We start from the raw sequence: 576716 nt of genomic DNA on the forward strand, positions 1-576716 counted from the left end.
CAAGAAAAATAAAGTACCTAGGAGTAAACTTAACCAAAGAGATAAAAGACCTGTACTCTGAAAATTACATAACATTGAAGAAAGAAATTAAGGAAGATACAAATAAATGGAAGCAAATACCATGTTCTTGGATGGGAAGAATCAACATCATCAAAATGGCCTTACTACCCAAAGCAATTTACAGATTCAATGCAATCCCTATTAAAATACCAATGACATATTTCACAGACCTAGAACAAATACTCCATAAATTCATATGGAACTAAAAAAGACCACGAACAGCAAAAGCAATCTTTAGACGGAAGAACACAGCAGGAGGAATCACAACACCAGATATCAAACAATACTACAAAGCCACTGTAATCTAAACAGTCTGGTACTCGCATAAGAACAGACATATAGATCAGTGGAACAGAATAGAGAGTCCAGAAATAAACCCAGGCCTCTATGGTCAACTAATATTTGATAAAGGAGGTAGGAACATAAAATGGAGTGAGAAAAGCCTCTTTGACAAATGGTGCTGGGAGAACTGGATAGGGACCTGCAAAAAAATGAAACTAGACCACCAACTTACACCACACACGAGAATAAACTCAAGATGGATCAAAGACTTAAATGTAAGCCGTCACACCATAAAAGTCCTAGAGGAAAACATAGGCAGGAAAATATCAGATATTTCACATAACAATTTCTTCACGGATACATCTCCTAAAGCAAGAGAAATAAAGGAAAAAAAAATAAATGGGATTAGATCAAACTGAAGAGTTTCTGCTCAGCAAAAGAAAACAGCAGCAAGATGAAAAGGAAACCAACCATACGGGAAAACATATTTGCCAATGACATCAGAGACAGGGGACTGATCTCCAAAATATATAAAGAGCTTATACAACTCAACATCAAGAAAACAAACAACCCAATTAAAAAATGGGTAAAGGACCTGAACAAACACTTCTCCAAGGAGGATACACAGAAGGTCCATAGACACATGAAAAAGTGCTCAACATCATCAGCCATCAGGGAGATGCAAATAAAAACCACAATGAGATACCATTTTACACCAGTCAGAATGGCCATCATCAACAAATCAACAAACAACAAGTGCTGGCGAGGATGTGGAGAAACGGGAACCCTACTGCACTGTTGGTGGGAATGCAGACAGGTGCAGCCACTATGGAGAACAGTATGGAATTACCTCAAAAGATTAAAAATGGAACTGCCTTTTGAACCAGTGACTCCACTACTAGGATTATACCCGAAGAATCTTGAAACACCAATTCAAAAGAACTTATGCACCCCTATGTTCATTGCAGCACTGTTTACAATAGCTAAGTGCTGGAAACAACCTCAGTGCTCATCTGTAGATGAGTGGATCAAAAAACTGTGGTACATTTACACAATGGAATACTATGTAGCAGAAAGAAAGAAGGAACTCCTGCCATTTGCAACAACATGGATGGAACTAGAAAGAATTTTGCTTAGTGAAATAAGCCAGGCAAAGAAAGAAAAATACCATATGATATCACCTAATACAGGAAACTAAAGAACAACACAAACAAAAGAACTAAATAGAACAAAGAGCAGAATAGCAGTCAATAGGGGGGAGGGGGGAGGGAGAGAAGTGGGATAAGTAAGGGAAGGGTTTAGTCAAAGAACATATATAAATGACTCATGGACATGGACAACGGGGAGGGAGGGATATGATTGTGGGAGAGGGGTGCGTTGGGTGGGGGAGAGAAATTGGGAGAAAAGGGGACAACTGTAATTGAAAAACCAAAAATAAATAAATAAATAAATAAAAGAAAAGAAAAACATAATAAATTTTAAAATATTACCCCCAAAATAAGTTTTATAATTAAGAGAATGACATGGCATGTTATAATTCATGTTTTAAAGCAAAATGATGACTTCTCTGTGGAAAATGAATCAAAGACAAACAAATTGTAAGTTATTGCCATGGCTCAGGCAAGCAATGCTGGTGGCTTCGCGTAGGATTTTAGGAGTGGAGGTGCATTTGCCTTGTCAGTTTCAAAAAGGGCTCTAGGTTCTACTTAATCCTCTTATAAACAGAAGACTAAAATTTTAACCTGGCAAGGGTATCTCAGCACTACAAGCTTGGACCAAAGGAGTTGGTTAAAACAAACTCTCCCATGCAGGGACAAATTTTAGAACATTGGCCTCTTCAGAACGAACTATGTTCTAACTAGTTGAGTTAGCATTTCATAGTATATTAATAAAAATATAAAATTATATAAAGCCTTTGCTACCCAAACTGTTGTTTCTCCAGTCTTTAAAGTGTCATTGCTATCATTATTATGATGGAGAGAGTAGAACATAATAGTTAGTGAAGAGTTAAGGAAGTGGATCCTGACAACCTGGATTCAAGTCTATGATCCATCCCTTAACATAGATGATTTATTCACATAGTAGAGATAGTAGTATCCACCTCATGGGTGTATTGTGAAGATTAAGTGAGGTAATATCAAAAGTGAATAAATAAACATCAGAAGATATGCTGCAAATATTTAACATAGGAGAACATTATCAACTTTACGACAATATACTTGAAAATTTAGATAAAATATACAAAAATATTACTCGTCAAAACCGATTCAAGATGAAATAAAAGGAATAAATAGTATTATGACTATCAATAAACTTGAATGAGTAATCTGAACTTTCCCCACAAAAAAATAATTCAAAGCCATTTGGGTTCACTGGATGGTTCTACAAAATATTCAAAAATAATAATAACTTTCCAGACTCTTTAGATAAGAAAAAGTGCACATTCCTCAATTCATTTTATAATTCTAGAAAACTTTAGTACCAAAAGTCTGTAAGTATAATGAAATAGATTTAAAAAATCTTATCCATTAACTTAATGCCAAAAGTGTAAGCAAAGAATTAAAAAATCTAGCAATTTTTTTTAAAAAGGATAATAAATCATGGCCAAATTGAATTTATTTCAGGAATGCAGGTTGTTTCAATGTAAGCATATCTGTTGTGATTAACCACATTCCCAGATTAAAGGGAAAAGTTTATATGAGCAATAATAGATGCAGAAAGATGTTTGATAAATTTCAACATTTATTTACAATAAAATACTATAGTAGACTAAAAGTAGGATGGGGCCACTTTAATTTGTTAAGGTGAATCTACGAAAAACCTACCTCAAATATTTCTCTTTTGATTTTTTTGTTTGTTTGTTTTACTGTTATTTTTCTAGTTTCCTAGACTGATGCTTAACTCATTGCTTTTGCGCCTTTTAAGAATCATACATATTCTCTGGCAAAGATGGAGGCAAGACAGACATGCTGTGTCTCCCCCCACAACTAAGAAGGAATAAAACTACCTCAAAACTAGAAACAATCAGAAGTTCCAGAAAATCAAAGTGCATGGAAGTTCAGCAAACAAGGATATAAAGAAGAAATACTCATCCAGACAGGTAGGAGGGGCGGGGCCCAAGCGAAGAGGACACGGTGTGGTGGCAGCAGCAGTGGCAACAGCAGCGGGCCGGTGGAGAGTGCAGTTACCCTTTTTGAAAGGTCAGGAGGGACACCGGGGGAGCGTTCCCAGCTCCTCACCAGAGCAGCTCACTGTTCCAGCTCCTGGGAAAATCAAGCCTCATTGCTTTTGACTGTGAAAACCAGTGGGGGTTGAGACAGAGGCAGAAACTGCCGTCTCTCAGCAGAATCCACTTGTTTAAAGGGCCCCCACAGACCTAGAACATCCACAGAGCCGCCCACTCTGGGAACAACGGTTAGGGTAGCAGCTAGAGGGGTGCCAGTCTGGTGCAGAAGTGGGAGAGGTGACTGGAAAAGGGGCGAGTGCTGGGCAAGTGGGATTGTTTCCTTTCAGACCCCTCCCCTGCATACAGCACCGCTACATGGTGAAACAGGTCTCCCTGTACTGATGGATACCTAAGGCTCCACCCCTTAAAACGTAGTAGGAGTGACAGCTCTGCCTGGGACATATAAGAGAATTCTGGCCAAGATGGAGGCTTAGACTGAAATGCTCCATTTCCCTCCACAACTAAGAAGGAATACAACTGCCACAAAATCAGCAATAACCAGAAGTCCCAGAAAATAAATGGAAGTCCAATGTATGAAGTCATAAAGAAGTGGTGCTTGTCCAAACAGGTAGGAGGGGCGAAGCCAGGGAGGAGAGGTCAAGCTGTGCTGTCCGTGGCAGCAGCGATGACAGCAGCAGGACAGTGGTAAGCACAGACACTCGTATTTAAGGGGAGGCGAGAAGCGCCTGGGGAGCACCCCTGGCTGCAGACCAGACCTGTCAGCTTGCAATTCCAAAGCCAGGGAAGGCAGATCCCCATTGCCTTGGACTGTGAGGCCTGGTGGGGGTGGGGGCAGAGGAGGAGGCTCCCAGTCTCTCAGCGGAGATTGAATGGAAGGAATCCATCTTGGACCCCTATCCCCGCAGAAAATGCCCAGCTGTGATGAGTGCACAGGGTTCCGCCCCCTATAGCGTAGGAGGTGTGACAGCCCTGCCCAGGAAGCAAAGGTAAGCACAAAACTGCTCAGAATGGCACAGATTACGATAGAGATCCCGGTGATGCAGCTGACCAGACAGCAAATTTCTAATCTAATGAAGTAGCAGATAGGAAATCTTTCTGAGGCACAGTTCAGAGCTTTGGTTATACGAATGCTTACAGATCTAACAGCAGATCTTAAACAAGACAGGAAAGGAATGAAGGCTAGTCCTGCTGAAATGAACAAAAACACATACGAAACTAGTGGTGAGGGAAAGAAAGCCAGGGATCAAATCAACAAATCAGAACATAGGGAAGGAGCAAACAGTCAACCAGTGAAGAAAGGAAACAAGAAGTGAGGAAAATGAGGAGAGGTTCAGAAACTTATTGGACAGCTATAAGCAGGCCAACATCCGAATCATAGGGTTGCCAGAAGGTGAAGAAGAAGAACTAGAAATGGAAAAATTATGTAAAAAAATAATGAAGCGGAACTTCCCTGACTTGGGGAAGGAAATAGACTATAGGTCCAGGAAGCACAGAGAGTTCCAAAACAACAGGACCCACGGAGAACCACACCAAGACACATTATAATCAAAATGTCCAAAATTAAGGATAAAGAGAGAATCTTAAAAGCAGCAAGAGAGAAGAGAAAAATTACTTACAAAGGCGTCCCAAGTAGACTGTCAGCTGATTTCTCAAAAGAAACTCTGCAGGGAAGAAGGGACTGGGAAGAAATATTCAAAGGAATGAAAATCAAAACCTTACAACCACGATTACTCTATCCAGCGAAGCTGTCATTCTGAATAGAAGGGCAGAGAAAGTGCTTCCAGGACAAAGTAAAACTGAAGGAGTTCATCAGATCCAAACCACTGTTATATGAGATGTTAAAGGGATTTGTTTAGGAGGAAGAGGATCAAAACTATGAACATTCAAATGAAAACTATATCACAACAACCAACAACAGAAGCTAGGGAACCAAAACAAAGGCAAACTAAGTCGGCAACGAGAGTGGGAAAAGAATTATAGGTATGGGGAACATTATGGGGGGAGGTCACCAGGGAGGGGGAAGTGGGGAAAGGGAGGGAGAGGGTACAGGAATTAAGAAGCATAGTAGAAGGGAGTGGAGTAGATAGGAAGATGTTGAGAAGAACTGTATGCACAACCAATGGGCATGGTCTAAGAGGGGGGGACAACTGGAGGGAGGGATGTCACTGGGTGGAAGGGAACAAAGGGAAAAGAAATTGGGACAACTATCAATAAATAAATCAAAGCATATTTTAAAAAATTCATATTCATTGAAGATATGTTTTTGTCTAATCATTCCTTTAACTGCATCTCATGAGTGTGAATATATAGTATTTTTATAATTTAGTTCAAAATATTTTTGTATTTGTTTTATTGGATTTATTGAAGTGACATTTGTTAATTGTGGGAAATCAGCTTGTGTGGTATAGGAAACTAAATGCTGCGTAAGCCGGGACTGAAACACAGGTCCATAAATCTTAAAGACAGCTGGTGGGCATACTCCAAATACCACAGTGCTGGTCCCATGCTCCAGATGGGCTTATAAGAAAGATAGGAATGCCATGTATTATTTAAAGCTGGTGAAGCCTGTTCTGCTTTGTATAACTCCAAATCTGTATCAGCAGGATGTTAAGACAGGATGTATAAGTTAAAAGAACAACCTGGATTTTTGCAATGTACACTGCAGTCACACAGTCTAACTGTCACCCTATAATGGTTCATGTTCTTCTTTATTGTTTCTCTTTGTTATTGGGTAAAGGGCTGCTTGCTTAGCCCATGAATTTCTGCATGTAGCCAACTCAATAAAAGATCTTACTGAGAAAAGATTAGGGAGTGATCTCCTCTGAGAGACCCTTTCCCTTCTCTCTCTCCCCAGGCAATTTGTCTCCGGGTCAGTTCTTTCATCTGTGCTGAGGGATCTGCAGGTCAGAAATCCCCGCAGTTAATGAAAGCATACAGGTTTCAAGTGTACAGCTCAATAAATCATCACCTGTATTGTGTGCTCACAGTCCAAAATCAAGTCCCTTTCCATCCTGCTTTGCATACTTCCATTTCTCTCTACTCTCCTTTCCCTTTGATGATCATAATACTGTTGTCTGTGTCTATGTGTTTTAGGTAGATAGATAGATAGAAAGATTTTTTTTTAAATAATTTATTTATTTGTTTATTTATTTATTTATTTTTAGAGAGAGGGGAAAGGAGAAAGAGAGGGAGAGAAACATCACTGTGTGGTTGCCTCTCACTCATGCCCCCAACTGGGACCTGACGTGCAACCTAGTCATGTGCCCTGACTGGGAATCGAACCAGCAACACTTGGCTCACAAGCCGACACTCAATACACTGAGCCACAGCAGCCAGGGCTTAAGATATTTTTTGCTTAATCTCTTCACCCTTTTTTTCACCCAGCGTCCAGACCCCCTTCCCTCTAGTTTAAAATATTTTTAAATCTCTATTGTGATTCTTTCTTTGATTCATTGAATATAAAAAATATGTATTTCTTTCCTTCAAAACATACACAGATTTTTCTAGTCTTCCTTTTTTTATAATTGCTTTCTAGCATGATTGCTGGAATATACTCTCTGTATTTGTAAAGTATGTTTAGGCTTTGTTTTATAGTCCAATCTATGTAAACAAGTTTTGTAAATGTTTACCAGTGCTTGAAAAGAGTGTGTATTCTCCATTTCTTAAGTGTAATGTTGTAAAGTCTAAATTTATTCCCTAAAAGTCTATAATTTCTAGTTCAAATTTCTTATATTGGGCACACCACTTTTTAAATTTTCCTGTAGATGTTTATTATAAGTTCCTCTTTTACTTCTTCAAATGCATTAAGCATAGTTATTTTATGATCTGTATATGACAATTCTTATATCATTCACTAAGAGTCACTGTGAATTTTTTCTGTTGTTTCTGCTGATAATTATTCATGGCATCTTATTTCTGTTTCTACCTGTCTATCCTTGACATCCTATTTGAAAAAAAGTTGTAGATATAATTGAGGCTTAGGATGGTAGAGCCTTCTATCAGAGGGAATGTTTATTCTAAGACCTTCTCAATTTAAATTTCAGTTGAGGTTCTCCAGAACAGCTAGTGGAAGAGAACAGGAGCTATGAGTCAGCATGAGTGTAGGTTCACACCTGGTTCCCTTGCACCCTAGGTTGAAAACCTTTAAAGTCCTAGCTTCAAATATGAGTGGAGGTGTATCAGACGTTCCACCTTGAGTGGGTTTTGGGATTTGGGCTTTGGGCTTTGGCTTTTGTTCCCCTTGCCCTGGTACTAGGCCAAAACCTTAGTTCAATTTTTCACCTGCTTTCTCTGGGTCAGCAAATGCCCTCACAGCAAAGGTTTTAAAATATTTTTTTCCCTATTTCATTCAGCTTTTCCACTTGTTTTCAGCAGGAGAATTCGTTCAAGTTGTTTTCCATTACTGAAAGCAAAAGATCCCCATTAAAAAGGTTTTATGTCTCAAATCTCAGTATTTATCTCATCTGTAAAACAGTAATAATAATGACAATGATAGTAATAATGTCAACCTACTTTCTCCTATAAATATTAAGCAAAATAAAGATTGTCAACTGCAGTCATCCCTTGCTATCCATGTGGGATTGGTTTCAGGACCCCTACTGATCCTGAATCCACAGATACCAAAATCCACAGATGCTCAAGTCCCTCACATGAAATGGCATAGTATTTGCATATAACCTATGCACATCCTCCCATACACTTTGTCATCTCTAGATTACACATAGTACCCAATACAATGTAAATGCTATGTAAACAATTGTTACACTGCATTTTTTTAAGGAATAATGAATGACAAGGAGGAAAAAGTCTGTACATGTTCAGTATAGATGCAACCATTATAGGCCTAACTACATAGTACATGTCAGCAACAATGTAACTTTTTTCTCAAATATTTTCTATCTGTACGTAGCTGAATCCAAGGATGTGAAAGCTGCTGATGCGAAGATCCAACTGTATATATTTCTCTGAAAAAGGTACATTATTGTCAAATAGTGGCATTTAAACTGTTTTTCAGGAAGAGATCCTAAATTGGAATCACTATAAAGTCTCCAATAAAACTCATAAATAATATGCTCACACTCCAAAACCTTTTTTGTTTACTTTAAGGATTTGTTCTGTTTCAGACTTTTCAAATAGTGAGAAATGTTTTCTTAACAAAACAACTCAGTCTTACTACCATAAATATATAAACAGAGTAAAAAGGACTGCCAAGTGATAACTGAAACATACACTTCCCATATGAAAAGGGGCGCTTTGTCAGCCTGTTTATGAGGGTAGCTCAAACTTCATGATTTAATTTTACTTTTCTTAAACAGTAAAAACAAGTCCAGTGGGATCCCAGAGTAGCAGAAATACTCTAAGTGAAAAATCTTTAAATTACTCTGAAAACTAGTGGGTTCATAAAAAGCTCAACTCTGAAAACTGAAAATGGTTCAATTTATTCCCAAGACCTGGCTAGCAAGAAACTGAATCTGTTTCATTTCAAGTCTATAAGCATACCCAACTTGATTAAGTTTATTGTACCATTATGTTGCAGATGTGGAGAGTCAAAGTAACAAAATTACAAATCATGCTTTGCACCTAATCCAAACTAAACAACATTTCTCCAAACTTACTGGCTACCCCATAAAGTATGTCTACCTGAGAGCTGTAGAGACTTTCTCCATACCAAAACATTATGGTGACTTGGTATCTAAGCAAGTGATTTCCAGGAAATATGTAGCATGGCCCTGAGCCTAGCCTCTTCCACCTGTACCAAAGTAGTTATTGTACAATACGTGTCCTGAATGCGTTTAGGTTGCTGGCTTTGGATTCATTCTCTTCTTCCCTCCCTCCCTCCTTCCCTTCCTCCTTCCCTCCCTCCCTCCCTCCCTCCTTCCCTTCCTTCCTTCCTTCCTTCCTTCCTTCCTTCCTTCCTTCCTTCCCTCCTTCCTTCCTTCCTTCCTTCCTTCCTTCCTTCCTTCCTTCCTTCCTTCCTTCCTTCCTTCCTTCCTTTCCTTTTCTTAATTGTATTTTTTCCGTTGCTATTTAGCCCACTGATACCTGTTCCCCTCGGCATGACAGTTTTTACTCTTCTCTTAAAATGTCATTATTTGCTGCAAACAGTTAGAGAAGGACACCGAGAAACCTCCAGAAAAGACTCTCTTTCCAAATCCAGAAGAGCTGCTAAGAGATCTTTACTCATCTACAATGGGGGGGGGGGGGGGGGGGGACAAAACTAAAGTTTTTTTATCACTTTAAAGTGAAGGATTATTTCAGAGTTCATTTCATTGGCAGGGAAAAGCATTTTATATGCATTCTTAATTCTTTGTAATGTCTTCCAAACCTGTCCACTGATTCTCATTCAGGTGTTTTCCATCGCTGAGCTGCAGCAAACCCCAAGCTTTGGGCAACATTATAGGAATGACTGTATGGCATGCTTACACTGTAATGGGAATGTTTTATATGTAAATTTCACATGAAAATATGTGCAAATAGCTGGTGGTGGGCACTCAAACAAGCTTACTTTAATATTTTCTTTTTTTGAAAAATAAGAGAAAATACTCATTCTGTATAGAAGATAGAAAGGAAGAGAAAAACAAAATCAGTGAGATGTTCTCAATATAATCTTTGACTGTCCCTTGTCCAGCTTAGGAAAACCTTAAAGCAAGAGTAGTTGGTCTTGATCAGCCTCTGATTTTCCCCTGGGACTCTTCTTCCTTCAGTTGATGCCTCTATCTCTGCCTCTACAACCCTGCTTCCTGTGTTCTCTATCCAGATATCTGGTACTGTTTCCAATGCTGCATTTCACTACTGGAAACCTTTGAGTTCAAATTTTTCCCTCCTTTCCTCCTAAACTGTCCTGTGTTTCACTTCCTCAAAGCCCTGCTCTGTTCTGTTCTGTTTTTTCCAAAATGAAAGTCTCTTTCTGGCTCATATGTAAATATAAGCAGTCACTTTGTGCAATTCTAACATGCATAAATTTCAGTTAGCATGGTTTAGTTAAATATACTAAACTAGTTCCTCATCAGCATGATTCAAATTTCAGTTATCAAGATGTGTTAAATGTGAATAGTTGCATAAAGTACAAACTGCTACTTGCCCTTCAGACTGCAGGTCACTACATAAATTGTAGATGTGGGTCAGGACCAGAAACCAGTCATGTCACTTCCTTCACTCTGTCCACAACTGGTCACTGTGTATCTATTATCAGTCCATACACAGACCGCAAACCATGCAGCTGTGTGGAGTAAAACAAGTTGACAATGCATAGGAAAGATGCTGGCTCAATGGAATAACTTACATCATGAGAAGAAGAAGGCAAACACTGTTCAGACTACTCTTCAAAAACTCTTTACAAAAAAACAAAAACAAAACAAAACAAAAACTCCAATTGTCGTGGCCAGTGTGGGTCAGTTTGTTGGAATATCATCCCATAGAACAAAAGGCCACGGATTCGATTTCCAGTTAGGGTGTGTACCCAGGTTGCAGTTTTGATCCCCAGTTGAGTGCATATGTAAAGGCAACTGATGGATGTTTGTTTCTCTCTCACATAGACGTTCCTCTCTCTCTCTCTCTCTATTTCTCTCTCCTTCCTCTCTTTCTAAAAGCAATGAAAAAATGTCCTTGGGTGAGGATATAAAAATAAAATAAAATAAATAAAACTTCAGTTAGTGTTTCTACTGTTTTAAATTACAGGGTATGAAATAAATATTAGTTTTGCTATTTTTTTCATTTTCCTATAAATTTGTAACCAGTAGTAAGAACTTTCATAATATTTGGCTAGGTTAACTCCTTATTGCCCCCATGGCGGAAGACTTGCCTGGTAAAAGCCCTTGGTGAAGAGCTCAGCCAAAGAACATATATGCCTCACCCATAGACACAGACAACAGTGCGGTGATAGCCAGAGGGAAGTGAGGGGAGGGCAACATCTGGAATAGTGTCAACAATAAAAATAAAGTTAAAAAATAAAAGCCCTTGGTGAACACCATTTACATAAGCAATAGTTTAGGTCACTCTAAAGCAATAATTACAAAAATTAGAATATCAGGAATGTGATAAGCTACATCATTAAAACATCATGTTTAATTTAGTTAAGCTGAGCAACATATCCTCTTACTCATAACAAACCTGCCAGCTTCATCTCCTGAAATTCTCCTTTTCTCTTCACGCAGGCTCACTGGTCTTTTTTTTTTTAAGTAATATTAAACATTTGGTTATATAAAAAATATATATATATAAAGTGTTATAATGAATTCCATGTACTTATTTGCCAACTTTAAATAAAAGCAGTGATGTAAAGTAGTTGAAGCCCTTCTTATTCCCCATCAAGTCTCTCCATCATTCTTGGCGCACCAATTATAACCACTATCCCAGATTTTACATTTATCAAGTCCATTATTTTGTCATTCCCATCTTTAGCAGCTAGCCTTTTTCCTGAGCCTAAACATTTTGTGCTCCCCACCACCACCACCAGCACCAGGGACTTTGAACACTGTTTCCTTTAGCACAAATTCTCCTCTCCACTTAGCTGCCCCCTATGTTACCTCCTGCCTCTCTTTCAGAGCTCAACTACATTGTTACTTTCCCTGGGAGCATTCCTTGTTCTCGGTCACTAGTTCAGGTCCTGCATTCCAAGTTCTCAGGGCACGTGGCACCTCTCTGTTGCCCTGATATTTCAGGTGTGACTTTACATTCATTTGTGTGATTCCTCCGTTAATAGATGTCTCCACTCCTGATGGCAGGAGCCATGTCTCGTTTCACTCAGCACCGAGATCAGTGCCTAGCATACAGAAGACACTGGATCCTGACAGATTAACCTGGACAAGGCTTTCCTTAATGTCAGGCACTTTAGAAATGTCTTACAAATAATTTAAAAATCAAATCCCTGTGGCCACAAATTGAAGAACCAGGTAAAAAAAATCTCTGTAAAAGTATATACTAGCAATGACCAATGGAAAAAATACACACATATCTGCACAGGTAATGGAATTTGTTCCTCAGAACTAAAGAAAACTAGGAAAATTGAGGCAGCTTCTAAAGCTAATTTTTACTTCTGAGGCCTATGAAAAGATGGCCTCAGCACTCCCACATGCCCCAGAAGTGGTGAAGATTTCAGTAGAACTTAAAAGAAATGGAAGGGGTGCTTGGTAGAGAACAGGAAAGTGACCTAGTAGACTCATCAGAGACCTACTGGATTAGAAAGTTATTTTTGGAGGGAGCAAAAAACAAGGCCATGGAAAGCTTTCTTGCTCAATAGCATGCATTTTTAATGAAACTACTTGGTACTTTCAGCCCTTCTCACCCAAGGACCTCATCTTCTGGCTCCTCAGAACTTTCCCTCCCTGCCTTTTCCTATTCCTGTCACTTCTACATATGTCAGTTTATTAATCAGCACTAATCCTTGTGGATGAAGCAGCTCCAAAATACTGTTACCCCAGTTCCTGTTAATTACCTGGACAGTTCTACAGAATCCTGAGGGAAGCCAGATACTTGTGCATGGAAGTGCCCTTGTAGAGTCTAATACCAGGATTTTTTTTTTTTTTTTTTAAAAAACAACCTCTTTTCGAAATCCAACATGCATGGTCTGAATAAATCTTATAAAGAATGTTTCTATATACAGGGCAACTGCATTTCCTATACAAAATCCTCTTGGGTTCCATCAGCTTAGATTTGGGACCTCTTAGGCAAAGAGAAAAATGTTTTGGGCCCTGGCCAGGTAGCTCAGTTGTTTAGAGCATCATCTCAATAGGCCAAGGTTGCTGGTTCAATCTCCGATCTGGGCACATACAAGAAGCAACCAATGAATACATAAGTAAGTAGAATAACAAATTGATGTCTCTCTCTCTCTTTCTCACACACACACACACTCTTTCTTTCAAAATCAATAAATTAAAAAAAAATTTTTTTAGGTTTCTGCAGAGTTACCTTAAAGTAGGTATTCTTAATTTTGTGTTTATTAATGAACTGGGTTCCCCTGGCTGGTTTGGCTCAGTGGATTGAGTGTCGGCCTGAGAGCTAAGTGTCGCTGGTTCGATCTTCCAGTCAGGGCACATCAGAGAAGGAAAACTCTGACTCCAAAAAACCTCCGCTGCCTTGCGGCATACCTCTTCAGGGGAAAGGCTAAGGGAGTAAACCCCGACAGAAAATCCGGAGCCGGAGTCCCTAAGGCGGTTTGACGTTGTAGTCAACACCGGCAACTCCTGCGGCGCACCTGAAGCCAAGCTGTATTGACTCCGTCTTTCCCTTGGATCCTTCAGCTGCGAAGAGAGGGGGGGTCTGCTGCATGGGCAACAGCAGACCCTCCATATCACCCTGGCCAGGCTCTGTAGCTTCAGCTTCACTGGAGAGGACACTCCAGCGTCATCACAAGATGTCGATTCAACACGGGAGGAGACAGATACCGTGTCACTCCCGAGTTGGACTGCACAGCCATTCTCGGCGGTGCAGATAGACTCTTAAGAAGCTACACCATCGTCTCTCGAGACGGACGGCTGCCGACGACGACGAATGAACTGGGATTGGACAGGTGGGAGAACCCATGACTTTCATGAATTTGCAGGCATACTTTAAATGTTGTACATTTTTCTGTAGCAAGAATGATAATATTTATTGGATCCTTAAAGTAATTCATGACTCTAAAAAAAAAACCTTATTATTGGACTGATGACTTAAGCACCAAGCTAATCTCTGAACTTAATTGGCCAAAAATCTTTGGAGTTGCCACACACTGACAGTGAAACAACTTCTTCATAGCAGAAGAGCAAGATTAGAATTTTGAAGAGGAGATAAGCATCATCCTGCCTTTACAGTTCTTGTTTTTCCTTGTAATAGTTCTTGTGATGGCAATAGATGTATTACACAAGGAAGGAGAACGCATTGTTTATATAAATTCCAAAGAAACCTGAGCTTTAGTTTAAACACAGGCAGTGACTTAATTTGACTAGAGTCCCCTGAGGTAAATTTTGCAAAAGTGGTCCTCTCCCCAAGATGTCCTTGTCATTAGAAGCCAAGGAGAGTAGGCAAAGTTGCTCATGGAGCCAATCACATGCATCTCTTCTCAACATGTTTAGGGACTCACATTGGCACCATGAAACCTCCCATTGTGGGAGCATGTACACCCCAGAAAACAGCAGACACTACGAATCGGGGCTCTTGACTCAGAAATCCAGTCATTAAACATTTACCAACACAGCCGATTGGGACCTGCTCACAAGTGCCTACAGGAGGTGGGTCATCCAGGGGCCACACCAGTGGACCACATGGAGATCTTAGGGACCCTGCATGTGGGAGATACTACAAGGTTCCTTTCCATAAATAATTACACAAGAAAAACCATGCTACATTATGAGTAAAAAAATATACGTGCACCAAGTTGGGAGGCTTTAAAAAAAATAATTTAAAGTGGAAAACTCTTAGTAGGTTTATGGAAATGGCACTCTTCACAGTTACTGGTACCCCTGCACTGATGATTCTCTAAATTCATGCTTCCCTGTGTGTTGAGTATCCAGCACAGCTGTGCACATAGATGGAATTTTAGTTTGCTTTTTAAACAAGCAGCATATTATTTACTGGGCCAACGACCACAGTCCTGCAGTTTTCAAGGTTTTCCAGACAAGGTGGGATTTTCTGTTGTTGTTGTTTGTTTGTTTGTTTTTGCTTTTTGCTACTGTTAGAGGCTCCTAATGAGTTAGGATGCTGAACAGTAACACAATGGCTTGGCTGATATCACCTGAACCGACAGAGGTGAGGTGCCTTGGCTAAATTCCTGAAGAGTCATGGTACCAGTCTGAAAGCAGATATATGCTAATGTCCCCTCCTGTGAGTATGAATGCTCTAGAAAATAGAGGGGGGAAAACCGAGTGAAAGGAAGCCAGATTTCATTCTGCCCTGGCCTCATCAGCTAACCCAGTGCTCTGTGCTAACTGGACAGCCAGAGTCTGGCAGATGTCTGAGAACTGAGACACATGAACCTCCAAATTCACATTCACACAGTTCACAAGTTACACTTGTAAATGCTTCTTAATGTGTAACCAAACACCTCCTTGGTTACTGGTTATTTTAATTTGTGTCTGCTGAGAAATAGATGCCAAGATGCGATTAGATGTCTAAGAAATTTATTGGGAGAGATGTCCAGGGAATTGAGGCAGCATCTTCAGACTGTGATAAGTCTAAGAAGAACAAAGTGCCTTTCAAACTTAGAGTAGAAAATGACTAAGCTCCCCTCCCGAGCTAGCTGTCACCTGCCCCCAAGAGTTATATGCCCCAGACGGAACTGGAGTTAGGCAACCATGAAACAAACATGGCCTGCTGTCCCACAGGACTTGAGCCAACATTTGTGCTAAAACGGAGTGTCCATCACTGGCCACACACCTGACCATGAAGTTCCTTATTGTCAGAGGCAACTGAGGTACAGCTGCCAGCACCCTGCTGAGGCCTGGCTCTTCCCCCTCGAGCATTTCCCAGGAGTAAGGGCCATAAATCTCCTGGACTTTCCATTCCCACAGCAACCATCCCTAACCAGAGGGCATTGTTATTTCACCTACATCCTGGACTCTGGAGCTGACCGCCACAGTGACTCAGTGGAACCTAACAGTTTTAGACACCTCGGGCTCAGAACGTAACTCTGGAATACCCAGCCAATGGGGAAACAGGGGCGGGCACCCCCCATTAGGGTTTAAATACTCCTGTCTGTCTTGACAATGTTGTGCCAACCTCTGGCTGCGCACCTATTTCTGCAGAATTGTGAATAAATGTCTCACTTTGCTATTGAAGTCCTGTGTCCTGATGTCTTATTGTGAGCATTTCTCACAAGATCAATCTGCAGGTCTGACACATGTGGAAGGAAAGAGGGAAGGAAGGAGAATTGGGCAAGAAGAATTTTGAACCGCAGCAAAACTCCATGTCAGGTTCAGCCTCTAGTGAAGTCAGTGTCTCACCAGAATGGGCCCGCCTTAGGACCACTGCCATACTCAGGGTGGCTGAGGCCAACTCATAGGAAGTGTGGCCTCAAGTGAACATGATGGTGGATCCAGAGGGCAGTGGCTGGGTGGTTGGTCACTTATGCTCCTGCAGTAGGTCTGAGTGGTACATTCTTATGGCCATCACACTGGACATTCTACGGATGGGTTATCACTAAATTAGCTCATTCTTTTTAATAGAAGGGACTGATATGGAGACAAGGCTGCTGTGTGTACAGAGTGAGAAGTATAAAGTCATTTACTTATCCAGAATATCATCATAAACCTGTCAATCACTTGGGAAAAGGTCCGCTCCTCAGACTAGAGGTAAGAACTAGGTAGAGGATCTTTTAAGGCATTCTCAGGTCTTCCTTATTGACTTTGGCTTGGGCTCAAAATGTATGAAAAGTCTAAGTCATGATCTATAGGGACAGAGTGTATGAAGAGTTGGGAAGCTTGGAACTCTGGCAAAATGTTGCTTCATCCTGGGATTAAGAATATATACCTCTTTGCTCACACTGGAGGACAATGGGTAGGAACTGGTGATGTCTTTGCCCACCAGAAACCTGTGCTCCATCTTTTATACTTTCCTTGTCTACACCCTCTTTATTCTCTAAAGCATTAAGTAAAGTCCTTTAGAAAATTCTAGTCCTCAAAACTTAAGAATGCGAAAAAGTGATATTTATTTATTTTCAGAACAGAGTTTTAGAAAGGAAGCCATTGAAATGGTGGCAACAATAATTAAAGAGAACAAACTTAAGGGATAGATAAACTGTAAAAAGAATGGAGGTGGATGTACTTTGTCCAAATACCCTGTCTTACTTAGGCAGTCTCCTATAAGGACTAAAACTTTGGAGAGCCTGCATTTTGTTTTAACGAGGGAGTTCAGTTCCCTTACATTATAAAAAACATATGCATATTAGTGAAGCAAAGGCTCATAATGCAGCACTGTTGATAGAGTGTTCCATAGCCACTACTCTAGCTCTAGAACCCAGTAAACCATTAACCCTTCCAAGCACCAGTGCTGAGGTTTCTGCGTCACCAGCAGCAGCCCAGCCCCACAGTGCCGCAAATGGAGCAACCACAGTCTGAGATCAAAGGTCTGCATAAGAAACACCCAGACCTGTAGAGAATTTTCGTTAAAGTTTATTTGAGCCTAGCTGGTGACATATGCCAGGGAGCAAGATCTCAAATGCTCTGGAGAATAGCAGCTTCTTTTGTGCGTTTGAAATTAAGGAAGGGATATAAGGAAGATTGGAGAAAATAAAGCAAGGATTGAATGACAGGATAATTAACAAGATTATGTACTCTCTTGAGGATTAATCAGTCGGCAGCCGTCCGTCTTGAGAGATGATGGTGTAGCTTCCTAAGAGTCCATCTGCACCGCCGAGAATGGCTGTGCAGTCCAACCCGGGAGTGACACGGTATCTGTCTCCTCCCGTGTTGAATCGACATCTTGTGATGACGCTGGAGTGTCCTCTCCAGTGAAGCTGAAGCTACAGAGCCTGGGCAGGGTGATATGGAGGGTCTGCTGTTGCCCATGCAGCAGACCCCCCCTCTCCTCGCAGCTGAAGGGTCCAAGGGAAAGACGGAGTCGATACAGCTTGGGTTCAGGTGCGCCGCAGGAGTTGCCGGTGTTGACTACAACGTCAAACCGCCTTAGGGACTCCGGCTCCGGATTTTCTGTCGGGGTTTACTCCCTTAGCCTTTCCCCTGAAGAGGTATGCCGCAAGGCAGCGGAGGTTTTTTGGAGTCAGAGTTTTCCTTCTCTGTGAGGATTAATACCCCCATTGGAATTATTATTTCTGGTATTTCAAAGGTGTGTTAGATGCATAAGAACAATGAACAAGGCTGCCTTAAAACTTTTCACTAAGGAAGTTATAGGCCTGGGGGTTGACTTCCCACTATGACATGTCCAGTTAGGAATTTATGATCAGATCATCCTGTGAAATTACTTTCCATAGAATCCTCTTTTTCATCCACAGGTTCACTCCAGGAGTTCACTGCTACATAGTCATCTCTTCCACAGATGCATCATCCCACATTGCTCTGCAATAGGAGTTGAAGAGATTTCTTGGTTTAATCCTCAGAAGAGTCAGAAAGTCAAGAAAATGGTCTCTCTCTCTCTCTCTTTTTCCCTCCCTCCCTCCCAAGAAGGTTGAATGAATGAACAAATGGATGATGCAATTAGGCGGTGAGAATTTACAACTATTTCAATCTTACCTTCTAACATCTTACGAATGCAATCAAAGACCTGAACTTATACCCTTGGCAGTGGATAGTGCAGCAGAAATGTCCCAAGACTCCTGGGCCTGCCCCAGGTGGTATGAGACATAATGAGAGCACTTGACTTCATCCGCCCATTCTGGAATGAGCGTTCCTCACTCTGACAGATGAATAATTTCTTATGTTTGCTTAGTGTTTTGTAGTTTTCAAAGCAACTTTACACATGTTATCTTATCAGAGACTCATAACAGACTTGTAAAGTAAGAACTACACATATCTCCAGAGGAGCCAAGGCTCAGAGAAGTTAATTAACTTGTTCAAAGTTAAGCAGGCAGAAAGTGTTCAAGCTGCAATAAGGATAAAGCAATAATCAAGCACCAATTGAGTGCTTATTTTATACTGAAACATTTACAGAGATTACCTCTAATTATTAAAATGATCTTGTAAGAAAGATATTCCTGTATTCATTTTGTATCCTACAGAGGAAGAAGCAAAATGCTTTATATATATATATATATATATATATATATATATAGATCCTCAAGGAACATTAACAGATTGACTTATTGGAAAGAGATAATAGATAATGTGTTGGCTGAGTTCAATCCATTAAACTTTCAGGAAGTGATTCAGAATTTTAAAGAACTATAGTTGAACAGCAAACAAAAAAGGGAGGGAACATTACTCTAATTCCGCAATGTCGGTTTTCAGCATTTCTGGGCTATTGTATTCAAGTGTAAATTTTCCTCTTTATTTTCAGCTTTAATTGAATTCTGCCTGTCAAAGTTGGCTTTATCTCCAGGTGGAGCCAGATCTTTTGCAAGATGCCCAAAGGCTTAAACATCCTTTCCAACCAACATCCTGTAATTGATACCCCACAATTTAACTACCATGTTTATAGTCTGAGTATAACCTAATTAAAATAGAAAAGAATTCACAAGATGGATCTGCCATCTACCATTTATACCTTAGTGTGAATGAGTATTTTGAGAATAGGCTTTGACTGGAGAAGCAGGCAGGAAAACAATCTGAGATGGGATGGGAGAAAGAGGAGGAAATCAATGCAGAAGGGGGCAGGGCTCAGAAAATTTAATCCACACCTTTGACAGAGCCCGTCTTATTTACAAGGAGCAAATTAGTGCACACTCACAGGTCTGGTATTTCACTCATTATTCCAAACTGCTCCACTGATTTCTCATTCCTTCCACCAACATCCCCTCAGCCCTGCACACTCACACTCAGTCTCACAGATACAAAAACAGATATTTTCCCAACTCGCTTACTCCCAGGATGTGATTCAGACACTAGGAAAAAATCTATCTCTAGCTCGATTTCTTCTACAATTTAAAAAAAGAAAAACTGTAGATATTGTTACAGAGCGAAAGGGGGTTCTTTCATGTGGCAGCTTGGTGTAAAACCCAACAACTAGTGTTGAGGAAAACAGGTCTTTCTTTACAATATTCCAACCTGGGGAGGGCAGTGTGCACTTCAGCTCAGAGCCCTGTTCTCCCATGGAACCCAGCACTTCCCTTGCTCCCCAAAAGGCTAGAAGCCAAAAACATGCCCAGAAGTTCCCTGTCCCTTATCTGTCAGCTGTCTCCTTCAGGATCTGGGGTACAATGTCATCAGCCTCTGTGTAACAGTCCAGAAATACATGTGCTTTGCCCTTTCAAAGCCACATGGTATTCTCCCTTTCAAAGAAGCATGGAGTTCTCTCTTTCCTTTCCAAGCTGCGTGGAGTTCTCTCCTTTCTACAAACCGTGTAGATCTCCAGTCCTCTTCTAAAATGTCTGCTGCCTATTTTTAAACCCCTGACTGTGTCCTGTAATGCAGTGGGCGTGTTAACCAGTTCTGACCATTCACAGAACCTCACGCAGGCTCTGTGTGCTCTTTCCGCACCATTCCATGGTCAAAACCCCTCCCATCTCTTTGGGGCCTTGGAAGAACAAAAGCCATTTGAATAACTAAGAAACTAGCTACTAGCCATAGTCATGCAAAGGCACCTTAAAAGCTGTTCCCTTTTCCCCAACCCCCAACCTGCAGGCTCTGGGGATTTTTGGAGACCCCCACTCTGTAACAGTATGATAATAGCAATAAAGCAAAAACTGTTAACACTGCAGGAAAAATAAGAGAAAAAATATACTAACTGAAAAGACACTTAATGGTTAAATGGGTTACTGAAGTCCCTGCTGTTTTTCCTTTCTTTGAAAGATTTACTAGTACTGTCAACTAAATATTTGGGTGGTTTAGGGATGGATATGATCTTTGGGAGAATGTTTGGGGTTGAAGATCACTTGAGACACTCTTCTGTCTCCCAAACCAGTATGGTTGTGAAAAGAAGAGAAGTAAGCCAGGTGTGTGAGTGTACCTACATCAATGACAGAGGGTGTGGCTCTAGCTTTAGAACATGACCCCAGTATCTTTTTCCATTCTTTGGCTCTCACTCTTCAAAACACAGCTCAGCCTCTTGCTCTCCAGAAGCCTTCCTGAGTCTCTCAAATCTATATACCTTCTCTTCTCAGAAATCCTACTGCTCATTTGACTCAGGAACTAATAAAGCAGTGGTAGCAAGTGTAGCTACTATTCAATGAGCACTGGGTGATGAGGTTTTGTTTCCTAGAGCCAGCAAACAACACTGCATAGGCTTAGCTACATTTTTGGGAACCTCTTGGCCCCATAACTGGGGGAGCTGATCCAGATATTTGGAGCAGTTTCTTCTGAAGCCTTACATCTAGCAGAGCTGAGTGCAGCCCATCGGTTCAGCACTGAAGAAACATTCAAGAAATGCAGCCTTATTGTTAAAGCAGACCAAGGACATGGGAGCTCTGTGTGCATATTATCAAGATCCCAATTAATTTGTTAGCCTCCTCCCACAACCAAAAGAGATTCAGCCATAAAACAAAACAAGTGTTTCAGCAACTCCTGAATGTCTGAGAACATAGCTGATCAGACTCCTAGCAAATCCCATTTAGGAAAGTTAGTCAGCTTCCAAAGCCGGGCTGCAGCTTTGGACCACTGACCTGAGTGTAGGTCAGTGAGCCACAGAGAGAGTGACCAACTATCTTGGTTTTTCTGGGACTGGAGAGGCTCCTGGAATGCAGAGTTTTCAGTCTTGGTCAAACCAGGTAAGTCAGTCATGCTAGCCATGGGAAACCAGGGCAGAGTGAGGCCCCATAAGATTGAGAACTGATCGTTGGTGGTGGACAGAAGGCACACAAGAAGCCAATCAATAAAGCACAGTGTTAGGGTAATGGTGAAAAGGAGAGACACTTGAGTTATAAAAGTGCCCTCCAAAAAAATGAGATACATGGACAAGACAGTCCCCCAGCTGGTCCAGAAGGTCTGTAGAATCAGCTCATGACCATGGAAAACTTTTGCACACAATTCCAAATGAGGAAGTGAATGGGATTCTAACAGACAGAGACCCTAAGTCCCTGGGTCAGAGGTACCCTAAAACCCAGCACTGGTGACTTAGCAGAGAACTATGCTACTCACACTCCCAGGGCTCCCAGCCAGCTCATTGCATCACCACTTCAGCAGGGTAGCACCCCCAGCACAGGACTGAGGAGTATATGGAAGGTCCCTGCTATAGACTGAATGTTTGGGTCCCCCGCAAATTCATATGTTGAAATTCCAGCTCTTAATGTCATAGTATTTGGAGGTGGGGCTTTAGGGGGTGATTAGATCTTGGCATAGAGTCCCTGTGAATGAAACTGCAGAGAACACCCTTGCTCCTGTCACCATGTGAGGACACAGTGATAAAAAGGCCATCTGTGAGCCAGAAGTGTGCCCTTACCAGAGCCTGACTATGCTGGCATCTTGATCTTGGACCTCCCAGTCTCTGGGACTGTGACAAATTAATTCTTGTTGTTGATAAGATACCCAATCCAAGGTCTTTTTGTTATAGCAGCTCAAGATGACTAAGACAGTCCCTAATGAGCATCATACCCTGGGAAACAGACACTGTAATGAACACACACTGGGGAACCTTGATGATCATGTGCTGTGGCTGGATTTCCTTCTCCATAGAGCTCCATTTCAGGGCATAGGGTCATCATTTCAGCCAATGGGAGGAGTGAGTATACTAGGAGAGACATTCTGGGATTTCATCCCCTTCATGAGACAGCTCCTTGAATCAAAAAAGGCCTGTGGCTATGAGCAGCTACAACACAAGCTTTTATTTCCCCTGTTAGAATCACAAAAGCCCAAGGACTATGAAATGAGCTCACAAAGCCTCCCAGGACTAATATTTAGCAATTTGTCACCTTGCCCCCTTTTCAGAGAAAAAAACAACAACAAAACACCTGGTCAGAGATTGATCAGCTCTGTAGATTTCCAACATTTAGGAGCTTTTCAGGAGGTGGGAGGGACAACTCAGACAGCTTACATACAGCAATAGCTCAGCTGTGACTCTTGGGAATACCCAAACTGAATGTGAGTGACCTGGCTCTAAGATGTTCTTTTCCAATTTGTTCGAAATCTTCCACCTGCTGGGAAACTTGACCACTTGCCAGAGGCAGCTACCTCTATCTTCAGTAGCCAACAGGACAAGACTGATGGACAAAGCTCCTCCTCCTGGTGACCAGCTGATGGTATTCTACAAGCAATATGCTTTTAAAAAATTCTGGACTTTCACACGTGCACTCTAAAGAAAAGAATCCTTTGGATTTTTGCTTCAAGTCAGTGACATCTTTGATGGCACTGGGTAATTGTAAAAGGGATTTAAATAGATCTGGAGACTTTCCAGTACTGTAGAATTTGCAAACACTGTACGAAATCCATAAGCAAACAGAATTTACAAAGAAACTCTCCCTGCTGGAATTATTCAAGGATCCAATTTGAAAAGATCTTAGTTTATTCTGAGATAATGCCAAGAGGCCTTGAAAATAAGAACAAAGCAGAGTATGTGTCAGGGTGAGGGGAAGATGGGAGGAGTGGACATTAAGTTGCTTTCTGGTAGAGGAAAAAATAGACTGGTGTGATCATTCATCTATGATGGTGAGCCTGTTTGGGGTGAGGATCCCTCTGGTGAGGCAGCTTAAAAGAAAAGCTCTGAGGACCTCATCCCAGGAGTTTTGGACTCATTTTTAAAACACCACCTCTGGGACAGCAGGGAGTCTGAGTGGTGGGGCTGTCCATAAATCATTGCTAATACATTTCTAATACACGCACACAGCGCACGTTCTCATTGGCTTTGTTCGGGAGTGTGTACATCCTGGCTTTAATTAAACTACTTTCTTTTTCTTTTTTTCTTTTTTTGTGTGTAAAAGCTGTCTTCCTGCTGGATACACAGAGACCAGCCCACCTGTGCACCCGCACTTTGTCTAAAGGTGCACATGTTAAGCCTAGAGGAGGTCCCCCCCCCCACCACCTATACCCACCCCTGGACATTGTTACTGCACCTGGAACTCTCGGTGAAGCCTCAGGAGGGTTTCCCCCACCCCCCAGGAGGTTTTTTTAAGTAAATATTTTATTCCACAACAGTTTCACATTTACAAAAAATTTGTGAAGATAGTACAGAGTTCCCATATTCTCCACAAACCCAGTTCTCCCCTATCACTAACATTTTTTGATATGATATATTTGTCACAGTTAATGAACCAATATTGGTACATTATTATTAACTAAAATTCATACTATGTTCATATTTTTCTCAGTTTTTACCTAATGTCCTTTTTCTGTTCTAGGATCCCATCTATGATACAAAATGACATTTAATATTCTTGTCTTTTTTGACTTCCCTTGGCTGTAACTGTTTCTCAGACTTTTCTTGTTTTTGATGATTTTGACAGTTTCAAGGAGTACTTGTGAGGTTCACCTGATGTTTATCTCATGATTAGATTGGGGTTACAGGTTTTGGGGAGGAAGATCACAGAAGTAAAATGTCATTGTCTTTTTAAAAGATTTAAGTATAGTTGGTATATAATCTCATATTGGTTTTATTAGTTTCAGGTGTACAATATAGTGATTCAACATTTTTATACCTTACAATGTGCTCATTTCAATAAGTCTAGTAATCATCTGTCACTGTGTGAACTTATCACAATATTATTGACTATATTTCCTTTATTTTTTTACCGACCCCGCACCTACCCCTCCTCTTTAGTACCCATCCCTTGGGCCTCTGTTTTTAATTAATGTTTGTTTTTAGATTCCACATGTAAGTGAAACTGCATGATATGTTTTCTCTTCCTAATTTATTTCACTTAGCATAATACTCACTAGATCATCCATGTTGTCACATATGGCAAGATTCCATTCTTTTTTATCGCTGCATAATATTCCATTGTAGATGTACCGCATCTTCTTTATCTAATTGTCTGTGGATGGATGCTATTATTATCACTCATTATCAAGGGTACACACTATCAATATGATTTATCACTGTTGATGTTTACCTTAATCACCTGATTGAGGTAGTGTCTGTTAGGTTTCTACACTGCTGTTCATGCTGTACTTTTTGGGGGAGGAAGTTACTATGTACAGCCCATACTTAAGAAGTAGGGGGTGGCCCCTTGAGGACAGAGTATCTGGTTAATTTACCTGTAATTATTCTGCATAAGAGATGTGTTTACTCTCCTTCATTCATTTATTTAATCAATCATATCATATATTTATAGCAGTATGAATATATTGATATTTGCTTTATATTTTGGGTTATAATCTAATATTACTTTACTTATTTTGTTGCTCTAATTGTTCCAATTTGGCCATTGGGAGCTGTTTTAATGGGCTCCTATGTTCCTTCCACATCCTCCCCCACAATATTGTGGTTTAAATCATTTTTTTGGAAAGTCCTTACTTTCTGGCCCTGACTGGGTAGCTCAGTTGGTTATAGTGTGGTCCTTATATGTTAAGTTCATGGTTTCAATCTCCAGTCAGGACACATACAAGAATCAACCAATGAAATGCATAGATAGTGAAGCAGCAGATCTCTCTCTCTCTCTCTCGATTTTCTCTCTCTTAAAAAATCAATAAATAAAATTTTAAAATAAAATAAAAGTTTTTACTTTCTGGAACTATAAGATGTCTAGATTCACCTTGTATAATTCCTTCTTCATTCCTAGATTCAACTATTTTTCTAAGGAGTCCTGGTTTCTTTTATTGGAGAATGGTATTCAAAACAAAGATCTAGGCACTTAGGTATGCTCCTTGCTACTGAGTTGCCATTGTTTAAAGCCTTCTCAGCTGACAGAGCAAATAAATATATGTGCATACTAGTCCTCATATATACACACATATAAATATTTCTTCATGTAGCAAAATGTACCTGTATTAAGCTAAATATGAGTTCATACTGATGTCTCCTCTGCAAGAGTTCATAGTGTCAAACTTCATTGCTTAAAAATCATATCTATTCCTTAGAAAGAACATTCTAGCAGCGTATTGAACAAAGGAACATGAATCACAAGTGTCTGCATAAACGTATTCCAGAAGGTTGAGGACCAATTAAGGTAGTGGAAGAGAATATCCTGAACCCTGGGATATCCAACAGACATGGATCAAGTAATTTTTAAAAGGAGGCTTTTATTTAGCTAAGAAAATAGACTATGTTAGACCAATTTAAATTCACAGCAAAACTGAGTGGAAAGCACAGAGATTTTCCATTTGCTCCCCCTGCCTCACATACACAACTCCCCAATGATTAGCATCACCCACCAGAGCAGTACATTTGTTACAATAAACAAACCTACATTGACCCATCATTATCACTCAAAGAACATAGATTACTTTAGGGCTCACTCTTGTTGTATAGTCCATGTGTTTGACAAGTGTATAATGACATGTATCTACCACCATAGTATCATACACAAAAGTTTCAATGCCTTAAAAACCCTCTGTGCTCTGCCTACTAATACCTTCTCTAATTGGAAACAACTGATTTTTACTGTCTTTATAGTTTTGTCTTTTCCAGAATGGCATATAGTTGGAATCATACAGTATATAGCCTTTTCAGATTTGCTTTTTTCACTTAGTAAGTGCATTATGTTTCCTCCATGTCTTTCCATGGCTTAATATCTCTTTTTGTTGCTGAATAATATTTCACTGCCTGCACTTACTACAATTTATCCATTCACCTACCGATGGACATCTTGGTTTACTTAGAAGTTTTAGCAATAATAAATGTAGCTACTATAAAATCTGTTTGTAAGTTTTTGTGTAGGTATAAGTTTTCAATACCTTTGGGGTGAAACATGCCAAAGAATGTGATTGCAAAATGCATGGCAAGGGTGTATTTAGTTTTGTAAGAAGCTGTTAAGGTTGCTATGGAAAGAGTTGAGAAAGTCACTGATCATCTCACATATTAGAGTTGGTACCAGAAACTCAAAACACAATTCCCAAGAAATGTATGATGCTTCCCTTTACTAGTTAGGGAGAAACAAGGAGTTTCTTCTTTTAGGAAGTAAAGGGAACCTTCCCCAAACCACATTTTTTCTTTCAGTCTTCCATGGGGTGTCAAAGGTTAGAGAAAAAATAATTTGGAGTATTTTATACAGGCACACAAAAAGAGATGAAGCTTTGACTAGCATGAGGCCTGAAAGATACATAACATAAAAAGCAATTATACTCCACCCTACTTCTAGCTGTGACATTAGCCACATGTGATTTTTAGAACATAAGGACAAAGGGTCTGGGCCAGGCAGCTGGTTAAATGTTCTGAGGTCATTCTGAGGGAGTAAAATGTATAAAGGGAATGCCAAATGTTAAAGGTTGCAAACATGGATAAACTAAAATTTCCTATCGAGACTAAGAACAAATAAAAGAACAAATAAAGATTCCTTACTACCACTAGTATTTAAACATAATATTGGTTAATGTTATAGAAAAAGAAAAAGAAACAGTTTTAAATATTGTAAAGAAAGAGATAAAACTCTCAGTATGTATAGATAATATTACCATATAATCAGAAAAAAATCAACAAACTTCTAATATAAAATAAGAAGTAATAAGAGTTCATCAAGGTATCTGGATAGAGATCAATCTAGAGAAATCAATAGTATTTCAATGTTATAAAAGATTTACAAATTAACTAAACCAAGAATGCACATGATTTTTGTGTAGAAAAATTTAAAGCTTTAATAAAGAATATTTTTAAATGTTTGAATAAATAAAGACTTCCATGCCCTTCTCTGAGCTGTCTTAACATTATAAAAGTATTGATTTTATACCTACATTGATCTAAAATTCAATGAAACGCAATCATAAAACTAGTTAAATTTTTTAAAAAATTGTTAGACAACATTAAATTTTTATGGCAGAATAAATGTATAAATTCACAAATCAACTTTTAGAAAGAGCAGAGGGGAGACTTAGGGAACTTGTCCCATTAGATAGTAGACACATGAAATTGTCATTTTTTTGTAGGTCAAAAATTATTTAACATTAGCAAGTTCATATCACTTAAAGTGTAACATTGTTATAAAAAAAAAAGGTGTCATTGGTGGAAAATAAACACAAATAGAACAATGTAATAGAATAGAAAATGCAAAAACAGACCCATATGTATATGGCAGCAAAATATTTGATGAAGAGGGTGTTGCAAATCAATGGAGAAAAGATAACCTGATTAGTAGATAAGGTAGGGAAAATATATAGAAAAATATTTCTTTTATTATATATCAAAAAATAAAACTAAATTCCTTCCTGACACCACCACATATAAAGGTAGACGCAACATGGGTTGAAACTTAAACAGGAAAAGTAAAACTTTGAAGTTTATAGAATAAAATGTACAAGAAACATTTATGTTAAATAAGGGCAGGTAAATACTAATTAAAATAAAATAAAATTACATAAATAATATGTTTAATAAAATGTCAGTCAACCTGTCTTTCACATCCCCAAAAATGAAATAATGTAATTCATAAGTTAAAAAATATTTAATTTGATTATATCAAAATAAAAACTTCTGTTCAATGAAAAACATTTTGGACAAACAAGAAACACATGACACAGTAGAATAATATTCAATGTGTAAAAGAAGTTATTAATATCCAGAATATCAGAGCTTGTCCTGTCAGTACCCATCCCTCCCCTCCAAAAAAAAGGTACAAGCAACTCAAAATTTTAAAAGGGCAGAAGATAAGAATAGAGCATTTCAATATAGAAAACTCACAAAGCTAATAATCATAGAAAGAAATGCTCAAAATAATTAAAAATCAGAAAAGAACCCACAAATTAAGTCTATACATGTAAGACTGCATAAGATAAAAAGCTATGTAATGCTAAGTTTTGGTAAAAGATTTCTAGAGATAGAAATTGTTGGCGGAATGTAAACGAATGTAGCCATTTGAGAGAGCAATCTCATTTTACCTAAATTACTTGGTCAAATGAGTACATATATTCTAAGATCCAGTAATTCCATTCCTGGTCATATATGCCAAAACCAGTTTTACATAGACTCATAAGAGTACATGAGCAAAGATGTTACCACAACTTTATTTATGACAATGAGGATCTATAAGTTGGGTTACCATCTTGGGAGAGAATCTAGATAAAATAATGTGGAGTCACATTTGTGGGTTATAATGTGGTAATTGAAAGAAACATGTATAACTCTAAAAAAACATGATGACGCATCTACTAGGGTGGCTACTGTAAAAAAAATTCTGAAAATAGAAACTGTTGATGAGAATGTGGAGAAATTGGCATCCTTGTGCATTGTTGGTAGGAATGTAAAATCATGCTGCTGCTAAAGAAAACCGTATGGTGACTCCTCAAAATTAAACATAATATTACCATATGATCCAGCAATTCCAATTCTGGCTCCATCCAAAAGAACTGAAAGCAAGGAATCAAACAGATATTTTTATATCCATATTCATAGCAGCATTATTTACAATAGCTAAAAGGTGCAAGCAATCCAAATGTCCATTGATGAATAAATGAATAAACAAAATGTGTTATAGTCATACTGTGGAATATGATTCAGCTGAAAAAAGGAGGGAAATTCTGACACATGCTACAGTATGTATGAATCTTAAAGACATGCTAAGAGAAATAAGCCCATCACAAGAGAACACAAACTGTATAATTCCACTTATCTGAGGTACCTAGAGTTGTAAAAATTACAGAGACAAAAAGTGAAGTGGTTGTTGCCAGGGGCTATGGGGGAGGGTAGAATGGGGAGTTAACTATTAATGGGAATGGTGTTTCAGTTTTTCAAGATGAAAAGAGCTCTGTCAATGGATAAATGGTGGTAATAGTAGCGCAACAATGTGACTAAATGCCATTAAACTGTACACTTAAAAATGGTTAAAATGATAAATTTCATGTTATATATATTTTATCACAATTTTAAAAAATATATCATGATTGGTGAAAAAGAAACCAAAATTTAGATTGATAGATACCATTTTTTATGAATTTCAAAATGCATTCATACAAGTGACATCTTGCAGAATGGTGGAGTAGGAACATGCAGGCCAGAAGGCAGTGGGATGACATATTTAATGTCCTGAAAGAAAAAAAAAAACCTGTAAAACAAGAGTTCTACATCTGGCAAAATATCCTTTACAATGAAGGAAAAATTTAGACATTTCCAAAAAAACATAAGCTAAGGAAGTCTATTGCCAATAATCCTCTCTACAAGAAATGCTAAAGGGAGTCATTCAGGCTGATACAGAAGGACAGTGGACAATGATTCAAAATCATAAGAAGAAATAAAGAACACTGGTAAAGGAAACTATTGTAAGTAATATAAAATCCAGTATTATTGTGCTTTGGCTTGTAACTACCCTTCTTTTTCCCACATGATTTAAAATTTAAATGCATAAAACAGTAATTACAAATCCATGTCAAAGGGCACCCAATGGGTAAAGATGTATTTGTCACAATAACAATACAAAGAGGGAGGGATGGTGATATGTAGGAATATTAGTTTCTATATTATTGAAACTCAGTTGATATTATTCTGAGTTGAAATTATTGTTGTAAATTTAAGGTTAATTGTAATTCCCAAGCTTATCACTAAATAATTTTTTAAATATACAGAGAAGTAAAAAAGAGAATCAAAATGGTACACTACAAAAAAATCAACTAAATACAAAAAAGGCAGTAATAAAAGAAATGAGGAATAAAAATATGTAAGATCTACAGAATAAATAACTAATTGGCAGTTGTAAATAAATCTTTTTTATCAGTAATTAAATGTAAACGAGTTAAAATCTCCTATTAAGAATAAATGCGTAGACTGGAAAAAAGAAAAGCAAAATGGTGGGAGTTGTTCCCTCTAACAAAGTCACCATTGAACTGGAAAAACCATTTGGAATCAAGTATAAACAGGAAATTCAAAGAATAAGAGTTCCTTTTAGATGTAATGCTAAAGTTTTGGAACTAGATAGTGGTGGTGGTCACATAACATTATGAATGTATGAATGCCACTGAACTATACAATTAAAATGGTAAACTTCATGCTATATATATATTTTTTTACCACAACTAAAAATACATTCATATAAAACAATAATGTCCATTTCACATATATACAGGGCATGGCAAAAATAGATTTGCAGTTGTGAGTACACAAAACACAGTGTTTATTATTTATTAATTATTGTATTGTACTTCTTTCCATAGGAATAATTGTAAACCTACTTTTTCTCTATACTGCATAAACAAAAAGATACTCATTGGAACGGTTGTCTTTGAAATAGGGAAGAGGTTTATGAGGGAATGTCATAAAGTGAAAGGTGTAAAAGAAAATAAATGAGAGGGCCTTAATGAGGACCAGTAATGAATAATGTGCCATGAAACAAAGAATGTTAAACTGCACTCTGCGCTGGAAGTCTGAAAGAAAAACAAAAACAGCAAAAATATTTTCATGAGTCAAATTACGAACTGCCATTTTGAATATAAAAAAAAGCACTTGTCTCTAGCTTACAATACACTTGTACTATATTGTCTCAGATTAGGACACTTAATTCCAAGAAGAGTTCCTGAAAGATAAAAATAAATGTATTCTAAAGCTATAAAACACATTGTACTGCATGACAGCTTCGTGACACTACACTTACACTATGAGTTAGCTCTTCTCTTAATTTTTATTGTACCTTTTATTCATAATGTTTGTGATTGGTTAATGATGGCCAAAAATTCTTTGATTTGATTCCTCCTATCGAGAGATAGAGTTAATTTCCCTACTTTTTGAACACGAACTTGCCTGTGATAGCTTTGACCTGTAGAGACAGTGAAAGTGACCCTGCATGGTCCCCAAGATCAGGTTATAAGCTTTGCAAGATTCCACCTTTGTTTTCTGGAACGCCTCTCTGCATCCCAGCTGAGCCAGACTTCAGCTGTGCTATCATGCCTGACCAGACACCAACTGAATATTACCAAGTGACCCTAAGCCATATGACAATTGCCCAGTCAAGTCCAGCTTCAATACCTGACCCACAATATTGTGATGTACAATCAGAATAAATTGTTGTTTTGTTTTTTAACTTATATTTTATTGATTATGCTATTACAGTTGTCCCAATTTTTCCCCTTTTCCCCACTCCCACCCAGTAGCCCCCACTCCCTCAGGCAATCCTCATACTTTGTTCATGACCATGAATCATGCATATAAATTATGTGGTGACTCAATTTCCTGTACTGTGTTTTACATCCCAAAGGCTATTCTGTAACTACCCATTTGTACTTCTTAATCCCCTCACCTCTTCACCCATTTCCGTAAACCCCCCATCCATCTGGCAACCACCAAACACTCTTTATATCCATGATTCTGTCTCTGTTCTTCCTGTTTACTTAAATCTTTTTTTTTTTTTAGATTCATTTGCTAATAGATACGTATTTATTGCCATTTTATTGTTCACAGTTTTGATCTTCCTTTTTCTTAAATAAGTCCCTGTAACATCACCAATAGTGGTTTGGTGATGATGAACTCCTTTAGTTTTTCCTTGCCTGGGAAGCTCTTTATCTGCCCTTCGATTCTAAATGATAGCTTTGGTGGGTAGAGCAGTCTTGGCTGTAGGTTCCTGCTTTTCATGACTTTGAACATTTCTTGACAATCCCTTCTAGCCTGCAAAGTTTCTTTTGAGAAATCAGCTGAAAGTCTTATGGGAACACCCCTGTAGGTAACTAACTGCTTTTCTCTTACTGCTTTTAAGATTCTCTCTTTATATTTCACCTTTGGCATTTTAATTAGGATGAGTCTTGGAATGGGCCTCCTTATATCCATCTTGTGTGGGAAGTACTCTCTGTGCTTCCTGGACTTGCATGTCTATTTCCTTCACCAAGTTAGGGAAGTTTTCTTTCATTATATTTTCAAATAGATTTCAAATACTGCTGTTTCTCTTCTCCTTCTGGCACCCCTATGATGTGAATGTGAGAACACTTGGAGTTGTCTAAGAGGCTGCTTATACTATTCTTGGTTTTTTGTTTTTTTGTTTTTTTTATTCTTTTTTTCTTGTTGTTCTGATTGGTTGTTTTTTCTTCCTCATGTTTCAAATTATTTATGTGATTCTTGACTTCATCCACTCTACTATTGTTTCCATGTAAATTGTTCTTTATTTCAATTAGTGTATCCTTTGTTTCTGACTGGATCTTTTTTATGCTATTAAAGACCTCATTAAGTTCCTTGAGCAGCCTAATGACCAGTATTTTGGACTCTGCATCTGATAGATTGCTTATCTCCCTTTTATTTAGTTCTTTTTCTGGAGTTTTGAGCTGTTCTTTCATTTGGGCCATGTTTCTTTGTCTCCTAATTTTGGCAGCTTCCCTGCGTTTGTTTCTATGTATTAGGTAGAACTGCTATGACTCCATGTCTTGGTAGTGTGGCTTAATGTAGTAGGTGTCCTATAGGGTCCAGTGGCAGAGCCTCCTCTATCACCCAGGCTGTGTACTTGAGGTGCACCCTTCATGTGGGCTGAGTACACCCTTCTCTTATAGTTGAGCCTTGATTGCTGCTGGCAGGTCAATGGGAAGGATTTGCCCAGGCCAGTCAGCTGCAAGGACTGGCTCTGATCACTGGCCAACAACCTCAGCCTTCAGTGGAGGTCAGCTGTGCAGGGAGGGTAGTGGTGCTACAGTGTGGTCTGTCACTCTTCACTGAATATGCAGGCTCTAGGAATTCTTGGGTGGTGCAGTCCAAGGTTGGCCCTCTTCTGTGTTTTGTCTGGGGCCCTGCATGAGCTATAAAGCAATCTGCATATGGCTGCTAATTGTGCTGGGCTTGGAGGTTCCCAGGAAAAACCCATCTGTGAACCTGGGCTGGCTGCTGGTAGTGCCAGGCCTGGGGACACTAAGCAAGTGGTATGGGAACTGGGGGTTTTCTGTGGCCAGCTATTGCTTGTTTGAGAGAATTAGGAACTTGTGAACAATGAGCCAAGACCAGCCATTCATATGGAAAAGCCACTGTTAATAGCTTGAGTGGGCCCTAAGTTGGGTGGGGCTGAGCCTCAAGGGATCTCCAAGGCAGGGCAAACAGTGTTAGCCAGGTTGATTGAGTCTCAGATATGGACCATCCTGCTGGTTCTATGGCTCTCTGAGGGGAAGGCTCAGAAATGGAACTATGGTCTTTGCCCACCTTTCTGTCTGGGAGAAACTTTCCCCCAGCTCTCACTTAATGTCAGACACTTTAGCTCCTCCCTGTATGCCACTGGTGCCTTTTGAGCTGCTACCCTAGTTCTGGAGCTCAGAGGGAGTGAGTCTGGGTAAGCCAGAGAGTGAGCTCTTTAAGAGGAACTGCTTGGGACTCCAGAACTTTCTTCCACCAACTCAGTCCCCACTGGTTTTTGCAGTCAGAAGTTATGGGGATTCATTTTCTTAACAGTGGAAACCTGGACTGTGGGGCCTGGTGTGGCACTGGGACTCCTTCCTCCCAAGATAGCCCTCCTGAATTTTTATCCACCACATGTGTGTATGGGAACAGTCCATTCCATGTTTTGCATCTGCACCCCTCCTACCAGGCTGGATGGATGTGATTTCTTTAATTTCATAGTTGTCAGACTTCCAATCAACTTGATCTCTCATAGTTCTGAGTGATGGTTATTCTACGGTTTAGTTGTGATTTTGATGTGGTTGTGTGAGGAGGTAAGATGTGTTGACCTACAACTTTATCTTGACTGGAAGTATAAAAAAAAAAATTGTTTTAAACCACTAGGTGCTGGGTGGTTTGTTATGGAAGAATAGATAACCACGACAACATTCATTTAGTGAAATTGTTTATACTAGCTTTATATTGTAATTTATATTACAGCATTAAATATATGTCTGTTTAAAAAAAAAAAAACCTCTTGCTAACTTAAACTTCACTTATTTATTCAACATTTTAACTATCTTCTCCATGCCAGAACCATGCAGATACTACAAAAGTGCAAGTATTGCAAAAAGGTGTTGTATCTTGTATGAGGTTAAGTACATTTCCCATCCTTGTCTCTCAGTACTACTGTCCCCTGCCCACTGGACAGTTTATGTTTGCTTCTTATTAGTTCTCCCCCACACATTCTGTGCATATGTTACATTGACATTGCTCCATTTTTATTTACACAGATACACAGTATGACCTTACATTCCTCAACTGACAAAAAATCTTTCAGATAGATCCATATCACCATATAAAGAGTTTCTTTGTTATTTCTTCTGGCTTTATGTAAGTAATGTATGAATGGTGTAACCATAACTTATTAAAGCAGTTCCATATTGTTTCCAATCATTTGCCAAAAATCTTCACTCAGCTTTATACATAATAGTGAGGAACTGAAAAAAACTTAATTATTTATCAATAAAAAACAAATAAGCAAACTGTGGTGCAGTCTTTTTGAGACACATTTACATTTTCTTCATGAAATAATTAAGAGTCTAGTATTTGGGTGATGGGTTACTTTTGTTTTGTTTAGTTTTTAACTTTACATGATGTTTTTAAACTGTTTCCCCAAGTGGTTATATAAGTTTTCTCTCCCATTATCATGGATGAGAATTCCAGTTGCTCCATATCCTCATGACACTTAGTATTCTCAGTCTTTTTAATGTTAAATTAATGACTGTTTCATATGACACCTTGTAGTTTTAATTTGCATTTCAGATGACTAACAATGCAGAGCATTTTAAGTGCGCTTATTAGTTTCTGATATTTTTTATTGTTAAATGTCTGTTCAAATCTTTGCTCTAGACTTTGTTGGATTGTTTTCTTGCTATTGCATTGTAAGTTTATATATAAATATATAATTGGATTCTGTGATATTCCAAATGTTAACATTAGAAAATTATAGATGTTCATAGATATTTTCCATTTTGCAAGTTGCTGGATTTAATTTGCTAATATTATGTAAGTGATTTTTACATTCCATTCATGAGACATTGGTACACAGTTTTATTTAATTGTAATCTCTGTCTGGTTTTGGTATCAGGGTTATGATGGTCTGAAAAAAATGAGTTAGAAAACTACTCTAACATTTTCTACCTGAAAAATTTTTCTGAATGTTTTATATTATTTCCTCCTTAATTTAGCAGTCTGAACCAAAAGTTTTATTTATGGACATGTTTTTAATTATAAATTCAACTTCTTTAAGAGGGGCTGTGCTACTCAGACTTTCTATTCCTTTTATTTTCTTCCTTTTCTTTCTTTTTCTTTTCTTTATTTCTTTATGTATTAATTTTAGTAAGTTATATCTTAAAAGGTTTTTTTATATTTAACTAAGTTGTCTAATTTATTATCATAAATATCATATTGTCTTTTTTTTAATCCTTGCTTGAGGACACTTTTTTTTCATTGCTTTGTTGGAGTGGAAGGGCGGAGAGAAACATTGATGTGAGAGAGAAACATTGATTCTTTGCCTTCTCATATGTACCCCAACTGGATATGGAACCCTTAACCTGGGTATGTGCCCCGACCAAGGATCAAACCCACAAACTTTCGGTCTATAAGGTGACACTCAAACGAAATGAGCCATACCGACCAGGACTCATGTTGTCTTTTTAATGCCTGAACTATCAGTAGTGATTTCTCCTCTTATTTCCTGATGCTAATAATGTATATCTTCTATCTTTTTTTCTTAATTAGTTTACCTAGGAGTTTATCAATTTTATTGAGCTTTTCAAAGAACCAATTTAGGTTTCCTTAAGTTTTCTTAATTATTGTCTATTTTCTATTTCATTATGTTTTGCTTTTTGTTATTTTCTTTCTTCTATTTAGTTTAATTTGTTTCTTTTTTCTAAATTCTTTAAAAATTTTTTTGATTTATTTATTGTTTTTCTATTATAGTTGTCCCACTTTTTCCTCCATTGCTCCCTCCCCCGCCCACCCCTTCTCCCACAGTCAATCCCCACCTCATTGTACATGTCCACGGGTTATTCATACTAGCTCCTTTACTAAACCCTTCCCCTACTTACCCCTCTTTTCTCCCTGCCCCACTCCACCCTGGTAACTGTTAGTCTGTTCCTTGCTTACATGCCTCTGGTTCAATTTTGCTCTATTGCTTGTGTTGTTCATAGTTTCCTGTATTAGATGATATCATATGGTATTTTTCTTTCATTGCATGACTTATTTTGCTAAGCATAATTCTCTCTAGTTCCATCCATGTTACCACAAATGGTAGGAGTTCCTTCTTTCTTTCTGTTACATAATACTCCATTGTGTAAACATACCACAGTTTTTGAACCACTCATCTACAGATGGGCACTTAGGCTGTTTCCACCACTTAGCTATTGTAAATAATGTTGCTATGAACACAGGGGTGCATAAGTTCTTTTGAATTGGAGTTTCAAGATTCTTTGGGTAAAATCTAGGCAATGAAGTTTCTGGATCAAAAGGCAGTTCCGTTCTTAGTTTTTTGAGAAAATTCCATACAGTTTTCTATAGTAGCTACACCAGTCTGCAAAAACACCAACATTGCACTAGGATTCCCTTTTCTCCACATCTTCACCAGTACTTGTTGCTTTGTTGATGATGGCCATTCTGACTGGTGTAAAGTGGTAGCTCATTGTGGTTTTCATTTGAATCTCTCCAGTAGCTAGTGATGTTGAGCATTCTTGCATATGCTTATGAACCTCTTAGGAGAAGTGTTTGTTCAGGTCCTTTGGCCACTTTTTGATTGTGTTGTCTGTCTTCTTGGTGTTGAGTCATAAGAGTTCTTTATATATTTTGGAGATCAATTTCTTGTCTGAGGTATCATTGGCAAATATGTTTTCCCACATGGTTGGTTCCTTTTCATCTTGCTGATGTTTTCTTTTGCTGAGCAGAAACTCTTTAATTTGATGTAACCCCATTTGTTTATTCTGTCCGTTATCCCCCTTGCCTTAGGAGATATATCAGTGAAAATATTGCTACTTGGGATATCTGAAATTTTCCTGCCTATGTTTTCCTTTAGGACTTCTATGGTGTCACGGCTTACATTTAAGTCTTTGATCCATCTAGAGTTTATTCTGGTGTGTGGTGTAAGTTGGTGGTCTAGTTTCTTTTTTTTGCATGTCCCTGTCCAGTTCTCCCAAAACCATTTGTTGAAGATGCTCTTCTCACTCCATTTTATGTTCCTTCTCCCTTCATCAAATATTAGTTGATCATATGAACCTGGTTTTATTTCTGGGCTCTCTATTCTCTTCCATTGATCTACAGTAGCTCCTCTCTATATCGTGGTTCACTTATCGCAGCCTCACTGTATTGTGGGATTAAAAAAAATATTATATTTAATTATTTATCGCGGATTTTTCACTATATTGCAGTATTTTGTGGTACTGTAAATGTATGTTGTTAAAGTTACGTAGGTTTAAGAGTGAAGAATAAATGTAAGGTTCCTACTTTGCAGAAAGGGTCTAGAACGTAATACCCATGATAAGTGAGGGAGTACTGTGTATATCTGTTCTTATGCCAGTATCAGACTGTTTTGATTACAGTGGCCTTGTAGTATAGCTTGATATCAGGTATTGTGATTCTTCCTACTGTGTTCTTCTTCCTCAAGATTGCTGTGGCTATTAGGGGTCTTTCTTGGTTCTATATAAATTTTTGAAGTATTTGTTCTAGGTCTGTGAAATATGTCACTGGTATTTTAATAGGGATTGCATTGAATCTATAAATTGCTTTGGGTAGTATGTTCCCATCCATGAACATGGTATATGCTTCCATTTATTTGTATCTTCCTTAATTTTTTTCTTCAGTGTTATGTAGTTTTTCAAGTACAGGTATTTTACCTCCTTGGTTAAGTGTATTCCTAGGTACTTTATTTTTCTTGTTGCTATAGTAAATAGGATTTTATTTTCTAGTTTTTATCTCTGATTTTTTATTGTTGGCGTACAAAAATGCCTTCGATTTCTGAATATTGATTTTGTACCCTGCTATTTCGCCAAATTCACTTATTATGTTGAGTAGCTTTTTCGTGGAGTCTATGGGGTTTTCTAAGTACACTATCATGTCATCTGCAAATAATGATAGTTTTACTTCCTTTTTTCCAATTTGGATGCCTTTTATTTCTCTTTCTTGTCTGATTGCTGTGGCTAGAACTTCCAACACTATGTTGAATAGGAGTGGAGAGAGTGGACATCCTTGTCTTGTTCCGGATCTCTGGGGAAATGCTTTCCATGTTTGTCCGTTGAGTATGATGTTGGCTTCAGGTTTCTTGTATATGGCCTTTATTATGTTGAGGTATGCTCCCTCTATTCCCATTTTGCTGAGTGTTTCCATCATAAATGGCTGTTGTACTTTATCAAATGCTTTTTCAGTATCTATTGATATGGTCATGTAATTTTTATCTTTTGTATTGCTTATGTGGTATATTATGTTTATTGCTTTGCAAATATAAAACCATCCTTGCATCCCTGGGATGAATCGCACTTGACTGTGGTGTGTCATCTTTTTAATGATCTGGTTTGCCAATATTTTGTTGAGGATTTTAGCATCTATGTTCATCAGCGATATTGGCCTATAGTTTTTTTTTCTTTGTTGTGTCAACCTGGTTTTGGAATTAGGGTAATACTGGCTTCATAGAAAGACTTTGAGCGTCTTCCCTCTTCTTGTATTTTTTGGAATAGTTTGAGAAGAGTGCGTGTTAGTTCTCCCCTAAATGTTTTGTAAAATTTGTCTGTGATGCTGTCACAAGCTTTTGTGTGCTGGGAGTTTTTTGATTACTGCTTCAATTTCAGTCTTTGTTATCAGTCTATTTTGCTTGGAAAGCAGCTTGAAAGACACCAGGGACAACAAATGGGGATAAACTGAATTGTCTGCCTTTACAAGTGAAGATTGGAGGGGTAGCTTTCTCCAAGACAGAAGTTCTGTCAGAGGCCAGTGTTCCTTTGTTGAGCCCTCCCCCCACAGAGCCTGCAGTAGGGGCTCCATATGTGAGTCTCCATCAACCTAGTTAACACTATTCACCCTACCCAGGTGATTCTCTAAGACCCTGTACCCTCCAAGTTGTAGGCCTACCCAAACTACTTACTGTGACTTTTCCATACAAATGGCCTGTCTTGGCTCATGCTGCACAATTTTCTAAAATCTCTCAAGGATTCACAAACCCAAAACAAGTAACATGTGGTTTGTCTATGCTCAGACCTCTTGCTATGTGGCCCCATACCTGACACTAACAGAAGCTGGTCTCATTTCATAGTTCAACCTCTCCTGAACACCTACAAGCCCAACACAAGTAGCAGCCATTTGTATATCTTTCTGTAGCTCATGCTAGGTGGCACCAGGCAGAGCACATGCAGTGGATGACCTTGGTCTGCACCTCCAGCGAGGCTCCAGAGCCAGCACACCCAGTGAACAGCTTCAGACCATGCCAGAGCACAACCCAACCACCTCCACAAGCCACACAATCAAGGGGAAAACGTTTCAGGCACCAGAGCCCCATTGAAGCAAGTCCTGCTTTAATGTGTTGGTTTCTGCACAGAAGCTCCTTCATCATAGTCACAACCAGTCCTCACAGTACATTGGCCTAGGGGGAAATCTCTCCCATTGACATGTCAAGAGCAACCAAGGTTCAACTGCAACAAGAAGGTGCACACAGCCCACACAGGGGGGTGGACTTGCAGTGTCCAGCAAAGATTTTGAGGAAGGCTGTGTTACTGGGCCTTACAGGACACCTACTACATTAGGCCACTCTACCAAGACTGATAGACATAGCAGTAACACATAGGGAGGCAGTCAAAATGAGGAAACAAAAAAACATGTCCCAAGTGAAAGAACAGAATAAAACCCCAGAAAAAGAACTAAATGAAATGAGACAAGCAATCTACTAGAGGCAGAGTTCAATAAAATTAGGGGAAGAGTAGATGAACTTAGTGAGGAGTGCAACAACAAAGAGATAGAAAATATATAAGGGGACCAGTCAGAAATAAAGAATACAATAATTAAAATGAATAATACATTACAGGGAATCAACAATAGAGTAGATAAAGCATAGAATCAAATCAGCAATTTAAAAGATAAGGAAGCAGAAAACATCCAATCAGAGTAGGAAAACAAAAAATTTAGGATAGTTTAAGGTGCCTTTGGGATAACTTTAAGGGTACCAACATTTGCATTATGGGGGTGCCAGAAGGAGAAGCGAGAGAGCAAGAAATTGAAAACCTATTTGAAAAAAATAGTAACTTCTGGCCAAGATGGAGGCATAGACAGACACGCTGCATCTCCCTCCACAACTAAGAGGGAATACAACTACCTCAAAACTAGAAAAAATGAGAAGTTACAGAAAATCAAGCTGCATGGAAGTCCAGCAAACAAAGATATAAAGAAGAAATACTCATCCAGATAGGGGGGGCAGAGCCAGGGAGAGAGGACACGGTGTGGTTGTGGAAGTAGTGGCAGCAGCGGCAGTGACAGGCTGGCAGAAAGCGCAGTCACACGTTTGAAAAAGCCAGGAGGGACACCTGGGTAGCATTCCCACCTCCTCACCGGACCTCGAAGTTCACAGTCCCAGCACTGGGGAAAATCAAGCCTCATTGCTTCTGACTGTGCAGATCAATGGGGGTTGAAGTCGAGGCAGAAACTGTTGGTCTCTCAGCAGAGTCCGCTTGTTTAAAGGGCACCCATGGTCTTAGAATGCCCGCAGACCCATCCACTCTGGGAACAACGAACAGGGCAGCAACTAGAGGGGCGCCATTCCAGTGTGGAAGTGGGAGAGTGCCTGGAAAAGGGGAGAGTGCTGGGAAGGCAGCATTGTTTCCTCTCAGGCCCCTCCCCCACATACAGAGCCACAACATGGTGAAACAGGTCGCCCTGCACTGATGAATCCCTAAGACTCTGCCCCTTACAATGTAACAGGAGCGACAGCTCTACCTGGGACACAGAGGCAAACAAACACAGGAGCTCATCAGAATGAGGGGACAGAGAAGTATGGACCAAAAGAGGGAACAGATCCAGGTTCCAGTGGGGGAACCAAGCGACAAGGAGATAGCCAACTTAACAGATGCAGAATTCAAAACACTGGCGATAAAGATTCTTACAGGCTTGACAGATATGCTTGAGTACAGCAAATGCACAAGAGAAGTGAAGGCTCTGCTAAGTGAAATGAAGGAAAATCCACACAGAACCAATGGTGAAGGGAAGTAAACCACTGTTCAAATCAATGATTTGGAGCATAAGGAAGAAAAAAATAATCAACGAGTGCAGAATGAGGAAGTAAGAATTGAAAAAATTGAGGAAAACTTCCCAAATTTTGTGAAGGAGATGGACATACAGGTCCGGGAAGCATGGAGAATCCCAGGTGAGCTGGACCCAGAGAGACCACACCAGGACACATCATGATTGAGATGCCAAAGGTGAAAGGTAAAGAGAGAGTTCTGGGGGCAGCTACAGAGAGGCGGAGAGTTGCCTACAGGGGGGTGCCTGCAGGACTATCAGCTGATTTCTCAGAGGACACTTTGCAGGCATGAAGGGACTGGGAAGCAGTATTCAATGTGATGAAAGGTAACCTGCAACCAGGATTACTCTATCCAAGAAAGCTATCATTTGGAATGGAAGGGAAGATGAAGTACTTCCCAGACAAGGTAAAGATGAAGGAGCCCATCATCACCAAGCCATTATTATATGAAATGTCAAAGGGATTACTTAAGAAAAAGATCAAAACTATGAACACTAAAATGACAACAAACTCACAACTATCAACAACTGAATCTAAAAAATATAAACAAAATCCAACTAAGTAAACCAGAATAAGAACAGAATCATAGGTCTAGGGATAATTTGGAGGGTTATCAGCTGGGAGAGGGGAGGAAGACAAGTGGGGAAATGGTGCAGGAACTAAGAAGTATAATCAGTTGGTACAAATAGACAGGGGGATGTTAAGAATAATATAGGAAAGGGGAAGCCAAAGAACTTATACGCATGACCCATGGACATGAACTAAGGGGGGTGGGATTGCTGGAGGGAAGGGAGATACTAGGCAGAGGGAATTAAAGGGGAAAAAATTGGGACTACTGTAACAACATAATCAATAAAATATACTTAAAAATAATAATAAGAAGAAATTTCCTTAATTCAGTGATAAAAATAGACCTATAAGTCCATGAAGCACAGAAAGTGCCAAACAAGATGAACCCAAAGAGGCCCACACCAATACACATTATTATTAAAATATCAAAGATTAAAGGCAAAAAGTGAATCTTAAAAGCAGCAATAAAAATGCAATTAGTTACCTACATTCTCATGTAGTTTTATGGTAGTCCCCATAAGACTGTCAACTGATGTCCCTACAGAAACTTTGCAGGCCAGAAGGGATTGACGCAAAATATTCAAAGTGATGAAGTGCAAGGACCTACTACCAAAATTACTCTCCCCAGCAAAGTTATCATTTAGAAATCAAAGGACAGATAAAGAGCTTCCCAGACCAGAAAAAGCTAAAGGTCTTCATCATCACCAAAACAATATTACAAGAAATATTAAAGGGTCTTGAAGAAGAAGAGAAAGAAGAAGGAAGAGGATGAAGAAGAAGGAGGAGGAGAAAGTGACAATAAATACATGTCCATCAACAATTACTTTAAATGCAAATGAATTAAATGCTCCAATCAAAAAATATACAGTGGCTGAATAGTCAAGAAAACAAGACCCTTACATGTGCTGTCTATAAGAGACTCACTTGAGATAGAAAGACACACTAGACTGAAAGCAGAGGGATGGAAAACATACTGATATATCATGAAAGTGGAAACATAAAAAAAAAGCTGAGGTAGCAGTACTTATACAAGACAAAACAGACTTTAAAACAAAGGCTACAGGAATTCTGGCCAAGATGGAGGCTTAGACGGACACGCTAGGTCTCCCTCTACAACTAGAGAGGAATACAACTACTTCAAAACAAAGGATAACTAGAAATTCCAGAAAATAAAACTACACGGAAGCCCAACATATGAAGTTATAAACCAGCGGTGCCATTTGGGCAGGTAAGAGTTAAAGAGGGCAGTGCTGTTTGCGGTCGCACCTGAGACAGCGGCAGTGGGGCCGCGAAAAATCCCGGAGGCAATCAAGCCCCTGGCAGTGCGCGACCCCAGCGCTGGGGAAAGCAGCCACCGCATCGCCTTGAACAGTGAGACCCAGGGGGGCGGGAGGACGGATCCCGGTCTCCTAGCTGAATAACTGTGTGAATCCATCTTGGACCCCCGCCCCCAAAGAAAGCACCACAGGGCTGCGAAATAGGTCGTGGACAGGCACCGGTCGCTGAATTGTGACGCGTACACAGGCACTGCCCCCTACAGCTGGCCCAAGAAAACAAAACGCATCTGTCAAAATGAGGCAGACAACTATAGAAATCCCGGTGGCACAGCTCACCAGGCAACAGATAGAGAACCTGACAGATGAACAGATAAGAAACCTGTCAGAGGCTCAGTTCTGGGCCATTGTTATCAGGTGGCTTACAGAATTCACAAAAGAGCAGGAAAAGGATAAGAAAGAAGCGAAAAACATTCATAACGAAAGGAACAAAACCACATAAGAGACAGATGGTGAGGAAAAAAAATCCAGAGTTCATTTCAACAAACTGGAATATGGAGAAGGAACAAGCAGTCAACCAATGCAGCGAGAGGAAATAGGAAGCAACGATGAGAGGATCAGAAACCTCTGGGACAGCTATAAAAGGCCCAACATAAGAATCATTGGTTTGCCAGAGAGTGAGGAAGATGAACTAGAACTTGAAAAATTGAGTGAAAATATAATAAAGGAGAACTTCCCAGACTTGGGGAAGGGAATAGACTTGCAGGTCCAGGAAGCAAGGAGAGTTCCCAAGAGACTGGACCCAGGGAGAACCACTTCAAGACACATTATAATCAAAATGTCAAAAATTAAAGATAAAGAGAGAATCTTAAAAGCAGCAAGAGAGAAGAAAAGAATTATGTACAAAGGGGTCCCAATTAGACTATCAGCTGACTTCTCAAGGGAGACCCTACAGGCAAGAAGGGACTGGCAAGAAATATTCAAAGTAATGAAAATCCAAAACCTACAACCACGAATACTCTATCCAGCGAAATTGTCATTCAGAATAGAAGGACAGAGAAAGTGTTTCCAGGACAAAATAAAACTGAAAGAGTTCATTAGATCCAAACCACTGTTATATGAGATGTTAAAGGGACTGGTTTAAAAAAAAACAGAAGCTAGGGAGATGAAACAAAGGCAAACTAAACAGGCAACGAGAGTGGAAAAGGAACTGTGGGTACGGGAAGCATATTGGGGGGAGGTCAACAGGGAGGGGGAGTGGGGAGAGGGAGGAAGATGATATAGGAATTGGGGATCATGGTAGGAGGGAATGGAATAGACGGAGAGAGGTTGGGAGGAACTGTATGCACAACTAATGGACATAATCTAAAAGGGGGGGACAACTGGAGGGAGGGGGGCCACCGGGTGGAGGGGAGCAGAGGGAAGGGAAATTGGCACAAATGTAATATTTTAATCAATAAAACACATTAAATCTGAAAAAAAAAACAAAAAAACAAAGGCTACAGATTGAGACAATAAAATATCCAGCAATTCCATTTCTGGGTATTTACCCAAAGTAACCCAAAACACTTCATGAAAAAGACATTTGCATCCATAGATTCATTGCTGTATTATTTACAATAGCCAAGATATGAAAGCAGCCTAAGTGTTCATCAATAGATGATAAAGAAGTGGTACTTACATATAGTGAAATATGACACATCAATAAAAAAAATGAAATATTGCCATCTGTAACAAGAAGGATGGACATAGAGGGTATTGTGCTGAATGAAATATGTCAGAGAAAGCTAAATGCCATATTATTTCACTTATAGGTAGAACCTAAGATAAATAAATAAATAAACAAACAAACAAATAAGAAGACCAGAAACAGATTCATAGATACAGAGAACAATTTGATGGTTGCCAGATGGGAGGGGAGTTGGAAGATGTGTTAAAAATGTGAAGGGATTTGAAGTACATCTTGGTAGTTACAGAATGGTCATGGGAATGTAAAGTAAAGCCTAAGGAATATAGTCAATAATGTTGTAATAACTATGTATGGTGTTAGATGGATACTAGATATATCAGGGTGATTACTTTGTAAGTGATATAAATGTCTATTCAATGGGTTGTACACCTGAAATTAATACAATATTGTATGTCAATTGTAACCAAAAAATAAAATTAAAATTTATTTTTTAAAAAGAAAGAAACTAAGAAACAAAGGAAAGTCTAGTTGTTTTACTTTGAGGACCAACCTCCCCTCTTCCATAGTATGATAATCCTAGAGGTTTACTCATTCCAAAGGGAGGAATTAGAGAGAGACAGGCAGACAGAAAGAAAATGAGAGTGCTTGATCAGGGAGAAAAACAAATCTCAAAAATATGTCAGTGAAATTATATGTTTTAATTTATTAAATGTATACTCCCTATGCAAGAATATATATATTTTTATTTTTATTTTCTTTGCATAAAAATTACACCATACTTTGTCACAATATCTCACTTTCAGGGGCTGGAGAAAGGAGGTGTTAATATAGTCAAGTGGCTTATTCAAGTCACATGATCAAGCAAGGAAATGAACAAAATGCCTGCCAATATTTGTCAGTGAGCATCCCATGGTCTCAAGTGTAGCCAAGTGCATCCATCTACCTTTACTACCACCAGACCTCTGAAGTTTCTGCATTTACACCTGCCCTCCTGTGGAGAAGCCTACCTCCTGGCACACTTCTCAGGAGCACTGTTTCAGGTCTTCCCTCTGCCAGGCTGACTTGGCCCATTATATTGATTGGAACTCAGTGGAAACTTTTGAGTCATTTTTTTTTTCCTGAAAGAAAGAACAGCCAGACACAACTGAAAAAAAGAAAAACCTTATATTTTGTTCAGTTATCTGGGTTTGTGCCAGATTGGAGGGAACAACTTGCAAATTTTTCCTCAAAAGCCATCAGAATATTTACCTTAATTTTTCTGTGACTCGGCTTTTGGCAAGAAAGACATGACGCTAGTGGCACAATACATCAATAAACTGCCCCTGGCCCAAGAGGAGTCACAGAGTCACCTTTGATTCCAAGTGACTCAGTTCAAGAAGGGGGTGCTTGTGGTCAGAATGGAACATCACACAACTCCCACAGAATCAGTATACTTGAACTGCTCAGAGCATGGCTGCTGGGCTTTTTTTCTTCACTCCTAGTATTGGTTTATCTCAAAGGCTTTAAACAAAAACAAGTGTTTTGACTTCCAGCCAAGATGGAGGCATAGACCAACATGCTCTGTCTTCCTCCACAACTAAGAAGGGCTAAAACTACCGCAAAACCAAAAATAATAAGAAGTTCTAGAAAATAAAGCTACATGGAAGTCCAACGTATGAAGTCATAAACAAGTGGTGCTCGTCCGGACGGGTAGGAAGAGCAAAACCGAGGCTGAACGAACTGTGCTGAAGGCAGCAGCCACAGCAGCAAACAACGGGACCCGGTAAGCAGAAACCTGTATTTGCAGGGAGAAGAAAAGCGCCTGGGAGCCGGCCCTGACTGGAGATCAGACCCATTGTCTCGTGATTCCAACGCCGGGGAAGGCGACCCCATTGTCTCAGACTGTGGGGACGGAGGAGGTTCCCAATTCCTCAGCAGAGAGTAACAGCAGGAATCCATCTTGGACCCCCGCCCCCATGCAAAGCGCCACAGGGTGGTGAGAAAGGTCGCCCGGTTGTGACGAGCACACGGGGCTCCACTCAATACAGTGTAGCAGGTGTGACAGCGCCCCGCCCAAGAAGAAAAGACAAACAAAATGGCCAGAATGGCAGAACTAATGATTGAAATACCAATCACACAGCTAACGAAAAAACAAATAAAGGCCTTGACTGATGAACAAATAGCAAATCTTTCTGAGGCTCAGTTCAGAGCTATGGTCATAAGGCAGCTTACAGACCTAATAGCAGGGCTGAATCAAGACAGGGAAGAAATAAAGGCTAGTCTTGCTGAAATGAACAAAAATACAAGACAAGTGGTGAGGAAGGGAAAGGCATGGATCAAATCAACAAATTGGAGCATAGGAAGGGAACAGTCAACCAGTGCAGAAAGAGGAAACAAAAAAGTGAGGAATATGAGGAGAGGCTCAGAAACCTCTGGGATAGCTATAAGCAAACGAACATTCAAATTATAGGATTGCCACAGGGTGAAGAAGAAGAACTAGAAATTGAAAAATTATATGAAAAAATAATAAAGCAGAACTTCCCTAACTTGGGGAAGGAAATAAACTTACAGGTCCAGGAAGCACAGAGAGTTCTGGATAGGCTGGACCAAGAGAGGAACACACGAAGACACATTATCATCAAAATGTCAAAAATTAAAGATAAAGAGAGAATCTTAAAAGCAGCAAGAGAGAAGAGAAGAATTATGTACAAAGGGGTCCCAATTAGACTATTAGCGGATTTCTCAAAGGAGACTTTACAGGCAAGAAGGGACTGGCAAGAAATATTCAAAGTAATGAAAATAAAAAACCTACAACCACGATTACTCTATCCAGTGAAGCTGTCATTCAGGATAGAAGGGCAGAGAAAGCGTTTCCAGGACAAAGTAAAACTGAAGGAGTTTGTTAGATCCAAACCACTGTTATATGAGATGTTAAAGGGACTTGTTTAGAAGAAGGAGAATCAAAACTATGAACATTAAAATGAAAGCCGTATCACAACAACCAACAGCAGAAGCTAGGGAATCAAAACAAAGGCAAACTAAGTAGGCAATGAGAGGGGAAAAAAATTATAGGTATGGGGAACATATTGGGGGGAGGTCAGTGGGGAGGGGGAAGGGTGAAAAGGGAGGGAGAGGATACAGGAATTAAGAAGCCTAGTAGGAGGGAATGGAGTAGACAGGAAGACACTGAAAAGAACTATGTACAACCAATGGGCATGGACTAAGGGGGAGGGGACAACTAGAGGAGGGGCGGTCACAGGCTGGAGGAGAGCAGAGGGAAAAGAAATTGGGACAACTGTAACAGCATAATCAATAAAATAAAATAAAATAAACAAACGTTTTGAGGAAAAGGTGCAATTTAGAAAATGTCACATCAGCAATTGCTTCTTTTTTTATGATGAATCAATATGAATTTTTTTAAAGATGGCATTAGTAGCAATCAAAAACATACACTATAAGAAATGAAAATATAAATTTATCCTCAAAAATTTTTTAAAAGTTTATAATTTTTTATAAATTATTCTTCTGTACCTTATAGCATTGTTTAAAACATTAATAGTCACCCTTTACTCCCATTGGTGAAAGAATGGATAATAACATCTATGAATTTAACAGTTTGTATCAGTACATTTAACTGTGTTAACAAAGACTCAATGCATATAATGTTTAATAACAAGCTACCACTAAAAAGTCCAGGTTTCTTCTTGTATTTAATTTTAAATCTATTAGTTCACATTTCATTTCATGCAGTCTGGGAGAAAACTTGGTTCCAAGGTCTGTGGTTTTCCTGGTTACCAGAAGAACTTATGTATATTAATAGTGATTAACACAATACTGGTAAATTACAAACTTAAATACTCAAGTTCCATATTGGTGAAATAAACAATAAAATGTTTTACATGCTTTTCAGTTGGAAGTCAAACAAATTACATAAGAATTTTGAACTTAATATTGAGCCAAGAAATAAGAAGAATGTTCAAAACCTATTAAAGAGCTTGGGTAATTATCAGAAAAGATATAAATATAACCATGACTTTTTCCCTTTTAATCTATGTGCTTTTTGTTCTGAGCTCTTATCTGTGCTCATAAATATTCTTCTTCTACAGGAAGACTATTTTAAAATTCAAGCCACTCAATTGTCAACCTGATTCTTAAGGCTTCTTATATACTGCTGTCACTTATAATCTGTTTTAATTTTATCCGAGGTTGAATCAAGTTTGGTTTTTATTGTTTAGGTTTATAAATTTTATTTTTAACTAGTGAGGAAATGCCAAGTCAATGAAATGTTCCACCATTTTCTGAGGGGCTCTGCGTTCTGAAATGGCAGCACAAGGACTGAGGCTTGTCCATAAAATAACATGGTAATAGCAAAAATGATCAAAATCAACTTTTTCAAAATTCTGAAAGTTAATTAAAGGCTTGCCATGATTTAGAAACATTTATTCAAGAACAACTGTTGAACTTCAGTAAGAACAGCAGCTTTGTGACCTTTTAGCTTGTCCTATTTCCATTGCCCTCTGCTCTGCTCGTTAAGAGTCTAGATGAAGAAGAAAAAAAAAAAAAAGAGTCTAGATGAAGAGCAGTCTTCCAGCCACTAGAAGAGACAGACTTGGTTTTGAACTTCTCACAAACTACAATCTCCAGATCAATGTCACTAGCTGACTTCACTTGCAGCTCACTGACAAAGCCATATTCATAGTCATTATTTGATCTAACTTGCAACTTGCTTTGCCAGAACAGCCTTATCCCCAGAGCATTTATTGAAAACAACCTATGGCAATTGTTCAACGTCCCAGCTGCATGAGGTTGCAATACCAATTGGGCCAAATAAGAGCTTGGCCAAAAAGTTAAAAGGCATATCTAGGTAATGAGATGTCCACAGGGAACTTTGAAAGTCTGGGACATATTCATAGGGATATAGAAGTAAGCTCACATGTGTAGGGCTGTGAGCATTTTCCATAAACACTTGAATGAACTTCGGTCTCCATCTCTGGCTCACTTTCAGGCTCTGTACACACAGGAAGTAAAGGCTAAGATGGAGTTGTCAACTACCTGAGTACTGAAGGTGTATCCCAACACACAGAGCCCCTCAGAAAAGGGTGGAAGACTTATTAGTTCAAAGCTTGTAAGGAAATCTCTGACCAATTGTTAGCTGACCACTAAGTTAAGTAAAGGCTTTAGTGACTTAACAATACAGGGAATACAGACTTTACAGAGGTGGTTAAGGAATGTCACTAAACAAACAGCAGTAACGACAAAATAGCAACAACAAACTCTGGAGAATGAAATGGAATCTAATATCCACAGTTATCACAATTTATTATCTAAAATGCCGAATTCAGTATAAAAAGTTGAGATATCCAAAGAAAGAGGGAAGTAAAGCCCATATATATTTTTAAAAGCATTCAGAAGAAAAAGTTCCTATAGGGGTCCAGATATTAAACTTTTTAACAAATATTTTAAATCAGCTATTATAAATATGATCTAAGAAACTAAAAAAACTGTGTCTAAAAATTAAAGTTGGTCTAATGTCTGAAAATCAATCAATATAATACATTATATTAATAGAATAAAAAAATACCACATAATTATCCCAATAGATACAGAAAAAGCACTTGACAAACTCTAACACTCCTTTATGACAAAAACAATCATTAACCTAGGAATAAAAGGAAACTTCTTTAACTTGATAAAGGACAACTACCAAAAATTCTGCAGCCAACATCATACTAAACGGTGAAAGGCAATGTTTTTCCCCTAACATCAGGAACAATGATGTCCACTCTCATGGTATCTATTCAGTATTGTATGGACATTCTAACCAGAGTAATTAGGCAAAAATAATTAATTAATTGATTAATTAATTAAAATAAAAGGCCTACTGATTGGATAAGAAAAAATGAAGAAATTTCTACTTGCATATGACACATTGTAAATAAAAAATTCTTAAGAATTTATTAAAAAATTTTAGGAACTAGTAAATGAGTTCAGAAAGGTTGTAGGTTAAAAGATTAATATAAAAAATCAGTTATATTACTATAAATGTAAAAAGAATCCAAAAATAAAATTAAGACAATTCCATTTTCAATGGCATCAAAATAATAAAATACTTAGGAGTAAACTTAACAAAAGAAATATGAGACTTGTACACTAAAAATTACAAAACATTGCTGGAGGAAATTAAAGAAGATCTAAATACATGGAAACATCCCAGGTTCTTGAATCAGAAGACTTAATATTGTTAAAATGAGAATATCCATGAAATCAATTTGCAGATTCTTCACAACCTAATTCATCAACATTCCCACTAGTTTTTTGACAGATATCAAGAAGATGGTCCTAAAATTCATAAAAGTAAAAGGAACCTCGACTAGCCAAAACAATTTGAAAAGAAAAACCAAAGTTGGAAGATTCATAGTCCCCAGTTTCAAAACTTAACCAAAAAGCGACAATGATCAAGCTAGTGTAGAATGGACCTAACGACATACATATAAATAAATGGAGTATAATTAAGAGTACAAAAATAAACACTTACCATTATGGTTAACTGATTTTTGACAAGACTGCCAAAATAATGCAATGGGGACAGAGTAGTCTTCTCAACAAATCTTGCTGGAATGACTAGGTAACCATATGCCAAAGAATGAATCTGTACCCGTATATCATAACACATGCGCGCGCACACACACACACACACGCGCGCACATGCACACATGCACACACACACACACACACACACACACACACACACACACATTTAAAATGGATCATGGACCTAAATGTAAGAGCTTAAATTTTAAAACTCTTTGAAAAAAATAAATAAATCTTTATGATCTTAGGTTAGGCAATGGTTTCTTAGATATGACATCCAAAAGCAAAATCAACAAAAGAAAAAATAGAGAAATTAGACCTTATCAAAATTTAAAGCATTTTTCTGCAAACCATACATCAAAAAAGTGATGTATTTTCTCCCACAGAATGAGGGCAAAGATTTGCAAATCATACATCTAATAGATACTTTATTCAGAATATGTAAAAAGCCTCAAAACCCAATAATAAAACAGTAAATAGTCCAATTAAAAATGGCTAAATTTTTTTCTTTATAAAAGATATAAGAATGGTTAAGAAGCAAATGAAAATATTCTCAACATCATTAGTCATTAGGGAAATGGAAATTAAAACCACAGAGAAATACCCCTTCACCTCCAACAGGGAGGTTATAACAAAAAAAGACAGTGATGAGGATGTGGAGAAACTGGAGCCCTCATACCTCACTAGTGGGAATGTCAAATGGTGTGGCCACTTTTGAAAATAGTTTGTTAGTTCCTCAAAATGTTAAAATAGAGCCACCATGTAACTCAGCAATTCTACTCTTAGGTATATACCTGTAGTAAACAAAATAACAGCCCCTCAAAAATGTGCACAATCTAATCCCTGAAACCTGTCTTGCACTTGTGATTCAGTTAAGTGTCTGGAGGTGGGGAGACTCTCCTGGATTATCTGTCTGTTTCCAGTGTAAACACAAGGCTCCATATAAGAGGGAGGCAGGAGGGTCAGAGTCAAAGAAGTCCATATGATATTGGAAGCAGAGAGTTATAGATATGACAACAGAAGGGGGAGAGAAGGAAGGAGATACAAGGTGATGAAAACAGAAGTGGAAATGATGCCATTGCAGGCAGGAGCTAAGGAATGTGGGTGACCCTCTGGAAATTAGAAAGCCTTCCCTATAGCCTCCAGAAGAATTATAGACCTACCAACACCTTAATTTTAGTCCAGCGAAACTGATTTTGAACTTCAGATCGCTGGAACTATATGATGATGAATTTATGTTGTTTTAAGCCACTAAGTGTATGGTACTTTGTTATAGCAGGGATAGAAAACTAATAAAATACCCAAGAGAAATGAAAACAGACATCCACACAAGAACTTGTATAAAAATATTCTTACAGCATTACTAACAATAATGCTTAAAAAGTGAAAAAAATGTCTATAATGGATAAACAAATTGTTGTATGTACTTCCAAACAGTGAAATATTTCCAATTAAAAAAATGAAGTACTGATATATACTGCAATGTGCAAAGACATTGGAAAGATTACGATAAGTGAGAAAATCTCAGTTTTTTACATGAGGTGTACAGAATTAGCAAAGCTATAGAAACAGAAATAAATTAGTGGGAGATGGGGAGTGACTATTAACATGTATAGAGCTTTATTTAGGGATGATTAAATTGTTCTAAATAATACTGTGGTGATGGTTACACAATTCTAACTACACTAAAATCCACTGAATTATATATTTTAATTAAATAAATTTCATGTTATATTAATTATATATTAATATAGGTATTAATAAAAAATACTTGCCTCACTCTACTTGACAGCAAAGTAATTCAAACATATAGCAAAAAATAATTTATTTTTATCTCTCAATTTGATTTTTAGTTTTATTCTAATCATTAGCTAACCTCACAGTGAGTGCTAAATTAATTGGTTTACCTATTTAATCAATAAATGAAGGCTTACTTAGTGCCATACCCTCCTGATTGGGCTCAAGACCATAAGTACCAATAGAATGACCAGTGATTTTCAACAAGAATTTATAAAACATGCAATACCTGACTATTTAGTCAAGGGTCCTGACCTCTTTTTCTTTAGATTGTCAAATACTAAAACAACAACACAATGATAGACCATCTGGTGTGAATAAATCAAAATTATACTTATTTTTTGTCAGATTGGCAAAAATATATTTTTTAGTATTGCCATAGAATTCTACTATTTAGTTTACATGTGCCATGAGATGAAAAAGATTAAAAATTGCTGGACTAGTCTAATGGAACACCAATTTTTGAAATCTTATTCATACAAAGGCCATTTTTTCTCCCAACAACTTATAATATATCTAGAATATACCAAATTTTATTGCTTTTATCATTTCTACACTATTGATATAGATTAGTCTAAACCTGTTTACTTTATAAGATTATTGGCCAGGTCTAAATTGTTGATACATATTACATTTAGCCTGTTTGTACACACATGCCTCATTACTAATGCTGGAATATTACAAACAGTAAAACAATATTAATTAAATGTTTAGGTAAGTAAACATATAACTGAATTAAGGTTATAAATGAAATATATGATCATTTGACAGACAAGTTATCACCTTGTCTCTTAGGTCAAAAAGTTTCATTCAATGGAAACAGGCAGGTAAGGATCTCATGAAGGTAGCAGTGAAGATCAAGAGATGGCAGAATGTTTGATCACTGATAAGAGAAGCTTAGGTTATGAGCAAGAAGGCAGAAGCAGGGCCAACGTCCTTAAATGCCATCATAACAGAGACTGGTAGTGATCCTCCCACATTCATTTTCAAATTTTTTTATTGTGAATACACAATTATTAATACCCACTTTTTAGCTGGATGTTGTCTACTTGGGTAATCGACTCTACATCTTACTTTCTTTGTAGCTAGAAGTGGTTGTGTGATAAACTTGTGGACAAAGCAAGGTAAGCAGAATGGTCTTTTTTTTTTTTTTTTTTTTTGTCCTAACCCAAGAATATGTTTATTGATTTTAGAGAGAGAGGAAGGGAGAGAGAGAACAGATCAGTTGCCTTCCATACACACTCCAACCAGGGATCAAACCTACAACCCAGATACATGCCCTGAATAAGAATCAAACTGGCAACCTTTTGGTGCACAAAGAGATGCTCAACCACCTGAACCACCTGGCCAGGGCCAGAACTGTCTCTTGAGAGAGAGTGTATTTTTCACTCCCTATCTGGAAGGTGGATGTAGTGAATGAAGATTAGGAAGCCATTCTGACCATGGTGAAAGCTGAGTACTGCAAAGGCCAGAACAGATAAAAAGAGTCTGGGTCTTAAGTACCATGTTATATCACATCAGCCTACCTTCTATTTCCCTAACTGTGATAGAGGAAAAAATTTTAGCCTGTTAATCCACTGTTATGTTTTTTAGGTTTCCTGTTCTTCATGGTCAAATATAATCTTAATTTAGTATACTGTTAAGGATGTGTTAGTCTCTCCTACTAGTTCTAGGAAGATTATAAACATATGGCTTAATTGCCTTATTACTTAAAATATCACATTGACTCTCTTATGAAGGACTGAAGTAGAACAATATTAGCTATAAGGAGAGGAAGTGGGAAACTATTATAATAATTTAGGTTAAAAATATTTGTGAATTTAGACTAAAACAGTGTCAGACAAAAAGAAAAAGTGAATTTGAGCTATACTTACAATAGAGAATCAACAGGACTTGGTTACTGATCATTGCAGAGAGTGAAGAGAAGGGAGGTGTTAAGGATGACTGCAGGCTTTCTAAGATGAGCAACGGGTGGGCTGAGGTGCTATTTCCTGAAATGGGAAACACTGGAGGATGAACAGTCTTAAGGGAAAGATTACTGAGAAAATCTGAAACGGCTGAGGCTACGGCAAGTTTGCATTTGAAAATGAAAAAATGGAGATCACAGAATAGGTCTAGGCTGGATTTGCAAATTTGTGTTGTGAGATGTTGTCAATGACAATTTAAATTTGAGGGCATTTTGGCTGTTGTTTTTACTTCTTTGATCTACTGCTAAGCTTTGTAAACTGAAGGTTATGATTTCTTAATGGTTTATGAAATTAATATCTTTTTACTTCATTGGCTTTATTTTTAAAATAAGATGGAATTTTAAAATTGTGATGTACCACTAGCAGTAATATAACTTAAATTAAAATTTTTGTTCCAATTTTATGTATGTATATGTATGTATATACATATATATAAAGAAACACATACATACATTAGCATAGATGGATACACACACATACGTATATAAGTTTCTTGGGAAGACATTTTTGTCTGTTTGGCCACTGATGTATATCCACTGCCTAGATTGGTATAGTGAGTATTCACTAAATGTTAATTGAATAATATCTGGATGTGTATATATGTGTACATTCACTGGATTATGATATTATTATATTTATCTTGACAAAACTTCCAACTTGAAGTAAGGTTTCAGGAAAATTCAAAGAGTTCCCAGATACCCTTTATGCTTTAACCCAGATCCCCCAAAGGTTAACACTTGATGCATCTTCTCTCTTCTTTCTATCATCTATCTAATATTTTTTTTTACATTGCAGATTTAATGCCCCTTTACCTCTGAATCAGTATTTATCTTATATAACAATAATTTAATTATCAAAACAAGTCAATTAACATTGAAATGATACTGTTATTTACTATTACCTAATCTACAGACCATGTTGAGATTTTTGACAGTTGTCCCAATAATGTCTTTTGTAGCTAAAAGAGATCCAAGATCATGTGTTGTTACTTTCATCTGTCGTGTGTCTCTTTAGTCTCTTTCAATCTGGAACATTTCCTGAATCTTTCTTTTTATAAAATATGTGTGTTACGGTGGGTAAAAACAATTTTTCTGCAGTTACCACTCTGGTAAGTAGAGTCTGAAATACCACCCTGTCAGCCTTTGGAAGGGAAGTCACGAAAAGAGAACTCTCTTTCTCTTGAAATGTTAAATTTGATCAGGACATAGGAGAGCAATGAGAAGTTCTTTATCATCACTAGTGGATTCTAGGAAGATACTGGAGGTCATCATGTGAGAAATGAGGTTACCTTGACCTTGGTGTTGAGGGCCTGGAACAATGGCACTGACTGACCTGATTCATAGGGAGAAGAGAACAATGGCTCTAGACCTTCAGAGAGTAAGGGCTGCACACTCTGACATAGCCCTCTGGTAGCTTGAGCTTTGGGGAGCACCAAAACCTGAGATCTGAGACTCCTTGGGAACTTTCTTGGGCTCTGGGTTAGCAGTGACATCTGTCCAACTGGATAGGATGTGTTGTCAACAGTTGTGGCAGAAAGAAGTGATAGCAATAATGAGGATAATGGAATTCCAGGTTTTTCTGGTGTGACAGCATAGCCACATTTTGGACTGCTTATATTCTTGAGCTCAATAGAAGGGTGGCTCCTCAAACAAAAAAATACTTAAATTTGGAAGTAAGGGGTCTGAACTAATGTAGCTATAATTTGAGTTGTAAATTGGAGAGATGAGTTTAAATTTGCACAGTGAGTTTTTTGAACAAGATTATAAATTATATTTAAAATATATAGGAGATGGAAGAAATGATTAAGTTAGGTTAAGCATTCTCTGAAGTTCTTTCCTTCTTGATTCTCCTTCTTGCTATACAAGGGTGGAGGGGAAACTTTGTTATTTACTTGTCATGTTGTATCTCTTTCTATATGCATCACTTTAATACTACAACTCCACCCCTTAATACCCATTACCTACAGGATCAAGTCAAGCTCCCTCAGCTAACATTTGACACCCTCTCAAATCTATACACCTTGCCCACTTTTTCAGCCTATTTCTCATTAGTTCCATATTTTACACTCCCCTTTGCAGTCAAAACTGACTTATTTTTTATTTCCCAAATAGTCTTTTAAGTTTTTTTGACTTTATACCTTTACTGAAATCATTCTGTGCACTCAAAATTTCCACATTCTCCTGTCTCACCTTGAAATCCTCCCATTCTTCAAACCAAGCTCAAACACAACTTCTCCCAGGGAGTCTTCTATAGCAGAAGTGACTGTTGTTTTGAATTCTTACTGAACCTCTCATTTATATCTACCCCTATAGCTCTTTTATGTCTTTTATTTTAAATATTTGCATACTTGTATTACTGATATCTCTGAAGTTACATCCTCTTTGAGAATGAAAATTATTACTTATAAACCTTTATATCTTATAGAACCCTGTTAGAGTCTCATATAGGAAAATGAGGGGAGATAACCAGCATTTGTTCATGTTACTTTTGTACCAAGAGCTTTTTCTTTTTGTATGTTTTATTGATTATGCTTCTTAATTCCTGCACCATTTTCCTCTCTCTCCCCCTGGCCCCCTCCCAGCTAACCTCCTCCCACATACTCTCCATATCTATGATTCACTTCCCACACTGGTTGTCTGCTTAGTTTGCCTTTGTTTCCATTCCCTAGCTTCTGTTGTTGATAGTTGTGATACTGTTTTCATTTTAATGTTCATAGTTTTGATCTTCTTTTTCTTAAATAGGTCCCTTTAATATTTCATAAAATAATGGCTTGGTGATGATAAACTCCTTCAGCTTCACCTTGTCTGGGAAGCACTTTCTCTGCCCTTCCATTCTAAATAATAGCTTCGCTGGATAGAGTAATTTTGGTTGTAGGTCCTTGCTTTTCACCACTTTGAATATTTCCTGCCAGTCCCTTCTTGCCTGCAAAGTTTCTTTTGAGAAATTGACTGACAGTCTTATAGGGACCCCTTTGTAGGTAATTCTCCTCTTCTCTCTTGCTGCTTTTAAGATTCTTTCTTTATCCTTAACCTTTGACATTTTGATTATGATGTGTCTTGGTGTGGCCCTCCCTGGGTCTAGTTTGTTTGGGACTCTCTGTGCTTCCTGAGCCCATATGTCCATTTCCTTCCCCAAATTAGGGAAGTTTTCCTTCATTATTTTTTCACACAATTTTTCAATTTCTTGCTCTCCCTCTTCACCTTCTGGCAACCCTATTATTCAAATGTTGGTGCATTTATAGCTGTCCCAGAGGTTTCTAAGCCTCTCTCATTATTTTTTAAATTCTCGTTTCCTCCTTCTGTACTGCTTGACTGTTTATTTCTTCCTTATGTTCCAATTTGTTGATTTGAGCCCTGGTTTCCTTTCCTTCACCAGTTGTTTCATATGGATTTTCCTTCATTTCAGCCAGTATAGCCTTCATTCTTTCCCTGTCCTGTTTAATCTTTGCTGTCAAATCTGTGAGCATATTAATCACCAGTGCCTCATACTGTGCATCTGTTAAGCTCACTATCTACTCATCCCTTAGGTGTGCTATCTATTCATTGCTTAGCTGTGTCACTGGGACCTTGATCTGCCCCTTTCTCTATCTCCTCATCATGACAGCTTTCTGTATTTACCTTTGTGATCTGGGTGGCGCTGTCACACCTCTTATGTTTTAGGGGTCAGAGCCTTAGGGTGTTTTTTTAGGGCTGGTGATCGTTTCACTGTATGTAGGGGAGGGGTCTGGGAGGGAAAAGTGCTGGTTGCCGCCACTTTTCTAGGCACTTCTCCCCCTTCCCATACTAAGCAGGCTGCGTCCTTTTTTAGACTAGTAGTTTTTTCTTCCACCCCAGGCCCCAATTGCTTTCACAATCAGAAGCAATACGGCTCTATTTTTTCTGGCACTGGAACCACAAGCTATGTGGTCTTGTTTGGGGCTGGGATCACTTCTCAGGCTTAAACTGTACAGCTGGTTTTTGCCCCAGGTACAGTTAGGCATGCCTACCAGCCACATGCCTGCCAAGCACCGCCCCTGCAGCCACTGCTCCGTTCCTCTTTCTCTCCATCCAGGCACTGCCCCTCCTACCTTTCTGGCTGATTATTTCTTCTTTATTTCTTTGCTGAACTTCCCTGTTGTTTTGACTTTCTGAATTTTCTGGGTTTTTTAGTTTTGAAGTGGTTGTAAATTTCTTCTTAGTTGTGAGGAAATGCAGCATGTGTATTTACACCTCCATCTTGGGCAGAAGTCACCCACAGTCCCAAAGAGCTTTAAGGATTTGTTTCGTTTACTACTTAAAATAATCTTATGGAGGTACTTATAATTACTTTCATTTTACAGGTATGAAAAGTAAGACTCAGAGTTAAAAACTAGCTAATCATTAATAGCAGGTAAATCCCGAGATATGTTTGATTCTAAAGTCTGTGATTTATCCTTCTAACAAGTATTTGATTCGTGTAGTAGTTTCTCAATAAAAATCGATGACCATACAGTAAATGACTGTGGCAGAGACAGTACTGCTCACCAAATATCCATGCACTCCTCTGCATATTCCAGCCCTTCTTGCATTAAGGTTGGGGCCATGTGACTGGGTTCTGGCCAATGGGAACTGACTTACCTTGTTCTCTTCCCCTGACAAGGAGAACTTGGAGACCACGCACCTCAGAAGACTACAAGGTGGAGGAGCACTCTCCACCAGAATCAGATGGTGATGCGACATGAAATAAATTTTTATTGGTTAAGATAATGAGATTTTAAGATCTATATGTTGTTAGTTATTCTGAATAATTAAGTAAATGAGCAAATGAGCAAAATTAATGAGATGATATGCTAGTCTAAGAGGGTTTCTTGCATTTATTTTATTGTCCATTTACTTGTTCCTTGTAGCCTCATTGTTGTTCTTAGAAGGGTAATTCAAGGCCACTGCTGTTCTTAAAGTAGATGCCAATAATCCTTAATCCTTGAGCAGGTGTATTGAGAACCATGATGTTAACACATGTATATGTGTGTCTATGTTTTCATAGATGCTTTTCTCTAAACTTCATGTTAAACAAGCATGACTCAAGCTGTGTTCTGTTCCTTGATGTTTATTTTGTGGAGCATCCCCTGGCTGGTTTGGCTCAGTGGATTGAGCGTCGGCCTGCGAGCTAAGTGTCGCTGGTTCGATCTTCCAGTCAGGGCACATCAGAGAAGGAAAACTCTGACTCCAAAAAACCTCCGCTGCCTTGCGGCATACCTCTTCAGGGGAAAGGCTAAGGGAGTAAACCCCGACAGAAAATCCGGAGCCGGAGTCCCTAAGGCGGTTTGACGTTGTAGTCAACACCGGCAACTCCTGCGGCGCACCTGAACCCAAGCTGTATCGACTCCGTCTTTCCCTTGGACCCTTCAGCTGCGAAGAGAGGGGGGATCTGCTGCATGGACAACAGCAGACCCTCCATATTACCCTGCCCAGGCTCTGTATCTTCAGCTTCACTGGAGAGGACACTCCAGCGTCATCGCAAGATGTCGATTCAACACGGGAGGAGACAGATACCGTGTCACCCTCGAGTCGGACTGCACAACCATTCTCGGCGGTGCAGATAGACTCTTAAGAAGCTACACCATCATCTCTCGAGACGGACGGCTGCCGACGATTTAGTGGAGTGAATCAATCTTCCTTTGACACCAGATACAAACTTAGGCGCGGCATGACCTTTCTGGTTACTTTTACATAATAAAACTTCCTAAAGTCATTTTAAGTCACAGAAAAGAGTCTCAATTTAGTAATAATGTAATATTCATCTAGTAAACAGTACTCCAAGTTTAATTTAAATATGAGATTTTTCCTTTTCTCCAGCTCAGGTCTCCCGCAGGTAGGATGTCATCCCTGGAAAGGCATGGTTGTTTGGCTCCTCCTTCTAGTCCCTTAAATCTTGACCCTTCAGCATTAGAGACCAGCAGGGAGACAAAGGAAAGGGAGAGCAAGAAGGTTCTCACTTGACTGAGATAGTAGTGAGCTGATGCAGAGTTCTCTTGTCTCAGCTAAAGATAAAGCCGATTGTTTTCATCTTGGTGGGCATTTTCCTGGGTTCTTCAGAGATGGCTTCATCAATTCCTATACTTCCACTCATCCAGTAGACACCTCTCTGTCCATAATCATCATTTAAGTCTCCTTCCTCAGCCTCTGAAGTCTGGCTGTTCACCTCTGGCCTCTTTCTGCTGAGCTGGTACCTTTAAACGGATTGGAGTTGACCTCACATTGGTTTTTTTCCTCTCACATGGCCTATGTCTGGTCCATGGGTAACACTCATCCTTCTTTAGTCCCTCCAACTCTGGAAGGATGGATCATTCCAACAGCAACAACCTCTCCTGCACTAAGAGCCTCTGGATAACCAGTCTCCCACCTTTCAGACTTGTTTTTCATTGAACTCAGACACTGGTCCAGCAAAGCCTCACACTTCAGGAGTAACTTAAAGCTCTAAGTGAGCTCCTTAAAGCTTTCCAAAAATTTTCTCCCCAAATCTCCTTACTTAATTCCAAAAAACCAACCCTTTATGCAAGGTAAGTAAAAGGGTATGAGCTGTGTAACTGTTAGCTGGCTATCTCCTTTAGACAGATTCTCCTCTTGCTTAGAAATCCTGATCTCAGTGCCCCAAATAACATTCCTACTTTAATATTCAGTTAAATATACAAAGTTCTAGTGTGGTCTAATCTAGGAAGTGGAATTTTGTGAAGGGTACTTTTTACTTGTATGCTGTGATTTCTTAAAGCAAGTTTGATGTTTTCTGCAATAATAATTATTTAATGAAAATTACCCTTAGAGGGAAAAATGTAATTGTTACATGTTCCAGTTTATAATTGCTGTCAGGAATGTTTGCTTTTATTATTTATTACCAAAATAATTAAATTTAAGTATTTTTAAGTCTGACTTTCCTACAAGAAATATTCAAAAATAAGAGGTATAGAGAAGATACAATGAGCAGCAGCTGCATAAAATCATGATTCATTGAGATTTTTCTGCCACTAGAATGAGAAAGAAGCAGCTGATCACTGATTTAGGATCACTGACATAATCAGAGAGCCTGTATCAAATATGCAGCCACTTAAATAAAAACTCTTACATTTTTCATCTGAGAGAGATTTCTTGTGTCACTATAATTTAAAAAAATAATTTATTTGTTTGTTTTTAGAGAGAGGGGAAAGGAGAAAGAGAGATGGAGAAACATCACTCTGTGGTTGCCTCTCACTTGCGCCCCCAACTGGGGACCTGACGTGCAACCTAGTCATGTGCCTTGATTGGGAATCGAACCAGTGACATTTGGCTCACAGGCTGACGCTCAATCCACTGAGCCACAGCAGCCAGGGCACGTCACTATAATTTGCAATAAAAATCTGAATCAAAGATGTTAAAATTAACATATTCTCACAATATAATATTTTTGCAACATAATTCCTGAAGAGCAGGAAAGTCATTCTAACTTACTCCCACCATCACCAGCACCTGTCCCTACATTACCAGACCTACTGTAGGTGTTCAACAAATATTCACTACAGGGTTCTTCACAAAGGAGTCTAGCACATCTCTATCACATGCTCCTAAATTGGCCTCCTGATGAAGTATATCACAGAAATGCCTGAATTCCTACTTTGTCTGCTTGGTGTGCCCATCGGCAGAGCTTGTCTCAGCCAGATTCACATGGAACAACTCTACTAAGGACAAATAGTTGTTACCACTTCCAACTGTCTAACTTTGAAAAAGGGAGTTATTTCCTGTGCTCTTTTTACATAAATGGGAGAAGAAATGAGTAGACTCAGATATATTTTTCATAGTATCTCAGAATAAGAAAAGATGTCCCCCTCTAAATTAGAACCCTAAGAACTGATTCACTGAATAAGGTGAGCCACGGTGACTTCATGGAGCAATTATAGTATCACAAGTCACCAGAAAACACTGCTTTAGCTGCTTCCCTCAAAATTATAAAAACCCAGGTTCTATTTTAGTACACACTCCCAGACTGTAGTTCTAACATCCATCTTGGGTTGGGTGATAATGTCTATTAAAACCAGGGCTGCAAGTGAAGATGTCTGCTTTCTTTTCCTTGTGGTTTCCAACCCACCCAAGCACAGGTGACACTGGCAGGCACTGGTTGATGGGCTGGTTGTTGAAACTGAGCAAACTTTCAAACAGACCCAGCAATAACGCCAGCTCTGGAGAAAAATGCCTGTCAGGCTTCCAGATGGAGCCAAGCTTCAGTAACCACGGCAGCCTGGGAGAATAAGGGCAGCTGTGAGAGCCAAGTCTCCAAGGATGGGGTTCGTCTGTGTCAGGACAGGTGCTTGCACATTCTAGAAAAAGTCAAGGGCTTCAAGAGAAAAGTGTGAGACTGTATATTAGGGGAACATCTTCTTTAATTATAAGTATAGATCCACACATAGAGCAAATCTTTCAGACTGCTGACTCACCCCTGAGAATCAAACAATGAAAAAACTGCTCAATAGTCCTGGGATAGTCTAGACCTTAAGGTAATTGCATGATCGTGGAAGCAAACACCAAGCTGAAGTTCAATCAGGTTTATCAGGAAGTGTATTTAGGACAACTAGTAGAGGCACTAGGAAGTGGAAAGAGTGGAAGAAAGATATGCTGCAGAGGGTAAATTTGTCTCAGTCCTGCAGGGGGATCTATAGAGACAATGCAACCACACCTCTGAGTTCAGGGGCAAGAGTATTATTGACACTGCTGCATCCATCAGGCTTGGTCAAGAACTGCTCTGGGAACTGGGAGTGGAGGGCAGGGGCGGGGAGTGTAAGTTCTCAGGCACTTCTAGTTTCCAGAGCATGCAGATGAAGCAAATTAAAGGTTTCCTCACACCCCGAACACAGCAGTGGTCCTCTGACACCCATGCTAGCTTCTGGGAGGGGAAGCATATGGGGGCCACTGTGCAAGAAGATGGCAAAAAAAACTAAAGAGATATGGGTGGAGCAGCAATAGTATCTGCTACAGGGGGGGGCACCACCTGCAAAATCTGCCTAGTTGCTGCTCAGGAAGGATGTCCAGTAGACACAACAATACAGGCCATTAAGGCTCATCTTTCTGACAAAGAACCCCTGAGTTGTTAAATTCCGTTTTGATACAATTTCCCAGTTGCTGCAGATCAAGAGAAATTTTTCTGCACTAGCCTTTCTCTCCTGTCCTTTCTGTGTATTTTCTATCCCTGCAACTAGTGTCCCCTTATTACAAGCTTTGTTCCTTTTTTCCCTTTCCTCTTGCCTTCTCTTTTGCTTTTTCTCCTTCTCCTTCTGCCATCTCAGCAGCTCGACACCATTTATTTTTTTAACGTTAGACTGCTGATGAGTCTACGCGAAGATAATGGTTCACATACCTAAAGCTAGTTGATGTAAAACAGATAATCAAAATAAATTTGGAAATTTTTTTTCAGTTAAATCAAACTTATTCAAGAGGAAAAAAAATATCCCTGGGTAACTGACTAATATTTGATTCCAAAATATCATTTAAAGTCCTTAAGGTTTAGTAAGTTAATTGTTTCACTATAGTTGAAACATTCATTTTAAAAATCTGCTGGTTAAGTGCTTTATGGTAAAATTCTATTTCTAGACTCTTTATTTAATGGTGGCTTTCCATTTCATTTAGAGGTATTACCTTGTGAAAACATTTGATGAGCTTGTCTTCTCAACCAAAGTAATACCTAAGAGTTTCAAACATACTTTGAAAGGCTAATGGACACTGGCCAGAGCACAAAAATGTTTCCCCTACTTGTACTTACACAAGCTTGAGAAGAGATAAGTAGTCATAACTATAACTATGTCCTTTTATCATCATGTCCCTAATTTAAATCTGTCCCTAATAAAAATGCAGTAGGGAGAGGGAGAGTGAACGAATTAAGAAGCCCGTGTCATAATAGTGACAGAGACGGCATTAGCAGCTCCTCCAAATTAGAACCCAAAGAACTATCTTATGAAACACAGTATGCCTGAGGCTTTGTTGACTCTCTAAAAATACCAGGAACCATGAAATAGCTAATTCTTTATATTTATACTTTTAACAAATTAGCTTTGGGAATAAGTGGATAAAAAAACATACTTTGTGGCTTTTCTTATTTGTTTTTTCACCATGCCCTAAACTATTAGTTTGGACATATCGAAAGATCTTTGTATTCTAATAATAAAAGTACAATTAAAAAGAAATAATAGGTTATTAAAATTAACTCTTAAGAGACACAAAATAAATAAGACATAGATCTTGGCCTTGGGCTGCTTATACACTAAGGAAATCAAACATTCGCTCATGGCATCATTTGAGAGTAATGAAAATCTACCAGTGAAAATAGTATTGACAAGAATCTGGAGTCGGAAAACAAAACAAGTCCACTCAAAGAGTTAGTATAAGAAGCAGGCTGCCTTGCCTATAAATAAGACAGAGTGACAAGTTACCACAGTGTCCCAAAAGCACCAATTCTTCATTGATTTAAGCTAAAAAGGAGGACTAGAATCATTTTATGTTCTTTACCTAAATTTACTGCTACTCCTATAGTTATCTGAAAGCATTTTCAATCCTATGGTATCAGAAGCTGCTCAACTTAGAACATTAAGAAGTTTAAATGCCTTCTTGTTCCAAGTTCATGTACATACTTTTAAATATTCACTTTGATTTTCATTTGCACAAATTCTATCTAGTGAGAAGTAATGGAGGGATTAGTAGAGGAAAATACCACAAGGATGCACAAACAGGCTTCACGGGAGACCTCAGGTGCCAAGATCAGCAAGAAAAGGTTCTTCTTTCTCTCACAATTCCAGGGAGAGCTATGCCAGGGTGGGTGATGCTACTGGACACATTCCACATTCTAGGGAAGGGGCACTGCCCTACTACCTTCCTATAAAAAGGGAGAGCCCAAAACAGCCTGGGGTTGTGAGAAATAATCAGACAAGACTTCGGCATCAGGCCATCTTCCAGCTGGAAGTAAAGCTGGCTGAGCACACGCATGAGCTGATGCACTTGGAGACCTTGTGAGATGTTGGATTCAGGCTGCTGCATGGGTAGGGTGGGAGCACAGCTGAGCTTTGGCCCAGGCTTCACCACTGGAGAACAGGGAGCTCTTGATTCTCATAAACCTATTGCTAGGCAGTTGAGCCCCAGGCATTCACTGAATAATTCTCCTTGTTTTGCATGTTTATTTAAAAGTACTAACTAAGAGATACTTTGCCCTGACCAGTGTGGTTCCATTGGTTGGGCATAATTTCATAAAGCGAAAGATCACCGGTTCAATTCCTGGTCAGAGCTGCATGACTGAGGGCAGGAAAAGTGCTTTAGTCAGTTTTAACTGCCAACAGCCAGAACATTGCTGATCATACCATGTGCATTCTAACAAACCTTTCCCATACATTACATGGACCCACACCAGGGTCACTCTAGGGCATTTTTCTTCCTCTGCCACCTTCGATGAGCTGATATCACAACAGAGATTCAGAGGTCTCTGATGCAGCCAGATGTGACCACATACCACAAGGGGTGTTTCCTTTGGGCTTTGTATTAGACAATTCAGCAGCTGAACTAATCACCAATGGCTTTTTTGTTTTTAAGTCACATCTCTGCATTTTCCCTTGGGGAAAGCCTGCTGCTACTGCTTTGGGCATGACATATTAAAGAAATGGTGATAATAATGGCAGTAAACACTTGCTGAATATTCACTGTGTGTCAGGCACTGTGCTTGAATATACCACCTACATTATCTTGCTTAATTTTCCCAAGAAACCAATAACTTGGTTATTATTATTTTATATTTTACTATAAAAATTGAGTGGAAAGTAGGAACTCAAACCTATATTGTAGCAACTTTGCTATCAGTCTTGACGTTACTTGGTAAAGAAGACTGTAGACCCAAATTAGCTGTAAGCAGTTAAGCCATGAGGGTTGGTGACCCTAACCTCTTTCACAATCTAAAACCAAAGCCCCATGAAAACAGGGATTTTGTCTGCTTTGCCTGCCATTATATTCTCAGTGATGAAAACAGGGCTTGGCATGAAGTAGGTGCTCAATAAAATCATACAGTGAATAAATCCTGCAAAAGCTTCCTTTTCCAGAAGGACAGAGGTAAGTACCCAGCCCATTGTGCAATGCTTGGTGAGGGCAAAAATGGTTAAAGAGGCAAAATCTGCTTTTAAGTCCACCCTACTTTTACTCTTGTGATTCTGCTCCACAACACCATAACTTAGCATTCTTCTCTTGCCTCTTTCAACATTTCTTCTTAACTAGGAAAGGTTTAGAATAAAGAACAGTTGACTTAAAATTTAAAAAGTGTTCATTAAAAACCCACCTCTACCATTTCCCAGCTGTGTGCATTTAAGTAAATCAATTGAGTTTTCTTGGATTCTATGGAGATACTAATCCCTAACTCATACAAAGCCAGAAACAATTACAAATTTCAAAGCCATATGTACATGTTATGTATTATAACTGACAAATTATTGAAAAAGGTCAAGTGACGATATTAATCAGTGGCAAATATTTAAGGTGTAGAATGTAGGCTTTTCCATGTATTGTTTAGATCAACCCCAGAAAGGCAATCATCAGCTCTGATAATATATTATGGATAATCTATAATGCTATTGCATTTCTCATCAACTAATCAACATAATGTTTCCTGTGAACCTAACAGATAAGCCAGTGATCAAATTGTTCAAGCACCTCTGGAGGTGCTTCCATGCAGGTACCCAAAGTCTAGAGAGACCATACAGCTCTGGAAAAGTTAGCCCATTCAACAAAAATTACTTCTATCTTGTCTCCCTCTCTCATTCCTTCCCATGCATACACTCTGAAAAAGATGAGGTTAAATAAACAGAAGGTTCTCTTTGTTTTTGCTTATGCAAGCCCTATATATAATCTCAGAGTACTATAAGACACACTAGGAATTTAGGAGAAGAAAAAATGTGTTAGCTTATTTTTTGCTTCTCCTCCTCTTTGTTTGGGGGGACTGGAACAAATCTCACTGCACACCCAAGAGAACTCTGGGTAATGATTACTTAACACACAGGTCAGCTGTAAACAGCTGTAATTCCCTGGTGGATCACTCATGTCAGACATCCATGCAACATTTTCATCTATGTTCTGCCCAAGGGTGATCGGGACTTCTCCTTTTTGCCTTTGAATATCAGGCTGTTTGTTTGCAGCCTCCTTAATATTAAGGCTCTTTTGCCCACAGAGCTTGCAGCATGATAAATGGTATTTGATTTCATTTGTCTCTATTGATCTGATTCATCCTCAGCCTCACACTCCCTCTCATCTGGCTGTAATCTCATAGTTGACACATGTTTGCTCTTCATTCACTGTGGAGAGCATTGCTGTTTTCTAATTTTCTAACTGGCTTGTGTGCCTCCAACTCTATCAAGCATGGACCCCAATTTATCTTATAAATAAGAAAATGAATCCTATCTCCTGCTTGCGTCGGATTTTATTTCCAGCCCTCATAACTCAGAGCATCTCAGTCAGGCCTACATCAAGTCTCTGGCCCCAATTATCACTGTTCCTGGTGGCTGACTAATGCCACCTAAGCACAGTGGTGTATGAGTAGCAAATTCATGTCAAAGGCATGAGTTTTGGCTTCAAGACTAATTCTACAATCTAGAGGAGAACTCCAGAGAAATACATGTGCCTTTTTTTATGACCATGGCCAGATAATCACATTTCCCTTGTTCCTACTAAAGAGTAAAGAATTTACAAACCAAGTGAATAAAATAATTTGTTGCCTGCCCTTCAAAACATGGAGGAAACCCTCAATATTAAAACTACAAATGATTAGCAGAGGCATAAAACATAATAGTTTAAAAACCTTGGGCACCCACAAAAACATCTTGGTGTTCAATTTAGAGGACTTGGAAAGAACCCAAGAGGAGAGTTAATCCTACTCATGGCCCTTCACTCCAGAGAAATTATCTCATTTTAAAGACCTCCCTTGGAAGTAATTTCAGAGTTTACACAAGTAACATTCTGGCATGCTGTACTTCTTCTTTACAGTCAACTTATTTTCTTCTGCTAAGAGCTAATCCAGTAGCACTTAAGAAAAGTCACTCAGTAAACTCTTTCTTTAAATCTGACCTTAATATCATGTGTTGTGGTTCCTCTCTCTTCTTATTTTTCTCAGAGGAGATGGTGCACATTTTATCATCAATCCTTTCATAGAACACAAACCGTAATACTAGTCTCTCTCTAGTCCTTTCTTCTTTTAGTTTAGTTACTCAAATCCTCAGCTCTTTCCTTATGAGCCTTTTTCTCAAGTTTTATTCCCACCTTCATTGCCTGGATTCTGTACAATTTCCATAATGTTTTCATGCAATGACCAGAGGACAAAAGAACATTCTGGTAAATTTTGGCTAATTTGGAAATAACAAGAGTCTCTCTTGGGTTGCTGAACTCTTCACTCTTGTTAGTCTTTCCTTGGACTCTCCTTGGTTTTTCTAAAAGTTGCACAGCGTTGTTGATTCACATTCAGCTGTTTAGTGTGAAGATACAGTAGTCCCCTTTATTCACGGTTTTCCTCTTTGTGGTTTCAGTTACCCATGATCAATCATGGTCTTATAATACTAAATGGAAAATTCCTGAAATAAACATGTCATACGTTTTACATTGTGTGCCATTTTGAGTAGCATGATGGAATTTCAAGCCATCCCACTCCATCTCTCCTTGTATGTGAACCATCCCTTTGTCCAGGGTCTCCAAGTTGCACATGCTCCCTACCCATGATTCATTTAGTAGCTGGATTATTGGATCAGCTGTCATGGTAATGTGATGCTTGTGTACTAGTGACCATTATTTTACTTAATAATGACCCAAACCCCCAAGAGTAGTGACGTTGACAATTCAAATAAGCCAAAGAGAAGCTACAAAGTGTTTTATTTAAGTAAAAAGTTTTGTATGTATCAGAAAAAAACAGTATATATAGGGTTCAGTAACATCTACAGTTTCAGGCATTCTCTCAGGGTCTTGGAACATATTTCTTATGGATAAGGCAGGGCTACTGTACCAAAGAGTGTATGATAATTCTATTGATTTCACATAAGAAATGTGAGCTTCTTTGCAAAACAATGGAGTGAGGCCTCACCTTTAGTGTAGGCTGCCAAATGCCAAGTGCCCTTGTCCTTTCTAACAAAACTGATTCTCCAGAAAAGATTGAAAACTCTTTCACAAGTTCACAACACTAAAGTATAACTTCTTCCTTAGGTTCTATTTTAACAGGGTCTAAAACTTTTAACTCAATCAATGTACCCCCTACAATGGGAGTGTTTGGAAAACAAAAAGGGACAGGCCTTTCCTCTAAGATCATGCCAACTTTGCCTCCAAATTATGTCATCTTTATCCATGTGTCCACCTGGTTCCAATCCCTTTAAATGAATCAGGCCTATACCCACAAGACTCCACTGAACCTTGTAGGAGGCCACCTGGAGTTGCAATAATCTCTGTGCAGTATCTCTGCTCTTCTGGCCCTGGCTGGTTTGGCTCAGTGGATTGAGCGTCGGCCTGCGAGCTAAGTGTCGCTGGTTCGATCTTCCAGTCAGGGTACATCAGAGAAGGAAAACTCTGACTCCAAAAAACCTCCGCTGCCTTGCGGCATTCCTCTTCAGGGGAAAGGCTAAGGGAGTAAACCCCGACAGAAAATCCGGAGCCGGAGTCCCTAAGGCGGTTTGACGTTGTAATCAACACCGGCAACTCCTGCGGCGCACCTGAAGCCAAGTTGTATTGACTCCGTCTCTCCCTTGGATCCTTCAGCTGCGAAGAGAGGGGGGGTCTGCTGCATGGGCAACAGCAGACCCTCCATATCACCCTGCCCAGGCTCTGTAGCTTCAGCTTCACTGGAGAGGACACTCCAGCGTCATCACAAGATGTCGATTCAACACGGGAGGAGACAGATACCATGTCACTCCCGAGTTGGACTGCACAGCCACTCTCGGCGGTGCAGATAGACTCTTGGGAAGCTACACCATCGTCTCTCGAGACGGACGGCTGCCAACAACAAAATCTCTGCTCTTCTCAGATTTCCTGGTCTCAGGACTTCATATGGGGTTGTTTCCAAAAATGCCCTCAGTTCTCTACCTCTCCCTGTGTCACACCCTTTGCAACGTTACTTTGAAACTCCTTCCATCAAGAGATGGAGTTTACTCCTTCAGCCCTTGAATCTGGGCTGGCCTTGTGACTTACTTGGCAGCAGAAGTGAGAGTGTGCCAGATCCAAGCCTAAGCCTTAGGAGGCTTTGCACCCTCTGCTCACCCTTGGAACCCCACACCTACTGTGAGAACAAGCTTCTGGCACATGAGAGACAACATGGAGCCGAATTGAGTTATCCCAGCTGCAGCCATCCCAGATCAGCTGGCCCCTATCCAACTTGCCTACTAACTACGGATGCATACATCAGTCCAGCCAAGATCAGGCAAGCCTGGTCCCAATTAGTGGAACTTCCCAGGTGACCCATGGATCCATGATAAATAGGAAATCGTTGCTGTCTTAACCCACTATGTTTTGGGGTGCTTTGTTATGTAGCAATAATAAACTGAGACATACCCCATAACTTGGTTCCTGTTTTCTGCTTTGTCACTCCTCTGATGGATGATCCAGTGAGAAACTTGCTCTTCCATATTTGATCCTCAGCATTGCTGAAAAATATAACATCTCTTCTCTGACTAATGGTTTCTTACTCTATAATTTTGGATAAAATGTACACCATTATGGATTCACCTCTCTCCATGTTCATCCCCACAGGAGAAGGGATTTAGACACTGAGACCAGGTGATTCCTTTCTATCCTCCCTCGACAGCCCCCCAAAGCTGCTCTTCTTTCTGCATTTCCTCATCATGTGAGCATCACTTCTAACTTCCCAAGTCAGAGCCTGAGCTAAGACCTAGAAGAAACCCAAGGCCCCTTCTCTCTCATCTCTTTGAAACCAAATCCTTCATTTCACCCCCCTATTATCTTTCTGAGCCACACATTTCCTCCTCTCCAAGTAGGGCTCCAGCTATCAGCAGCCAGTACCCATGTGGCAAGCTCTCAATTAATATTTGTTGAGGGAGTCTCAGAATGGCTCTTAACTCATGTCTCTTTCTCTCTGAGTAATCAGATAAACAAAGGAAAGCTTATAAAATATAGCTGTTTTATACATGATCTTATATTCTCCCAAATAACAACTTCGGTGAAATTAGTTTTTACTGCCATTGGGTAATTTTTTTAATAGTGAGTCACATGATTAAGAGTCTAAATGTATACAGGCTTCATAAACTTTGGGGTTTTGTATGAATCAAATGCAAGGCAAATGCTCAAGAAAGAGTGCCGATCTTCCTGTCAATAATCCTATCGGTCTAGTTTCATAAACTTTTGACATTTATCTTTAACAGCTCAAAAAAATGTCATTAATGAGATTTGGCTTCACATACATTAATTGCCCCTACCCCTGCCTTGGCCACAATCTTATACATACATGATGATGGCTGCAGAGTGAGCACTTTAGAGAGAAGGGATAGTATTGTTTTATCAGGTGGGTGAGCAGGACCCTGGATATAAAACATTGCTGCTTCCAGACCCTTCATATCCTGCAAGATGGATTTGTAGCCAGCACAGTGGCAGAAGAAGGTCGTCCTGGTGTACAAGGTTTAGAGCCTGAACGCTGAAGTACTGCCCACTTCTCCCTTCTCTGCATGATGCTTGCTGATGGATATGATCAGGCCTTTGCCTTGGAATCTGACCACAGGATTTGCAGTTCTTGTGGGGAAACACTGAGTATCCCAAACTGGCTCCATGCGATGTGCTTAAATTCTGACATGTGTGATTTTGTAACGCTAAACATTGGAATAATCTTGTCACTCAGGAAGCAATGACTAGAGATCAATGTCTAAGAAAGTGGGTGCCCAAAATGAAGACATGACAATGGCTCAGGCATGGGAGGAGTATCCAGGCCCCAGGCCCTCCAAGCCTTAAAGAGGTGCCACCCTTCATTTCCCTAGGCACAAGGTGAGGACTCTCCCTCCCAAACCTGAATTTTCATAGTGTTGCACAGATTACTAAGAACTCTCACATATATTTTTCCAATAATCTTCACCACAATATTGCCCGTTAAGTATAATTATTATGACTTTTTACCTTTATGAATAAAGACATTAAGACTAGGATAAGGTTGTAAATGGTCCAATATTACATGATAATACTAACAATGATTACTATTTATTGGCCGTTTCTTATCTCACATTTATTTTCTTTTGGTCTTATAAAAACCTTGCTCAGTAGGCTGCATTAACATCTTTTTACAGAGCAGGAACTAGACCCAAGGAGGTCAAGTGACTTGTTCAAGGTCAAATAGCTAGGGAATGTCAGAACTTGGATATGCACTCAAGTCCAGCAGATTCAATGTTTGTATTTGTTTGATTTTAGCTTACTTCCTCCAAATTTTTTCAGCTCAACCTCCTTTGTAGCCTTTGGGAAGCTGAGAATTTGGGGGAGGGTCTAGGATTATAGCTTTACTCCCTTGACCCATACACAATCATTCTCTCCTCTTTCTGCCCCAGAAAGAGCTTGCAGTCAATTGGCTGCAGTTGGCTGGTGCATTTGGTAAATCTTAATTTTATGACAGCAGTGTGACCTGCCAAAAATTCTCCATAGGAGACTGAAATCATCAAAATGCCAGATCTGACTGTCTTTTGAGCTGGACCTTTTCATCTTTATTGCACTAGCACTGAGAACAGCTTGCTTTTGGGTTTTTCATTGAATTTACCGACATGCTTACAGACAGAAGGATCTTACTATCTCCACTTACACCGATAGCCACTTATTTGGAAAATAAAAATTCTTGGTCTTTCCCTAGAAGATTCTGGTCCTCACCTTATCACTGGTGGCAAAAATTTAAAACATCAATAAATATTTGTTGAGTATCTGCTAATTATTAGTCATTGTGCTAAGCATTTTAATATTTATTTTATTTCATTTTCATAATAACATGTAAGGTAGTTATTGTTCTTATTTTATACATTAGTTAAGAAAGAAAATAATTTACCTGCTATCATACAACTAATAAGTGATGAACTTGAATTGAAACTCCAATTTTCTGATTACAAGTCCAATTTTCAATTTTTATTCTGATAAGAAGCCATGTAATTTAATAATATGTATTAAGACTCTTAAAAATATGCCAACTCTTTAACTTCAAATTCTACAATACTTGAAAGTATTTATTATTAAAATCAAAGATAATCTTAAATATGCATGCTTAAATTATAACACAACAGTTATTTATAATCATAAAAATTAGAAAAAACTTAAATATCTGATACCAAAAATATTTAATACCTTTTTAATCTGCTTTGCTTTAATATAATGCAATCATGCTTTGAAGATGACATTTAATGACATAAGAAAGCACCAAAACTACAATAAACAGAAAACACAGCCACATCAAACTGTACATGGGTTTTGGTTATGAGTTGAGGCCTGTGAGTGCTCACTTTCCCATTATTCAGGAGGATGGGTCTTCTGTTGGTACCTGAACTTTCCTGGGTGAAAAATATATCTGCAGGCTCTGACCAGGCCAGACATCGCTTGTATCTCAAGGTGAAAGTGAGTTAATTCTTGAAGGAAACAACATTATAGTTATCTCAAATTTGGCTGCATTGACTCAGCAAACCACAACAGTTAAAAACAAAGATAAGAGAAAAGTGTCAGATGGTTATCTATGTCTATGAAAAAGTACAAAGAGTTAATCAGACTGATGAATGAGATCTAAGAGTGGTCAGCTACAGAAAGAGTAACATGCTGATGATTCCTAAGACCGACTGACTTATGATTTTTAAAGATGCAGTAAAAGCCCTCTTGATTCAGAGGGGGGAAAAAACTTTGGATATACTAGGACCTCAATTTTGTCCAAAATAAAAATTTTTACACATACATTTCAAAATTATAATTGAATAAAACATGCTTATTTGCAGTCATCTCCTTGTGAAAAAATTATGGCTTCTATCTTTTTTCTTAATTTTTTTCTTAATTCTCATCAATGAGATTCCAACATTGCTATACAATAGAAACAAAAATAGACTATTAAAAAAAGGATTCTTACTATTATTTCAAATAAGCTGAAGTCAAAGTGGCTCAAGTCCAAAATGCTGCTGGGAACTTTTCTCTTTTTTACTCCTCAACTCAGGGAGCAAGGGAGACGAGTGTTAGAAAACATGAGGAACTAGCAGCGTGATCTTGGGTAAGTCACATTCTCTCTCTGGGTTTTAGCAGGCTTTTCTGAAAAATGAGCAGCCTGGATCAATAAACTCTGCCCCAGGCCTGAGTCCACAGCCTCCCTCAGTGGTCTCTAGATAGAACTGTCTTTCAACATGCAATTAGATCTAGCCTTCCCCCACGACTGGAAAGAAAAATATTTATGAATTACTCTCTAGTTTAGAAATGAATCTCTGTCTGGGAACAAAGAATTACAAACCCCACTGGTAAATTAGAGTCCATTATCAGACACTACAGCAGCAAGCTCAGCCCGGTGGTAATTGTATCTGCACTAATAAGGCTGTGAGGGACACTTTAGGCCATTTGCTATGTGAATCAATCATTATTACAGTCTAGCAGCAGAGTGGACGTGGAAATGAGCCTGTATTATCAATGGCCAATTAGACCAGAAATCCATCAAGAAGCTCATGGGGGTGAGGAAGTGGGCAGGAACACAAGTGGCCTGGGTCCCCGTCAGCTCACTGATGTCACAGGTCACCCCAAAAGATCCAAGACTGCCTGAAATTCTGTTTAAGGTCCCTAATAGGGCTGAGTGACCTTAAAGAATTCTGATTCTGCTTGGCTATGGCATGCCAATTTCATGTACATAACTGAGTATACTCCCTAATGGATGAGAAGATATTTGAGTTTGCCCTGTGCATTAGTGTCTTAGGGCTGCTAGAACAAATTTTAAGTGCCTTAAAACAACAGAAATGTATTCTTTTACAGTTCTGGAGGATAGATGTCTGAAATCAAGGAGTCAGCAGGGCCACATCCTCTCAGAGGCCTCTTTTAGCACCTGGTAGCCCCAGGTGTTCCTTGGGTTGCAGAATCGTAACTCCAATCTTTGCCTCAGTATTCATTTGGCCATCATCTCTGTATCTCTGTGTGTCCTTTCTTCTTATAAGGAATAGGGTTTACCCTAAGTATGGCCTCATCTTAACTTGATTACATCTGCAAAGACTCTATTTCCTAAAAGGTCACAATCTGAGGTTCCTGGTGACTATGGTTTTTTGGGAGACACTATTCAACTCACCATACACTGATGTGGGGCACTGTTTGATTTTAATTGGTTGTCTTTCACCTCACTCTTACCTGTGATAGTAGATAGGTTGATAATAGCTCATACTAAAATAGTACTTAATATGTGCCAGACATATTCTAATCTCTTCACATATATCAACACATCAAATTCTCACTATGAGTAGGTCCTATTTACCTCCATTCTCTAAGTGAAGAATAGAGGAACAGAGAAGTTAAGGTCCCACCTCTAAAGTTGTACAACAGGTGTCAAAGCCAGAGCTTAAATCAAAACAATCTGGTTTTTCAGACTGTGTTCTTAATCATTCACCCTACTCCTTTAAGAACATACAAAAATTTTTTTGAGATATACCAAGAAGTGGGTTTACTGGATTATGTGGTAGTTCTATTTTTAGTTTTTTTGAGAAAATGTCATACTGTTCTCTCTAACACTTCAGCATTTTTACATTCCCACCAACAGTGTTCCAGTAACTCCAGATCCTCACCAATATTTCTTGCCTTTCTTAAAAATGACATCTCATTAATGATACATAATTAAAGTGATATCTCATTGTGGTTATTATTTGTATTTCCCTAATGGTAGAGATGCTGAGCATCTTTCCATTTGTAGATCTTCTTTGGAAAAACAAAACAGTCTTTTTAAACCTTTAGCCCATTTTTTAATCAGATTATTAGTTTGGTTTTGCTTTTACTTTTGCTTTTGCTTTTGGCTACTGAGTTGTGGGAGTTCTTAAATGTTTTGGAAATTAACTCCTTATTTCATATCTGGTTTGCAACTATTTTCTCCCATTCCATAGGTTACCTTTTCACTCTACTGATTGTTTCCTTTGCTGTATGGAAACTTACTGGTTTTTATTTTATTTTCTTGAGACTGATTTTTTTTTTATTTTTATTTATTTTTTATTGATTATATTGTTACAATAGTTCCAATATTTTCCCCCTTGTTCTCCTCCATCCAGGAACACCCTTCCCCCAGCAATCCTCCCCCTATTCAGTCCATGCCTGTGGGCAGTGCCTATAAGCTCTCCGGCTTCACCCTTTCCTATATTATTCTTTTAAAAAAAATAATAATTTTTTAAACAATAAAAAATAACAATCCTTCCCTCTCAGACCTAAGACCCTTTATAATCTTATAAAAGACAATGGGCGAAGGTCTCAAGCTCCTCTAGTTGCTTCAAGCTGGACACGGTCATTGTCCTACCTACTCGGAAACTTACTAGTTTGATTTAATTCTAACTTGTCTATTTTTGTTCTTGTTTCATTTCCTTTTGGTCCCACATTTATAAAATCATTGCCACACCAATGTCATGAAGATTTTCCCCTGTCTTCTAGCAGTTTTATAGGTTTATGTCTTATATTTAAGTTTTTAATGCATTTTTGATCCATTTTTAATCTGTTTGATTTTGGTGTAAAGTATAAAATAAGGTCTGATTTCATTCTTTTGCATATGGATATCCAGTTTTCCAATATTATTTGTTAGAGAGACTTTCCTTTCCCCATATGTATATTTGGGAAGCTTGTTGAAAATCAGTTGACATTCATCGCATGAGATTATTTCTGGGCTCTTTATTCTCTCCCATTGGTCTATATGTCTTTTTTTTAAATGCCAGTATCATACTGTTTTTATTACATACTTTTTTGTAGATTTATGACATATTTTTAAATCAGGAGGTGTGATACCTTCAGCTTTGTTCTTCTTTATCAGGACTGTTTTGGCTATTTGGTGTTGTTTGCTTTGATATAAATTTTAGAAATTTTTTTCTATTCTGTCAAAAATACCCATACATGTTCAATCAGGTAATTACACTTTAAGGAATTCTCTCTTTTAAAGAAAATGTGAACTATATAAAACTTCTACTTACAAGATGTTTATGACTGCATTGTTTATAATTACAAGGACAACAGGTAAATGTAAACAAAAGGAAATTACTTAAGTAAATAATGTCATGCCTACATAGTGAAGTAGTATATCTCCATGAAAATACTGTGAGTAGTTTCTAATAACAAGAGGAAATATTCATGTCATAATTTTAAGTGAAACATGAAATATAGGGTGGTATATATAATATGTTCTTGACTTAGATTTTTAAACCACAGAAGAGAGAAAATTACATTAAAAATTTTAATAAGGGTGATTAATAGTAATGGAACAAATACTAAAAACTAAAATATTAAAAATGCTGTTGAATACACACACAAAAAAAATTTATTGCAGCTCTTTTAGAAGAATTGAATATTTTTCTCCTTTGACCTACTTTTTCAGGTTTTACAACATTTTTTTACTTTAAAAAAATTTATATTTTTATTTTTTTATTACAATTGTCCCACTGTTTCCTTCATTGCTACACCCTACTCAGCCCTCCCCTTCTTCTACAGTCAATCCCCACCCCGTTGTCCATGTATAACTTCTTTAATAAGCATAAGTTGTTTTGTGATTAGACAAAAGATAATAACATTTAAAATGTCAACTAGTATTAATAAAACAAGCAATATTCTTGTGGGAGAACTGAGATGGAAAAGTAAGTTTTAGTACTGGCCTTTAAATCAAAGATCTCCTAAAGTTCAAAACAGGACACACTACATGCTCTCTCCTGGAAGCTCTAGCATTTATTCAATTCTGAAACAGTGAAATTGTCTTATTTTCTAATCTACTAAATTCCAGGTTTGACATTGATATATGCTACACAAGTGTCTGTTGAATGAATGGATAGACATCTGAGCTAAATAAATACATGGCACAACAGATGGAAAAGTTCATGTATAGGGAAATTAAACAAATGGTTTAAACAGAAAACAAATATCTTTCTAAGCCAAGAGTTTGAAGCTCCTTCTTTCTTTGTTTTCTAGAAGTCCTACTGGGAACCTGGGGACATAGTGTCATTAACTCCACTTTGCCAGGTTGTGAATTAAGCTTTACCTTTTCAGCTATATATGATGGATTCTCAAAAGATGAAAAATCATTAGACTGAAGATCAAACCAACAGAAATTAGATTGACCTAAATCAATACTTAAGGAAATATCTCTCCCTCCTGATAAATGCTGAAATGAGAACCTAGTTGATTCAAAGGATAACTGCCCTTCAGCTCAGGGAATCAAAGTTTTTATCTATACCCAAACCTTTGCAATATAACCCTCCTATCTCCAACTCCTTTAAATAAAATGACTTCTATTAGAGACAAGATCCAAAATGGTGGAGGAGTAAGTGAAAACTACACTAATCTCCTCCTAAGACCAACCTGGAACTACAATTTAATTGTGTAGAAATCATCTGGAATAGCCAAATGAACACTAGCTGGAGAGCAGCCTTATAACCATGGATAGTCAGAAAAATCCACTTCATCACAACATGACTGGTGGGAAGTGCAGAGACATGAAAGGGCTGGCTGGGCTCCTACAGGTGGTAGCTGAATGGACTGAGAAACAGCTCAGAAGCCAGGGGTTCCCCCTTAGAAGGGCAGGGTCTTAACCTCTAGCTGGGCTTCCCAACCTACAGCAACATAGCAGAAAGTAAGATAGCATCCAGCTTTAAAAAGTGAAAAGTCAAAGGTTTTTTTTTTGTTTTTGATTTTGTTTTTTGCTGGTCTGAAAGAAACAGCTGGAGAGAAAGAGCTCTAAAAGGGATCACGTACAACAATATATTGGCACCCACTTACCCTGGGCTCAAGCAGAGGGAGGGCAGAGAAGACTAGAGATGCTTAAGGAGAGTTTGGGGAGGTGGCTTTGAGGAGAGGACTGAGGGAGCAGCTGATTGGGTCCCAGTGCTGATTCATTCCCCATATTGCAGGCAGACCACTCCCCTCCAAGTGGCATCGGCAAGAGGGGAAGCAATAGCTTCACCTGCAGGAATTAATCTGCCCACCCTTGGTCTTTAAGCCTGACAGCTAATCACATATTAAATAGATTAACAACTAAAGAAGACAGACAAAGGCAATAGACCTCTGGTAGACTCCAACAGGCTGCCTAGGCCCAGACTAGGACATGATCTGATGCCACCAGGGGCAGACCCAGGAAGTGTAGATCAATCTAAGAAGCAGAAACAAACAATAAGAGTCACACACACACACACACACACACACACACACACACAAAAGAACTGGGGAGACAGAGAAACAACCCCCCCCATCAAAAGGAAAGGAGGAATCCCCAGAAAGACTGTTAAATAAAAGAGAGGAAAGCAAACTACCAGAAATGGAATTCAAAATATGGATTATAGGGAAGCTCAATGAGCTCAGTGAGCTCAAAGACAACTACAAAGGACTCCAGAGAAACTATGAGGAACTTACTGAGAATTACACCAGCATTAAAAAGGACATAGAAGCTATCAATAAGAGCCAGGAAGAAATGAAGAATACAATTTTTGGATTGAAGAGCATAGTAGAAGGAATTAAAAGCAGGATAGAGAAAGGAGAAGATCAGATCAGTGCATTGAAGGACAATGTAGAAAAAAATTCCCAGACAGTGCAACAAAATGAAAAAAGACTGAAAAAGAATGAAGAGGTCTTAAGAGAGCTGCAGTACAATATAAAATGTAATAATATCCATATCATAGGAATACCAGAAGGAGGAGATAAGCAAGGGATGGAAAACCTGTTTGAAAAAGTAATGACAGAAAACTTCCCTAACTTGATGAGAGAAAAAGTCATGCAAGTCCAGGAAGCACAGTAGTCCCAATGAAGATGAACCCAAACAAGCCCACTCCAAGACACATCATAATTAAAATGGCAAAACTCAAAGACAAAGAGAGAATCCTAAAAGCAGCAAGAGAGAAACAGCTAATAACATACAAGGGAGCTCTGATAAGGCTGTCATCATATTTCTCAACAGAAACACTACAGGCCAGAAGGGAATGGCAAAAAATATTCCAAGCAATGAAAAACAAAGGCCTGCAACCAAGACTACTCTACCCAGCAAGGCTCTCATTCAAAGTGAAAGGTGAAATAAGGAGTTTCACAGACAAAAGAAGGTTAAAAGAATACATCTCCCTGAAACCAGCATTGCAAGAGATGCTAAAGGGTCTGCTTTAAGAAAATGAAGAAACAGAGAGAGACAGAGAGGAACACAGGTACAAAGGGGAAAATGACAATGAATAAGTACCTATCAATAATAACCTTAAATGTAAATGGATTAAATGCACCAATCAAAAGACATAGGGTAGCTGAATGGATTAGAAAGCATGGCATACATATATGCTGTCTACAAGAGACACACCTTAGAATAAAAGATTTACACAGACTGAAAGTGAAGGGATGTAAAAAAATATTTCAAGCAAATGGACATGAAGAAAAAAGCTGGGGTAACAATAATTATATTAGACAAAACAGATTTCACAGCATAGGCCATAAAAAGAGACAAAGAACATTTCATAATACTTAAAGAAAAATCCATCAAGATGATATAACCCTTGTAAACATACATGCACCCAACATAGGAGCCCCCAAAAATATAAAGAATATCTTGAAGGACTTCAAGAAGGATATTGACAGCAACACACTCATAGTAGGGGACTTTAACACCCCATTGTCAACAATGGACAAATCTTCAAAACAAAGGAACACCAATTATATTGAGGTATTGAACAGCAATCTATATCAAATGGACTTAATTGATATATATAGAACTTTTCACTCCAAAGAAGTAAAATATACATTGTTTTCAAGTGCACATGGAATATTTTCTAAGATAGACCACAAAGTAGGACAGAAAACAAGCCTCAACAGATTTAAAAAAATTGAAATTATATCAAGCATCTTCTCAGATCACAATGGCTTGAAACTGGAAATCAACCTCAAGGAAAAAACTCAAGAACATTCAGACTCATGGAGAATGGATAACATGCTATTAAATAACGAATGGGTTAACAATGACATCAAGGATGAATCAAGAAGTTTCTGGAAACAAATGAGCCGCAAACCTATGGGACACAGCGAAAGCAGTCCTGGGAGCAAAGTTCAGAGCCATACAGGCCTACTTAAAAAGAATTGAATAATCTCAAATAAAATACCTAATCCTACAGCTACAAGAACTAGAGGAAAAACAATAAACAAAGCCCAGAACAAGTAGGAGAAAGGAAATAAAGATCAGAGAGGAATTAAATGACATAGAGACTACACAAACAATTCAAAAGGTCAATAAAACTAGGAGCTGGTTCCTTGAAAAGATATACAAAATCAACAAGCCTTTAACCAGACTCATCAAGAAAAAAAGAGAGAGGACCCAAATAAACAAAATCAGAAACTAAACAGGAGAAATCACAACCAATATCACAGAAATACAAACAATTGTAAGAAATTACTATGAACAACAGTATGGAAAGAAACTTGAAAATTTAGATGAAATGGACAAATTTCTGGAAACATATAATCTTCCAAAACTGAGTCAAGAAGAAGCAGAAAGCCTGGATACACTGATAACAGCTAGTGAAATTGAAGCAGTAATCAAAATACTCCCAGCACACAAAAGCCCTCGACTGGATGGCTTCCGAGGTAAGTTTTACAAAATATTTAGGGAGGAACTAATGCCTGCCCTTCTCAAATTATTCCAAAAAAAAATAAGGAGAAGGAAGACTCCCAATCTCTTTCTATGAAACCAGTATTATCCTAATTCCAAAGCTAGGTCAAGACAAAACAAAGAAAGAAAAATACAAGCCAATATTGCTGATGAACATAGATGCTAAAATCCTCAACAAAATATTGGCAGACCAGATCCTGCAACACATTAGAAAAATCATACAACACAATCAAGTAGGATTCATCGCAAGGAAGCAAGGATGGTTTAATATTCTCAAATCAATAAATGTAATACACCACATAAACCAAATGAAAGACAAAAATCACATGATCATATCAATAGATGCTGAAAAAGCATTTGATAAAATATGACACCCATTTATGATGAAAACACTCAGCAAAATGGGAATAGAGGGAGCATATCTTAACATAATTAAGGCTATATATGATAAACCTGAAGCCAACATTATACTTAATGAACAAAAACTAAAAGCATTCCCCCTGAGATCAAGAATAAGACAAGGATGTCTACTCTCTCCACTCCTATTCAACATAGTGTTGGAAGTTCTAGCCACAGCAATCAGACAAGAAAAAGAAATAAAAGGCATCCAAATTGGAAAATAGGAAGTAAAACTGTCACTATTTGCAAATGACATGACAATGTACATAGAAAACCCTATAGACTCCACTAAAAAGCTACTTAACATAATAAGTGAATTTGGCAAAATAGCAAGTTACAAAGTTAATATACAGAAATCAAAGGCATTTCTGTACATGACCAATAAAATATCAGAGGTATAAACTAGAAAAACAAAGTCCTGTTTACTATAGCAACACAAAAAATAAAGTACCTAGGAATACACTTAACCAAGGAGGTAACAGACCTGTACTTGGAAAACTATATAGCACTGAAGAAAGAAATTAAGGAAGATACAAATAAATGGAGGCATATACCATGTTCATGGATGGGAAGAATCAACATCATTAAAATGTCCATACTACTCAAATCAATTTATAGATTCAATGCAATCTCTATTAAAATACCAATGACATATTTCACAGATATAGAACAAATACTTCAAAAATTTATATGGAAATCAATAAAATATACTTAAAAAAATTTATATGGAACCAAAAAAACCCCCAAATAGCCACAACAATCAAATAGCCACAACAATCTTGAGGAAGAACACAGTAGGAAGAACCACAATACTACTATTAAACTATAATAAAAGGTCACCATAATCAAAATAGTCTGCTACTGGCATAAGACCAGACATATAGATCAATTGAACAGAATACAGAGCCCAGAAATAAAACCAGGTCTACATGGTCAACTTATATTTGACAAAGGAGGAAAGAACATAAAATTGAGTGAAAAGAGCCTCTTCAACAAATGGTGTTGGGAGAACTGGATAGGGACATGCAAAAAAAAAAAAAAATGAAACTAGACCACCAACTTACACCATTCTCCAGAATAAACGCAAGATTGATAAAAGACTTAAATGTAAGCCGTGACACCATAGAAGTCCTAGAGGAAAACATAAGGCAGGAAAATTTCAGATATCCGACGTAGCAATATTTTCACCAGTATATCTCCTAAGGCAAGGGGGATAAAAGAAATAATAAACAAATGGGATTGCATCAAACTAAAGAATTTCTGCTCAGCAAAAGAAAACATCAGCAAGATGAAAAGGGAACAAACCATATGGGAAAATGTATTTGCCCATGATACCTCAGAGAAGGGGTTGATCTCCAAAATATATAAAGAATTTGTATGTCTCAACACCAAGAAGACAGACAACACAATTAAAAAATGGGCAAAAGACTTAAACACTTCTCCAAAGAGGTCAATAGGCATATGAAAGAATGCTCAACATCACTAACCATCAGAGAGAGGCAAATAAAAACCACAATGAGATACCACCTTACACCACTCAGAATTGCCATCATCAACAACTCAACAAACAAGTGCTGGCAAGGATGTGAAGAAAAAGGTAATCCTAGGGCACTCTTGGTGGGAATGCAGACTGGTGCAGCCACTATAGAAAACTGTATGAAATTTTTTCAAAAAACTAAAAATGGAACTGCCTTTTGATTCAGAAATTCCATTGCTAGGTGTATACCAGAAGAACCCCGAAACAGCAATTCAAAAGAACCTATGCACCCCTATGTTCATAGCAGCACTACTTACAATAACCAAGTGCTGGAAACAACCTAAGTGCCCATCTGTAGTTGAGTGGATCAAAAAACTGTGGTATATTTACACAATGAAGTACTATGTAGCAGAAAGAAATAAGGAACCTCTACCATTTGCAACAATGTGGATGGAACTAGAGAGAATTATGCTTAGCAAAATAAACCAGGCAATGAAAGACAAATACCATATGATATCACCTAATACAGGAAACTAATGAACAACACAAACAAATGAGCAAAGTTGAGCCAGACATGTAAACAAGGAAGAGACTAACAGTGACAATGGGGAGAAGGGAGGGAGAGAAGGGGGATAAGAAGGGGAAGGATGTAGTCAAGGAACTAGTATAAATGACCCATGGACATGGACAACAGGATAGGAATTGACTATGGGAGGAGGGGTGGGATGGGTGGTGGAAGGAAGCAATGGGGGGAAAGGTGGGACAATTGTAATAGTAAAACAATTTTAAAAAATTTTAAAGTAAATAAATAAAATAAAATAAAATGATTTCTATTTGTGTTTCTAACCACATAACATTCGTTGGCAACCAGGATGGTTTTGTGGCTGTGAGATAGGATGTAGGGCTCAAAATTTGGGACCTACTGAACTAGTCAGATTGCCTTCACTATGTATGTTCTGAAGTTGATTACTGACTGTGAAACAAGCATTCCTATCTCTTCACTTCCAGGACTGGGACACTGAAAATGTATGTCCCTTAGTCATATGCTTATTTACACCCACTTAATGACCCAGAGCACAGAGGCTTGCTGGAAGTTCTCCTGACTTGATGGTACAGTCAGCCACTGGACTAGGAGGAGACTGGCAATTCCATAGGACCCCCAGCTATGGCTGTTTCCCAAGCGACTCTGCTCAAAGTATTATATCAGTGTTTCAGGGTGCCAGTGGAGAACAGAACTGAGCCAGCCTCCGTGGACAAACAGTGTGAGTGTCCCACTGCAAGAAATGGCTAATCCCATCAGGCAAAGACTGATTACAGCCACACTGTACTGGCATGGCCATTGACAAGCTTGCATCCATTCATTTAACAACTTTTGTGGAAGGTCTTTATGTACTAGACACTGAATTAGGGATTAGAGACATTGAGCTGCCAGTCTACTGAGAGAGACAGAGACATAAGTCAACACTTACAATATGTATATACTGGATGCAGGAATTAACCAAAACCAAATTGGAAAGAGATTGGAAAAAGACATCTCAGAAGAGAAGATGGCTAAATTGTGTCGTGAAACCCCATGCTCCCCTGGAGCAGAGACCTGGGAATCCCAGAGATGGAGAGAAAGAATAAACAGCTTTTATATGCATAGAATATGAGAGCAGCCATTTTTCTATTGCTAAGGGCACAGCCACTCCACCCTTAGGTCCTCTAGAACCACAGAACACCTGGCTGCAGATCATAGGATTTCTGGTACAGAATTAAATCATTGTTTTTGTGTCCACAGAGAGGTGGGGCAAATGCCTATAATGTCAGGCCCTCAGAACTGCATCTCATAAATAGGAAGTACATCTCATTAGTAGGAAAACAATACCATCAGGACTTGCAAGCTGTGGAAACCTGTGATTTGGGATAAATGCTTTAGCGCTCACCCAGGCAGCAGTGCCACCAGTGTTATGCCTCAGTCTGTGCTTTCCACTTACAGGACAGAAAGAGTTTAGATTCCTCCTTGGCTAAAGAGGATACTGTTGCTTGGCTGATCATTGGGTTTTGAAGAGAGGAGTGGGGATCTTTAGATTTCAGAGCTGGCATCAGAAGTCTGTTCAATTTTAAGAAAATTACCTCATTTGCCAGTTGCATACGTTTTATAATCACACTAAAAGAGACCAAAATTAGCAAGATTTTGAAGTTCATTGAACTAAACACTAAACTAAATATTTTCAAATTTTAAAGGTCAGTAAAAGCAAATGTCTGCATTGGGTTAGAGGGGTTTGTAAGATTCTGTGTGAAGTGGTGAAAAAATTAATTCTTCAGCCTAAGTCCTAAATATTTTACCTTATAAAACCAATGATGACAGTGCACCTTGAACTATTACAAAAAGAGTATATTCTGAAAGGATATGTTACATCTGAAACCACAGGGACAATCTGCCTTTGAATGCTGGTAGATTAGGCCTAGAAAGGGGTCTGAGTTCTCTGAAACGACTGGCGAGAACCAAGAGGTGATCTGGCCCTGGCTCAATGGCTCAGTGAATTGAGCGTTGGCCGATGGTTCAATACCTGGTCAGGGCACATGCCGAGGTTGTGGGCCATGTCCCCAGTTAGGGGTGTGCAAGATGCAACCAGGAGCTGTTTCTCTCTCACTGTTTCTCCCTTCTTCCTCTCCTTCTAAAAATAAATAAACAACCCCCCACACACACAAAAAAAGAGAAAAAAATTTATTTAAAAAAAGGTGATCTGAACTTTTTTTTCCTTTTATTTAGTTTTATTTCCCTTTTAAACTAGCCTGGGAGTAAGCCATGCTTAATTTTAGAGTCTACTCCAAATTCGTGGACTCAGAAACCCAAATCTGACTGAACTTCCATGTGCCACTAATCAAAATATTTTTCTTAATTAAAAAAAAAAAAAGTCTTCTTGAGCAATAATTTTATTACAAAATATGGCACTTAGAAAGTAACATCTTTATGACTTTGGTCTGAAGGAAGCAGAAGCCCAAACATTATATTTCTTCTCAGCCATTAAAAAAAAAAAAAAGAAAGAAAGAAATCTTACCATTTGTGACAACATGGGTGAACCTAGAGGCTATTGTGCCAAGTGAAATAAGTTAGAAAAAGACAAATGTCATATGACTTTATTTATATGTGGAATCTAAAAAACAAAATAAACTAACAAACGAAACAGAAACACACTATACAGAGAACAAATCGGTGGTCTTTAGATGGAAAGGGGGTTAAAAGAATTGGTAAAAAGAGGAAGGAACTAAGAAGTAGAATTGCCAGTTATAAAAACAGTCATGAGGATATAAAGTACAACTATATATAAAGTATATATAAAGAATATAGTCAATAATATTGTAAAACTATGTATGGTGTCAGATGGGTACTGTATTTATCAGGGGGATCACTCCAAAGGGTATATAAATGCCTAATTACTATATTATACACATGAGACAATATAATGTTGTATGTCAAATGTAATTTTAAGATAAATTTAAAAAATAAATTAAGTAAATTTTTTAAAAAGAAAGAATTGGGAGCAAAAATTAACTGGGAAAGTCAAAGCTATGTTTTATTAAACAAAATGTTTAAAATGTGATTCTTGTAATCCAAAATGCCTGTGTTATTTGTTCGTCCCTAACACAAATCTTGCAAAGAAGACAGATGGAAAAGTCTCCGGGGTTTCAGGGAACTTTTAAGAGAATTTGGAAAGCCTTGAAGTCCAAATCTGCCAACAGGCTTCACCTCATCTCATAAGGGAGAGTGAGAGCTACCGATGGCCGACAAAACACGTAGCTCTCTGGTCCTGTTGCTGGGCAATGGGTGAGGCTCTGTCGGGATATTTCCTAGGACTCAGTCATTATGACCAGCTTATGTGATGAAGAAGTGCACTGTGAGAAAATCCCATTTTTGCACAGTGAAAAACAAAAAAGATTTTATCTTTAAATCACTTGTTTCTATATTTTTTTAAATGTCAAAGGAAGAAAACATCAATTATCCAGGGAAATGAAGTGGAAGGTGCAGTTTCACAGTTTCCAAAAGTCCAAGCTCTCTACAGCAGACAAGTCCATTTTTTTCTCCAGTAAAGCAATTATTGTCCCTCTCTTGGTGTCAGATGCTGTTGTCACATCTGACACAGCAGTTAGATTACCAAGAGGATGAGCAAAACAACAAACCCTTAGCACAGAGCTCCCTGGGGCTGTTGGCACCAGGGTGCACAGGGTAAACACTCTACTTTAGCATTAGAAAATTAATCTTTCAAACAAAAATGGTTTGTCACAATTCTACTTCTACAGATGACAGAAAATAGGGAAAGAACACTGAGACCTATCTCCTCACGAGTGTGCTGAAGAAAAAAAGTCAATTAGAAAATATATTTCTGGGGTCCTCGTTTATAGGTGTTCACCAGACAAGTGGCCAAGAAAAACAGCTTTGGGGATATGACAACATGGGGATATCAGGTACTGGTTTTGTTTGGTGCTTCTATGACACATCTTTTCTGCCTGGGCTGATTGTGATCTGTAGCCACATTGGAGACAGAATAATGGCACAAGCCCAGGAAGCCACCTGATATAGTAATGGGGGTAAGTAAGGGGGATTCAGAAGGAATCCCTTTAGGAAAGTATATTTAAAGACCAACACAACCATCTTTCTAGTCTAAAATCTTTTTCTTCAAATTTCCTAGAGGAATCACCTCAAAGGTCTCTAAATCTGGTCTCAGGGAAACTATTTACATTGCTTGACAAAGGAGACTAAGAACCTCAAGGAATAAGGTGGGTTTCCTGTTTGAGAACCTTCCACAAGAGCATTGGCCGCTGAAAATGTGGGCTGTAATCATGAGAAGGGAAATTACCTTCCAACTTCAGGGGCAGTGAAACAGTGTTGGGAGTGTTGGTGGGGGTGGGTTCTCTTTGCCAAGAGAAGCCACAGTTCACAGCAAAATCAAAAGCAACAAGGGAAGAGGGGACAATAGTGGACCCCACAGGGAGAGGAGGTTACAGCTGGGCTGGGTCTGGCTGTAGGCTGCTCAATACTGTGTTGAAAAGAGGTTCGCCTCTAAGTTTTTAAAATTGTCACCCAGGTCTTGATGACAGCTTAAAGGCAATGGGAATATAAACTGAAATATTGCATGTTGTTCATTTTTTTGAGTATTTTGATTTCATGGGATCCAAAACAAAGAATTACTCTTCTTCTCTCTTATTAGAAGTAAACAGACAGACAAAGTGAAATAAAGCAGTTTCTGGCACCAAGGGCAGTGCTGAAAAAGTCAGTATGGCAGGGACTATGTGAGGCAAGAGTTAGAATTGTGTGCTAAAAAGTTAGACTTTGTTAAAATAATGAACTTCAGAAGACATTAAAAGAGTGAAAAAGCAAGCTGCAGGCTGGCAAAAGATATGTTGTGATAGATATATCCAACAAAGGACTTGTAAACTAGAACATATTTTTAAACTCCTACAAATCAGTAAAAAAAAAAAAAAGAGATAATCAGGTTTAAAAATATAAGAAAAAGACTTGAAACAGCACTTCACAAAGCAAAATATCCAAATAATCAATAAGCATATGAAAAGTTATTCACATAATTACTTATGAAAGAAGTGCAAATTAAAACCATAATTGAGATCTGGTCAAGATGGTAGTGTAGGCAGACATGACTCACCTCTTTACATGCCGCATCAAAATTACCACTAAAATACAGAACAGCCATCACCCAGAACCATCAGAAAGCAAGTGAGTGGAAGTCTGACAAGTATGGAATTAAAGAAACCACATCCATTGAGATGGGTAGGAATGGGCTGGTCCCTCACTCACATGCAGTAGATAAAAATTTGGGAAAGATATCTCAAGAGCAAAGAGTCCCAGCCCCACAGTAGGCCCCCAGCCCAGGTTCCAGGGCCAGGAAGATAAGACCCCACAACTTCTGGCTCCCAAAACCAGCAGGTATTGAGTTGGTGGAAAAAACTGCTAGACCCCCAAGCAATTCATCATAAAGAACCCACATACAGACTCACCTACTCAGACTCACTCCCTTTGAGCTCCAGCACTAGGGTATCAGCTTAAAGAACACCAGTGGTATACAGGGAGAAACTGAAATGTCTGGCATCACCTGAAAGAGAAAGAAACAAGAATTGAACAAAATGAGAAGAGAATTAGGAACCTCTGGGACAACTTTAAATGCACCAACATCTGAATCAGAGTTGCCAGAAGGAGAAGAGAGAGAACAAGAAATTGAAAACTTATTTGAAGAAATAATGAAAGAAAACTTCCCTAATTTGGTAAAGGAAATAGACATACAGGTCCAGGAAGAACAGGGAGTCCCAAACAGGTTGGACCCAAAGAGGACCAGACCAAAACACATCATAATTAAAATGCCAAAGATTAAAGATAAAAAGAGAATCTTGAAAGCAGTAAGAGAAAAGAAGACTTACCTACAAAGGAGTTCCCCTACAACTATCAGGCGATTTCTCAAAAGAAACTTTGCAGGCAAGGAGAGGCTGGTAAGAAGTATTCAATGTAATGAAAAGCAAGGACCTACAACCAAGATTACCCTACCCAACAAAGCTATCATTCAGAATTTAAAGGCAGATAAAGTTCCTCCCAAACAAGACAAAGCTAAAAGATTTTATCATCACCCAGCCCTTATTATATGAAATGTCAAAGGGACTTATTTAAGAAAAAGAAGACAATCAAAACTATGAACATTAAAATGACAACAAACTCACTACTATCAACAGTTGAATTTGAAACATAAAAAAAAAAAAAAAAAACTAAGCAAAAGCCAGAAAATGAACAGAATTATAGGTATGGGGATCATTTGGAGGATTACCAGCTAGGAGGGGGTGGGTGGGAAGGTGAAATGGTGCAGTGATCAAGAAGCATAATTGATAGGAATAAAATAGACAGGGGATGTTAAGAATAGCATAGGAAAGGGTGAAGCCAAAGAATTTACATGCATGACTCATGGACATGAAATAAGGAGGGTGGGATTGCTGGAGGGAAGGAGGATACTGAGCAGAGGCAGGCAAAGGGAAAAAAATAGAGACATCTGTAAACAGTGTAATCAATAAAATGTATTTTAAAAAAACATAATTTAATTGCTAGCAAATACTTCCCTCATATGTACACACACACACACACACACACACACACACACAAAACCAAGGTTAAAAAGACTGAAATCACCAAATATTAGCAAGAATGTGGAAAAATTGAGACCCTTCTACACTGCTGCTGAGAGTGGAAAATGGTACAACCAATCTGGAAAACTGTTGGAAGTTTTTTCTAAAGACAAATATATGGAGAACTTTGATACTGCAATTAGCTTATAGATATAAACCCAACAGAGATTAGTGTTTATGTCCACCAAAAGACATATACAAGACTGTTCATAGCAATTTCATTCATTATAGTCCCAAATTGTAAATGACCCACATGACTGTTAATGGTAGAGTCAATTGTAGTATTCATGCAAGGAAGTATTACAGAGTGATTAAAAAAAAAAAAAAAAAAAAAAACACTGCAAATGGAACAGAATGAACAATATATTGAATGAATGAAGCCAGTTGAAAGCAGTACATCATATGTGTGATTCAATTTATATAAAGTTAAAAATAGTCAAAACTAATCTATGGTAACAGAAGTCAGAATAATGGTTACAACTCGGGGAGAGTTACTGGCAGAGAGGGCACACTCAACTTTCTGAGATGCTGAAAATGTCCTCTATCTTGATCTAAGTGGTGGTTATAACGTTTGTATACATGTGTGAAAATTCATTGAGCCCTGACAGGTGTGGCTCAGTTGGTTGAGCATTGTCCCACAAAGCATAAGGTCACTAGTTCGATTCCCAGTCAGGGCACATGCCTGGGTTGCAGGTTCAGCCCCTGGTCTGGGGCACCTACAAGAGGCAACTAATCGATGTTTCTCTCTTTTATCAATGTTTCTCTCCCTCTCTTTCTCCCTTCCTTACCCTCTCTCTAAAAAATTAACAAATAAAATATTTTTAAAAATGAAAAAAGAAAATTAATTGAGCTGCATATTTAAGATGCATGTGTTTTTCTGTATGTAAGTTGTACCCCAATTCAATATTTGAAAAGTAGTGCAATGCTTCTTTTTTCTTCTCTAGGTACTCTTCAGGATTCCAGCTTTGCATTTATCATGTTATGTAGAAGTTATTTCCCTTACCTATTATTTGTAAGTTTCTCGCAGATGGGCACGATGTCATATTCATTTATATTTCTCTGTTGCCTAGCACAGTGCTTGCTATGGAAAAGTTAATAAATATGTGTTAAACTGTTCCAAAACACACCAATTTGAAGTCATTTAGAATCTCAGTTATGTATAGTGTTCACCTCCTACTTTATACAATGTTAGATGTGGAGGTAAAGAATCAAAGCCAATCTGAATAATCCTTTCCACTTGTCAAGATTTTAGATGAAGAAAGTATGTTCTTTTCCAACCTGTGGTGGTCCAGTTTAAACCAGAGGTTCTCATGACTAAAGAGCATAATACTCAAATACAGAGCTTAAATACACAGATCCCTGGCCCTACACCCAAAGATTCTCATTCACTAGGTCTAGGAGGTAACTCAGTCTATACTCCAGAGAGTTTTGATAGTCCACACTACAAGAAACATAGCCTTAGACCCAAAACTTCTGGCTTTGTAGAGAGATTACAGGACACTGAATTGTAACTGAATGGAGACAGGCTGATTGGACATGCCCCCTCACCTCAGGGGAAACCACTACAGTTTTAGATGGTCTCCTGCCCCAAATACAGGGTCTCTAGAAAGACCTTTTAAAAATTTTTACATTTTATTTTTTAATTACAGTTTACATTCAATATTATTTTGTGTTAGTTGCAGATATCCAGCATTGTAGTTAGACAATTATATACTTTACAAAGCTTTTTAAAAGAAGAAATTTCTGAAAATACCTGGATTAAACGGCTCCCTGTGATCTATTAGATTCCACCTTTCTTTGGAAACCAGGAGGCATATAACATCTTTAATTCATCTAAGAAAACAGCCATTATGGCTGAGTCCACTTCTGAAGTAATGTGCTACTGAGCACTGGGAAAATAAGGAAGTTCTGTGAAGTTCAATGAGAGATTTTTCTTTTAAAGAAATGATATTCAGGGAAACTTTTGCTGATTTCTCTCCAGATAAAAGTCTTAAGGTCATGACACAGACTGACAAGAACCTGAAAACTCCAAATCAAGACTGGCATGTTGTCTCCAATTTACATTAGTAAGTTGAGAATGAATTGCCATATTCAACTTTTCCATATAGTAAATTATTTTATCAGGTAAATTGTGCTCTTTGGGGAAAATATATAAGAACAAGGGAGATCCCTCAGTTTGAAAGTTAAGTCTCTCTCTTCCAAGCATGGATTACCTATATAATATGTATGTGTATATGTATATATGTATGCACACATGTATAGTGAGAGAGAGGGCAGACACATACAGAGAGACACACTCACAGAGAGAGAGAGAGAGGGAGGGACGGAGAGAGAGAGAGCATTACCAAATCCTGCAGGCAGTGGGTTATGACTTTACCATAAGTACGACTCCCTAAAGAAACTATTCAGAGTCTAGGTCCTCTTATAATGTATCTGGATTGCAAAGTAAAACCAACAAACCAAAAATAAATGAACAAACAAATAAATAAGTTAGTAAATAACAAACTACTTGCAAACACAAAAAAATGTATATCACATACAAGTATGACAAGAATGTGGCCATCCAAGAAAATTTAGTTTAACTCCTCTAACTGGAATATAACAAATAGGTTTCTAGTTTTGCTTTGTCATCTATTTCTTCCTAATGCAGACAAAGAAAATATTCTTGAAAAGCAGCTGCTAATGGATAGTGACAAGCAGTTTCCTGTGGTCTAAGAAAAAGCAATCAATTATTGCTTTTTACATTCCTTTAAATTCCAGAGGCAAAAGAGGTTCGATGGTGCTGTATTGTTTTTATGGTTATTGAATGAAGAGAAGGAAACGAGATAAAATTTGTTTTTTCCTTCTTGAACTAAATTATAGATATTTTTTACATGAATACTATACAATTTCAGGGAAGCTCTGAGCATCATCTCAACTCTTTATATCCCTTTAGACAATATAGTATGGTAGAAATGATAGAAGTAGGGTCAAATGTGGATTTTTCCCAGCAGTCAATAATGCCAGTCTCCTAAGAGACCGTGGGTAGGTGTTACCTCTCCAGGACTTCATCCCTGTGCTGAGGGCCTTCTGAAAATACTTTCTGGTCTCCAGATTCTGAAGATGAGACAGGACCCAAGACCTACAATGAGCTCTTTGGGGAGAAAGATTTGGAATTTTAGGAAGTGAAATTTAGAGGTAAGGATTTATCTTTTATGGCCTCAGCTTTCCAAATTCTTTTCTTTTCGCTCTTCCTCCCATTACCACTGCATCCCCCATCATCACCCGTGACCTCAGGCACAACTGCAGTTCCTATTCACACCTGTCTCTGGATCATTTGATAGCTAGCTCCAAGATAAAAATGACTGGGAGCAGCTTCAACTACTGCCCCTCAGGGAGAATTTCCATTTTGGCAGGGATAAACCAAAGAAGTGTTCTATCTTTAGAATTTAATGAGAGGGAAAATGGGCAGGGGGAGAAGAGAGAAGGCTTGATGGAGAAAGTGAAAGGCTAAAGGGTAGCCACAGAAGTTGGAAGAGCGTAAACGAGCACCAACATGCATGACAGCCAGCTCACATCTGAAACAACCAATACTTCTTCATTCACGGATCTCAGAGAGACCACCCTGTCTACAGAAGTGCACGCCCACATCATCAATCCTTTATTCTCCACCCTGAGAACTCATCTTCTTCTTCCTCATGGTATTTATCACTGCCTGGAACTATAGTAGCCCCCCTTATCTGTGGGGTATTGTTCCAAGACCCCCAGTGGATGCCTGAAACCACAGGTGGTACCAAACTCTGTATGTACAATGTTTATTCCTGTACATACATACCTATGATAAAGTTTAATTTTTAAATTTGGCACAGTAAGAGATTAACAGTAACTAAGAATAAGATTGATATAATAATATACAGTTGATCCTTGAACAACACAGAGAGGAGGGGAACCAACCTCCTGGATAGTCAAACATTTGCATATAACTTCTAACTCTTCCAAAACTGAACTACTAATAGCCTACTGTTGAACAAATGCCTTACCAGTAATGATAACATAAACAGTTGATTAACATAAATTTTTTGTTACAGGTATTGTATACTGTATGGTTACAATAAAGTAAGCTAGAGAAAAAGAAGTGTTATTAAGAAAATCATAAAGAAAATACATTTACAGTATTTATTTTTAAAAATCTAGGTATAAGCAGACCTATGCATTTTAAACTCATGTTGTCCAAGGGTCAACTATAGTATAATAAAAGTTATGTAACTTTGTTCTCTCTGTCTCTGATAACCAATCTGATAACCCAGAGGGCTACTAAATGACTCCCAAAGAGGGAGTGGATACAATGTAGAGAAACTGAAGGGACAGAATGAGGAGGCAAGAGATCTCATCACACTACTCAGAACAGTGCTCAATTAAAAACTTATAAATTGTTACTTCCTAAAATGATTTCATTTAATTGAAATGCAGAAGGTAACACTGCATATAAAGGGGGCTACTATTTACCATATATTTATTTATTCCCTTATTATCTGTCTCCCTCACTGTATGTGAAGTAGGGCCTTTGTCTTGTTTATTGCTGACTCCCCAGTAGCTGGAAGCGTACTGGTGTTCAATAAATATTAAGTCAGCTAATGAATTAATGATGGAGTTGATGGATGGGTGAAGGCAGGCTTCTGCAAGATGCCATGCTTCTATGCTGGTATCCAAAGTAGCACCTACCCGTGGCTCAGAGCCTTAAAGCCAGTGTCAACAATGGATCTGGTTTGCCTGGGACTGAAGTGGTTCTCAGGACTCGAGACTTAAATTGCTAAAGCTGAGAACATCCGGGGCAAATCAGGACAAGCTGGTTATTCCACGAAGAAACTCCTAAAAGTCTTCTATAGCTTATGGGAGAGTGAAGTCAAGATATTTTATTATTTTCTCAAGGTCACCTTGGTTGGCTTGTCCCTGACTAAAGGTCACTGCCCCTCTCAAGGTGGCCTCCTCTACACAACTATTTGCTGTTTTCAGTAATCACTTCTACTCTCTGTGGGCAGGGCCTCAGGGTAGCAGTCACTCTAATGGGCTTAATCCTGAATATCAGCACCATCCTTTGTGGTTCTCCACTCTCCCACACTATAGTAGTCCTTTTATAAATAAACCCCCCTTGAATTATCTAAAGTTGAGAGAGCCACTGTTTCCCATTGGGACTCTGACATGAGGGGAAAAACTGTAGAAATAAGTATTGTGAGAAATCATTAACATACAAAAGTATTTGACCTCTCCAAGCCTCAGTTCCCTACCCATGAACTGTGGCTACCTTGCAAGGTTGTTATAAGAAGTAATTAAGAAAATGTACATAAGGCTGTTGGTTAGCATATCAAAAGCACTCAGCAAAATTTAGCCACTATTATGGCTATTATCCTTCCTTTACTCTTCTTCATAACAGGAACAACCAAGAGGAGGGATCTGGCTTGCAGTCAATCCATTGAGAGGGCTCCAGAATTTCACCTCTTCAAGCAGCATGAGGTAATGGGCAGAAATACTCTGGGCTTAAAAATTCAAAATGTACTAATTTTCATTTTTTAAATATTGTAAAGCCCCAATGTTTTATATGTTTTGAGATTTGATGATAAGTCTGTCTGTTTTGGGGGAGGGAAGAGTGTGGGAAATGGTGGTTACTTTGCAGATTTGCAGGAAACCCTCCTACCTGAGGGATATACCCACCTCCTTTCCAGGCCAGCCTGCTGAAATATACAAAAAAATCAATAGGCCACAATTGGAAACAATATTAAACTCAAGAAGAAGGTTCTCCTTTTTCAATTTAATGGTATGGTAACCTGTCTGCAGACCTTGAATGAAAATGGGCCATTGAGAACTCCCTAGGGGCATCACCATGGAGGCTGAACATTAAGAGCAGAAGAGATTTCTTTTTCATTAAAGAAAAAAGGCGTATTTAGATTCATAGTACCAAGTAAAGTACAAGCAAGAAGATGAAATTTCCATGATGAAATAAGACAATTTAGAAAAGACAAGTGTAGACAGAGAAAGCACTCAGCTTATTCTAAATTGAATGAAAGCACATACACGCGCACACACACACACACACACACACACACACACACACACACACACACCCAAAATGCTTTACACATAAGTTTCTAGGAAAATTGGGGACAAAGAAGTAATATTTTGGGAAATTACGAACTCCAAAGTGCATTACAACAGGACCCAAATGAAATCAAGTTGTAGTAAGTTAATTAGTGTCCCCCAAAATTCATGTCCACTCAGAATCTCAGAGTGTGTCCTTATTAAGAAAAAGGGTCTTTGCAGATATAATTAAAGTTATTTTTTTAATTTTAATTTTTTATTAAATGGGATGACATTGGTTAATAAAATTACATAGGTATCAACTATACAATTCTACAATACATCATCTCTACACTGCATCCTGTGTTTACCACCCAAAGTCAAATCTTCTGTCACCATGCATTTGACCTCCTTTACCTTTTACTACCTCTCTTCAACTCCCTCAATAGATGATTGAATAAAGAAGATATGGTACATACATACAATGGAATACTTATTTAGCCATAAGAAAAGATGACATACTGACTACATGGACGGTTCTTGAGGATATCATGCAAAGCAAAGTAAGTCAGAAAGAAAAAGTCAACAACTATATGATTTCACTCATATGTGGAATATAAAACTGAAAGTTAAGATACTCAATATAAATTTATCCTCATTTAGGGTGGACCCAAAACTCAATTATTGGCATGCTTACATGAGAAAGTATGGGGAAGTTTTGACACAGAGAAACATAGAGACACACATGAACATACAACCATATGACAGTGTTGGAGAAGATTGGAGTGATGCTTCCTCAAGACAAGGAACACCAGGACCTGCACAAAGCTGAAGAAGCAAGGCAGGATTCTGCCCTAGAACCATTGTAGAGAGCATGACCCTGTCAACACATTGATCTTGGATGTCTAACCTCCAGAATTGTGATGGAATTAATTTCTGTCATTTTAAACCACCCAGTTTGCAGTAATTTGTTACAGAAGCCCTAGGAAACTAATACACATGCCAAAGTTCTGTACACAGTTTATACAACAGGAACCCAATAAATAAAGTTGCCTAACAAATCATCGAGGTGAAACTGATGTACTACCATAGTCTTGTCTCAGAATTAAGACCCAGCACTTCATGCTTCCTGCTTTAAATTTTGTAACCAGTGCACTTCATGTTGAGTAAGCATGGAGTTCAGAATACGGAACAATCAGACTGAGATAAATGCACCTGCTAATCAAACCTGGCACTTGATTTCCAGACCACTCATTCCAGCTGAAGCCTGTGAGTAATTACACCCAATGGGATGCTGGTACCCAATGCTGCAAGGATGTTTATATTACCCTCATCTACTTCAAGTAGGGCCCTATTAGAACTATACAATGCCTAATTTTGAAATGATGTTGGAACAATCCCAGGCCCTAGGTCATCCACGCAGGGTGGAATCCAGCATAAGACCACTTAGCCATCACTGGTCACACTGAGGGAGCGCTGCCTACATAAAGGAGACAGGTAAACCTATCAAGAATGAGGCAGTTGCACTTCCATAAGGGTTGGAGGAGAGCAGGGGGAAGCAAAAATAGATAAAGCATGTGTCCTAAAAGACCCAGATCAAGTCATAATCTAAAAGTTATCAGTTATTCTTGCTCTGCTATACAGTATCCTGCCCAGAAATGGCTGGGAATATTTTTCATACTATCTTCAACATCCCAGTGTTCTTAGAGTGGCCATAGTGATGATTCTTTTCTGCATTTCACTACTTTCCTCTTTCCTTGCTGGTGAAGATGTTGAATATGAGTCCAATTTGTTTTTCCTTCTTATATTCTTAAATCTTTATCTCATAATTTTACAATTTTGATTTAATTCCAAGTTGTACACACTCATAGTTGATTATTGTGCTATTATTCTCCATTTGCCTCTCCCCATCATTCTCTGCCCTTCTCCCAGGCCCTAAGGCATTGGCCTCAATGGGTTGCATCACCCAGGTCCCCTGTCCTAATTTCTGGATAGGTAAGGAAGGTACTGGCAGGAGACAGAAAGGCTGGAAGAGACAGAGGTCAAATCAGGGTATTTACTTCTTCCCTTGCCACATCTCTGCTGGGGTCATCTCTCAGTGTCTCCATAGCACAGCTCCTGCTGGAGCACCTTGTGCAAGGCTACAGCTCTGCTGATACTTCAGGCCTGGGGCTGGAGACTGCTTCTCCCGGAGGGGGTCGCTAGCCTCTCCCTCGTGGTTCCCTCAGGTGTGCTCCCATAACTACAAACAGTGCCTCTTGATACAGTTACCAACATTAATCATAATTTTCACATTTAATACTTTGCTTATTTACAGGCATTAAATAAACACACCACACACATACATGCATGCACAGTCTCTCTGTGTTGAATGAAGGGTATGGTTTCAGAATCAGACAGCACTAAATAAACAGTCATGCTGTTGGATTGCTCTGTTTACTTGGGTTATTTAGTCTCTATCAATTTCAGTTCATTCATCTGAAAAATAAAACTATAATATATACAGGGTTATGTTAAAACTGAAATAAACAAAACAGCACATTTCTTGTGTGCCTCTCCCCCATCCCTTCATCCAACTCCATACAAATATTCCAGACCCCACCTGCCCTCTGTGCTGTCTGACTTTTGAGCTTACACCCTCTGGTTGTCTGACTATTTCCATGTACTGCCATGGGCATGGCCTTGCTCAACAGTCTTCTATTAAGCCAGTATTTGGGTGGTCTTGCCCGTGTGTCAGAGCACTTTTCCAAATGCATTCGGTCAAGCCTCACCACCTCTATGTCAAGTGGAACAAATATGCTGTATCCAGAGGAGGTAGTTGAGGCCAAGAGATGGCTGAAATAACCTGTCCACGGTCACCCAAAATTCTGTTGCAGGCCTCTCATCTGCTCTGTGGTGGCTGTGCTCCCACCATGTTCCCTTCTTCTCCTGGAAGAGATCCCGCCACCACATGGTTTCTGGTTTGTTCTGCTGGGTGTGAGATATGCCTGAGGAGATGATGACAATGACATTTTTTTTTGTCACCAACCACAAGGCAGGGTGGGAGAGGCTGGTAAAGAAACCATGGAGGAAGTCACTGTGGGCACAGAACGAGCCCTCATGCCTTGCATGAAGTGACTTGGGTGGAAACAAGTTCACTTCTCAAACTGATGACTTGGCAGCTGGACATGCAGCTGCTGGGTGTTCCCATCCTGACTGAAAACCCTGAGTGACATGCCAGTGAAAGGTCAACCGCAGAAACTGGTGCTAAGGAAAACCTTATTCACCCCTCAACCTTAAAGAATCGTGCCTCAATGGGCACAGCAAGGGACAGCAGAGTACGGTTAGATTAAGGGAGATCTAGAATGAATACAAAGTTAGTTCAGAAGAAAGGGAAAAGTTGTATGCATCTCCAACATTTCTTGAAAAAGATAAAGTAATTCAGAGATCTGAACAAAGGCAAAATAAAAGGGAAAACATTCTTATTGAGACTTGCAACTGGAGACTTCACTTTTAAGACTGATTTCAGCAAAAGAAAAAGGAAAAGAAATACTAATATCAGTTTTATAAACTATATAAAAGTAAATAGGCTCATAAAAGGAGGTTAAAAATAGAATCCAAATGACTTTCTCACCAAAGAATCTTTAAGAAGGAAATATGTTGCTTTTAACGATCTCAAAATATTCAATGAAAGATTTTGAGAGAGTTGCAACAACTACTTGGTTTAAAATATAATCTCCAAAGTCAATCTTTTTAAAGTTCTAAAATCCCAAAATTTACAGAAAACAGATAAAATAGTGAGTGATAAAGGCTGCAATTGATTGTATATCCAGCAAGTGAACCTCCTCAAGTCATATCTATTGTGCCCGTTTCATGCTAATGCTATGGCCGAGTCTTCGTGTGTAGGTCCCCTTTCAGACAGACAGTGAAGGCCATCAGAATGAACAGATCACCCTTGTCCACTCATAAGACAAATGTGAAGCTCTGGCTCATAAATAAAACCTATAGTTATTTTTTTCCCAATTGTAAAAGCAATGCATGTTTACTTTCCTGGCTGGTTTGGCTCAGTGGATTGAGCGTCGGCCTGCGAGCTAAGTGTCGCTGGTTCGATCTTCCAGTCAGGGCACATCAGAGAAGGAAAACTCTGACTCCAAAAAACCTCCGCTGCCTTGCGGCATACCTCTTCAGGGGAAAGGCTAAGGGAGTAAACCCCGACAGAAAATCCGGAGCTGGAGTCCCTAAGGCGGTTTGACGTTGTAGTCAACACCGGCAACTCCTGCGGTGCACCTGAAGCCAAGCTGTATTGACTCCGTCTTTCCCTTGGACCCTTCAGCTGCGAAGAGAGGGGGGATCTGCTGCGTGGGCAACAGCAGACCCTCCATATCACCCTGTCCAGGCTCTGTAGCTTCAGCTTCACTGGAGAGGACACTCCAGCGTCATCACAAGATGTCGATTCAACACGGGAGGAGACAGATACCGTGTCACTCCCGAGTCGGGCTGCACAGCCATTCTCAGCGGTGCAGATAGACTCTTAAGAAGCTACACCATCGTCTCTCGAGACGGATGGCTGCCGCCGCCGCCGCATGTTTACTGCCAAAAACTGAGAAACGAAGAAAATCATAAAGCATAAAAATAGTCAACAATTTCACATTCTAGAGGTACTTATCATTAACATTGGGAGATAATACCTTTCCATATTTTTCTAATTCTTTCATCATAAAATAAATAAATAAATAAGATTTAAGTATAAATAACATATGGATACAAATAAGAATATAAAATATAAATAAAATAAATGTAAAGCCCTACAATGAGTGCATTTTATTTCATTACATGATTTTATCATTATTTAATCAGTCTCCTATTATTGTCAATCTTTTCAAAATTTTCCATTACAGAACTAAAGTTCTCTTTCTAATGTTTAAAATAAAAAGAAAAACCAAATAATTAAACAACCGAATCCCATACCGATTTCTACAAACTTTCCATGTTATTTTAGATCCCAGACCTTTGCCTGTGCCATTCCCTGAATCTGAAGTGCTCCCTCTTTTCTGTTCTTCCAACAAAACCCCCCTCAATTTTAGTTAATGGTGCTTAACTACTCAGTCCTACATATTTCCATTAGGAAGAAAAGACTTACCCTTTAACCCCAGAAGGGAATAAGATGGGAAGCATAATTTCAAGTCTTCTCTCCCTCCTTGCTCAGTGCTCTTGAGAGGAGTCATGCAAGAATTTAGCATCAGTGAGATTCGTCTCTCTGGTGGACAAAGTTAATGCTCAAGCTCATGCTTTCCTGTGACTTCCTTCTTTACTCTTGCTTTAGTTGTACTTGATATAGGGGAGGCCAGCCATAGTCACACTTCTGGCTGGGTAAATACTGACTCAGAAAACTCAGTTACCCTTCTGTGGAAAAAGAAACTGGAAAGCCCAGAGAGTTGGTGCTAATCAAGGTAGCTTGATTAGTTGCAAAGTCGTAAGTATGTAGATATCTATCTAATTTCTATATATGATCCTCAGTGTTCAGAACTGGTTCAGAACTCAAAAATCTTCCTTGGGTCACATCTCTTGCAACAAAATTAATCCTTTACACCTATACTTTATAGCACTCAACAAACTGAATCACAATTATTTGTGTATATGTGCATATCCCATTTGAGTCTAAAACAACCTTGGCACATAGGAGTCACTTAGTAAAAACTTGTTAAATAAACAATTGGCAAATTGTCGCATATTTACATATTTACATATTTTTAAATAATCAGACCAATTTTTACCTAGATACATTTCCTAGAAATATTAGATCATTATGAACATAGGAAGTCTCTAGAACAGTGATGATCATTCTTTAGCATTTTTCTGAATCATCAGGAGCATAGAACAATTACTGATCACCCCCAAGTTTCTGACTGGTAGTCTGGGAGCTTGGGGTTTGCCCTTCTCACAAGCTCCCAGATGACACTAATGCTGCTGGTCTGGGGACCACATTTTAAGAACCATCATGCTAGAGCAACGTTTTTCATCAGAGCTGATACTGACTGTTATTAGTGTCTCCTCTAATGTTTTCTACATCTCCAAATACCACTATAATATTTTGATTCAGAAAAGCAGGCACAAGAATAGCCATTTCATATGTGATTGTGTGGTAGCAAATTCATCCACAAATAATTTGAAATCATTAGACTGGAGCCACACTCACAAGCAACCTTTGGAATAAGATGTAAAAAATAATTTCCTGGCCATTTCTTCTGTGACATAGCTGAATTATTGGACAATTAAAACAATTTCTGTAGAAATTTACCCCAAGATACTTTAGTCACCCTCTCTATATTTTGGCTAAACTTTACTATTTAATGTCTGACTTTATCTCTGTTCTTCTGAACTTTCTGATTTGGCTATAGCAAACCTCATAATAGCAACATTTTAATCAACAAATATTAATTAGGTACCTACTAAGTGAAAACCACCCTGACGTTCCCAATGAAGAGAACAGAAATTAAATATTTAGGTGTCTCTGGAAGGATCTTTTCAGTTGGCTGGGAAGATAAGACGTAGGTACCTTTTTTGAAAAGATAACTAAAAATTCTAAATAACAAATGATAATTCTAAAAAAATGCTGAGAAGGAATGCTGAAGTTACTTGGAGGAAGAGGAGGATGGACATCTAGAGCTGGAGAAGTAAAGAGAGACTATGCAAAAGAGAAGGCGGACTTCCGGCCAAGATGGAGGCTTAGACGGACACGCTAGGTCTCCCTCTACAACTATAGTGGAATACAACTACTTCAAAACAAAGGATAACTAGAAATTCCAGAAAATAAAGCTACACGGAAGCCCAACATATGAAGTTATAAACCAGCGGTGCCATTTGGGCAGGTAAGAGTTAAAGAAGGCAAAGCTGCTTGCGGAGCGGCGGGGCGGGGCGGCGAAAAATCCTGGAGGCAATCAGGCCCCTGGCAGTGCGCGACTCCAATCAAGCCCCTGGCCTGCGCGACTCCTGCGCGACTCCTGCGCGACTCCGGCGTTGGGGGGCAGCCGCAGCATCGCCTTGAACAGTGAGGCCCAGGGGGGCGGGAGGACGGACCCCGGTCTCCTAGCTGAATAACTGTGTGAATCCATCTTGGACCCCCGCCCCCACAGAAAGCACCACAGGGCTGCGAAATAGGTCGCGCGCCTGCCGGTCGCTGATTTGTGACGCGTACGCAGGCACTGCCCCCTGCTCCCGACAGCCAGCCCAGGAAAACAAAACACATCTGTCAAAATGAGGCAGGCAACTTTAGAAATACCGGTGACACAGCTCACCAGGCAGCAGATAGAGAACCTGACAGATGAACAGATAAGAAACCTGTCAGAGGCTCAGTTCTGGGCCATTGTTATCAGGTGGCTTACAGAATTCACAAAAGAGCAGGAAAAAGATATGAAAGAAGCGAAAAACCTTCATAACGAAAGGAACAAAACCACATATGAGACAGATGGTGAGGAATCCAGAGTCCATTTCAACAAACTGGAATATGGAGAAGAAACTAGCAGTCAACCAATGCAGCGAGAGGAATTGGGAAGCAACAATGAGAGGATCAGAAACCTCTGGGACAGCTATAAAAGGCCCAACATAAGAATCATTGGTTTGCCAGAGAATGAGGAAGATGAACTAGAACTTGAAAAATTGAGTGAAAATATAATAAAGGAGAACTTCCCAGACTTGGGGAAGGGAATAGACTTGCAGGTCCAAGAAGCAAGGAGAGTTCCCAAGAGACTGGACCCAGGGAGAACCACTCCAAGACACATTATAATCAAAATGTCAAAAATTAAAGATAAAGAGAGAATCTTAAAAGCAGCAAGAGAGAAGAAAAGAATTATGTACAAAGGGGTCCCAATTAGACTATCAGCTGACTTCTCAAGGGAAACCCTACAGACAAGAAGGAACTGGCAAGAAATATTCAAAGTAATGAAAATCCAAAACCTACAACCACGAATACTCTATCCAGCGAAATTGTCATTCAGAATAGAAGGACAGAGAAAGTGTTTCCAGGACAAAATAAAACTGAAAGAGTTCATTAGATCCAAACCACTGTTATATGAGAAGTTAAAGGGACTGGTTTAAAAAACAGAAGCTAGGGAGATGAAACAAAGGCAAACGAAACAGACAACGAGAGTGGAAAAGGAACAGTGGGTAAGGGAAATATAGTGGGGGGAGGTCAACAGGGAGGGGGAATGGGGAGAGGGAGGGAGATGATATAGGAATTGGAGATCATGGTAGGAGGGAATGGAATAGACGGAGAGAGGTTGGGAGGAACTGTAAGCACAACTAATGGACATAATCTAAAAGGGGGGGACAACTGGAGGGAGGGGGCCACCGGGTGGAGGGGAGCAGAGGGAAGGGAAAGTGGCACAAATGTAATATTTTAATCAATAAAACACATTAAATCTTAAAAAAAAAAAAAAAAAAAAAAAGAGAAGGCACTGCAGAGCTGCACCTGAAAATGGAATTTGGGGTCAGGGTTAGACCTAGAATGAAGGTCCAAAGAGAGCTTGAAACCTAAGCCAGCTGTGAAAGGAAAGTCCTAGTGATAGAAGTAGGATATCTTGACTTCTATTAAAACAGCAAGGGCTTCTTTGTCAACTAGCTACTGGCTCTCTTCTGCAGATGACATTGCTCTGAGATATACGAATGTGATTCTGCCGAGCCATCTGGCATTTTCTGGCTAAGAACATCTTTTGTACTGAAATGCAAAAATGATAGCAGTTAAAATAGCACAGAGAAAATGGTGGCCCATGTTTAACAACCTGTCTTAATATGTAGAAAGAGTCAATGACTTAGGCTTTAAAGAAACCACATTTATACCGGTGAGCTCTGAGGTCCAGGAAGAAGTTAATTTAGAAATTAAATGGATCTATGGCAAATAATAGTTCTTGCTTATGTATGGAGTAGACATGTGTGTGACCTCCACCTCATAATTTTGCTGGAGCAAACACCAGCAGCAATGATATCATCAAGGGGTTCTATTGTTATTAAAAACCTCATGGAACTCCCTAAAATAATTGTGTAAGAAAATCTATTCATCCCATCAGTGAATATGTGGCCACATATGAAATCAGAAAATAAAAAATATTGAATATTTCTAAATCAAAAGCAGGTTGCACTGAAATAAGATATAATTGCTTTAGTACCTACACTAGCAACCTCAAAGACCAGCTGTGGATCGAGTACTGAAGAGGCTAGTCAGAGCCTTGTTGCCATCATGCTGTTATAAAACAATCTGTCCGTGTCTACAGTTTTTGCTAAGGGACATTTTTACCAATAAACTCATCTCCCAAGAAGCAGCTGTATTGGCAATGGTAAACATCAACAATCCTGGGTCAACAAGATTCACACTCATAGTAAACTGGAATTGGTAGCCTAAGAGATTGGGTAAGTTACTCTCAAAATCCAAGATAAAGTCATGGAGACTTTAGGTTAGAGGCCGTGTTGAACTACAAAGCAGAGGATCCAGTCTGTTCGGGAAGAAGATTAAAGATATAGCCTGACAGAAAAGCTGCCGGGTGACTTTCCAGTTTATAAGGGACCCAGCAGACTCCCAACACTTTATTTTCATCAGTACCTGAAGAAGTAGCTGCAGATAGCTGCAGAAAGGCCTGAGCCATGGCACAGAAACTCTTATCCTTACTAGGTCTATTTATGCAGCTCACTGGGGCCATGTCTTGATTAAATGCTCATCATCACCCTCAATGTTTTTGCCTTGAGCAAATGAATCTTTATAGTTTTTAAGTGAATAGACATCATTGCTGAATTCAAATGGGACCACATTGGCCCGCTCTTAAAATTCAGATTTCCTTGGAACACTGTGAGAAGTCAGCTGGCAGAATCCCAAGGCTGTCTTATGGCAAAGCACAAATGTCATGGGCACAGATCTTTTTTGTCACTATGAACTTTTCTGGGGATTTCTGTTTTTCCTTCTAATGATTAGAAAAATTTCCACATAACATAACTGTTCTACACATTTGCATAGCCTTTAGAGGCATTGTTCGTGGGCTCAGGAATCCTTGAGAGTAGTGTGATACAACTTTGGCAAAAGGCTTTTGACAAGGTCCTGTAAAAGGAGGTGTGGCCAATGACAAATCTACCACAACTGGAGACTACTTTAATCTTGTGCTCAAATTAGTCAAGTAATTCTGTTATAATTTCTGTGGTAACTTTCTGCATAAAAATCTTCCCCATTTGTCCTCCATCCCTGCTCCAGCCTAACCCTCCAAACTCATTCTGGGCTGGATGCCTTGTTGTATCCTCCACATGGCACACCAGGTATACCTTTATACTGGAATGTACATACTATAACACAATGGCACTTTTGAGTCAGTAACTGATATTTTTCCTTCTGCTTTTTCCCATCATCCTCTCATGTGTCTCCTACTCTCTTCCTCTCCCTCTACCCATATTCAAGTAGGTAATCATTTCTGGATTCATTGCCTCAAGGAAATGCAGAATACAGAAATGATCTGCTGGCTTAGCTTTTCTATTTCTGAAAGCCTCAACCATATAAGGAGATGAAACCAAAATATCTCAATAGAGAGAATATTTTAGAAAGAGATGAAAAGTCTACAGTCCTTTCAAAAAAAGGAGACCTCATACCAATTCAAGGCAAGGTCTCAAAAAAATAACCATACCTCAGAGGGAAACAGTACCAAAAGCATGACATTCCTCTCTGGACAAATACCCACAGCAAAGATCTATTAATCTTCTAGGGCAATGAAGATGCCAGCATTGATAATGTAGATACTCTGGCTTCTCTCCACATTCTGGCTCCATGGTTCAGTTGCAGCTTTAGTAAGAAAGAAGACTATAGTAACAACTAAGATTATATTTCCTGGTTTTTTTTCCTCTTAAACCCTTATTTGAGGATATGCCCACTGATATGAGAGAAACATTGATGCATGAGAGAAACATCAATCAGCCACCTCCTGCATGTGCCCTGAACAGGGATCAAACCTGAAACCCCGGCATGTGCCCTGACCAGGAATCGAACCTGCAACCTCTTTTGTGTATGGAATGATGTTCCAATACAACTGAGCCTCCCAGCCAGGACTCTGCTATCTTAATCTGAGCAGTTTTAGGGTAAAAATTAGGTTCATAGAAAGGAAATAAAGTAGAAGGTACACTTTAAAAAACTGAGTCTTACATCTGTAGTATCAGTGTTCTGAAGGCTTATTATTAAGTAGATCTTTGATATACCCTCAACAGCTTGAGTAGAGTTGGTTTATCTGTGTTCACCTATAGATGACCATGTTTTCTGTTTGGTGGGAATCTTACTGGCAAGAACACTCACCCTGGGTACAAAGGACCAGTTTTCTCTTATGAGTTGCTCATTTAATAATACCCATGGCACCTAACTAAGGTCTTTCAATGAGATTAATAATGTAAGCTGTTTTTAACTGCCTATCAAAAATGTTCAAGAAAGGAATTGTACTACTTCTTATTGTCTAAATTTTCATTTTTTTCTTCCTTTTAGTCTTGTCTTCTCTTTTTTTTTTCTAAAAACAAGACCCTATTCTAATATCCAGAAATATCATGCTAAGAAATAAGAATATAGACAGGAAATTAGTAGACTTTCAACAAAGCTATTTCTTTATAAAAACAACACCTGTGTTGGTAAAGTGTCTGGTGCAAGACAGTTGATTGAACATAAAGGTTTGCTACTATTCTTGCCAGAGGTTCTAAAATGACAATGTCGGAATACAAAATGAAATAAATTTGTAACAATGAAAAAATTGGTAAGGAGTCTTTCATAGATCAAAGACTTCAACATATTTCTTGAATATGGAAGCAGATGGAACCATGTTAATGGATGAAACAAGGTATAGGAAGTCAAAGCTCAAGTGTGAGTATGAAGGTAAGTTCAGGGAAGGCAGTTGCCAGTCATCCTCGCAGAATGCCAGTGACTATCTAGGAATAGGGTTAGTGGTTCTCCTTCCATATAGACAGAGCAAAGGGAATCAGGGTTTTAACTCTAGAAGAGGGAGGAAAACTAATTGGAAACTCTTCTCTAAGAGAGACGAACAAACTGGCTAGAGAGAGATGTGTGTTTTAGCATGAGTGTGAGTCTAAGAGTAGAGCTGTCCTTGTGGCATTTGGTGGGAAGAGATGGAACAGAACATCTAATCAAAGGCTGGTTCCCACGTGGACATCCTAATGCAAAGCTATCTGTTCACCCTGTGCATTTATGTGGAGTTCCCTGTGTGCCTTCGCATTTAGGAGAGGAGCATATCAAAAAGCATATCAACCCCAATTTAGAAGAAACCAACACTAAATAGTTATCATTATGAAACTAATCCTTTATTTATAAATGGGAATGTACAAACAAGATCACCAGATATTTGAGGACAACCACCACAAAAAAATACAAAGGCTAAAATATACAAAGTCTCAAGGAAGCAGAAATAACTCAGTAACTAGAAGAGATTTTTTAAAAGTATTTAATGAATACCTTCAAAGATATTTGAGAGGATATTATGTTCATAAAATAAGAATAGTATAATTGAAGAGGGGACAACTGGAGAAAAGAAAAAGTTCTTAAAAATTAAAAGTATAATATCTAAAACATGGAAGGGCTGAAATATAATGCCATTAAGTTTCCTAAGGTTCAAAGCAAATGACACAGAGATAGCAAATTTCAGGAATAAAGTTTTACAGGGGATTAATATAAGAGTTGTAGAATTCTACCAGTTGGCTAAGAGAAAATGAAGAAAATGAAAACAGAGAATACAGTTGGGAGAATTCTTTTAAAGAAATAATAGGACAGTCTTGGATTGTGTGGCTCAGTTGGTTGGAGCATTGTCCCGTATCTGAAAAGTTGCAGGGTCTATTCCCAGTCAGGGCACACACCTAGATTGTGGTTTGATCCCTGGTCTGGGTGTGTATGATCCCCAGTTCAGGGTGTTCATATGAGAGGCAACCAATCAAAAGCTTCTCTCTCTCTAAAAGCAATGAAAAATAAATGTCCTCAAGTGAGGATGATGCTAATACTAATACTAATACTAAGAACAACAATATAGGACATTTCCTCAAACAGAAGAAAGGCAAACTTCACATTTGATGAATCTATGGAGTACAGAGCATCTTCTTGAACTTTTAGAGCACCAAAGGTAGAGGAGAAAAGTCACAAAAGCCTCCAAATAAAAATGCAAGAAACCACCCAACTTTCCATCAGTCACATTGGACTCAGAATAGAAATCAATATTTTCAAAATTCCAAGGGAAAAAGTATTTTGAACCCATAATTCTATATCCAGGCAAATAGCAATAGAATGTGAGAGTAAAATAAAAATTATTTTCAGACACACAAAGACCCAGTTTTTTACCAGATTTTCTGTCTTAGGAAGTCTTCGAAGTGTATATCCCAGTAAAACTAAAGAGAAGACCAAAATGACGACATGAATCCAAGACTGACCTTCAATACAGAGATCACTGAAGAGAAGCTGCAGGATGATGGCTGTGCTGCAGAGCTTGACAACAACAGGTCCATATTAGAACATTCTTGAGGGGGCCTTATTGTGGGTGGCCATGAGAGGAGCAAAGGATTCTACATAATAATAATTAGCATTATTTAAAGGCTGGATACATATGAAGTTATGGTGGAGACCTAAGATAATTTTTATGTAAGAAAGAAAATTGCCAATAAGAAGCACCTGGTAACCATAAAGAAAAAAAGGGGGATGAGGTCTAAAAATAAAAAAAAGAAATATATGACTTGATTTTGAGTGACTGTTAAAGTATAAGAACAGAAAATTCATGTGACATTGAAGCTAGAAACATTCTTCTTTAAGTGCACAGGAATCATGACATTAGATCTGTAGAGCAGGAAATGTAATCATTAGCTTCATATTCATCTCTGAAGTCAAAATTTATATAGTCTTAATAATGTCAATGTTGCTTATTATTTTTCTAGTTTTAGAATCACCAGAGAGACAAAGCACAGAAGATTTAATTATAATTATGGAATAGAATAAAAATGTTATCAACTTTGACAAAATAAAAACACAGTTACAGCTGACAGAAGATGAGAAGTGAAAGGGCAATGAGAGATAGAGGAAAAGGTAAGGTGTTATGATCCTAGATGTGCTGAATCAAGAGAGAAAATTTATCAGCATAGAATGTGGTTTCCAGGGGATGATGGTGTGGGGGAAATGGAGGAGATACTGGTCAAAGGTTGCAAACATCCAGTTAGAAGATGAATAAGTTCTAGGGCTCTAATGTACAGCATGGTGATTACAGTTAACAATACTGTATTACATATTTAAAAGACATTAGATCTTACATGTTCTCACCATGAAAAAGAAATGACAATTATGTGATGTTACAGAAATATTAGCTCACACAATAGTAGTAACCATTTTGCAATATATGTGTATAAAATCAATAAGTTGTACACCTTATATACAATATGTTATATGTCAGTTATATTGCAATAAAGCTGGAAAAAGGACACAAAGTTTATGGGATAATAAATGAAGACTTATTATTTATTGTTATAAAGGTAACCAAAATAATTAAATTTAAAATTTAATCACCAAAAATTGAAAGGAAAGGAGATAAGGAGATAGGGTGTGATACCAATAAGACAGAACCTCATGTTTTATGGCTGTCGTCAATATCTTGATCAGACAAAAGAACTTTGAGGATGACTAGTTTAAACAGAAAGTCCATTGCTATTGGATACTGGGTAGCTCACAGAATTCCCTAGAGGCTCAAAGAGCTGGTTGAACAGTTTCACAATCTCGGGCCCAGCTACACTGCAGATGTAGGCACAGGACTCTTAGCACAACCCAAAGAAAAAGAAAAGCAAATGTTAGCTCCTAAAGGGGCTCTGCAGTGAGTGGTTATATATGGGCTGCTCTCTGGAAGTCCCTCACCCCCGCCCCAGGATCTGGCACAGACTCTGCAGCTCCTCCCAACAACTCAGGCTGGAATGGTAGAAGTTCTATGGCTGTTGCACCATAAGCTCCAAGCACTGCTGTGTGCACACTACACAGCAAAGATAGTGGACCTGATTCCTCCCCCTTGTGGGCTTTCTGAGACTTCTGGACCCAAAAAGGGCAAGGGAGCTGAAGCTGGGCTAGGCAAGTGGGGGCTGGGGGTAGATACGACCTCTGCATTTTTTGCACCAATGTGTGGGGCCCAAGCATTGACTTCTGGAGACCAACTAGGGTATGTTGCTTGAACCTCAATTGTTTCATGGACATGCAAATATAGAGATGATAACTGATGTCATGGATATGAATGAGACTGCAGCAATGGTGAATAGAAGAGAATCCAGGACAGAAACTGAATACCATCAACGTTAGAATAGGGGAGAGGAAGAAGAGAAGACGCTGCAGACTGAGAAGAAGCATCCACAGAGGGAGAAGGAAACAATCAAAGTGTGATTATTGGAAGCCAAGGAAAGAGAATATTTCAAGAAATTGGAATTGGTCAGTGTTTCTGAGAAGCTACCTAAGATAAAGACAGTGACTTAGTAACAGAGATGCCATTGGTGACCTGGTCAGACTGATTTCTGTGGAAGGATGGACATCGGAACCACACAACAGGACGTGGAAGGTAACAGGCAAATGAAAATGATTAGATGGGAATGTAAAAACGTCATATGTGTTACATCCAACCATTATATCAACTCTGTGAGCCAGGTATTGTTTTCCAAACTTTTTAAAATCTTTACCCAAAGATATGTTTTATTGATTTTAGAAAGAGAGGAAGAGAGAGAGAGGGGAACAGAGAGAGAGAGAGAGAGACAGAGAGAGAGAGACAGAGAGAGAGAGAGAGAAACATTGATGTGAGAGAAAAACATTGATTCATGATTGGTTTGTCTTCCAGAGACACCCAGACTGGGGATCAAACCAGCAACCTAGGTATGTGCCCTGACTGGGAATAAAACCTGCAGCCTTTTGGTGTACAAGTCATCCTGCCAGGGCTGTTTTCTATGCTTTAAAAAGTAGGAAACAGAGTGTTACCCAAGGTGGTCGAGCTGCTGGAGAGAGCAGAACTGAGATTTAAATGTGAGTCCATGTGGCAGAAACACACGTTCTTTCCACACACCACCTCCTTCCCAAGCATCCTAGCCGCCTCGTGTGTTCCTAACCCTGCCAATACATCCCATGCCAAAGATTGGAGTGGGCTCTTCATACTTATGAAATAAAAACACACTAAGCAATAGGATGGAGGTGTATGCATATGCTTGTCTGTTAGAGAAATGAAGTCACATGAAAAACTGGAACAAACAACCGCAGCTTCCATCTTCTCTCTATGGCAACGTGCATGTTTGTTTTCGTGGGCCAGGTCACGAGCTCTTACTGCATATTTCAGGATTCATTGGACTCAAATACGGTGCCTCTCTGCCTTGGTGCAAAGACACAGAACTGCCAAAAGCATGTTATATACAGGCTGTGGCTCTCTGAAGAACCAGCTTGAACTGATTGTTCTTCAGCTTTTCACATAAATTACAGAACATGAGGCCTGCAGCTTTGCCCAAAGTTGTCAACAGGTTTTAATTGTCTCTGCTTTTCCGTACACACAGATGGCTTCGTTAAGCTGCTCTGAGCAGACCTCTGCTGTCTCCACTAAGAGAAATCAGACACAACAAATGGAAGTTTGCTCGAAAAGAAAATTATAATAAAACACATTTAAAAGTAACTGTTATTTTTTTCCAAAAGGTAAATGCTATATAAAAGATAAATAGTAAAGGTGACAGTACAGAGATAGGCAAGATAAGAAAAAACATCATGAAAACGTGGATGTTTGAAGGCAGATACAGAAACTACTAAGGAAATGGAAGAATTTGGAAAAGGTAGGAGATCCTTTTTTATTAATGACATTTATAGTGGGATCTCAATTTCAAGTTTTTTTTTTGTTGTGGTTTGTTTCTTGTGAGTTCATTTAGAGAAGCTACAAGTGATCCAGTGACTTCACTTACAGAACTCTCTCCTTCAGAAATAATGGAGAATATGTGTATAGTTTAAAGAAGGTTACATTATAGCATTGCTTCTAGTAAAAAAATTGGGAAGCAAACTGGTTAGTTAAGTATAGTTTATCTAAATGAAAGAACATCATACACTTATTAAAATCAATGATACGGCCTATATTTAATGACATAAGATGACTGTAGTTTTTTTAAGTGAGAAAAGTAGACTATCTAAAAAAGATTCAATTTATTTACACAATACCTTACCCATATGTCTCTCTATGCACAGGAAGATGTCTGATGGTAAACTTCTCAAAATGTTAACAATACTTAGGTCTTAGCAATAAGCTTTTGGATTGTTTTCATTTTCTCCATTTTATCATTCTCTATTGTCCACATTTCTTACTCTTTTAAGAAAACATTATCTTTAAAATTGGGGAAAAAATGGTGCAATTTTCCTTTTAAAAAAGCAAAAATAAATCATGAGATGAGCAAGCAGCTAAGGGGTGCTGCCCGCCTGAGCTGCTGTTGACACCAACTTGGAGCCTCAGGTGCACTGCAGACCACCCTGAACCTAGCAATCCGGGCAGAGAGGAGAGGTGATGAGACAGCAGCACCCTGCAGGAAACAGCGGCACCCGCAGGTGACAGCACCCTCTGGGGAAAGGACAATTGCTATCACCCAGTGCTGTGCACAGTGCCTCGCTCGAGAACAAGCACTCAATCAGTACTTATTGATTAAAATATTTCAATTAGGAGACAGGCACACATACAAACTACCAGGCACTCATATGAAAAGAGCAAGGCAGGGAACCAGTCAGGGAAAAGGGGACAAAAGTTAAGCAATTTAGGGTTCAAATCTCTGCTCCAGATTTGTACTATGTGAAATTGTGCAGTTATTTTAACTCTCTGATGCTCAGATTTCTCATCTGAAAAATGAAAGATTATAAAGCAAAAATAAAGATAAGACAAATGATAAAACAGAAAGAATGAGTGGCATAGTATACTTAATTGGCTTTTATATTGCAGGTGTTCAAAATATAGTTATTAGTAGCGGAATATCCACAATCTTGGCAAACACAGTAAGGAAAACCCATTGGTTAGGAGACAGAAGATGTGTTCTAAGGCTGGTTCTGGTGGTGACTGACTGAGTCTTTGGGCAGCGCCCTGGTGCTGTGCCTGGATCGTTTCCGTCTCAGTGCTGCAACAAGGCTACACCAATGGGGCCCGGCTGGGTGGTTCAGAGCAGCGATGGGCCCAGAGCCAAGGCTACACCAGGATGCACAAAGGTAAGGACTATTAATGAAATATTTATGGTTGTCCTTTTTAAAATGGGAACTAACCCAGAAGACACACATACACTTATTTCTTTTGTAGTTTTTTAAAGTATATTTTGATTATATTGTTACAATAGTTCCAATTTGTTTTCCTTTGCTCCCCTCTGCCCAGCACCCCACCTCCCCCAACAATCCCCGCCCCAAGTCTATGCCAATGGGTCATACATACAAGCTCTCCCGCCTCACCCTTTCATACATTCTTCTTCTTTTTAAAAATTAACTAATTCATTCATTAATTATTTTAACAATAAAAAAATAACAATCCCTCCCTCTCAGACCTAAGACCCTTTATAATCTTATAAAGGACAATGGGCCAAGGTCTCGAGCTCTTCTAGCTGCTTCAAGCTGGACATGGTCGTTGTTCTACCTGCCCTTGGGTCCAGAAATCCCTAATAAGAGTGGGGGTGTGGAGGGGAGGGTGGCCTTCCCACATGGGGAAGGATCGTGCAGACTCCAGGTCTGTTGGTTGTCTCTGGACAATGGCGTGCTTGGTTTAACAGGCTGGCATTCTTGTTGTATTCTGGAGGCAACAGATTTGTCAATAGGGTTAAAAGACATTATTCAATCTATAACCACTAGATGACAAAAGACAGGTATTAGTTTTTCTTTTTTTTTTAATATATTTTATTGATTATATTGTTACAATAGTTCCAATTTTTTCCCCTTTGCTCCCCTCCGCCCAGCACCCCCCTTCCCCAACAATCCCCTCTCCAAGTCCATGCCCATGGGTCGTACATACAAGCTCTCCTGCCTCACCCTTTCATATATTCTTCTTCTTTTTTTAAAATAATTAATTAATTAGTTAAATATTTTAACAATAAAAAATAACGATCCCTCCCTCTCAGACTTAAGACCCTTTACAATCTTATAAAGGACAATGGACGAAGGTCTCGAGCTCCTCTGGCTGCTTCAAGCTGGACATGGTCGTCGTCCTACCTGCCCTTGGGTCCAGAAATCCCTAATAAGAGTGGGGGTGTGGAGGGGAGGGTGGCCTTCCCACATGGGGAAGGATCGTGCAGACTCCAGGTTGGTTGGTTGTCTCTGGACAATGGCATGCTTGGTTTAACAGGCTGGCATCCTTGTTGTATTCTGGGGGCAACAGGGTTAAAGGACATCATTCAATCCATAACCACTAGATGACAAAAGACAGGTATTAATTTTTCAATGTCCCACATTAGGGAAAAGAACGGCTTCTTTGGAGGAAGGTGTGCCAGGTACATTTCACCTGTCCAAAACCCTTTTGCCCATTATACTTAGTTTGGGCTGAAGGAAATATTTTAGGTTTCCCCCCTCTCAGACCTCTGGGCTCTTTCTGTCCAAGCAATTAGGACAGAAAAGAAGAACCAGTTTTAAAGTGAAGCCCACAAACCATCTCATTCTTCACAAACCCAGCCACTTAGTTCAGCCAAACCATTGAGTCTCAGGAGGCATCGATGCAGACAGGATTAAATGAGGCCTATACGTACAGACAATCACTCAGGTAATGAGATAATAGGCTTATGCCCTTTGAAAACAGAAAACACATGTTAATTTATGTAACATAACCCACATACAAGTCTCTAAATCTGTAGGACTGTCTTATTGGAAAGACATCCAGTTGCAAGGCATTTGACATTCTTCTTGCCTGTAAATTAAACATCTTTGATAATACCACAGACATAGTTTAACTTTCAAATGAAAACAAATTTTAAATGAAAAGAAACTTTAAAGACAGTTAGCTGCACTACTTTATAGTCTACCACTGAGCATTGCGATTTTCCTTGAATCACGATTTTTCTCCCTAAGATTACCCTCCTTGTCATTAAAGGGACTGCATTAAGTCCATTTTTAATTTATTCTGTTCATTTGCATAAACACAACAAGAGCAGCACATGATCACTTATGATCTTTAGTTCTACTTTGCTGGAACTTATGCAAGGAACATGTAGGGTGACCTTCAATCTGCCCTTCAGGGCACAGAAGCAGAACCACATACCTGGCATTCAGCCTTGCTTGTAAAGACCTGTCTTTTCCAAGCCCTTCTGGTTTTCCATTGTGCCTTAAGGTCCCTTCTAGCCATCTTTCAGGAAAACAACCTTCATTTCTTCCCTGGAAAGATTGCCATGGACTATGCATCCAACCAAGGTACCAGGCCTTTTATCTCATGGGCTTTTATTACCTTTGAAAGTCAATCCCAGTTCCTCAGGGCTTTTTGGTAACAATCAGAGCCTAAGCATGTCTCCTTTAGGCATGACATTCCAGTCAAGGTCTTAGTCAAAAAAATCTCTATTAAAAACTGGTCTTATTAGTTTTATGCAAAGAAACTTATGTCATAACTTACTTCTTTAGAATGCCAAACTCTGGAGGGATCAGATAGGGAGAAAAATATACAGTATGAAGGAAAATCCTTGTCCTTCTAATATTCACTGAACTAGCATTTCCATTCTTTATATTTTCATTTTTCCCCCACTAAAAAAAATTATTTTGTTTGTTTTTTTATTACAGTTGTCCCACTTTTTTTCCCCTCTTGCTTCCCTGCATCCTGCCCCCCCCCTTCTCCCACATTCAGTCCCCACCCAGTTGTCCATGTCCATGGGTCATTTATACATGTTCTTTGACTAGACCCTTCCCCTTCTTACTCCCTTCTCTCCCTCCCATCTCCTCCTTTGTTACTGTTAGTTTATTTGTTGCTTACATACCTCTGGTTCAATTTTGCTCATTTGTTTGTGTCATTCATCAGTTTCCTGTAATAGGTGATAGCATAAGGTATTTTTCTTTCATTACTTGGCTTATTTTGCTAAGCATAATTCTCTCTAGTTCCATCCATGTTGTTTCAAATGGTAGAAGTTCCTTCTTTCTTTCAGTACTTATTCATTGTCATTTTCCCCCTTTTTACTTGTGTTCCTCTCTATCTCTCTCTGTTTCTTCATCTTCTTAAAGCAGACCCTTTAGCATCTCTTACAATGTTGGTTTGGTGGAGATGTATTCTTTTAGCCTTCTTTTGTCTTGGAAACTCCTTATTTCACCTTCCATTTTGAATGAGAGTCTTGCTGGGTAGAGTATTCTTGGTTGTAGGTCTTTGTTTTTCATTGCTTGGAATATTTTTTGCCATTCCCTTCTGGCTTGTAGTGTTTCTGCTGAGAAATATGATGATAGCCTTATTGGAGTTCCCTTGTATGTTATTAGTTGTTTCTCTCTTGCTGCTTGTAGGATTCTCTCTTTGTCTTTGAATGTTGCTGTTTTAATTATGATGTGTCTTGAAGTGTGCCTGTTGGGGTTCATCTTCATTGGGACTCTCTGTACTTCCTGGACTTGCATGACTCTTTCTCTCCTCATGTTAAGGAAGTTTTCTGTCATTAGTTTTTCAAAGAGGTTTTCTATCTCTTGCTGTTCTTCTTCTCCTTCTGGAATTCCTATGATATGGATATTATTACGTTTCATGTTGTCCTGCAGCTGTCTTAGAGCCTCTTCAGTCTTGTTCGGTCTTTTTTCATTTTGTTGCACTGTCTGGGAGTTTTTGTATACATTGTCTTCCAGCTCACTGATCCAATCTTCTGCTTCCTCTAGCCTGTTTTTAATTCCTTCTACTGTGTTCTTCAATTCAGAGATTGTATTCTTCATTTCCTCCTGGCTCTTATCGAGAGCTTCTATGTCCTTTTTCATGCTGGTGTAATTCTCAGTAAGTTCCTTGTAGTTTTTCTGGAGTTCCTTGTAGTTTCCACTAAGCTCATTGAGCTTCCCCATAATCCATGTTTTGAATTCCATATCTGATAGTTTGCTCCCCTCTATTTCATTTAGCACTCTTTCTGGGGATTCTACCTTTCTTTTCGATGGGGGGGTTGTTTCTCTGTATCCCCATTTTAGTGACTCCTATTGTTTGTTGCTGCTTCTTAGAATGATCTGCACTTTCTGGATCTGCCCCTGGTGGCGTCAGATCCTGTACCAGTCTGGGCCTAGGCAGCCTGTTGGAGACTTCCAGGGATCTACTGCCTTTGTCTGTCTTCTTTAGTTGTTAATCTATTCAATCTGTGATTAGCCGCAGGCTTAAGGACCGTGGGTGTGGCACCTTAATTCCTGTAGGCAGGGCTTCTGCTTCCCCTCAGGCTGATGCCACTGGGAGGGGAATGGTCTGCCTGCAGCACTGGGGATGAGTCAGCACTGGGACCTGGCCGGCTGCTTCCCCAGTTCTCCCCTCAAAGCCACCACACCAAACTCACCCCAAGCGTCTCTAGTCCTCTCTGCCTTCCCTCTGCTTGAGCCCAGAGTAAGTGGGGGCCAAAATATTTTTGTATGTTATCCACTTCAGAGCTCTTTTTCTCCAGCTGTTTCTCTCCAGCTAGCAAGAAACCTTATGGGTTTCGCTTTTCACAGCTGGATACTATTTTACTTTCCACTCTGTTGCTGTAGGCTGGGAAGCTTAGCTGGGGGTTTAGACCCTGCCCTTCTTAGGGGGAACCCCCGGCTGCTGAGCCATTTCTCAGTCCCTTCAGCTGTCACCCATGTGAGCCCAGCCAGCCCTTCCACATCTCTGCACTCCCTACTGGTCACGTTGTGATGTAGCGGCCTTTTCTGTCTCTCCGTGGTTATAAGACTTCTCTCTAGCTAGTGTTCGGTTGGTTATTCCAGATGATTTCTCCAAAATTAAAGTTGTAAATCCAGACTAGTTCTGGGAGGAGGTTAGTGTAGCTTCCACTTACTCTTCTGCCATCTTGTTTCTCTCTTTTTTGTAGTTTTTTCTACTTGTTATCAAGGGCTATCATTATTCTGTGAAAGCCGTCTTGAGATCAGGTCAACTTAGGAGAAGTTCTCACAAAATGATCACTATCCATGACCATTTAAAAAGAAAACACACTTTAAAAATTAAGTAATGTATTCTCATGGCATAAAATTTGAAATGTATCAAAGAGGATTCAATCAAATGTAAGAGTCTCAGCCTCTGGTCTTCTCCAGTCTCCCAGTTTACCTTTCTTGTGCATCTTTCAGAGATTTTAATATGTTAATATGGACACTATACATATGTATATATATATGTGTACACACATGTGCACAGATACATTTGTTTACCCAAACAGTAGCATGACATACTCATGTTCTGTACATATTTAAAACTAACACAGTATTTCTTATATCAATATATAAAAAGCTGTTCCGTTCTTTTTAATGAGCACACAATATCTATTCTTTATTGAAGGATTATAAATGGTTTCCAGCACACAATGCTCTATCTAGTAGGTAGCTTTATGTGTAAGTCATTTCACAGGTGTGAGTATATCTGAGATAAATAAGTAGGAAGTCAAAGGGTACAAGCATTTTACATTTTGTAGGACATCATTAAATGCACGCCATAGAGGTTACACCAAATTACATTCCCACCAGCAATGGAGAGAGTCTGTTTACTTTCTAGCCAATGCAGCATGCATTATTAATGTAATAGGTAACAAAAGAAATCATGTGTCATTGTCATTTTAATTACTATTTTCATTTTTATAAATAAGGTTAAGCATCATTTTGTTTGTTTGAAAACCATTTGTATTTCCTTTACTATGAATTATCCTTTCATATCTTTGGGCATTTTCCTGTTGGGTTGTTCATTTTCATATTGATCTGAATTTATCAGTCTTTTCTTTGATGGTCTTATTTACTCTTAGAAAGGACTCTTCTATTTAAATTTTTTAAAATCTTATATCTTTTTCTAATCATTTTTTATGAGAGTACATTTATTAAAGCTGGAGACAGTGAAACAAGAAAGGGCTTAGCATAGAATAAGAAACAGTGGAGCCTAGGTGGAACTGCCTTATCTCACTGAGAAGTCAGAGAAAAGGGGACCTTGAGGACAGGTTCAGGAGGTTGGCCTGGGATGAACTGCCATTACCCATTGCTTTCTTTGTTGCAAGTCTCCTGGGGACCCTTAGAGTTTAGGAAATGCATGCCTATGGGGGAAGAAAAGGGGGAAGGGGAAGGCACAGGCATGCTCCTGGGAGGGAGAGTGCACTTTTAATTCTTTTAATTTCCATTTTTAACATCTAAATTTTAACCAGGATATAGATTTCTGTGTATGTAATGTGTAAGATGGAATTCAGTGTTTTCCCAGATAATTATAAGGGTGGTCCAAAAAAATTACTTCAATAGTCCCTATTTTCTCCAATGACATTTCAATTTTACCTATATCACTTACTAATTTTCTATGTGTGTTTGGGTGTGTTTCTGAATTTCCTATTATGATTTATTTATCTGTTTTTTTTCTAGTCATGCATCAATTTCACATTACTTAATTTTTGTAACTTTAGGATATGTTTTGATATCTGATAGAGATAGTTTTCTCTCTCCCCTGGCTTTTACTACTTATTTATTAATTTATCTAGTTAAAAGATTGATTGATTTGCATTACATCTATGGATTAACTTGAGGGGAACTTCATGAACTTTAGTTTTTCTACCCTTGAAAAGATCATGGTCTTTTGTAGTAGAGTTTTTTATTGAATGAAGGTAAATATAAATCAATCCCTATGTGCTAGGGATGTCAGAATCCTAATACAAAGTTTTATTCAAAACCTACAGGTCCATTTATTTGACTGACATCGAATCTTGCTTTGACTTAGATTCTCTGTTTCAATTTTTATAGGAAAAAAGTACCTAATAAATAAGGTCTTTCTCCAGGTCACATTGTACACCAAGAATAGAACCAAGACTAAATGAGTCCCTCACACATGGAATGCATTCTATTTAATAATATGTTGATCTCCAAATGCACTGAAATTAGTTTGATATGGTTGCCCAATTCAAAACACAGCTTAGTTCCATTTCCTCATCCCAAATACTCAAGATGTATCACTTCACTCAACAAGAAAACATTTAAAACTATCTCATTGGAAGCACTTTAAAAAGGAAGCATGATTGATTAGCATTAGATAATTAACTTTGAAAGATAACAAATTTCTTAGAAAACTGGCCTTAGAAATATTTATTATTGAATATTCCCATTATATAATTGTCACATTATCTGACAATTTGATAGTGTGATCTATAATCAAGTTCCTAGATGAAAAAGGACATCTCCCACTGATGATTAATTGATTTTCTAAGGTCACACTGAGAGTCTGTCAATGAGATGAGATTGAAGAAGGAACAATTTCACAATCACAAGAGTGAACTAGTTCACTCAGTGCTATTTCAATAAAATGTTGAGCCTGCTAGCTCTGGGCTTATTTTTAAACAGCTGCTTGTTCATTAGCTGAAATCCTCCTTCATGCACAGTTCTAGGGTAGGCCTGAAACTAGCTAGTTTAAGCTCAATGATTTTTCTCCTACTTTCACTACTAACCTACATTCTGATAAGACAGGGAAAAGGAATGAACATGGCTAAAGACAAATAGTCCTTCATTAAATCTGAAGCCTGCTTCTGAACCCTATAAACTTGAACAAGTTACTATAATAGGTATTACTGACAATGGAACACATGCACCAGATTTGTATTCTTAGGCCTCACCCCAAACTGTAGGGTTGATTAAGTCATCTTCATTATTAGCAAGCTTCACATATTTTTGTGCATGCAAATTGCCCAACCTTGTTCGCTCATCTGTAAAATGGCATTCAACCATCTTGTTCATAGGATAGTTTTAAGGTTTTCAAATAATTATATATGCAAAGTACCAGGCACATAGAAGTAAGTGGCTTAATAATATTAGTTGCCTTCATTTCCCTTTTTTCTCTTCTACAAAGTAATAAGGAAAAAAATAGACACAAATATAGCATGCTATTTTAAAATTTTATTTCTTTCTTTTTCAGGAATGGATAAAACCACTGTTCTTGTCTCAGCACTAAATAAATCTTAGTTATCAAAAACTCAAGCTCAGACTGTTTCATGAAAAGCATTTAATTGATGTTATAGATCTAAACTTACCAGATGGCCACATAATTTTGAAATATTGATAGGCAGCAGTATTCTGCAATATGTATGCTGGTTATCAATTTATTACCTCTTGTCTCTCAATTCATACTTCATTAACTGCTCTGGGAAAATGGGTATGGGCCCCTTAAATGGTTTTCCTCCACCAGATGGCATGATGTTAAGCTTTGTCGGTAAAGGGCACTAGAGAAACATTACAGGGTGAAAGGATTTTGCTTCCTGGTCTGGTGTACTTGCTGCCCATCTCCTCCAGTGTTCAGTTTCCTCAGCACCCAGCTCCTGTTGCATGGGTAGTTTCCCAGTTCTGCAGCACCAGATTCCTGCAATGGTCATAGCTTTTCAAGTATCCAGTTCCTGTAGTGCATGGAAGCCAGCAGCGCACCACAACCCCTCACCCTTCATGTGGGACACAAACATTGACTTGGCTACAGTGGATTAACAGGAACCACATTTACCCTTTTACATTAAACAATTAAAAACTTGACAAAATATGAAATAATAGTTTTCAGTAACAGAATAACAGGCATCCCAGGACAGTGATCTCTGAGAGAAGAGTGGCAAATAAGGTGATGTCCAGCTTAATACTTAGAGTGCACATGCAGGCAACAGGTCTGGGAAAGGGCACTCAGACAGAGCCCAGTGGTCTTCCTTAGTTGAGAAATAAAATCACTATTTTGTGAGGCCAAAGCTGCTCAACTGCTCAGGGAAATGTTCAGAAAACAGAGCTGAACAGAGGGAGAACTCAGAAAATCTTCAGAGAATTGCTCATAAGTCCTCAATGTTAGTATATATGGGAAGAAACTGCCAGTGCCAGGGGGGAATGCTGAAAAGGAGCAGGTAAAAAACCCCAGAGACAAAAATTTCTTGTAGTTCATCAGCTAGGGTAGAAAGACCTCTGAGCGCACAGAGCACTGACTAGAATCCTCAGTAAGGAGTGCAGTGGAGCAAAGTGTGAAGACCATACTAGACCTGCTGTCTTGGCTATAATAAAATACCAAACACTGGTAGCTTAAGCAACAGACATTCATTTCCCACAGTTTGGAGATATTTATTTTCTCATATGGCAGAAAAAAATAAAGAGAGAGAACTCTAGTCTTTTCCTCTTCTTATAAGGGCACTAATCCTGTCATAAGGGCCCCATCCTCATGACTTCATCTAAACCTAATTACCAAACAAACACCCCACCTCCACATACCACATTGGGGCATAAAGTCTTCAACCTATAAGTTTGGAAGAGATACAAACATTCAGTCCATAACACCTGCTTAACAAAACTTAAAAGCAAGCCTCTTGAGTTTAAAGAAGTTTCCAAGTAAATTAACTGTATTCCATGACAAACTCCAAAAGAACAACCTCTCCTTTTGAAAAAGAAAACTAAGTAGCAAAGAACATAAAATTCAAAATGTCAAGCACCCAGTGCAAAGACACCAGTCATTCAAAGAAGCAGGAAAATATATGCCAGAATCAGAAGAGAAACCAATTAATAGGAACAAACCCAGAAATGACAAAGATTGTAGTTAGTATATAAGAATATTAAAATAGCTGTTATAAATGCACTTCATATGTTCAAGAAAGTAAAGTATGAGCATGATAAGGAGAAAAATTAAATGTATAAAAAAGATGCAACTGATTAGACATGGTAGAAGAAAATATGATAGAAATTAAAGTCATAGCAATAGAAACTAGTCCATAATGAACATAGAAGAAAAAACAAAAATAAATAAATAAATATATATATAAATAAGCAGAGCTTCTATAAGATATGAAACAATATCAAGCAATCTATCATATACAATTGAAATCCCAGTAGGAGATGAAAGAGATGGGGAAACAAAAAAAAAAATGTGAAGAAATAATGACCTAAAAATGTTCAAATTTGATAAACCCACTTATCAGACTATAAACCTACATATCGATAAAGCTCAAAAGAATCCCAAAGAGGTACAACATAAAGAAAACCACACCAAAAAAATAATAATCAAATTGCTAGAAATCAGTCTTAAAGGTGTAAAGGATAGCCTTTTTCAATGGAGAAAAAATAACCTTTTCAATAGGTGGTGCCAGAACTATAGAACATTCAAATGCAAAAAATGAACTTTAACCCACCTTGTACACCATACATAAAAGTTGTGAAGTGGATCACAGACCCACATGTTAAACTTAAAACAATAAAACTAAAAGAAAACATAAAAGAAAATACTGTTAACCTTAGATTGGTCAGAAATTTCTTAGATAAAAATGTATGAATCATATTTTTGAAGTTGTAAGTTAAGCTGCATAAATATAAAACCTTCTACCTTTTATAATGTACTGTGAAGGATAGTAAAATTCTACCATCATGGAGGAAACATTTGCAAAAAACATTGATGAAAAGCCTATATCTAAAATATATTAAAAATTCTCACAGTTGAAAAATAAGAAAATAAAACCCTAATTTAAAAAGCAAAAGATTTGAGTGGACATTTCACCAAAAGAATATCAATGGCAAATAAGCACATAAAAAGTTTCTTAACATTGTTAGTCAGGAAAATGCAGAGTAAAACTACAAGGAGTAAGGATGACCCCCAAATCACAAGCTACAAAAGAAAAAAAAATAGATAAACTGGGTATCATAGAAATGAGAAACTTTTGTGCCTCAAAGGAAACCTTCAAGAAAGTGAAGACAGCCCATAATGGGAGAATTTTTTTTCAAATCATATATATTTTAAGGGACCTGTACCTAAAAAAAAAAATATATATATATATGTATATATGTATATATATATATACACACACACACACACACACACACACACACATGTAACAAATACCTAAAAAATACATATATGTTTTACAAATCAATATTGTGACGCAATTAAAAGTAATGACCTATTTAAAAATGGACAAAGGATGTCAATAATAACCTTAAATGTAAATGGATTAAATGCTTCAATTAAAAGACATAGGGTAGCGGAATGGATATGAAAACAGGACCCACATATTTCCTGTCTATAAGAAACAGACCTCAAAACAAAAGACTGACACAGACTGAAAGTGAAGGGATGGAGAAAAATATTCCAAGCAAATGGGCACACAAAAAAAGCTGGGGTAGAAATACTCATATCAGACAAAACAGATTTCAAAGCAAGGGCCATAAAAAGAGACAAAGAAGCACATTTCATAATACTTAATGGAACAATCCATTAAGAAGATATAACACTGATAAACATATATGCACCCAACACAGGAGCACACAAATACAAAAAGATAATACTAGAAGAGCACAAGAAATATATTAACAGCAATAAATGGAGACTTAAACACTCCATTATCAACAATAGACAGATCTTCAAAGCAAAGAAACACCAAGGATATACAGGCATTGAACAACACACTAAACCACATGGACTTAACTGATATATATAAAACTTTTCAAAGCCCTGGCTGGTTTGGCTCGGTGGATTGAGCGTCGGCCTGCGAGCTAAGTGTCGCTGGTTCGATCTTCCAGTCAGGGCACATCAGAGAAGGAAAACTCTGACTCCAAAAAACCTCCGCTGCCTTGCGGCATACCTCTTCAGGGGAAAGGCTAAGGGAGTAAACCCCGACAGAAAATCCGGAGCCGGAGTCCCTAAGGCGGTTTGACGTTGTAGTCAACACCGGCAACTCCTGCGGCGCACCTGAAGCCAAGCTGTATTGACTCCGTCTTTCCCTTGGACCCTTCAGCTGCGAAGAGAGGGGGGGTCTGCTGCCTGGGCAACAGCAGACCCTCCATATCACCCTGCCCAGGCTCTGTAGCTTCAGCTCCACTGGAGAGGACACTCCAGCGTCATCGCAAGATGTCGATTCAACACGGGAGGAGACAGATACCGTGTCACTCCCGAGTCGGACTGCACAACCATTCTCGGCGGTGCAGATAGACTCTTAAGAAGCTACACCATCGTCTCTCGAGACGGACGGCTGCCGACGACGAGATAAAACTTTTCACCACAAAGAAGCAAAATATACATTCTTTTCAAATGCACATGGGAGATTTTCAAAGATAGACCACATGATAGGACACAAAACAAGCCTCAAAAAATTCAAGAAAATTGAAATCATATCAACCATCTTTTCAGACCACAATGCCTTGAAACTAAAAATCAACCTCAGAGAAAAAAATCAAAGACACCCAAACTCATGGAGAATGAATAACATGCTATTAAATAATAAATGGGTTAACAATGACATCAAAGAAAAAAATCAAGAAATTTCTGGAAACTAATGATAATGAACACACAACAGCCCAAAACCTATGGGACACAGCAAAAGCAGTCCTAAGAGGGAAGTTCATAGCAATACAGGCATATCTGAAAAGGATAGAAGAATCTCAAATAAAAAATCTAACCCTAAAGCTACAAGGACTAGAACAACAACAAACAAAACCTAGGGCAAGAAGAAGGAACAAAATCATCAAGATCAGAGCAGAATTAAATGACATAGAGACTAAACAAGCAATTCAAAAGATCAACAAAAGTAGAAGCTGCTTCCTTGAAAAAATAAACAAAATCGACAAGCTTTTAGCCAGGCTCATCAAGAAAAAAAGAGAGAAGACCCAAATAAACAAAATCGGAAATGAAAGAGGAGAAATCACGACTAATACTGCAGAAATACAAAGGATTGTAAGAAATTACTACAAACAACTGTATGGCAATAAATTTGACAACCTAGAAGAAATGGACAAATTTCTAGAAACATATAACCTTCCAAAACTGAATCAAGAAGTAGAAAGTCTCAACTGACCAATAACAATGAAGGAATTTGAAATAGTAATCAAAAATCTTCCAGCACACAAAAGCCCTGGACCAGATGGCTTCACAGGTGAATTTTACAAAACATTTGGGGAAGAACTAACTCCTACCCCCCTCAAACTATTCCAAAAATTCCAAAAAGAGGGGAAAATTCCAAACTCTTTCTATGAAGCCAGTATTATTCTTATCCCCAAACCAGGTCAAGACACAACAAAGAAAGAAAACTGCAGGCCAATATCACTGATGAACATTGATGCTAAAATCCTCAACAAAATATTGGCAAACAGGATCCAGCAATACATTAAAAAGATCATACATCACAATCAAGTAGGATTCATCCCAGGGATGCCAGGATGGTTTAATATTCACAAATCAATAAATATTATACATCACCTAAACAAAATGAAAGACAAAAATAACATGATCATATCAATAGATGAAGAAAAAGCATTTGATAAAGTATAACACCCATTTATGATGAAAACACTCAGCAAAATAGGAATAGAGGGAGCATACCTTAACATAATTAAGCCTATATATGAGAAACCTGAAGCCAACAACATACTTAATGGACAAAAACTGAGAGTAGTCCCCCTGAAATCAGGAACAAGACAAGGCTGCCCACTCTCTCCACTTCTATTCAACATAATGTTGGAAGTCCTAGCCACTAGCAATCAGACAAGAAAAAGAAATAAATGGCATCCAAATTGGGAAAGAAGAAGTAAAACTATCATTATATGCAGATGACATGATAGTATACATAGAAAACCCTATAAACTCCACTAAAAAACTACTCGATATAATAAACGAATTTGGCAAAATAGCAGGGTACAAAGTCAGTATTCAGAAATCAAAGGCATTTCTGTACACCAACAATAAAATCTCAGAGACAGAAACTAGAAAAAAATCCCCTTTACTATAGCAACACGAAAAATAAAGTACCTAGGAATAAACTTAACCAAAGAGATAAAAGACCTGTACTCAGGAAATTACATAACACTGAAGAAAGAAATTAAGGAAGATACAAATAAATGGAAGCAAATACCATGTTCTTGGATGGGAAGAATCAACATCATCAAAATGACCATACTACCCAAAGCAATTAACAGAGTCAATGCAATCCCTATTAAAATACCAATGACATTTTTCACAGACCTAGAACAAATACTCCAAAAATTCATATGGAACCAAAAAAAACTCTGAATAGCAAAAGCAATCTTGAGACAGAAGAACACAGCAAGAGGAATCACAATACCAGACATCAAACAATACTACAAAGCCACTGTGATCAAAACAGTCTGATTCTGGCATAAGAACAGACATATGGATCAATGGAACAGAATAGAGAGTCCAGAAATGAATCTAGGAATATACGATCAACTAATATTTGATAAAGGAAAAAAGAAACATAAAATGGAGTGAGAAGAGCCTCTTTAACAAATGGTGCTGGGAGAACTGGAAAGGGACGTTCAAAAAAATGAAACTAGACCACCAGCTTACACCACACATGAGAATAAACTCAAGATGGATCAAAGACTTAAATGTAAGGCATCACACCATAAAAGTCCTAGAGGAAAACATAGGCAGGAAAATTTCGGATATCCCACGTAACAATATTTTCACGAATACATCTCCTAAGGCAAGAAAAATAAAGGAAAAAATAAACAAATGGGACTATATCAAACTAAAGAGTTACTGCTCAGCAAAAGAAAACATCAGCAAGATGAAAAGGAAACCAACCATATGGGAAAACATATTTGCCAATGACATCACAGACAGGGGACTGATCTGCAAAATATATAAAGAGCTTATACAACTCAAAATCAAGAAAACAGACAACCCAATTAAAAATGGGCAAAGGACCTGAACAAACACTTCCCTGAAGAGAACATATAGAAGGTCCATAGACACATGAAAAAATGCTCAACATCACTAGCCATGAGAGAGATGCAAATAAAAACCACAATGACCACTTTACACCAGTCAGAATGGCCACCATCAACAAATCAACAAACAACAAGTGCTGGCGAGGATGTGGAGAAACAGGAACCCTACTGCACTGTTGGTGGGAATGCAGACTGGTGCAGCCACTATGGAAAACAGTATGGAATTTCCTCAGAAAACCAAAAATGGAACTGCCTTTTGAACCAGCGATTCCATTGCTAGGATTATACCCGAAAAATCCTAAAACCCTAATTCAAAAGAATTTATGCATCTTTATGTTCATAACAGCCCTGTTTGCAATAGCTAAGTACTGGAAACAGCCTAAGTGCCCATCTGTAGATGAGTGGATCAAAAAACTCTGGTACATTTACACAATGGAATACGATGCAGCAGAAAGAAAGAAGGAACTCCTGCCATTTGCAACAACATGGATGGAACTAGAGAGAATTATGGTTAATGAAATAAGCCAGACAAAGAAAGAAAAATATCATATGATATCACATAATACAGGAGTCTAAAGAACAACATAAATAAATGAACTAAATAGAACAAGAAGCAGAATAACGGTTATTTGGGGGGAGGGGGGAGGGAGAGAAGGGGGATAAGTAAGGGAAGGGTTTAATCAAAGAACATGTATAAATGACTCATGGACATGGACAATGGGAGGGATATGATTGCGGAAGAAGGGCTGGGCTGGGGGGAGCAATGGGGAAAAATAATGGGACAACTGTAATTTAAAAAAGCAAAAGAATTAAATTTAAATAAATAAATAAATAAAAATGGACAAAGGCTCTCAATAGATGCTTTTCTAAAGATAATATACAAATGGCCAATAAGCATATGGTAAAGATGCTTACATGATTAGCCATGGGGGAAATGAAAATCAAAACCACAATGAGATACCACTTTATATTTACTACCGTGGTGGCAAGAATAAAAAATATGAATGGTGCCAATAACACTGCTTGGTGTATATGTGAAGAAATTGGAACCCTGTTGGTGGGAATTTACTGCTGGTGGGAATGTAAGATGTCACAGGCACTCTGGAAAATACAGTAACTTCAAACAATTAAATATAAAGTTGCTATATAATTGAACAATTCCACTCCTAAGTATATGCCCAAGAGAAATGAAAATATCCACATAGAAACTAGTACACTAAAGCTAACAGCTGCATTATTTATAATAGCCAAAAAGTTGAAACAACCCAAATGTCCATCAACTAATGAATAGATACATTAAATACACATGATATTATGTGGCAATAAAGATGAACCATGGGCTGAAACATACTACACCAAGAAAGAACCTTGAAAAACTTATGCTAAGTGAAAAAAGCCAGTCACAAAAGACCACAAGTTGTATGATTGCACATATATGAAATGTTCAGAATAGACAAATCTATAGAAAAATAAGTATAGTAGAAGTTGGTTAGAGTTAGCAGGGATGGGAGAATTTGAGAGTGTTGACTATAGGGTATGAGGTTTCTTTTGGGGGATAATGAAAATATTCTAAATATGAATGTAATAATGGGTGCATGAGTCTGCAAATATATTAAAAGTCACTGAATTTTGTACATTAAAGGGGTGAATTTTGTATGGTATGTGAGTTATATCTCAATAAAACTGTTAACAGATAATAAAGAATTATTAATGGAAAAAACTACAGTGTGTTACCATTAAACACCTTTTTAAATGAAAACAAACAACAAAAACCATCTCTAAAGGGAAGGTCATTGTGTTTAGGGAAGGAGTTAATGCCTGGCTTGTATATAAGAAATACAGTCTCAAGGGGGCACATTATGCCCCAGAATGAATGTGTTGCCTCTAATTATTTAGGCCCCAAAGTGAGACTCATTATCAGTTAGGGACACAAGTTGCCCATTCTGGTTGGCTGGTTGACTTAGAGTTCCAGCTCAGTTCAAATAATTAAGTCTAGTTCTTATTTTCGGAGGGACTGCCTGAGGGGAGACAATGTAACCTGTCCCATTTGTCCACACTACCAAGCAGGTGACACGCATCCACTTCTTGGAATGGCTTCATGAATTGGGGTTCACAGTTATTAAAGTGAAAGACTCAGAAGCTGAGGCCACCCTCACCAAGCTTCTTGGTGAGATGAAAGGAAATGGTGATCCAAAAGAGGTCAGTGTTCTCTATTGGGAGATGACAGACCCAACAGTCAGTTAAAGTTAAGGTGCTTGTAATTGTTTAGAAGAGCCAAACCAGTGGGAAAAGTTCTGGGAGTGATTCTGAAAGACAAACATCATTAATATCCTTCATCACCTTTACAACCTGGAACCTAAGATGTTCTCTCCCCAGAGAGTCAAAATTGTTGCTCTTCCTCCACTACCATGAACTTGATGTTTCCCATTCCAGTAGGTATAACTTCACCTTTTCTACAATCATTCTCAACTTGTACCCAGAACATTCATTTAGAAGGGTCAGGTGCAAAATACACAAGGATGTTTCCATAAAATTTATAGAGATCCATTATGTTCCTCATGTGGAGCACTGTAGAAAGACACTGTGAGAACCAAATGGTCATTATCTTCTGATCTAGGATCATGGCAACCTCAGCAGACAATCCAGGTAGCCGAACCAGAATAAATTTGAATCCCCTAAGCCCTTTGGGGCTGGGTTATCCCTCAGAAGGTATAGCAAACTGTCTAGCTCAAATTGCTGTTAAAAAAGAAGCACCATGCCTATGAATGGTCATAATGGGATCCCAAATATTCATATAGACTGAATTAACCCCATCCCTTTCATTCAGATTACCTAGGAAGCAACCAAAAGATAATCCCTTTCTGGAAGCAGCTGCATTACAAAGTAGTGGATCAAGAGAACATCTATGAGTGACTTCAATAATTTGATCAGCAGCCATGATTAGTCTCCATAGTTTATGGTCCCAAAGAGAATTTGTCTTTATTCTGACAGTGTGCCATTTTCTTTCTTTCTCTTTCAGTCCTCACCCAAGGATATGTTTATTGGTTTAGAAAGAGAGAGAAATGAGAGAGAAACATTAATCAGCTGCCTCCCATATGCACCCTGACCTGGGATCAAACCGGCAACCTATGTGTATGCCCTGACCAAGGATCAAACCCACAACTTCTTAGTGTATGGGACGGGATGTTCCAACCAACTGAGCCACCCATGCAGGGCCAGTCTAACATTTTCTAAGGAGCAGACCAGGTGCCTAGACCATGGCAACAGGCCCGAGTGAGTAAAATATATAAACTTCATCAGGAAACACATTGGCCAGAGCTGTGAGAATGACTTGTCCATTCGGAGTGCAGGACATCAACCACCCTGGGGCTCACCTTGGACTCACCTTAGACAACTAGGATGCAGGAGCAGGAAAATAATTCCCCCTTTCTCCTCCTAAATGGACTGTCCAACAACACAGTTACATGGCTTCTCAGAACACAGTCCCATGAGACAGAGCCACCAGTCACCCATTTCTGTGGCCACCTCACATACGCATCTACTGACTCCTTTCTTGCTCCTGCCCCTTGTTCCTCACTCCTGCTCACTAAGAGTTTACTCCTCAATGAAGTAGTAACAAAAAGGGGAAACCCATGCTAAGCCAATGAGATATAATTTCTGTCAGGAGTTTGTCTTTCTTATTATGTTACTCTAGAAAAATCACCATGTTATAGCATGGTGACTAGCAGTATTAGAGAAGGTTATTATGTTGCAATTTTTGTGATAAGCTACTTTTGGGGAGAATGGTAATTAAAAAAAAAAAATCTCATTGAAAATACTCCAGTTTTCTCTTTGTTAACGTTTACATAGCTGAGCTGTGAGCACTATCGTCCACTTGTTGCCCACGTAGCCTAATTGCAGGCAAGGTGGTTAGGAGGAAATAAACAGCCTCCTGAGTGTTTGCCCTGCAAAGCCAAACCTATAAAGTAATGACAGATGTCACATTTTGTAACAGAACAGGGCAGTAATTGGATTTAAAACAAACAAACAAACAAACAAAAAATACTGACTAAAAAAGCTGACTCTTTAAACTTTGAATCAAACTTCTAATTCATTAGCACACCATTTTCCACTTTCCATCTGGAAGCCAGAGATATCGATGATATACATCAGGTAGCAGCATCCAAGAAAAGCATTTAAGAACCACAAATTTGAATGTATGTAGAAAATTTGTATTTTATTTGTGTGTTTTCTTTTGTTTTTGTATGAGAAGGGTGTTTTCCCCTTTTGGAAGAATTAAAATTTAGATAAAATTTCCAGCACTGACTTTGGGGTGTTTTAGAATTTATGTCCTACTTTGCATTTTCAGTCCCACTATTTCTTTCTAAGGTATCCTAGTGGGAAGTAACAAACAAAAAATTTCTTTTTTCTTCCCTAAGAATCTTAAAAGTTGTGTAAGAAAATAGGAAAGATAAAATGACCAACAATGGCTCCCAAGGGGAATCTGAGAACAGAAAATATTCCTGGGGGCTTCTTAATGCACAAGTGTCTCTCTACACTTACAATCCACCTGTCAGAACCCACAAGTTGGAGAATGCAGGAGCTTGAGTTCTGCTTATACTTTTAAAGAGACAGCTAACGGTACCAGACATCTGCCTCCTCCCACAAGGCAATCCCCACAGCTCAGTGAAACACACTATCCAATTCTTTGTAGTTCAACCCTTTCAACTTCTGTTTGGAGGACGTAAACTACATGAAGGTGGCCAAATTACACTAAAAGTTTTCCACACTCCAGCCATTTGACTTAACAGCATTTGAAACATGATCCAAGTCAATATTGTTTGAATGTCAAGGACATAACTGAATAGATTTATCGCTGTTTCCTGGGCAACCTCCTACATAAGGTCCCTACTCTTGTAGGGACAGTGATCAGCTTGAGCATGCCATGTAGTTGAATGTACCCTTGGACACCCTGGTCAATAAATATTTATTCTGCCTTCATTTAATATGCTATGGTCTGTTTGAATGCTTCTGTCCCCCAAAATTCATATGTTGAAATTCTACCCCCCAATGTGACGGCATTAGGAGGTAATTAGGTCATGAGGGTGGAGAGCTCAGAAACAGGATTAATGCTCTTATAAAGAGGCTCCAGAGAGCTCCCTTGCCCTTTCACCATCTGTGGACACAAGGAGAAGTCTGTGACTGGAAAGACAGACAGTCCTCACTTTGTTGCCAGCCTGACTGGCTACTTCGAGGGGTGGATGGTGCGGAGGTGGGTGGGGTAAGGAGGGGTTGCACAGAGGACATCAGTGCACTGGGATCCAGGGGTGCCCTGCTGATTCCAACCAGCTCTACCGGATCTGTGGGTGCTGTGTCCAGTGTTGGGAGGGGGTTGAGGGCTACAGCATCTCCAGGCTTCCTAATGGTGGGTCCTGCAGCCTCCCCTCCCCACAGATAGTCAGGGAGTCCCAGGGAGTCTCACCCAGTGGCCAACATGGCACAGGGGACGGTTCTTACACTGCTGTTAAAAGTTGGAAAGATGAATGGACAGGACCCCAGCCACCAAGAGTTGGCGAGATAATTGGATAAAAAAAAAAGTCCTCCCCTTCTTATCCCTGCAAAAATCTAGGCCTCGAACAGTAAGAGGGAATGGTCTTTGAGACAGGGGTTCTCCATTGTCGCAGGTCATGGCACCTAAATATGTCTCTCCTTTTTCACCAGCACCCATCTTACAAGTTTGACTTTCCTTTTGGGCGCCAGTGGAACCTGCATTTTTTATTACAACCTGACCTTGTTGGCACCCTGATCTCTGAGTGTTAGCCTCCAGAGCTGTGAGCAGTAAATGTCTGCTGTTTATAAGACACCCAGTCTGTGGTCTTTTGTTATAGCAGCCCAAATTGATTCAGATAGGGTGCATAATAGGTAGGGCAGAAGGAAGAAAAACACGTGCAGAGTGGAGCGTTTAAAATCTAGAGCAGCAGGTTGCAACCCAGATCATGCTTGTAACAATATAGATCCCTTCCTGAAGGCCATGGGAGTAAAGAAAAGAGAGAAAAGCCAAGAAGGGAATGCTACCACTGAGAAGAGAGTCACATGAATGAAGAGGACACTAAACGTTAATCACACTACTTCATGGGCCAGCTGTTGAGAAACATAGGCCAAAAATTTACTTTTAAGATAAAAAAAAAAAAGCTTCCATATAGCTTAACTTTTTAGTTAAGCATGACATTTAAATTTTAAAAATGTATCTAAAAGGAGGAAGCAGCGGTGGTGGCAGAGATATTGGACTGGCGAGGGTGGGGCCAACTGCCCTCTTGGATTGTGACCCACCCACCCACTGGGGAAGACAGAAAAAAGGCTGCAAGGAGGGACCTCTGGTGGCCCATACTGGCACAGGCACTGTGCACTGGTTTTTCTGTCACTTTTGCAGGGGCAAGGTGAGTCCCAAACAACCAGAATATATTTGTTCTGGATGTGTATCAGGCTTTATTGAAGAAGTGACAGGTGAGTCCAGTTTTTCAGGTGGTGGGGGCAGCAGGATGGACGATAGCACATCAGCACGTTTTGCAGAGTTCTGGCTCAGTTTGACCATACAAGACGTTATACAAGATTTTAGACCATTTCTACACAGCAACTCACTGAACCAAGATAACAGAGCCAATGAAAAAGATCACCAGGCTCACATTGACTTCTGGAGACCAAGTTGACCTTCAGGACTCAGAGATACAAATCGCAAGGAAGTACTCATCCTGATAGATTGCCAGCTATTGAAGGAATAATACAACAGATCTTTCCAGGGTTCCTTGCAAATTTTGCAGGTCCTAATGGGTCCCCACACCCTTTTACCTGGAGTGGGATGCTGCACTCCAACCCTAGGGACAATTCCTGGGGTCAAACAGGAATTGATAACCACTGTAACCAGCTTTCAGGACAACTGGGAAACACAGGGCCTCCCCCAGCTGACAAGGGAAAGTCACATCTCTTCCAACAGTGACAGTGACTCAGGAACAAGTTGATTTAGGTTTAGAGTGTCATGTAAGCAAAGACAATCATGCAGGTGAAGAGGAAGTCTGGCAGTTGCCCTGCAACCACGTTGTTCACAGCAGTTGTACTGTGTCTGTTTGAAACTGCACGATACATGTCCTATATGTAGGAAGAGCTTAAATGGTGAGGACTGTACTTGGCGAACCCAGAACTCAGGCCTCTGCAAGCCACAAATTTAGTAGTGACAGCCAGCTACATGACCAATGGACTTTCTGAAGTTGCAGACCGCATCAGAGACAGGGCTGTGGTAGTCGTCTTACCACAGCTGTAAATTTTATCAAAACAAAAAAACTACTAGGTGGATTTAGGAATTCCATAAGGCACCCCAACCCATAATATTAATGCAGAGAGTGGTTTTCTTTAAATTTAAAGTTAGCATCTATAGCTAGAATTGTATCTACAACCAAATGCCTCTTATTCCTGAATTCAGAGGGATAACTTTATGTGTGAAACTTAATTATGTAGCTTTTCCCCTGCCGGAATAGAATTAGTTGCTTAAAATCTAGCTAGGGTATTGCTCTCTGTCATGTTACCTTGTAATGAATGCTTACACCTTCTTGTCCAGCCTCCATCCTACCATTAGTGTGTTTTACGGTAAATGCAGTGGAACCGGAGCCCAAATAAGTAAATAACGCATATCTAAGACGCTGTTCCATTACGCAAAGCTGCTGACAGAACAGCCAGAGGAAGCAAGAGAAATATTAACCAATCTCAGTGTTTGGGGCTTGGAATTAGATATCATGGAACAGGCATAAGCCTTTTGCCTTTAGGACAAATTACCTGTTCCCTTTTCCCTTACTGGGCCGTGATCCCAAGGTTCTACAGGCCTTCTTAAAGAGAAAAATCAGCAACAAAAGCCCTTTGACGGAGACTTGGCTATTTTCAATGCTATTGTTATGACAACTCTGGCTTCCAAAAGGATTATTGAGAAAAAAAGATGATCTCTCCGAAATCTACATCGAGTTGTTAAGGCAATAAGACCGAGATTAAATCTAGAAATACTTGTTCCAAATCCTTCTCCCTCCACCCTATTACCCGTGTTATAGTTAATTGTGTCACGTAACTGAACTTAGAGCTACATTTCCGTCAAAGAGAAGTGTGGATTTGAAAGATGGCATGGTTGACTACATTTGTGTGTAAGTTACATTATTGTGTCTGTGAGTTTGTGTGCAATTCTGGAAACAATTCATCAAATTTCTCCTAAATTGTCTACCAGGTTTAACTACAGAGGTGGCAGTCCTTTCTCCAGATGAAGAATGGGCATCAGGAAAGTGTTAGTCGCACCTGTTGGATCTCAGCAGCAGCAGAGATTGGAGGAAGGACAGTCCAAAAGAAAGACACAGCACCTACGAGGGCCCAGGGGTAAGGAATTACAGGATGTATGTAGTTAGCTGGAGCATATATAGAGCATGGGTAGGAGAATAGGGGAAATGAGGTTGAAGAGATAGTGAAGACATTTGGAAATCTTTAAGGGCTAAGTTTGTGAACAGAGGAATGAGCGACATGCAGAGTGAAGCTTTACAGCAATTGTGAGGGGGGACAGGACAGGCAGAGGTCATGTCAGTGGTTGAGAAAAAACTGGAGTGAAGGGGTGAGCTGGGATTCTGACTGAGAACAGCAATGAGAGAGCAGAGGGGAGGACATCCTCCTGGGTAGGAGGATTCACAGTCATCTTGCAGCCGATAATTGTGGAAGGAGAGCTGGGGTGGAGGCAGCTAGGAAGGAAGCATAATGGGAAAAGGAAATTTGGAGGGAAGAGCTGGTTGGGGTGCAGATAAGGTGTTCTAATTTGAGAAGTATCCAGCAGACAATGAAAGAGATGAGCACCAGAGATTCATCGATATCATCATAACCCAATGAGAAGATAAGCCTTCTAATGCAAACATCATAAGAGAAAAGAGAACGGGATTGAGTATGAGCCTTTGTTGGTCTGGTGGCTGCCAGGACCTAACCCAGGTGAGCTGGTGAGAAGGGAGAACGCTTATTCAAGACAGCTGTGTGTAGTCTCCTTCCAGCTAATGAGCTCTGCTAAATCTCAACAGCCAATAGGTGCATGTTAGCTATTTCATCCTCCCTGAACAGCTGAGCTAAAGTGCTGGGAAGAGTCTTGAGCTTCACACACCTTGTGACCCAGTTTCTATCTCGCTGATGGAACCTCTTCCTGCCTCAGATGACAGGTCTGAAAGCAACTTAGTAAAATGGGTGATGAGTTACATGAACACATTTTCACATTAATTGAATGCCCCTCAGTTGGGCTTCTGCAAAATGAACTTTTTATTTTTAAGTGCTACATTTTATTTCACTAATAGGGGCTCAGCTGGGTGGAGGAAGACTGACTTGAGGGGTTATTTTCAGTGGCCCTTTTCTGGAGCACTGGGCTGGTCTCGGAGGAAGGGATCCAGGAGGCTCTGCATATGAAGTCAATGCTTCCGCCAGAGTCTCTGCCTCACTGACTCCCAGATCTGTGCGAATCACCTTTGGAAGCTCTTTAATTATACAGATTCCTTAGTCCAACCAGACTAATGCAATTAGAACCTCAGGGGGTGGAGCCCAGGAATATGATTTTGAACAATCTCATCAGGTATCGCTGGGCTGACTTTATTCAAGACCATTTCTTCAGGAATCACTGCCTTGAGGCATTCCATCCATGCTCTATAAGAAACAGCAAGTGATTTTCAACAGCGGCATGAGAAAGGAATTTTCTTGGCAAAGCCTCTAAGAATGGGGGTGAGGGCTTGATGAGTGGGAAAAAAAACCTGTTCTAAAATTGACATCTGTTTTCACTGTGATATTTATTTGTAATATTAAATTTGTAATATTAAGGCTTCGCATAAGATCAGTGTCTTTAGCAGAAGAGTTTGGACCAAAAATGGCTGAGAAACTTCACAGCCTGAAATGATGCACATTTTGTTATGCAAAATCGATCTTGTCGGTTTATCAGGGTGCCACCTCTCTGAGCCTGAGTCCTTTCTTGTTTGAGCAGCAATGCAGACAGCCGGACAATTGCCAACTCTGGTGCCCTGCACTCTCCCTGAAGGGACACTGGGGTCCCTGCATTAATTAGGGAGAGCACACAGCATCCTCAGAACCTTAGGTTCCCCAGGGATACCTGACAAAGGAGGGAGGTGCCCCCTCCTCTTCACACCCTCTCCAAACTCTGGGAAGCCAGATGTACATTTTCCAGAAACTAATGGAAAAGCATCATGGGAGACCAGCTCAGCAAGCAACTCTCTTTTCTTACCTCCAGCAGCAAAACCAAACATCAACACCCACAAAGCTGAGAGCCAACAATCGGGCCCACACCTAAATGGATTTATCAGTTTTTCTAATTCACAGCCCTCCTCTCTTTCATAAACCTTGGGAAATGCAAAAGGAATAATTTTGGCAGTGAGTGGGAAGATCTAGTCTCAGCTCTTTCTCTCCTCTGCATCTGTTTTCTCTTCTCTAAATGGGAACTGGTGGCCCTGACCAATTCACAGAGAGGGTTTGGAAGGTCAGAGGGTGCACAGCAAGGGCCAGAACCAGGGCAGGAGTCCCTGGAGCAGCAGCCATGGAGCAGGCTTCACAATGCAAGCCCATCTCACTGCCCATCATCCTCAGCCTCTCCATCTCCCACACATACATTGTGGAGAAACCTTGACATGAGGTTTCAAGTGTAACTTTAAAAACACATAGCACAGATGTGTTCATTAGACTTTTCTCAGTGGAACAAGCATGCACCATAGATCAGTGGTCTCTGTGAGGTCACTCCCAGGTTTATTTCATGCACCTTCCCCAGTGATTTCCCTTATGCCATAAAATATGACGAGGTGGCGGGAAGTGGGGGATGATTCTAGAGCATGTTAAGGATTCCCATTCACACACTCCATGAATCCCTTGAGGAGGCAGGTGGATGTGGTAGAAAGAGCACAGGTTTGGGCGCCAGCCACACCTGGGTATAAATTGTGTTTACTCTGCTGAATGGCCCCAGGGAAGCTTCTGAACCTCACTGTTAATTTCCCCATCTACAAAAGGGAGATAGTACCTCACAGTAGAATATTGTTTAGCCTTTAAAATGCAGGAAATCCTGCCATATGCTACAACATGGGTGAAACTTGAGAACAGTATGGTAAGTGAAATAAGCCAATCAGAAGAGGACAAACATTGCATGATACCACTCATGTGAGGCTCCTAGATTATTCAAATTTGCAGAGACAGAAAGTAGAATGGTGGGTTCCAGAGGCTGAGGGGAGGGGAAATGGGTAGCTAGTGTTCAATGGGGACAGAGTTTCAGTTTTGCATGATGAAAAGAGTTCTGAAGATAAATATGCTAGTGGTTGCACAGCAATGTGAATGTAGTTAATGTTTCTACCCTGTACACTTAAAAGTAATTAAGATAGCAAATTTTGTTGTTTACATCACAATTAAAATAAAGGATAGATAAGGGGGGCAGTAATACCTACCTGATAGGGTTGGTAGGAGGAAAAGAATAAAATCATGTAAAAACTAGCACAGTGCAGTTCCTCCTTCTCCCCAACTCTCTGCCTCTCTTTCCCTCTCTCTTTCCCCCCCCCACCTCTCTCCTTCACTCCCCCGCTCAGCTGTTTCCTCAGCCTCCCTTGCCAATTTCTTTGTAACATAGGCGTCAACAGAAGGAAGTCATGTTCAATGACTTCTGTCCTCAGGAGTCTCCGCAGTCTGCATTCTGGAAGATTCTCCCATCTCCCATCTTTCCTTATATTAATTGTCATGCAAAGGTATTTCAAGGCACTCTTAGAATAATGGTTCTTATCTTGAGAACATCTGCACTTCAGTTTCTGGGAAGAATTTATTTCTTTAGTCAGACACAGGGTTTTGAGAGTCCAAGTTCACAAAAATGTTCACACATGCAACAAATATTTATAAAACCTCTGCTATGCATGAGCCTCTTTGCGGTTAAAACAGTAAGATCTGTTGCTTTTTCCTACCCTGACCAGCAGTGGGTTCCTAAATTGTTCAAGAAGTGTGAAAAAGAGCATTGCCTCATATCCAGATCAATTGTTGAAAGCCCTTTAAAAAAAAAAAAAAATCCTCACCTAAAGGTATTTTTATCGATTTGAGAGAGAGAGAGAGAGAGAGAGATCAACCGGTTGCCTCCTATATTCTCCTTGACTGGGGATTGAACCCACAACTTAGGTATGTGCCCTAGACTGGCAATCGAACCTGCAACATTTTTGGTGTACAGGATGATGCTCCAAACAACTGAGCCAGCTGGCCTGGCTTGAATGCCCTTTTGGAGCTGCTCTCATTCCTTCACAGCCCTGCCCAGCCCTTCTCCTCCTGCATGAATGTGCTATGAGATCTGACAGTATGTGGACTTTCATGTAATGCCTTGCTTTGCTTTCTTTTCTTCCTCATTTTCCAAACTCCTGCAACCTTAATCAATAATTGACACACTTCTATGATGACTAAGTATGTTAAAGGACTGTACTTACATATGTTCATAAATAGATTTGGGCTGAGGCAGGAAATCAATAGATAGCTTTTCTACCAGGAAGCAGATAAAAGGAATTTTTTTTTTAAGGTGTGAATAGATCCATCACTTGAAGAATCCTAAAATTTAGACAGGATAGGGGCTATTGAATCTGAGCTGAGTATAATAACATAATAATTCTTTCTAATTTTATCATAAGTACTTTAAATTTTATAAAATGTTTTCAGATACATTAGCACATTTAATTCTTAACATAAATGAAAGAGGTATGAATATCCCCTTTTTGGAGAAGAAAAATGGCCTCAAAGAATTTGAGGTATGTTCAAAGTCACCCAACTAGTACAGGTCAGTGGTGAGTCCCTAAAATAGCCATCTTTTGGCTTCATATCTTTTCTGCTCTGTTCACCTCATTACTGGGAAAGAGAGAGGTGGATCAGACAAAAGCTATCTAAGGACTCAGGAAACCCAGAGCATACTGCTTTGGGTCAGCATGGAATCAGATTTGAACTAGAAAGGAGAACACAAGGTTCCCAAAGGCATGGAGAGAAAGGCAGGAATTCAGGTAATAAGACATGTGAACCTTTCAAAACCTCACAAAGGAAGCAAAGACTTCTTGGGACCAACAACCAGATGACATGTAGCATAAAGGCTTCGTCCTGATGGAAGCCTGTAAGAGCTAATGAAAGGCTGTGTCCCCAAATTCAGCATCAGAGGAGACATCCCAGAGTCCTCAGGGGGAGCCCCAAAGGCAGGGCTGCCTTGTTTGATTAAATTGGAATTTTACCTTCTTAAGCAATTAAATATAAAGTTTAAAGAAATCAAAAACTGTATACATGTGAGCAATATAAAGTTTACAGAAAGAATCAGAACCCTAACCTGTTCTAACTCCAAAAAATAAAATTAAACTATACTCCCTCAGAATCCACACATTGTACTGGAAGAATCATGTCCTTTGGGGCAGTTGTAGCTGCCATCTGGGGTCATTCTTTTTTTTTTTTTATCCTTACTCAAGGATACGTTTCTATTTTTATTGAGAGAAAGAGGGAGAGAGAGAGAGAGACAGGGAGACAGAGAGAGAGAGACATTGATGTGAGAGGGAAACATGGATTGGTTTCCTCCCATACATGCTGGAGGATCAACCCCACAACATTTTGTTGTATAGGACGACACTCCAACCAAGCAAGCCACCTAGCCAGACACCTGGGGTCACTCTTGAAACACAGAACATTTTTTCTTGTTGCACCCCCTTACCTCACTGCTAGGATCTGTGGTGCACTGAGTATACTGCCACTTACATCCATGCAAGTCCTGTCCCTGGCCATTGAGAAAATGCTGCCAGCATCACTGCATCCCAGTGTCAGGGTGCAAGAGAACAAACTTTCCTTCTCTCACTCCTCATGCCATGCTAACTGGAGCTCACAAGGTTAGAGTTCTTTGGTCACATGGTTTTTTAATACACAGAGACATAAATGTACACACTTTCCCCAAGACTTACCTGCCTGTCCCCCAAACTCCATGTTCCCGGATTCTCAGGTACTGAGAACTTTTCTCCTAATAGTTAGTGCTAACTACTTTTTTTTGCCCCAGGATAAATGATATTTCTCTTAGTGAAAACTTCCCATTATTATAGGTTTCATCCTGCTTTAAAAGGTAGATGACCCTCTCATATCAGAGAGAACTATCAGAAGAACTGAAAGGATGGGGACAAGGTTGGGGCACAAAGCATTGAGAGTGAGTTGGCTGGATCAAAGCCAAGGGATGCCCTAAGAATACAAAGATCTGGCTTTTCTCCCCTGACCAATTTAATTGAGAACCATAATATGACTATTCCTTAGAATGATGAAGTAGAAGGTTAAACAAAATCCTCAGATATCCCTAGTTGAGCTGCACATTGCAGAAAAGGCATATGAAGTCTCACACCTTCTGCAAGTGAATTTGAACATAACCTAAACCTCACTTTCATGCTCCAAGAGAAGTCTGTCCTGTGAAACCATAAGAAAGAGTTGCATCTTAGGTTGGCCTCCCCTGAAACAGATCCTGAGATGAGGATTCATGTGCAAACGACTTTTTGAGAAAAGGGTCCTAGGTGAGTGAGGGAGCAGGACAGGTCAGGGCTGAGTCCCTAAAGTAGCCCTAAAACAGTCCCTAAGATAGGGAAAGCAAGAGGTCCAGGTAGGAGGCAGACAAAAGCAGAGTCCTGTGGAAGACAGCCTCAGACTGAGCCCGCAGGGAGCTCAGCAGATCAGTGTGCTGTGCAAGACCAGGGAGCTGGGGCTCTTTCAGACTTCTGTAACCACCACCACCAGATAAATGGAGTAAATTCCTGGCACTTCCTGCTTACAGATTGTGCAGGCCAAAAAGACTGCAGTGCCCTGAGGCTACAGAAAAGGAAAGCATCCCACAAAAATGGCACAAAAGAAAATAGAGGTGATCCGAGTAAAACGTTGACATCATCTGCTTCAGGAGCAAAGATTTTAATTAGAGAGACTCAGTTTCCTCATATACAAAATGAGGTTACTGACTTGCTCTGCTTCCTGATACTTTATCTGTCAAATGGAGAATGTAATAATACCTGCTTCATTGGGTTATTGTAAGGATTAAACAGACAATTCAGGAAGTGCAAATAGTAAGCACTGACAAATATCAGCTACTACAATTATTTATAAGCAAGTATAACAGTAATTTCAACCGGGTCTCAGCTCTGGTTATTTTGCCAAAAGAAATGTAGTGATCACACATGTTCCAAAAATCTGAGATCTCTGCCATCTCTCAGTGATTTGGAAAATTCATCTTTAGTTACCTGGGAATTACAGGTTTCTGCAAAGCAAGAGGAGCTCAGACAACACCTATGGGGAATTTAAAAAACACCTTAAAATGCATGAGCCCACTTGTTCAGACAGTACACAAAGCCTTTATTTAGATAAAATTCAAACTCAGGTCTGTACAGCGGTTTCTGCCCTGTTCGTCTCTGAAACGCATTTATGAGGAGAGCTTTTAATGCATTTGATTAGGAGTATCAGCCTACTACTGGGTTAGTTTACAACAAGCTAAGTTAGGAGCCCCTAGAGAGCTGTTTGTATGACATTCTAGTAGCACAAAATGTGAGATTTTTCTGGAGAAGACTTTTGAGAATTAGAAGGAATTAGTCATATTTTCCAAAATGGGGATTTTAACAGTTGGGAAATTATAAGAAGAGCTGACTCAACAATTCCAGTATTGCAATATGTCACCTAACTGTCTTGTTACTTAAAATTATGTGATTCAGAAGACAGTACCTTCAAAAAAAAAACCCAAGCAAGGTTGGAAAGAAATGGGAGATTTACAGGCAAAGTAAGGGAAAGTATAAAACTGCTGAACATTTACAGAGCTAAGTTTAACAATTCTGGGCTCATTTAATACATTTCTTTTTTTAAATAGCACATTGAAAAGGCATGTTTATCCTCTCAGTGTGTTATATGCTAGAAATGTGCTCATTAAACAGTGTTATTTAAAAAAAAAAAAACCTACAATACTGAATTTGAACTGGATTTAGTATATAGCTAAATATTCAAATGGGTCACCCCTTTTGACTCTCCTTTGAAGGGTTAAAAAAGATGGATAGACTTTCACTGGACAAAGATGATTAAACCAATTCAAGACCACCCTTGTGTTATATTTTTCTAGCCTCTTCATTAGGTTACTGCTCATTAACTACCCTAAATGAGTTACAAATAATGATCAGGTCCTGTCCTTTATTAGGCCATTAGTAAGTTTGTGTCTCTTGAGGTGTTTTCCAGGAATGGTGAAGGGTTTGTACTTTTTCAAGCACACTCTTTAGGTTCCCCTTGTCTTCAATAACATACATTTGCAAGATGATTGGCCAGGGTTAGAAGGAAGCTGAAAGACTCCAAAAAAGATGGTTCTAATGAGCTCTGTCTCATTAACATGGTACACTAATTAAGCACCAAGCCAAACAAATGGAACACTGGGCAAGTTCGAAGAGAGATGAATAGCTCCATGAAACGTTATGTAAAAGGCTAGAAGTGCTATTATCCCTTTAGAATGAAAAGAATCTCTGAATAGGATAAGCACTGGCATTTATAATCAGAAATGCTAAATAAAAGAGAGTAGGTGTTATAGTTAAGGAATTATTGTCACTACAACTAACTGAATTCTAAAATACACACATCCTCTCATATGTTGAGAGATCCCAGGCTTATTCCAGACAGTAAGGAAAGAGTATCTAATTCAACCCAAAGAAGGTAATTCCAATATGCTGACTTCAGAAACGACTCACTCTTCACAACTTTTAATAAAACATTTCTCCCACTGGTTTGATTCCCAGTAAGGGCACATGACCAGGTTGCACGCCAGGTCCCAACTTGGGGGCGCATGAGAGGCAACCACACATTGATGTTTGTCTCCCTCTCTTTCTCCTTTCCCCTCTCTCTAAAAAAACAGATAAATAAATAAATAAAATTTAAAAATTAATAATAAAAAAAACATTTCTCCCAAATTGACCTACAAATTAAATGCAATTCCAATCAAAATTTCAATAAAATTTTTTATGAACTTGAAAAATTCATTTGAAAAGTTATCTGGAAGAACAAAGCAAGAAAACTGTCCTGGGTATTTCAAAGATGAAGTAGTTAAAAGAAAAAAAATGGTGGTATTTGTATCAGAAAAGACAAAGAGATCAATGGAATGGACTAAGAAGCTAAGAAACAAACCCAAGTTAAATGTAAGGATTTGTTCTATTATAGAAGTAGCATTATAAGCTTGTGGGTAAAGAAGATACTTTTTTTTTTTAGTAGCTGATGTTAGGAAAACAGGCTCAAAGCATGAAGAAATATGTCTATCTAATGACATATAAAAATACAAATCTAAATTGTTTAACAATCTAGATACGAAGATTAAAACTGTAAAGCAAATATACAATTTATTTTTAAAAAATATTTTGACTAGGATGAATGGATTGAGTTTTTAACACTCCAAATACAGAAAGTGAAAAGGTTGTTGACTAAAAATTAAAAATTTATATTCAATATAGAATACCACAAAATTAGTATATAGGTGACAGATTGAAAGAAGAGATATGCAACATTTAAAATGGTTTAGGAGTTAAAATAAATAGTTCACAAAGAATGCTTACAAATTTTAAAAATTATGTAAAAATATATATAGGATACTCAATTTTTAAGTGTCTAATGGATATGAATAAGTAATTAAGAAAAAGAAGAAACACAAACAGCTAATAAGTATATGCAGAAATACTCAACTTCATTCATTAATAATCAGAGATATATACACTAAAACAACTTTATGCCCATTCTTCTGGCAAAAATATAGACATTGGTAAATGCCAAAATTTAGTGCTGTTGTTGGTATATAGGGAACTTATGTACTGCTGGTGTGAGAGTGTATTATTGTTCAAATATATTCACTGCCTCTTCGCCACTTTCATAGGAGGGATATATTTCCCCTCCTCATTGGGTTTGGCCCTGTGGCTGAATTTGGTCTCACAGTGGGCTTCCCTGTGAACATCCATGCTACTGGACTTTAAGCTTGGCCATGTGACTTTTCTGGTCAATAGTATATTAAAAGAAGGGACTTGAGCAGAGGCTTGAAAATGCGATTGCTTGGTTGGGCTTTATTGCTTGCGTTTGTCATTGCCATGAAAAGAATATACCTTAGCTAAATATACCAGTCCAAGGAGGATGAGAATGGAACAGACCTGAACCCAACCTGAAGCTTAGAGCCATCCCAGCTGAATTCCCAGCTGACTGATAATAAATTATTGTTGTTCTAAGTCATTGAGTTTTGGGACAGTTGGTTTCACAGCATAATTTTGGTAACAGCTAACTGACACACTGGTGTAATATTTAGTCAGTATGTAGTAAATGTAAATAGCACATATGCTATGAAATAGAAATTGCCACACAGCCTCCTCCACTTTACCTTGTTGGGAGAGAATTTGTCTTAGTCTGGGTACTGCAGAGAAATAGAGTCAATAGGATGTCTATATGTAAACAATAAATTTGTTTGTATTGTAAGAGATTGGCTCATCCAGTTACAGAGGCTGAGAAGTCCCATGATCTGCTGTGTACAAGCTGGAGGCCCAGGAGAGGCAGGAGTCTAGTTCCAGTCAAAGTCTGAAGACCTGAGAACCTGAGAACTGATTGTGTTAAGTTTCAGACCCAGTGCAGAAGACCAACGTCCCAACTTGAAAACAGGCAGAGAAGCAAATTCTCCTTTACCCAGCCTTTTGTTTTAATTAGGCCTCCAACAGATTAGATGAGGCCCAAGCACAGTGGGGAAAGCAATCTGCTTTACTCAGTCTACTGATTCAGATGTGAATCTTGTCCACAAATACCTGCACAGATGCACCCAGAACAATGTTTAACCAAATATCTGGGCACCCTATGGTTCAGGCAAGTTGATCCATAAAACAAACTTTCCCATCTCCCTATCTGGGGACAAGAGTTCAAGACATTAGCTTTCCTAGTCTCTATTGCACCATATATAAATGCCACTCATTGGGACCCAAGGGAACATCTACTAAAGAACTTGTGGTAAAAGTATTCCTCTATAATAAAATAGATGTATGGGAAGCTATCATCTTCTTTTCCTTCACAGCTGTGATCATATCTGCATGTGATAACCCAGAGCTGCTACCATCCCTGGTGACCATTGGGGAAAAGAACACGATCTTGAGGAGGAGGATGGTAGAGCAGAAAGAGAGAACATGACTGGGTCTTTGGTTATGTCACTGAGCTGCTAATGCTTCCTCTAGAACTCTTGTTACATGGGACAATTTAAGTTCTTAGGATTTAAGCCACTTTTAAGGAGGAATGCTAAAAGCATCCTTAATTATCCATGAATTGACCCACTGACAGGTATGATGTTCATCAGAATATTGTTTTGAGGTAGCAAGTACTTAGAGACCTCCTAGGTGTCCACCACTTGAAAATGAACAAGTAAAATGCCTACAATAATAATTAGAAGTAGTGAGCTATATTTACATAAGAAATTTGAGTACATCTCAAAAACAAAGAATGAAGAAATAAAAGTAAAAAGTGGAATGTGCTATATAACACAATGCCATTTATGCAACTAAAGAATGAGAACACATAAAATAGAATTTCAAATTTTCCAATAAATGTTGAAAACCACAGCCCTAAGTACCATGACCAGTGATGATCATTTACCATGAACTGAAGAGTATAATTAACTCAACTTTGTATACCTGGGGTCCAAAATGAAAGTAAAATCTAGTGGCAAAAAAACCAAAAAACCAATAACCATTGTGACTTTAATATTTGTATACTTGTAGGTGAAGTTATGGCTAATTGACATTAAATAATGCCTAATAGACTAAGTAGTTATTTAGGTCAAAATTTTGGCTTTAAATATGTAAATAATAAGAAGCACAGAAAAACAACAACAACACAGCTTTATTACATAACATCAATATAAAGAGACAGAGGGAAAATGGTGCCTATTAGTATGAGTTCTACTGTAAATAGCAGCTCCTATCCAGATTTAGAATTTAAAAAATATATGCTATTTTATGTACTGGAACTCTGATGTAGAGTTGAGTAATTTTGTAATAGGAGGAAACTTTTAACTTTCATTTAACAGGTGGAGAATTAGAGGCCCAGATGGCCGTAACTGACCTCAGGCCATGGCAGACAATGCTGCCTTTGGTCAAGCAATTCTTCATTGGGCAGACTCTCCTGCCAGAGTAGCAATGTGATCGTTACTGGCTCTCAAACAGTGTCTGGTCAGATTCTAAATGGTCTAGTCTTGGCACAACCTTCCTTCCTTTCCCAGGAAATTTGCAACAAAGAGTTCACTGCATTACAGTGTTCCATATTTAACTCCTATCTGCTAACAAGCAAACTTTCAACAACAGTCTCCATGTTCTTTCTCAAACCTGAGCAAAGCTTCTTTTATTTTGTTTCAACACTATTTTCCTAAAGCTCGCTCAGCTTTTTCATGCTCCTCATCACAGTGTGAGTCCATGAAAAATTAACACCCCTGTTCAGTAGGGAAGATAGTGTCTTTTAAAACGATGTTCTGGCAAACCCAACACCAAGCAGATCTGCCTTGGAAAGGTACAGTGTGTTACCAAAGCTTCTTTCTAGAGTGTGGTTCTCAGGCATTGTGGCAATTACATTAGATTTTCTTTGTGTCCTTTACCATACCTTATTTATTTCTCTTACATGATAGCACATTTGGGATCTTTGAACTTGGAAAATTAAAATAAGTCACTGTAAATATGAAGGAGCCATTTTACTTTCTTGGACTCCATAGCCAATGAGGGAAAACTGGTGTCTCAAAGTTCATATTCTCCAAATAAAATGGCTTTTGCAATTGCTGAATAGAGCAATTGAGTTTTATGGGTAAGACATCTGTCCATATCAAGGAGCTTAAAATATCAGTGCCAATTAGAAAAATATGCAATGGAACGAGCAGATCCAAGAGTTCATCAATGTCATGAAAGTTCTAGATAAAGACTGTGCTGGTGTAACATTTAATGAAAATTAAAATTGTGTCTCTTCTTTAAATAAAATTATAACTTTTCATCTACAAGTAACCATTTTTGTTAGTATTTTAATTATGTCATACTATGAAAGAATTCCTCTGGGTGTATTATGTAAGAGTAACCCAGCCTAGCTTCACTTAGTGTGTTTGATACTATAGCTAAATAAGATCACAATTCTCATTGCTATGCCCATTCCTCTCCACTCCTCTATCTTTTTTACTTAGCTCACCCCAGATTCATGCCTGGCAGATATCATCTCATAAAATCAGAGAACAACCAGGTAGCTCAACAGCTCGATAGATAGAAGAGGGCATGGTCATAAGAGACAAACACTGGTTGACTGCCTACAGAGCAACTTATCCGAGCGAATTAGCTTTTCATTGCCTTGACATGCCTCTCTCATCTCTCTGTACCAGAACCCACTGGACTCAGCAAGCTCTGTCTCTCTTCCAGTTGTGCTCTCTCTCTGCTTCAACAGTTCAGACAGTTCTTAAAATCTTAGTCTTCAGAACACTTGGTTTAGTAAAGAACTTTCATTCTGCTCACAATCTTTACCTTCCCACCACTGCTTCTAGGTCTGATATTCGCTATATCCCATCACCTAGCTCCAATAGCACTAAAATTTAAGTCAGTTCTTGGTTCTGACATACTATCTCATTTCTTAAAGCTTCTTCAAATGTCACAATAGCCCTAGACCTTCAAATGAATGGAATAAAATATATGGAATTTGTAAGTCAGCTTCACACATGAACATGCAATATTATCTTCTCTCAAAATATTTCATCTGTTCACCATCTTCTTACCTAAGTATTGCAGGTAATAAAATGAATAGGCATAAGACATTAATTTCCACAGGATGTATGCATTTTGAAAGGTTTTATTTTTATTTTTTTGTTATTCTATTACAATTGTCCCAATTTTCCCCTTTTGCCCTCCTCTGGCAAGCCCATGCCCTGGTCTCACAGTCAATTCTATTTTGAGAAGTCTTAAAACAGCAGTGGTAATAACCATGGATCTTTGGTGAAACAGAGAGATAATCAGAAAAAGTCTAAAAAGTCATCTTTTCCCTTTTCCAAGGTAGTTCATTGGCTGAGATAAATCTCTCAGAATCAGATCAAGCAACTTCCATTCCCTTTATATGTGCCTCAATCATTCTATAGAAAGACTATTAACCACCAGCTCTATGGGATGCAAAGTGTAAGATGGCTCCTAAAAAAGCTAATATAACCCAGCACTACAGTAATGGAGGCATAAAATTCAGAGCCCAAAAGATAATAGTTATACTGTGTGGTCTAGAGAAGCATGTTACAGGTAGGAGGAAAAAAGCCATTTAAGACACAACTTTAAAAAATGGTTCTTTAGTCAAAAACTATTCTGGTCTAAATTCACTCTAAATCACTGCAAGATTTAATAGAACCTCAAAGGGAGCAGCACACTAATGGATTCTCAAAAGAAAAACACATTATAATTGAATCATCTTATTCCTTGGCACTCATAACAGCTGGTCTGACCATACATGGAATATTATGTTTGTTCTGGAACCATATTTTAAGAAGGACAGTGACAAACTAGAGTACATTCAGACTAGGGAAACCTATTCTACAAACTATTTCATATGATAAATGGTTGAAAGAACTGGTGATCTATATTCACCAGTGAAGAAAATAAGATAGCTGCCTGAAACATTAGGAGTGGTTAGCAAGTGGGACTAGAAATATAGAAGAATGGTTTAGAACATTAATCAAGTGAAGAGCCCTAGTCAAATAAATGCAAATTAAAACAATAGTGAAATACTATTTCCACATTCCCACACTGCAGCAAATTGAGTAATATACACACACATATTTTTTCAATGGAAATGTATAGTGTTTAGGTGGGGTGGGAAAAGGTTTTGGGGAAGTCAATTTGGAAGTAAGAATCAAAAGGCTTAAAACTATGCATACATTCCCAACAAATGTTTTCACATCTAAGAATTTATCTTAAGGAAACAACCAGAAATGTTTTCAAAGACTTTTGTAAATGAGTGTTCATCAAAACATAAATTATGCTTACAAAAAAATGGGATCAATGTCTAAATACCCAATAAAAATCTTTGGATTTTCCACACTAATATTTGCATAGTGATTGCAAAATGGCAGCCATGGCTACATATTCTCTTCATAACTTCAATATCCCCCCTCAACAGTTCTATGAAGGGATTAGTATTCTCCCCACTTTATAGATGAGAAAACTGAAATGCCAAGATGTTTCATTGCTCAAGGTTTCACAAACAATATGCATAGAGCTGAAATTCCAGAATAGTCATCCTGACCCCACACTCTATACTCATACCCATCACATTAGGTTTGTTAAAAAGTCATGGCATGTCAAAACATAGAATGCCACTTTTTTAAATGAAATGAAAAAGGAATACGTATGATGAGCTCACTGGTGTTAGCAAAATCTACCTTAACATCCTTTTAAGAGAACCAAGGCCATATTTTGCCTCAGTCTCCAGGCCCCTCTCTGTTCTCCAGTGTTTCCAATATCTCACCCTGCTCCATGAGATGGGATTTCTCCAAGCCCGAGGGTGAGCCCACCACAGTGGCTAAGGGCTCACTTACAGGCTCTGCCAGTTTTTACTCTTCTCTTCCAACTGCTATTATTGCATAGGATATTGAATAGAAGTTACTAGGAAACATATTTTTGTTTTTATATTCCTCACAAAAATGTTTTCAGTAAAGTCATCATTTAAAAATTATTCATGGGTTATTTTTTCTTTTCATTTTAGAGTAATTAGGTGGCAAATTGGATAACTGATATAATTTCTAAGAGGAAATTTTAAAACAACTTAGGTAAAGCTCAAGCAATTTTCAAACGAAGTCCAAGTTTTGCATCTTTCTCTTGTCATATGGAATAGTTCCTTGTTATGTTGTAGAGACAAACAAGAAACAGCTTGGATAACAAAACCACAATTAACAATTACTTCTCCTTCTGTATCAGAAAATATCTTGTTTTAACTTTTGACTCGCTTGTAAATACATGCACATGTTTCTAACTCATGTTATTTTTCTCCACAAATTCCCATTAAAAGCTATATAAAAACATAAATGATCAGATGGAAGGTGTTATAAACCTCTTCATTAGTATCAGGGGGAGAAAAAAATATGTAGGTGGAATTGCTTCAAATAGTGCAAAGAAGTTTGTCATAACAAAATAGGTATTACATCAGGAACTGTTCTGCTTTCTCAGTATTTCCCAAAACCTGCAAGTTTGATGGATAGAAAGCCTGTAAGAGCTGGTGAGAGCTGGGGTCACCCTGATCTTCTCATTACTTTGGCTTGAACAGTATTGAGATTTGTGGACAACCTGATGTCCTGCCAAAGGTTTATGTGACTTCCCAAGGGAGACTTTCATTCCCATGGTGACTCCTGGCTGTAAGCCTTCATTTCTGCTGACTCCATTGTGGATATGAATCATATAATAGTTTCTGTGTGCTGTTTCCATTCTATACGAAATCAATCCAAACGTGGCAATGGTATGTTCCTTCATTTTCACAAAACAAACAAAACTCACTAAGAAAGCAGATAAGTAAAATCTATGCTCACACCGAGTACCTAACGTGGCAGACTTTACTAGAAGTTGAGGGAAATAAAAGGAATTTATATCACAGCAATGCAAATATCAGAAACTGAACAGAGTACTACCGTGTTCCCAAACCACTTCTGGTCACCTGGTCATGGATCCTTCACTGGTTACACCAGCATATGTAAAGCATCTGCCCCCAGCATTTTGCTAACTTCCTTTTCTTTGTTCCCTCCTCTCAACCCCTCTCTCATAGCAACATCAGTGCTGTACTATGAAGTACGATTTATTTCTAGCACAGAATATTTAGCTCTTTCATTTTCTTTTCTCCTGTCAACCCCATGAATTTAATAACTTCTAAACAAAGGTATTTCCCTCTACAGGAATGCTAATGTTGCTATTAAAAAGTGGTTTTTAATGCCACTTCAATTTCAGTCATAGAATCTTAGAAGTTATTTGGGCCAAGACTCTTAACAGGTGGGAAATCCCTAAAAATGAAGCCTAAATGACTGACTCTAAAGTCTCATAATTTAGAAGTAACAGCTAGTAGGACCTGTTCTTCTGATTCAGTCTGCTGTGTTTTCCATCACTGGTACAAATACTAAAACATCTCAATATTTACTAACATTAACCAGTAGGAGAAAGCATTAAATTTTATGTATTTATTTAGTACATTGTAAGAAAGTAGGACATTTACTATACAATCAGTCTCAGGAACTTTTAATCCTCAGGTATTTTTGAGCACACGTTTGAGCTAAATGTCAACTTTGTTATGAAGGATTCCAAGTTGAGTAAAATGTCTTTGTCTGGCTTATTGATTCTCTAGTTTATGGCCCCAAATAACTTTCCCTAACCTATGCCTGTGAGGACCATCTATATGCTGAGGACTCTCCAAATTTAGGTTTCTCCACTCCTAACCTCTGCAGCACACTCCATACCTGTGCACTAAATGCTTTCTTTACCAGCCAAGCTGACTTCCTGACTGATTGGCAAAATGGAACCCTTGACTCTTTTCTCAGCTGTTCCTTAAATAGCTCCTTATTTAGATATGCCATTTCAATAAATATTAGTAGCATCACACCTGCCCAGTTGTTCAGGCCAAAAATCCTCAGACTTACCTTTGATTTGGCTCCTCTTCCAGAATCCATTCTGAATCCATTCCCTTCTATGTCCACCATAACCACCCTGTCCAAGCTCTGTGAGCTCATGACTAGACTTTCATCATAGCCTCCTTACTACTTCCTGTCTCCATTCCTGTCCCTTCTCTGTTGTCCACAAGGAAGCCAAAGGAGCTTTTGAAAAACATAAATCATATCATAATAATCTCCTACACCAAAGCCTCCGTTGTCTTTGCCTGATACTCAGAACAACCACCAAGTTCCTCGAAATGACCTGCTTCTTTGGGGTCTGCCTTGCTCTTTGTGGTTAAATACATTAACCTTTTTCTTTATGAGTTTTATGTCTGGTTTAAAAAACCCTTCCTATTGCAAGAACATAAAGGAATTTCCTTAAAATTTCTTCTAATCCACTTGGAATTGATTTTTGTATATGGTGTAACAACTAGGGATCCAATTTCATTTTTCCACATAAATAAACAATACCTTTATATCATTAATTGGTATTAATCCCACAAGGTAATCACACTTCTATAAGTGGAATCTATTTCTGGCTGTCAGTTTTTTGTTTTTGACCCAATATGATTAAATTTGTCTTTCATTTGGTAAGTTTAATTTTCTATATTTACTGAAATTATGAAACATTTGGACTTATTCCAATCATTTTAATCATACTACCTGTGCTTTCTAGTCCTCCCACATTTTCCATGCTTCTTTTTTTTCTCTTCATGCTTTTGGGTTGATTGAGCTTTTTTTTTTTTTGCCACCCCCCCTTAGGCTATCATTCCCCTCTGCTAATTTGAACATTGTAAACTCTACTTTTATTCTTTTCAGTTATCACCCTTGATATTTTACCATGTGAACTTAATAATGTTGAGTTAATCAAATGTCCATTCTCTTACCTGAATTGACATTTTTCCAAAGAATACCAATAGATGTATGAAAAGACGCTCAACATCACTAATCACCAGAGAAAAGCAAATCAAAGCCACAGCAAGATATCACTTCACACCTATTAGAATGGCTAATATAAAAAAAGACAAGAGATAACAAGTGGTTAGTGAGGATGTGAAAGAAAGGGAACCTTTGTGCACTGTTGGTAGGATTATAAATTAGAAGAGCCAGTATAGAAAACAGCATGGAGCTCCTCAAAAAGTTAAAAGTACATCTACCACGTGATCTAGTAAACTTACTTCTGGGCACATATTCAAAGAAAATGAAATCAATATCTCAGATATGCCTGCACTCCATGTTCATTGAAACATTATTCACAATAGCCAAGACATGGAGACAATTCATGTGTCCTAAGTGTCCATGGGTGGATAAATAGAAAAAGAAAAAATGATACACACACACACACACACACACACACACACACACACACACACATGCACACGCACACGCACACTGGAATTTTTCAGCCATAATAAAGAAGGAAATCCTGCTATTTGTGACAACATGGATGAATCTTGAGGGAATTAAGCTAAGTAAGACAAGTTAGACAGAGAAAGACAAATACTGTACGGTCTCATTTATATGTGGAATCAAAAAAGAGCCAAAGTCATAGAAACTAAGAGTAGAATGGTTACTGCTAGGGTTTAAGGGTTGAGGGGAAATACTGGTCAAAGAGTACAAGTTTTCAGTTATAAGATAAATAATCTTATATATTCATCTGAGAATCTAAATATACAGCATGGTGACTATGGTTGGCAATACTGTTTTATATACTTAAAAGTCTCTAAGAGAGCACATCTTAAATTCTTTCTTCACCAAAAAAATTATAATTATGTGAGGAGATGAAAGTGGTAACTAACCTTATTGTGATAATAACTTACAATATACACACTGCCAAATCTTCCCATTGTAAACTTTAAACTTATACAATATTATATGCGAATTATATTTCAATAAAGCTGAAAAAAAATCTCTATCCTCCTCATGAGAAATACAAAAGCTTTCACTTCAATCACCTCCCTCTCAAATTATGTTACTGTTTTCTAATATTTTAGTTTTATCTAGTTTTTTAAACCCCACAGATAAGACATTATTAATATTATACTTTAAACAGTTAATTACTGAAATTCTTCTGGTATCACTTTTCTTCTTTCTAAAGCACATCATTCAGAAGTTCAAGTCTTCTCTCATTTGTTAAAAAAAAAACCTTATTTTGCCCATTTTCAGACATAGTTTTAGTAAGATTAGAATTCTGAATAGTTATTTACTCATGTAATTTTGAATATTTTAATTTAATTTTATTTATTTTATTTTTGCTCTCCTCTGGCTTCCATTGCTGCAGGTGAAAATTCTGATGTTAATCATTTTCTATATTTTGTAGGTGACTTATCTTTTCTTTCTGTATTCTTTTAAGATCTCTTTGTCTTTTATCCTACAGTGTACCAGTGAAAAACTGTAATGGAATATATTTTACTTACCATGTTTGTTTCTCCTGTATTCATGAAAAAATAGCTTTTATTATTATGGAAAAATTTTAGACACTATAACTTCAAATACTGTCTCCCTTTCCTAACATATCTGTTCTTTCATTTGAACTCTGGTTAAATATATGTTAGACCTTTTCATTTTATCCTCTTTCTTCTATGTTCTCTCCTCTTTTTGCTCTATTTGGGTAATATCTTCAGAAACTTTCCTCTAATTTATGAATTCTCTCTTACTTTGTTTATAACATACTGTTAAAAATATACATCAAGCTTTAATTTCAACCATTATATTTTTTTATTTCTGGAAGTTCTATTTGTTCATTTTAAATATCTCTGTTTATTGTTAGTAGTCTCTTGCTCTTAAGTAACTTAGGTGATTGATTACATCTCTTCCTTCTTTTTTTCCTTCCTTCCTTCCCTCCCTCCCTCCATTCTTTTTCTTTCTTTTCTTTCTTTCTTTCTTTTTTTTTCTTTCTTTCTTTCTTTTTCTTTCTTTCTTTCTTCTTTTATCTGCTTATTGATTTTAGAGACAGAGGAAGGGAGAGAGAGAGAGAGAGAGAGAGAGAGAGAGAGAGAGAAAGAGCAACTGGTTGTCTCTACTATATGCCCTGACTGGGACCAAACATGCAACCCAGGCCACTGTCCTGACTGGGAATTGAACCTGCATACCAATACTCCAACCAACTGAGCCACACTGGCCAGGGCAATTTTTACTTCTTAAAAAAAAATCTGTTTTATACTCTGTGTCTGAAAAGGCTACTATCTAAAGTAATTGATGATCTAACTCTGTTGTTTACTTTTGCTAATCCTTGCTAACTATTGCTTGTTTTCATGAGTGCTGGTAATTTTTATTTTGAACTCATGTGATTGAGTCTCAACCAAGGGGATTCAGAGGCGCTTACAGAGGAATGCTTTCCTCCTGGGATGATTTGTGCTTGTTTCTGCAAGGTGTCTGGAATCTCTTAAACACACATTGTTGGTATCCATGACATCTACACACACACACAAAGTTGCAGTTCAATCCCTGACAATAATCAAAGCTCTTCAGTTTAATGTCAACTCTAGTCTCCTCTCATTATCTGCAGAGAAAATCTGGGCATTGTCCCTCTTCTCTCCCCTACTCCCAGCATTTGCCTCCAAGTACTGCTTGCCAAAGGCACCCTATCAGGAGAGATTCTCCAGTTGTGTCTTTTCCAGCTGCAACTCCTGAGACAGGCGTGAACTGAACTGGCTGTTTTTTCCCAGCTGAACTGGGTGCTTCCTTTAGCCCTGCTCCTGTAGCCTTTTCTCTTGCACAGATTCAGTTGAGTCCATTATCTCCTCCATCCATACCTCTTGGTAAACCTTAAAACGGTTTCAAGCTGCTCTCCCTCCCACGCCAACCACTCTGGCCCAGGAAAAGCATCCTATGAGTCCCCCAGGGCAGGTACAGCCCTTTCACCCACAATGTGGCAACTCCCTTTGCTCCACCCCACCAGCCACTGTCTCTCTCCCTCCAGATGTTTTGCCTGGTAAACACAGATTGAATACAAAACTTTGTGTGGCTCTGCAATAAAATACCTTCCTTGAAGCAGTCTGGCTGCATCCTGGCAGACACTGGGGCCTTTAGAGCCCATGATGGGTGTCGTGTGGGGGCTGCCTTCTGGCTCTTTGCCTGGACTCCTGGCTTTGTCTTTGGGGGGTCTCAATTGACAGCCCAGGTGTTTACAGGACCCCTCCTCCTTGGGGTGTGCACTAAAAGTTCAGGCGACCCAGCAGTGAGCATGCTCAGCTTTTACCTTCTTAGCAGCTGCTTTGGTTTGGTTTGGTTCCTTGGCCTTTCACTTTTCTCATGCACAGCTTAGAAATCAGGAACTTGGGGAGAAATTGCCTGCAGACTCAGTTCTCTTTGGTTCCCTTTTCTTTGTCTTGGCCCATCAAGTCCCACAACCTTGTATCCCTAACTCCATTTAAAAATATTTCTTTTGTTTTAATTCTGACCCAAGGATATGCTTATTGATTTGAGAGAGAGAGAGGAATGGAGAGAGACAGAAAGGAACATCAATGTGAGAGAGAAACATCAACCGGCTACCTCCCACACATGTCTGACCAAGGATGTATCTGCAACCCAGGTATTTGCCCTCACGGGGAGTTGAACCTCCAACCTTTTGGTGTACAAGACAATACCCCAACCAAATGATCCACCCAGCCAGGACCCTAACTTCTTCTTCTTCTTTTTTTTTTTTTTTTTTTGACTGAGGCAAGCTATTAACTGTTGTGCTGCCTGGGTTCCACACTCCCTGCCAGGATCCAAATCAGCAGCTGCTCCAAGGACACAAGAACAGGTGTAAAGAAAGGAATCACTTCGCTGCATTTCTCTCCTGTCTAGCATCTTGACCCTTCCAATCCTGGCAACTCTGATTGCTCTTTGAGGCTCAGACTATTTTCCATTTTATTTTATTCAGCTTTCACAGCTCTTCAGCACCAGGGTTATTCTGATACAAACTACTCTTTCACAGCCAGAAATGGAAATCCTCCTCCCTCGAAGTTTTTTTTTCCCCCAAGAAATGAACCAGGTGGCATATTTTCTTATTTAATGAAAATGTCTTTCTATTGGCTTTAAATATAAAAGATAATTTGACATAGAACAAAATTCTTGCTTCACAAATACCTTTTCCTCAAAATTCTGTAAATGTTGTTCCACATTCTTTTTGCATTTAATGTTTCAGAGACAACTCTTACCTGAGTCTTTTTGTTCCTTTGTAACAAGTGTTAAAATTAATTAATGTTTGGAGCAAGACACCAAAAAGGAAGGTAGCTACAAAGCAATGTCTAAGTAGGTTTTCCAAGTAGGGGGTTGAGAAGTGATTTCACAATTGGAGCCCTCCCTGTAGAAGCTGTGGATGAGGAGTTGGGATGATTTGTGAAGAGGATGTTGGAGATATCTTTGGAATCCCAACCTATGGCCAGCACTCTCTCCTCACTTCTGGTGGAGGAGGGAGTTCAGTGGACACTCAGACTCCTCGAGAAGTTTCCCACCTTGAGACAAAGAAATCCTTTTCATGTAGCCTTCTATTAATGTTCATATATTGGCCATGTTTAAAAAGTAGCAAATACGGTATGGTCTCAACTAAATTAAACATGCCCAGAAAAAAATATTTTAAGAAAACACACCAAAAGGATTATTGTACTTGGAATCTGGGTGATTTTTATTTTTGTCTTCATATATTACCCTATTTTGCCAAAATTTACAAAAACATTACTTTTTATAATTAGATATCCTGTTTTTAAAAATACCTAAATATAAAAATTTTAACACACACTATGTATGCATTTTAAACATACAACTATGTAAAAAAGTATCCATGTTGGAAAAAAACATAAACCTGGATAGAAACACACACACACTCATACACACACACACACGAAAAAAACTTGTTTTTCTCTGGATACTATATAGCTGTTTTCAAACTGTTATATAAGGCGGAGAGAAGACTTCAAGAAAATACCAGTTCCAGACATCTGGTAGGCCTGTGTATTGGGTGCGCTGAAGGGTAGGCAGCCATGTTTTCTCTTGCTGCAAAGTCAAAGTTAGACCAGCCCTCATTCTGCCTCATCGTGCAGCCTCGTGTTTGGCCCTTTTCCTTTCTCGTTACTACCTTCTCCCCACTCAGTGCACCTTCCCTCCTTTGGGCCCCTCTGCTGCTCAGAGTCAGCCCCTCTTAACTGGCTCTTGGTACACATCCTCTCACGTTTTCATTCAACTCTTCTGGCCTTGTTTTGTGAGTCCCAATTCCCCAGCAGCCCTGGAGATCCTCGAGGGCAAGGATATGAGCACACCCACGCTCCTTCTTAGGCTGAGCCAGACTGGGGCTTTTCCCAAATGCGATTAAACTGACAGGATCCTCTCTGCTCACTGCCTCTATGACTTGCTCCACGCTGGGCCCCATTCCATGGAATTCCCGGTCCCCAGTTTTCCTTGGGGACCAAACAATGCCAAAAGGCACAAAGAAGCGCACTGATGAGAGAAACACTGTCTCTCTCTCCCAGGTCAGAAATTAGCGTTCGGGGAGAGCCGCTTTTGGCATAGTCGGGTCCTTAATGGCTCCGGACCCAGAGGCGGCCTTCAGATCGACAGACAAGTGAGTTTCCATGAAAAATTCATCAGCTTCTGCTCATCCACAGTTCAGATCCGCGAGGAGCACGTGACCTCAGCAGCAGCAGCAGCCAGGGGGCAATTAAGACAGCCACTGCTGCAGAGGGGAGGCCGAGCTCTGAGCCCCAGGGAGAGCCGAGCGGGTTTAGCCTGCAGTCTGCACCACCCACCTACCCCGCCCGGAGCGCACGCGCCGTGGGGAAACGCAGGGGGCTTGGCCCGTGAATCTGAGAGCCACAGTTGTCTCCAAAATGCTACTGGGTAGCACGCCTGGGCTCCCATGACCCCTCGAGAGTGTAAATAGGACGGCCCTGGCGACTGGGCCTCCCAGCTGGGGCCTAGTCCCTTGCCACCAGCTACCTTAGTCAACGCTTAACCAGAGAGCACAGGCTTTGGGGTGCCGGGCTGGCCAGAGCCCTGCGGGGTTGCAGCCCTGGAGCTGGGGTAATAAGGGAGGGTGCGGCACCAGAATTGGAGACATGCAAGAGAGCCGCAAGTGTCTGGAGGGCTCTGCAGCCCCTGCCATCTGGGCACAGCGCAGACAGACGCTGCGTGGGTCCCAGGAGCTCGCCACCTCCGCACAGCGCTGCCAGCTACGCCACTGCGGCTACAGAGAAGCTCCACGTAGCGGACTGCGGGGAAGCACGCTGGCCTGACTCTCCTGCTTCCCAAGTCTCTGCATTTTTAAGTCATTTCCCTAAAATAAAACTTTAAATGAGTATGGGTGACTTGCCTAAGGGCTACGCAGTACTGTGAGATGCTGTATTCTGATCTCGTTGGGACGCGCAGCATTTTCCTGCTGTTTTGTTTTTGAATCAAATGCCTGGTGAGGTTTTAGATTCAGGTCAGACTTTCCCCGGACGACCAGACTAGGAAGGCTCTAGATCTTAGGCCAATAGCGCCATCTGGTGGTTATAATCAATAGGTGCAGGGAAACGCTGAGTGATGTAATGGTCCCCATTAGTTGCTCGGAGAGGGCTCTGCAGTAGTCTTCGAAATGCCAGGCGTTGCATGCTTCAGTTTTCCCTGTAAATGCACCGTACAAGTAGTTTTTCCACAGGACCAATGTTATATGTTGTAACCAAAACTTCCCTCTTTGACTGAAATCTATTCTAGAGCTCCCGGATTTGAAGCTGAAGGATACATGGGGACCCAAGTCCAACCTCTTTGATTCACAGCCTTGAAGGGAGCTGGTTTTGTGACCTTTCCCAGGTCCAGTCCAGCCAAGACCTGAATCCTTGCCTCTGATTCCCAGCTGCAGAACTGCTTTCCATTCGTATGGTCTCTTGACAGCAACCAGCTCTTCTGTTCCCTGAGGACTGAAAAACTGATTCCTCACTGCCTGGAAAACTTGGGGGACAGATTCTCTCAGGGGCTGCTTCAGGGATTCATCTCAACAGGGCTCTCTCTCTCTCTCTCTCTCTCTCTCTCTCTCTCTCTCTCTCTCTCTCTCTCCTCTCTCTCTCTCATACTCCAATCCCTCCACTGTTGCTCTCCTCTTTGCCCTGCACCTTAACTCTGGGCAACATCTTGAGCTGTTTCTTGCATTCGTCCGGCCAAGGTCACCCCACTGGAGACTGGGCCAGCAGCAGAGTGAGGCTTTTGGACTTCAGAGAAGCCTTCACTGCAACTCAGTGCTTTCAACATTTGTTGATTCCTGCATTGCAGGTATTCCAAATGTTTCCTTCTGATCTTTAGCTCTTGCGCTTACCAATACCTCACAGTTTGAGAAACAAATTCTCCTAATTTCCAGAGGTGAAGCTTGTCTCAGGTGAGCTTCCTCAGTGTTCCCTTTTTCCCATTAAACTTTGCAGTTGGTTCTTATTTTTTCATTCTCTCTTGCATCAGAGAGGAACATCCACTATCTTCTCCAAACCAAATGTATCTACTTTTACCTCTAACATAAAATATTGAGCCCTCCCCATAAGACAGAAGAAAAAAAAAAGAACTCAAAAGAAAAAAATACAAAAATAAAAAAAGTGAAATGAAACTTCAAGAACCTATTGATAACATTCTCAGGAAAATGAAAAAAAGATGTTGCTTATCTGAAAAAATAAAGATGCCACAAAAAAAGGAATATTTAGAGAACAAGAAAGACTTCTTAGAAATTAAAAAGTATGAGAGCAACAATGAAAGATTCACAGGAAGAACTTGAATAAAAATTTAGGGATGCCTCCAGAAATTTAACAAAAAGGCAAAATTCAGACGATCTTTAAAAAAAATCACACACACACACAAAAAAACTGGAAACTTAGTACAAGAGGCAGCGTCAGCTACATAAATTGAGGGGTTCAGTGCAAAATGATAATGTGGGGTCCCTTGTTTAAAAAGCATCGAGAATTTCAATGTGTCAACAGTAGAACATTAGCTCATACGTAGGGCTGGTGCAGTGGAAACCATAGTCCAGTACCTCTCTCCTTCCTCATAGTTCAGGAATCTCATCAACCCATGGCACGAAGAATCATCCTGATCGTAATCTTCAACCACAAGATCACTGCCCTGTCTGCTGTTTTGGGGCTGGTGGGAGGCAAAGCCGTGCAGTTAGAGCTGTGCTGTCCAGAGAGGCTCTGTCTTCTCACACTTCCTGATTTCTGCGGATGCCTCCAGTTGGCAGACTTGAGTAGAATTCGGCTGTCAAAGGAATCTGAAAATATATTGATTAGTTTGCAAGCTTCCAGTGCTGGGGGTGAGAGGGAGAAGTTAGCGGGAGAAGGCACAGAGACCTTCTACAGAATCTTTTCTTGAGGATGAAGCTGGTAATGTAATTGAAAGTACTAGCAGTCTTTGGCTGACTGAATGAATTATTAGTAGTGAAATGGAAAACTAGGAGAACAATAAAAATTTTTAAATAAGTCAATTACAAACTCCAGAAAAAAAAAAAACCAAAATATTGAACAATAAAGGAAATACAGTTGAAATGCGCTACTTGGTCCAGCTGTGGACAATGTTTCCATGGTCATAATAAGTAAGGTAAATTCTGAGTATTAATTTACCAAAAATGATGTATAATTTTATTGGCATGATGGGCAAATAACTAGAAGAGTATATGAAAGAGGTGGTCAATTTGAGCTCTAAATCAGCATCTCCCATGAGAGTATGTTAACACAACTTCAAATCTGGGGAGAAAGTCAAGAAATAGTGCTGTAAGTTGGTTATTTATCTGTATTCTAAAAAAAAAAAAAAACTGAATAGTTCAAATAGGGAGTGGGGATCTGGAATGAGAAGTGGAGTAATAAAATAGAATTGCAGTTTGAGGTTATGAGCCCTAGTGAATTATATAATTTGCTCTCATGATGACATATATTTCTTTGAAAAAATATAAAATTTAATAAGAAGTTTTTAACTTCATAAAGAAACACTCTGCCCTCCTTAAAAAAAAACCCTCCATTACTCATGGAGCATACATTGTATACACAAATTTATGGTAATGATGAAAAGAAAATGCCATTACTGTCACAGGAAAGCAATGCTTGACAGCACTGAGTGGTGTGATTTATTTATGGAAGGAAAAGTTGACTGAGCAAGAACTAATTATTATCTTTATCCAGCATTCCTTACCCTAAATTTGTGTAAGTCCTAGCTTTGGATGAGCATTTGTGGTTACAAATACTGTTTTGGATGGATAATATAAAGCATTCTATTTTAGACTATCAGCCATACCAAGATGGTTAGTTAGATAACTTTGAAATCTGTGTTAATTCATTGGAGCTAAATTGTATCTGGATAGAGACATTTACTGCTCACTAAATTTACTGCTCACCAAATATCTACCCTCTTGTAGTTGGATAGGGCCATGGGACATTCTGGCCAGTAGGCTATGCAGGGAAGTGATCTGTGTTCCTCTGACCAAGTATTTAAGGGCCAGTGCTCAGCTTCTCAGCCCTCTCCTCCCCAGCTTTGGTGATTATTGGGAAGGGAGTCACAAGATGGGTCACTGAGTGACCACATGGAGGAGGATTATCCTCAGTGTCATTCATCATTCAGTGACCTTGAGCAGTTGAGAAATAAACTTTTATTGTTTTAAACATCTGAGATTTTGGCATGCATCTGTTAGTTCAACATAATCCAACCTATTCTGACAAAATATTCTTTTGTATTGTTTCAGTTAGTATGTGCTATTTATGAAGCATGCTCGCTAATCCACCATCATAAATTTATCCCCAAGTTATTTAAGTCATGAATCTAATAAGGACAATGAGTTTCTGCTGAGTCCCACACACCCTCTTACACAAGGCTTCTAAGATAGCTTTCTTTAAGATGGTTGTTGGGAGAGGGAGGTACAACAGGCAGCCACATTACAGATCTTTTCTCTGGGTGAACTTAACTTTGAGGAGAGAGACTCCACAACTGAACAGCCATTATATTCTAGCTAACTGAAAGCTCACCAAGGAAACAACTAAGGGAGTTAGACTGTTTAGACTGAGTCAAATATTTCAACCAATCAGTCAATAACATTAATTTGAAGCCTGCTGAGTTCAGTTGTTGAGCCAAGTGCAACATAACACTAAAAATAAATGGGAGATACAATTATTTCCCTCAAAACAAAAAGGAAGGACCACCATGGGAAAGTACTGTTAAACATTTCTGTACAATAGCCTCTCAACAAATGTACAATAATATACTTAAAATTTCATGTTTGTGCTGTAGCCAAGGAACAAAGTGGAGGATTCATAGGGACAGTGTTTCAAGCTGAGCTTTATAGGAGCAAAAACAAGTATGAGTAGAAAGGTGAAAAGAATACACACCTGATGAAGATATGGCACAGAAGGAAGTGCAGGGGAGAGCAGGGATTGTGCAGAAGACAAGAAGAGCATCATGAATGGAATGGAAGTTCCTTGAGAAGGGTAAAAAGAATGACAGCCAGGTAGGGAGAAATTAGTGAGGGACTTTGAAGGCCAGTGATATAAACCACTTAAGATGAATTACTTAAAGAGTTGGATATAAAATAATCTGGAAGAGAGAGAGATTATAGAGATGGGGAAAGGAGACAAACTGGGACCTAGTGCCATGATTCAACTATGAATTTATGAATTGGGATAGTGGTCTGGGGTTTAGAAAGGAGGGAGAAAATCAAGACAAACTCAGGAGGATTTAAAGATGTATTAGATATGAGGGTTAACAAAGAAAGAAGTGATGTGTTTTCAAGTTTTCAAGCATGGAGAAATGAAAAAGATGTCTATTTGGGGGTAAATGAAGAGCTTCCAAACCCAACACTAGTATTTTCCTATAATCCCAGTGGGAAGAAGCAACTACTGTAAACCAAAGGAAGAGATAGAGAAGCACAGGTAGAGAGGATAATGACCCCAATCTTTAGCTTTTTGAAGCCAATGATCAAATGTTTGCTTCTCTTAGTATCCTCCTTCTGTGTCTAATATAAGGACTAACCCCTGGAACCAACCAAAGAATAGTTATTGAGAAAGTAAATTGATTCAAACTGACTTTTCTGTAGATCAGAGATGTCAGAGTGATCTGCCCCCTTCCACTACACACTGCAAGGGTTGAGGTCTCTATTCAGGCATCACCAAAGGATTTCTCATAAGAAACTCACACTAAGTGAGGAAGGAGCCAGGTTTAGGAAGATTGAGCTCATAATAAAACCTTAGGCATCAGAGGGAAGTTGTGATTCCGCATTGATGGACAAATTGTGTCCTGCACAGGTCTGAGTCCTGAGTATGGGACCATAAGACAAAGGGCTGCTTCCTGCCACCACAATGGGGTGTAAGTGCAAGCCACAACACCATGCAACTTTAGTACTTCAAGTTTTGCGTTAACCATCATGAAAGCTCAAGAAGCTACAGGACCCAGAAGAGCAAAGATGGATAATAATACACTGGCCACTTGGAAAAGCAGGGTGGAGGCTGCAGCCCTGTCACAGCAGAATAGAGACCATGGGATTATATTTATTCATAAGCTCATTAAAAAATTCTCCCCACATGTCCTAGAGGTACTTGAAGAGTTGGGAAATAATGCAGGGAGCTGAGGTCCAAGCGTCAGTACACTGAGACCACTCGGTCTCAGTCAAGAAATAATCAGAGCTTCTGCCCAACGCTTATGAGACTGAGAAAGACAGCACCAAAACTGGTGCGCATCGCAAACATTTGAAAGTATATTCCAGAGGCTCCCCCTGGCTGGTTTGGCTCAGTGGATTGAGCGTCAGCCTGCGAGCTAAGTGTCGCTGGTTCGATCTTCCTGTCAGGGCACATCAGAGAAGGAAAACTCTGACTCCAAAAAACCTCCGCTGCCTTGCGGCATACCTCTTCAGGGGAAAGGCTAAGGGAGTAAACCCCGACAGAAAATCCGGAGCCAGAGTCCCTAAGGCGGTTCGACGTTGTAGTCAACACCGGCAACTCCTGCGGCGCACCTGAAGCCAAGCTGTGATTGACTCCGTCTTTCCCTTGGACCCTTCAGCTGCGAAGAGAGGGGGGGTCTGCTGCATGGGCAACAGCAGACCCTCCATATCACCCTGCCCAGGCTCTGTAGCTTCAGCTTCACTGGAGAGGACACTCCAGCGTCATCACAAGATGTCGATTCAACACGGGAGGAGACAGATACCGTGTCACTCCCGAGTTGGACTGCACAGCCATTCTCGGTGATGCAGATAGACTCTTAAGAAGCTACACCATCGTCTCTCGAGACGGACGGCTGCCGATGACGACGACGACGATTCCAGAGGCACCTCTGCTGCCCTGGGAAGGGGAAAGGGATGCACTAATAACAATCCCAAGGTTTTGATCAATAAGATGTACCCCATATGCTGTAGATCAGTTTCTTATCATAGTAAAAAGACACGTGCAAGGAATTGGGAAACAATTAACTGTGCCACACAGAAATGTTTGTACAGATTTCTGCCTTACTCACGTTTTAGCCTCCCAACATGCCTTGCCCTTTGCTACCTGTGCTTACCCACCATCCAGTCTCTTCATCTTCTTTACCATTTTGTCCTGGATGGTAATGTGCACAGCAAGCCTGTGGGGTTGGGAAAGGCCATTGAACACATTTGTAGGAGGAGGCTTAAGTCTCTGGGTGATGCTTCCTTGGGGACTTTCTAAAAAGGCGCAGACTCCCCAGGTGTGTGCCTTTGCTCTTTTTCCTTCCTCTTCTTCTTACAAAGAATGTGGAGTGAGCATCATCCTGTGAATACCAGGCTTGAAATACATGATGACTAAAGCCACATGTCCAGGAGGGCTAAAAAGAATATAGATAGAAGGAGAGTAGGGCCCTGATGGCAGCAAAGAGCCCTTTACTAACCCTGGGTTGCCTACCTGGAGATGTCAGGTTATGAGAGAAAAATAATACTATGATTGGGTTAAGCCACCTGCTGGGCTTTCGTCACAGGTAGCCAACACAGTTCCTAACTGATCCACTGTCTTTGCCCTTCTGTTCAAGCAGTTCCCCCATCAGAACTGCTCTGTTCACTCTTCTCCACTGATTTGTTCCGTTATGTCCCACTGCAGACTACTCCCTCCCTGGCCTCTGTGCACAGTGATCCCGCCCTTGTCTGCTCTGCACTGTTTGCTGCTTGAGCCACATGAGGGGCGTTTTCACTTCTCCGTTGACTCTTCTTTAGTATATGAAGCATTTCTCAGTGATGTCTACCATTCTGATGGCAAAGACCATGCCTTACACATTATTGTTTCTTTTCTTTTTAACTTCCACGGAATCCTTTCAGAGTAGAAACTAGTTTCTACTGAGTGCTTCCCTTGGGAAATGCTGGGTTAAAAAGGCAATTTTATCCTTGTTGAAACAGCATGGAGGGTGAAGGCCGAGTGGGAAGTTTGTTTAAAATCTTCAAAATATATATAATTTCAGGGGTGTGGTAGGCAAAATGGATGAAGGGAGGGTCAAAAGGTATAAATTTCCCGTTATAAAATAAATAAGTCATGAGGATGTAATGTACAGCATGATGACTATATGTCACATACACACACACACACACACACACACACACACACAGAGGGCTTTTCTATTAAAAGTTCATGGACTATTTGTTCTCAACTTAAAGTTTATAGTACACTAATTATGATTTATTCAGCATGCTAACACCAGACTGTGGCCCACACACATGTCACTGGACACAGTGGCTCCCGGAGCTGTCAGAAAACGCTGGCTCTGGGGTGTTTCTTTATTCGAGCCCTCTGAACTCCTGCTGAGGAAATGCTGAGTGGCTCTTCACTCCCTTCCAACACTTCCACCTTCCATCTTGTGCCAGGTCCATCTGGCTGCCTGTGGCCAAAATAGCATTCTGGGATGACTGTCCTAGAACATGACAGAATGAATAGACAGAATAGTGAAGCCCCTTTGGAGGCACCCGGATGATTTTCTGGAACAGAAAATAACAGCAGTTCTTTTCTGAACCAGAATCCTTTGTTTGACCTTGTGTATTGATCCCACTCCTCCTCATCTGCCGCGTCTTCTATGCAGCAGCACAGTTGGGTTGCCTTGATTCTAATGCCCACACAGTTGTCCGACTGAGCAAAATTACACCGGGGCCCCATGGTCTGCAGCAGCTCACTCAGACTCACCAGGTGCAGGACAGAGCAGGCTCCTCACGACTTCTGTTGTGCGCCAACTAAACCAAGGACATCAGCCCTTGACGCACCCTGGTGGCCCACCATACTACATTTAAATGTGGACTAACGCGGAGCTTGCATTAAAAAGGTCGAATTATTTATCTGACCCTCCAAGACGTGGCTCAAATTCCAGGAGCCTTGCCAGAAGCTGCAGGCCAACCAGATAGCCACTAGGGGGTGGCCTACTAGCATTTGTCAAAGCCAGAGGGCTCAGTCCCTAGTTTCTCCTTCCATAAAGATGCAGAAAGCTATAATAATGGGCACACTCCAAATGGGGAGAAACTTTGTTTTACTTTTATTTGCTTTTGGAAAGAAACTAAACTTAACATTGACCAGCAGTATTGAAACAGGGTGGGGATGGGTGGCAATGAACCCCACAGCACACCTCCAGAAAGCGACCAGAATGACCCTCTATTCCAGAAATGTAGGGCACATGTCCATGAAGGTGTGGAAGTGTTTTTAGAGCTACCGGAACAGAATATTTCAGTAGGGAAGAAGCTAATGTCCTCTATTGAACTTTTTATTGAGATAATTGTAGATTCATGTGCTGTGCTGTTTTCCCCAACAATAACATTTTTCAAAACTATAGTACAATAAAACAACCAGGATGTTGACATTGATACAAAACTCTGGTCTGGTTTATTAAGATTTTTAGATTCCCTCAATATTGTTTGTGCGTGTGTATGTATGTGTGTGTGTTTAGTTCTATGCAATTTTATCACCTGCAGGTTCATGCATCGGCCACAACAGCCAAGACACCGGGTATCCCCACCACTACAAGAATCCCTCATGTTGGTCTTTTATAAACACACCCAGGCCCTGGCAACCACTAATCTGTTCCCCGTTTCTAAGACTTTGTCACTTCAAAAATATTGTGAATGAAATAATACAGTATGTAACTTTACAGGACTGAATTTTTAAAATTTACTCGGCATAATTTCCTGGAGATTCATCCAAGTCACAGTTTTTGAGATGCAGTGCGCTCAGCCGTTCACCTCTCAGGGTGCATCTCTGCGGGCTCAGGATCTGGCTATTCATTAAAAATCTGCTACAACTTTTGGGTAGTGTTTTTAGCACTGCTGGCTAATGATCTTGAACATTTCCACGTGCTAGTTTTCTAACTTTATATCCTCTGGTGAACTAGTTCTTCATCTTGTATGCCCATTTTCTTTTTTTTTTTTTTTTTTCATTTTTTTAATTTTTTTATTTTGGTTTTTCAATTACAGTTGTCCCCTTTTCCCCTAATTTCTCTCCCCCACCCAACCCACCCCCTCTCCCACCACCATTTTCTAATTGTTTATTCTTTGCTGGGTTTTGAGAATTCTTTATATGTTCTGGGTACTAATTATTTGCCAAATACTGGTCAGATATTTGTCATCTGTAGCTTATCTTTCCATCATCTTCACGTGGACTTTCACATAGCAAAAGGTTTTGATTTTGAAGGGGTCCAATTTATTAATTTTTTAAAAATGAACTGTACTTTTAATGTCAAGCCTAAATGTTTTTGCCAACCCCAAATTCTAGAAGTTTTATCCAACTTTTCTAAAGGTTTTATATTTACCTTTAAGTTGATGATATATTTTGGTTAGTTTTTAAGGTATGAAGTTTAGGTTATCTTTGGGGGGGGGAGGGCTACTTATATCCAATTGTTCCAGCACCACCACTTGCTGAAAAGCTATTTTCTTCTCCATTAAATTGCTTTTGAACCTTTTTCAAAACCACTTAGGCACATCTGTGTGGCAGTATTTCGAGGGTCTCTATTCTGTTCCACTGATTTATAACATGTCTTTCTCTCCACCCATATTGCAATCTTAATTACCATAGTTATAGAGTAAAATTTACTTTCAGAAAGACTAATTCCTGCCCTGACCAATGTGGCTTAGTTGGCTGGAGTATCATCCCATACACCAAAGGGTACCAGGTTCAATTCCAGGTCAGGACACATGCCTGGGTTGTGGGTTCAGTGCCAGGTTGGGTTGCATATAGGAGGCAGCTGATTGATGTTTCCCTCTCACATGGAAGTATCTCTCCCTCTCTTTCTCTTTCCCTTCCTCTCTCTCTAAAAATAACTGAAATCTTTTTTAAAAGACTAATTCTTGCCTTGGCCAGTGTGACTAAGTTGGTTAGAGTGTCACCCTGTGGCCAAAAGGTAACAGGTTTGATTGTGGTCAGGTTATATACCTAGGTTGCCAATTTGATTCCCAGTCACGGTGTCTATGGGAGGCAACAAATCCATGTTTCTCTCTCCCTTACTCTATTTCTAAAAGCAGTGCAAAAATGATTTTTAAAGAAGACTAATTCCTCCCTCTTTATTCCTCTTTGTCAAGATTATTTTACTTAGTTTTCTAGGGCTTGTCTTTCTATATAAATTTTAGAATAAGCATTTTTATTTCTATCTATAAAAAAATCACATTGCACACAACAAAGAAAGAAAACTAGAGGCCAATATCATTGATGAATATAGATGCTAAAATCCTCAACAAAATATTGGCAAACCGATCCAGCAATACATTAGAAAGATCATACACCACGATCAAGTGGGATTCATCCCAGGGATGCAAGGATAGTTTAATATTCTCAAATCAATAAACATAATGCACCACATAAAATGAAAGACAAAAACCACATGATCATATCAATAGATGCAGAAAAAGCATTTGATAAAGTATAACACCCATTTATGATGAAAACTCTCAGGAAAATGGGAATAGAGGGAGCATACCTCAACATAATAAAGGCCATATATGAGAAACCTGAAGCCAACATCATACTCAATGGGCAAAAACTGAGGGCATTCTCCTTGAGGTCAGGAACAAGACAAGTATGTCCACTCTCTCCACTCCTATTCGACATAGTGTTGGAAGTTCTAGCCAGAGCAATCAGACAATAAAAAGAAAAGGCACCCAAATTGCAAAAGAGGAAGTAAAACTGTCATTATTTGCAGACGACATGATAGTGTACATAGAAAACTCTATAGACTCCACAAAAAAACTACTCAACATAATAAGTGAATTTGGCAAAATAACAGGGTACAAAGTCAATATTCAGAAATCGAAGGCATTTCTGTACACCAACAAAAAAATTCCAGAGATAGAAACTAAAAGAAAAATCTCATTTACCGTAGCAACAAGAAAAATAAAGTACCTAGGAATAAACTTAACCAAGGTGGTAAAAGACCTGTACTCAGAAAACTACATAACACTGAAGAAAGAAATTAAGGAAGATACAAAATAAGTGGAAGCATATACCATGTTTGTGGATGGGAAGAATCAACATCATTAAAATGTCCATACTACCCAAAGCAATTTATAAATTCAATGCAATCCCTATTAAAATACCAATGACATTTTTCACAGACCTAGAACAAATACTTCAAAAAAAAATTACCTTGCTTATTTTGATAGGGATTCTCTTAAAATTACAGATCAGTTTAGGTAGAATTAACAGTTTACTATGTTGTTTTCCAAACCATGAACTTTTTTGCTTTCTCTTATCAGCATTTTTTAGTTTTTATTCCACAGGTCCTATACATATTTTGTTATAAAGGATACCATGCTTTTCTGTTCAGCTTACACATGTTCATTGCTAGCATTAATAGAAATGTGATTTGTGTGTGTGTGTGTGTTAATCTTATATCTAGTGACTTTACTCAGCTCACTTATTTGTTCTAGGAGTTTGGTTTTTGTAGGTTCCTTGGGGTTTTCTCTGTAAACAATAATGTTTGCTGAAAATAGTAACCTTTATTTTTTTTCTTCTTTTTCTTGACTTATTTCAGTGGCTAGAACTCCCAGTATTATGAATAAGTGTAGTGAGAGCAGGTATCTTTGCTATTTTTCAGATCTTAGAGGGAAAGCATTCAGTGTTTTGGTTTATGATGTGGGCCATATATTTTGTAGATGTTCTTTATTCAGCTGTGATAATTCACCTTCAGTCCTAATTTGTTAAGAGTTTTTAATCATATAAAAGAGTTGGATTTTGTCAAATCTTTTCTCTAACATCAATCGATATTATTATATGATTTTTAATTATGATATGATATTACACTGATGGATTTCCAAATGTTGAACCAGGGTTGTGTAGCTTGAGTAAATCTCACTTCGTCATGGTGTTACAGAATCCCTGGGCTGCTCCAATTGAAAACAAACCCACGGGCTCTTTAATTAGGGGTCCGATTGCCCACCGCTAGAATTACAATTCTTAATACTTTAGTTGAGTGAAAAGAAAATTGTTTATTTAACAGTTACACATATCCTTGCCTCCCTCTCCCAGACCTGGCCAGTTTTAGGAAGGTCAGAAACACCGTTTCCCTACTTCCCAAACACAGTTCAGCTTTACCAGCGGCTGCCAATCATTCAATCTGATTGCGGAGGTCCTTTTTGTGCTGTGGTGCCCTTCAGCTCTCAATACAAAACTGCCAGGATTCTCAGCCTCCTTGTAAACTGTCTTCTTTCTGTAAACCGCGTGGATCTCCTCTCCTTCTCCAGAGCACCCCTGCGAACACCCGCCAGCGAGGCAGACAGCCCCAGAGCGCGCCCTCCCCCAAAGTGTTCACAGCTGCCTATATATCCCTGACTGTGTCCTCTGATGCAGTGGGTGTTGCCAACAGTTCTGACCATTCACAGAACCCCACGTAGGCTCTGTGTGCTTTCCATACCGTCCCCTGGTTCAAGACTCCTCCCATCCACCTGAGGCCTTGGAAGCATCTAAGCAATTTTGCATAATTTTAGACACCAACCATCAGCCTCAGGGGTGTGGAGACTTTCTGAAAGCTGCTTCCTTCTCCCTATCCCCCAGGCGCAAACTCCAGGGATTTTTGGACTCCTCTGTTTCTGTAACAATGGTATATGATTCCCTTTATACATTGTTGGATTCAGTTTGCTAATATTGTTGAATATTTTGCATCTAAATTTATAAATAATATTGGTTTAGAGTTTTCTTTCTTTTGTATTGTCTCTCTGGTTTGGTATCAGGATAATACTGGCTTCAAAAAATGAGTTAGCCCCTAATCAGAGATATTGTTTGCAAGTATCTTCTCCAGTTTGGTGGGGTTTTTTGTTTGTTTTGTTGAAGGTTTCTTTTGCTGTGCAAAGCTTTTTAGTTGGATATAGTCCCATTCATTTATTTTTGCTTTTACTTCCCTTGCCTCTGGGGTCAACTTCACAAAATCTTTTCTAAGACAAAGATTCATAAGCTTAGTCCCTATGTTTTCTTCTATATATTTTATTGTTTTAGGTTTTATCCTCGTGTCTTTGATCCATGTCAAGTTCATTTTTGTGTGTGGTGTCACATAGCAGTCTAGTTTCACTGTACTGCATGTAGCTTTCCAAATTTCCCACCACCACTTATTGAACAGGATTTCTTTCTTCATTGTATGTTTTTGATTCCTTTGTCAAAAATTATTTGCTCATATGTATGTAGGTTTATTTGTGGGCTATTAATCCTGTTCCATTGGTCTGTGCCTTTTTCTGCCAGCATCATGCTGTTTTGATTATCGTTGCTTTGCAGTATAGTTTAAAGTCAGGAAGTATAATACTGCTGGCTTTGTTCTTTTTATTAAGTATATTTTATTGATTATGTTGTTACAGTAGTTCCAATTTTTTGCCCTTTGCTCCCCTCTGCCCAGTAACCCCCTTCCCTCCAGCAATCCTATCCCCCTTAGTTCATGTCCATGGGTCGTGCATACAAGTTCTTTAGCTTCACCCTTTCCTATATTATTCTTAACCACCCCCCGTCTATTTTGTACCAACCAATTATACTTCTTAATCCCTGCACCATATTCCCATTTCTCCCCTCCCCCCTCCCAGCTGATAATCCTCCAGATGATCCACATACCTTTGATTCTGTTCCTATTCTAGTTTGCTTAGTTGGATTTTGTTTTTATTTTTTAGATTCAGTTGTTGATAGTAGTGAGTTTATTATTTTAGTGTTCATAGTTTTGATCTTCTTTTTCTTAAGTAAGTCCCTTTGGCATTTCATAAAATAATGGCTTGGTGATGAAGAACTCCTCTAGCTTTACTTGTCTGGGAAGCATTTTACTTGCCCTTCCATTCCAAATGATAGCCTTCCTGGATAGAGTAATCCCGGTTGTAGGTTGCCTTTCATCACTTCGACTACTGCTTGCCAGTCCCTTCCTGCCTGCAAAGTGTCCTCTGAGAAATCAGCTGATAGTCCTGTAGGCACCCCCCTGTAGGCAACTCTCCGCCTCCTTCCTGCTGCCCCCAGGACTCTGTCTTTATCTTTCACCTTTGGCATTTCAGTCATGATGCGTCCTGGTGTGGTCCCCTCTGGGTCCAGCTCGCCCGGGACCCTCCGTGCTTCCTGGACCTGTGTGTCCATCTCCTTTGCAAAATCTGGGAAGTTTTTCTCATTTTTTTCAATTCTTACTTCCTCATTCTGCACTGGTTGACTGTTTTTTTTTTCCTTATATTCCAAATCATTGATTTGAACCCTGGTTTCCTTCCCTTCACAATTGGTTTTGTATGGATTTTCCTTCATTTCACTTAGCATAGCCTTCGTTTCTTCTCTTATGTGTTTGCCATACTCAAGCATATCTGTCAAGCCTGTGAGCATCTTTATCATCAGCATTTTGAATTCTTTGTCTGTTAGGTTGTCTGTCTCTTCATCTGTAAGGTTGGCTATCTCCTTGTTGCTTAGTTCTCCCACTGGAACCTTGATCCATTTCCCCTTTTGGGCCATACTTCTCTGTCTCCTCATTCTGACAGGCTCCTGTGTTTGTTTGTCTCTGCGTCCCAGGTAGAGCTGTTATGTTGTAAGGGGCAGAGCCTCAGGAATTCGTCAGTACAGGACCTGTTTCACCATGTTGAGGCACTGCACATGGGGGAGGGGTGTGAGAGGGAACAATGCCACCAGCCTAGCACCCGCCCTTCCTCCAGACACCTCCTCCATCACTGCACTGGACTGGCCTCCCTCCAGCCACTGCCCCAGCTTTCGCCCCCGGGGTGGGTGGACCTGCAGATGCTCCAGGACTGTGGGGGCCCTCCAAACAAGCGGACTCCACTGAGACTGGCAGCCTCCGCCCTCACCCTAACCCCCACTGGTCTGCACAGTCAGAAGCAACGAGGCTCAATCTTCCCTGGTGCTGGGACCGCAAGTCGCAAGGCCCAGTGAGGACCCAGGAATGCTCCCTAGGTGTCCCTCCCACCCCTCCAAAACATGTGACTGCACCCTTCACTGGCCCGCCGCTGCCGCCACCGACACTGCCACCAGACCACATCCTCTCCGTCCCGGCCCCGCCCCTCCCACCTGTCTGGATGAGCACCTCCTCCCTATATCCTTGTCTGCTGGACTTAAGCGCAGTTCGATTTTCTGGAACCTCTGGCTGCCTCCAGCCCTGAGGCAGCTGTACTCCTTCCCAGCCACGGAGGGAGACGCAGCGCATCCACCCACACCTCCATCTTGGCTGGAAGTTCCTATTTTAGTTTTAATTGCAAGTGGAATTGTGTTTTTTTTAATTCTATTTCTGAAATTTTATTGTTAGTATAGAAACATAGTAGATTTTTGTACATTGATTTTGTATCCTATAACTTTACCTTATTCATTTATTGTTTATGGAAGGTTTACTATATAAAAATTATGGCTAATATCAAAAATATATTAAGAACTCATATAACTCAGCAATAAAAAAACAAAGAATCGAATTAATAAAAGGTCAGAAGACCTGAGCAGACACTTCTCCCAAGAAGACATACAAATGATCATCACTTATGTAAAAAGATGCTCAACTTTACAAGCTATAAGGGAAATGCAAATCAAAACCACAGTGAGCTATCATGTCTCACCTGTGAAAATGGCTATATCAATAAGACAAGTAATCACAAGTGTTGGAGAAGATGTGGAGAAAAAGGAACCCTCATTTATTGCTGGTGAGAATGTAAACTGGTACAGCCACTGTAGAAAACAGTATGGAAGTTCCTCAGAAAATTAAGAATAGAGCCACCATGTGACCTAGAAATCCCTCTTCTGGGTATCTACTCCCCAAGATTGAAACAATTTATTTGTAAGGATATATGTACCCCTGTGTTCATTGCAGCATTATTCATGGTGGCCAAGAAATGGAAACAACTGAAGTGTCTTTTGATGGATGATTGGATAAGAAAAGATGAAATACTGCCATTTGAAGTAATGTGGATGGACTGGGAGAATATCATACTAAGTAAAATAAGTTAGACAGAAAAAGACAAGAACCATATGTAGGATATAAAACAGAAAACAACAAACAACCAAACAAATAAACAAACAAAAACTCATAGATGCAGACAACAGTATAGTAGTTACTAGAGGGGTAAAGGGGTGGTAGAAGGTAGAAAATGGTAAAGGTCAAATATAAGGTGACAGAAGGAGACTTGACTTTGAATGTTGAACACACAATGTGATGTACACATGATACATTATAGATTGTAGACTTGAAACATATAATCTTATGAACCAATGATGGCCCAATAAATTTTAAAATATTTTTAAAATTCAGTTAGGAAGTGTTCCTTTCTCTTGTGTTTTCTGAAAGATATTGTGTAAAATTGCTTTCAATTTTTCTTCAGTTGTTTGGTAGAATTATCCTGTATGCAGAAAACAGTTAACATTGCAGATCTGAGACTATAATTCATACAAAGACTTGCTTGCAAGGTTGGCCCTGGGCTAGTGTTTGGAAACTTGGGTGGCAAATATATCCCTGAAGTGATATAGCACTTTACCATATCACTGTCCCTAAACTGTTCATTTGTGTGACATTGTTTATGCTAAACCACTGCTTTCCTTGGCTGTCTGAAATTTCTGGAACTTCTGTGGTAGACAAGACTCCACATGTTTTATCATAACTCTTTCCTGGAGGAATTATTTTAGCCCACTGGGAAGGACCCTCAAAAGCTTGCACCTGATTTCCTTGAGACTTCACCCCTTGTGCTTGTCCCTTTGTTAATTTTACTCTGTATCCTTTTGCTGTTCTAAATCTTAACCATGGGTAAGAACAACAGTATGCTGAGTTTATTATGAGTCCTGCTAGTGAACCGCAGAACCTGGGGGTAGCCTTGAGGACTCCCAACACATGCTATGAAACCATTTGGCCTGAGGATTTCTTTTTCAGAATGGTTTTAATTATAAATTCAATTTTTTAAATGGTTATGGTATAGTAAGATTATCTATTTTATCTTGTTTAAGTAGCTCGTTTTCAAATAAATAATCCATTTCTGCCAGGTTTTCAAATTTATAATCAAAAGTGTTCAAAGTATTCCCTTGTTATTTTTTCAATGGCTGCAAGATCCATAGTGATATCCTCTGTTTCATTCCTGATGTTGGTATTGATGTCCTTACTCTTTTCATTTTTGTCAATATTGCTAGAGGTATTTTAATCTCATTGATTTCCCCCCCAAAATACCAGCTTTTTTATTTCAGAGATTTTCCCTATTATTTTCCTACTTTCCGTGTCATTTTCTGTTCTTTAGTATTTCCTTTGTTATGCTTGCTTTGGATTTATCTTGCTGTTTTTGTTCTAGTGTCTTGTAGTAGGAATGTAGATTTCTGATTTGAGACTTTTCTTCATTGGTAATGTGAACATTTCATGCTATAATTTCTCTCTCAGCACTGCTTTAGCTGCATCTCACATTTTTTTGGTATTTTGTTTTATCATTTTTGTTCAATTCTATATTTTTAAACCTTTTCCTCTGAGAATCCTCTTTGATCTATGGATTATTTAACAGTGTATTGTTTAATTTCCACATGTTTAGAGATTTTTCTGTTGTCAGTTTGTTATTGATTTCTGGTTTGATTCTATCATGGTCAGAGAACACACTCTGTATAATTTATTTAAAATTTGCTGAGTTTTGTTTTATGGCCCAGGATATGATATATCTTGGTGAATGTTCTATGAGAGTTTTAAAAATGTGTACTCTGCAGTTGTTGAGTGGAGTGTTCTATATATGTCAACTAGATTCTGCCAATCTGATAGTATTGTCCAGATAGTCTATATCCCTGCTGCTTTTCTGTCTAGTTGTTCTAGCGGTTGCTGAGAAAGCCTCCAGTTATAATTGTGGGTTTTTCTATTTCTGCTTTCAGTTTTATCAGTTTTAATTCATGTATTTTGAGATTCAGTTCTTGATGCATATATATTTATGATCATTATGCCTTTCTGGTAGATTGATTATTTCATCATTATATAATGTACCTCTTTTTCTCTATTAAATTTATTTGCTCTGAAGTCTATCAGATAATAACATAGCCACTTCTACTTCTTTATTAATGTTTTTCATTACCATATAAACTTTTATTATCCTTTTACTTTCAATTTATGTCATTAAATTTGAAGTGAGTTTCTTAGAAGCAACATATAGATTGGTTGTTTTTTAAGATCTATTCTACTAACCTCTTTCTTTTGATTTATGTATTTAGATCACTTACATTTAAGGTAAATATTGATATATTAGTGTTTGTGTTGCCAAGTAATTGTTTTCTGTTTGTTTTCTTTTTCCTGTTTCTCTTTTCTTATCTTCCTGTGGGTTATATAGACAATTTGTATGGTTCCATCTTTACTTGTTTATGGTAATTTTTAGTATACCTCTTTGTCTGATTTTCATAGTGGTTGCTTTGAGTATTGTTCATATTGAATATGTGGCTTATAGCAGTCTACCACTATCAACATAAACACTTTGAGTGAGATGTAGACACCTCACCAGTTTTTTTGGCTCATTTGCCCTCCTCATTTAAAAATATTGTCCTGAGTATTAGTTGGATGTTATAATTTTTGTTTCAGTCCTCTAATATGATTTATGCAGAGTTTAAAAGGTCCCAACTTCTGGCACCAACTGCAAGTTTGGGGTCTCCAAGACTACAGGAATGGGCCTACAGCATTCGCAGCACTCACTGAAAGTTCCCCACAGTTATGGTTTATTGGAGGAAAAGGATACAGATTAAAATCAGCTAAAGGAAGAGGTACATGGGGTGGAGTCTAGTTGTCCTTTCTCAGTGGAGTGGTGGACAAGTGCTAACTTCTCCCGGCAATGATGTGTGTCAACATTCACAGAGTATTGCCAATCAGGGAAACTCACTTGAATTTTAGTATCCAGATTTTTTATTGGGGTGTGTTTATATAAGCTGGATGGCTGACCCAAATCTCCAGCCACTCCAGAAGGTGAGCTGATACTAAGCGGACCATAGCCCACACTGTAAATAGACTGTCTGGTGTGATCCAAGGTTCCCAGGTAAACAACAGTCTTATCAGGTAAGACATTCCAAGAAGTTAAAGATTATCTCCCAGGAGCCAAGTGCAAAGGCCAGACCTCCCTTTAGGTAAGTTTAATTCTTTACTACATAATTTGCAAAACTTGTGAGGAAAAGGATAGTCTAGTGTATGCACCTATATTTCTACTCTTTCCATCATTCTCTCTTCCTTCCTGATGATTCATGATTTTTAACAAATCATGTCTGCTTGAGGGTTTCCTTTAAACAATCCTAGGGTGCATCCAACAGCAACACATTCCTTTAGTTTTCCTTTGTCTCGGAATACTTTACTTCCTCTTCATTTCCAAAGGAGAGTTTCATGAGATAAAGAACTTGTGGTTACAGTCCTTTTCATTTAGCACTTGAAAAACATTGTGTCGCTACCTTCTGGCTTCCAAGGTTTCTGAAGACAAGTCTGCTCTCATTTGAATTTGTGTTCTCCTATAGATAATGTGTTATTATCTCTGTCTGCCTTCAAGATTTTTTAGATTTCAGAAGTTTAATTATGATATGCTTGGGAGGGATTTCTTTTAGCTTATCCTGTTTGAGGTTTTCTCATCTTTATGGATCAGTTATTCTGTGTTCTTTGACAAATTTGGGGCGTTTTCAGCCATTATTTCCCCAAATTCTCTTTGAATCCAATCTTTGTCTTCTTCTCATACTGTGATGATACAAATGTTGAATCTTTTTTATTGTCCCACAAACCCTGAGACTCTGTTCATTTATTTCTAGTCTGTTTTTCTCTGTGTTGTTCATATTGACTGAATTCTATTGTTCTGTCTCCAAATTCACTGATTCTCTCTGCTCTCAGGGAAGACAGCTTCCCCTGGCTCCTCATTGTTGGTGGGATTCATAAAGACCAGTGGTATTGGGCAAACTGAATGTAGTCAGGGGGACTCTCGTTTTATGTAGGGGCAGAATCAGCATCCCTGGGCTTCTTTCCATTGCTAGGTTGAAGGGCAGGGGGCAATGCTGGGTCTGGTTGGCCTTTTTCTGTGATTGGGAGTTGTAAAATGCCCTGTACCTATGTTGTTGCTCCAGTCCCAGGATCCTTAACACATTCATCTCTTTCTTTCAGAATTTTCCTTTGCATCTCTCTTACATTATTTTCAGAGTTTATAGTTGTGTTTCAGAGGAAGAGGATAGAAAAAGGATTCAATCCCCTAACAAGCTTCCCTTGGAAGCCTACAGAGGGCTAAGCAGGGATGCCCAGAGTTCAGATTGATGGTGTGTGGGTCAGAAGAGTCACTATAATTGTGCTTACACGGGAGGTTGTGCACACACATTGAAGAAATCGCACTGAGCAGAGAAGGGAATTAGAAGTGACCCAATGGCCAAGCAGCACGGCATGACCTATGAGCTGCTAGGATAGATTTGTGGATCAAGAGAAGAGTGGCAAACCCTTAGTTAAATGGGATAAGAGAGGAATCACATTTAAAGAGTTATAAACTTCAATAACTGTTATTATACTATTTCACCATTTACAAAAGGGGAACTGAGGCTCAGGGAGGTTCATTAAAAGCCTCTTAGAGGCAGGGCTGGGCTTCGAAGCCAGGTCTTTATTTTCCTTGAATGAATGTATCTCCCAGTACACCTCTCCAACTCCTATGAATGGGTCCAGACCTCTATCTTTGAAGTCAGGAGGACACACATCCTAGAAATAGAGCTAAATTGGCCTTGCTTCTCACTTTCTATATTCTCTCCATTGTTATGGTAGCCATGAAGCATCTGGACTAAAACCAGGGAAGGTGCTGACCAAAGACCCCAAGCATGAGAAAATTCTGTTTTCTTTCTATGAGCAGAGATGAGGCAACCTACCTGACCAGTATTGCCCATCGGTCCCTCTCTTCACCCTGCTCATTGTAGCCTCATCTCTTTGGAGGCACATACTCAGCCTGGTCCAGGCATAGTGTGTGATTATCCTCACTGCCCACCTGCCACTCTTGTCCACCCTTCGTGAGGATTTCTCACCTTTGGTGCAAGCAAATAGGTAAATTAATGTGGTTGAAGTTGCAAAAGAGCTAGATGGGGTGGTGTTGCCATGAAGATATGGCTGCATTTGTGTAAATACAGCCTGTGGGGAGGAAGAAGGCGCTTGATACTATAAGGTCATTTGTTTTGTTCCTCATAGTTAAACACTGAAAAAGCCTGAGATGCAATGAGACAAGTTCTCCTCCATCTTCATCTCCACTAAGCCCAAATTGAGACATTTATTAGAAATGAATTTTTAAAAGTTTGAAATCTCTTCCATCCTAGATGGAAAATAATTGTGTGTAGCTCTTGCACTCTGTATTAATGGCTATAATTAATCTGTTGAAGGTCTGTGCAATTCAAAATGCAATAGACAGGAGCTCTGGCTGCTTCTAGGCTTTGTAGCCTTTGGCTTCAGAACAAAGACTGTAGGTTCAAAGGTGATAATACAGTACCAAACCCAAGGGCCACCTTTTTCCAGCTCATTACAACTTGAACTACAATGACATGTGGGTGTCAACTTTTAGGGAAATGTTATGTTTTAAAAATCGACTCTCCCAAGTTTGGCTATAAATCTCTTACGGAATTTAAAGATGAAAAATGCATTTATTTTTCATTATTCTCATTTGTCTAATAAATGCTTTAGGGACTCACAGTTAAATCAATGCTTCCAATCTCCTGAAATTAAATTATCTTTCTTTCAGGAGCTAGATAAAAATGATTTAAGCAGGTGGAATAGTTTGGCTATTTTAGCATTATTGACTGAATGGCACTATCATCAATGTTTTTCTCTCCTGTGTTATTTATTTCAAGAACAACTTGTGATTGCTGCAAAAAAAAATTGTATCACTAAAGATTATGTTTATAGAGGGTGCTCCCATTTATCCTTTGAATAAAAGTGTAAACATGTGGCCAGTGGCCTTCCTCAAGTGAAAAGTAGACTTGGTCTTCTTCAAATTAGAGCATTCATAACATGTTTAGAGCATTCAAACATAAGGTAAACACACAAATTATGATTACAGAAGAAACATAGAAAACATCTTGATCCTTTAATAAGAATACTTTTTCTTGTTGTTTATTATACAAATATTTGTTAAACTATTATTATGTATTAGACTCAAGGCCAGGCTCTGTGGATACAAAGATGAATAACACAGTGGCCTGAAGTTCATGTACTTTATAGATGGAAAAATGCACACATAAATAAATAATGTTGACTAAATAATGTGTGTAAATGCTATAGTTGAGATATATAACTGGGCTCTGAGTGGGCAGGAGTTGAGGATGGGGAGAACCTAGATTATACATATTCTAAAGCAGCACTGTCCAATATGATAGCCACTAGTTCCATGTAGCTATTGAGCACTAGACATTTTAACATTTGTTTTATTTTGATTAACTTAAATAGCCAAATGCAGCTAGTGGCTACCATAATGGATAGCATCATTCTGAAACAATGGTTCTCAAGCCTTTAGTCTTCATCAGAACCACCTAAAGACCTTATTAGTTCTGATTCAATGGGTCTGGGGTAGGTCCCAAGAATTTGCATCTTTACAAGCCCAGGTGACTCTCGTGATGGTCTATGGATCTCACTCTGAGAAGCACTGTTCTCTAAAGGGAACAAGTCCTTGGAAGTCACCGTAGGGCAAACAGCTGTTCTTTGCCTTGCAGACTTACTATGAAGCAAATGAAGTTGGCTCCGGAGCTCTCACTTTCATGGCCCCTTTGGAGACTTGGCAGGGCTGTTTGCAATGTGTTCACACAGGTCATAATTGGTAAAATTTGTAAAACCTGGGATTAGTTAAGACCTCCACCCAACAAATTGTCCATCATATTCTACCTCCTGTTGGCTAATGTGGAGATGCTAATGGCATTTTGGAGACTGGGTTTTCATTAGCTGCCTAAGTGGGGTTATCTTTGTGGTTTCCAATCACATGCAGTATAGAGTGACTACAGCTGGTTCTGGTGTATGAATTGCATCAGGAATACTCCTGCCATGCATCCTGCTGACCAGCTGCTGGCACTGAGGACAAAGTTTAGTCCTGGAGGTCAATGCCTTCCAGACTCTCCATAGCACCAAACAGAAGTGTGCGGGTTGTAGGGGAAAAACAAGGTTTGAAATGGAATCTGTGGGATTTTTTTCAATCATCATTTACAATTGTTAAGCGGAGGATTCAGTTCCTTATAGGCACCTAGTCAAAATGGAAGTTTGCTCCTATAGAAATGTGCTTGATTCAGCTAATACAATAAAAACAAACCATTTTCTTTTTTGTATTGTTCCTTTTTGAAAAGAGAAGATATTTTAATAAAACTTGAACACATTGTTTTACTTGTAATTTGGCAAGAGGTTTTGGAATGTATCAGTAAAACAAATGACAAATTACAGAGTCCCAATTTAGGTATTTATTTTGGTTATCATTAAATTTATTGAATCCAGCTAAAAATAAATGAAATCCAAAGCAAAAGTCATAAAGAGGAGCAATATAACCAGTAGAAATTATTCTGATATTGAGAAATAACTTGTAACAAATATTCGTTTGCAATTCTTTTTTCTTCAAGAGGCCCCATAAATTATGAAAGTGTTAGTCTCTACAAAACCTAATTTTATCCCTGCACTTCTCTAAGTATTTATGAAGTGAATTGAAAGAATGCTTCTATAAGCAAATGGACTTAGGAAATGCTTTCTCCACTATGGCACCCACAGTGCCTAGTACCTCATAGGTGCTTAATAAAATCTTGTTAAAGAGTAAATGAAGAGTAAGTCCATGGGTGAATAATGGTGAGCAATCATCTGAGACAGAGCTACATGCCTGGGGAGAGGGGCTAGGGTATAGGTCAGGAGAAATCTTCTTTTTACATAGACCTTTTTGCTTCTTCTCAGTGATTCAGACTTATTGTCCTGTGAAGAACACTTCCCTAGATTTGGAAAGTCTAAAGGCGTCAATGACAGCCCCTCAAGGAGCTCTAACTCCAGATGAGGGAACCCATCTATATCAAATAGTGCCATTGGAGTGGTGAGGTAGCCTGGTGGGCATCAGAGGAGAGACGCCATCTGGAGCCAATGTAGTTGGGTCAAGTTCATAGAAAAGGAGCTCTGAAGCAAGAAAGGAGAAGTTGGGAAAGAGCAGGAGAAGCAAGGGGTGCAGGTGGGAACCCACGTGGCCTTCTTGAAAGGAGACAGAAGGCCAATCAGTTGGTGTGGATAAGAAGGGCAGGCAGGAAAGTTCTGAAGAGAAAGCTTGTAGCTACTTTGGGAAAATTAACTGTGAATGCCAACAGATCTAGGGGCTTGGCACCATCCTAAGCATAGAAAAGAACATGAAAAAGGTTCTGTGTATGGGAGCCCAGTGTCCAGAGGGGTGCAGAACATCTTGTCCCTGAGGCACAGAGGATGGCTTGGAAAGAGAGGCCCCAGGCAGGAAGACCAGTTTGCAAGCTACTCCACTGGCTCAGGAGAAGGGAACACAGCTCAGGGCTGAGGAGATGGTGCTGAGGCGGAGTGCAAAAGAGAGGGGCTCACTTGGGCTTTTGTTTTGTCCTGTTTTAATGTTTATAGAATGCCTAGTATGCAGCAGATGCTTTTTCATGGAATATTTCATTTAATCCTCAAATTAACCTGGGAAAATGGAAGCCATTGTCCCCATGCCATGTATAAGGAAAGTGGGGCTCAGGGAGGTAAACATATGGCCAAGAAGGCAGGATTCAGGGGGTTCCTGTGAGCACATTGTTTCCCAGCTCATGCTCCTTCAACACCCTGCACTGCTGTGGGAGGAGAGAGGCAGGTGCAGCAGGAAGCAGCTAGTTTCTCAGTGTGTTGCAGCACGGAAACCAAGAAAGGCCTGCCCAAGAGCCGGTGGGGGAAGGAGAGGAGTGGCCAATTTTAACTGGAATCTTTTGGAGGAATCAATTGCTTTTTGAGCAGCTGGAGGACAGCTTCTTTCTCCTTGTTCTTCCAGCCTGACAAGTATTTCGAGCCCTGGGACTATGAGAGACTCACTCCACAGCTGTCCCTGACATTTTAAAAATCTGTTCCTGGTTTGAATTAAGCGGAGTCTTCACTCCTGGATATGTAAGCTATTGCAAAAAAGGTTGTAGAAAACCGTTTATTTCAGCTTTTCCTCTGTGTTGCAATGGACCTTCTAAATAAGAAATGTGCAATATAAACAGCCCTTCCTATCCCTGAGAGGGTAAGTCTAGGAGATCAGATGCAGCGCCATCCAAAGTTCCATGACCTCTTATCTAACTCCCGGAGAGGGGTCACTCTGCCTTTCTCCACCAAGGGCTAGGCCATGGTCCTACTTGAGGTTAAGCCAATACGATACAATTATAATACTGCTTCCACATCTGTGTTCTTTATTTCCTCCAACTGTCTGAAGCTTAGTCTTTGCAGGAAATTCAATAACCGGGGTATGCTCAGGAGAGGGTGCTTCTCCAGTTATACAAGTGCTATATGGTCAGTAAAAGATATAAATATCATAAAATGTAATTCTAGAATATTCCTTCCTTTACTGTCTCTCACAGCCTATTATACTGTTGTGAAAATATGTAAATATTCAACATAAAATGTATAGTACGTATTTCAGGGATAGTGCCAAGTTAGACTGTGATGTATAGGATTACTTGTGACTCTGTGCCACTATAAACTGGTCCTGGTGTCATTGATTCAGCTCAAAAAGCCTTTCTGAGGTGATGAGCAGTGGTTCTGAAATGCCTTCCCACAGACATGAGGAGGTACATGAACTATTTTTACCAGGATCAAGCAAAATAAACAAAATAACAATTAATGTCACTGTGAGGTTGCCAACTGTATTGATTATAAAAAGCTTTGTTTTAATATAAAAAGTGTCTTTTTCCCCTTTTTTGGTTGTAAAATAGCCTTTCTTTAAAAACAACTATAGCAATAGTAGATGGTAATTTGGGATCTCTTTTCCTGTCATTTATTGCAAAATAAAAAGTTAGCAATACTCATTTAGCTCATTTTAAAACAATTTTAAATATCTTTACATGTACAATTAAGTGGCATTAGTTACAGTCATCATGTTGTGCACCCATCTTCACCATTTTCAGATATTTCATCACCCCAAATATTCTGTAACTATCAAACAGTAACTATCATTTCTCCCTACCCCAAGCCCCTGATTACCTCTACTGTACTTTGTCTCTGTGAATTCACCTATTCTAAGAACCTCATATAAGTGAAATCATACATGTATCTTTCAGTGTGTGCCTTATTTCACCTAGAATAATTTCAAGGTGCATCCTGTTATAGCATGTTTCAACATTGCATTCCTTTTCAAGGCTAAATAATATTCTGTTCTACATATGTACCAATTTATCCATTTATTTGTTAATGGACATCTGGGTTGCCTCTACATTTTGGCTGTTGTGCATAAACCTGTTACAAACATTGGTGTACGCATATCTATTTGAGTCCCTGCTTTCAATTCAAGTGCTAATGTAGCTAATGGCCAGCCTATCAGACAACATAGCTCTAGAGCAACCACTAACAGCATAAACAAGGAACGATAGCTAACAAGCCAACAGAGGAGATAAAATGAAATGCTAAAGCAATACTATATTAGGGACTTCCAGTCAAGATGGAAGCATAAGTAGACACTCTTTGCCTCCTCGTACAACCATAGAGAGAATTACAACCAGATCTCAAAAACAAATAACAACCAGAACCATCAGAAAATGAAGCTGTATGGAAGTCTGACAATCAAGGAATTAAAGAAGCCACATTCATCCAGATGGGTAGGAGGAATAGAGTTGTGGAGATGGGGTGGAGAGGTGGTGTGGCTCTGACAAGTGGCTGTGATGAAGAAACGGACAGTCCCACATTCACGTGTGGTGGATAAAAATTGAGAAGGATACCCTGGTGGTGAGCAATCCCAGCCCCAGGCCAGAACTCACAGCCCAGGGTTCCAGCACTGGGAAGATAAACCTCCACTATCTCTGGCTGTAAAAACCAGAGGGGGTTGCGGTGGAGGAAAAAACTGCCAGATTTTAACTGCTTATAGGGCCTATGGGGAGTGATGAAGAAACTGATGGATTTACCTGCTTAAAGGGCCCACATGGTCTTAGAACATATTCAAACCCCAGGGAAGCAACTGGAAGGGCGCCAATCACATACAAGAAGTGGATGAAGCGACTAGAAATGGGGCAAGTGCCAGGCAAATTGCCAGAAGCTAGGTCGTGACACTGTCCCCTCTCTGAGCCCCCCACCACAAATAGAACTACAAAGTGGTGAAGCTGGTAGCCTCACCCTGGCAATTACCTAAGGCTCAACACCACACAATTTACAGGTGCTTTTGCTACATGGGCCATGCTATTAAGACAGAGAGTAAAAGCTGCTCTACCTAATACACAGAAAAACAAACAAAAAAAAAAACAAACAAATAAACAAACACAGGGAGGCTGCCAAATTGAGAAGGCAAAGAAATATGGCACAAATGAAAGAACAGAACAAAAAGCCAGAAAAAAGAACTAAATGAAGCAGAGATAGCCAACCTATCAGATGCAGAGTTCAAAACACTGGTAATAAGGGTGTTCAGAGAACTTATAGAGTATGGCAAAAAAAAAGAAAGAAAGAAAGAAATGAAGGTTACACAAAGTAAAAAAATTACTCGGGGAACCAACAGTGAAGGGAAAGAAGCCAGGATTCAAATCAATGATTTGGAACAAAAGGAAGAAATAAACATTCAACCAGAATAGAAAGAAGAAACAAGAATGCAGAACAATGAGGAGAGGCTTAAAAACCTCTGGGACAACTTTAAACATACCAACATCCGAATCATAGATATGCCAGAAGGGGAAAAGAAAAAGCAAGAAATTGACAACTTATTTGAAAAAATAATGAAAGAAAACTTCCCTAATTTGGCCAAGGGAACAGAAATACAAGTCCAGGAAGCACAGAGTCCCAAACAAGTTGGACCCAAAGAGGAACATACCAAGACACATCATAATTAAATTGCTGAAGGTTAAAGATAAAGACTCTTAAAAGCAGCAAGAGACAAGAAGAGAGTTACCTACAAAGGAGTTCCCATAAGACTATCAGCTGATTTCTCTAAAGTGACTTTGCAGGCAAGAAGGGACTGGCAAGAAGTATTCAAAATGATGAAAAGGAAGGACCTAAAACTTAGATTGCTCTACCCAGCAAAGCTATCATTTAGAATAGAAGAGCAGATAAAGTGCTTCACAGACAAGGTAAAGTTAAAGAAATTCATCATCACCAAGCCATTATTACATAAAGTGTTAAAGGGACTTATTTACAAAAAAGAAGATCAAAACTATGAACATTAAAATAACAACAACCTCACAACTATCAACAACTGAATCTGAAAAACAAAAACAAACTAAGCAAACAGCCAGAACAGGAACAGAATCATAGGTATGGAGATCATTTGGAGGGTTATTAGCTGGGAGGGCCAAGGGGGAGAAAGAGGGAAATGGTGCAGGGATTAAGAAGCATCATTGGTAGGAACAAAAGAGAAAGGGGGATGTTAAGAATAGTATAGGAAGGGAAAAACCAAAGAATTTATATGCATGACCCATGGACATGAGATAAGGAATGGAATTGCTGGAGGGAAGGGGGTTACTGGACAGAGGGGAGCAGAGGGGGAACAACTGGGACAACTGTAACAGTGTAATCAATAAACTATACTTAAGAAAGAAATACTATATTAATCCAGAAAAAAAGCAAGAAAGAAAAAAAGGTGAAGAATAAATAGAACAAATAACATCTCTAGGTATGGCATATTAATCTCTCATCACCTCTAGCTGAAAGAGAGCACAGGATAGGGGATCAAGAAGACTTGAGCAATGCAGAGTTTTAGTCCCAAACCCACCATTAGTATGTTTTGTGAGCTTAAACGAGAGACCTCGTCTTTCTCATCCTGCATTTATTTATTATATAATGTATCTGTTTACTGGAGCAATAGAGTGTTGTAGTTAAGAAACTGGACTTGGACATCAGCCCCTGATTGGCGCTCAGATCTGCCATTATGCAACCTTGGACAATTTCTTAATTGCTCTAAATTTCAGTTTCTTCATCTGTATAATAGTATTATATAATACTTATCTTAACTCCAGGTAAAACACAATGTCATCTTGGAAGCCCTTAAAATATTAGTTGTTTATTACTAGTAGCATTATCACTCAACTAATTCTACAACCATGAACTATGGGTTAGACATTATTCAAGGAAGCAGGGATTCAAAGTTGAATGGCAAAGGCCTTTTTATCAACAGAGAAGACAGACACAATATATGAGTGCTGACTGAAATTGCTATGAGGCTGAATTAATAAAGTCAAGAGAAGCACTAGGGTAAAAATGTAAATGTTACTATGTAAATGTAATCTTTTTTCTTGGCAAATACAGTAACCAAGGAACCTGGAAAAATGATGAACATAGTTCTGATCCAATCATTCTTTCCAAAAATTAGTAGGCTTTATTCTACAAGTGAATGGGAATAAATTATTCTCATTTAACTTAAAAGAGTCATTTCTATTTGTTCTCAAAGAAGCTCAAATCTAGTTAGGAACTAGTATTTTGTTGATATTTTCCCCACTGATATCATTTTACAAATGCTCATTTCAAGTAGCAACCATTTCAGATTACTTTATAGCTCAGGCAGGATGGCCCTAAGAAAAACACAGTGGGGGCGGGGGGGGGGGGTCTGACGTTGGTCTGCACCACTGGGGAAACCCCAGATTCAAGGCACCCAGTGGACAGCTACAGATCATGTCAGAACACCATCACCCTGCCCCTGCATAGCTGATTCTCCAAAGAGGGCAGAGGTTGGTTAGTGGTCACAGCCAGCCTTTGCAGATGACTGGCCTAGGTAAATCCCTCCCATTGACCTGCCAATAGCAATCAAGACTCAACTATAAGAGGAGGGTGTAGTCATCCCACACAAAGGGTGCACCTCGAGTACCCAGCTTGGGTGAGAGGGGAGGCTGTGCAACTGGACCCTACAGGACACCTACTACATTAGGCCATGCAACCAAGACAGGGAGTCATAGCAGCTCTACCTAATACATAGAAACAAGCACAGGGATGCTGCCAAAATGAAGAGACAAAAAAACATAGTCCAAATCAAAGAACAGATCAAACTCCAGAAAAAGGGCTAAACAAAATGGTAATAAGCAATCTACTAGATGCAGAGGTTGAAACATTGGTTATAAGGACGCTTGTGAACTTAGTGAAGACTGGTCATAAGGATGCTCATGAACTTAGTGAGGACCTCAACAGCATAAAAAAGATTCAGTCAGTAATGAAGAATACACTAATTGAAATAAAGAATAACTTACAGATAAATAACAGTAGAATAGATGAAGCTGAGAATCAAATTAATGATTTGGAATATAAGGAAGGAAAAAACAACCAATCAGAACAAGAAGAAAGAAGCATCCAAAAAAATGAGGATAGTCTAATCAGCTTTTGGGACAACTTCAAGAGGTCCAACATTTGCATCATAGGGGTGCCATAAGGAGAGCAGAAAGAGCAAGAAATTGGAAATCTATTTGAAAAAATAATGAAAGAAAACTTCCCTAATTTAGTGAAGGAAATAGACATGCAAATCCGGGAAGCACAGAGAGTCCCAAATAAGATGGATATAAAGAAGACCATTCCAAGACACATCATAATTAAAATGCCAAAGGTTAAATATAAAGAGAGAATCTTAAAAGCAGCAAGAGAAAAGCAGTTAGTTACCTGCAGGGGAGTTCCCATAAGAATGTCAGCTAATTTCTCTAAAGAAATTTTGCAAGCTATAAGGGAGTGGCAAGAAATATTCAAAGTCATGAAGAGTAGGGACCTATAGCCAAGACTGCTCTATCCAACAAAGCTATCATTTAGAACTGAAGGGCAGATAAAGAGCTTCCCAGACAAGAAAAAACTAAGGGAGTTCATCATCACCAAACCATTATTATATGAAATGTTAAAAGGACTTATTTAAGAAAAAGAAGAAGAGCAAAACTATGAACAATAAAATGGCAATAAATATATATCTCTCAACAATCGAATCTAAAAAACAAACTAAGAAAACAAGAAAAAGAGACAGAATCATGGATATGGAGAGCTTTTTCATGGTTGCCAGATCGGAGGTGGCAGTGGGGGAATGGGTGAAGAACTGAGGGGATTAAGAAGTACAATAGGTAGTGACAGAATAGCCATGGGGATGTAAAGTACAGTACAGAAAATGGAGTAGCCAAGGAACTTATGCACATGATCTATGGACATGAACAATGGCATGGGGATTGCCTGAGGGAGTGGGAGGTACTGGGTGAAGGGAGGCAAATGGGGGAAAACTGGGACAATCTAATAGCATAATCAAAAAAACATAATTTTTTAAAAAGAAGAAATAAATAAATGAAAAAAAACAAAAAAAAAGTTATTGTGCTCCTTTATGTATATGACCCAGCCCCGAATTTATGCAAGAAAGTTATTCCCTAATAAGGATTACCACGTTTTTAGTGTCAAATATATAACAAGCACTTCCCATACATACTCTTTCTAGTTTTTTTTTTCAACCTGAAACATGAGTTTGGCAAGCTTCATTTTACAGATGAGACTCTGTGCCCTGCCAAGGTCACACAGTGGTAAGTGGTGAGGTCAGAAGGAAGAATGAGTCCACCCATTCCATGCAACCTGGCCCTTACAATGGTTTTTCCTCTGGTAGGTGCTTAGGACAGAACTGTTCTGAGCAACAGTATTTCCTATTTGTTCAAAGTATAAGAAATTGGTTCCACATCTTGAATTGCTCTTAGCAAACATTCAGAGATGCTCCAAGAAGATCGTATTCTTCCAGTCTCAGTAGCAACAGCGGCAGCAGTCCACAGTCCAGTGTTCACTGTCCAGAGTGATGGCAGAACAATGATCCCGAATATATCTCCTGTTCCCACACAGCTTCTAAATTAATCATCATAAATATAAAGAAATTACCCAAGCAAACACAATATTTTATCTAAAGAATTATTTTTATTTATATCTGTATAATTTATTAGTAGTCTGCATTATCCTTTGAGTTAATTTGAGTCTCAAACAAATCTGATGGTAGGCCTTTCTTTACCTGCACCAGCTCATAACATGGTTTATCCAAGGACAAAGAGCACCATGCAAAAAGGAGGTAACAATAAATCTTTGTTAATTAGATTCTCATGAAGGTCTAAATTCAGCAGTCTCTTACTTTCAGTTTCTTTTCTTTAAATTTGATATCATAATAGAAAAATAGGCAATAGCCATGTATAGGCATTTACAAAGGAAGAAATACAAATTATGAGTAATAATAAAATGAAAAAATGTTCAACTGTATTAGTGCCGAAATAAATATAAATAAATGTAAGGAGAAACAAATATTTATCTCCTAAATTGACAAAAACAACTTTTAAATACTAATGCTTAACTGCTGGTGGGATTGCTGTATCATTAATGTATCTGGAAACAATATGGTAGAAAGTATCAAAGGACTTAAAAATCTGGTAATTCTTTTAATCAAGTATTTCACTTTTAGGAATTTACCTTGAGGAAGTAGTCATGCCTGCACAAAACTTTAAAAGTAAGGAAATTTGCTATTGTATTATCTCCTATTACTTTGCTATTAATAATAATCCAAATATCTAAAGCATAAATTGATTAAACAAATCATGGTTAATCCATATGGTAGAATACTATACAGTCATTAAAGTCATGTCATGGAAGAATTCTAAATGACCAATGTTAAGTATTGTGGTATGTTACAGTACTTGCAGTATGTACAGTATGGTCTTGTATGTGGGTGGACTGGAAGGAAATTTCACAAAATGTCAATAGTGGTTATCTTTGGATACTGAGATTGTGAGTGCTTATTTTCTCTTTCTCTTCAGCTTCCCTGCCATATCTCCTTACAGGAATATGTTGTCCTGTATAACACCAAAGTCAATTAGAGTATATTACTTTAAGAATGAGAAGCAAAGAGATAAAAGGAAACTGTAATACTCCTGGGAAAATATGACATCACACTTTGTTAACTCCTTGGGGATTGTAGCCTCTCCAGGGAGAGAGAGCTGCTTGCTTTGCCATACTTGCCCCGGTCTGCTAAGGCCAGAGGTACAGTTGCTGAGGCTAAGAAGACAAGCTTGTTGGGTCATACTTTTCTTCTGTTTTCCATCCATTCTGGCTAAATTGTTTCATTGAGTACCTGCTGTGTGCTAGGCACTGGGCATATAATCAATCATCAGGGAAAAAAGAGAAAGAGAGAAAAAGAAAAGCGGGAAGGCAGGAGGGATGGAGGAAGAGTTACTGATTATTATAAGGAAATCTGACTTTAACTGATGAGGGCCTGTGGGCAGTGCTGGGAAGAATGAGCTCCATCTGGCTGCACAGGCTTCTTTCAGGGGGAGTTTCCTGGTCCTGGCAGAACAGCTTTCTCTGGAAAGCAGGCTCTGAGCTGAGCTCTGAAGGAAGAGTAGACATTAATGCAAGGAAAGGGACAGGAGCATTCCAGGGGAGGTAAGAGCATGTGTTGGGGATCCTGGGGCAGGAGAGAGCAGAGTACTGCAGGAACTAAGAGAGGCCAAGGCCTGGAGTAGGAGACACCAAACCAGGCAAAGCCTATGGACATTTCCATGTGGGTACCACTGAGGGGCATGGGCAGGACATCCCTTCCCAGGACTGCATTGCAGCAGGTATCTTGGTGCCAGATGGAGAGTAAATTTGCGAGGGGGCCAAGAAAATTCTGGGAGAACATGAGAACCCTCATCTGGGCTGGTGGCAGTAGGGCTGGCCAGACAGATGCATGAGATCCTCACACAGTCAAGTGGGAAGCATGTGGTGATAGACTGTTGTCAAGTGACCTCATCTTTCACTCCCTGATGGGTTATCTCCAATCTTTGAGTTCAAAAGCATGAACAAAGGAACAACCAGCTTTTTGAGCAAGAAGTGAAAACCCACCATGGATTTTTAACACAATTAAACTCAGGGTGAGCAGAAGCCACAGCCATGAAAAGCACCATTTGTCTGGAAAGTACAAAGTGTTATTTTTCCTGCTTTCTTCATCAATAACCTTATAATTGGAGCTGACATGTCCAAGTTTTAAAGAAAAAGCAAAGAACTCAACTTTGAATATTAAGTGGCTTGCCATGAAGTCATCTGACCCTTTGTCTCAGAGGTGTCCAGGGGAGATAGGACAGGTGTCATCATTAGACTCCTCAGGGGCTTGTCATTTCACTGGCCACCCTCCACGGCCTTTCTTTTCTGAACTTTCAAAGTCCTGTTTTCTATTGTCACTTCACATTTTTAATGGGAAGATATTGCTTCTAATAAGAAGATGTCTATGTCCCATTTAATCACATTGCAATGAGGTCAAGGGCCTGGTTTTGGCTAAAGAGCGAAGTGTGTAAGTTAGGTTACTGAGAAACTCTCCAGCCTGTCACTCAAGCCACTCCAGTATCTGGTTTCCTTTAAAAATAAAAATATTAATAAAAACACTTACTATTTATTAATTATTCACTTTTTCAAAGATAAAGAAACCTACAGTCAAAGAGGTTATGTGACTTGCCAATACCACACAGTAGAGGTAAGATTTTCAGCCAAGCTTGTCTGACTACAAAGCCCATTTCATCTGCACTGCTTCTATTTCCCCTACCCTGCCCCAGGTTTGCCATTACTGCAAATATTCTCTGATGTAATTTTCTAAGCAGCGGGGATAATTTACCTTCATCTCACTAGAGAGGAGGATAAGCAAGCATAAAGGCACAGTAGTAAAGAGGCCATTTCCTCAGGAGTCTGTCTGGTTTCAGCTTGGCTTTACCACTTGTGTGATCTTGGACTAGTTACCAACTATGCATCTGCTTTCTCATTTTGGTAATGAGGATCATCACAGAACAACTCCAGTACCCCTTAACTGAACTCTTTAGTATAGATATATCTAAAATTCAGAATTTCCTGATTTTAAGAAAGTAATAGGGTTTATATTTTATAACTTCCCCAGTGGGGTCTGGTGCAGGACCCATTACCCACTAATCAATCACATTAATATTTCTACAACAAAACAAATTAATATTCCTTTGGGTGTAATGAATTAAGTCTCTAAATTAAGACTATTAAACTGATGAGACTATAAAGTTTAGATTAGATTTTTCCACCAATTTGGAATTTTTAAAAACTCTTTTTCTAAGACTTTGGGATTCCAAAGTTGTGGTCTCGGGGACTCATGTTGCCACATCTACTTTATAAGCTGCTTTGAGGGTTAGACAAGTGAAGGAATATGTGTTGGATGCTGAGGAACGTGTCTGGCATGTATTAGGGACCCAGCATATTTGGCTATTCTTATTTATCCCAGACAAGAAAAAAAAAAAACACTGGCTATTTCAAATATTATTATTTATATATCAAAATTACTGCTGAGTAAGCTGAATACTTCTGGGAATAGACAGCGCCCACAGCCACCACCAAGAGAGAGAAGTCACGAAAATCTTCTGGGGTCTGATGCAAACAACCGGTATGTTATTTCATTCCAGCTACCACCTGCCAGTCCAGCAAAACATGCTTTCAAACAATGTGGCTCAAACATGACAAGTGAAAATCCCAGAATGACTGGCTAAAAATCTGGTACCAACCACAGTCGGAGGCACATACTGAAGTCTGAGTCTAGGGCTGAAGCTACAACAGCAAATCAGGACCCCTCTTCATATCACATAAAGGAACCCTCCCCATTCTATACTGCGCTTCCAGTTTCCTCACTAATGTTTTTCCTTCAGTTTATCAAAATCACTTCAATATTAACAGCATGAAACATTAACATCTCAATCTGAGGAGAGTTTTAGCTACAAATTGTTCATCTGTCCCATGCTGCAGAGAAATGTTAGACAGTATGCATGAGTCCTTTCAAACTAGACCTGCCCTCTCCGAATGTCAGAGCAGTTTCTTCTGCCTTTATCAGATACTGCAATCTGCTGCCCTTTTCATCACTGGGAAGTTGATCAGACTGATCTATAAAGCCCATTTCTTTCTTGACCTAGCATATATGTCCTCCAAATAAACAAAAATCTTTCTGTTTTTAGTTTGTCATAGAATTTGTAGACCCACTTAGGCACCCAGTACTTTGCATATTATGTCCCAATAATAAATAAACATTAATGTTAATAAATGAAGCAATAATAAAGAAACTGGAAGGGGCAGTATTTCAGATAGGGTTGCTACAGTTTATCTATTGGAGCAAATAGTTATTTCAAAGCCCTGATGACCCACCAGTCTGGGGCAAAATTTAAAAAAAGAATTTAATGTATATACGCAATAGTAAGATGAAAATATTTCAGAAATCTCAGGCCAATTGTCTATGAGAAAACCAAGCAATTTTTCAAGACGTGAAGTCTCTTTTTTTTACTAAACAATTGTACTAAACAAATCTATTGATTGACTTCTCTTACTAGAAAGTAAGCTCTGTGAGATCAGGGACTTTGTTCTGCTGTGCTCCTGGTTCACGGAATTGTATCTGGCAGCTTGGAATGCTTAATAAATATTTGTTGAATAAATCAGTGAATGAACCCAAAGCAGGTAAATAAATCAAGAAAACTTTCCCCATTTTCTATAGGAAACAGGTTGTTGCTACACTTTTCTCTCGGATACATACACATAATATATGATATTAAAAATCTAATGGGTTTTATAGGAATCTCACTCCTTCCATGGGGTGAATCTTCCAGAAGTCTGGGAGATCGTAGAATGATTCTACCAAAGAGATCTGTAGGCTGGCACCAACTCTACAAGCTGTTCATGTAGCCCTGGTAACAGCGGGTGTGAAAGTAGTTGAAAAGTAAAACCTCTGCAGTCAGCCAGGGGGCTGCTAAATGGTGTTACACAAGAAGGAGTGTGGCTTCCTGACTTCTGCATGCCAGGGGAGCTATTTTTAGGTTGCACTTAGTCTGGAAGACAAAAGCAAGAAGAGATCAAACCTGCATCTTCCCACTGTAACATGGCAGAAATATAGACAAGCCACAGAGCAAAGGAGCAAAGTGGCAGTGCTACACAAAGGGAAATGGTTGACTAATAAATACCTGAGGACATTAAAGGAGAGCAGCCGTAAGTTGAACACAGATGATGGTAACACATTTGCCATTGAAGACAAAGAATGCTATGGCATTACTGTTCACTGTTAAAGAACAATTAGGGTTAACATGTGCACAAAACCCCTTCCATGCACTGTGCCCCATCCCAAGACTGAATCACTTTTCAAGGAAGCCAGACTCTACAGCTCTTTGATGCAAACAAATCTAGAATCTGTTCTTAGACTAGCTTTGGTTCACCCCACCTGCAGACAGGCCACTTCACTCCACCCAGCAGCAACCTTTCACCAGCTTATTCCCCTTCCCTTCTTTCCTTCACTGCTTTCTCTTTTCTTCAGCTTGCTCTCTGCAGCAAAGCCCAGTCCATCTTATGTTTTCATGTGGAACAGCTTCACCATTACCTCCTTATCTTGTCCTCATATTCTCACCTTTTATTCGTAAAGTCTCTCTTTAAACATGAGTTTTCTTTGTAAGGACATTTTTAGTGATGGCTAACCTATAGTCACCATCCCCAGACAAAACTCTATGAAAAGAGAGCAGTTTGAGACACAGAGGAAGAAAATTATATATTAAAAAAAAAAAAAATAGAAGAGAAATCTGAATGAGACCAAAACAGCAGAACTTTTTATAGGTGTTGAAAGTTAAGATCAGACTTCTGGCCAAGATGGAGGCCTAGACAGACATACTGCATCTCCTTCTACAACTAAGAAGGAACACAAGTACCTCAAAACTAGAGACAACTAGAAGTTCCAGAAAATTGAGCTGCATGGAAATCTGACAAACAAGGATATGAAGAAGAAATACTCATCCAGACAGGTAGGAGGGGCGGGGCTGGGGTGGAGAGGACATGGTGTAATGGCAGTAGCAGTGGTGGAAGTGGCAGGCCAGCAGAAAATGCAGTCACACATTTTAAAAAGTCAGGAGGGACACCTGGGGAGCGCTCCCAGTACAAGACCAGACCATGCAGCTCACGGTCCCAGCACTGGGGAAAATAAACCTCATTTCTTCTGACTATGCAAACCAGTGGGGATTGGGACAGAGGAAGAAATTTCTGGTCTCTCAGCAGAGTCTGCTTGTTTAAAGGGCCCCCATGGTCCTAGAACATCCATAGACCCACCCACTCTGGAAAGGACAGCCAGAGCAACAGCTAGAGAGGCAGCAGTCCCATATGAAGTGGGAGAAGTGTCTGGAAAAGAGGCGAGTGCTGAGCAAGCGCCATTGTTCCCTCTCAGACCCCTCCCCCACACACAGTGCCACAACATGGTGAAACGGGTTGCCCTGTACTGACAAATACCTAAGGCGACACCCCTTACAATGTAACAGGAGCTACAGCTCTACCTAAGACACAGAAGCAAACAAACACAGGAGCCTGTCAAGATGAGGTGACAGAGAAATATGGCTCAAAAGGGGGAACTGATCAAGATTCCAGTGGGAGAACTAAGCAACGAGGAGATAGCCAACCTAACAGATGAGGAGATAGCCAACCTAACAGATGTAGAGTTCAAAACACTGGTGATAAAGATGCTCACAGGTTTCACAGATATGCTTCAGTATGGCAAACACATAAGGGAAGAAGTGAAGGCTATGCTAAATGAAACGAAGGAAAATCCACACAAAACCAATGGTGAAGGGTAGGAAACTGGGGTTCAAATCAATGATTGGAATATAAGGAAGAAAAAAAAACCAGTCAACCAGTACAAAACAAGGGAACAGAAATTGAAAAAAAAACTGAGAAGCCTAGGAACTTCTGGGACAATTCTAAACATGCCAACATCCGAACCATAAGGGTACCATAGGGAGAAGAGGAAGAGCAAGAAATTGAAAGCTTATGTGAAAAAATCAGCTGGGAGGGTGAAGGGAGAGAAATGGGGAAGTGGTGCAGGGTTTAAGAAGTATCATTTGTTGGTACAAAATAGACAGAGGGAAGCTAAGAATAATATAGGAAAGGGTGAAGCCAAAGAACTTATATGCACGACCCACAGACATGAACTAAGGGGAGTGGGATTGCTGGAGAGAAGTGGGATACTGGGCAGAGAGGAGCAAAGGGGAAAAAATTGGGACTATTGTAACAACATAATCAATAAAATCTATCTAGCTCAGTGGATTGAGCGTCGGCCTGCGAGCTAAGTGTCGCTGGTTCGATCTTCCAGTCAGGGCACATCAGAGAAGGAAAACTCTGATTCCAAAAAACCTCCGCTGCCTTGCGGCATACCTCTTCAGGGGAAAGGCTAAGGGAGTAAACCCCGACAGAAAATCCGGAGCCGGAGTCCCTAAGGCGGTTTGACGTTGTAGTCAACACCGGCAACTCCTGCGGCGCACCTGAAGCCAAGCTGTATTGACTCCGTCTTTCCCTTGGACCCTTCAGCTGCGAAGAGAGGGGGGGGTCTGCTGCATGGGCAACAGCAGACCCTCCATATCACCCTGCCCAGGCTCTGTAGCTTCAGCGTCATCGCAAGATGTCGATTCAACACGAGAGGAGACAGATACGATGTCACTCCCGAGTCGGACTGCACAGCCATTCTCGGCGGTGCAGATAGACTCTTGAGAAGCTACACCATCGTCTCTCGAGACGGACGGCTGCCGACGACGAATCAATAAAATATACTTAAATAAAAAAAGAAAGTTAGGATCAGAGCCTGACAATGTATTTATCATTTATATATATAAGACAATATTTTAAGTAACTATCATAAGTTGATTCTAATTTATTCTATGGTTAGGGAACAGGACATTCTCAGTAAACTCTTCATCAAGACATCATGGGTCAATTGAACTCAGTGAGCCATAACTGATGATTTTAGTCAAATCTTGATTCTCAGTAAGCCAAACTCCTTCAAGAAAGTGGCTTACTCCTTATTCCTATTGGGGTTTATTATCTGTTTTACAAAATGTTGTCTATCATTAGCAAAAATAATTTCTTGTTAATAAGTGGATTTAAAAATATTATATACCTTGCAAGAGAACAAATTCCATAATCTAGGGCAGAAATTCTCAAACTGTTGCCCCATACCAGTGGCATCAGCATCACCTAGGAGCTTGTTAGAAATTCAGGTTCTCGGGCCCTGCCCCAGACCTCCTGAACCAGAAACTCTAGCTGCGGAGTCCACAATCAGTATGTGAACAAGTCCTGCAGCTGATGCTGATGCCCACCCAAGTCTGCTAACTATGGCTCTAGCATCACCACACCTCCAGAGCCTCTCAATGGTCCAGTTTGAACATTTCTGAATGCTGGGCCCATCTGCTGGTTTGTTGGTCATGTCATGCTCTGCAGGGTGGAATGGCTTAGGCTAGATTGCTCTCCTCACTCGCTGTTCAGAGCTCTCTCAACAACTTCTAGAGAACCCAAAGGTCCCACTGGAAAGCATCCATGTACCTGTGCTTAAACACTCCATCAGGGCCCAGAACTCTAAACATGACATGTCTGGCTCTCACCTGAGCTCTTGTTCACAGTGCTGCTGACCTCTATTCATACACACCATGCAGTGCTACTTTGTCTCTTCTTAGAGCAACTCGCCCACCTCTTTTTGGGGGTTCAACTTTCACCTTGAGTTCCAAAAAAGTCAGTGGATTTTTACACTTGAGCATGTGTCAGACTCCACGGAGAGGCTTATTAAAACATAGAGTGCTGGCTGGGCCCCACCCCCAGAGTTTCTGACTCAGTTGGTCTTTTGCAATTAGGCCAAGAATTTGCATTTGTAACAAGTTCCTGGTTGAAGTTGACGCTATTGTCCAAGAACTATATTTTGAGAACCACTTTTGAAAGCCAACATCATTGTGCTTATTTGTAGATGAGTACCTAAAAAAAAAAGAAAGAAAGAAAGAAAGAAATCAGTCCAGACCTGTCCTCCTGCCCCTTCCCCCAAGGGACTAATCCCTGATGTCGCCTAAGAAATGTATAGCATCCATCAATTAAGTCAATGTATTTGTTTGTATTGGCAATTACATTTCACTTACTTAAAAATAAAAAAGTTTTGAGATGACTTTAATTCTTATTTAGCCATTGAAAGAAATAGTGAATTTACATAGTATGCTCAGAGTAATGCTTTTCCTCCCAGGGGGAACAGGGTTCTCTGTTGCTCCTAAAATCTGCCAGCTTTGGCCCTGACTCCCATTCTCTCCAGCTAAGGTGCAGTAAGGGTGGGAGTGCGGAATCACAGTTCAGAAACCTTGCTGTCTTGAAACAGAACAACAATGGTAGTGGAAAGGGGAGAGAGAGTCCTGTCTTTGAAAAGAAAGTGAGACATGACGGAAACAAGTAAACCCCCACTCTTGAAAGGGAGGTGCTTAGCTTCCCCATCCTTCCCCCCCTCGTCCATCAAGCTGAACCAGAAATAGAACGCAGCTCACTTCTCAGGGCTCCTTCCTCCGCTTCATCTTCAGAGACCACGTTTGCTGCTCCCAGGAAAAGGCTCTGCACTAGCAGCTGCACAAGTCACTGCTGACATCCTCATCCAGAGAGCGGAGCTGAAACCAGAGGAGAGAAAAAGGCCACTAGGTCAAAAGCCTCATTCCAGATCCCAAACCCCCTATGCTGCCTGCCAACCCCAGGCAGATCCCTGCTGCACAGCCCACACCAGAGACTAAGCCTGCAGAGACTCAGGGGCCTGCTGAAGGAAAACACATGGTGGCCTGTGGCTTTCCTAATTTTATGGCTCCCCTTGGGGTTGGGGCTCTTAGGAGGGCAGTACTGAGGGACCTGAGGCATAAGGTCCTGCAGAAAGTTGACATCTAAACTACCCCCCACCCAGACTAGCCTCACTCTGTTGGTTCAAGTGCCAAAGGTCCTTGGGGAACAGTATGCAAATGACTCTGCTAACTGCCTTTTGCTTCTCACAGTAGTTCCCCAGGAGCACAAAATATGAGAAGTGAAACAACCTGTCACCCTTTTAATGAGGGGAGAGGAAGAACCACCCTGAGGGCCTTTTTTTACTGGGCCTGTTATTTTTCTGTTGGTCGCACACAGGCCTTCACCATGAAGGGGTTCGCTGCTGCCTTCCTCTTCTGGACTCTGACTTGCCCCGAGGGCAGTGGCAGCCAAGCCTGGCCCACACACACAGTCTGCAAGGAGGAGGGCTTGGAAGTGTTCTACCAGAGTTGCGGTAAGGTCTTTCAAAATAGCCGTTTGTGTTCTGGGGACAATCAAGGCCCACCGATATGGGCTGCTGGAGCCCTTAGTTGGGTGCGTAAAGGGGAAGGGGACCAGTGGCCGAACACTTTTCCCACTCGGCGAAGGTAGACTAGGGCCATTTAGAGCTCTTGGGAGATGGAGGGGTGGGGGTAGAATAGAGCCTAAATAGAGTGACAGAAAGGACAAGAAAAAGACACCAGGAGTCTAAATATAGCCATTCACTAATACGACACAGTCTGAGAGATCACAATGACCAGTCTGCCGGTCATGAAACTTCACTTGTTCAAAATTAGAGAAAAATGTTCCAAACTCCCCCCCCCCCACAAGTTTTATCCCTGGATAGTTTATTTAGTTTGTAAGTTGAGTTAAAAGATCACTTAGGCTAAAGAGGAGAGTCCTGCCCTTCTATGACACTCCATTGCAGCAGCATCAGTCATCAATATGGCAAAAACTTACCTTGCAGCTATTAGTGCCAGAGTTTTCTATAGCACTAGACATAACAAAAGGGAAGGAACTTTGGTTGTTATTCCAACGGGGCAAACAGATAAACCAACAGAAATTGCAGTCTAATGAAGAGAATGCAGGGAACTTCTGTAATCAGTGTCTGAACCAACCTTTTGGGATCTCTATAAGTCTATTCGGGTTGTCATTACAGAACACCATACATGTGGTGGCTGAAACAACAGACATTTATTTCTCACATTTCTGAGATAGAACTAAAAGTCCAAGATCAAGGGGTTAGCAACATTGTCTCTCCTAAGGCCTTCTTCTCCCTGTGTCCTCAGATGGTCTGTCCTCTATATCCACACATTCCTAGCTGTGTCTCTCTCTTCTAAGAACACCAGTTCTTATTGGATTAGGGCCCACTCATATAACCTCATTTAACCTTAATCGCCTCTTTAAAGGCCCTGTCTCCAAATACAGTCAGGTGTTGAGGGTTAGGACTTCAACATATGAATTAGGAGAGCAGCACAATTCAGCCCATTAAGGGGGCCTGAGTGGGGAGAAGTGAGACCAGCCTCAAGATCATATCTTGAATACAGATTAGAAGGATGGGCTCATGAAAAGACATGACATTGTGAGATACAACACTTTGGAGATAGACAGCGGGCTAAATATTGTTTGGACTAAAGAAGGTAGAAAGGAGATGCTTGTTAAGCATCTAAGCTGGCCCTCCTCTAAGCTGGGGAGTAGTAGGCATGTTGCCTTGAGCAGATTGCTAATCCCTGCACCTGCCACCAAGGAGCTGACTGTCTGGACCTCTCTGAGAGAGCTCCAATTTAACCTTATTCCTTTAAAAAGAAGGAACATGGAATATTAAAGTGCACAATTTTTTTTTTAATGTAAAAGAGAACGGATGGCTGAATGCTGGTGTGTTGATCTCATCACTCTTGCTCTTCCCAGGGGGTGGGACACTTTCTGCTGGAGTCTATTCATTTTAGGTGCAGGATGACAAGCAGGACTTGAGATGAATGGACTGCTCAGGATTTGTTTTCCCAATTTATCCTCCCACAAAAGTTGCCATGGCTCATCCTTCCCCCTGACCAGCCTTCAGCCTACAGCCAAGTCTGGCACAGCCTTTCAAATCCTGCCAGGAGAGACAAGAGGAGCTGATGCACTAAGGAAAAAACAGGAGCATAGCACTTGCTCCCCTGGTGATAACCCCCTCACCTGCTCCGGGGAGTCAGTGAATGAGGCATAAGCCCTGCTCTGGGCACCCAGAAAAAAAGGAATGAAGGAGATGCTGTTCTTGTCTAAGTGGAGTGGAGGTCAAACAATTAAATAATAAGGTAAATGCTTCGTATAAAAGGCTGGAATAGAGGCACGCATGTGTATCAGGCAACATGGTGGTTGGAGAGGGTGAGGTTGGGGACTAAATCTGTTTGGGGAAGGGTCACCAAGCTTGAATTTAACCTTCTAAGAAATATACAGGCAATAACTATAACATCATGTTCATGAAAGATTGATAAATGCCTGGCACTAGGCCAAGTGCTTTCTATGTGTTATTTTACAGATGTGTAAACTGAGGTTTAGAGATGTCAGCTAACTTTTCCAAGGCCACATAAGCAACAGAGGCAGAATTACATCCCTGGTGGCACAGAGGTGTTGAGTAAATACGTGTGCAACTAAAATAAATTGATCCAAGGCCTGTGTGACTCCATAACCTTTGCTCTTAATCTCCTGCTGTCTACTGCTTTGTCTGAAGGCAAATGGAAGAGAAGTGGGGAAGGAGGGAGTGGCATGTGTGAAGAAGGGAGATTGACCAGGCAGAGTTCAGACCTCTGTGGAAGGGCTGGGACATAAGGCCATGCGAGATGAGGTGGGCGGTGTAAGTAGATGTGGTTAATTTTATGCGTCAACTTGATTGGGTGAGGGATGTCTGAATAGATGGTTAAAATGATTTCTGGGTGTCTGTGAGGGTGTTTCTAGAAAGATTAGCATTTGAATCAGTGGACTGCTTAAAGCAGTTACCCTCATCAATGAGGATGGGTGTCTTACAACCTCTTGAGGGTATGGATGGAACAAAAAGGTGCAAGAATTCACTCTCCGCCAGACCGCTGTGCTGGGTTCCATCTCCTGCTTGTAGCACTCCTGGTTCTCCATCCTTCGAACTACACCACCAGCTTTCCTGGATCTCCACCTCCCAGACAGCAGATTGTGGCACTTCTCAACCTCCATAACCATGGAGGCTACACCTCAAAAGAAATCTCTTTCTGGAATATATATGTATTCTATATGATATATAGCATCTATAATATGTATTTATTACATATATAATCCCATTGGTTATATTTCTCTGGAGGACCTGGCAAATATACCAGAAGACCCAGACAAGTTTGGGCTGTATCCCTTTGGCAATGAGGAGGATGTATTTTGGAAAAATCCCTCTGGTAATGAGTAAAATTATAGATATTAGTTTGAAAGATATTTGGGGCTACATGCAGGATTTGTAGTCTATGGAATCAATAATTTAGAAAAGAAATGATGGGAGCCTGAACCAGCATTATTTCAAGAGCCTTAATGTCAGAGGGAATCTTTGTTACACTTTGAGGTCAGCAGAAAGGAAAGCAGAGTCCCAGGAGCTTCCCTAGAGATGGGTACTGTTTCACATCTTGATAGCTATCAAGCTGTCAGAGACCAACTGCTTGCATACCCCTTCCAGGTGGAGATGGTCCCCATTCAGCTGCTGGATTCAAAGTAGGGCAGCCCTCCCCCCTCAAAGCCTTCACTTTGATAACATAGTGCAAAGACTACATGTTGTGATGCCCTGCCCAGCCCTGGTGTTCAGGGGCTTCAGGAATTTCCATATGTATGTGGGAGGGTCAGCTGACAAAACAAGGATCCACTGTTTTCTTGATTTATTGTTTAATTTTTCTCTTCTATTTTGTTTTATAATTTTAGCGGAAAGGGGAAATATTAGGCTACAAACTGTTCTGAATAATACAAAAATCCTTGAGAAGAAGGAACCCTGTAAGCACTCACTGAGCTCTGAATACTGACCAGGAAGTGAGCAAAATGTTATAAAAAAAAAAAAAAACACAACAGAGGTTCTGCTCTGCCCAACTGTTAGTGCTACAGTAAAGGAGAGAGCAACAATCTTTACAAAGCAAAGGGGAAATAAAAGCAGTCAGGGACCTTTCTCTGGTTAAATCATAAGAGAACTTGCAGGCCTAGGAACTTCACATGCCACAAAAGTCCATCAATGTATTCATATGCTGCCTCCACCACACCAAGACATGAGGTAGATTACAAAGATACACATGATGGGAAGATGAACTGGTAGTGAGAGAAGCTGGATAAGGGGAGGGAAAACAAGAAGAATAACAAAGCCAGGGCAGTCAGGACACACACAACAGGTGAGGCAGTGTAAGGGATATGATCTTGGGTCTGGAGTTAGCAAATCTCATTCCGACCCTTGAGCAATATTCTCTAAGTCTCCTGTTCCTGGTTGTAAAGAAGGAATGAGTTTCCTATAGCTGCTATAACAAGTTGCCACTTGATGGCTTCAAATGACACACATTTATTCTTTTAGAGTTCTGGAGGTCAGAAGTCCAAGGTCAGTTTCCCTTGGTCAAGGCCACACTGTCTTGGAAATGCTAGGGGCAAATCTCTTCCCTTGTGTTTTCCAGCTTCTATAGCTACATGCTTTGCACTCCTTGGCTCACAGCCTCTTCTTCCATCTTCAAAACCAACAGCATAACATCTTGTTTCAGCTATCACATTGCTTTCTTCTGTGTCAAATCTCTCTCTGCCTACCTCTTATAAAGACACAAGGTTAGGATAATCTCACTATCTCAAGATCCATAGTTTAATCACAATTGTTAGCTCTCTTTTGCAAATTAAGGTAACATTCAATGATGGACATGGATACCTTGGAAATCATTGTTCCTCCCATACAAAAGGGATAATAAATTAACCCACCCCTCAGGACTGTGTGAGGATGAAGTGCAAAGAGCTACATGAAAAGTGCTGAGCACATACTGCATGCTCAATAAATCTTTGGTGCTGATGACGTTTAAGATATTTTGTAGTCACTGTAGGTATATTTGACTCCAAATTTTCTTGATGCCAAATCAAACAAGGAAATTGCATTATTTCCCAGGTAAAACCTGTTTTTAAGGAGATGTCCAGCTTTTCCTGGTACCTGGATGAGCTATGAGAGAAATTTCTTCTTGGAGAGATGGTCCGGACAGCATCTCAATAAGAGATGCCTCACTGACTCACATTTGTTATTTCTCATTGTGCCCCTCAGTATGGACCAAGGATTCATTACTAATACACAACTCAGGATCAGTTTTGCAATGGGCCACAGCAGAACCTCCCACAAATTCAGTACTTGCAGGTCTGGGTTGCTCAGAGGGACTGCCTGTAGGCATGGATGAGTTGCATGCACTCCAGGCAATCATCCACAAATATCATTAGTGTTGCCATTGTTGTTGTTGCTGTCATGGGGTTTTTGATAAGGACTGGAGAGCACAGATCTGGGTTGTATTTTCTGCAAGAGACTTGAATGTAAATCTCAGTGCTATCGCTTAACATGCTTTGACATCAACAAGGCAGAGAGGAAGGTCATCAAAAATAAGGGACCTGGGTCACATTCCTAAAAGATCTCCTGTCCCCCTTTCAAGTTCTCTAACACTCACAGTCATCCTGGCCATTCAAGTGACTCCTGGGAGTTATCGAGGGCAGGGGTCAGCAAGTGAAGCCTTCAGGCCAAATCCCACCTGCAGCCTCACTTTGTCTGGCCCATGAGCTAAGAATGGTTTTTATATTTTTAAATAGCTGAAATTTTCAAAAAAAGAATAATATTTGTGACCTGTGAAAACTATATGAAATTCAAATTTCTGTGTCCATAAAGTTTTACTGGAACACAGTCTCACTCATTCATTTATGTATTGTCTATGGTTGCTATGTACCACAATAGCATTGTTGAGGAGTGTGGCAGTGACTGTGTGGCCCACAGAGCCTAATATATTAACTATTTGGCTCTTTATAGAAAAAGTCTGCTGCTGCCTGGTCAAGATTAGGAAGGAATCTCTCAAGCTCTTCACCAGATCAGAGCCTCAAGTTGTTGCCATAAAAGCCCCATGTGTGCATAACATTTTACAATTTATAAAGCCCTTCCCTTTATAATGTCTTATTCAATCTTTACTAACAGCCCTATGAGGTATGTAGGAGGTTTAAGTCCATTTCCCAGTTGGAGAAGTTGAAATGCATACATATTAACTATCTTAATGAAGTAACGTACCTGAGCCATGATACAAACCTAAGTATCTGACCCCATACCCAATGACTTCACACTGGATTGCGGAATTCTGAGCAACTCATGCCATCTGATCCAAGAAACATAGGATAGGGACAGAGAGAAGACCCAGCTCAAAAACTAAGTTTTTGGGTGAAGAGATTAAAACTCCAAGTATTCTGTGAATTAAAAAAGGAAGGAGGAGGTAAAGGAGGAGACTTATCTTCTTATTCAAGGATTGCCCCGCCCCACTCCAGCCTCCCCTCTGTCACACTTTCAGAGCTGGGCTAGTTTGGTTCTTACCCAGTATGCATCAAGAACCTACAGTGGCCACAGAGGAGAAGAAGCACTCACATCTACATTTTTCGTTGATGTGTACCAAGGTCTCCTTTGTTGCAAAGGTGTCTGGAAATAATACCTACCAAATTAAAATGACATCTACCATTCTCTTATTAGTGACAACATATTTTTCAGTCACAGTCCTCCTATACAGTTGGCATGCTTATTCCATCAGGAAACCCTATGTCTCCCACACCTGACAGCAGTTTCCTCAAGAAGAAATTAGTGAGTGGGAAGGGGGTGTAGAGCAGGAGCCCTGTCTCTGGCAGTAAGTTGAGGTCTGTGGTGATCACTAGGGGGACCAGCCAGCCACCTGGGAGGTTCCAGGGTCAGGAGGCCATGGTATTTGGTCACATCCTTCAAATTTGCAATGAACACCTGCTCTCCTCTCCTTGAGGGCAAGTGGCCTTGACCATATCTGCCTAAATAGGTTTTGTGTTGCTGAAGTTTGCTGCAGGGCAGGCATTTTATCTGACCTCCAAAAAATCTTTAATTACAAAGTCAAAATCAGGTCACGTTCACCTGGATAATCCATCAAGATAGTCAAACAGGACGATGAATCAGACTTTAAGAATGCAAAGCAATGCTGGTGACATCTCCAAAATAGAACGTAAGCTGCAAATGACCTAGCTGCTCAGTAGGATGAGCAGGCATGTTGATAAAATGTTCATAGGAAAATTTCTTCAAAACTGCCCTGGGAGCAAAGAGAAGGAGGTAAAAAAATCTGATTTTCTCAAAACCTAATAATTCTGAAGTAAATGGAGCATAAGACAAACCCCCCAAAAGCAACAACATTGAAAAATACCAGTAGTAATGGAAAACATCACTGGCCAAGTAGTCCTCTAGTAGCACTTTAAAGTATTGCACACAGAAAGTGTTTCTCTCATAGTTTATTTTCCAAGACTAATAGGGATATAAGTAAAATGCAATTTTAAGAAAGTAGACAAATAGCCAGAAAAACAAAGATCTGATTCCCAAGGGTTAACCATGGGCATTCAGGATGAAACAGCAAGCTTCCTTGAGCACACAGAAGCCTTTTGGCCCACGTGTAAAGACAGGAAGTTGACAAAAAAAAATTACATATATATGCAGATTTTTAAAAAATGGAAACAGGAAAAACTTGAGCGTGAAAAGGAACTAGAAGAGAACAATGTCTGCAGGTGAGTTTCCGCTCTCAAGCCACTGGGTTCCTCCATGTTAATCCTCCCAAGAAGTTTTTAAAAGAGATGCTGAATAACTTATGAGTCGGGACTTAAAGGAGGGAAAAAGCTGAGAGTCTGTCAGTCAAAGGGCCTCCTCTGTGCAGACGGGAAATATCCTAGGTCTTTCCATCCTCAAGCAAAATCCTGATGGGCAGCTTTGCTCGGGTTTTGGAGGAGGATCTTTGGAGAGATGGAAATGGGGAAGGCTGTCCTCCAGCTCTGCAGCTATTTTTGTAGAAACTACAGCACAGATAACCCACTTCCAAAGCAGCTGCCAGTGTGAGGTCCCGGGCAGCGAGGCTTTAAATTCAGGCCAGCAAAAAGGGGAGGGCAGTGGGGGCAAAGCAGATTTTTTTTTTTCTTGAGGCCAAGAAAGACAAAGGTGAGGGAGCCCCGTCCCAGCCCCAGCTTGTGCAGCTGGAGCAAGTCTCAGAGGCCTGCAGGCACCAGGCTCCCATGGGTGATGGAGGGGCTTACAGAGTCCTCAGCAACCTGATAAGAGTAGTGTGAGGCGCACAGCAGGGGTAGTGGTCAGGGTCACACAGATGAGGGGCAGGCACTCCCCTCCACACCCAAACAGTAGGGTGAGGATTTTAATAGAAAGAAAAGGGTGACTTGCCCAGGAACTCTGTGCCACCTGGGTTGGTGTTTGTCCTTTTCTGGGATTCCCTCTAGAATGATATCCCAGGCCCCTGGTTTAGTAGCTTTGTTCTGGGATCCCAGAAAAGCCACATGGGTATTGGAAGATGCACTCTGGGGTTTACCCGGAAACAAGTATATGCACATCCATCTGGTTGCAACCAGAAGGTGATTCATGTGCAGTGGGCAGTGTGCAATCAGCATCTGCCAGCTTCCTTGTGTGGGACCCAAAAAGGCATCGTTGTGTGTCCCTTCTTGAAATTCTGTGCCAGTACCCCTCCAGTGTCTCTCTGCCTTTGGGACAGGAATGAGTGATAACTGACCCAGTGGCTATGAGGAGAAAGAAAGGGATCTTAGCCCAGAAAGCACTGCTTCCAAGTACAATTTATCATTGAAGATTCATTCTCACAGACTGCCTGCTTGGCCAAAGTGCTGCCAGTGGGTTTCCTTATTTGAAGCCTGGCATCTCTTCTTTATGGCCAGGCAGGCATTGCGCCAGCCCCACTGAAAAGTCCAGAATACAGTGACCAGGGTTCCCACTGCTGTCAGTTATTAGGCTCCTATCCCATAGCTGGGAACTTTCTTGTTCAAAGGGTTTCTCGGTACATGGTCCATTTAGTCTTCCTATACTGTATGAAAAATGTTCCTTTACACAATTAAACATTGCTTGCATAATTAATAAGTCAAAACTTTGCAAATTAAATTTATTGCTGACATACATATATACACTAGTCACAAATTTATTCATAGAATTTTAAGCCTTTAATCTAATACAGTAGATTGCCTTAAATGCTTTAAAAGTAGGCAAAGCAAACACAAATTATCACAATGATTATTCTACTTATACTTTTCTTAGTTTCAAAATATTAATAATATGGGTTTACATTTGTTTATTCATCATCTTTACACTGATATTTATTTTTTTATGTATTCTTATACCTTTCTGGAGTTATAGTAATTCTTAGTTCAGTATTTTCCTAGGTGTCTAGTATGCTCTAGACCAGAGATAAAGACTATCACCTTAGACCAGCTGAGAATGCAGGTTATGAGTTACCAATCAACTGATTTTGGGCTTGTTGGTTAGTCAGCAAGATCCCTTTACTTAAACTTGACCTATTACATCCTCAAGACCATTTAAGCCCCTTCCTTTAAAAAGTTCCCTATATCCTGGAGCTTTTTCCTCCAATGGTGCATGCTTTGCTGAGTCATTGTGATCTTTCTCATTGTCCTAGTGTTATTATACACTAACCTGGTCTGTCAGCATTGCTGGAGACTTATACATACCATGGTAATGTCAAAAATATAATTAGAGGGGTTATTTAAAAGAGTTGATAAATTTTGTTTGCACAGCCCTGGCCAGGTGGCTCAATTAGTTGGAGAGTCATTCCACACACCAAAAGGTTGTGGGTTTGGTTCCCGATCAGGGCACATACCTAGGTTGTGGGTTTGATCCAAGCAATCAATATTTCTCACATTGATATCTCTCACGTTGATGTCTCTCTCTCTCTCTCTCTCCCTCGCTCTGTCTCCTCCCCCCATTTGCTCTCTCTAAAATCAATTTTAAAAAATATCCTTAGGTGAGAATTAAAATAGGAATTTGTCTGCAAAGTTGAGATTCATCTGTACACTTAGCTGACTCATCATTTTAGGACTGTCTCTCTACTTACATATTCTATGTGATCACAGGTGCCAATTTGACTGTTATTCAGCATTCTATCCAGTTTTTATGAGACCACTTGAGCTTATCAGTCCTTCTGTTCTATTTTTTTCTGCCTCATTCACAACTCTTTGTCCCTACTACTACCTACTTACAAAGAGAGAAAAAAACGGCGTAGTTCTTTCTGATCTAGCCATATGGTGGAAAACACTCTAAATCTCCAAATAACTAAGAACAAGGCTTTGTGCTCCTCTAGTGCTTAGGATGTGACCCAACTTCCTTCCTGTCATTGTTAAGGCTGTATCACCCAGAAATGCCTGCTAAGTAATTATTAAAAACAGAATCATGAAAGATGAGGTCTTCAAGGGTTCAGAACAACAGTACGTCTTTCTTCCTATTCCTAGCCACTACTTGGCATTGCTAGTGCCATTTGCTCCAACCAGCACAGGAAAAGGAAGTTTCCAGTGGTCTGTTCTACCTGCTTTGTGTCAGAGAGATGAGCATAACAGGCTACACTGGCATGGCTTTCAGTCTGTTATTGATATAATCCTGTGGCCAGTGTAGCCAATCACAGATCACAGTGTCTGTGTGGCTGGCAATGGAGAAGACTGGAAGATGTTATAGCACAGGACAAGGTTGCTGGAGCAGCTCTTGGGAATAGCCTTATGCTTTATGAGACAAAAAGATCAGTTTCTGACAGTCAGCCTTATGGCTACCTATTGTGGTAATGGGTGTTAATTGGTTCTGGGATGGAGGCTATTATATGACCATCTACTTCTCCACAATCTTAGCATTTTCAGGCACGGAGGGAGAGTCAGCATCATGCCAGTCCCTGCCCACAGTCTCAGGGTAGCCTGGAAACCTCTTACAGAATTGGGAAATGTTCGTGCCAGATAGAACCTCAGGGCTTCAGTCCAAGTGTCTCCTTGTTCAGAAGAAACTCAGAGCCAGAGAGGCTACATGGCCTAACCACAGCCCCAAAGCTAGAAGGCAGCAGAACCTGATAGGGCCCTCCCAGGTCAGCTCTGCTTCCTCTCTTAGCATAAAAGCCATGAAGTGAACTCACATAGTTTCAGGTCAAAGACAACATGTACACCCCATTTCCCTTCCTGCACAGGACCCTATAAAACAAGAGCATTTGTATATACAAAAGCTCTATGGTGGCTGGTTGGTAACACTGAAAGGACCCACAGTTCCATAAATGTACTATCATGGAAGATTTTACATAGATATGACATGGTTTCATCGTCGGCAGCCGTCCGTCTCGAGAGACGATGGTGTAGCTTCTTAAGAGTCCATCTGCACCGCCGAGAATGGCTGTGCAGTCCGACTCGGGAGTGACATGGTATCTGTCTCCTCCCGTGTTGAATCGACATCTTGCGATGACGCTGAAGCTACAGAGCCTGGGCAGGGTAATATGGAGGGTCTGCTGTTGCCCATGCAGCAGACCCCCCCTCTCTTCGCAGCTGAAGGGTCCAAGGGAAAGACGGAGTCGATACAGCTTGGGTTCAGGTGCGCCGCAGGAGTTGCCGGTGTTGATCACAACATCAAACCGCCTTAGGGACTCCGGCTCCGGATTTTCTGTCGGGGTTTACTCCCTTAGCCTTTCCCCTGAAGAGGTATGCCGCAAGGCAGCGGAGGTTTTTTGGAGTCAGAGTTTTCCTTCTCTGATGTACATGGTTTCATAGAGCAGTGAAAACAAGAGTATTTTTAGACTGAGAGCCTCATTCAGGATTCTAACAATGTTTAGAAAACAAATAACCATGACAGAGGACAGTTGACAAAAATATAACATGTGACATGGGCCCCTAGAGCCCTAAGCTTGATGGCAGCAACCTGCTTCTCCTAGTCTTTTGTCATATGTAGAAAAGCTTGCTAAGGACAATGAACATCAGCCATCAGCTAAATACCCAAATCCTTCAACCACCACCACTACCACTAGAGTCATCTGGTTTGGTCTGGACTGTGGACGGAGGATCTTCCAAAAGGGAAGCACTAGGAGTCTTGGTATTCCAGAAATGCTAAACTTCAGCTTGACCTACACTGAGCTGTTTGAAATCCAAGTGCAGTGGAAAGTCAGCAGCAAGATTACTGTTCCAGGATGAACAATAGCTTTTCTGCCTCACACTTGGCTTTGGCTTTAACTAAATTAAAGAGCAATTCTTATGTAAGTGAGTTTGTACATTTCAAAAAAAAAAAAAGATACCTGAGAAGAAAATTCCCAATGGCTGTTTGTTTATTTGAACCAGTGGTTGCACAGAGCATAGGTTGCTAACAAAAAGGTGTTTGAGGTTTTAGAGCAAATAACTAAAATCATGAACTGGAGACTCCTCTGCAAATATTGCTAGCTCTTAGGGCCTCAGCAATGCTGTCTTCTCAGGCTTGGACCTTCAGAATTCTGGAAGCAGTTACAGGAGAACAATCCAGAGAGAGAAGGCCGCAGTTACCTTCCTGCAAAACCAGTCACAGCCCCCTACATCTCACCCATTCCAGATGTAGAGCTGGGGTCAAAATCTCAAATACCCTCATGGGGTACTATGAATGAAATGCTCCATTGCAATATACAATAGAAAGCGACAGAGACTACAGCAGTTGCCTCATCTCAAGGAGGAATCTACTATTCATCTTCATCTGATCTTCCTGTGGGCTTGTGGGACCTTTGATGTCCAATCTTATAATTTCTTAAAAGAAACTAGAGCTTCTAATCTAGAGACATAACCTCCTAACTTATAAATATGGCAACTAGTCTAAATGCTTTTAAACATTATGCAGGCTAACAAAATATATCTGAAAGCTAGAAGCAACCCATGGACTAGCAGTTTGTACTCTCTTCTGAAGAGATGGGAGAGTTTAGTCTTTTGTTGCCACTCAAAGCACCTCTAAGAAACCATCTTACAGTTTAGTTTTACCATCACTACCCTCTCTATCAAAATGATGTCACTACATGAATTCCCAAGAATGCCAAATATATGATAGTTAGGTAACCACTTATTCAGTGTGGGGTAGTCTCACTGGCCCAGTGATCAAGTACTCAGGTATGTCCACTTCATTCTATTTTCACCGTTATCCAAACACCTGGAATTGCTAGTTAGATTTTGTGTCAGTTTTGACTCAAGTCTGTTGAAATGCTTCTTGCTACCCACAAACATCACTAAAATGTGTATTTCTAAAAGATAGCAAGAAAGCAGGAATCCTAGAATATAAATTACTCTAGAGATAAAACTATTTCTTAGACTTTATCTTTGAATTCACAATATTTAATAACACCATATACACAGTCAATTCTCACTATAAATATTAAATTTAGAGTTTCCTCTAAAATGGTCTCTGATGCAGATTGAATGCAAATTTATTTGAGAAAGGATCCTAAGACACCAAAATAGAGTGAAGAAGTTAAACAAGGAAGTAAAGGAAGCCAGTCCAGGTAACCACTATGGGCAACTGGGGCTTGGTCCTTCTGGGGACCTCTGGGAAACCCTGTGATGAAACATTAGTTAGAATGGTCAGATATGAAGGGAAAAGAAACTGGAGTATTGACCTATCAACTCTTACCTGTTGTGGTTGTTCCTGGAGATATTAACTCCCTAGCACTTCTGGCTTGACTGTCATGGGGCAAGCTCATGCCCACATCCAGAGACAGGCCTCAGGCAGAGTCATAGGTGTTTGCAAGAAGGCTTTGCAGAGAGTAAATGCCCTGCTGTGGTGTCCTTGTGCATTTGAATCTCTGATAGACACTAAAGGATCCATAAGCAGGACACTGGCTAAAGACAGACCAAGACAGCACACTGAAATGGCCTGTGCTTCTAGGGAAAATGTACTGAGTGGGAAATCTTCTGGTCTACACAGCATGAAAAACTGCCTTGCTATAAAAATATCTAAAAAGAATGGGTAAAGTGTGACACAAATCTTTCTAAGTGCTTAGCTGAGCTTGCAAGAAAGAATGGGAGGTCTCCAGGATCCAAAACAAAGAGAAAACCCTCAAATAGGAAAATCAACACTGGAACTGTGTTCACCCTCAGTAAATGTGTGTCTTCATGAACCATAACTTAGGCTTCAATGGCCGTATGAAAGCCAGAAATGTGTCCTGTGCTGTGCAAGATGGGAAATTGATTCCGCTATGAAGCTAGGAACTTAAAGACTTACAGCCACAATAATAAGTGTGTGTATATATATATATCGTCGTCGTCATCGTCAGCAGCCGTCCGTCTCGAGAGACGATGGCGTAGCTTCTTGGGAGTCTATCTGCACCGCCGAGAATGGCTGTGCAGTCCGACTCGGGAGTGACAATCCCTGCCGCACTTGGTACAGGTGAAGGCAGATGGCTGTTGTTGCTGCTGCTGACGCTGCTTCCACCTCGATCTTTTCTGGACCGCCTCCTCATTGCGCGCAGCCTCTGCACGTGACGTACCTTGTCTGACCGCGAGCCTCCAGGCTAGGCGGTCGTCTGCTTGAACTTCCCAAGTGTTGAGATTGATGGAGCATTGTGTCATGTCCTTTTTGCAGATGTCTTTGAACCGCAGTTTTGGGCGCCCTGTCATCCTCTGGCCTTCTGCTAGCTCGCCGTAGAGGAGGTCTTTGGGAATACGGCCTGCATCCATTCTTTTGACATGGCCGAGCCACCTGAGGCGTCTCTCACTAAGAACTGCATGCAAACTGCTCATGTTGGCTCGCTTCAGCACCTCGGTGTTGGGGACCTTATATATATATGAAAATATATATTATTTAACAAATGTAGAAAATAAGAAAACTTATCTAACTCTACCTGGCCTCTAGAGAAAATAAGTCTTCCCTGAGAATTAGTGGCTCCAGACCTGATATCACATAGGCTTGGGACCCAAATGTATATTATCTTCATGATCCAGAAAATTCCAACCCTAGAAATTAAGTTAAAGTGGGTCTTAATTGGGAACACCTGAGGAATATTGGTAGAGGAAATTAAGTCATCTGAAGGGACACACACACTTAAGTCACAGGATTTCCAAAAATATAGCTCATAATCCAAAATGGAAAACACAAGGGAAAAAACCACCAGGAGGGAGAGTCAGCAGAAAAAACAAATATCAGAATTATACCCCTAAATATTTAAGATTTAGAAAATATAACATTCAAAATATAAAATAAAAATGTATCATTTGTTTAAAAAAATAAAAGAGGGGATAGGAAACATGAACAAGGAAACTATAATGTCAAAAAAGTATCAGAAGTCGTTTGAAAAAGAATAATATGGAACCCCTTAAAATAAAACATTTAATTGTTGAAATAAAAAAATTAGTGGTTAGGTTAAAAGATAGATTTTAAAAATAGCTGAAGAGAGAACTAATAAAAAGATGAAAAATAAAAAGATGAAAAGTATGTTCTATAACTTAAAAAAAAGATAAAATGGAAGAAAAACAATTTCCAAAAAGAAATGCTAGAATTTTCTAAAATTAATGAAAAATATGAGTCTTCATATTTCAGTAAACACAATTTCCACAAAAGATACATGAAAAGATACATACAACTAGCCTAATTATAGTAAAACCACAAATCAAAAAACAAACAAAAACTGGGATAAGTAGCAAAAAAAATTGCCTAACAAGAAATTATGTTTAGACTAATAGCAGATTTCTAAACAGCAACAGCAGTATATCCTCAAGGGGAGAGGTGCACACATGGTGTGAATTAGGAGGAGGGATCACGGGGGGCCATATTGGAGGCTGCCCACCACAGGGCACAATACAGCACAAAACCACAGAACAGCAATAGCACACAAGGGTGGAATGGTGATGGAACAAAAAGCATCTGATCTCTTTCTCCTTGTAATTTTCAGGGAGAGTGGAAAGATAATGGTCAGTTTTAAGATGAAAAAGTTCTAGAGATCTGTTGCACAACAATGTGAATACACTTAACACTACTGAACTGTACGCTTAAAAATGATTAAGATGATAAATTTAATGCCATATGTTTTTTTACCACAGTAAAAAAATAAATAAATGCCAAGAAAAAAGTTTTAAAAAGATAATGCATGTTAGAGATTTAAGAGTAAACATTAAGACCTAGAAATATAGTATAAGACTTTCAAAACAGTAAAATAAAAAAATGTTTAAACACTCTGATTAATCCAAAAGAATACTGGGAAGAAGGGGAGAAAGAATCATAGAAAGATCCAGCATAAAAGAAATAAAACTCAACTATAAATGAGAAATAATTACAAATATGTTAAAAACTCTAATAAATATAAATTGATTAAAGAAATCTGACAATAAAAAGAATGACAGATTGAATTCTAAAAATCTGTTTTCTCTGCTCCTTACAGAAATGCACCTTTACATCTACAATGAGCAACACATTTATTGGTAAAACATTGAAAGCAATCTCTTTGAAACTAAGAATGAGACTAGAATGCCCACCATTACCCTTTCTATTTAGCATTGCACTGAAGGCCCTAGCCAGCACAGTAAGACAAGAAAAATTAAATGTTTAAAGATTTAAAAGGAGGAAACAAAAACATTATTATATGCATACAGCATGATTGTCTATACTGAAAAACCTAATTAAAAAGTTATTAGAATTAATAAAAGAGTTGCATTAACAACTTATTTAGGGACCAACTTATGACATTTCAGAAGATAGCACATGTAGCATCTAGTTAATTTGTTTTCATGGCTACAGATTATATAATGATGTGTATAGATGACAATTGCATCCATTCTCCTTTTGATGAATGTTTGGTTACTTCCAATTTTTTACAATTATAAATTGTTGTGAATACCTATTACTTATGTTTTTTGTGTGTCAGAAAAGAATTTCTTAGTTCAGGAATTTTCTTTCCAGTTCTCTGAAGCTTAAGCCCAGGCAGAAGTACTTAGGAGAACTGCTCTTAGTTTCACCGGTTTTGTCTAGTAATGCTTCCATACAATAACAGTTTTTAAATGTTGTGTTCTGAAAACACAAACAGATATCAAGAAAAGGCTGAACAATATCCAAATGGTGACAGCAATGTCATGAAAGAGAAGGTTGAAACATTGAGTCAGGGGTCTACTTGAAATTCTGCTGTGATGAATTTATGTGTTATGCTTAACTTGTCTGTGGGGTTATTTGGCAGGTGCGCTATTCTCACTTATTAATCTGAAGTCAGGCCTCTCATCTTACTTTTCATGTCAGTTTCCTATCTTTCCATATAATTCTTTTTATATTTTTAGCAAAAGTATTTTTAATCCTTTAATCAGGAGAAAAATGCTAAGATCATGTTGATTCAGAAAGCAGAGAAATGAGTCATTTACTTGGGTAAGAATTTAATTTGCAGGAAGAGAGGACTCTTGAAGGCAGAAGCCACAGGAAGCTGGTTCCTGTCTCCTCCAGCATCTACCAGAAAGGGTTTGTAGTCCTGTATTATTCACACTATGGGATCCTATTCCCAGGTGATCTATGTGATATAAATGCAAAAACAAAGAAGTTTGGAGTTTCCCATAGAAACATCTCTCTCCTTCCCATCAGGGAGTCAGGGAGAGTTCTACTAGAGCTGGGACATCTAGCACACTCAACCTGCCTGGCTCCATTTCACAGTGTAAAAGATGCAGGAAGAAATGGTGGACTGGTCTTAGGAATAAGTAATTCTGTTTCCCTGATTTTAGTACAATATATCTTGGTAGAAACTCCCATTGGGTACCCCTTTGCCTTCTCAGGAAATCTCCACTGTATCTTTAGGAGGAATCCTTTTCATTGCCCCATGACTAATGAGTCTGTGACCCTCCCTGAACACTTCGTCTTCCTTCAAATGCCACTGTGTGGCACCACTGTTCTGCTCATTCTAAATCAGAGTGATTGCATTCAGACACAGAGTCACTCTATGGCCCAATTCCTGACCTGGAGAGGAGGTTTGCATGTGTTATAGAGTATAGACTGACTGTTTGTGTCTCCCCAAAATTCACAGGTTGAAGCTCTAAAACCCAATGGAATGGCCTTTGGAGGTGGGGCCTTTGGGAGGTAATTAGAGTTAGATGAGGTCATGAGGGTGGAGCTCTATGATAGTATTATTGTTCTTATAAGAGGAAGAGATCAGAGCTCTGTCTCTTTCATGTAAGCACACATGGAGCAGCCAGCCATGTACAAACCAGGACGAGGGCCCTCACCAGGAACTGAATCAGCCAGCATGTTGATCTCCTCAGCCTCCAGAACTGTGAGAAATAAATGCCTATTGTTTAAGCCACCTGGACTGTGGTAATTTGTTATGGCAGCCTGATAGACAACATGTCAGCTCTGCCAATAGCCTTGCTTCCAAGGAAAAGTGTAAATTGATCTTTTTCTCTTGTGAGTCTGATGGGGGATCAGAAGCAGCAGTGGATGATTCATTACCATGTGTAGCACACCAGTACTCAAGGAGAAAAAAATATATATTAAGTTGTTCCCATCCTAGAAAGCACAAGGGGAACAAATCTCAAGAGTAAACACTTGTTCTGCAGCCTCTGTATGACTGAGTGTGGCCAAAATTGGGTCAGGGGCTCTGAATGCAGCATGGGGAAGGAATGGTGATGGCAAAGTAAGTGACTCCCCCCTCATTACAGTCATCCAAGCTTCCCCCCCCCCCCCCGTATAGGCATTAAGGACAATTAACCATGACTACTATGCACCTCACAGCTCCTAGCATCGGGATCATTTCTGGGAAAGATTCCTCTCATGTCATGGAGGGAGTCTTGCCAGAACCTCCAAGGCTGAGTGAGTATAACAGTTGTCAAACCTACATTGGACTACAAGCTACTCGCCCGATTTGTCCCTGAGGAACTAGCTTCTCTGACAAGAGTTTCTCTTTAGAAGGTCCCACCTACATTGCTAGAGGGAATGTAAAATGCACAGCCACTCAAGAAAACAGTTGCATCATTTCTTATAAAACTAAACACATACCATATAAACCAGCAACCCGAATCCTGGGTATTTATCCCAGAACAATAAAAACAATGTTTACATAAAAAGCTATGGAAAAATCATAACAGCTTTATTTGTAATAGCCCCATACTGGCCATGTCTTTCAACAGGTGAATGGTTCAACAAATTGTGATACATTCACACTGTGAACACTACTCAGCAATTCAAATGAATGGACTATTGATACACACAACCTGGAGAAATCTCAAGGGTATTATGACAAATGAAAAAAGTCCAGTCTCAAATGGTCCTACTGATATAACACTGTCAAGATGGGAAGGGGGTTGCAGGGTAGGGAGTGATTATCAAGGGGCAACATGAGGTAAGTCCTTTGTATCTGTGTTTTGTTATGGTGCCAGTTACATGTGAAAAATTGCATAAAAATACATGCATGCACACACACAGAGTACACATAACAGCTGGTGCAATATGAAGGCAGACTGTAAATGGTACTAGTGTTGATGTCTTGGCTTTGATTTCCAGTTACACAAGATGTTCCCATGAGGGGAGGTGTAGAAAGGACACACAGGACCTCTCTGTACTTTTTGTAACTACCTGTAAGTCCATTACTATTTCAAAATAAAAAGTTAATTAAAAAATAAAGGTCTGGCCTCTAGATTTGAGCCTAATGCCCTGCATCTCACTTGCAGAGTTACCATCCACAGTGCAGGCCCCAACCCCCAAGTGCAGGCTCTACAGCCCTGGCCTCTGGGCATCTGAGAAGCTGGCACTGGAACAAAGTGTGAAGCTTAAAATGGTGCCAGGTTGATTGTTTTATAGGGAGGAAATAGAAGCTCAGTGAGGCCAGATGATTGCCAATTTAAATTCTGAGTTACATGGAAGCAGCTATTCCTAGAACTGCTCCAACAAAGAGTGCCCTAACATGATGAGCCTAGAAGGCCAAAGTGAGACAGGAGTGGGGTTTTTGTATTTCTTAAGTGAGTGTGTTTATTAAAAGGCTGCAAAGGATAAACTATGGGCATCAATGAGATAATAATTTAATTCCCCGTGATGGGCAGATGATCAGCAAAGTCAGAAAAAAGGCGAGCAGGCTGGAGCTTACCTTCAAGGTATGGGCCAATGATGGCTGTGGAAACTGCTTCACCGAAGTCTCTCCTCTGGAAGTGTATAGGAAGAAAGCAGAGATCTATCTTTCTGGCTCCATTTTAAGCAGTTGAGGAAGGCACATTAAGTTCTTACCAGGATCCTTCCAGAGGTAACTCTAGGATCTTTAAGGTCTGCGCATGTCCCTGAAAACACCACCCACCTCTGACCTCAAGTCTTCAAAGAAGAACCTCAACTGGTTGCATTTACAATACTCAAAGTGAACACCACAGATGTAGAACTGGCTTGATTTCACCAAGGACTTTTGTTGGTCACTGAGAAGTTCCCAGAAATCACACACTCTTTAGAACTTCAGTCTCTGTCTGTGCTGTTCTCTGTACAGACACTGGAGACAGTCTGTCTGGGTTCGTGCTGCAGCCCTCCCAGGTGGGTGACCTTGGACAATTTTTTTAAACCTTCTTTGGCTCTGTTACCTTTACTGTTAAGATGGAGAAAATAGTAGTATTTCTCCAGTAAGGCTTTTGTGAGGATCCGAGTTAATGTATGTATAGTGCTTAGAACAGAACCTGCATGTGGTCAGAACTACAGAAGTAACCATTCCCTTCACATTCCCCTGGGTCCTCTGCAGCTTTGCAAGACTGCACTCTGGTGTCATTTCCACCACCTGCCATCCCTGATCACCCATGCTGCATTATGTGCCCCTCCCTTGGGTTCTGGGGCATCTTGTGGCTACTCTGTCTGGCAATTGTGTTTGCCTTCTCTTTCTCCTACGCTCTGTGTTCTGAAAAGTCAGAGGCTATGCCTAAAACTAAATCATCTCATATCCCCACATGTAGCTAAGTGCTCAGCACATAGTAGGCAGTCAGAACACATCAGTGATTGGATCAATAAACAACAGATATCAGGCTTCTTGTCTCTCCTGTCTAAGTAGCATCTCCCACTCTATTTTCTCAGCATTTACCAAAAATAAGAAAAATGAAATTGCTGGCATGCTCAAGATAGCTGCTCTGACTTCCAATAAGTTCCAAACACAATCTAATTGGAAGAATATTTACCCCCACCCCTTCATCTGAATACCGAGAACTATGAAGAGAAAAGTAATCTGTATAACCCCTTGTATTAGCAGAGGGCAAAGTAAGGGTATTTGAAGATTAATTGACTTATTAAAAAGGAAATGTGTTATCAAAACATTTGAGGAGATAAAGAAGCAGGCAGACCATTTTCAAAGTCAGTCCAATGACTGCTAAGGAGATATGCTCCCTTACTTTCCCTATCTGGTTGTTGATCAATGTTTCTTCATTTGCTCAACAAACATTTATCCAGCACCTATCACAGTGAAAGGAGCCAAACAAGGAATTGTCGGAGTGGGGAATTCAGAAATAGTAAAGGGACTGTGTTCTTGTTTTTTTCTTGTTCTCCAACTCTTAAAGAGTTATCCTTCAGAGAATTTATAGTTTAAACCTTTCTACCTCTCTCTCAAAAGAGAAAAAAGATGTTCTCTCTGTGTAGCTTTTGTTTGTGCTTGTGTCCAGGGCCAGTGACAATCTCTCAAGAAGTAAAATAGCATTCAGAAAAACGTAGATGGAAGAGTTAATATTTTATTCCCAAAGGTCCCAGAAGTTTGTGGACACACGCAACACAACACACTCTGCCCTAGTCACCACCAGGGGAAGAAAGGTACCCAAAGTCCCAGACTGTGCACCTCAGCCACCTCCATGGGCACAGAGGTTAGAGGAAGACAAAGCAAATTAGGCTGCAGAGGATACTGCCATCTCCTAACTGAGGCTGAAGGTCTTTCGTTTACAACCACAGGTTATTTTGTGTTAGTTTAATTTCAGGGACTGCTTCGATCCCACCCACAAGTGATTGCTCTGCACCTCAGCAGGAAGGCCTGACTGAGCTCTGCAGGCCCAACACCCCCCCACCCCCACCCCCGCACAGGCCTCAGGGTTCCTCCAGCCCAACTCGCCCATCCCCACACCTCCCACTCTACTCTGCTGTGCTGGCATGTTCTTCCCACACTTGGAGTTTGTTACGCGCCTGCTGTTTCCATGTCCCCTGTCCCTCAACAGTGCCCACTGCCCATTGTTTAGCTCTACCCTCTTCGTCCCTGGACCCCCATTTCAAACTTTTCTGTGCCTAGATTAGTGTTTGGCATGGAGTTAATAATTCTAAAATGAAATAGAGAAATTCTCTTAGGGGCTGCTAAAGGAATTCTAACTAAGCAGAGCTCTGCTTTCTTGAAAGAATTCCTTAACAAGTCACTGGGGTAGCTACTAAGGCCCCAGGGGACCTGGTGTGGTTTCCTCCCAGTCATTGAGAGAGGAGAAATATTTTACAGTTTCTCTAGAGAAAAAAGTTATAGAAATGATGAAAAGAGAGAGAGGAAGAGAGCCAGGACTACAGTGACAGATAGCTTGTGGGGAGGGGCATGCCTCCTTGAATCCCTCCAACGTTCATTAATTCTATGAAACTTATGAACAGGTTTGTAAGCAGATTTCTGAAGAAATCTCTGAAGGAGGGAGAAACTTTTAGCCTGGGGCGATGCATCGCCCACGCACAAGCTCATGCACCAGGGAATGAGCGCAGAACTTGGTGTGGCTGGTTAATAGTGGTTTTCCAACGAAGCAGAGCAATAGAATCACCTGGAGAGCATTGAAAAATCTTGATGCCCAGGCAGCACCCAGACTTCTGGGGCGGGACCCAGGCATCAGTAGTTTTCAAACTGCCCAGGGGATTCCAATCTACAGTCAAGTTTGAGACGCAGTCGTGGCAAACATCTCCAAACACAAATGGGGTTCAGTGCAATCCTATTTATATCTCAAGGGCTAGAAGGCCCTCACTGATATCTAGGGTTTGTTTCAGAAATATCTATTGAATTAACTAAATTATTTTAAACTGAGAAGTTGGTTGTATTTTCCATAGCTGCAATGAAAATTGTCAATATTTCCTGTCTATCAAAATTCACCCTTTTTAAAATTATTACCCAACTATTGATTGTCTAGTATTTGTGTAGCACTGGCCTAGATGCTTTACAAAATTTACTTTTATTAATTCCTTCAAAAATCTTCCAGTGCTTCCGCCTTTTAGTTTACTATGCCAGTGTCTTTGGGGTTGAAAAACAGCTGCCCCTTTGGAGAGTAACAGTGACTTATGTGAGCCTAGCCAGCAAGCCTAGCAAAACTGGCAAACTGGGTTTTTTTTCCTTCCTGTCATCAACCTGCAGCGTAAGAGAAGGGTCTTGGTGCCTGTGTTTGGACTCATTTCGCCTCTGCCCAAAGCTTTGCTTCTTTCTTTTAATTAGTGTCCTCACTTGCCTTTGTCTCTCCCATGTGGCCGTGAGGGCAGGGCCTCGGGGGAAGCACAGGCTGAGAGTGCAGGAGGCTGAGTCTGGAGACAAGACAGTCACTTCACTGGCCTGCAGCTCAGCCTCTTCATTGCATAATGGAAATATTATTAATACTTGATGTCCTGGCCACTCACAGAATTGAGAGAGAATCAATGATTCAGGTACATTTTAGAACCTGCGGGTGGGTTCAAATCCAGTTCTCTAACTGAGCAAAGCCAGGGCAACTGTCACATGTTCCCTCCTAGCCGGGTTACCAGTCTCGCACTTGTGTGTCATATTCCACAGCACCAGACACCAAGGACAAACACCTTGGCTTTTTTTAAAGCATACCCAGGTCATAAATTGCAGAAGGGGGAGGGAATTCCTTTCAGCATCTCCAGCCTTATCAAAAATGCCCCAGAACTCATCTTCTCCACCATAAATGGTCCAGTAAACCACCCTGCACATCACAGCCCAGTTCTTGGTCCTGTCAGAAGATGACCAGATTTGTATGAAATGCAGAAATCAAATAGACAGGTGTATCTGGTCATGTCTCAATGTCACCACATACTGCCATGGTTCTGATTGTCCCTAAGCCCAGAAGTCATGGAGGCACGAAAGACCCCTCCTGGGTAAGGGGGTCTGCCTCCTAGTGAAACCGAATCTCCTCTTCCCCCACCGCTTTGAAGTACAGTGCAGACATGTGCTCTAAATTCTACCCATCCATTAAAAACAAACAAACAAACAAACAAGCTAGCTTTTCTTAGTTTTCCTATCCCACATGGACTGATTCCAGATTAGTAACAGAAAGTTAAACAATTATCAATACCAAAGAGAATAGGCAAGTTCCGTGGATGCTTTTAGACTTGGCAGATACCTGATAGTCTTGTCACTACCTAACCAATACTGAGGCTCTGGGTAAAGCGGCCTATTCAAGAGCCTCCTGCCCCACTTGGTTCCATAGTACTTAGCTAGCAGTGTCTGGTACACTACACAGTTAATAAATGCTATTGAAAAAGTGAATAGCAACACTGTCACTAAGATGAAAAAAGAACCAGGCCCGGCAAAATGAAGTGAAACACCTTGCACAAAAAAGACCATATATTTTGACTTTAAAATGAGAGGTTGACGTATACAAGAATTTTTTAATGTGTCTATCATTCACGTGTATAGTATTATAATTAGATGACAGAAGTGTTGCAATCCAGATGAGAGCAGAAGCATTTTCTGATTTGTCTTTGTACTCCAAAGGCCTAGTGTGTTTCCTGCCAAATGTCAGGTAGATGCTTGATAAAATGAATGAGAAGCTAAATTGAAATTTCCATTCTCAAGCCACTGCCTGTCACCCATAAGACAGGTTCAAGTTTTCTGTCATCTTCATGTTAACATTCTGTACTATGTGGCACCGTGGTACCCTCTTGGTAACACACAATACAACTGTTCATTTAGTTTTCATTTTTTTATCTACTCCTGAGATGCAGAAAATCAAGCATAACAGCCTCTAATAGGTCCTCATTTTTTAAAATACATTTGGTAAGGTATTTTGTATAAAAGCTTGTCTTTATTGCCATTTAACTCTTTCTGGTCTCTAATGTTTACATTATTATACAAAAACCATCTTATCCTAAGCTGATGGAAGCCAAGCTCAGGTTATTCTGGGGGAGTGAAATTCAGGTGCCAAGGGGGCCTTACAGGTAATTACCCCTTTTCCATCAACAATGAGTTCTATTGAATTCCATTTCTTTTGCAGTTAGAAGCAGACAAGTGAGGGATCTAGAATTTTGAATTTGGCAGCACAAACATACCTTCATACTCAACAATGCATTCATTAACTTTACCAGACAACCTGCAAGTTATTCTAGTTTTTGCCCTCTCACATTACAAACAATAGACAATCCACTGTGGTGATGCCCATTCCATTTTTATTGTAGTCCATATCAAGAACGTATTTAAGCATTTTTAATACACAAGAAGCCAAATCATATAGCAAACTTAAATGTCTGAGTGTATTCCCAATGAAATTCTGATCAAGAAGACTAGATTAGGAAGGAACCACTCTTATTTGAAATAGTGGCTCATTAGAGGTCCTGGATGTGCTTCTCTACTGTGGTAAGATTTGACAGCTGAAAAAAAGAGAAAATAATAGGACAACATAGTTAAAATACATTTGCCACATTGTAAGTCATTTTTTTCTCTGCAAAGTCAGAGAAGGAGTATGAGGAAGGGGTGGAAGGAACAAACTACAGTGGCATCAAGGACAGGCAAAAGGAAGATTAATTTTGTGTTTCTATGGTAAGAAATTTCTAGCAATGGCATCTCACTGAAGCCTTACTAACCATCCTCTTTTTATTGATTCACTGTGACCCATGAATATTACCCTGTAAATCACACAGGAAAATTAAAATGCCCCAATTAAAACATAACCATGCAAGGTAGCTAATTTTCAGATTCAGGCACAACTAGACCTATATTGTAAACAGAGTACAAGCTTGCAGAATTGGTAATCATACAGCCTAAAGGAAGATGTCAAAAGCAAGATATATTTGTTGTTTTGTTTTATTTGAAAAAGAAATCTGAAAGATGACAGAGGAATATCTGCTACCATTTGGTCTGGGACTAGGTTTTCAACCACACTCAGAAACTCTATCCTAAGTGCCAAAGCAAATTAATTCCCACTATTATGATGACAAAGCTAATGCACTAGCACCTTCTCAGAGAGCCTCCCAAGTGTGAGGAGTGATCAATATTAGTGGCCTCACAGCTTAGGCTTTCCAAGTAATTGCTGGCATCCAGTAAAGCTGTAAGTTAAAGCTCAACTTCCCTTTTGCTACCATCAAAGTATCTAACCTTCTCTCCTTTTCATCTATTTATCCAAACAACTGACAGCCACTAGAGTAGATTCTGGTTATCCGAAGATGAATAAAAGATGATCCTACGCTAGTATAATCTACAAGAGAGGCAACTAGTAATACTTACCACATTCATGATGGTAAAAGCATGACAAAGATACACATAGCCTGCTGTGAGAGACCAAAGGAAGAACAGCTGAGAAAAGCACAGATGGCACCTTGGAGACTGCATTGTGAAGGAACAAAAGGTCGGAGAGAAGCAATCAACATTCCCCTGTATGAGATCTAAACCTCTCCCAAGATATTTATTGGAAATTGTTCAACTGATTTTTACACTGCAAATAGAGGTAACTATGCTTTCTGAAAGTAGAGAATTAAAGCAAGAGTCATTTATTCAGCAAACACTGAGTTAGCACCTGCCATTGCAGGTGCATGTCAGACACAATGAGAAAGGGGAAGGGTAATTAAAAATAAAGGAGGATAAAATATAATAAGATATAATAGAAAAATCTTACCCTTGAGGATCAGACTGGTTGAGGAGACATTATCATACAAAATATTGAGTAACTACATGATGTAGTCTGTTACACACTAAATAACTGTCGTAGATCTTAAGTTCATAGGAATGGAGGGAAAGAAACTGGTGGAATGAGGTAACATTTCTCATAGAGGTCAGGATTTGGATAGAAAAGAGAGAAATTATTGCAGGCAAGGAAATCACAGACTAGACCATGTCACCCTCCTCTCTCAAATCATATTGGCTCCCCAGGGAGTTAGTGGTTCACTCTTTGTGCTTCCACAGCACCCAAACATCCCTATTCATCATACTCCTAAAAACTCCGGTGGTTTTTTCTCTATATCCCAAGCACTCAGAATATTTTCTGCCATAAGTTGGGGCTCAAGTTTTTTATCCACAAACATATGGAGCCATTTAGAGGCATTTGCATCTTACACTAACTATTGGAGAATTGTGACTGCACAATTGGAAGAGCTGTTGAGGATTTGGACAAAAATATAGGACACAAAAGGCCCCTCATGATAGTTAACTTTATGTATCAACTTGGTTAGGCTCTGGTGCCCAACTGTTGTTGTGAAGGCATCTGTGGATGTGGTTATCACTTACAATAATAGACTTTGAGTGAAGCAGAATATCCTCCACACTGTGTGTCGGTCTTATCCAATCAGTTGAAGATCTTAAGAGAAAAGACTGAGGTTTCTTGAAGAAGAAGTAATTCAGTCTTAAGACTGCAACATGCAATCTTGAGTTTCTGGCCTGCTGGCCTACCTTGCAGACGTCAACTTTTACCTGAACTTCCAGACTACTGGCTTGTCCTCTAGATTTCAGGCTTGGCAGCCATGTGAAGCAATTTCTTATAATAAGTATCTCATATAGATAAATAAATAGACATATTAAATATACTACATGTATTCACTATTTACGAGGTCTGTCCAGAAAGTATCAAGCCACCTTGTAATATGAAAAATAGAGACAGTTATTGAAGAAGATACAAGATACAAGAAACATTGTACATAAGACAATGATTCCTCAGTCCCCTTCCTTCAAAGTAGGCACATTGGGACCTCACACAATTCTCCCAGTGTCTCTTCCACTGTTCAAAACACTCTGCAAAATCCTTTGTTGTGGAACCGCCATAAGTTGCCCCATTGTATATTACTGAATCTCACCAATAGTCTAAAATTGCTTCCCTTTCAAAGGTGATTTTAATTTAGGGAAAAGCCAGAAGTCACAGGCCACCAAATCTGGGCCGTAGGGGAAGCTGAGTCACCGGGGTGATTTGATGTTTTGCCAAAAACTTTGCACAAGATATGATGCATGAGTGGGCCCATGGTCATGATGAAGCTGCCAATCACCAGTTGTCCATAGCTTTGACCGTTTTCATCATATTGCATCTCTCAACTGATGAAGAACATTGAGGTATTACTTATTATTAATTGTTTGGCCTGGAGGGGCATACTTGTGATGGACACCCCTTCTTAATAAAAAACAAACAAACAAAAACACAGTTAACATGGTCTTGATCTTGCTGTGACTTTGCTGCACCTTCTTTAGACATGGAGAACCAGGCAATTTCCATTGGGACAACTAGGCCTTTGTTTCTGGAGCATAGCCATAGACTCAAAATTTATCTCTGGTTATGACCTTCTTGAGAGGAAATATGGTTCATTGGTAGTGGTTTGAATCAAGTCATCAGCAACTGCATCATGATGTTCCTTCTGTTCTGGTAGCAGAAGCCACGGAACAAATTTTGCCACAACACATTTCATGCTGAGGTCCTGCATCAAAATCTGGGACACAGTAGTTTTTGAAATCCCCAGATCAGCTTCTAGTTCTCACACTGTCAGTTGCTGATCTTTGTTGATTTTAGCCTGTACACATCCAATATTCTCAGCTGTGCTGCTGTTGCAGGCCTTCCTGAATGTGGATCACTTTCAGCAGATTCTTGACCATCTTTGAAGCACTTGTGCCACACTGTTATTTGTGCTGCACTCACTGCATCCTCCCCAAAAGCCTTCTGAATCATCCAAACAGTTTCCGTGGAGGAAGGTTCAAGTTTAATGCAAAATTTGATGCAGATTTGTTACTCTACTCTCTCATTTTGAATGCAGTGGCCACACAGTACGCATGCTCACTCAACAGCACCTACCAACCCCACTGACTAGTACAGTGAAATTGTAATTGTTTGCTCATGTGCATTCCAGTCCACTCTCCTTGGCTGCCAGGTTACACTGATGTTGTGCAAACCATTCTCGTTATCTTAACAATGGCTGGGCTTCTTCCAGACAGACCTCGTATATTCTCTACATAATACATACATTATACACATGCAATAGAATATATGTATTCTCTGGAAAACCCTAAAGTACCCCCTTTTATTATAACAAGAAGCTACCTGGTGCTACCTTATTAAGCAACCAGAAGCAAACCAGCTTCACTCACATTCTCTACCCAAGTTTTTCTTCTCTCCACAAACTGCTGGAGTTGATCTTGCCATTGCATCTAAGCTGTACGTTAATGATAAAGCCTCCCCGTTCTCTATTGTGTTTCCCTATCCTCCCCAAGCTGTGTCTCTATTGGCAGCCTGCTATGAAACATATTTTGTAATATTTAACACTCCTGGAGTCAACCTGTATTCTGCTCATAGAACATGCAGGAAGCAATACCAGCTCCTAAAGTAATGTGGGTTATAGGGAATGAACCATGAGGTTAAGTTATGTTAGAAGAAAAGTCAGCGTTCTGCATCTCGAGATGTCATCTATCTAAGTACTGGAGGGCTGCAAGGAGAAAAAGAGAGATAGGGAGGGAGGAAGGAAAGGAGAGAGAGTCAGAAGAGAGATGGAAGGAGGTTTGGGAAGGAGGGGGAGAGATTGAAGAACAGCAGTGAGAGGAGGGAGAGGAGAGAGGTGCGAAGGGAGAAGAAAAGAGGAGGGAGTCAGGAAGAGGAAGAGGAAAAGAGAAGAAAGAGGGAGACAAACTTCATGCAGCAGAAAGGACATGGACAAGCTTGGGGATAGACTTGGATACGAACATGGGGATGTTAGCGGAGGTGAGGCTGGGGAGTGTCAGCTCTTTTCCAGGGTGGCACCATTATAAGAATTCCACCCTTCCGCGGGAGCAGGAAAGCCAATGCTTTACCCACTTTGCAACAGTTTTTAAAACCTAAGCAGCAGAACTAAGCCATGTGTGTGCACACATGTACACATGCGTGAGCGTGCACACACACACATAAGTTCATGTAAAACTGCTAAAATCCAAATAAGTGCTGTGGATTATATTTATGTTAGTTTCCTAGTTTTGATATTTTGCTGTATTATATGTGAGATGTTATCATAGAGGGGTGTTTGTTGGGTAAAGGATACCTGAAACCTCTCTTTAGCTCTTTGCAATTTTCTGTGAGAATATAATTATTTTAAAATATGAAGTTAAAAATAAACCTTAAGCAGACCTATGAAATATAAAAATGGCACTAGGAGCAAAAGAGTGGCTCCCCCTCTATCCCTCAAACTGCCCAACTAGCAACACAGGCCAATGATGCCATGGACTGCAGAACTCAATGTCACCTGGCCTCAGACCATACTCACAGGGACCCAGCGAAGTGCACCACCCAGGGCCCATCAGGTTTGTAGCCCCACTGTCTTTGGTGGGAATTGCACTCCCAGAGGCAGTGCCATTTGATTTTGATTTCCTCCCCCTGATTCCAGTTGAGACCCCAACATTGGTTAGTACATACCGGGGCAACCTTGTCTTTTCCTGGTCAGCCACCCAGTTCCAGCCCAGACCGAGAGAGCACAGGCGACCATCAGAGCTTAAGGCACAAGAATGTTTCTGGAACTAAGATTTGTTAGACACTGCACATACTAAGTCTGTTCTACTCCATGAATGATCTCAAAACAGTTTCAGGACACGTTGACTGTTGCTGCCTCTAGCAAGCAAGGGAGATGCTGTAGGCTGCTTCCCCAGAGCCTCTTTCTCAGTCACAGGGGAACTGGCTCTTAGCTGTTTAGAGGGGCCTGTCTTCCATGCGCCCATGTCCCAGGAAGGTGGGGGCAGCGAGGTGATTTGGGGCCAGGGCCCACTCACTCTAAGTACCATCTTCCCTTGTTTAGAAGCCATACAAATCAACATATAACTTAGAGATGAAGGAAAAATATTGAAATAACAGATTGTGTATTTCACCATGAAGCTTTGCTTGTTTCCTCAGTTTGTTTGCCACTCACTATACAATGAAGGGCCTGGAAGAAACATGTCTCTCTGCCCTCAAAGCCTGACAACACTAACTCTCATTAACTTTTCAATTTATTCTTTCAAAAGATCCAAATTCAGATCATATGATTTATATGTATTAAAAATTACCTGAGGCAAGTGTCCAGGGGAGAGTTTCCCCTCACCCCCTGATCAGTTCTAATTCTAAATAAAAAGAACTACAAAATAATACAATCCCTTATCTTTTATTTTGGCAGGTGTGTCTCAGGTAGTTGATAATCTGGTAATTAAAGCAATTCTTAAAACAGTGGTTTTTCCACTGGGGGTAAGTTTTCCTGCAGGGGATATTTGACAATGTTGGGGACATTTTTTTGTTGTAACAACTTGAACTGGGGGCAAGAGTGCTGTTGGCATCTAGTGAGTAGAGGCTAAAGATGCCTCTTACAATGCACAGGACAGCCCCACAAAAAAAGTTAAAAAAAAAATACATGTAACCTTTATCATTCATTCAGCAAACAATTACTTGGAACCTAGTACAGTACAATTTTAAGACATTATGCTGGGCCCTGAGGCTGGAGACCCTGCCTGGCAGCATCTAGAAGAGGAATGAGAGGTGTACAAGAAAATGTAATGCAATATAGGGCATGCTAAGTGCCTGACTGCAAATACAAATCAATAGGGCAAAGGAGATGAAATTGTGAAGATGGAACTGGGGAATGGGAGGAACTGATGTCACTTTTTCCAAGATGACTGCAAACTGCATATTCACTCTCAAACATAAAATTAACATAACTTCTAGGCAGGAACACCAAAACCCTAAGCACTTTTTAAGCAATCTAATTTTCTGTTTTTATCATATAAACACATCTTCAGAAAGAAGTAACCTACTGCTTTCTTTGTGACTTTGTTCCTTATTAAGACTATTTTTCTAACAATAATTTTCCAGATTCAAAAGATGTTTCATTTCCTTCTTTTGCCCTTATTCTATCTCTAGCTTTAAATATTGATAAACATACAGGATAATTCTGTAACTGCTAAATAGCTCTGCATTACATACTTAGCCTCTTTTATCTTTTCTCAGATAGCAACCTAAATTTATTCACAATTTCGAGATGTACTTTCCTAAATGTCTGTTAATTGGATTCTCTTTTTCAATAATGAGTGTCAAGTATTAACAGAAACAATTGTATTTTTACCATCTGCTCCTCTATTTTCCAAGCTGAAGGGAGCCCTGGGACAGCACAAAGATGCTTATGAAGAAGCAAAATGAGCATAAGAGAAAATGGCTTTTCTACTCAGAAAAGTTAGTGACCAGATTAAAGGGGGTTTGATCAAACAAAACTGCACTAGATTAGATTTGCTAGGCTGAAATTGCCTAGTGATCATTTCCACAGCAGAAATCACAGACAATTATGCATCTTCCAGGTCAGCAATGTGGGTGATAAAACTGTCTGGAACACTATCATTGACAAATGTGAGCTCATAGCTCAGCTGAAATTGAAACCAGTTATGAAAGAGAGCTACCAGATGCCTTAGGCCTGCACACAAAATATTCCAGGCATTCTTGCAAATTAAATAATTAACATACATTTTTGAGGCTCTATTTTGTGAATGCTTCTGCACAATACTAGGTGACAATTATTTATGTGTTTGTTTGTTTGTTTTTAAGTCTGGTTTCAATCTTGACTGCAAATAATTATCACCTCTCTGAGTCTATATTTTCCTATCTTTGAAATGGGGAAAATCATACCTATCTCTCAAGATCATTACTTATTGACATTCCCAGTCAAGATGGCAGCATAGGTAAACATGGCTTGCCTCTTTGCACAACCATATCAAAATTACAACCAAACTACAGAACAAGCATCATCGTAACCACCAGAAACTGAGCTGAATTTAAGTCCTACAATTATGACACTAAAGAAGAAACCACATGAGACTGGAAGCAGGGGTGGAGGCATGGAATGGGCTGGTCCCACACCCATGTGCGGCAGATAAAAACCAGGAGGGACACCTCAGGAGAAAGGGATCCCAGCCCCACATTAGGCCCTGAGCCCAGGGCTCCAGAGCCAGGAAGATAAGTCTCCATAACTTCTAGTTGTGAAAACCTGTGGGGATTGTGGCTGTGGATGGAAAGAACTTCTGGAGTCCCAGGCAGTTGCTCTTATAAGGCCAGCACACAGACTTACTCGGACTCACTCCTTCTGAGCTCCAGTGTGGTGGCAGCAGCTTGAAAGGCACCAGAGACATATGGGTAGGAATTGAGTTGTCCAACATTAGTGCAAGAGCTGAGAGGGTAACTTACTCCCAGACAGAAGTGTTGGCAGAGGTAATTGTTCCTTTTCTGAGCTCTCCCCCAACAAAGCTGGCAGGTGGGGTCCAGATCTGAGACTCCATCAACGTGGCTCATAGTTTGCCACACCCTGGTGATTTCCTGAGGCCCTGCCCCACCCAACTTTCAGGCCCACCCAAGCTGTTTCCAGTGGCTTTTACATATGAATGGCTTGTCTTGGCTCATGCTGAAGATTTTCCTAAATTCTCTCAAACAAATAGCATCTGGCCTTAACATGCTCATACCTCTTGCTAAGTGACCCTAGGCTTGGCACTAGCAGAAGCTGTCTTTGGTTCACAGCTTAGCCTCTACTGAGAACCTCTAAGACCAGAACAAGTAAAAGCCATCTGCAGATCACTCTGTAGCTTATATCTGGTGGCCCTGGACAGAACACAGGTTGTGGCTGACCTTGTATGTGCCAACAGCAATGAAGTTTCAACTACAAGAAGAGAGTATACACAACTTACATGGTGGGCACATTTCAAGCACCCAACTTGGATGATAGGGGAGGCTGTGCCACTGGACCCTACAGGACACCTACTACATTAGCCCACTCTTTATAGCCTGGGAGATAAAGCAGCTTTCCTAATATATAGAAGCAAATGGGGAGGCTGCCAAAATGAGGAGACAAAGAAACATTGCCCCAATGAAAGAACAGAACAAAACTCTAGGAAAAGAGCTAAACAAAATGGAGACAAGCAATCTACTAGACATAGAGTTCAAACCACTGACAATAAAGATGCTCAATGAGCTTAGTAAGAACCTCAACAGCATAAAAAAAAGAGCCAATCAGAAATTAAGGATACACTACTTTAAATAAGAAAAATTTACAGGTAAACAACAGTAGAGTGGATGAAACTGAGAATCAGATCAATGATTTGGAACATAAGGAAGCAAAAAACACCTAATCAGAACAACAAGAAGAAAAAAAGCATACAAAAAAAATGAGGATAATATAATGAGCCTCTGGGGCATCTTCAAGCATACCAATAATCACATCATGAGGGTGTCAAAAGGAGAAGAGAGAAAGAACAAGAAATCGGAAACCTACTTGAAGAAAATGACAGAAAACTTCTCTAACTTGGTGAAGAAAATAGACATATAAGTCCAAGAAGCACAGAGAGTCCCAAACAAGATGAACCCAAGGAGGAGGACCACACCAAGACACATCACAATTAAAATACCAAAGATTAAAGCTAAATAGAAGATCTTAAAAGCAGCAAGAGAAAAGAAGAGAGTTACCTACAAAGGGGTGCCTATAGAACTATCAGCTGATTTCTCAAAAGAAACTTTGCAGGCAAGAAGGGACTGGCAAGAAGTATTCAATGTGATGGAAAGCAAGGACCTACAACCAAGATTACTCTATCCAGTGAAGCTATCATTTAGAATGGAAGGGCAGATAAAGTGCTTCCCCAAAAAGGTAAAGCTAAAGAACTTCATCATCACCAAGCCATTATTACATGAAATATTAAAGGGACTTATTTAAGAAAAAGAAGATAAAAAATATGAACATTAAAATGACAACAAACTCACAACTATCAACAACAGAATCTAAAAAATAAGAACAAAAACAAACTAAGCATAAAACCAAAATAGGAACAGAATCATAGATATGGGGATCATTTGGAGGGTTATCAGCTGGGAGGGGGAGGAGGGAGAAATGGTACAGGAATTAAGAAGCATAACTGGTTGGTACAAAATAAGGGGATGTTAAGAACAATATAGGAAAGGGTGAAGCCAAAGAAATTGCATGCACAACCCATGGACATGAACTAAGGGGGGTGGGATTGCTGGAGAGTAGGGGGGTACTGGGTGGAGGGGAGCAAAGGGAAAATGAATTGAGACAACTATAACAGCATAATCAATAAAATACACTTAAAAATAATTGAGTTCAGGAATAAAAAGATTTAAACAATGATAAAAATTTTATAAGTGGAGATGGATGTAACCCACCCATCAAGGCACTATGCTCTTTTCAGACTGAATAGCATTGACTTTGCCGAGACTGGGAGAGGCTATTGAAAGTATCATGGACCCAATGCAAAAAAAATATTGGGCTATATATTTTTGAGTCAATTTTAGTGATTCATATAGAAAAAATAATATAATTGGAGTGAATTTTGACTATGAGTTTGCAGAATATACAGTGTACTCACACTTAATCTATTGTTTTCTTCTTGGCAGATCCATTACAAGATTTTGGCTTTTCTGTTGACCAGTGTTCCAGACACTTAAAATTAAATCTCAGCATTAGATTTGGCATCATTCTGAGTAAGTAAAAACTATTGACATAAATAAAACATTGCACAGCCTCTCCCTGGTTCACAAACCCAATTACTTGTATTAACTGCAATGGCAGGCTAAGCCACTGCCACCCATCACTCTTGACAATTAACACTATTTCCATCTTCATCTTCAGTTCTCTCTCTGGGTATTATCCAAATAGAGTAAAACCCTAATTTAATGCTGTGCTTTTTGTACTTAAAAGACTCTAAGCACTCATTTGAAGGATATAAGCACCTAGAATCAGTATATCTAACAAAGAAAGGAAATAGTCTGAGCCTGAGTATTGACATCTCCTCAGGAGAGAGTTTTTGTTTAGTTGTGTCAGCAACAAACAAGTCTACTACCAGCAACTTCACCTGTATTTGCATGATTTCGTTTCTCAAATAGCTAACAGATATTCTTAAACCTTGACACACCCCAATCAATGAGCTAAAATGTTTTCTGATTGTTTATATTTATATAGTCATGCCATTATAATTAGTCATTATATTGCTATATTGCTATAGCTACTAGAGTATTTCCTTTCTAAAAGAGTTTTATCAAAACCAGAGCAGAAGGATTTGATAAACTTGGCATGTGGAGTCATTCCACAGACAGAGAGGCAGCACTGCCAGGGCACAAGAACTCTCGTGCATCTTTGTATTTCCAAAACCTCGCACAATACCTGGACTCTATAGCAGCAGCTCCAAACTACTTTGGAAAGAGAGAAATGCAGAAAGGAAGGAGGAGTAAGCAGAACATAAAAGGGAGGAATGGAAAAAAAGTTTCCGAAGGATTGGAAGCTAACACCACAGAGCGCCCTGTGGCTTCCTGCGTAACTATGCTGCAGTATCTGCCTAGCAACAGCGGAGGTAGGCAGCTTGCCCTTGCCTGCACTCCAGCGCTATCTGGAAGTATCTAATACTATGTGGCTGAAAAGTGGTGGAAGACCTGCAGCCATCATATTAAGGGGCCATGTATCAGGTCAGGGAAGCAGATAAACTCCCTTGCTCCAAGCAGATAATGTTTGTGAAAGGGCCTCATCTTATAGCCAAGGCTGACACCATAATACCCTGTAGCAATGCTGTTCTGCCAAGAAAAGAAGAAAACTGTTCTCTAGACAGCACAGACTTCTGGAAATAAAAGTTCTTTGGGCTCATACTTTTAAAATTTTTGAATGCTTTCATACACAGCAAAACCCACACTGAGATCAAAGCTGATCTTCTCTTTTCCTTTAGGAGAGGACATCAAAGAGTTGTTTCTCGATATAAGTCTCTTCAGTGGACGTGCGTCCATTTTGAGTTACTCCTATCCCATCTGTGAAGAGGATCTACCCAAGTTTTCTTTCTGCGGAAGAAAGAAAGGGGGTAAGCTGTCTGGCTCATGGCTTGCTGAGGCCCAGGAACAAAAGCTTGCCGCTGAGGTCAGGACACCCTGGCCAAAGTCTGGGTCCTGCCCCTCACCTGGGGACAAGCTGCAGATCACTTGTCAGCATCTAAGTGCTGTGTCATAAGCTGTTATATGAAAATAACCATAAGGCTCGTCCACAGGTCCTGCATTACAAGAAGGGTGTGAAAATCAAATGAAACATGCATATGAGATATTTTACAAACAGAACATTGTGTTAGTGGTGGCATTTTATTTATAAAAAATAAAGGGCTGGCAACAGAAAGAACAAGTAGCTTCCCCAAATCCGTTGCCATTCAAAGTGTTTCCAAGTTTCTTCTCAGCAATCGCTTTACTGGCAGGGTCTCCTCAATAGAGCACTGGACTCTGAAAAAGGAGAAGAAAAAAACAAGCTTTCTAAATGTCAGCATTTTACTGTGGTCTTTCTCATTTGAGTCTTTGACTGATGGTGCATTAGGTGGCTAGATTCAAAGTACAGAATTATAAAACTCACTGTATTATCCTCTCTGTCTGCAATCCCTAGCCCCCTACCCTTGCCGTACATACCTCAGAAGAGTACAGGCTGTTTCCACCTTTCCTCTCCTCCTTGTCCTCACCCAGCATCTTCACCAAGGCCCCGAGATGCCTCTGTTTATTTAACCAAAAGTTCAGTCTGATCTGTGACTGTTCTTCCCCAGAAATTGTTCTCTTTCTCCTTCCCAACATCTCCTTCCTATTCCCACTGGCCAAGGGGGAACATGTCCCTAACCACACACCCCAGAGATACCCACTCATCTATTTCCTCATTCAAGGAAGCCAGAGGAAACCACTCAATTATGCTTTCTAAACAAAGGATCTAGAGGACTTTAAGGTCCCCTACCCATAGTGAAGATGTAGGCAAAGGAAGTGTGTCTTTGCCAAAAAAGAAAACAAGGAATTTAAGAGAGTGGAGGCTAGATGAAGCCAGATGGGCTTTACTGTGTTGTGTAGGTGACCAAGTTTAGCTCAGTCCTCCTCCCTGACTCTTCTCTCTGTACCCCCGAAGTGTGTAATGTATGTATAACTTTATCGTGGCACTTGCCATGTTGACCTATAATCTTTATTCCTACTTTTTATCTCCAGTAGACCATCAGCTCCTTGAGGATGAGTAGTATCATCATCTTTTTATTCCCAGGATTTTGAATGTACAGTATTCCCTCACTTATCATGGGTATTACATTCTAGACACCTCCGCGATAGGTGAAAATCCACGAATTAGGAACCTTACATTTATTTTAGTATTTATATATATTTTAAGGCTTTATAAACCCTTCCCACACACTTATAAACCATTCCTAGTTCCTTATTAACCAGTCCCACTCCCTTATTAACCTTTTCCACCCTTTTATAAACACTACTTATGTTTTTAAACATATTCTACACTCTTAAACCTACGTAACTTTAACGATATACATATACAGTATCGCAAAATCCCACGATATAGTGAAAAATCTGTGATAAATAATTAAATATAATAGTTTTTAAAATCCTGCAATACAGTGAGGCTGCGATAAGTGAACCACGATATAGAGAGGGACTACTGTACCTGACAGCTAGGGAGTGCTAAATATAGCAAACATACAGAATGAAAAAAGCTAACATTATTACCATTCATACATGGTAGTGCTCTAAAAGCTTCATATCCAGTAAGTCATTAACTTCCTACCCCAACTTTGAGTTAGCACTATGAATACTCTAACTTTAGATGCAGAACTGAGGCACAGAGAGCTTTAATAACTTGCACCAAGTCGAAGAGCTGGTGAGAGACCCGTGGTTCAAACCCAGGCAAGCTGGTTCCAGGGCCCATAATCTCAACTTCTAAGCAATGAAGGGGAAAAAAAAAAAAAAAAAAAGGATGAATGCGCCTTTTGGCCAGGAATTTATTTAAAATCATTATTCTAAAACTCTTCCTAACCAGTGCTCTGACTTTGTTTCTGATCGTCTAACCTGCCTAGCTAACCTGCCATAGAATCATTAGTTAGTTTTCTTCTCTGAACTTACTGAAAATACTTCTAATTAATAAGGCATATTCCTGTATTTTCTCCACATGGTGAGCTGTTCATTAGCTGAACCCTATTTAATCTTTTTTTCCTGCCCTCAGCCACTGCTGTCCCAAACTCCTCACCCAACACCTAGCCATTTTCCCCTTCCTTCCTTCCGTCCTTCCCTCCTTCCTTGGTCCTGCCTTCCTTTCTTCAACACTAAGTCCCTACGGTGTGCCAAGCACTTTGGGGAGCCTGAAGATGAAGCAGAAATAGTTTCTCCCTTCAAGGACATTTATGATGGCCTGGAGGAGACCAGAGATCCACAAAACAGCTCTTCCAAGTTGCTGTGTGTGGTGTGTGCTTTAAAGATTACAAAGAAAATGTCAAGGAAGCTTGAGAGGTACAGTTCATCCTCAATAAGTTCAACCTGTTGGAATGTGCAAAGTCTGGGAAAATTAATATAGAATTATTTTTCTGTTTGCCTTAAAGCTTTTGAAAGTCTGTTAGAAGCTTTTCAACATTTATTTGTGTATAGCATAAAAACACTGGTGGTCTGCAAACATTCCTGATTTTACAGAATGTCCTGAGGAACTCAAGCATCTTGAAAATTAAGTAACTGTCCTTGAGAAAGACTAACGATTTCATAGGCTGCCATCTAGAGCCAGTGTCTACAGTCCTATCTCCCATGTGTGCTGATTTTTCCAATTTTTCCCCAAAATAAGTATTTTTGAACCCAAACAGGTGTACTTGGAATTACTACCAGCTTAGTTCCTACTTCCTTCTATTCCCTGGATCAAGTCTCCCTGTCTCCTTCCTGGAAGATGGAAATGACTTCCTAAGTGGTTTTCCTACCTTCTTGCTGCTCCCAGGAGTTAGTCTTCTCAAATACAGTTCTGATCACACCATCCCCTCTTCCCAAATGACTTCAAGGTTCCCATTTCTATAGAATAAAGTCTAAATTCTTTAGTGACCAAAGTTCATTACAGATTTAACTTTAATCAGCTTCTCCAGCCACATCTTGGCTCACATGCACCTTTAGCAACAGCTTCATCAAATCATTTGCCACTGTGACCACACAGAGTTTTAACACACATGATGCTGTTCTGAGGCTTCCCTTAGCCTCTAATGCCTGTCTCCCATTTCTCTTCCACCCTGACCTCACTCAAATATCACTTCCTCTCAGAAATCACCTCCAACCCCCAGCCAGTGAACTGTTCCCTCTGGATGCCCTTGAAGCATCCATTCACACTTATCTCAGCCATAGTTGTATTTTGTATTCTGTAGTTATATTGTGTGTATGTGTGTGTGTGTCCCTTGAAAGCAGATACTTCAGACTTTGAACTCCTTGAAGACAAGAATATTTGTTGCTCCTTTTTCTCTCTGCAAACTCTGCAGACAAAGAGAGATTGGCACAGAGTAAAAATGCAATAAATACTTGTTTTATTGAATTTGCATGTGACAGATTGAATGCAAATATACCACCTCAAAAGCAACTATGTAATGATGTTTATGTCTGCCACGAAGACACAAGCACATCAGAGCCCAGCAAATCGTAAATAATCTTGATTCTAAGTTTAAGAAAGCCTATTTTCCCCATGCGAGTGCTTTTAATAGAATTAATAAAATAGAACAGATATTGTCCCACTAAATTAATGTGTTCAATTCAGTTTAGCAGCTCCAAAAGCTGGTGTTTGCCTTATTCAAATGCTGGGCAGCCCTTCAGACCTTTATTTGCTTTGTTGCTACAGAGTTGATAGCTGCATAGGCAGAAAGAAGCCAGAACTTGGGAAATTACCTGGAAATTTCAAATAGGAAAAAAATCAGAAAAGTGCTATACAAATGTTGCATGAACAAATAATTATATAAACTACTAAACTAGAGAAACTAAAACCTTAAATTCAGTGGCTTCTTGGGTTCCTACATATTTTTAAAACCCTCCTACCAACCTATTGCAGGAATGATGCTATTGAAAAGAAGTGATGAATTTCAAGATCAGAATTAACAGAAAAAGCACAACACCAAGGAGAACGGAAGTCAATCCAAACCCAAGCACAAGCCGCTGTTGACATATTAAGCAGGAAACAAAGTCTCTCTGGGGTTTGCAGGTCCTTCTTAGCAGAGCAGTGAGAAAACTTGGCATCCACTGTGGGCAGCCCATTGTGGTGTCAGTTCTAGCTAAGTTGTTTGACCTTTCCACAGCATTACAAGGCACCCCTCTGCAACCTGCATCCCCACTGGCTGTGCTCCCAGCCAGATAAAACTATAAAAACTACAAAATGGGCCAAGCTTAGTGAGACTGTGTGGACAAAATGTTCTCTTTTCTTCTGCATCTTCCCCAGATAGTTCTAAGGCAAGAGCACATTGAATTTGAAGGCCAAATTATATTCTTTTGGTATTATCATTTATGGTGTAATTGATAGTTTGGGGGAAATAGCTTATATGTCCAATCATAGGTGATTGACTAAATAAGCTATTGTTCAGCCAAACAAAGGTACAATATCCTGTACATTTAAATTACATGAAAATAAACTCATAAAGATATTGTTAAGTAACAAAAATAGCTTGCTACAAAAGAGTAATCACTGTTGTATCCTGTTTTTATTTAAGAGTGTGTGAGTGAATACACCAAAAAAGCTCTTAAATAGTATAACACTTGGGTGCTCCGTAGTGGTTACTTCCAAACGATGGAACTGTGGATCTTTATTTTTGTCTTTTTTTGAAATATTTTTTTGCTTCTGTAATAAATTTACTACATGGCTACTTCTTTAAATATTAGTTGATAGTTGTAGAGAAGACTAAAGAGGATGAATTCTCTTTCTCTGTACAGTAACTAAGGGTTCTGAAAAACAATCTTCACCTACTTAATATTTAATAATATTTGGAGTTAAACAGAAAGTTCTGAATCCAAGAATTGCATAGAATATCAAGTGATCATTTACTATGTATTCTGTATCCTTTCTTTGGGATTCCCTCAGCCCCCTGCACCTTGGTTCAATGAGAAGGAATCAAATGGGCTACTGTTTTACTTACTACTACTCCATTAATGCTAGTTTAGAGCTCTTCTTTTCTCTGCTGGTTATATCAATTAACCTTCTTTACTTGATCTTCGTGCTTTTAAATTGGTTCCATCAGCTCCACATTAATTTTTAAGCCTAAATTGAAATTAAATCAAATGTCCTTAATGACCATACCTAATTATTAACCCTGAGGAAGGAAGCTGCAGTAAACTTCCTTAATATTCAAGCTAAAAACAGTAATGCTAGTAGAACCTCTGTGTGGTTAGTTAGCTTTGGCCTGGTGCACAATCACCCACTGTGCCCTTTCCCCAGGTGATCTCAATCTTGGTTACACATTAGTTAGTCCCAAGCTGTTGTCTCTGTTACACATTATTTAGTACCATGCTGTTGTCATGGTTACACATTAGTTAGCCAGATATGGCTATTCAGCCATGGACACATAGCTGGTCTAAATTGAGATTTATTGTTAAGTGTAAAATACAGACTCAATTTCAAAGATATAATATTTTAAAAAAGCAAAATATCTCAAATTGTTATATTGATTATGAGTTGAAATGATAGTATTTGGGATCTATTGAGTTAAATAAAATATATCATTAACACATTTGTCAACAATAAAACATTGTATTTTCAAAATTTCACCTATTTAAATGTGCCTACTAAAAACATAAAATTATACATGCACTCATCATTATGTTTCTGTTGGGCAATGATGCATTATAACATCCCTTTAAAATTTCCAAGATCCCAACACCGCACACCTGAGACCAATCAAATCAGAATCTCTGTGATAAGATTGAAGCCAGGTGATTTCAACATTGAGCCAAGGTTGAGGAGTAGGACCTTAGCCCCGGGCAGGCATTTCACAATGATACCCAGCATTATCATAGCACTTAATATATGCCAGAGACCTTACCCGGCATATTATGTGTAATAACTATTTTATTGCTTGCCTCAACCTTATGACATATAGAAACTATTGTTATTAGCCTCTTGTTAACAAATGAGAAAATTGAGAACCAGAGAGGTTAAGTAACTTACCCTAAGTCACACAACCAGCAGGCAGTGGAGCTGGGTTTCTCTTCAAAACATTGGGCTCCAGAGACTTGCTCTTAACTTACCTGCTACACACTCTTTTGAACACAGAGAAAACTCTACTAGAAAAGTATAATTCATTTTATTCCTCCACTAGGACTAAAAAGAACTTAAAAGGTACGACCAAATTATAGAAATAAAGCCATCATCTTTAGGCATAACCAGCCATTACATAAGGCAATGTTTCCCCAAGTGTGGTCCCCAGACCAGCAACATCAACAGCATCTAAGAAATTATTAGAAATGCAGATTTTATTTTATACCCATACTTGATCAAATTAGAAATTCTTGGCTTGGGGCTTAGAATTCTTTATTTTATCAAGTCCTTTAAGTCACTGGTCAACAAACTTTTTAGGTAAAAGGCAAGATACTAGATATTTCAGTCTTTGCAGACCATTTAGTCTCTACTCAACTCTCTGCTGCTGTTAGAGTATGAATGGGGCTACAGACAATATGAAAATGAATGGGCGTGGCTGTGCACCAACAACACTTTATGAACACTATTATCTGAAATTAAACTTCATATAATTTTCCATGTCTTGAAATATTCTTCTTTTGAGTGCTTTTCTACCCTTTAAAATGTAAAATCCATTCTTAGCTCACAACTACTCAGAACAGGCATTGGGTGGGATTTGGCCCACAGACCATAGCTTGCCAATCCTGCTCTAGGTGGTCCTTCTGCAGCTTAAATCTGAGAAAGACTGCTCTAAGGTAAGAGAATCAGGGCTCTTAACCACAATTATTGAGCACAGGTACTCTGCCTTTCACTTGGTGAACACTGACCGACTGAAGGCTCAGGAAAAATTCAGATCCAGCGGTTACTTAGGAAAAATGTAACAACTTTGCTTTAACTCTGCTTTGCCAGTGCAAACAAAGAAGGCAGACTTAACAAAAAGACTGATGAGAGTCAGCTACCGGGGAAGAAAGAGCACCTTGTAAAATAGCCAAAGAGCAGGACTGATGGTCTCCTCCCCTCCCCTCAACCGCCGTTTATAGGCTGGGGACAGAGGCCCATCTTTCTGAAGGATCATTTAATCTCTGATTCTCAGCTATAAAATAGGAGTAACCATAATTCTTTATTGGGTAATAGTGGAAAACTAAATATGAAAAGAGGTATAACATGCCCAGCATGTTAGCATGCAATAAACATGGCAGTAGTGTGTCTCTGCTTCATCCCTGATTTGAGGGACCTTGAGGCAAGAGGAGGAGCAGCTTAAGTAATCCACAACTGCTTTGTAAGCATGGTCTAGGGTCTTCCATAGAAATAAGCCGGAGGTGAGGATTGGTTCAAACCAGCTCACTGAAGCCAGGGGGCAACTAGCACAATACTCTGGCAACTTGCTCAGGATCCCAGGATTTCCTGACTGGTGACTGAAGTCTTTTCTCCTTGTGTCTTTCCGTGCTGTTTTGTTTCCTCACCTCAGTCTAAGGTTAGCTCCTAAAGTTCTCAATTTCCGACCCTGGCTTGACTACCTTTCAGAATGAGTGACCGTTGGAATGCTCACCCCCTTCAGGGAAAACTGGCATCTATCCATGGAGGTGAAGTCTATCCCCATGGCCCCAACAAAATTATCTCACTATCATCTGACATAGGGACTTTTCCCAAAACCTGCGTCTGTTGGCACTAAATACCACGATAAGTGAGACATCCACAGGCCTATCTAGCTGTGAAATGAGTTGAGTTCACCCCAGTCTCTTTTATTCTCTTCTGATTTATGAGGAGTTCAACATACCTTGATGTCCATTCTCAACAAAATGGGGTTCATTTTGTTCAACAAGATTCCAAATATCCCACCTCAGTAAGAGGAGACTGAAACAATAAGTGAAATAAGATAAAAAATTGATTGTAGGACTTACAGTCTGGGCAGTAGGAACAAGACCCTTCAGGACATGCTCTATCTAAATTAAACAAGTAAAGAACAGGTTGCTCATGTTTTGGCTATGTAGAAAGGAGATTCTCAGCAGGAAATGAACCTGGAAATTTGGGCAAAGACCCAGATTAAGACCATAAACTAAATAGAATGAAGACAGGATTTTCACTCTTGATGAAAAAAAAAAAAAATACACATCAACTGTTAAACTTGGTTCTGCCCAAGCCACTATGAGTTCTAGCCAGGGTAGGTCAACTGAGGTAATAGAAGTTGGTTTCACAGCACTAAGTAATAATTGGTTTTCACAAATGAACAAATGATTTATTTATTGTTTTATGGATTGACTTTCAGTTGTACTTACCTTCTTGCCAAAACCAACTGAAATTAAAGGCTTGGAGGATTTAAATGAGTAAAGTGTGTATGTGTGTGTACAGTGGATATATATATAGTATGATCGTAAATTAGAAGACCTGTAGGTCAAGGGCTCTTCTTTGAGCCCTTGACAGCTGTGACTGATATGGTTGAAATATGATGAAAACCTGAGAGGATTTGATCTTATACATGTGTCAAAACCCCAGAGAGATGCAGAAGACAGCAGGCCCCACAAAAACTACTGATGCGCAGTGCACTGATCCCTTACATGTGCACTAACCACTTTCAGTAGGAGCAAAATCTATTACAAAACGCGTATGAGATATTGATATACTTGACTTCTGTAGCAATATGTAAGCTACAGAAAAAAAATACATTGGTTGTGGACTTAACTTTAAATGCATCTGGAAAACTTGCAATTAAATATTACAGTGGCACCTTTTGCGAGCTGAAGAATTCTTTAGTTGAAAAAATAATTGCTCCCCGATTTATAATTTGTGTAAATCTAAATTTTCCTACTTTAAGTGTTTGTCCAAAGTGGGGAATATATCATAATTGGATGAATTCCATTATATGACAGAGTGAATCCTCTTTATTTAAAGTCTGACATGACATTGCCCATAAGGCAGATATTATCTCTGATAGCAGCTAAGGGATTCTGCAATAATACTCACTGATTTTACATATACAAATAAGACATAGTGGACATTCATGTTGGCTACCTCTCTTTTATGAGCTAGAGCGTTTCTTGTCTGTCCTGGTTTCATACTGAACACATGTGTCTGGTCATCCTCAAAGCATCACTAACTGCATAACCTTCTCAATCTCACCATCTGTAACTATTCAAAATTCAGTCCTACTAACAATTCAGATTTCATTAGCTAGATTTCTATTGCCCTAGCTATCTGTTTCTATGTGCTCCTTTTCATAGGTCTATAAAATGGACAAAATTTTGTAATTGCCTCAATTTTGAAAAATTCCCATAAATGCTCTCTGCAAAATGCCTTACATGTTGCACTGCTTTAATAAAAGAGACGGCAAAAGCCACCTTTCAGGCAAGTGCTACCTTGAAGAAGTTCCACACTAATCCATGCTGACAACCTGAGAACCTCCCTAAAGCACACCCACAGCCACACACCCATACAGTGGGCCTCGCTTTTCATCTGTTTTACATCCACCACATAGATATTAACAAATGCATGCCCCGGGGTGGGGGAAGTCATTGGTTTCTGCTACAAGAGAAGAGGAATAAGCAGCTTTATCTGAGGTCGTGATTTTAAAGCATGACTTCATGGGGCTATCACCTCTGTCCTACCTGTTTGTTCACCTTTGATTTCTGGGCCATTTTAGACCATCTGTTTTTACAAGCTCATTTGCTTCAGGCCTTCTGCTGCACTGACCCCTACATTCTGTTCTCCATCTCTCTCAATCCCAGCTTCTGGTTGCGACAACAAAGTGGCTTAGCTGGGAACTCGTGTTTCGCTTCTCTTGGATGAGTCAATGGACCTGCAGGAGGAGCGGTGGTCCTCTACCACCTAGAAAATTGCAGAATTTCTCCTGCTATCATCATTGGCACTGTCATTTTGTAGTTGTAGCAGCATGCTACCAGAACCAATATTATTTTTAAAGAGTGTTCTGTTGCCTACCAAATCACACCATATTGCTGCATCAGAGAGCAGGGGCCTGGCCGGGTCCAATGGTTCTCAAACTTGAGCATGTGTCAGCATCACCTGGAGGGCTTGTTCAACCACGCACTGTCAGACCCATGCCCGGTGTGCGATGAATTCAGTACATCTGGAGAGGAGTCTGAGAATTTGCATTTCTTACAAGTCCCCAGGTAAGGTTGCTATTGCTGGTCCAGGGACCACACTTTGAGAACTACCAGCCTAGCACATGATAAGCACAGGGTTTGAAGCTAGACCCTTACTGCCACTTACTGTTACGCGACTTCAGGCAAGTTACTCAGTCTTTCTGAGCCTTAGTTTCTTCATCTGTGCATAAGGCAAATACAAATAACTTTGTAGGATTGTTATAAAGATAAAATGGGATAATGTATGTAAAGCCATTAGAACAGAGTCTGGCACACAGTAAGCACTGAGTATATGATAAATGGTCACTACTTCATGCAGCCGATGAGGGATTTCTCAAACAAGGGCACTGACTCCCTGAAGTCATCCATCTCAGAGTGGAAGCCTGCATTTTAACAAGACCTGGAGAGGCTGTACAGCTTTTGAGGGCTTTTTCCTCAGGTGCAGCAGAAACTTGACTTTGATCCAAGCTGCATATTCTCCGATGGCTGATGGAGTGGGGGCTGCACAGCCCACCAGCAGCTCTGGGGAGAGAGCCCCGTTTGTACTTCTCACGGACTTGGAAAATGGAAGCACCAGCTCCTCAGCCTGCAGCCTTTCTTCCCTTCATGCTTTATTCTTTGCCTGCATGCTTCAAAATATTTCAAGCAGCTGTGGATTCCTGCTTGTGACTACTGGGCAGCTGCCACTACTAAAAATTCATGGAGAATCAACAATAACAGTGGTTTAATATTGAATTAGCAGAAAACTCCCACTCTTACACTACAAAAAATAGAACTAGAAGCAATGGTCACCGTAAAGAGGGCACCAGTAATGAGCAAGCCAGTGGGGACTTTTTCTTCCTAAAAACAAAACATAAAATGAAACACATTGCGTATTAGGGAATCCTGTAGCCCTGGGAGCTCTCCCTCCTTCCTCAAATATAAGCCTATTAGAAGAGCCAACAATATGGTGAAACAGGCCTGTGGCATCAATCAAGTCTCTATTTTAGTTGAGCTCAGCTTCTTGAGACTAATTATGACCTAGGACCAGAAGCATTTTAAATTTTCTAGCACAATACAATGACCTAGGACCAGAAGCATTTTTAATTTTCTAACACAAAATCTTGGCCTCCTATGGAATTTCATAAGTCTGGCTCAATGACTCAAATACTTATGTGTAATAATCATTAGGCATCTAATTAAGGAGGCTGACTCCCAACTCCTCCATATCACAGCAACACTCCGATCCCATGGATCACTGGTATTGGCATTTTAACAAACACCCTCAGAGCTGTGCTGTGTATGGACCTCAGAGACATCCAGTCTGAAAAGGCTACTGTCTGTGACATCTGTTTTATTATTTCCAATCACATTGCTCTTTCCCGTGACTGCCCCAGGTTTCCGGAGATCAATTCAATTTCTTCTTTCCTCCCATGACCATCCTCTTCACTTCCATTTCTGGAAATCCACTCAGCCCACGAATTCACAAATTGTATTTTGAGAGTTATGCTAAGTGTTTATTCACAGAAATCCAGAAATAGGTTAGGGGAAGAAAAAACAAAGCAAAACTGGAATTCTCTTCCCCTCCTTATTGCCAGAGTTATGAACCTCTTGGAGGGAACCTGGGCAGTAAAGGCAAAAAGGAGAAATAAAGTTAGAAACAAATCATTTCACTTTGTGAGCCTCAGCTCTTCCTCAATGACTCAGTAATTGGCACTCTCGAGGACAGTAGCCACTAGCCACACGTAGCTATTGAGCACCATAAATGTGCCCAGTCCAAAGAAACGTATGCCCTAAATGTAGGGTACACACTGGATTTTGAAGACTATGGGGAAAAATATTATTAAAATATTTTTAAAATATCTAATACCTTTTATATTGATTATATATTAAAATTATAATATTTGGGTTAAAAATTTATATATTATTAAATTAATTTTACTTGTTTCTTTTTTCTATTTTTCAAGTGTGGCTACTAGAAAAATTTAAATTACATAAGTGGCTCACGTTATATTTCTATTAGGCAGCGCTAACCTAAAACTGCACTGTCCAGTATGGTAGCCACTAGTCACATGTAGCTACTTAAATAATTTACACTTAAATTAAACTTAAAACTCAGTTTATTAGTCACATTAGCCACATTTTGAGTCCTTAATAGCCACATGTGGCTAATGGTCACCACATTTGATGATACAAGTATAGAAGAGCCCCATCTTTGCAAAATGCTCTATTAGCACTCACCTAGGAGTTTCTGTATTGCTCTAAATGTTTTTTAACAGTCTGTCCTGAATTTGTATGTGAAAGTTTATGTCAGAAATTTTACTCTCTTGCCCAGCCATAGGCACAAGCCTGGAAGGATTCCCATTTGAGTTATAAATGATCTATCACACAGTGAATGTTTTAAATAACATTAAGTTTCTCTAGTAGTAAAAGACTACAAAGAAGATCTCACCAGCCTGCCTAGATGGACAAGTTAGGGTAGGCCAAGTTAAGATAATTCATGTAGTAATCCAAACTCTAATTAGATACTTATGAGCTCCCAAGTACAGTTGCGATTCTTCAAAGGACCAAAGCAATGATTCCCAGAAAACACTGACCCTATATATAGCCAAAGGGGCCAAATAACATGGAAATTATACTAGAAATAAAACTGAGCATATTCTAACTACTGGGATCCTCTTAGCAATAGAAATAATCCTACCAATAAAAGGGATACCTGGCATAGCAAGGAATCTCAACATTTGCAAAAACAGTTTTTCAGAGTACACTTTATTTATTGCAGGTCCACTATTCAGTGACAGTAAAACTCCATCCAATGGAATGAAGAAAACAGAAACTGGGGCTAGCTGTGCACCTCTCCCCTCCTTTCTCAGCTCCCTCTCTCTCTTCTCAAACTGACTGCCTCCCTCACCGCCACCCACCCACTCCTGTTCATCCCCTTCTGGGCACGGCTGTAGTCTTCACCTTCTTGTTCCTCTCTTAGTCCCTGTATTTTCCCAGAGAGACAATCCAAGACATTCATCATCCTTCCTGCCCTTTGGAGCAAAATTCAGAGAACAGGTTACAGGGTGTTCAGATTTACCTTCTTGGCTGGGTGGCTCCATCATCAGAAACAGGTCCAAAGACATCAGCAGCAGGTTTCTAGGACCACACTAGCTTATATGGGCCTTCATATGAATCAAGAAAATGTACACCTCCTACCAGGAAGCATTCTTAGTTTGAGGTCTCCCCAGCCAAGTCAGAGACAAAGACCTGGGGGCAAAGTTACTGAGATGTGATGCCAGGAAGCCGGAGCAAGAGATGAGCAAGTGGAACTCAGGGCAAGAGGAAAGGCCGGGAGGAAGTGAGATGCTGAAGAGCTGATCAGCAGTGTGGGGAACTTGGGCTCTGCTCTGCTGAGACCTTTGGGGATCTGTAGTGTGTATCTCAGAATCATCCCTCTGAAGATTAGGAGGCTGTGGCATTTGATTCCAAGCCTTCTAGGTTTAGGGTTTCCCCAGGTGCTCAAGTGCCTGTGCTTACTGTTTGCTCCCCATGGGTGATTTGTAACAGGCAAATGTGGAGGGGACAGGCATTTGACCTGAGGTGATGTTAGAAGCACAGCTGATGCTCACATGGCAGCCGTGACTTCACGGTGGGCAAGGGGGTGTGCACAGGTACCAGATTATCCGCAAGTGGGACCAGCTTAGCCCCAGGGTGCACAGCCTGGTCCAGTGGGGTGAGAGCTGGATTTCTTTCCCCACACACCTGCTTAGGCAGGCCCAGTGTGTGCGACCGTATGTGGTGTGGCTACAGGATCACTTCTGAGATGGTACAGGCACACCTATGACACTAAGTCCTCTGGTGACCTCTGTTCAGAAGAGACAAAAGGAGATGCTTTAGAGAATAACAGGTAAAATGGCCCAGGTGATGAAGAAACTGACAAATTAGGACACACTAAAAATATATACATATATAATTAAAAGTAAAACTGGGCCTGGGCTTAGCCTAGAGCTACCTTACTCACACTGCCTGGATTCCACTGAACTCTTGAAACCTCAAGGTTTTCGGGCCCCACGGGGATTCTGACTACAGGTACATTCACTTTGGAGGCAATGGTCAATCTTCCAAGTCCCCAGCCCTGTGCAAGTTCATTATTAATTTAAATGATGCCTTAACCAACAACTGGCTCTGAAACCTATGGGATGAGAAATACAACACCCTCAGGGTGAGGGACTGAAGAAAGCAAAGCTCACATCAGAAAGGAGGAGATGAGGAACAGGATGATGGGACATCTGCCACCTGTCAGATTTGAGTCTCTTTAAGGAAATAACAAAGGCAGGGAAAGGAAGGAAGACTATGTTTAGAGCTCACACAAATGAAGTAATACACTCATTCCCTCTCACTCCAGATATGATGCTCTAAGTCTTCCTGGAACATTCTCCCCACCTCCCTCCTCACTGTGGGACCACTGCCCATAGGAACCATTATAATGGGGCCTTCTGAGATCCTGAGGTCCCCCCATTCACTGGAGGGTGAGGTGCAGGCTGTGTTCTTCCATGTCATCACTGTCTCCTAGTCCCTCACCAGACTGGGCAGCTAGGAAAGGGGTCAAATACTAAGTAAATAAGTAAATAATAATTTAAAAAAATTGTTCTGAATATACTAATTGGCTTACTTATGATAAATTGAAACTCTAAGAATGTTATACTGTCAAAGCACTCTCATAATGTTTAAAAATTGGACATTTTTTGGCGCACATTCTCCTGGCTAAGGGTGCGCCCGACTCTGCAGATTCGTGAATAAATGCCTCGCTTTGCTGCTCAAAAAAAAAAAAAAAAAAATTGGACATTTTTTGTAATAAATTTAGAAAATTGAATGAAATTTCAATAACACTAGGAAGAGTTAGGAAATGGTGGAAAGAACACCTCACAGAATCTGTGCCCTCAATAAGGCCAACATCGGCACCGGCTACTGAGAACATAGGGCCAGAGCTGCAGCCCCGAGTCTCATGTCAGTCTAACCCAAAACCCTTTGAGACCTTCTATTTACACAATTCTCAACTCAATTTCCTTTCTAAAAGGCACTATGTGCCAACAACACAAAGATCTGGGTCAAAAAAAAAAAAAACAAAAAAAAAACGGCCAATTCACAGAAATGACTTCATGTGTTCAGAACCAGGGAGGTGAATTTTCTTAATCCACTTCACATTAAAAACTGATAAAGGTTTTAAACAAAGGAATGGAAGAAGTAGGTACAGATATACTGGGGTTCTTTTTATAGTACTGGAGTGTGAGGATGTTAATTAAAGAAATCTCAGAATCAGAGAGGATCTGAGTAAGGAGCAAGAATTTAATTTTAGGTATTGTTTCATCAGGTTTAAAAAAAATAGACAGTTTCATGCGTTGCTTGCAGCAATTCTCAGGAACTTCACAGGTCCCCAGAATAGCTCCTGTTGAAAGTGTAAAGTGTTTGATCTAGTGACATCCTCACCCCAGTAAAAGACCCCTTAAGAATGAAGAGCACAAATTAGCACATCTTTGAACATTAAATAAGTATAACAAAGTGTTCAATATCTTTCCAATGGTATTCTTCAAAAACCAATACTCATCCATTTTTCGTAAGCAGAGATTTTTTTAAAAGGCAGCAACAGATCTTAGCAGTTGTGCACATTGGCTTGGCATAAAGGTTCCCAAAGCTAGTCTTGGTCTGTTCTTCAGCATCCGCCAAGTGAGCCTTCACTATGTCATGTCCAGTGAACAACAATACAACTAATGACTTCTCTCTTTACCTTTTCTGGGGACCCCATTGTGTTCAGTGAGTTTGCATACAAGTTCTTAAGTCCTCTTAATGCCCTGCAAGACAGGCATTCCTGTTTACTTTGCCAAGGGAGAAAGCTGAGTCACAGGATGACTAAGCAAATCACCCACAAACAGCTAGTGAGTAGGAGACGTATATCCTGATCCCAAGTCTGTGTGCTTCCTAGGTCAAGTTGTGTGCACCATGTCACCTTAGAACAATAAGCAGAAATATAAAGTGAGTATAACACATGTCCATGAGAATCCAGTCAGACCAGACACGGATGGGAACACCCAGTTCCCATTCTTGGACTCTGCTCCCTGAGTCATGCTATTCATGCCCACAGCAGTCAAAGTCCCTGACTTGCTGAAGGTAGAAATCTATTCCACTCAACAAGAGCAAAGGCATTTTCTCGAAAGGAGTCACAAATCAGTGAGAAGGCTGCTATGCCAGGCAGAAAGTGGGCAGCTCTAGAGACTGGTGTGTTGAAATGAAACAAACAATGTCTTGCAAGAATAGACTGGTCCTGGTTCTCTCTGTCCCTCCACTCAGACTATCCTGGTTTGGGTCAGAGAGTGCCCACTGGGAAAGAGATAATTTCCTAAAATGAAATCATGTACCGGGAGCTGGGGCACTGTGTACCAGGGGGTACCACTCAAACAGACAATAATGTGAATGGCATGCCCTCAGGTTGTACAACACACCAGCAGTACAAATGAATCCCAAGCAGACCCTCTGAATGCTTTGCACTTGTTAGATACACTGTCCACACACACCACTCGCTTCCCACACAACTAACTTTCTGCACAGCTTAGTTATTGCATCTTCTTCAGGTGCACTGGAAGATTCATAAGGATGGGGTCCAGAATGCTAACATCTCTATTTCTAACACCACATCATACAGAGCAATAGTTTCCGATAAAACTCATTATATCCACAAAAAAATATATCATTTTTCTTTTAAAAATGAAGGGACCAGTATATACAGTGCAATGAAATAGGAACATCAGCCATCTGGCACACACCATGTTTGCATGTTTTCCTTGCAAGGTACCAGGAATTGACCATGGAAGCAAGGATAAATACTTTGAGGACATGGACATTTAACAGAAGCCAAAGTCTATGCTAAGAACGGTCTTCTGGTAGAAGTTCCATCTCAGATTGACCTGGCCAGAGGGGGTGGGGGAGGGCTTTTTAAAGAAAGATTATCCTCATCCTCATGGCATTGTTCCACGTGAGCAGCTACTCATGCACCAGCCATGCTGCCCCTGGCCCAAAGCCCCTTTTAACGTGGAGAGTTTGGCCTGTCTCCAAATATTTACTGAACAGGTACTATGTGAAGCAGGAAGTCGCTGTGTCATTAAAAGAGTTCAGTAGCTACCACCAATGAGTATTTATTCAGCTCCGTCCTCCTCCACCATCCCTCCACCCTCATCACTAGGTTGACCCATTCTCTAGTCCAGTCTCATATCAGCACCTCCCAGGCCCGGGCCCTCCCCGCAGGTAGAGGACTGCAATAGGAGGAGTGACAATGAAGTTGGTTGGCAAACCTATGTCCTGACTCTGAATCTCCTCATTCAATGACCCCATTGAATAAACATACATTGCACTCTGCTGTGTGTTAGACTCTGTGCAATGTATTGGGAACCATGCAAATGAGAAAGCACAGAAGCTCAGTCTAGTGAAGGAAACAGCCCTGTAACAAATGATTACAATTCTGGGTGGTCAATGATTCAAATGTTTTACATAATATTCTTGCCTACTATTGTGTCCAGCTCCTAGAATAGTGCCTAGAATATGTTAGATGGACCCCCAATAGTGTGGATTGGTGGGTGAATATATTAATGGCAAACACTGACTGGGTGCTTACCATGTACTAGGTGCTATTATAAGAGCTTTAAACCTATTAACTTGCTCACTTGATGTTCACAAGAACTCTGTGGGGTGAATGTTATTATCACCAGTATTTTATGATAGGGAAACAGAAAGGTTGGGTGACTTGCCCAGTTAGTACAAAGAAGAGCCAAGATTCAAGCCCAGCCTGGATAGTCTGGCTCCAGAGTCTGTGCTCTTAGCCTCTGCTTATAATATGCTACATGCACAGTGCTGGGCAACCACAAAGGAGTCAGTCACCATCTGAAGAGCTGGACAAGGTTTCATCCTCTCTGCTGACTTCAATATTGACATGGATATCCCACACAAGACCATGATGCTTCAGTGCCTTAACTTCCTTACTTTCAACAACCACTTCTTCATTCCACCGCAACCACTCTTTCCCATGTCAACTCCACATCTTATCACCAGTAAATGCACCACTTCTGAAGTCAGTGTCTAGCCTCTGCCCTCCAGCTTCACCATATCCTCCAGCTTCCTACTCTAGGACTTTAAGTGCAATACTGGAAGCCCCATTCACTGACCCCACCATTCCTTTTGCTATTAATCAATTCTCCCTGCCTTCTTTTCCTTCCTCACCCTCCTTAGGTTCCATGCCCTGTTATTATAAGCTTTTCTCCACATCTATTCCTAGCAGCCTTGCCTTTCTCTCCTTATCATTTTTGTCCAGCAAAACTCCCATCTCATCATCTACCCTTTCCAGTCTTGCAGCAAAGCTATGAATATTGCTAAGAAACTATATATCTGAGATAACCAAAGTATCTTCAAATACATGGCCACAAACCTCAAAAAGCACTCAACACTGCCTCGCAATCTTATTGTATTTTTCAAGTAAATTTCTTCCTCAGTGTCCATAACTATTGTATACCATTTTCTTGCTCCACAGTGGACCAGAGTCCTCACCCTCAGTTTCCCCTGTGTCTTTGCCCATGATCTTCACTGAGAAAACAAAACTGAACAGATTCAGCATCCTGTCATTGGCCCATTGACTAATCTACAAATCTATCTACATCTGAACCTCTTCTGCTTTCTTTTCTCTCCCATGACTATAAGAATAATCCTTGTGCTCTTTTCAAAGGCAAACCCCTTCTCTTCCATCTTCTTAAACACCTCATTCCTTCAGTTTGTTCCTTCTCTTCTGCATCTTTACTCTCTCTTTTTACAAGATCATCCCCTTCAAATGACAAACATGGTGCAGTACCTTTCATTTTAATAAAGAAACAAAGTACTCAGCCCCACATCCTCCTCTAGTTGTCATTCTTTTTTTTTTTTTTTCCTGCTTCCCTCTATAGAAAAACTTCCTTACTTTCTCACCTCCAAAGCATTCTTCAACCCAACCCATTTGGGCATTTGTCCTTACCTTTTCCAATGACCTTGTCAAGGTCACTAAATGACATCCATGTTGCCAAATCTACTGCACAGTTTTGTTCTTATCTTAAAGGAACTCTTAGCATCACTCAGCACAGTTGATCATACCCTTCTTTTTTGAACAATACTTATCTCTTGGTTTCTTTGATTCCACTTCTGGTTGCTCTCCTCTTCCCCCCCACTCCTTCTTGGTTTCCTTGGCTGACCTCTCCTCTACTCAACTCCTGAAAAGAATGGTTATGGCTCTTATTTGTTCTCTACTTATTAATTTCATTTTCCTTGGGGGGGGGTGTCTTATACTGTCGCATGGCCTTATCACCATATACATGTTAATGACTCCAGTATTCATAGCTCTCCCCCCCTTACCTGTTCTCTAGAATTCCAGATTCATGTATCCAACTGCTCTCAAGGACCTAGAGATAGAGCTCTTTTATCACCACTCCTCCCAACACACACAAATTTCTTCCTCCCCAGGATCCTCAATCTCAATAAATGGTATCTCTATCTACCCAGATTCTCAAGCCAAAATTCTTCCTTGCCCTCACTCTTCATATGCAGCTCATCAGTAAGTCCTGTCTCCCAGTACCGTCATGACTGTATTCATTTTTCTCCATCACCACCACCACGCTTCACCAATCCCTCACTAACCTCAGCCACGGAATGGCCTCCACTATAGGCCTCTCCACATGTTAATCGTTTGGCTTTTTACCACCTTTCTCCTTACTGTGTTCTCAAGGTCCTGAAATATCTGTCTGTCCTCAACTTTTACAGTCTCTTCTCAACACAGGCACCTTTGTTCACTGTGCTTCAGCACAGTCATCTCCCTTCTGTCCTTCCTTCCCAAACTCTTATCCATATTAGGGACTTTGTCCTTATTCTAGTGCCCTGAAGTTCTCTTTTCCTGGCTCAAGGTTTGTTCCAAGGTCATCTCCTTAAATATACGTTCCCTGACCAGCCACCTATCAAACATGGCATCTCCCCAGTTTATACTTTTAGAAAGTATTTATTGAGTGCTGCCCAGACATTATTAGCACTTTACCTTGATTCTTTTATTTTTCACAGATTGATGAGGTGGGCACTGTTATTGTCATTATTATACCCATCTTAAAAAACAAGGAAACTCGGCCCAAGAAGACAATAACTGTCCAAGGTCAAGCAGTTATCAGAGGGTCTCAGGATTTAACCTGTGCATCCCTGCTCCAGCCTGACCTCTTAACTGTCACACCATCGGGCTCACTCACATTATCTACACATTTCCTTCTAGCACTTTTTATATCTAGCTACTGTCTAGTTTGTCTATCTTTGTAATGTCAGTTTCCCCCATTAGCATATGAACAGAGATCTTTTTCTTCATCACTGGATCCCCAGAGCACAATGAACCCAGATAATACAAGAAATCATTTTTGTTTTAAATGGTTGAATAACACTATATATGTTTTGTATATTTTTTAGAACAGATTTATTATGCTGGCCCTGTCAATAATCCTGGATTTGACATCCCCAAGGTAAGGTTTTGGTTTTCTATTTTGCTTTGTTACTTAATTATTATATTGAGCCATTTCTTGAAGCAGAAGAAGGTAGAGGTAATGGAGGAGAAAGAGGAGGGATAGAAGGAGTAGGAACAGGGAATTAAACAGTTTAAACCTTCATAGGCCACTAGTAAGAAAACCCTTCCTCCATAACGCTCATAGTGGGCACTTTCCAATGTTTGACACACTGGTTTTGTCATTTTGGTATTTAACATTTGACATCATGTTGGACCCTAGGGGATCCTCGGGGTAGACACCACCGCCTGGCAGGATGTAGGCATCCTGTCCCTGCAGGATTGCTCTATCCACGGGGACTCCATGTGACTGGAGCTGCCGGGGCTGTGGGAGGCAGGCACACACTTGCTGTCATTAGTGCTCGGTAAGGCTGGCCATTCAGAGAAAGGAAGAAACACACAGCCATGAGGGCTTAAATGTCCCCCACTTATAGTGGATCCTTGCACTATTATTCAGGGGCTGCCACCAAGTAAATAAAATGCCCACGTCCTGAACATTCACTGGTGAGCTCCACAGCCAAGAGCAGAACTTTCCTCTAATCCCATTTTTCTCAAAATAATATGACTTTATTAGATGGATGGAGTCAAGCATCTCTGACATGAGCAATATATTTTCAGTATGCTACTCCTGAGAAAATGATATGGAATAATGTAAAAATAATCATGAAAATGTAATAATTTTGTTTTGTTGTTGTTGTTTTTAACTGCATCCTTTCAGTCCTCCAGAACCTATAAGTGACTCTGGAAAAGGGTCTCCTTCTCCATAAAGAATTTCTTTAACTTAATTTCATTTCTCTTGTATGTTTCCTTTCTGTCCCAGCCTCTGGGCTCCTAAGGTCAAAGCCATCATGTCTCTAGACCATCCAGGACTTTCACCAGCACTGCTCCAGAAGCTGGGAATTTTCTTTCCTTCTCCACTGGGGTTCTCTGCCAGGGTTTCTTCTGCAAGCCTTTCAGTACAAGTTTTACAAATTCTCATCACGTCTAGAATGTGGGGGCTAAATTCTTCAGAGGGATTTTTCTTTAAATCTCTTTTATTTGAATTTTTTCCTTCCTCATTTTTTTCTGACCCCCCTACACACACACACACAGTGGAGATTGACTGAAAATTTGCAAGCTATTGATTTTCATCTTGCATTATTAAATTAAGAAAATAGATAAACCAGTTCCCTTAAGCAATTTCTATGAAATAGAGAGGGAAAGAACTTCTTACAGTCATAGAATCCCTTTAAAAGAAAATTTACCAGAGATGTAAAAAGTTTTATTGCCAGGACGCTTGGGTGAGTGCAGTACCTGTGTTCAACCAAGAATGGTGCTCAATGAGATTGCTGGCCAACATGAGGGCAAAGATGTGGTCAGGTCTTCTGGCTCTGGGTCTGAGCCACAGACTCTCTTTGCCTGATCCTCTTTCCTCTTCCCATTCTGAGGCCTGCGCCTGGGAAGCAGAAACCTGCCCAGCCTTGATCCCGCCCCAGCCTGCTGACACCCGAGTGGGACACATGCAACTTGTCACATAACAGCAGAGGCAGCTGGAGGCCTTAATCCCCAGATGGGCTCCCATGCTGGCCCAAGACCAGCAGCAGGCGGCTCAGGCTTCCCTGGCTGAAGGCCAGCCAGCCAGGCTCAAAGACTTTGCTTCCTAATATGGGACAGAGACAGTGCAAAGCCTTTTGGTTTTAAAAGATCCCCTCCTCCCATCAAATCCCCTGGAGAGGAGCTCTGTGCTAATTCTGTATCTGCTTGGCTGAAAACTATTCCACTCAGCAGTCAGTCTTCAGTGTCTTGGTATTCTTTACTTTTTAACAGAACCACTCCCTTGGCCCAGATTTTAGTCCTGCCTAGAGCCCTGCATCTGTCTATGACTGCTGTTTTCTGAATTAGAATTTGAGATCCTTGGGCTTCCAAAGCACATGGGCAACTTGTAGGTACAGCCTGAACTGCATAAGTGCCAAGAACTACAAACTCCAAAGTCACAAATTCAGTGCTCGTCTCAACAGCAGAAAGGCCACCGCTCACTGTCCCTTGTCCCTGCTCTGCCCCTCCTGTTCTCTGGCATGTCCTTCTTCCTGTGCCCAGAGCCGGCCACAGTTACCTAAATACTCTTCTCTGTTAAGTCAGAGTATGTATATGTTGTACTTCATAATCTAGACACCCTTCCTTTAAATGCTATATCTTTGCTTAGGTTTATAAAGCAATAATGAAAACTTTATTTTGTTTTCAATAATTTTATAGAGTAGGTATGTAAATGCACAGAGACAGTTAAAAGAAAAAGAGACAATGATGATGAAAATTAAACATAATCAGATGCAAATCTGAGCTGGTCTTTTCTTATTATTTATTCTCTAACTTTTACACCACTTTGGTTAACTGATACTGCTTCTGAAATCTCAGTTGCTTGATATTTGAGCAATCAGACCCCTGGGAGCCTATGCATTACAGAGTCCTCAAGTTAAATGGCGCCTGAGAGGCTCTAATCAATCCTCACACCCTCATCACCATCCTGAGCAGAACCTGGGTGTCTTGATACAGTTTTCAGCTGCTGGACCTCTGCTAATTGCTAGGAAGTCGTTCTCTTCTAACAAAAACTACCTTTCATGCAGCTTCTACCCAAGCATCAGATTTATCCTTTCCCTCTGGCTTACGCAGATGAAATCCCTTTCTTTCTCCAGTGACAAGCACGTCAAAGATGTGCCAGGAGTCTTGTGCATCCTTCCCTCTTGGACCTTTCGCCCTGCTTAGCACTGTGGTCACCCACCCCAGGCTTTTCTTCTCCAGACTGTGGCGTCTTCAGACACTTACTACATGGGCCTGTGGTGGCCGGGCAGGGTTCTGCTGGGAACAAAACAGATGTGGTCAATCTGGGGTTCTTTCTGCATCTTCATGCAGGCCTGTGCAGCAGCCACTAAGCACAGACAAAAGGATTCCTCTGTGGAGTGCTGATGCCAGAAAGGAACCCTAAAAGGCAGTGACAGAGCGTGTTGGTTTCATGTAGTTGAATTTTGCTCCCCCAGAGGTCTTCTCTATCTCAGCAAATGACACTCTGTCCTCCCAGCTGCTCTGGCCAGAATCCTTGGAGTCATCCTTAACCCCTCTTTCTCTCTCACCCACATGGGTTTCCTCAGCAAATCATATCAGCTCTTCTTTCAAAATCTATCCAAAATCTAACCCCCACTCCCTCTCCACCATCTGCTCCAAGTGTGTACCATCTCCCTCTTGGCTTCCCAAAGTCACCTTCTACCTGCTCTTCCTGGGTCTACCCTCTGCCCCACAGCCTTCTGTTAGAGGCAGCCACAGGGGTCCTCCTATTAACAAGCACTTTAGGTTAGATCACTCCTCTGGGGAAACACTGTCCTGACTTGCAACCTTCGTCCCTTTCAGAGTCAAAGCCAGCATCTTCGTGGCCAGTGAGGCCACCCCTGCCTTCATCTCCTCTCCCTGCTCCTGCGGTTCCCTCTTCCTGCAGCCCAACTGATCTCTGCCCTCTTCCTGAAACCTGGGAACAACAGCCCCCAGAGCAGCATGCATGCTCCTGAACCTTCTTCATGGTACCTACCTTGACATCCCTATTTAAAATTGCAAGCCAGCACTAGTCCGTCCCACCCTGCCCTGCTCTGCCCAGCACTCCCGTCCACCCCTTCTCTGCTCAAGTTCTCTCTGTAACATCAGCATGTGACATGCCATATACACAGCTAATTATCACGTGCATTGTTTGTCTCTCCCAGCGAGTCCATAAGCTTCACAGGGCAAGGTTTGGTTTGTCTGGTTCTACTTTATCCACAGTGTCTGAGAAGTAGCTGAACATAGAAGGTGCTCGATAACTAGTTATTGAGCAGTTGATTGTTCTATTGGTTGCATCTCATACTTACCCTGTGTCCTTTTCAGGGAGAATACCGGGTTTTACTGAAACTGTATAATAAAAACCATCCCATGGTGGCCTGTGCCAACGCTACAGTCATTTGCTCCTGAGCAGCTCAAAAGCATAGCGATCTGTCTTGTGGGAACTCCAAGCTCCTCAGCCTGAACCTACTGTGTAAGAAGAACCAGCCAACTACAAAGAGAACCTCTACAAGAAGGCTTGGAAACTTGCTGGGGCTCACTTCAGCCCCAGCACCCGAGGCCCCAGACTCCAAACATGCAATGAAGTGCCTGAAATTATCTGCTTCTAAGGGGCCTCCTAGTGGTCACTAAGCATCTTGAGGGTCCATCCTTCTTTATTAAATGGTCACCTCACACCAGATGCCCTGCATCTCAGCTCCTTAGGAGTGGTTCCTCATTGACACAGAATAAAAAAAGCTGACCCAGAATTGTTCCTCGTGGTTCTTTCAACAACCTAAGTATCCTCCTTTAGTTATGATGTAATTTCCTCCAGACACAGTTGGGGGCTGGTGCAGAACACGTAGTGCTAAGAGATTCAGGAGGATGGTGGCCCTGTTACAGTTAGAACACTGGGGACATGTACCCGTCCTTCTCCTGGGAAAGCCCTGACCCTTGGACCACCAGGGTGGGGAAGCTGATGACACCTCGTAAAGAGTGACATCAGGGCCTCCCTTGATGGATAACTGCTGAACAGTGTGGACCAGGCCCTGCATTCAGCAGCAGGATACTCCAGGGAGCAACACAGATGCTGTCCCTGCCTTCCTGGAGCGTGTGGCCCCCTGAAACATTAAAAAGCCACCTGTTGGCCAGCAGATACATTTATTCACGTACAAAAACACCTTCATGCCCCCCTGTAATGAGCAGGTTGTCCGTCTACTATCAAAGCCACGCTGGCAGCCCCATCTTCTGTTCCCAGGAGGTGCAGAATCAAATGGTGGGCTCCACAGCCCCTTCGCTGTCCTGTGGCCTCCTCCTCTTCTGCCTGGCCTGTTGCTCCTACTCAGGGGCTAGAATCGGATTACTGAGTTGACTTTATCATTTTCTGGTCTTTTTCTTTTCCATCAAAGTGCCACAACATTAAAGATTAAAAGAGGGGGAAAAAATTCACAATTTAAAAATGGTCATTGCTATTAAATACTATCTGTATATAATTAAACTACTTAGACCAGCAGTCCATAAATGCCTGGTGAATCAAAACTCTAAAACCAGAATCTGAGGTTTTCTGGGTTCTAAAGAGGCAATTTTATAGTAGTATCCTCACCTATGCCCCTAGATGCTCAGGAGAAAAGAGCAGCTGTGGCCTCTAACCACATGCAGGGCGAGCCCGTCATGTACACAAACAGCAAACTGAGTTTCTGGTCCTTCACTGTTCCCTCTAGCGAGACTCATTCCCCCACTCCCTCTCCAGTAAACACCCCTATTCTAGTAAAGGCCCTGCAAAGACTCTGGGTCCGCACATGCTCCACAGCTCAGGACAGCTGTCACAGCCTTCTAACAGCAGGGCAAAAAGGAAGGAATGAGCTCACTTCTTATTTTTCTATAACTCAGCTGTTCCCTTTCCTAGTCTTTGCCCTCTTCTTAAAAATTCAACATCATGTGTATGTGTTTGTGTGTGATTGAGAGAGTTTCAGATGCTATAGGTTTGGGTGAAACAGGGATTTTCATACACGGGGCTAACCTTAACCATGACTGAGTACACAGCAGTTGCACTAAGGGTACATGATTTGAGAGAAAAAGGAAGTGTTTCTCTGGCCCAAAATACATCTGCCCTAGCTTCCTGTCATGGGCCTTACATTTCACTGTGAGTTTCACTCTCGCAAGTTGAGAAAATTGCTTACTGTTCACACGTCTCCTATTAAAATAAAAAACAGTCCTGGTAGGAGAAACGGCCAAAATCATTATCCCTCTTTAACACTCTGGCAGAATATAGTATAGCAACTCGGAAGAAGTTTGAAACTATCCTCTAGGAAGTAGGAGATATTGAGGAGGTGAGCAGTGCCAGGCAGGCTCTCTCAGGTGACCGTCTGTGTGTGCACCTGGGGGTCGGGGGTCAGTGTGTAGAGATAAAGAACTTAATTTACTTCTCATTTTCTCATAAACAGAGTTTGCTACTGCTTCAAAGTCACCTTCAACTATTCTAAAAATTTCTCAATAAAATCCACTCCCCAAAAAATCAATTCGGTTCAAGATTATGCTATGCCTCCTGAACCAAAGAACTCTTGGGAAAATCAGCCAGCTCCAGTTATTTGGTGCCACAAGCATATATATTTCAATATGCTTTTATTTTTTAATATTAATTTTATTTTGTTCATCATCATTTATCCCTTCTGTACCTTCTCCCGCCTCCACGCACCCCCACCCCATGCAATCTCAACCTTTCTGTGTGTGTTGTTGTTGTTTTTGTTGTTTTTTAAGAAATGCCAGTGTCCACAGGAAGCTTGGCCAGGTTAGGGTTCAGGCAAGATTCTGAAGATTCATTTAGGATAGTGTAATCACATCACTCAAAACGTTTGGTTTATAAGAAACAGAGACTCACCTCAATCTGGCTTATGCATATGGGGACCCTGGTGATCCCTGTGACTGCTGAGACCCAGGGTTCAGGCGTCAGTCATGGTTTGCCCTGTCCTAAGCATTTCACCTCTATTTTTCTGCAGTTCTTTCGTCTCTGACATCCCTGAGTATTGACTTCACCCTCCAACAGTCTTTTCTACAATTGCAAATAACTTCACGCTTGTGCAAAGTACAAAACATGAGAGACAACTTTATCTCAAAACCCTGCCATTCATTCTGAGTGCAGTGTTTTGGGTCACATGACCACTCCTGACGAGCCCCATTGACCCTGCACTGATTGGCTTAGCCTTACTCACATGACCTACCCCCAGAGCTGGACTGAAGTTAGTCCCAGGGAACCACACCATACTGAGCAGAAATTGGGGGTGTGAAAGGGGTAAAGTGAGAAAAGGAGAAGGATACTAGGAGTCCAGAGCACATCTAGAATGACACAGTTCTAACTTCACTAGCAACTGTCTTCAATTCTCTGAGCCTCAGTTTCTTCATCGGTAAGTGTCAACAATAATCATACCTACCTTACAGAAGTACTGTGAGAATCAAATAAAACAATGCATGTGAAATGCTTAGAACAGTACCTATCCTATAATTCAGTCAAAGCGAATTATTATTATAAGGGGGTGCCTAGTCTCTTTGGGCTGCTATAACAAAAATACCATAAACCGGATGACTTATACATAATAGAAATTTATACCTCACAGTTCTGGAGACTGGGAAGTCCGCAATCAAGGCACTAGTTGACTTGGTGTCTGACAAGGGCCAGACATCTCATTGTGTGCAGAAGGGGTGAGGGAGCTCACTGGGACCTTTTTAAATGACCTCATCAGCTCACTTCTTATTACCATCACCCTGGGAGTTAGGATTTCAATAAATGGATTTGGATGGGACACAAACATTCAGTCCATAAGAGGTGGGTATTCACCTGTGCAACCGAAACCCTGTTTTCTAATTTACCTCTCATACATTACTGGGCAAAGAGATTTGGGGTCCTGCTCTCACCCATAAGCCTGCATTTCTTTGTAAGTTCTGAAATGGTTCCTTGGCACCTTAATTTCTTCTAAATGTAGCTAGTTTGTTAGACCCAGGGTGGGTTCGTATTTGCTGAGCTATATGCTTGGACCATTAACTCAGAAAAGAATTCAAGGCAAACATTCAGGTACAAGTTTTCCCCCAAACAGAAACATGATAGCTAGGCCAAAAAGGCCTACAAAAGACTATATGTGTAATATTTAATTAAACCTGTTTTCTGTTAAAAAAAAAAAAAAAAAAAAAGATACACATCTAAGACAGGAAGAACTAAATGTAACATCTGCAAATTTAATAATTACGTCTGCCTTCAGAAAAAATAACCCAAAATAGCTGGTGAGAGATGGAAAAGGCCACATCCTAATTTTAGGGGGACTTGTTAGGAAGAGAGAGCTAATCAACTCAGCAGTACAATTTCAGACTTGAATCAGCTACAGTTTTCTCAGAGAGTAAATTGAGTTCCTCTGTCTGATTTCCTGATCATTTTATCTGGCAAACAGTGATTCCAGAGGAGTTTGGAAAGAGCTCTTTTACATCCAGTTAGTAAATAACCTCAGTTGTTCCTTTTGAAACTGAAACCTTCAGCTGCCTTCAAATGTACCAGCCTAAAATATTTTTCTCTCCTCTAAGCCAGCTTTTTTTTTTTTTTTAATGTGTGAAAGAGGAAATTCTCTCCTCCAGTATCGGTCTCCTCACTGCTGAGGAAAAGAATGTATACATCAATGCTATTTTAGCTGAAAACAATGAGTTCTTTCCCAAGCTGATATTTTTATGGATTCTCTGAAACTGAACGAATGATGTAAGAAAAGAAAAAACAAAAGTCCTTGCCATGTAAGGCCATGTCACTTCATTGTGGCTTCCCTTCCTCTTTCACTCAGAAATGGTGGGAGAATATTTGAGAAGAGGCCAGAGAACACTATTGAGATGATCAAAAGGATACTAAATGTTTCTAAATAAAGGTAGACTAAAAAGATTAAGATATGTGAATTGTAGAAAGACAACATTTGAGAAGGCAGAAGAGCAAGAATAATAGCAACACTAAAAAAACTAACAAACTACCAATTATTTGAGCATTTGCTTCGTGCAAGCACCGTGTGAGATAGTTTACCTGCCTTCAGTACTTAATCTCATTAACAGCCCATGAGTGGATAATACAATGACTGCAGGTGCAGAAGAAGAAGGTGGGGTTAGCAAGTTGAGATGACTGGCCCCCTGGCTCCCAGGCTCCTGGGCTCAGCAAGTTGGGACTCAAATCTGTCTGACCCCATCCCAGGCTCACTGTAGCTGAGGCTGCCCTGGCTGTTTGGTTGAAGACTATAAAATAAGGAACACTTTACGGTTTTCATTGTGGGCTTGTAGAATTTAAGTCAAGCAGCAAACAATCTCAAAAACAAAATAGGCTAAAAGGAGTTGGATTAATTCACTGGTAAGAGCACTGCAGAAAAAGAAAAGGACCATGATTTGAGTTCCATTATTTGGAGGAACTCCACTATGCTCTTCAACAAATAAATCTTGGATCATTCACTCTCAGACTCACCTGGACAAATGGACTGGGATAGTCTGGCTTTCTCACTTTCTATTTCCTTCCTTCCTTCCTTCCTTCCTTCCTTCCTTCCTTCCTTCCTTCCTTCCTTCCTTCCTCCTTTCTTCCTTCCTTCCTTCCTTCCTCCCTTCCTCCCTCCCTCCCTCCCTCCCTTCCTTCCTTCCTTCCTTCCTTCCTTCCTTCCTTCCTTCCTTCCTTCCTTCCTCCCTCCCTCCCTCCCTCCCTCCCTCCCTTCCTTCCTTCCTTCCTTCCATAAATATTTGTTCAGGACCAACTACTTGCTGGCCACTGCATTGAACAGAACACAAAATCTAGAACATAGAATATAAAAATGAATAATATATATTATAATCCCTGCCCAAAATCAGTTTATATTTTAGGAAAAGAGAAAAAAGTTTTAAAAATGTCTCCTAGTGGGTAGCCTATGGTAAGTATTATAACAAAAGAGAAGAAGGAGACACTGGTTTGGTGAGGTGACAGACGCGCTGGCTTGATGGTGGGGTGCACAGCTGCTGGACCTCGAAGGATGGGTGGGGCTTTAGCGGTCCTGCCGCCTGAGATGGGGGTGGTCCCCGCGATGATTCCCTACCTTCAGCCTTGGTGTTTCATTCCCGAGGACCAGGACAACTGCATTTCTCTTGCCATTAGGTCATGAACTTCATTTTAGACTAAGTAAAGTATATAATAAAAGACTTTCATCCAAGCACAAGCTTTTCAGTGAATACTTACTTGTGATCCCTGAAACGCAATAAATCAAGTACTTATACGCTGTGGATCTGGATCTCTCTAAAAGTCCACCTTCCCCCCCACCAAAGTGTCCACTAGTCACCCTCCTGAGCAACTCCTTTGCACCCCTCACCTCTTCTCATGCATGACTCATGTTGTCTGAGTCCCCTCTTATGGTGGAAAGAGTGGGGCTAAGCCACTAGGAAAGGGTTCCTGCAAGGTCCCATGGGGATGGGACAGATGGGGGAAGGAGAGAGGGAAGGCCAGCCAGAGAAGGGTGTCTAAACAAGGAGGCAGTGTAGAAACCCAAACAAATGCTCCATGCAGGGAACAGAGATTGGAGGGTTGGGGGCAGGGGACGGGGAGCGGCTGTTTGAAGGGTGGTGAGAAGGAGGAGCTGAAAATTTCAGGCAGACGTGGAGCCCGCAGGAGCCCCTGCGTGGGCCCAGCACAAGGAGGCCCGGACAGTGTAGCGACAGCGCTGGGCCTCTGTGTCCTTCAGCTTCCTCCCACCGCTGCTCCGTCCGAGCCTGCTGTGGTGCTCCAGAAATAATTCCACTCAGAAGCCATAACTTCTACCAGAGTCAGGGTCAGGGTCTTTATAACTGCTCCTTCTACTGTAGTTCATTCAGCCTGCCATGACAAAATTTTCATAGAATAGGGAGCTTACAGACAACAGACATTTATTTGTTATGCTTCTGGAGGCTGGAAGTCCAAGAGGTCGACAGATTCGGTGTCCTCGTGTGGCAGAAGGGAGGAGGGAGCTCTCTGGGGTGTCTTTTACAGCGGCACTGATCTCATTCATGAGGATCCACCCTCATGACCTAATCACCTCCCAAAGGTCCCATGTCCAAATGCCATCACATTGAGGTTAGGTTTCAACATACGACTTTTGCAGGGCACAAATACCTCCCTTCTGTTTCTTTTCCCCTCTCATCTTTTGTAATGAAGTGACCGGAATTGAAAGACATCTTAAGGCAGAAACTCCTCTGTTGGTCACCTTGTGTCAAGCCCAAGCTGGCCAAGTCTGAGCTCTCAGTAATCAATCACTCCCTCCACTGGCTGGGTAACGTTACACCTGGAGTCATTTAGAAAAGGAAAGTGCTTGTCACTCCTGCCTCACTCCCCCGCACAGTGTTTCACAATCACATTGGATTTGCCCACTGTCGCCTCCCACGGTACCAACTCTTTGTTGTGCATGTTGTTGTTTTAACCCGCCTTCACTTTCACACCCCGAGGGCTGTCTGGTTGCAGTTCTTTTGTTGTTGTGGTTCATTTTTCTAATTAGATTTTATTGTTCAATATTTTACGTGTTTTGACTTCAATATTTCACAGCCATAGCCAGGTTTCTAGAATGTTGACATTGGGAACAAGACACTAACGTCATTGCTGAGAGCCAGTGACACCTGTTCTTACTCTCAGGGAGCTTGTTCCCAGAGGCCCTTCACGGCTGGAGAAGCGGCCCTAGAAATGGGGAATTAAAACTCAGCACAACTTTGGAAGGAAATCAGTCCTCATCTTATCCAAGCACATGTGTCATCTCTTCTGCATATTTTAGGGGTGGAAGTAATGACGTTGGCATCACCTTGTGAGTGAGCTCCTAGGGTAGGAGTGGAGCAGAAAGGAGGAACTGGTGTCTTGTGTCTCCACCCAGCCACCCAAATATGTGACAGAGCCCTGAGGGGAGAAAGCTGCAGCCAGGAGCCGAGTCAGGAGCTGCCCAGGATCTAACTTTACAAGGGATTCAGAGAAACTCCAGGGCACCGGTGTCATTTTGTGGGGCCTCCACGGCAATGCGGTACAGGGGCAAGAATTGGCAGCAAAGCTTGGCTGGTTCGATAAACCAAGCAGGACCCAACACAATGAGGGGACGGAGAACCAGGCCCGGGCATGAACACCATGCTTCCCCAGCCAAACACGTAGCCCTGGGAGGAGCGTGCTAAAGAATGAAATAGGAAAGAACGGCTCTTGAGCTGACTCGAGGTGCCCAGAAATAACCAGTGGAGAATGTGAGAGGAGTCTGAAGAGATCTGAAGAGATCCTGTAATATGCAAGTGGAGTGACAAGTCAATGATATTTACTAAGTCGTTATTGGTGGAGTGTCTCCCTATGAACCCACAGACCGACACACAAAGAATTCCAGGTTTGCTGCTGAGCCGGATTTTCCTGCCCTGGTTCCAGAGCAGAACAGGAATCCCATTTCCTTACAAGTACTCCACCCCAGCTGCTTCTGCTTCCCCACTGACATCTGGAAGTCCATTTGGGCCTACTTGTAACCTCCACACTGTCCCCAGGATACTGTGTTTCCTTCTGCTCAGGGACAGACAGGATGTATTGCTCCTGCTGTGATCAGAGTCCCTTCCTCACCATCCTTCTGACAATAAGATCAGGACTCATTGTCTGTTTATATTCTGGACCGAAGCTCAGCCCTCAACCTGCACAGCATATCCAGTTAACTACTCTCAAAGCTAATACGTGGTGCGATCCAGAAGAGAAGTTTCAAACTCGGGTATGTACTGTACAAAGCACTAGACATTTTTATGCACGACAAGAATGAAATTTTTAGAGAACATCGTCCTAGCTCCACAGACAATATGTATAACACACATGTATTAACCAGCTGCTTTAGCTTTCTCATGTCCTTTGCTCTCTAGACTCCACAAAAACCAGATATGGTCTCACCTTCAGGGGATGAGCCAAAAGCCTTATAGCAAAGGTTCAGACTAGTAAGTTAACTGGCAGGTAGTAATTTAGCCGATGAGATGGGGCTGCACGGATCCAGTCTCTACTCCTTGGGCAGCCTTTCAACATGTATGATAGACTTACTTTCAAAGAAACAAATACCTTGTCATGCAGTCAGACCAGGTACCATGCTTGAAACCCCCACTAGGGTGGATGACACCTTCAGAAACCAGAAATCTGAGTGGGACCAGAATCAGTGGCATATGATTTGGCAATAAGGTGACACCATTACACAAAGCAAAAGGGAACTGGTCATCTGGGTGGGCACAGGCCCATGCCCAGACACACTGCTTAGTGAGTGAGTGCATGCTGGATTTCAGTCCTGTCTCCCTTTGTGCAGTACACACCCTACACAACATCCCCAGTGGCCTAGGTCAAACTTTGAGCTCTTCTCCCTCCACATGGTGCATGTTGAAGAAAGAGAGCTGACTAAAGGGAATATTCTGCTTCAGAAAGACATTGGTTTCTGCCTTTTAATTGATGATCCCTGATCTCATTATCACCCTACACTACCTCAATTCCCACTCACCATTACCAACCAAACAAACTTCATTTGGAGACACCCTCTCTAAAATTCATTCTGGCATCAAAACTGCTAAGTGAACCAAAACACATAGGCTTTTCTCTAATCTTATTTTTACCATATCATTTTTCATACCAACTTGGAACTGAGCTTGTTCCATTAGAACAATGAAAGGTCATTAACAACCTTGCTCCATGAAAGCCTTACCCTTATCCGAAATACCATTACATCATTTTTGGAGTACCACTCCTTCCAAGAAGCTGTCCATCACTGATGCCCAGGCTAGGTTCAAGATCCCCCTTTGGGGCTGCCCTAGCACCCTCCCCTTGCCTTGATGGAAGACGACACTAACCACATTCTACTACTGTAGTTGTTTACTTGTTATCTGCCCCCTTAGGACATAAGCATCCTGAGAGAAGAACAAGGTCTTGTTCACCTTTGGACAAATCTCCAACACCTGGTTTAAACTGTTCTTAGATGAATGTATTAGTTTGGTGGGCCTGCTGTTACAAGGTACCACAGCTGAGTGGCTTTGAACAACAGAAATGCATTGTCTCACAGTTTTAGAGGCTACAGGCCCCAATCAGGGTAGTGGCAGGACTGTGTTCCCTCTGAAGGTGCCAGGGAAGAACTATTCTGGGCCTCTCCTAGCTTATGGTGTCCCCAGACATGCCTTGGCTTGTAGATGCATCACTCTGATTCTGCATCTTCACGTGACCTCTCCCTGGCTGTCTTCACATCACCTTCCCTCTGTGCAGGCCTGCCTGTGTGCCCAATTTTATAGGATTATCAGTCATATTGAATCTAGACCCACTCTAATCAACTCATTTTAATTTGATAATTGCTAACAAGATCCTGTTTCCAAATAAGGTCACATTCTTAGGTACTGGGAATGAGGACTTCAACACATCTTTTGGTGCAGATACAATTCAACCCATACAATCTAGCCAACATTTTCATGGGGATAATTTTCCTTAATTCTCCTAGCAATCCAGTGAAGTAGGTAGTATAATTGCCATTATTCATACTACTATAGAACTGAGACTTAGTGAGAGAGCACAGGGCAGGAAGTCATGGAGCCAACTTTAGTACCTATGTGAATGTGTTTCAACACTAGACATCAGGGAGTCGTGGCAGAATGAACATGGATGTGGAGAACAGGTGGAACTCAGCTGAAGTCCTGCCCCTGCCACCTCTGCACCATCCCCTCATCTGTTAATTCTTCATGTCATTTGGAGATACAATGCAAGCAAAACAATTACTATATAATGTCTATTACAGAGGCTGACAAAAGTTAGCTAATATCATAGCATAATATAACTCTAACTACATCTTTCTAAGAAGCAGCCCCAGGAACAGTACTAGAATTCAGTTAGAAATGAAGCTTATGTTTCTGGTTTATCTCTGTAGAGGATAAGGCTTCTCTTGCAAAGTCCACCCATCCTTGTAGCCATGAAGAAGCCACCTGCTTCCTTTTCAGCACTCACCTCCTCCAGCTCAGATATAATATTCTGAGCAAAGCAGGGATGTCTAGGAGCAGTGGCCTGTCCCGACATCCACTCCTCTGGCATGATACTCCATTACCACTAGCTCTCTATACTTGCCCCTTCCTTATCTTTGTCCCTAAGTGTCACTATTTCACAAAGACAGGTAACAATGGGACTACTTCAATGCAAACACAAGTCATGGAAATTCTTTAGAGGTCCTTTCAGACCAAGGATTCACGAGGCAGGAAAAGAGCTATTTGATCTTTAAAAATTTTCTAACGAAGCAAAACCCATATTTTGCTGGAAGTATCTTTCAGTAACTAGCAACCCAATAGTCCTGAAGTTCACATTTCTCCCAATCCCTCTCTTCTTCTTTCCTTTGTGCTGAAAGTTGTCTAAGCTTGAGAGCAGGGTTCCATTGAGAAATAGACGGGGGCTGAGTCTCAGCTCCATCACTTCTGGTTGTATGACCTTGGGAAAGCCTCTTAATTCTTCTGTGCCTCGGGTTCTTCATCTGTAAAATGGGACAACAGTTTCTGCTTCACAGATTGCTGTGGAATATGTAACAGTTTGGGTTTGGTGACACTTGATAAATATTTCTTCTCCCCTTTCCTTTTCCCGTTGAGTCATTTTTAACTGCTTGTATTCAAACAAGTGTGTGTTATCTATATAGAACATTAGAACAATTCTAAATACAGTCAACATGAAAATGTGGACTCTAAATCCCCTGATGCAACTTGCATCTTAAAAAATACAAAGGCGATTTTAGGATGATATCATAAAACATGCTGTTGATGAACAGCGGTGATGGTTACACAGCAAAGTGAGTGTACTTAATGCCCCTGAAAACTTCAAAATGGTTTAAAAAGTAAATTTTATGTTACATATAGTTCACCAAAATATATTTCAATATTTTTTAAGTAAAAAGAAGTTTATTCTGAAACTATTTTCCTCAGTGATCAAGGGAAGAAAAATAGAACCATGAACATTTAATACTGGGCACACCCTTCCAAAAAAATCTAAGTTTTTTGCAAAGCATTCACTAATTTTTTTTTCTTTTTTGCAAAGTATTGTATACATCTATTGAAAATTCTTTGATCTTAAAATTTTGGCAGACATTGATGCTGTAATAAAAACGGGTTCAGAGGCATTGTTTAAATTGTTCTCAAAAAGCTTTGTTCTTTGTAACAGTATCGGTCTCTTTAACAGAGGCTGGGAACTGTTTCAAGTTCTTTATGGGACAGGAAAATATCTCTTATCAGAGAAATACAGAAAGCAAGGCTGTAGGTCCTCCTGAGATTCATAACACTGAGAAGGCTCCCTCCAACAACTCCTCTCTCACTCTTTCCCTGGCCAGGCCTGTGGAGGGGACCCTCACCTTACCACCGCAGGCCCCATCAGTGGCTTTCAACTAGCATATATGCCATGTGAGAAACTAGGTAGGGCTGAGAGTATTAACCAGCCATGTCACTGACCCTGCTGGCTTCCGGTGTGCTAGCCTAAGGCCCTCATAGCATTTGCCTCCAGTCTTCCCAATGGTGCAGAGGGAGAGCAGGTCCCACTGCCCACTGCCATCTTCTCTTGGATCCATCTGTCACCAGAGATGTGCTGGTGGTTTAACAACAGACTCTCCAGGGGGTTGAAGTAGTTACAAATATCCCCACCAGGTCCAATTTCAAGTTACCAAGTATGTAACAATCAGCCTATGAAATTCCTGAAATTTTAATAATCAACTCTCAAGAGCTGGTACAAGTCAGCTTCAACACACCATGACACTCTGACACTCTATCCTCTCCAACATAAAGATAGAAAGCTGCAACAAACTCCAACCAGCTACCTTCCCTGACCCTTTCTTACTATTTTTTCTCTCATCATCTCCCAGTTTAAGAAGGGATAGTTTTCCTCCTTCCTCTACCCAGAGTAGTAAGCCACATAACCAAGACAGGCATCTTCTCTACAGTATGCCAAAACCTCTAACATCTGAGCCCCTCAGGCTTGGTTTTGAGATGCTAAACAGGAGCTGAATATATTAGAAAAATGTTTTCCTTTACCAAAGCTTATTGTTGGGTTGTAGAAATTAATATTGAATATCAGAAGCTGACCATTCTGTTATTCATATTAGATCATTTCTATTGATCTATCTTCAAGTTCACTGACTCTCCTCTATCACCTCCATAGAAGCCCAATCAGTTTTTTGAATTTTGGTTATCATATTTTTCACTTCTAAAATTTCCATCTAATTCTTTTTTCTAATTAGCGTTTTCTATTTTTTGCTCAGACTTTCTATCTTTCCACTGATTTGGAGAGGATTTGCCCTTATTTCTTACAACAGTCTTATCATTGCTGCCTTAAAGCCTTTGTCAGCTACTTCCAACATCTGTGACAGCTTCGCTTTGGCGCCTGTTGGTTCTTTTTCCATGCAAGTTAACATGTTCCTGGTTCTTTCTATATTAAGTGATGCTGGATTATTTCTTGAGTATTTTGGATATTATATTATAAGACAAGGTTTTATTTCAAACCTATGGACAATGTTGTTGTTTTGGTTTAGGCAGTCAAACTACTTTGTTTAGCCTACTGTTTAGGCTGCAGGTACTGACCAGCCTTCTGTCCATGTGGTTTAAATGTCAGTATCATTTTCAAAGCTTTTGCAGTGCTATTCAGATGTGTCCCACATGTGTGCCACCCAGCCTGGGTGCTGGACTGTGGTCTATGGCATGGTTCAGTTCCCAAAGCCTCTGCCACTCTGTCTGGAGTCAGATCCTTGCTGTGCAGTGCAGGGGTGAGCCTGGGAGTCATAGTAACTTTTTGAGGTTGCTTACCTGAGCTCTTTCCTCTCCACGGTGTCCCCAGTATTCCTGGTCCCCTGGGGCTCTTCCTTTCAGTCTCCAGCCATAAGGCTGGGGCTTCACTTACTCTGCCACACACTTGCTGCAACTGAGTCTGTATCTGAGACGAAGCAGTGGAAGAAAAGCAACAAGTATTGAGCCCACACTCTTGGGCCTATAGCTCCTCCAGCTAGAGGGGAAGTTTCCCACTCTCAGAGTTTTGGGGTCCCCTTTGTTATCACTGTTCCTGCAGCCACCTCAGTCTTGCTTAGGGGCTGGGATGCACGAGAATGGAGAAAAGGAAAAGTACTGTGGTGGTTCCCCTCTCTCGAGCACCAGGAGATCCCTCTCTCACTCCGCGAACATGACCCAGGCTGCTTCTCTTGGATCTGTCTCTGGACTTATGCCACTTTGTAGGTTTCAGGCTATGCCAAGTCTAGAAAATACCAGAGGGGAAAATGTAAACTCACCACTGGTTCAGGGGCATACTTCAAGTGCCGGCCCTCTTCCCGAATCCACTTGCTACTATTTACCCTTCAGAGTCCTCAAATAGCTGCTCGTGCATTCTCTCCTGGTGTTGTAGCCAACTTCAGTGGGAGAGGCAAGGTGGAGTGTGTTTAATTCATGTTATCCAGGGCCAGGCCCACCACAAGTAATTAAAGAGATCTTTCTAAAGCACAAATCTGGCTTGTCACTCCTCTGCTTAAACTTCTTTGAAGCCCCCCACCTCATGCCCTCAAATCCCTTCATCTGCAAAACTTGCCTCATAGTCTGGCCTCCCCGCCTGCCTCCAGTTTCCACCATTCCCACCTTTCACTTGACTCTGAAGCAGCACTGAGCCTCTTGCGGCTCCTGGAGCCACAGCACTCTCCTTCCCCGGGACCTCTGCACATGCTTCTTCCTTCCCCCCGACCGTGCAGGTCCCTGCTTCCTGGCTAATTTCTCATACATCTGAGTTGAGATGTCGCTTTCTCTAGCGCACTGTTCCTATTCCGCGGAATGGAATCGCTTCCTCTGCAATGAGCTCCCGCTATATTTTATCACAGCGGGTTATCACGTGTGCTGCTGTTGCTTTTAACCTGCCTCTCACTGTCTGCGCCGCTGGACTATGAGCACCTTGCAGGCAGGCACTGTTTCCTCCATTTCCTAATAGAGGATGTGGAACACAGTAAGTTCTCACAAACATCTGTGGGACTGAGCTGTGTCTGTGCCAACAGTGCCTCCCGATAAGCAGATTTCCTACCCCTAAACTGTGCCCCCCTGGCTGAGGCCCCTGATAACTCCCTGCCATTTGGTTTTCTGTCAACAGTATGCTCCACTCTGAACTTGAGACTCCACCCTGGATCCTGGTTTGCGCCTCTCCAGACTGATGCTGCCTGGATCCCCAGATTTCCAGCTGATCTTTAGACTCACGATGACTGAGTGCTGCTTCCTCAGATGTTCACCCCGTGACCTCAGTCAATATCTGTGGAATTGAATTGTATCAGTATCCACAATGCCCCTGGAAGTAGATTTCCTCCCCCAAACCTCTGCCTTTTTTGTCCAAGCCCCTGAAAACCACCAGACACTGCTCACGTGGACCATGGGCTCCCGCTTCACTTCACCACTCACCCCATCTGCCTGCCTGGACCCAGGCAAATCAAAACATACCTGAGGTCAAGCTGTATATGTAACTTTTAATGTTCTAGTAGCCACATTAAAAATAAAAAAACGGGTGAAATTAATTTTAATAATATATTTTATTTAACATGATATATCATTTCAACATGTAATCACTATTTTTAAAAATTACCAGGGAAATATCTTACATTCTTGTTTTCATACTGAGTCTTCAAAATCTAGTCTGTATTTTATACTCACAGCATGTCTGTGTTTTATACCCATCGCATGGCACAGTTTGGACTAGCCTCATTTCCAGTGCTTAATGGCTGCATGTGACGAGTGGGTACCGTGCTGGACAACATGTGGCTGCAGATTGGGTGTTAATATTAATAGTAACAGCTAATGCTTACTGTGTATTTACAACATGTCCAGCACTCTGAGCCTCTAAGACTTTTCATGCATTATTAAACTTAATCCTCACAGCAAGTCCAGAAGCTGGGGACTGTTTTAACTCTATGTGGCAAAGGAGAAAACAGTCTCACAGATCAAGCACTTGCCCAAGGTGACACAAGCAGGTCAGTGGCGGAGTCGAGGCCAGACAAGGCTGCTGTGTCTCCAGGCCCATGTGTTTGCCCATCCCCCCACACTGACTTCTAACCTATGACCACTTAGTAAACATGGAACTTGCTAGCCCTCAGATGCCACACACTGAAAATACACATGAGGGTTAAAAATACTACGGATAATATGGCCAAAATGTTCTTATGAGTAAATTTATGTTTTGAAAGTCATCAGGGAGAACCACCATATCCTTCCAGAAAATACCTGCCCCTGTACCATGGCCAAAGAGTGGTTCTGGGTTGAATCAATGACAAGTCTGCCAAAGCATGAAATTTATGGTGTCCTCAATCTTTGCAAGCTTCAAAAAGAATCAGTTTAGAGGAAGTTAGTTTTCAACAGATTTGGCAGACAGTTAAAATCAAGCTGGTTTCCTTCTTAGTCCCTTCATTCAACAAACTCAGTTACCCTCTGAGGCCAATGCTCTTAGCCTGGCACACAGGAAGCAGCGGGGGGTGGGGGGGTGTCGTTAGCTGCTTTCTTACATGTTATTTTCAAAGACTTCTCCATGGTGAACATAAGTGGTTTCTTTCTCTCGTTCTTGCCAAGAGGGACACCCTCCTAACAATAAGAAGGTGAGATCTATCTACTACCACCCTCACCATATGGAATAAATATTACCTTCCTGTAATAGTCTCAGGTAATTAAATTTTTCTTCGTGCCATGATTTATCCTCTGGGAAATATTTACTCCTTTAACCTTCAGACTTTACATAGAAAATGCAGATTTCTTTTTTCAATTAGAATTAAGTTCCATTTCAAGGAACAGAAAAACAAGCAGTGACTTATACAAGTTAAAAGTTTATTTCTTTCTCTAGTGGACCTAGGGGCTTGGGTTTGCTTTATTTTGTTGCTTCATCATACACCATAGATGGCATCTGTCTCATGGTCCAAAAGAGCTTCCCAGGTCCAGTCATTTCATCACATTCCAGCCAGCAAGAGAGGAGAAAGGGCCAAGACAGAATAACTCTCTTTTTAAAGGACCCTTCCTGAAAGGTGTATATATGGCGTGCACATACACCACATTGACCAGAACACAATCACAATGCCATCCAAGCTTCAAGGGAGGATGGAAAATGTCCTCTTTGCTCTGAGCACCTTTAGCAGCAATGAGAAAGTGCCTCTCAGATCTCTGACCACAGGGAGTGTGATTGCCCTAGAGCCCCCACCTACTGCACTGTTCAACCCACCAGCACCATTTGCAGTGAGATCCTGCTTGTCACAGGCTGCCCCCAGCCAGTGCTGAGTGCATCAGGAATACTAACACATGCAGGTTTGTTTCCAGAAGCCCATAAGACTTCACTGATGGGCAACATTGGCTGGAGAACTCTATGAACTATCTGTTGCTATAGAAAAAATTATACCAAAATTTAGTGGCTTAAAAAAAACACACATTTATTGTATCACAGTTTCTGTGCGTCAGGAATTCAGGTTCAGTCTGTCCGAGTCCTCTGCTTCAAGAACACTCACAAGGCTGAAATTAAACTGTCAACCAGGGCTGTGGTTTCATCTGAGGCCTGCCCAGAGAAGGATCTGCTTTCAAACCCATTGAGTGGCTGTTATCAGGATTCAGCATCTCACGGGGCCATTGGACTGAGGGCCTCAGCTGTGTCCTGGATGTGGGCTGGAGGCTGCCCTCAGTCCCCTGCTACATGGGACTTTCTAGCATGGCAGCTTGCTTCATCAGAATTACCAAGAGAGCGTCCAGTAAGATGGAAGTCTCAGTCTTTTGTAATAACATCATGGAATTGACATCCTATCACTTTTGCCATCTTATTCATTAGAAGCTAGTCACTAGGTCAGGTCCACACTCAAAGAGAAGGAATTACATAAGGGCGTGGGTACCAGGAGGCAGGGTTCACTGGGGGTCCTCTCTGAAATCTGCCTGTCACAGGGATCCCTTACAGCAGCAGTTCCCAACCTCTTTGGCACCAGGGACTGGTTTTGTGGAAGACAATTTTTCCATAGACCAGTGAGTGGAGGGATGACTTCAAAGCCTACCACCAGATGCAGCTTCATTGTCACTTGCCACTCGCCAACAAGGTTTTGATATGAGTCTGCGAGCAACTGATGTATTATGGTCTCTGTGCAACCAAACCTCTCTGCTAATAATCTGCAGCCTCTCCCCAGTGCTAGCGTCACTGCCTCAGCTCCACCTCAGATCACCAGGCATTAGATTCTCATGAGGAGCACACAGCCTAGATCCCTTGTGTGCATAGTTCACAGTAGGGTTCGCGCCCCTATGAGAATCTAATGCCACCGCTTATCTGACAGGAGGCGGAGCTCAGGCAGTAAAGTGAGTGACGGGGAGCAGCTGTAAATACAGAGGAAGGTCCCTCGCTTGCCCACCCACCACTCACCTCCTGCTATGCCGCCCCTTTCCTAATGGTCTGTGGTTCAGGAGTGGGGGACCCCTTCCTCACAGCTCTGCAGAACCTTACTTAGAACCACACTGGAGTTTAAGATGCTTTCTTCTTTCCTTCCTTCCTTCCTTCCTTCCTTCCTTCCTTCCCTCTTCCTTCCTTTCTTCTCTCCTACACTCTAGGTCAGACCTGCTCTGTGGTCTGGTGGCCCTGCCAGTCTTCCTTAGCTCCCTCCCCATCTTCTCTAACAGATGGTCCCCCTAATAAGTTCCTTACATGTATAATTCCTTCTTAGCATCTGTTTCTCATAACACCCAGACTAACAGAGTGGTCATGGGCCAGCTGAGAATCTTTAGTTTCTGTTGTTGAGGAAGAAGGAGAGAAAGGATTCTGAGAAGTTTCTGCCAATATCTTTAATACAGTTTTGAAATAACCTGCCTGTGTGATCTCAGCACATTTGATATTAAAGGTAAAAAATATAACTTAAGTAACTGGAAAAAACTCCTGCCAATATGTATATGTTATATATGTGCTACATTAAACATTTTTCTAACTTAAAGTTTAAATTTATAGATAGTAAATCCCTAAGAATAAAATGACTATGAAATAATTATGATGACTTATACCAAATCTAATATTTTATTGCATAACTTAAAGACATGCCTTAGACCCAATAATTTTTATGTTGTAATTTTACTGAAGTCCTTAATTTTGCACCGCTTTTCCAAAATGGTAAAATTGTCCCCAAATTGCTAAGATGAGAGCTTTAGAGAGTGGGTAGGAGGTTTTAGAAACTCAGATAAAGACTGAACACTTACTTTCAACAAAGCTAAGTCAGAAGATACAATAAATTGCTCAGATGAATTCTTTTCCTTGTTGCCTCAGACGTTTTATATTTACCATTCCTGTGTATGCTTTATAATTGTTCCAATATGAAAAATACCAATAAATACTGTATCTAAATAATTTTCTCATTTTTTCTTTTGCACCACACTGAGCTTGTAAATGGGCGGAAATTTGGATATGTACAATTATCTTAGTTTTTCTAGGAAGCCCATATTATGTAGTTAACAGGTTGAGCCAGGAGGTGGCAGTAATGACCAACGAGAAATCCTGATATTCTGTCTCTATCAGCTTTTCGCTGTCCTGCGGATGCTTCCTGGATCTAATCTGATGCTTGTGAAAGCAATTTCCTTCTTACAAAAACACCAGGCCCAAACAGAAACTAACCTCATCCTGCAGATAAAAAATGTTTGTGCCTCACAAGTTGTCAAACTATCCCAGCTGTAACCAGACCTTCAATAAATATTTTTCCAGCAGCGAAATGCAGCTGCGCCTTTTACACGGCAGAGTAGGCACACTCCCCTGCAGGGAAGCCCCGCACTTTATTAGATGGGGTGTTGGGAAGGGTATATAAGGGAGAAGGACCCAGCCAACCTCTAGGCTGGTCCCAGCTCCAGGAAGGCTGAGCAAGCTGAAGGATTCTGCAGGAAATAACAAGCAAGAGTAACTGTTCTGTTCCCAAGTCCTGAGTCACTCCAACCAAGGGCTCTCCCACCAGCAACACCCAGTAGTCTTTCTCATGCAGAAACAGGTCTGACATTGTTTCCTGAGAGAGCTTTCACTAAAATGGTGTCGCTGCCACCTTTGCGATGTGCCTGCTCAGACAATAAAGGGTTCTGGAGGATTTGGGAAACCACGTAAGGAGTTGAGACCTGTCCTTGTGGACCGTGGGTGCCTGTCAAAGGCTTTAAGCACGGGAGTAAGGTGACTAACTGAAGTTAGACGTGGCAAGAAAAAGAAAACAGTCTCAAGTTAAATAGGTTTTCTATCCCTGAATATCAGCACCCAAACTTTTTTTTTTTTTTTTTTTTTTTTTTTTTTTTTGGTATTTCTAATAACATCTTTTAAGAACGCTGAGGAAAATTCTGGCAATATGTTCTTAGCTTCCTTTCTCTACTACATCTTTGGAAGGGAAATGGCTGCCATTTCCATATAGTCCCCAGGAAGACAAATGATGACGGGATAGCTCGTGGACTGTAGTGCCAGAAGGGCCTGGCTTCAGGATTTGGAAAGCAGCACTGCTCTCAAAACTGTTTCCTCGTGTGATACCTAAGGAAGTAGTGCTTGGTGCAGGGATTGGTGTGAGGGTTAAATGGGATCATATATATATGTATATATATCCTAAGGGCAAAACTTGAGCTATAGTTAGCGTTTGACAAACCGTAGTTACCACAGACAGTGACTAGACCTGAAAATGGCCATGAAATAGAGTTAAGCCAGCCCTGAGGCTCAGCACACCCGCCCAGCTATAAAGTCCCACACATGTGTACACACGCATGAACGGAGTCCCTCCTCCATCTTCCACAAACGCCCTGGATCTGCCTAGTGACGGCTTTGCTTCAGCCAAGATGCCTGGGAGGTTTGCCTTTTCCATCCACGTGATGCTGTTTCCAGAGAGCACACCCCCTGCAGTTAAGTTCTTTGGATGCTGCACTGTGGGGTAACCTTGACTCTGGCCCACCATCCAAGGCTCACCCAAACAGACTTCTGCTTTCACTGTGGCCAGAGAAAAGTCACCTGCTGATTTGATAAGAGTAACTAGAAATGTTTGCTTATATGGCATCAGAAACCTTGAGACAAAGCCAAGGCTCTGGAATATATTTGAACTACAGGAAAGGAAGTGTTCTGTCAAGGTTAGAAAGAAGTTGGGAACTTGCAGAAGCCACACAATGAAGAATACTGACCATAAATACCAATTTCGCACCTATGAACCACTGAGCTTAAGCTTGCATTGGCCCCAAGTGTCTTTTGCAGGTGACGTGCTGTGTTACTTACGCTTGCTTCAGGGCCTGGGTGTGCTGACCATTCTTGCTGGCAGTCCCATGAGAACTTGGGCTCCTTACCAGAGCCACATTGGAGTTAAACATTTGCCCAGATCTATTCCAAACAGGTTCCCATGCCAAACAAGGCAGGCACATATGGATCACACTTCTGTGTAGAAGCTTCCAAAGCTCTAAAAAGGGGTTCTACTGAGGGGGGCAGGGGGAGCAGTAACTGGATTTGTTTAACAAAATCTGTGCAGGCTCCAGCTTACAGTTGACTGACTGCTCCAAATGTGAGTTAGAAGTTGTTTTGGAATGTGCTTTCCCATCAAAACACCGAGGTTTGGGGCAGTGCATTTATAGAACTCCCTAAAAACTAATTGAACCCACGGTAGGCCTTGTGCGGAGACCAGGGAGCCAGGGAAAGCTGAGGAGTCGGGGCGGGGGTGACTGAATCAAGTTCAGAGTGGCAAAAGAATTAATGCTGAAGATGTACTGAAGCCGAAGGAGATGATGAAGGATTTTGCAAGCCACTATAAGACTTCGAACCTTTCCCTCAGGGCAATGGGGCACTATCAAAGGGGTAATGCAAGGGAGCCACCTGATCACAAAGGCTGAAGCCCTTCTCCCTCTCAAGGTGTCGAGGTACTGGAAGCAAATTCTGGCCCCAACCTGGAACTGCAGAGGCTCCAGGCCAGTAGGGAGGTAAGTACTTGTGGAAGGAAGGACCTGGGATCCTACCTTCCCTGTGCAGGGAAGGGGACCCTGAAGACCTTGGCTTCCAGGTTGGGAAGGGAGAGGAGTTGCTTGTTCAAAAGGCCAAGAAGGCACCAGATCCCAGATCAGGAAGCTGGGTTTAGGTGGGAGCTATGTTTAATGCAGGTGCACACGAACTGGGGGTTAGGGGTGGCAGTCTGCATTCTGCTTTCTGGGAAAGGCAGTCTCCTCCCAGCCTAGAAGCAGCTGTGAGCTGGACACAATGACAGCCCAGCAGAGCCAGTACTGAAAGACTGGTGCAAAAGGAGAAGAATAGGTCTATTTTCTGTGAGGCATTTGTTATCTCTAAAAGTGTGACAGAACCGAAGTCCATGCCTTTCAAGCCAGACTATACTGATTTCTCTTTATGCCCAGATATGTACTGCATATGGGAAGTAATTTACACTTGAAATATTTTTATGGTATTAGTGTTTTTCTAAAAGCAAAGATAGCATAAATAAATACACCTGCAGCTCCAATGGTAAGGTTAAAATTTTCTGTTTAAACATATTAATAAACAAACCCATGGGGCACAACTAGGGGAATTCAAGGAGGCATATTTCTCTAATCGTGAGTTTGTCGATGCAGGAGCAAAGAGGCAAGGCTTTTGAACTGAAATGCTTTTATTGAAGCCACACTAACTTTGTACAGCTGAGCTTTTGCTCTCTGGAGTTTACCTTTTATAATGCAAGCACTTTAATTTTGCTTGCCTTTCATTTATTTTATTTATTTATATATATATATTTTTAGACAAATGCCAGGATTAGCCTTGGTTGGTGTGCCTCAGTTGGTTGGAGCATCGTCCCATAAACTACAAGGTCCTGGGTTTGATTTCTGGTCAGAGCACACGCTTGGGTTGCAAGTTCTGTCTCTAGTGGGGGCAGGGGTGGGGTGGGGGTGAGGGTATCTAGAGGCAATGATTAATGTTGCTCTCTCATCAATGTTTCTCTTCCTCTCTCCCTCCCTCCCCCCTCCCTAAAATTAATAAGCATGTCCTCAGGTGAGGATTTTTTTTAAATGCTAGAATTAACAAAAACTTAACCAAAAATATACAATATTGGAACTTCCCCTCCTGAGAGCAAAAGAGTTTCTTAGCTAAATTTTAAAAACATTGGCAGGCTTCCATGAGATTTTGAAAATAGTTTAATGGCAAAACAGCTCACATATTTCTCCATGAATACATTAGAAATAGATTGATGACTATTGAAGCATCAAACATAAATACTACTGTATTTCATGGAATCTAAAACTGTACTTATGAAGATACATTGTTATTTCATAAAACACCGAGAAAGCAAGGGTGCTGATATCTAACTATATGTGTCACAGTGCTTTCTTAGCACAGAAATTTTATTTTAAATTCATTAAAAGAACTCCTTTAGACTTATTTGGACATAGAATTTTTATACCTTATATCACTCACTCTCCTGCACCCACAAAAAGGAAATATAGGCTAAACAAATTTGTTAAGATGTGACTAAAACCTGTGGCTCAGCTTCTGTGCCCTGAAGGGCAGACTGAAGGTCACCCTAAGTGTTCCTTGGGTAAGTTCCAGCAAAGCAGAACTAAAGATCATAAGTGATCATTTGCTGCTCTTGTTGTGTTTATGCAAATGACAGGATAAATTAAAAATGAACTTAATGCAGTCCCTTTAATGACAAGGAGGGTAATCTTAGGGAGAAAAATCAAGATTCAAGGAAGATCACAATGCCCAGTGGTAGATTATAAAGTAGTGCAGCTAACCGTCTTTAAAGTTTCTTTTCATTTAAAATTTGTTTTCATTTGAAAGTTAAACTATGTCTGTGGCATTATCAAAGATGTTTAATTTACAGGCAAGAAGAATGTCAAATGCCTTGCAACTGGATGTCTTTCCGATAAGACAGTCCTACAGATCTATAAACTTGTGTGTGGGTTATGTTACATAAATTAACATGTGTTTTCTGTTTTCAAAGGGCATAAGCCTACGATCTCATTACCTGAGTGATTGTCTGTACGTATAGGCCTCACTTAATCCTGTCTGCATTGCTGCCTCCTGAGACTCAATGGTTTGGCTGAACTAAGTGGCTGGGTTGGTGAAGAACGGGGTGGTATGTGGGCTTCACTTTAAAACTGGTTTCTCTTTTCTATCCTAATGGCTTGGACAGAAAGAGCCCAGAGGCCTGAGAGGGGGGAAACCTAAAATATTTCCCTCAGTCCAAACTAAGTATAATGGGCAAAAGGGTTTTGGACAGGTGAGTTGTACCTGGCATACCTTCCTCCAAAGAAGCCCTTCTTTTCCCTAATGTGGGACATTGAAAAATTAATACCTGTCTTTTGTCATCTAGTGGTTACGGATTGAATGATGTCCTTTAACCCTGTTGCCCCAGAATACAACAAGGATGCCAGCCTGTTAAACCAAGCATGCCGTTGTCCAGAGACAGCCAACCAACCTGGAGTCTGCACGATCCTTCCCCTTGTAGGAAGGCCACCCTCCCCTCCACATCCCCACCCTTATTAGGGATTTCTTGACCCAAGGGTAGGTAGGACAACGACCATGTCCAGCTTGAAGCAGCTAGAGGAGCTCGAGACCTTCGTCCATTGTCCTTTATAAGATTGTAAAGGGTCTTAAGTCTGAGAGGGAGGGATTGTTATTTTTTATTGTTAAAATATTTAACTAATTAATTAATTATTTAAAAAAAAAAGAAGAATATATGAAAGGGTGAGCCATGGGCATGGACTTGGGGAGGGGATTGTCAGGGAAGGGGGGTGCTGGGCGGAGGGGAGCAAAGGGGAAAAAATTGGAACTATTGTAACAATATAATCAATAAAATATACATAAAAAAAAAAGAGAAGCCAAAAAAAAAAAAAAATTAAATCCTAAAAAAAAAAAAAAAAGATGTGACTAAAACCATTTCACATTCAGAATCTACCTTTGGAATCACTCTTTGATGCAGGACTTTGAAATCCACGTTTTTCCAGACACCATTATCTTGTGAGTGATCAAGAACTCTCAGGAGATTTCTGGGAAGGCCGTATTTCTTTTAAAAGTGCTCCACAATTGTCTTTCGGATTGTCTTCCAAGCCTCTGTTTCCCGTTCGCCAGACATGGATGCTCTTACAGTGGCAATGACAGCTGGGACACAAGGCTGCTTCATTGACAGCGAGCATAAGACACGGAGATCTCAGAACAGTTAAAGCAGGAGGATATGTTCCTCCCAGAATCAATGAAATGGGGTGCAGTGGGCTGAATGTTTGTGTCTCCCACAAAATTTACACATTGAAACCTAACCCCCAGCATGATAGTATCAGGGGGTTGGAATCTTTGGGGGTGATTAGGTCATGAGGGCAGAGCACTCTTGAGTGGGATTGCACCCTTACAAATGGGGCCCCAGAGGACTCCCTCACTCACCTTTGCCCCGTGTGGACACAAGAAGTCTGAGACCAGAAAGAGGACCCTCACCTAACCCCGCTACACCCTGATTTCAGACTTTCAGCCTCCACAACTGTGAGAACTAAATTGCTGCTGTTTCTAAGCCACCTGTCTAAGGTACTTTGTTACTGTAGCCTAACCAAGACACGCAGTCATGCAGTCATGTACTTCTGCAGTCTCCACATCCTCCCTCCCAGACAGCGGGCTGTGTGTGTGTGTGTAAAAACTTTTGAGAAAGGTGGAAAATCTGACATCTATAATAAAAAGTCGGGAAAAAATACATTTGAAAAAAATGAGACACACCTATGATTTTATGATTTGGGATTCTTGTGACAGTGGACGCCTCAGAAAATCTTCAGCTTGTTCATTGTGTGAGTCAGCAGTGCGGGAACCAGGAAGCTAGACCCTTCGCAGTCAGGAAGGAAGTCTGGGAGGCACAGTGAGGCGGGTGGCAGCGCCTTGGGGGTCAGCTTGCCCAGTGCGGCTCCCGTTAGAGATCCTCACTAAACTCCAGGTTGCTCATGTGCAAAAAGGGTAATTATAGTACCTGGCTCACAGGATTCCATAGAAGTAAAGTAATCTGTCTAAGTGCCATGAATAAATGTTTTTTTGTTTTTTTTTTATTTTGGTTTTTCAATTACAGTTGTCCCCTTTTCCCCCAATTTCTCTCCCCCACCCAGCCCACCCCCTCTCCCGCAATCATATCCCTCCCCGTTGTCTATGTCACAAATAAAGAATAAATGTTAAATATATTTTAGTCCCCTATTTATTCCTCCTTAAATATACAGCCCCAGGTATCACACCCAAGGACTGAAAATAAACCAGAACCACTGTAAGAAAAAACAACAACAGCAAAAAAAAAATGAAGCCTTTTTTTGTCTGTATTTCACAGTAATTCCTGAGTGGAGACAATTCCTTCTGCAAATCATTATTTTTCACCAACACATAAAAATAACAGTTAACCACTGGGTCAATCTTTTAAAAAAAATTTTTTTAACAATAATATGTTAGCATGACTCAAGTCTGTAGAGAAATGAGTTCCATTCTGTCCTCTGGTGTCAGAGAGATTTCTCTGGCAGTGGCAAGTCCTGTCAGGGGAACTGGTTAGGGATGACGCAGCGGTTCCCAAGCTTGCCTTGCTCAGAATGGTTTCCCTCCCCTCCCTTTCCTCAGGCACACCAACTGCAACACTCTCCTGGCCTCACCCAGATAAAGGCCCCAGGACAGGGCATGCAAATGCAAACCTCTGCCTTCCAGGAAGGCCAGCAAACCTTCCCTGGGGTTGGTTCCAGTAAAAGGTGGGGCTCAGTGGCATGGGCAGGAAGCCAGAACAGAATCCTAAACTCAGCAGTGACTTTCTTTTCTGGTTTTGGGAGATCAAGTAATCACTTTGCCTTGGTTTTCCATCTTTATAATGAAAACAATAGTCTTACCTCTTCTACAAGTAGGTTTTGGGGACCAAAAATTTCAGAAATGTGGCTGTTTTTTATCCTCTAATGGGTGGAACACAGGAGGCATGCTAAATGCCATGCTGGCGTCATTGTGGGTGAACCTCCAACCTGACCATTTAGTAAACCATGTTCTTAGGAGTCTAGTTTCTACCACTATATTCAAGGCCATTATATATAGTGGGTAATCCTCATTCTGTCTCTCCTGTTTTGGTCTGTGCAGTGTATTTCTCCTCTGCTCCCAGAAACAGCACTCCTTTCCATTGGGCATCTGTGCCTTCCCCACCCTAACCATAAGGAGAACCTCATTCTATCCCACTGCCATGTGGGGACCCCAAGCAAAGACCCAGGGCTTTGGTTCTAAGACCCCATCTGCCTCAGCCAGGTTTTCCCTGAAAGCAGAGTGTTACATGCAGTAGTTTATTTGGGGAGAGGGTTCAGGGAACAGGGTGAGGGAAGGAGGAAAAAGTCACTGATATAACGAGGTGTTATAAAATTGGCTACCATGGCAGGTGCCTGGAGAAGGATCCTGCTAGGGTATATGAAGTGCATCTCAAAATCACCTGCCTGAAGGATGAGTGGCAGGAGCATTTACCCATTGGCCCTTATTTCCAGGTTGAACATACCTGAATGCTGGGGCAAGTCCTGCAGCTATTCCTCACCAAGGTGTAGGAGAGCTGCATTGGGAAGCCAGAGGCATCCCAAGTTGAGAGGAGACACATGTGCAGCCCAAATAATCCTGACTGAGGAGTATGGACTTAGCACTGAGTAAGGAGCATGAAAGGAAAGGATCATGCCCACTGGAGAGTACCATTTTGCAAGTGACAACACTTGAGGATCCCCTTGAACTTGTACTTGAAGACCAAGAGTTTAAGCCTCTGATGACTGTGGTAAATTTTTTATGAACATATTTAGACAACCAGGGACTCACAAACAAAATCTTATTTTAGTAGATGTATTTATCTATATTTTACAAAAACGAGGAAATTATTTCCTACTGTCTATTTAGCAGCCATTTCAACATTTTATATTATGTATGATCCATAGAATACCATTCAATGAGATGATTTATGAAAAAGTATGCCAAGGTCAAATAAATTTGACAAGTAGTATACACTACTACATTTCCTTGAATTTGTCACACATTTTTTTTCTAGTTCTTGAATATTTCTAAAATCAGAATTTATTTTATAATTAATGTGCTGTGTTAACTTAACTTCCTCTTATGGGCTGAATTGTGTCCCTTCCCACCACCCCCTGCCCCCCACCAAAATTCATATGTTGAGGCCCTCACCCTCAGTATTTCGGGATGTGACTGTATTTGGAGATAAGGTCTTAAAGAGCTGATTAAGTTTAAATGAGGCTGTTAGTGTGGACCTTAATACAATCTGACTTGTGTCTTTAAAAGATGTTTAGACACAGAGATATGTGTGCACAAAGGGAAGACCAGATGAGGACAGAGAGAAGGTGGCCATCTTCAAGGCAAGGACAGAGGCCTCAGGAGAAAACTGCTTGCACCTTGCCCTTAGGCTTCCAGCCTCCAGAACTGTGAGAAAATAAATTTCTGTTTTTAAGCTTCCCAGTGTGTTGAACTTTATTATGGCAGCTGTAGGAGACTAAGGTATTTCCTATAAAGCTGTTATTAACCAATGACACTTTTAAAATGGTAGCCGCAGTTCAGAATCTGGGAAACATGATATATCACAGGGAGAGTCACAATGCACATTAACATATTAAATTTTCTGAGGAAGCCCACATTCTCTTTAACTCTAACCCTTGTTCCCCGTGCTTAGGCACCATTGGAAACACTCTGAGGAACACAGCATGGAAGCATCTGTCGGAAGCCTCAGGTAAGTAGTTCCCCTCAGATGCCTTTTGAGGAATGGATTCAAATAGGAGTGCTGACTATGCCATTTCTTGGAGGAGAAAATCTCATTCACACAGGATGCCATCAACCAGAACTACTATAAAATGAAGGTCAAGAATAACAAAAATGAGTCCTGGCTGCTGTGGCTCAGTGGATTGAGTGTCAGTCTGCAAGCCAAGTGTCACTGGTTCGATTCCTAGCTAGGGCACATTACTAGGTTGCACGTCAGGTCCCCAGTTAGGGGAGCAAGTGAGAGGCAACCACACAGAGATGTTTCTCTCCCTCTCTTTTTCCTTTCCCCTCTCTCTAAAAATAAAATAAGTAAACAAACAAGCAAACAAATAAATAAGTTATTTTTTAAAAAATAACAAAAATGCTTCCTGATGATCTAGGTCCTATTTTATCAGACACACATCACATTATGGAGCATACAGGCAGCCCTCCCCTTGCACATTGCCTGCATGCACGAATTTCAGTTACTCCATGGTAACGGAAGTTAAATAACACCAGCCCCTCAACAACACAGTTCCATTACCAGTTACTTCAGTAACTGTGAATAATTCATTAGGTACAACTCTGCTCCTTACTCGTTAGGCCACACAGATCACTACACAAATTACAGACGTGCATCGAGACCAGGGACCCATCATGTCACGTCCTTCAGAGTCTGTGAGTGACTGGTCACTGTGCACCTGTTATCAGTTCATGCACAGACAGCAAAGCGTGCAGCTGTGTGGCCTCCTTGTCTCCCACTGACAAACCCACATAACATTCTACAGAAATGGAAAATCATAAGAGAGAAACAAAAAGTGAGAAGGTTGGAAGTGAAAGTTTAATCAGACCTAAACAGAGTTCAAGAGTAATACCCAGCCATGGGAATACTGATGCTGCTGTTATTCGAGAGATTCTAGATATGCAGCCAGGTGAACACAGTGAACCTATTGAAATAGATGAGGAAAGTGGTTGTGAGAAAAAGGATGAAGATGCTGCAATAAAAGTAAATGAACTATTAAAGATATTTTATGATATTGGAAGTGCAAAAAATAATATATCAGAAGCTGACCCAAATTTAGAAAGAGGTACAACAATTCACCAAGGCATAGAGAAGATATTTGGTCTATACTATAAGCTTTACAATAAGAGAAGTAGGCAAGCACTGTTTAAAACTCTTGGAATTTTTACAAAGAAATAAAACATTATTTCTCAATATTCTAATGTTTTAATTTCTAGTATGCCAAATAAATACTAGTTTTGCTATTTTTAAAATTTTTCTTATATATTTATAACCAACGATAAGAGAGTTCTTAATGTTTTGACAAAATTTCTGAAGTTCATAAAATAATCTCATTGATTATTGATCATTATTATTGAGATTGAGTCACAGTTTCAGCTTACCCAGTCACACACTGCGTGCAAAGCAAAGACTACTTGTAACACTATGATGTTAAGAAGAAAATTTTCATTGTCCTACTCTTAATCATTTCACCAAAGTTGTTGAACCTACCATGATTAGGTCGTGTAAGGGACCCAAATACCAAGGTTAAAAAATCTTTCCCTCACATACCTTAAGGAAGAGAGATGGCAAGTATATTAATCATGGTTAATGTTAATATCAATTGACTGCTTCCCATGTGCCGGGCACAATTCTGAGTGCTTGTCTTGCAGTGCGTTGCCTCTTAATAACCCCAGCACAAGTGAAACTTTCCAGGGACCATGAAAGAGATCTGATGGCTTAGAGAAAGGGAGGACATCACCCTTGTGAGCTCAGCATCTGCATATGCCCAGTGCCGTGTGCTTGTTGTTCAAGATAGGCCTGGCCAATGACACCTTCCCCATCTTTCCACACTTACAGGCCCCAAGGCAGGGGCTGAGGAAGATGCAAGTTGTAAGACAGGTTCTGCTTACATGGGCCCATGACACAGCAGCCTCCAAACATCGGGATGAGGCAGGAAAATGGCAGATCTTTGCATCAGCTGATGCTTTTTCATGGGCCCATAGGTGCAACCATCTGAGGAGTTTTCGAATCTGAATGTTAGGCAGGTGTACTCCCTATCTTTTTTCTACTTATCTAATTTCATGATAACACATTTCCAGGAGTGAGTAGCTGCATAGGAAGACATATCTACCACACTTTCTAATCTGTTCATTAGGCCTCAGGAAACTTCTTTGGCATGAAAAATATAAAAGGGTTACCTAAATTTCCTTCATATTCAAAAAGTCATCAATGCTAATATGTTATCTTTGCTAGATCACCTGCCTCCCGGTAGTTCCTCTGAACCTGTGTAACTTAGCCTTCTTTCCAACTATACTGTTAAGTATTTTTTGTTCTGTTGTAGGCAAAAAGTTTTTCTGTATGTGTATGGAAGTCAAGTATCAAGGTGCTGGTGGGGTTGGTTCCTTCTAAAGCTTTCCTCTTTGGCTTATGTATGGCTGTCTTCTCCCTGAGTCCTCACCTGGTCTTCCTCTGTGCATGTGTGTCTCTATCTCTTTATGTGTCCAGATTTCTTTGTCACCTCTTTAAGACCTTATTTTCTAATACAGCCATTTTCTGAGGTAGTGGGGATTAGGACTTTAAAATGTGAATTGGGGGGCACACAATTTTGCCCACAACATGTGTAACTATATATCTAGATAGGTAGATATATAGATAGATAGATAGATAGATCCTAAAAATGTCAACATGGATTTTAGAGATCTAAATTTTCTGACTTATCACAATCCCTCAGGGGTCTCATCTCCTCTTACACTCTCAATTTTCATCTCTAAGCAGATGACACTTGTACTCACATCTTTAGTCATCTTCTGAAGTTCTGATCCACATTCGCTGTGCCAAATTGGCATTTCCTCCCAAGCATTCCGCTGGAACTGCCAGCTCTGCATATGTAAAATAAAACTCATCTCATCCACATGGAATCTCTTCTTTCTGAACTACCTGCTTCCCTGAAGTTCCTGCAACCTTCCAAACAGTACCGTCCTACCTCTGGAGGATCTGTCTCTGTCTCCTCCCTCTTCCTTAACTCCTGACCCAATCAGTGGCTGTGTATAGGCCTCTGATGTGTCCTTCTACTTGCAATTTCTCTTGTATAAACGCTACTGAAAACATTGGTGGCATTGATGGTACTGTGTGTGCCTCAGTAGGACCCATGGGCTGCTTTGAGGAGAATCAGTTTCCATCTCACTGAGAGTTGCCCAAGGCCAGTCTAATTAGTTGGGAAGGTGAAAGAGAAAGAACCCGACAGAAGAAAGTTTTTTCCTTTCCCTTTATCTTTGCTCTTAACACAGAAGACTTTGGGATTGTATACCATGACACAATATTTCTAAACTTTCACTCAGTTAACACAGGCTTGTGCCCCTGTGGGAAACTTCGGAGAAGCACATACCTTCACTTCACTTCACAGGGAAATAGACCCCTTACAACCCAGCCTACAACCCCACCCACTCTATTTCTGTGCACACACACACACACCCAACTGTACTCACTCCCTCTGCACTATGGTTACCAGAGCACCCCACCCCCAACTTCCCTATGTAAAAAATTGGCAAAGAACTCAAGGAAATGGATGTCCTCCCCATGAACCAAAGTTTTGCTGTGCACTGTTTGAATAATAGTATCCTAACAGAATACCTGGAAGTTACAGAATATATTCATTAAACCTAGCTACCAGTTTAATAAGCTCTTGAAATGTCTTGGGACAAAGACTTATCTGGGGACAGAGGGTCAAGCCAGTGCCTAGATCGTATTTGGGAACAAGATTTAATTTCAGAGACTAGTTGCTACAGAATGTTTCAGGAGCTGAATCAGGCCTCCCTGTAGAAAAATGCTATCGTGAATTTGTAACATCTGCCTTGGACATGGAAAGAGAAATGGCACATTTTGTCATCTTCGATGGTGTAGATTCTCAGGCATTGTCTCATTCAATCCTCGCAGCTTCCTGTACAATGAATATTAGCCTCATTTCATAAACCAGGATCTGAGTGTTTTATCTGAAAGATGAGTGACTCCTTTAATGAATGACTTTGCCTTTCAGACTCCCCACCAGCCTGACTGGCACTTTCTTAGACCTGAACCACAGGTGACTTCCCTTTCATCTGCCCTTCCCTGGGGTTTTACCTGCATCTCATTTGAGGGTCCTCCTCACAAGGTAACTGGTGCCCCTCGGTAATGCCCTACCCCTTTGCTCCACTCCTACATGGTAACTACAGTCAAGTCCAGCATAACCTGATTGGGGATGTGCTGTGCCTTAAAAGGAAGGAAAGAAATTACCCTCTAAAGTTGCTGTGAGAATTAACCGTATGTACTGGCAAGAGCTACGGGGCTGCTCCTGGCACTGATTTTTGAAGGGACTTGATCAAGCAAGCCAGAATAAATGACTAGAGAAAGCAGAAATCCACTGACTCAATGGCAATTTTGCCAGTCAGAATTAAACATCTTGGCAAGATCTCCGGGGCACGAACAAATACTCTGCCAAACAAACCCATGGGCAATGCTGGGTGAAGTAGAGATTTCCAAGCAGCCCCTGAGGTGGCTGAGGAAGGGATGGAGAGGCTGAGGACATGCTGGAGTGGGTGTACTGGGTGAGGCAGGAGATTGATCAGAGAATGATTCCCTACAGGAGGCCAGAGGACACATCTTTCTCCAAGGCCATTGGGAATGTGCCCCATTACCAGCATCACCAAGATGCTTGCGGTGGCTCTGCTCTGCAGGCCAAGGTTGACCATAGAAAGGGTAGTTACAGAGCTGGGCTCAGGAATATGCATGATTAGAAGGGGGGAGGGGCTGAAACACTAGCAGCCAGGAAGCTGTGCTTAACCACCAGAAGCTATGAGGCTGTAACTACCCTACCAACTGGTGAGGCCACAGAAGCAGCTGAAGAAGTGTGACCATCAGGGAGTCATCGACATGGTAAACAGAGTCTGCTATCCCCAAGGGCAAAATAAGCAGACAACCAAGGAGGATGCTGCTTAATATCAAATGACAACAAAGGCAAGAATAAAGTAGCAGAAGGCTACAGAGGCTGCCCCAGTAAAATATCATGGTCCCTTATTTAGGTTCTAGATCTGAGCTAATTTTCAGATTTGAAACCCTTTGACTAAAAAGGTGAAATTCTGCAACACCATGGCAAGCTGTATCATGACAATAGTTTCCTAGGGCTGCCATAACAAAATACTACAATTAGGTGGTTTACAACACAAAAACTTCTTCTGTCACAGTTATGAAGGCCAGAAGTCTGAAGTCAAGATGTTGGCAGGGATGTTCTCCCTCTAAAACCTGGAGGAGAATTCTTCCTTGTCTTTTTCCAGTGTCTGGTGGTTTGCCAGAAATACTACCATTCCTTGGTGCATCACTCCAACCCTCCACTTTCACATGAACTTCTCCCTGTCTTCACACCATCTTCCCTCTACACATGTCTGTTTCTGTGTCCAAATTTCCGCTTGTTATAAGGACTCAGGTCATATGGAGTAGGGCCCATCCTAATGAACTGAACCCATCTTAGTGTGGTTAAATCTGCAAAGACCCTATTTCCAAATAAGGTCACACTCACAGGTAATGAGGGGTTAGGACTTTAACATATCTTCTTTGGGAGGGAGCACAACCCAAAATACAATAATAATTCTTCCCCATACATCTTTCACTAGGTGAGTAGTCATTGGAGAAAGGGGGAGACCCAGACAATCCAAGGGCTATTGGACATAAGGTCTGTGTTGACATTGACACTTGGAGATGCAGAATATCATCACAGCTCCCCGTTAGTGTAGAGGTCTACAGGACCAGCAACGAATGGAGTCCTGGTTAATGTCCAGCTCACAGTGGTCCTGCTGAGTCCACTACATGTCTGTGGTCACTTCCTTGTATCCTAAGTGCAAAATTATAATTGATATTCTTGGTAGTTTAATTAGCTTCAACCTTGGTTCCCTGATCCTTGGGATAAGACCTGTCATAGTAAAGAACACCAAATATAAAGCTCTGAAAATATCATTTAAGGTGGTCAGTCAAAAACAATATTGAATTCTGAGGGGGCTAGCAGAAATTTGTACCACCATTAAAGACCTCAAGTGCACAAAGTGGTGGTACCAATTTATTTCCACTTAATTCACCAGTCTGGCTCTGGCAGAAACTGAATAGACCCTAGGGAATGACTGTAATCTACAACAAATTAAACAAATAGTAGCCTTGATCACAGGTGCTATTCTGAACATAGTCCACAGCATGCACCAATTTACCTGGTAGTGTTTGTACAACATCTTTTCCACTTCAGTCAAGAAAGAGAATTATGAACAGTTTATAGTCATATGGGACAGAAAACAATATTTAACAAGAGCTTTGCCTCAGGCCTATGTGAACTCTACTGCTTTCTGTCATAAAATATGCTGAAGGTATGCAGACCACCTGAACAGCCCACAGAACATAACATCATGGTGATTGTACAGAAGAAATAATAGGTGGCTAGTTCACTGGAGATTTCAGTAAGATAAATGCACTAGAGAGGATGAGGGATAAACCCAATGAAAATTTAGGAACCTGAATTTTAATAAAGTTTTTAGGGATGCAATGGTCAGAGGAATTCCTGAATGTTCCCTTCTGAGAAAAATACAAACTGTTATATCTTGCATCCCCTACCACAAAGAAGCAGTGGTTGGTATACCTTATTTTATTCTGAGGGCAACGCATTCTAGGAATACTGCTCTAGCCTGTACACTGGGTGGCACAGAAGGATGCTAACATTGAGTGGAGCCTGGAATAGGAAAGTTCTGCAGCAGATCCAGACTGCAGTGCAAACACACTTGCAACTGAAGCCATATGATCTGGTGGGCATGTGAGGTTGGAGGTGTCAGTAGAGGGACAAGATGCATCATAAGATGGAATTGGTACATTTGAGATCAAACCTGGGCAGAACCATAGGGCACAAATAAGTTGAATGAGCTGGTAGCCCAGACCCTTGTGTTACTCTCCACTGCTGTACTAGGGGCCCTTCCCCAGCTTGCACCTATGGTCATAGTGGGAGAGGTGTCCCTATCACCAGTAAAGCATGTGGAAGGACATAAAGGAGTGGATATGAAGTCTGAAGATTTCTGTATCACATATTGACACACACCAAAAAGTATTCACCACAAGAGAAATATTGAATGTCCAAGTAGATCATTACAAAATTACTTGGCCAGTTGACATTAGCCAGCCTACATCATTGGCCAACCCAGAACCACCATAATCAGCATGCAGATGGAGCTGCCACAGTGGCTGAGATGGAGGCTCTGCATGGGCCTAGCTGCATGGACTCATTTACCAAGGCCAGGGGATCTACTGCTGCCTCTGAATGTTCAACCTGCCCGCAACAGAGACCTTGCTGAGGCCCTGATATAGAGACCACTATATGGGCAAATCTGCTTCACAAATCCCTTCCATATTTGAAGAACCAGCAGTTCATCTTTACATGATACATAACCATTCCAGGTATGGATTCAACTTACTGCCTAATAGGCCTCAGCCAGTACCACCAGCCAGGGCCTCTAGGATGCTTGATGTACAGACATAGAATGCCACTCAATCAGGCATCACAATGCAGGACCCACTTCATGAAGAGGCAGGTGCAGGAGTGGGACCATGGCTGTGGGTGGGATCCGTGAGTCCTATCATGTACCACAGAAGTGGCTCATAGGATGCTGGAATAGCCTTCACATAGTGTGGCTGAGTGACAGTGCAGAGGCAGTTTTATGAAAAGAGAAAGTATTGTCTTTTAGGACACATTAAATGAGCGACATGTTGATGGTGCTGTGTCCCTAACAGGGACAATACATGGGTCTGGAGATCAAAGAGTGGAAAATCAAAGAGTGGAAGCAGGTGGGTGTTGACCCCACTTACTATCACTCACAGTCACCACTGGGAAATACAGTGCTTCCCATTAAACTAAAAGTCATAGCTCTGCTACAGTACCTTGAACTCCTGTACTGCTATCCTGTTGGTGAGAAGTGCCACCATTTAGGCAAGGGTTAGTGACACTGATCAGCAGCAGGAGGAAGAAATTTGATTGAAGCCCTGGGATCCCCTTAGGTGTCTCTTGGTACCCCTGCCCATAGTAACTATGAATAGACCCTCCCAGGCACCCCAGACTTAGAAAGGGTAAGGACCCTTACCTGGGTCATACCACCAGGTAACCCACTGAGATCTGCCAAAGTGATAGATAAAAATGAGGGGATATCAGGGTGGATAGTGGAGGAGAGAGAGGATGAATGAGAGTTTGACCCCTCTCCCACTAGCCTTGCTTTTCTAAGTGTCCCCTCTGAAGAAGAGGCCTGCGTGAACACGTAGAAGCTGTTCCCAGAAGCTGCGTGCCATAGATGGATGTGTACGACATCGAGCTGGGCGTGGAGGCCATGAGACGTGCCTCGCAGACCCCTGGCCGCTGAAAGAATACAGCAGCCTCTGCTGCTGCACCAAAATCTACCTCCTTTCAGCCAGTGACTGAGTGTGGCAGGAATGCTACCCAGTTCCCACGAGACTCAGGACTCCTTTCTCAGGCACTGGGGCTCAAAGACTTGTCATTGGCCTGTCAAAACGTCCTTAAATCTGCATCACAGTCTCAAGTTTCCTCTCCAGTCCTCCAGCCTTCCCGCCCTCCTCAGTAAGGGTCAGACTGCATCCCAACAGCCCTCCCAGCTTCCTTTGGCCTTCTCCCTGTGTTGGCTTCCTCTGGCTGCTGTAACAAACCGCCATAGACCTAGTGGCTTAAAACAACACACATTTATTATCTTTACAGTTCTGTAGGTTCAAAGTCTGAAATAGATCATCAAGTTGCATTCCCTCCTGAGGCTTTAAGGAGAGAATCCTTTAGAGGTTTTAAGAAAGAATTGATCCCTTGCCTTTTCCAGCCTCTAATGGCTGCCCACATTCCATGGGTTGTGGCTCCTTTCTCACATCACTTGAATCCCTACTTCCATCACCACATCTCTGTCTCTGACTCTGCCCTTCTGTCTCCCTCTTAAAAGGACCCTGTGACTGCACTCAGGGCCCACCCAGACAATTGACAATAATCTCTCTATCTTAAGATCCTTAATTTAATTTCATTTGCAAAGTCCCATTGGCCGTGTGTGACAACATAGTTACAAGTTCTGGGCATTAGGACATTGACATCTTGGCATTAGTTAGCCTTCCCCTCAGAGGCATGTTCTCCAAGTAAATTTCTTACACATCTAATCCCATCTTCGTGTCTGCTTCCTGAAGAAGCCTGAACTGACACCTAGGTCATTCACCAGTGCCCCTAGCATCTAGGCAAGCAAGGTCCTTGGACTGGGCCCTATGCCTCACAGGGCCCTATGCTTTGGAGTATCTTCTCCAAATGTTCTTAGTCCTCTTCTGGTGCTTAGGATGGGTCAGGCTGATGATGCCACCCAGGCACTTTCCATTTCGTCCTTCAGAACACTCTCCAATTCTCTACCTCAGATGCTCTGAAGGGCTATGAGACTTGTGCCTCTGGGGTTGTCCTGGGGTCCCTTTTTGGTCCGCATTTTCAGAGGGGAACCCTGAGTAGATTGCTTCAGCTCGCCTCCCAGATTTCTTGGCGATTGCATGAGATCCAGCCACCAAGATAGTACTCACAGACTGATTTTGGACAACTCTCACACACACCAGGTGCAAGATGAGTTCAGTGCTCTGAGCCAACAACAATCTATCACAGGCCCTGGGTTTGAGCAGCATTGGTGGCCCACCCACATAACAGCTTTCCCCCAACCATGTTCATGTCAGGCAATCTCCTGAGGGCTCTGGGTTGTCCTCTGAGTGTTTTCTAGCGATCATTCTATGGTGCCAATGGGCTCTTCTAATGCAAGTCCTCTCTGGATTCCAGTCAATGTGATGATGCCATGCTCCTCTGAGGCTCAGGCTGTACTAGAGGAGGGATGGACATTCCTTGCTGAATGGGACCCCCTGGTTATTGCAACGAGGGTCCCTGGGTATCCTCCCCATTGGTGGTGGTGTATGGAGGCAGGGGTAGAGTCAACATTCAAAGAGAACACAGTCTAGAAATGTAGGATTATAGCATAAAGAGTTGAGAGAAGACATAGTTGGAAAATGTGCCCTTCTACCTTTATACTATAAAAGTCACTCTGGTGGGGAAGAGGTATTAAATATTTTATTGTTTTTTTCTTGCAGTGAGAACTTTCAAATCCACTCTCTTAGCTACTTTCAAATATGCAATACAGACTTATTAACTATAGTCACTATGATGTGCATTACATCTCCATGACTCATTAATTTTATAAGTAGAAAATTTTACCTTTGGACTTGCTATACTATAAAATTTAGAACAATGCATCTATGACCAGAGGACAACTTATTATTCACATTTTTCTGCATGTTCCAGGTAAGACCTGGGGATATAGTCATCATCAACAGAGTGCAGTATCAGTTTTGAGAGAGTCAATGAAATCCAGTACACACAGATTCAGGGTGGATGAGGCAGCCTCATTGTAATGATGTGACTGCCATTAAACACATGGTATTAGGGAGCTGAGGAGACAAGAATAGCTATGTTGTTTCAATACAAACAAGTCCAGAAGATCCATGGCATTATGAGTAATAATCATGTTGCATGACAGATATACAATTAGCTAAGATTTTTAACAAAAGATATGGTTTCTGGACGGGGTGGGCGGGGGGCGGGGCAAAAAAAAAAAAGATATGGTTTCTGGACCTGAACAGAAAGAAATGGTACCTGGACACTATGGAAAATCTTTACAAAGACAGGCAACAATAAATTTGTAACTATATCTTCTCTACCTATAACTCTAAATCCATCAATCAATCACTCAATCACCATGCTTCACAAGGGCCCATGAATTTTGTAATACATTTTTAAACTTTTAAGTTTTATTTTTAAATTACAATTTATATTCAATATTGTTCTGTATTAATTTCAGGTGTACAGCATGGTTAGACAATCATATACAGTATTACCTCACTTACCGTGGGTATTACATTCAAGACACCCCCCCCACAAAGTAGGAACCTTACATTTATTCTTCTCCTAAACTTACATAACTTTAACAACACACATATACAGTACTGCAAAATTTCGCAATATAGCAAAAAATCCACGATAAATAATTAAATATAATATTTTTAAAAATCCCGCGATACAGTGAGGCCGCGATAAGTGAAGAGAGGGAGTACTGTACTTTACAAAGTGTTCCCCTGATATTTCCAGTACCCGCCTAGCACCATACATTATTAATAAAAGTGTTTATAGTAGACAGGGCCTCCACAAAAATAAGTCAATAAATATCTGCCCTGGGTTTATCAACAACATGTTCCAAGTTCTAATATGAACAAGAATTGTGCTAGACATCATGGATACAAAAAAGAATAATGCACGATCCTGGACCCCATGTAAGTCATGGTCTAAATTTGCAGCAAAGTACACAGATAGTCAGGGGTCTTGTGTCAGACAGAGCCATAGAAAGAGGAGATGCAGAGAGCACATCAAAATACTGATGTTCCCTGTTAGATTCATCAGAAAGGTGTCAATGAGAACATTTGTGTTTGTGGGCCTGTAGAATGGAATTTTTCAGCCATCCTCTGAATCCAACTTTCTTCTCCTCTGAATAAACCTCTCTTTGCTCAGGCCTCCATGGATCAAAGATTCTAGTAAGATGCCTGTGGAAGGATAGGAGAAGCTCAGGTCTATCTGTCCAAACAGGGTACTCTGAAGCTACACAAATGATGCAAGAGAAAGGAGTGTTTGACTTCCATAACTGTTTTAGCTTCAGAATCTGGGTATAGTAATAAGGTCCTTATAGAAGAATGCTCCCCAACCACACATCATAGGTCGCAGTAAAAGCACTGCCCAGAAATAGAGGTCTTTCAGGGGAAGACATGAAAAAGGAAGATGAAGCCACTGTGTTCTCCTGGGTTTTCCTTTGGTTCTTGGTCAGAATCAGCGGGGAGCCTCCATTAACATGGGATTTCTAGCCCATCAGTCATCCTTGGTGGTACAAGCCCACAGAGCTCTCATCATCAGGAAAAATGTGAGAAATATAGAGCTACAGGGCTCTCTAAAGACATACAGAGCAAAACTGAGCACCTATTTCTACTTTAAGAATTGCCTATCATCCCACTTATATGAGATACTTAGAAAAGTCAAATTCATAGAGTCAGAAAGTAGCTGGTGGTGCCAGGGGCTAGAGAAGAGGGAATTAGGGGTTAGTGTTTAATGGGGACAGAGTTTTAGCTTTACAAGATGAAAACAGTTCTGGAGGTAGATGGGTGATGCTGGTTACGCAACATTATGAATGTATTTAATACAACTGAGCTGTATGCTTAAAAATAGTTTAGGTGGTAAATTTTATGGTATGTGTATTTGTCCACAATGAAGAAATTTGCACTAAAAGAATGAAACACCCACTGGTACATGCTATGGCATGGATGAACCTTGGAAACATTATGCTAAAGTGAAAGAAGCCAGTCACAAAGGTCACATAGTATGTGATTCCATTTATATGAAACATCCGGAATAGATAAACCCGTAGGGACAGAAAGCAGATTGGTGGTTGCCAGGGCTTGGAGGAGAGGAGAATGGGAAGAAACCGCTCAAGCAGAGTTTCCTTCTGGGGTGATGAAAATGTTTTGGAACTAGATTGGGGTGCTTGTTCAACATCATGAATGTATTAAATGCCACTAATGGGTTAGGTTTATGTTATATGAGTTTCCCCTCAATAAATTACTTTTTTTAAGTCCAAAAAAAATTGCCAATCAGGCTAGTGGGTGTGGTGAGTAAAAATAATCAGAATGGGTTCAGCCCAGATCCTCCCCAACTCCTGAGGGTCTTCTCTGGGGACCTAACTACAGTCTGTGCAAAGAAACCCACCTGCTGGCCTCGGTCACTTCCTGTCCTCCAGAACCACCCGTGGCAGCCATTTTTCTCATTCTCCTTGGGCTCCTGCAGTTATTTGTACAAAGACAGGCCCTGCAGATTTGTAGGGCGACACCAAGGATGTGGCCTTGGGTGAGAACTGCAGTGTTGGGGAAAACAAAACCTGTGTGGCTGCTCAGCCCAAGAGCCCACCAGGCATCCTCGGCTTTCTAACCATTAATTGGCAAGGCCACGGGGGGACCCCAGGATCATTGCAGAAGCCTTGCCAAGCACCACCAGGACTGTGTGGGCCAAAGAGGGGAAATGTGAAAGCACAGCTGGCCCAGGGAAGGTGAGGCCCATCTGCAGTGAGAAGTTGGTGGCTGGAGGAAGAAGCTAAGTTACTACAAGATGTTTTATTTTTTCAGTGGGGAGAAGACAAACAAAGCCCAAATACTGACTGCACGTGACAGGGGGTAGTGAGGGGCGATGTGCCAGGGGAGGTGGGTCGGGAGGGCAGGGTGTCCAGATGCAGGGAGAGAAGTCAGCCACAGGGAGCGAGGGGGAAGATAGGAAATGTGGAGAGTGTTTTGGGTGGAGGGTGAGAAACTTCAGGAAGCACAGAGCAGATGGCCTTAATCTTCTAAGTGGGAAAGGAGGCAACATCGAAATTGGCTGGGGGGTGGGGGGTGGGAGGCAGGGCTAGGAGGGGAGGCTGGGCAATTCCCCAGTGGCCACAGAGGGGCCTAGAATAGGGCATCCTGGGTGAGTAACGTCAGTGTTTGCCAAGCTTGTCTCATGAGAATTGCTGGGGGGGGGGGGGGGGTGTCAAAATGCAGATTCCCCAAATCCTCCCCTGGAGGCTGAGTCCATGAGTCCATGCATGGGATGGATGAGACCAAAAATCTACATTATGAGGACAGCCTGTGTATTTACTAACATCAGGCATGTTTAAAGGAATGGTGAGCTACAGAACTGCCAAACGGCATGGAGGGCCCCTGAGAGGCCGGAAAACGTGAGGGGAATCATTCGGTATCCTTCTCACAGCCAAACTCCAATGCCCAAAAGCCCATTCAGAGACAACAATGACGGGGTTTAGCCATGGAAGTGGGGTATAGCCAGGAGAGTGTGGTGAGAGGTCCAGGGCATGGGGGACAGGGACTGTGGGCACAGTTGAAGTGCTTGACCTTGGGCACACACTCGGTGGAGACCAGAGTGGAGGCAAGAGAGAACTGACAGACTGTTCGAACAGGAAAAGTGGAGGGAACTTTTTTACTGGTCAAGATCAGGAGGTCAGTGAGGGTGAGGAAGTGGGAGAGGCTTGAGGAGGAGATGGGAATTTCAGAGCTAAACACTGGGGAGTCTGAGTGTAGGCAACACTGGTCAGCTGGGAGAGGCACACTCCCCAGTCACCAATCAGCCCAAGCACATCTTCCTGAGGCAGCGTTTTACAGGTATATGTGGGGAGGAAATTAGTTTTATATTATAATAAATACATTCCATTGGTTCAAATGAAATAGTAAGATTTAAAAGAAAACAAAACTTCAAAGGCTTTCTCTTGGCTGCTTTGGGATACATGCCTGGGTTCATGTCCCTGTGTGGTTAGCAGAATTGAAAGTGCTGAGGAATCAACACAAATAAAAGCAGATGCTTCAGGACTGGTACCGAATGGAGGGCCTCTCTTTAAGGACAGGTGACCAGACTGTGACCCGGTAGTAACTGGAACTTCATGAAACTTCTAATAATTAACCATTTTCACTTACAGAAATGGTTACTTTATGTGATAAAACCTAAATCTCACATTCACTTCGGAGGTCCCTCTCCCTCACCACCACTGCCTCCACCATATGTCCTCCAGGGGGCACTGCTCCTCCTTCTAAACTCTGTCCCAAACAAAGCCCACTTCCGTGGCTTTCTGAAGCACCCCATAAGTCAGCCTTGAAACAAAAAAGACTATTTAAAAAGGAAGTAACCATAGAAGACCCATGAGTCTGGACAGCCAGCTCCTCATCTTCTAAAATGTAGCCCCAGGTCAGCAGCATCCGTCACCTAGGAGCTTGAGGCATCCCCTGGTCCCAACCAGACCCATTAAATCAGAAATGGCATTGTAACAAGATGCCTTCAGGTGATCTGAGTGCACACTGATAATTGAGAAGCTCCGGTCTAGCAGGAAAGATTCTGCCTTCCTAACCTCAGCAAGCGGGGCCCACCTGCGTAACACCCACCCTCAGGAACACTCTCTTAGACCCTTCTACAACTTAAGAGGAACAGAAGGCCTGGGCCTCCCAGTAATATCGCCTTGTTTGTAGATCCCCTTTTACTCTCACGGTGTATGAGCTATCTATTGCTGTGTGACAAATGACCCCAAAACTTAGTGTGAAACTGCAAACATGTATTAGCTTACAGTTTCTCTGGGCTAGGAATCTGGGCATGGCTTAGCTGGGTAACTCTGGCACAGAGTCTCTCACAAGGCTGCAAAGTGTCAGGGCTCATCATGGGCTCCATGGAGGCATTTCACGTTCATGGTCACTCTTGTTGGGAAATCAGCCACCCTCAGGTCCCAGCTGGCTATTGGTCAGAAACATTAATCTTCGGGCACATGGTTCTCTCCACAGAGTTAATCACAATATACCAATTTGCTTCCCTCTGAGTAAGAGCTCTGGATGAGCAGAGGGCAGGGGCAGAGACGGGGCAAATGAGACAGAAGTCATTCATTTGTCACCAAATCTTGGAAGTGACATTCCATCACTTTTGTCATGTGCCATTGGTCAAAAGCAAGTCACTAGGTCCAGCTGAGGCTGAGAGGAGGGGATTACATAAGGCTATAAATAACAGGATCACTGGTTCTTACAGTGGGGATCACTGGGACAATTTAGAGGCCACCTACCTCAGGTAGTGATCTAACATCTAAGGAAAATACCCCAACAGGGCAACCATATAAGAATACAAGACAATAACCTCCACCGTCATATGGTAAGGATAACATATATTCAAAACAAGAGATTTATTCTCTCTTAGTAGTAGCTTTCCGAGTGATTCCACATTAATATCCCTTGGGAAACATTAAAAATACTAATGAAGGCCAACTAAATCAGAACCTCCAGGAACTGTGGGATTTTGTTTGTTTGTTTGTTTTTTATTGTTGTTGGTTGTTGTTTGATTTTTTACAATTTCTGGGATGATTCCATTACAGAGCTGGAGTTGAGAATTACTGCCTCAGATGAGCAATTTCACATGCTACAATACCAGGGCTGGGGTGAAGGTCGTTGGGAAGAAAGAAGGCCTGGGGCTGAACTGCTTGGGATTCTGATGGTGATCTGCTGTGGAATGGGTGGACAGGAAGAGTCAGCCAGGGGATCTAGGCCTTAAGGAGTGTTGTGGTCATGTGAGAGGTGAGGAGATAAGATGGAAAAAAGATAAATGGCTTTTTACAATTGCCTACTTTAACAAAACTCCCATCCAGTGGTGAGGGCAGAGAACACTTGCAAGCATTAGGAAGAAAGGAAGAAAAAGAGGAGAAGGAGGGAAATAGGGAGGGAGGGAAGGAGAGAGAGAAGAAGGGAGGAAGGGGAGTTAGAAAAAGATACCAATCCATTTTTAAAATTTGTCTTCAACTCTCACTGATGGCTTCAAGGAAATAGAAACAGAAAATGGAGACTTAACCAAGAAAAGTGCCTTATAATCTTTTAGTCTATGTCCACAGACATACAGAAAGTCAAAACTAGAGAGGCCTTGTAGATTACCTCACCACCTTCATTTTATGAATGAAGAAATGAGTCACAAAGGGTCATGGCGTTGCTGGAATTAGAACTCACATCCTTGAAGCTGAGCCAAGAGCTCAATCGAAGTCTTCACACATTTCTAGATAGGGTAGGTTTCATTCTTTCCCCTTCACACCGGTGTGAGAATGAGGCTTCCTTAAGAATGGTTGAAAGAGAGAGCATGCATTCTCTTACTGGGTGCCACATCCTTGGAGAGCTTCTTTCATATAAATATTTCAACAAGGGTTAGCCTACAGGAGGTTGTGAGTCACAATCAGTGCTATGGCAGTTCATTTACTCTGTTTGATGGGAACAAGTTAAGGGGATGATCATAGACCTGGAGTCTAACAAGCTTCCTGCTCATTGGAGGGAAAGAGTTAAAATCTGAGCCACAATAAGAGCCTGAGAGGGCGCTAAAGCACTGCCCAGTCCAGGGGCTTTATCCACAACAGTAAGATGGCTCCATTCTTCAGGCGGGTCCAACATTTACCTCTCCTCCCCCCGCCTCTCCTGCCTAATCTGTATCTTATCCACTGTTCTCATCCTCAGGGACGGGTCACTCCCATCCTGTTGCTATGGCTACAAGCCTCACCCAAAGCATACCAGTGCTTTGCTGTTCCCAGAATCTGGCTGCCATCCAGGCAGATGCCGAGCAGTTGGGGAAGAAAAGGCTCCCTTTCTGAAAGCCAGTCCAAGGCTGTTTCCTTGGACTCTCCACTGTCAGCTGAGTCTTTGAGAGCTCTCTATTCAGCTGTGTCTGTGACTGGGTGGTGATTGTTCATTTTTCTCCCTGCACCAGCTTCTTGGGAGCCTCTAACCCAAATCTCACAGAGCTAAATAAGGCTGCCTCCAGAGCTCAGGACCCTGGCTGGGTACCAAACACTGAAAACTTTACCAGTTGCCACCAGTTCCACATCTCTAAGCTCTTAAGAGAGTTTTGAGGAATGTCCCAAGAGCTCCACGCCTGCCCATTTCTAATGCTCTTGAGTGTCTAGACCTGACCTGGTTCTCTTGGAAAGAAAGAAGTCCATAGCAGAGGAGACAAAGAACCCAGGGAGATGAGAAATGGACTCTCTTTAACAGCAGACAAAGGAAAACCTGCCCATGTGTAACACGGCTTAAATGTACAGCCATCCCTGGTGCTTCGTGTTGGCCCATGCTTTTGTTCACTGCAATTACAAGCAAGGAGGATACTGGAAGGAATTTGCAGTGAATACCAACCCTCCCAAGTAACATCTGTCTCTTGGGGTGGATGACCTGCTTTATCCTGGTCAGGATTCTACCCAGCGTCCTCCAGGGGTAAAATGCAGGACAGAAATCAGCACAAAAATATGGAATGTTTTCATTGTGCATTCTCTCCATTCCTCCACTCATGCTCGCCAGTCAAGGACTGGCCAGCCCCTGCCCCAGGTACATGCACACATCGTTACAGAACCTGGCCTGGAGTGGGAGGCAGGGTGTGCTCACAAAAGTTCCATCACCCATGTGGAAAGGGATTGGGGCCGGCGACTAGCAGCTGCTTCTGCTGGCCAAACCACAGCAGCCCAACGACCTGCTGCTGTCGAGGACCACGGAGCCCCTCCCAGGTCTCACTTTTAGCATTGATATCCTGCCCAGAGGGACTTGGTTGAAGGTTGCACGTTTTTGTTAAAAAGTTGCTTTAAAAAAAATGAGCTGAGCTGCTTGGGGGTGGAAGGTGCTTGCTTCTTTTTCAGAAGTAATTTAAAGAATCATCTTTCCAGTGGGAGAGAGTGTGATCATAACTCATTCAAAATTAATGAGAATGATACCAAAAAATACAGTGGTCTTAATTTCTTCATTATTTTTTGTGCACACTTGGGATATTTTTCAGCTTATTATTTAAATACAAACATTTTCATAAAGATATATGGTTTAATTTTTAAGTTGAGGGACAATCTCTATTGCTTGCAAAGCAAGCCTCAAGCACAAGCCTTAATATTCAGACCACATGGCCGTGGCCCAGTCCGCATCAAACCATCACTACCACCAACTTTAACAACACCCCCTGAGAACAAGATAGAAAGATTGCAGGTACGAAGATTGAAAATGCCAATATTCAAAGTGATGGCAGCCATCACCTCTCCCAGCAGAGTTGGCACAACCCTGCTCTTCCCTTCCTGTTCTCTTTTCATCATCCACTCCCTTCCTGGCACTCACATCAGTCCAATTTATTCCAAATGACTCCTGGTCTCAGTAAGAATATTAGATGACCAGAGGTTGGACAGGGTCCCGGAGGGAGAAGCCTTAAATATGGCTGAACAGATAAGACTGAAATATCTTCAGAAGTTACTGACACTCTTAAGAATCACTGTCTTTTGAAAGACCAGAACAGTTGAAAACTTGCATCACTGAAAGCTAGCCCCCTGGTGCATGCAAATACTTTCTCCCTCCACAGCACATGACTGTTATCTCTCCATCAATCATGTTCATGGGCACAGTGCTTGGCCTCGCCCACATCCCTGAGGGACGGCTGCTCCAAGACCCCGCCTGAAAGCAAGCTGCTGAATGAGCAATATTCTCCACCTCGAGCAGGAGACAGGCTAGGCTGCATGTGACTGAATCATGAGAGCCTGATGGGGGAGACAAATCAGGACTCTAAAGAAACTCCACTACATGAAAACAAGGAGGGAAGATTTACCACTTTCCCAAGAGATAATGGGAAACTCAAGGTTTTCATTTGTGTTTTTTATTTGTTTGACTGAGTTTCAAGTGTTTGGAAGGCTCCTGTGCAACTGGCAGCTGCTGACTTCCTGAGCCTTTAAAAACATCAAAAGCGTACTGGGGCATGACGTGGCCCAGCACAGCAGATTTGGAGTTCAATAGATGTCAGTTCAGATGTGGCTCTGCCCCTTACCAGCTGTGCCAGCCTGTCAGTCACTCACCCTCCTGGAGCTGTCACCTCTGAAACACATTATAGCTTTTCCTGCTGCCTTGGTGTGATGTTGAAATGAAAGAATTCACGTGACAGGCAGTGGCAGTATCTGTTCAGAGTGACCTACATGTAAGAGGTGCTCAATAATGTGCCCTGAATTATGAATGTGCATATTTTCAGTGTTTGTTACAGAGTCGTCATTCAGTCAGTATTTGATTTTTGTCCCTTTCCTTTCCCAGATGAGCAGCCACTAGGGAGCTCGCTCCAGTAGCTCAACATCCCAATCAAGCCAAAAATACAGCTTCTTAGAGGGGCCTGGTCACCTCTGCGAGGTACTGGGGGAGAGTCTGTTGACCAGGTTCCAGCTCTGCTCTGTCACTAACTAGTTGGGCAGCTTTGCATGAAGCTATTACAGTTCCTTCTTCTCTCCTTCTGCACCTCTATTTTCTCCATTTTAAAAATGAGAGCGCTCGACCAGATCCATAGTTGTAAACATTTTATAGCATCAAAACTTGTTCTTTACAAGAAATCTCACACAGAGCCCGCAGGGGAGAGGATAAAGGCCTGTGTATGGGTCTGCTCAGCTCCCCAGCCCACCCGCTTTTAGAGGCAGAGTGGACGGCACTGCCTGAAGAACAGCCAAGGATTTTTGGAGCACAGTTAGAGAACCACGGGACTACATTCTAAATCTCGAAATCTGACATTTGTGACTGTTTACAGAGTAACTTGGGCACGTTTTGGAGCCCCACAAAATCCAGGCTGATGTGTAACACATCTGAGAAAGAATACAACCAAGAAGACTCTGCTTCATGCCCAGCTCCTCGGACCTGCTGCCTGGGTAAAAGTCACTTGGCAGGAAGTTCCTTTTAACTGGTTTCAGCTGGAGACTCAGCAGCAGCAACTCCACAGCACTGGGGGAAGTGGGTGAGGATGGGGAAGTAATATGGAGAAAAAAGTGTAATCTTATCCTGAAGAGAGTGTCATGTGAATATAGACTAATTAAAGAAGACTGTAGCGATAGGACCTGCAATAAATTAGTGTGAGCAATAAGGGAGTGGTGAGAGGTGGGGAAAGAGCACTGGGCAGGAAATCAAAACACCTAATCCCAGGTCCACATTAACTGCTGACCTTGAGCAAATCACACCTGTGTCTCACTTACCTCTATGGTAGGGCTAGACCAGGTAAATTATATGGGCTCTTCCAGCCATAAATATCTGTGATGCTAAGAACTGCAGGCACTTAAGAATGTTTATAACAAAGATGTCCAACTTTCAGTACAGTTATGCATCACTTAATGAGGGGATGCATTCTGAGAAATGTGCCTTTAGGCGATTTCATTGTTGTACCAACATCATGGAATGAACTTACACAAACCTAGATGGTACAGCCTACCTCGCACCTATGCTATATGGTAGCCTATTGCTCCTAGGCTACAAGCCTTCCCAGCATGTTACTACTGAATACTGTACATAATCATAACACATTGGTAAGTATTTGTATATCTAAACACAGAAAAGGTATGATATAAATACAGTATAAAAGATAAAAGATGGTACACCAGTATAGGGCACTTGGCATAAATGGAGTCGCAGCACAGGAAGTTTCTCTGGGTGAGTCGCTGAGGGAGTGCTGAGGGAATGTGAAGGCCTCAGGTATTACCAGACACTAATGTAGACGTTGTAAACACTGTACACTAAGTTTACACTAAATTTATAAAAACAAATACTTTTCTTTCTTCAGTAATAACTTTAGCTTACTATAACTTTATAAACTTTAAGTTTTTTAAACTTTTTGAATCTTTTGTATTAACACTTAGCTTAAAACATAAAAACATTATATAGCTGTGCAAGAATATTTTTTAGAATACAGGCTTTTTCCTGTTTTTAATTTTTTTTTTTTTTACTTTTTAACATTTTTTCATTAAAAACTAAAGCACAAGCACACATATTAGCCTAGGCCCACACAGGGTCCAGATCATCAGTATCACCGTCTTCCACCTCCACATCTTGTCCCACTGGAAGGTCTTCAGGGCAATAACTTAATACATGGAGCTGTCATCTCCTATGATGACAAGGTCTTCTTCTGAAACACCTCCTGAAGGCCCTGTCTGAGGCTCTTCTTGAGGAAAAGCCACTCTTTTTAGGAGTACGTCCATGGTGGTTTGCTTGGTTTGCTTCTTCTTGTCATCACAGATTATTTGCAAGCAGATAATGCACCATGATATTTCTACAAACAAAAACCTTTTAGCGTTGGGGTCTATAAAGAGTTTGCTGAGGTCTGTAAGAGCTTCTGCTAAACCCTTCACTGTGAATTTTCTTATAAGTTCTTCCTTTTTTTTTGCTCCTGCAGTTTTCTTTTCTCTTGCCTCTTCTTTAGCTATATGCATTCTTGTTCCAACTCCAGCAACTCCTCATTAGTCAGCTCCATAGGAAACATCTCTAGGAGCTCCTCAATATCATCCTCATCCACACCCAGGACTCTTTGCCATCTCAACAGTAGCCTTGTTGGTTTTTGCAAACTCTTCTTCTTTTGCAAATCCTTTGAAGTCACAGACAAATCTTTTGAGTGTCACTCCTTGGTGACATTACCCTAAGCCCAAGCAAGGTTCTTGATGTGGCCATAAACATTATAGTCCTTCGAGAATGGTATCAGTGTCTTCTCAGTGTCTTCCTCAGTTGCAGCAATTGCCTGGGCAAAGGTCTTCTGAAGTAGGAGCCCTCAAAAGCTGCTATAACTCCTTGATCCATTAGGATAAAGATCACTGGAGAAAAGTTAGGGGGTGGAGGGACTGAGCAAAAAGGGAAAGGGACTCATGGACATGGACAACAGTGTGGTGATTACTGGAGGGAGGGGGTAAAAGGAGGATAGATGGTAATGGGAAAAAATACAATAAAGATTAAATTTAGAAAATCACCAATAGAAGGAAGACGTCTGGGAGCATTATGAACAGCAAGCAAAATCTTGGAAGGTATGTTATTCTGTAAACAGTACTTCTCCATTTCTCTGGCACTGCAATTCAGAAGGGCAACTTGGAAGAGGAGCAGGGTCACCCATGACTTCTTATTGCTTCTGTAGGACACTGGCAGCGTGTGCTTACTGATGTACTTGAAGGCCCTGGGGTTCTCACTGAGACAGATCACAGAGGGTTTCCATATGTCACCTGCAACATTGCCCTCAAGCAAGACTGTTATTCTTAAAAGGCTTGAAACCTGGCATTGACTTGGCTTCCTTGTGGATAAAAGTCCTTCCAGGCATCTGTTTCCAGAATAGAGAGGTTTTATCCATATTGAATATTTGCTCTGGCAAGTAATTTTCCTCCACAATCAGCTTATCTGGAGTTTCAAAAAATTCTTCAGCTGCCTTCAGAGCACCACTCGAAGATTCACCACTCACTTTCACATTGTGCAATGAATAACGATTAAACTGCCCAGAGCCAGCAGTGAATTCCACTTTGGGTCCAACTACACTCACAAAACAAACTTTTTACAAACTTTTTCCTTTGGTCATAATTGTCATGGTGCTGAGAAGGATATGCCTCCATGTCTGGTCTTCAATTCAGGTCACTAGAAGGGAATCCATATCTGAGGCCCTTCTTGAATTTTTGTTAAACCCATTGCCTTCAAAGATGCAGATCATTTAACAGCTTCTGTCACTTTGTTTTTGTTCTTCAAAGTCATAGCTATCATGGAATGGGACATGCTAAAACAAACAAAAAAATCAAACCGTTTTTATGAAAATTGAAATAATCCAGCTTCTGGGGTTACACTAATAAGAAATATCTTAAGTGAGCTATAATTCATCCCAGAAAAAGAAAGTATGGATCTTTTCCTAGAGTGACATTGAACTGTCAGAGGCCAGTCATGGTTTCTTTCTTGAAAATACTTGCAAGCCACTGGTCCCCCTGGAGCCCACTGCGAAAACAAACACCCCAGACCTTCCTCGGCCCCTCCCATTCTCACAGGACCAGTGCCCCGGCCCACCCCCCGCCCCACCCCTGGCAGCCTTCCAGCTTGTACAACCTCCTCCTCTCTCAGCAGAAGAGAGGAAGCTGGTCACACAGGGAGCGCATGCCGGGATGGAAAGGCAGAACTGCAGTGCTTCCTTCTTCCCTATTCCATTACGTTGTGCTTTAGCAACTCTCCAAACTGACCTATGCATGGGCTCACAAGAGAATAAAAACTGCTGGAGACAGAGGAGAGCTGAAGATGCTTATGTTCCCCTTCCTGGAGAGCGGCACTCCCAAAGGCACCTGGCAAGTTGGGGTAGGACCCCGGGCCCTGTGCCCCCAGCAATCTCCTCCAACACAACCCTTAACTTCCTAAAATCACCCTCCATGTATATTTGCCCAAGGCCAGCTTTTGTCCAGAAACAAATAGGAAGACAACTTCTGTTTCTATTTCCACGCTACAGCTCATAAAATTTAAAGAGAAAGCACTACTGTAAGAATGAACCTCCATCACTAAAGCAAACTGGATAATTTCTTTTTAGTTTTTCAATAATATTGGAGAGTGTTGTAGAAGCAGTGTTGTCTATATCATATCGGGGTTTCTCAACCGTGCGCTGCTGACACTTTGGGCAGTATAACCCTTTGTTGTGGGGCTGTCCTGTGTCTTGTAGGATATTTATTTAGTATCATACTTGGTCTCTACCTAGCACCCACACACCCCCATGTTGTGACAACCAGAAGTATCTCTAGACATTGCCAGATGTTCCCTGAGGGGCAACATTGCCCCCAGTGAAGAACAACTGATGTAGAAGAAACTAGATTATTTGGCTGTCACTAGAAAACACTTAGCAAAAAAACCAAAGAAACTGTTTTTCAAAATAATTTTGGCTTCGTAGCCAAGTATTATAGGGAAATAAGAGAGTCCCAGTCATTCCCTCACACTAGCTTATGCTTGCACATGACCTGCCAAGCCTCCACTATGGCCAGAACCCAAAAGAGCACAAGGTGGCCTCTGGACCATCCCTGCCCCTGCAGCCTGGTGTCCTGTGTCTGGAGTTGGTGGGAAGGCATCTGTGGGCTTCCTTCACAGCAGGACACCCTCACCTACTGGCTCTTAGCTCTCAGCTCTGGAGTCAGAACTAGGCTCAGCTTTGTTTGGAACAAGTGCCTTTGTGTGTGTGTGTGTGTGTGTGTGTGTGTGTGTGTGTGTGTATCTTGTTTTTGTTCTTTTCAAAAAGCCAGTAGGCAAACAATACATACGTACTAATTATAAACCTAACAACACAGAATGAAAATATACTTATAATAAGTGGGAAGCCCCCCCTTGGGTAATATTCAGTTATCACTTTGTTGCAATTTTTCTGGATCCTTTTTCATGCATATACATACATAGGGAGGTAATTAAGATTTTATTTTTGAATGTAATTCTAGGCTTTTTATTTTTTTCTGTGACCTGTTTTTAAAGTATTCACATGACATTTTTTTATTGCTTTTAAACTTATATTAATTTTATTGAGATATAATTGACATACAGTAAAATGTTTCTATTACAATCAAAATGTAGAACATTTCAATCACTTCAAAAATGTTTCTGTAAGTCCCTTTAACAGTCAGTCTTGTCCATGCTCTTTCCCCGGCCACCAACCTTCCTTCTGTCATTGTAGATTAGATCTGTTTCTTCAAGAGTTTGCTATAACCAAAATCCTGCAGTATATGCCTTTTGCGTGTCTGGCATCTTTTTCTCAGTATAATACCTTTGCAATTCATCTATAGCAGTTGCATAGCTCAGTAGTTTTGCTTCTTTTTATTGTGAAATAGTGACTTATAGTAAGGATATACCCAACTTGTTTATCCATTCATCTATTGATGGACAATTGGATTGACTGAGGTTTGTAGCTGCTGTGAATAATAGTGTAATAATGAACATCAGTGGTCAAGCCTCTACATGGACATGTTTTCATTTCTCTTGGAAAGAATGAATTCCTCAGAAAGTAGACACTAGGCCTTAGGGTATTTATTTTTTAAATGTCAAACCATCTCTACTGGTGTGGCTCAGTTGTTTGGGAGTCGTCCCACAAACCAAAAGACCTCGGTATAGATTCCCTGTCAGGGCACATGGCTGGGTTGTGAGTTTGGTTCCTAGTCAGGGCATGCACAAGAGACAACTGATAGATGTTTCCTTCTTACATCAAAGATTCTCTCCTTCTCTTTCTCTCTCCTCTTCCCTTCTCTCTAGAATCAATAAAGAAAAAAAATTTTTTTTTGATGCCAAACCATTTTGAGAGGTGGTTGTACCAATTTACAGTACTTTCCCCTTATCCACAGCAGATACATTTCAGGATCCCCAGGGGAGCCTTGGAGAGTACCAAACACTATATTTACTATGTTTTTTTCCTAGATATACATACCTATGATAAAGTTGAATTTATATATTAGGAACAGTAAGAGATTAGCAACAATAACCAATGCTAAAATAGAACAATTATAACAATATGTTGTAATAAAAATTATGTGAATGTGGACTTTCTCTCCCCCTCTCCTCTTTCTCTGATAACCAATCTGATAATCAGAAGGTTACTAAATTACTAAGTGACTAATGGGCGGGGAGTACACACAACATAGAGACGCTGGATGAAGGGATGATTCAGGTGCCTGGCAGGATGGAGCAGGACAGTGAGAGATTTCAACACCCTATTCAGAAAAGCACGCAATTTAAAATTAATAAATTGTTTATTTCTGGAATTTTCCATTTAATATTTTTAGACTACAGTTGACCACAGGTAACTGAAACCACAGAAAGCAAATCCTTGAATGAGGAGTCAGGACTACTGTATATTTCCACCCATAGTGTATGAATGAGAGTTCCAGTTGCTCTGTAACCTGAAAGTTCCTGTTAATCTTTCTGAGCTTTAATTTCCTCATCTAACACAGACATGGTTATGGTACCCATGTCACAGGGTCTAAGGAAGATTAGATAAGGTTGTGTTTAGCCCAGTGCCTGCAAAAAGTAAAGCTCACTATATATTTCTATGCCTTAAGGATGTCACCATTACATTTATTTTTTAGGCACTTGTATGACCCTGCTGACCCCTCATTTTCCTATTTTTCTCCATTTCCTCACCTCTTGAAAAAGTAGGCTATGCTTTTTGCCTTTTCTATTTAACTCATCAACCCATGGTCACATCCCTTATCACTTCCATTCATATGATTTCTACTCTCTGTATCTTAGTCTCCAAAGCTCTCCTGAGTCCAGAGCCCAGTTCTCATTGTCTGCTGGACATGGAGCTTGTTCTTGGCTTGCAATGCCCCTTCTCCATCTCCACTCAACAAAGGCTTTTCCAGCCTTTGGTATGCCCCTCAGATGCCACCTTCTCATAAGCTTTTCTCAGTCTCTTCATTCCTGGCTCCTCAGGCACTACCAATCTCTATTATCAACATGACAAAAACAAATACATTCATGTTTAATGTATGTAAATCCATAGCCATAGTTCAGACTATAGAGAAAGAATGCTGCACTTGAATTACCAATCTGCCATTTCCTCTCCTGGAACACAAGGCAAGTTATTGAACTTCATTTTGCTCTTCTGAAGAGTCGTCGGCAGCCGTCCGTCTCGGGAGACGATGGTGTAGCTTCTTAAGAGTCTATCTGCACCGCCGAGAATGGCTGTGCAGTCCAACTCGGGAGTGACACGGTATCTGTCTCCTCCCGTGTTGAATCGACATCTTGTGATGACGCTGGAGTGTCCTCTCCAGTGAAGCTGAAGCTACAGAGCCTGGGCAGGGTGATATGGAGGGTCTGCTGTTGCCCATGCAGCAGACACCCCCTCTCTTCGCAGCTGAAGGATCCAAGGGAAAGACGGAGTCAATACAGCTTGGCTTCAGGTGCGCCGCAGGAGTTGTCGGTGTTGACTACAACGTCAAACCGCCTTAGGGACTCCGGCTCCGGATTTTCTGTCGGGGTTTACTCCCTTAGCCTTTCCCCTGAAGAGGTATGCCGCAAGGCAGCGAAGGTTTTTTGGAATCAGAGTTTTCCTTCTCTGATACTTCTGAAGAGTAAGGGTGAGTATTATACCTACCTCATAGGGTTGTTGTGAGCATTAAATAAGATAATATATATGTAGTCTTTAGAACAGTGCCTGACCCATAGTAAGTGCTCAGTAGATGATATTTTCTAATGTGAAAAAAAGAAAAACAAACAGGTAAGGGCATTAATTTTATTCAGACTATTGCAACAGGGAGAACAGCCCAGATCTGAAGATATGAGTGTCTCAGCAGTGGTTTTCTTTAGACAAGTCATAGAAAGGTGATTTTATAATTATAATTATTTTGTAATCAAGGGGGTCTGTCAGTCAGATGAACAAAAAATGTCTAACTCTGTGTCTAGATAGTTTTAAAGGACAAATGGTTTAGCAAATCATTCAAGAAACAAAGAAAGGGAATGTGGAGGATCCGTGTCTGGCCTTGTCACAGGTAAACAAGAGGGTTGTTTATGAGCTTAATGTGGTCACAAGAACAAATGGACAGTGGGTCTTATCTAAGCCATGGGGAAGGGCTGTTCATTGCAATAAGGTGCTCCACAGAACACAAAAGAGTAAGAGATTTTGGAGAACAAAAAGTTAGGGCAATTTGCCTTTACTGTTTTCTAGAAGCACTTGACACAGGAAAAGTTAACATTGCCAGTCACTCCTTTTGCTCAACACAAACATAAGGCTGTCCTGGAACAACTAAGTCTGGAAATGTAGCATTGGGTGCATCGTGTCTAGATCTGCATCAATTGTTATTTCAGATTTGATTGCCATGTGTAAAGTTGTCAACTCAGATTCGGCCTCTGTGCAAATTCATTTGGAAGCACAATTGTTCTCAGGGCTGCTGGATCCTGATACATGGTTGAATCATTTGTCAAGTCAATGGCTGCATAGTAGCATTTACAACTCTGCACAGGATGAATGCCCAACACTTGGATGCCATTTGCTTGCTCTGTGAGTCTTGAGAAGATAGTCTACTTTGTGTTGTCCTCTGCCTCTGGGGGCTCTTGGAGAACCTCAGTTTGAGGTCTCCCCTGGAATGGGTTTACATTCAAAGTAAGGCTTGTAATTTTTTAATAAGGAAACATGAACCCAAGGTTGTACTGCTTGTAGTTTTGCAGCAATATGACAGTTCAGAAGACAGTATAAATTTCCTTCCTTCTGGGTTAGGGTTGGTCTTCCATGCTCTCTTTTCAGAAAACTAAGTTTCCAAATTAAGATCATATAAGGGCCTCAGTGGGGTGTCTGGGGGACAGGCAGATGTGACCTGTTGGTGATAAGTATAAAAGTATTTAACAAGACCCTAGCATTATTTTAGAACATTGGGTTGTAATAGATTAAGGTCTCCTAAAGTCCAGGAGGAGCAAGAGTAAGAGCCTTTCAGTAACTATTTCATAAGGGGATAGTCAATGTTGACTAGAGGGGGAGAAGTGAAGAATCATCAGTGCTAGAGATAAGACTTTGGACCAAGGCAAGTTGAGTTTCTCAGTGAGCTTGACAAATCTGAATTTAAGAACATCATTGGCCTATTCTACTTTTCTAGAGGACTGAAGGGATAGGACAGTGAAATTTTTGTGAGCAAGGATGTATTCATTGAATATCCTGAATACCCTTAACAGTAAAGTAACTTCCTCTGTCAGTACAGAAGAACAAAAAATTCCCCAGGTGGCAAACACTCTTTCTAGTAGCAGCCTAGCTACAATGGTGGTCTGTAGCCTGACAGTTTGCAGGGAAAACCTTCTAACCATCTTGAAACATACACATACAAAGGTTAGGACATATTCATGCTCCTGAGACTTTGGGAGTTGTAGAAAATCCATTTGCCAGTGGGGACAAGGACAGAGAGAAATGGCCATCGTACTTGTCCCACCTTTACACTTCCACCAGGATTGTGTTTCTGACACACAGGACAAGCTGAGATTACCTGTTCAAATGTTGGTGAATAAAATATTCAGCTTATTTTCAATTCATTTTATCAGACTCAGGTGTTAACAGTTTATGTGCCTTAAGCTTTATAAGTAAAATGTGTGTTTCTAAAGGGGGTTGAGCAATGGGAAATATGCAGGTGATCAAGGAAGAGTTTTCTTGGAAAGGAAGTATCATAGCATATGTATTTGTCAGACAAGGAGTTTCCATAAATTTGAAGGTCTGGCTGTTATTGTGAGCTATACTTTTAAAAATATTTCATTCTGTGGGTAAAGCCTCTCAAAGGCTAATAAATTGGTTCCATTTTTTATGTGTGTTCCTGTGGCTGTCACAAACCCTCCTTGCTTCTATAGCATAGCAAAATCACTACAATTCTGAAAGTATATCAGCTATCTCTGTTAAGTCATCTTTCTTATTTTGTGCTAGTTTGAAAGCTCAGGTAAGAGCTACAACTTTAGTCACTTGAGTCAAATTAATCATCAGGTGTGAATTTGAACTCAATGGATTATTGAAAATCTTTGATAGTTAAAATTCCCCATTTGTATGTCTAAAGTAAAACCCTCCACAAATAAGGTGAAATTGGGGTCTTGGAGAGGAGTTTCAGTGAGGTCAGGGTGGGGAAAAGTTAGAGACTGTGATGGAGATACAGGTGTGAGGATGTCCCAACTTGACATCCCAACAAGTGTTGAGTGTACTCAGTGGGTAGTAGGGTCTGAACTATCTTGGTTATGTAGAGATTGAATTGATGACTCACAAGTAAATCAGCAGTGGTCTGGACTAATTTGGTTGGGGGAGGAGCTGGGGCAGAGAATGCCTGAGCCACTGGATCTAAAGTGAGGCTGCAGTACCCAATAGAACTTAGGATTTCCTTGTATTTTTGGGTGAGAACCCCCAAAGGATGTCCTTCCCTTTTGTTTATAAGAAGGGAAAAGAGTAATGAGTCCAAAGCAGAAAATCCAAAGGTAGGATAGAGAGGATGTACCACTTTGAAATACAAATATGAAAGGAGAGTTCCAATTAAGGGGTTTGGAGACAGTGTCCTTAGCCATGGCATATAAGGGAAAGACTACAGTGTAAAAGTTCAGGGTCCAGTTCCTGCAATAGTCAAATAATTCTAGAAACTCTCAGAGTCCCCTTTTGGTCTCAGGGAGAAGGAAATAGATGACAGTGTTAATTCATCTAGAGAATAAGGTCTTCCCGTAATGCACTTGGGGAGTGATTCATTGCCTTGTCTTTAGAGACCTTATGTCCCTGTGGACAAGAGCTTAGAGTAAATAATTGGTAGTGATAAATGAGCTGTCAAAATAGGGTGAACAGAGAAAAATGTCATTTACATACTGGGTAAGAACAGAGTTGCAGGGGAGGGTTAAATCTCTCAGGCCTGTATTCAGGGTACTAGATAAATAAGGTGGGTCCTCAGTAAACCTGAGACATGATAGTCCACATGTTCCATGTAAAGGCAAAAGAATATTGTGAGTCAGGTTTGATGAATATTCTGGAAGAAGCAGAATATGAATCTATGGCTATGAGTCAGGTGCTGTTGTATAGATAGAGGTCAGAATGGTCTTGGGATTTTTCAGAACTAATGGAAAACTAAAGAGTGAATATTTTGTTGATTTTGCTCTCAAGTCTTGGACTAGCTGGTATCTCATTTGGCTTCTTTGTGAAGAGGATGGGAGTATTACAGAAACTAGATGTGGGACTAAGACTCCCTTGTCAAGGAGGCCTTGAATTATATGTTGAAGATCTTAGAGGATTCTTGCTTTGGAGGATATTGTAGGAGAGTTGGGAGTGTACAGAAGATTCTATTTCTACTTTGAGAGGGTCAGCCTTCCAGATTTGGTCTGTCAGTGCAGTAAGCATCTCAAAGGGAGTCAAGTACATTGTTTGTACTTGAGGGTTTAAAGGAGGTTTGTGGATTTTGACAGCGGCAAGAAAAATCTGATGGCCAATGGGAGCCATGAAAGAGCGAAGGTGTGAGACAGGGAGACAGGGACCTCAAGGATGGGACCCCTAGGGAAGCAGAGTTCTCAGTTAGAAAGTAACTCTCTCTCTACAAGGGTGACTGGGTAGTGAAGCTAAGCAGAAAGTTGTGCTGGGTAGTGAGGGATCCTAGCGAGACACAAAGAGGCCCACATAAAGGTAGTCACATGGATGATTATCAAGTCCCTCCAGAGATATGGCTTGTGTACAAGGCAGGGTGGTGGGAAATAAGAGGTATTGATGGAGGAGTATGGTGTCCTGGGTCCTCTAGGAATGGGGTGGGAGTGCCCATTCATGGGAGTGATTATCTACTCTGGCAAGTTAGTGTGGACACAGGGGGAGGGTCCCTCAATGAAAGTCATCAGGGAGATGGATTTTTGGACTCTTGTTCTCTTTTGCATTTTAATTCCAGGCAATCCCAAGTCCAATATCCTTTTATTGACAATGTCTGCAAGTGTCTTTATCTGTGGGCAGTTTGACAGCAGATTGCCCTGGCTTGCTTTCCTCTAATCAGTTAAGTTGTAAAGCTTTCAGTTTTCACTGTGTTGATTTGACCTTTTCTGCAATGGAGTCTTCAAGGTGTTGAGCTAGTGTACATGTTCAGAGAGAAGGGCATTCTCCCTATTTATATTGTGGCTTTAGATTATATCCCTAATTTCTGGTCATAAGCCATTTACGAAATTAGTAACAAAGGCAGACTGGTTCAGTTGTCAAGAGCAAGACTGAGTAGTTCCTCCCAAAATTTTCTAGTCTATGTCTATAGTTAGAGATGGGGTCATCTTTTTGTCACCTGCAATCTTGCATCTTTGACCAATCAATTTTTGAGGGGGGACAGTAGGCACAAATTCTAAAGTCTCTCCTCAATGGTTTTAGCCTATAAGACTTGGGGGTGTTCTGGTTTTTTTGAAGGTCCTCATGAAGACTGGTTCATTTGTCTTTCTCAACTGAAAATGGGTTCACTGGCAGCAGCACAGTTGAGATAAATCAGGGATCCCGGGAGAATATGCCCTGAGGACCAGTTTGAATTAATTGTAAGCTTTTCCCTGTTCTTATCCATCACAGGTGGAAGGTGTCAATAATACAGATGTAGAGCTGAGATACAGGGAAGTTTAATGGGAGTGGGGAGGGGTAAGGAGGAAAAGTAGGGACTGAAGAAAGAAAAGGAAACTACAGACTAATGAGCAAGAGTGGGTGATAGAAGCACTAGAGTGGGACACCTGACGGATTCTGAGTGAGGAAAGGGTGGTGAAGTTTTGATGAGGGTGAAGTAGGAGCAGAAGCAGAGAGCTGGTGGGAGAGAGACAGCGTTAAGGGACTAGGCATTTTGAGATAGATTGGAAACATAATCTTGTTTTTCAGACTCCTTGTACCAAGCAAAATAAGCCGACCAAAGATGAAGAGAGATCTTAAAGCCCTGAGATTTGAAGGTGCTTCATAGATGGACAAATATAGGGAAATTCTAGGTGCCCCAGAGAAGCCACTGCAATTCTAAGTTGTATTCAGTGAAACCCTGCCATTTATTGAGGTCATGAACTGAGCTGTTGCCATAGTGGAGGAACATCTACAGCAGGTCCTCGAATAATGTCCTTTCATTCAACATCACTTTGTTATAACATTGATGTGGGGTGGGAGTGGGAGGATGCTTCCCAGCTGGGGCCGCTGTCTGTGTGGAGTGTGCGTGTTCTCCTCAAGTCTGCATGGGTTTTCTCCAGGCAGTTCCTCCTACCCTCCAGAGAAGTGCAAGTTAGGGGAACTGCTGTGCCTGCACTGTCCCTGTCTAAGTGAATGTGGGTGTCTGTGAGTGGCCCTGTGATGAAAAGGTGTCCTGTCAAGGGTGGGTTTCACCTGGCACCCTGAGCTGCCAGAATCAGCTCCAGCCACCTGTGACCTTAAACTGAAATAAGTTGTTTGGAAAAAATTATTTTACTTGTTTTTATTCATCTTTCTTAAATGGATGTATAGCTCACTTTTATTTTAATGTTTAATATTTGAAGAGTTCTGGATCTTTCTTTAGAAGTTTGGTGATTTTTTGTGACAAGGAATATGTGATAGAAACTTAACTCTTGTTGATATAATTAACCTATGGTAAAATTGGTGTTGTTATACATAGTATACATTGTTTCCATTAAAGTCCATTTCCAAAAATGTATCAAGGATGTTAAGTGAGAACTTACTGTAATCAGAAGGGATTTTCAAAGGGGATTGAGGGGAAAATGAAATCATTTTTCTCCTACCTATCTAGGTTTTTGGCTGAGACAATCCTATAATAAAAAATAGATTAGCAGGAGAAAAACACATGGAAGTTTAATGACATGCATGCCTTCTGTAAACATGGGAGAGACCCAGGAAAACTGAGTAATTCCCAGAAATGTCTGAAGCCACCATCGTAAATACCATCTCCAGCTAAAGACAAAAAATGTGGGTGGTAAGTTATGGGAGGTTACCGGGAAAAGCACAGTAAATAAAGGTATGATTGTTACACAGATGTAAATCTTTGCCTTTAAAGTTTCTAGAGAGTTGGTCATCTTCCTTTTCCTGGTACTGAGAGGGAGACATCCTTACCGAAAAAGATTTTCCCGATAAATGTAAATATTACTTCAAAAGAGCAACTTCTATTCAGACTTTAGAGCTTTACCTATGTTTGTTGTTTCTTTAAAATAATCAACCTAAAATAACCCTTATTCCAAAGAGACATATTTTGGGGTGGCAAATTCTCTTCCCCTTCAGGGTTGAGAAGTGAATTGAAAGTTTCTCATACTACCAAACAGAAGCCAGCAACAAAACCACACCTAAAGAGTGTTCAAACAGAATCAAATTCAAATCCTTTCCATGCTACCGTGGACAAATATCTGAGCACAGGACCAGGGCTGGGCTCACCCGGGATCTCAGGGCTGGAGAGACCTTGGCCCCTGGTGGGGAAGACAGGGTCCAAATGCTGCCAGTTCCATCCAAACGCAGCACCAAGGCATCAAAGAGAAACAAACATACAGATTAGGGCATTGATTTTGTTCAGGCTATTGGAGTAGGGAGAGTGCCCCCGACCTGATGATTTGAGTGTCTCAGCAGTGGTTTTGTCCAGATGTTTTTACAGTGGAGTAGACAAACAACAAACTTTCAGGGGGATGAACCTTCTGAGTACAGGTCTCAGGTAAAGTTCAGCACTCAGCAGGATCAGAAAGGAGACCCTTTTGTCTGCTCTACCCACTAAAGCCCCATTGGCTGACAGGGTGGGGAAGTGGTAGGAAAGAACCTTTGAAAGAACTGAGAGGGGCCAAGAGAGCTCCTGAAAAGAGTCCTGTGGAAGAGAGCCAGGCAGAGAAGTAAAGAAAGCATCTATGGGGCAGGGAGGTGGGGAAAACGTGGTGAGAGCTTGACAAAGGAGGTGGAGGAATGAGCCGGCCAAGCAGCAGGAGACTTGCCTCTAAGAGGGAGAGACTTCCAGCCAGCACTGGGAAGCCTGGAACCTGACAGGCACACAGGAAAGGGGAATTTTCTCCAGTCTACACTGTGTTGGACCATGTAATGCCCAGTCTCTCACCCCTTCACAGCCCCCTCAATAAAGTTGTAGTAAACTTACTCATTTCTCTCTCTTCAAGACCACTGGAGACTGATCCTTTGTATTTACCCCATGCTGAGAAAGGGCTGGAACCCAGGGTAGCAGACAGGCTCATCTCATCAGGGGTCTTTCACCGGCCAGCTATGTGGGCATACATCTCATCTCCTTCCTGGACCATTAGCTCTCTGAATGCAAGGACCCTATTTGCTTTATCCTTCTAGCCCCTTTGTGCATAGCAGAAGCTTGCAAAGAATTCCTGTATCCCACTGAAAAGTTTATAAATTGGTCACCTAATTATGTTTTCAACTGGTACCACCTCTTGGGGGCTCTGAAGTCCTAATTCTTTCATTCCCCATGCATCCAAATCAGGCAAGAGCTACATGACCATATGAACTCTTCTGGATTTCTGATAAACATCGGAATGTTGAAAGAGGAAGGCCGGCTTGCTTTCCCAATGTGCGGCAGACCAGGGGAGGCAGGAGTGGAAGGGGAAGCACTCTCTCTGCTACATGGGCAGAGCAGAAAAGGCAGCCTTCCTGAGAGATCAGTGGCGTGAGGCTCCTGATTGTGGGGTGGGGGTCAGACTTATTACGATGTGCCTTCCCCACGCAAAGTTCTTTGATGATCTGAATTTAGCATTATATTAGGAAATCTGAAATCTGTTGGGAAATGAGGTAAGTGCCAAGAAGAGAGATAAGGGGGATGAGGGCATCTGGGTAGGTTGACAGAGAAGCAACTCTAGCCCTGTCAGTCATCCCACACCAGCCACCTCCTACAGAAGCACCCTGGTGATTAGGTGTCCACGCAAGGCTTCTTGCTGCTTCCCAAATCAAGGCTGTTCTGCTCAGCTTGATGGGGAAGCAAGCAGACAGCAGAGCAGGGCCTGGAAACTACACAGGAGAGAAAGGCCAGACCAATGTCTGAGTGTGTTTTCTTTTCAGGAGATGCTGCGAGGCATGCAGAAGTGATCCGTAATGACTTGCAGTAATCTGTGCAAGTGCCAGGATTCAACAAACACTCTTTCAGGGGGTCTTCTGGCTGCTGCAGCATCAGGCAGAGTTATTGCACAGCACTGAACAGTTTGTATGGCTCCGTTTGGCCTCACAGTTCTCCAACACAGACAAGCTAGCAGACGGATGGTTTTGATATCCATTCGTGTACAATTAAAGCAAGCTGCCTGTCCTCCTCAGGGTTTCTGAACTTCCAGCTTTTAAAGCCACGCTAGAAAAAAACAAACAAACAGAAAAATAAACGCATTGAGAACATAAGGTTTTCTTTGTGCCAATGTCCCTATATTCTTGCTCTGAAAATTACTCTCCTGGGAACTTACCCTCCACCAAAACATTGTGCTATCTCTTAAAAATAAAGCCAGCAGATGCAACAGATGAAACAGAAAGACTGAAATGTGACAATCCTTTGACATTAACTTCCTCACATCCACTTGCAGAAGTAAATAGCCACCAAAGACCTACCAGAGTAAGCACTGTATCCCACTGGGACCTGGGTCAATGACACTGAAATTGGTTTAATGAAAGCCCCTATGACACTCATCCCTGTCCAAAAATGTTTTCATCAAGATTCAGCTAAAATGATGTGCTGGGTCAGCAGAAACAATCATGAAACCAGGACCTGGAAGCAAAGTAAACACATTCTCCTATAATTTTATTAGTGTTTGCCATATGGGGTTGCATCGGTCCTGGCATCTGTCTGAGCACAAGGCCATGTTGCATAATGGTATGCCACCCTGGCCAGTGGCAGGAGCTGCCTGCATGGGGAGCTGGTTTGCTAACAGCTGCACAGCAGCAGGGAACTGTCCTCTGTCTGCCACTTCCTGCTCCAGCCCAACTGCCCCATAGAGGCTGAGAGCTAAAGAGGAGCTGCTCCACCACACTCAAGGCCATGCTTCAGCTCACGGGAGCCAGGAGACCTTCAAATGGTGCAGACAGAGTTCTTATGAGTGAGCTGGAGAAACCCATTGTGCTTTAAACAGATGCCTAGAACTCTGGACTTCATCTCATGTAAGAAAGACGTTGTGTATATTGTCTAAAGTAAATAAAATAAGGAGGAGATGAAAAAGAAGAAAGGAAAATCATTTTCAAAAGCCATCTTTTAGTTCCCTGAGGAAAGCAGCTCTCAATGTCCAGAAAGGGCTTAATCCAGACTTCATTCGTGCAAGAAATATTCTCCTCTCTGTGGATATACCAACTGCACAAGCACACCGGCAGCTGTACAGAGCCAGGAACTGATGCAGTGGCCATGCCCTTGAAGCTAGCCACTTGGTATGACCAGGAATTTGTCCCTGAAGGGGTTCAGAACAGGCCTTCTCAAGATGTGCCACTTTGGCATGTGAACTATTTTCAGCTTAAGGCAATCAAGACCCTGTAGGTTCACAAGAAACTTTTACCTCTCCCTGAAAGAATTTAAGTTTGGGGTATTGCCCATAATAAGAGTTATCACCAGAGATAACTTTTTACAACCTTTCCGTAGGTCAGGGCAAACTTCTAATTATTGAGCATCTATTCTTCTTATCGTCCTTAAAAATGACCTTCCTCCCCTCTGAAGCCTCAAGGTGCCTTACCTAATCCTTGGCTCAGAATGCCATATATATGTTTCATTTTAACTGTCTGTCCTGGAAACTCTCATGTATATGGGGTTCCTAGCCAAACATATGTAATTAAATTTGGTTATTTTCTCTTGTTAATCTGCCTCATGTCAATTTAATTATTAGACCAGCTAGAAGCACCTAGAAGAGTTGAGGAAAGTGTCTTCCTCCCCCACATTCCTGCAGCTGGTGGTCAGTAACTAGGTTGATCCATCTCCAGGTAATGTGCTCTTCCTTTACTCCAAGACAAGCCTCTAGTTCCCAGCTTAACGCTTTATATTATCCATGTTCCAGAGCTGGGACATGACCCAACACCCAGCACCCCCATTGGAAGTAAAGACCTCTAAATCTCTTCCCAATGGCATGAGAAAAACAGGGACCACGGAGGGAAAAATACCAAGATGCGACCAGGGGTCAGAGTGCTGGGAATTCTGAAGTGTCTCTCGGCCCCTTCATATCTGTGTATCTTTGGGGCCAGAGTGCTGTCACTCAGCCATGTTTAAACAGACAGAGCTGGGGAAGGAACCATGTGTGAGAGCACACAGCTTCTCCACCAATCTCATTTTTAAACAGCTCTAAGCTTGATTCTGTTCTTATCATGTGCTAACAACACAATGCCTAGAGCCAGTTTGAGTTCTGTTGCGTCACCGTCTATTAAATTGATGAGTATAATGGCAAAAAAAAAAAAAAAAAGTAAGAGTCTCAAAATAAAACATCAACTGAGGGGAACAGATGGCTGCTTATGATTTGTCAACAGGCAATTGTATCCACAAGTATAGAGTATGCCTCAGTGTGGACCGAAGAGCTCCTGGTTGGCAGAAACATGCAGAAAGGGCACCTTCTCCCCATGGAGGATGAGGCTCAAGGAGGGCCCAGAGGTCACAGATACAGGAAGTGAGGTCTGAGTGTCTCCACCAGCATGGGACACAGGAAAGGATTTTTTATAGGGAGCCCCAAAGACCAGGCCCGTGGCTGGAGAGGAAGACATGCAGGGAGGTCTCACAGCATCACTTCCCAAGGTGGGAGCAGGCCATCCACAAACAAACATGGGCATGCAGAATGGGGCTGGCCACAGAAAATAGGGTGAGAAGCAGCAGCAGAGGAGGCCAAAGGTCAGGCATGAAGAGCGGTAAAAGAAATAGGATACTTAACATTGAAACAGAAAGAAAGCCTTGTTTTACTTCTGAAGCTGTTCTGTGTAACTCATTTATTCATTCACTCACTCATTCTCCTACCATCTTCTACAAACATTTCAAGAAGTCCGTATCTGTATACCTGTGGGGAGGTTGAGAGGATGTGGGGGTGTTTCTGGAAAGACCCCTAAGGAGGCCAGGGGAAGGAAACATATTTGGTCAATGTACTTCTAGCTGTGGCTTCCAGTAACTGGAAAGTACTTTTGCTGACTGATGAGAGTACACATTTACATGGATATTCAGAAAATGGTTCCTTGTCCTGGTTGAGTAAGAAACCTGATCTTACTAGGAGATGCTCCCCTCTGATACCTCACACTTTGAAGGCCTCATTCAGAGCTGGCCCAGTGTCAGCTGCGGGATTCTTGCTGTTTCCTTTGTCTCTCGGACTAGTCTTCAGGTTCCGACAAGCGTATGGATTTTTCCCTAATTTTCCACGGAACACAAAGAAAACCCTTGTGCTGGGGTTTGGTGTCTTGCCTGTGGCTTCTGTGCTGCCACTTATATTCATCTACTGCGATTGCTGGAAGCAGGGTTTGGAACACCTGCTACTGTCACATGCCTGAAGGAGGCCATGAGTGATGTAGGGAAGTGCCCAGGGGCTAAACTCAGGAGACCTGGGTGTCGGCACCTGTCCTGTCATCAACTGGCTCTCAGAGTCTCATTTCTACCTCTGTGGAAAGGGGGCAAGAGAAACTGATCTAGACTAGGTTTCCTCAACTTTGGCCCTATTGATATCTTGGGACAGAAAATTCTTTGCTGTGGGGCTGTCCTGTGCATTATAGGATGTTTAGCATCCCTGGTCTCTACTCACTAGATGTTGATAGTACACCCGGCAGTTGAAACCATCTAAAATATCTGCAGACATTGGCAAATGCCCTCTGGAGGGGTGGGGAGGTTACCCCCAGTTGAGAACCACTATTGATCTGCACATCTCACCCAGAGTTGTATGTGGTCACGGAGCAGGTAGAATATTGCTAGTACAAAAGGAGATGTGCTGTAAGTATAGACATGCACTGGATTTTGAACATTTAAATGAAAAACATTAAAAAAACATAAAATATCTCATGAATATTTTTATATTAATATATTTTAATATTGATATTGATTACATATTATAATGATAGTATTTTTAATACATTGGGTTACATAAAATAATTACAGGAATTAATTTCACTTTTTTTCTACTTTTTACAATGTATTTACTAAAAAAAATTGAAATAACATATGTTGCTCGAATTGTGGGGCATTAGGTTTCTATGGGTCAGGGCAGGTCTAGATGCCACTGGCTAAGGTCCTTCCTGCTCACGTCATCCAATTCTTGGTGAATGACCCACCACTGCAGGAGCAGAGCTATCATTTTCCAACACAATCTGTAGTCATGGTGGAGCAGACAGCTGAGGCATGACAGAGTGTGGACACAGAATCCTGTCAGAAATCTCCAGTGCTCACCCCAAGATGCATTTGAATCTCTGTTCTCCATGATAAACTAAGCACAATGTGCAGTGTCAGCATTTGGAGGCACACCCTGCTCTGTCCTTCCCCCAGAGGAAGCAGCCCCAACTGTCAACATCCTGCTCTGGTCTGCTGATGGATGCAGCAGACCCAGGACACCCCATCCAGCAGCCCAGGGAAGCCTGCTGGCCACGGCATCGTCCTGCTCCCTACCCTTAACAGAGCCTGGGCCTGCTTGCGCACTCTGCCACCAGGACAGCCGGGCCCTAACAGGAACTACGTCAGGATTGCTAAGTGCTTTCCACATACATCACCTCTCTTAACTCCCACAATAGTCACATTAGCTGGGCACTAGAATATCCCCATTTTATCTGTTTTTGGTCAATAGGAATTTTGCTCCACAAGCTCAGGTTATAAGAAATGTTCATTTTTGTTAAATCAAATTAATTTGATCTTAGCCTTTTTTGCCACCATCACTTCTCACCCCAGCTCCTGTAGTTGTTCAAAAGGCAAAGGTCCCAGAGTCATAAGCACAGGAGAACATTCAAGGTGGTCCCTCTGGTTTTGTGTCCCCCTGGCTGTCCCTGGCTATCAATGCCATGGCAGGCTTGTTACCTTGCACAGGTCAGCGTGCTGCTAGAACTTGCCAAGCAGCCATTCCCTACCAACAGTGGGCCACCTTCTTGAGAGCTGGGACTGGGACAGCACAGGACTCAAATTATTGGGGCTCCTTGAGGAATTTCCAACACACAACTTTTTGCAGCCCTGGGGAAGCACCCTCTCTGCTTTACAGCTTCCTCCTCTCACTGAAACAAACAAACAAACCAAACAAAAACAGAGACTGCCAGCCTCTAATCTCCCCCACATACACACACAATACCCCACTTCCCATGCACACATACCCGATCCTCTGGGCACTAGTTAGCACTGTCTTCTAAAGGGCTTTGAGCTTTCGAAACAAAATCCCAGCAAGATAAGAGCTCAAAGACCTGACCTTCTGGGAGTGAGGGTGTAAAAAAACAAACAACAACAACAAAAAAAAAATCGACAACAGCAGGCAAGATATATTTTAATCTATAAATTATGCTGTTTCCACAAGTGGAGAAAGGGAGATTCTGGGGAGGTCAAGTGACATTTCTGATGTCAGAGCAGGGACTCAAATCCAGGACCCCTGACTTCACCAAAATGTGCCATGCAGAGATCACATCAGGAGATGAGCCAGTGCCTCAGGAACATATGCTGATGGCCCCACGGAGGAGGCGCAGCTGGGCCTCCAGGCTCTGGCCTCTATTCCTGGAAGATCCCCCCCAACTTAGGAAACTCTTACTATTCTGTGGCCACCAGGCTCCATCTCACCAAATTAGGACCTACTGTCCTTATTCCCTAAAGCATGGAACTTGCTAGAACATTTAAGCAAGACCTAGTTAAAAGTTGAGGTTAACACGTAACTAACTAGATTATCTGATTTACAAGATATTTTTCTCTCTCAGTTCTCTACAGAAATGAGTTTTTTGAAAGTATTCAATAAAATCTATGGGTGGTTCAGGGTTTCTGCAAATGTGTGATTCCAACTACCTTTTTTTTTCTTTTTTAATTGGGTGGATGTGAATGGAAGTGCTCATTCGGAAAGTCGGTTTAGAGGCGGTATGGAAATATAAGGCTATCTTATCTTGTGTAGTGGTTATCAGCCAATGTAATTGAACGGGCAATCAAACTACTCCATCATAAAATTATAGAATCGATCTGTAAACTGAAAGGACATTTGCCGTATGAGTAGATCTGACTTGTGGACTGCACAGGACTCTTCACTTGGACATCTGACTCTTCAAGCTGTGAAGTCTATTAGAGCTACAGAGACAAAGAGCAGAGGCCAATGTCCCCACAGGCAACGAGGAGCTCAGAACCTAATGTAACTTCTACAGAAGTGTTCTGCAAAGGCCTCTGTTGAATTTTAAGGAAGAAATGTACTACTCCACTCAATACTCTTAACAAAACACTACACAGCTAAATAAAATAGGAAGTGTCTACCTATTTAAAAAAAGATACAGCTTAATAAAATATGGGAGAGTATGAAACAGACAAATAAAAATTAAGTACCTTTTAACTCCTTACAACATTGGATGCCTATTAAAATTTTTCCAACAAAAACTGAGTTTTATAAACACAAAACTAAATGGAAAAAAACAGACAAAAGAGCATGTACTAAATGATTCCATGTATATCAAGCTTTTTTTAAAAAGGCAAAACTAGCTATGAAAAACCATATGAAGGTTCCTCAAAAAATTAAAAATAGAACTACCACATGACACAGCAGTTCCATTTTTTAGTATATACCGAAAAGAAGTGAAAGAAGGGTCTCAAAATGATATTTGTACCTCCATGTTCATAAGAGCATTATTCACAATAGCCAAAAGCTGGAAGCAAACCAGTGACCATCTATGGATAAATGAATTTTTTAAATGCCATATATACATACAGCCATATATAATATTATTTGGCCTTTAAAAGGAAGAAAATTCTAACACACGCCATGAACCTAGAGGACAATATGCTAAGTGAATAAACTGGTCACAGAAGGACAAATACTGTTTGATTCTATTTTCATGAGGTACCTAGAGCAGTAAAATTCAGAGACAGAAAAGAGAATGGTGGTTGCCCAGGGCTGGGGGAGTGGGGTGGGGTGGGGTGGGGAGAGTACAGAGTTTCAGTTTTGCACGATGGACAGAGCTCTGTGGATGGGTGATGGTGACAGTAGCACAATGTGAAGGTACTTAATGCCACTGAGCTGTACACTTAAAAATGATTAAGATGATAAATGTCATGTTTTGTGCATTTTATCACAATTAAAAGTTCTTTTTTTAAAGGGGGAAAATAAAAGAGCAGGTAAAACTAAACTACGATGGAAGCTGAGGGCTGACAATGGAAAAGGGTCACAGGGCGGACATCTGGCTGCTGGTCCTGTTCTGTTTCTTAACCTATGTGCTGGTTGTACTAGTGTTTTCAGCTGGTGAACTTTTAGCAAATTATAAAATTTAGGCTTCTGGCCCTTTGCTGAATATTTAAATTGAAAGTAAAAAAAAATTATTAACAGAAATAAAAATTCAACTATACAAGGAAGTCTGCAGGATGAAAGATAATCTAAAGAGTATAACAACATATGATAGATATTAACTTTTGCTCACATGTTGCTCCATAATAGCTTCTAGAGTTTCCAAGTTTATGAAGCATCTTCTAGTTTTCCTTTATTGCCACTTCTCTTAACGGGCAAGAACAACCACCCCAAAAAAGTCAGATTAAAAAAAAACAAAACAAAAAACCCTTTCTCCTAGGAGTCTCTTCCTCCAAGGGCAGCTCAGTACCATCCAGGCTGTCAGTGGGTGGAGGGTTCACAGTATGAGCTTTGTAGGGATTAGGTAAATCACAGGTGCACCCTGCCCTAAACCAGCCAGCAGCTTACTCATTAATCAGGTACTTAACAGGCTGGTGCTCCAAGTTCCCCTCTTGGTCTGGCAGACTGGTAGCTTTGGACTGGTTCCCAGTTTTTGCCACCCCCGCCCTGTCCCCTTTTCTACTCCCAGCCAAAACTTCTCTCTGCAAGTATTCAGCCCTAAGCCCAGGTCTGTCAGATTCTATTCTCTGCCGGATCCCCCTCACAGAGCTGACCTCTCAGGTTTCTCCTTCTGGGTTTTCTCATGCCATCCCCAGAATGTCTGCTCCCCACACTACACACACAAAACTAGTTTCTCCAGAAGACGTCCTAACTCTCCTCTCTCTCTCCCTCTCCCTCCCTCTCTCTCTCTCTCTCTCTCTCTCTCTCTCTCTCTCTCTCTCTCTCTCTGTGCTTTCTCATCTTTCTCCCACAGCTTTTATTTCTACTTTTATTCCAAATTCCTTCCCTCATCTGACCACAAGCCCAGATGAGGCATACAGGGCTCACAGCCTCTGCATTTCATTTCCTTTTGGTCCTTTTAATCCAGCCTTTTAAAAAATAATAATATTGGTATCTTATGAAGTGCTAAGTACTGAACTTCTATGATCTAATGCTCACAGCTTCACGCACCAAGGAGTACACTAAGGCTGGGAGAAGCAACTTGTCCCCAATCCTACAACGTGGCAAACCGCAGATACAAGGTCGGCCTCACTTGGCCTGCTCACCTATTACAGCAAGTGTACTTGGAGCCTCGTGCAGATTCTGATAAGCTGAGGTCCTGCTGTTGAGTGCTTCCGTCATTTTCCTCCAGGTGCCACGACATTCGGATCTTACTGGCTTTCTGCAACCGCTGTTAGAACACTAACAGGAAATCATAGAATGTCAGGGACTTAAAAAACTTTCAGAGGTCCTCTGATCACACTCTTTTGTTTTAAATATCACACTTAAGACCAGAGCCCTCTGTTTACCTTTGATTTTGTCCACCTAAAGACAGGGAGCAGATGTGTGCAGCTCAGCAGGAACCCAGCTTTGGGGAAACACTTCTGTCTCCAGAGTTCGAAATGGATTGAATAAAATGGTGTAAAAGAGGAAAGGCACTACCTGCCATGTCTGTCAGGCCTTGGATGTTCACAAAGGCTGCCCTACCTTTGGGGAGCTACTGCATGCACCTGAGGCTGAGTAAGCACCCCCAGGCCTCCAAAGACAAGCCAGGACAAAATTGCAGGTCAGTTTAGCAAAGGAGAAGAAACTTTTTTAATATTATTTTTACAAAACATGCTGGAGATCCTGAGGAAGGAGAAATACCTGCATTTTCTAAGGTTCATTGGGGAAAGATCTCTTTCCCAATGGCGAGGTTTCTGCAGCCTGAGATCCAAATAAAATTAGAAATTAAAAATGCTTCTCTTTCATTTATTGCAAGGAGTGACCATATCAAAAAGGGTATCTACTTGCTTAAACCTAATATAAAAACCAGCCTTATTTACTCAACTTCCAGTCCAACCTTCTCCACATTCTGCTGTCCATTGCCCCTCCACAGGGCAGAAGAGAACAATGGTTTGGCACTCACAAAGCAGCTGTCCCAGTTCCCAGGAATCAGCGCTTTCACCTCTGTGACCACCAAACCCCCAGCTTAAGAAAAGCTGAAGAAGGCCAGGTCTGTGCTAGTTTTCGCTGTCTTTTTCCCAAGCAGTTTCACTCTATAAAACACTCTTAACTTGGAAACACTAACTTTCACCTTGTTTCCTGCTGAGCAGCAGAGCTTGTAGCATGATGCTTGACTTTGCCAGGTCTGCACTTATTGGAGAAAAAGACAAGTTCCTCTTTTAGCTTCTTTCCCTCAGTTCTGGAGAAAAGCTTTCCAGCTACCAAAACAAAACAGTTCCCAATTCTCCTTCCCACACCTAGGAACGTTGTTTCTTGATTGAGGCCTAGATTCCCCTCAAAACAGAACTGGACTGTGTCCAAACAATTTCTTCAGGTTCTTCAAACATTAACTCAACAGATGTTGTTTCAAGAGCTTTGCATGTTCTGCCTCCCTCTGCCTTTGGCCTTTGAGTTGGTTCTTGAGGTGCCAAATGGAAAGTCTGAGGGGTGTGCCAACAGCATTTACCTCTCCCCCATTCCCCTCTTACCAGGGCAAGGAAGCCCCTTTGTGTGCACAGCTGACAGTGCTGCGCTTCCCTCTGTAGACCCAGCAAGGAACTGCAAGCGGGCCGGTGGAATGAATGGACGGGCCACAGGATAGGTGCGTTCAAAGAACATCCAGCTATTTTGTGCCTGGCGGTAAAACACTGGACCATCTCACTCACAGCCAGACACACCAAAGCTGCCTGACTTTTGACCCCCACCCCATCCCTGTCAAGAGGAATGGAGGGTTCTCTGAGCTGGCGGGAGGGAAAGAACCAGCTTCCTCAGAAAGAATCTTGCTGGGGACCCTTCACAATGGCCTGGGCATTCGTTCCCAATGGGGCCTGGAAACTTAGAAGGCAGGAGCCGTTAGAGGGCGGCATATGCTAACTCATAATTCAGAGCAGCTCCTTTTATCAGTTAGAGGGTGTCTCAGAGAGCAAAAGCACTAGGGTTCAGCAGAAAAACAAGTTAGAAAGGCAGAAAGGGAGGGGGAGTACGAAACAGAAAACATCCTTCCAAGCCTAAAGCTGTGCCAGTGAATCTCTGCTCTTGGAAAAGTCAGGTGCGTGTCCCAGCACATACAAGGAATAAATTGTGCAGACACAGGCTTCGAAGACAAGCCACACCTCCGGCCCCATTAGACCTCATTTGAAGGGCCCCTTGGTCTCTAGCTACGAAGCCAGTGTGAGTGCCCAGAGCCTCAAACAGAGACGGGTGTGGGAGATTTCAGGCGGGTACTGTGTCCTTTGTGTCACTCCACTCTTTAGCCTTCTGGAGCGAGAGGACAAAGGAGCGCCTTGATGCTGGCAGATGCTAGGGGCACGGCTGGGTTTTACAAGGAAGGACGAAATCTGATTCCACCAATCAGAATAGATTATCTTTGCCTTTCTATGAGGTGACCCAGTTCTGAGCCCAGTGCTTGGCTCTAAACAGATGTATATCACACTCCCAGCTCGCAACCTGGGCCTTGCCAGAGAGGTAAGAGCATGGCATCCTTCCACAGGCAAACTCAAGAGCTGGCACCTGGGCTTCCTTTGCAAGAGCAGCTCTGCATCTCAAAGGACTCCTGGCAACAAGGATTGGCTTTTGTCCCTCCTCCCACAGCACACCTTTGCTGATTCACCCAGGCGTGTCACTCCAGGGGAGGGCTCAGGCCCACTGAAAAGGAAAACCTGGAGTGGTGGAGTGAGCCATACCACAGTCCAGGTCTCCAGAGGCAGGGAGCAAAGAGAACCTGTGCAATCTTATTATTCCTTTCTTCCCACAAGCTCTTCAGGACAGCTCTGATTCATGATGCCATGGGATGGAAAGACCTTTGAATGATAGTCTTTGCCCCAAAAGTCCTGGGCAGATTCAAGTGTCAAGCAGCAGGGGACAAGTGACCAGACTCCCAGCATGGAGCTTTCACCACAATGACAGGCCCCAGGGTTCTCACTCCCTTCGCCTGCCTGAGATCCACCCTGGCATCGGAGCACAGCACCAGTGAGGCCTCAGCTGTACCTGCACTGCCTGGTGCTGTAGTTCAGGGTGTTGCTATACTTGATGTTTCTTTGTGGAGCCATTACTGTTCATTGAGCATCATTCACATATATTCTGTTTTCAAATTCTGCCCATGAAAAGCCAGGCATAGGACCTGAGCAGGCAGCCAGCAAGACTAACGGCGCCAGAAGTCTGTATGCCTGGCCATCGGGACCCGCTTCTGGGTCTTTCTCCTCCCTCCTCCTTCCCTCTCACGGTTCCAAGTGAAAAGGACTAGGAGCTTCTAAAGTGGGGACATGCTAATTATAGAAGTAACACCATCTAGAATAGAATGCACTTGGAACTGAATGGGGAACTTCACGTTGTTGGGAGGGCTTCCAATTTCCAACAGTCTTGTGCTAGGTATTCAGACTAAATTTCCCACTGAGGACAATTTAAAAGCTGGACAAAATATAAAGAAATGCCAGGTCTTTCTGTTTTTATTTTTAAATATAGAGAAGTAAAGAGTATTTGCTGTCGCTCCAGGGCACAGTGAAGGACTGGGACCATTCCTTTCTGACCATGCAGGCAACAGAAACAAATCTACTGGTGTTATAATTCAAAATGTAGATTGGCACTTATAGTTTCCACGGTTTTCATGAAATTCTCCTTGTGTATTACTCAAAGAACTATTTTGACAGACAAAAATTATATTGTATGATTACTGGTGTGATTTATTTATTGAATTATTTATTTAAGACTAATTCACCTAGCTAAAGAACACATCTCTGTTCTGTCCCTTTGGGCTCCTCCTGTCCGCCTCACTGCTCTACCATCCCTATACAGAGACCGCAGAACCTCACCCAAGTGGTCTGCAGCCACATGGAGGAAACCTCTCAACTCCCCTCCAGCCCTCCCCTGTCTGTACTAAACTACCATTAGATACTCTCTTGATCTGAGCTGTTAGATTTTTAGTCCCTCTCACCAATGAGGCCTTATTCTTCACTGTCTGTAATTTGGAGCATATTCTTCACCTCCTTTGGTGCATGCCCTCATCTCTAAGATGGTATCAGTAATAATAAGTACCACATACTGTTGTTGTAAAGATTAAATAAGATAATGCAAGTAACACATTGGGTACCATGCACCCCGCCAATCAGTATTAGTTATTGTTATTATTATTATTATTAATGTTAGTATCAATCATAAAAAGTTATGACTGACATTTTGTTCAACTAAATATCCAATGTCTGAGTCTCATTTGGAACAGTCCACCAAGCACTAGCACTTTTCCAATGAGAGGCACATACTACCACAGGAAGCAGTCCAGTCCACTTTCAACGCCCTCGACTGATACTACACACTTTTTTTTATACTGAAAATAAAGTCTGACTCCAGAGAACTTAGTCCTCCTCCTTGGAAGCGTAAGTCTAAGTTCTCCTCCTTAACCTTAGACTGTAGTTAGCATATCCTTTTTCAGCTCCTTATCCATACCTAGTTTTTTTTCAGCATTGCTGCCACAGAGTGCATCTCAAGCCCTTCATCATCCTGCCTCCTCTTGGCAGCTGGATGACCGGCTCTTTCCCTTTTAGGTTTGGTGCCCGCACAGCATGGCTCACTGCGCACACTGAGCTTCTCTAATGCAGCCTAACCTCAAATGAGCCTTTGTGAGGAGGGTGTCACACTTGTTGGTGGCTCTTTTTCACTGTACTCTTAGCTCAAACCTTTTAAGTCTTTTCCACTGCTCAGCTACATCTCCCCCATCCTGGTCTTGTGCCATTCATTTTCTCACCCAAGTGAAGAAAGAGGCATTTTCTTATCAGATTCAGCCCATTTTAAGCCTTCCAAGATATTTTCAGGTCTTGTTGATCGACCCATGAGTTTAGTAGAGTGACCTTTATGACTTCATATTGGTAACACACGATGAAATGTTGAATCAGACATGGCTGGAGAGCGCCTTCTTCTGAGAAGGCCCTGCTCTTATATTCAGAACTCTTTCCTTCCGTTGTCACCACAGCTGTCTTGTCCCACCGCCTTCCTGTCTCTTACCCATTCTAGAACTTCTAAGTGAGTGGTGAAAAGGACATCAAAAGCCTTTAAGGGAAGGAAGAGGGGAGGGTAAAGGAGAGGAAAGCTTGTATAGGAGGAGGAAAAGAAAATAATTTAAAAATGGAAGCACAGAAGTGTAGAGGGACCAAAAAAAAGAAAAGGAGTGAGCAAAACAGTGTAGTAAAGAAAGAAAAAACAAGCTAAGACAAATAATTGTATAAATTAAAATGTGAAAAGGGAGAAAATGCTAGAGGAAGTAGAAATAAACTAACAAAATAATTTTAAATATGCCATTGTAGAAACAGTATGGAGGTTTTGAAAAAATTTAAAAAAGAACTAGCATATGATCCAGCATCCCCACTTCTGGATATATATCCAATAAAATAAAGTAAAATAAAATAAAATAAAATCAGGATCATGAAGAGTTATATGCACTCCCATGTAGTCAGGATATGGAAACAAACTGAGTGTCCTTTGAACAATGAATAAATAAAGAAAAAGTGATATATACATATATATAAGGTTTGCCTTTGAGCAACACAGGTGTGAACTGCTCAGGTCCACTTACACAGATTTTTTCAATAAATAGTTGTATCATTTTCCACTCACAGTTGGGAGTCCACAGAGGCAGAGGGCTGACTATAGGCATTGATCTATGCCATTTGATATAGGAACTTGAGAATCTGCAGATTTTGACATCTATGGGGAGTGGGGGTAGGAGATTTCCTGGAACAAATCTCCCAACATGCCAAGGGACAACTTGAGGCCTTGGGGGGTCAAAAGTTACATGCTGAATTTCAACTCTTTGGGTGAGAAGGGTCAGCACTCTTAACTCCTGCATTGTTCAAGAATAAATTATATATATACAGATATATATGTATATATACAAGGGGGGGACCCACCAAAAACACCCAGAATTATCTTCTGGAGGGAAGGCCCATTGTAGTATAGCCTTCCCCCACTAGGTGAGTGTCCTAGGAACCCTTCTGTATCAGTGTACCAGCTGGTGTTGTTGTGAGAGGCTGCATTCAACTTCAGTGAATTTTTTAAAAACCCTTTGAACATGTTTGCCATTTCATGATGAGTGTTTTACAACCACACCTGCCCACACTGTCCTGAGCATCCATCAATTTTTGACCAAAAATGGCATGGCCCCCATACTCCACCCTCCCCATTCACCCAATCTCATCCTGAGTGACTTTTCTTTTTGTTTCCCTAGATAAAAAAGTCCTCAAAGGGAAACATTTTGCTAATGTGGAAGAGATGAAACAAAAAGACGGCAGAAGCACTAAATGGCATAAAAATTGACAAGTGCAAAAACTGTTTTGAGCAGTGGAAAAAACATCTCGATAGGTGTATTGCATCAAACGGAGAGCACTTTGAAGATGACTTAAGTTTAAACATATAAGAATAAATACACAATTTTTTATAAATAAATTCCATTTTGGGGGGTCCCCCCTCATATATATACATACATACATACATACATACATATATAGTAATGAAATTGTATTCAGTTTTCAAAAGCAGGTATTGCCATTTACAACAACATCGATAAATCTGGAGGACACTGTGCTATGTGAAGTAAGCCAGGCATAGAGAGAGTAATACTATATGACCTCACTTATATGTGGAATCTAAAATAGTCAAATTCATAGAAACAGATCATAGAATGGTGGTTGCCATGGGCAGCAAGGAAGATAAATTGAAAGGGTTTCAGTTGTGCAAGATGATTAAGTTATAGAGAAAAGTTATAGAGTTATAATGTAGTTGTGGGGACTTTAGTTAACAGTACTGTATTTTACACTGGAGAGTTGCAAAGAGGATAGATCTAAAGTGAAATCTTACCACACACAGTGGCAACTATGTAGAGGTGCTGGATATGTTAATTAGCTTGATTGTAGTGGTCTTTCCATAAGTATACGATATCAAAACACCAACTTGTATACCTTAAATACAATTTAGATGTCAAAGATATTTCAATAAACCTCTTTTTAAAAGAATTTTAAAGTGGAAAGCAGAAAATACAGTTCAACAAGAAGGACAAGATGAAAAGAAGGAAGGGAAGTGGAAAAGACTTAACACCATGGTAAGGAGCCATTGAAGACACTGGAGCTGCCAGCCTCTGACGTCCTCTAGGCTGGCTCTACAGTCCCAAGATGGGGACTAAAGTACCAGGTTTTCATGCATGTTTCCAGGGTAGCTGATGCTGACCTCACCCAGACAGGAGCAAGGGCTTTCCAACCACAACATGTCTGATCTAAACACACTGGTTTCATGCCCTGACCATTGTGGCTCAGTTGGTTGGGCATTGTCTAACAAAGGGAAAAGTCACTGGTTTGATTTTCAGTTAGGGCACATGCCTGGAGTTGTGGGTTCATCTGCCATCAGGAGCCTACTAGAGGCAACCCAATCAATGTTTCTCTTTCACATCAGTATTTCCCTTTCTCTCTCCCTTCTTTCCCCCCGCTCTAAAAATAAGTAAATAAAATGTAAAATAAAATAAATAAAAATATTGGCTTCACAAAATGATGTTTTCACTTCCTGAAAAAATTTTAGGCATAGAGAACATATGTATCATGATTTTCTGAGTACAACTGCTTGGAAAGGGCAAGATTGAGTGAAAACAAGTCTCAAAAACAAACCTATTCTTACTAGATTATGTAACTCGGAAAGAGCCTAGCATCCCTTCTCATCTGAGGCTCTCCAAACATTTGAGATGCAGCCTTTTGATAGATGTTTGCTGAGTGGAGAGGTTACTCATGGAAGGATAGCTCTGCATGTTCTGTGAACCAGCCCTGACCATCAGGGGGCAGATCTTAGCCAAGGTCTACACTGAGCATCCAGAAATGTGTCTCTGAGACCCACCTGCCTTTTGTAGGCATCTGCATATTTCTGGATCACAGTTTCTTCATTTGGAAAACAGAAATGGATAGGATAATAATGATAGCACATGGAGTTGCTCTGTAAAAGAAGGAAGCCATTTCCTTATATATGTTCCGCATGTTACTTCATACCCATTGAAGACTGATGTGCCGGCTGTGTTCTAATAGTCTCACATATCTGTAAAACCAACTAAAATAAGATAGTATTGTAGAGCTCAAAATACTCAGAAGAGATATCTTTAAAATAATGTTTCCTAAATATTTTTGTGTACAACTTTAAACAAGAAACACATTTTACATGCAGACATATGCACACTCAACTTAAATGTTTCATGAAACAATATTTAATCTTACTCTACGCAACACATACAATATGGTATTATATATTCTGTTTCATTTTTTTAAATGCTGAGCATAGCTTACTATAGGTTACAACTCACAATTTGAAAAACATTGGTTAGGGGACTTCCGAATACAGTAACAGATTGAACACACATACTTCTCACCTCTCCCTTTATAGATTCTATTAAAATGGTAATAAAGGAGCAAAATGGTATAAACCCCCAAAGCCAAAGAGCACAAGAGGGGTTATTATTGGATAGGAGACTTCAAGTTTTTAAAAGACAGAACACCAGGTCTCTATCACAATAAATAACAGGAAAACCCATATGTGCTGTAGCAGACAATTTTGGTTGCCTACCAGTAATGTTTGCTTTATTCTTCCTTGTAACAAGATTCAGATTGTATTTAAAATTCCCCACATTCCACTGCAAAGCCATTTTATCATGGAAGACCAACCCCCATCTTTAGTTCCAGAGAGTAAATTTGATTACTCTAAAATAATCACATTAATTTTATTCCTCTTGTCTAGTGATTCATTTAGAAATGGCCATAACACCTTATTTTGGGGCCATGAGAGGAAGTCTGCCAGTGATGAGATAAATTCTGGAAAATATTCTAAAATTTTAAAAAGAGTCAGGGGAAGAGATAGTCTCAATTTCTCCCTCTAGAATATAATCTATGCCATATTTTGCCCACAAAGGTAGTTACCCAATGTACCTTGGCAGAACAGATAGATTTTTAAAAACCTGGATCCTTGACTATGTACTTCAGTCACTAAGTTAATCACCAGAGCCACTTTATTTCAGGATTTCTTATTATGCAAGATAATTAACCCACTTGTACTATGAGCCATTTTAGTAGGGCTTTCTTCACTTTCAGCAAACCATCCTAACTGAAACAAGAAGGCACATCATAAAATTTCACAACACTGGGACAAAATTGAAGAGCCTAGAACTTCCAAAGAGGGAAAAGCTAGGTCATGCACAAAACAACAAGAATGAAAATGGTACTGGACAGCAGGGATAACGTTGGATGCCAGAAGAATAACCAATGACTTCAAAATTTGAAGATAAAACAATTTTCTACCTTGAATTCTATAATCAACCAAAGAATCAAGAATGAAAGGAGGTAAACGCATTTTTAGACATGCAAGGATTAAGAAAATTTCTCTCTCATATACCTGATCCTAAGAGCTAGTAGATTCAGGGAACAAAAAGGAACCAGTGAGCCCAATCAGCAGGTGGGAAAGGTGATGACTATGCTGCAGCCCTCAAGAACAGCCAGCCCAGTGGGAGCAGAAAGGAGGAGCCATCCAGGAAAAAAGTAATTAGACTTGACAGAGCAGACAGTGTAGCAGATTGAATGACAAAGTGATAATCCAGAAGAAATTAAGTAAATTAATTATCTATTGCTGCATAGTAAATTATCCCAAGACTTACAGACTTAAAATAGTAGACATTTATTAGCTCACAGATTCTGAGGGCCAGAGATCTGGGAGTAGCTTAGCTGGGTGATTCTGGCTCAGAGGCTCTGCTGAGGTTGCAGGCAAGTTGTTGGCCAGGGCTCTAGTCAACTGAGAGCTTGCCTGGGACTATGGGCCCAGCTTTCAGCATGGCTCACCGTGTAGCTGCTGGTAGGAGGCCTCAGTTCTTGCTGGCTGCTGGCAATGGCCCTTGCTTTTTGTTTCACAAGGATCTGTCCATAGGGCTGATTAAGTGACCTCACAACATGGCAACTATTTTTCCCAAAGCAAACAATTCAGGAGAAAGATCATGGAGGGGGCTGTAAGGCCTTTTATGACCTAGTATCAGAAGTCACACATCGTCACTTCTGCCAGGTTCTGTTAGGAGCAATTCACTAAGAATAGCCCACATATAGTGCAACAGAAACAGGGCTCTATATTTTGAAGGGAACCATATCAAAGAAATTATGAACATGTCTTTAAACTGCCACAGATAGGTATATAAAAGTAGCATGTAAGTAATAAATGAGGCAAATAGGTAACTTAAAGAAAAAGAAAAGGTGATAAACATATAATCATAATACACTACTCAGATTTGCTATAAATAATATTGATACAATCTTGGTATTAAAAACATAGATTATTGATTTAATTTAAAACAATGAAATAGCAGTATGAGCAAAATGGAGAGAGATGAGTTAGAAAGTATAAGAGAGCTAACTTCTAATTAATCCTAATAGAAAGTCAATAAGTGTTACCTATAATTGATAAATTAAAAATAGCACTATAATAAAGACAGTGTAGTATTAGCCAGAAAATAAATTAATTAATAGACCAATGAAACAGAATAGAGAGCCTAGAAATATACACACACAGATACAGTCAACTAATTTTTGATGAAGAATAGCCTTCCCAAAAAATGGTGCTGGAACCACTAGACATGCACGTGCAAAACAAAATTAATTAAGACATGAATATTACATCTTTCACAAAAATGAAGTCAAAATAAATCATAGATCTAAATGTAAAATACAAAACTATAAAACTCTTAGAAGATAACATAGTAAAAAACGTAGATGGCCTTGGGTTTGGGAATTACTTTTTAGATACAATACGAAAGGCACATTCCATGAAAAAAATAATTGATAAGCTGGACTTCATTAAAATTAGAAATTTCTGCTCTGTGAAAGACAATGTCAAGAGAAAAAGAATACAAGCTACAGATTGGGAGAAAATGTTTGCTAAAGACATATCTGACAAATAACAAAGGACTATTATCCAAGATATACAAAAACTTAAAATTCAACAATAGGATAGCAACCCAATTTTAAAATGGGCCAAAAAACTGAACAAACATCCCACCAAAGAAGATACACAAATGGCAAATAAGCATATAAAAAGCTACTCAAAGATACTCAACATCTTGTCATTAGGAAAATTCAAATCAAAACAACAATAAGATACCACTACACACCCATTAAAATGGTTAAAATTCAAAACACTGACAACATAAATGCTCCCGAACATATGTGGCAATAAGAACTGTCATCCATTGCTGATGGGAATACAAAATGGTACAGGCACTTTGGAAGGCAGTCTGGCAGTTTCTTACAAAACTAAACATACTCTTACCATATGACCCAGCAATTGCACGCCATGGTATTTACTCAAGAGTTAAAATGTATGTCCACACAAAACCCTGCACGTGAATGTTTATAGCAGTATTATTCATAATTATCAAAACTTGAAAGCAAGCAAGATGTCCTTCCATAGGAGAATAAATAAACAAACTGGTACATCCAGAAAATGACATATTACTCATCTCAAAAAACAAATGAGCTCAACAATTTCTACTTTGGGAATATATCTGAAAAAAACCTGAAATACTAATTTGAAAGAGTATATGCACCCTTACGTTCATTGTAGCGTTATTTGGAAGAAGTCCAAGTTCCCATTGGTAGATGAGTGGATAAAAAAGCTGTGGTGCATTTACACAATGGAGTACTACTTGGCTATAAAAATGAAGAAAATATGACTTTTTGCAACAGCATGGATGGACCTGGAGTGCATTATGCTAAGTGAAACAAGCCAGTAAGAGAAAGGCAAGTACCATTTGATTTCACTTATATGTGGAATCTAATTAACAAAATAAACTAACAAACAAAACAGAAACACTCATAGATACAGAGAACAGACTGACAGTTGTTGGGGGAAGGGGTGTTGGGGGGGCAGGTGAAAAATGTGAAGGGATGAATTAAACAAAGAAAATAAAACTCATTGACATGGACAAAGTATGGTGATTACCAGAGGGAAAGGGGAGTGGGGAGAGGTAGAAGACCATAAAGGTGGATAAATGGGGATGGAAGGAGACTTGCCTTTGGGTGATGAATACAGTATAAAATGATGTATTACGGAATCATACACCTGAAATCTATATAATTTTATTAACCAATGTCACTTCAATAAATTCAACTAAAAAATAAGCTCTCAAGTCACAAAAATGGCATAGAACCCTTAAATGCTTATTACTAAGTAAAAGAAGCCAATCTGAAAAGCATTCCAACTATAAAACATACTGGAAAAAGCAAAACTATGGAACCAGTAAAAAGACCAGGGGTTGAAGAGAGGGAGGGATTAACAGGCAGAGCACAGAGGATCTTAGGGCAGTGACACTACTCTGTATGATACTACAATGGCTGATACATGTCATTACACATTTGTCCAAACCCACAGAATATGCAACACCAATAGTGAATCCTAATGTAAACTGTAGACTTTAGGTGATTATGATGTGTCGATGTAGCTTCATCAGTTTTAGCAAATATAAGTAACACTTTGGTGGAGGATGATGGTGAGGGAAGTAGGGAATGGGGTACATTCTGTATATGGGCAATCTCTGTACTTTCTGCTCTTTTTTTTTTTTTTTTTTTTTTAATCCTCATCCAAGAGCATTTTTTCATTGCTTTTCAAGAGACAGAAAGGAAGAGAAACATCATGTGAGAGAGAAGTATCAATTGGTTGTCTCCCATACGTGCCCAGACCAGGGATGGAACCCACAACCTAGGTATGTGCCCTGACTGGGAATAAACCTATAGCCCTTTGGTTATGGGAGGATGTGCCAACTAACTGAACCATACCGGCCAGGGGTCTGCTCATTTTTCTGTGAACCTAAAACTGCACATAAGCCTCCTAACCTCATGCTCATAACCTCCTGAGCATCCACATCCTGCTCCAGATGGTACATTTGTTACCATTGATGGACCTACATTGACGTGACATGTCCTAATCACCCAAAGTCCAATGTGTACATTACCAGGAGTAAAAATGTCCCAAAAGGTCTCTCTCTGGATGAAACACAGGGAATGAAATAGTGTGTGTGTGTGTGTGTGTGTGTGTGTGTGTGTGTGTGTGTGTGTGTGTGTGTGAAGAGTCCTGGGGGCAGCTGTGAAAGGGAGAGAACAAGGAATCCTGTGGCTCTTGCCAGAGCCCTTAACTCCCTTAGACCCCTGGCCCTTTATCTCACTGTCTTACAATCTTGACCCCCTTCTCTGCTGTCCATATCCTTCCTTCCAACATTCCGATCGCACTGATGAAGGAAGCTCCCGACCATTTGTGCCACAATCCCCTTGAATACACCACTAACCTTGACCTGGCAAGTGACAATGAGGAAATCTTCTCCTGGTCCCTGCTCAGCTCTTTCTCAGTCCTCAAAACTGCTAAACCTCAGATCTTTTCCATCAAGCCCCATCATATCCTTGTCTTTCCTCAAACAGGTGGCCTTGATGCCTATCGATTGAGGAAGTAGGGCTGTTAGCTACACAAGTTCCCGGAACTTTCTGCTCCAGGTTCAGAGAGGAGCCCTGAGCTCTCCTGCTTCCCTCTTTCACCTGCCTAATGACCTCATTATGTCTTCCCTCCCTCAGAATTCCCTCTCTGTTTTCTCATCCTCCCCACCTCCCCTTGCCCTGGGTGTCATCATCAAGATTCTCACCAATCTCTTATCAAATATTTTCTCTTCCCATGGAATTTTGGGGCTCCTAAACTTCCTCCAGACACACCTCTAATTGAAACAAGACAAGTTCTTAAGACAAACCATCAGGCCCTTGTCAAAATGAGTGACAGAAAAACCCACACTGCTATAGCAGACAGTTTGGTTGCCTACCAGTAGGGCTTGTCTTTTTCCTCAGTGTAATAGGAAGTGAAAGCAAAGTAAATACCATCACAACCACCCTCCCACCCAAAGCCAAGCAAAACAGAGACCAGCCAACAAAGTTCTCCCTCACCCTGTGTACTCCCTCTGCTTCTGCCCTTTGTCTCTCTTCTTTGCCAAATTCTCCATAAGTAAAGGATGTCACTCAAGGTCTTTGTTGCCTCACTTAGCCACCACCTGTAGGATGACTGTTGGCCCTACCACTTCATCATTGATCAGTTCTATCCAAGTCACCAGTTAGCACTGAATTTCCAAATTTAATGGACACTTTCATTCTCATCTTAATAACTGCCTACAGTGTGTTGATTCATCACTCTTCCTTCTGAACTTTGCTTCTTCCCAGGCTTCCGGAACCTTCTCTTCTCCAGTTCTCCCCTGCCCCACCCAATAACCACCTTGCCTTCTCAGTCTGCTTCATAATCTCCATTCCTGCAGACTGCTGCTACCTGTTGGTTCTTCCCAGAGCTTCGAGCTGGTTCTCTTTGTCTCACTCTACACACTCCCTGTGAGCAATCTGACCTACACACGTTCATATACCCCACGTACATTCATGGCTTCCAAATCTGCATTTTATTTTAGCTATTTGCAACACAGCTCCCCAAAGGGGATGAAACCTGAAGCTCCGGTCCCAGAAGTAATCCAGGTTCCAGCAATGGCCAAGGGCTCAAGGATAATAAGAAGGGCTGAGGGCTGCGTTGTTGGGCCCTATGGCCTAGATGTGGGCTCCCTTTGTTTCTTTTCAGGAGAATTCTGTGATCTTCATGGATTCAGTGGTGTGGGAGGAGAGCACAGGTAGGATTCACAGGTAGATAAAGAGTCCTAGAGTAGTGCTAGTTTTATGCCCTCCTGGATGAAAAAAAAAAAAAAAATTTCCCTGGGCCTTCCTTTTCTGGCCGTGGGCTCCACACTTGACTACAATAAACACCCTCAGCTGTTCCTGTGCATATGTTCCTGCTTCAGTCACACAAGGGCAGTTTTTAGCTCTCCAGTACAAGCAGGCATCTGTTTTAAGCCTTATTTGGGGGCAGCGAAAGGCGGAAGGTTTTTTGAGTCATTTTGTATGAAGAATCCACTGAACTGAACGTTTTTACTATTTAATGAGAACAAATAAAGGCCATAGTTGCTGTGCAAAATAGAAATTGCAGGGAACACAACAAGCATAAACATAAGGTTCTACAACCTGCATCCCTGTAAATGGGCATTGCCCAGTGACATCCTGACCATTGCCTGGTTAGACACATACCTAGAAGCATTGTTTACAGTCATCTATCAGAACATAGTCATTTAAAATGTACTAGAAACTAATGTAACACTTTAAGTAAATGGATCAAATGAAAAGTAAATCATTTCTGTTTAGTAACTAATAATAAAATAATAAAGTTATGCCCATTGTAAAAATGTCAGCAAGCTGGAAAAATGCTAGGAGAGCAAAAAATCTGAGCCAGATAATGCAAAAAGACAGAAACAGAGGTCTTGGAAAGAATGCTACCGCACCAGGGGCAGGATGAAAAGGAGTTTGTGCACCCTGTTGGAACTCTCATCAACTGCAGGCAGCTTCCAGGGAAGCCCCAGGGAAGCCTCTCATGGGCTTAGCTAGAAAAATGAAGGACACCAGCCACAGGCAGCAGCAGGAGTATGGTGATATGTGTGTTTACATCCATGACCTAAGGCCCGTGGCACTAGCAGGCATCTATGCAGAGTTCAGAAGGTGACAATAAGTATAGTGTCAATATCATGGGACAACTGAGGCCTGAGCAGCAGCTCCATGTCTCTATTTTTAAATATCACCTATAATATGAATCCCAGTTTATATCCCAGCCTTGGCCTCTCTTCATATCTCCAGACCATATATCCAACTGTCTCTTTAAAACATCCATGATTTGCTCTGGCCAATGTTGCTCAGTTGGTTGGAGCAATGTCCCATAAACAGAAAGGTCGCCAATTTGATTCCCAGGTTGCCTAGATTGTGGGTTTGGTCCCCAGTGGGGGTGCATGTGGGAGGCAACCTATGGATGTTTCTCTCTCACGTTGATGTTTCTCTCCCTCTAAAATCATTAAGGATGTCCTCAGGTAAGAATAAAATAAAACATCTTTGATTCTTACCACTGTCTCACCATCATTCTGAGTCCATTCACCATTCTCCACATTCATGTCTTCCACCTTATCCATGCCACTATCATCACCTGCCTAGATTTCTGTAACAGCAACCTAAGTTGTATCCTGACTTCCATTGTTGCCTCTGCCCTATAATTTATTTCACACACAGCAGACAGACTTTTCATAAAGCCAAAGTCAGATGGCTTCCCATGGCACTCAGCATAACTTCCAGCTCCCAGAGGGTGGCCTCCCCTGCAGGCAGGGTCTGGCCCCCGCCTACCTCTACATTCTCCTGCAACACTTTAACCTGCAGTGAAAACTCTGCTGATATGAGTTCCTTCCCACAGAGCTCTCTCGCATCTGCCAACACTTTCCAAAGTGAAATCAAGTTCCCTTTGAGGCCAAAATGCAAAATAGAGTTTCGTTTATCTCCTAAGGACACCAAACTCCAAGCCAGTCCTGTAAAATCCTTTGCCCTTTTTAACATTATTGAAAAGCAATCGCTGGTTCCCAGCCAGAATGACTGCCCCTGCATTCCCCACCCCATCCCTCCAGCACCACCCACCACCTCTGGTCAACGACAGCTGGGCTCTGCCCCTTCAGAAGCTGATGCTCCAGTGAGGGTAGTGGATTTATGGTGCAAGGTTACACGGTGCATAAATCTGGGCTACAGGAATCAAGGACTGTGACATTTTTATAGTCTCTTCTTCCAAGCCCCTGCACGAATATGAAGCAACTTGAGGGGTAAACATCTGGATTCACTTTTTTTATTCACTACCACAGCTCCCATCTGACAAAATTCTTGATCTTGCCAGGGTTCTGGTCATTGGCTGAATGAATGAGCAGTGAGACAGCTCTCTGCTAGAGATCTTGCTTTTCCTGTCTCATTGCAGTGTAAAAAAACCAAGAGAAGTGAAAAGATCACCACTATTGTGTCAAAACAAAGCAGTTGCCTGAGTCAAGATCTGGGTGCAACCCACCAGCTTGCTGGGAGATAGGGAGGGGCATTTCTACAGCAGGTGAGGGAGAGCCTCCTGGGGCCACTTTATTAACAGAAACTGAGGCCAGGACTGATGTGCAATGAATGCTGGGACTTGTAGTCTCTGTGAGCAAGATGGCCGTCAAGGAAAGTAGTTGCCAGCTATGGTACAGAACACATAGACTCCTTTTTGCCACAATCTCTAATCTTAGACATGATTTACAAAAGTTATCAGTACCATTGTAGCTAAAGGTCACATCGGGAGAACGCATTCCAAAGATAAGATGTTGCTCTGATCAGGTGAGTCTTTCCTGGCAAGACTTATCTCTTATTCTACATGGTTTCAACAGAGCTCCAACTCTGTTGACAAGGGACTTTGTTCATTTGATGGAGAGCAGTATACTGGAGCCACTTTATTAAAATGTGCTTCTCCTTGCTTGCGTAGTCTATAAAAATGTGCTCCTCCTTGCTTGCGTAGTCAGTAGCCAGTCAGGCTAATATGCCAGCAGGAATAATCAGAACAAACAGAAGCAGGTCCCTGAAGAATGCCCCCTTCAAGGAACAGAGTGTTGGATCTCCCCATCCCTAGTCCCTAATTGTTATGTACAGCTCATCAGAACCAGTGATGTGGGCAGTAATCCTTCATCATTTGCTCCTCAAACTATACATGGCCTTCATGTGCCAAAAAAAGAAAGAAGGCAAAACAAAGTCTATGCAGAGCACCACACTGTGGCCCTGTGAGGACAGGCAAAGCAGCTAGATCTCCCTGCAGATCTCCAGTTCACTCTCTTGCCAGGATCCAAAAAGCAGACTTTAAGTCACCCCAGCTTGAAATCTCTCCAAATTTCTCATGGCCTATTAAATAAGCTCCTCTCTACAAATAGGCCTTTATAGCTCCATCTCACTGCTCTCGCAATTCACAACCTACATTCTAGTCAAGAGGGGCTTTTTACTAATACTAATAGTGACCATTTGTTGAGCACTTAACTATGTGCTATGAGCTATGCTAGGTGTTTATGTCCATTATCTCACTTAATCCTGCATCAGTCCTATAAGGTAGATACTATTATGTCCATTTTTCAGATGTTGAAATGGAGGCACAAAAATTAAGATTTTCTACCACCTAATGTCATCAAACCTGAAACCAAGCAGGTAGTTCTGCTGGAGGTGACCACATAGCCAAACAGACAGTCACCACAGGAAATGCACAATCATCTTCCTCTAAAAGGCCTTCTGTTGTCTGGCATCCCTGCCAAGTGTCTCACACTGTACTCCCACAGTTTGATCCCATGGCCACACACCACCACACCCATCTCCTCCCAGTTCCCCTCCAGCAATCACCTTCCTCTTCCCTAGGCTACGCTCCGGCCTTATGTGGGGAACTTTAAAAAATACTGATGCCTGTGTTCCAACCCACAGATTCTGATGTAATAAGTCTGGGAGGTAATCCTGGGAATAAAGGAGACTTATTTTTTTATTTTTTTATTATTTTAATACCTGAGGTTTTTTAAAAATTATTATTACTGATTTTAGGGAGAGAGAGAGGAATTGGGGGAAAGAAAGAAACACAGAGGGCAGGGGAGAGAGAGAGAGAGAAACATCAATTGGTCACCTCCCCTACATTCTCCAATCAGGGATCGAACCCACAACCCAAGTATATGTTCTGACTGGGAATCAAACCTGCAACCTTTTGGTGCCCAGGACAATGCTCCAACCAACTGAGCAACCTGACCAGGGCGAAGAGGTTTAAAAGCTTCCCCACGTGATTCTAATATACGACCAAGTGGAGTACCACTAATCTAGACTTATAATTCATACAAAAAACAGAAGGTACCCAAGGGAAATCCCAAGTCTACAGCTCTTCATCATGAGCACCCAACCCCACCTCCTTCCTTTCTGTTAGGAGAAAGTACCCCACCAAAGATCAAAGGCAGGTGATTTCCCAAGGACTTCACTACCTCATTGAACTCTCTTACTCTTCTCTCTCCCTCTTTTCACCTCTCTCTCTCTCTTTCTCTATTGTAGCCCTTCCTTAAGTTTTAAAACAATTTTTTAAACTCCCATTTATTGCCATCTTCTAGCATAGTCAACCTTCTTAAAAGAGCTCTCAACACAGTCTGTGTCTGCCTTCTTTCCTTCCAAATATTCACTCCTTAACCCAATTCAATTTGGGCTTCCCTTACTCCACTAAAACACTTTGACTAAAGTCACTGACAGCCTCCATAGCAACCACCTTCAGCCATCTTCCCAGACCTTCCAGCTGCGCCAGTGCAGGAACCCACTCTCTCTGCTCAGCTCCCTTAAGCTCACAGTTTCTGGAGTTTCTCCCTCCATTCAGCCACATTCTCAGTTTTCTTTGCCAGACTGTCCTCCTCCACAAACCCCAAATGAAGGACTTCCCCAGAGTTATGCTCTGGGCCCTTTGCTCCTCTTATTTTTTGTCCCTTGCCTGGGTGATCTCATCTACACCTAGAGTTTTCATGCTTACAACCCCCAGATTAATTCCACAGACCTGCTTCTGCACTAGTCTATTTGAAGTACCCACTTCACCATCACAAAGGCATCTCACATTTAGCATGTCCCAACTCGACTCTTCCTCCTCCACATCACATCTTTTTTGATTGTCCCAGCTCAATCTAATTGAAATCAGTTTCCAAGTCTTGTTAATTCTACCACATTATATCTCTCAGATTTGTGCCTTCTTCTGCCTGCTTTGGGGCTAGATTACAACCCCTTTTTCTTTCTCACCTCCATCACAAAATAACCTCTTACACTATAAACATCAAAGGGATATTTAAATTATGTCACAAGTTCCTCAACATGCCTTCCTTCAAAAGGTGGGGTCTTATTCCTTTTCCCTTGAATGTGGGCTAGACTTACTGAGTTTGTCCTAGAAAACAGAATGTGGCTGAAGCGATGGTATTAGGTCAGGTCATAAAACGCATTGCCACTGTCTTAGCTCAGGCTGTTATAACAAAATACTACACACTGGCTCTCTTAAACAATAAACATTTATTTTTCCCAGTTCTGGAGGCCAGGATCTGCAAGATCAAGCTGCCATTAGATTTGGTGTTTAGTGAGATCTCTCTTCCTGGCTTGTAGATAGCTGCTTCTCACCGTGTGCTCACATGGTGGAGAAAGAAAGGGCTCTAGTCTCTTTCTCTTCTTCTTTTCTTTTATTTTTATTTTTTTATCCTCACCCAAGGATATTTTTTTCTCATTGATTTTAGAGTGAAGAGGGGAGAGGGAGAAACACTGATGTGAGAGTAACGTCTATCTTTTGCCTCCTGTATGTGCCCTGACTGAGAATCAGACCTGCAACCCAGGTGTGTGCCCTGACCAGGAATCAAAACTGCAACCTCTTTCTCTTCTTCTAGGGACACTAGCCCTGAAAGATCAGGACCTCACCTTCATGATCTCATTTAACCTTAACACCTTCCAGAGACTCCATCTCCAAGAACCATAACATTTGGGATTAAGGTTTCAACAAATGAATTATGGGGACAAAATATGCATTTCATAACAGCCACTTTGCCTCACTCTCCTAGTTCACCCATTCTGGGGTAACCCTGCGGCCATGTCAGGAGGACATTTGTGTAGACTATGGAGCAGATGACATGAAGTATAACTGATAATCTGCCAATGACAAGCAACAACTTGGCTGCCATGGAAGTTTGCCATTTTAGCCTTCTAAAACCTGTAGCCTCAGCCAACACCTCAATGGCAATCTCATGGGAGACTCTGACCACATCCTCTCAGTCTGCAACTCCATAAATCTTGTCCTGAAGAAAAACGTGCTGTTGTTCTAAGCCATTATGTTTTGAAGTAATTTGTTGTTCATCAACGATAACTCTTCATCCCTTTGCCCCCTGATCACAGGAAGAGTCACATTTTTAAATTTTCTGTTATTCCCTTACTTAAAATTCTTTTATGACTCTCAAAATCTACAAACAGTGAAACTCATGACAACAGTATCTAACTTTCTTCAGAATCTGGTCTTTTGGCCTCAACTCTCAAAAACTCACAGAAGGACTCTGGAGGAGGAACAAACTTTCCTCTACCTTCAACATGTTTTTTGGTTAATCTAATAATCAGAGAGACATGAGATAGATTAGCAAGAGTTAATATATACATATGTATGGGAACCTTCCGCTGCTGACTGGGAAGGCCTTCCCAGTCAGCAGCGGAGTAAAGCAGGGCTGCGTCCTCGCGCCTACGCTGTTCGGAATCTTCTTCTCCATGCTCCTCCAATACGCCTTTAAGGACTGCAGCGAGGGTGTCTTCATTCACACCAGATCCGATGGCAAGCTCTACAACCTGGCCCGTCTACGAGCCAAGAACAAAGTCAAAGAGGTGCTCATCCGTGAGATGCTCTTCGCCGACGACGCAGCTTTGACATCACACTCCGAAGAGGGACTCCAGCAGCTAGTCACTTGCCTTTCCCACGCATGCAAGGAGTTCGGACTAGCCATCAGCCTGACAAAGACGAATGTTATGGCTCAAGGCACGGGGACTCCCCCATGCATCACCATCGACGGGTACACCCTGGAGGTTGTCAACGACTTCACTTACCTCGGGTCCACCATCTCGAGCTCTCTGTCAGTCGACTTGGAGGTCAACCGGAGAATCGCCAGGGCAGCCACAGTTATGGCCAGACTGAACCGGCGAGCGTGGAACAATTCCAGCCTCACTGAGAAAACCAGACTGCGCATCTACCAAGCCTGCGTACTCAGCACTCTCCTCTATGGCAGCGAGACGTGGACCACCTACGCAAGGCACGAAAGGAAACTCAACAGCTTCCACATGAGGTGCCTGCGACGCGTCCTGCATGTCGCCTGGCAGGATAAGGTCCCCAACACCGAGGTGCTGAAGCGAGCCAATATGAGCAGTTTGCATGCAGTTCTTAGCAAGAGACGCCTCAGGTGGCTCGGCCATGTCAAAAGAATGGATGCAGGCCGTATCCCCAAAGACCTCCTCTACGGCGAGCTAGCAGAAGGCAAGAGGATGACAGGGCGCCCCAAACTGCGGTTCAAAGACATCTGCAAAAAGGACATGACACAATGCTCCATCAATCTCAACACATGGGAAGTTCAAGCAGACGACCGCCTAGCCTGGAGGCTCGCGGTCAGGCAAGGTACGTCACGTGCAGAGGCTGCGCGCAACGAGGAGGCGGTCCAGAAAAGATCGAGGCGGAAGCAGCGTCAACAGCAGCAACAACGGCCATCTGCCTTCACCTGTACCAAGTGTGGCAGGGATTGTCACTCCCGAATCGGACTGCACAGCCATTCTCGGCGGTGCAGATAGACTCTCAGGAAGCTACGCCATCGTCTCTCGAGACGGACGGCTGCCGACGACGACGTATGGGAACCTTGCATACCTGAGAGTCAGAGACCCCACACGCAGGAGAGGTGCAGAGATGGAAAAGAAAAATTAGTGTATAAAACACCCTGAGCTAGGGGGCTGAGGTAAAGTGCCCTGGAGGCTTCAAAAGGTCAATAAGAAGAGCAGATGCTTAGTAAATAGAAGTTTGTCCTGTTTGTTCCTGTCCCATAGATAGATCAAAAGAGGTTTTCTCTGATAATGACTTATTATGGGCAAGGCCCCTAATTCAAGTTCTAGTAGGTAGTTAAGGGAGGGGCAGAATTTTCTCTTGAGCCGGTAGCTAAAGTTGCCTTTAGCCCAAAACAATCTACATACCTTAGAGGCACATCTTGTGGTGATTCATTCTGAACCCCCACAACTTCCTCTGGCAGGACAGCTGATTTTATATCTGATGCCCCTCTGTCAGAAACCCTCCTTGAAGTGTTTGATAACATGCAAGGTGTTGTAGCTACCTTTATCATCATGCCAACGTTTAGCAGCCCATCATCCGCACTAACCCAGGAAAGATCGTCTTTCACATCTGTCCTCCCTGAATGAGAAAGGTACTGAGTGCAGGGAAGCACTCAATAGGCAATTTTGATGGGACAGGATAAAATGAATAGAAAAAAATTATCTAAAACTCTTTGACTTCAATAGCAACTACTGACTAAATCAAAGAGTACACAATTCCATTCTCTGTCAATTCATCTAGATAAAACTAACCATTTTTTGGAGATTCTAAGTCCATTTCTGGGGACTGGGAGCCTTGAAAACAAACTCTGTTTTGTATTTCCCTCCAGTCTAGGGGGAACAGCTGGTGTGATGGTATGATGCTCCTTGCCCCCTCCTTTTCACCCTCCCCCCAATACCCATGATTTCCTTCCCCTTAGGTAGACCTGACACTTGGGTGACATTTGGGACTGAGATTTCTGGCTCAGTGTCAGTGTCAGCGGTGTGCTCATGGAGAGGCGAGGACAGGTGGACCTAAAAGAAGGCAGTCCTGGCACGTTTACCTGAACCACACAACTTACTGGAACATTACAATGGGCACAGGTCCTGATACTATTTAGATGTATAAGCAACTCGTAGAGAAGAAAAAGTGAGCGGTATTTGGTACTATTCATCTAAATAATCCATTTGTTCATATATGTTAGGAAATACCAGTTTTCGTCACTCTTATGAAAAAAAATTGTCTCAGGGATGTCTGGAAGTCCTCCAGAAGGTTACTTAGTTTAATGGTTGGTTGTCTCACCAAGGTGAAGAACCCGAGGGTTTTTATACTTAGGAAAAAAATCTGAACTCTTCATTCTAGCTGACAAGGGCCCACATTGCTGCGTGGTGACTCAGATGGCTCTGGCCTCTTCCCCCTATTCACCCACCTGTTCCCATCTTATCACCTGGGCTGTCACCCTACCTTCCTTCCATTTCTCCAGGTGCTGGGGAACCTTAGGTCTCCTCCTCCTCTAAGGTTTTGCATGTCTAGTTCCTCCCAGCAATTCATTATTCAGTCATTGTCATCTCCTGGGGCTTACTCCCTGCATCCTATTGGCCAGGGAGCCTCTTCCTCTGTAAGTCAGGCAGGAGCAAGGATTTGCACTGGTATAGGATTGCTGATAATAGTAGGTAAGAAATTGTGGGGTCCTCTCATTGCTTCATACCAAAACTTCTGTCCACTGGGCACTGGCAGTGAAGGTGGAGGTGAAGGAGGAAAAATCGCCCTTTTTTGCTTTCAACTCTTTCTCTAAAATGAGTATTTTTGGAATTTGTCCCAAAAGGAAACTTAAAGTAAAAAAAAAAAAAAAAACAAAAAAACAGCTAATATGTCTGGTTTCATTATAAACTTAATGGTTCATTTTATCCTCAAGTATTTGCCTGATTGTCTTTCATTAGGAGAATCTGGGAGATGCTAGTGGCTTTAAACATTAGCAGCCTATAGCTCTTACAGGGCTGTCTCACCTTGAGGCAAGGGTGTGGCTTCTGGGCCACAGGAAAAGGGAGGAGGGATGACTAAGGGGGCCTCCCTCAGCAAGGGCAAATCTCTAGACAGTGTCACAGGAGAAAGTTCTTGGCTGATGACTCAAGGCAGCATGGGTGGTGCACTTGTTGGAAGGAGAATTTAAACCAGGTGCCCCCAGGTCATCCCCTACACTGAGGCTGCTCTAGCTTTCACCTCCGGAGTCTTTGCCTTATTAGGGACTATCTCATACTCTAATTGTAAGCCTCTTCTTGTCCCATTATGAATACCTATTCCTTGATAAAATTTACAGCTAAAAAAAAAAAAAAAAAAAAAAAAAAGGAAGAACGTGAATTAATCAGCTATAACACCTTCCAGGCTGCTGCATTCAGAGCTGGCCTCAGTGGTATGCTGATTACCTGGCTCCACAAGGGAGGAGGGAGAAAACCCTGAGGTAGCGCTTGCCCGTTTTTCTGGTGAAAATACACCTGCCTTAGTGGACCAGATGACAGAATGTCTCGTTATTTAGAAATCAGCTCATAGGAATCCACACAGCACACACTGCAAATGCCTGGCCATGGTCCCCATCTGATCAGAGCACCCACCACAGCCCCTAGCTAAGGAAAATAAAGACTAGCACCTCCTCAACAGATGCCAGTAGACCTATTTTCTAGAAGAAATCTGAAATAGCACACTGAAATCTGTATAAGAGTGAATATTAATGAACTACAATCTAGAATCACTGAGAACAAACCAGTCCTTACATGAGAAGTATATTATATGACCAGTCCTATTTCTCAGCATGGTGTTGAGTGGAGAGGGGTGGGGTGATATCCTGATGGCAGGGACCTTGTCTCCTAAAGTTCCTTTGCCCTCCAGGGTACTAAGAAAGTGCTCAATTGTCCCAATAGAAGCATAGCTGCCCTCATTGAGGGAGTTAACCTGATGAAGAGCTACACCTTTACAAAAGGGTTAAGTCAAAGCCAGAGGTGGACCTGACCCAGATTACATACCAGGACTGAATCCCATGCATTTGACAGATGCAAACAGCTTTTGTCTAGACTGAGCTGGAAGGCAAACATCTGTGGAGATTTACCTGGCCCCAGCTCAGGCCTCAGCCACAAACTTGGACCTGTCCCAGGTAAACTGGATATTTCAAGGGTAGGCCAGGTATGATGCTATGCAGAAACAGAGAGATGAGACATGTGTGCCCCATCTCACTCACCCCCAACAAAGCTAACCACACCTCATCCCAGCTGAAGGGGCAGAAAAAAGGACAAAATCACCATATCTAATGAAAGGGTCAGCAACCAGCCCTAGAGACCAGATGCCGCAGCCCTGATAGGGAATTCCTCTGCACTACAGCACTTCCTTGTCATGGAAACAAGGGAAAATGTGAAACAGGTAGATGTTCTACACCTAGATGTCATATGTAGCTATCAAAACAATGAATCTGTTGGTTCATGGATTTATTGCATAAACATTTATTGAACCCTTACTGTACCCCAGTAACTGCAAAGTACTGAGGATACAAAAGTAAAAAGTACAGTCTGGTTCTCCTTCAGAATTCCTCTCCTTGGCACACAAGTGTGCTCAGTCCCAGCTGGACCCGGGTCTGGGAGACTCACAGGCTACCTGTGGGCATGACAGTGTCCACAGATAGCAAAGCACAGGCCCAAGACACAGGAAGGATGGTGAAGCTGGGAGACAGCTGGACAGACAGCCCAGTGGAGTTAAACAGAAACCCAGACAGGAAGCAGACACCAGGTAGAAGGCAAAGGACTGAAGCAACAGCCACCAAGAAGTCCAGTGGGTTTGGGGTAGAGAAGACAATAGCACCTGGAAGATACCCAAAGTGATAGAAGAGGAACCTTTTTTAACAGGATGGCTGCATCTTCCCCTTCATTGGGAAGAGAGTTACCAAAACAGCTATCACTTATTCAAGGTCTCTGAAGGGATCCACATGCAATATTCCTGCAGATTCAAAATACAGTTAGTAGTATCATCGTTTGGGGCATCACTGAGAAAGAAATGAACCTTAACAATTATGACACACCACCAACTTTAAGTGATTCGAACCTCAGAAATGTGAAAATAATGTGATTACAGAAATACTAAAATATAGTAGTTGGACATAGCTATTTGGATAAAATAGATGAGAGGGAAATGGGTACTAACAGTGACTTCTCAAAATAGACTGAATAATGGCACCTTGTTTGGGATACACTTTAGTAACAGAAATCCTAGAAAACCATGGAGACAGGCAGAACTCAGCAAAAAGAAGGGAATGATGTAGTGGCCACTGGCTTAGCTATCTCCAAGACAATAAAATATATTACGAGTCCCAGTAAGCTAATAGTCTGGGACCTTTATAAACTTGGTCTGTATTGCTCCACTCTTATAGGCAGTATTTTTTCTCTCTCTAATCATATCCATCTATAGGGGAAAAACTTCATCATGAGTACCTAGATATAGCTGAGCAAGTGCATAGCTATGGAAGGCTTATAATCTCTGATCCCTTTCTCCCATGCATATACAGAAGTTATGTGTATATGTGTATGTATATATAGTAGTCTCCCATTGCCCATTGGGGATACTTCCGAAAACCCCAGTGGATGCCTGAAACCATGTATAGTACCAAATTATATATACTAAATTCTTTCCTATACATGCATACACCTATGATAAAGTTTATGGCTTCTCTTTGGCATAGCTGAATAGCCAGCATCGCTACTCGAGCTTTGCAGTTGTTATTAAGTACTATAGGAGTATCTTGGACACAGGCACTGTGATACCTTGACACTGATCTGATAACCAAGATGGCTACTAAGACGGAGGCCCTGGACGAAGGGATGATTCACATCCTGTGTAGGGTGGAGCTGGATGACACAAGATGTCATCACGCTATCCAGAATGGTGCAAAATTTAAAACTTATGAATTGTTTATTTCTGGAATTTTCCATTTAATATTTTTAGAACATGGTTGACCACAAGTAACTGAAACTGTGGTCAAGAAGGCATATGTGTGTGTGTGTGTGTGTGTGTGTGTGTGTGTATTCAGTATACACAGGCAACAAAGTATTAGGTCTCAATAAACAGAAAGCTGTGGGCAGAGCTGTAATGCAAGTTGAAAACAAAAAGATCAAGTAAGATCACATTGATGATGAGTTTTGAAGACATGAATTAAAGGATGATGAGGAAGGGAAGGAAGGATGTCTTTCACATGGACCAATGGACATGACAGTGCAGAATACAGGAAGTTCATTACAGAGAGGCCGACAGCTGGAACACCAGAAAGCACCCCTTGTCTGCCTCCGTGCTTTGCCTGGTACTGACAGCCTCCGTGCAGGTCAAAACTGGCAGTCTGCTTTCCGAGGCCAGGAGGAGGGAAGTACTGAGACAAGGAGCTGCTTGATCAGGCCACAGAGCCCTGGAGGACGGGCCCTGCCCCATGTTTCTCTGAGTTCCCATACACAGTGTGTGTCCTGCACCCAGCAGCAGCTCAGGGAGCATTTCTGGTTTTTTAGTGAAGTGCATTTCTTCATTACAGTCCTTCCTGGCAGTTATGCTGGCCCCTAGAGCCAAGGGCATTCCTGCATAGATTACCTGGGCAGAAAAGCCTTTGTCCAGGCTGGACCACTCAGGATCTGCAGTGTTTGTCCAGGGTATGGAGGAAAGCCTCACCTTCTCCAAGTATGAGGAAGACCACTATGCTACATTTAACCATAAGGATCAGAGCTAGGAGGTCTTGCAGATGCTCTAGTTAAAACACCTCATGTCAGAAGAAGAAACTGAGAGACAGACAGGTGACATGATCACGGGTAGGACCTGGCCTCTGGCTCCTGGCTGCTGCTGTACCTCTCATGTCCCCCATGATTCCCTGATTACTGCATGCCCCACTAGAAGAGGGGCTTCCCATCGGCTGGGAGTTGGTGATGGGGGCAATCCTCTGACCCCAGCTCACAAGGTAAGACACAGCCCTGAGTGTGCAGAAAGGCCAGGTCCCAGACATGACCACTGCTGGAGCAGGCTAACACAGATGATGGTTTGCCATTGAAGATGTGCATCCCACTTGAAGTATCCAGAAGGAATCAGAGAGAGCAGAGAGACTACATCAGTCAGGAAAAACTGGGTGGGATGTTGGACCATGAGCAGCTTCTCAGTCCCATGTCACCGTTCTCTCATTATGTGCGACCTCTCTGTGAGAGACCTTTCTCCATGGTCCTGCAGAATGCCAGGGAATGGTCTACACCTGCTTCTCCTCAGTAGGTCTCCTTGAAGTCACTGGGCACCAGAAACAGACCCTTAAATGCAGTTGCTGTGATGAAAGCAGCTGGCTGGCTCTGACCTGGGGTTGGAAGAATTATTTATGTGGCCCAAGAACTGCAGAGATGAAATAAGAACTTAAATGGGAAGTGTGCCTATGTCTGCATGTCACCTTGTAAGCAGTATGCTTTAGAGTGTCAGACATACACACACATAAACACACATGTATATATGACAACTGCAGTATCCACAGGGCTTTCCAGAGAATAGGCAGTCACCAAATGTCTGCTGAATAATGATTTAATTCATTTAATGAAGAATTAAATGGCTGAATGGGCGGGTCAAGGAAATAAATGCATCTGCTTTTAAGTACTAAGTCTATGATTTGGAAAGTAGAGGCAGAGCTTCACTACAAGGATCTGAGAGGTGATGGCTGAAAACACTTGGGTGTTCGATGCTGGTGGAAAATTCCTTTCAAGGAAGAAGCGAGAATATCCAGAAACAATGTCCCAGCCCTCTTCATCCGTGAATGGTTGATTATAGACAGGAACTAAAAATTAGGTAATTTAAACAATAAAAACGAAAACACTTGTGCACTTGTTATTAAATGCCCTGAAATGTGTGTGTATATATATGCACACATATGCATATACACATACAAATACACCATATATACCACATATAAACACCATGTACTACATATAATACACATTATGTATTATATATACCATATCCTATATATATACCATTTATGTATGTCATATACATATATATAGTAATATATATGACAGTGAATGCACTGGCTATTTCCAGATTATTTCCAGTATCCTGATATTAAGAGATTTAAAATCCTATACTGCAAATCAGTATCCTGATTTATAACCACTTGAATTCTGAAAGAACTTCCCAAGAATCTGATTTTTTATTTTTTAACCATTGAAAAATTCCAGGGTCTGAAAGTTCCCTAATGTCAACTTAACCCTAATTGCCTAAAGTAACTCCAATAGTGGCCAATTAGATTTCCCCTTCATTTCATCTGATGAAGTAAGCTTTGACAGGAGCATCTGCCAATGACAAACCAGGGCAAAGAGGAAGAGAAGGATAAGACTGGGAAAAAGGGTGGTAGCCTTCATCCTTAACACTGGGGCTCCTTCCCACAGCTCCACTCCTCCCCTCTGACCTGCTGGGCTTCTTCTGCTTCCCAGTATTCCTCTTATAACATCTAAGTCTTCATTTAAAAATAAACTACCTTGCATAAAGTGTATCGTTTCTATAATTGATTTTTATAAGAATCACATTAGTTACAGTCTTAGAAAAAATAACTTGAAATCTACTTTTAAAGCAGAGTCTATCTGATCTCTATCTTAGTTCTATTTCTCTCTCTTTCCCGCCCTTCCTCCCTCCCTTCCTCACTGTATCCCTCTAAAACACACACACACACACACACACACACACACACACACTCACACACACAACTACACAAGCACCCTTTCTCCCATGTGCACTTCTCTGCTGAGCTGGCCTCCTGGGAGCATTGTCCTCCTCATGGAGCCCGACAGGGGTCCTTTTGGCCTCCAGGGTCCTGCAGGCCCAGCCTCGCTGTCAGGTCGCAGAGCGATGGCACAGGCACGCACTCTCAAGGATGCTGGCAGCTGCAGCCGCGGGCATCTGGTACCAGACGCCAGCAGAACTGACTCTCCGTGAAGCAGGCACTGCCAAAGCCTTCTCCCTGCATCTCAAGGTCAAAATAACAGGTTATGAGAGAGTGGAAAAGCACTGCACAGAAAATGGGCCACGGGGACTTTCCTCTGGGTGAGGAGGGAAAGAACAGGCACATGGATCCAGCAGAGAGAGCATCTGAACTCTGAGAGGCAAGGGAACTTGGAGTGTGGGATCCTTCCACAGGCCAGCACCTGCAACTTCTCCTCTCCGCGGCTCTGAGAAAACGTGATACGGACGCAACGTGAAAGATGGGACAACTGGAAAATTCTTTGTAAGGTGTTTTAATGTAGAAGACATTCTTTCACAAACATTAGTGTGTTTCACAAGAACCAAATATTTTTCTATCATATTTCATGGTGGCTATTTTTGTTGTTGTTGTTGTTGTTCCTTGCAAATTAAGGTGGGACAAATGTCATAAAATAAACATTTCCTCGTCTTCAAAACCAGTAATAAGTAGTCCAGGCTAATGAAGCCTTACCTAGCCTCAGAAATACAGTAAGCCTGTTACTCCAGAGGAGCAAATAGCCCCAGCCCCTCATGAGCCCTGACAGAACAGAGGACCCACCCTTTAAAGTCATTACACCCTAACTGATGACATTAGTCTCCAAGGGACTGAAACAGCTGTGCTCAAGAAAACATTTTATATATGATGCTGTAGTAACTATACTTCCAGTGTTGACTTAAAAAATAAATAACAACAAAAATAAAATTTCTCTATAAAAAGAACACTTAAAAAAAAAATCAAGCCACACTCACTGGCTTGAAAATATTTTAGGGTCTTAATTTTTTCCAAGTGGTTTAGAGTCCAGTCGGACCCATTAAATTCTCTGAGGGGACCCCAGCACTAGGATTTTATTTCTGACACAATTATTCCCACAGTTCAGCAAAGAAGTCACCACATTTCAGGATCATATCCTGGATGTGAAATGTCCAGGGGAGACAACCAGAAATAGAGATTCCAGAAGCTTTTCTAGTCTCCTGTAACTTGGTAGCAGCAGCTCTGCCTTCTGCCCACCCCAAATGCTTTCCTAACCCACATCCTCCTGGCATCTCCTCATGGCTGCCGGCCTTGGAAACCAGTCTTACCAGTTCCTGAGCCTACAGCCACCTTCTCTGAGTGTCTCAGTGACGGCCCCTTTCCCCAGAGCTGGTCTGCAGGGAACCAGCAAGGGTGTGTGCTGGAGGACAACTCTGCAGGCCTGGTCAGGGGCAGACCTCCTGCCAGGAGAAGCCACTGAGTGGGCAGGGCTCCATGAGACCCCTGCAATCCCACAGGCCCTTTGCTGGGGGAGCCGAGGGCTTCTCAAAACAGCTCAAGAACCCAGGCCCTAAATCCAACTGGAGTTTTTCAGCTCTAGTTTCGCCTCTTGGTTACTTATCTTCCCTGGGCTTCAAGCAGGTCAACCTACAGTGCTGCTGTTCCCAACTCTTTTCAGAAGAAGAGATTATTATGACTTCCCAATGATCCATCCTGGATGCTCCCAGCCAAACGATGAAGCACAGAGGCACAGGGAGACTGCATGTTGCCTGCCTCCACTGCTCTCACTGGCACCAGCAGAGCTGTGAGAATGCAGGTCTACCTGCACCCAGGAAGGTGCTGCTGTTGCCCTGCTGATGTGCAGCAGGAATCGGGGGAGAGGACGTTCCAAAACCCAGCTGTCAGTGAATCCAGCATTCCTGCCCCTGCCTGGAATTCTCACAAAGGCAATGAGAAGGGAGAGTCCAAGACATCCAAACAGTTTCTGAGAGATAAAATAAAGAATACCCAGTTTTTTTCATTTTTAATATATTTTTTCTTAATTACAAAATAATTAAACTATGTAAAAAAGTACAGAAATAATATACCAAGGCCCATACACCAGTTTGCTTTGACATGTTGCCACATTTGCTTCAAATCTTTTTCTTGGAAAAATAATATATTTATATAATATGTATATATATAAGCACTCAACCTAGCACAAGGCATCTCCCTAAAGGGATCTTAAAGGCCACAAGTTCTTGAGCAAATGTAGCATCAGATGAGCCCAGAGCGGTCCCCATAGGACACCTCAGTTAATGAGTGTTGTTTATTTCTCTTAGTCCCTTGCACATGGTTAGTAACCTAGTTCAGGCTCAACTGTTGCAACTGACATTGTCACATGAATTCCCTGCTCTATCTCATGTCCTGACCACTTAACTAGGCTGATTGGCCACTTTGCAAATGCAGCCGCTTCCCAATCCTCAAGCAGGCAGCCCCAGTTTCCCTCCCTTCCTGAGCCCCACCTACCCTTTCATGTCCCTCTGTCCCAGGCTGTCCACAGGCACCATTTGGCTCCAATTCCACAACCTAAGCATTTCTATGAATATAAGCTTTGTGGACTGTTTATTCATGTGACATTAATCCCAGAGGAGAATCAAAGCAGCATAGATGTCATTACCCTTGTTTGCCTTGGATTCTCTGCTGTAAATGCTCACAGCAGCCTGGGAGTTGAGAACCTGCTTGAATGAGGCCTGGGGTGGGAAGTAAGTATGCAGAGAGAAAAGTCAGATCATCTCTCTGAGATCCATGGCCATCAGAGGAGCAGAAAGGCTGGGCAGCATACAATCTCTGACTCCAGATTTCAGCTGAGCAGAGCATCTGGACCCTGTGCAAAGCCTGGTCCCAGATCTGGGCCTGGGAGGGTACAACTTGCTCTGCGCAGAGCGGGAGACCTGAGGTGCTTCGGTTAACGTTCCTGAAGCACCAGGTCACTGATTTTCCCCAGTTCTAGTGTTGAAACACCCACAACTCTCTTTGGAGCTCTGTAGCTAAACAAACCTATGTTTTTGAAATGAAAATAGAGCAGTCAGCACTTCCTCTGCGTGGGTGAGTATGCAGGGGGGCCATGGAGCCCGGGCCTAACCAATACCGTGCATGTTGCATTTCCCAAAGCTGGGGAGTAGGGGATGGAAGTATTTCAGGAGAGGACCCACAGGCAGGTAGCCACACCCCTTCCCTCCACACCCCCCAGCAACATGTTCCTTCTCAGGCTTGAGAAACACCAGCCCTACATCTGCTTATGGAGCAGCCTTTACCAGCCCACTTAGGGGCAATGGGGCTGTGCTTGGCTGTTCCCTTGACTTTCCAGAGGAGGAAATAAACTCTCAGGTGGTAAAACTGTGATCAGAACTAAAACTGGACTATTCCTCCCTTAGCTCACAGCCTGTTGACTTACAAGCATGCACACTCATACACACACCCTCCAGAGCATGACTCACCCACTAGAGGTGCCTGGAGGAGGTCCCAATCATCCCTGTGAATGACACCATTTGATGTGCATTTTGCTCCTCTGCAGTTTGGCTGGCCAGCGGGCAGGGGGTTGCTTGCGAAAACCTGCTTTTAATCAGATCCAGTCTTGCCATCCTAAGAGTTGACAGTCATGCGTGACAGGAGTCTCCCTAACCTGGCTATAGGCAGCAGTCGTATTGTCTCCTCTGGGCCACTGGTAAGATGGAGATCTTCACAGGTGAGAGAGTGGTTTCTGGAAGCACAGGACTTGGCTGCAGTGGATTAGGCAGCAACACAGACCCTCCACACCCCCAGCAGAGAGCCAGAAGGTCTAAGATAAGGCTTAGCATTCTCAGTAAGAACTCTTCCAGAAACCTGACAGATTCCCCACAGCAGCAAGGTGATCATGGGTAGCAGGGCTACAAATTCTGCTTCCAATTGCCAGAAGGACTGACTTTGGGTCTCTGCCAACCCAGCACAGGGAACAGAGAGAGAAAAATAGCTGGGGAGGGTTGGAGACTGGCTCTTACTAGACTTCAAGAGAAACAGTGACCATACGGATATGCCTTGGAGAAGTCCACTTGAAAGGGAGGAAAGGAAAGAAGAAAACTGATGCATTAATAACTAAGCTATCCAAGAAGGATCATATTAAGATATTGTTTTTTAAACAGTATTAAGGATACCAGATTGCCTTCCAATCAAGCTCTACTCATCCCCAAACATAATCCCTTGCCTTCTATATTGCCAGTTCTTAAAACTTTAATTTGTTTTTTCATTCAGACATCAGTAAACCTTACAAGGTATGTTCTTAATTTTACCTTAGCCCTTAAACCGCTCCTGAGGGCGGTTGCTCAGAAGCCAGTTCTGTCTAGACTGAGCACCTGGGTCTCACCATCTTGGGGTTACAATCTGTCTCTCTCAGCCTGTGAAGGTGAAAGATGCCCAGTGTGTGACAGTCGTCAAATTCCCGTCCCATGGCCTAAGGGGCGCTGGGGATACTGGAGCAACTGTAAGAGGTTTTTGAAGCCACATTCCCACCAAATGTTGTCTAAAGCAATACATCCAATATTGTAGCCATTCACCACATGTGACTGCTGAGCACTAGACATGAGGCCATTATGATACGCTGAAAGTGTAGATTTTAAAGGCCTAGTATGAAAAAATGTAAACTTTCTCATTAATAAGTTTTTAGTATTGATGACATGTGAACTGATAATATATTTTGGTACTATGTGGATTAAATGTGATGTCTTAGGAAAGTTAATCTCACTTATTCCTTTTTATTGCAATTACCATCTTAACCATTTTCAAGTGTACAGTTCAGTAGTGTTAAGTACGTTCACATTTTTGTACAACCATCACCACCATCCATCTCCAGAACTTTTTCGTCTTCCCAAATTGAAACTCTGTGCTCATTAATAAAAACTCCTTATTCCCTCCTCCCTGCAGCTCCTGGCAACCACTATTCTACCTTCTGTCCCTGTGGATTTGTTGACTACTCTAGGTACCTCATATAAGTGAAATCATGCAAGATTTGTCTTTTGTGATTGGCTTATTTTACTTAGCATAGTATCCTCTAGGTTCATCCATGTGTCATAATTTTCTTCCTTTTTAAGTTTGAATCATATTCCCTTGTATGTATGTACCATGTATTGTACATTTATCTGTTGTTGAACAATTCAGTTGCTCCCAGCTTTTGACTATTGTGTATAATGCTGCTAAGAATACAACTATGCAAATATATCTTCAAGACCCTGCTTTCAAATTCCCAGAAGTGGAATTTCTGGATTATATGAGGATTCTATTTTTTTTAATGTGTTTTATTGATTATAATGTTACATTTGTCCCAATTTCCCTTCCCTCTGCTCCCCTCCACCCGGTGGCCCCCCTCCCTCCAGTTGTCCCCCACTTTTAGACCATGTCCATTAGTTGTGCATATAGTTCTTCTCAACCTCTCTCTGTCTATTCCATTCCCTCCTACCATGATCCTTAATTCCTATATCATCTCCCTCCCTCTCCCCGTTCCCCCTCCCTGTTGACCTCCCCCCAATATGTTCCCCATACCTATAGTTCTTTTTCCACTCTCGTTGCCTGTTTAGTTTGCCTTTGTTTCAATTCCCTAGCTTCTGTTGTTGTTTCTTGTGATGCAGTTTTCATTTTAGATTTCATAGTTTTGATCCTCCTTTTTCTAAACCAGTCCCTTTAACATCTCATATAACAGTGATTTGGATCTAATGAACTCTTTCAGTTTTGTTTTGTCCTGGAAACACTTTCTCTGCCCTTCTATTCTGAATGACAATTTCGCTGGATAGAGTATTCGTGGTTGTAGGTTTTTGCTTTTCATTACTTTGAATATTTCTTGCCAGTCCCTTCTTGCCTGCAGGGTCTCCCTTGAGAAGTCAGCTGATAGTCTAATTGGGACCCCTTTGTACATGATTCTTTTCTTCTCTCTTGCTGCTTTTAGGATTCTCTCTTTATCTTTAACTTTTGACATTTTGATTATAATGTGTCTTGGAGTGGTTCTCCCTGGGTCCAGTTTTTTTGGAACTCTCTGTGCTTCCTGGACCTGTAAGTCTATTTCCTTCCCCAGGTTTGGGAAGTTCTGCTTTATTATATTTTCACTTAATTTTTCAATTTCTAGTTCATCTTCTTCGCCTTCTGGCAAACCAATGATTCTTATGTTGGGCCTTTTATAGCTGTCCCAGAGGTTTCTGATCCTCTCATCATTTTCCTTGCTTCCCGTTTCCTCTCTCTGCACTGGTTGACTGTTTGTTCCTTCTCTATGTTCTGGTTTGTTGATATGAACTCTGGATTTTTTTTCCTCACCATCTGTCTCGTATGTGGTTTTGTTCCTTTCATTATGAGTGTTTTTCGATTCTTTCTCATCTTTTTCCAGATCTTTTGTTAATTCTGTAAGCCACCTGATAACAATGGCCCTGAACTGAGCCTCTGACAGGTTTCTTATTTGTTCATCTGTCAGGTTCTTCATCTGTTGCCTGGTGAGCTGCGCCACCGGGATTTCTATAGTTGTCTGCCTCATTTTGACAGATGCGTTTTGTTTTCTTGGGCCGGCTATAGGGGACAGTGCCTGTGTACTCGTCATGACTCAGCGACTGGCGGCGATCCGCAACCTTTTTCGCTGCGCTGTGGCCCTTTGTCATCACAACCCAGCGACCGGCGCCATTCTGCAACCTTTCTTGCTGCGCTGTGGTGCTTTGTCATCACTGCCCAGCGACCAGTGGCGATCCGAAATCCTATTTCTCAGCACTGTGGCGCTTTGTGTGGGGGTGGGGGTCCAAGATGGAGTCACACAGTTATTCCGCTAGGAGACCGGGATCCGTCCTCCCGCCCCCTGGGCCTCACTGTTCAAGGCGATGCGGTGGCTGCTTTCCCCAGCGTTGGGGTCGCGAGCTGCCGGGGTTTGACTGCAGCCGGGATTGTCCTCCCTGCCGCTGGGATTGTTCTCCCTGCCGCTGTCCCTGGTGCGACCGCAAACAGCACCGCCCACTTTCGCTCTTCCTACCTGCCCAAAGGGTGCCGCTGGCTTATAACTTCATATGTTGGGCTTCCGTGTAGTTTTATTTTCTGGAATTTCTAGTTATCTCATGTTCTGAAGTAGTTGTATTCCTCTCTAGTTGTAGAGGGAGACCGAGCGTGTCCGTCTAAGCCTCCATCTTGGCTGGAAGTGGATTCTATTTTTAATATTTCCAAGAAGTACCATACCGTTTTCCATAGCAGCTGCAGTATTTTACATTCCCAGCAATGCCCAAGGATTCCAATTGCTCCACATCCTTGCCATCACTTGTTATTTTCTGGGTTGTTTGTTTTTTTTTCATAGTTGCCATTCTAATGGTTGTGAGGTGATATCTCATTGAGATTTTCATTTGCATTTTCATAGTGATTAGTGATGTTGAGCATCTCTTCATGTATTTATTGGCCAATTTTTATATCTTCTATGAAGAATCATATCTGCTTTTTTTTAAATGTGGCTACTAGAAAATTTAGTTACATATGTGCCTCACATTTTGTTTCTACTGGGAAGCTCTAGTCTAGAATGAATAGAGGCATAACTACTATCACATAGGAATGTGTGACAATGAAAGGAACTCTGATATTTAAAAATGTGGAGAATCTAATTCCAATTAATGATCTGTAAGTTTATTTCCAGTGTAGCATTTTATGATCTCTTTCTCTCTCTGCTCTAAGAACTTAAACTAGAGATTTATGTCAAAGGAGAAAATGCCAGGAGCCATTCTCCCTTATAATGAGGTGTCCTCTATATACAACATGGAAGATCCAGAGATTCAGGGGTCTCTCTTGCCTGTGCAGAGTGGGCCAGCTTCTGCAATTAGGGGTGGGGGTGGACTATTGGCTCCAGAGCTCACTGATGTCCTGAACTGAGGGGAGGAGGTGCCCATATCAGAAAATCCTGCTGGTAAAATTTTACACCATCTGAGAGAAGAACGAACTCCTAGGGCTGGGGATAGAAAATGTGGTCTCTGTGGAAACCTCAACACTACTGATACTAGCCTATAATAAAGACACCAATCCTGTTCCAAAGGAGGGACTGGATGTTACCAGAATCTGGTTTCTTGGTCTTCAGGGTGAAGACTGCAAGTCTGTCCACTGGAATAAATGCACTCCTTGGGTCTACAGCCACAGAGGTAGTTACCAACATATCCCCTGGAATCATAAATTGTATCCAGTAGTTGACAATCATCTCTTCCCACCATTTAACAGTAACAAGAAAAGGGAGAGCTCCAAAATACTGGTACTTTTCATTAATTTTCCTATTTTTCCTGAGGTAACAGTATTACTAGTACAGATTTCCTTCCCTTTATCTTACTAAGAATCTCTCACAAAGGCATGGCCTACCCACCGGGAAGGGGGTGAACCCACAAAAGCTGTGGCTTATGCCTTAATTTAAAGGGAAAAAAAGAAGAAATTTTGTGGAAAAAGCAAGAACTATGGTGAGGCCTGATATTTCTTCTTTCTAACTAAAAGTAATAGTTTAAAGCATGGTTGCCTTGGACAATAGTTGTCAATACGGTTTTAAAGGAAAACAATGGCAATATTTTATGCCAGATAACAAGATGGAGACCAGGCAAGAATTAAGAATTAAGTTAAAACAATAGGACCTGGTCACCTATTATGAGAAGATAATGTAAAGAATGATACAACATAAAAAAATAGTCTAATGTACTGGAGAAAAACACTGTGTAAACATAGGCTTTATAGTTTATGTATAAAATGTAGCTTATTTAAATTATCTTTACTATCTAGATTTATATAAATACAGAGAGAATTTATAATATGGTAATAATGGCAACTCAATCCTAAACAATTCCTTTTATACCCAAAGTTTTAAATCCTAATATTCCTGTAGTATCTTTGTCTAATATATCTTATGTCAATGTCCTCATCTGAAGAATTAGACATAAAACTTTTCCTAAATCATTTTGGGGATTGTTGTAAGGATTCAATGAAATAATAGGGGTGTGAACACTTTTAAAAGTTGAGACACATAAAAATGATTATTATAAAGTACAATGCATTATACTAGACTTCCTAAGAGAGAGACTAAGAAAACACTGATTTTCATTGAAAGAAATGAAAATCTACTAAGGGCCTTGTGAAAGACATAAAACACAGGATATCCCCCCCAATCCACCAATGTAGATCAACTTTTTAGGAGGCCTATAGGGAAGTTGTGGTGTAATATGCATCATAAAGCTCATATTTAACATACAAAATCTTTTCTCTAAAGTCAGTTGCATGAAGGTGGAAGAGAGTTAACCAAGAAAACTGAGAATAATATTCTGCTATTATATGCAGAAATTTTCATGCAAGTAGCAGTCAGGTTCCTAGAGAGGGAAAAAATGTATGTTTAGCTTCATAATCATAAGACTCTAAGGTACTGTGTGCCTTTCTCCATCCTTCCTTCCTTCCTTCCTTCCAAAAAAGGGAAACACATCAGCACTGGTCTCAGAAATCTGCGGGCTGCTGTCTCCAGTTCTGCCTGAGTTATTAAACCAGACAGCTGGGAGCTGTAGAACCCATTCCCCTAGCACTGAAGGCACCACCACATTGGGCCTGAAGCATGTGCGGCAGTGACACAGGTGGTTTGTTTTGCAGAGTCATGTTGGCACATTTCTAGCCTAGGGCTCTGAATAAATGTTTAGATTTTATTTTCAGTTGCATAGTGTTCAATTCTTCGGCGTCAAAGGCAGGCCCCTGCATGCTACCCTCCTACACGCTTTGTCTCCTCGCCTGGCCTGGTGGGAAGTCAAGAGGTGAGAGGAGAAGATGGGAGGAGTCCAGAGGGGACAGGAGGGTGAGGCTAGTTTTCAGCGTTTTCAGCACTCCCCAAGAACCACTTTTCAGGTTCATCAAATTCCTCTCCCTTCTCTCTTCTGTGGGCTTGCCCTGCTCCAGCACTGGGAATCAGGCTTGTTTACACAGCTCATTATGCTCGCTTTGCAGTTGCTATAGCAACCACCAGGGGTCAGTTTATAGAAGGAGAGGAAGTTCACTTTTGGGGAGTGAGCTTTCCAGCTCCTGTGCAAAGCACAGCTGAAAACAAAGATCCAGACACCGCTGAGGAAACACATTGAGAAGTTTCCTATGAGCAGAAGCATCACTCAAAGCATAAAACTTCACCCAGCAATGCCACATTTTTTTCCTTGTTGAAAGGGCTATTCTAGAACAGCTGATGGGAGAGGAAAGGTCTCAACATTGCATCTTGCATCTTGCAGACTTTCCTCTCTCCCAGCCTCCACTCACCCCTTTGCCTTGCCTTAAGGACCTATAGACATCAATGGTAGCTAAGACAACAAGGGCAGCTACCAGGGTTCATTTAAAAGCGATAACTTCATAAATATAATGTATTAAATGAGGATCAGAAAGATCTTTGTGAACTATTACTACTCCTGTCTTTTTCATTGGGAGGGAGGCAGCATGCCATTGCAACAAAATCTTTTTCAAGGTCCAAGACAAACAAAGTGGAGCCACTACACCTACGTGGTGTGTTCTGGAAGAACTCCCAGGACGCCTCAGAGTAAAGAGGGCCTCTAACTTGACTATCTAACCTGAATTAGCAAATAAAAAATATAGGATGCCCAATTAAATGTGATTTTTAGATAAGCAATAAATGGATTTTTGTGTAAGTCTATTCCACACAATCTTTGGGACATACATATGGTAAGTCTAACTTAACCCAACACTATCCTAACCGACTTCCTCACTACCAATGCCTCCAAAAAGTGTACAACAGGTTAATTCTCTCTCAAAAACAAATAAAGTGCCACATCACTGTTCAGGATAATTTAACCCTTGGACTATACTGCTGATCATTAAAAAATGAAGGGTTTTTGTTTTTGTTTTACATATGATGGAGAACCCAGAAGGAACACATGCCCCTTGTAGTACAGGCTTCCCCCACTAGGTGAGTGTTCTAGGAACCCATCTGTATTGGTGTACCAGCTGGTGTTGTTGTGAGAGGTTGCATTTGGCTTCAGTGATTTGTTTTGAAGACTCTTTGAATGCATTTGCCCATTTCATGATGCATGATTTATGAGTGCACCTGTCCATGTAGCGCTGAGTGTTCAGCAGTTTTTGACCAAAACGGCATGATCCCCATACCCCACCCTCCCTATACACCCAATTTCACCCCAAGTGACTTTTTTTGTTTCCCCAGATGAAAAAAGTTCTCGAAGGGAAACGTTTTGCCAATGTGGAAGAGGTGAAACAAAAAATGGCAGAAGTCCTAAAAGGCACCAAAATCGAAAAGTTCAAAAACTATTTTGAGCAGTGGAAAAAATAGTTTGATAGGTGTATTGCATCAAATGGAGAGTACTTTGAAGGTGACTGAAATTTAAACATGTAAGAATAAAAATACAATTTTTTTATAAATAAATTCTGGGTTTTGGGGATCCCCCTTGTATACACAAGTAGTATATCAAAGGCAAGTCAGCCTAAAGTGAGTTTTCTGATCTTACTCAGATCCAAACACCAGCATAAGAGACATGCGGGCTAAAGAGAAAAGAATCCAGCACTAGGTTTTGTGAGGTATCTACTTCTATGTTTTCACTAATAGTAAGAGTCATCTTTCTGAAGAAAAATGATGGCTAATATCCAAAACATATAAATAACTCATTTAACTCAATGGCAAAAAACAAACAATTCAATTTTTAAAATAGGCAAAAGAAGTGAATACACATTTATCAGAAGACCTGCAGATGGCCAACAGGTACATGAAAAAGTGCTCAGCATCCTTACTTACAAGGAAAATGCAAATCAAAACCACAATGAGATATCATCTCACACCTGTCAGAATGACTGTTATTAAAAAGCCAGAAAATAAGTGTCAGGGAGGATACGAAGAAAAGGGAACCCTTGTTCACTGTAGGTGGGATTATAAATCAGTGCAACCACCATGGAAACCATTATAGAGTTCCTAAAAAAATTAAAAATAGAGCTGCCATGTTATTTAACAATTCCAACTTCTGAATATTTATCCAAAGAAAATAAAAGCACTAACTCATAAAGATACCTACATCACTGCATTTATTGCAGCATTATTTACAATAACCAAGATAGGTAAACAGCCTAAATGTCAATCAATGGTGAATGGGTAAAGAAATTATATAATGTATATATAAAATACATATAACAAATATTATATATTATATATATGAGTATTATTCAGCAATAAAAAGAATAAAATCTTGCCATTTGCAACAATATAATGGACTTTGAGGGCATTATGTTAAGTGAAATAAGTTAGACAGAGGAAAAATATCATATGATCTCTCTTACATGTGAAATAAAAAAATTTTTTAAGTTTATAGATACAGAGAACAGATAGGTGAATGCCAGAGGCAGTGGTAGAAGGGTAGGAAAAATGGGTTAAAAAGGTCGAAAGGTAAAAAATAAATAGACTTTAAAAAATAAAGTTAAAAAAAGATTTATTAATGTGGCCCATTTCCAAATTGTCTTCTCACAGTAAATCATTCTTCCTTAACTCAGCCCCATATTCTGAATCTCCCCTATTAAATCTCCCTTAGGATCCCAGAGTTTATATTTTAAGAGAGATAAAATTTACACACAAGAAAAATCACCGATGTTAAGTTTATTTCTTTGACAAGAAAGTCATTTTTTCTTTTTTTAATTTTTAAAATTGTTCATGCTATTATAGTTGTCCAAATTTTCCCCCCTTGTCCCCCTCCTCTCAGTTCCCCCATTTCTACCATCACCTCACCATTGTCCATGTCCATGGGTCATGCACATATGTTCTTTGTCTAATCCCTTCAACCTTCTTTCAACCAGTCCCACTCTCCCCCCTCCCCTCTTACAGCTTTCAGTCTGTTCCTTGTTTCTGTGCCTTTCATTCTATTTTGCTCATCAGTTTATTTTACTCCTTAGGTCCCAGTTATAAGTGAGATCATATGGTATTTGTCTTTAATTGCCTGGCTTATTTGATTTAGCTTGATAGTCTACAGTTCCATCCATGTTGTCACAAAAGGTAAGAATTCCTTCTTTTTTCACTGTTGCATAGTATTCCGTTGGGTTAATGTACCACAGCTTTATATCTGCTCATCTACTGATGGGCACTTAGGCTGTAGGAAAACCATTTTTAATGCATTTTTCCCCCCAGAAATGAACAGTATTTGTTTTTGAGTATTACATTGGAAAAGTGTGAGTGGAGAAAAAGCCCAGTGGAGCCAGTACATTGTCTCTGTCTGTTTGGTTCTTTGTTTGTGATGTTTGTGCCTGTGTATACATGTCATGGGGAGAAAATTACATTTGCAACTATGAAAGTTACACTCTTCCCAGCATGCCTTTTGCTGCTTTGTCAACAAGGAAATGCTGGCTTAATGCAAGTTTTGCTGAATTCTGTAAAACTTAATAGAAAACATAGACCACTAGTTGTAATGCAGTAACCTGTGGTAGCTTTACATCTGTTTTGATCCTAAATCCATGCCCAAACTTAAGGCAAATAGTAGCAACAACACTAAGGAACACAATTTTCGTTGAGTCATATCTGACACCTGTTTTTTATTAACTTTTGCATCTGAATCCAAAACAGATGGCAATTTTTCTCTATCACATCAACTTTTTAAGATACAGGATACTGTCCCTCCCTTTATCCTCAAAATCATACATAATGTAATACAAAGGAAAATAAAGAAAAAATTACCTGAATATACTGTTTAATTAGTTATTTTATTACATAAAGGCTATATATTGATACTGTAAGTCAAATCGTGTACAAGTAGTAAAGTTCTGCCACCAAACATACATATTAAGGTATTTTATTTTTTCAAACAACAGGCTAGGAAATGCCAAAATGAGGTACTTGAAACAGGCTCCTTCAGTTGGCAAAGCTTTCACAAATTGCTTCATGAGACCCAGTTTTATGTGCAGAGGTGGGAATAGAATATTCTTTCTGTCAACAAGTGGCTCATGTAGAATGTTTGGATCACCAGGTTTGAGGTCAGATCTTAGAGGCCAGTTCGATTCCACCCAATGCTTCTCACGAGCTCTGCTGTCCCACATACACAGAAAACAGGGATATTTGGTGCATCCACATTGCTGACCAAGAAGGAAGCAGACCATTTGAAGGTCAACACAGATGATCCAATTGTGCTTGTGATATTGCAACAGATCAATGACTCTCTTTATGTCTTCATATTCTTCACAAAAACAAACCGAATGGCCAGTTGGGACCACACCAAATAAATTGACATTGTGGAGGAGGACACATCTTAAGCTTCGCTTTGAGCTATTGATGAACAGTTGCCATTCAGTTGTGTTCTAGATTGGAATTCCCAATTCCTCCATTAAACCCTGTATGTTATGGCAATACAGAAAGCCATCGTCACTTCGAAAGTACTGCAGAAATGCACTTTCTCTTGATCAAAAATTAGGGTGCCTTCGCTCCCTTTTCAAGTAAGTTTTTCTCATACAGTCCTGATGCTAGGAGTTCTGAAGCCTTTTTGGATAGTCCCAAATCTCATGCCAAATCATTCAACTCATGCTGATCAAATGCCTTATGAACTGAGTCATCTTCAATTTCAAAATTTTCATCGTTGCTGTCACTTAGTTCTTCACCATAGTCCTATTTTTCAAAAGAGGGTAGTGCAATGAAAAGTGGCACTGGGATTTCAGCTGAATGAGGCACTGGGCATATAGCTGATGGTATACTAGGATACTCTATTTTACATTTATTTTTCTTGTTATATCCTGACATTTTCACTATACAAAAGTAACAGTCACTTGAATGATCTCTGGGCTCTCGCCAAACCATAGGTATACCAAATGGCAATTTATCACATGTTCCTTTCGCCCACATCTGTAAACTCTTGACACACTGCTTGCACACCTTGTGAGGGGCCCAAGACTTATCTTGATCACCAAGTTTTACTTTAAAGTATGCAAAATAGGCTTGCCCGACAAATGCACTGATATTTGTTCTTTGGGAATGGTGGAACTGCCACAGATATAACAAAATGAATTAGGGTTGTTTAGGCACTTATGATGAGAAATAGCATAGGCAGACATGATCCAAAGGAAAGGAAATAATTATGTATCTAAATAAAAAAATAAATTCTGCTTACTCCTTGTATACAGACAAGAACTTAGACTACACTACAGAATATGATTCATTATATAGAGCAGCACACAGCCTCTTACCACACTGTTTCATGTGTAACTGAATAGCCTAGACAAGTATGAACCTGTCGCTGGTCTCCAAGGTCATACCCCACCCCTCCCCACTCAAGGGAGGTTTGCTCTCAGCCACTAGGAGAGCACTAGTGCTTTCCTTGATCCAGGCTCTATCCAGCCTAGAGTGGTCACCTTAAGATAAGGTGTACAGAAAAAACTTGACACAATAAAAGAAAACTAACTGCAGTTTTGAAATCAGCATGCCTATTTAAGTCTAAGCTGAAAAATTGAACTCAACAGGAATTATGTTAAAAATTGTTCCCCTGTGTAATATATTTCATAAGGTCCCTGCCAACTCAGACTGTAATAGTTCCCACAGTTCTAATCCAAAACAGGTAATTAAAGGAAAACTGTCAAGATAAACATCGTGTACAATAAAAATGTTCTCACCTGTTACAGTTTTCACAAAGACAAAAAAAAAAAAAAAAGAGTTATTTTAGAAGCTGATGCTTGAAGTCTGAAGCAGTGAGTTCTAATTTTGTCTCTTCTGCTTCTAAATGGGACCCCAGGAAAGTCTATCAACAGCCTAGGATTTAGTTTACCCATGGGCAAAATGCAGATACTGGATCATTATTAAGTGTTTTTTGGCTTTCTGAAAGGGTATTGTAAGATTATCTATAGATCACTCTGAGCTATTCAGACAAAAGGCAGGAAGTATGAGATGTCATTATTTGTGTATGTCACTTTTTTTTTTTTTCAGATTTAATGTGTTTTATTGATTAAAATATTACATTTGTGCCACTTTCCCTTCCCTCTGCTCCCCTCCACCCGGTGGCCCCCTCCCTCCAATTGTCCCCCCCTTTTAGATTATGTCCATTAGTTGTGCTTACAGTTCCTCCCAACCTCTCTCCGTCTATTCCATTCCCTCCTACCATGATCCCCAATTCCTATATCATCTCCCTCCCTCTCCCCACTCCCCCTCCCTGTTGACCTCCCCCCAATATGCTTCCCTTACCCACAGTTCCTTTTCCACTCTCGTTGCCTGTTTCGTTTGCCTTTGTTTCATCTCCCTAGCTTCTGTTTTTTTAAACCAGTCCCTTTAACTTCTCATATAACAGTGGTTTGGATCTAATGAACTCTTTCAGTTTTATTTTGTCCTGGAAACACTTTCTCTGTCCTTCTATTCTGAATGACAATTTCGCTGGATAGAGTATTCGTGGCTGTAGGTTTTGGATTTTCATTACTTTGAATATTTCTTGCCAGTTCCTTCTTGCCTGTAGGGTTTCCCTTGAGAAGTCAGCTGATAGTCTAATTGGGACCCCTTTGTACATAATTCTTTTCTTCTCTCTTGCTGCTTTTAAGATTCTCTCTTTATCTTTAATTTTTGACATTTTGATTATAATGTGTCTTGGAGTGGTTCTCCCTGGGTCCAGTCTCTTGGGAACTCTCCTTGCTTCCTGGACCTGCAAGTCTATTCCCTTCCCCAAGTCTGGGAAGTTCTCCTTTATTATATTTTCACTCAATTTTTCAAGTTCTAGTTCATCTTCCTCATTCTCTGGCAAACCAATGATTCTTATGTTGGGCCTTTTATAGCTGTCCCAGAGGTTTCTGATCCTCTCATTGTTGCTTCCTATTTCCTCTCGCTGCATTGGTTGACTGCTTTTTCCTTCTCCATATTCCAGTTTGTTGAAATGAACTCTGGATTCCTCACCCTCTGTCTCGTATGTGGTTTTGTTCCTTTCGTTATGAAAGTTTTTCGCTTCTTTCATATCTTTTTCCTGCTCTTTTGTGAATTCTGTAAGCCACCTGATAACAATGGCCCAGAACTGATCATCTGACAGATTTCTTATCTGTTCATCTGTCAGGTTCTCTATCTGCTGTCTGGTGAGTTGTGCCACCGGGATCTCTATAGTTGTCTGCCTCATTTTGACAGATGCGTTTTGTTTTCTTGGGCTGGCTGTAGGGGGCAGCGCCTGTGTACGCGTCACAAATCAGCGACCGGCCGGCGCCTGCCTGTCCGCGACCTATTTCGCAACCCTGTGGTGCTTTCTTTGGGGGCGGGGGTCCAAGATGGATTCACACAGTTATTCAGCTAGGAGACCGGGATCCGTCCTCCCGCCCCCCTGGGCCTCACTGTTCAAGGCGATGCGGCGCCGGAGTCGCGCACGCCAGGGGCTTGATTGCCTCCGGGATTTTTCGCCGCCCCGCCCTCCGCTCCGCAAACAGCTTTGCCTTCTTTAACTCTTACCTGCCCAAATGGCACCGCTGGTTTATAACTTCATATGTTGGGCTTCCGTGTAGCTTTATTTTCTGGAATTTCTAGTTATCCTTTGTTTTGAAGTAGTTGTATTCCTCTATAGTTGTTGAGGGAGACCTAGCGTGTCTGTCTAAGCCTCCATCTTGGCCGGAAGTCGTGTATGTCACTTTTTAAACAATTTCATTTAGAAGTTGGAATTTAGTTTTATATAGAACACTTAGCACTTAATTTTTGAAATCCTATTTTCATTTATTAAAGAAAAGTAGTTCTTTTCTTTTCTTAATCATTTGTTAATAAACTCTACATTTGAAGCTCAAGCTGTCAGACAGTGTCTCTTAAGCACCATTCAACAGCTGTTAAATGGGATAATCACCTGTTTATCCTCATGTCACTAATTCAAATGCTAATTACACTCTATATTCCATCTTATTCTCCCACTCAAGCTGGACCAGGTGTGCAGCACTGTGAAAGGATGCTACAGCAATCAAGAGCCACCATCTATTCACTTCCAGAGTCACAGATGAACCAGGGCAACACACACACAGATGAATGACCACGTTGCTTATAACTGAAAAATTAGAAATGACATAAATGTTAACTTGTAATAAAATAATGAAATAAACCAAAATAAACAATCACGGACTGTAGTATTTAACAACTATGCTTATAAATATGGTTAAATAACATGTAAAAATATGCCTATTTTTGTTGAGTGACAAAAAGTAGTGTGGAAAAGTATGATTGTAAATATGGAGAAAAATTGTGCATAGAAAATGACAAAGAATACATGATAGTCTTGGAACTAAAATCAATCACTATTTAGAGAACTAAGAGCAAGGACAATTCTAGGGGCTAGAAATTCACAAGTACCTGTTTTCACAGAGATAAAATACAAGTAAAGAAATTAGTAGTTTCACATGGTGTCCAAAAAAATGTATACAGAGTTTAAATAATTATAAAGTTGGTGTTGATTAAAATACATTTCATTTTCCAAATGTAATAGAACCTACAGACATTATTTAATTGTTTTGTCAATACCTGTTTTCAAACTGACATCCGTTCTGTTCCAGGCACTGCTGACAACGCCAAGCAATGGAATCACAAACATCATGAAACATTTTGTTTGGTATTTGTATGCATTCTCGTTCAATGGCTGCTCTCAATTCAGTGACTGTTGCAGATTTCAGAGCGTAGACTTTGTCTTTTAAGTATCCCCATAAAAAAGTCTAGTGGTGTGAGGTCTGGTAAACGCGCAGGGTATTCTACAAAACCCCTTCGTCCAGTCCACCGGTCTGGCAAGATCTCATCAAGGTAGGATCTAACATCATGATGGTGGTGTGGGGGTGGCCCATCTTGCTGTTTCATGATGTTTGCGATTCCACTGCTTCGCGTTGTCAGCAGTGCCTGGACCAGAACGGACGTCAGTTTGAAAACAGGCATTTTCAAAACAAAACAAATAATGTCTGTAGATTCTATTACATTTTGAAAATGAAATGTATTTTAATAAACATCGACTTTATAATTATTTAAAGTGTGTATACATTTTTGGGGGACACTCTGTATTTTTAGAGTGATGTCCTAAGAAAATTTACAGAGTTGTGAAACAGAAGGATCAGGGAGTCTGCTTTAATTTGTGAAGGAAGAGACCTCAGAAAAAACTTAAACGATAAGAAGCCCCAGTGAAAGTACCAAGATGGGAGTGGGCCTGGCATAATCAAAGAATAGTTAGCAGGTCACAGTGTAGTTAACAAGGAAGAGTCATATAGAAGATGAGTTTGCAGTGAGGAGCAGGAGCCAGGTCATGCTAAAGGGAAAGTGAAGAGGTGGAAAGAGAGAGGGGCCAAAGTATGAGAAATGGACTCATGGGCTGGCAGGGCGACCGTGGAGGTGGAAAGCAGTAGATGGATTCAGACAATATTTTTTTAAGTATATGTTATTGATTATGCTGTTACAGTAGTTCCAATAAAGACAATATTTTGAAGGTAGAGCTGGCATGAACTGCTAATGAACCAAATTAGAGGGTGAGAGGAGCAGAGATACTGAATACAATAAAAAAAGAATTTTATATGACTCCTAGATTTTTGGCCTCAACTGCATCGACTATGGGACCACTTACTGAGCTGATAAACAACAGGCATGTGGTGGAAAATTGAGAGTTGCATTTTGGTCATTTTACAGTTGAAATGCATATTAGATATTCCAGTGAAGATGTTTAAAAAGTTGTCAAGGAGCTCTCACAGAAGAGTTGGGGAACAGATACCCATTTGGGAGTTACTTGAATGTTGTTTAAAGCAATGGGATTGGATGGAGTATTCTCAAAGGATGGTAAGGAAAGGAAAGACATCTCAAGACCAAAAGTTAGAGATTGGGCTCAAGAGGAGGAGCTAGAAAAGAGATGACCAGGGAGTGAATAGGAAAGTCAGAGGAATATGCTGTGCCAAAACCAAGAGAAAAAAATTTGTTTTAAGAGGAAATTACCAACTGTCTTCAATGTTACTGAAAGTTTGAGACTTAATAAAGTGAAATCACCCTTGTTTTGGCAACAAGGTGACCCTTACAAGATGAATTTCAGTGGAGAGGTAAGAATGAAAAGAATGGAGGTGAATTTCCCCAGAGGTGGAGTAGAGAGATGGGCAGGGCTGGAGTTGTGCTGGTGAGTCAAAGGAAGGCTATTTTAGGGACTGATTTTAAATCTTAGAGATCTTCAGGTTGTGAAGCTCATTCCAGTCATTACCTAGAAATTTTACAACAGTTCTTTTATAACTATTTTGGATTAAGCAACATAATGGGTATATATATTATTAACTAAATTAAAAATACTGAAGTGATAAAAAAATTTGAATATTCTAACCCTCAATTTTTTTTAAAAAAAGTACTTAAATTATTTTATTTTTAAGTCCTACGTGAGAGAGAATATAAAAATAAATTTAAATAGATGGATGGAACCTAGAACTAAAAAAAGGTTTTGAGAAAATAATGGGGGGTGTAATTTCCTGTAAGAATAAAGGAGTTGACAACAATAATATATTTAATTATAAAACCAAAATGGATTCAATATCCATTAAATTAATTTAATGTCCGCTATGACCAGTTTGAAGAATTTTAAAGGAATGTTTAAAATAAATGTTTTGATTTTTCTAGGCACTGCAAACTCTATTTTTATTTTTTTTCCTAAAAATAAAATATTGATTGCATTTTTCAGGCACATTGCCATGTTTTACTTTTTTTTCTAGCCACTAATGGTTTAGAAGTAAAATTAAATACTTCAAAGATGTCTTAATTATTAGAATGGTACAATATTTTTTAATTTACCTTAAAAGGAACACACCTGAGTTATACTTCTTTCTGAGAATTAGAGAGCTACCTCCACACGTGTGTATTTCAATCAAGTACCTCCTGCATGCCCACCTACCTGTATTTATCCTTGACCAAGGACTGTAGAGTCCTGACTGGTATAGGAATTAAGAGCAGGAAGAATTTATGCTTCCGTATGAGGCTATTTGAAGTATTTCTAAAAGCATAAGCTTTGCAAAAGACCATGTAGAATGTCATTCCTGCTCACTCCACTTACTAGTTGTGTGAATTAGGCCAGCTACTTACCTTTCTGAGCCTTGGTTTAATCCTGACAACAGGGAAATTATAATACCTAACACCCCAAGCTTATATGGGGATTAAATGAGGTAATATATAAGAAGTTTCTATACAGTTGCTGGAAGATTAGAATCTTCTCACTAAATATTGGGACCCTTGCCTTATCCCTAGCTAAATGTAGTGTAGGCTCTAATACTCTATGCATTGAGGGGGAAAATTAAGGACAGTGATTGGCACATAAACAGCATTTCATAAACATTTAGAAGGTGATGAGTTAATTAATATAACCAAGGACTTTGCATAAAAGCACAGCAAAATCACAATGTTTTATTTCTGCAAAGATTTTACAGTCATGTCTAGAGGGCCACATATTGTACAAAGAGGAGTGGATATTTAACAGGACAGGGCAAGGATCATGAGCTGAGGGAAAGGATATTTCTGTCTTTGTTTTCAACCTATTTGTTCTTTCATCCAACTTGTTTTCAACCCAGTATGCTAGGCTTGTTTTATTGACTGCTCGCTGCGGTCTCTAAAAAGAGCAGCACTGCATACCAGCGGGTTCCTACCACCATCTCCCCCATCATTTCTGCCTTACCCCCACTATCAGCCGTGGTCTGGGCAATGATTGAAAAGCTGGTAAATCAGAGTCTCCCTCAAAATTTTGAGCTGAAAGATCCAGGCACAACTGGAAAATGCTGATGAACACTGTGGCTGATAGAGGTGACATTGGAAAGTCAAGATTGTGGCATTACTGAGCCATATTCACAATGTGTAAACAAAGGAATCAGGTGGAAAGAAAACTGAGAGCAGATATTTAAGGAAAAGCAAAGATGAGAGGCCATGTAGCTCCAAAGAGACAAATGTAAGGACCGCTGGACCAGGGTCAAAATTGATCCACATCCCGGTATTTGTTCCTGAGCTCTAGAGACTCTTAAGACTTTACACCTGCTGAGTGTCCTCTCCTTTGGACAGTGACATTAACCTGTAACATTGCTGGATGGGTCAACAGGGAAGTCTATACAGTGAATTGGAATATTCTCTGAAACATTATCTGGCCCATAGGAAGCCTTGCCACAACCATCTGACGTGTATTATTATGCAACAAGATGGGAGAGCACATCTAAAGTTGACCCCTCAGATAATGATTCCCAACTCATTCATACTGTTTCATTATAAATCAAAAAGTCTGCAAGACCTGAGGTGCACAAGAAAGTGCAGCTGAAATTATGAGCTTTCCTGACTTCTAAATTGTTCCTTGTATGGGTGTGTTTTTGCACATTCACAGATAAATAGTATCTTATTCTTACAGGATTGTGGAGGCCATGCCATCCTTTTTTCATGACTTATTCTCTCAGTGTGTATTCATCCATCCTGCTCACATCCATTTAAGTCTTAAAAACATACAAGTTATTTACTTAGAGAATTAATGCACCATGTGCCAGAAACAAAATTAGTTCCTATGATACTGAGTCAAAAGGTCCATTGTTTCTGTTGTTGTCGTCATTTAACATAAACACAAATATCTAGTCTAAAGAAAGTCCATGTACAAAGTCTGTTAAGTTCTAAGTTTGCCTGAGAAAGTAAATGCAAAATCACACTCTGGATTTGCACACCCATGAAAGCATTATTCACAACAGCCCAAAGGTGGAAGTAACCCAACTGTCTATCAACAGATGAATGGATAAACAAAATGTGGTGTATGCATACAATGGAATATCATTCAGATTGAAACAGGAAGGAAATTCTGACACAAAAGGACAAACACTGTATGATTCACTGATATGAGGTACTTAGAGGAGTCAAATGCATAGAAACAGAAAATAGAATGTCGGGTGCCAGGAGCTGAGGGGTTGGGCAGAATGTATAGTTGGTGTTTAATAGGGACAGCATTTCAGTTTCGGAAGATAAAAATGTTCTGGAGATGGATAGTGACAATGGTTACACAACTGTGTGAGTAGACTTAATGCCACTGAACTGCACTTAAAATGGTTAAAATAGTAAGTTGTATGTCTTTTACATTTTAACACAATTTTTTAAAAATCTGCACTAGGAGTGGAAGCATTAGGGAGGGTGTCCTGCAAAACCCCTTTTCACCTGACTATATGTTTTTATGATAGAGGTTTTTTTTCAAAGTTTACTTTTAAAGAATGGAACTTTTTAAGAAAAGACCATTTGAGGAAGGTCCAGAGCCTCCTGTTTTCCTCTCTGGGCATAGAATACCAGCCAAGTAAAACCACGGTTGAGTTAGAATCCTAACAGGGTCAGTTCATTCTGTTCCTTAAACTCAATATCCCTCTTCCTCAAACTTTTCTCCCTCTCAGTGCAGGCACAGGGTGATCAGATCTCTGCCCCAGGCCTGTGCTGATATCTTTGGCAAGACTCAGGACACAGCTTCCTCCTCCTCCATGGAGAGCATTGCCCAACTGGCAGGTGTAATGAAAAGAGTCTTGTTTGAGATATATAGAGTAAACTCCAGCTCACATGCACTACATTTTCAATAATAAAGAGCTTTCCTCAGAATGAGTTTGAATGTTGAAATGAAAGGTTGGAAGATTTTACAGTATTTCTCAATGTACAATTTACAATTCCACTTAAAAATTTTACTCATTGTCATGGTCATTACTGTAAAATATTTTTATTTTACTCACTACTATTTCTAGAAATATCTTTAAATATATGACATTTCTAAATGGACATGCTTTTTTTTATAGCCTACATGTCCCCAGGTTTTACAGGCTTTTGCTATTTCTCTTTCTTTAATAGTCAAAAAAATACACTCAAGACACCATGTCATGGAATTGCACGAAGACCAGCGCTCTAGCCCAAGATTTAGCATCATGGAAAGGATTTGTGCTCCCAATGCATGAGACCACAGGGAGAAACCCAGTGTTGGCTATCGAACCTCTCATTCCTACAAGTCATTGCCAATTTCCAGTCACTAGGTCCAGGCCTCTTCTCATGTCGCTGGGGTTCTTATCTCTCTCAGATTCCATTGTTCTACGCCTTTTCTCCCTGGAGGCCCCCAGCCCTTATCCCTAAGGCTACCAGGGGAGCACACAGAATTCTTATTTATTGTTATGTTTTCATTAGTTGAAAAATCCTCTCATGACTTAAAACTTCGCTCCAATGGCACCCTCCCTATGAGGTTTACAATGGCCATGCTTTTTAAGATTGCAGCCCATTGTCCTCCCATTCCTGATCTTCTTTCTGGGCTACCTTACACTGTGTTTCCTGGAACAAGATTCTGAGAGAGAGGCTGTCATGCAGGAGGTTCTTGGAGAGTGTTCATGGAACAAGGACCCATAAGGAAGTAGGAAGACAGGACTGGACAGAGAGAGAAGCTGGCACACACATGGCTGCCACCAAGGCCTCAGCCAGCCCGTCAGGCAGCTGTAGAGCTGGAATGACCTTCAAAGTGTCCCAAATAGAAGAAGGGGCTGGGCGTCTGTATTCCGGGGTCAACCACCTGTTAGTCATTAGCCACACCCTGGGAGAGACATAACCCTGGAAGAGGCAGTTCTCAGAGGCTGAGGGCGATTCCAGGGGAAGGATGGATGTCTGAGCTCTTAGGGGCTGATGATCCCAGCAGCTGGGGGCTGGCTGTGCCTTGGGTCTGAGCAGGGTCTGAGCAGAGTACCGACCATGCCTGCTTACCTTATCTTTTTCCATGGTACCCATCACCTCCTACCATACTATAGAATGCACTGTAATATTCTTACTGATCACTTTTTGTCTGTTAACTGTCCCAGTTCCCTCTGCCACCACCCCTGCTAGACTGAAACTACATGATGGTAGGGCTCTTTATCTACTTTGCTGTGGAAATAGCACAAACAACAAGGACAGTGCCTGGCATATAGTAGGCAATCTGTGAGTATTTGTAAGGAATGAAAGGAATAACATGGCTCAGGTATCTTATTGGAGCTCATCGAAGTGTTTGGAATGCAGAAAGCTCTCAGTAACAGCTTCTTGAGTAGCATGAGAGGTAAAAGTTTTGAGCCTTACATCTCTGGAAAATGTTTTTATTATTCTCCTGCACATTCAATTAAGAGTTTGAACATAGAATTTTAAGATGGAATTGATTTTCCTTCAGATATTTAAAGGTGTTGTTTCATTGTCTCCTAGATTCTAATAATACTATTAAAAAGCCTTTCTAACTCAAGGTGTTTCTCCCCACCAGCCACCACAGTAAGAAAGAGAATAGCAAGGTCTTTTTTTCCTCTCTTTCCAAGGTAAATCTGAAGGGGTTTTAACCTCCATCCTATTGCATGCCAGTGGTTTCTGTCCACTCCTAGCATGACCTTCAACTAGTCACCTCTCCCTCATTTCCCAATAAGGGGGTCTCCCTCCTTATTGGGAAATCAAATGAATTCCAACTCTTCTTCCTGTTTACTTATTCTAAGAATTTGTTGAGTACCTGCTGTTTGCCTGGCACTTTCCCTGCTGTAATTTTAAGTATTCCAACTCAAAAATTCTGTGAAGGAAGTACAGGACCATGTAGAGCATTCCTCTAATCCTTTGTTAATAGATAACTATATATCCTATTCTGAGGAAAATTTTCAAAACAAGTTCCAACAATTTCCAAAAGCACAGTCTAGAATTTATAGAAACACACTGTTAAAAAGTCTTCCTCTTTTTTAAAATTTCTTTTGCCACAATATTAGTCTGTGTGTCTCTTTATAAAGAATTATTTTTTATTAAACTCTAAGTTTCTCTTAAGGAAAGAAAAAAGTGTACCTTATTGGAGCTCATGAAAGTGTCTAGAATGCAGAAGGCTCTCAGTAAATGTTTGTGAAAATTAGTTAAAGAGCCCATGATTTCTAGGTTTGAAATCTTATCCTTAATTAAACTTAAACTTAATTAAAACAATTAAATTACACCCAATCACAGCACTGAGCAGCAATTTGCCAAGACAGATGATTAGAATCTTACTTGTCTCATAAAGATGAGAAAAATATTGAAAATATCTATATCTGCTTGCAATTATTCCATCAAATCTGTAACTACTTTGCTTTATGTGTTATTACTTTTAATAATGTGATGGGCATTTGGTTTCATGTAAATTATCATGTTTAACCTTGGTAACAACAGTTATATAACCCATTGTACTAACAAAGAAACTGAGGTACAGAGAAATTGAGTAGCTTACCCAAGTTTTCAGAACTTACTACATAACTGGTTCTTTCTACACACACTGGTTGAACTCTGTTACACTGTCCCTAATCAACGGCATAATATTCATCTTAAAAGAAGTAGACACTGATGGAGAGGGTGGAGGAGAGAGAGAGAGAGAGAAATTGTTTAGTTTTGTATGTATTTACCACTAATTCAATCTCAAACTCTCGACCAACTAGCTAAAGTTCTCAGTGCTTTCATATTATCATTATTAAATCAACTTCATCATCTCAAACTCTTCTGGAGGCTTTCAACATCAAATCAAGACTGGCTGCCTTTCTGCCCATTGTGCAACTATATTCTCACACTCTCTTTCATCATTATCACGAAAATTCCTTCGATCTTTCCCATGCATTCATTTCCCCGTTTCTAGCATTCTCAGTCTTCTTTCAGGTTTTGCTTACTTGTTTTGCAGGCACTGGTCCTCCAGTAGCTTCTTGAGTAGTATGAAAGGTAAATGTCTTGAGCCTTACATCTCTGGAAAATGTTATTATTCTCCTGCACATTCAATTAAGAGTTTGAGCATAGAATTTTAGGATAGAATTTATTTTCCTTCAGATATTTAAAGGTGTTGCTTCATTGTCCCCTAGCTTCCAATAATACTATTGAAAAACCTTTCTAACTACTGTTTCTTTTATGTGACCTTTTTAAAGTTTCTAGTAGGTCAATAGTTTATTTTTATTTAGTAAGTATAGGAAGTGTATTATAAATGTCGGGATTCACTTTGCCATCTTAATCTGAGTGTCCAATCATGTATTTCTAAGCCCCCAAAACAGAGAAAATTAGAAGCTGCAAGTGTTGAGCATGACAAAGGCTACTGAAACAAGAACAGAAGAGCTGGAGTCACTCACAAGAAGTCACAAAAAAATAAAATAAGCTGGACGCCAAGCTCTCATGACATAATGCCTTGGACTGGCCGACTTTCCCCTGGCTCGTGCATGCTTCCTCTTCACAGAACACAGAGGCAACCCCTTGACCTGTTTCACAAGATTTCACAGGGTTTGCCCAACAGCCCGAAGGTCAGCTTCACTGGTGTGGGTGGGTGATCACGTATGTTGGCAGGGTTCTGTCTCTTCTACCTTGGAGTTGCCAGTTTTGTGTTTGGTGTTTCATTCTTGGAACCAAACAATAGTTCTGTAACCCTAAAAGACATGCAATGGGCTCCTGGGTTAGACCAGATTACCTCAATCCCAGGATCCAGACATACTTGGTCCTGTGCTCAAATCATAGTCCTGCTAGAATAGTATTGGGGACCCAGGACTGTGGATGTGGATAAGATGATCCATGCACACTAACTGCAAAACGGAGCAGCACATAACACTTACCAGAGGTTCATTTCCTCCACAAACATTAACTTTAGATACAAAGAAGCACTCAAGGTGGTGAGTGGACCTCCTTAATCACTATCACCATCATCACCAAATACATATACACCCACAGCTGTTCATGATCTGCTCAGGGCTTCTTCTCTTGTAGACCGAAAATCCCCTCAGGTAGGCTTAATGAAAATGCAAATGCCCTAAAGTACTTTCAGACTGAATAAGAAGTGACTAAGAAGAAAGAAAACTTGGGTGAAACATTGTGGCTCCCACAGGTCCCAGGAAGGAAAAGTTTTTGTGCTGAGCTGAGCACAGAAAGAATCCTGGAAGAGTGTGAAGTTAAAAGTTAAAAGGGACCAAGTTAACCCAGCCAGGAAGAGAAGCATCATGGAAGTTGGGCAACTCAAATTCCTGGTGGCTAGTTCAGAAAGACTGCTTTGAGAGAGAAGGGAATGGAAAGTGCCAGTAAACAGATAGGAAAAGAACATGTCACTCAGGAAGCAGAAAGTAGCCACTGAGGGAAATCCTTCTCCCTGCCCCTCTCCCCAAGTTCTAAAAGTAATTAATCCAAATCTTTTCTCAAGGTTGACTGTAATTTAAACAGACTAGAAAATCATCTCCTTCCCCAGCCCCACCAAGCAACCCATCATTTTATTTTTATTTTTCCCCCACTTTAATTTTTAATTTAAACAACCATAAACATTAGAAGGATATGTTACTGTGTACTCATACTAGCCCCTAGACTCAACAACTGTTAATATTCTGCCAAATCCACAGGCTTTCTTGGAACCATTTGAATGTAGGGTTCAGGTACTGTGACCCTTCACTCCTAAATGCTTTGGTGTGCATCTCCTAAGAATGAAGGCATTCTTCTAAAAAAGCCAGAGTGTAAGCATTGCCTCTAAGAGAATTAACAATAATTCCCTACTGTCATCTAATACCCAGTCCATATTCAAATTTCCCCAGTTGTTCCCCAAATGTCTCTTAGTATAGCTGGGATTTTTTGTTTTCTTTATCAAGTCCTTTGTTGTTGTTGTTTTGAACCAGGACCTGATCAAAGTTAACACATCATATTTGATTATGTCTCTTTAGACTCTTTTAATCTCTTAATCTAGAACAGTCACCTCACTTTTTATTCACAATATTGATTTTTTTTTTTTAAGAGTCCAGGGTCGTCGTCGTCGGCAGCCGTCCGTCTCGAGAGACGATGGTGTAGCTTCTTAAGAGTCTATCTGCACCGCCAAGAATGGCTGTGCAGTCCGACTCGGGAGTGACATGGTATCTGTCTCCTCCCGTGTTGAATCGACATCTTGCGATGACGCTGAAGCTACAGAGCCTGGGCAGGGTAATATGGAGGGTCTGCTGTTGCCCATGCAGCAGACCCCCCCTCTCTTCGCAGCTGAAGGGTCCAAGGGAAAGACGGAGTCGATACAGCTTGGGTTCAGGTGCGCCGCAGGAGTTGCCGGTGTTGACTACAACGTCAAACCGCCTTAGGGACTCCGGCTCCGGATTTTCTGTCGGGGTTTACTCCCTTAGCCTTTCCCCTGAAGAGGTATGCCGCAAGGCAGCGGAGGTTTTTTGGAGTCAGAGTTTTCCTTCTCTGATGTGCCCTGACTGGAAGATCGAACCAGCGACACTTAGCTCGCAGGCCGACGCTCAATCCACTGAGCTAAACCAGCCAGGGCAAGAGTCCAGGGTAGTTCTGTAAAATTACCCATAATCTGGTTTGGCTGATTGTTGTGTGGTACTGCTGTTTAATTTGTTCCCAGTCCATTCCCTATATTTCCTGTCAATGAAGGGTAGGTCTAGAGGCTTGCTTAGATTTGGGTTAGACATTTTGGCAAGAACACTTCACAGGTGATGGTGTGCAGTTCATGATGCATCTTATGGGGAGGTTGCCTCACTATGAGTGCTCAATCAAATTTGATCACTTGAGCTGTGAACATCAGCTCTCTCCATTGTAAAGGTACCTTTCCTCCACACAATTAGTAGGTAACTCTGGAGTGATGTATTGGCGTGTGTGAATATCCTATCCCCCAACTATCTTCCATCCAAGGGTTTAGCGTCTATGGATGATACTTGCTGATAAGAATTACAGTATTACATTAGCAGTCCATGAATTATAAAATACCTAAAGGATGACTAGGAAGAAGAAAAAGAGTGTGGAGGGAAGAATAAGAGAACAAGGTAAATAGGGACTAGAAAGATGGAAATGTAGCAAACAATTTCAAAAGCTTTGCCAAGGCCCTTCCCAATTTACATACAACTGTTTCCAGAGTCATAAGCCTTTTAAAGGATTGCTAGCCTGAAGCAATGAGCAAAGAGAGCCCTAAGCAAGATGCTGTCACTTTAGTAAGAAGTGAATGCATTTCATTGAGTCTAGGCATCTATATTTTGTTCTGAACGACCCCAGCCTTAGTCAAGACAGAGTTAACAAATCAGGAGGATGTATGCAACCATGCCTCAAAGCGAGTATTTGCATCATGTATTTCCATACCACTAGGAAGAGATAGTGCCAGCCCAGGACCTCTTTATACAGGGCTAGTTTGCAGAACACACTCAACAATAACCATTTATCTAGCACTCTTAGTTCCAAATCTTGACTTCTTTCCAAATAGTACTTGCTGCACTGTCCAAAAACAGGTTTCTTTGTTTCTTTGAAAGAAACAAAGTCACTGTACTGACCTATGGGATATATATATCTCATTGTCTTAAGTAAACTGCTCACTTTCAGATTTTAGGAAATTAAGTCTGTCTCTGTGAAGAGTTTCAGTGAATGCCTGTATAAAAGACTATTTCACATCCATTCATTACATCACCTCTGGTTATCGTAAACACATGACTTTTTTAAGACATCTAATACTGAAAAATTTGTTCTGAATCTTTTTCATTCTTACTCTAGTTATGACAAGCAAAAATCCTAACTCCAAAAGTAGAAATTAAAATTTACTTCAATAAATGTAAGGAGCAAGCATAGACCCACCCTTTGGCAGAGGGTTTAAAATATAATAGGAGAAGTAAGTCATACAGCAATTCTCCAGCCCACAGCAGAGCGTGAGATGTGGTAGGAGATAGGCAACGGGGCAGGCCGCTTCTCCGACTTGAGGACTCAGAGAAGGTATCTCCCGGGGCACTCCCCCAGGAGTGGAAAATTATTCCCCACGGTGGGAACCAACTCCTGGGAAGTCAGCCAGTGCTGACTCACCAGGTAATTATGAAAGGCTAAATGTATGCTGCTCTAGACAAGTTATGGTTTCATGGTTCCCTGGAGAAGACTGTGATTATTTCAAGGAAAAATGTTAATAGTTTTTTTTCTAATATATTTTAAAACTATGCAAATTTAAATTCACTTTAACTTCATTTAAATGTATGCATGATTTTTTAAGTAAAGGAAAAGAAAGGAATTATATTATCAAGCAAACAGCAACAGGGTGCTCCACTCCTGACAGGTTGGGAATTTGGAATGGCTGCTTCAGACAGCAGATGCTAGAGAAGTGATGGATAGACAAATTCCTCACATGCTTTTTAAATAAAGAACTGTAGTGTCTCTTCTCTGTAATGCTATCCCATCTGTGCCTTCTTGTCTTCTGGGTCCTTAGCATCTTTTGTATCATGTCTTGTATGCTCCCCATTATCAACAAACTAATTTCACACAAGCCTTACATTTTCTTCCTTCAGAAATGACTGCAAATTTGCCAGAGACTTGACTTTACAGTGGCTTAAAACACCCATCTAAACAAAACATCCTGACTATCCAAAGAGGAGCTGGCAAGAAACTCATCTTGTAAGAAATGTATTGCCAGTTACAACACCTCATTGTCCATATCAGCAGCAGAGCACTTTAGGTGCTGGAAGCAAATTCTGACCTTCAAAACAAAAGTCAAGGGGGTGGAGATGTCAGCTTAATGATTCTGATGCATGTTAAAATTGTGTGACTTTTTCCTAACATAACTAATAATATTATTTCTGATAATGAAGGAAAGCTGCATCATTCTGTCTTAAAAAGTTTAAATCTAGAGAAACTTTCCTTATGTTAGGGTTGGAAAATTCTATTTGATGTGTCTATTCTTGCTCCTTCAACCATCTTCTCTTTTAGCCTTCCCTTTTATCATTAAACAAAAAACAAGCCTGCATCATTTCTTGTCATATATGACATGTGACTAAAAAACAGTAAGATATCGATGTTATATCGTGGCTTCTGAAATAGAGCTGCTTAATTAAAAGTGCCCCTTCATTCTGGTGAAGTTTAAGGTCCATACCACTAAGCACAATTTTACAAGGGATTTCCTTCCCACTTGCTTTGAACAACTCTTGTGTAAAAAAGGTCACTTTCCTTCTTCTTTGACTGTAAACCAAACATGGGCTGTCTAAAGGACAGTCACATTAGTACCTCAGACCACCGAACACTGGAGCATGAAATACAGATACTGCTTGTTAAAGATATGGTAAAAATGATTAGGAAGAAAAGAGCCCAAGAACGGGGCCAGGCTGCGAGCACCCACCTAGGCTGCAACATTGGCCATTGTCTGGTGGCTTTTGGTTAGTTCTACCCCTAGCACCATCCTTGTCATTAGAAGAACTGTGGTACATGTGACGTCATGCAGTTCAGCCTAATAAGATATTCTCAATACAGAGGGCAAATGGGTCCACCACACAACCACAAGAATCACAAATGTTAACATAAATAATGTAAATGCTCAAAGTCTAATAGAGGAGAGAAACTGCAAGTCATTTAAGGCAAGATTTTTAAAAATGCAAAAACTCACATAGAACCTAATAATACCTTCCTAAACTTGAACTATTGAACCATTACTGCTTCATCTAAATCTTTTTTCCCTTCTTTTTCTGCTTACTTCAAAGGTTAAAAAAAAGACTATCTGTGCTTTATTTGTTTATACCTTTGGCATAAAGACACCCCCAAGTACCAGCTTACAGTATGAATGTCCAGGAAGGGACAACACTGAAAGGTGGGTCAGAGCCAGGACACCAGGTCAGGATGCTGGGATTTGACACTGGTGTTGATCTAGGCATGTGGTTTAACCTCATTCTACTTCAGTTTCTTCATCTGTAAAATGGGGACAATTAAAACACTCATCTCATGTGATTGTTCTGTGGATTAACTTAAACATTCTAGGTAAAATGTTTGACACTGTGCCTGAGAGAAAATCATAACTGTATTATTATTATTGCTATTGTGGCCATCACCACATGCCTCCTGTGCCATCCTAGTTCACCTTGGAGCAGGTAGATCTTCCTCTGCTTCTCCTGGATAGCTCTGTAGGAGAGGAATTTCCTCCTCCAGGAAGCTTTGGTTGCAAAACAAATACCAAAGAATAAATAATTAAATTACAATTTTAAAAAGAATGTAGACATTTACACCACAGAGCAAGACTGCCTTCTAATCAATAAAAGGCCCTCCTGGCAGTTTTTTAAAGTCACTTTCCAATAATTTTAACCAAATAGAAAAGTTTAAAATAAAGTTATCATATAGTTTGCCTCAGAATTCAAATGTAATTCATTTGAAGGAAAGGAAAGAAAGAAAAGGTATTTGATGGCTAGTTAGAAAGCAGGAGCTTTCTTATATTAGAAGTCAGACCACTGGTTCAATTCTTACTCAGATTTGTCTGTTGCATGTACTGGATTATTTTATTGGTTTGTTTGTTCAGGTGGTGTGTATGTGTGGTGTGTGTGTGTGTGTGTGTGTGTGTGTGTGTGTGTGTGTGTGAAAGTAAACTGCTTCAGGTCACAGTTTCAGGCTTAATTTGTTTTGTTTTGTTTTGTTTTCTCCACAGATGAAGCAAGCCTGCTTCAAGATCTGATTCTCTATTTATATACATTCAACAAATGACTAGTTACCATCAAGTAATAAGATGAAGTTCAAACAAATCCCAAGAAAATAAACTCTCCTATTCAGCAGCAAAATCAACTACTACCAAGCTGATCATGGATCCTCATCTCCTCACCAATCATAAGGCCCTGTCTCAGGGTTCCCAAAGGGAACTTGAGGTTTGCTAACTTTCCAGACAGGGTTTACCTGAGCTTTAATTGACCCACCTCCTATATTTATGTCCTCCCAAAGCTCCAGAGTATTCAGTGGATGAAATTTCTTTCTACACAAAACAAAACTGAAATAGCTTGGGATGTGGACCAGTCTAAATCCCAACCACCAATGGTATAGAAGGAATGGGCAGGAATGTCAGCCACAGGAGCAGCCAGTTGTCCATTCCATTCCTATCAATATTCTGTACAATCACTTATAGAATTAGTTTTATTATATTGTGATGGTAAGCATTCAATCTTGACACTAACCTTTTCCTGCACAATTCCTACCACCAACTGAGAAGTAATTAAAGAGTAGAATCAGACTTCCAGCCAAGATGGAGGTCTAGACAGAAACGCTGGGTCTCCCTCCACAACTAAGAAGGAATACAACTACCTCAAAACCAGAAACAAACAGAAGTTCCAGATAATCAAGCTGCATGGAAGTCCAACAAACAAAGATATAAAGAAGAAATACTCATCCAGACAGGTAAGAGGGGAGAAGTCAGGGTGAAGAGGACATGGTGTGGTGGTGGCAGCAGCGGCGGCAGCAGTAGGCTGGCAGAAAGCACAGTTACATGTTTTAAAAAGTCAGGAGGGACACCTGGGGAGAGTTTCCAGCTCCTCCCCAGACCTCGCAGCTCACAGTCCCAGCACCAGGGAATATCAAGCTTCATTGCTTCCGACTGTGCAAACAAGTGGAGGTTGAGGTGGAGGCAGAAACTGCCAGTCTCTCAGCAGAGTCCACTTGTTTAAAGGGCCCTCACAGTACTAGAATGTCCACAGACACATCCACTCTGGGAACAATGGCCAGGGCAGCTAGAGAGACCCCAGTCCCATACAGAAGTGGGAAAAGTACCTGGAAAAGGGTGAGTGCAGAGCAGGTGGCATTGTTCCCTCTCAGACCCCTCCCCCACATACAGCACCACAACGTGGTGAAACAGGTCGCCCTGTACTGACAAATCCCTAAGGCTCCGCCCCTTACAATATAACAGAGCCACAGCGGCAAGCAAACACAGGAGCCTGTCAATATGAGGAGACAGAGAAGTACAGCCCAAAAGAGGGAACGGATCAAGGTTCCAGTGGGAGAACTAAACTAAGTAATGAGGGGATAGCCGACCTAACAGACGAGGAGATAGACAACCTGACAGACACAGAATTCCAAACACTGGTGATGAAGATGCTCACAGGCCTGACAGATATGCTTAAGTAGGGCAAACATATAAGAGAAGAAGTGAAGGCTATGCTAAGTGAAACGAAAGAAAACCCACACAAAACCAACGGTGAAGGGAAGAAAACCAGGGTTCAATTCAATGATTTGGAACATAAGGAAGAAAAAAACAGTCAACCAGTGCAGAATGAGGAAACAAGAATTGAAAAATATGAGGAGAGGCTTGGGAACCTCTGGGACAACTTTAAACATGCCAGAAGGAGAAGAGAAAGAGCAAGAAATTAAAAACATGTGAAAAAATAATGGAAAAAACTTCCCAAATTTGGTGAAAGAAATATACATACAAGTCCAGGAAGCACGGAGAGTCCCAGGCGAGCTAGACCTAGAGAGGGCCACACCAAGACACATCATCATTAAAATGCCAAAGGTTAAAGATAAAGAGAGAATCCTAAAAGCAGCAAGAGAGAAGCAGAGAGTTGCCTACAAAGGGGTGCCTATAAGATTATCAGCAGCTTTCTCAAAAGACACTTTGCAGGCAGGAAGGAACTGGCAAGCAGTATTCAATGCGATGAAAGGCAACCTGCAACCAGGATTACTCTATCCTGCAAATCTCTCATTTGGAATGGAAGGGCAAATGAAGTGCTTCCCAGACAAGGTGAAGCTAAAGGAGTTCATCATCACCAAGACATTAGTATCTGAAATGTCAAAGGGACTTAAGAAAAAGATCAAAACTATGAACACTAAAATGACAACAAACTCACAACTATCAACAACTGAATCTAAAAAATAAAAACAAAATGCAACTAAGCAAACCAGAATAGGAACAGAATCCTAGTTATGAGGATCATTTGGAGGGTTATCAGCTGGGAGAGGGAAGGAAGAGAAATGGGGAAATGGTGTAGGGATTAAGAAACATAATCAGTTGGTGCAAAATAGACAGGGGGAACTTAAGAGTAGTATAGGAAAGGGTGAAGCCAAAGAACATATATACACAACGCATGGACATAAACTAAGGGGGGTGGTATTGCTGGAGGGAAGGGGGGTACTGGGCAGAAGGAAGCAAAGGGGAAAAAATTGAAACTACTGTAACAACATAATCAATAAAATATACTTAAAAAAAAAAGAAGAAAGAAAAACAGAGCAGAAGGTTCAAATCCACTACCCAGACCACTGCCTTACAGATTTTACCAGTTTTCATGGTAAGAAATATATTTATACCCTGACCCAGTACACAGCCACATAAACTGAAAAAGAAAAAGAAAAGAAACTTCATGAGTCAACACTTCTCCCAACTATAGCAATGCATAATGGTGTTTTCTAACTCTAAGTGATTTCTTTTATTTTTTTAACTATATTTTATTGATTATGTTGTTAGAGTAGTTCCAGTTTTTCCCCTTTGCTCCCCTCTGCCCAGTACCCCACTTCCCTCCAGCAATACCACCCCCCTTAGTTCATGTCCATGGGTCGTGTATATAAGTTCTTTGGCTTCACCCTTCTCTATATTATTCTTAACTTCCCCTGTCTGTTTTGTACCAACCAATTATGCTTCTTAGTCCCTGCACCATTTCCCCATTTCTCTCCCTCCCCACCCCCAGCTGATAACCCTCCAAATGATCCCCATACCTAGGATTCTGTTCCTATTCTGGTTTGCTTAGTTGCATTTTTTTTTTATTTTTTTAGATTCAGTTGTTGATAGTTGTGAGTTTATTGTCATTTTAGTGTTCATAGTTTTGATCTTCTTTTTCTTAAGTAAGTCCCTTTGACATTTCATATACTAATGTCTTGGTGATGATGAACTCCTTTAGCTTCACCTTGTCTGGGAAGCACTTCATCTTCCCTTCAATTCCAAATGAGAGATTTGCAGGATAGAGTAATCCTGGTTGCAGGTTGCCTTTCATCGCATTGAATACTGCTTGCCAGTTCCTTCCTGCCTGCAAAGTGTCCTCTGAGAAATCAGCTGATAGTCCTATAGACACCCCCCTGTAGGCAACTCTCCACCTCTCTCTTGCTGCCCCCAGGACTCTGTCTTTATCTTTCACCTTTGGCATCTCAATCATGATGTGTCCTGGTGTGGTCCCCTCTGGGTCCAGCTCACCCAGGACCCTCCATGCTTCCAGGACCTGTATGTCCATTTCCTTCGCAAAATTTGAGAAGTTTTCCTCATTTTTTTGAATCCTTGCTTCCTCATTCTGCACTGGTTGACTGTTTTTTTCTTCCTTATGTTCCAAATCATTGAGTTGGATCCCAGTTTCCTTCCCCTCATCATTGGTTTTGTGTGGATTTTCCTCTGTTTCTCTTAGCATAGCCTTCACTTCTTCTCTTAACGCATTTGCCATACTCAAGAATATCTATCAAGCTTGTGAGCATCTTTATCACCAGTGTTTTACATTCTGTGTCTGTCAAGTTGTCTATCTCCTCATGTGTTAGGTTGGCTATCTCCTTGTCGCTCAGTTCTCCCACTGGAACCTTGATCCATTCCCCCTTTTGGGCCATACTTCTCTGTCTCCTCATTCTGACAGGCTCCTGTGTTTGTTTGCTTCCATGTCTGAGGTAGAGCTGTCGATCCTGTTATGTTTTAAGTGGCGGAGCCTTAGGGATTCATCAGTACAGGGCGACCTGCTTCACCACGTTGTGGCACTGTATGTGGGGGAGGGATCTGAGAGGGAACAATGCCGCCTGCTCTGCACTCGCCCCTTTTCCAGGCATCTCTCCCACTTCTGCACTGGACTGGCACCCCTCTAGCTTCTGCGCTGGCTGTCATTCCCAGAGTGGGTGGGTCTGCTGATGTTCTAGGACCATGGGGGCCCTTTAAACAAGTGGACTCTGCTGAGAGGCCAGCAGTTTTGGCTTCCACCCCAACTCCCACTGGTCTGCACAGTCAGAAGCAATGAGGCTTGATTTTCCCCAGTGCTGGGACTGTGAGCTGTGAGGTCTGATGAGGAGCTGGGAACTCTCCCCAGGTGTCCCTCCTGAGTTTTTAAAATGTGTGACTGCACTTTCTGCCGGCCGCTGCTGCTGCCACCACACCACGTCGTCTCCACCCTGGCTCCACCCCTCCTACCTGTCTGGATGAGTGTTTCTTCTTTATATCTTTGGTTGCTGGACTTCCATGCAGTTTGATTTTCTGGAACTTCTGGTTGTTTCTAATTTTGAGGTAGTTGTATTCCTTCAGATGCAGCATGTCTGTCTCTGCCTCCATCTTGGCTGGAAGTCTCTTATTTTTTTAATGTTGGTTGCTACTTAGTAAATGATTGCACTGTACTAATGAGTTGCAGCTCACAATTTCAAAAAGCATGCCATAGAAAATCACCTCCTGTACTACACAGGTCACTGATTGAACACTGTTTTCCAATTGCCAGTGTTAAAGAAAACAATTATTCTGGCACTTATTAAAATAGTAAGGGAAACTATTCAAGACTATTGCAAAAGGGGAATTGCATTAGGTGAGAAAAAATGGAGCTCAACTTTGAATACAACAAGGACAAGTAGAGATTTATAGCCAAGAAGCAGAGTAAGGGGGTCAGTGGATGGAAAATCACTGAAGAATCACCAAGGATAGGGGATTCTTGCTAACCTGGCCTAACGGGATTCTTACCGAAGGCAGGCCAAAGCCATATACATCAAGAATGGGGGATGAGGAACTTGACCAGATATCAGGGCAAGGGATTTGCACTAAACTGACTTACCAGGAATGTTGCTAAAACTAGACTAGGTAGGCTGAGATCAAGGGATAAGTGAGAATAGGGCTCAGAGCAGGCTGACTAAACTTTGGTCAAGTAGAGAACCCTTGTCACCTGCTGCCGTCAACCAAAAGATGGAGATCATTTTGTTATTGCTATTGGAGGAAGAAGAACCTCAAAGCAGATACTGAAATATTCTCCCAGAAGGCAGAGCCTGATGGTTGAAAGCATCGCCTATGGGACATCTAAATAAATCTCTGATCCCCAAGGTCTTAAAATAACAGGGAAGGAATTAAGCAATCAGAAGAAGAGACTTCAGTAACAGAAATATTTTAACTTTTTTTTGGAAGATGGAAAGCAGATTTTTTTTAAAGGTAAAGGTTTAGCAGTAAGCTGCAAGCTAGGGTGCCTGCTGATGGGTGAGTTGTGAAGAGATAAAAAGGCATGAGAAGTGGTCAGTCCTCCTGCAGAATCCACACAGCTTTCAACCTTTAAGACACCAGATGCCTGGGAAGATAAGCATGAGTCCAGGGCCTAAAACAGGGAAGCAGACCGGAAATCTGGTTGTGGGCTGGTTGGATCTCCATGTGCCCTTTCTTACCTCTTTTTGCTGTCAGTTCCACTACCCTGTCCCGTACACACCATGGCACTCTCACTCATACCCCTGCCAGGAACTGGAGATTATGCTCTAGAGAAAATGAACCTCAGATCCTGCAACTTAGAAACATCAGACACAGTGGGAGGTAGGGGATCAATGAATAGGAGGAACTGGGGTAAGTAGACACAAAAAAGATTGAGACATGCAAGACAGTCTGTCACCAAGGAAACACTTTGCCACTAGGTAAAAATATGGACATTTATTTTTCTGAATAAACTAGATGGCCTCAGAAAAGAGGAGCCTTTGGATACTAAAATATGGGAGCCCCCCCCCAAATGTCCAGCTAACTAACCCTAGTTTGATGCCCACCAGTTAAAAAGCCCAAACTTGAAAACATAAAAGGGGAAAAAGATGGAACTATTGTAACAATATAATCAATAGAATATATGAAAAAAAAGAAAAGGAAACATAGAGCTCCCAATCAGGTAACGGTCTCCAGGCATTTGAGGGGAGCCTCCAAGACTTGAGAAGCTAATACAGACACACCAAAAATAGGAACCCAGAAGAAACAAAGACAGAAGAACACTTTTAAAATAAAATATTTTAAATTTTTAAATAAAAAACTAATACTCTCCTAGAAAAGGAGAAATGTTGATTAAGTATAACCAGAACAAAATGCTTTTTAAATGAAACAATCAGAAAACAAGAAATTTGATCATTAAAATTTTAGTAGATAATTAGAAAATAAAGCCAAAAAATTCCCCAGAAAATGGAGAGGAGCAATAAAAAAGAGAGAGAGAGACATAGGAACTCAATTTACAAGTTTCAGATAAAATTGTAGGAGTTCCTCAGACTATATATAACTTGAAAGAAAAGGAATATATGTACATATATGACTTCACAAGACAATAACTAGAAGTTTCCACACTGAAAGCTGAGATTCTCCGAATTGAAAAGGATCACTGAATGCCCAGCACAATACATTTAAAAAGATCCAAACCAAAGTGGTGTGTCATAAAATTTCAGAATACCAAGGCTAAAGAAAGTTCTGAAGGGAAGCACATCATAAACAAAAGAATGGGGATGAATGACTTTAGACTTCTCTCTTGCAGCACTGGATACTAGGAGAACATGGAGCAATGCTTTCACCTTTCTGAAGGAAAATAATTTGCAATCTAAAATTGTAAACTTGTCTAACTACAAATCCAGTAAAAAGTAAAACAACTCTATTTTAGACATCTAAGACCACAAGAAAATTTACCTTCCACTTACTCTTTCTTTTGAAGCTGCCAAAGGATATGTTCCAGCAAAACAAGAGAGTAAATCAAGAAATAGGTATAAAATTCAAGAAGCAGGAAATCCAGCACAGGGTTGGCAAAGGAAAGTACCAGATGATGCTGAAAGGAAGCCCCAGCCTGTTAGCCAGCTAACATGGGGCTCCTGGGAAGAATATCTAGGAAAAGATTGTGAAGAATAAAAGCAGTTTCAGAACTTTAAAATAGGTATCTTTTGTTTGTAAGAAGGACATTGCAAGAAGGACGTGTCAACCAGCCAGAGGCTAGGGACTGCTACACACCAGTTCTTGAATGAATAAAATCTGCTGCCTTCTTTTACAGACAAGTGCATCTAAAAATTGTCTTGTGGTTAGCTAGGCCTTGAGATGATTGGGCAGTGAAGATGAAACCCTGTGATCCTCAGCAGGCAAAGACAAGGCAGACCCTATAACTAACTAAATGTTAGAAAACTTAAAACATTCTATTTGGAAGGGATGATGGTAAGACACATCTGAAAGAGGTCATAGTATTTATATAGTGAAATATTTAGGATCTGTAGATGGTCACAATATTTGCCAAGGGAAGTAAAACCTTTAAGATCAATGAAGGGATCCTGGGGCAGTAAACTCCCATTTTGATCACTTTGTTAGTTTGTTAGTTATGGTTAGTTATGAAGGCATGGCATCAAGAAAAATATAGAGAGAACTGATAATATTTGAGACTTTGGAAAACAATATTTAAAGGCACCTAACAGATCTGATGAAGCATGTGGAAAGAAATAAAGGCAGATATATAGAAAACTAAGGCATTTTTTAAAAGTAAGCAGTTAAATGTAGTAAAAAAAAAAATTTTTTTAGTGAAGAAAATGTAGTCATAATTTCCTTCTTGGGGGAATTTTTGTACAGCAATATTTATATACTAACTAACATTATAAACAACAAACTGTAATACAGAAACTATTTACAAAAGTGTGGACAGAGTTTAGGGAAAAAAAGATAGTGAGGTACCAGGTGCTAACAATAGCAGGGAGTCATTGCCACCTCTAGGCCTGAGAGCTCAAGGGTAAGGGGAGCAGATTATCAGAATTTCAGAGAGCAGCTATAAAGATAGAGCTGTCTGCCAGAAGAGGAGGAGGGTCTTATCCAGCAGAATAAACACCTCATCCCCCTGGTCTCCCTTCTAATCCAATTTCCTGCTGATGCCTCCATTAACTAGACTCAACTTCATCCACAAAGGTCAGCCTCCCTGCAGAACATCCAGGGGAAGAAGAGTACATCTAGAAGAGGCAGACAGATAGAGTCCAGCACAGAGAGCTAAAATTGCATGACTGAAAACAATAAATAATGTCTAGAATTAACACACCAAAAAAAGCACCATTAGCCTGTTATTTAGAACTGAACTAGCCAACATTTGAAAGTGCTTGCCTCTGGGAAGAAGGGAGAATTTGGAGAATGTATGCAAGAACACACTGCTTTCCATAAAGTTTAGAACTACTAGAGTTTTAAAACATTTGCTTTTATTACTTGATTAGAAATAAAAATTGGCCCTGGCTGCTGTGGCTCAGTGGATTGAGCGCCAGCCTGCAAACCAAAGGGTCGCTGGTTAGATTCCTAGTCAGGGCACACGCCTGGGTTGTGAGCCAGGTCCCCAGTTAGGGGCATGCAAGAGGCAACCACACATTGATTTTCTCTCCCTCTCTTTCTCCCTCTCTTCCCCTCTATCTAAAAATAACTAAATAAAAATTTTTAAAAAAGAAATACAAATTAATAAAATATTGTAAAATATTGAAAAAGACAAAATGAAAGAGTAGCCGTAGGGAGAAGAAAAATGCACCAGTTTTGTGTTTTGAATCTAGATGTGGGGCCATAGCTAAATCCTGTCATCTCTCTGGGCCTCAATTTTCTCAGCTTTAAAGCAAAAATAACAATCCCTACTTCAGAATGTGGTTAAGAGATGTGAATGAGATGATGTATATGAAGCACCTAGCACAGAACGAGGCCTCAGCTAATGAGAAAGGGATACACAGAGAAAAAAAGAAAGGGAGACAGTATCTTAAAGTCACTAAAAGACAGTGAATATCTTTATATGTAATTAAGTTCTCTCTTTCATAGCTTCTCTTAAAACCTCAGTTTCTAAGAAAGTCTGGCTAATGGCAGTGCTCTGTGAACATTCGTTGAATGAAAGATGAGAAGTGTTCCAACACAACACTGCTAGCATGCTTTCTACCTCTAATCTTAATGCGATATAATAGGACAAATTCAAGGGCCTTATGATCTGCTTCTCAAGGTTTTATCTTGACCTTAAAGTCAGTCTCCCCTGATCTTTCTAGCCTACTTGCCTGCAGCCCCCATATACCTCCCTGCAGCCTTCACTCACTTTCCTGTGACTAGGCTCCTAGGTCTTTATGCCATCATAATCCTATTTTGTATGTGGAGTTTCCTGGACCCATCTCCATCTCTAAAGCCTCCCCTAGCCTAAATACCAAGTTCTCTGCACTCATCTCCTCAGAGTCTCTTTTGTGATGATTATGAAGCAAGTAGGACTAGACCTTGAATGCAAAAAAAGTCCATTAAAAAGGCTCTATTGATGATGCTCTACCTACAACTTCACAGCAGAAAACAGAAACCCAGTGATGTTTTTCTGACACAGTGATGACAGGATCCAAGAACCACAGGTGACAAGGGGATGAGCCACTTGTGGTTCTGACACAAATTCAAGCAGTCCTGACTTCACCCACTCACACTTCTAAAAAGGCTCCAAGGGAAGATTCTCATCTCACCTTGTGCTGCTCCCTGGTGACACATACTCCTCCATCAGGTGCAATGGTCTGGTTGGAGAAAGCAAAGACCTCTGAAATTGGTACTTGTTTATATTTTTTCACCATGTGGAACACATTTTTTGATGGCCTTTTTGTGGCCAGCCCTCATTCCTTGCTAACAGAGTCTTCATATATAGTAGTGACTGCTCCTTATCAATGGCCCTCTCCCCTTTGCAATCGTGGGTGCAGGAGTACACATGTGAACAGGGCCTGCCTCTGGGAAAGATCTCTTTCCCTGATAAGAGGCCCTTTTGCCAAGGGATTCTGTGGTGTGCAAGGCTTCTGACCCTGGAGCTGGGAGGCCATCTTTGATTAGCAGGTGCGATGTTGCCGATACAATGAAGATGGCTGAGGAGCAAGATAGAAACGGCCAGAGCCTCAGTGAAATCACTGACCCACACAGCCAACCCTGGGCCCATCCTAGTGGTCTAAGCTGAGAGTCATTGAGTTTTTCTGTTGCTTGTACCCAAACTAACCCTAAATGATGTAGTGTGTATGCCATTATTAGAGATATGAGAGTCCGTTTTTGTCTGTCTCATATTGTCTGAGAGGGATGCCCTTTGTTCAAAACTCACCTCTAAACTGGTACTTGGGACATTCTTTCAATGACAATCATGATGTTTGAGGGTGGAACCAAGCACTGTTTAGCCCTCAAAAAAAAACTGAGGCAGTCATGCCTCACATTCACAGCCCGGAACTGTCACTCTGACAGACCGCAGGTGTGATGAAGCATACCTTCCTCCCAGGACCAATGGACCTGATGCCACACTGCAAATTCTGCAATGGTGAGTCAGTTTGCTTTTTAAAACACTTCTAAAGAGGTTTTCTCTGCCCTCTGGAAAGAGAGGAACAGGTCTCCTACCTGCCACAATGCCAACAGACACTGTTGGATCTTTTAGGGAGAAGCAGAAACCTACCCAAGTCCCACTTTGGCCTGTGTTTTTAAGGGAGATACTGACTGTATTTCATTCTTTATAAGAATACAGTGCCCTAGAAGGCTCTAGAAGATTTGCGTCATGCTTTGGAATTATTGATTCCCTTCATAACTGACGGACAAAAGAACCCTCTTCAGTGCTCTCTGTGTTTGACAGAGGAGGAGGAAATGTGAAATAATACAGTCAACTCTAAGGGTAAAGGAGGCAAGCTCTCAACTGTTAGCAGCCACAAGGATCACCCAGAAAGCTTGTTTAAAATGCACATTCTGGGCCTCCACTCTAGAGCTCTGATTTAGGAAGTCTGGGCCTGGGCCCAAGAATTTCCTTTGGAAATAAACCCACATATCATTCAGCAGAAGGTCATCAGACCATTTGAAAAATAGTTATACATTACTGAAATTCATAGTTTATCCAAAAACTTTCATTTTTGGCAATGATCTTAACTTCACCTCCTTTCTCCTTCTTTTGCTTTCTAATTCTTCCCAGCTCCTCCATCCTCCTACCTTCCCTCATAACCCTCCACCACTTCCATCTCTAAATCTCATACCAGAATTACTAACTATAATGACATGACGCTAGTGATGAGAATGCTTTCAATTTATCAGAACGCATGCCTCCAAATGTCTCTGTGAAGTATGCACTGTCTTCCTCAGATAAGCTCAAAAGACATCTATTGAACATCTGTCAACGGCTAGGACACCAGTGGTGCCTCCATCCTTTCTATTCTCCCAGCCCCACTTCTGGTTCTGTTGCTTCCATTTACCTTCACCATTTTAATGCCAGTCCCTGGGAGCGTTCTACAATCCCTTACCCTCCCTAATCAGTTGTCCAACACCCAAAGTCAAGCCAACATGCATGTCTTTCTCTGTCCCCTCACTCTTCTCATCCTACACTCTTGCCTCTGTGAGCAGTCTGATCTCAGAGATCCAGACATCTCCTCTCTTCTATCATCCTAAGTCTACACCAAGCATCAAACTCAAGACATGAAACTCAACTCGCCTGTCACCAGCAGCTCCCCATCATGTCCCTGCTTTCTGTTTCTGGCACAACTGTTTTCCCTGGATCAAGACCTTGGAGTGATCTCGGATATTCTTCCTTGTCCCTGTATTCAATCCCCTTGCCTAATTTTATATATGTCTTCTTTTGTTTTCTTTCTGCCTGTTTCTTTCATTTATATCACAGTCTTTGTTTTTGTCTTGACTTCATCCTGGTCAAGGCTCTTTGGTTTCCAGAAAGAAATGAGCAGTCAACCTGAGGGGATTATTGAAAGGCACAAGGGCATTTCATTGACACAAGAGTGGAAATGCAGCTGGGGCTCATGGGAAATGAGGTTAGACCTGGGAAGGCCTTGGGGATAAGATTACTTCTGCTGCCAGCTCTTCTTTTCCCCTCTGGGGCCATCTGGTCTTTTGCCTGGAATTCTTTCTGTAGATTTGTCCCATTCTCCTGCTTTGTCTACCCAGATTGTTTATGTCCTACAAATGATAATCCCAACCCCTCACATGTTTTTAGTCTAAATACAGTCTCTGTCATTCAGTTCAAATTCTGAAAAGGGAGATTTGATGGACCATTGGCTGGCCACTGATTGGATCAGCCTCACCAGGAGCCCAACTTTGGTGCCAGCACCTGGATTAGTCCAGGTAGAATCATGGGTGTTAATGTAGATCCCTAGGTGTGTTCCTCCAGCAGCATCTATCTATGAGGACCATTCCTTGACAAAGGGGCTGTTTGGGAGGTATTCCTCACACAAAAAAGACAAATATGGGATCTCACAATAAAATTAATATTAATATTTGTGTGTGATTCATAAGTTACCTCTGGGGAAGATTCCAGCAGAAGAGTTTGGCAACATTTGAGCAACACAGCACATTGGAGGAAGTAACTCTGCTTTTCAAAGGTGACTACCTCAGAGGACAACGCCCATGCAGAAACATAAACCCTGGCATGTTTCTTTAAAAAAAAAAAAATGTGGTTCTTCTCCATTGTGTCCACACCTTATAAATGGGTGTATTTGGTTTTAACCATCTCTCTGTTCTCTGCTCAATTTTGGCAGACCGGCTAATGATCACCTAATTGTATCAAAATCAGGCAGAAAGATTAGGAGATATAGAAACACCTGATGCACCACTTACCCCCGAACTTCCTGTTAAGTTAAAATAAACATTCTTATGAGAGAAGCCACTTTTCATTACCTGCAGCTAAAAACAAACTAACTGACACAAACACAAGAAGCAATCTGAGGTCTTTTATAACCAGAAATCAGGCTGAGGCCGCAGAAAGTGTTCTGGGATGTCCATGGAGAAAATGAGATTAAGCAGAAATGTGAGAGCCGTACTATTTGTTATGTGCTGAGCCCCACAGTGTTACATCAGGCACAATTTTAAACTCTTTATGTGCTTACTAGCCCCTTAAGACCTCCTATCTTATAGGAATGCTTCTCACAGCATCTCTATGAGATAGGTGGCCTTGCTGAGCCTTCCACAGGTGAAGAAACTGAAGCACTAAGAAGTTGACCAGTGACACAGCCATCAAGTGGAACAGCAGGAACCTCATCTGGTGTGGTTCAGTGGCTTGAGTGCTGGCTTGGGAGCCAAAAGCTCCTGGTTTGATTCTCAGTCAGAGTACATGCCTGGGTTGCAGGCCAGGACCCCATTTGGGGCATGAGAGAGGCAGCAGGTCAATGTATCTCTCACACATGGATGTTTTTCTCCCTCCCTTTCTATTCTCTCTAAAAATAAATAAGTAAAATCTTTTTTTTTTTTTTTTAAGTGGAACAGCAAGATTAGTTCCCAGGCAGGCAGGCTCTAGGGCCCACCTGCGTTATCCCTCCCGCATTGGGCCTCCCTAGTAACAGAAGTTCCTCCCAGATGCCATCATTTGGGGGCTGATTTGGCCTGAAAGAAATGTATAATCTTCTGTTTTGGTCTCACTTCTGGAAGCGGGGGATGGGGGATAAAGACTAAGCACTAAATGCAAAGGCTGCCTCCTGCATGTCTGGAGCCCAAGTTTTTTGCCCTAGGAGTCTGCATCCCTTTCGTTCAGTGTCCAGGCTGCACCTCTCAGGCCCCAGCCCCACCGGGCTCACTGCCTCCCAAGCCAAGCTCATTGTTTACACTCTGGCCTCCCCACTTTCCTTCCCACCGTACATGTGCAGGCCTGGGGCCTCCTCCCTCTCTCAGGTTTCCTTAATGTCAGTGTATCCCCCCCTAAGCACCACCCACCCAGACATCCTCCAGTGATCACACAGGGAGGTGCAGAAGAAAAATCAAAGTAACAGAATAAAATAGTGTGCACAATCCCTCCTCCCTCTCAATAAACAGCCACTAAAATCCTGGTAACTGTTCCTAAGTCTTAAAATATGTTCATTTCTATATAGTAAATGCTTACTAACACTAACAAACATTACAATTAATAAGTACTTCACATCTCTTCTTTTATGAGAATAAGAAACCCTTAGTATCACAGTAGGAATAGTTAGAGTGCTCCTTTCTAGAGCAGGCAAGGTAATAGCAGGTGCTCTTCCTCTGTCTGAAACAAATAACTGTCAGACCTTCATCACAGGATGACAGTGCTTTGCTTTCATGACAATAAACACTGATTAGGTTTTTACATGGGCCAGGGACTGTGCTTAGACTCCAGGGAAAAGAGCTGATATGGCGTTTTGTAAGATGATGGAGATTTCCCTTGCAGAATGCCTCCTCGCCCTGAAAGCCACACAGCTCTTCACCAACAACTACCTCTGCTGTGTGGAGGTCCAAGGAGGTGGCGTGACACTCAGTGGACTCAGGCTTTTGCTGCTTCACTTTTGTGAATGTCTTCTTGCCTGCCTTCGTGAGTAAACCACTTCTCCACACCACGCACAAAAATGCCTCCTCAGCTCCCCAAGACACAACGACTTCCCACTGTATCTTGTAGCTGCCCCTTCATTGGTTGTGTAATCATCACTCATCTGCAGCTCTAAAAAGAAAAGAATTCACTTTATTCGTCCTTGGAATCTTCGCCCTCTCCCTACTCTGTCCTTCAGAATTTGTAACACTGCAGCTGGTCGAAGAAGATATTGGAAGTTGGTTGAAAACACATGAGGGATGTACGGATGGTATAGTGTTCAACGTTGGTAAAAATGTTTGTCCATTCAAGGACATCGCTTTTCTCACAGATGTCCAGTGATCTGCACCCCTCCCCTCCCCATTACAACTGTAAAGAGACAGAGATGGAAAGAGTTGCATCAATGATGAAAGAACATTCCTCTTCTGCTGTGTGAAGCTTTTTAAAAACTGGCTTCTTGCCTTTTATGTGACCAGAAAATTTTGCAAGAACCAACGGTGGTTCTAAAAAAAGATTTTGCTAAGCAAAGTGAAAGCCCTCTCATTGCTGCCTGCAGACTGACAGCCAATAGCTTCCTCTGCTCAGGAGAGGAGAAAGAAGCCCTGCTGAGCACCTGGGTCACTAACCTGCTGCTCATTTTGTCCCACCTGGAGAAGGCCTGGGCAGGGGCGGGAAAGGAGGAGAGAGAGAAAGAGAAGGCCAGCAGCCCACCTTTGTGGCTGCTGTTTTCCCTGCCCAGATGCCCTTCCCAGTTTCTTTACCCACAGATATTCAGCTCACCCTTCAGGGAAAGTTCACACACCACTTCCTCCAGGAAGTCTTTCATGATTCCTTCCAGCCAGAATTAACCACCCTTTCCATCATTCCTCCCTGAGGACCTTTTGTTTATGGACCCGTTCTATACTGTAGTATTATATTTGTCAGCATGTTAAGCTCTCCCATTGGACAGAAAACCCTGAGGTCAGTGACTGTACCTTTTGTTTTAAGATTTTACTTATTTTAAAAAGAGGGGAAAGGAGGGAGAAAGAGAGGTAGAAACACTTTGGTATGAGAGAGAAACATCCATTGTTGCCTTTCATACATGCCCCGAAGCCGCAACCCAGGCGTGTGCCCTGACTGAGAATCAAACCAGGGACTTTTCACTTTGTGGGACAACACCCAAACAACTGAGCCACACTGATCAGGGCCAGCGACTGTATCTTAATCATTTTGTTCCCTTCAGCCCATCCGCACACCTTCTCCCTCTTCTCTCCCTGCCTCTCTGTCTCTCCATCTCCCCGTCTCTCACACACAGCAGTGCTTGTCCCCAGAACTTTTTGAAAGAGCCTTTTGAGTAGTGCAAAGAATCTCCTCCACTTTCACAAGAAAGTGTGACTAATTCCCTCCCGTTCTTAAAGGGGAGAAGTGAGTTTCCAATTCTAACAGAAATATAGTGGGCAGAAGCCACACCAGTCCTGACCCCTTTTATGCCACAGGGACATATTTTGCCCCTTTGGGGTGGGGGCGGGATGACAACTCCTGCATTTCCCAAGTCACCTTTAAAATAAAACACTTGCATTTTTAAAAATCAGAGCAGTTGTACTTTATTATTATTTTTGTAGCTTTGTTTATGTCCATATTATTTGCTCACAATAATGTTTCTGGACTTGGCATCATAATGTGGAAAACTGGAGACGTTTTGGAGAGATATTATCCACCCCCATCAATTTACAAGTGAGGAAACCGATGCCATGATGGATGGCCTGCCCATGGTCACTCAGCCTATTGGTGGCTTGTGAGGACTTGGGTTCAGGACCCTGACTCCACCAAGTGCTCTGCTCTCTGGCTGGGAGTTCATGGACAATGGTTTTTGCTTGGTTTTCCATTTTAAAAGTAGAATGAACTCTTAATATTTTACTCTACTGTCAAGCCTCAAGATTCAGCTAATGAAACAAGAAAAAGAGATTGAAACATAGAGGCACTGCCTGTGACCCCTGAGACCCTGCTGGTTGGCTGGGACTTGGCAGCCTGCTGTCGCCCCTCCCCAGGCCGCGCCTGCTGCCGTGAGTCACCCTGTGGTTTGGACAGCTGGGCTGCACTCAGGACGTGCGGGAATGCCCTGATCTCTGGGGTGGCAAATGGGGTGAGATGGTTTGATGCCTCCTGTCTGGCTCTGCAGGCCGGCCCTGCTCCCTGCCCCATCCAGCACGTGGGGCGAGGAGCAGCAGAAAGAAAAAGACAAACTGCACAAAGGCGCCAGTGTGCAGTCCCTCTCTTGGGCAGGGCAGCCTGTGAGGAAGATGTGGTGGGGAGAGGAGGGGCTGAGAGCCCAAAGCATGATAGAGGGAGGGAACAGGAAGGACTGGGAAGGAACTAGAAAGAAGTGTTACCTCACAGCTGCCACCATGAATCACGACCACAGGGCTCAGGAGAGCTACACCTGGGTGTGAATGAATGACTAACCGGGAGTTAACACCCTGCTTCCTTCCCCTCCTCGCAGGGCCTGGACTGGCTCCTGCCTCAGTTTGACCATCTGCAAGCAATGTAATGAGGCGTGTCCTCCAGCGCAGAGGTGGGGAAGGACGTGTGAGCTGAGGCAATGGCATGGCTCAGGTGGACTGCCGTGCTTGCGCAAAGACAGATGTGACTGGTGGGTTCTAGGCCCAGACCAGGCCACAGAGCCGCTCCCTACATTTCAAAGCTCTTAGGTTCCCACCCCCTCGGCTCTCATCCCCTCTCACTGTCAGCTCTTTCCAGAGACAGACTGACTCAACTGCAGCATGATCATCCAGCTCCCACCCCATACGCTTCTCCCAAGATACACCTGGGACAGGCTGCTCCCTTCTGTAAATACCCTCAGCTCAGACCAGCCTCCTGGAACCTCATGGCCTAGTGCACCCCAGCGCACACAGGGAAAACATCTCGTCATTGGCCCACCACCCTTCTCTTCCTTTCCCCACCCAACGTCAGCATTTAATCCACACAGTGCTGGGCTCCTTATGCCGGCACCTAGCTCCTCAGAACACACTACCCTGCCATCTCTAGGAATAAATAAGGGTCACCTGTAAGATGGTGACAGGGTTGTCCTCATTACCTGTACACTCAAGATGCCCTTTCAATAACTGGTCATGAACTTGTTTTTGTTGTGAGGAAAAAAGAATCGAGGGATATTATTCTTTAATAAAAAGTTTAAAGAAAAAAAGATTTGAGACACTAAAAAGGAATGGGGGAGGGCAAGTGGAAACTGAGATATGGGGAGAGTTTTCACTAAGGCATTTTTTCAGAGAGGGCCTGCTCAGAGATCACACCTTTACAGATGTGGTGTGGCCCTGGAAATGAGGCCAGCCTTGGGCCAGTGGGCTGCCTCCCAAGGCACCACCATGAGTTCCCCTGTAGGATCTGAAGAGCAAGGAATGGCGGGTCTGGAAGGTGAGGGCAGTGAGTGACAATGGGTACAACGTGAGACAGACCTGGCATTCAGACCCAGACTCTCATTTCCACACAGCTCCTGCCCTGCCGGCCTCAAGGGCCTCTAGCAAACCTTGACACACAGAAAGGAAACTGAGATTGGTCACAGTCCCCACTGAGCATTAGAAAGGCATTGTGGTCCTGCCGCTTGCAGAGGGAGCGTGTTCCGAGTATTGCTGGTGTTAAGTATTTGATGGAGGCTGCCTTCAAGTGCTGATCCTCATATAGAAAGGAGGCATAAGCAAGCTGGCCTGCCCCTAGGAACTGGGTGTTTACCCAGGACATGCCATGCTGGAGTCTTTTCTCTCTAACGCAATCAGCTCCATGTCATATCTTCATTTTATAGATGTGGAAACTTTGGCTCAGAAAGGCTGTCATGCGGCAAGGTTGCACAGCCCCCAGAGAGGTGAGATTTGAACCCCTTCTCTCTGGATTTCCCACACTGCCTCTGGAGAGCTGAGCTGGCAGGCCTTCTATAATTTAACCTCTAATGCTATGCCAGGAATGATGGACCAAAGCCACTTCCTACTCAGGTGAGCAAGCCCCTCATCAGTCCCCACCCTGCCTCAGGCAAGAGAAACTCAGACAGTGCAGAATCCTTTCCTGGTACCTGGAACACCCCCTGACATGTCTGAGGTTGAGGAGCTTCTGTTGTGGAAGCATCCAGGCCAATGCAAGGACCTGCATCTTGTGATGCTGAGACATGCAGTGGAGCCAGTTCCTTCTTGGACGGGATGAAGATGCCACAAGATGCAGCAGGAGGCTGGGCTCCCCGAGGAGACGGGGTGGTTTCAAATCATGCAGGTCTGGGGAAGCATCAGGCTAGTTTCAGTTCTGGAGGTCTCCAGGTAGGGAGGGAGCATCTCTGCCCAGTCTCTCTGGGTCATGATGCACCTGGGCAGGACCAAAGCCAGACCACCCTGAACCAACACTGTCTCTGAAGGGTTTGAACTGCTAGAAGACATAAGTGCTCCAGGGGATGGAGTAGTCTTCGTTTAGCCTTAACGTCCTGCAGACAACATCCCATCTTTAGAAGGGCCATTTCAGAGTGCAAGGGAACCACAAGAGATCCCGAGGTTGATGCTAGGCCGATGGGGTGAATCTGGACCATTCCAAGCTACATAGAATTCATCTGACTTTCTACCCTAAGAGTGTTGGAGGGGAAGGAGGCAGAAGAAGATGAATAAGGGTCGGGTATCTGCCTGGTCAGGTTTTTGAGCTGTGGGCAAGGGAATGATGAAGTGTCAGCCAAGGTCAGCGTGAGGTCTGTGCAGCCCTGGCTGGAGAGAAGTGCTGCTGCTGCGACGAACACACCCTCACATTCATCTTCATCTGTTGCCATTAAAGAATGAGTGGTTTCCATGGAAACCAAAGAGCCCACTCAAAGGGTTGAGGGATCCTCTTGCCTCTCTTTTTCTGCATTTACCCCTCTTTCTCACCTTTCTGCTCCTGCCTTCTTTATCCTCCACGTCTCCATCTTCCCCTATAACATTCCCTGCCCTCCCCCCAACCCGTTTATCTATCCCTACTTCTCTTCCCTCCCTCCCTCTCCCACTTCCCTGCTCATGTTGATTTGAAATGAGGACACATATTGGGGACACTCTGCTGTGCTAACTCAGGGCCTCCCAACCTTGGCTGCTGTGGCCCAGACTGCCAGCTGGCCGCAGTACTCTATGCTACCTTTCTGCCAATTTTACCACCCAGAAAAAAGACTGCACTTTATATCTAAGTGTGGTGTTGGGAGTAAATTCTGGCCAAAGGAAAGTCAGCAAGCATGCTGTGTGCAAACTTTCCTTTCCATTTTCCTTATTTGTAGATATGTGGACATGATGGCTGGAGCTCATGCAGCCATCTGGGTCTGTAAGACATAATTAGAGCCAGTTTGTGTACCTCCCAAGATTTGCTCAACCATGATTTCTCTGCTCTATGCCACTGATCATCCTCTCAGAGGATCACCAGACACCAACCACATTTTTGTAGGCCCCCAAAGGATTTTAAATTTCTTTAAGGGAGGCTCACTGAGCTCCATGCCATCTTGTGATAGAGGTCATGGTGCAGTGGCATTTCACCTGCTTCGCTGGGCCAGGCCTGTTGTGGCACATGTTCCTGGCTCCTCATGTTGCCTGCAGGCACAACCCAACAGCATATTTCTTCATACCTCACATCACATGTCTCTTCTCTCCACCCATCCACCCCCAGGGATTCCCTGTTCATGCTGAGGAGCAAGACACCTTGGGACCTGCTCACCCAAGCAGCGCCCTGACCAAGCCAGGCTCATGGGGCTGCAGACTGAGACGGGAGGGTGGAGAGCCCACTGGCTCATGCTCACTCACCAGCTGGCTGCAGGTGCTGTGTTTCAGGCAGCAGGTGCTCTTGCAGCCATTTTGAGATCTGGCTTTTATTGCAGGAGATTCCAGAGTGTGTAGGTCCTGATGCCTCCTGAAGCCAACGTTTTTTTACAGAAGGGCAGACTGCCATGTACAGTGCCTTGGTTGGAAGCTTAACTGCCCTATTTTCTTCTACAAATGGACCTTGAGAGCTTGTTTGGAGGTTCTAATACGGGATTATAGCTACTCATATACCCTTGACTGAAGAACAGCTCTCTTCTAGGAGAGAAACCTGTCTTCTTCTACCAAGCATGTAGCATTGGAAGAAACACACATGGAGCAATGAGGGAGGAAGGGGACATCCACCTAACCAGCCAGATTCACCAAATCAACCTTAGCAGTCACTGGCATGGCAGATGTTGCAGCCAGATCACTATCACATCCAAGCCAACTTTGGCCAATGGAAACATGACCAGACAGACAAATTCTTCTCCCTTTGTCCTCCCACATTTATTGATACAAGCCCCAATAGGCCTGAAAACATCCCACAAGACTAACCTAGGGGCTGTATTTGTTAAAAGTTGTAGCCAGCTCAGTAACACAGCACTTCGTGTTTCACACCATCCTTCTCCAGCTCACTTCCCTTCCGCCCTCCTCACTTCCTGGTCTTGCGCTCTCCAGTAAGATATTGGTGCATTGGCTTTTGTCTCAAGCTCTGGTTTTTAGGGAACCTGAGTTAAAACAAGAAGACACATGGGAAATGGAAGGAACCAGAGCCCTGGGAATTGTAGAGCTGGCATACCCACCCTGGACTGTGTGTCTCTCAGCTTTTTATCTGAGACAGAAACAAATATCAATTGTATTTAATCTACAGCTATTTTTAATTTTCTGTTTCTTGGAACTTTATCCTAATAAACTGCAACTGAATGTAAGAACCGTCTTCGGGCTGCAGTTCTCTGGAGCAATCACTAGCTCCTCATTAAGTCACTTTTGTCTCCTTTTATTCCTATTTCACTCTCACTGACATTGCCCTTTTCTGAGTCATACAGCATTCCTATGAGGCAGGTCAACCAGGTATAACTCTCCCTTCCATTTGCTGCCCCTTGCTACCCAACTTCCTACTTAAAGGGTAAGGAAACGCATGTCTTGGAGGTTGTATAATGTGCCTAAGGGCACGAGCCAATGAGGGGAATCCCAGCCAGATGGCCTCCAGTGCAGTGACCCAGACCGCACCATAATTCCACCCCGCCCTTCAGAGGTCACACAGTTCTGGAGTCACCAAGTTCCCAGTTCTCCTTCCAGGCACACCGTCACAGAGGTGACATGCATCCAGAAAGAAGCTCTAGAAAGCAGTGGTGATTCACCAGGAGCCCTTTACATCTGGCCTGGGACCCAGCAGCCCTGTGGCTAGTGCCTGCTCTGTGCACCACAGCCTGGAGTGACACTGGCAGGGAGAAGGGCCCCGGCCCATGATAAGGGACAGACATGCAGCCAGAGTGGGAGTCTCCAAAAATCCCCAGAGCCTGTGGGTTGGGGGATGGGGAAAAGGAACAGCTTTTAAGATGCCTTTCCGTGACTATGGCTACTGGCTAGTGTCTTAGTTATGCAAATGGCTTTGGTTCTTCCAAGGCCCCAAGGAGATGGGAGGGAATTTGGCTATGAAATAGCAAGGAAAGAGCACACAGAGCCTGCACAAGGTTCTGTGAATGATCAGAACCGGTTACTACACTCACTGTGTCATAGGACACAGTCAGGGGTTTAAAAATAGGTGGCAGACATTTTAGCAAGAAGATCTCCATGTGGCTTGGAAAGAAAAGGGAGAGTTCCATGTGGTTTACAAGGAGGCTGGGAACTCCACGTGGTTCTACATTAAAAGCTGGAGAACACCGCAACACAGGCAAAACCTCCCCAATCAGGATCGAATGCTTGGGAGCTGCCGGTAAAACTGAACTATCTTTGGGAAGTAGGAAGACTGTATCTCTGACTTTTCAAAAACTAGCCTGGTTTGGTAGTGGGGAGGCAGAACTACGTGTTTGTGGGTGTTATAAAGAAAATAAGACTTAACTGCAGAAATCCGCAAATAATCTAAATCTATATAACCATTAAATAAATCATTCTTTTTCTTTTCACCAAACTCTGGTATTGAGAGTTATGCTTCTGATGGCGGGCAATCAGGCCCCTAATAACTGAACAGCCCATGGGTTCTGTTTCAATCGGGGCAGCCCATGGGTTCTGTTACAATCAGAGAAGGACACCTTTGGCGTTTTAAGCCACTGAGATGTGGGGTGTTTGTTTACCGCAGCATAAACCAATCTGACTAATATATGCATTAAATGGTCAGGCTATGTCCAAAGAATTGGGGTAATTTTGATTTGCTTTTAAAGGGGACAAATCAAAATCAGTTTTAGTAAAAGAGCAAAGATGTTCTCAAATCCAGACAACCCTGAGACCCTCAGGAAGGGTGTGTCTGCATCAGTGGAAAGGTTCACAGCAAGGGCTCTGAAAGCCATCACGGTCAAAGCCAAGAACATGCTTTCCCTTCAGCATTCACAGGCCTGCACCAGAAAGTGGTCACGTGGGACTTTTCTACAACCTTAAGTGGCAGTCAGGTTAGACATCCTGACCAACTAAAATAGGCTTAAAAATTTTTTTTTTAACATTCAAGGAGCATATCGTTGTATACTTAAAAAGAAACAAGTGACCAGAGAAAAGCAATTAATATGAGGTCTGTCTGGAAAAAGTCCAGCCATTGTCAATATAACGAGAACAGTTTGTGTGACATCGATGTAACCTGGGAGCCAAGGAGTGTGGACTGGAATGCACATGTGTGAATAATGACTTCACGGTACTAGTCAGTGGGAGTGGTAGAGCCGCTGAGTGAGCATGTGTACTGTGTGGTCATCGCATTCAAAATGACAGAGCAAATAGAGCAAGGAATCTGCATCAAATTTTGCATTGAGCTTGAACATTCTTCTGCAGAAACTATTCAGGTGATTCAGAAGGCCGCAGCTATGGGCAACTGGTTATTGGCAGCTTCATTACAACAACACGCCTGCTCATGCATCACGCCTCATGCAGTTTTTTAGCAAAACATCAAATCACCCAGGTGACTCAGCCCCCTACAGCCCACATTTGGTGCCCTGTGACTTCTGCATTTTCCCAAAACTAAAATCACCTTTGAAAGGGAAGATTTCACACCATCGATGAGATTCAGGAAAATATGACAGGCAGCATATGGTGATTGGGAAAACTGTGTGAGGTCTCAAGATGAAGGAGACTGAGGCATCATTGTCCTGTGTATAATGTTTCTTGTTTCTTCTCCAATAAATGTCTCTATTTTTTATATTACATGTCTGGATACCTCCTGGACAGACCTTGTACATCTCAGTGCTCTCCTCCATCTCTATGAAGAAACCCCACTCTCCTGAATTCCATCTACTCCTGGGCCATTCTGCCTCCTGGGCAGAGAGAGCTGGTCAAGGAGGAAATGAATCCATTCCTCCTTAAAGTCCCACAGCCTATCTGAAAGCAGCACAGCTTCTGGGAAAAGAATGTACCAACTCCCTTCACACTGACAATGGACACATCTCAGGGTGAAAAGAGACAATCGCCTCCATAGGAGGCAGGATTATGCCAACACAAGCCTGCCCTTCCTCTGTGAACCTTGCCAAGATTACGGCTGAATTTCCTGTCCAAGCCTTTGGCCTAGAAGAATTAAATTCTTCGAGAAGAACACAAAGTCATTGCTCAAAACAGCAAGTTCTTTGCTTAAGAAAAGGAACTTCTGGATCTTTTGAGCCTGCAACCTTTGTGCACTGCAGCTCCGTTCAGAGCTAGCCCTGGCCTTGTGCAGAGCCTGCCAGCCCCTGTGCACCGCCTTCCCAGTGTAGGAATGCCTGCTCCTATCTTCCCCATCTTTGCACCCTTCTGAGCCACTCCAAGGCCATGACCTCCATGCAACTTTGAGCCCCTTAGCTCCCTCCTGGCCATAAAATATTACTTTATTTCAAGCCAGTAACAGCATTCTAACACCTAATTGCATAATTAATAGTCCTATGTGTATCATTCTACTTTTTAGCTTCATTATAGATCACACAGTGCAGCAATCAAGCTTCATTTTCTTTTATTTCCACCCTATCCTCCCCACAAGGATTTTGTGATAGTCATTCAATAAATACTCTGTTGGCTTTAGTTCTCATGGAAGTTAAACCCAAGGCTACTTTCTATTCTTAATTTTTTAGAATAGATTTTGAGGGCCAAAGCACCAACAACTGACTCTTTGCAGACATTTTATCTGGCTACTGCTCACTGCCAAGCACCAGTTCTCTAAAAATTCTAAACCTCTTTTTCTTTCTTTCTCCTCTCTCTCTCTCTCTCTCTCTCTCTCTCTCTCTCTCTCTCTCTCTCTCAGAGTCAGGGAGGGTAATCGACATATGTCTGGTTCTTTTACACTGAAAATGTTGTTTTGCAAGCTCATCTGACTGTTCAAGAAAAATTAAAAGAATTTTCTAAGACCAAAAGCATCAAAACTGATCAAAATTTAGAAAATTTCTGGAAAAAAATCCTACACACAGTTTTACTACTTGTATTCTGAGCCACTATAATCTGTCATTTCTCAACTGAGTTATTGTGAGAGATTTTTCTCCTGCCCTACAAGGGGGACTCCCCTGCTACCTACTTGGGGTAGCTGGCCACTGTGATGTCTTTTCTCTAAAACACAAATCTAGTTGGGCAGAGTCCCTCCTTAAAATATTTTCATGCTTTCCAAATTCCTTAGCATATCCTATAAGACCCGACTTACTCTCTCCAACCCCACCTCTCATCTTCTTCCCAGGGACAAGACTAAAGTACCTTGGCAAAGGCCTGGATTCTCTTGCCTGGAGTCTTGCAAAAGCCCTCAGCCTGGCATGACTTTCTCATATGCTTTTTTCTTACCTTGGTTAACTCCTACACTCTGTCTCAATTTAGAAATCAGCCTCCTCCCTTGAGCCTGCAAGACAGAGTTCCAAGCCCCTACCTCTGCACAGATTAGCACCCTGGACTAGGGCAGTCTGCTTCCTCAGTGTGCCTCCTTTGCCAGGACTAGATACAGCAGAAGCACAGCTCTCTCAGCCCACATTCACCCAGGTATATACACACCCGAATCCTCACACCTTCCACTACCTGCATGCTGGTCCTTTTCATCTTTGGGGAGATGGAGTACTGGGCAGAGGGGAGCAGTTGGCTCACGAGTAAGTTTAAAATGTATGTGGTGAGACCCTACAATATAAGAACTAGTAAGAAAAGGAAAACTATCAACAGATATATTCAATGGGATTATATAGATGCAACATGGCTTAGTCAAAAAAAAAAATATATATATATATATATATGAGTATTTTTTAAAGAGATAGGCATGATTTAAATCATGCTAGCAATTCTAGGCATAACAGGAAGTGTGAATCATTGTCCCTCCAGTTTGGGGCAGGAGGGTGGGCTGCCCTGCTCCATAGACTCTTCTGCTGTTGGGTTGCCTGTTAGTCCCGGACTTTCATGCCCTGTTTGAAAAACAATTTTGTCCCAATTTTATTTATTTATTTCCATTTTAACTGTGTTAATCATTTGTTGAATAATGCTCTGTGTAAGGCTAGATCAGTGCTTCTTTTTGTGTGATGTACAGGGAATCGGGGAAGCCCATACACATTCAAGTGGGGGAATATCAAAGATATGCCTTTTAAGGAAAAGGTAAATGAGGGTCTAGTGTGACCTGCTATTGTAGTACCACCCCCACAATGGGAATTGCCTACCTACTGACCTATTAGCATTACTAAACGATGGGCTCATGAGGAAAGCAAATGCATCTCTATGGCTCCCTGTATCTCCAGCTTCTAGCACAGTGCCTGGTATAGAAGGTCCTCATAGCAACATCTGTATGTAGTAGGAAAATTTTTTGAGGGGCTTGAATAAAATGGTTAAATATGAGAGAATTAGGAAATCAGTAAAAGAACAAAGTTAAGGAAAGATGAAGGATTAAAACCCAAATTATAAACCAAAGGAAAGGCTTGATGCCCTGTTAATATTGTGAAGGGTAAGAAATGCTGCTGGCAGACTGGAAAAGAAATAGGAGCTTAGGGTAACAGTGAAAATGAAAAGTGTTTAATTGCATTAAGTGTCATAAGGACAAGATAAAATTTGAGGCAAATGCTGTAGACCTTCTCTATATCCTCACAAAGTTTTTACTATCAAAAATAAGCACAAATACATTCCTCTTCCAAACTGTCTTGCCCCCATAACTACAAACCATTTGCTAGTCATGAAGGTGTCAAGACAAGAAACCTATTTGGATTTGCCACGTATTTTTCAAAACCTGTGGAATCAGGAGCTACCACGAGTATTTCAAACAGAGGGAATTTAATACAGGAAATAGGTAACAAAATATTAGAAGGGCTGAGAAAAAGAGAAAAACAATAAATTATCCAGAGACAATGTGAGGAATCTACCACTCTTAAGGCTGGAAATCCAAGAGAAAACTAGAATTACCTATAGCACCCACAAGGGTTGCCCCTGAGGCTACTGGAGTACTGGAGTACCTGCCTTCACTGCTGCGCTGGGAACCGCTGTCACTGTCACTCTGCAGGAGAGGACCCCTCCCCACTCCTGATACGGTGGAAACCAGGAGCCCGAGGGGCCATTGTTGGAGCCAGGACCCCACACACTCCTTCCCAGGTTGCTGAAGGCCCACAGCTGCCACAGTTGTTGAAACCACACCTCCTGAGCGGGGACCAAAAGGTCCAAGCTTTACTATTGTTGCCATCACTGCCACTAACAGAGAAAACAAAACAAAAGTTTTTATGCTCCTGTCTCTTTCCAGTCACCTGACAGCCCCTGCCATTGGCAGACACTAACAGGAACTGAAATGGCAAGTGAATCTGGACAGTGAAGTCTGCAAACTTCCAGCTCCTTGCACTGCAGACGAGAGCATGAAAGGATGGAGCAGACAGAGGAGGGACAACCCACAGTGTGAGGGTGTCTGTGTTCTAAGTAACAGATGTGCGTGTGTGTACATGCATGTGTGCATACATGTGTGTACAGGTAAAAGTGGAAGGAGTTATCATTAAATTAAAATGCCCCCAGTACCATCTTGGCACATCTCAAAATAACTGCTTCAGTTATGTCATTGGGTTAAAAAAGAGTGTCCTCACCACTGGGGAGTTGCGTTGCCTCAGTCTAGCAATCTCTGCTCAATAACACAAGTCTTGTGAGCACCTGCTCCTTCCAACAGCTCCAGGAAGAGCAAGTGCAAGGGTTCGGTGCACTCACATTGAATGAACAGACAATTCACCACTCCCAGTGCCCAGAAGGTTTTTAATATGAAAAGCAATCTAATGATGGTGTATTTAAGGGGATAAAATTTCCAATACTCTTTTGATTGTGAGAATGTTCAAGAGAAATTTCTCCTCCACAGATTTTAAATTAGATAAATTTTTAAACAATAAGAACTGTTAAGTAATATGAATAAGAAATATTTTATGAGAATAAGAAATGATAAGAATTTTTAAAGGATTCCTTCTGGAGATCTTTCTGTTGACAATGATGAGGGTATAGATGAGAATATGTTTTGCTTTCTTGGTTTCGTTTGGACTGAGATATTGGGAGGTGACTATCTGCTTTCCTTTTTTATTTTTAATTTTGACATAATTCCACATTTACAGAAAATTTGCAAGTATAGTACCAGGAGCTGCCATATCCCCTCTCCCCAGATTCCCCAATTTTCATTTCACCTCCCCCTCTCTCTTTCCTTCATTACTTCTTTTTTGAACTGTTTGAGAGAAGTTGTAAAGCTGATGTGCCATCACTCCTCTATACCTCAGCGTGCATTTCCCAAACAGAAAGACACTCCTCTACACAACCACAATACAACCATCAACATCAGGAAACCAACTTTGAAGCAACACTACCATCCAAACCAAAAAGCCCATTCAATTCCAACAGTCCCAGCAGTGTCACCATTTCTTTCCTAGTTCAAAACACAGTCCAGGATCATGCCTTGAACCCAGTGTCCTTGAATGTGAAAGTTACAGCCTTTCTACACCTTTTGTGTCCTTGACAATCCTCAGAGTGCAACCTTTCATTCTATAGTTGACCCTCAGCTGGGTCAGTTCAATCTTTCCTCATGACCAGTCTTGGGTACCTTGGGAATGATGTCGGGCTCTTCTTGGAGCTCCACCCCTGGTACACACTGGGCCTACATGTCCCACCCATGGTATTGTTACCCTTGGTCACCTCGTTAGGTGACTGGCCAGATTTCTTTACTATAAAGTCAGTCACCACTTTCTATTTGTAACTGAGAGCAATGCTTTGTTTTCTAATCACAAGACACAAGTACTGTTTTACTCTGCTCAGTCTGCTTCCTATACAAACTCCTTTGACCTCCTCTCTCCTGATTTGCCTGACCGTACTCTGTAACTAAATGCTTTTTGTTCTGCTGAAAGCATGTGAAGCCCAGGATTCATGGATGCCTGGATGCCAGTCCTGTCTTGACCTCCATGAGCCTCAGTTTCAACGTCCACAAAATGGGGCCTAAATGGGCACCAAATGAACTCTAAGTTCCTTCCACCTTTGATGTTGCACAGTTTAACCTGTAATTTTCCTGGAGGCCCCTGTGTCTGCAATGTAATTGGCTTTTGGAAAAAACCCTTCACTTTATTAATGGGGTGCATAGTTTTGGGAAAAGAGATGTTCTTGAGTCCTCCAGTCCTGGGCAGAGGAAAAAAGCAGGAGTTTAGCCTTCTGCAGTGAGTGGCCATGTGACCTTGGACCTCTCAGTGTTCATAAACTGAATTCTTTCCATCTTACTTAGCCAACTCCTTAGGGAACAATTCTTATACTATGGGCAGTTCATGAACAGATTAAAATGATCATAGAGGCTCTCATTTAACTACCTCACCCACCCCCACCCACTACATGTCTGCTTGGTAAATTAAAACACAGAGAAAGAGAGAAAGCAGCTCAGCTATTGTTTCTGGCTGGAGGTTGGAGAAGGGGAATAAGAGAATAATAGCTAAAGGGGACAGTTGATAGGGTTTCTTTCTGAAGTGATAAAAATGTTCTAAAATTGATTATAGTGATGGTCACACAACTCAGTGAATATACTAAAAACCACCGATCTGTAGACTTTAAGTGAATGAATTGTATAGTATGTAAATTATCTCAATAAAGCTATTTCACACATGCACACACACACACACACATTGACAAGGAAGGACCATCAAAGAACCCTAAATCTCTCTGTGTCAATGGAAGAAATGAGAAGAGAGACCTCCAGATGTGGTCCAAGGTGAGGGCAGAGGAGGCTGGAGAGAAACTGGGGAGCAGAAAAGCACTGCAGGTAGGATAAGAGCTAATGCAAAGATCAGAGGATTGGAGGTAGATGTGGCCCTGTTGGTAGAGTTCATGGTTTTAACCAGTAGATCAGCCATCAGGTAATCTCTCTCCAGATTAAGATATCCAGGGATTTCTAACAAGGATGAGACATGAGAGTAGGCTGTCCAGCACTCAAGTCAGGAACGTCACTGCCCACCTCCTATTTGCCCACCTCCACACTGCTCTGCCAGCACTACAATTAACTGTTACCAGTGGATGGTTGGTCAGAGCCTGGGGAGTCTCCCCACACCATTCCTTGCCAAGGTAGTGGCAGGGGGAGGTTTTTACACTGAGTATGTAAAAAGCTCTTTCCCCAACCCCTCCAGTACCAGATTGGGGATGGGACCAGGGAAAGGCAGGCACATGAGCCATAGAGGTCAAAATGGCTGTAGAGGAAGATACTGGCCAAAGAAGCCTACCTGTCAGTCTCACCTGGGGAAAGAAGGGATTGGTCAGAAGGTGGACCCACCTAAAGCACACAAAAGTTGGGGGAGTTGATTGGTCATTTAGAGGAAGCACCTGGTCCATCCCATGCCCAAGCTAATTTAGTCCCCAGGGAGCACTCTACATGGGATCTGCACATACACAGTGTTTTTGCCTGTTCTCTTCATGGGCCACGTGGCCTTAAAAACTATGTCACTCACGACCTACAGGAGGGAGCCTCTCTTTCTCTCTTGTCAACCTGGTGATGCATTTGCCAGTGCATTCACATGCTTTCTTGTCCAGGAGCACATGATCTTGTGACCCTAGCAGCCATATGGCCCATGGAATCCAGGAGGGAGCCTGAAATGGGCAGCAGTCTGTATAAGGGATAAAGAAGCCAGTGACTCCCAAACCAGTAGGAGATAACTAACAGATGAATCATGGAAAAGGGGCGAGGAAATGACATTCCGAAGCTCCTCAGACATATCTCTGGGATTAAAAGGAGGAAAATTATTATCACCAAACACAGAGAAATGGGAAGAAAACTTTGCAAATAAGTTGGAGATAGACCTAGATTACCCTTAGTTAATCACACCCTGAGTTAAATAGTTAATCATGTTAGATTGTGAACCCAAATTAACCAGTAATGGAGAAATGGGGAAGAAAGAGAGGGGAGGGGGAGCTAATTGCATTAGGGAGGAGGAGCTAATCGAGTTAGGATAAAACCAGTTTGCTTTGTTTACTTAGGGTGCACATGCCCCTGGCTGGCTATGTGCCCAACTCTGCAGACTCTGCAGACTCGTGAGTAAATACCTCACTTTGCTGCTCAAGTCCTGTGACCCGGTGTTTTATTGTGAGCACTTCTCACATCAGGAACAAGCTAAGCCACCTAGACAACTGCTTGGCAGTTGCTTGTGAGCTCTGAATGACAGTACTTCAAAATGGAGCAGGAACTCTGGGCACTGCCTTTTGTTTTGGTCTTGCTGAGGACAATTGGACTTTGTCTTGATCTTGCTAAGAAGATGGGCTTTGAAACAGGGAGTCTGCCATTCTTCCAGATCATGCAGCATCTGAATAAAACCTCTTTCCTTTTTCACCAGCAACTGACTCTTAGGTTTGGCTTTTGTGGCAGCAGGCTGACGAAACCCCCTTTTTTGTTTGGTAACATAACCTCTCTATCCTCAGTGCCAGGTGACTCCAACCTTCAGGGAAGGGAAAATTAGATTCCTCTTCCAAAAATTGAGATAGCTAGTTAGGTAGGTAGATAGACACACAGACAGGTCTTGGTTGATTCCAAGGATACTATAGTAAAGTTGTCACAAGGAGTCCTCCCCAAAAAAGAAATCAAGGTTTAAGTCTTAATTTAACAGAGTCCTAGCTGTTTCACGTTGGCAAGTAATTTATGTGTTAACTCACTTTCCTCATCTGTAAAATGGGCAAAGAAAAGATGTTTACTTCATGGGGTTGTTGTGGAGATTAAGTGAGAAAATAAATGTGAAGCACTTGGTCGAATGAATAAATGTTTGTTCTCATCAGTCTTCATCTTTGTATTATTATTATTATCAATTATTATTACTATCATAAACTCATTTTGCACACAAGAAAACTGAGAGCCTGGAAGTGAGGACTATAATCCAGGTCTGACACCCTGTCAGGTTCTGTTCTGCAGTCTCTGTGCTCACCTCTACCTGGGAAAGCAAAGTATTCAAACTGAGGCTAAATTTGAATAAACTCTTCCAACTCCACTTGATGTGGGTGTGGAAGTGCTGGCACCTGAATGGAGCACAGCCTGAGTAATAAGAAGAAAACCCCTGGATGAGATTGAGGTCTTGTTTTATGGCCCCTAGCCTCTGTGAATGAGCGGCAATTGCCTGGGGCTTTCCATGGCTCCCAGGCGCTGCTCATCAGTTAGGGACCCTGGGTGCTGTGCACACTTGTCTCCCTTTGGATCCCATCCTTCTCTCTGATGACTAATTGATGATCAATGTCAATCATTTCACTGTGAGTCCCATCTTGCTACAGAAAGGGAGGGAGCATCAGGAAAAGGTGCCTTGGTTTGGAAACAACAAGAGAAAGCACTCCCTACATGAATTCTCTGGGGCCAGCAGGAAGACACTGAAGGAGCTCTCTGGTGACTTGGAGGCAGGGCCACAGTCTCAGATACTTTTGATTTCAATGGGCCCTTCACAGGTGGAGACACAGGTGAGGCCTCTGAAGCCTCATTTTAGAAGGCACCACCCTGGGAGTGAGTACCTTCCTCTGAACTCATTTCCTCTCTGGGCTTTGTTCCAGCAGGAGTTTCTTTTGAAATAGGAGAAGCCCCCACATCCACAGTGGGACTGGGGGCTAAAGCAGGAGCAGTCCCAGGCCTGCAGGCTGCTGCTGATGGCTGAGAAGGCAGCTTTCCCAGCCTCCAGGGAAAACCTGTGCTGCCTTATCACTAGAGGAGCCCAGGGATCCAGTAGAGAAGGAAGGGGTGGGGTGTGGGCCGGGAACAGGACAATAGCTCAGTTGTTGTGCACAAGGCACACCCTCATCACCTGCGTCATTTCTTCTTCCAAGCCAGAAATCCACCCTGGGATGTGCACACAAACTTGGCATTAAGAGGAGGCGTGCACATACCTCGGAAAGCAAAATTGGGCTCTCTGGCTTCAAAGGAACCAGCATGTCCCTTCACAACAGCTCAGCTTTGAAGAGTTGTCTGGGATCTACCTGTTTCTTTAAATGATTGCATCTTATTGTTCCAAAGGATTGCCTCTTTATCACCAGGAACAGGACCACCATAGAATGATTCCTAAATTGGTGGCTTATAAAATCAGTACAGATCTTTTTCTTTCTAATACACACTTATTCTTATGCTCAGATGTAAAAACAAAAACAACAACAACAACAAAAAAAATACCACAAATCAAAAGACAGGCAAGTTGCCTTTTTGCACCAATAGGTATTTGGGGCCCTTTATAAGCTAACTGGCAGAGAGGGGCAGCTAGATCAGGTAAGGAACAAGAACATTCCATAATGTGGCCTGGGGCACCTGCTTAATCAAGTAAATCCAGAAAAGGACACTGGAGATTACTTGAGAAGGGTGTTCTTTGTTTTGTGTCCTGAAGGCAGAGCTCTGATAGGGTGAGGAGTCACTGCCCTGGGGGTCCATCCACCAGGAGGAGTCAGTTGTCAGGGAGGTGGTGAGGACATCTGAGTCATCTGGAGTCCTCAGAGCCAGACTGCCGAGCTGGAACCCAGACCTGCTACTTCCTGCCTCTGTGAGCCACTCCAAGCCTCAGTTTCTCATTCCATAAAATGGGCATTACAATCATCCCTCCAGTTACTACACAATAAGTATTAAAAACTGTGCTTAGTTACTGTGAAAGAATTCAGAGCTAAAGACAAGTATGTAGTCTACCTCCCTGAATTTACATAGGGAAACTGAAATTCAGAGACTAGGGGCTAATTAGTTCAGAGTCCAGGCCAGAACCCAGACCTTCTGGCTCACAGTCTAGTGGGTTTGAAAATTTTTTAAATATTAATATTACTATGCACCAGTCAAAAGACTCCTAGGTGGCATTATCTTTCTTTTCTTTCTTTCTTTTTTTTTTTTTTTTAATTACAGCAGGAGTTGTGATCCTGGCCAGCACAGGTTGCTCACAGACACATCCATGGTCCCAGCAGTTCGGGAACCCTTGGGAATAGGGGCTGTGTAGCCATAATGTAGACCCAGCCTTGCTTCCCCCTGCCCTGGGCTTCCTGTGGATTCTACCAGAGAAAAGCAAAGCCTTCCACTCTGAGGCTTTTGCATTCCAGGACAGCCCTGTGGAGTAATATATACCTAGAAAAGATGAGAGATTTGCCCACTGATGGATGGGGAGCTCCAGTGGTACTCAAACCCTGGTCTCTTGGCTCCGAAACCCATGATTCTTTCTCCTGGGCCATACACCCTTGGCCTTGCTGGCCATAGCCCACCAGGGAGAAGGAAACATGGGCAGTGTGAGGGGAAAGAACCAGGCAAAGAAAACTCTTCTACACTGAGGGAAGAAAAATGTCTATTGAGCTGAGGGTCACTTGAGTTTTCATAGATTATTTTAAAAGGATCGAGCTATTTAAATATGAGTAGCCTGCAGATCTAGTGAACCAGCACACAGGCCAAATGTGGGCTTGCCCACTACAAAAAAAACAAAAACAAAAAAACACAGGTTTGCTGGGGCATGAAAAATAAAAAAGGGAAATGTGCATTCTTTAAAAAAATCATAAACCATTCTTGTTCACCAGGTGTTCTGATCAATGAGATGATTTACTCACTCACACATAAGAAGGGGAAAAGAAACATCCAAGGAAATTTGGACTATTGAAAAATATTTTGTGATTTAGAAAGAACTGTGAAGAAAAAAAGTTCTACATTTCTCCTGGGTTCTATAACAAGAAAAGAACAAAGGTGTCACTCTATTACCTGCTAGGTCAGAAAATGATTTCCTCCCTCCCACCCATCCTCTTTTCCTCCCTCCCTTCCTTCCTTTTGCTGGTCATTAATCAGTCATGTATACACTCAACAAGTACTGAGCATCTCCACTGTCCACTCGGGATTCAGGAGATAAGAAGACAGAAGAGACCTTTGCCCTCATGGATCATCATTCTTATACTCCAGTCATATTTTTGTTTAGGATTCACTATGTAGAGATCACTGGAAAAAATTAAGCCATTTTAAAATACCTACAATTTTCTACTCCAGAAATATTCCCAGTCTCACGAACATTTCTTATACTCACAAATTCCTATTTTCTTCTGGAGAAACCAAGGCACAACAAAATCAAACAGAAATAAAGTGATATAAGTCTTGTCAGAGAACAAGTCAGTAGCAGAAATAATAATAATAGCTATAACCAGAAACATGGTAAAAAGAAGCCAAGTTCAATTCAGAAATTGAACTCAAATCATTATTTAGAAAGCAAACACTAAAGAGTCCCATCTATACTATCCTACTTCAAGGCTGTATTTTATCTCCAGCAAAACTTTGATCCATGAATTAATTATACAGTTATGTGGAATCTCCATAGGTAAAATTAACATTCTAACTATGGGAAGTATTTTAAAATACTACAATGGAGTATATTTGTTGGTTTTCCTAAGAAAGACTTTAACTCAAATGTAAGACCAGTCGTGAGAATGCGATTCCTCCTGTCCTCCATATATTCTTAAATCATGAAAAATGTTGATTCTCAAAATGCTAAAAGGTCAATAGCTACAGCAATCTTGAGGGGTAAAAAAAGAACAAAGTTGGAGGTATCAGGCTACCTGATATCAAACTATACTACAAGGCCATAGTAATCAAAACAGCATGGTACTGGCATAGAAACAGACATAGATCAATGGAACAGAATAGAGCCCAGAAATAAACCCACACTTTTATGGCTAATTAATACTTGACAAAGGAAGAAAGAACATACAATGGGGCAAATACAGTCTTTTCAATAAATGGTGTTGGGAAAATTGAACAGATACATGTAAAAAATGAAACTAGACCCCTTCTTATACCATATACAAGAATAAAGTATAAATTAATTTAAAGCTTAAGTGTAGGGATCAAAGAACCCCTAGAAGAAAACATAGGCAGTAAAATCTCTCATATTTTTCTTAGCAACAATATTTTTTCTAATATACCTCCTTGTATAAGGGAAATAAACTAACAAAAATGGACTGTATCAAACTAAAAAGTTTTTGCACAGCAAAAGAAATCATTACCAAAATGAAAAAACAACCTACTGAATGGAAGAAGATATTGGCCAATGATATAGCTGATAAGGTGTTACTATCCAAAATATATAAAGAATTCATACAACTCAACACCAAAAAAAAATCTAATTAAAAAATGGGAAGAGAACCTGAATAGACACTTCTCCAAAGAGAACATACAATAGCCAGTAGACATATGAAAAGATGCCCATCATCACTAGTCATAAGAAAAATGCAAATTAAAACCACAATGAGATATGACTTCACACATATTAGAATGGCCATCATCAATAAATCCACAAACAACAAGTGCTAATGAGGATGTGGAGAAAAGGAAACCGTTGTGCACTATTGGTAGGAATGCAGATTGGTGCAGCCACTATAGAGAGTCCTAAAAAAATAAATAAATAAATAACTTCCTTATGACCAAGTGATTACACTTCTGGATATATACCCAAAGAAACCCAAAACACTAATTTGAAAGAATATATGCACCCCTATGTCCATTGTGGCATTATTTACAATAGGCAAGCTATGGAAGCAACCAAAGTGCCCACCAATAGACAAGTGGATAAAAAAGTTTTGGTACATATATACATTGGAATATTACTTGGCCATAAAAAGAGTAAATCTTACCATTTGCGACAGCATGGATGAACCTCAAGGGTATTATGCTAAATGAAATAAGACAGAGAAAGACAAATACTATATAATTTCACTTACATGTGGAATCTAAAGGACAGAATAATTGAACAAACAATATTGAAACAGATTCATAGACACAGAGAATAGACTGATGATTGTTAGAGGGGAGGGAGCTTGGGGGACTGGTTGAAAAGGTGAAGGAATTAAGATATACAAATTGGTAGATACAGAATAGTCATGAGGATATAAAGAAAAGCGGAGGGAGTATAGTCAATAATATTGTAATAACTATGTATGGTGCCAAGTGGGTACTGGAAATATTGGGGGGAACACTGTAAAGTACATGATTGTTTAACCACTATGCTATACACCTGAAACTAATACAAAATAATACTGAATATGAAAATAATACTAAGAGGTCAGAGGGCAATAACGTTCTTTGTTATGCTAAATACAATACCTTAGAGACAAGTTGACTAGGATACAAAAAAAAAATTCAATGAGATTCAGCTGGAAATTGCTCTGAAGGGGCTATTATACTTTTCAAGGTTAGTCTCTAGAAGAGCATTGTTCTTGTTACCCTAGCCCCAGGTAACCACCTGTGTTTTATACCATTTTCAGAGTAGTTGAAAAGGCTGCAATAGCCAAAAACCCTGCAAAAACATAAAGCATGGTGGAAATTTTTCCCATTCTTTTATGGAGTTCTTCAACTCTGTCACCCTCCATATAATTCCTCCTGTAGACTCTACGTATTATAAAAATTATGTGATCTGAGAGAGACTTAGAGATCCATGGGCAAGCATTCTTTGGTCATTGCTAAGACCCCCTTTTGGATTTTTACCACACATATTATTTAATTTAGAACTCAGAAAAGTGCTGTAGTGAAGAAACCTGTTCAATTCTAATTCATCATTTTCTAGACTTATTTGATCATGGAAAAATTTTTTCTTCTAAATCCATTAACATCTCTTGGATTCTTTGAGACATTGTCTGGAAAAAATCCTGATTAAGTTCAAGCTTCCTCTCTCTCTCAGTTTGTATGAGGATCTCAATCAAATATACCTAAATCACAAAAGATGCACAATGTGTTAACTGAGTGAAAGAACAGACTGACAAATTAATGAGTGAATGACTCAGTGGGTTTACTATAAGGTCTTACACACCACAGTGGAAGCCTTGGCAGCAATGAGCCAAACACTCAACGCCCACTTTCCCTCTCCCATGGGGAGAAACTACATGAGGGGCTGGAACGGGCTTCTGGAAATGCAGGCACACAGTGCTGCAGTCCCTCTGTGCCCAGGCAGCCTAAGGGCCATGCTGGTGCTTGGACTTTGGGCAAGGCAGAGGAATCGCCAGAGCCTGGGGTTTAATGTGAGATCATGTGAGGGGACCTGACAAGCTGGGCCTTCTGGTTGGGACACATTGCCTATCAAAAAATGGACCCAATGTTTATGTAGTATGAAAAAAAGGTGAGGTGTGCTCTGGGTCCACAGTCCCTTATTCAAAACCCTTGGGCAGCTGTGTTATGGAATTCAGAGTTCTTCAGACTTTTAGGAAGACATGCAGTGCAGACACCATATGTTGTATAACACCACTCACAGGGCACCTGGGGCACTACCCCATAAGCAAACATTAATATTCCTGAAATAAAACATGCAGATAGGTGAGATGAATAAAACCTATAAACAGTTTCAAGACAGTTCAGGTCAGATTTTGCTGGCAAATGGCATCAGCTATAAAAAACTGGCTTTCATAGCTTTCTGGATTTTAGGATTATATGATAGGTAAGGGAGTGGGAGTCAGTAATGCACCTCTCACCAGAAGGACGCTTGTTACAAAGAGAAAAGGGTGGACAATGAGTCTGTGTAATTAATGTAAGGACTTCTCTTTATGGAAAAATCACATCTCCACTGTATCACAGTATTCTTTCTTGTTTGTAAACAAAATACACCCCCATGTTTCATTTCTGATCAACCCACTTTGGATCTTGCTTTAATGTTGTTTGCTCTGATTTGGAATGCACTCTAAAGAGAATCCATCTGCCCCTAAAGGATTTACAAGAAACTTAAGCTATTTTAACTATAATGAGGAGGGGTTCCCCAGGCAAAGGGTTGAAGAAAAAAGTTTTCATGAGTCATCAGTAAATTTCTAAAAGTTTTCATTCAGAGTGCCTGCCATTTTGGGTGAAAGTAATCACATAGTTTTCAATATGCCCAGTGACAGTGACACGATGATTTGTTTCTCTCCTTATATGAGCTTCTATGAACTCAAATATCAGTCTCTATGACTTCAGATTCTGATCTACAAAAAATGATTAAATGCAGACTATCTCCTGTGACAATTTTTAAGGGGCTTCCAATTTTCTTAAGTGATCTAGCAAACCCTCACAATATAGTTAACTATTATTTGCCTTAATAAGTAAAGTGTGTATGTTATGCAACATGAGGTACTTAACCAAGATGCTAATCAGAAAAGTGACGGTTGTTTCAACTTCATAATGGCTGTAAATATCCAGTGTAGTGTACCATTAGGACACAACACCAGAGGGTTCTGCCTATAGAAAAGCTGTAGGAAATTCCTTGATGTTCCAGCGAAGTGGAAACACTAAGACTGTATCTTCTCAGCCTCAGGCCATTGTCCATGGACAAGTAAAAGTAGAGATTTCACAAAATCAAGGAGAACAAAGGCTCTCCAATAATATTGGACTTAGGTCTTTACTTCAGGCAGGACAGCACCAACTGCTCAGACTCATTGTATTCACCCTGTTTTCAAAGCTCTCTTGACATAAGAAGTTGCCACTGCTTGTAATCTATTCCTGGGTCTAAAGTCCCTAAACGTCTGTTTGTGCCAACCCAGCTCAGAGTTCCCAGATAATAGGCCAATTACATTATGTCACCGGAAACAGCCTCACCAGGCCCTGAGCCTTAATAACCTCAAGAAGGGAATTTCCTAAATCTCATATCCAGCTGGGGATTTAGAATAATGAGTTCCTTTCCATTAGTCTTTAATTCCTGAAAATGCCGATAATGGTCTTGTGAGTTTCTCTTTAGGTCTTCTAGGTGAGAGTCTGAGATAACCGAGTGGCTACAGGAGGTGATGCCAATGGTGAAGGTTGCCTTCATCCAGCTCCTAGGTGGCATTTGGTCCTAGCAGTTGGGACGTGGCAGCCAGTGGCAGAGATATGACATGCAGCTTCCTGGGCAGTCAGATCTTGCTCGACATCCAAGGGAATAGGACATCAAAGCTGAACAACTCAGTAGCCAGAGGCTCCATGGTTCATGCTCGGCTCTCTGAGTAGGAAGGGATACTCTTGCTCTCAGGCAGATGCTGACCCAATGGGAAGCATGTGCAGAGGCCATAAAGAGTGTGTGTTGGGCCCTGGCCAGGTGGCACAGTTGGTTGGAGCATCATCCCGTACACCAGAAAGATTGTGGGTTCCATCCCTAGTTGGAGTGCACACAGGAGGCAACTGATGGATGCTTTTCTCTGTGCCTCGGTCTCTGTCTCTCTTTCTCTCTCTTCCTCTTTCTCTAAAATTAATAAACATATCCTCCAGAAAGGATTAAGGAAAAAGAGTGTGTGTTGGATGAGGGTGGGGGAAGACCCCGAAGAGAAATCAGCTTCTCGAGCCACCATTCTGAAGGCAGCTCACATACAGACTTAGAACAGCACCTGATGCACAGGCAGTGCTTACCGAATATACATGCTCCCCCAGTTTCCTGACCTGCCCCTCCAGGCACCGTGTTCCAGACTTCCCTGTCAGCTGGGTCCTCGTGGTTCAAGCACTTTTCCTTAGAAATGCTTGTGTAAAAATCCTGAAGTTAGGACTTTGTAGTGAAAGAAATAGTTTAAAAATTGGCAGTTAAAAATAAAAGATTGATTCCCCACTTATATGACATTTTCAAAATAACAAAATTATACAGCCAGAGAACAGATTAGAGGTTACCAGGCTAAGAATGGAAGAGGGTGTAGCAGGTGGTAGAGATCCCTGAGACGGGAACAGTTCTGCACCTTAATTGTGTTGTGGTTACAAGAATCAACCACCAGTTTAATGTGATAAAACTGCATGGACTTTCACAAATTCACAAATGCCTGCATGTAAGCTCTATAATTATTCTATAATAAAAAAACTTTAAACAAGAAAAAAACTTTTAAATGCCCGAATCCCCATGAATGAATTATATATGAAATTTGCTAAACAGTTAAGGTAAGCAGAAAAAGGCATATAGACAAATTCCTAATAATATGTACTCTTTTTTTCTGATATTAACTTTCCACGTGTCCTTCACTAAGGGATTGGGAAAACCCTTATCCAGAGCCATCTCTTTGCAAAACATTCTGCATATTGCAGTTGCTGTGAAGAGTACTTTCTAGAATTGTGCAGTATACCACCTATGCAGTAATACACAGCAACCCTATCTTTAGCCAACTACAGCAAAAGGATGTATCTCAGTCCCTGATTCTTTATTTTCATCATCCTGGTTTTATGATTTATTACTGTATCTCAAACTACTCCACTTTCAAGCCAGTCTGGATTAAAATAATCACATTTTTGTATCGGCATTGACATTCTGATTACAGAGAATTCTCAGTTTTGTACTTGTTCAATCTTCGGACATAAAAACCAATATTTTATTCATGTAGTCAATAACTTTCAGCTAAGTACTTACTCTCTGCTTTAAGAATTGATTTCTGTACTGTTATTCCCACCATGATGGATCATGATTCATACATCCCTGCAATGCCATAGTTTAAGGCACTTCATGTTCCTCTCCTGGTTGCTCTGCAAAATGCTTTCTACCTAGAATTGGCTTCTCTCTATAGCTCTGGTATAGATCTAATTCCCCAAGCTGGTGGCCGAAGGAGAGCTTCCAGTATAAAAGCCACTTGAAACAAGACTCCCAGGATGAAGAAGCTGTATTTCTTTACAAGTTGGACCATTGCAGCCTATTGGTGTGTGGGCCATTCACAATTATGCTGATCACAGCAGGGCTGGTCTCAGGACAAGCCCTGTGCAGGCTCAGTGAGGGAAGACAGGTGAGTAATGGACAGGGATGAGGGGTGATGGCAGGGGTGGCGCTGGGAAGAGGGCTGGACAGGTAAGGCGGTGCCTGAGCCCTTGACTCACGGAGCTCTCCTTTGTCAGGACGGGTGGGGCACAGGCAGAGCTTGCCCGGGCCTTGGAAGCCACACCCAGCGCAGGTTCTTTCCTGATCTGCTCCTCCTGCACACAGGCTGCTTCCTGATCCCTGAGCTGGGAAGAAGCCAAAAGGTGATCTCAGGGTTTGGCTCTTTCCCTGAGCTCCGAAAAGGAGACTAGCCTTGAAGGTCTGATAAAGGTTTAGAGACAGACTAAGAGAGGGTGCAGTGGGAGTGATCTTCAAGCTCCAGGATCCAAAAGTTTTTCTGGAGCAACTTTGGTCTAAACACATACACTCACACATACGCACACTCTCTCATGCATGCGTGCAGCAGACTCACATACACACACGCCTGGCATTACCAATCATTGATCCCCCACCACCACCACCAGCCCTACTTCCTGACTGGGTCTGAGTCAGGAAAGAGGCCTTGTGGCAGAGGGACTAAGATATTTCCCTTTTCCTATCCTTTAGGGAAGAACAGGAAAAAGGAAGGGAAAGTGCTGGCTGAAAAAGAAGACTGCCTAAACTCCACTGGTGTCGCCTTGTAAGCAAAAAAAATTCTGTATAATTTTTAAAAAAGAAGGAGGAGGAAAAGCGGAAAAACTCCTTTTGTCCTTAACCACCAGGCAAACTTGAGTCCTGGCTACATTACCTACCCACTGTCTGGGCCTGGACAAGTGTATTTTTTTCTTTCTCTGTGCCTTACTCTCATCAGAAAAAATGGAGACAATGATAATACCAACTTTGTAGGATTTGGGGAGGCCTAGCAGTTTACCCGGGAGAAAGCACAGAGAAATGCCTGGCACACAGCAATGCTCAGTACACCGAGATGGCTTTACAGACTCCTGGCTGCCATAGATATTAAGTTTTCTCTGCTTCTCTCTCCTCTCTGCCCTTACATTCTTTCAAGTTTCCTCAAGCACCTTCTTCCCCATTATCCCCTTCCTCTAAAAGGCCACCCAGGCTCATGATTAAGAGCAGGGCTTTGGAGATTGATGGAGTTGGAATTAAATCCTTGTTCCTTGCATCCTGGCTTGGGCAAGTGCTGGCCTTTCTATGCGTGGGTTTCCTTACCTGTGGCCTCTGTCAACAGCCTGCCTCCCGGACCTCGCCTGGAGGGCCCAGTGACAGGTGCAAATGCCTGGCCCTGATCAGGACCTCAGACCAGGATGTGTTCCACTCAGTGGTTCCCCCCAGACCTTAAGACTCCCCTTTCCATTTTTCATCCTCCACCACACAGTTAGCTAAGAACAGGGCTGCCCACCTAGTGAGCATTCATTGCCTTCCCAGCACTGTGTTAAGAACTTTTTCCCCTGTAACCCTCAAACAAACCCAGGACTTAGGATCTGCTCTTTACACCCAGAGCCCCCCTCTGTCTTTCTGGAGAAAATGACTGAAGTTAACAGTGTGCTATTGGGAATATCAAAATCAAAATCAATGGCCTCACTGTGGAAAAGGAAGAGGAAGAAATAGGGGAGCAGCAGTAGGGCTGCCCACCCACCCAGTTCTCCCAAGACTCACGGGTTTCCCAGGACATGACACTGGCGTGGCTGAGACTGGGAGGGTGCTGAGAAGACTGGGGCAGCCATTCACCCAACAGTCCAGTCAACCCTAACACCCAGAACCCGTAGCAAATATCTGTTGCTGGTATAACAATGGCTCAGACACGGAAGTGACAATTTTAGAAAAATCCTTAACTTCTCTGAGCTTCAGTTTCCTCATCTTTAAAATGGGCATAGCCATGCCTATCTTCTCACAAAGCTGTCATTGAGAAGAAAAGGGAGCACGGACACGGGAGCCTCCAGCAGCACCTGCCACACGGTGAGCCCCCACAGGTGTGACCATCAAGCCCTGGGAAGCGCTCCTTGTCCACCTGCCAGCTGCTGACCCTGGTTGCTTATTTACTGTCCCCAGATATCAACTCCCCTGCCTGTCAAATTGGTTCAGAGGTGAGGTTAAATCAATGACATAAAGCTTGTCTTCCAGATGCAGACCCTCTGGAAGCACAAGGCCCCTTCCATTTGCAATGTTCACCTTTTCCCAGTCTTTGAGGAAGAAGAAAAAGAGGAAGGCAGAGAGCTGGCTAAAAAGAAGACTGTGCTGAGACTCCACTGGCCAGGCCTTGTGGGTAAAGAAAAGGCTGCATTTAAAAAATTTTTCTTTTTAAGGAAGAGATCAAAACCTAAGACTCAGACTGGCTGGAAAACCCCAGTCCCTCCCATCCTTCAACACCAGATGTCAGATGAGGAAGTCCCTCTGCCAAACAATGGTGAAAGGGACTTTGTGAAGGAGGGGCAGGTGAAGAAGAGAGGGTGTCAGGGTGCCTCAGCTTCAGCCCAGTGCTGGGGTTGATGTGCTGGCTCACTGGCACACCTGACACCTACTGGCCTGAAGAGCATAGGAATGTCTGGAGGGGTGCGTGACATGGAGCAAAGCCATTGCCCTTGGTGTGCAAAGGCCACACCACTCAGTCATCTCCATTAAAGCATCTGGCCCCATTCCATGCATTACGACCTGTGAGCCCTGGCTGAGTTTGGGGCGAATTCCACACCACCCCTGGACTCCCAGCGTCCATGGCCCCAGCTATGACCATGTGTTTCTCTTTTTTCTTCCAGGCCTTGTTTGTCTGGCCCTGAAGAAGGAACCACTCTGGTATGGGTCTCTTAGGCAGTTATGCGAAGGTCAGTGGCTCAGATGTTGCTATTTTTTAACATTTATTAGGTGCCAATGGCATGCTGGGCCGTGGAGGAAGCAGAGGTAGACAGAGTAGGCGGGCACGTATCTGCCTGAGATAAACAAATGCATGGCATTCCAGAGCTCTGAGGGCAGATGCCTCACAAAGCCTGAGACCAGGGCAGCTTTGTCCATGTTGTCACTTTTCAGGGCACTCTCAGAAATTTCTACTCCAGCACTCAGTGACAGGATAAAGCAGAGCCTAAGAACTTTTGGCTGCCGCTGTAACGCTCAGCCACCAACACCAGCATTGCTAGCCACTCCCCAAATGACATGCTTTGCTCCCATGGCCTTTTGGCTCCCTTCACTCCAGACCCTCAATAATAATTAAAAAGAACAACAACAGCAAAAAAAAAAAAAAAACAGCTGGCGGCAGGGAACAGTCGCCCTAACCTGGAACTCCGCCTGTCCCCTCTCCAGGGATAAGGGGTTGAGGGTTTAGTCTGACCCAGAAGGAAAAGCTGTCACTTTGGAACTGGTCAAGGGGGTGCAGCACGGGGGTCAGGAGAGCTGTGAGTGCAGGGACCTGGCCAGATGGATGGAAACCACATTTTCCATTGCCTTTAATCTTCCAGCTGACCCTCACCTCATGGCCTTGAGAGTGCTCCTCTCCCTGGGTGCAGCATGAAAACACATGGGCTGGAGCTGGGGCAGGTGGAGCAGGGTGTGTGGAGTCATGGCTCTGAGAGGAGACTGGGTTCAAGCCTGGTTCTACCCTGACTTGGGACAAGTTATTTCACCTCTGGGCTTTAATTTCTTCATCTGTAAAGTAAAGGGCTGGGGTGTGATGGGTTCACAAAGGTCCTTTGGACTCTCTCATTTGGCAGTGCATCAATGTATATTCAGGAGAGTCTAGCCTTGCATGCCACCTGAATGAGCAGTCGGTCCCCTCTCTGGTGGGGGGCAGAGGCAGATGAGGACGTGATGAAAGGGCTGTCTGTGGGGTTCTCCCGTGACAAATGCTCTTCACATCTCTCTATCACATGGCTTTGCCAGGCCTTCTGGGTTTGGCACTGGAGGTCACACACACACACACACACACACACACACACACACACCCGCCCGCCCACCGCACACATCCTTGCTCACCTTCCAGTGACGCATGGCAGGCAGGACAGGGCGCCCCAGAGCATGCTTGAAAGTCAGTGCCCATCACCCCTGTTTCAGGTGCCGCAGCAGAGATCTGGCTGGGTCGTCAGCTGTTCCTAAGCCCGAGGAGCTCCTTGAGTTACAACATGGAGAGGACATGGAAATTGAAACAGGAGAAGCAGCTCGTGGGGCCAGAGGGCTCCTGGGGCAGCTATGGAAAGACAACCCAGCCAGAGTGACCACATTATTTATTGGTTCTCTTGGGAAGACATATATGGTTAGGAAAAGAACCTCTTCATGTCACAAGACACAGCCCTGCTTCATGGCTCACCAAAGCACCACCAAACGCTCAAAGACAGCTGCCAGGCACAGGAAGCACCTAACAACTGCATGCAGCATTATGTTTCCCCAACCACCTCATAGGATGTGGATTCAGAGAAACAGTGTTTTATGTCACATCAAGGAAGAAGGCACCCCACTGAGGGGGAGTGTCTTCCTGAGGGCCCCCCAGTCTGACCACCCCAGCTGAGCTGGCTGCGCAGAGTCACGCTGTCTCTATCCAGTGGAGAGATTTAAGTATCTAGGGCTTAGAATATTTTGAGAAACAAAGGGAATTAGCACACCCCTCCCCAAAGCCCAAAGCATTCCCACCACTCCACAAACTACCACCCTGCCCTGCAGAGGAGAAAGGCTTGGGGTAGGGAGGGTACATGGGGGAGGAGGAGGAAGGCTGGCCAATTGGAAATGATGTCATGTGGCCACAGCTAAAAAAACACTGCTGCTGAGTGCTGGAATCAATGCCATGTCAGTTGTTGGGCTGAGGAGTGGGTTTCACCGGGTTGGATCAAGTGGCTGCTTTCCTGGAAACTGGGCTTCTGGTTGCTAGGGCTGATAAGGCAGGGAAATGCTACCCCCGGGGTTCATGGGAAAACATTTTGACATTGAAGAAGAGCCCGGGACATGTTAACTAACCGTTGAGAAAAAACAGAGCAGCCTCAGCTTAGCGGCTGCAGCTACCAGCCCTGTAGGGATTCCGACTACAGACTCCAGGGTACGGCACCCAAGAAATCAGATGGTGCATGCCCCTGAGACTTCAGGGGGGAAATCTTAAAGAACACACCACCTAATGTGGTTCTGGGGCACCCTGTTTTCTCCCAGTGTCCTCAAGAATCCAGCCTCCACTGTAGATGGCTGTGAGCCCTTGCACCACATGTGTGCACTCCGCCGCCCCGGGAAGTGGCTCCAGGCATCGGACACTTGCTGATGTGGCACCTCAAGGCCAGCACAGAGAAGCGGTACCCAAGGCAATTAGGAATGATCTGCAGGGGGGCACAGGAGGCTCCTAGGAAGCTCCAAACTGGGACCGGTCTATGCTGGCAAGTGTGGCCAGAAAGACAATGGCCTTGGAGCCATTCTGTGCTGGGGGTTGGGAACATAGGGCAGCCTGCAAAGGGAAATGCTTGGGGTGATTCAGGAAACAAAATCCTTTGACAGAGAGCCAGGGCTGGCTGAACTTACACTGATTTCTGCCCTATAACAAATAGTGCTGTAACGAGGTGCCTCTACAGCTCTGCTTCATCCACTTGGTGTATAGCCTGCCTGAGATGTGCAAAGCTCAGGCCCTTTGTTGCGATATCTAATTCCCACCATTTTCAGCCTGCTCAAGACAGGTATGGACCCCCCAACATACACACACACACACACACACACACACACACACACACACACAAACTAATGATTTTAGTTTTTCTCTGGTGTTACCTGTAGGTATCTGAGCTCTCAGTGGAGGATGAGGGGAAGCACTGAGCTCAGAATGGCAAGATCCAGATGCCCCTGTGGGTGGGGCTCCCACCCGCCCACCCGCAGTCCTGCTCTGTAAGGTATCCCGGCAGCCTGGGTGCAGTTCCTTTCCCTCAGTGTCTATTTCTACTCTAATAGAGGAAGTAAAAGCTAATGGGCCCCCTACTTCTCTGTGATTCTCTAATCACCACTGATACTCCCGGGAGAACTGATTGTGTTCCAGAGAGGCACGGGAATAATGAGGTGAGGAAGGAGAAGAGAAAAGCAGAGAAGAGGAGAGAGTCTGCAACCAGTGATCCAGTGAGACGAGATAAGGAGGTGGGGACATGGCAGTCAGGCAGAGAGGCATGCTACTACACAGGAACCCGTTGGCACAGGTTTAGGGAACAATGGAAAATACAAAGGCAGATAAATCTAATTTTAAGAAAAGATTTAAAAGAAAGTGGAAAGAGATTGAAAAGTTGAAGGGAAATAAAATTTGGCCAGTTAGCAACACGGACATATAAACGTGGCCATATAAACACCTTACATACATACATACACATATAAATATTGATATATAGGAAAATATATAAAAGTGAGTAAAAGAAATAAAGAACAAGAAGTAAACATTTCATTAGAGCAATAAGTTGTATTCCAGGAAGCTAGTAGGAATAGCACTTTGCAAATTTATTCTAAATAGCAGATAACAACTTAAATATTGTAGTATTAATACTATTGAGCAGTAATACCTTGTGATTAATAATCTTTATTTTTGAAACCTTGGATTAGCATTTTATGATACAGTGCTTTAAGGATCATATTTTGATATGAATCCCACATCAGCCATTATTGCTGTGTGACCCTGGACAAATCCCCTAAGCACCCTGTGCCTTGGTTTCCCCATCAACAAAAATGACATAATAAAAGCGTCTATTCAGGAGGTAGCTGCAAAAATTAAGTGAACTAACTAATCCATAGAAAGCTCTTAGAACATTTCCCAGATAACAGTACAGACTCAAAAATATTAGTTGTTACTAATATGTGAGATAATTATATGTCTTTCTTATATTTGGAATTAACTGGAGGCTATGAAGCTAGTTAGAGGATTGTTTCAATCATCCAAGCAAGGGATGATGGTGACCAAAACCAAGAAAGTGACAATAAGATTGAAGAGGAGAGGCATTTAAGAGACATTTGAGAAGTTGAATCAATAGACTTTGGAAGTGATAAAATATGGGCATTGAAGAGAAAGAAAACAACAGTCAAGTGAGACCTAGAAATTTCTCGCATGTGTGACGAAGAAATATTAACTGAGAAAAGAAAAGAAAATAAGGGAGGTCAAGAGAAGTGGAAAATAATAATTAATTGAGCTATGTGCCAGGCAATAATCTAAGTGTTGTGCATGTACTGGGTTATTTAGTCATCATAAATTATGAGATAGGTATTAATCCCATTTTATATATGATAAGAGGAAGCCACAAGTCTGTCATTTTTCCCAGTTCACATAACTAATACTTGGTGGAGTTAGGATTTGAGCTCAGGCTATCTGAGAGCAGGTCCAAACCTTAACCACTCCTATATAAGCTTTCTAAAAGATAAGGAGTTTAGCTGAGTGTGAAGGACATCTAAGATGCTATGTGGAGCAGTCATTGAATAGAGCAGTCTGAAACTCAGAAGAGGTGTGAGAGATAGCAACAAAGCTACCAATTTCAGACTTAGGGGTGTAGCAGTGAGAGTGCCGCCTTGGAGGTGGACAAGGTGAGGGAGAGGGATTGCCATATTTGTGGAAGCTGCCCCTGTCCTGGTGAAAGTCACACATTTTGCTACAGCAGCCAAAAAGCCAAATGTTCACTGTCCCTGAACCTTGGAGGCTGAAACTGAGCAAATAGCACCTGCCTGACCACCCTTGGTCTCTCCATAGGACACTGAGCCTATAACAAGTGATGCAAAAGCAAAGGACAGAATAGGATGGATTCTACCCGTGGCAATGCCTTCAGGGCCCTGTGGTGGCAGAGGGTGGCCGTGGCTGGAGTCTGGCAGCAGAGTCCCTGCAAACTGAGGTATGATCATGGCTGGGTTCTGGCTGTCCATCTTTCCTTGGTTTCCATCCACTTTCTTAGCCTTGTCCTCCAGTCTGTCTGTCCAGTCAATACCTGACATACTCCCTTAAATCCCCTTTCCTAGAGTCAGTTTCCCTTATGACTCTCTGACAGGGATAACATCAATCTGCTATTCCTTAGATACCTCTATTTTCTTTGCACTCCTTCCTAACCTTAATAATAGATTAAGGAAGGAGTTACATATTTTCACCTAAAAGCATTTCCAAGAAACAATCACCTCTGAAATCTTATTGTGGGAAATATATAGCCAAAAGAAATATTGCTCTTTATCATAACAATTATCCAGATGTACAAATATAACAGGTATGAATTCTTCCACCACACCTGCAGTATTATGAAAAATGTCTTGTTCAAATTTCTTAATTAAGTTACATCCCAGTTCCAGCCCCCGTGAATGTTTGTGCCCCACCTCCAAAGTTTATATGTTGAAGCCCTAATCACCAACATGATGCTATTTGGAGGTGGAGTCTTTGGGAGGTAATTAAGTTGTGAGGTGAAGCCCTCATGATGGGATTAGTGATCTTATAAGAAGGCTAAAGTGCTCTCTCTCTCTCTCTCTCTTCTTCCATTTCCACGCTCACAGGTGAGAATACAGCAGGAAGGTGGCTGTCTACAAGCAAGGAAGAAGGCTAAACCCAGACACTAGATCTGCTGGTACTGTGATCTTGCACTTCCAGCCTCCAGAATTTTGAGAAATAAATGTCTGCTGTTTAAGACACCAATCTATGGTACTTCTTGTTTTAGCAGCCCAAGCTAACTGAGATACCCTGCTTGCCAAGGTTGGTTAGAATGACCAATGTTAAGTAAGCAACATTAATGTCCCACCACTTTGTAGCACATAGTAACCCCAGGGCTCACTTACTTCAGGGATGAGAGAACCTTTTTTTCAGTCCTAAACAGTGGCTATTTCTTCTTTGCTGCCTAGTACCAATGCTTGGGGCTGCTTCTCCCCATCTGTCATGCCCTGCCACCCTGGGAAGGCTGCAAAGATGCCCCTTCCCAGCTTTCCTCTCCTTTACCAATGTTCCCAAGGCCACAGGACCTAGTAGCCAACCTCACTGCCACATGTACCACAGGTCCTCAGAAGTGCTGCCAAGGAGGGCCCTAGTCCAACAACCTATAAATGCCGGCAGTCATCTTCCCCAGGTTGTATCCACAGCCTCCTGATCCTCCTGGCCTCCCAAACACACAGCTTACTCCTCTCCTGGGAATCCAGCTTCTTGGCCCTGCAACATCCAGGACATGAAGGGAGATTGTCTTTGGGTACCAAGAGAGCAGAGAACAAAAGAACTCTTTGTTTTACCCTATGGGAAAGAAGAAATTACCTCTTCCTTTTGCTGTCTCCTAAGGAAAAGACTGGGCAAATATAAAATAAAATATCTAAGTTCCAGAGCTGAGATGGCAACAGCCCTAAAAACACAAAAATTTAATAAGAATTACTTATGATGTAAAATGTACACCATCTGATATTCTGGCTTCAAGCAAAAGAAATGAACTCATCCTATCTTAAGCAAAAAGTGGACATTTTTCTTAAGAAAATAGTACCTTGTCAAAGCAGAAATAGAGCCAAGGATTGGAACCAGAAGCTGGAAGGTTGCCAAAACTACAGCAGTATTTTCATGTCCCTCACCTATGCTTTCCACTGCATACCTGCTTTGTTTTTCTCTCTGCAGACCACTTGAGCTGTCTCAGCTCCCCAGGATATTATGCAGAAGGTGTTCCTAGCTCCCAAGTGTGCACACACCAGTCCCCCACCTGGGCGGAGATTCATTCAATCAAATCTATCCTTGTCTCTTGTTCTCTCTTTCCCATCCTCTCTGTCTCTCTGATCTCTGTCTCTCTGTCTCTCTGTCTCTCCTCCCCCAATTCCCCATTCCCACTCATCCTTACCAATCTCCAAATTCTTAGGGAAGGAACTCTGGTCCAGCTGTTCTATCTCCCTGGTCCAGTCAACTGTGGCCAGGAAAACAGGCTTACATTGCACACACATGGCTATCAAGAGCCCAATCTTAGCATTTCAAGAGGTGGTGAATGGAAGAGGGTGTAGAGAGGGAGGTGAAGCTAAGAATGGCATCTTGCTTGCTTGGATCCCCCTAGAAGTTGCCCCTGAGACAAGGAATACAGAGCTAGTAGGCACTTTGGAAGGTGGATGCAGCACCAATTAGGAAATGGCCTTGGCAGAAGCTGTTGGGGCCCAGTCTTTAGACCTCAACTATTTCATCATGCTCCAGTGATATCCAGCTGCCAGGTCTACATCCCCTTTCTGAGGCTTTTTCTGAAACTGGATAATTCCACTCTACTCTCATACTTGACACAAGTTGGAAGTGCCATAGAATTAACACCACTTGGAAACAGCCCACCACCAAGTACTCTTGGTAGTTGATGTGAACCCTAGCTTCCTAGACTCTCAGGTGGAATAATTTTGAAGTGTGTAATTTGCTGTGTTTCCCAGAGTTCCCTTCCAGAGCCATCCACTGTGGTAGCTGCTTTGATTAGTCATCCTTAAACTTTATTGTATATTTTTCTACATTACTTTTTAATCCCCTTATACCCCCTCCCCTCCAGGAATCACCACATTGGTGTCCGTGAATCCTTTTTCTTTTTTGCTCAATCCCTCCGCTCCAACCTCCCCATTCCCTCTTGAGTCATCTTTATTGGCATTTTTCTTTCTGCATCACGGTACTTTATGAAGTTCATGTGATACATATGCATGCATGTGTGCATGTCCTATAACAAATGCAGTGTTGTTGTTGTTTTTTAATTGCCTGCCTTATGCTATAAAGGTTTTTCAGTTTAGGTTCCAACATTCTGCAACTTTCATTGCATTGCTTTTTCTTTCTTTCTTTCTTCCTTTTCTTTTCTTTCTTTTTTTTTTTTTAAATATATTTTTGCACTGTGTAAAGTTTCCACTGGAATAGATGATGGAATGGTCTGGTTATAGCTGCCATTTTTAAGGAGAAAAAAGGGAGAACTCAAGTCGTCCCAGGAAAGTTCAAGGCTCAAAGGTTTTGTTACCTTCCTGAAATAAGTACATCAGGACTATATGACTTTTCTTGAGAGGTTTAAGAAAAAGGAGCATTGACATTTTTAAGACAATTACAGCAGAAAAACAACTTCAGTTTCTTTTATTTTTAGTTGCAAGATGTGTGTATCAAATATTAAGATATAGTAATGATTTGATATTCTACATGCAATACTCTAAATGTATGGTTTAATATAAATTTTACTGAGCTCAGAGAGCCTAAGTAACTTGCCCAGGGTGACACAGACAATACACGTAGATGGAGCCTTGATTTGCACACCCAAAGCATATGGCCTTAACTACACAGCTAGCATTTCTCAAACCTCCTGAAGGTTTGCCTCGGCTTCATCTTTGGTAGATATCATGCTTAGAACACTTGATATTTCAAAATGGGAACCTTTTAAGTGGGGTCTAAATTCATTGTAAAATTTCAGTCAATAGAAATAGTGGGTTGGTCAAAAAGTTCATTTATTTATTTTTCCATAAGATGGCTCTAGTAGCCCTTAGTTGTCTTTAACTTCATTTGAAATAATTTTATTAGATTGCATTGTGACAGCTGTCAGATCAGCATGCATTCAAAAAACATCAAAATTGGTGAATTTTTGTGTAGCCATTTTAATATTGAAGAGGGAAGAAAATCTGCAACATTTTTGGCATATTATGCTTTACTATTTCAAGAAAGGGGAAAATAGAACTGAAATGCAAAAAAAAGATTTGTGCAGTGTATGCAGAAGGTACTGCAACTGATTGAACGTGTCAAAAGTGGTTTGTGAAGTTTTGTGCTGGAGATTTCTCGCTGGATGATGCTCCACAATTGGGTAGACCAGTTGAAGCTGATAGTATCAAATTGAGACATCAATTAAGAACAACCAACGTTATACCACATGGGAGATAACCAACATACTCAAAATATCCAAATATAGTTATTGATTAAAATGAAAAATGTGTGGACTTCTGGCCATGATGGAGGTGTAGACAGACACGCTGGATCTCCCTCAACAACTAAGAAGGAATACAACTACCTCAAAACTAGAAACAACCAGAAGTTCCAGAAAATCAAACTGCACAGAAATCCAACAAACAAAGATATAAAGAAGAAATACTCATCCAGACAGGTAAGAGGGGCAGAGCCAGGGCTGAGAGGACACAGTGTGGTGGTGGCAGCAGTGATAGGCTGGCAGAAAGCACAGTTACATGTTTTAAAAAGTCAGGAGGGACACCTAGAGAGCATTCTCAGCTCCTCACCAGACCGCGCAGCTCATGGTCTCAGCACTGGGGAAAATCAAGCCTCATTGCTTTTGACTGTGCAAACCAGTGGGGGTTGGGGTGAAGGCTGGCTTCTCAGCAGAGTCCGCTCGTTTAAAGGGCCCCCACAGTCCTAGAACATCTGCAGACCCATCCACTCTGGGAATGACGGACAGGGCAACAGCTAGAGAGGCGCCAGTCCCATACAGAAGTGGGAGAAGTGCCTGGAAAAGGGGCAAGTGCTGACTAAGCAGCATTGTTCCTTCTCAGACTCCTCCCCCACATACAGTGCCACAACATGGTGAAACAGGTCACCTTGTACAGTACTGACAAATCCCTCAGGCTCCGCCCCTAACAACGTAACAGGTGTGACAGCTCTACCTAAGCCACAGAGGCAAACACACACACAGGAGACTTCCAGCCGAGATGGAGGCCTAGACTGACATGCTCATCTCCCTCCACAACTAATAAGGAATACAACTACCACAAAACCAGAAATAACCAGAAGTTCCAGAAAATAAATGGAAGTCCAACGTATGAAGTTATAAAGAAGTGGTGCTCATCAGATGGGTAGGAGGGGTGAAGCCAGGGTGGGGAGATCAAGTTGTGCTGGTGGCAGCAGCAGCAGCAATGGCGGCAGGACGGCGGTAAGCACAGACACCCATATTTAAAGGGGAGGCAAGAAGTGCCTGGGGAGCACCCTCGGCTGCAGACCAGACCCGAGAGCTTGTGATTCCAATGCCGGGGAAGGCAGACCCCCATTGCCTCGGACCGTGAGGGCTGGAGGGCGAGGGGACGGAGGAGAAGGCTCCCGTTCTTTCAGTGGAGAGTGAATGGCAGGAATCCATGTTGAACCCCCACCTCCACAGAAAACGTCACAGCATGGTGAGAACGGTCACCCGGTTGTGACGAGTTCACGGGGCTCTGCCCCCTATAGCGTAGGAGGTGTGAAAGCCCCACCCAGGAAGCAAAGGTAAACACAAAACTGTCAGGATGGCACAGATCCCAGTGATGCAGCTGACCAGACAGCAAATATCTAATCTAACAAAGCAGCAGATAGGAAATCTTTCTGAGGCACAGTTCAGAGCTTTGGTTATAAAAATGCTTACAGACCTAACAGCAGATCTTAAACAAGATAGGGAAGGAATGAAGGCTAGTCCTGCTGAAATGAACAAAAACACATATGAAACTAGTGGTGAGGGAAAGAAAACCAGGGATCAAATCAACAAATCGAAACATATGGAAGGAACAAACAGTCAACCAGTGCAGAAAGAGGAAATGAAAAGTAAGGAAAATGAGGAGAGGCTCTGAAACCTATGGGACAGCTATAAGAGGGCCAACATCTGAATCGTAGGGTTGCCAGAAGGTGAAGAAGAAGAAATAGAAGTTGAAAAATTATGTGAAAAGGTAATGAAGCAGAACTTCCCTAACTTGAGGAAGGAAATAGACTTACAGGTCCAGGAAGCACAGAGAGTTCAAAATAAACTGGACCCAGGGAGAACCACACCAAGACACATTATAATCAAAATGTCAAAAATTAAGGATAAAGAGAGAATCTTAAAAGCAGCAAGAGAGAAGAAGAGAATTATATACAAAGGGGTCTCAATAAGACTATCAGCTGATTTCTCAAAAGAAACTCTGCAGGCAAGAAGGGACTGGCAAGAAATATTCAAAGGAAAGAAAAGCAAAAACCTACAACCACGATTACTCTATCCAGTGAAGCTGTCATTCAGAATAGAAGGGCAGAGAAAGTGCTTCCAGGACAAAGTAAAACTGAAGAAGTTCATCAAATCCAAACCACCGTTATATGAAATGTTAAATGGACTTGTTTCAGAGAAAAAGAATCAAAACTATGAAGATTAAAATGAAAACTGTATCACAACAACCAACAACAGAAGCTAGGGAACTGAACCAAAGGCAAATTAAGAAGGCCTTGAGAGGGGGAAAAGAATTATAGGTATGGGGAACATTTTAGGGGGAGGTCAGCAAGGAGGGGTAAGGGAATTAAGAAGCATAGTAGGAGGGAGTGGAGTAGATAGGAAGATGTTGAAAAGAACTATATGCACAACCAATGGGCATGGACTAAGGGGGGGGCAACTGGAGGGAGGGGTGTCATTGAGCGGAGAGGAACAAAGGGAAAAGAAATTGAGACAACTCTAACAGCATAATCAATAAAGCATATTAAAAATAAAATAAAATAAAATGAAAAATGTGTCTTTTATTTTATGGAAAAAACTAAACAGATCTTTTGGCCAACCCAATATTAAACTGAGCTCCCTTCATTTAATGGCCACTGCTGAGAAACTGTTGTTTGGACAGGTACGATAGTAACCTTTGGAGATCAGCTTTTCATAAACTTAAGCAAATTCAGGTAAAGCAAAGATTACCGCCAAACAAGGGTTATAAGGGGCTTGTGGGTTTCTGGCATTGAATTGATGTCAGGCATCAACTGTTCAGAGTATTCTTACTGTTTCAAAAAGATTCACCTCTGTTAGACTGTAGTACAAGCACAGTGGAGTGTCCATATGAATTAAATCATTGATTCAAGGCTCTCCTAATCAGCTGCACAAACCTTCTCTAACTTTCCCCCTTGAAAGGCAAATGTCTAGGCTGTGGAAACATCTTTGCATTACCTAGTTTCCCCTGCCCCAACTGTTATATTAGTCTTGCTGTAACTCAGTCACAATGTCCTGCCCTGGCAAAGGGGTAGCCACCTGGTGCAGGCCAGGCCCCTAAGACTCCCTCTCCTATGAATACTGAACAGAGCAGATTAGCTGGGAACATGACGGAAGCTAGAAAAGAGGACACAGTAATGTGGCTGCTGCTTTCCTCTATGCAGCATTGCCCTTGAGATGCTATGGGGACCTTGAAAGATCTGAGAAGCTAATGTGAAACCTGTGAAATACTCCTCCTTGGGTCCTAAACCAGGAGAGAGAGATAGGTAGACAGCACCACAGGCAGAAGAGGGCTGGATGCACTGATGCAGAACATCTATCATGCTTCCTTCCATCCCTCACCTGACCTAGGTGTGTCACTTACCCCTGCTGCCACCAGTCCTGGAGAGAAGAACCCAGCTAACCCAGGACTGGCTGCAGACAGCAGAGAAATCAGAGCACTACTGGGACCCTATGAGGATTCCAGATATTACATCAAAAGGACAATAGAGACAAACAGATCCTCCAGTTTCTATATGTCCTTCTTTCCACCCCTCCTATCACATCTCAAGTATTAGGTGTTTACCACCAAGGGAGACAGAGACCAGTTCTTAAAAACCAGACCTCCCAGGCAGAAGTAAGTATAAGGAGAAGGAAGAAGGATAAGGAGGATAAACTGAAATTAACATCTTAAGTGTTCTCTCTCTCTCTCTCTCTCTCTCTCTCTCTCTCTCTCTCTCTCTCTTTCTCTCTCTGACTCCGTGCCACCCAAATCACAAACACACATATTTCTTTTTCTTTCTCTTCCTGAACTGAACAGGGAATAGTACAGTCTAGGGCCTGAGCTAAAGACTTTTGCAGGTTCACAGCATCAGACAAGGTACCTGATATTCTGGGAGAGCATGGCTCAAAGGGAAATACAGCAGCAGAGAAGCATGACTGTGATCAGAAAGGACAGATGGAAGAGCAGATGCCAGATGAACTTACAATCATGAACTAAGGAGAAAAAGAACATAAAGACAAGCATCATACTCTCCTTCAAGTGCATTAAGGACAACTTGGTAATGTGAAGCAAGCAGTCGTAAGTGAGAACCCGTTGGAGATGCTGGATGTTAAAAACAGAGTCGGTAGATGCGGTGAAGAGCCAAATGGACCAGTCTTTCCAGAGAAGAGTGAAATGAAGAACAGGTGTACCCTTGGCCCAGAAATCCTATTCCAGGCTGTGCTGTTGATCAGTTTTGCCCAAATGCACCTGACAATACGTTCACATGGGAACTTATGAAACCCAATGGTTCCAGGGCCCCCTTCAGACCTGCTGAGTCAGAATCTCCAGCCACAGGGTCCAAGAATATTCATGTTAATAAGTAACACCCCTCTGCACCTCCCTTCAAAGTGATTCCTACGACCAGGCAAAACCTCTGTCTTAGAAAAATTCTCACTGAGACTGCTCATCACGATGAGCTATGTAGTGGGAAACTGGAGACCAAGCAAGGTGACCATCACCAGGATGTATGGCTTTTAAGAATGTAGATAATTCTATGAAACACCATGCAGCTTAGAGCCATTGCACTGTGCACACACAGCAACTTGGGGAGGCCTTCAGAAACATTTTTATTGAGCAAAAAGGTAAGCATCAGAACAATATTTACAGTACAAAGCCTGTTATGTAAACTTTAAACACACACACATATATACCAAAAACACTTATATTTAATATATATATATCAAGGAAAGAAATCCAGCACATTTAAAGTAGTAGTTGTCCTTAAAGCAGAGGGAGACTTAGGAATCAAATAAGGAAAATACATAAAATAAAACAGGACAGAGCCTTGCCCAGATCCATGAGGGCATTGTGACACCAACTGAGAATAGGTTTAACTCTAATCTCTGCATCTACCTGATTTTTTTTTTTTTTAATTCTAAGCAGCACTCAAATGAGGCTATCACTTTCTTCTCCCAAGCTTGCCTAAACCTGTCTGAGTTTCAGTCCCTCCTAAGGCTTTTTTTTTTTTTCCTATATCCTTCAGTTCTGTGAGTTCTCCATATCTTTCCAATAAGTATCTCCTTTTGCCTATTTCGCCCCCCCCCCAATTTTATTTCTTTTTCTCCCTGGGGGAATGTAGAGACCTTTCTCAGTGAACAGACTTCTGTGTCAAGAAATGAAGCAACCACTCATTTCCAAGTCCAGTGTCCCAGCTGCTCGTGTCTTCAAGGCCACTGCTACTTCTGGAAGAGGCAAGAGCATACGGGTCATGTTTCAGAGTGGAGCATTCACATCCCCAACACCTAGCAGAGTACCCCACATACAGTAAGGGGTCAATAAGTGCCTTTTAAATTAATGACTTCAGAAATGAAAGAACAAATAAGTGAGTTTGGAATAGCTGTTGTTTCAACTTTTTTTTTTCAACAAAATCTCACCTTCAGGTTACCAGATTTTTTTGTTATTAACCTTGGCATAAAACAAAGGACTGTAGGCCTTTTGTTGGACTGAATCACTAGTAATTAGCTCCAGGGTCAACTTCATGGGCAAATGTCCTGTGCAGTCACACAGGGCTCCACACATTCAGACAACTGTGCACTTGTTTTTAATACTGTTCTTTCACCATCTTGAAGTCTTTAATACTTTTTTAGAAAGGAACCCCTCATTTTTATTTTGCATTTGGCCCTGCAAATTGTATAGCTGGTCCTGGTTAGCTGCAGCCTAAATCACACTGCATATATCTACATGAAACACTAAAGAAATTAAAATACCACCATTGAACTACAGGACTGCCTGGCGTTCACAATGAGGGTGGCCAAGAAATTTCTATTGCAAGGGCAATTTCTATTGCAAGTGCCCTTCAGATCACAGCCTTATCTTCTCACCTCTCCTGCAAAGCTGAAACTCCACAAAGTCCTCTCCCGGGGATGTATAACTGGCTATATAAATTTTATGAAACTTTTGGGCACTGCCCGCATGCATGAAGATCACTGTAGGTTCAGTGTCACTATGCAATATAGCTTGGAACAGTAATTGGGTTTCCACAGACATTTTCCATTCCATTTTCTGGAAGAGAGGTAATGTTTTGGAAAGAACATAGGTTTGAGAGTTAGGGGAAGTTCAATTTGAATCTTCCTTTTTCATTTAGTTGTATAAATGTGAGCAAGCTACTTAAAATCTCATCTCTAAAGTAGGAGAAATAAAGTAAGAGATTTTTTAAGAAAGGAAGGGAAGGAGGAAGGAAAGAAGGAAGGAAGGAGGGAAGGAAGGAGAGAAGGAAGGAAGGAAAGGAAGGAAGGAAGGAAGGAGGGAGGGAGGAAAGAGGTAGGGAGGGAAGGGAGGGTAGGCTAAGCACCTAAAATAGTTCCTGAAATGTTGTCAACAAATGGGAACTTTCTTTCTTTATTCCCTTTTATTCTCATTTCAAAAAACAGCTCTTTGGGGAACTCTAAGTTTAATATTATTTTTCTCCTATCCCCAAAGGCCTTAAATCCTTTCTCAGACAATGCCTAAAATTACTTAGGGCACATGATATTCTGATCAAACTTATTTCAATCAGACTCTCCCCTTCCTGGTCCATATTCTAATCCCACATGAATATTCATGAGAAGTTTTTTGACTTCTTTAATTACTCTTCACGTTTCCTGAATGCATTTTTTCCAATGCTCCCAGTATTTTTACAAATCTCATTACACTTCCTGCCCCCAAATAATACCTATGCCATCACCCACCACTCCCCAACCCACACCTCCCTTAATAACCTTCAGTTCTGGGTGGCAAAAAGAACAGTCGTCTTATTTCCTGGCCTCCCTGCTGCCTAGGGACAAACACCAGGATAGAAAAACACAGGTACATTTTGATAAGCACAGCCAGGTCTGACTGTGGCTCTCCGTTCACCTGAGTTGGGGGTGGTAGGGAGACAAAAAATACTGTTCCCTGTAGAGTAAACATGACTAGGTTTTGAATTCCTACTTGGTGTTGACCTGGATCCTATCATACATCCTTTGCTATAAAGAGAAGCATCACAACATTCAGCCACCTCCCAGGGGGCTCAGAGAACAACTAGTAAATTGTTAGGAGTGAATGGTGCTTTTTTCTTATTATGTATTTGCTATTCCAGGAAAACCAGTTATTCTATCTTATTCTATCGCGGACTGCCTCTTACAAGCAATTAAATAAGGAGGGTATACAGGGAAGGAGAGATAAGGAAGAATTTCTAAACCAAAAATAAATTCATAAATGAAATGGTTACGTTTGTACCTCATTTAAATTTTCATTTACCCTCAGACGAAATGAAATTCAACCCATTCCCAAAGGTACTAGGATCCTTGAAATAATGTGGTCTACAAGAAAAGAGCCCACAATGGTTTTTCAGTTAATAAAATCCCCAAGCCTGCAGGATTCTTTTAGTTCCCAGATGTTGAGAATGAGGGTATGTACCTGAGAAACCTGTTGTTCGAATGGGGACATCATTGAGTCTGGAAATAAACTCTATTATTATGAGTAGGGCATTCAGTGTGTCTTTTACAAGCTATTTCACCTATCATTCAGGTTCTTTTCTCCCCAACTGAATACGAGCAAGCATTTTTGCTGACTAAGCATGCCAGGAAAGTTAGGCTGGACCTTAAAGAAATCAACAGCAAGGTCAGTTTTTCTCCTCCACCCCCTGCCCCTTTAATACTAATCTCCATTGTCCGTCCCTGTTGGTGTCATCCTGTGGGTCTCCAGGAGTGTGGGGAATTCTGAGTATACTTGCCACAGAAGACAGGAGATATCTTAACGCTACAGATGAAACACTGAAGTTGAGTAAAAATGGCATAGGGGCTCAAGAATGGCAAATGTGTTATTAATTCATAATGTTTGCTTTGCTCTTTACAATTTAAAAAGTGCACAAATCATTTTATTTCATTGATTCTTTATTCTGTGATTTCCAAACCTTTGTACATCATGACCCAGCGTATGTATCTCTCTCTCTCTCTCTCTCTCTCTCTCTCACACACACACACACACACACACACACATACACACACTCAAATATTACTCTCTGCAATGCACTGTGTTCTTTTCTACTTTATGCATTTGATTTTTTTTAATGCTGGTCACAACCTTTTAAATTGATTTCACAACTCACTAATGATTTGCAACCCACAGCTTTAAATTACCCTTTTAGTGGTGAGCTGAATACTGTCTGTTGGCATTTGTTCTCACCTCTACTTCCTTCTGGGCCCTTTCCTGAACTCTTAGGGCTAAACACTGGGAACTGCACCTTCTGAAGTACCTTGCCTCCAGGGTTCCAGTTTTGTTTCTGCCAATACAATGCCCTTGTTAGATTTGGAAGGCAGAAGGGAGACGGTAGCATTCTTCCTGTCGCAGGAGCAGGAGCTTTTGCTAAAGCTGGAGGACCTTGATTGACTTGCCAGCACTAGCCCTGTTTCTTGACGTCTGGGTGGGGGCAGCAGCTTCCTTACTCTCCCAGACCCACCAGCAAATCTCCTCCCAATCTTTCCTATATTGTTTGAATACCCAATCCCCAGTTTAAATGTCCTTTTTTGCTTCAGATATTGGTTTCTGTTTTCCTGACTGAAGCTCAGTTGATACGATAGATACCGGAAATCTTTGTTTTATTTTTGCAGAAACCAGGACTTGAAGAGGTCGAATGACCGGCACAAGGTCACACAAGTAGTAAGTAGCAAATCTACAACTCAGTCCACTTCTGAAGGCAAACTCAGTTCTCTTTTTCATCATGAACAGCTGTTTAAGTGTCAAATAGTTTTTGGGATTCTTTTGTTTATACAACAGTATACTAACTTCTACATCGAAATTATGGTAAAACTCTTCATAATGTTCTCAACTCTTTTTTCCTCTTTAGCTATCAAGTTTAAATCCATTTCTTTGTGCCTACATTAACCTGCTCTGACCTTTCCTTTTGGTGAACTGCTATATTTAGAAATTTTGAACACTGTTAAAGGACATAATTAATGTACACCTTGTTCTTCGAACTAGGTTGTAAGTGGCATGAAGACAGGAGTCCTATTTCAGTTTTCCTGTGTGTCTATCTATTATATTTCTTAGATTTATTTTCTATGACAAGCAAGTGAGAGATATTCAACAAATACAGTTGCTCAAATAATACACCTTACACAATTGTCATTTTGCAAATTTTTACAAGTTATAAAAAGATAAAATCAATCACTTCTTACCTTCTCAATTATCTAAGGAAGGAAATAGTCTCTGCAAGGCAGTTTGGGAAAAGTAGAATTTTCTTAAAGGGGTAAAATTCAAGTGTCCTCATCCCAAAATGAAAACAGGACACAGTCAGCCAAGAAAATAAAGGGAAGTCCATATAGCTCTGCCAACAAAAGGAAAATTATTCTTATTGGATTCCAACTATTTGTACTAAACTCCTATTTTTGTTTTTCCTTCATTTTATTTTAGCTTTTTATCATTTTTATATTCTGACTACTTTTAATGTATCAGGAAATCTCTAGTCCTCTGTGAAATTAGACAGGATTAAACTATTTAAGTACTCCCCTGCATTCACATCAAGGTATAGAAAATGTTTCCTGCTACTTGGGATTGAGTTTAGGCCAGCCACCTAATTTGAAAATCAATGCCTTTTAGACCAGTGGTTCTCAAAATGTGGTTGTCAGGCCAGCAGTCACCCCTGGGAACTTGTGAAAAATGCACATTCTCAGACTCCTCCCCAGAACTGAATTGAAACCAGTAGGTAATGCTGGTACACACAAAAGTTGGAGAATGTTGCTTGGGACATCTGAATTGAACTACAAACACTACCTCCACCCAACATTTGTGGCCATTTTATCCATTGTCCTAAAGACAGCATAAAGCAAGGGAAACTTTGACAGAGATGAGTCCAACCCTACACTCTAGCATGCTCTGCAAGACTGCTGTCTAAGGCTTATTTCCCAATCTGGGAAACAGACACCGCTGCTCAGCTGGGCTGTTAGAAAAATTAAGAACAGTACTCAATCAATGGCAGCTTCAGTACTGCTGTGGTCTCACACCACTGCCTCTCTGCAGCAATATGAAGACATGCACTGATTTTCAATGACACAGTTTGCATTTTGTCTCTATGAGAATTGAAATCCACTGCAGCTGACAAATAAGTCAAGAAAAATAAATTGTGATAAACGTGAAGAAGCATGAAGAGTATCAAGGGAGAAAATAAAAGTATGGAGAAAAAGAAGAGATAAGAGGAAAGCAAAAAGGCAGAACAAAAGGGAAAAAGGAACAAGGAAGAGAAGTTGAGGACACATAAAGAAGGAAAAAGCAAATGAGAAGTAGAGGGAGAAAAAGAAAAAGCAATGAGAAGAGGGAAGGCGGCTGAGGAAGGAGAGGCGACTAAAGCATTGGGGCTCAGCTGACTGCTTAGCTTTCTGTGCCTCTGGGCACGAGACGATCTAATTACCCTCGTTCCTTCAAGCCGTTTCTCAGGCTGGGAAGTGGCCTTGTGTCTGAAAAAGCCATAAGCATCTTACATGCATATGCTCCACCTAATCCTTAACAGTGTGGGCCTGTGTTCCTGCGGAGGGGGGCAGGCTCGTGCCAGCTGCCATGTGGCAGGACAGCTCAGGGACTCCTGTTCAGGCCACCCAAGAGCCAGAGGTGCGAATGGCACTCCCTTCTACCCAGATCTGAGCCAGAAGCAGGAAAACACTTCTTCCTCTCCAAAATTAAGGGCTGGAAACCAAAGTGTGTCCAATTCTTGCTATTTTCAGTCTCCTCACACTGCTCCTTCTCTGAGCTTTTCTTTCCTAAGCCAGCTTTGTCTGGATGGGCAAACATCCAATTTTTTTCAAATGAATAGAGAGAGGAGAGGAGAGGAGAGGAGAGGAGAGGAGGGAAGGGGAGGGGAAAGGAGGGGAGAGGAAAGGAGGGGAGGGGAGGGGAGAGGGGAGAAGGGAAAACTGTCCTGTTCTTGCTTGTCCTCAAACCCTTTGACTTAACTCCATGTAAAAACAAAGCATTTCCACAGATGAACATCATCTCCACAAGCAGATTTTTTTCAGAAGTTTCTATTTTTTTCTCTTTTTTTCTTTTTGAATTCTTTTTAAACATAGAAATTAATTAAATCCAAAAGTCTCATGAAGGAAGCTAACTCAGCTTGCCAGGAGAAGGACCGTCATGTCTGGAAATCACATGAGGAATGAGGAGAAACCACAACTTTGCTTAACTTAGTGTCCTATAAAACATGTTTGCACTTGGAAAAGACAGGTGAGAGAGAAAGAAAAACTTTTGCAATCAGCTCATTCATTCTTGGTTGTCTGCCCAGGTCTGCACTGCCACCCAACCTGTCATCCCTGTCCCCACTAACCTAGAGGATTCTACACCCATGTCCTCTCAGGACCCAGCCCACACTCTGACACCCGCCCACCTACCACCAAAGACAGCTCCACAAGATGATAGGTCTGACTTACCTACCACCTACTTGAATTTAGAAATTTATTATCAGGAAGAGGGCCATGGCCCAGTGATCCAGTGGGTTGAAGCATTGTCCTGCACCAAAAGGATGCAGGTTCCATTGCCAGTCAGGGTGCATACCTAGGTTTAGGTTTTGGGTTCCGCCCCCAGTCAGGACCACATGGAAGGCAACTGATTGATATGTCTCTCTCACACTGATGCTTCTCTCTCTCTCTGTCTCTCTTTCTCCCTCTCTCTCTAAAGTATCAATAAACATATCCTTCAGTGAGAATTAAAAAAAAACAAACCAGAAAGAAGCAGAAGTACAATATAAATGTTAAATGTATACAAAGCAGATTAACAAGGCAAGTCTTAAATGAAAAGTGAGAAATCAAAATAAGGCTAAGTATTCATTTGGGGCATTTATAGTCATGGCTTTGTTTTGTTCATTTGCATTTTTCACTTAGGCAGTTAAAAAGCGTCCAGAAGCACCTTTGGGTTTAAAAATGGCCCAAGCATTATGGAATGGTCTGAGGGGCAATGTTAAGATTAAGGAAGGAGAGCTACACAAAGGAGGTGCTCTTTCTCCCATAAGACATGATTCTTCCTTTGTAATTCACCCTGGTAAGGCAGGGCCCCTCTTGGAATTTCACTTTGGTGCCTCCTTCCTGGGCAATGCTGATGGTTTAGGGTACAACCTTAAATGAGACTGAAAATCAGTGTATCTTTTGGTTTTCCTCAGAAGCAGAACTTAAATACTAGTGCAATGTGTCGGGGAAACAGACTTTCCAAGCTTCCTGTTTAAATCTCTCCAAGGAAAGATATTTACAAATACACGAGGCTGGTATGTGTCACTCAAAATGCGCTGAGCATTTTCAGTTCCTTTTTAAAGGCAAAGAAGCACCATATTTAAAAACAAAACAAAGCCTGCCATAGTCAGGGTGAGGAGTCCTCCTGCCCCATAGCTGTGAGGGATTTCTATCCTCACTTTACCTGGTCATCTATGAGAACGTAATTTCCTTGGAGGAGGGAGAACTCCAGCATCTTGGCACTACACGCCAGCTCTCCCACACCCCGTCCACCTAATTTATACCTAATCCTCAGGAAGATGCCCTCCTGAGCCCTGCCAGGGCCCCTTTATCACCCCCAACTGAGAGAATCTGTGATTGTTCTTTCCTTAAAGAAACAAAAAGTCACTTTCCTACTCTCTTTCCTTAGAGCAGAAAATCCAGAGTTATTCGATAACCCAAAGCTGTACAATGTAAATTATTGACAGTTTCCTCTGGGAGATAGAAAATAAGATTACCTGAAGTCAATGGAATTCTTTAATATTCAAAGGCCAGCTCTAAAATAACAAACTTGGGATGGAACTTTACACATTCCCAGGTAACTGTCTGCACCCAAATATGGAGCAGTTCATGCCTCATATTTGGAAGTAAACATCCACTTCCAGAAGGCCTGGGTGAGCCTTTCCTTGTCAGAAAATTCTCAGCTTCTTGAAAGCAAAGAAGCCTGTTAAGGCAGGTGGGAGAACTAAGGAGAGGTTCCCAGGGGTTGTTTTGAGGTCACTTGTATTCTGAGCACCCCATTATGTTCTGCAGCCTCAGGAAGTCATAGAATGACCATATATATGACTTTAATTTTTATAATAGTTTTAGATTTACAGAAAATTAGAGAAGACAATACAGCAAATTCCCTTATACCAAACATCCAGTTTCCCCTATTATTAACATTTTATATTAGTATGGTACATTTGCTACAATTAATCAACTAATATTGATACATTATTATTAATGAACAAGACAAGAATGTCCACTCTTGCCACTTTCATTCAACAGTATTTGAAGCCTTAGCCAGAGCCATTAGGCAAGAAAAAGAAATAAACACCACCCAAATAAGAAAATAAAACTATCACTATTTGCAGAAACATGATATTATATATAGAAAATGCTAAAGACTCCACAAAAAAAGACTGTTAGAATAATAAATAAAGTCAGTAAAGTTGCAAAATACAAAATCAATAAACAGAAATATGTTGCATTTTTATATACTAATAATGAACTATCAGAAAAAGAAATTAAAAAAGCAATTCCATTTACAATTGCATCAGAAAAAAATAAAGTACCTAGAAATAAATTTAATCAAGAAGGTGAAGGACCTGTACACTGAGACTATAAGACATCAGTGAAAGAACTTGAAAAAGACACAAGTAAATAAAAAGATATTCCATGCTCATAAATTGGAATAAATAATATTGTTAAAATGTCCAAACCACCCTAAGTAATCTACAGATTCAATGCAATTCCTATCAAAATTCTGATGGCATCTTTCCCAGAAATAGAAGAAACAGTCCTAAAATTTGTATGGAATCACAAAAGACCCTGAAGAGTCAACACAATCCTGAGGAAAAAATAAAAAGAACAAAGCAATAGGCATCATTCTCCCTGATTCTAAACTACATTAAAAGCTATAATAATCAAGACAGTATGGTACTAACATAAAAACAGACACGTAGACTAAGGGAACAGAGTAGAAAGTCTAGAAATAAACCCATATATATATGGTCAGTTAATTTACAACAAAGAAGTCAAGAATATACTTGGGGAAAGGGTAGTCTTTTCAATAAATAGTGCTGGGAGACTAGACCACTACATGCAAAAGAATGAAACTACTATATCACATCACACACACACACACACACACACAAATAACTCAAAATGGATAAAAGAGTTGAATGTAAGACCCTAAATCATAAAAATCCTCAAAGAAAATGTAGGTTAGAAGCTTCTGGACATCAGTCTTGCAGTGTTTTTTTTTTTTCTTTTTCTTTTTTTTTTTTTTTTTAAATTGACATCAAAAACAAAGGCAACAAAAGCAAAAATCAACAATCAATTGGGATAAAATTTTGTAAATCAATTAGATGATAAGAAGTTAATATCTAAAATATATAAAAAATTTATACAACTCAATAGCAAAAAGTAATCCAAATAAAAATGGGGAGAGAATTTCAATAGACATTTTTTTAAAGAAGGCATACAGATGATGGCCAAGAGGTACATGAAACATGCTCAATGTCACTAATTACCGGGGAAATGCAAATCAAAACCACAATGAGGTATTATCTCATACTTGTTGGAATAGCTATTATCAAAAAGATGATAGAAGATCCAGGATGGTGGCAGAGTAGGTAGAAACTACACTAACCTCCTCCCAGGACCAATCTGGAATTACAACTAAATTATAGAGATATTACCTTGAATAACCAACTGAAGACTAGCTGGAGAGAAGCCTTAGAATCAAGGACTTGCCGAGGAAACCACATAAAGACTGGTAGGAAGTGTAGAGGCACAAAAGGAATGGCTGGGTTCCCACAGGTGGCAGTTGAAGTTTCAGAGGGACATTTCAGGAGCCAGTGTGGGTGGTCCCCCCTAAAATGTGTGGGGTCTGAACATCAAGCCAGGCTTCCCAACCTAGAGCACCAGAGCAGGAAAGGTGCCCACATAACATTTGGCTGTGAAAAGCAGATGGGTTTCTGTCTGCCTGGGAGAAAAAACATCTAGAGATGTGGCCACCTTCTTAAAGGACCAATGCAAAAAAAAAAAAAATTTTTTTTATTTACAGACATTCACCCTGAGCTCTGACGAAGGGAGGGCAGAGCAGACTAGAGTGGTGTGAGTAGAATCTGGGGTTGGTGGCTCTGGGGAGAGAACTAAAGGGTAGCCACCAGGATCCCTATGCTCATTTATTCCCCCATACAACAGAAGCCATCTATCTCAAGTAGGGCACTCCCCTCCATGCAGCTGAGCCTGAGGGAGAGCCATAGCTATACCTGCAGGAATAGCTCTTGCCCCACCCTGTAGAGCTTAAGCCCTGCTGAGAGGTACAGTTGGAGTGACTAAGCCTAACAGGCAGCCTGCAGGCAGTAGCAGGTCCCTGGGTGCTTTGAGACTTTAGCTGACCCTCCCCTGGGCTCAGTGCTGGTAAAAGTCAGCCTTGGTGCATAGCTAGGTTCTTTCAGCACACACCCATGCCCAACAGAGGGAACCACAAGCTGTGGATCACTGATAACTCCAAACAGGTGGCCCAGGGCCAGTCACAGGCATCATCTGACATAGGGCTGCACCAGAGTCTTTGCAGATCTACCTAATACATAGAAACAAACACAAAGAGGCAGCCAAAATGGAAAGACAAAAAATGGGCTCCCCTCTAAAAAGGAGAATTCTCCAGAAGAAGAAGTAAATGAAAGGGAATCAAGCAGTTTATCAGACAGGGAGTTCAGAGTAATGATTACAAGGATGATCAACAGCATGAAAAATGACATAGAAATCATAAAAAAGAACCAGTCAGAAATAAAGAATGCAATATCTGAAATAAATAATATACTGAAAGTAATAAACAGTAGGTTAGATGAAGCAGAGAATCAAATCAATGATTTGGAAGACAATGTAGGAAAAAACACTCAGGGGAGGCAGCAAAAAGAAAAAAGAAAAAGAATGACAAGAGCTTAAGAAACCTTTGGAAAAAACATGAAGTGTAACAACATTCGCATCATGGGAATAGCAGGAGAAGAGAGTGAGCAAGAGATCGAGAACCTATTTGAACAAATAATGATTGAAACTTCCCTAGTCTGGTGAAAGAAAAAGACACAAAAGTCCAGGAAGTGCAGAGAGTCCCAAACAAGATGGACCCAAGGAGGCCTACACCAAGACACACCATAATTAAAATGGCAAAGCTTAAAGACAAGGAGAAAATCTTAAAAGCCATGAGAGAAAAGCAGTTAGTTACCTACAAGGAAGCTCCAATTAGATTGTCATCTGATTCCTCAACAGAAACATTTCAGGCCAGAAGGGATTGGCATGAAATATTCAAGGTGATGAAAAGCAAGGACCTACAAGTAAGACTACTTTACCCATCAAGGTTATCATTTAAAATTGAAGCAGAAATAAAGAGCTTCTCAGACAAGAAAAAGCTAAATAAGTTTGTTAATACCAAACCACTAGTGCAACAAATGTTAAAGGGCTGCGGGCTTGCTTGAAGAAGGAGAAGGGGAAGGAGAAGAAGAGGAAGAAGAAGAGAAAGGGGAAGGAGGAGAAGGAGGAGGAGGAGGAGGAGAAGAGAGGGAAATAGTTTAAAAATAAAATGACAATAAATATGTATCTATCAATAATCACATTTAATATAAATGGCTTAAATGCTATAACCAAAAGATATAGGGTGGCTGAAAGGATAAAAAAAATGACCATATATATTTGCTATCTTCAAGAGACTCACCTCAGATCAAAAGATGCACACAGACTAAAAGTAAAAGGATGGAGAAAGATACTTTATGAAAATGGAAAGGGAAAAGAATCTGGAATAGCAACACTCATATGCAACAAGATAGACTTTGAAATCCAGGCTGTAATAAGAGACATACAAGAACACTACCTAATGATAAAAGGAACACTCTAACAAGAGAATATAACCCTAGTAAATATTTATGCACCCAACATAGGAGCACCTAAATATGTAAAGCAAATTTTTGATGGACATAAAAGCAACAAGAATATAGCAAGAGTAGGGAATTTTAACACCCCATTGACTTCAATGGATAGATCTTCCAAACAAAATCAATAGGAAAACAGTGGCCTTAAATAACATACTAAATCAAATGGGTTTAACTGATATGTTGAGCATTTCACCCCAAAACAGCAGAATATACATACTTTTCAGGTGTACATGGAATGTTTCTAGGCTAGACCACATGTCAGGACACAAAACAAATCTCAGTAAATTTAAGAAAATTGAAATCATATCAATCATCTTCTCTGACCATAATGCTATAAAACTAGAATTTAATCACAAGAAGAAAACTGAAAATACACAAAGACATGAAAGCTAAATAACATGTTATTAAAAAAATGAATGGGTTAACACAGAGATCAAGGAAGAAATCAAAAGATATCATAAAAAACAAATGAATATGAGAATACAAAAGCCCAAAATCTGTGGGACACAAGGAAGCAATCCTAAGAGGGAAGTGATAACATTACAGGCCTGTCTTGAGAAACAAGAAAAAACTCAAATAAACAATCTAACATTACACTTAAAGGAACTAGAAAAAGAAAAATAAAGAAAGCCCAAAGTTGGTAGGAGAAAGGAAATAATGAAGATCAGAGCAGACATAAACAAAATAGAGTCTTAACACTGATACAAAAGATCAATGAATCCAAGAGCTAGTTCTTTGAAAAGGGAAACAAGATTGACAAACCTTTAACCAGACTCATCAAGAAAAAGTGAGAGAGGACCCAAATAAATAAAATCAGAAATGAAAGAGAAGAAATAACAACTGATACCAAAGGAATACAAAGGATTGTAAGAAAATATTGTAAACAACTATATGTCAATAAATTGGATGACCTGATGAAAAGGATAAATTTCTAGAAACATACAATCTTCCAAAACTATATCAAGAAGAATCAGAAAATCTGAATAAACAGATTACAACTAGTAAAATTGAAGCAGTAATCAAAAAACTTCAAACAAGTAAAAGCCCTGGAACAGATGCCTTCACAGGTGAATTTTATCAAACATTCCAAGAAGAACTTACACCTCTTCTACTCAAATTATTCCAAAAAATTTAAGAGGAGGAATGACTCCCAAGCTCATTTTATGAGGTCAGTGTTATTCTAATTTCAAAACCAGATAAAGACACTAAAAAGAAAGGAAATTACAGGCCAATATCCCTGATAAATATAGATGCCAAAATCCTCAACAAAATATTAGCAAACCAAATACAGCAACAAATAAAAAATATCATACACCATGATCAAGTGAGATTTATCCCAGGGATGCAAAATTGGTACAATATTTGCAAATCAATAAACATGCCACACCACATAAACAAAATGAAGGATAAAAACCATATCATCATATCAATAGATAAAGAAAAGCATTTGATAAAATCCAGCACCCATTTATAATAACAACTCTCAGAAAAGTGGGACTAGATGGAACATACTTCAATGTAATAAAGGTTACATAAAACAAACCCACAATAGGCAAAAACTACATGGTCCCATTAAGATCAGGAACAAGACAGGGATGTCCACTTTCACCTTTTCTTATTCAAAATAAACTGGAAACCCTAGCCACAGCAATCAGACAAGAAGAAGAAATAAAAGGCATACAAATTTGAAAGGAAGAAGTAAAACTCTTGTTATATTTACAGGTTGTACACACACACACACACACACACACACACAAATACTAGAACTGATAAGTGAATTCAGCAAAGTAACAGAATACAAAATTAATATTCAGAAATCAGTCGTATTTTTATATGTCAATAATGAACTATCAGAAAGGGAAATTAAGAAAGCTATCACATTCAGAATTGCTCCAAAAAGAATAAAATACCTTGGAATAAATTTAACCAGGCATGTTAAAAAAACCCATACTCAGAAAATTATGAGACACCAAAGAAGAAATTGAAGAAGATACAAATAAGTGGAAGCCCATAATGCATTTATGGATAGGAAGAATTAACATCATTAAAATGTCAATACTACCCAAAGCAATCTATAAATTTAATGCAATCCCTATAAAGATTCCAAAGATCTATTTCACAGAACTAGAAAAAATATTCCAAAAATTTATATAGAACCACAAAAGACCCAGAATAGACACAGCAATCTTAGGAAAGAAGAATGAAGTTGTAAGAATCACACTACCTAATATCAAAATATACTATAAGGCCATGGTTATCAAAAACAACATGGTATTAGCATAAAAACAGACATATAAATCAATAGAACAGAATAGAGCCAGAAGTAAATCTAAGCCTTTATAGTCAATTAATATCTGACAGAGGAGGCAAAAACATACAATGGGTGAAATATAGTTTATTCAATAAATGGTGTTGGGAAAATTGTACAGAGAAATGAAACTAGACCACCTCTTTATGCCATACACAAGAACAAATTCAAAATGGGTTAAAGACTTAAATGTTAGACTCAAAGCAATAAAAATCTTAGAAAACATAGGTGGTAAAACCTTAGAAATTTCTCATAGCATTATATATATGATGTTCTCAAGCAAAAAAAAGAAGAAAAAAAAAGAAACAAATGGGACTATATCAAACTAAAAAGTTTTTGTACAGCAAAGGAAAACATCAATAAAATGAAAAAACAACCCACTGAATGGGAAAAGATATCTGTCGATACATCTAGTAAGGGGTTAATATCCAAAATTTATAAAGAACTTATAAAACTCAACACCAAAAAGACAAACAATCCAATTTAAAATATGGGCAGAGGACCTGAATAGGCACTTCTCCAAAGAGGACATTCAGATGGCCAACAAACATATGAAAAGATGCTCAACATCACTAATCATTAGAGAAATGGAAATTAAAGCCACACCTGTCAGGATGGCTATTATCAATAAATCAACAAACAATAAGGGCTGGTGAAGATGTGCAGAAAAAGGAAGCCTCATGAACTGTTGGGAATGCAGACTGGTGCAGTCACTGTGGAAAGCCATAAGAAGTTACTTCAAAAAATTAAAAATAAAATTGCCTTATGAATCAGCAGATTCCACTTCTAAGAATTTATCCCAAGAAACCCAAAACACTAATTTGAAAGAATATATACACCCCTATTTTCATTGCAGCATTATTTACAATAAATAGCCAAGACTTGGAAGCAGCCCAAGTGTCCATCACTAAATGAGTGAATAAAAAAGTCATGGTACATTTACACAATGGAATACTATTCAGCTGTAAAAAAATATTTTTACCATTTGTGACAGCATGGATGGACCTGGAGAACATTATGCTAAGTGTTATAAGACAGTCAGAGAAAGACAAATGCCATATGATTTCAGTCATATACTGAATCTAAAGAACAAACTGAACTAACAAGCAAAATAGAAACAGAGTCATAGATAGAGAGCAGGCTGACAGCTCTGGGGGGACAGAGTTTGTGGCGGGGGTGGAGAGGTCGAGCAAAAATGAAAAAGAGACTTCCGGCCAAGATGGAGGCCTAGACAGACACACTGAGTCTCTCTCCACACCTAAGAAGAAATACAACTATCTCAAAACTAGAGACAACCAGAAGTTCCCAAAAACTGAGCTGCATGGAAGTCCAACAAACAAAGATATAAAGAAGAAATACTCATCCAAACAGGTAAGAGGAGCAGAGCTGGGGCAGAGAAGAAGCAGTGTGGTGGAGACAGCAGGGGCAGCAGTGGGAGGCCAGCAGAAAGTGCAGTCACACATTTTAAAAAGTAGGGAGGGACACCTGGGGAGCACTCCCAGCACCAGATCAGACATCATAGCTCATGGTTCCAGCACCAGGGAAAATAAAGCCTCATTGCTTCTCACTGTAAAAACCAGTGGAGGTTGGGGCAGAGGCAGAAACTGCCAGTCTCTCAGCAGAGTCCACTTGTTTAAGGGACCTCCATGGTCCTAGAACATCTGCAGACCCACCACTCTGAGAATGAGGACCAAAGCAACAGCTAGAAGGGCACCAGTCCCATAGAGGAAGCAGAAGCACCTGGAAAAGGGACGAGTGCTGAGCAAGTGACACTATTCCCTCTCAGACCTCTCCTCCACCTAGAGTGCCACAATGTGATTTAACAAGTCACCTTGTACTGACGAATACCTAAGGTCCCACCCCTTACAATGTAACAGGTGCAACTACTTTACCTAAGACACAGAGGCAAAAAAAACACAGGTGCCTGCCAGGATGAGGAGATAGAGAAATATGGCCCAAAAGAGGGAATGGATCAAGATTCCAGTGAGAGAACTAAGCAATGAGGAGATAGCCAACCTAACAAATGAGGAGATAGAGAACCTAACAGATGCAGAATTCAAAACACTGGTGATAAAGATGCTCACAGGCTTGACAGATATGCTTAAGTTTGGCAAATGCAGAAGGGAAGAAGTGAAGGCTATGCTAAGTGAAATGAAGGAAAATCCACATGAAACCAATGGTGAAAGGAAGGAAACTGGGGTTCAAGTCAATGACTTGGAACAGAGGGAAGAAAAAAACAGTCGATCAGTACAGAATGAGGAAACAAGAATTGAAAAAAATGAGGAGAGGCTTAGACATCTCTGGGACAACTTTAAACGTGCCAACATTCGAATCACAGGGGTGATGGGAGGAGAAGAGGAAGAGCAAGAAATCAAAAGCTTATGCGAAAAAATAATAAAGAAAAACTTCCCAAATTTGGCAAAGAAAATAGACATACAAGTTCAGGAAGCACAGAGATTCTCAAATAAGCTAGACCCTGAGGACCACACCAAAACGCAAAATAATTAAAATGCCAAAGGTTCAAGATAAAGAGAGAATCTTAGGAGCAGCAAGAGAAAAGCAGAGTTACCTACAAAGGGGTACCTGTAAGTCTATCAGCTGATTTCTCAAAATACATTTTGCAGGCAAGAAGGGATGGGCAAGAAGTATTCAATGCGATGAAAAGCAAGGACCTACAACCAAATGACTCTATCCAGCAAAGCTATCATTTAGAATGAAAGGGCAGATAAAGTGCTTCCCAAACAAGGTAAAGCTAAAGGAGTTCATCATCACCAAGCCATTATTATATGAAATGTTAAAGGAACTTACTTCAGAAAAAGAAGATCAAAGCTATGAACATTAAAATGACAACAAACTCACAACCATCAACAACTGAATCTAAAAAATAAAAACAAAATCCAACCAAGCAAACTAGAATAAGAACAGAATCATAGGTATGGGGATCATTTGGAGGGTTATCAGCTGGGAGGGGGCAGGGGGAGAAGTGGGGAAATGGTGCAGGGGTTAAGAAGCATAATTGGTTGGTACAACATAGACAGGGGGAAATTAAGAATAATATAGGAAAAGGTGAAGCCAAAGAACTTATATACACAATCCATGGACATGAACTAAGGGGTTTGGGATTGCTGGAGGGAAGAGGATTACTGGGAAGAGGGGAGCAAAGGGGAAAGAAATTGGGACAACTGTAACAACATAATCAATAAAATATACTGAAAAAAATATAAAAAAATGTGGAAGAGGGCATAAGGGGGATAAATGGTAATAGAAAAAGACAATAAAAATGAAAAAAAGACAATAGATGACACAAGCTGATGAGGATGTGGAGAAAAGGGAACACGTGCACTATTGGTGGGAATGTAAATTGTAAAGCCACTGTGAAAAGCAGTATGGAAGGTCCTCAAAAACTTAAAAATAGAATTACTATATGATCCAGCAATCCCACGTCTGGTTATTTATCAACAAAAATTAAATGAAAACACTAATTTAAAAAAATATATGCTCCCTCATGTTCATTGCAACATTATTTACAATAACAAAGATATGGACATAAGCTAAGTGTCCATCAACAGATGAATGAAGAAAGAAAATGTGGTGTATATGTACAACAGAATATTTTTCTGGAAGAAAATCTTACTATTGCAACAATATGAATGGACTTTGAGGGCACTATGCTATGTGAACTAAGACACAGAGATAAAGACAAATACAGTATGCTCTCTCTTACTGGTGAAATCTAATTTTAAAAACCCAAGCAAATGAAAAAAATTTCATAAATACAGAGAACAGATTAGTGGTTGCCAAAGGCAGGCAGTGAGGGATGGGCATAATGGGTAAAAGAAGTCAGAAGTTGCAAAGTTCTATAAGGTAAGTCATAAGGAACATAATGTACAGTATGGTGACTATAGTTAATAATACTGTATTGCATATTTAAAAGTTGCTAAGAAAGTAAATCTTAAAGGTTTTCATCACAAGAAGAAAATTATAATTATGTTTGTTGATGGATGATAACTAGACTTTTAGTGGTGATCATTTTGTAATATTTACAAATATCAAATCATTAGGTTGTAAACCATGTAATGTTGTAAGTCAATTACACCTCAATTTTAAAAAGAAATGTGGCACTAGATGTGCTCATTGATACTGGGGTATCTTTTTAAGGTCATGTCAGCTCAGAGAGTAAAGAAATATTTGTGAGTATACCAAGTCATATACAGGGTAGGGCAAAAGTTTGTGAGTATACCAAGTCATATACAGGGTAGGGCAAAAGTAAACGTATAATTGTTCATATGGAAAATGACACAATAACTAATAAATAATAATACAAGAATAAACTCTGTTTTGCATACTCACAACTGTAAACCTGGTTTTGCCCAACTCTATATATAGATATCTAAAAATATTTCTATAAGTAACCATCTGTATCTACATTAAGTGAACATGATTTTTTAACTGATGTCTTCAACAGTAAGAAACCTAGCTCACACCACTCACCATCCATTCATTTAATATCCGTTCCTCTATACCTGTGTAGCAGTATCAGAACTAATAACCACAACACTGTGGGAAACAACTTTATCAGCTAAAGTATAGTGCTTATGTGCAGTTCCTTTTGCCTTCAGCCTTACATACTGCTCATTTGCAGTATTACTTAGGTCAGCACCTTTTCCTCTACCCCCTTCAGTGAGCTTGTTTCATGCATGTTGAATACAGTTAGAATCTCTCGTCATAGTTTGCCTTTCTTTCTGGGATCATCTGACCTAAATGAACTTTCTTATTAACTTTCCATACATTAAGTTTCAATCTCTGTGCTGTAAAGTTCTATAGGTTTTGACAAATGCATAATGTCATGTATCCACCATTACAGTATCATACAGAATGATTTCACCCCTCTAAATGTCCCCTGTGCTCCACCAATTCAACCCTCCTCCCTCTCCTCTCCAACCACTGACCTTTTCACTCTCTAGTTTTGCCTTTTACAAAACGTCATGCAATCAGAATTGTATGGTATGTAGTCTCTTCCGACTGGCTTCTTTCACCTAGCAATATACATGTAAGTTTTCTCCACATTTATTCATGCCTGGTGTGTTGTTTAATCAATTCCAGAAGAAAAAAAATGAGCTGCACAAATCTGTCACTTTAGCTATTTTTCTTCCCAAACCCAAGTCTGGTTCCCTTATTTCCTATAGATTTGGATTCATGTCTCATTCCAGGTTAGACCTTCCTGGCCACTTCATGTAAAACTGCAGTCCTCCACCCTCCGTCTTTCCTGGCTTTATTTTTAGTACTTTCTGACACACCTTTGCCTTTATGCATTTATTTTGTTTAATGTCTGTCTCCATGAGGGCAGAGATTTTTACTATTTTATTCTTTGCCGCTTTCCTAACACCAGAAACGGTACCTGACACAGGAGCCCTCACTAAATATTTGATGGGTGGATAAACCAAACAGGCACCACCCTTTCCCAAAACTGTGTACGTATATATGTGTGACTGACCCAATGCCTTGTATGCCCCGTGGCTGTACAGGAAATTAACAAATTAGGATGGCAAGGTGGAGTCAAGAGATGTGAGAAACTGGTAGCTGTTCACAGCTCTTTCTCCTGCCTACATATTTATCGTGGTGCTGATGTTTTCCCATCAGAGATTAATTAAACAGGGTGTATTTTTCCCTATTAGACTTTTGATTCTTATTTTTATATATTTAAGATATTTTATTTTTTTTAATAACTGAATTATTTTGTAATGAGTCAAATAACTTAGAGATACATGAATGAGTATTTAATCATCTTTGCTGTTCCCTGTATGTTCCCTGTACCTGCCCTTAGACCTGGGCCGCTGGGACCCCTCCCTGCCCTGAGTCCTCTGCTCTACAAGGTTGATCCTCACTAATGCAAAAAGCAGTCCCCAGGACCAGCATGTCAACCTGGAGTCTGTGACTCTCCTTCTAGACCATACTCCAGGTACCAAGGATACCACAATCGAATTCCCTGCCAAATGAACTCAAGCCCTCTCCTAGGCCAGACTGGCCCAGAAGGAGTGCACTGCCAGAGTGCAGGAGCATGTGTCGGGTGTGAGTAGGCTGCATGCCAACACATATGTGCACAAGTTCTCTTCAGGGGCACAAGGGAGCTAGAGTGAACAGCAGAGGAGCAGATAGGGCCAAGCTTCCATTTGTCCTCTCTCCTAAGGCCCACCACCTCTTAAAGTAAAGGGCAAGTCTGCCTACCCTATTATAATCCCATCCCCCTGAGGTCATAACGGTAACAGTTTGGCATATAACCTTCACACCTTTCTCTATGGTTTCATAAATATATAGAAATATAAATATATATGGAAGGGTTTCTTTCTCTATCCCTATCAATTTTTTATAAAAGTGGTATTTCAATATATAAGATATGTTTACACCCCTTCCACATATAGATCTAACTCATTCTTTTTATTACTTCATGATGTTATAGAATGAATGCATATTCCTTTATGATGGAATATTCAGTTTTTCTTTTTTTCTTCTACCTGAAACAAAGCTGAAATACCCTATACCTGCAATCTTACATCCTGGTGCTTTCATTTTATAAACTTATACTTGGGTTCCTAGAAATAGGATTAGCAGTTCAATCAAAGGCTATAACCGTCATTTATTTCATAGATGTTTTCAAACAACTTTGGTAAACACAGTAATTCATACCTCCACTAGCAATGGAAAGGTAGCCATTATACCAACTCTCTCAGTTCTGGGTATTATCGATTGTTTCAGATTCTGCAAATTGGATGGATAAAATTGACATCTGCTGAATTTTACTTTTGTTGCCCTGACTGCTGTAAAACTTGGCATCTTTTCATACACTCTGGCCATTTGTATGTTCTCTGCTATAAATTTCCTATTTATAGCCTTTGCCCATTTTTCTCTTGGGATGCTAGTCTTTTCATATCAAATTTTAAACATTTATCAAATAATACACTTCCATGGTTAAGAGTATTTTCAGTTATTTCTCCTATTATTTATCAATTTTAAGGAATATTTTTCCATGCAGATATTTCTAATTTTTGTGATCAAATCTATACATCTTTATTCGCTTTGAATGATTTCTGGGTTTCGTCTCTTATTTAGAAAGGAATATCTACCTGTTCTCCTAAATTTTATCCTAGTATTTTTATTGTCACATGCTTCTGTCCTCACTTTGTAATAGAGGTAATTCAGGAAACAAAGGAGCTGTCAGAAAGGACAGAGTCTTTGAATTCTGTATCCCAGGTCTCTTCTTCTGCTTTTCTTCACCACTTGACTTTAACATTTCTTCTCTCCCAACAACCTCCTCTTAAAATGTAGGCAATCTGCAGTATTACTTCTACAGGCCTTGTCACCTCAAGACCTTGTCAGCAAATCAAGTTAAAGTTCATTAGAGCTCCCAAGGACAGCCTTCTTGGGAAAGATAAGATGCCAAATACAAAGAGAAGGAGGAAGAAAGCAGAGGTTTGAGGGTTCAATTCACTCACACTTTGAGCCAAATGACAGAAAAAAATTGAGAGCCTCCTATGCACAAGACCTGATAGTAGGGCCTGTGAAGATTCAAGACTCAAGTGACAGCATGGACCCTGACCTCCAGCGGTTCATTGTTGTGAAGGGGGAAGTGCAGCCCACACAGAAACACTGCAGCACAAGGCAGGATATCCAAGATCTGGACCAAAATAGAGATGGAAGATCAATTCTGACTAGGTGATCAGGGAAGATGTCAAAAGGGTGAATTTTCAATAATGGCTAGAAATTCAATAGGTAGAAGATAAGAACTTTCAGAAGAAAATGTCACAAGCAAGGATATAAAAGTGGAAACAGAATAGAGGATTTGGGGGTGATCAACTTTCCAGTCAGAAAAATATAGAAGTGTATGTAGAAGAAAAGTTAGAACTGAGCTGGAAAAGTGGCATAAGTCAAGCCCTCAGGAGGCTAAGAGGTCTGGACTTGACCTTGTGGGCAACGGGTTCAAACACAGACAGACTGTACTACAACACACCTTTGTTGGAGCTCACCCTGGAGAACAGTGTGTGTTTGGTTAGGAGAGGGGGATATCCAACTCCATTTGATCTCCCAAATCATTTAGGATCATCTTTAAAACAATCAGATTTACCAGATTTACCAAACTCCATGGGTCCCACTTCAAATTTGTTGAATCCAAACCCTGCAGTGAATTTGCCAGTTAGGAAACTTTAACTTCTGGCTAAATCTCCCCCAAAAGTATAATCATATTTATTAAATTCCATAGAAATTATATATGTTCCACTGATTCCATTTGTATGTATTCTCTATGAAAATGCAACTAGATAGTAGCAAAATCTACTGCTTTGACAGTCTGGCTTGTCTTCCTTTTCTCCTGGTAACTCTCTCCAGATACCCCACTTTGGGTGAAGTTAACTGTCTTTGGAGTAGGTCACATGATTTGGGTCTAAGCCAATCAGCATATCATACAACCCTAGCCATAGGATTGGTTCAGGGGCAGGTTCTTGGTCCAATCAGAGATCATGAGACAAAATGAGACTTTCCAAGCTGAAGATCTCTTTTTCCTTCTGTATTTGAACCCTTACCTTCAGAGCTGTTGACAGCCATCTTGCAAAGGGGAAGCTCACTGAGTAGAAGGCAGACCTGAGGGGGGAAAAAAGAGACAGATGGCCAGGGTTGTATCATTTGAGGCTTGAATATAGGCTTACCTGAAGCCACCACCCCGCTCTTCGCAGGACTGCTTGGTTACACCAGCCAGCACGTTCTCATTTTTGCTTAAGCCTGAGTAGATCAGGTTTCTTGTCACTTGCAACTAAAAGAATTATCGCTAATAGGAGCTACATAGCCCTTCTCAAAATTAAGCTTCTTCATATACAAGGAAAGCAGGGACCCAAATTCTTCTAAGAAAGATGTTCTCATAAGACATGCAGGCCACTGGCAACTTGAGTTAATTTGGAGAATTCTTTCAGAAGCTTCTAGAAATGACAAGGAAAATGGTTTCTTTGTTAGGCCAAAGAAACACTCTCCTGATGATCTAATAATCCCATCTCCTTGCTTCCTCGGATATATGATTTCACAACACGTTAAAATGGTATGTTTTAAAAATCTTCTTTGTATTATCCAAGCATACAGAGTTTCTCAGAAATCAGGAAGAATTGTGCTGGGTTGGGAACTGGGAAGTCAATTCCTTGTTGACCCATCCTATGGGAACATCCTTGCAGGTCTGCCAGTGTATTTGATTGTTTAAGTGAGCATCTGTCAGACACAGACTCTGCTAATAGGATTGAAGTTTGTTTACTTTTCCCTTTGAGACCTCAAAGCAACAAGCTAAGAAGGAATGTTTTAAATTGCCATGTCACAGGTAAGAAAAAGGGGAAGAAAAAGAATAATATGAAAGAGAGAAGAGGACACAGACGTGAATCTTGTGAACCATTTCCTTTCCTCTAACTTTAAACAGAGACCTCTCCTTTGTGGACCATACTCAAGGAGACAACATAAGATGTAGGTGCAGATAAACATTTTACTCCATGAGAAAGTCTTCTATCAAAAACTTTCATATTTGTGTTTTAATTTTAGGATAAAGACCATTGATACTTTCTTATTATGGAAAACTCATCTGCTCAGACTTGGTACTTTCTGACAAATAACTGAGACAAACCCATGTTGTGTTTCTATCTGTACTTTAAAGAATATTTCAAAACCCCTTTAGGTAGTGTCTTTACTATAAGAGAAATAACAATGAGTGTTTATTATTCTCAGGCTAATAGTCAATAGCAAATTTCCCTTAAAGCTATTTGTAATAATGCCAGCAAGCATCATCAGGGTTCAATCACTGATAACCTAATGAACCTTCAGGACTGAGAATCATGTTAGCCTCCACCTCATCTGACGGAGCAGAGGAGAAAGAATTGACACCATGATCCAGAATCTGATGACTCTATAAACTCCAAATCCGATGATTTGTCCATTGATTCATTCATTTAAACAAATATTAGTTGAGGTCCTACTAGGTGCCAGCCACTATCTAGGCATGGGAATAGAAGAATAGTGTAAAGGCTGATTAAGTTTCTACCTCCAGGGACTTTCTAGGGAGACAAAGAAACAAGTAAAAAATGGATTATGTACTCGTCGGCGGCGGCAGCCGTCCGTCTCGAGAGACGATGGTGTAGCTTCTTAAGAGTCTATCTGCACTGCTGAGAATGGCTGTGCAGTCCAACTCGGGAGTGACACGGTATCTATCTCCTCCCGTGTTGAATCGACATCTTGCGATGATGCTGGAGTGTCCTCTCCAGTGAAGCTGAAGCTACAGAGCCTGGGCAGGGTGATATGGAGGGTCTGCTGTTCCCCATGCAGCAGACCCCCCCTCTCTTCGCAGCTGAAGGGTCCAAGGGAAAGACGGAGTCAATACAGCTTGGCTTCAGGTGCGCCGCAGGAGTTGCCGGTGTTGACTACAATGTCAAACCGCCTTAGGGACTCTGGCTCCGGATTTTCTGTTGGGGTTCACTCCCTTAGCCTTTCCCCTGAAGAGGTATGCCGCAAGGCAGCGGAGGTTTTTTGGAGTCAGAGTTTTCCTTCTCTGATGTGCCCTGACTGGAAGATCGAACCAGCGACACTTAGCTCGCAGGCCGACGCTCAATCCACTGAGCCAAACCAGCCAGGGCTGATTATGTACTATAATAGTAATAAATAGGCAATAATAAATGCTATGAAGAAAACAAAGCCAGAATGGGAGAGTGGGACAATGAGATGGCTGGGTCATATACATGGAGAGATCAGATGAGGAAAAGGAAGAAGTAAGCCTTGGGAGCCTGAGGAAAAACATTCCAGGAAGAGGAAGGGATGAAAGGCTTCAGCAGGACTAGCTTTGGAGGCTAAGGGAACAGTGTGGAAGCATATAGAGCTTTAGAGGCTGGAAAGGTGTGAGGATTTTATTCGAAACGTGATGGGAAACCATTAGAGGATTTTAAGTGAGGAGCTAAACTGATTTGTGTGTGTGTGTGTGTGTGTGTGTGTGTGTGTGTGTGTGTGTGTGTTTAATCCTCGCCTGAGGATATGTTTTGATTGAGTTTAGAGGGAAAGAAGGTGGATGTGGAGAAAAACATAGATGTGAGAGAGAAACATGGATCAGTTACCTCCCATGATTGCCCCAACTGGAGATCAAACCCAGAATCTTTTGGAGTATGAGATGATGCTCCAGCCAACTGAGCCACCAACCAGAACTGATTTGTGTTTCTAAATGCCATCTGGGGGACATGTGAGAAATGCAAGAAAGCAAGGAAACCAGTGGGGAAGAGCCTGTTGGGTAATGTCACAAGGACTGGGGGTGCTGGCTTTGCTCCTTGCTCTCAGCTGTATCCCCAGCTCCCAGAAAAAGCCTGGTAAATAGTGATTGAGGGATGACTAAATTCTCGGCCTGAGGGAGCGTGCAATTTCCCAGGTGAGGCAAATATGTAAATAAAACCAGGACACAAAATGGGTGGCACTAAGGGCCAAGGTTTGCTGAGGGGAAGGGGTGTAGGAGTGTCTCCCAGAGAGCAGAGAAGGGAACCACGCATAGCAGTGGGACCACACAGAGCACTCTCCCTTAGGGTGGACAGAAAGGGAGGGGTGAGAGGGTAGGGAGAGCAGCCCATTTGACTGGACAGAGCCTCCAGTGGCACCCTGGCTGTTGAATCTGCATCAGAGAGCTGATTTGCCTCCCCTTTATAAAGGAATGGGCGCTCTCTCCTGTGAGCCTGTTTAATTCTCCTACCTTCCTTCAGGGCACACTCAGAAAGAAATTGCTTTTCAGTTCTCTCTGCTGGCTGCTCTTGAGGCAAGGATGGGCCAATATCCTCCACACCCTTTGCCTATCCATCCGGAAGTACTGAGTCAACAGCCCTTTCCCAGAACCCACCTCAGTTTCTTCCCACACCTGCAATGTGGACTGTTCCCAGGAATGAGGTGGGGCAGGGCAAGAGAGCGAGGTGAGAGTCAGGGAGCAGAATCACACCTGAGGAGCTCCAGATGGGTGCCTCTCAGACTGACCATGCATGCAAATCTCCCAGGGAGCCTGTTGGCAAGGATTGCCAGGTTCGGTCTTACTGTGAAGGACTGAGGTGGGGCAGGAAATTTGCATTTCTCATAAACTCCCAGGGGTGCGGGTGCTGAGGCTTCCCAGAGTACCCTTTCAGAGTGCACTGCTCTCTATGAAGCCAGGATGATGAGGCTGGCAGGGGAGAGAGAATAAATATAGCCACGAGTTACTGAGTGCCAGGCTCTGGGCTAAGGGCATTATGTGAATAATCTCTTTAATCCTCACCCAGCCCTGTGAGCTGGCACCATTATTTTGCTTATTTAACAGACAAGACTAAGAAAGAGTGGAGAATTTGACCAAAGTCTCATAGCTTACAAGTGAGACTTGGACTGAACCACCTGTCTCCAGTGCCTGAACTATTAAGAGAAATCTTGAGAGAAGAAATGTTGATAGGCTGACTAGGACCTGTTATGAGTTGGCAACTAGAGAAAAGGTCAAGAAATAAATACCCTCTACACTCAAATGTTCGCCACAAAGGGAAGGGTGGATATGCAGCTATAACTGGATCCAACTGGATCTCAGGAGTACCTCAACTTCTGGGCCAATCAAGACTGAAAGTGGCTGTGACAAAAGAAAAGAGAAAGTACAACCCATTTTCCTCTCTGCTTTGTGTTTACCTAAAATGTCTATATTTAAGATTACAATTCCCCCAGATTAGAAAATTCCTTATTTTTTTCTGGTGTTGTCTCACTGTACTGTACCCCAGGGCTCTTAGCTGTGTTCTCAAAACATACAATGAACAATGTCTAAACCCTTGCCTTTGTTTTCTACTTATGAAGTATAATACACAAGCACCTATTATGAATTAACTCAAATTACTACACTACCGCACAAGCTAGACAGGCGATATGTGGAAATAGGATTAGGGAGATATGGAATGGTTTAGTATGAGCAGGCTTTCAGTGTTGGACAGGAACAAGTGGTGAACACAATCCTTCTTGCAGGATATTATGTGCACTGAAAATGAAATTACTATGTGAAATGAAATGAAAATGAAAAATACTCCAAGTATTTATAACCAGTGCCACTCAAGTAAAAGCAACCATATGGCTTAAATCCTCACACACGCACACACACGCACATACACACACAAATAAGCATTGAAGGTGATACTAACCCAAACTCTTTTCCAGGGAGAAAGACTCTTGAAGGAGATTCAGGATTCAAGCATTAGCTTGTATTCACATCCCTAGAGTTGACTTCCTCATTTTTGTAGATTTGAAATCAAACCAAAAAGATCATCTAATGCAGTTAAATAATACAGTGGATTAATGTCTCCAAAATGAGACCTGAGAGAGAACTTATTTTTTCCCCTAGGTTGCCCTAACACTCAGCTTAGGAATCCTCCAGGCACCCATAAACATAATCCTGTGCGCTTCTGCTAATCACACCTCGCTTAAGTGGGCCAAAGGTTTATTTTACATGCAGACTCCTGGGGGGAGACAGCCTGGAAACTGATAGGCAGTAAATTTGTGTTCTAGTTCAGCCTTGCAGGGTCCTTGGCTATGAACAACACTTTCTATGTGTTTGTCTTAGTTTTACTTTTTAGCATGTTTCCTAAACCTGGTGAGCTCCCTGCTACAAGGAGTTTAGGGACACTATATTCAGGGAATTCTATTTTTCTTTTAAAACCTGAATAAAAGTGTTCTCATCTGTCTGCTCTCCTGGGGCTTGGAGTCCCATTCAGTCTCCAGGACTCCATTCTGCACAGACACTACATTTTTATAAGAGGTGTTTTTTCTCAGCTTTTCCTCTGAGTGGCAGAAGGAACACTAAAACTCAAATTCCCTGCTTTTAGTGCAGGATCTTTCTCCCCACACTCACTATCCTTCCCCTTTCACTCTGGGATCATGTGACCTACCCCACACTGTGGCCAGCCCCTACCCCAAGCCAGTACCTCAACACCCTTTCTAACACACCCACTGTTATCCAAAATTTCACCCTTGCAGGTGGGAGGAAGAATCCCAACTTTATGATGAAAAGCCCTAGATGAATAAAATCTTTAAGGCTCCTTTGTATATATCTATAGTAAATACATAGTAATATGTACATTACATATATAAAGAGTTTACATCTTCAAGTTTCCACAGAAAGTAGAAGAAGAGCTCTGAGGGGATGCTAGCCCACCCTGTGCAATAGAAAGAGAATTCATATATGTGATTTTATGATTTCTAGTAGCCACATTAAAAGAAAGTAAAAAGAAATAGATGAAGTTCATTTTAGTAATATAATTGATTTAGCCCAATGTAACCAAAATATTATCATGTGAACATTCAATCATATTCAAATTATTAATGAGATACTTTGCACTCTTTTATGCTAAATCTTCTGGGTCCAGTATGTTTGTTACAATCACAGCACATCTCAATTTGGACTAGGCACACTTCAAATGCTCAAAAACCTCATGTGGCTAGTGGCTGCAGTATTGGACAGAGTAGATCTAACCAAACACCTAACAACGGGAAGAATCTTTGAGAGGTACGTCCATCTGGCTGCTCTGTTAACATTTTCTTTCCTGAGGGCAGACCACTGGGCTTTACATCTCTCTGGGTACACTTCCTAACAGACACTCGATACAATGAAGAAAGGAGGGAGGAAGGAAGGAAGGAAGGAAGGAAGGAAGGAAGGAAGGAAGGAAGGCAGGCAAGGAAGGAATTTCTGATGTACTTTCATGCCACTTAAGTCATCCTATCTAAAAATATAATTTAAACATCAACAACTACCAAGAGTAACAGGTAATTTTTTTGAAATCTGAAAATACACTTTTTAAAAAGTATTGGAGAAGGTATATGGGTTTAATTTGGCAGAAATTTCCACATAACCTTTGTTCTACTTGAACTCACTGAAAGCTAATACTACAAACTTGTCATACTTTGACTTCAAAAGTAAATGTGTCACTAAGCACCTACATCCAGCCAAATCCAAGTTGCTCAGTAACATTCAGGACAGAGGTCTAAACTCCACCAGGTGCTAAACCAGCCCCATTCCTTTAAGTGAGAGAAGGAGGGGAACATAGAGGAGCAGGAAGGGATCCCCTCCCAGCCCAGCCAGGTATGTCACTCACACCCACAGATCAAGAGCACTTGGGTCTTTTTTATGGCACCCGCCTGTGGTGAGCAGCGGGAGTCTAACCTTGGTCAGTGCTAGCCTCTCCCCAAGCTCCTTCACCAATGTCATCTTCAGCTGGGGCTTCCCTTCTTACCTCAAGGAACCTCTGAGGCCCCAAGTTTGCGCACTCTTCCTTGAGAAGCCTGAGGCTCCCTGAGCATGAACTGGCCTCCCCCCTCCCTCCTGGCTTTGCCTCAGCTCCCAGCTCCCAACCTCCAGGACTCTTGTCAGCCCAAGGGCCTGCTGTTTAAATATTCAATTCCAGGCTTCCTGCATTGTTTCTCTGGGCAGGGCCATGCTGGTGAAGCCTTCCAGGATCTCTCTCTCTCTCTCCCTCTGTCTTTCTCTCTCCTTTTCTTTCTTTCATTATAATGACATCCTGATCCTGTCTTAATTGCTGAGCTGCATGACTGCCCCACTGTAGATGTTTTCTACCTGTGTTCTGACTCACACTCATTACATTGTACTTTGAACTTGGCCTTGGATATCTGCTGCCTCGATCACTATAAACAATCCAAATCTCTTCACATTGGGACAGCTGCTACCACCTCTCCAAAATTAGCTATTAGGAACCCAAGTCTTTCCTAGTCCTGCCCACCCGCCCAAACACAACAATATAAATGGAAAAGCCCAGTTCATTCACTCACTCACTCACTCATTCTAAACTGCCCTTATGGGGCTTTCCGAAAAGATTATGGACAAGTACACAACCTCTTAAAGATGCAGCAACACAAATGCCAAGTTGAAAGAAATTTTCACTGACCTCTGCTGTCCAACTTTGAGAGCAATGGGGATGGTAAATTTTGAGGCCATTCACTTACTCATGCAGTTGTTGTGAAAAAAGCAAAATATTATAGCAGGTAGATAGCAATGAGTGACTAAGAGAGAATAACCCAGAGAAGGGGATATGAATGTCTTATCTAAAAGGAAATTCTCAAAGTAAAAGTTAAAAGATACCTTTATCACAATATGAGTGATGAAATACATGTGGAAGTGCTGCCTATCTTGGTGGGGGCAATCAGGCCGAGAGATGTGTCTCAGCTAGAGTTCTCAAAAGTGGGCTTCTATTTCCTCATCTGTGAAATGGGAAGAGAGAGGGAGCTCAAATTTAATACTTCATATCTTCTAAGAAGTAGACACTGAGAGAAGATTCGGTGTACAAGACCATTTTCTAGGGTAAACATCTGGGAGAGAATAATGGAGTGGGAAGCAGAGGAGGCTTGGAACCAGCAGGCAGACCATAGGCCAGCCTGACCCTGTGCGGGAAAGAAGCGTGGGGAGGGGCATGTGACATCGCCGTGCACTTCCGGCCAAGCTGCCGGAGAACCCTCACGCCAGCCTTGCCATCCTGTCTGTGGGGAATGGGCCTCCCAGAGCTCCGTGGCGGAGCTCAGAGCCGGGCAGCAGGGGCGGGCAGTTACACCCTTTGCAGTTGGAGAGGTGACCGGCACATTTTCTCTGGCACCACCGTCCACCCTTTCTGCCATATATTAGTTTGCTCAGGATGCCATAACAGCTACCACAGATGGAACAGTTTAAACAACAGAAATGTATGTCTCACAGTTAAGGAGGCTGGAAGTCAGAAATCAAGGTGCTGGCAGGGTTGCTTCCTCTGAGGCCTCTGTCCTTGGCTTACAGTTGGCCACCTTCTCACTGTGTTCTCGCATGGTCTTTTCTCTGTGTTTGTCTGTGTCCTAAATTATCTTCTTATTAGGACACCAGTCATATTGAATTAGGGCCCTCCCTAACAACCTCATCTTACTTACCTCTATAAAGACCCTCTCTCCAAATACAGTCACATTCTAAGATATTGGGGGTTCAGACTCAGCATAGACTTTCAGGGAAACACGCTTTGATTTATAACATGCCACATATTTGCTTCTCCCCTCAGTTTCAGTCCTTCCATGGCCTCCACGCCTCTCTCTTACTCAGAGAAAACTTAGAAGAAAGTCTGATTTCCCCTCACTTTTATCTCTCATCTCAGAAGATGTTTCTGACTTACCTGGTGATGTGTCCCAAACCTTATACCTGGAAGTTACTGATCCCCTTCTCAGTCTGGGGAGGCTGGGAGGGTCCGTTCGTGGTTACTGTGGGGCAGGAGGTACCAAGAGGCACCCAAGGGGATTCCTGCATTTCACTCAAATGTGTAAAAGGAGACTTTCTGTCTGCTGCAGGTCAGGGTCACTAACCCAGGCCAGGATGGTGTCTCTTCTCACCTACTGTTCCCAGGATACAAGTCCAAGATACCCTGGTGGCAGTCACAACTTGTAGTTCAATGGCTCCCTTACTTAGGACCTCCCTAGGACCTCCAACCATGTAGAGAGCCTACAGTTGCAGAGACAAGAAACACAAAATCCCCTAGTGAGCCACTGGAGAGATGACAAGGCCACTCCTATTTCTGCCCCTTTGGTTCCCCAGGTTTTTCCCAGCAAGGCCCTGAACTTCACATGTGCTGAGCATTTCAACAGCTCTGGCTCTCAGTGGCTGATGATGGGACCTCACAGATAAAACTCAGCCAGGTCTGCTCTTCTGTGGCAGGAGATTCTTGACTAGGAGCATCCTGGGAAGTGTGGCCTCGACACAGTGGTGGTGAGGACCTTCAGTCAGGCCCATTCCTTTCCATTCAGGGGTCTGCAATCATGGCGGCCACACAGACTCCTCACTGTGTCCTCATTGTTGTTCCCACAGGGTTTAAGGGTGGGTGACAGCATGCTGTGGAATCAAGTGGCTTCTTGATGGCACCTGACTTTTCTGTCCTGCTCCATGCTGGAATGCTCTGCGCCACACCTTTCTTCTCTGGCCTCAGATTCCTCATCTGTAGCACATACCTCACGAGGTTGGTGTGAGGATTAAAGGAGATAATGCATGGCTTTTAAATAGTTCATCTAAATGCTCGCAAGGCTGGTCAAAATGATTCTAAAATATACATGAAAGTATAAATTTTCATCAATGACCAAGACATTTTTGAAAAAAATTAGTATGTGATGGGATCTTGGCCTACTGTGTATTAAAGTTTACTATAGTGTTGTTACAATCAAAACAATATGGCTGGCCAGGCCACACCCATATTCACAGCAGGTCCCCAGGTGAAAGGCCTCAGGAATGGTGGAATAGTAGGCAAGGGAAGTCAGCAAACTGGATCCATAAGTTCTGCATGAGGATAGGTTCTAAGGGCTGGGTCGGTTGGGCTGGGATGCAAAGCAGGGCTATATTCAAACAAAATGAACAAACACACAATATTGCTCTAACAGAATAAAAATAAATGGATTAATGGAGCAAAATAGAAAAAAAGAAATATATATATATATGGAATTATTTATATATAAATCCAATATAGAGTAAGGTTTCATTTCAATTCACCAGGGAAAGGATAAGCTACTCAATAAATAGGGATAATTGAGGGGGTAATTAGAACCCTACTTCATTGCCTATATTTCTAAGAGAAATTGAAGTACAGTGGGTAATAGGGAAGGGACTAAAGTGAGGCAAGAAAGGTACTCTTGGAGTGCAAACTTGAAGAAGGCATTCTTTTTCAGGGTCATTTGGGTGCCTTGGGTATGCCTGAGCCCCTCCCCTGCCTAGTCCCAGCCTTGGTGAAGGCACCACAGCATCGCTGATAATAGAAGGTGGTTGGGAACAACCAATGTACATTATTAGAGAAATGGGTAAGTCAGTTAAGATAAATTCATACCTTGGACAACCAAGGCTACTAAAAGGGAAGAAGCAAACATGGAAATATACTCTCAATACAATGTTAAGTGAAACAGTGAAGTTGCAGACCCACTAGCATGACTTACAATATGCACATGTATGCATGTTTATATAAGTTCTGGAAGATACCTACCAGATGGTTATGCATGGCTACTCTTCGGGAGTGGGCTGGGCTGAGGTGAGAGAGATTTTTTTTCATCCCACTGTTAGTAGTACAAGTTGAGTCAGTTGTGGTGTTTTTTGTTTGTTTGTTTGTTTGTTTGTTCTGGCTTTTTTTTTTTAATTGTGTAGGTTTTTCAGGGAGAAGAGAAAGCTGGTAGCAAATCTTTCTCAGAGCAACTATCCAGTTTCGCTTCATATAGGACATCTTAGTTGTGGTAAGATTGTTTCAGGGCAAGGCTGGTATAGATGAGGGTGAGATTGCAGAACTAAATCATTCTGCGTGATAGAATGGGAAGAATTTTAAGTCCTAGAGTGGGGGTGGGAGGCCCAGAAAGAAATGGCAATATAGGGAAAGAGAGGACCAGCATAGGGAAGGAGGCCATAGCTCATAAAGAAGAAATTCAGCTGGTGAAAGTCCTCACATCTGCAAAGACTGAGGATCTTTAAAGAAACTTTCTTTAACATCAGAAGGAAGTAGAAGGTACTCAGGCAGGTCCCAGGCTTCACAGAGAGCCTCACTCTGGTTGCCCTGTCTGTCACACACTTCTCCACACCCCTTTCCTAAACCCTCTTCTTGATCTCCTCTTCTGTACCACCCTGATATCTGCCCACTCCCAAATACCCACACCCCAAGAAGTCTCCGATCTCTAGCTTTGTTACTCAGATCTTTTGTCATTCATCTAAGTCATTAGATGCCTCGGAATCCAACAAATTTTCAGGTATGTATATGCTTGGGAAGCAGAGGAAAGATGACACATGACAGGAGCCTGGTAGGTGGGTGTATTTGGGCACAGCCAAGGAAGGGGGAAGAAGAATGAACTGCCATTTATTGAGCAGCTATTTCATTTGTCAGGCTCATGTTAGCAGTGTCTTATAAATTATTTCATTGAATTTTCACAATAACCTTGCATAATGGGTATTTCCCCTTTTTTACAAATGGAGAAATTAAGATTCAGGGAAGGTGTGGTAGGTTGCCTGAGATAGGGCTTCCAAAAATATCTCTCATCCATGATGTGCATGCAGCTTCTCACATCAAGAGATGGAGGTCTACTGTATTCTTCCCTCTTTGAATCTAAACTAGCCTTAGGACATACTATGAGCAACCAATGCAGAAGAAGCCACATGATGGGACTTCTGAGACCAGGCCTTTGGTGGGTTGGCAGTTTCTGCTCTCTCTCCCTTGGAAACCTGAGGCCATCATGCTATGAGGAAGCCCAAGTTATCTTCATTGCAAGACCACGTGGAGGGAAACAAAGACCGTAGGAACCAGCTCCATCCTAGCCACCAGCTGATTGCAGTAACATGAGCAAGCCCAGGCCAGACAGCAGAAAAATCCGTCAACCCACAGAACCATGAGTATAATACATTTTTCTTTGGGGGTAGTTTTTATTCAACAATGGATAATGGATACAGGAATTAAAAAACTTGCTCAAGATTATACAACTGTAAGCACAGATGAACTCGAACTTAAACGTAAGTTTGTTTATATCAAAGCTTCTGCTCTCCCATGAAAGTGCACTTATTTATGCTCTATAATGTGAGACTATCTGCCAGGTTGAGGTAAGTGGTGAGTGAGGGTTTATTAAACAGAAAACGTATCAAAGAAATCAACAGTTGACAGTGTTATACCTCCTAGTAGAAGCATAAGAAAAGAATAACTAAAGATAGGATTTGACTATAGAAAGTTATTCTCATTAATCCTATTTAAGGAAACTGTTTATATTTATGCACAATCAATATACAGCGTATATTATTTAAATATAATTAATTATGGTGTGTCAGTGATTTCTAAATATGTGTGTGTATATTGCCAAGTTAGTCACTTTCACCTTTTAAAAAGAAATGAAAAAATTTGTTGATAGGTTAATCCTAGTATGTGCCCCTTAATGTTTTAGTATCTGATGTCAAAATCAGAATGCTAGTTTACTATCTTCCCTAACCATTATCCTAAAAACAAGGGGCAGGCAAGCTCTTTTTTTTTTTTTTTAATATAATTTACTTATTTGTTTGTTTGTTTATTTATTTATTTTAGAGAGAGGAGAAAGGAGAAAGAGAGGGAGAGAAACATCACTGTGTGGTTGCCTCTCACTCGTGCCCCCAACTGGGGACCTGACGTGCAACCTAGTCATGTGCCCTGACTGGGAATCAAACCAGTGACACTTGGCTCGCAGGCCGACGCTCAGTCCACTGAGCCACAGCAGCCAGGAGACAAGCTCTTTTATTGTCAACCTGTTGGGCCCTCTCCACAGCAGACTTCTATGCAGCATTCAAGCTCCCTCCAATCAAGATCACAGCTGGACAGCAAGGACCCCTAGGCCTAATATAGTTACAGACTTAGAGGTTGAACAGATTAAGAGCAAATGAAGAGATCAAACCATTTCCTCACCCTCAAGTCACCTCACTCACTACATGATTAAATTTTTGTTGTTAAAGTCCTATAATCCCATCAGTGGTATGACAGTGAATGGTGAATGTTCTGTAACTTTCTCTCTTGAGGAAAAACAGCCCTGATGTGTAGGACTTGCCAGTTTCTGTGATATAAATACTCCTATCCAGCCAATTTCAAGCTACCAATGTTCTACTCACCAGCATTCAACACTAATGAAAATTTAACAATCTGATCTTGCCTGTATGAGCAGCCCCAGTTTACCACTGATACCCCATGCACGCATGTACACAATGTTACATCCATTGGGATTATGTTCAGCTGCAAGTGACAGATAGTGTCTTAACAGAGGAGTTCATTTCTTCTCCTTATGTAAAAGAAGCCCAGAGGTAAATATCCAGAGCCTGTATAACCGACCCAGATAATTTTCAAGAGCTTAGCTTCTTCTGGCTCTTGGTTCTTTCTGTCTCTAGGAGACTAATAACCCTCCTCTTCATGGCTGGAGATGGCTGCCTTCCCACCCAACTTTGAGTAAGTGCATTCAGAAGTACATATAAGTCTTCTCTTTCTTCTTAGAAATTTCACCAAAAGTTTTGAGATGTCTCATAGTCCAAAACATAGTTGAATAGTTATATCTAGCTACAAGGACCCTGGGGAAATGTAGTTTTTTAGTTGTGTGTCCAAGGGACAGTCAGCTGGCATTCTATTACTGTGAGGCAAGGAGAACATTGATGTAGGGAACCAGCTGTCTCTGTCACCATAGCTACTACCATAAACACAGCTACCACTAACCACCGTGCCCAGGCCTCATACCAAGCTCTTGATAGGTGTTATTTAGGTTTTTGGTCACAGTTCTCAAAGTGCAGTGGTACTTAGGAAAAATTCAAGTTAATACAGGTGAGCACTTTAATTTTTTTTTTGTACATTTTATTGATTATGGTGTTACAATAGTTCCAATTTTTCCCCCTTTGTTCTCCCCTAAATGTTTTTTTTTTTTTTGAGAGCTATATATTTATTTAATACGGGGGGAAAAAAGGATTATATCTAGCGTGTCATTTTACAGATACTTTTGCTTAGTCTAGGGTAAGGTAGGTAATGCCCATTTAAGTTAAAAAGTTATTAAATCCCAGAAAAATATTAAATAAATAACATAGGTGATATGAGGATACAGGAAAATGCCTTGATGTCTGTGATTTGGGAACCAGTGAGGTTGCTGTCATTATCCTCACTTTCCAGAGGAGAACACTGAAGCTAAGGGAAGTGACATAATTTGTCCTAGTTCACACATGATTATGCTGGTAGATTTGATAACCTTGTTCTTCAGCAATGACTAACATACCTAATATTACATTTGAGAATAATCATGATGCAGATTCAGTTCTTTTGGTAAAACCCTTTGCTACACACATATAATTTTTAATTATAATCCTTTTATGTAAACATAAACATAATGTTACAATTTATGTAAATATAATTAAAGGCTCAATTCATTAGCCAATATTTTGAAGGGCTCTGTGAAGCTTCATTGGGGAACAACACCCATTTCACAAAGGTCTCTTGAGGTCCTTCAGGGCAGGGTATTGCAACAAACAATGATGATAGTAAACATTTCTTAAAAAGTAGAACAAATTCTGGGAAATGGAGGGCAAACTAGGGGAATTCAATACATTAGTAGCACAGGTGATGTAAAATATCATGGGTCTAATGGAGGGAATACAGATTATAGTAAAGAAATTGTTCTTATGTAATGGTGTTTGCAAGTAGAGACTTATGAACATAGTATGCAAATTTATGCCAAATATATGTACTTTTACACCCAAATATATGCAAATTTGTCTTCTAAGCTAACAACTCTGTAAAAAATATACATATGAATGGGCATCTCTCTTTTTTAAAGTAGAATGCAATTCTCTCATATGTCATGGTTTTTCCATATGAGGCCTTGCCAGGACGTCCTTCATGGAGAGCTAAAGGCAATTAAAATATCTGCAAGATGTGGCATCCAAAGTCAGTGACAGGGTCCGAGTAACCAAAAGACTACACACTGTTTGAGGTCTCAGAAACTCCAGACGGTCCCGTCAGTGAGACCTCTACGCTCAGAGATGGGTAACAGAGCCCTGTCCATGGAGCTTTTTTAGCAGTCGATAGATGCCTGCTGTCTTTGTAGGCTTGTTTGTATGTCATTCTATTAGGAGGAGAGAAATAGAAATAAGGGTTCAAGGTCCTTTGGTCTTTAGGAGTGGTTGCAGCCTTCAGATCAATCTGTTTTTTACTGGTGATGAATGAACCTTGGATTGATGGGGGCGGGTAGAGGGAGGTGACATAGGAGGTGGTGGTTAAAGGGTGGGATAAATGTAGAGGGGAATATTTCTGTTTCTAGTTAACACTCTGTGTCTACTATATCATTATAGAAAAAAAATACAAACTTAAAACAGCCTAAACTAATTATGAGAGGGGAAATATGTAAAATGATATGATGCTGCTTGGCCCCTGGATAGTGCCTGCTGTATTTCTGCATGTGACATGTTATAAATAAAGCCCAAACCAAACCATAAAACTTGAAGAAAAAATGGGGAGGAGAAAAGCTGTTGTTCATCTCTAAAACCCACCCTTGTGCACATGCAAAACAGATGAGCTAAAAGGGACCCAACTCAAAATCATCTCTTCATAATATAAATCTAAGAATGGTTTCCAGATGGAATCTGAGATACACAGCTTATCATTATATCAAGGAGCAGACTCACTTCTGACCACATTCAAATGAATCACTGATCCACAAGTCAATGCACGGTCAAATTTGTCTTTTTCAGTTTGCCTGGAATGTTCCTGGACCTGCCACTGTGGTGGACTGGGATCTCCCCTGGGCTAGTAATTGAAATGATCAGCTAGGAACCAGGCATTGTTTCAGGCACATGACAATTCCTAACATTTTCCTGCCTCATGGTAGCATCCCTCTTGCCTGCCTTCCTCATTTTACTTTCCCCAGGCTTGTTAAGTGGGACACAAAATTACATCAAAACATCATGGTGGCATCTCCAAAGTGTTAGGTTTCTGTCTTCCTCTCCAACCTTGAAACTGAGAAAACTCTAAGCAATGGTAACCTAGGCTGGTAAGTAGATCTGGAAATTTATGAGAGACTGAGTACTGGAGAATCTGTAAAACTTGGCTATAAGTGACAAAAAATCCAAAATGACAGTGGCTCAAACAATATACATAGTTTATCCATCTTTCCCTTAAAACCACACTGGAGATAGTCTATGGCCATAGAGGGCCTTCACAAAATTGCTGGCAACTCAGGATCTTCCCATCTCATGGCTCCATTCTCCATTTTCAGCATATGGTCTCTATACCTTGATCGGGATGGCTGAGTTCTAGATATTACATCCATATTCCAGTCAAGTGTGACAGACTTTTTGTTTGTTTGTTTGTTTTTTAGTAATAGCCCCCAATGAATCACATTTCCTGTGTCTACATAACTTTGCAATATCAAAGACACTGCCTCTTCCCATATCGAGACATGAAGTCTATTTCTCCGTCCTGAATCCAGATTGACCAATACCATTTGGCAGAAGTGACATGGCATGAATTCCAGAGGTTAGACCCTATGAGATCTTGAAGCTTCCTCTCTCTCCCTATTAACACTCTGAGATCACGATGTTGTGACAAAGCCCATCTAGCCCATGGGAGAATGGGACACCTCACGGAGAACTGAGGTACCACAGCTGCCAGACATGGCAACGAGGTAATCTTAGATACTACAGCCTAGCTGGACATCAGAAGAAACCACCAGATTGCCAACCCATAGAATCACAAAAAATAATACATCATAGTGGTTTTAGCCAATAATCAGTATGCATTGGTTCACAACAATAGAACACTGAAAGAACAGTAAGCAGGAGAGGCAAAGAAGAAACCAAAAGCACATGCTTCCAGGCAGCACTACTGTTTATGTCTTTTTGCTGCAATCAGCTTCGAGGGAGTTTGGGGAGTGTGGTCCTTATTAGAGCAGCCTGGTGCCCAGATATCAATAGGAGCATGAGTGGCTAAGGGAGAACTGATATCACGGTAAACAGCTAGCACTCTGAGAGGGAGGGAAGATTAGGAAACAGAGGATGCACAGCACTTTCCATGAATATCACAGGTCTTCAAAAGTTAGAAAAATAACTGTAACATTCTTTTTTCCTTTTAAATTCTCCCCAGCTCACCATAAGAGAAGTAAATTATAACATTTTCCAAAAAATACTACACCTCTGAAACATTAAAGGAACTCAGATTGTCCAGCCCAAGGAAGAGAGAATGGGAGGAAGATGTAACTAAACTGTGAAGATTAAAGTCACTGAAGATAGGACCAGCTAACCTCAGACCATGATGGAAAGCAAACAGGCACTATGTTACATCTCAGGAAACATTTCTTGTACTCTAGGCCATTAGACCCTGGAATGGGTCAACAGTGATATTATTGGAACAATTCTTTTGCTTTTTAAAACTTGGATGAATTCTCTACTGTCTTTGAGACTTTGAAATTCATTTCACCAGATGCATGAGAGAGTGAACTGAAGAATTCTAGAGGTCTCTTCATGAAATAGAAAAGTCCATTTGCTGTGTATTTGTGTAGATCTACCATATGTACAGCACAATCCGGGGCTCTGTGGGGGAATATTTTTTAAAAAGATACTCAGAATGCATATGATCTACTTGGAAAAGCAGTTTCTATGGCTTCTCAGCACAGAGATACTCAGAGGAACTGTCCCCAGTTCTTTTGCACATTGTCAGGACTTGATGAATGATGTTCTCTCTCCTCCCTCTGCATATTACCTCTCATAAACTGGAAGATCTCCTAACCTAATGAGCACCCTCTAACTTTGAGGTACATGAAGACTTTCCAGGGCATACAGCTTGGATAGTCTTAAGAGAATCAACTTCCAGATTCTCATTCTCCATGTGCACTCTTTCCTAAAGTGGACCAAGAGGGTGCTGAAGTTTTGCAGTAGCCTCTCCCCCACTTTATAAAAGAAAGGCACGCCCTGCAGCTCACCTACATCTTACCATGGTTTATTATCCAGTGATGGGAAACGTCCAGGGCAGCCAACAAAAGGGAGGCTTTCTTTGATGAGTAATAAAAAGCCCTGTAAACTCACACGGCTTTTGGGATTTCCCTGGTTTCCACATTTACTTGTTCGCTTGTTAAGGGAGAGCCCATTACACAATCTGAGTATTTGGTTCATATTGAGATATCTGAATTCAGTTAGATGGTACAGTGGGAAAATGGGAATAAATATAACTTCTCATCAAAAAAGTTACCTCCTCCACTTTCTTACCTCTGTCAAAGAAAGAAACAGAAAGACAAAGTAAGGGGTGGAGGAAAAGGGAAAAAATCACTGTTATTGAAGTTGATCTTATGAGAGCAAATCAAGGAGAACATCTGCAAAAATTATTTAATGTTAAAAATTCTTTTCCTCACATTTTTAAATATAAGAATTTTTTTGCAGTTATTTTTAAAACTCATCAATAGAAGGCATCATTAGCTGAGAAGAAAAGTACATTCAAATGCTAAAGCTATATAGCTATTGGAGTTCTCTAGTTTTTGGTCATATGCTGCTCATTTTAACTGTAACTGAAATGTTTTAAACAATTTCTAAAATTTCAAGACACATTAGCTAAAGCCCTAAGATTAAAGTTCCATGTGATTTCTTTCATATATAATGTGTTGTTTAATAAAATAGTTTAGGCTCTCTGCTTCTCCTGTTTGACAGACAGCCACATCTTCCTGCGTAGTGCCAGCCACAACCCTGAGACCTAATGGCGAATGTTGGAGTGAACAGATTTGGCCATATTGGGCACCTGGTCACCAGGGCTGCTTTTTACTCTGGCAAAGTGGATATCGTCACCATCAACAGCCGCTTCATTGACCTCAACTACATGGTCTACATATTGCAGCATGATTCTACTTATGACAAGTTCAAAGGCACAGTCAAGACTGAAAATGGGAAGCTTGTCATCAATGGAAAGCCCATCTCCATCTTCCAGGAGCGAGATCCTGCCAACATCAAATGGGGTGATGCTGGTGCTAAATATTTTGTGGAGTCCACTAGTGTCTTCACTACCTCGGAGAAGGTTGGGGCTCACTTAAAGTGTAGAGCCAAGAGAGTAAACCAAGAGAGTCATCATCTCTGCTCCTTCTGTGGATGCCCTCATTTTGTGATGGGTGTGAACCATGACAAGTATGACAACTCCATGAAGATTGTCAGCAATGCCTCCTGCACCACCAACTGCTTGGACCCCTGGCCAAGGTCATTTATGACAACTTTGGCATTGTGGAGGGACTCATGATCACAGTGCATGCATCACTGCCACCCAGAAGACCATGGATGGCTCCTCTAGGAAGCTGTGGTGTGATGGCCAATGGACTGCTCAGAACATCATCCCTGCTTCTACTGGCATTGCCAAGGCTGTGGGCAAGGTCATCCCTGAGCTGAATAGGAAGCTTACTGGAATGGCCTCCCATGTCCCCAATGACAATATGTCAGTTGTAGATCTGACCTACCACCTGGCAAAAGCTGTCAAACATGAGGACATCAAAAAGGCAGCAAAACAGGCATCAGAGAGCCACCTCGAGGGCATCGAAACTATACTGAGGACCAAGTTGTCTCCTGTGACTTTTACAGTGACACCCATTCCTCGACCTTCAATGCTGGGGCTCACATTGCTCTCAATGGTCACTTTGTCAAGCTCATTTCCTGATGACAATGAATTTGGCTACAGGAACAGGGTAGTGGACTTCATGGTCCACATGGCCTTCAAGGAGTAAGAGCTCCCTGGACCAAGAGAAAGAGAGGTCCCCAGCTCCTGGGTAGCCATTGACCCCAATTGATCCCTCAACACGCTTAGAATCTCCTGACTTCCAGTTTCTATCCTAGAACCCCTGAAGAGGGGAGGGACTTAGGGGACCCTGCTTTGTCATGCACCGTCAATAAATTTCATTGTACCCACACACAAAAAGATTTATATCTTATTTTTATCAGTTTTATTATTAAAATTTTACTCCAGTAGAAGGAATACTTTCTAACTCATTCTAGGAAGCCAGCATTACCCTAACACTAAATTTAAAAAAATAAAAAAACTACAGATCAGTATTTCTCATGAACATATATGCAAAAAAATCTTAACAAAAGATTAGCAAATCAAATCTAGCAACATAGAAAAAGAATTATATACTCGTCCAAGTGGGATTCATCCCAAGCATGCAAAGCTGGTTTACATTCAAAAATCAATTCATGTAGTCATCAACAGACAAAAAAGAAAAATTACAAGGTCATATCAATAGATATAAAATAAGCATTTGACAAAATTAAACACCTATTCATAATTTTTTTTTAAACTCTCAGCAAACTAGGAATAGAGGAGAACTTCTTCGACTTGATAAACACTATCTACAAAAAAATCCTATAGGTAACATTATACTTAATGGGGAGAAACTCAAAGCTTTTCTACTAAGATCACGTACAAAGGAAGGATGTCTCCTCTTACCACTTCTTTTCAACATCATACTAGAAATCTTAGCCAATACAAGAAGGCAAGAAAATGAAATTAAAATTATCCAGGGTGGGAAGGAAGAAATAAAAATATCTAAAAAAAACTGAAAGAATTGACAAAAAAAAATAAAAAAGTAACTATAGCAAGGTTGTAGGATACAAGGTTAATACACAAAAGTCAATCACTTTCCTATATGACATTAATGAACAAGTGGAATTTGAAATTAAAACACAACATCACTTATATTAACACCCCTCAAAATGAAATATTTGTATAAATCTAACAAAATATTGCCCTGACTTTGAAGGTCCTCATTCACATCAAGAGATGAGTTTGTGTATTCCCCAAACTCTGAGTGTAGGTTGGCCTTGTGACTTGCTTTGGTAGAAGTGACAATGAGTCAGTCTTGAAACTGTGCACAAGAGACTTCTCTTGGTCACACCCACTGTTTTGGGACCCCACGCCATGCAGAAGCGTGGGTTAGAGCACTAGAAATTGAGAAACCACATGCTGCAGGCACAAGGCACCCCAGCTAAACAATGGCTGGCTACCCATGGGTAAGCCAGCCCAGCTGAATCTGCTGAGCCCTTCTAGAACTAAAGAACCACTCATCCAACCCACAGACACCTAAGGAAAAGAAAATTTATTGTTTCAGGACTGTGAATGTTTGTTATGAAGCATTTTTGAGACCAGAGAAAGCTGATATATCTTATTTTGACAAATTCTTTAGTATTTATTGTGGTGCTAACTCAATCCAGAAGGGGGGGGGGGAGCCACCTTTTTAAACATTTAGCAACCTGTCACAGGAAATAAAACAAATATAATGTTGCAATTTACACACATAGATTTGATAGAGATAATTATGAGACCAATATAAAACTTACAAGTGTAAAAATACATTAGGACAAAAATCTGTGGAGAAATGGAATAGAAATAAGAATTCAGGGAGAAAAAGGAAAAGTGAAAAATGTCTGAATGTACCTGTGAGCCAAGTGTCGCTGGTTCGATTCCCAGTCAGGGCACATGACTAGGTTTCACGTCAGGTCCCCAGTTGGGGGCGTGAGTGAGAGCAACCACACAGTGATGTTTCTCTCCCTCTCTTTCTCCTTTCCCTCTCTCTAAAAAATAAACAAACAAATAAATAATTTTTTTAAAATGTCTGAATGTTAAGAACTTCCGTCTAATTTCAAATGTCAAGTACCAAATCACTACAGCATTTAAATTTCATCTGGCCCATATTTTAAAATCATGTAATATTTTTATTTTAAATGTCAACATTTTACAATATGCCAAAAATTACAACACTGACAACTATTTAAGTTCATAATAAAAAAATTTAAGATGTTGACTTATAAATATTGGGGAGGATTTTTTTCAAAATTCCTTTAGGAGGTATGCAAGCTAAAATTCTTGAAAACTGCTGTTCCAGAAAACCCACTCACATTGTCTTTATTTAATAGGTAAAATACGATCTGTAATGTATTTCATGTAGGTCTCTGTGTGTATGTGTAAATATAAGTAAGCTTATATACATTCTAATGTATGTATGCATACAGGTTTGCATTGATGTGTAATTTTATTCAGAGCTATGTATTTTTACTTAAATGTATAATTTCTCTGTAGCCAGTCAGCCTTATCTTTTGTTTTCTTGAAGAGAGATAGAACGATTCCTGGTCCAGGAAACTGAAGAAAGGAGAGCACATAGGACCCCAGGGTGAGAAACAAAACAGGTTATGGAAAGGAAAGGTGTTTTTCCTTCAGAAGATGCTGACTGGGTTGCCTCTGGGAAAGAGATCTCAGAGAGTCAGTCTATAATGTCAAGCAAGTGATGTTAGCTGTACATCATAGTGAGCAAGGCTGACAAAGTCCTATACTTTTAAGGAATTGATATTGCAGTAGGTGTTCAGAAATCAGAAACAAACAGTTCTGGAATACAGGCCAGAGGGACACTGGATTAAAGTTTGGGAGGATTTTGTTCTCTGGTTGTTGCTCTTTCCTGAACCCCTGAACATGCTCTTCTCTCTACTGAGAATGTTCTTCATTTTTCTAATTACATTTTATTTCATTTATTGGAATAGATAATATAATTACATGGTTTGAAAATCAAAATGACGAAGAATGATTGGGAAGGCCCAACCAGGCCTTCTCCTGTCCCACCCTCAAACCCCTCCTTACTGAAGGGTGTACACATTTACAGTTCCTGTTTATCTTTCCAGTCTTTCTGCAGATACAAGTAAATATAAATATATACATGATCTTCTCAACCCCTCTTCTTAAACAAAATACAGCCAACTGAATATACTCTGCTCCTTGTTTTTGTTTGTTTGTTTAACAGTACGTTCTGGAAAGTTTTTCCTATCAGTGCACAGACTTCAACCCCTTTTATTCCAGCTGCATAGCATTCTACCACAGGAATGTCACTAGATTATCCAGTCCTCTATAGAGAGACACATGGGTTTCAAACTTCTGCTAGTGCAAGTGATGCTGCCATGAATAACCAGGTATAGACATCCTTGCATATATGTGCAGACACCTCTGGGGTTAAATTCCCAGAAGTACTACCCCACCTTTTCTTCTTAGAAAATTCTTATTTACCTTCTGACAGACATGGCCCCACTCTTTTATATACAACTCATTCTGCAATCCTATTCCTTAAAGCAGATTATCTTAAGAAAAGTCTTGGGGACTTCCAGCCAAGATGGAGACTTAGACAGATGCACTGCGTCTTCCTCCACAACTAAGTAGGAATACAACTACCTCAAAACTAGAGAAAACCAGAAGTTCCAGAAAATCGAGTTGCATGGAAGTCCAACAAACAAAGATATAAAAAAGAAATATTCATACAGACAGTAGGAGGGGCGGAGAGGACATGGTGTGGTGGTGGTGGCAGCTCTGGCAGCAGCAGACTGGTAGAAAGTGCAGTCATACATTTTAAAAAGTAGGGAGGGACACCTGGGGAGCACTCCCAGCACCAGACCAGACCACACAGTTTCTGACTGTACAAACCAGTGGGGGTTGAGGTGGAGGAAGAACTTGTCAGTCTCTCAGTAGGGTCTGCTTGTTTAAAGGGCCCGCACAGTCCTAGAACATCTGCAGATCCACTCACTCTGGGAACGGCCAGGGCAACAGCTAGAGAGGTGCCAGTCCCATATGGAAGTGGGAGAAGTGCCTGGAATAGAGGCAAGTGCTGAGCAAGTAGCATTGTGCCCTCTCAGACCCCTCCCCCACATACAGCACCACAACATGGTGAAATGGGTAGCCTGTACTGATGAATACCTAAAACTCTGCCCCTTACAACATAACAGGAGTGACAGCTATACCTAAGACACAGAGGCAAACAAACACGGGAGCCTGTCAGGATGAGGAGACAGAGAACTATGGCCCAAAAGAGGGAATGGATCAAGGTTCCAGTGGGAGAACTAAGCAATGAGGAAATAGCCAACCTAACAAATGAGGAGAGAGCCAACATAACAGATGTAGAGTTCAAACATTGGTGATAAAGATGCTCACAGGTTTGACAGATATGCTTAAGAACAGCAAACACATAAGGGAAGAAGTGAAGGCTATGCTAAATAAAACGAAGGAAAATCCACATGAAACCAATGATGAAGGGAAGGAAACCAGGGTTTAAATCAATGATTTGGAACATAAGGAAGAAAAAAAACAGTAATTCAGTACAGAATGAGGAAATAAGAATTAAAAAAAAAAAAAATGAGGAGAGGCTTAGGAGCCAACATCTGAATCATAGGGGTGCCAGAAAGAGAAGAGGGAGAGCAAGAAATTGAAAGCTTATGTGAAAAAATAATGAAGGAAAACTTCCCAAATTTTGTGAAGGAAATAGACATACAAGTCCAGGAAGCACAGAGACTCTGAAGCAAGCTAGACCCAAAGAGGACCACACCAATACATATCATCATTAAAATGCCAAAGGTGAAAGTTAAAGAGAGTTTCTTAAAAGCAGCAAGAGAAAAGCAGAGAGTTACCTACAATGGGGTGCCTATAAAACTATCAGCTGATTTTTCAAAAGAAACTTTTCAGGCAAGGAGGGACTGGCAAGAAGTATTCAAAGTGACGAAAAACAAGGACATACAACCAAAATGACTCTATCCAGCAAAACTATCATTTAGAATGGAAGGAAGATAAAGTGCTTTTCAGACAAGGTAAAGCTAAAGGAGTTCATCATCACCAAGCTATTATTATATGAAATATTAAAGGGACTTATTTCAGTTAAAGAAGATCAAAACTCTGAACATTAAAATGACCTCAAATTCACAACTATCAACAACTGAATCTAAAAAATCAAAACAAAGTCCAACTAAGTAAACCAGAATAGGAACAGAATCATAAGCAAAGGGATCGTTTGGAGGGTTATCAGCAGGGAGAGGGAAGGGGGAGAAATGGGGAAATGGTGCAGGGATTAAGAAGCATAATTGGTTGGTACAAAACAGGGTAATTTAAGAGTAATATAGGAAAGGGTGAAGCCAAAGAACTTATATGCAAGATCCATGGACATGAACTAAGGGGTGTGGGATGAGTGGAGGGAAGAGGAGTACTGGGTGGAGGGGAAGAAAGGAAAAAAAATTGGGACTACTGTAACAACATAATCAATAAAATACACTTAAAAATGAAAAATCTTGAATATGTGTACATAAACTGCATTTTGACTGTTCTGATATTGATCTTATTGTCTTTTTAGGACATAAATGGAAGTCATCAAATGAACAAGTAAATAAGGGAAAACAGAGTTAGTACAACCCTATAACTGCCTCAGTGTATAAAGAGGCAAAGTACAAGCAAACCATCATGTGGAGTGGGTCTAAACCATTGTTCTATGTTTTAAAATGTATTCTCCCATTTAATCCTCTCCAAAAACAAACAAAAATTATCCAGTTGTTACTATTATTATTTAAAGTTTATATGTTTAAAAACTGAGGCACAGAGAGGTTTATAAACTTGTCCAAGGAAACATAACCCATAAGTAGTAGAGCAGGAATTTGAAGTGAAGCAATACAACCGGAGACTCAGTGTCCTTCATTTCAGTGCTGTTCCTTTGTTTGTGTATGCCTGTGTGTGACTTCCATGGTATATTAGTTATGAGTGGGTTCTTTTCTATTTCAGAAAACCCTAAATAACTGTTGCTTGTTAGAAACACAAGTTTATATCTCTCTCACACAAATAAAGAATAATGTTAAGCAGTCTTGGATTGTGTTAATGTCCACAATCATCAGGAACCCCAAATCCTTATCAACATAGAGCTTCTACCTCATGGCCCAAAATGACTACATACTGAACTCCAGCCACCACATCCACACTCCAGCCTAAAGCAAGGAGGAAGGGGATATAAGGGTATACCCTCTATCTTTACTACTACTTCTTGGAAGTTGAACATGGTTCTTCACTTTTAGTTCATTGATCACAATTTTACCCCCTGGTCATACCATTCCAAGGAAGGTTGGGGAAAATAGCCCTTGTTCTGTAATAGCATGCTAAAAATGTTGAGTTTTATTACTAATGAAGAAGTGAAAAATGGACACTGAGGAATAAGTAGCAGATCCTACCACACTCAGTAATAGATAAGCATGAATACAGACATCCCAGTGTGAAAAGGAATTTTAAAATTCTCTAGTAAAGTGCTGATCTAATGCTTAAGTATTCATGCCCATTGGTTGTACCCTTCCTTCTTCATAAAAATGGGCCTGAAGAAACCCATCTAATGTTTACATAATGTTTCTATCAGTTGAGCTAACATCCAATTGGCCCTATTTCAACCCATTAAGGCCCTTCAGAATAACTCAAATCCAAGCCCTCTGCCCTGCTAATTCAGATATTTGAAGAGTGCTATCAAGTCTCCACCCCGAGGCTTCCTTCTCCAGCCACCCACTGTGCTCTCAAATATGGCTCTTCCGTCATCCTCTCAGTGTGCTCACAGTCCTCCTGAGGTTTCTTATCCAGTACAAGAAATCCTGGGAGTGGCCCTACACAGTCAGAGGAGGATTCTAACTCTCAGGTACTAAGAATCTACTGACATACTTCTAGAAGGGTTTCTCAGATTGCTTTACGATTTTTAACAACTGCTTCATACTTTTAGCTCAGATAGTGCTTACCACCTACTAAAAACTACATACCCCCAATTCATTTTTTTCTTTGCAGTTGATTTTTGGGGTTTGATATAGAACCATAAATGACTCCCTATTTTACCTTCTCCTAGGTATAGGGCCTCTTGGCTTGAAGCTACAAAAATCCTGAGTCTAGGACTTCCGGCTAAGGTGGAGGCATAAACACACATGCCGCATCTCCCTCCACAACTAAGAAGGAACACAACTACCTCAAAACTAGAAACCAAAAGTTTTGGAAAATCAAACTGCATGGAAGTCTAGCAAACAAAGATATAAACAAAAAATACTCATCTAGACAGGTAGGAGGGCTGGAACTGGGGCAGAGAGGACTGGTGTGGTGGCGAAGCAGCAGCGGCAGCAGCAGGCCAGCAAAAAGCGCAGTCACAAATTTTAAAAAGTCAGGAGGGACACCTGGGGAGAATTCCAAGCTCTTCACCAGACCTTGCAGCCCACAGTCCCAGCACCGGGGAAAATCAAGCCTCATTTCTTCTGACTGTGCAGACCAGTGGGGGTTGGGGTGGAGGCAGAAACTGCCAGTCAAAGCAGAGTCCACTTGTTTAAAGGGCCCCCATAACCCTAGAACATCCGCAGACCCACCTACTCTGGGAACGATGGCCAGGGCAGCAACTAGAGAGGCACCAGTCCAGTGTGGAAGTGGGAGAGGTGCCTGGAAAAGGGGTGAGTGCTGGGCATCGTTCCCTCTCAGAACCCTCCCCCACATACAGCACCACAATGTCCTGAAACAGGTCACCCTGTACTGATGAATTCTTAAGGCTCTGCCCCTTACAACATAACAGGATTGACAGCTCTACCTGGGATGCAGAGGCAAACAAATACAGGAGCCTGTCAGAATCAGGAGACAGAGAAGTATGACTCAAAAGGGGGAACGAATCCAGGTTCCAGTGGGATAACTAAGCAACGAGGAGATAGTCAACCTCACAGATGAGGAGATAGACAACCCAACAGATGCAGAATTCAAAACACTGGTGATAAACATGCTCACAGGCTTGACGGATATGCTTGAGTATGGCAAATGAATAAGAGAAGAAGTGAAGGCTATGCTAAGTGAAACGAAGGAAAATCCACACAAAACCAATGGTGAAGGTAAGGAAACCAGGGTTCAAATCAATGACTTGGAACAGAAGGAAGAAAAAAACAGTCAACCAGTGCAGAATGAGGAAGCAAGAATTCAAAAAAATGAGAAAAACTTCCAAAATTTTGTGAAGGAGATGGTCATACAACTCCAGGAAGCACGGAGGGTCCTGGGCGAGCTGTACCTACAGGGGACCATACCAGGACGCTTCATGACTAAGATGCCAAAGGTGAAAGATAAAGACAGAGTCCTGGGGGCAGCGAGAGAAAGGCAGAGAGATGCCTACAGAGAGGTGCCTATAGAACTATCAGTTGATTTCTCAGAGGACACGGTAGGCAGGAAGGGTCTGGCAAGCAGTATTCAATGTGATGAAAAGCAACGCACAACCAAGATTACTCTATCTAGCAAAGCTATCATTTGGAATGGAAGGGCAGATGAAGTGCTTCCCAGACAAGGTGAAGCTAAAGGAGTTCATCATCACCAAGACATTATTATATGAAATGTCAAAGGGACTTACTTAAGAAAAAGAGGATCAAAACTATGAACACTAAAATGACAACAAACTCACAACTATCAACAACTGAATCTAAAAAATAAAAACAAAATCCAACTAAGCAAACCAGAATAGGAACAGAATCATAGGTATGGGGTTCATTTGGAGGGTTATCAGCTGGGACTGGGGAGGGGGAGAAATGGGGACATGGTGCAGGGACTAAGAAGCATAATCGATTGGTACAAAATAGGCAGGGGGATGTTAAGAATAACATAGGAAAGGGTGAAACCAAAGAACTTACGTGCACGACCCATGGACATGAAATAAGGGAGGTGGGATTGCTGGAGGGAAGGGGGGTACTGGGCAGAGGGGAGAAAAGGGGAAAAAATTGGAACTACTGTAACAACATAATCAATAAAATATACTTTTTAAAAAAATCCTGAATCTATCAATCAACAAATCATCTATCCCTCCCACCTCTGTCTGCAATTTTGGCAATAACTCTCTCTGTGCCTTCATTTATGTCACTAAGCAGATCATTGAACAGAGCAAGGCCAAGGTCAGTGGTGCATGATGCACCCCTGAAATCCTCCCTCCGGGTGACATTGAACCATTAAGCAGCCCTTTCTGTGGCAACAAGGAAAACTGGTTTAGATGTGTGTTGCTGCCATAGCGACACCTAAACAGGCAGCTAAGAGCTCTAGGGACTTGGCTGCTGGCAGCATCTGTTACCAGAGCCTTCCTTCAACAGTGAGGAGACTTCTCAATCCCTCAGAAGCCAGGCCTGGCTGTTGGGAGATAGCACTCATGCGTGTATTCATTCATTTAACATTCCTTTTTAAAACATACGAGTATTTTGAGGTTTTCTATGTGCCAGAATGCTATGTCCCAAGAATAAATGTCAACAATACACATTGCCTGCTCCTAAGGAGCTTGTCTGTCTAATGGGGAGTGATGTTACAGCTAGGATGACTCTATTAAAACCCAAGTCAGATCATGCCACTCCTCTGCTCAGTACTTGGCAGTGCTTCCCACGTCCCTCAGAGTAAAGGCCTGGGTCCTTCCCACAGCCCCACAGCCCCACATGGTCTGCCCTCCCATACTACCCCCCTTCCACCCTCTTTTTTCCTTCTTGAATCTCTCCCCTCCAGCCATCCAGCCTCATTTTCAAACATACCAGGTGGGTGTGTTCCTGCCATCCCATCTTGGTCTAAAATACTCTTCCCCCAACATGGACATGGCTCCCTGCCTCCCTCCCTTCAAGCCGTTGCTCAAAAATCACCTTCTCGTTGAGGCTTTCTCTGGTTACCCTATCTAAAATGTCAACAATCTGGGATATTTCATATCCTCCTTCCTGATTTACTTTCCTCCTTAGCACATCCTCCTTTCTAATATTCTCTTACCCTACTTTTAATCTTATTTCATTTCTATTTCCCTCACTAGCATGTAAGCCTCAAAGAGCAGCAGGGAGCAGCAGGGAGCAGCAGGGAGCTTTGGATTTTTCATTTTTTATCCAGAACTCTTAGACTAGTGACTGATATATAGAATGAAGGAATAATGAATAAATGAATATGCAACTTCAATATAACATGATAAATCCTGTAACGTAAGAATTCTGGGGCGCCATGGAAGCACAGAGAAAAGGCTCTGAACCGAGTCTTGGAAGAGAAGAGACTCTCCCGAGGACTGGAGAGTGAGTCAGAGCAGGCCAGATAAGGAGCTGAGAGGAAGTCGCTCCGTGTGGTTGCCCGTGGCGCAGTGGCCAAAGGAGGGCCAGAGCCAGGTGGAAGGGCCTGCAAACCCTAACGTGTTTAGCATTCATCCAGAGAGCACGAGGAACTGGAGAAGCAAAAGGCAAAGCACTGCAGCCAGACTTTTACTTCAGAAAAGCCAGAGCATGGACATGCACTGGAGGGGAATCAGACTGCAGACTGCAGTTGGAAAAGTGGTTCAATAACACCCTGAAAGAGAAGAAGGGATGAATTTAGGGCAGGTTTGGCAAACACTTTCCATAAAGGGTCAGACAGTAAATATCAGGACACATTTAACTCTGCCATTGTAGCAAGAAAATAGTCAGGGGGAGTATGCAAATGAAGGTACAAGACTATTTTCCCTTGAAACTTGATTTACAAAACAGTCCAAGGCCAGGTTTGGCCGGCAGCCTGGTAGTAGTCACAGCCTCCTGAATCAGGGCTGAAAGGAGAGAAATGGATGTGCTGAGAGAATGTTTAAGAGGCACAGCCCACTAACAGGTGATGAATCAGCTTTGACAAAGGAAGAGGAGGGGGGAAGGAAGACCCAGGTGGACACTAGGGCACCTGGGGACCTGGAGCGATGAGTGCTTACACCCAGAGTGGAGGCTGACCTAGGAGAATACGTGTCCACATGTTTCCAGTTTGAAACATCCCAGAAACCAGTGCAAAGCTGTGCACTGGCCCAAGGAAGAGCAGCCAAAACTGTGGGAGAGAAAGGGCCTCCCAACAACTGTTTTCCCTGAGTGGACCTGGGGTCTGCCTTGAATTTAGGCAGTCCTCCCAATGGCACCTTAGAGGAAGTTTAAGGTGCTCTCTGACCTTTCCCTCTTTCCCAGACACACATGCTCCTCCTCCACCCCCTCCTCCCCGTTCCCCTCAGCCATTCCTGTCTCCCCTTTCCCCTGAATCCTCTGAAAGTCAGATACTGCTGGGAGAAGGTGGCTCAGTGAACCTCCCACTGAGAATCAGAAAATAACAGGGTGCACACTTTTAGAGGGGGCAGTTGCCAAAGAACAGTCTGACCCTGAAGGTGAGCTGTGTAAGTGGCAGAAATAGGGTGCAGATCTTAGCTTCTCATGGAGATAGAGATGCCAGATTCTGTAACAGCTGTGCATAAGGCAAATGAGGTTAAAAAAGAAACAGTAGTGAAGTACAATTAAACAAGATGCCAAGTGACTGAGCCAATGAGCTCCATGACTGAGTTACTCCACGGGTAGTGGGTTCCCTTACTTGTGAGGCAGGCAGACACTCCCCTGGGCAAGCAGATGGGGGCAGAAAGAGGGTCATCCTCATGAGCATATTCTCCAGAAGTGGCTCCTTTTCAACAGTTTTAAAGGTCATATGCTGACATGACAGTTGCTAAAACTATTATGAAAATGCTCACAGGAAGCATTGTGCAAGAGAGCTCTAGAGACCCACAGTCTCCACAGACAGAGAATGGTCCTTCATGTGGGCCTGCTCCGGACCACGCCAGGCACGGCTGTCACCCCTACCTCATGGGGCCACCCTCAGCCCTGTGGCTCTCAGGTCAGCGACTGGTCAGAAGGCACCCTGAACGGGCAACAGAGAGCAGGACCTGGGCCTGGGGCCAGCCAGCCCCAGCTGCGGGACTCTCGGAGCAGGTACCAGGACAGCATGCAACAGGCTTGTGACTTCTGTCCCACAGTCAGCCTTAGGGATTGCATGAACAAGCCCAGCCTTAGATGACCTTCCACTGTTGGCCAGATGCTGAGAGAGCACATACAGCTCCCTGAACAACAGTAAGTGTTTGAATGTAAATGTGCAACACGGATTTTAAAATACATCAACGAAAAGGGTAAAACCATACACTCTGCTTGTCTTGGAGCCATTCTGTGCTGTACAGAGTTCAAAGCGAACCTAGATTCTGAGTAACCAGGCCATTTGCCTGAGCCCCATCTTCAAGAAGACAGGTCAAAACCTACTGCAAACCCAACCCCCCTAGGCCCTCTCACCCACTGAGGCCTCTGCCCATTTTCCCTCCAACCCCCCAGGTTTCCTCCTCCTCCACTCTCAGGGCTGCCCAGGAACCAGGCTCAGCTTCCTTTCTGTGCAACAAGGACCTAACAGCCAGAGGCCTCTGGTTTCATGCAGCTTGTTCTACCGGCTGGATCTGTAGGGCTCCTGGCAAGACCGGGAGCAGATCCAGGCAGGCAGGGCTTCTTCCTAACATCTCAGGAAACATTGGAACTTATGCATTACTGCCACATACATACACACACACACACACACCTTTCTAGTTTTAATTCCATGCCCACCTCTGACTGGTTTGAGAGTGTTTGATGAAGGCCTCAGTTGCATTTCCACCGAGAACTCTTTTTTCCTGCCATGTCACACAACTCAAGGGCACCACGCACACTTGAGCACATGGTGTCTTGAAGGTTACGGTGCCCTAGCCTAGAGTTTTGTTTGTTTTGCTTGTTCAAACTCTGTGTGCTTCCCATTGGTTTTCAGTAATTCACAAGAGCTCAAGGTAACAGGAAAGAACTGTGCCTGAATGATGAACCCAGGAAGCTGATACCAACTTGCCCTCCTCCAACCCCATGATATATGTTCCATTCCTGCAAGGGAAGCTTCCAGAACAGGCAGTATTCCTGGTGTTAATCATAGTTGTAGCCTCTGAGCAGCTGCAGCAGCATCAGTGGATGTTAGGACCTGCACGAGTGTCATGCGTGGACCAAGACAGTTGCAGGATCACCAGGCCCAGCTGGAACTGCAGGACAACCTCGGAGCACTCTCCAGGTCCTCAGTCACGAAGCCATGCAGGGCTGCAACACTGCAGACAGAGACCCAGCAGGCCCACCTGGTGGCCCCTTCTGCAGGCACCCTTCTGCTACGTGAGTAAATGCGGTAGGAGAGAAACGTCAGTGCAGCCAGAACCCGGCACTGTCTGAAGCTGTGAAGGGTAATGCCAGACCCTGGCTTCCACTGGAGTAGGTGTTTCACATCCAGTTACTTATTTCCAGATGCAGTTTCAGCCAAATGGACCTTCATACCTCCAAAGCTTAATAACCAAACCTCAACCCCAAACCTGCTCCTAAACAAACCTCATCCAGAAATCCAGACTGCCTGTTGAATCGGTTGTGTGACTACATGCTTATCATTAACCTCTCTGTGCATCCATTCCAGAGCAGTCAAATAGGATGATGCAAGCCCTCACCTTGACGTTTGCTGTAAGCACAGGGACAGTGGCTGCCCCAGTGAGAAGCTGATCAGCATCAGTAGTAGATGTGAGGACTTTTTTGACCCTAAAGGTGAAAGACCTCACACATCCAGATCCAGCACCTTCCTTCCTGTCCTCCTGGAAGAGGACACACCTTCAAACATAAAAAGTGGGAGAAAGAAACAAAATGTTTTTTTCTTTCCACTTAGAACCACTGTAGCCCAGTTAGGGGTTAAAAGGGTGGGTGCTAAGGACTGGGGATGGAAGGAATGGGCAGTTAGTGGGTTTTTTTGTTCGTTTTTAACTTTATTAATCTGTTTTAAAACAATATATAATTGACATGTAACATAATATTAGTTTCAGATGTACAGAAACATTATTTTCCTTTTCACCATGATCATGTGGGATTTATTTTGGAATGCAACATTGGAACAACATTTGCAAATCAAAAACGTGATTCACCACATCAACAAAATAAAGGATAAAACCACATGATCATATCAATAGATGCATAAAAAGCATTTGATAAAATCCAGCGCCTGTTTAATGATAAAAATTCTCAGCAAAGTGGGAATAGAAGGAACATACCTAAACATAATAAAAGCCATTATGATATCATACTCAATGGGCAAAAACTATAAACATTCCCCTTAAGATTGGGAATAAGGTGGGGAATAAGTCCCAACTTTTTCCCCTTTGTTCCCCTCTGCCCAGTACCCTGCTTCCCTCCAGCAATACCACCCCCCTTAGTTCATGTCCATGGGTTGTACATAAAAGTTCTTTGGCTTCACCCTTTCCTATAATGTTCTTAACTTCCCCCTGTCTGTTTTGTACCAACCAATTATGCTTCTTGATTCCTGCAACATTTCCCCTCTCTCCCTCTTCCCCCTCCCAGCCACTCTCCGCCCTCCCCCACATGCTCCCTATACCTATGATTCTGTTCCCACTCTAGTTGTCTGCTTAGTTTACCTTTGTTCCATTCCCTAGCTTCTGTTGTTGATAGTTGTGATACTGTTTTCATTTTAATGTTCACAGTTTTGATATCTTTTTTCTTAAATAAGTCCCTTTAACATTTTATATAATAAGGGCTTAGTGATGATGAACTCCTTCAGCTTTACTTTGTCTGGGAAGCATCTTATCTGCCCTTCCATTCTGAATGATATCTTTGCTGGATAGATTAATCTTGGTTGTAGGTCCTTGCTTTTCATCACTTTGAATATTTCCTGCCAGTCCCTTCTTGTCTGCAAAGTTTCTTTCGAGAAATCAGCTGACAGTCTTATAGGTACTCCTTTGTAAGTAATTCTCCTCTTCCCTCTTGCTGCTTTTAAAATTCCCTCTTTATCCTTAACCTTTGGCATTTTGATTATGCTGTGTCTTGGTGTGGTCCTCCCTGGGGCTAGTTTGCTTGGGACTCTCTGTGCTTCCTGAACTTGTATGTCCATTTCTTTCCCCAAATTAGGGAAGTTTTTCTTTATTATTTCTTCACATAATTTTTCAATTTCTTGCTCTCCCTCTTCATTTTCTGGCAACCCTGTGATTCGAATGTTGGCACATTTATAGCTGTCCCAGAAGTTTCTGAGCCTCTTCTCGTTTTTTTAAATTCTCATTTCCTCCTTCTGTACTGGTTGACTGTCTGTTTCTCCATTATGTTCTAATTTACTGATTTGAACCCTGGTTTTCTTTCCTTCACCACTTGTTTCATATGGATTTTCCTTCATTTCAGCCAGGAGAGCCTTCATTCTTTCCCCGTCCTGTTTAATCGTTGTTCTTAGAGTTGTGAGCATCCTAATCACCAATGCCTTAAACTGTGCTTCTGTTAAGTTGTCTGTCTTCTCATCCATTAGGTGTGCTATCTGCTCATTGCTTAGTTGTGCCACTGGGACTTTATCTGCCCCCAGTTCTGGGTTGCAATTCTCTGTCTCCTCATATTTCTGTGTTTGCCTCTGTGATTTGGGCAAGGGCTGTCGCATTTCTTACATTATAGGGGGCAGAGCCTTAGGGATTCATCAGTACAGGGTGACCTGTTTCACCACATTATGGTGCTGTATGTGAGAGAGGGGTCAGAGAGGGAACAATGCCACTTGCTCAGCACTTGCCCCTTTTCCAGGCATTTCTCCCACTTTCATATGGAACTGGCGCCTCTCTAGCTGTTGCCCTGCCTGTCGTTCCCAGAGTGGGTGGGTCTGCAAACATTCTAGGACCGTGGAGACCCTTTAAACAAGCGGACTCTGCTGAGACCGGCAGTTTCTGCCTCCGCCCCAACCCCCACTGGTTTTCACAGTCAGAAGCAATGAGGCTTGATTTTACCCTGGCGCTGGGACCTTGATCTTCGGGGTCTGGTCAGGAGCTGGGAACGCTCCCTAGGTGTCCCTCCTGACTTTTGAAAATGTGTAACTGAACTTTCTGCTGGCCTGCTGCTGCCGCCACCACACTGCATCCTCTCCACCCTGGCTCTGCCCCTCCTACCTGTCTAGATAAGTATTTCTTCTTTATATCTTTGTTTGTTGGACTTGCATGCAGCTCAGTTTTCTGGAACTTCCGGTTGTCTCTAGTTTTGAAGTAGTTGCATTCCTTCTTAGTTGTGAAGGGAGACCCAGCATGTCTGTCTAGGCCTCCATCTAGGCCGGAAGTCGCAGCTTTCAGTTTCTTGCTCATCCTCTTCCTCTTCTGGCACCCCTATGGTTCAGATGTTGACACGTTTAAAGTTGTCCCTCATTTTTTCTCAGTTCTTGTTTCCTCATTCTGTACTGGTTGACTGTTTTTTTCTTCCTTTTGTTCCAAATCATTGATTTGAACATCGATTTTCTTCCCTTCACCATTGGTTTCATGTGGATTTTCTTCATTTCATTTAGTATAGTCTTCTTCCCTTATGCATTTGCTGTACTTAAGCATATCTGTCAAACCTGTTAACATCTTTATCACCAGTGTTTTGAACTCTATGTCTGTTAGGTTGGCTATCTCCTCATCACTTAGTTCTCCCACTGGAACCTTGATCCATTCCCTCTTCTGGGCCATACTTCTCTGTCTCCTCATCTTGACAGGCTCCTTTTTTTTGTTTGTCTTTGTGTCTTAGGTAGAGCTGTCACACCTATTATGTTGTAAGGGGTGGAGTCTTAGGTATTCGTCAGTACAGGCTACCTGTTTCACCATGTGGTGGTGCTGTATGTGGGGGAGGGGTCTGAGAGGGAACAATGCCACTTGCTCAGCACTTGCCCCTTTTCCAGGCACTTCTCCTACTTCTGTATGGTACTGACACCTCTCTAGCTATTGCCCTGTGTCATTCCAAGAGTGGGTGGATCTGTGGGTGTTCTAGGACTGTGCAAGCCCTTTAAACAAGCAGACTCTACTGAGAGACCAGCAGTTTCTTCCTCTGCTCCAACCCTCACTGGTTTGCACAGTCATAAGCAATGAGGCTTTATTTTCCCTGGCACTGGAACTGTGAGCTGCAAGGTCCGGTCTGGTGCTGGGAGCGCTCTTTTTAAAATGTGTGGCTGCACTTTCTGCCAGTCTGCCACTGCCAGCGCTGCTGCCACCACCACACCGTGTCCTCTCCACCTCGGCTCCACCCCTCCTACCTGTCTGTATGAGTATTTCTTCTTTATATCTTTGTTTTTTCGACTTCCATGCAGCTCAATTTTCTGGAACTTCTGGTTGTCTCTAGTTTTGAGGTAGTTGTATTCCTTCTTTGTTGTAGAGGGAGAAACGATGTGTCTGTCTAGGCCTCCATCTTGGCCAGAAGTCTGTTGATTTATTGGTGATAGCCATTCTGACAGGTGCGAGATGATATCTCATTGTGGTATTAACTTTCTTCTCTACTATAATTAGTGACATTGAACATCTTTTCATATGTCTATTGGCCATCAGTATGCCCTCTTTGGAGAAGTGTCTATCCATATCCTCTGCCCATTTTTTAACTGGATTGTTTTGGGTCTTTTTAGTGTTGAGTTTCCTAAGTTCTTTACAAAATTTGGATATTAACCCCTTATCAGATATATCAGAGACTATGTTCTCCCATTCGGTGAGTTGTCTCTTCATTTTTTTTGATGGTTTCCTTTGCTGTACAAAAGCTTTTTAGTTTGATGTAGTCGCATTTGTTTATTTTTTGGTTTTGTTTCCCTTGCCTGAGGAGATATATCAGAAAAAATATTGCTATGAGCAATGTCTGAGGTTTTTACTGCCTATATTTTCTTCTAGGTTTTTTATGGTTTTGAGTCTTACATTTAAGTCTTTAATCCATTTTGAGTTTATGCTTGTGTATAATGTAAGGAGGTGGTCTAGTTTTACTTTTTTGCATGAATCTAATTTTCCGAACACCACGTTAAAAAGACTATCTTTAGTCTATTTGATGTTCTTGCCTCCTTTGTCAAACATTAATTGACCATAGAGGTGTGGTTTTATTTCTGGGCTCTCTATTCTGTTCCACTGATCTATATGTCTTTTTTATGTCAGTACCATGCTATTTTGTTTAATATGGCCTTGTAATATAGTTTGATATCAGGTAGCATGATTCCTCCAACTTTGTTCTTCTTTCTCAAGATTGCTGTGTCTCTTTGGAGTCTTTTGTGGTTCCACACAAATTTTTGAAATATTTGTTCTAGTTCTGTGAAATATGCCATTGGTATCTTGATAGGAATTACATTGACTCTATAATATTGCTTTGGGTAGCATAGACAGTTTAATGATGTTAATTCTTCCTATCCAGAAACATGATATATGCTTGCACTTATTTGTATCTTCTGCAATTTCTTCTTCAGTGTCTTATAAATTTCCAACTACAGGTCTTTTATATCTTTGGTTAAATTTATTTCTAGGCATTTTATTATTTTTTTGTTGCAATTGTAAATGGGATTGTTTTCTTAGTTTCCCTTTCTAATAGTTCATTATTGGTGTATAGCAATGCCACTGATTTCTAGATATTAATTTTGTATCCTGCTACTATGCTGAATACATTTATTAGTCCTAGTAGTTTTACTGGTGGAATCTTTGGGGTTCTCTATATACAGTATCATGTCATCTGCAAATAATAACAGCTGTGTGTCTTCCTTGGGTACAGAGTTTCAGTCTGGGAAGATGACAAAGATTTGGAAATGGATTGTAATGATGATTGTACAACCATGTGAAGTGCTTAACACAGCTGAACTGTATACTTCAAAATGGTTAACAAAAGTTTTATATTATGTATGTTTACTACAATTTAAAAAATAAAATAAATGAGAGAGAACAAATAATCCCACAACATTAAGAGGTAAACAGTGCAGCATGGATCATAAGATCCTGTGAGGTTACAGCTTCGTGGAAGAGGTAAAGCTCGTGTGGCTTTCCACCCCTCCCTCAACCAGTTATGAAGGACAGACTAAATGGAGCACCAAGAACAGCAAAGTATAAAGACTGCCCTAAACTCTAATATAACTCTAATATTATCTATGGGAGTCAAGGGCCAGTTCAATCACTGAGACATAGTATGGTATGGTTAGCATGACCATAAATATCTATTCCAAGATCCAGTTTTTTGAAAGTGAAGGGGCACTACTGATAATTACAGGGGACAATGGCATGTAGTCACATGTGATATAGAAGAAAGAGCCCAGACTTGGAAATCAGGTAGACCAGGATTCAAGGTCTAGCTTGAGCACTTGAGCAAATTACTTTTTGTCTCTGAACCTCAGTTTCCCCACCTGTAAAATCCTATCTCATGAGGTTATACTGAGTATCAAAAATAAGATGTGAAAAGCTCCCAGTCTAGAATCTGGCACTCCCTGAATATTGCAAGCCTGTAATCTCTTATCTGCAATTCTGAAATCTAAAAAGCTCTGAAAACTGAAAGCTTTCTAAACTCATTTGGTGGCAAAACCTGACTGCAACCAATGAGTGGCTATTTAGAATATTTATCCCACTAGTGTAACTTATTCTTATGTTTCTCTGCAGAAATATTAATGTGTTTGATGACAAGGTCTACTTTGTTCCTGCTGGGAGTATATTATCCCCTTAAAGTCCCAACTATCTGTATAGGTTGGAAGGATGAGGACTCTAGTTATATGACCAGTGCCCTATACAGATTTAAATCTCTTGTTACTTATTGATGAAGTTATAGAACATTATAATGTTATATTAAGTGAAAATGGCATATTTAGTTTTTTAAAAAGCAACATATAAAATAACATGTATTATGTTTTAAAAAGATGGGTACACACATAGGCTTATTGGTGCACAGATCATGTCAAGAAGCATTCTTGAGGGTGGTAACAGTGCCTCTGGAAACAGGGAAACTTGGGTCAGGGGAAAGGAAAACTGATGTTTTATTGTGCACACTCTTACTCATGTTGAAATTGTTATTCCACATTTACAATACATTCTTAAACATTAAAGTCAAAAAACACTTTATATCCATTAGGATGGCTATTATGTAAAATAATAACAACAGAAAACAGCAAGTGTTGGCAACAGTGTGGAAAAAAGGGAACCCTTGTGCATAGTTGGTGGGAATGTGAAATGGTACAGCCATGGAAAATCGTATAGTAGTTCCTCAAGGAATTAAAAGTAGAACTACCATATGACGCAGCAATTCCACTTCTGGGTATACCCAAAAGAATTGTTTCTCATGTCCATAACAGCATTACCTGAATTATATAATACATACAATTGAATATTATTCAGCCTTAAAAAGAAAAGAAACTTTGACACATGGATGAACTTTGAAGACATTATGCTAAGTAAAACAGGCCAATCGCAAAAATGCATGATTTCATTTACATAAAATTCCTGGAGCAGTCAAATACATAGAGACAGAAAGTAGAAGGCCTGTTGCCAGGGAATGGAGAAGGAGATGGGGAGTTAGTGTTTAATGGGCGAAGAGTTTCGGTTTGGGAAGATGAAGTTCTGGAGGTGCCTGATTGTGATGGTTGCACAACAATGTGAATGTGCTTAATGCCACTGAACTGTACACTTAAAATGGTTAAGATGGTAAATTTTATGTTGTGTATTTTACAATTAAAAATAAAGTTAAAAGAAAAATTCCTCTCATCACATATCCCTTTGGTTGTGCCTGTACCACTTGTGCTGAACCTTTCCGTGAACTGTGCAGGCGGCAGGCAGTGCCGGTTCAGGGACTTCTGAGTAATACATGAGTCAAAGGGCGGTGGCCGGGCAGAGCCCCTCTCAGGCTCTGCTGGCCCTGCTGACCACGGAGTGCCCTTGGGGAGGGCTGGTTTGGGAGGGCAGGTGCTGGGCTTGAGTCGGGCATGGACCAAGCTGGTGGCATCAAGACCTAAATATAGGCTGCATGGAGCTGGGGCCTGGCTGTGACAAGGGTCAGGCTCCTTACCACACCCTAAGGAGTCATTGCAAGATGCTCTGGATGAAGCCACAGGAGTGCCCAGCAGCCTCCAGTCCTCCCAGAGACGGGATGAGGGGCCCCAGTTTCCCTTTGAAAGATGTCAGTTCCCCAGCCCAGCCTTCCTTCTCAAAATCTAAAGAGGCAAATAGAAGCGAGAATAAGAAGATACACCTCTTTACTCAATACTTCGATACTCAAGTTTCTTTTTTTATCTTTTCAGTCTTTTTTTTTTTTTTTTCTTTTTTAAGTTAAAGGAAAGGCCTTTCTGGCTGATTAGAGTATTTGGACCATTTCTGTACATCACCTAGCAATTTCAGTTTTACTTCTGGGTTTTTCCTTACAAATAAAACGTGGCTCACTTTGAGGCTCAAACTCTAAGGGCCCTGGTGCAAGGAGGCTCTCCCACAGGCATCTCTAAGTGACACCGAGTGAACTGGGTGCCAGTACTTCCTACATGCAGTTCCCATGGTTTCTTTGGGTTTCAGGTTGGTGAAGTGGGCTAGGTGCCCTCAAAGGTTTTGTATTTTTATCAGTTAGGAGAACAGTGTCCAGCCAAGGACTTTATAGTGGAAATACAATGTGGGAGCCGGTTGAAATGATGTTGGAAGAGCCAAGATACCAATCTCTGGCAGAAATAGCAGCAGGAAGTTTCCATGCACCCCAGGTTTGGGAGGGGTGGTCTGGTTAAACTGGGACCATGGAGGGGGGCTGTCCAGTAGCAGCACACTTACAGAAGATCACTGTTAGAGACCCTGCCCCACTCAGAGCCAGATGGTACCAAACAGCCCTCCAATTTGTCCTTACTGACTCCCCTGGGCTGAAGCCAGCCAGAAGCCAGGCAGCCAGGGAGCCTGGGAGATGTAGTTTGCGAAAGACACACTGCTGAATTCCAGAGAGGGCAGGGGACTCTAGGCAGAGAGCCAGCAAGTCAGCCATGGCTGCTAGAGTCCCCCAACCTCAGAGGGGATTTTTCTGTTTTTGTTGTTGTTTTGTTGTTGTTGTTGTTGTTGCTGTTGTTGTTCTGTCCTGACATTCTGTTGTAGATGCCAAATATACAGAGGAACTGAATTAAAGTTGGAGAGAATGGCTTTAAAACTTACACTGGCCAGGCCAACGCACCACTTCTGATCCCCAAAGTGGATGCATGCCCTCTGGTTTACCTCTTGCCAGACTAAGCGTCCTCCTGACAACACCTTGGCCCCATGTGAGGAGCAGGCTGTGCCAGGCAGGTGTGAAAGGTGGCTGAATTCAAGCTGGCACTGGGGGAAGAGGAGGCCGTGTAACAGGTTTCCACACCACCTGGAGAAATAAGAACATTATTTCCTCCACCAAGGCTGGGCTTCCAGGTACAGAGAGCAGAGGTCACTGTGGTCCAAAGGGCTGAGCATAGATTAAGCACTGAATTGTTCTTTGTTTAGTTTAGCTGAGGCACCCAACCTCATGTGACCTTGAGCCAAACATCTTCTGAAGATCTAACCTGCTTTACAGGACGAGGGAGACTGAGGCTGTCATGCAGGATTCTGAAAGTTGAATGCACAATGAGGCCATGCCCAGTGTTCACAGCATGCCCTTCCTCTGAGGTGTGTTCTTCTGTATGACCGCATTTGTTCTGGAAACCATCCTTGTGAGGGAAAGGGAGGGGCTTTTATCCCCACCTTCCAGAGACAGAAACCTGGGCACCGAAAATACACAAGGACCAGTACAGTGGCATTGGATCCAAGGCCATGTGAGTGTCAGCCCAGACCTTTCTACTGAACCAAGGAGAACCAGTTACCTCCTAGGCCCACGTATAGTTAAGGAACTCTATAAGGCGATGTGCTCTACCCTTTAGGTCAAAAAAAGGGAGAAGAGACAAATGAAAAGACAAGGGAGCAAAGGAATGAGGAAGAAAAGAGAAAGAAAGGCCCTGTGATGGGCCAGTCAGATAGGAACACACTGCTTAGGGGTTGCTCCACTGCTGCCCTGAATTACAGCTGTGAGAGAATATGGCTTTGCCAGGGGGGGTTGCCCAGCCTGAAAGGGATGCCTCCCAACATCCCTCACCTTACTGGAAATTCACTAGGGTTATAAAGAAACACTCTCCTTGTTTCTAATCTGAGGAAGCTCCCATTATCAGTGGGACCTTTTTCCTCCCCTCGGGGCTCAGTTTGCGACACCTAAAGTCTTGTTCCCTTTTCTGTGAGGTGCTATTGTGCATGGTGGGAGAACAGATACTCATGTGGGTGTGCTGCAGCTCAGGCATGCTTATCTGCACCTGAACAGTGCAAGGCTTTCTTGTGGTATCTGTCACCTTCCTTTATGGTAGCAAGGGTCCTATTCTTCCCACCCAAGCATACCTGGGCTCTTGTCAAAGACAAGCCCTCACATAAGCTGGGCAGATGTAATTCTCCAGGCATGCTGAGCATTGGGGAAAAGCCAACTAAAGAGTCTGGCTTGTACAAGACCTTACACTCTCCCCAACTCTGACAATCTCTCTCCCAGCCACACTGAATGGAGCATGGGATTCTGGCTGAGTCCCTTGCTAAAATAAGAAACATCATCTCTTCTAGTTTAGACATCTCAACATGCACTGCCAGATCCAGAAACACACGTTCCATTATTGCTAGTTTTCAATCCAAAGGGTTTTCCAAAAATCAGAGCTTTATTACAGAAAAGCTTCCTAGACCCCAGGCAGGGCTGTAGCAGTGAATCCGTGTCTGTAATTCTGATTGCACCCCAGTAACCAGTGACGCTCACCACTCGGTATGCCCACCCCACTGTTTGCCGCCATGGAAATCCATTTGCGGTGCTCAGGGCTGCAATCGCTACGCTCTGTTTGGAGTGTGCAGGGAAAATGACACTTATTCTCTGGTTAATGTGTCCCTCTCAGCCTCCAGAGTTGGTAAACAAACAAGTTGTCCTGGAAGCAAACACCTCCCTTCCAGCATCTCTCGGTTTCTTTTCTGAGCCACAGCTCAGCAATGAGGCCACCAGCCCCCACTGGCTGTGTGCAGCAGGGACACTGTTGGACCTTCGAGTCCTGCTGTAGCACTTTGAGGACGACAAGTTATTGATGGGAGCAGGTGCTCATAATTCAGCATAACCCACCCGAGGCTTATTGCACTTTCTCTGCAAACCTCTTGATTTAGGAGAGAAAATGCCTGGCTCCTCTCAGGCTGGCTGTAAACATCTCAGTCTGGATGTGCTGAGGTGGGTTGCTAAATTTCGTTGCCAGTTTCCATGCCATGTGATGATGTGTGACGGGCCAGCTCACCCTGTGAGTTAGCCAAGGGGTTTTAAATAAATGCTTTCTGACGGAAAGGATGATAAAGATTCCTGTTATTCACCAGCGAGCCTGGAGAGTGTGCCGGTCTGGGTTTTACCACGGAGCTGCCGCGGGGCTGTTAATCTCCTGAGCTCCCTCTCCACTTCCCACCAGCTAGTAAGAGAGGCTTAGGGTGCCTGTGGAAAGAGCTCCAGCCAGTTCAGGAGGCCTTCACCAGCCCATCTGCCCCAGGTCTCTGTGACCTTGGGACACAAATAGCTCTGTGGGCCAGCCTCAGCTTCTCCATCTGGAAAGAGGAACTGTTCACAAAAGATCAGGAACGTTGTGAATACTCAGAGCTTTCAGGAAGCATGCAATAGGTGTACAAATACAGTAGTGTGCAAGGAAGCATCCACCCAATGCCAGACAACAAGCACCACAAAGACAGCAGCATTATCCTTGCTCCTAGCCTTGAAAGTGTCAACAGAACTAAAATGAGGCTGACTGTAGTTGTAGTCTCCCTGATTATTTCCTAATGAAACCCTCCCATCAATGAATTCTTACTCTTCCCTCTAAAGTCATTCAGTGTCATCTGAGAAACAGCAGCATCCGCCTCACCCAGCAGCTTTTGAAAAATGCCAAGTCTCAGGCCCCACTTAACTCCTGCTGAATCTGGACAGGCTGCTTAACAAGATATCCAGGTGATGCATATATACTTAAAATTTTAAGAAGCTCTGGCCTAAAGCAGTGGTTGTCAAACTTTAGCTCAATCAGAATTCCCAGGAAAGCTCGTTAATACATCACTGGGCCCCCCACCTGCAGAGTTTCTGACTCAGTACATCTGAGACAGGGTTGGATAATTTGCCTGTCTACAGGTTCCCTGCGACTGATAATGCTGCTGGTCCAGAGACCACACTCTGAGAACCACTGGTAAGTATTCTGCATGACAGCTGTTTGTGATACCTTGCTTCTCAGGTGACAGAAGGTCTGTCATCTTTTCTTTATGTATACTGGCCCTCTCAGTCCTTGGAATTACTCTATTCCTCTCTGAATGTCTTAATTCCTAACCCTTTAATCATTTTTGAGCTCTTGAATTTAGTCTGTATTTCTTTATCTCTTTTTCACTAGAAAGTTCTGCATTAGACATGGAAGAGCAGAGTTAATGTTGTGCAAAAAAGGGAGGATTTTGTGAAAATCCTACTTTTCCCTCTCCCCATGTAGTTTTTCTAAAATTCCACGGTTTTCAGCTAGAGTGATGGTGCTGGTGTCTAAGGCACTTGATATGACATGACTACCACAGGATAACCAAGTTCATGTCTACATCACACCAGCAATATAGTGACACATTTCATTAAAACAAGCAACACTGAAGAACAACAAACTCAAAGCAAAAGTCAACCTTTATGTCCCCACATTCCCACCCCTGTTCCATTCTCCTCCTAGAGCTAATGAATGTGAGCAGTGATATGTGTGTTCTTCTGTGCCTTCATATGTGCACATGTACAGAAATACAGATATACATATAGATACATAGCTGTATATTTACATGATCATGCTATAACTATTATTCTGCAACTTCTTTTATTAACAATATTTCTTAGAGATCCTTTAAAAAATAATAGACTCTGCTTCATTCTTTTTAAAACTGCATGGCTATATTCCATGATATAGATATTATAGTTTATTTACCCATTCTATTGATGGCCATTTATGTTATTTTTGATATTTTGCTATTACCAACAAGAGTAAGCTCACAGTCTCATGAGATTCAACTGAGAAATGGCCTCCAAACAGCTGGTATAAATTTACATTACCCTCAGCCACTTTGAGAGCATTTATTTCTAACCCCCTCATCAATTGCTAGCTATCATCAGTCTTTTACATTTTTACCAATATAGTGTGGATATCTCATTATCTAAATTTGCATTTACCTTATTACCATTTGGGGTTTAAATATATTTTCATAATATTATCATCCACTTTATTTCCTTTTTCACAAGTTACTCATTCAGATTCTCTCTCTCTCTCTCTCTCTCTCTCTTTTTTTTTTTTTTTCTATTGGGTCAGTGCTCCTTTTTTTGGTAGGGGGAGAATAGCAGCAATAGTCTGGATATTAATCTTTGGTCTACTAAAAATGTTGCGGTGTTTCATCCAAGTCTCCCACTTGGCTTTTCATAACTTTATTTTTTGTCATAGAACTACTAGTTTTTGTATAACCTATAATACAATTTATTCTGAATCCACACATTGTTAGAAATCAGATTCTTCTAATCTGCCTTATTCAGAGGAAAGATAATCTCTTGGACATGAATAAAAAGAACTTGGGAGAGGAAGTTGTAAATAAAGTTAGTAGGAAAGTAAAAGAATCATGCACCTCCTACCTTCCTATTCTTCATTCTAGCACCTATAGCTTTTGACATGCAGTTTTGGTTTGGAGATTTGTGTGAAAGGCTTGAAAGAAGTCAGAGGTAGTTACTATTGGAAGATTATTCTCCATGGGTCCCTCATGTTTCTGCACATCTTTGCAGGCAAAGGCAATGACTACCTTTGTTCCAAGTTATCTTTTCATAGCTAACAGCCTTGAAGGCCAGAAGTAGTGTTTCCCTCTGGAGCACAAAGGTGGTTTGTTTGCTGTTCCACATAATAAAGAAAATACATTCCCTGAGTAAAGGTCGGCAGGTTGCTTACTGCCCATTACAAAAGATTGGGGTTTCCTAAACTTGGGGTTCTCTCCTGTAACACATCCTCTGTGTGTGGAGGTGTCATCTGGCCCTGTATGCCTACCCTGTGGGAACTGGGCCTTGGGAACCAACACAAAAAAATGATAATACTCTTGTTACTACTATTGCTGTGAATATTAAACTGTCCTTTGTCTCTAACCCAGGAGCCTTATGTCTTCTTCCAGCATCCATAGACCTGTCTCAGGCTAACCTGTTAACTTTGCAAGTAAGGCAAATCTCAGAACCTTCACAGGTCTTGACAATTACCATATAATGATGAAAGATTAAAACTCTTCACAAACTCAACTCCAGTTCCAGTCAGACTTATCTGCCTGCAATACAAAAGTCCAAATCGAGTTCCTTCTCTCAAGCCAGAGAGTCTTTGAATGGTTAAGAAGAGAATTCTATTGTAAAGAATTTTTACATTTTGCATATAATTACTGCAAACCTAATATTCAAAGTTTTCATGTAGATGAGGTAGATTTATTCTGTGCAGCTCTAGAGTAATGAACTGAGGAGCAGAAAAATTTCAGCTCAATATATAAGGTTAAACAAATTCTAACATTTAGATATCCAACAGTGAATACATTTTGAGTGAATAAGCTCACTGATGACGGAGATGACCACTTATGGGAACTCTACATGGGGAGGAGAGTGGATTAGATGATTACAAAGATTCCTTCACTGTTTCAGTAGACCATCTAATCAATTTGTTTTCATGCCAAGTAATGGAGAAAGAAAGCTGGGAGATCTAGCCCAGGAGGCTGCACATGTATGACCATCATGAGTTTACTATCTAATGCTCAGTCTTGCAGACACTCAGTCAAGTCTAATTCACCCAGAAGTGATTTGGTGCTGGACAAATGATTTATGCTAAACAACTTCACCAAGAGCCTGATTTATGAACTAGGAAGTCAATGCCTGAATTTTAAAGCAAAAGTCAAACTTTTCTAATGACTGTAATTTTCTAGTCCAATATAAAGGCACCCTATCCCTTCCCAGCTGCTAAATATTAATGAAACAGAATTAATAACCAGGTGTTTGTCTGGTATGCCAAACCAAGCAAAAGGGATTGACTGACCTGGCTCTTGCTTTATCTGATAGGATGTGTTAGATAGGTAGTTACATTAGAAGGCTGATCAAAATCTTTCACAATGGAGAATACACTTTTTTAGTGACCAGAATATTCTTATTCAGTAAACACAATGTCTCCTTTGACAGTCCTGGAAACACTAAATAATTCTTAGCTTCATCCTCTCTCTAGATCCTATGAGGCTCATCATCCTACTGTTGGGATTTTGTAACAGGCTTTTGTGCATAGTAACAAGTTTACACACTTGTTAATCCCCTTTTATGTTGGTTGCTTCCTGAAGCTATCTAAGGAAATATCTTAATTTCATCACTAATAAAAATGTGGGGCCCTGGCTAATGTGGCTCAGTTGTTTGGAGCGTCATCCTGTAACCAAAAGGTTGCCAGTTTGATTCCCAGACAGAGTGCTTATGTTCCTCCCTCTCTCCCTTCCTCTCTCTCTAAAAGAAATGACAAAACATCCTCCAGTAAGGATAAAAGGGGGGGTGGGGAGTAATCCATAAACTTAGTTTCAAAGTACAGGATTACTTCCATAAACCTCAGTCTTATTTGTAACTTATGGTTAAAGTACAACAATCATATACATAAAAGATACTTTAATAACATCTAAATGCCAAAAAAAAAATTGTAAAGTAAAAATTGTAATAACTGTAGTGAATAACAGCATACAGTCTTTGTTATAACTGATGGCTTTTCTGCAGACAGTTCATCCTAGCTGCAACATGGAAAGTGCAGGCTAGGTTGAGGGTCTCATTAGCTTTTAGCTTTCAATTCCAAGTAGCACTTTTTAAAATATCTTGCCCTACACTTTGGCTCTCATCTTATTTTTGAGACCTCTGGCTGTCTCTGTAATGGTATGTGTTCAAAAACCGTCTTTTTCCTGCACTGCAAAAGGCAAATTATATGAAAATTTGTGTACAGAGGGTTGTTCTCAACAGAGGTGTGTTACAATGGGAGGAACCTGTTGTAATGAGCAGAATTTCTCATGAGTTCATCCTGGACCTTTACTGTGAGCAGGATGTTTTGTCAAAGATGGGCACTGAGACATGGTAAGGAGAGAAACTGTGTGGGCAGCAGCAGAGTGGGTGGCTAGGAAGCAAAAACTGTTACATTTAGTGCTGCAGACAAGAGTTTGCGGAGATTAGCCTTGCAGATCCCAGACAAGGACATGTCCCAACTGCTTCAGGAAAGGTGGCCCACTCTTAGCACTTGGCTGTTTTCATTTTGATCACAGTGTCCTGGCTGGAACAAGGAAACTCAGAAGTGCATCAAAAAAGGAAAGTGACCCAAATTATTTTAAAATTAAAAGATTTCAATTCAAAGGAAGGTAAAGGATATAGCTTTTAATTTTCCAGTTATTCATTCATTTTTCATGATGGAAACCACCAGTCTTACACAGCAATTCTACTAACCGAAGTTGAAATCTGAGGCATGAAAAGTTCTGTGTTGACGAAGTTTTGCACTAAACAACATGCAAAAATGTGTAGCTTAATTTTAGGTTTATAATAAATGTGTGCTTTCCCAAACCTACTTGGGAGCACAGGCTATCGCAAGGTACAGGTACGCTCTGAAATCAGACACTACCATCTTTCTAAAATGTGCAAGGGGCCAGGACTAAGCAATCAGTCATGTTTTTATTTTCTTGTGAATTGTCTTAAGAAATGGGAAAGTGTCCCAATTAAATACTTCAATGAAGTTCTGCTGTGCAGATATAAAGCCAGAGGGGGAGGGGAACAGGGAGGGAAGGCACAAGTATGTGTGTACATGTGTGTGTTCTATACTGAAAAGCATGAGAAAAAGAGTGATAAATAAGGCAAAGAAATGAGATACCAAAGACCATAATTAAAGAAGCTTGAGAGCAATTGGATGGTATTAGTTCATTCATTCAACCAACCGCACGTAGCAGACACTGTGCTGGGTCCCCAGGGAGACAGGTGACAGACACAAAGGTATTGTACTCTCAGGAAACTCCCAGACTAACTACTGCACCAACAGTGGTGACACCAAGCAAAAGAGCCATAAAGTTGGGCAGGTGAAGAGTCTTCCAGGACTACTGCGGGCCATCCGAGAAGGGACATGAACAAGTCTTACTTTTAGGGGGTGAAGGTTGTTGGGTCTCATGTGGCAGAGGAATATGAAGTACACAGAAAAAGAGACCAGGTTATGTGGATGAGTTTGCGAAATGTAAGGAAAGGAAAATATTACATCTATCTAAGGAATACACAGACTTTTCTAATTTCTAGCTGTGGAATTTAGCAAATTTAACAAAATTAAACACTATCCTTGTGAATAAGAATCACGCATAAGGCAGGAATGGGCCCTGACATTTCTTTTGTCCACTGATGGTCAACACGAATATTGTCATCCCAAGAGAGGACGTTTTTGGAAATGTTCCCTTTAGACCTCTCCTTGGTAACTTCAGTCACAATCTCATCATGTCTGGAGGTTAACCGGGCAAGTGAGGTGGCCACAAGTGCAGGTAGTGGACTTTCAGTTAAGAAGTAACCTCCTCCAGAAAACTACCCTGAATCAGATTCATTCCTGTGATCCTTGAATGTCTGCTGTGTGCCAAGCACCATGAGAGAGGGTAGTTGGTGCTCAGGGTTAAATGAGGCTCACACTGAGATGTCTGTCCTGTTTGGTCCCAGCCCTCATGCAGCTAGATGTTCAGAGCTGTCACTACCTTCCTCTCTGATGGTGGAGTTGCTTGTCTGAATCCCCTGCTAATCTGCTAAATCCTTGGGCGCAGACTATGGCTTTTATCTTTGTGCTCCCAAAGCCTGGCACATTCTAACTGGAAAGAGAAGCAGCTCACCTTACAGATACTTTTTATATATTTAAGCATTTCATTTTATATGCTTATGAACACACCAAGTTTCACTCACTGCACAGTACTTTTTTAATTTGTTACTTTATTTTTCTTTTATTTTTGAATTAATATTTTTTTTAATATTTTATTTATTTTTAGAGAGGGAAGAAGAAAGAGAGAAAGAGAGGTCAAGAAACATGGATGTGCAAGAGATATATCAATCAGTCGCCTCTTGCATAACAACTGGGGACCTGGCCTGCAACCCAGGCATGTGCCCTGATTGGGAATCGAACCAGTGACCTTTGGGTTCACAGGCTGGCCCCCAATCCACTGAGCCATGCCAGTCAGGGCTGAACTAATATTTTTATGTTGGAATGTGTTTACATCTTCCCATTCATCTTTATATGTGCAATGACCATTTTAAATGCAAATATAAGAACATTCAACTTGTATACAGACTCCCTGAAATTATACAATTTGTATTTTGTAGCTCAAATATGCATATGTATTTCATTCTTATCAAACCATTGGAGAAACACTGGATAAAATTAACCAAACTGTGTTTATGTCACCTCTTCATATGTGCTCATTCTCTAACACTTTCTATCTTCAACTTACTGATAGGTAAGGAAGAACGAAAAGGAAAAGAAATTGTGGGTTACCCTATCTTTTTCATTTGTTCTATGTCATCGTTTTCAGCATAAGCAGTTAGCTAATACAGGGAAATAACATGAGTGAGAAAGGATGTGATAGAGTTCCTTGGTATTGGTGTTTATGAGAATATCATTGCCTTCTTTCTGCAGTTGAAGCATGGTCTGGTTCTAATGGAAAGTGTGGTCTCTCCTGTCCCTCCCAATTTCTTCCCCTTCCTTGGCTTATCAGTCATGGACACAAGACACCTGCCTTGTATTTACTTTGAGTCTTACTGGAATCCCACATACCATGGATCCATGGGATTCTGTGCTATATGTGAATGGGGCAACAGAGAAGGTAGACACACTACTACATGTATCTCCTCTTTCACATGTATGCCCCACTGTCCATTTGGACTTCACCCACAAAACCCAACTTCAAAGATAAAATTATTAAAAATTTCAGAATGGCAACAGTCAAGCAATAAATAAAGTGTGGGGACCTTCTGAATGCAAGACCCTGTGCAACATCACAGGTCATGTGCCAAAGAGGCAGGCCCCAACTAATGGAATGGCCACAACCAATCACACATCATTTCAAGCAACAACTGGACTGAGAATAGCTGATAGAGAAAGCCTCATAGCTTCAAGACTAGAACAATAAAGAATACCACTATTCCAAGTCAGATGCATAGCATATAACAATGTGACTTTAAAAGCCATCAGACATGACTCTGATGTTCTATTAAATTCAACAGACATTTATTGTGCTCATCACTATTCAAAAACCCAGCAGGACAGGGGTGGGTGGAGGAGTGTTCCTCAAATGAACAGATGCTGTCCCTAACCTAAAGAAACTAGTCTAGCTGGGACACAGATAACTATAGAACTGTATTGCCAGACAGATTATGGCCGCTGCTATGATTGCAAAAATAAGCACCATGCAAGCACAAGGGAAGGAGTATTTTACTCTGACTGGGGAGAGAGAAGTTTATGAGCTATAGGTAACATTTGAACTGGTTCTCAAAAGTGAAAAAATCTTGGTAAAGAATGAGGAAAGGACATTTGTTTTAGCTTGGATTTATATCAGGTAGTTTATTTTGGATCCCAGGAAGTAACCCCAGGAAACAAAAATGAAGGGTTTGGGGAGAGGGAAAGCCAATCCGAAAGTTAATCACTGAGCTGGTAAGTGCTCTGGGAAAATGGGGCTCAGTCCCACTGGAACCTTCTGGGCAGCAATGTAGAATACCCCTCTACCACAAGATCATGGGGGAGTGATTTATCCACTGACTCCCAATCCCCATTGGTCCAGAGCTGCCCCAGGACTATTAATAAACTCCTTAGTGTTTCCAGGTGTGCACATGTCCAAGAACAGCTGCACAAGCTCCCCCAGTTATCCCACACTGCAGCGGGTGAGAAGCCCAGAGGCAGACAAGTATACATGGTGCTACTAAAGTGAGGTGTGGCCTGGCTACACCTGTGCACTGCTGGTTGCCACAGCAACACCTGGAACAAGAAGGTGTGGTGTGAGAGAAGCATCAGAGATGTTCTACACAACATCTAGCTCAGTGTTTCTCAAACCTGAGAATGCGTCAGGCTCCCCTAAGGGCTTGTTAATGCAGGTGGATGGGCCTCACCCCAGAGTTTCTGGTTCAACAGATGTAGAGGAGGGGCTGAGAATGAACATTTCTAACATGTTCTTTGTATGGGCATTAAGGCTTTTAAAGGCAGTTGACTACTCTGTAGAGGGACAAAACACTCATCAAGCAGAAGAAAGAGAAATTTCCTAAAATGAAAAAAAAAAAAAAAATGTGTGCATATCTCCAGGAAGAGCATAAATTGATTTAACCATAACGAGAATAGAACTGGCATGGCATTCATGTATATCCATCACCATGGATAATCTACTGAGAAAGGTTCATCTATTGACAATCTAATGAGAATTTCAACAGCCAAAAGTGAATAAGAGGTTGATGTTGGTTATTTGGTTTGTGCATTATCCCCACCTCAATCCTGACCTATTCTCTGCTTTTCTCTGGGCCAGGAAGGCTAATCTCTCTGGATTGGATCATCCAGATTGGTCAATCCAAGACTCATTAGGAAACAAATAAGTGGTAGAAGAGAGTTAGGGCTTTTATTCTCTCTGCTCACTCCACGCTTCCCCTGGGCTACAGGTAGCTGTGTTCCCACATGGCTACAATCCTGTTGGGGTCTCCTCTTGTTCATTTCTCATCAGGCTCTGACAACATGTCCCCATTCCTTAGTGTCCCTCAGAGCCTCAGGGAGGTCACAGCCTTTTGCTGTTCCTGGGTCTGGGTGCCTCATCATCCTGGGTTGGTCCCCTTAACTCTGCCCAAAGTGCTTCATTAATACGAGTATTCTTTTCAGTTCAGCCACCTTCTTTCCACCAGAATCCTGGCTAATAACGGTGTCTCAGGGAAAGACTAAATACTGCCTGGTAAAGCTACATAAGTAGGTCAGTATTCCTGGGTCTTTTGACATGACAAATAATTACTCAAGGTGATATTGAAATTTTAAGACTTAAATACAGGATAAAATGAAATTAAAATGAAAAAGTAGACGAGCAACATGTAAAAATAAACCAAGGCCTTGAAATGACTGCAATGAGTAAAAATATAACAAAAAAGCAAGGAACACTTGACAGAGACAGATTTTTCTTTCAGACCCTAAAGAATTTGCTTTAGGCAAGGGAGAGGCCCTAAAAGTGCTTACTTCTGCTACATAAAACTTGTCCCCTTCCACACATGGTCTGAGAACATGGAACACTGGCAGGAGAAAAGAAAGTGTGATTTAGGCTCTGGACATGAAAGCCTTCAGAAGCATCTTGGGAAACAGGAGATAAGATCAGTCCAGAAATTAAATAATCAGAGAACACACTGATAATGCAATGTGTCGCAATCAATTTAAAATTCACATCTTGCTTGATGTATGCATCCATAATAAAAGTAACTCAAAAGCTGGTGGCTGTTCAGTCAATTTTAACTCTATTCCATGCCACTCCCCACCCCCAGACCCTCAGCCCCAGGCTCTGCCAAGAGTTTTTGGTTCAACACCTCAGAGAACACAGGATTCTTCTGCTTCTGTACTGGGGACTCTGTGCAAGTTACAGCTGCAATGAGGAGTCGCCACGTTCTTCAGTGAGGATGACCAGTCACTTCAGATCTCAAAGGGACTTTCTAAGTGAGGCTTGTATGTGAGTGTTATACAGTGAGGGAGGATTTTGTTTTAGCCGTACAGCTCTTCTCAAAGGCCTTCTGTTCTTTCTTCAGTCTTCTGACACTGCCCCGTTGTTTTCCAGATTTCCAAGGGTAAATCCGGCACCCTTATTAAGACTGTTTGAGTTCTTCAGAATTTCTAGAGCTTCTCTGCTAATCCAGTGTGTGTAGTGCTTTTATTTCAGCTGGGTGTGAAAGTAGGGAGAATCAATGCTTTTGTTTGCTACAGCAGTTTTCCTCATGTGATCATCTAAAATGTGGTCTGTGTCCTTAATCTTCTTATCAATGAGTTGTTCCAGTTTCTGGGTGACAGTAATTTACCTCAGGTGAGAAGATGTCATTATCATCACAGAAAGGGTTAATATTTATTGAACACTTACTCTGTGCTAGATGATGTCTATTTAAATTCTTAATCTATAGTAATCCTGTGAGGTGTCCCAACCTATACAAATGAAGACATTGAACCCAAGAGACACTAAAAGACATCCAAGATCACGATGCTAATGGGTGGCAGAGCTGGGATGTGAGCCCAGCTAGCCCATTCTGTATCTAACCCAGTTGTCCTCAGCCAGAGGTGACATTATCCCTGTAGGAAACATGTGGCAATGTCTGGGGACACTTTTGGTTATCATAGTCAAGGGAGTGCTACTAGAATATAGTAAGTAGAGCCCAGGAATGCTGCTGAACACCCTAAGATGCACAGGACATCACCCCCTCCACAAGGGATTATCCAGCCCAAAATATCAATACTGCCAACATCTAGAGATCCTGGTTTAACCACTGTGATTTATTATATTCTAATCCTTTGGTTTGTCTTCATGCCTTTGTTTTTGGTAGTATGTCTTTGTTGAAATAGGTTCTAATAATATCTCTTTCAAACTTACCCATGTTATATGAGGGGGGGAACCTCTGCTCTCCCCCTCAGTTTCCTTCACCTTGTCTCTTCCCTGTGTTGGAGTGCAGAGCTGGTTAATTGCTTGGCAGAGCATCCATTCTGTGAGGACAGAGCCTCAAACTCAGATGTTCTCTAATGGGTTATCTGGCCAGGGTTGACTTGGTAAGATACACCTTGGCAGTTTTGCAGATTTTTAAAAATTATTATGAAGAAGTTGAGAGCAGAAAATAATTCTCTTATGATTTCCCTGCCTTTTCCTATACTTTGAAATATCATACCAATTCTATAGTAACTTTAAAAAAGTGCAGGGGCAGAGCTGAAAAGCTATGCTTTCAGTTTTTATTAGAAAGTCTTTGATGCCTAAAGGCTCATTTATTTTGGGCAATGCTCATATGCATTGGCCTTTGGGTACCAGCCAGTGAAAAGCAGCACCTGGATATCAAGATGTGGCTTTTCCTTCACCTCAGATCCATAGTCTTGTTTCTTTAAGGCTAAAACATCCTGGAAAACGCTTCTTTCTCATGCTGTCTATGAACTAAAAGAGTGCTGTTAGATTAAGTAATTGTTTGGATAGACACCACACACACACACACCCCAAAAAATCAAACATGACACAGAGACAGGTATGGCAACTTGTAAAAGGGTAGAGTGGAGAAAAGTTTGGAAAATTAAGGTCACAAATAGAGCTGTTAATATGATGCAAGAGAAAGCCCGGTAGGACAGAGAACTATGGGGACAGATTCTAACTTACTGTTGGCCTGAGTCTGGACATGAAAATCTGATAAAAGATGAACAGTCCCAACATTACAGGGGCAACCACCCTTCTCACCTGAGCAACCCTCAGCCCCAAAATACCAACACCCCACAGTCCTGTACGTTTCTTGCTCATTTCTTCCAACAACAGCATAAAAGAACAACATTTGTCAGGCAAACACTCTGAAACTAAACATGCAGTGCAGTCCAGACTTTAATGGTCTCTGGCTTCTCTGTGAAAACCAATCACCTGGGGCTCTTGTTAAGATGCTGATTTTAGTGGGGCTGGGTGGGGCCTGAGAATATACATTTCTGACAGCCTCTCAGGCATTGCTGGCCCGGGCAGTCCATCAGCCTCACTTTGAGTACCAAAGATCTAATGAGAATGTGAAAAGAACTTCTGATTGCTGTGAAGCTGGACAAGTCTTCTGAGTACAGAATCTGATTATATCTAACTCCTGCTCTTTGCTTGTCAGGGTGAAGTTCAACCTCCCAGCTTGGCAAGTCAAGACTAGGCTTCCTAGTGCTAGTTCTGTGCAACTCTCTTCATTCAACTTCTTCCAGAACTGAGCAGAGAGCCCAGCACACCTTTTCACTTTTTTCACTGCTTCACCTTCCACCTGCTTCATCTGTCCTCTTCCCTCCCCACCTGCTGAATTCCTCCTCACCTTTGACCCCTCCCTCTTCAAAGCCTTCCCAGGCAGGTATTTGCTTTGTCTTTAAATACCTCCAATATAGCACATTGGACACCATATGTGATATTTTACTTAACTTTGTAAGTCTGCCACCAAACTAAATCCTCAGAGCAGAAGCTGTATCTTCTTCCTTTAGGTAACCTCACTTCTTCACACAGTACCTGACACCTGGTATATGTTCCAAAAATAATAAACAAAAGAAGGAATGAAGTGTTACATCCATTCTCATCTCCTATTTTCTTCTTTTTCTTCAGACTTCTCTAGGGTCTTAAATGTTGGGGTTATGTATTTTAAGTTGTTTAAGGTAATCATAACAAGAGCTAACTTTTATAAAACACTGACTGTATGTTAGACATTGTTCTAAGCACTTTAGTCTTATTAAGGCATTTAATCTTCATAATGATTTCCACAACCCTGTAAAGTTATCATTGTCATTGTTCCTATTTTAAATATGAGGGAACTGTAGCACAGAAAAGTAACTTCACCAAAGTTACACAGCTAGGAAGTGCTTGCACCAGGACTTAAACCCAGGCAGTGTGGTGTTAAAAAGGATAAGTCTTTGGAGGACCTAATATTGAGCCACAACTCTGTTCTGCTCTCCTTGCCAGTCTTCAGCCTTACACAAGTACAGAACCAGCACCCCTCCATCAAGTTTTGTCTTTAGAATGGACTCACAGTGGAGATGGAATACACCCTGATGTCTCTATCATGTGGTGCTCACAGCCCTCCTGGAGGGTCATTGATTATTCAGGTATTACAATCATTCAACAGTGGGAGGGAAGCAAGGTTGTGTTCACAACACAGTCAAGGGGTATGTGGACAAGCTGACCTCGTGGACAAGCTGACCTTGGACTATTAATAGTAACCCACAACTTCCTGACAACAATTACAGCGCCACTTAGCCGTGGATTGGCTTATAGACTTACAAAGTGGATCTCTTGACCACATTTGAGTCTTGGTATAGCACCCATGTTCACTATCACTGAGGAATGAATAAGAGCCAACCTTTCATTGGATGCCATTAACCCAACCAGGGCCCTCTAAGAACTCTGAGTAGATTAGGGACTCAGGGGAGGGACTCAGACTTCCTATTCTTCCAAGGATGCTCAAAGCTAGGAGATGGACAAGGGTCCCCACCAGGGTAGCTGAAGTTTTGTAGGGTCTTTGTTGTGATTCAACTTCTCCCTCTGCCTGATTATGCTTCTTCCCCTTTCATCTTGTTTCTAAACTCCATCTCTGCACCTGGGAAACCCAACCCACCACAGACCGGCCTTGGTATAGGATGTATTCTTCTATTTTCTTCTTTTCTTCCTCCTTAGAGAACCCTACACCTTAGAATCCCTCAAAAAAAACAAAAAACTACTTACTGTTTGTGCTTGCAAAAGACAATGCATTTCTACATGTTCCTGCTCTAGTTCATTGCTATTCTCTCTGCATAAAATGTCCTTCTCTCCCAGCATCATCCACTGTTCACCTCAAATTGCCTATCTCTTTCCAGCTTCCCTAGCAGCCTGCCCCCAGGCAAAAATGAATTGCTCTCCCATCTTTCATCTCACAGCACCTTCTGCACACTTCATTATGATGCTAATTATGCTCTTATAGTCCCTGGCTGAGCCACTGAGCCCTGGGACACTTGAGAGTAGAGTTTGTTTCTTGTTTGTCTTTCCAGCCCTAACACTTGGCACACAGTAGGAGCACAATAAATGTTTACTCAACGGAATACACTTGAATTCATGATGACCATCTAGTGGGATTTATATTCTTACCTGAGTGAGTAGTAATCCCAAAGGCAATGGTTTCCTTAAAGTCTTCCTGACCTCCACTCCCACTATAAGAGCCCATAGTAGCCCTGTTGTGACCTATGCACAGACAGCAAGTTCAGCCTCTAAAGAGAGCTCAAGACTTCATACACCCACATACATGCACATTCATACATATACACTCACACACATACACACATACTTGTCCCTTTCCTCTACTGAATGAATCAGAATTAGGAGTAAAAGCCAAAAACAAGAAAGTCACTCCGCTCCCCCATCACACACACATGCACATGCACACGCACACTCACAAAGCACAGGAGTGTGTCTCCCACAGTGTCTGTGTCAGGCTCCTATGTGGAGGAATTAGAAGACAAACCTCTAGTGACTGTGGCTCCTTCCTTCCTCTCCCATCATGATGGTGGCCTGGTCCCTGTATTAGATCAGTTTCTCCCCACATCCCAGTTGGCCGTGGGCTCCTCCCACACATCTGGGACTCTTTTGAGGGGGAACACTGACTAGGCCACAGAGAGTGTTATATATTCCCTGGTCCCTAACCAAGGATCTTTCAGTCCTCCAATGTCATGACCACCCCTGTCAACTATTAAGGAAATAAGGTCAGAAAGCATAAGTACATTCACTTCTAAAGACAGATGAAGCTGCTTCTAGAATGTGGAGGTAGAGATGGGTGTGGGGAGGGGGGCTGGCAAGGCCAAAAAGAACTCATTCCTTGACAAGGAGGTTTAGAGTCTGTTTACAATTAAATGGTACATTTGCAGACCTGTGGCATTAATTTCATGAGATATATACCTGGAACCAGGATGGTGGCAATTCATCAACAAATGTTTATGAAATCCTTACACTGTCTCAGGCACTCCTTCAGGCTCAGGGGGTACTGCAGGAGCTGTTTGTGGTGGCACCACATTGGCCCAGTGTAGCGTTTAATCAAACACTACCAGTTCAATATCTGGGAACATATTTAGTTCTTTACCATTATTCCTCCTAAAAGCACCAAAGTGGGGGCATGTCCATTCATTATTATACACTGTGCTCTTTAAACCTTCCTTCTCTTCTCACAGTCACCAACTCTCACACTATGGAACTGCCTAGGGTCTATCCTGTAGCTCCAAGCTCCCAGCTCCCTCACAGCCAGCTTAGTCCCTCCTTTCATGCAAAAGCAAGAGGCTGAGATGACAGTGAGTTCAAGAAAATAATAATAAATCACTACCCAAAGTTGTCTCCCAAGTCAGAAAGGGAGCCACTAGTCTCCAGGGTCCAAAAACAGAGAGCACCACCAGTTACCATGGTTTTTTTAAAAAGGGCAAAAATAAATCTTCAGAAGGCAACTGAGCGACTTCATCCTCCATCAGAGTAGTGAGCTGCCCCTCGGGTGAAAGCGAACTCCAGATGGTGTTTATCAAGGAAGATGGTGAGAAGGAGCAGCAGTGTTTATTGTGAGAATGTAAAAGATCCCTTGTCATTGTTTACTGACCATTGCTGACACATCAAATGACCAGTGTATACTTTATCATTTTGTTGGATGGGTATTAGTGTAAAAAAAAAAAATCACTCATTGAGTGCTAAAGTACTGCCTTCTGCCTAAGGCATTTTACAGAGACTTAAAGTTGAAAATAAGTTTTGCCAGGCATTTTCATCCCTTACACACCAGTGTGCCAGACAGCCCACATCCACCACTTGACCCAGGGCCTTCAGGAAATAGAAACACATGAGTTCAAGCCCCAACCACCAAGAAACATTTGTTTTTGCTTTGTTTTTGCTTTTTAACCTCCTCCCACCCATGATAGGAGAATGGCTAACATTTATTGAAAGAGGACTACTGCCAGGCACCATACTTAGCCCTTTTCCATGGATTTTCTCAGAATTGACAGATCCATGAAGTAAGCTCTATTAGCTGCCCCCTTTTAAGGTGAGGAAGTCAAAGCTGAGCAGAATTAAGTGGCTCACCTGAGATCCCACTGCTAATACCCGGAAGAGCCATGTCACCAGCCCAGGATCCAGAGCCTTAAATGTTAAGCAACTATAATTTTGCTTATTAAGTAATTAAGTAAATGATGAACTATCCATCAATTACAGGTTATTATAATGTTTTATAACAAAATTCATAAATCAAGCTATTGTAATCTTTCAAAATTATATTTTGTTTCCAATCTTGACTATATCTTTCAATTGTTTGAACACTATTGCCCATAGACAACTTAGTATGAAATATGCAGACAACTAATCTCCTCCATTATAATTCAGTATTGACTTTGGAAATAAAAAACCTTTTAAAAACATTAATATGAAAACATGGTTGGGCAATGGAATACTACTCAGCCATAAAAAAGAAGAAAGTTTTACCCTTTGGGACAGTATGGATGGTCCTAGAGAACATTATGCTAAGTGAAATAAGCCAGTCAGAGAAAGACAAATACCATATAATTTCACTCATATGTGGAACCTAATGAACAAACTGAACTAACAGCAAAACAGAATCATAGAGAGCAGGATGACAGCTAAATTGTGGGGAGGGAAAGGGATGGAGAGATGGGGGAAAAAAGGAAAAAGACTCATGGAGATGGACAACAGTGTGGTGATTGCGGGAGGCAAGGAGGTATGAGGGAACTGAATGGTAATGGAAAGAAATACAATAGAAAATGTAAAAAATAACTAATCAAAAACAAAGATAAAATGGGGTTAGGTGAATATATTCCCTTTTCTCTTATTTATTTTAAAACACATTCATAACAATAGTTTTAATAATTGAAGCATAAAAACTCATCCAGAATTACACCAAACTAGCAAGGAAGTTCTTATTACCTTTCCTTCCGGATGCACACATAATTTCACGCACCTGCAATCCTATCCTATACATTTTCAATGCTACTGAATAAAAATATAACTTGTATTTGTACAAACTATTAATAAGGGTTTCTTCCTTCTCCATCCAGCAACCCTTAGGAGCTGGGTATTTATGTACACGATACTCTTTCTCAGTATTAAAATTAATTGAATTGTGAAAATTACAAATGCTTCTGACATTCTCAAAATGCTTTAACATGCATTATCTAGTTTAATTCTTACAGAAACTCCAGGAGGTTTTATTGTTTTCACAAAAGCAGGAAATAAGAATACATGTTGCACTGCGGTCAATACCTATAAACAAACTCTTTCTGAAAAGGACCAGACTGTAAACACTGTAGGCTTTGCAGCCACAGATCATGAAGTATTCTTGTTTTGATTTCTTTCAAACATTAAAAATGTAAAAATCACCCTTAGCTTATAGACTGAACACCAACAGGTGGTCAGCCAGACACCTGCTTGTGGTCCAGTTTGCCACCCCCTGTTCTAGAACTAGGGAGGACCCTTAAAGAATTCTGATTTATTGCTTCTCCTCTCCCGGGTAAAGAGTCAGATGTCTCCATAAGGTAGCTGTTCACTATGGTGTGGTAAGACATGGTCCCAGATATTCTGACCCGTAGTTCAATGCACTTTCCACCAAAGGTGCTGCCTAAAATAAAAGCAAATACGAGACCAATTAAAGAGATAACTGCAAAAACTGCTCAGCATTATGCCCGAAGACTAGAACACTCAGTGCTGACTGCTCAGCCTGTTGCTACTTATGCAGACAGTTTTGGCATGCTTCCAGAGGGCTTGAGAAATGATAACTGACTGGTTAGGCAGAAATCGTTCCAAGAAATGGCCTGGTGACTTTTGCTCTGCTACTTCCTTCGCTATGACAGTTTAACTCCTCCTCTGCCTGAGCTGGGAAATCTGTAAAATAAGGAAACCGACATTTGCCATTTTAACTTTTATGATAGTTTCACTTTTGTTCATTCATTTATTTTTACTGAATTTATTGAGGTGACATTGGTTAAGAAGATCATATAGATTTCAAGTGTACATTTCTATGATACTCAATCTGTGTTTTGCATTGTAGGCCCACCACCCAAAGTCAAATCATCGCTCGGGATGATTTAATACTTTCACTTTTAATACCAACTTAACCAGTCCAAAAATAGAATGCAACTATCAGGCAGATGAGATGCCCCCACCCCCACCCCCAGGTAGATGCTTGCAAAATGTTTGGTTGCATAACTACCACGACAAAGTGACTTCTCTGTATGATACCTCTGTATGCTTGAACTCTATGTTTTGCCTGCCTGTACGCATTTGTTTTCCACTGTTTCAGTAGGAACAAAAGTCACTAGCCAGAGGCAACAGAGCTGCTGCCCCAGAAGCAGTAGCTGAGCTGGGAAAGGTGAGCCCACACCTTGCCTGCATCAGACATCAGACATCCTGATAGCTGGAGCAGAGACCATAGAACTGTGTATGTATGCACGTGTGCACATGCTTACATGCCTTTGTGCATGTAGAGAAAAGAAAGACAGGTTAAACTCTTCAAATGATCCAAGAAGAGCTGGGAATAATGGGATAGACAGCTACTTGAGCTGTAAATTTTATCTTGCCACTGGGAAGAGAAAAGAATATTCTGCATATTTCCTCTTCTGTGAAGTGTTTCCTCCATCAACCTCCTCCTTGCTTCCTTCTGTCTCTCTGGCCTGGCTCCCCTGAGTCATCCAGTGTAGACAAAAGGCCCTGGGGGCCAAGTCACACCCCCGCCCCCAGCTCCAGTCCCAGCCCTCTCCTTTGCTGTGCACTCTGCCCTACCTCCACTGTGGAGCCTTCCACCTGCATGGTAGTCATGGGTCTGGGAACCCCTAAGACCAGGGACCATGTTTAGTTTAGCCATCACTCTATGCCAGCCCCTAGAAGAATGCCTGACACACTGCAGCAAAAAGCACTCTGTTAAATGTTGCTCAGTGAAAGTACATGGTTCCAAAAAAGAAAGAAAAAAAGCTAAAAAATATGAACCAATGCTTTGCAATGGAGATTACTTGTCGGTCACACAAGTGCCTACTGCCTTAATGGAAAATCTGGACTGAACCCCAAGTCCAATTTTCTCTCCAGTGGGACAGAAACAGCAAAAGCTGTGGAACTCAAAAGAGCTCCTAAACATCTGGGGGGATGAGGTATGGGAGCAGCTAGGGGCTTATTTACATAATGGACCAATAAGCTGGTGGAGCCCTTGACTCTCCAAGATCCTAAAACTCCTTCAAGGGGGGCCGGCAGGGAATGTGATGATGTCTACACAATTCTTCAGCAAGACCTTAGATGAGACTTTTGGAAGTCTCCAAAACTAGAAGTAATATAACTAGAAAGTCAAAGAGCTATGCCCAAAATACAATCTCTCTATTCTTCAGGTTCTTCATCAAAACAAATGACTAACATTACCATCTTTCTCTCACCTTACTGGAATATTGCCAGGCAAATTTTATATGTTCCTTTATTCATATATATATATTACTTCCAACATTTATCGAGCATTTACTATGTGGTAAGACCCTGGCTGGTTTGGCTCAGTGGATTGAGCGTCGGCCTGCGAGCTAAGTGTCGCTGGTTCGATCTTCCAGTCAGGGCACATCAGAGAAGGAAAACTCTGATTCCAAAAAACCTCCGCTGCCTTGCGGCATACCTCTTCAGGGGAAAGGCTAAGGGAGTAAACCCCGACAGAAAATCCGGAGCCGGAGTCCCTAAGGCGGTTTGACGTTGTAGTCAACACCGGCAACTCCTGCGGCGCACCTGAAGCCAAGCTGTATTGACTCCGTCTTTCCCTTGGACCCTTCAGCTGCGAAGAGAGGAGGGGTCTGCTGCATGGGCAACAGCAGACCCTCCATATCACCCTGCCCAGGCTCTGTAGCTTCAGCTTCACTGGAGAGGACACTCCAGCGTCATCGCAAGATGTCGATTCAACACGGGAGGAGACAGATACCGTGTCACTCCCGAGTCGGACTGCACAGCCATTCTCAGCGGTGCAGATAGACTCTTAAGAAGCTACACCATCGTCTCTCGAGACGGACGGCTGCCGACGACTATGTGGTAAGCACCGAGCTGAGTTTAATGGAGAAAACAAAGAGGAAAACACAATGACTGCCCCTGACAAGTCAATTGGAGGAAGTGGAGGAATTAAGTTATTTATTTATATTCAACAAAGTTTTATTAAGTATCTATTAAATGCCGGGCATGAAGAGAGTGTAGGTTAAGTGAATTAATCAAGCCTATAATTCAGAGAAGATGAGCAAATATGCAAATAACAATAATGCGCTTTTATAGTACAGCATGGTTGGAATAAATAGATATTAGGACTTCTGGTCAAGATGGTGGCATAGGCAGATATGACTTGCCTCCTCACAAAACCACATTAAAATTAGAACTAAAATACAGAACAACCATCACTCAGAACCACCAGAAATTGAGTTGAATGGAAATCTAGCAACTATGAAATTAAAGAAACCACATCCATCCAGACAGGTAGGAGGGGCACAGATGCAGAACAGGCTGGTCCCACACCCATTTGTGATGGATAAATATTCAGGAGGGATATCTCAGGAGGAAGGAGTCCCAGCCCCACACCAGGCCCTGCAACCCAGGGTTCCGGTGCCAGGAAGATAAGTCCCCACAATTTTTTGGCTTCAAAAACCAACGGGGATTGAGTCAGTAGAAGAAATTGCTGGAATCCTAAGCAGTTCCTCTTAAAGAACCCATACACAGACTACCTATGCAGATTCACTCCCTCTGAGCTCTAGCACCAGGATAGCAGCTTGAAAGGTACCAGTGGCATACAGGGAGGAACTGAAGTGCCTGGCATCAAGGTAAACAGAAGCCATTGTCCCTTTTCTAAACCCTCCCACCACAGAGCTGGCAAGCTGGTGCTATATCTGAGAATCCATTAACCTGGCTAACACCATTTGACCCACCTTGGAGATTCCCAGAGACTCCGCCTCACCCAGTTTATCGGCCCACCCAAGCAGCTTTTCCATATGAATGGCTGGTCTTGGCTCATGCTTCACAATTTCCTAAATCCTATCAAACAAGGAATTGCTGGCCTCAGTGAGCCCGAGGCCTGGCACTAGCAGCAGCCAGCCTAGACTTACAGATTGGCTTCACCTGGGTATCTTCAAGCCCAGCACAAGTAGAGGCCATCTCAGATTGCTTTATAGATCAGGCAGGGTGCCCCAGGCAAAACACAGGTGGGAGCTGACATTGGCCTGCACCATTCAGAAAATCTCAGGACCAGTATGCCAGTGGATAGCTACAGACCATGTGGGAGCACAACCACCCTGCCCCTGCATAGCTGATCCTCCACAGAGAGTAGAGGTTGGTGTTCAGTGGTCACAGCCGATCCTTGCAACTGACTGGCCTAGGTAAATCCCTCCCATTGATATTCCAACAGCAACCAACGCTCAACCAAAGAGCACTGAGGGCTCACCTTGATAGGAGAGGCTGTGCCACTGGACCCTACAAGATACCTCCTACATTAGGCCACACTACCAAAACATGGAGTCAAAGAAGCTCTACCTAATTACATAGAAACAAACACAAGGAGGCTGCCAATGTGAGAAGACAAAGAAATATAGCCCAAATGAAAAAAAACTTCAGAAAAAGAGCTAAACAAAATGGAGATAAGCAATCTATCAGATGTAGAGTTCAAAACACTGGTTATAAGGATGCTCAAGGAACTTAGTGAGGACCTCAACAGCATAAAAAAGATCCAGTCAGAAATGAAGGACACACTAAACTGAAATAAAGAACAATATCCTGGGAAACAACAGTAGAGTGAATGAAGCCAAGAATCAAATCAACAATTTGGAACATAAGGAGGCAAAAAACAACCAATCAAAACAAGAAGAAAACAGAATTTTAAAAAAGGATAGTATAAGCAGCCTCTGGAACAACTTCAAGAAGTCCAACATTCACATCATAGGGGTGCCAGAAGAAGAAGAGAAAGAGCAAGAAATTAGAAACATGTTTGAAAAAATTATGAAAGAAAACTTCCCTAATTTGGTGAAGGAAATAAACAAACCAGTCCAGGAAGCACAGAGAGACCCAAACAAAATGGATGCAAAGAGGCCAGCTCAAAGACACATCATAATTAAAAGGTCAATGTTTAAAAATAAAGAGAGAATCTTAAAAGCAGCAAGAGAAAATAATTTAGTTACCTACAGGAGAGTTCCCATAAGAATGTGAGCTGATTTCTCAAAAGAAACTTTGCAGGCTATAAGGGATTGGCAAGAAATATTCAAAGTCATGAAAAGCAGGGACCTACAGCCAAGATTGCTCTACCCAGCAAACCTATCATTTAGAATCGAAGGGCAGATAAAGAGCTTCCCAGAGAGGAAGAAACTAAAGGAGTTCATCATAACCAAACTATTATTATATGAAATGTTAAAGGACTTGTTTAAGAAAAAGAAGATCAGAACTATGAACAATAAAATGGCAATAAATACAGATCTATCAGCAATTGAATCTAAAAAGCAAACTAAGGAAACAAGAAGAACAGAGACAGAACCATGGATACAGAGAACATTTTGATGGTTGCCAGATGAGAGGGGGTATGGGGAAATGGATGAAGAGGTGAGAAGATTAAGAAGTAAAAACTGGTAGTTACAAAATAGCCATGGGGATGTAAAGTACAGTATAGGAAATGGAGTAGGCTAAGAACTTATACACAGGACCCATGGACATGAACAATGTTTGAGGGAGTAGTGGGTGCTGGGAGGAGTGGGACAAAGGGGGTAAAATTAGAACAACTGTAATAACATAATCAATAAAATATAATTTAAAAAATAAATGGATATTAGGCACAAAAACTTGGCTTTGGAAATCAGAAAGCTGCCATATATGAATTTTTTAAAGATTTTATTTATTTATTTTTAGAGAGAGGAGAGGGGAAGGAGAGAAACCTCAATGTGTTGTTGCCTTTTGTGCATCCCCAACTGGGGACTTGGCCCTTAATCCAGGCATGTGCCCTGACTGAGAATTGAACCAGCAACCCTTTGGTTTTCAGGCCTGTACTCAATCCACTGAGCCACACCAGCCAGGGCACACAATATGAATTTTTAATTGGACCTTGAAGAATGAAAAAAATTTCATGGAAGAAGTAGGGGGAAGGGTGGAAAAGGAAGGAGGATTTAGAAGGTGAGACCTTATGACCCAAGTGTACAGATTGGGTGAGGAGTCGGGCCTAAAGCATTATATTTAGAGAACAGCAAGTACGCATGGAGTTAGAGTGATGCCAAAAGAAAAGAAGACGAGAGGGTGCTGTGCCAGAAATAACATTGATAGCATAGCCATAAGCAACAGAGGACTCTGGAGTCAAGGATGTAACTACCATGCTCGGGTTTAAGAATAATGACTGGTGACTGTGAAAGAAGGGGAGTAAAAGGACAGAACTCATAGAAATCCAAGCTAAATTCCAATGCCCATGATTTGACTCCCATTCAAGTGCACTGTCACACAAATCAAGCAGAACAGGCCCAAAAGGAGGCCACCAAACTTCAGCTACCCAAGGGTACTGGAACCTCCTGAGAGAAGAAGCCAGTTTGCATTGGGAAAGAAATAGATGGGAGGTGAGGCTGTGAATGCAGCAAGGGGTAAGTGGCATGGGTTCCAGAAAATGATCTCCTCAAAGGCAGAGAACATGTCCTATTGATGCATGTGTTCCCAGTGGTCTTGCAGAGGAAGGAGGTGAGCTCCCTAGGAAGGCTCACATTGAAAGCTTTCAGGTAATGAGCAAACACAGGCTTGAGAAGGAACATGTGCAGTGGGTGTGGGTGGTGGTATTGCCCCTTGCATTTGTCCTTTGTGTTGGGGAGCCAAGATCTCCTCACCACCGTCCACATAATAACCCTCTGCAATCCCCACATTCCATCCACATCACTGGTTCTTGGAGCAGATGCTGAAATGACGAATCGCTAGAGAGTGCATTGGAAAGGGGAGCTATGCTAGAAGCGAAAGAAGGCAAAGTAATATCACAGCAGCTCAAGAAGGAAAGGGCCATTTGTGACTGACAGGTGTGTGACATTTGTGACTCAGAGGTTTATGAACAATGACTTAGCCCCAAAGCATTCCTACTTGCCCATTAAATAAAATCTAAAAACAAATAAATTCCCCAAGTCTTATCAGATACACACATACACACAGATGATACTTAATAAGATAATCAGGATTTATATTTCACATTTAGTCTTGTTTCTGAATAGAAAAAGATTTCCATATCACTGCCACATATGCGCTATTTCTGAAACTGCTGTACAATAAAACACAAGTTGTGAGTACTAAAATAATAAATGCAATAATGCAAATACAATGTCACTAGGCATTTATCCAAAAGCCAAGCAGTATTAAAGTACCTTGGTCAAAAGATCACAGTGTAACTGAAGTCCTGTAGTACATTATACCAAATATAATTAATGTAATTTAATTTTAAGTATTAACTAAATTCTTACTAAACTGTTTTAAAAGCAAAACAATATAATGGCATAAACTTGGGTCATATAAAAGCAAGTTGGTAAAATATTGTAAAAATGATGAGGAATAATTTGGTCTATGCTCTGGGAATACTGTTACTTAATTGATAACTGGTCTTCTGGTTGTTTTATTCTACATCCAACCCTCCACACACACACACACACACACACACACACACACACACACATACAGACACAACTTGCTATATGCTCAAAAGAACTGAATGCAGGGGGGACAGAGCCACAACCTCCTCATCCTCCTGCTGCCTTTTCTCATTCCCTGTGGTTAATCAGCAAAGGCAGGTGTGATTGGTCTTCTCTTTGAAACCCAGTGCTGCTTCTAGGCCAATCAATTTTCATCTTCTCACGCCATCTGTATTAGTTTGCTAGGCCTGCTGTAACATTTTTCCAGATTGCTCATTTTTACTTTTGTCTTAATCCCTCATTTTTTCTATTACCAATATTTTCATCTCAAAAAATACACTCACTTCATTGCAAATACCCTCCTCTAGTGGGGAATTCTGTTTAAAGAACTGGACCTGGTCTGAGATTTAGCCATAAAATTATAATCACAATCTTACTGAGTCAACTTATATAAATATTTTTATAATTTTTGATATACATTTACAAATGATTTTTTAGTAAGTTATACCTATTTACACTCCCACCTGAAATATAAGGAAATATCTCACTGCAGTTATACCAGCATTTAATATTATTATTTTATTCTTTGCTAATTTCAAAAGAATATATATGCTAATTTTTTAAAGATTTTATTTATTCATTTTTAGAGAGAAGGGAAGGAGGGAGAAGGAGAGGGAAAGAAACATCAATCAGTTGCCTCTTGTATGTGCCCCAAATGGGAACCAAACCAGCAACCCAGGAACGAGCCCTGACTGGGAACCAGTGACATTTTGTTTCATAGAATGATGCCCAATCAGCTGAGCCACACCAGTCAAGGCATAGATGCTAATTTTAAAAAGGCATATAATTATAATGTTAATTCACATTCTTCGATTTTGAATGATGCTGGACATGTTTTAGCCTCTCTATCCCTCTTTTGTGATTTTTCTCTAGGTGTTCTTTGTCCAGATGTTTTTTTGGGGGGGTGTGGCAGGACGGGCAGGGGGTTTGGAGAGGATGGAAGTGATCAACTTTCTTAATATATTTGAGCTCTGTGACCACGAGTACTTACTGAACATCAATATGTGTCAGGCACAGCCATGCAGGCACTGGGAAATATAACAGAAACAGTCTTCCTCCTACGGCACTTACATTCTATTGCTATTGGAGAGGTCCATTTGTGTTAAGCTATCAATACATTGCTATCTGGTTTTTAATGGCATTACTTGTGCCGTGGCACCATGCAATGATGCCACAGCATACTACTACTTACTTGCATTGTGGCACCCACACATAGGGCTTAGCTGAACTGCAGGGCACATCCCCAAGATGCATTTACACTCTCATTTTTTTTTAACCAGCTGCCAGTCAAGACCTCCCCTCAAATCTTGCGTGAATCAGTTCTCAAAGATTTCCATGAAGCTACAACACTTTTCTCTGCTGAAGCCAATGATTGAGCAAGATCAGCCCTCAGCAAAATAAGCCTCAGAATTAGAGCAGGGAAATAGGCTGTTTTGGTAATTTGGCAAAAAAACAAAACAAAAAAAAAAAAAGCAAACTAGAAATTGGTTTCATTCCAAGGCAGTGGGAGTGCAGAGCCTGATCATAATAGGTCTTATGGGTCCAGTCCCTGCTGCCTAAACCCAGCCCTAAAAATCATCCTACTCTTGCCCACCTCACCTGGCTTCTGTTCTCTCAAGCACCCCAAAAGACTCCAGACCTCCTTATTCTGATTGGTGTGCTCTGGGCTCCCTTGCAAGGGATCACTCTGACACAAGACCTAGGATCCCTCTTGAGTTCACTTTGGACAAAATAAGGTGGTGTCTGTGTGTGTGCATGCGTGTGTGTTCTCTTTAACTCTGCTTCCTCCATCAGTTAAAAGATTTTGCCAAACCTGTGTTAACTCCTTCCTGTCCCTAATGTAGCTCTGTTCTACCTCTACCCCATGCTTCTGTGACATCACTTATCTGCACCCTATACATGGGATAAGGCACTGAATCTCTTATCCCTGCTGCCTCAACCCAGCTCTAACAATCATCCTACCCTTGCCCACCTCACCTGGCTTCTGTTCTCTCAACACCTACTCCCAGTTGCCTCCTACCACCTGCCCCTCTGCACTGTGGGCCGTGGCTCCCTGATGCAGACCTCTCCTCTCTCACCATGGCCTGCATACATACTCTCCTTGAAAAATACAACCTCCTCGTCCTCCTCCTCCTTCTCCTCCTCCTCCTCCTGCCTTTTCTCATTCCCTATGATTCATTGGCAAAGGCAGGTGTGATTAGTCTTCTCTTTGAAACCCAGTGCTGCTTCTAGGCCAATAAATTTCCCTCTTCTCATGCCATCTGTATTAGTTTGCTAGGGCTGCTGTAACAAAGTAAACAACACACATTTATTTTCTCATAGTTCTGGAGGCTGGAAGTCAGAGATCCAGGCTGATTTCTCCTGAGGCCTATCTCTTTGATTTGTATACGACCATGTTTGTCCTGTGTCCTCATGTGGTCTTTCCTCCATCTATGTCTGTGTCCTTATCTCTTCTTCTTATAAGGACGCAAATGCTGTTGGATTGGGGTCCACCCTCTTCACCTTATTTTAACTTAATTACATCTTTAAAGACTCAATCTTCAAATACAATCACATTCTGAGATCCTGGGGATTAGGGCTTCAATGCATGAATTTGAGGGGATACAATCCATCCCATAACATTAACATGTCTACAACCCTTATTGAGGTGTTTCTACATCATACCCAGCATAGCCACAACCCAGACATCACCCAAGCCTAACATATCACCAGCTCCCTCCTCTAATCACAGCCTCTTCTAGGACCATCGCTCAAGAGAGACTGTCTTTGTTCTCTCAAACCTCCAAACTCCTAATCTTCATTTTCACCAGAACCTTCAATTACTTAACTCCTTTATGCATGCGGCAGCCCTTTAACCTCCTCCTGGATACATTGCTCCTGTCCTCTCTGGATCCACAGCCATCCATCATGCTGCACTGTTCAGGACTTGTATTCCCCATGTCAGCACCAGTTTTCAGCCAGTAAGGATGGGTCCAGCTACACAGTTGTTTATGGGCAGTGTACATTCTGACCCACGTTGATTTCTCAGTGCCCACACCAAGCTTTGATTGTGCAAATGTCTATCATTTCCTCTAGTTACTCTTTCTACCCCACAATTCTAGCTCTTTCTCAGAGACCCTACCCACACCTGCTCAGCTAGAGAGGGGAAATTCACCTCTCACCCCATCATCTGGCCACGAGTGATTGGACTAATGGTAGATACCTGCCTAAAGAATTCCTAATACAGTTAAGTCTGTGAGAAAGCACTGAATACCTATGCTATACAATTACTTTGAATGAGAGTGCTCCAGGTGCCATGGCAACCCAAACCTGCAGCAGGCCCATGTAATGGGAGAGAGACCTTGCAAAGGCCTCATCTGCAAAGAAAGAGGAATGAAGGAGACATGCCCAAGAGATGAGAGAGCGTAGGCCAAAATGTGAGGAGCTGCAGATGGTTTTCCAGCTCCCATGATGTCAGCCTCCGTTCCTTCAGTTGGGTTCCTAACACCATCTAACAAATCCCTCTTTACTGAAGCTGAGTAGGTTTTTGTTTCTTGCCACCAAGCCATTCTTGTCTAAGACACCTTTCAACACAGCTGCTGGATCATCTATACCACCCACGTTTTCATTCTTTTCTTCTACTGGAGTCTGTTTGCCCATTTCTATTGATACAGTCACAATGCACACACAGAGCCTTATTTTTCCCTTGAACAAATGCTGCCTGGCCTCATCCCAAAGAGAACAAGCGGCAACCCCATGACTTAATCGCACAACAGGTGAGCCAGTCCGTGCCAGAATTTACACCATCTTGTCTCAGACCTGCTTGAATTATTTGCCTACTAGAGTTTCCTAACAACAATTCTAGCTACTTGGATTAATTTGTGAAAGGGCCAGAAGTTTGCAGCACCTGTGGCCCAATATCAGCAGGAGGCATTCTACTGCTAGGGCCGAGTTATATGTAGAAAGAAAGTTCAGGAATAAAATGTGTTCAAGTGAACATTCTTCATCTCAAATCACTCAGAGCTTCAGCAATGAGATTAATGGTTCCCATGGCAACTGATAAACCCAGAAGCCTACCGAAGACTAGCTTTTTCAAAACCCCTCAAGACAAGGATACCCTCTAAAATCCCAAAATCTACCACTAGCCACATTTCTCCTTTAAGTTTGCATCAAAAGTAACTTTCTCTTGCACATTTTGTGAATTTATGTAGAACTTTCTCTCCTGGGGAAAATCTGCTTTTTCTTCTTGGTGGTTTTCTGATTCAACTGTTCCCAAAGATAGAAAATTCCTTTAGCTTTTCTGGAAATTTTATGTTGAATGTTGCAATTTTGGATACAAAAGAAGATTGTTTCAATCTACTTCATTCATTTTTTTCTCATTCTGTCTCTCTCTTTTCCTTGCCCCTTCCACTTCTCCAGCCCTCATTTAGTCTCTTCTTTTCTGATAAAACAGTAGATATCACACAGTTTGTGGTTTGGAATGCATCCTTATAGGAGCACTTTCAGACGAAAGAGACACACACACTCTGGCAAGGGTTCCATTCTGACAACTGGCAGGTACTTTCCCCCTCTGGACAACAGACACGGCTTACAGGATCATGGGTCATGTTACACAGAGATGTCCATGGTGTATGCTTCCTGCAGCCTGTTCTCTGAGGGACCACTCTTTGAAATTAACTCTAGAACTCCACATTAGAAAAGGTGAAAGCATATTCTTTTTGTTCACTTGCTGATTTTGTTTTGTGTTTCAGTTAATTCACGAAAATAGTACTGACTATATGTATAGGTCTAGCTCTTACAGCACATGTATTTACTATGTGAATTTTTAAAAAGTGATCATATGGGAACATGATAAGTATGACATCTATTGTGCTTGGTTTTAATATGATCCCAACCAGGCACCAGCACCATGCAAGGATCAGAAAAACTGAGTGTGGGTCACAGGTATGCTTGGTTCATAATTAAAGTCAAGAAACATGAATTTTACTTTCCATTCTATATGCCATATAGGCTAGCCTCTGTGATATTTAGGGTTGCTTTTATCGGTTTTGATTAAACAATTCATAGTTTTAAGTTTTTAATAACAAAATACATCTATAAAACATCTTTATTATTTAAAATATTGCAAGAAAAATAATTATGGTTAGTGAGAATGTGTCTAGCTTTTTAAAATATATATATATATATATATTTTATTTTTTTTTTTTTTTTTTAATTCTCACCTGAGGACATTTTTTCATTGTTGAGAGAGAGAGAGAGGAAAGGAGAGAGAGAAACATCAATGCTAGAGAGAAGCATCAATTGGTTGCCTTCTGTACATGCCCAGACCAGGAATCGAATGCACCCAGACCAGGGCTGGAACCAGAAACCTAGTATGTGCCCTGACTGGAATCGAACCCGAAACCCTTTGGTTACAAGTCAACAATGCAACCAAGTCACATCAGCCAGGCTCTAACTTTCCTTAAACCATCAAAGCAATTCTTTTCTTAATTTAACTTTGATAATCTGAGGTTTCTTAGGAATGCAACTATGGCCTTATTTCATAATAGAGTACACCATGAAATCTCAGTTAACCAAAATGCCACGCTCCAGTTAAGCAAGCATTGGATGGACAATATGCCCCAAGGACTGGGCTAGGGGTCAGGATACCTGAATCTACCAGAGCACCACTGACTGATGGAAATTATTTCCTGCAGGAACTCTCTTCCTTTTGTTCTAACTCTCTGTACATCAAGTCACTGCTTGCTCTTCTCTTCGGTGAAACCCACCAGGATCAGCCTACTGGGAGGAAGTGCCCCAGGCAAATGACTGGCCCTGATTACCAAGCCAGATTTTTTCCATGAGAAATTATTAATTTCATTGACATAGAAGGATATTCCCAATATACTGTTAACTAGAATATCAGTTTGAAAACAGTAAAAAGACAATTTTGTAAAAGGTATACTTCAAGACTGGATTAGGGGAAAAGGTTGGGTGACAAAGGTAGGCAAAAGGAAAAAGTACAAGGAGAATGTCGGAATAACCAAGAGATGAGATGGCTTGGACCAGCACACTGAAGAGAGGGTTAAGAACACAAATTAATAGAATTTTGATTAATTGGGCTATAGATCACTGAGATTTTAATGTAGGTTATATTCAAAATTTTATCTGGGCTCAAGCCCACATCTCATTCACTCACATGCTTAAAACAAGGTATTAACCATTTGTTGCTAATATATAAGAGGGAGTGGCCAATTTATTGTATCAGTCAGGATATGCTGGATTATATACCTAACAAACAACTCCATTGCCTCTGTGGATTAAATAGCAAGTTTATTTCCCTTTCCCTCTACTCCCAACAGAGGTCAGCTCAGCAGAGTCACTCAGGATGCCAGGCTGATGGAGGCTCCATTTCAACACCTGCTTCCACAATCACCACAACCAGGGGGAAGAAACTTGGTAAATTGTATCACTTATGCTGATATTTAATTGGCATATAAGTCTTACTTTGTTCATCAGTTGGTTAGCATGAGTCATCCCCCTAGATAACATGTAACGGATACAATCCATTTTCAGAACCTAAGAATTTAATGACTGAATAACGAAATGCTCCTAGAAAGTCTCTGCCTGTAGCAAACAGTAGATCTGTTTCTTCACATTCCCATTCCATGTGTGTACATAGCTATGTGTATGTGTACATGTGTTTGTGTATTCATGTGTATGTAGATATACACATAAGTATACCTGTAAAAAACCATAGGAGATTGAGTTAAAATCTTCATGGACCCTGGATGAACCCTATAGGAGGGTTTTCTGAATAAATGATTCACAGAGGCAGAGTTGAGGGGGAAAAAAGTGGGCTTTGACATCAAATAGTCTTGCCCATTATTAACCTTGTGACTCAATAAGTTACTCAGCCTCTCGGCCTCAGCATCCTCATATGTAAAATGAGTACAATAGCTACCATGTGGCTGTTGTAAATAGTTTCTTGAAAAAGAATAATTATTCAGCAAATGGTAGTTGCTGTTTATTTCATTTTGTTTGATAAAAAAAAAGTTTTGTATTTGCCTTGTCTTCTAATAAAATGGCGTATATAAACATTCCTACTAGTTGACATCTGATTAAAGAGATACTGATAACTAAACATTTTGTCTAAAATCGTGTTAGCAGTTAAGACTGTCTTCTCTAATTTCCTTATCGTGTGCCAGCTCTGGATACATCTCCCAGAGAAACTAGTTTATTGAAATGTTGTGGAGAGCATTTCTACTCTCATCAACTAAGGCTTGAAATCATGAACAAACTTTGATTTGAGAAGCTACTTATATACTACACTAAAACATTTCACTTTGGAAACTTAGTATTGAGTCAGATCTTAAGATCAGTCAGCAATGTGGTGCTTTTCTATTCTAAATTATCTAAGATGTTAAAAGATTTTGCATCCTGTTGTACTGGCAACTGATATTTTTATTCCATTTCAATTAGTAATCTTTAAAGTGTCAACATCCATTTATTCCATCCTGCAACTGACCCTTCAGTCCCCTATTGCACTCCCATTCCCACAATTGGACAAGCAATTGTTTCACTTGCCCATTCCAGTGGCAATCATGCACTGCCTTGTGCTGGTAAGTGTATGTTAGTTAAACCCACTGTATCTTCACCACACATCATTATACTGCACATGTAGTAAAAGGAATCCTTGACTCTAATGATAATATATGGGGAGGATATCCAAATTCAAATACTTTCTGCTCTAAGTCTTTTATGGTAGTGATTTTCAACCTTTTTCATCTCATGGCACACATAAAATAATTACTAAAGTTCTGCAGCACACCAATATATATATATATATATATATTGCCGATCTGACCAAAAAAATAAATATAATTTTGATTCATTCACACTAGACGGCTATTGTTATATTGGCTGCTGTCATTTTTTATTTGACAATCTAAGGGAAAAGAGGCCAGTGGCCCTGCTAAATAGTCAGGTATTGCATGTTTTAAGAATTCTAGTGTGACACCAGTGTCCCATAGCTCACCAGTTGAAAATCGCTCTTATAGTGTTAGAACTGCTTGCTTCAGTTCCTGAATATGCAAATCTAAACGTAGAATGAGCAGCTATCTATCCCAGTCAAGACCCAGGGCATCCACCTGGAACCATGAAAAACAGGCCGACACAGTCTCGAAGTGGCCCATGGCTGATTTCAGTCTCTGTGTTTTCGTTGACAAGCAGAACAAGTGTTGGTCACCTTTTTAGTTTATAAGAGAGATAGAAACATCTTTTTTGCCCTCAATAGTACATTTATGAATGTGTTTATATTTATTTCTAACCAAAAATTTATGTTACGTTAAGTAGAAAATATAACATAATAATTTATACAAATTGCATATTTCTATGATCGCAATATATATGAGTTCAAATTTCATGTAAGAACATGCAAATTTAGTGAGTGTACATTCAGCAACAATCAAATTATACCTAATAAAATGGCCAGAGAGAGAAAGACAACATAAGGTGATTTATTTATTCTACCTAAGTCACTTTTTATCTCTTTTAAAAAAAAATCCTCACCTGAGGATATGTTTATTGATTTCAGAGAGAGAGGAAGGGGGAGAGAGAGAGAGAGAGATGTGAGAGAGAAACATCATTTGGTTGCCTCCCACATGCTCCCTGGCCAGGCATCAAACCCACAACCTAGGTACGTGCCCTGACCCGATATCAAACCTTTGGTGTATGGGATGACACTCCAACCAACTGAGAAATCTGGCTAATTCACTGTTTTATTCTAATTCCTAGCTGTTCCGCATTGGCCAAATCAAGCCATTCTGTTCACCCTGAATTTTTTATAATGGCTGCCAGTATTGTCTGTTGGTTATTAGTAAAGTTTTCTTTGGCTGGTCAGGAATTTAGCAGGTGTGATACAGAGTCCTGTTACCTTTGCATTCTAGTAGTCCTCTGGGAGGAGCTAAGAAAGATTTCAAAGATAAAAAGCAAGGCCCTTGCACTCACTTAGCTGAGTCATGCCCTATGTCCATATGCAAGATTAAATCTGTGGGCTGGTCAGAGATGAGAGGACTCTTAGGTCAGCTGCTCTCTTAAAGAATGAGAGACATACCCTAAGCTGACCATGGTGGGTGTGATCAATTGCCTTGAGCAAGGATGAAGCTCATGACCTGTTCAATAGACATCAGCCTCTCTTTTACCAAGCTGTGTCCATTTAAACCTGGGCTAGTCATTGTTCTCTTCCTGTAAAATTAGCTGTCGGAATCTCCATGGCAGCATATTCATTGAAGTGTCTCATTAACTATCCCCTTACTACGTAGATAGTATCATATGATGAAAAAAAGTTAAATATTTTTGACACCAGTGGCTCTCTGTAGGATCCCATCATGAAAATAGATCTGAGCCTTAAATTCAACACCTATAAACCTGAGGTGAGTACTGTAATACCTCCCCTGCCTACCACCTACAACTGTTAGAGGGTCAGATCAAATGAGAATGAGAGCAAATATGAACAGGCTTCAGAAACTACCCAAATGCGAGCCAGGATGACTTAGGCTGGAAACATGCAGTGAGCTTTAGATGCCTCGTTAGTCAAAAGTGCTATAAACATGGAAGGATGAACTACTTGAGGGTGTGATCATTTTTTGACAAAGCAAAGTGTCAGAAATACAGGATGCAGGCCTCAAGAATCCTTATTTTGAGATCTGCCTGTCCCAGAGCCCGGAGACTCTGCTTTGGCAAGCTTCCAGCACTCAGTGTAACTGAGGACCCTGCCCACCTCTCCTCTCTCCCCACTGCACTCTGCCCTCCCCTCTCCTGACACACTTAGAGAAGCCAGCAGGACCACAGACCATTCACGTTCTCTGCTTTCTCCTCTTCTCTAGTTTGTCTGGAATCTTTTCCTACATCAAGATCTAAGTGAAGAACTGGGTCTCCTCACACAGGCTTCTGACAGGTGCTCTACAATTGAAGAAAGAAGAAAGGGGTTCATCACCCATCGCCAAATCATCAATGCAGAACTGGGAGAAAGTCCCCATATTCCTTTCCATCCACAGTCTCCAGATGGCCCTATTGTGATGTCCTTGTCCCTAGAGGCAGTCTGGATGCTCTGGGGACCATCCCCCAATGAGGCACACCCATCTGATAAGTAAGTAGGTACAGGGAGCACATGCATGGACAACCTCCCCCCCACCCACACACTTGTCCTCTGTTTTAGCCTCCAGCGCTCTTGAAGGATTTAAAGCCATGACCTCTAGGCCCTGAGGAAGATGATCGCAAATCAGCCCAGCTACCCCTTAGCCAAGAAGAGGGTTTGACTCTAAATAATATAGGCATTCTCTCCTCCATTGTCTTTTGCTTTCTTGGGGCATATAAGATAGGATCCAGACCCATGCACCCGACTCTAAAATACGGACAACTCACCACTAGCCATGAACTGGTGTCGATTCCTAAAGGTTGATCTTGGATGAAGTTAAAGATCCAAATTTCTGAAACATCAGCTCAATGCGGGAGTGATGAATTACACAGAGACATGACACATAAAATGGGTCCCTGCCCAGAAGAGCTTATACACTAATACGTATACAGGCAGGAGCAAAACATGTTTTTCCCATACGGCATGCTGTTGAGATCTTGCTCTTAATGGTATAAACCTTTGTAAATCCCCCAGATTGAAAGATGAATTGAGGGAAGCTGGTGTGTATAGTAGGAGGCATTTCAGGCTGCCTGTGGATAATGTGACAAGCCCAGAGACTCACAACCAGAGTTACTGCGTGGAGGGTCCTGCCAGGAGGGCAGGTGCTGCTACTGCTAAGGAATATCCCTTTAGATCATCCTCTGATAGCCTCTAAGCCTAGGCAGCCGCCCCACCCGGCTGAGCCCACACCCACCTCCCAGAAAGAGCATGCTAAACTCCAGCCAGCACTCTGTTGAAATTGGGCTTGAGTTATCATTGGGTTCCCAGCACCTAACACCAAAGCAGGCACACATAGTTAGTGCTTAATAAATATTTATTGCATGAACAAATAAATTAATTAATGCACCTGCAGAAAACTGCACTCCCCAAAGAACTTTCATTATGGGATAAGCATAAGATGCATCCTTGGTCACTTTCATAAATGAGTGTCTTAATTTTATTTTATTCACAGCATGGGGTCACTGAGTTATAATTTGTTCAAGGTTGACAGAATTTTAGATATTGGTTGGTCTAACAATTTCCTCTTCCACATGAGAAAACTTATTGATTCTACCAAGTGGGAATTAGCTTACTTACTTGTCAAAATAGGATCTTAGTAACCTGAAGGCAAATAAATTCCATGAGATAGCATAAGGATCACAAAAATCTGGCCAGACCTGAAGAGGTTATTTTTAGGTGTTTACATTGATTTACATCGTAAATCCCTGTGTCATTGTAAAGTTTAGGTGGTATATGAGAAGAGATCAGCTTAGATTTTCTTTTTTCATTTCTTTTCTCCTTCTCCTTCTTTTGATTAGAAAGATATATCTAGTGGCAAGAAATTCTTTCAAAATTCTTTTAAACTGAACACTTACTGAATAGCTGTTATATGTAAGATGCTCTGATAAGTATTCTAGAGGGATCCAAAGATAAATTCAATGTCCTCGCCCCCAGAGGCTCTTGACTTCATGAGAGGCCATATATACAAATGATCTTGATACATCCTGATACGAACCCACTATAACCGAGGAACAAGTTTCAGAGAGAAAATGGACTGTAGGACTTGAGCCAAGCAGATGGAGAAGGAAGGGTGTGACCAGGCCTTAAAGGGGAGACAAAATTCAGCAGGCAGATGGAAGAAAGCAGAGTTGTGCCACATGAACGAGTCAGCATTCACTAATGCAAGGGATGGAAGGAAATATTTTTGTTTTGCATCAACTACATGTTGGACACTTCAAAGTATAATCATTTAGTACTCACAGCGACCTCATGAATTAGCTGCATTCATTTCTCAGAGGAGGAAACTGGAGTTTGAAAAGATTAATAATGTGCCAAGTGAGAGTCAAGATTATATAACACCCTATGGGGGCAAAGCCAGGATTTAAACCTCTGCGTGGCTGAGTCCAGCATCAGTGCTTTTTCTACTTCACAAGGCTACTGCCCAGGGAGGGGAAGGGGGAGACAGCAAGCATATTTCAGGGACATTAACTCAGTGTGGCTGGTTCATGGGGACAGGGGAACAAGGTGGAACCCAGATCGAGAGAATGAAAAAGAAGATAGAGGGAGTGTGGGGACAAAGTAAGGGCTTTGTCACTGGTTGATTTTTAATGTGAAAGAATTAAAATGTCAAGACTTAGGGCTCAAGGGAAATGAGGGTTGAAGATGAGGAGAGGTGAGCAAGGAAGAAGAGATGGTAGAGCGAGGGGCACAGGGTTAGGGTTAGCCTTGGAGAGGATAAGGAACACTTCTTCCTCAAAACAGGGTGAAAGAAAAAAGGAATGAGTGTCCATATTAAAGGAACGAGATGGGAGGGTGGAAGGGAGGAAGGGAGGGAGGGAGGGAAAGAGAGGAAAACTCAGTAGCATGGAGGGAAGCATTTCTCAGCCAGTCCAGGAAGGTGGTCTGATCTGGGGCGAGGAGGCAGCAGGGTCAGTTAGGGCTTGAGCAGAATGGAAAAGATTTGAAGCAGCTGTTGTGGGAATCTGATAGGGAGCTAAAAATGGAGTTAAAGGAAGATGGCCGAGGGCATAGTGAGAGTCCAAAGGCAGAAACAGGCAGTGGGTCTGATTACTTTTTGTGCACAGATCCCTTCAATGGAATTCAGCAGTTTGAGATCAGAAGTAGATGGAGGGTCATCCAGGAAGACACGAGGAAGGTAAAGAGGGTAAGAGAATGGGGCACTTTTGAGAACTTGGCCAAAACCAAGGAATCCAAACATGACAGGGAGGGAGGGGACAGATGAAACCAGGATGGGTCCAAGATGCTCTCAAAATAGGGAGGGTGCCAGAGGCCACAGTAAAGGCAAAGAAGACAGACGTTTAATAAGAATGAGTGAATGGGACAGGTCATGGCTATAAAGGGCATTTCAGAGATGGAGATCTTAAAGGTGGAGCCTCCTGAGAGGCAGTGGGGCCCCAGGTGTGTCTGTGCACTGAGAAGAGAGATGCAGGTGACAAAGAAGAGAGGGAGCAGTATGTCTGAAGATTGTACTACACGCATTGCAGGGGAGGAGGGCAGGGCAGAGGCAGAGGGAGGGCCAGGGCCATGTGCTGACACCCTTGTCAAGTGCCCAGCAAGGGAAGGGGCTGGTTCTGCCCTAGACAGAGGTGGAAGGGCAAAAGAAGAGTTAATTTATTAAGAGGGAAGTTCAACTTGATTTCTAGTGAAATAGTATCACAACTAGTGCTATTTCCCACCCCACCTCTAAAAAGAAAAGACAAGTAAAATAGGCTTCAGAGAGTTCTCCCAAAGTAAATGAACTACAGTAGGAAAAAGCTCAGTGAGGAGGAGGCAAGGGTGAGTAAAGAGAGTGGGATGCTGAGGAGCAGGATGTGAGTGCCGGGGCTGGGAAACTGCTGAGGCCGAGAGCTTCAGATCCCTAAAACGTCCATTTCTTTGACCCTCTGCCTTAAACAAAGCCAACGCACCAAATCTATCCTGTGTCAAAAACAACAGAAAGGGCCTCTGAGCATCCTGACAGCTATTTACAGCAGAAGTCCCAGAAAGAAAACACACACACACACACACACACACACACACACACACACACACACACACGCCCTGTAATAGCTTCTTCATCAACTCCTGCTTCAGTCCGGCATGGGCTATGCTCCACTTCCCAGCCGAGGTTCACTTGAAATACAGTACTCCTTTGACTTGAAAACAAGATTGACTCTTTCTGGTTAGGCCTTGGACCTTTCTTGGACACAGTTTTAGGCTCATCTATAGCATCCACCACCAGCCCTGCCAGTCCTTGCCCACTTCAAGAAAGCCTTCAATACTAGTCAAAAGTTAGTAGTGCTTAGCACGTGTGGGGCCTGGACTAAAGAAGCCCTTTGAAGTCACTCAGTTCCATCTTGTTTCCTTTTATAACATTTCCACCCCAAACTGTCCCACTGCTGCTTGAATATCCCAGCACTTAGGAACACACTCTCATGACAGTCTGTCTTGCTGTTGGAAACTTTCCATTCACAGTCATGCAAAACAAGCCACATTCCTTTCCCTTCTGATAGGAATCTGAAGACAACCATCATATCTTAGCAAAGTCTCCTCCTTTCCAGAAGAAATAGCTCCAACTCATTATTCCTCTTTTGATGAGGCACATGCTCGGGTTCTTTCACCATTCTGCCTATCCAAGTGTCAAAATCCCTCTTAAGATGTATACAATAAATAGCAAACACAGAGGGCTGAGTATGTGCCTGCCAATGTCTAAGCTCTTGGTGCATGTTAACTCATTTAATCTTCACACCAATACTACGTCCTAGTATTGGCACCATTATTATTCCATTGTACAGATGAGAAAACTGAAGCAGAGAGCAGTAAATTACTTGCCCAAGGGTAGTACTAGCAGCAGAGCCAAGAGTCAACTGAAACAATTGGATGTGATCATAACCCCAATGCCAGCAGCTTTCAAACTTGGCAACCACTGAAATCACCCTGGGAATTTCTAAAAACTTCTGAGCCTGGGATCCTCCCCTAGAGAAGCTGACTTTATTGGGTCATGTGTCATCTGGGCATCTGAACTGTTCAAAGATGTCCAGGTGATGCTAATGTGTAGCCAAGATTGACAAGTCCTGCCTGTATTATCACAACCCCCTCAGGGCAGCCTGGCCAGTACAGGGTAGCCTTGGATTAGAGGGGAGTGATGGAAATTTCCAAGTTTCTCTCATGAAGGTTAACACAGGGTCAGGCCCTGGCATGGTGACGAGAGCCAGCCTTGCAGGAAGGCTAAGCAAACCATCAGCTGGTGAGGCCCTCATTCTCCAAGGGGGGGGAAAAAAAAGATAAGAGAAAGAAAACAAAAGCCTCTCCCGAATGGATGCTTGGCTTCAAGGGCTTCCTCTGTGAAGAACTTCTACCATCCCCAAACCACCATGGGCAAAGAGTGATCATTTTCTCAAAGCAGTGATTACTTCTACAGTCAAAAACAGCACAGCCTCCTGACCTCCTTTCAGACGCTGCAGATGGATGGAGCAGGCTGCCAGCCCTCCCACCGCCCACCTTCTCTTTGTGGATTACCTGGATTCAATCAAGAAAGCACTGGGGCTGCCAGCCCCACAGGCTGAGGGAGAGCCTGAGGCACACTTCAGCCCCTGCCTGCGAGGTCTCACGGCTCATGGACACCTCGGTCCATCAGACATCTGCATCTAGCTCTCCCTCTCTACCGTGCTCTCCTGTCCTTGCACTGCACTGTCTGCAGACCCTACACTCCGGTTATTGCTTTTTAAAGCGTGAGGGTGTTTCATTCATTACATATTGGCCACCAGATGTTCTCTGGTTGTTGGAAATTTCCAGATCTTTCAGTTCCTTTAACTTGCTGTCAGTGGTCTGGGCCCCAGTGCCAGGGCACAGGGTGAGGGCCTGAACCTGAGCTGCTCACAGGGATATGTCTCCCTTTCCCTTTCTCCCTTTTTCCTTCCTCCAACCTCCCAGATACAGCCCTGCAAACCCCAGACAGCCATGGTAACCTGAGTGTGAATAAAGGAAAATCTACCCTAACCCCCAAACCCTGTTAATATTTAATGCAGACATCTGAATGCAAATTGACCTCGCTTTTGTTTTATCCCCCTTCCTCCGAGTCTCTCTCTAATTTAGATGTCTTTCATCCAAGCCACCCCAGCCGAGGTGCTTCCCTCCACTAGACACAGGGATGCCAGGCACTGTCCCGTCACTGAGGAGAGAAGCAGACAGTCAGTCCACTGCACATGGTTGGAGCAGATCCCACAACTCCAACTCCATATTTTTAGAATATTTCCAAATGAGGCCATATTCCCTGTGGAGGTCACATTGAGTTGTGGAAGTCTCAACTTGAGAGAGAAATTCTGCAAAAAGGGAGAGAATATTAGTAGCCTAGAAACACCTAAAAATAGTCTGCCCCCAAACCCGTAAATCCTCTTTTTTTCATAGCAAAGAAAAAACAGGTGGTTCAGCAGACGGCATTGTACTTACTCCTCTACACTCTATGAACCTGGCTTTTTCCTGGTCTGTGTTGCAAGACTGAGGTTCAGAGTGTTTAAAAAGGGGAATGGAAGGGTATTAAATATTAAAAGGAGAGTGAGAAAGGCAAATGTTGATGCAAACATACTTAATTGGTTGGGAAGGCAGAAACATAGGTAGGTGCTCGTTGAATAAGAAAATTGAACAGATATGGGTATCTTTTGATGAGTTATATATAAATTTTTGGTAACTGGCTAGGGGCAACGTTTTGCAGGGAGGATGGTGATGACAAAGATGCAGTTCCAGGCAAATGTCTATTTACTGTGGGATGTACTTCCTTTTTTGCCTCTCTGTAGGTATATACGTGCCCATGCACACAAAAATTTAGGAGCCACGAGAGTAGATCCTCCCTTGTGTGAGAGGTGTGTGTACATATAAACAATGCAAGAAACTGGGGCCAGAGCACAAATCCATTAACGCAAAATGTCTGCGAGGACAAAGATGCCATAATTCTTTAAGAATTGCTTTCTAACTTTACAGGGGATGGGTAGCATCCAGAGCAAAGGACTTACTTAGCCAAATAGGCTAAATTGTGTATCCAAGGCCATACACTGAGTCAGGCATCAGCCTTGGAGGCAGCCCCTGCACTGTGGACTCCTCACCCCAGTTTGTATATTCGGTGGGATATGTTCCCCCTCTCATTGTGGGTGGCCATGACCCACCGAGGTGAGCCCAGGATTGAGAGGGAGGACGGCACTCTCCCCATATCCATCAGAACACTTCAACAGCAACATTAGGGTCAGGAAAGAAAACGCAGCAAAGAGGCATAAAGCAAGGAAAAGAAAAAATAAAGCAGTTACATGGGTTATTCTCAGATGGTTAGATCTAGAAGTTAATTTTTAAATCTCCAGCTAGAAAGTACAATCCGTAACAAAGAACTACTAATTTAAATAGGAACTTCATTTACATTCTCAATACTTTTTCAGTGGAGGTGAGCAAGAGAGAATAAAACCGCAAACATCTGGACCTTCAATAATAGTAGAAATGTTTTCTTTGCTGACAGGTGCAAAATACAGGTACGTATTTCAGTGGAGACAAAATGATGCCTGAAAAAGGAGGATGCATAGAGGCAACATGAGGCTGGATGGTCTTTTCTCCCATCTGAGGGTCATTCCGCAGCAGGAGCTGCCTAACAGGGTGCCTGGCTCGAGCTTTGACAAATGGCAAATGCTCACCTCTTAGAAGCGCCCATTTCCTCTATGGTTTAGTAGAATTACACTAAGTCTCTCAAAATTATTTGGAATAATTAACAATAATTAATTGCATCATCTGCATAGGGTTGTTATGAAGAAGTCATCAAGCTGGAAAGATCCACTGAGAATTTTAAGTTTCTCACATGAAAATAGTGTGGGAAACACAAGTTAGTAGTTATAGAAATAACTGTAGCTAGAAAGAAAATGGGTGGGAATTATGTAGTTTGAAAAATCCTCCTCAACCTGATAATATTTATGTCAGCACAGTAAAGGGATTGTTTTTGAAATACTCACTCTAAAAAGTAATATCCAGCTGGTTCTGTTTTGCTGATAGAGGCCTAGAGAATGCTGGGCCCCTACCCAGAGCACCAGCCTTTTTTCACGGGCATCAGGACCTGAGGGTGGGCTGGGTGATGAAAGAGTGTAATTTGTGTATTTATCAACAGCAGATAGAAGTTTTAAAGGGTTAAGAAAAGCAAACAAGCAAAAGATCCTACTGATTTAAAGCCTCGCTGCTTAGCAGGTGGTCAGGACCCAGCTTCAGCATCTCCTGGGATTCTGTTTAAAATGGGAAATCTTTGTCCCACCCAGACCTAGAGAATCAGAATGTGCATTTTATCAAGATCCCCAGGAGATTCCTATGCACAAGAAAGCTTAATAAACTTTGAATAGCTAGCCTTTTCTGTGTGTCAGCAACAACTCACCCCAAGCCCCACCCTGGGATTGGAAAAGGAGTTTCATGCCAAATGGGTATGGGGGGGTGGGGGGTGGGGACAAAAGCTAAGTGGCTTTTCCCAATACAGCCTCCTTAAATAAGCTGCCATGTACCCTTTTTACATTGTGCAGGACCCTAACTATGCTAGCTACTTTGCACTAACTTTGGTGACAAATTGTTTCAAAGGTTTGCTTTTTTTTCCTTCTTAAATTAGAGGAAGTGACATTTGACCAGTGTTTCTTAACTATTATGAACATAGATGCCTTTAATCTCTTTCTGTATGGGACACATCTACACATTTTGACAAATTTCTTATAATCAGCAGGCTTTGCTTTTGCTGTTGTTATCCTGTGCTCCCTTCACCCAGGGAATCCTTCCATGGCTGTACAATGACATCCTAGCTGGCTCACCAGACTCCTTCCCCTCTGATGACATTTTTTTAAAATTTATTGTTGTTCTATTACAGTTGTCCTGTTTTTCTCCCATTGATGACATTTTTAAGCCTCCACTCTCATACATAGAAGAGCTGTGAATATTACCGTGCACATGACTGATCTTCCCCCTTTCAAGTTATAATCTGAGGCATGGTTCCTGACTTCAAGGATCTTTCACCACAATGTGGGATGCAAATGTGGTAATATGCAAGGTCATACAGTTGGGCAGGTGCTAGACATTGGGTCACGTCCAGTGTACTCTCCTCTGGTTCTCTGCCCTGCTCTCAGCTCTGGATGGCTGGTCTTTATGAATTGTACCCAAGGCCTCCTCTGCCTCATGGCTTCCACAGAGCGAGCCAGCGCAGGCTCCAGGAGGAAGGGGAGAATGGGGAGAGGAAGGAGGACTCCCTCCCTGCCAGGCCACAGGTTGCCGTCTTATGTGCTCCCCGACCAAAACTTCTGCAGGAGTCTTCTCTGGGCTCCAGGAACGTCTTCTTTTTCTTCCCCTTCAGGCTCAGAGGTGGTCACGACTTCCCCAGTACTAGCCCAGGTACCCCACCTTCCCCTGCTGGCTCTCTGTAACACTGCCTTCACCTTTGTAACTAAGTTCTGTCATTAAGTTCTCCTCAATGACCTGTTTAGACAGTGCCTTCTGTTTGCTGCCAGGAGCCTGAGTGCTATGCCAGGGCGCTGTAGGACTATGAACAGGGGGCTGTAACTGGGGGCTGGTGCTGGGGGAAGGTTGGCAGTCCTAGAAGCGTCTTCTAAGCTGGAACCTAAAAGGCAAGGACAAGTTGGCCAGACGTTAGAGGCAAAGGGTGGAGGAAATATCAAGTACAAACAGAAAGGGTAAGCTTTGCACAGTGGCAGTATCATAGCCAGTGAGGCTTATCCAAGGTGCGATTATTGCTAATTAAAATAAATAAATAAACGGAGAGGTTGAGGAGAGGAATCAGTGCATTCTAGAACCTCCTGGAGATACAGAATGGCTGAGGCATGCGAGGACAGGTGGCTGGAGAGAAAGGAGAGGGTGATCTCAAATGCTTCTATAAATTAGGGTATGTCCATAAGAGGAATTTCACAAACCTGTTAAAAGCTATGTTCACAATAGAACAACAATAATAATTAAAAAAAAGGAAAAATAAAGCTATGTTCACAAAGACATTTTTAATGACTTACTAGAGTCACTCAATGAACGAACTCCTTGTGCTAGCCACTGGGTATAGAGCTTGAACACAGACAAAATCCCTGATCGCATACCTGAATAACAGTAGAGAATGTGTATGGTATAACAACAATGAAGAAGGAAAAAAAAAATGCTTATCTACATAGATTCTATATGATCTCAAATCATAGGAAAAAACTGGAGGGAAATACTCTAAAAGATCAATTGACATTATCTTTAAGCGATAGAATTAACACTTCTTTTTTTTTTCTTTCTATTTTTCTGTATTTTCAGATCAAGCTTTTGTCAATGTTTTGTTTTTATTTTTTAAGGATTATTTTTAAATGTTTGGCTTAATATAATTCTTCCTTTGTAAAGGATGGAAACATCCATTAATAACTGTGAAATATTTTTCACCCAGCATTTTATTCACAGATGCCAATTGAACTTTGTGTTTAAGACAACCCAAAAGAAGACTAGAAAGCAGAATATTAAACCATGGGGATTACACTGGACGACACAAATCTGCTCCCTATCTTTATTTCCTTGTACTTCAGTCACCTGGGCTGCCCAGGACCTCAGCTGAAGTTCACATACACATACTGGTATCTGTTCCACTGGTTTCTTAAGTTTTCAACCCAATGCTTGGTAAGGGATCTTGCTGGCTTCCATTCACAGCCCCACCCTTGACTCATAGGCTCAAGTGACATTTTGATTGATGACATCTGTTAATCAGCTCTCCTCTCTCAGCCTTGCTTCCTGGACTCTACTTGAGTGCTCTCCCAGCTCCTTCAGGAGTGACACACTCACCTCCACCCCTCATTGTAAGGCCCTAGTTCCTTTCTTGCTGTGCCTTGCCTTGTGATATGTAAATGACATCTCCAAACTGACACCCTCCAGGCCCTTCAGGGGATATCTCTGGTTAACTGAGTGTGACATCCATTGCTAACTAAAAATTCTGTTACCAGCTGATATCAACAGTTTTTAAAGTGGAGGCCTTTAGGAGAAGGTGTACTTGGAGAGGGGGAAAATAATATTAATAATGAAGAAAAGCAGGCACTTGATAAAATGCAGGAGTCAATCCCCACTTATAAAAAATATGATAAAAACTACCAAACCAACAACAAACATTATATTAAACAATGAAATACTAAAGCTATTAAAATCTGAACTAACACATAGATGGCTCTGTCACCAAAATCATTCAATCTACTTTTATGAATTCTCTGTAATGCAATGAGACAAGAAAATTAGCTAATATGAAAGGAAATAAATCTGTATAGAGGGGTTATATAGAAATAGATATTCAGGGTGGAGCCAAAGTAAGTTTATAGTTGTAAGTATGCAAAACACGGAGTTTATTCTTGTATTATTATTTATTAATTATTGTGTTATTTTCCATATGAACAATTGTGTACCTACTTTTGCCCCACCCTGTATCAGGTTGTACACCTAGAAAACTAAAGATTCTATTTTTAAAATCTATTATAAATATTGAGACAATTAGATGACATAGCTACATTTAATAAATGTACAAAATTCAAAAGCTCTTATTTATGCTAACAATAACCAGTTTCAAAAAAGGATATGCAGTTGCAAGACACAAGGTTAGTACACAAGTCAACTGCTTTCCTAAATGTCAGCAATAAAACAAGTGAAATTTGAAAATAAAACCACAATACCATTTACATTATCACCTCCAAAATGAAATACTTAGGTATAAATCTAACAAAATATATATAAGATTATTATGAGGAAAACTATGTAACTCTAATGAACAAAATCAAAGAAAAGCTAAATAAATGGAAAGATATTCCATGTTCACTGATAAAAAGACTCAGTTATCATCAAGATGTCAGTTTTCCCCAAACTTATCTACAGATTCAATATGATCCAAATCAAAAGCCCAGAAAGTTGTTTTGTGGATATCAACAAACTCATTCTAAAGTTTGTATGTAGAGGCAAAAGACCCCCCCAGAATAGTCAACACACTATTGAAGAAGAATAAATGACGTTGAAAAATTGACACCACTCAACTTCAAGACTACCTACTATACAGCTACCATAATCAAGACAGTGTAGTACTGGGAACAGAAGAGACAAATCAATCAATGGTGGAGACTAGAGAGCCCAGAAATAGACCAACATCAATATGGTCAACCTGTCTTTGACAAGGAGCAAAGACAGTTCAATGGAGCAAAGATAGTCTTTCAACAAATGGCTCTGGAACAAGTGGACATCACATGCAAAAAAATTAATTTGGACAGAGACCCTCACAAAAATTAGTTTGAAATAAATCCCAGACCTAAATGTAAAATGCAAAACTATACAACTCCTAAAAGATAGCATGGAAGAAAGCATAGATGACCTTGTGTGTGGTGATGATTTTTTTGATACAACACCAAAGGTATCATTCATGAAAGAAAGAAATAATAAGCTGAATTGCTAAAATTAAAAATTACTGCTCTGTGAAAGACAATGTCAAGACAATGAGAAGACAAGCCACAGACTGGGAGAATATATTTGCAAAAGACACAGCTGATAAAGAACTGCTTACAAAATATACAAAGAATTCTTAAAACTCAAAAATAAGAAAACAAACAGCCTGATTAAAAAAGAGCCCAAAGACTGTAACAGACACTTCAGCAAGGAAAATATACAGGTGACAAATAAGCACCTGAAAAGATGCTCACATCATGTATCATCAGGGAAATGAAAATTAAAACAACAAGGTACCACTACACCCCTACTAGAATAGTCAAAATCCAGATCACTGACATCACCAAATGCTGATGAAGATGTGAAGCAAGAGGGACTCTCGTTCATTGCTGGTGGGAATCCAAAATGGTACAGCTACTTCGGAAGACAGTTTGGCAGTTTCTCACAAAATTAAACATCTATTTACCGTACAATTCAGCAATCACACTCTTTATCTTTACCCAAAGGAGTTAAAAACTTACATGCACACAAAAGCCTAGACGAGGATGTTTATACCTCCTTTATTCATAATTGTCAAAACCAAGATGCTCTTTGGTAGGCGAAGAGTAGTAATACATCCAGACAGTGGCATATTAGTCAGCATTAAAGAGAAATGAGCTAACGAGCCATGAAAAAACATAGAGGAAACTTAAAAGTATATTACTTAGAAAAAAAAAAAAGCAAATCTGAAAAGGTTACAGACTGCATAATTCCAACTATATGACATTATGGAAAAGGCAAAACAGTGGAGACAGAAAAAGATGAGTTACCAGGTAAAGGAGGCATAAATAACCAGAGCACAAAGGGTTCTTAGGACAGTGAAAGTATTCTGTATGACACTATGGATGCATGCAATTATATATTTGTCCAAACCCATAAAATGTACAAGACCAAGAGTGAACCCAA

General features: G+C 41.2%; 1 protein-coding gene, 3 long non-coding RNA genes and 3 pseudogenes across 8 annotated transcripts; 5 read left to right on the forward strand and 2 right to left on the reverse strand.

Annotated features, from left to right (window-relative positions):
* Positions 1-114048: 114048 nt before the first annotated feature.
* On the forward strand, positions 114049-124977 carry LOC150015469 (uncharacterized). Its single transcript, XR_016509999.1, has 3 exons — positions 114049-114475; positions 116861-117120; positions 124931-124977. It is a non-coding gene; the product is annotated as an uncharacterized LOC150015469 (long non-coding RNA).
* A 12947-nt stretch (positions 124978-137924) lies between these two features.
* On the forward strand, positions 137925-138942 carry LOC150015470 (E3 ubiquitin-protein ligase RNF115 pseudogene; annotated as a pseudogene).
* Positions 138943-206644: 67702 nt separating this feature from the next.
* LY86 (lymphocyte antigen 86) lies at positions 206645-268381 on the forward strand. 2 transcript variants are annotated; one of them, XM_090269845.1, is made up of 5 exons: positions 206648-206870; positions 241862-241948; positions 243181-243309; positions 263987-264039; positions 267960-268381. In XM_090269845.1, the coding sequence occupies exons 1-5, from the start codon at positions 206744-206746 to the stop codon at positions 268041-268043; spliced, it is 480 nt and encodes a 159-aa protein (XP_090125971.1). In that variant the 5' UTR covers positions 206648-206743; the 3' UTR covers positions 268044-268381. The 2 variants fall into 2 exon arrangements, with proteins under 2 accessions (XP_090125973.1, XP_090125971.1); XM_090269847.1 differs by lacking the exons at positions 263987-264039; positions 267960-268381 and adding an exon at positions 247308-247785 and having other exon boundaries at positions 206645-206870.
* Positions 245073-449534, reverse strand: LOC150015472 (uncharacterized). 2 transcript variants are annotated; one of them, XR_016509736.1, is made up of 3 exons: positions 449332-449534; positions 340615-340750; positions 245073-245185 (listed from the first exon to the last, which is right to left on the reverse strand). It is a non-coding gene; the product is annotated as an uncharacterized LOC150015472 (long non-coding RNA). The 2 variants fall into 2 exon arrangements; XR_016509737.1 differs by lacking the exon at positions 245073-245185 and adding an exon at positions 330238-332433.
* Positions 449535-462239: 12705 nt separating this feature from the next.
* Positions 462240-491873, reverse strand: LOC150015473 (uncharacterized). 3 transcript variants are annotated; one of them, XR_016510000.1, is made up of 5 exons: positions 491618-491873; positions 489533-489657; positions 484925-484982; positions 466335-466483; positions 462240-462380 (listed from the first exon to the last, which is right to left on the reverse strand). It is a non-coding gene; the product is annotated as an uncharacterized LOC150015473 (long non-coding RNA). The 3 variants fall into 3 exon arrangements; XR_016510002.1 differs by lacking the exon at positions 489533-489657; XR_016510001.1 differs by lacking the exons at positions 489533-489657; positions 491618-491873 and adding an exon at positions 488092-488165.
* An 11708-nt stretch (positions 491874-503581) lies between these two features.
* LOC150015474 (glyceraldehyde-3-phosphate dehydrogenase pseudogene) lies at positions 503582-504590 on the forward strand (annotated as a pseudogene).
* A 68429-nt stretch (positions 504591-573019) lies between these two features.
* On the forward strand, positions 573020-573100 carry LOC150015475 (U4 spliceosomal RNA; annotated as a pseudogene).
* Positions 573101-576716: the final 3616 nt, after the last annotated feature.

The sequence above is a fragment of the Furipterus horrens genome, unplaced genomic scaffold (assembly GCF_987537825.1).
Source record: "Furipterus horrens unplaced genomic scaffold, mFurHor1.1.pri manual_scaffold_3, whole genome shotgun sequence".
NCBI classification, from domain to species: domain Eukaryota; kingdom Metazoa; phylum Chordata; class Mammalia; order Chiroptera; family Furipteridae; genus Furipterus; species Furipterus horrens.

What these genes read in the sequence shown, in the direction of transcription:
- LY86 (XM_090269845.1), top strand. Translation starts at nt 206,744, where the DNA reads ATGAAGGGGTTCGCTGCTGCCTTCCTCTTCTGGACTCTGACTTGCCCC. An exon ending in TAGATTTGGCATCATTCTGA is followed by an intron (nt 241,949 to 243,180) that starts GTAAGTAAAAAC and finishes CTTTTCCTTTAG; the next exon opens with GAGAGGACATCAAAGAGTTG. An exon ending in CTGCGGAAGAAAGAAAGGGG is followed by an intron (nt 243,310 to 263,986) that starts GTAAGCTGTCTG and finishes TATATTTTTTAG; the next exon opens with AACAGATTTATTATGCTGGC.